Genomic DNA, 576,716 nt, shown 5'->3' on the forward strand with positions numbered 1-576,716 from the left:
AGCTAACAGTACTTAATACTGAGGTTAATAAGATTTCTCTGTGAAGAGTTGGATAGTAAATATTCTAGGCCTTGCAAGCCATGCTGTCTCTGTCATAACGACTCAACTCTGTCGGCATAGCGTGAAAGTAGCCATAGACAATACACCAACAAGTGAGAGCGGCTGTGTTCCAGTAAAGTCTTATTTATTGGCCCACGGGCTGTCGTTTGTCATTCCCTCTCATAAACTAGGATATTTAAGGTTCACTTAGCAAGAAGTCTAGCAGCAGTGGTTTCAGGGTTGGTTCAGCAACATCTTGGAATGAGGGAGTTAGAGAGTCAGCTCTGTGATTCTCTTGTGATCCTGTGAGCAAATAAAACAAAGACACCAGGTTAATGGAAGGAGTGGTTCATGGTGGTTGAGGATTGAAAACTGTACTCTATTGAGCAGAGTAATTCCATTAGCCTGTCCATGATTTGTTAAAACCAGTCTCAATGTGCATTGGTCGGCAAGGTATCTTGGGATCTGATGTCTCAGGTGTCTCATAGTTCATGGTCCTTTGATAAGTTCTCCTGCTTAGAACCAGTTGTGATAGAACACAACAACAGGTTTTGATATCGCCTAGGCAGGTATAAGTGGATGTATTTCAAGGTGGCTCCTGGAATTCCAAGCACTACTTGTTTAAAGAACAGCATCCCACCAGAAAAGAGAGCGTAGCCAGAAGTTTTTCTCACAGCATTCCCTCTTGTGCCAGGGAAGAAATCTTTCCTAGAAGCCTCCTATCCACTACTGCAGTCTTACCCGTGTGTCTCATTGGCTAAAACTAGGCCACGTGTCCACCTGTACATCTATGACTGGCAAGGAGGAGTGAGTAATCAAAACTCTTCTTTGGGCAGCCTTCTGATACTTGAGTGACACCAGGAATCTATTAACACGGAGGAACAATGTTGATGGCTACTGGGAAGGCCACCAACTGTGTCCCTCACCAATCGTTACTGGCTTCCCTCCTTGTTAACAGAAAATGCTGACACAATGGGAGACAGGTGCTGCTGAAGAAGCTATAGACAGAGCAATGCAAAATAGTTCTGCAAGAACTAGGTGGGTCCTTGGAGCACAGTCCCCAGTAATAGGGCTGAGCGCTCTGAACAGTGCTTCAATATGCTGGCTGCTGATGAGAATAATCATATCTGTTTGGAGATTGGATTTTGTTTTTCATTAAAATGCTTTAAAGGGGAACACCCCTCCATGCAGCCCCCTCTTCCTAGGGACACACAGAACCAATCTAAAGGAAAATGCTTAAGGACAGGAAACTCTAGTTTATCTATAAAACAAACATACTGATAGTTTAAATAATCTGCCGCAGGTTATTGGATTTCTTTGCTCTGTTTATACTCTACTTTTATTAGAAACTGGCAAAGTATACATACCAACATTAGAGATTTAGTAAGAAAAGCCATTTTCAGGGTATGTTATAATTAAAGTCATACTAATTCAGCCCAATCCTTAAACATCTAGTCTGCCTTAGTCTGCACAGTGGGTAATGATATCATTATAACCCTGAAACATTGTAGGACATGGGAGAAAGAAAGAACTCTTTAAGTTTTTATATTAATTGTATGTTACTGTTGTCTAATTATTTGTTGGGGGAAGGCACTGAAGAATGATGCGAAAAGCATGGATTTTTGCAGCTGGCTGACTTGGAACCAAATTCTAGACCTGCCACATAATAACTGCCTCAGTTTCCTCACCTATGTTCATAAGAGTTTGGGGGTTCTTTAAGGGCAGTTTTAGTACACAGGAACATTAGTCAGAGGCTTAGTTTGTTTTCTAAAATTATGTTTTTAAAATTAAAACATAATTTTCACAAGGTGAAAATAAGTTCTTCCTTAAACTTTTAAGTTCAGCTTCAAACCTTACTACATTTATAAGTCTAGCACATTTTAGCAATCATTTTTGAGCAAGCCTGTGCATAATGTTTGATTTCATTTACAAAACTGGGTTAATTGAACATCTTCAAATATTTTAAAGTTTAATGTATTTGATTCCTCCCTTAAGGAATTGTCTGACAACAAATAAAATTTTCTTGGTATTAAAAAACAACAACCCATATACGTCTAATAAATTAAACTTATAAGTATGGGAAATTGCAGTTTTCTTCTTTTTTTTAATCCTCACCCAAGGACATTTTTCTATTTATCATCAGACAGAGTGGGAAGGGGAGGGGGGAGAGAGAGAGAGAAACATCGATGTGAGCGGGACACATCGATTGCTTGTCTCCTGCACCACCCAACCAGGGCCGGGGACTAACCGCAACCGAGGTACGTGCCCTTAACCAGAATCGAACCAGTGACTCATTGGTCCGCGGACCGAAGCTCTAACCCCTAAGCCAAACTGGCCAGGGTGGAAACTGCAGTTCTCTTAAATAAACTTAGTGAGATTTCAAATTAAAATGACAAATTTAATTAAATATTCAATTACATAATTTAAGTTGGAGTTCTAAGACCATGACTCCACTAGCCAAATCACGTAAGCATTGGAAATATGTTAACACTTGCATTGACCCCTTAGCCTGAAACAGTAACGTTAAACAGTTCTATATTTGCCTATACGTGTGTCACTGAAAATCACTGAGGTTATTTCAGTAGAGAGACCTGCAGCTTCAGCTACCTGGAGTGACTCTGCTCACACCTCACTTAGAAAACTATTATGTCTTCCCATGTGAAACGTGGGCTGGTTTGCTGAGTTTATTTCCTGTGCAGAGAGTTCAGCCAGAATGCTGACTGGATTCTTGTGGCTGACTCCGCTTGGATGTGTTAACTTCACTGATAGGTGCAGATCAATGTCCAGAGGTGGCTGTTTGTGTCACCCTTGTCCCTGGAGTCAAGTTATACGCATTTCTATCCTTCAGGAAGCCTGTCACTCCTGCCCAAGTCAGTCTCTTGGTTGGGTTTTGCATTTCCTTGGATCTGTAAGTGCCCCTGCTTCCCTCATGTTCCTAGAGTCGAGTAATACTTGTCATTGGTACTGAATATATGTATTATATATTGAATATTGAAATAACTGATTGAATTTCAAACATCTCTCGTGGCTTCATCTGTGATCACAATATATGAAATCAGTCTATTAGCAATCTATAAATTTGGAGCTGTAATACCTACTTTGTAGGGTTGCTGTGAATGAGCATTAATTAACGTAAAGGATCTCTTCTAGTGATGGTACATTGTAGGCACGCTGATCCCAATGCATTTTCTCAAAAATGTGTCCGGCTCATTCCCTCATTTCCCTCATTTGCCAGCTTATATTCCTAGTTATGGTATCATCACGCCCTTGCATCAACCAGTCTTGCCCCTTTTTTCCTCATCATACGGCTGTGGCCAACACCAACCTATGTAAATCCACCTCTGCACCTCTCCATGCCTGCTCCCACACAGCTGAGCGTGAACTGAGAAAAGCCACTCTACCGTGCTCATCAGTCTCCTTTGAATCCTTGTTTACTCACTTTGATGCTGCCTAGCAATCATAGTATATTTTCCTAATCCATTCACTTCCCCATTCTCCTCAACAACGATCTTTTTAAAAAATATGTTTTTATTGATTTTTTTAGAAAGTGAGAGGAAGGGAGAGAGAGATATAAATGTTGATGTGAGAGTCCTGGCCGGTTTGGCTCAGTGGTTGGAACGTCAGACTGCAGACCGGAGAGTCCTGGGTTCGGTTCCCGCTAGGGGCACGTACCAAAAAAAAAAAGAAAAAAAGAAAGAAACATCAATGTGAGAGAAAAACATTGATCAGCTACCTCCTGAACGCCCCCCACTGGGGATCCAGCCTGCAACCCGGGCATGTGCCCTGACCAGGACCTCTCAGTCCATGGGACGATGCTCAATTCACTGAGCCACACCAGCCAGGTTCAACAACTATCTTATACCTTCTTGTCTCTCCTCAAATTGCCACTCTTGCCAGGGTCACCAGTTTGATTCCTAGTTAGGGCACATGCTGTCGTTGTGGGCCAAATCCCCAGTGGGGGGCATGCAGGAAGCAGCCAATCGATGTTCTCTCTCTTCGATGTCTGTCTCTCTCTCCCTCTCCTTTCCTCTCTCTCTAAAAAATCAATGAAGAACAAAATATTTAAAAAACAATTGCCACCCTTACTCTGAGCCCACGAGCTTGCTTCCAATGTAACTAAGAAAATATGAGCACTCAGATGATAGCGTGCACATATTCCATCTCCATATGCAACCACCTCCCTGCATCTATGCCATTTCTCCCTGGATGAACCCCGAGCACAGGCCAGCTGCTCCATTTATGTATTAGATCTCATCTCCTTTTGTCTGTTTGAGGACATTGCCCTCGCAATCTCCCCTCTCTCTCCAGCATTATCAAATTTTTCCTCTCTAATAGGTCTTTCCCATTCCCCTGCAAAACCGCTATTAATTTTCCCATCTGTTTTCCAATCTTCTCTTGACTCCATTTCTTGCCCAGCTCCATTTCTTTAGTTCCTTTTACAACAAAACCCCTTAAATGAGTTATCTCCATTTCTTTTCTTCCATTATCTCTTGAGCAGAGTTCAATCAGGCTGTTGGCACACCATTCCAGAGAAACTGTTCTTATCAAGGTTACAAGTGACCTCCATTTTCTAAATCCCATGGCCAATTCTCAGGCCTCATCTTACTTAACCTATCTGCAGAATTTAGCACTCTTTCTTCAACATATTTTCCTGTTTTTGTCTTCCCTTGCTATCCCATTGACAGTTCCTTTCCAGCTTCCTCTGCTCTTTCTTCTCCTGGCCCTGATCTCTTAGCATTCAGTTAAGGAGCTCAGTACCGAGACTCTCTCCACGTTTCCCCTTGGTGCTGTCAGTGAGTCCATACACCAGTGGCTCCCACATTTATGTCTCCATCATGGACCTGTCTACCCTATTTCTTCATCTGGACTCTAATGGGTGTCCCAAACTTAACACTGTCCAAAATTAAGGCCCCGTGCTTTCCCCAACACATTTGCCACAGTATTCTCCGTTTCAGGAAATAACAGCTCTATCTTTCCATTTACTTAGGGAAACACTTTGGAATCCCTTGACTCCATTCTTTTTTTTCCCCAACCCATATCTGATCCATCAGCAAATCGTACCAGCTTCATGTCAAAGTATATACTCAGAATCCAACCATGTCTCACCACCTCTACTACAACTACCATGATTCAAGCAATTCTCCTCTCTCACTTGGATTCAGAGCAATATCCTCCTCCCTCTTCTCCCCACTGCTATTTTGCCCCTACATCCATTTATTCTAAACTACCAAATAGAATGTTTAAAAAACATTTTTAAAATTGATTTTTAGAGAAAGAGAGGGGAACAAGAAGAAGAGAGAGAAACATTGACGAGAGAGAACATTTATTGGTCGCCTCCAGCATGCATGCCCCTCACTGGGGATTGAGCCCACAACCTGGGCATGTTCCCTGACCAGGAATCGAACTGGTGCATGGGTCGATGCTCAACCACTGAGCCACAATGGCCGGGCAAATGTTTTAAAATTTTTAAGTCAGATCATGTTACTCCTCTTCTAATGACCCTCAGTGAAAAGGTCAAAGTTTTTACAATGGTACACAATACCCTCCATGATCCGGAAGTCCATCATGTCTCAGATTGCATCTTCTACTATATTTTTTCTCATTCATTTGACACCAAAATTTCAAGCATACTTCCACTTTGAGGCCTTTGCATTGTTATCCTTGCTGAGAGTGCTTCTCTCTAGATATCCACACTTCTCACTCCCCTACTTCCTTCAGGTCTTCAATCAATTGTCAATTGTCATTGTATCAGACAGGATGGGCTTGGTTACACTGTAGTAACAAGCAACAAGAATACCTCAGTAGCTTAAAACAAGGCAAAATATATGTCCATTTTGTGGCGGGGCTCTGCTCCACGTTGTCCTCACTCCAGTTTCCAAGATGACAGAGCAACCATTGCTGGAACATTGCTGTTGCAGAAGGAAAGAAAGGACAGGAAGAAGTATATATTAACAGTTAAAGTCTTCATGCCAAACAGCATCCATCACTTCTACTCACATGGCATCAGTGAAAATAAGTCACTGGGCTTCTCTAATTCCAGTGTAGCAAGGAAAAGCAATGCTATGATCATGTGGTCAGAAGAAGAATCAGAAATATTGAGGAATAGTTCTATGATATTAATCGTTATCACAGTCATCATCTAACTGAGACCTTCCTGGCTACGACAGAAAAATGACAAGCTTCCTGACCATTTCCCAGTTCTCCCATTCCCCTTACCTACTTTATTTATCCTTCAGTGTCTTTTATTATCTACTATACTATACATACTACTTATCTTGTTTGTTTTATATTGTTCCTATTAGAATGTAAACTCCAAAGGAAAAGAGATTTTTGCCTGTTTTATTCAATGCTGTGTTTCCAGTGCCTAGGATAGTAACTACTATATAGAAACTTTAGATAAAAAGATGTTGAATGTTGAATATAGGACAAAAAGGATACAATTAGTGATCCATGTAAAATACACAATAATTTTCAGTTGCCCAGGCTTGGGATATGGCTTAAACCAGGGCTGGCATTATTCAATTATTTAACAAATTTGAGTATGTACCTAACTATTCAAGGCACTATACATCAAGGAGAGCATTCTCATGCTCAAACATACCAGGTACATGGGAACTTCTTACCTTTCATATATATTTTTTTTCATTATTGTTTTTAGCGAGAGAAGAAGGGAGAGGGAGAAATAGATAAAAACATCAATGAGAAAGATCATTGATTAGCTGCCTCCTGCATGCCCCCTACTGGGGATTGGTCCCACAACCTGGGCATATGCCCTGACAGGGAATTGAACTGGGGACCTCGTGGTGCATGGGTCGACGCTCAACCACTGAGCCACACAGGCTGAGTTACCATTTATATTTTATGCTACTTTTGTTCATGGAGAATATGCAGCTTGGCTTTCATGGAAAAAAAAGTAAAAGTCTTTCTTTATTCAGCTAAGATTTGTCTGAAATTAAAGTTTCTTGTCCAGAAATACTAGAAAGTCTCATATGTGATAAGCACGCCTCCTAATTTCTCCCTTCTGATTCATTTGCATTTTACTGCATGTTCAGGCCCCCTGGTAAGCAACACTTAGGCCAATAATGAAACTCCCAGGATCTTAATTTGACGTTTTCACCAGCTTGAGGACAGTCTCTTTGCATCATGATCTTCTTTAATGAATCAAATAATGCACTTCTCATTTGTAATTAAATAATACCTTAAAAGGCTCTGCCTTTCTCAAAAGATGCATGTGGAATTCATTTTCATACAGGGATAATTACACTCAGCACTGAGGGTGGGCACTGTGGTGAGGGATATGGATATTCATCAGGTCCTTGAAGGGAAATTGCAAAGCAACTTAGTATAGAAGCTGAGAAAAGGTCTTAGTCAGTAGAAAATGAAATTAAGATGTAAATATTGACTCCAGTGCTTCCCCACTTAGAGATATTATTGCTGAGTCAATTATTTCCACCAAAACGTTTTCTTATCTAAAAAAAATTTTTTTTTTTTACAGTAGGTGAATTTTTATTGAGCCTTTTAGTTTACAGCATGAGGTAAAAAGAAAATGAGTTCTCCTTCACCAGTATTTTACACAGCTGTAGTAAAATATTTTAACTTCAGGGATTTATAACTGATTACATTCTTAAAAGTTTGGGGAGAAAGTACACACGTTCTAACATGACTCTTCCCTTACAATGGGAACCAGCTGCGACTAGTTACATAAGTTTCTTCAAGGCCATTGCTGATGTCTTTAGGTCTGAAGCATTGCTGTTTCAGTCAATATCCATTAATTCCTTTTCAAAACTGAGGTGGAATTTTGCATTTGGTGGAGTTTTGACATCAGTCTGTCCTTTCTTTCCACAGTCCATTCTGGTTCCCCCTCCAGTCGAGCCGTTTTTCCTTTGCTCATAGTCAGGAGAACTTCATCCCATACTCTGATAATTGCGCCTATTCCAACCTTAAAACTCAAAGGCTTGGCATTTTTCTTCTTCTTTGAACTCGTTTGCATATTGGTATCAAAACCAGTTCCATCCTGTGGTGTTCCTGTATACCAGCAGAGATCAACTTCTCCCCTTTGGGGGAAGTTGGTTTTACCCTCTTTTTAAGATCAGATTTGCTACATTTTGGTGGACCCTCATCCAGTCTCTTCAGACGTGGTCTCTTCGGGTTTATTTTCACTAAGCTTCACATTTTCACCTGTTCGGCCGCTTTACTGATACTTTCAGTATCCTTGAAACGCTCACTGTCAGAAAGATGATTGTAGGCTGTAACCAAATGGTCCCTGTTAGCTGTCTTGGCCACATTTTTAATGTTTCCTAATAACTCATGTTCTGCAAGAAACAAATCTGAGCCGCGGTCCTGTAGAAACTTGATAATGTCCGTCTTGGGAGCTGCTGGCCGCCTCATGGTCCAGACGGCCGTGGCCCGGCCGCCGTCATGGCCCTGCTGCCTCTGCTTCTGCCCGGGATGGGTTTTTGGCAAAGACCATACCCAGTTATGTAAAAGCTTTGTGGGAGCAGTAAGTACATTTGCATGTGATGTGCGTATGATTTGCATAGGATTACATACCATCCTCAGGAAAATTCTAAGTTAAAATGAAATTAGTAATATTTTTCCGTGTTGTGTTTTCCTTAGCTTCCGTGTCTCAGTCTTTATGGCTCCCCGCTGCCAATAATAGTTCAAGTTGTTTTTTTTTATGGTAATGTATAGTGTTTTTGTTATTCTGTTCATGAATTGATATTTGAGAACATTTATAATATTAATGGAACTTAATCTAAGAGAAGTTCAACTTGTATTTTTCAAAATATTTTAATGCCAGGTATTAATAGGAGAGAATCCAATGTCCCCTGCCTGGTACCCCTGTCCTGCCATCGTCTGCCATCTCTTTTCCTGTTCCCTTCATTACTTCAGGTTCCAGTCACACAGAATAAGCATGCCATGAGCAGTCACTATTAATTGACTATCCACTAGCTACTCTCTCACTTTCTTCCAACAGAACCATGATTTTCTTCCTTCTGGCGTTCACATACCGTATACTTGAGGGGCCTCACAGAGCTCCAGAGGGTAGGATTTGATTCGTCTACAGCCAACCTGGCAGATCCACCCCCTTGGCAAATGATTGGTTTAGACATGAGTACCTAATGCAATTTTGACCAGTGAGAAGACTGCCAGGTAGGGGATTTCTTTGAAAATTTCCTGAGTCTCAAAGGACACAAAAAAGGACAGAGACTCACTGCTTTACAGGGAGACAGAAGGAGGAGATGCCTAGACCAGCATCACTACCGTAGAACCATGAGAGCAGGGGGCACAATGAGGTGGCCCAGTCGACAGGCAGAAGGAACCTGCACTTTCAAAGAGCTCACTGTACCCCTGGCATAATCCATCATAATAACAATGATAATTATGACTTTATTGGCAGATACTGTTATGAACATTTTATATATGTTAACTCATTTAATTCTCACAACTATCTTATGAAGTGGGAGTTTTTATTTTCATTTTACAGTTGATCAAACTGAAGTACAGAGGGCTCGATGTGCCAAGGTCACTCTCTTTATTTGTTTTCTGTTTTATTTCTTTCAGGTATTTATTATAGAAATTTTAAAGTGCATACCAAAGTAGAGACTGGTGTAATAAATCCCTACGTACCCGTCAATCATCCAGTTCAACAGTTAGCAACTCCTGACCAGCCTTGACTCATTCATGCCCCTGCCCACTTCCCTCCCCACACCACTTTGCAGCAAGTCCTGGCCCTCATCTTGCTTCATACTAGATTACTTCATGCATGACAAAAACGAACAGCCACTTTATTTGGGTCTCCTGTTACGGCCAAAACTAGTATCTAAATATTAATAACTTTCTCCTCATAAAAATTTGAAAATACAGATAAGCTGAAGGCAAAATATAAAAATCACCTACAATATGATTACCTAGCAATAACTAATAATCATTTTGTGTACTTCTTTTCAGTGTTTTGTGTTTGTTTGGGATATGAAATTGTACTTTTTCTGCTTACAACCTGAGCATTCTCCAGCCTTACTCCAGCCTCTGTGGTCTTTGGGTGCTGGGCTCCCGCAACTTTCCCTCTTTTAGGAACCGTGCTCTCTTGCACTTGGTACAACACCCCCACGTACACAGCATGTGGCAACTGTCTATTTATCTACATTTCCGACTAGACTAGCACACACTGAGGGCAAGAACTGTTTTTGAATTAAAAAAAATTTTTTTTTTAAATCTCTGGTGCCTGTATTGCTATAAGAAACAATCTGACAAAAATCAACACTGCAGCGCCTCCCAGATGTGGGGCACAATATGTCAACTCTCCGAATTGTGATAGAAACCACCAAGCCACATACACATCCGTTGTTATGGGTACATATCTAATGAGTGTCCTGGTTTTCTATTCCATTGCCTTGTGCACTGTTGTCACCTCTCTGGCCAATTCCTTTGGATTGAGGTTTTTTTTAAAAAATGTTTTTATTGATTCTTTAGAGAGAGAGAAACATTGATGTGAGAGAGATGCATCAATTGGCTGCCTCCTGCAGGCCCCCCTACTGGGGATCGAGCCCACAACCCAGGCTTGTGCCCTGACCGGGAATCCAACCAGACCTCTCAGTCCATGGGACGGCACTCAATCCATGGAGCCACACCAGCCAGGCTGGATTAAGGTTTCTTGGGATTTTGCCCCTGAACACTGTCCTTGGGGTCGTGCTGGCTCCCACTCTGTAAGTTGAGCCAGTTCCATCACATGGTCTCAGATGGTGAGGATCAGCCCAGGGCTACCTCCTGGTGATGGGGTCAGGTCTGGAATGGAGCCTGCACAGGTGGGTGGGGGTGGGGTGGGAGCCTCCTTTTCCGTTCCAAACAGTGCTTTCTTGTGATGAGGGAGAGGGGGCCTTATCTATGAGGTCTCTTGAGCTGCATAGGCATCAACCACCTCAGTTTGAAGTTTGTAATCTACTGGATGTGAATGGTGGGAATGGAAACAAGTCAGCAGAGAGGCCAAAGCAAAACAAGACCACCAAATGCCCAAACCTGCTTTGAATGTCTCTGAGCTGTCAATGCCAAGTCACAAGGAGCGGGACATGGAGGAGACTGTGTAACAGCGGACTCTGAACTTGCAAGATTCTGCCAGTTCCAACGTGGGGATAAGCTCAGAGAGAAACACCTGGGCTCCCTGTGGGGAGAAGTTGTACCCCAGAAGGGATGGACAGGGCTGGGGATCGACAGATAGAAAGAAACAGGGATGGGGTGCACTACTTAGGCTGAAAAACCATTTTAACATGTAGGGCATTTTTATTTCTCTGCTAATAGAAGATTCGCAGTTAAAGGAAAGACAGAGGGGCATGGAGGAGTACTGGAGGTAGACGCACTGAAGTGGGCACAAATGGCATCTTACATCTCGACAGTGAAAAGGTTACCGGAAAAACTGAAGAGTTTATTCATTCGATAAATATTTCTAAAATTTATTGGGGTGACTTTGGCTAATAAAATTATATGGGTTTCAGGTGTACAATTCTGTGATACATCACAGAATGCTGCATTGTGTGTTTACTACCCAAAGTCAAATAATCTTCTTCCATCACCGTATATTTGACCTCCTTGACCCTTTACTACCTTCCTCCCACCCCCCTTTTTGCTCTGGTAACCACTATACTATTGTCTGTGTGTCTGAGTTTAATTTGTTTGTTTGTCACTTTCAGTTTTATATTCTACATATGAGTGAAATCATATGATTCTTGACTTTTTTCATTTGACTTATTTCACTTAGCATATGATATTCTTAAGATTCATCCATGTTGTCCCAGATGGCGGTATTTCACCCTATGCCTGAGAAGTATTCCCTTGCATGTATGTACCACATCGTTATCCAGCCCTCTATCGAAGGGCACTTCAGGTGTTCCCATGTCTTGGTCACTGTGACCAGTACTGCAATGAGCATAGGGGTACATACATCTTTATGAATAAATGTTTTCAATTCTGAGGGGTCATATAGTAACTCTGTTCTTTATTTTTCGAGGGAACTCCATACTGTTTTACATAGTGGCTGTGCCAGTTTACCTTCCCACCAGGAGTGAATTAGGGTCACAGAATTACACCTTACAGATTTCAGGAGTTACTTCGGACTTCATTTCATCGCAGCTCATTCAGCACAGTGATAATGCGATGATGATAATAAATAGCTCTACTGTGCGTACCATCTGCTGGGCCCTGTCTGCCTGCTTTCTGTTCATTAGATTCTTTAACCTTCACTGAAAACCTAGTGTTTTTTTCCTTGAACCGGTCACTGTGGCCAACTAGCACAGTGTGCTCTGATTGATCGGGCCTGATGTCTGTGACTGTCCCCCTCACCCCTCCTCAGCCTGCTCACCTCCTCTGGGCTAAGACAGATGTCATGGGTCCCATCAGAGCCGTGTGGATTAGGCAGAATAACTGGAACGGGGTGAGGGTTGGCTCAGCAAAGAAAGTGAGGCTGGTCAGACAAGCATCTCTCTACCAAGGTACATGATAGGCCATTTTAATTTTTTTTAATCCTCACCCGAGGACATTTTTCCATTTTTTGTTCAGATAGCGTGGGAGGGAGAGAGAGGAAGAGAGAGAGAGAGAGAAACATCGACGTGAAAGGGACACATCGAGTGGTTGCCACCCGCACGACCCAACCAGGGCCGGGGACAAATTGCAACCGAGGTACGTGCCCTTAGCGGGAACCGAACCGGGGTCTCTCCTGACTGTAGGCCGACGCTCTAACCACTGAGCCAAACCGGCCAGGCCATGATAGGCCATTTTAGAAATGGCAGTGGCTTCAGCCTTGAAAGTCCAAAATGCAGGAGTGATGCGGGACAAACAGAATAGACTATGATTAACCTCATTTTATCAGTGACAAAATGAAGGCACAGAGAGGGAGGTAACTTGGTCAGGTTCACACAGCTGATAAACAGTGGAGATGGGATTTGGGTCTGAGCCCAGAGCCAGTGTCTTCATCACCGCATTCTTCTGACACAGTCAGACAGGCGATGTCGGTCACCATGGTTCTTGTCTAAGAAACCCACGTTAACATCTCTGTAATCGGGATGTGTCAAATGATCGATATAAGAATATGTAGTATCAGTTTAATTGGCAGCATTTTTTTCTTCTTTAATAGCACATAAAATAATAGTGCATCTGGCAAAAAAAAGTCAGGTTAGAGTTGATGTTGTATTCTTTCAACAAATACTGACAGTGCTCCCTGTACCCCGCAGCTGTGCTGGGCTCGCTGTGCGGTCTGCAGTGACACAGGTCACTGGTCATTAGGATGTCATGTGAAGTGAGCAGTGAGCCATGAGGGTGTATATGTGGTGCGTGTCTGTGCTCTACCGGACAGATGAGTGGTTACTATGCTTTTTATATGCGGGGCACTGTTCTAGATCTTGATAGGCATTAACTGTCATTTACAAGATATTTACTACTGCTAACCCATTTTAAAGATTAGGAGATTGAGGCACAGAGAGGCTAACGGGCTTGCCTAAATTTTCAGAACTAGAAAGTGGTGAACTATCATTCAAAGCTGGGCAGTCTGCATCAGGATTTTTTTCCTCTATCCTTTTGGTATAGTTTTGTTTTGTTGTTTAAATAAGATTTTTCTTCTTCAGCAATTGGTGAAGAAAATGTTTCAGCACACAAAACGTTAAGTTCCAGTTGTCTGGAAATTGTATCTTTTTACTTGGCAAAAGCACGTTCCTATAACAAGATCCAGCCTAAACATCACATCATGGTGAAACCTGTCCCTTGTCTTTTTTCCCCCAAAGTTAAGATTGCCTTCCTCTGAGCTCCCTAGTGTCCTTAGGATGCTGCTATTAGCCCTGGCCAGTTTGGCTCAGCGGTTAGCGCATTGGCCTGTGGTTCAGAGAGACCCGGGTTCAGTTCCCACTAAGGGCGCGTACCTCAGTTGCAGTTTGTCCCCGGCCCTGGTTGGTCGTGTGGGTGGCAGCTACTTGATGTGTCCCTTTCATGTCGATATTTCTCTCTGTCTCTTCCTCTCTCTCTCTCCCACTCTATCTGAAGAAAAAATAGAAAAATGTCCTCAAATGAAGATAAAAATATATATATATGTATATATATTTACCACTTTAGCCCAGCGGGTGTGGCTCAGTGGATTGAGTGTCATCCCATTGACTGAGAGGTCCCGGTCAGGGCACATGCCTGGGTTGCCTGCTCGATCCCCAGTGGGGGGCCTGCAGGGGCAGCCAATTCGTTGTTTCTTACATTGATGTTTCTACCTTTTTCTCTGCCTTCCTCTCTCTCTAAAAAAAAAAAAAAATCAATAAAAAATATTTTAAAAGATATTGATATTTACCACTTTATGTTGAATCTTTCTTGTTTTTCAACTTGAGTCCTTCCAGAGGGCGTTCTTTCTATTATGCCTTTCTATGTCCTCAACCAGCTACAATGCATGGCATATAGTTAAGCAGGTAACGAATGTTTGCTAATTGAGCGAATGAATGAATGGAGACAAAGATTATTTCTTATTTTACTAACATTTGACAAATAAGATATCGCTGTAGACACACTTCCTGCTCAAGCCGAGCTCCCAGCACAGCTGCAAGGACATCACATCGGCTCATCCCCCGACTTTGTGCAGAACCTCGTGGTACGATGTGTTGGCCACAGGCCGTTCCATCACAGCCCTCCTCGCTGCAGCAGCGGGGCTGCGCGTCCCATGCTCTGCACCGCCCCGGTCTCCAGGGAGAAATCCAGAGGGCCGCTCTCCTCGATGCTTCGAGAGGAGCTCCACGCACGTTCCCGCAAACTGGAGCCCAACGTGGAGGCCCGGTTTGGGCTCCTGTGCCCATGCCAATACTGGAAATCCCCTGGGAATTCCTTTACTAGTTAACATCTCATTTCTTCTTTTGGATGTCATAGGATCCTGGTATACTCAGACTATCTTCAACCCCTGTATTCTAAAAACCTATTTCTATTAGTCCTTGCTATGTATTTATTTAGGAATAAAACCAACATTTGGAATCATCACAGCATGTGGTTAGTGTTTTCTGAAAGGGGTGGGGCATCCATTTCTCCATCATGTGGCAAAAGTGCAGCAGCTGTAATATCTCATTACAGGACTTCACTTTATTCAATAAAAAAATAGTATTGCTCTACTTAACCAAATTATCTTCATCCCCCCACCCACCCTCCAAAACCTGATCTGTGATTTCAGTGCCTCTTGCCATAATAGCTTTAGATGGTTTGCATGTGATATTAGTTAGGTCCAGAATCTGCTTTCAATTCAGTTGCTTCAGATTGTATTTTCACTGCAAGCCATTAGTCACCAAATGTTGACAAGCATTTGTAAGGATGCCATCTCCCCCTTTGTTTATATGCAAGTGCAGCAACCAAAATGATTTATTTATGTTTTAATTAAAATTTGTGGATAGACCAGTGATTTTTAGCAGTGACTTTTCTAATTTGTGGGCTCCAGAAAGAAAAAAAAATCAATAACCTGATGCCATTTATGTTTTTATAGTTACCCTAGGCATTTATAATGCAGACCCGCCACTCACCTGCAGTCCAACTCTGAGGAGAGTGATCCTCGCCACATAAATCTTCCCCTGAGGCCGAGAGGGTCTATATTTCAGAGTCACTTCCCTTCTGTGTCAGCTGTAAGTGAGATGTTACATGCTTTCCATTCTCATGGTTTTCATGGCAAGGCACAGGCTAAAATTAATATTGAAAGTAAATTGATGGACTGTAAGTTTTATAATACCTGACCCAATCCGTAACGACTGCCTAGAATTTCAATAATTTAAGTCCATTGATTTTGGTTTCAGCATATCGCTCTCCACACTAAAAGTGTACCCCACAGGGTCTTTGGAAAGAACAGACCCTAAATGCCAAGCTTTTATGAGAACTTAATATATTCGACATTGCAGGTGCATAAATCTCCATGAAATTGCGCCAAGTTAACATATTTAGTGGTGCACACAATTTACTAACTACTTTGTAAAAGTCTAAATAAAGATAGATAAGACAGGTAGATATGGAGAAATAATGAGTAAATGTTCCGATGTATATTAACAAGATGAGTTCATTACCTTCGCAAGGCTATCAGACTAACTGGAAAAGAATTAATTAATTTTCAGAGTGTCTGGGGTGGTTTTAATTGCTGTTTTTCAAAGTCTGGGAAAAATGAACTGTTTTTGCATTTTCTGCCAAACTCAAATAATCTTCTCCCAAATAGTCAGGGTTGGGAGGGTGTGGAGGGAGTGATGACAAAGCGGATAGAAAGAGAAATACTTGGTTGCACACACCATTCTGGCTCTCTGAGATAAAGGCACAAAGAACAAGGAGAAGCTCATTTTAGTTCAGAAAGTCCTCTTAAGAAGTCTCCCATTCGAGTTTCTTCAGCTTCCCTTCTTTCAGAATACATATTTTCCAAGTCCCTGCAAACACTCATACTCACATGTTTGATGTTCTTCTTTCTCTCGTTCCTCCCCCCTTTCTCAGTTTTTGCCTTTCAGCTCTGGGAACATTCAAATCAAGTTTTCATTGCAGCATGTTGGAAACATCTGGCCACTCTACGAAGAAGACCCCCACCGTGGCTTACCTTGGGAGGACAGAGCATGCGCCCTTTCCGAGGTGCAGATTTTTTCGTTCATTTCTTGGGAACTACCTAGTTCAAACATGTCATTTTAAGCCACCGAACAATTTCTGGAGGTGAACTCTCATAGAGAAGTTCGTTTTACAAATTAAGTAAGTAGAAAACTGCTGCTGTGGGTGAAATCGTGGTTTTTAAACAGATGATGGAGAGGATTTTGTTCCGCCTCTCGCCTTCCAATCCGATGTGGGCCAGGAGCGTCTCTACGGAACTCCCGGGGCTACTGGGAGCAGAGGTGGAAAAATCACTAAACTAACCCATTTCGGTGTCAATATCTGTTTCATGTAAGCAGCAAGAAATAAAAGAGCCAACCAAGGAAATCTTCATATGACCTCTCTCCTTCATCAGCAGCTCTCCCCGACTCTCTGGGCCACCTCTCCTGCCTTGTGCTTTGAATGTATTGAACGTCTTTTGATTTCTGGGGCACAGAGAGTTCTCTCCTAGCCCTTCGTGCATCTTCTTTACTCTGCTTGAGACACACTACAGTCCCTATCGATCTCGTCATCAACTGGCTTGCTTCTACTAACCTCTTGACTTCGAGTTGCCATCCTAGGTGAAGCCTTCCCAGTCTGTGTGAGGACACTCAGGGTAAGTTCTTCTATAATACCACAGCACATGACACTCTGAATTGATACCCTTCTTCGGTTTCTCTCCTGTTCAGGAACATAGATGTAAAATTCCCAAGTTGGGTTTATTCCAGTAAAAATGCCGATAAACTCATTTATGATAAAAATGAACAAAAATACTTAACAAATTAGAAATAAGAACGTTCTTAGTTATATAAAAGTTTTCTTAAAAAAAAAACTAAAAGAACCTAAGGGAGATATACGTGTAGGTAAAATACTAAAATGTTCTTCCTGAAAATGGGAATAAAATGCTTGCTATCAACAAGTTTTTTCAACATCATACTGAAGGTCCTAGTCAGTGAAAAAAAAAGACTATAAGAGGATAGAGACTATAAAGAAAGAAAACTGTCTTTATTCATAGGCAACCTGGTTGTATACATAAAAGTCCACAAGAACCTAAGATAAACATAATTAGGAAGTTTACTTCAACGTTCTCTGGATATAAAATCAATATATAAATATCAGTAGCCTTTTCATATATCAGCAACAATTAATTGGAAAATTATATTTCTGAAAGATACCACTTATAATATTTATAAAGATACATAATGAGCCCTGGCCAATTTGGCTCAGTGGTTAGAGTGTTGGCCCGTGGTCCAGAGAGACCCTGGTTCGGTTACCGCAAAGGGCATGTACCTTGGTCGCAGTTTGTCCCCAGCCCTGGTTGGGGTTGTGCGGGAGGCAGCCACTCGATGTGTCCCTTTCACGTCGATGTTTATCTCTCTCTCTCTCTTCCTCCCACTCTATCTGAACAAAAATGGAAAAATGTCCTCGGGTGAGGATTTAAAAAAAAAAAGATACATAATGAAAAATGTACACTACTATACTACAAACCATTGTTTACAAAAATCAAAGATATGGAGGGATGTACCAAATTCTTGGATGGAAAGAATCAGTATCACATATATAAATTACTATTCTTCCCAACATGATCCAGAGACCCACTGCAACCTTATTCAGAATCCCAGCAAGGTTTTCTGGAAATTGATAGCTGATCCTAAAATTTATACAAAAATATAAATGACCCCAAATAGCTAAAACAATTTTGAAGAACAATGTTTGGGGGCTTATATGACTGTATATAAAAACTTACTATGACTGTCCAAAGTATATTGAAAATAATTTATATTCTGCAGTTCCTGATTACATGTTCCATATATATATACCCATTAGATTAACTTTTAAATTGTGTAACTCTTTTTTATCTTTCCTGATTTTATATTTGGTCTGCCTATTCTAGAATTTGTTCAGAATGTATGTTAAAAATCTCCGACTATGGAACCCATTTTAACAAAAGACATGCAAGACTTGTACTCTGAAAATTATAAATTGTAGTTGAAAGAAGTTAAAGAGGATGGATAAATGGAGATAAATTCCATGTTCGTTGATTGGAACATTTAATATTGTTAAAATGGCAATACTTCCCCAAATTGTCTACAGTTTCTATCAACATCTCAGATGGCTCCCTACCCTCTACCCAGAAATCAATGCATTAATCCTAAAATTCACATAGAGATGTAAGGATGTCAAATAGCTAAAACAATCTTGAAAAAGAATGAAGTTGGAGGGCTACTCACATTTTTCTATTTTAAAACTTACTACAGAACTATATTTATTAAAACAGTGTGATATTGGCAAAAAGATAGGTGTATAAATTAGTGGAATAGAACTGGAAGTCCAGAAATAAACTCTTACATTTATGGTTCATTAATCTTCAACAAGGGGGTCAAAACAATTCAATGGGGAAAAAATAGTCTTTTCAACAAATGGTGTTTTGACAATAGGATATTCAGCAAAAGAAGGAAGTAGGATCCCTATCCCACATCATGTACAAAAATTAACTAAAAATGCTTTATAGACCTAAATGTAGGAGCTGAAACTAAAACACTCTTAGAAAAAAACAGAAATGAATCTTTGTGACCTTGGATTAAGCATGGCTTTGTAGATATAACAAAAGTATAAGTGATAAAAGAAAAAATAGCTAAAACAAAGTTAAATAGATTTTTAAATAGACTCATCAATATAAAAAAGTTATGTGTATCAAAGGACACCATCACAAAAGTGAAATTGAAAACCACTTATCTGATAGGGGACTTGTATCCAGGATTTATAAAGAACTCTTTAAATTCAATAATAAAAAGCCCGGCAGGTGTGGCTCAGTGGATTGAGCGTTATCCCATGGACTGTGAGCTCCTGGTTTGATTCCAGGGCACATGCCCAGGTTGCAGGCTCGATCCCCTGTAGGGGGCGTGTGGGAGGCAGCCATTCAATGTTTCTCACATGGATGTTTCTATCTCTCTCTCCCTTCCTTCCTTCCTCTCTCTCTTAAAAAAAAAAAAAAAAATCAATAATAAAAAGACATATAACCCACTTTAAAAATGGGCAAAATATTTAAACATTTCTTCAAAGAAGATTTACAAATGGCCAACAAACACATAGAAATATGCTCAACATCATTAGTCATTAAGAAAATGTAAATAAAAAATCACAAGTTATTACTTCAAAACTATTAGAATGACTCTCTCTCTCTCTCACACACACACACACACGCAATGGCAAGTATTGTTAAGAATGTAAGAAAATTAGGAGACCATACATTGTTGGTAGGAATGAAAAACAGTGCAGCCCCTATGGAAAACAATTTCTCAAGAAGGAATTGCTGAGTAATTCTATATTTAGAATTGCTTTTGGCAATTCCTCTCCCAGATACATACCCAAAGGCATCGAAAGCAGGGACTCTACTACATCCTTGTGTGCCAATATTTATTGTAGCATTATTCACAGCAGCCAAAAGGTGGAAGCAACACAAGTGTCTATCAACCAAAGAATGGAGAAACAAAATGTTGTCATACAACAAAATATAATTCAGCCATAAAAACAAATGAAGTTCTGATATATTACAACATGGATGAATCTTAAAAACATATGCCAAAAGATATAAGCCAAGCACAGAAGGACAAATACTATATGATTCCACTAATCTGAACTATATAGAAAGGAATATTCATAGGGACCAAAAGTAGACTAGAGGTTACCGGGGCTGGAGGGTAGAGGGGTGGGGAGAGAATGTGGAGTCATTGCTTAATGGTTACAGAATTTCTGTAAGGAATGATAAAAGTTTTGGAAATTGATAGAGGTGATGGCTGCACAACATTGTACATGTAATTAATGCCACTGAATGGCACATTTCAAAATTGGTTAAAATGGTAAATTTTATGTTTTAAATATTTTACCACAATTAAAAATATTAATCAAACACAGCAAAAAATATTGCATTTTATACTTTAAGTGAATAAACTGCGTGGTATGTGAATTATATCTCAATAAAACTGTTAAAAACTGGGCAACAGATTTGAATAGACATTTTTCCAAAGAGGTAAACAAATGGCGAACGAACACATAAAAAATGCTCAACATCACTAGTCTTTTAGTGAAATGAAATTAAAACCACAATGCCATACAGCTTCATACCCACTAGGACAGCTTTAATTACAAAAATAACAACAAACAAATAAACAAAGCCCCAGACAATAGCAAGTGTTGACAAGAGTCAACACTTTGAAAGCCCCGTATTGAAAGCCACAAATTGAAAGCCCCATATTGTTGATGGAAATGCAAAATAAAGTAATCACTTTGGAAAACAGTTTAGCAATTCTTCAAAAGTTAAACCGTCACCATTTGACCCAGCAAGTCTATCTATCTATCTAGCTAGCTAGCTATCTAGTTGAAAGCATATGTCCACATAAAAATTTGTATAGAAATTGTCCTGGGGCATTGCTTATAAAGCCCCAAATTGGAAACCACTCAAATGTTCATCAACTAATGAATGAATAAATAAAATTTGGTATACCCTTACAATGGAATATTATTTGACCATAAGCAGGAATGAAGTACTGATACATGCTACACCTTGAAAGCACATGGAAAACATGCTGAATAAAAGAAGGCAGGCAGAAAGCGGCATTTTCTTTGTTTTACCTAGTCTTTGTCTTTTAATTAAAATTTTGTTTGATTTATCCAGTTTTTGTATTGTTATTAGAATATTTAGTCCATTTAAATTTAATTTAATTACTAATTTATTTGGATTAAAATCTACTATTGTGCTATTTGTTTTTCATTTGTTCCACCTTTTCTATGTTGCTTTTTCTCTCCATTCTTTTCTTCTTTTGGGTTAAAATTTTCTTATTATTTTATTTTCCCCTCTATGATCTTTTCTTATACATTATTTTATTATTCCTTTAATGTTTATCCTAAGATTATAATATGCATACTTGATTTTTTAAATCTGATATAAATTATATGATATATTACATATCATTGCATAAACTAGAACATAATCTAATACGAAAAATGCATGAAGCTTAGAATATCTTGACTTTATTTAATACCCTTACAATTTTTGTGCTTTGTCATCACATATTTTCATTTCTATGTGTTTTATACCCCATAAGACAATATTGTTATTATTTATACAGTCAACATTAATCTAATTTTCTCTAAAATTTATCTTTTCTCTTGCTCTTCTTTCCTTCTTGCATCTCTGGGCTTCTGTGTGGGATCATTTTTCTTCTGTCTGAGGAACATTATTAGCATTTTCTTCAGTGTGCATCTGCTGTCTAAAAATGTCTTTCTTTTTGCCTTTGTTTTTGAAATACATTTTGATTCTAGGTTGCCAGTTAGAGTTTTTATTTTACTATGTTTTATTTTAAAAAGCTGTATGTGACTTGTTAGCATTGATTTCATAAAGCTCTCCAGTGACGTGGCTTCGCGGCCACCGCGAACCCTTGCAAACCTGTCGGCTGGAAAACATTGCTACAGAATTGCCCCCCCTCATCCAGCTATTCCAAGCCACCCTGAAAAGCAAAGTGGTTCCCATGGTGAAGAACCTCCAACAAGCTTGTCAAAACACTAACCACTCCAACAGAGAAGGCCTTTGGAACAGTTACTCAGTCCTCAGCTTCCCAGACTCCACAGGCTGGGTCTCAGCCACTTTTGAAGAGTTACAAGAAACTTTCTATTTAGTGAAGGAACCAGAAATCAGACTGCTCATGCTGCTACTCCAGGAACAGGGTTGAAAAAAAATACATACTTAAGAAATAAGAACTTGTAAAATCATTGACCAACCTTAGCTCTCAGAACTTGAGTACAACCAGTTGGAATTAGGCTGAGGCAACTATGAAATTCTAGGATTTACTCATACTTGAAGCATTTGTTGAGTGTATACTCTGTGCCAGGCATTTGAAATAATAAAGTATGTATCTCAATAAATGATGAGACTCCCATCAAAGCTCATGGTGTGACTCAAGCAGGACTTCCTCTTCCCTAAACACTATTGAGTGAATACCACCAGAGTTGCCTCCATTTCTCTCCTGTTGTGTCCTTGTCCACCAATAATCCAAGCCACCGTCTGCATGACCCCCTATGTTCTATTACTGTAATACTTTCAGTCAGCTCACAGTCAAAGCTCAAGAGTACTGGGAGCTTCTCTACCATTCATTCAACCGATATTAATTGCATGTCTATTAATTTTCAGGTACTGTTCGAGGTTTTGAGATATAGGTCCTGCCATCGTTGAACCTTATGAAGTAAGGATAACAACTAACAAACAAGCAAATAAATATTTAATCGTATGTCACATAGTGGTAAGGCTATGAATAAAAGTAACAGGAAAGAGAAACTGAATCTGATGTTGATATTTAGAGAGTGTGGTCAGCAAAGCTTTCTCTGAGAAGGTAAAATCTGAGCAAAGATGTCAATAAATGAAGAAAATGAGTCATGAATGAACTTGATGACAAGCACTTCCAGTGAGAAGAACAGCAAATACAAACATCTCACAATTGGAGCATGCCTGGCTCGTTCAGAGAGACCTGAGGCCAGGGGGGTCGAGGCACAGCGAGCCGGAGGGACCTTTAGGAAATGAGGTCAGACAGGTGCTCAGGATGCTGAGCATAGCACAAGGTGTCAATTCTATGTCTTTAACGTGATTTGAATAAATGGGTCATTAATTTAATGATTGTGGATAAATGTTTATTTTTCTATTTTTATAACTAACATATAGTTTTATTTCTCCAGGGCTCCTTAAGCATTAGCTTAAAAGTCATAACATAGGCAAATTTAATCCAAACTACACTCTAGCCCTAGGAATAGCATGAATGTTGGGGTCAAATCGGCTTAACTTTAAGACCCGTCTGTAAAATGGAAGTATGTCGCTCTGCCCTACCTGGATGCTGTGGGGATTAAATGCCATAATATGTAAAGCATAAGCATTCAGCACAGAGCCTTGCACCCAGATGGCACTGAACTTTTAGTTTTGTGTCATTAGACCACAAGACAGGGGAGGGTGGGAGTTAAGGCTCCCCAAGGAGACCAGGGTTAGCTCCCACAGGGGCTGGCTATCATGCCAAGTAGATTAGATTTCAACCCGATGAGGAGGCCCCCCAGAAGGGTTCTGAGAAGGGTAGTGAGGATGAGATTAGCGAGGAAAGGATGGATCTGGGAGGCAGGGGCAGTAGTGAAGGAGGTTATGGAGGTGGCAGGAGACAGCAGTGCCAGCAAGAAGGCCCCTGCAGTGTTCTCAGTGGGAAATGGGAGAGCCTGGCCTCACTCCCTGGCAGGAGAGCGGGGGTGGAGTTGGGGGGACACGGATGGAAGAGATGCTCGCTGTCCCCAAAGCTGTGCCTCGGTCCCAGTGAGAGCGTCCACCTCCGTAGATTGCTCTTCGCAGCTGCTGCCCCTCCTCCTCACACTGAGGGGCTCCAGCTCAGGGAGCCACCTGCCCCCCCGCTGGCTGTGGGTGCCCTTCCCTGTGCTCTGCCACAGCTCCCAGCTCTCCTGAAAAGACTTTCCTTGGGCCTCTCCCCTTTCCCTTGCCGGAAGGACAGCAAGGGCTCTGGCCCCCTTCATTTTGTACCCTCTGCACCCTCAGGGACGCCCAGTGAACATGTGTTGTTCACATTCCTCCTGGTATTGTGATTTCTGAACAGAAGTTGCTTAAGCCCCAGGAATGCTTCTGTTTTCACTAAGAGCCACTCATTGCTTGTAAAGACAAGGCCCTGGGTTTTCGGCCCAATCCACATTCTTCTCATTTCAGAACAGCATGTGCCCCGTAACAAGGATACGTCCCACTGCCCAGACTTCTTGTTCCAGGACTCAAGTTTCTAAGGGGAACCTGGCTTTGATGCCCAGTAACCAGGTTACCGGTTTTGGGCTTCCATCCTTGAAAACTTGTAATTTACTCATTCTGATAGGTACGTCCCATAACAAGATGCGCGGACAACAGAGGCAGGCCTGAGACAGAGAATGCCTGGAGAAGGATCCGGTGATTAAACCAGCTCCTTGGGTAGCACAGTGGGCCCATTTACTCTGGGAGTCTATTGCGTATAAATATACTTTAGCAAATTACAGCCCCGACAGGGCAGGACGCCCCAAATGGGAGCGCCTTTCAGGTTGCTCCAAGAAGACAATTACTTACAGCAAAACCAGTGAGTGGGGAGGAGTCAGTATATCAAACCTGCAACCAAGGAAAATGTGAAGGCAGCAAAGAGGGCCCCTGTCCGCGGAGCTGGCGGGCTGTTCCCTTGCGCTGGGGACACGCTCCCTGCTGGGGTCCTGGCACTGTGACAGCAGGGCGGACGGGGATGGCAGCAGGCGGGTCTGACGCGGGAAAGAGACCCAGCACACACAGGCTTTGGAATCAGGAATACCAATGTTATTACCTTTGGTACTAACAGTACTGTCAAACACAAAGGAAACCTCGTTTACAGTAGAGTCAGGAAGCCCAAAGGGGGCGCTCTCACGCACTGCCACCCGCACCCCGCACAGGAGGACGGATCTCTTTTTGCCTCGCAAAACACCTCAATCTCGACCGGAACCTCTTTAGCGGGTTGCCCTCGGGTCTGGGCCCCTGGTTACAGCGCAGTCAATGAGACGCTGCACAGTCGGCCAAACGACACCGCTACCACCCTGAACCCTTCAAAACAGACCCTCCCCGCGTGCCCCTTTCCCTTATAAAAAGCACCCTTCTCTGTCCTTCTGACTTACCTGTGGTTCCCCATTGTTTCCTCTGTGTTCTCTAATAAACCCATTTTGCTGGTAAAAATAATTGGCTCTTTTGTTTTTTAAAAAATCGATACTAACAACAATAATAACAGCAAACACCTATGTAAGGCTTACTGTTTGTCAGGTATTAGTCTAAACCTTTTACATACATTAACTCACTTTATTCTCACAGCAACCCCACGAGATAGGTATGATTATTATCCTCATTTTACACAGGAGGAAGCGGAGGCATAAAGGTATTAAGTAGGATGCCCAGGGTGACATAGGTAGCAAGTGGGGGAGCCGGGAATCACACCCAGGCAGTCTGGCTCCTAAGTCAATTTTCTTAACTACTCTGCTATTAGCTATTCACTTTGGACAATTCACTTAAGGTCTTTGAATTAAAGTTATTTCCGCTGTATAATAGGGATAATGATACTCACATTGCAGGGCTATTTTAAGGGGTCAAACAGTAGGCACTCAATAAATAGTAGAAAAGAATTAGTCAACAGTGCAGTGAAAAGAATCCTGAACGACAATATCTTGTAACAGCTTTTGATTGTAAGCAACAGAAACTGACTGATTCACCCAGGCAAAAATGGAATTAATTAAGGGCTATCCGATTTCTTAAGTTGAGCTCCCAGAAAACTGTCCCTCAGAGCAAGATTTTTCTGCAGGACATTCATTGAAAACTGCTCTTGGCAACAAAATCCGTAAGGGAATGAGAGAAACAAGATTGAGCAGAAGGGGAAGTTGAACTTGACCCCACAGGGATGGCCTTTCAGAGTTGTCCCAAGGGAGGCCACATCAGGGAGAGTGCATAACCCTGGGTGAGGTAGCACTTATGAGCAAAGGCAATTCTTGGGACAGGACTTACCTGCGACCATCAGCAGGCAGTACGTCCAGCAGCTGAGGGAGGGAGTGCCTCAGTCCTGAGAGGCAGTGTGGGCAGCGCAACTAAGCATTCACCACAGGAGCCAACGCACAGCACTGAACTAAAGTTACACAGGAATCTCGAGACAGGAAGAGGCTCAGCTGCACCGGGGAAGCAAGGAACAAATGGAGAGTCTTTCTGGAGTCCTGATGTCACTCTGCTGGGCCCTTTCATTTAATGTGCGAATTCGAGGTAGAGAATACCTGGACGGGTCTACTGGGTCGCATACTCACCTCTTAGCTAAGATGGGTGGGATCTTTGATTAAAAGTTCTACTAAAACTGGATTCAGAATAAAATTGTAGTATAATTAATGGAAGAAGAGGAAATAGATCCCAGGTGAACAAAATAATAGCTATTATACCTCAAACTCAGAAGACTTGGGGAGAATTCCTGGATGGACTAAGGGTTTGGTAGTTTGTAAAAAGCCTCGTTATTTTTACTCTAATATTCTGTCCTTTTGAAATGTGACTTTGAAGCTCCTTCCATCAAGAGATGGAGACTGTTTTCCCACCTCTTGACATTGTGCTGGCTTTGTCGGTTGCTTTGACCAATAGGATGCAGCTAAAGTGAGGAATCTAAACCTAAGAGGTGTTGAGTTACTCCACTCTCATGGAATCCTGCGTAGCTGCCTTTTGCATAGGCTTGGACTAGTCTGCTGGAGGATCACCAAGTACGTGAAGCAGGGATGAGCCACCTTAACTCAGGCCATCAGAGGCCAGCCAATCTCTAGCTGACTCTGCATCTAACTGCACATGCATGAGTGAACCCAGCCAAGACCACGTAAGCCCAACACAAAATCCTGATCCATAGAACAATAAATTAAATATGTGATCATTGCCACTAAGTTTTGGGGTGGTTGCTTACTTAGTGAATGCTAACTGATACATGCTACTAATATACTGTGTGACATTAAATAGGGAACACAGTCTCTCTGAAGTTTCCTACTGAGAAATGACGGGATAGAACACATGAGAATCCTTTGATAGATAGTTCATGAACCTGAGAAAGGCCAGCAAGGGGCTACGCTACCAGAAAGCAGAGCTTGAAGGCTATGACCTCCCCAGTGTAGAGGGGGCCACTGAGCTGAGAGTTCTTCAGGGTCACTGATAGAATGTGAAATATCATCAGGTGAGGATGGAAAAGTGACAGTGGTGCTGATGCAGATACATTTTTTTTTTATCCTCACCTGAGGACATTTTTTCCATTTTTTGTTGTTGTTGTTCAGATACAGTGGGAGGGAGAGAGAGAAAGAGAGAAATATCTATGTGAAAGGGACACATCGAGTGGCTGCCACCTGCACGATCAACCAGGGCGGGGGACAAACTGCAACCGAGGTATGTGCCCTTAGTGGGAACCGAACCCGGGTCTCTCCGGACCGTAGGCCGACGCTCTAACCGCTGAGCCAAACCAGCCAGGGGGCAGATATTTTTGATGATCAGTGAGTCATAGGCTAAAAACTACACAACACAGCCCATAGAAAGTAAGGGCACACCACTGTTTTCCTCTTGCCCATGGCTGTGGTAACATTCTGCACCACTCCATTCTGGCAATTACCGGGGAGGGCGCTTATGTATGGTTTCTTCCAGCCCAGGCTTTGTCATTCAGGTTGGGAGCTCCTTTCCTGCCCGTCTGCTTTTCCTTAATGGAAGCCAAGGGTGCAGAGCTGGAGAGGCAGTTAATTCCAGATTCCTTGCCACATCCAAGTCCAAACCAGCAGCTTACTCCTCAAAAGAGGTCTGTGGCCTGGAATGAGCTGGTATGAATGTGCGTGTGTGGTTTTTTAGTTAATTAGTTAGTTGGCTTTTTCAGTTTCCGAATCTTAGACATGATCCTTTGGTTCCTGCCACATTTATTGAAAGCATGTTCTCTACCATGCATTACATCAGATGCTTTCATGCACATTATCTCATGATGATCCCCATTTTCCAAAAGAGGAGAAGGAGAGTCCCAGGGCCATACAGCTTGTAAGAGGCAGAGTCAGAACCAGCGTCAAGATTTCTGAAAGCTAAAGTATTCTTTGTCCTGTTATGGGCAACCAACCAAGCCAGGGGCCTCTGCCCGAGCTGTGTGACCACTCCTGCAGAAAGATGCGGATTTTGAGTTGACCAAGTAGAAGCAACAGATACCTAAAATGAAAGTCAGCTTGTCTTCAACCAAAATTTGAGATATTGACATTGTTATAGAACAGGAGAACCATAACTTGTGTTTCATAAGGTATATAATTGATTTCATGTGGAAAACAATACTCCATATTTTATCATGTGTGCCCACAAGTTTATATACTGGTTTATTTGTATGATACAGTCTTGAATGTGACAGAATAGCCGCATTGGTTGTCAGACACTGAAATAATTCCATAGTTGGCAGAACGCTCTTGCCCTGAGCCTTCAAAATACCCCCCCCCCTTCCTGACTCTGCTGTCCTGTACCTTCACCTGGGATCCCTTACCCTACCTCCTCATGATCCACCAACTAAAGGGTTAACATCTGGCCCAATACCTAGCTCCTGCACTGCTGTGGGGCACTCACTGCTGGGCATCAACCCCAAGTACTAATATTTCCCTAGCATTACTCTGCTCAATGGCACTTCAGAAAAATCTCTGATAGGCCTAGACCTGAGGATGGGCTGGAGGTGGCAAAGACTGGTGGAATAGAAATTCTGTGTTCTGCAGCTTTCTCCATCCTTTACTATGACCCTCAAAATCTACCTGTCTCATGTCCTGTCCACTTAGGGCTTATGCTCTGCTTTCCATGGGGGAAAAGATCTGTCCCCTGCAGAACCCTAGTATCCTAAATTGTCCTTTGAATAAAAAGTTCTGTGGTCTTTCTTTCTTATAACTGTATAGTATTCCATTGTGTAAATGTACCACAACTTTTTTATCCACTCCTATACTGGTGGACACTTAGGTTTTTTCCAGATCTTAGCCATTATAAATAGCACTGCTATGAACATAGGGGTGCATATATTCTTACTGATTGGTGTTTCAGGCTTCTTAAGGTATATTCCTGGAAGTGGAATCACTGGGTCAAATGACAGTTCCATTTTTAATTGTTTGAGGAAATTCCACATTGTTTTCCATAGTGGCTGCACCCGTCTGCATTCCTACCAGCAATGTACTAGGGTTCCTGTTTCTCCACATCCTCACCAGCATTGTCGTTTGAGGATTTGTTGATGGCAGCCATTCTGACAGGTGTGAGGTGATATCTCATGTTCATTTTAATTTTCCTCTTTCTGATTAGAGATGTTGAATATTTTTTCATGTCTCCTGGCCATTTTATGTCCTGTTTGAAGAAGTGTCTATTCAAGTTCTCTGCCCATTTTTAAAAATTGGATTGTATGTCTTCCTTCTGTTGAGTTGTATGAGTACTCTCTATATTTTAACCTCTTATCCGATGTATCATTGGCAAATATGTTCTCCCAGAGAGTGGGTTCCCTTTTGATTTTGATGCTGGTTTCTTTTGCTGTGCAGAAGCTTTTTAGTTTGATGTAGTCCCATTTGCTAATGTTTTTCTTTCATTTCTCTTGCCGTAGGCAATGTATCGGTGAAAATTCCGCTACCTATGATGTCTGAGATTTTTCTGCCCAAATTCTCTTCAAGGATTTTTATGGTTTTATGAGTTACATATAAGTCTTTTATCCATTTTGAGTATATTCCTTTTTATGGTGTAAGTTGGTGGTCTAGTTTCATTTTTTTTTCTTTTGCATGTACCTGTCCAATTTTCCCAGCACCATTTATTAAAGAGGCTGTCTTTACTCCATTATATGTTCTTGCCTCCTTTGTCAAATATTAATTGTGCATACTGTCTTGGGTCAATTTCTGAGTTCTCTGTTCTGTTCCATTGATCTATATGCTCATTCTTGTGCCAGTACCAGGCTGTTTTGATGTATGGCTTTGCAGTATAACTTGATATCTGGTATTGTGATCCCTTCTACTTTGTTCTTCTTTGTCAAGATTTCTGTGGCTATTCAGAGTCTTTTTTGGTTCCATGTAAATTTTTGGAGTATTTGTTCTAGATCTGTGAAATATGCCGTTGGTACTTTAACAGGGATTACATTGAATCTATAGATTTCTTTAGGTAATGTGGACATTTTAATGATGTTGATTCTTCCAATCCATGAAGCTGGTATATGTTTCTACTTTTTTATATCTTCCTCTATTTCTTTTTTCAGTGTCCTGTAGTTTTCTGAGAACAGGTCTTTTATCTCCTTGGTTAAGTTTATTCCTAGGTATCTTAATTTTTTTGTCGCAATGGTAAATGGGATTTTTTTTTTTTTTTTTTTTTTTAGTTTCTCTTTCTGAGTGTTCATTATTGGTGTATAAAAATGCCATCTATTTCTGGATATTAATTTTGTATCCTACTACTTTGCTGAATTCATTTATTAAAACTAATAGATTTTAATGGAGTCTTTAGGTTCTCTATGTACAACATCATGTCATCTGTGAATAATGACAGTTTCACTTCTTCATTTCCAATTTGGATAACTTATTCTTTCTTCTTATCTAATTGCTGTGGCTAAGACTTCCAATATTATGTTAAATAAGAGTGACAAAAGTGGGCATCCCTGTCTTGTTCCTGTTCTTAAGGAAAATGCTTGTAGTTTTTGCCCATTCAGTTATGATGTTGGCTGTAGGAGTTTTATATATGGCCTTTATTATGTTGAGATATGATCCCTCTATTCCCACTTTGTTGAGTGTTTTATTAGAAATGGGTGCTGCATTTTGTCAAATGTTTTTTCAGTGTCTATTGATATGATCATATGATTTTTATCTTTCACTTTGTTTATGTGGTATATCACACTTATTGACTTGCAAATATTGTACCAGCCTTACATCCCTGGGATAAATCCCATTTGGTCGTGGTGAATAATTTTTTTAGATATGTTGCTGGATTCGATTTGCTAATATTTTGTTGAGGATTTTGGCATCTGTGTTCATCAGGGATATTGGCCTGTTGTTTTCTCTCTTTTTTTTTTTTTGTAGTGTCTTTATCTGGTTTTGGAATTAGGATTATGCTGTTCACATAAAAAGATCTTGGAAGTCTTTCTTCCTCTTGAATTTTTTGGAATAGTTTGAGAATAGGTGTCAGTTTTTCTTTGAATGTTCGGTAAAACTCCCCTGTGAAGCTGTCCAAATCCAGGCATTTGTTTGCTGGGAGATTCTTGATTATAGCTTCAATTTTCTTAGTTGTTATTGGTCTCTCTGTTCAAGTTTTCTGACTCTTCCTGGTTCAGTTTTGGGAGACTGTGTGCTGCTAGAAATCTGTCCATTTTGCCTAGGTTGTCCAATTTGTTGGCGTATAATTGTTCATAGTATTTTCTAACAATCCTTTGTGCTTCTGTGGTGTCAGTTGTTACTTCTTCTCTTTTGTTTCTGATTTTGTTTATTTGGGTTCTCTCTCTTTGTTTCTTGGTGAGTCTGGCTAAAGGTTCATCAGTCTTGTTTATCTTTTCAAAGAACCAGCTCTTGGTTTCATTGATCTTTTGAACTGCTTTTTTGTTTGTTTGTTTTTTTGTTTCTATGTCATGTGTTTCCACTCTGACCTTTGTTATTTCTTTTCTTCTATTTGCTCTGGGTTTTTCTTTTTGTTTACTTTCTAATTCTTTTTTTTTTTTTTTTTTTTAATCCTCACCCGAGGATATTTTTCCATTTTTTGTACAGATAGAATGGGAGGGAGAGAGAGGAAGGGAGAGAGAGAGAAACATCGATGTGAAGGGACGATGTACATCGAGTGGCTGCCACCCGCACGACCAACCAGGGCCAGGGACAAACTGCAACCGAAGTACGTGCCCTTAGCGGGAACCGAACCCGGGTCTCTCCGGACCGCAGGCCGACGCTCTAACTGCTGAGCCAAACTGGCCAGGGCTACTTTCTAATTCTTTAAATTGTAGGGTTAGATAGTGTATTAGAAATTTTTCTTGTTTCTTGAGGAAGGCCTGTAGTGCTATGAACTTCATTCTCAGGACTGCTTTTGCTGTATCCCATAGATTTTGTGTTGTGTGTTCATTTTTATTGATTTCCATATAATTTTTTATTTCTTCCTCGATCTCCTTGGCAACCCATTTATTGTTTAATAACATGCTATTTAGCCTCCATATTTTTTCAGTGTTTTTGAATATTTTTCAGTGTTTTTATTGTAATGGAATACTATGCAGCTATAAGAAAGAAAGATCTCTTACCCTTTGAGATGACATGGAAGGATCTGGAGAGTATTGTGCTGAGTGAAATAAGCCAGTCAGAGAAAGACAAATACCACATGATCTCACTTACTTATGGAACATCATGAACAAAATAAGCTGTTGACCAAAACAGATCCAGAGTCATGGAAGTAGGGAACAGTTTAACAAACCTCAGAGGGATGGGGGTGAGGAGTGGGAAGAGATAAACCAAAGAACTTATATGCGTATACGCACAGCCAATAGACACAGACATTAGTTTGGGGAAAGCAGGAGGGGTGGGAATAGGGAGGAGGGGGTCAATGGAAGATAAGGGGGACATCTGTAATACTTTCAACAATTAAAAAAAAAAGGTTCTGGCCCTGGCCGGTTTGGCTCAGCGGTTAGAGCGTTGGCCTGTGGTCCTGAGAGACCCGGGTTCAGTTCCCGCTAAGGGCATGTACCTCGGTTGCAGTTTGTCCCCGGCCCTGGTTGGGTTGTGCGGGTGGCAGCCACTCGATGTGTTCCTTTCACATCGATGTTTCTCTCTCTCTCTCTGTTCCTCTCTCTCCCTCCCACTCTACCTGAACAAAAAGTGGAAAAATGTCCTCGGGTGAGGATAAAAAAAAAAAAGGTTCTGTGGTCATGTGAGTTCGTGAATGCCATGTATTATACTCTCCTTTTGGAGCCTCACGTATTTACTTAGTAAAGTCTTTGAAATGACCTGCAATTAAGAAATCTACTTTGTTTAATCCAGCATTTCCTAATCATGGAATGCCATCTGATTTCACCCCTCCCCCCCATTATGCCTATTAAATTTCTACTTTCTCAAATGGGAGATCAGGGTTGTATAAAAGCCTTAAGGAGGGAGGATGAGGGGGTGAGAAGGAGAGAGATGGAAAATGCTGCTGACCGTGTACTGAACCAGGTAGGAACGGGATGGGACAAGAGGTAAGGTGGAGAGGTTGGGGTAGAAAGAAGAGGGTGCAAGAGAGCATGTTGCTGGCCCTTCCCCACCGTGGCCACCCCTACTCCGGATCTGGGCACATGCAGAGGGGAGGGCCAGCCAGCAGCTGGAACTCCCCGGGGTATCTGGAGGACGTCTGGGCAGAGTCTGACCTCCTGGTTGAGAGCTGTGTTCTGGTTCCAGATGGGTAATTCTCCAGCTGTGTAACTTAGAGCATGCTATTTGAATTCCTTGGGCCTCTCTGTCTTCAGTTCTAAAGATTAAATTAGACTAATACAGTAAATAATCTCAGACTTGAATGTGCATCAGAGCCCCCTGGAGGACTTGGTAAAACGCGGAGTGCTGGGCGCCACCCCAGGGTTTCATTCAGTAGGCCTGGAACAGGCTAATGAATTCACACTTCTGACGAGTTTCCAGGTCAGACCGTGGCTGCTGGTGGGGACCACACTTTGAGTGGCATGGGTAGAAGTTAAAGTGCTTTGTAAGTTGTAAAGTATACATCTTAATTAATTTAAATTAATTCATCCAGTCTCTGTTAAAATAATGATGTGTCCATGGGATAAGGCTTATCTCTTACCACTTCTGTGCTTTCAGGAGGAAATGCTTTTGTTTCTATGCGAGAAGATTGATTCCCATGGTAGAAGTTTCAGGGAAGCATCTGGGGGCCTGCAGCCTCTGTGACCAGCGTGGGCAGGCATCTGCTCTGGCTACGGTATCAGTGCCCCAGACATTCCCCTGAGAGGGCAGAGGTCATCTGTCACCTCCAAAGAGCAGACATATCCCTTTGGTGACTGTGTTCTGTGGAACTCCTGTCCCTCAAGATGTCCTGTAGAAAAACTTCTCTGTGATTATATTCCTCTTTGAGCTTCATAATACTCATTAATGTATAAAGGCTCTGAGAAGTCCAGCAGAAAAGTGACCTATTCAACTTTCTTAAGGAGGTGGTGGGTGGTTAGGAGCACAGGGTCTAGACCTATACCGTCCAATACAGTTGCCACTAACCATATGTGGGTATTTAAATTCAAATAATTAAATTTACATAAAGTTAAAAACTTAGTTCCGCAGTCCTGCTAGTCATATTTCAAGTATTCATTGACCATAGGCTAGTGTTTACCATTTGGACAGTGCAGATATAGCATATTTTCTGCATTGCAGAAAGTTCCATTGGATCCAGATGCAGGGCTTCAGAACCCAGCTCTGTCACCAGAACTCACACAAGTTCTGTAAACTCCCAGTGCTTTGGTTTCCTCATCTATATAATAGACTTAATAAATGGTTCATATTTCATAGGGTTGTTGTGAGAATTAAACAAGTTAATATATATATATATGTATATATATTGTACCTCGAATAGTGTCTGGCACATAGCAAGCCCTCAATAAATGCTGCTCATTATTACAGTTTGTTGAACTTATTGCTCTTAAACTGGTTTTTGCTTGGAACCCTTTCTCTGTATAATGCTATTCACTTCATGGAACTGAGCTCCTCTTCCCACATCTCCTGTGCTTTATTACGCTAAAAGAGTCTGCCCTTCCTTAATCTTTGCTTGAATGACTACCTTCTCTTACCCTAAATGAGATATGAGCCAGCCTGGAGAAAGAGGCAGAGAAAAAGGTGGAGAAGGAAATGGAACCCTGCCACATCCCCTGCTCCTTTAGGCTCTGGGGACCCTGGCACGTTAGAAGAGCTTCCTGTGGCCAGCGCGTGGAGGACCCAGGACAAAGGGAACTGATGAGCTTAGAGGCGGGAGAGCATCAAGGATTCTCCAAATCATGCTAGGAAACAGCCTCCTCCTGAGCAGATGGGATGTCAGTGAAGGGTGTCAGCTGCATGAGGTATGGTCAAGTCCACATTTGAGAAGAAACACTCTTGGGCTATTCTGTGAAGAATAGATTTAGAGGTACAGGGAAATCTTTAAAGTCGGGACTTAGGAAGACTCCTCAGGAGGCTGGATGAGAAGTGACAGTGGGTGGCAGTGGAATCTGAGAGAAAACGACAGGTTCAAGAGCTACAAAAGAGATAAAATAGATGGGACTCAGGGCTCATTGGTTGTTGCTGGTGAAGAAATGGAAGACTAAGAATGACTCGGATTTCCCTCTTGGGCAGCTGATAGACCAGTGGTGGTGATATTTAAGAGGGGATGCAGGAGGGGGAACATGTGAGCCAGGAGAGGATGGTGAGCTCAGTTTTAGGACTGAGGGCGAGTAGGACGTTCAAATGGGCGTGTCCAGGAGGCAACTGGATATCCGAAGCTTAAAGTCCCAAGGGACTGGCTTCTCTACTCTTTGTCAGGGAGGGGTGGGAAGTCGAAGGCATTACAGTGGTTCACAGCTGGGGGAGATATTTCCCCCCCATGGAACATGACACTATCTTTAGACACTTTTGTTGCGAGTAGGATTCAGTGGCTCGAGTGAGTAGAGGGCAGGAATTCTACTGAATACCCTGCAATGTAGAGGAGAGTTCTCCACAGCAGAGCTTCATCTGGCCCGAAGTGTCTTAGTGCTGAGGTCGAGAAGCCCCGCATCAGGAGAAGCTGAGGCAGCCGTGATTGAGGCAGCATCGTTGTTACCAAGAGCATGAGCTGGAGTCTGAGTCAAGGTTTGAATCCTGGCTGGTCCTCCCCACCAGTCACACAGCCATGGGAGTGTTATTTCAATGTCTGGAGCCTCAGTTTCCGCATCTACAAAATGGGGCTGGTAATATCTCACAGGTATAGTAACAAAGCTTGGCTCACAGCGAGCACTTCATTCAGACTAACTGTACTGCTTGTGGGCAGGACCAGAATCCATTTGTTCAATAAAGAATTGCTGAGCGTCTGCTGTGTGCCAGACATTGTGGCAAACAAAGTGCCGTCCTTGCCCTCAGGGTTCCCATGCCACCCCCAACGCCCACACATATACACCATCCCCGCATCTGTCAGACACAACGACAGCCCCTCGCGGATCCTTTTCATGGGTCCAGCGGGCAAACAGGATCATCCGAGAGCAGCTCCTCATCTCTCCCTGCAGCTGAGTGTTTTCCTTCCGGAAAGAGAGGGAAATACTGGTATTTGGGCCACAGACTTAGCCTAGAGAAAGCTATGCTGTCACCTCTGTCCCATTCTCCAAGTTCCCACAAGCCTGACAAGTTCCCACAAGCCATCTTCTCCCCTGCAGCTTCTGCTGGTTTAGGGGAGGTGCTCAATTTGGAGCCTTCATTTGTGAAACTCAACGCCACAAAAAGCTTCAGACTTATCCTCTTGTGGGGCTAACCCAGGGCCTTCTTGAAACAGGGCTTGCCTTTCTACTTGTGGCCCACAGCTCTGGGAGAAACCGATCTCAGCACCCCCACCCCAGGGCTTCTTCCAGTGGGAACAGGAAAAGGTGATAGAAACCAGCATTCATTGAGCACCTACTAGCTGGGTGGCATTGGGAAAATTACTTAACCTCTTGGAGCCTTGATGATCTTATCTAAAAAAATGGTAATACCTGACTTATAGGGTTGTTCTAAGATTAAATGATGTAAGACACAGTGTCTGGAATGTAGTAGTATGTGCTCATTTATCAATTCAAAAAAATTTATTGAGTTTTTTCCCTGTATCTGGCTGTGTTCTAGGCAGTGGGGATTCATAGTGAATAAAACAGACTAAAATGTCTCCCCTCATGGAGTTACCTCTTATTGCCTAAGAATTGTAGCTGTTCAATACTATCTGATAGACACTACACTACACTTTATCTACTCTCTATCTACACACACACACGTGTGTGGGTGTGTATATATATATATATGGATATACTTATATTTATATCTAATTAATTTTATCCCCTTTTATTTAAAGAAGTTGGGATTTAGAGGGATAAGGTTAATTGTTCAGATTCACAGAATCAGAAAGTAAGGGAGCTAGAAATGAAATTGAGGTCTGTCTGCCTCTAAAGTCTTGCTCTGTCACCTCTGCTAGAGCCGGACGTACAACGAGACCCACCGACACCTCCGAGAGTGGCGGCGACAACTCGGAGGTGGTGCGGTACTTGTCGCTCCTCGTCTCAGCAGCTCCTGCCGCACAACCCTTTCAGAGGGATAATAGACACTGGTTCCAAGTGCGGCAATGACGCTGCAAAACCTACCGTGTGAGCCATAATTAATGGAGATGCCAACTGCCAACTAACCAGAAAAACTCCAGCATCGTAAATCTGTCCCCTGGCTTCTCATGAGAACTGATGGATGAGGAGTTCAGCTCAAATATTTAACAATCAATAATTCAAATACCTATCCAACCATTTGCACATTGGCATGTTTATAAATATAAGGGCTACACTTGCATTTTACATGAAACTTCTTTAGAGTTGAATGGAGGGGTTAGAAACACCCCACATTTTATGGGGAAGAACCTGGAGAGGATAGAAATATCCTCCCAGTCTCGGCTTCACTTGGATCTACGGAACTTCCAGCTACGATCACGGACCATTGTCCACGCCCTCAGGTGGTTGGTGAGCAAATCAGCCACAAAGAACGTGTGGAAGTTTCAGCTGTGCGGCTGGGTGCGATGCCAGAGCCTGACCTCCTCTCTACCCTCAGCTGCAGGCATGAAACAGCAGACAGGACAATGAATTATTCATTGGAGCTTCCACGTTCCCTCTGCCACCAGAATGGGTCATCTCTCGGGCTGTAATTCAACCTCCTTCCTCCTTCCCCACTTCCTAACAGACAGCTGGGAACGAGGCTCGATTCTGGGAAGACATTCAGGCCTGGTGGCAGGGCCGTGAGTGTGTGTGTCTGGATGCTGGATAAGAGTGTTGCTGTTGAATTTAACTGTTTTGAATAAATAGTTGAAGTCAACATTGACAGCAATGATTTATCTGCACTTCACAATGATTGAATTTAGATGCTCCATGCACTTGCTGATTTATTAAACTGCTCTCCCCTCGGAGGGAGTCAGAGCACCTCCTTTGGCCCTGATGGATAGACACTTTGGAGGCACTTAGGGAAGCCATTGTTGATAAGACTTACTCCCTAAAAGAGAACTCTGCCTCATATTGTCTCTGCATGGAAATAACCTCTTTTATTTGTGTTTCCTTCACAGTCAGTAACTCACCCTTTCCAAAGAAGGGCAAGGCCCTGGCCAGTTTGGCTCAGCGGTTAGAGCGTCGGTCTGCGGTCCAGAGAGACTCGGGTTCGGTTCCCGCTAAGGGCACGTACCTCTGTTGCAGTTTGTCCCCTGCCCTGGTTGGGTTGTGCAGGTGGCAGCCACTCGATGTTTCACGTCGATGTTTCTCTCTCTCTCTCTGTCTCTCTCTCTCTGTCTGTCTCTCTCTGTCTCTCTCTCTCTCTCTCTCTGTCTGTCTCTCTCTGTCTCTCTCTCTCTCTCTCTCTGTCTGTCTCTCTCTGTCTCTCTCTCTGTCTCTCTCTCTCTCTGTCTCTCTCTCTCTTCCTCTCTCCCCCTCCCACTCTATCTGAACAAAAAATGGAAAAATGTCTTCAGGTGAGGATAAAAAAAAGAAGAAGAAGGGTGGGGCTTTTGGCAAACACCTCTGATGCTGTAGGGGTTGGAGTGTCAGGCCAGAGCAACAAGCCACCTGCCAGTCCGCCCCCCTTGGCCCCCACTTCCCAGCTGCGGAGCCCGAGTTTCCCTGGTTTGAAGAGAAACCGCTCCCCCCAGCTCCCAGCTCTGGCCACTGGTTGCCTACAGTCCCTGTTCACAGGCTCTACCTCTTCTTGGCTGTCCCTAGAAACAACCCCAGCCAGGACCTTGACCAGTATCCCCTTCTCAAAACAGCACAGATTCTGAAATCCACCTGTGGGGAGGGAAGGAAGGGGGGGCTATGACATGGGTCCAGGCTGATACGCCCACGACCATCCTGGCTGGGAAGGGCTGCGGCTTCTACACCAGTAACTGGCGTTTCCAAGTGGCAGATGCAGATGGCCTGTTAATACAACGAATCCCAGGCAGCAGTATATCTGGGGTGGAATTTGGGCTCTACTCTTGGAAAACAAAACTAGCTGGTATGGGAGGAAAAAAGAGGACAGAGGAATGAAAGCCAAGTTCTCTGTGCAGACGCACCAGCTCTAGGTCTGTCTTAGATTTAGGTTTCGAGGACTACAGAGAAATGGATGAGGTGTAGGTCAGTTACGTGTGAAAGAAGACAAAGGGAAAACCAAGCGTGTCTAAGCCGGTGATTAATGACTATCAGAAGTATGATATGTAGAATGTCTGGAAACTGGTATAGAAGACACAATAATAGTAACTAACATGTGACTCGTTTGTGATCATTTTAAAGCAGAGTCACAATCATTTGCACTGAGTGGGGCTGTGCTAATCGGAAGAGGGATCTGGAGAAGGATTCAGTTAGGGGAGGAGAGAAAAACATACAATTCAATTGTTAGAAACAAAGTAAGTTATTAATACATTTAGGAGAACGTGGAATAGTCAGTAAAAGCTTATGGAGAACATCTGGGGTACTGTGGCCCTGTGACTTCTCTCCTTGCAGGAAGAAGTCAGGATAGATCATAAATCTCAGGCTGCACACCTGAGCTCGGATCTGTTTTTTCGCCCGCTGGTGTGGCTGCCTAGACGGAGCCTCGGGCAGAATCCTCTCACCTCTGTCCTCGGCTTGGGGGGAGAGCCTGCATTCTCGCTCAGGAAATGCGGGTCTGTTTGGAACAGAACGACTGAAATGAAACAAGGAGCCAAACTCGTCATCTGAGGCTCATCATCTTTCCAGGAAGTAAATATTATTGTTCTATCTTTGAAACGAGCAAACAGAGGCAAAGAGGAGGTGAGGGCCCTTCTCGGTGTCACACACTCACCCTGTTTCCTGCAGAGCAGAGTTTAGTCCCCCTGTTTCAGTCCCCCACCCGAGTCTTCCCCTGAGTTCTGCGAAGAGAATCCGAACCTGGGGCGGGGGGCAGAGAAGGTCAAGGAAGTGGGCCCTGGGGCCCCTGCCTGTAAATTACCCAGAACATTCTCCTCTCGTCCACACATCACGGCTCCAAGTACAGTCTTGGAGAAAAGAGCTTGTGTTGTGAAGAGACATTTGAAGACCACTCTAATAGACAAGCTATTTTGCTTTCCTTGATGACTGGATACGAAGATGAAATGAAAAATCAGAATGTTATCTGAGGGCCTGATTCTTATGTACCGGCCATTTTCTTTTTCACATAAATAATGCCTTTTACTAACCCAATACTAACATAACCTAGAACATTGGGCTCACACCGACGACTGAATCTTGTACATAGTAAGCTGTGAGAAATATTAATTAAATTTAACTGAGTCTCAAATACCTTGGAACTCTAGTTCATGGGTGAGGCCGACTCATAGATACAGAGAACAGACTGCTGGTGGCCAGACGGGAGGGAGCTGGTGAACTGGGTAAAAAGGTAAAGGGACTGAGCAGTACTGATGGATATTATCGAACAGTCATGGGGATGTGGAGCACAGCACAGGGAGTGTAGTCAATCCTACTGTAATAACTATGAATGTGCCAGGTGGGTCCTGGGAATATTGGGGGAACGCTTTGTAAAGTATATAATTGTCTGACCATTATGCTGTACACTTGAAACTAATACAAAATATTGAATGTAAATGTGTGTGTGTGTGATTTGATTGCATGAGAGAAAAAAAGAAAGTTTCAAATACACTGGCCACTGAAGTTCGTGGGCGAAGCCACGCTTGCCTCTCTCAGGGTCAGCGAAGGTCAGGCACTTATCGGGAATTCAGCAGGAGGTGCAAGAGGCCAGAGTTAGCGTGTTACTTTTGAAGGACAGAAACCTTTCAGCATTTTTATTGAGAAACCACTCAGGGAGAAGGTAGTTTTAAACACAATTAACATTCTATTTTGAGGAGAAACCAGAAACTGCCCATTTAACGCTAATGTTTGATCTACTGTGAAACAGAGGAGAGAGAAACTATTACAAATTTGCTAATACCATCAAAACTTATAAAGTGGTAAAATGAAGCTACATGACGAAAAGGCAGTCATCCCAAGCATGAGGCATGCTAATAGCTGTGAATATAGCCGCGAACAGAGAATTGTTCTGAAGATCGGTGAAATAGATCTGGCTGGTGTTTGGACACTGCATGGTGATCGAGGACAGTCCCGGTCCTCGCCCAGGTGGAGTGATCTCCAAGTGGAGACAGACAGCCCGGGGAACTAGCACAATGATGAGAACTTCTATTTGCATTTATTTTTTACTGTATCTACTAAAGATGATTATTTTTGTGTGATTTTAATAATGTCCATAATATATAGTACAGAAGTACACAAATATTATTTTAAATGAATACATAGCTATCTTTACTACCCAAACTCTTGCTATCTGAATGCAAGAGATAAATCAATGAATTTTAGGACAAATTTTTTGCTATTCGAACTCTAACTCCTTGCTCTCGGAAACTAGAGGACTAGGTAGACTTGGATAACCTGCCATTGCTTACTATTCAAATATACTGCTCCAAGTCTGGAACTGATGTGTTTGGATAGTGAAGGGTAGTTGTGTGTACCCATGGACCTGCCAGGGTATTTTTTGTTTTTTAACTGAGATGCACTATGGAAAGAATTTTTGAGACCACCGCTGTAGATGACCTCAGTGATAAGTCTGACTTTGAGTTATAGGCAGACAAAATGTGCAAAACCTCAAGGCCATCTATAACAGCCCTGGATGAAGCAAGATGTTCCTTTTGTGTTCCCCTGTAGAATGAAATTGCATCTTTGTTGCAGATCAGGTTCTGATATCAGTATATAAGGTGAGAATTTTATAGAGTCAAACTTTTCTTTGGAAATCTCTTAGGAAAATACTACTTTTGGAAATTGAAGTACCATCTCTTAGTAAGTCCAACGTGGTCAATTTTTTTCTTCAGTTTTTTTTGGAAAAAAAAAATCACTGTTTCTTTACTGAACCCTAATGAAGATATTGAGTAGCACTTTGAGGCCATGCGGCACCAGAAATTTCTGTCTTTAAATGTTAGGAACTAACTCAGTGCAGTGACTTACTTAATGAGAGGCCATGGAGAAGAGAGATCCCCTGGAAAAGAGCCAATTCCAGTGTCCCCTCCAAGCTCCCTCTGGGTTAGACATGGTCAGTGGAACCCTTCCTCCCACTGACTTGGAAGTCAGTCAAGTGTGAATCTGCTAAAAAACACTGAACTGTACGCTTTAATTGGGTGATTTGCAGGTAGATTAATTATCTCTCAATAAAGCTGTTATTTTATTTATATTTTTATAAAGCACAGGCACTCATTTCTAAAGAGTGAGTTTCCACAAGATGAAATCAGTACAACTCTTAAGCTAGTGTCCGGGGCCCCGCATTTTATTTTATTATTATTATTATTATTATTATTATTATTATTTTACTGGTATTTTTTTTATTAATTAATTTTTGTTACAGATGTTTCTCCTTTTCCCCCCACTGATCCCCCCTCCCCTTCCCTCCCTGCCCTTTCCCCAGTTTGTTGTCCATGTCTACTGTTCATGCATACGTGCATATAAGTTCTGTGGTTTATCTCTCCCCCACCACCCCCTCTTCTGGGGATTGTCAGTCTATACCTCACTTCCACGTCTCTGGGACTACCCCATTCCTCAGACTGTTGTGTTCATTATATTCCACAAATAAGTGAGATCATATGAAACTTGTCTTTCTCTGTTTGGCTTGTTTCACTTAGGATGATACTTTCCAGGTCCCTCCATGTAGTCTCAAAAGATAAGAGATCTTTCTTTCTTACAGCTGCATAGTACTCCATTGTGTATATGTACCACTGCTTTTTTATCCATTCGTCTACTGATGGACACTTGGGCTGTTTCCAGATCTGGGGCCCCGCATTTTAGAGGCCCCCTTTCTTGGCCCTCCTACAGCTACATCCTCCCCACAGGCTGAGTGTCCATGGGGCTAAGGGGTTATGCCCACTATGACTCCTCACTGCCTTTTAGAGGTCATGCTATTAATACTAGGCACCCTAGAATTTCTGCCCAAATGTCCCCAATCTGCTTTCACAGCTTGGAAAGTCTCTTCACCTGTCTATTTCCCAATGTCAGTGGTAGACTTTGTCAGAGGTGTATATACTCCTGATTTGGAGAGGCTACAGTAGGAGATACTCTTTGCATTTGGGTGGGAGTGCAGATGGAGCTTGGACATTCAGTTTGGGGTGTCCAGGCACGTGCAGACTCCTCACTTTGTAGAACTGAGTTGGAGGTAGGAAAAGAACGGGGTTAGCCTGGACTCAGGGGCACCTATCTATACTCTTGTTCTAGGACTCCCACATGTTGGAACATACATACCATGATGGAATGAGGTTTAAAATCAGACTAAGCATCAACCTACCCTGGTACTTTTCCAATATTTTTCTCAGAAATCCAAAAACAGTGATGACTAGCATGTATTGAATCTGTTGGGCTCTCTTTTATGCATTTAACATGTTGCATTATATCATTTACTTCTTACAATGAGGTGGGTTCTGTCATCACCTCAGCTTTCCTAATGAGATCACTGAAGCTCACAGAGGTTAAGAAAACAGTTGAGTCAGAATTTGGTAACGGTACAATCTGACAAAATCCCGTACTGCCTCCCCAGGAATGCCTGGCTCGTAGATAAGATTCTTAGCAAGAAATAAGCCTCCTTTTAGCTTCTAACAATTCTGAGAGAAATATAAAAAAAAAAAATGTATGTCTTCCAACTGAATAGTTTACTAAGTTCCTTTCATTTGAACAAGACTGGATGGCACAGAACATGCATAAGTATTGTAATATGAATCCCAGTTGTAGAGGATATTTTCATTTTCTCTGTAGCCTGAAGCAAGGGGTTGTCAGTTATTCCTTCAAAGATTAATCTTACTGCATCAGAGATATGGATATTAAGGGTTCAGGGCATGATGACTTATGCACACATGAATATGATTTTCTATACGTTACTAAAAATTTGGTTCACAAAGCATTCCTTCCATCTGAAATTTCAGTGTCATTGTTACGAAACTTATTGATGTGCCGAGGAGAGGTTTTTCTCAAGGTTGCAGACGAGACCTCCATATTTACTAGCCTGAACTAGTTTTGTAACAGCTGACTCAGTTCTACATGGATTCAATGGAACACAATCTATAATACATGAATATCTGTGAGCATGTCTCATTATTAGGTGGCACCCCCATTTCACAGAGGGGGAATCCTAGTCTCGAAGAAGTTGTGTAAATTGTTCAAAGTGGTAGGAAGGGCCAAAAATTAAATCAGTCCCCTGATGCCACCTTGCTTGTTGGAATCTGGTATTTTTATAGCTATAAGGCACTGTCATTTTCACAATCTTATGTGACTTTTATAGTAAGCTAGAGAGTTGGATAGGAGTAGGGACCATTTGGTGGGAGCTTCCCCTCCTCCCATCTCTCCTCCTCCTTCTCCCCAGAATGGCACCCAGACTTTTGTTTGGAGGGGTTCCTTCCTGGGCTGATTTCTCTCTCTGTAGGGTATGGCATCCAACTTATTTCCAGAGGAAGCTCTGGTTGGCTTACACTGTCCAGCTTGGCCCACTCTGGGCCATAAGAATTTGCCAGGACAAGCATGTGACCCAGTTTGGCTGGTGACATGTGAGGAGACAGCTGCTGGGACTTCCAGGAAAGACGTTTCCTCTTTCATCCATAGTAGCTACTGGAAGAGACCAGCCTTCTTTGAAACAGGTGGTGTGTGGAGGAGAGACCTGAACACACTGCTATCATGTTGGTTAGCACAGGGGAGGCACAGGGGAGGGGGAAGGGGAAGGGGAGCTGGCCCACGCAGGAGGGCAGAGTGGAAAGAAGGAGAGTGGTTGAGAAATCGAGACGGAGCCATGATATGTGACCTCTAGATCATTTCACACCCGAAGTGTCATTTTTGCTTCATTTAGGTTGAACTGATACAGCAGAGACGCTCTCTTCACTTTGCATCTGAGAAAATGAGGCTCAGAGAGGTTAAATAACCTCCGGTTTCCATAGCCAGAAAGAGCCATGTCTAGGACTGAAGGCATGTTCCTTATCTTCAGGTCTAAGGCTTCTTGAATATTTTAGAAGATGCTTTCTCCAAACTTGGTTCAGAACAATAATTTTCCCTCTTTACCTGGGAAAAAATAAGCAAACACCCACTCTAGAGAAGAGTTATGGAGACCAGGCCAGAAGACACTGAACAGAACAACGAAGCCATTGTAACCGAAAGAGTTGTACCAAATCGAACAGAGCCAACAGAACTGGAAATAGCCAATCTTGGGCTTTCAGAACAAGTTCTAGTAAAAATATTGACTGATTTATTATAAACTAGAGAGGCTATTTAAAATGGTTATAATTAGTAGGGACCTCAAAATAGTCCCATTAAAACGCCAAAATCTCTGGAGCAAATAAAAAATGTAATAAAAGCCCTGGCCGGTTTGGTTCAGTGGTTAGAGCGTCGGCCTGTGGTCCAGAGAGTCCCGGGTTCAGTTCCTGCTAGGGGCACGTACCTCGGTTGCAGTTTGTCCCCGGCCCTGGTTGGGTTGTGCGGGTGGCAACCACTCAATGTGTCCCTTTCACATCGATGTTTCTCTCTCTCTTCCTCTCTCTCTCCCTCCCACTCTATCTGAATAAAAAATGGAAAAAAATGTCCTCGGGTGAGGATTAAAAAAAATGTAATAAAAAATTAAAGCATAATATCTTGACTTTAGAATAGACCTCAGACATCATTTCAATTTATCTCCCCCTAATGGAGAAGTTCCTACTACAGTACTACATTTCTTTCTTTTTTTTAAAAAAAGAATTTTTTTCTTTATTGATTTTAGAAATAGAGGAAGGGAGAAGGAGAGAGAGATAGAAACATCAAAGAGAGAGAACATTGATTGGTTGCCTCCTGCATGCCCTCCACTGGGGATTTGACCCACAATCTGGGCATGTGCCCTGACCAGGAATCGAACCAGCCACCTCTTGGTGCATGGGTCAATGCTCAACCACTGAGCCATACCGGCCGGGCTACAATATTACATTTCTAACAGATGGTCATTCTGCCTCTGTTAGAATACAGAGATTGTATTGATGGAGATTTCACTATCTCATAAGGCAACCATTTTTTAAAAAAACAATTCATAAATTTTATTATTTTTAATTTTAAAAATGTTTTAAAGTACAGTGGACATACAATATTCTATTAGTTTCAGGTATACAACATTTATGTACCTTACAACATGACTGTTATAATAAGTCTAGTAACTCTCTGTCTTCGTACAAAGTTCTTATAACACTATTGACTATATTCCTTAAGCTGTCCATTGCATCCCCATTACTTATTTATTTTATAACTGGAAGTTTATAACTCTTAATCCCCTTCACTTTTTGATCCTCCTCCTCCCCTCCTCTCCTTGGCAACCATCAGTTTATTCTCTGTATCTGTGAGTCTGTTTCTGTTTTACGTTTGTACATTTGTTTTGTTTTTTAGATTTTACATTTAAGTGAGATCAAACTATATCTGTCTTCCTCTGTCCAACTTACTTCATTTAGCATAATACCTTCGGGGTCCATTTATGTTGTAGCAAATGGCGAGATTTCATTCTTTTTTATGACTTAGTAATAATCCATTGTGTTTGTGTGTTTGCGTGTGTGTATATATATATATATATATATATATATATATATATATATATATCACATCTTCCTTATTCATCATTGATCTATTGATGGACACCTCGGCTGCTTTCATATTTGGGCTATTGTAAATAATGCTGCAATAAACAGAGGGGGTGCATATATTTTTTTGAATTAGTGTTTTTGTTTTCTTTGGATACATGCCCAGAAGTGGAATCACTGGGTCATATGGCAGATCTATTTTTAATTTTTTGAGGCCCTTCATACTGTTTTCCATAATGGCTGCACCAATTTACAATCCCACTAACAGTACACAAGGGTCCCCTTTTCTCTACATCCTTTGCTATTTGTTATCTTTTTGATGACAGCCATTCTGACAGGTGGTTTTGATTTGCATTATCCTGATTAGTGATGTTGAGCATCTTTTCATATATCTGTTGTCCATCTGTATGTCTTCTTTGGAGAAATATCTATTTAGGTCCTCTGCTTATTTTTTAATTGGATTTTTTTGTGATTTTGATGCTGAGTTGTATGAATTCTTTATATAATTTGGTTATTAATCTCTTATCAGATGTCTCATCCTTCCACTCAGTAGGCTGCCTTTTTATTTTGTTGATGGTTTCCTTTGCTGTGCAAAAACTTAGTTTGATGTAGTCCTATTGGTTTATTTATTTTTTGCCCTTGCCCAAGGAGACTCCAAAAAAATCGTACTAAGACTGATATCAAAAAGTTTGCTGTGTATGTTTTCTTCTAGAGTTTTATGGTTTTACGTCTCACATGTAATCCATTTTGAGTTTATTTTTGTATATGGTGAAAGTGGTCCAGCTTCTTTTTTTTTTTTTTTTTTTTTTTTTGCATTTATCTATCCAGTTATCCCAGCACCATTTTATAGAAGAGACTGATTTTTCCCCATTGTTTATTTTTTGACTTCCCGAAACCAAACCTGTTTCCGGGATTTTGGTGGGAACCTTAGGGGGAAGTGTTCCTTTTCCTGCTGGTCACTAATTGAATGTTTTATACAGAAGTCTGACTTTTGAGTGAGGGAAGCAGAGTCAGAGGGATGATGAGACCAGCCTGGCATTCATGGTGATAGCTCTGTTTGTTGCTGGCTGTGCCCACATCCTGGCCACTTTCCTGCTGTCTAGCCTTGCTTGGTTCTTGACAGTTTTCCAAAATTGTGAGCTACCCAATACCGTCCAAAGAATTCCCCAATTTGTGAAAGTTAGTCAGAATCTGTGTCTGTTCCCTAGAGTTTCCAAATTCAGACATTTGTACCAGGGACTATGCTGCAGGCTGTTCCCATCAGAGGGGATAGGGGAGAATTCCGGGATGGACTGCATCCTTCCAGTGCGGAGTTGGTGACAGTGACCACCATTTTAGGATGCAGAGACAGGAATCTGGAAGCCCACTTTTCACAGCAGCAAAACACCTCAACGGTCCCCTGTCGTCATTTGTATGAAGTGCTCACAAAAAGCAGGGTTTCGAGATCCCATAGCCCCTGTCCTGGGACAGAAGGAGGTCAAGGACTGTAGCATCGAGTGGCTGCTTCTACTGGGCCTGGTTAGCTTACAACAAAGAACAACACATTTAAACACCTGCATTCTCAATTTATGGCATATCTTAACACCCAGGAACTTACCATGGCAGCGCTAAACGAATTTCCAACCTCTATGAGCCACACAGCTGAGGGGATGGGAAGCAAACTCAAAGCTGGACTCTGAGGTCTATAACATTACATCGGCTGAGTTGTCAGCCTTGTCATGCCACTTGAACGTTAAGCCACTGCTAGGACAGGACTTAGAATGGGAACATATGGGCTGACTCAGAGAACTCACTGTCCCTCTCATGCCAGCCAAAGCAACCCTCCTCCTTTGACTGTTGACTCTCTTTGTTTTTTGCTCAAAGATACTATAACTCCCTCACCCAAAAGTCACACGAAAAGAAGGAGTCTATTTTTGTGATGTGCATTGCAGCAGCCCTCCCTGGTCTGCAGGCTCAGACCTGGAATACCCATGGGGAAGGTGGGTAGTAAGAAGTCAAACCTGGGAACAGAAGGCATACATAACAAGTAATTTGCAAAACTTTTGCTAATTAGCACCTTCAAAGATCTGGGGAATATGTGTGGGAATGAATTCTGTAGGCTGTTGACTCAGGACAGAAGAACATAATTTTAGACCAAGTTGAAGTCATTGATATGGATGCACTTAGCAAAGACTCCAGATTCTGTTGCAAGTTCAAGCAGCTGGGAGTAGACATGGTTGTTTGTTCAGTTGGTTGACAGAAATCTGGACTGAATGGTGGCCAACACTAAACAGAGTTGAGATGTCATAAATTCCTTGATATCAAGTAAAGGAAGGAATCCACGGACTCCGAGAGATAGGAATGCTGGAGTGAATTTATCATGTGCAATTTGCCCTCTCACTCCCTAACTATGTCTCCCAGGAGAGCACGAAGGACATACCTCTTGCCAAAGTCTTGAGAAATACCTTGACTTGGGGAACACCAGTGGCTTCACCACCGCCGCTGCCATCTGGAGGCTGTGGATACCGGTGGGAGCTGAAATTGGCAGAGGGTCCCTGGATTCCATGGGGATGAGAGGAACCCAGGGCAGCAGGGGCCACGCAGTCATGTTTCAATAGCAGAAATGGGCGCTGCAGGGGTAATCCTCCCTGTGCCTTCTCCGGGGACATGTGGCTTTAATTCAGCCAATGAGATTTTCCAACCCAGAGCTCTGAATCTTTTATTAGATCTTTCTTTTGCAAATATTTTCTCCCAGTCTGTAGTTTGCCTTCTCTTCCTCTTGACATTGCTTTTTCAGAACAGAAGTTTTTAATTTTAATGAAGTTCATCTTATCCATTTTTTTCCATGGATCGTGCCTTTGGTGTTGTGTCTAAAAAGGCATTACCAATGCCAAGGTCATCTAGGTTTTCTTTTATGTTATCTTCTAGGAGTTTTATAGCTTTTCATTTTACATTTAGGTTTGTGATTCTCTTTGAGTTAATTTTCATGAAGCTTCCAGGTCTGTGCAGAGATTCGTTTTTTAGCATGTGGTTGTCCAGTCGCTCCAACACCACGTGTTGAAAAGATTATCTTTGCTCCATTGTATTGCCTTTGCTCCTTTGTCAAAGGTCAGTTGACTATACTTATATGAGTCTATTTATGGGCTCTCTACTCTGTTCCATTGATCTATTTGTCTATTCTTTTGCCAATACCACACTGCCTTGATTACTGTAGCTTTATAGCAACTCTTGAAGTCAGGTAGTGTCAGGCCTCCAACTTTTTTCTTCTCCTTCAATATTCAGAATCTTGAGCAAGTAAAACAAAAATGACAGATGGTAAGATTGTATTAGGATACAGACCCAAACACTCAGCTCTACTTAATATGACTTTTGATATTTTACAAAGCTCAATATGATCAAGCCCTCACTTTTCCCTCTAATTTCATCTTGTTCCATCCCCCCTCATTGGCCAGGCTGTAGCCCACTGGCTTTGTTACAGTTCCTTAAACTTGTCCAGATTTCCCTCCTCAGATCTCTCACACACGCTGCCCCAGCTCTGGTCCCATGCTCTAGGTTTCTGGTCAGACCTTTCTCATACACTCCTATCCATTTTCCTCCATAGCTCTCATGAGAATGCTAATTCCATTGTAACTTGTATATAAATTTTTGTAATGTTCTTCTGTTCATGATCCTCTAGATTTTACGAGGAGAGGGGTCGTTTCTGCTTTGTTCCTTGCTGTGTCTGCTGTTACCGACTTCTAACAGTGGGCCTCAGAGACTGGTGCTCCTAACGTATTTGCTAAGGGGATGCTGTTTATAGGTTGATTGTTTTTTTTTCCTTCCTTTTAGAATGGCAACATCTTTTCACATCAGTAAATATAAATCTATAATGTTGCTTTTAATGGTACCACAGTATTCTACAGGAGGGATGATGATAATAATAATAGCTCTCTTTATTTGAGCGTTGCTATCTGCCAGGCCCTGCTGTAAGGGCTGCTTATTTAATCTTCCCAAGCCCTACGGGGTACACATCTGTATTATTCCCATTTTACAAATGTGAAAACTGAGGCATAGAAAAGTTAAGTAATTTTTCTCAGCATCTCACAGCCAGCATCCTGTGCTCTTAATCTCACTGTTACATTGAATAGAAAATGCTAGCTCATTTTACCAATGCTCTTATTAATGTACATTTTAGTTGTTTTCACATTGGGCCATTGCACATACTGGAATTAATTCCTATTATCCTTGTACATTTATATTTGAAAATATCCTGCCAAATTCCCCACCAGATTGAACATTTTCCCATCATCAGCGTGATGATGCCTTTGCTCACACCTTGCGTGCAGTTTAGAAATTTATTAGAAGTAAAAATATTTTTTATTTGACTTAGCAAGTAAAAATACAGGATGCCCAGTTACATTTAAATTTTACTTAAAAAGGCCTCAATGCCCTTACTCTGCCGTCAGCAGCGTCGCTAGTGCAGAGCCCCCAACTACCGCCACAGCCTGACAGTAAACGTTCCTTCCCAGATCCTTGGCATGGACCCTCACCGGTCTTCCTGCCGCAGGATGACTTCTGCTCTCAAATATGTCCAGTGAGTGTGATTTCTGTTAATGACTTCCTGCAGCAGCGTCTCGGGCAGCAGACAGTGTCCTTCTGCTTGCCCTAAAGAAACTCTATTTGGGGTGTCCCGTGGCTACCCCCGTTGACTCTATTATTTCCTTATCTCCCCTTCATCTATTTTTTTTTTTTTTGGTATATGCCCCTAGTGGGAACCGAACCCGGGACTCTCTGTTCCGCAGGCCGACGCTCCAGCTGCTGAGCCAAGCCGGCCAGGGCTCCTTATCTCCCCTTCAGAGGCTCCTCCTCTCTCAGACTATGGTTTTGAACATACATGTGTTCGACCTTTAAACTTGCTTAGATTTATTTTATTTTATTTTATCCTCACTCGAGGACATTTTTCAATTTTTTTATTCAGATAGAGTGGGAGGGAGAGAGAGAGAGAGAGAGAGAGAGACATCGACGTGAAAGGGACACATCGAGTGGCTGCCACCCGCATGACCCTGGGCTGGGGACAAACTGCAACCGAGGTACGTGCCCTTAGCGGGAACCGAACCTGGGTCTCTCTGGACTGCAGACCGACGCTCTAACCGCTGAGCCAAACCGGCCAGGGCTAAACTTGCTTAGATTTAAGTTGGGGCTGCTGCTGTATATAGTTTTAACTCTTAGGGGCCAATCTTCCTTCCCGTGTTCTCAATTTCTTGGGGGGCACTTTTCTATCATTCTTATGTGGCAGGTCCACACAAGGTGAAGCAAAAGTAGGTTAACAGTTGTTCATAGGAAAAATAATGTAATAATAATAATACAAGAAGAAACACTGTTTCACACACTCGCAACTGTAAACCTGTATTAATCCCTGTGCCTGGCTGCGGACCTTGCTGTGACCTTCCCCCAGCATGGCTAACGCGGCTGCAGCTTTGTCCTGGCACAAACCCAGCCCCACGCGGCACACGCGTGGCTCCGCTCTCCGTGCCCCGCTGGCCCCTTCTGCAGCTCTAGGTTTGGGCTCTGTCTCTCCAGGGTCATGAGTTTCTGTGGTTTAGTTACAGGACTTTGGAGCCCAGAAAACTGGAGGAGCGTGGGGGAGGGGCGTGTAGAAGAGGATATGGGGGATACATGGTGAAGGAAGGATATTTGACTTGGGGTGGTGAACACACAGCACAATATACAGATGATGTGTTATAGAATTGTAACCCTGAAACCTATGTAACTTTATTAACCACTGTCACCCCAATAAATTCAATAAAAAAAAAAATAAGATAAAAATTTAAGAACCTGGCTTGGAATCCCAGCCCAGTTTGCTTTCTTTTTTTTTCATTTAATTTAATCTGCCCAAGAACCCTATGATGGCTGTGTTATCATCTTTTGTTGATACATCAAAAAACAAAAACAAAAAACCTTGTGAGTATAGAAAGCTTAAATAATTTTCTCAAAATTACCAACCAGTGAGCGGAGTACCCGGGGTTCCGCTCTGGCTCCTGGGATTCTGCGTGGGCGGAACTGGCACACGGCGGGCACACGGCAGGCTGCGTCAGGTTTAGGAGTTTCCGCTTCCTCCTCTCCAAGAGCACAGTGGATGAGAGTCACCTCTCAAGATTGTTGGAGAGCTTAAATAGAATTATGTAAATTAGGCACCTGGCCCAGTGCCTGACAATAACTGTCGAAGAAATATTTCCTTCCCTTCTTGCTGTGTCCGTCTGGGTAAACTTCCACTGTCTTAGCGAGGGGGCAGCCTGGAGAAAGCATCAGTTGTGTCCACCGAGCTGGCCTGGGAGAAGCACAGGTGAATGAGGACGCCTGCCCCCACCTGTCAGGCGGAAAGGGGCATGGTCCTGACAGGGGCCCAGAAAGCGCCTCCTCACAGATCAGGACACTTTTCCAGCAGGATGGGCTACACCAACCTGTGGCGAGCCAGAGGAGGTGACGGTCAATGGGCTCAATGACAGTTTGAGAGAAATTCTCTTTTGGATAAAGCTACTTTTTTGGTATTCCTTATCTCCCCACCCCATTTCAGCATGCCCACGGCCCTGCTCTGAGTTACGAGGATATAAATCTCCATCACAAATTTATTGCCATCATTTATCAGCTCCTGTTGCTCAATGGCCAAGCAGTTAACTTTAAAATGAAGTGGAGCTGTTTTCATTAATACCCTGGCGCTAACTACCTATCAAAACACTCAAAGACAATTAATACCATGTTGCTGAAGTATTGAACCAATAAATATCTCCAGTCTTGGCTTGTCTCTGGCAGATAAAAGACATTAGACTCATCCCCTGTTTTAATAATCTTTGCCTATTCTCTTTCTCTCCATAGGATCCGAAACATTTACATTTAAGGATGAAATGAAATGGCCGGACCAGCCCATAACATGAATTTAAAAGGCTGTTGTTTCACGACATCTAGGTAATTCCTTCAGGACATAGTGCTGACGACAGTAGGCCTTAAAAGAAGGGAGCAATTTGGAGGATGATACATACCGATGCCAAAGGCTTCTGGCCTCACAGGCTTTTCTGGAAGGCACGTGCCTCGCCTCTGCTGGTGGCCGGGGTCCAGGTCGACCAGCCGCCTGAGCAGTGGGTGGAAGTCGACGTCCACGTGCACACAGGCTCAAACCTTTACAGGAAGAATATTCTAGATGCTCACAGCTCTGTGGCCACATCAGGGATCCATGGCGTGTGGCCATTTGTTATTTTACTAAGGCATGCCTTCCAGTGGTCAGGAGGCTGCGTGGGAGTGATTTTCTCACTTTGGGGGAAGCCTGGTAACCCTCTGTGTCCCCAACGCCTCATCCAACCATTTTTCCCCTCGAAGGTGCGTTTGCGGGCCTACTGTGTGCCCGGCGCGTCCTCGGCCGGGGATCGCGTGCGCCTCGTCCGCAGCGAGCGTGTTTCCGTTTCCCGTGTCATCTTCCACATGCCAGCCTCCTTTACACAACAGCTCGAAAGAAGTAATGAAAAAAAACGGTTTCTTTGTGGAAAACAGCCCTGAAAAGAAATCCAGGTGGTGCATTAAAAATATTTTTAAATTGCTTTTACCCTTTCTTGCTTAAATAATACGGTCACTGTGGCAAAAAAATGGGAAACTAGAGGTAAGCAAAAAGAAAGTAATTAGTGCCCTAAATCCTAGCACCCGAGATCACCACAGTTAACCTTGGCCTCCCCCCACACATGGGCTCCCTTTTCTCGTTTACATACAGCCACCGCCTTTCATTTTAAAGCGTGATTATTCTCTGTGCAATTGCCGGCCCCTCCCTGGGCGCGGAAGGCCGAGCGCCTCACCTCCTCTGAGCCGCAACGCCCGTGCCCGACGGCTGCAGACACGCGGGTCGCTCTAACACGTGTGCTGCATTTTAAGAGCATCCCCTAGTTTGTTTAGCCGTCCATGTTGGGATATTGAGGTTGTTTCTGCCCTTTTCAAAAGTATGAACAGCACTGTGGTTCTATTCGTCTAGTCGTTCTTATGGCTGGATCCTGGTGCGCGCCCCCGAGGATTTCCTTGGGACACATTTCCTTAGGACACATTTATTGCGATGCATTTCCTCGGGATACATTTATTGGAGTGAAATGTTTAGGTCAATTCGCATGAATAATTTAAACGTTTTTGACACATGTGGCCAAATTGCCCTCAAAATGGCTCCAGTTTACACTCCCAGACAGTCTTCCTCAACCACGGGAGGCTCACCAGCAACCAGTAGCAGAGAAGCAGATGGTAGCACCTGTGCCCTCCCTCCCTTCGCCTGACTGATCCTTCCTCCTCCCCCGGCTCCCTTCCCGGGCATTGCACCCTCCCCCTCCCCGCCTCAGGGCTTTTCCTCCAGCAACTGTCCTTTCTTTCTCTGTGAGCTTTTTCCTACAACATTTTGCTGTCTCTTGTATATTAAACGAAAAAAAATTTCTCAACCTCTGTTTGGGCTGAATTGTGCTCCACTCCCTACCCCCCAGTTCAAATGTTGAAGCCCTAATCCACAGAACTTCAGAATGTGAGAAATAGGATCATTAAACAGGTGGTTTAGTCACCCTGGCCAGGTGGCTCAGTTGGTTGTGGGTTCAATTCCTAGTTAGGGCACATACCTAGGTTGTGGGCTTGATCCCTGCTCAGGGCATGTAAGGAGGCCAATGTTTCTCTCACACTGATGCTTCTATTTCTCTCTCCCTCCCTAAAAATCAATACACATATCCTCAGGTGTGGATTAAAAAAAAAAAAAAAAGGTGGTTTAGTCAACATGAGAACTTGAAGGTGGACCATAATCCAATCTGACTGGCGCCCTTCCAAGAAGAGAGGATGTCTGGATGTAGAATAAGATGTGTGTGCACAGAGGGAACACCACGTGAGGACACAATGAGCGCTGTCACCTGCACGTCCCAGAAAGAGGCCACCAAAGGCACTAACACTTTGACCTTAGACCTGGAGCCTCCAGAACTATGAGCACATGAATTGTTGATTTTTGAGAGTTCTTTATACATTCTAGAAACAAGTTCCATGCCAGATATATGCTTTGAAAATATTTTTCCTGGGCTGTGGCTTTTCTTTTCCTTCTCTTAGCAGTGTTTTTTGACAAGCAAAAAAAAAAAATTTAATTCTAATAAAGGACAATGTATTTAAAAATGGGTCATGCTTTTGCTGCTGTATCTAAGAACAGTTTGTAAAACTCCAGGACATAAAGATTTTCTATTACATCTTATTCTAGAAGTTTTATTAATTTAGGTTATACATTTAGTTCTGTGTTTCATTTTGAGCTAAATTTTGTACAAAGTGTGAAGTATACGTTGAGGTGTTCTCCAACCCCTCCTTTTAAAAAATTTTTTGATTTAATTTTTTTATTGTTTATTGTTGAAAGTATTACAGATGTCCTCCTTTTCTCCCCAGTGACCCCCTCCTTCCTGCTCCCTCCCCACTCCTGCCTCTTCCTCTTTTTTGGATGTGGATATACAATTCTCTAGCATCGTACATTGAAGAGACTTCACATTCGCCATTGAGTTGCCTTTCGCCTTTGTCAAAAATCAGTTCACTGCATTTGTATGAATCTATTTCTGGACTCTGTTCTGTTTTATTGGTCTATGTATCTGTTTTTTCGCCAATACTGCACTGCATCGGCTACTGTGGTTTTGCAGTGAGCCTTGAAAATCAGATAGCGTGAGACCTCCAATTCCATTCTCTAATTCAAAATCGTTTTGCCTATTCCAGTCACTTTGCCTTTCCATAAAATTTTGTTTTTGGACGGCTGAGATCTACAAAATTTATGCTGGCACTTCTATTGGGATTGCATTGACAGGGCAGATCAGTTTTGAGAGAACTGACATGAAATGCCAATGCTGACTTTCCACTCAGGAGCACTGTGTCTCTCTCCATTTACTTAGGTCTCATTTAACTTCTTTCATCAGTGTTGTGTAGTTTTTAGCATACAGATCCTGAACATATTTTATTAGATTTATACTTAAATATTTGGGGGGGGGGCTGCTATTATAAATGGTGTTTTAAAGCTTGAATTCCATCTTGAGAAGAAGCCTCAGAATGAAACGCCCCTTGCTGGCACCTTGGGACTACCAGCCTCCAGGACTGAGAAACATTTCCATTGTTTAAGCCACACAGTTTATGGTATTTTACTATAACAACCCAAGCAGACTTATACGCTCACTAATCTCATTTATTACTTGTAGAAACTTTTTTGCAGTCCTTGAATTTTCCTCATAACAAATCACGTGGCCTGTGAATAAAGATCTTTCTTTCTTTCTTCTTTCTTTCTTTCTTTCTTTCTTTCTTTCTTTCTTTCTTCTTCTCGCTCTCTTTTCCTTCCTTCCTTCCTTCCTTCCTTCCTTCCTTCCTTCCTTCCTTCCTTCCTTCCTCTCTCTTTCTTTCCTTCCTTCCTTCCCTCCCTCTCTGAGCCATACTGGAGCCCAAAACAAATGAACCTGTGTTTATTTAAATTTTTGATATTTTGTTCATCATGACTATTATGAATTAATTTTTATTTAAAAATATTTATGGTAACATATCATTTATCATGATCTCTGAGTTTTGGGCGCCCTCCTAAACTTTGCATCCCAGCAAGTGCCAAACTGGCTCTTCCCAAGCCCTGGCCCTTGATCCACTCTCCCCAGAGTTCAGGGTCCTGTTGGTCAGAAAGACAGGATCAGGAGGTGGGCAGTACCCATGTTAACCTACCTTATCTCCAGTTATGGCCTTTCTCCCCGTCTTAGCTGATAGGGACCCTGAGCTACAGGGGCTACTAGAAAAGAATTGGAGTACGCAGTCCTCCCTCCCACCTAAATTAGGCAGAATAACATTTCTGTTGTGATGCAGGCAGTATTTATATTGGTTCAAATAAAATAACATTGGTAAATGCCTAGCACACAGTTCTCAATTTTGGTAGTAATTGTCATTATCTTTACTATTTTTTTCAGGATAGTTCACTTGGATATATTTGTGGTTTGCCCTTGCTGCTACAGGACAGTCAGAACAATGAGAGGTTTTCCCTCCCCTGCCCCAAGGGGGGAGTCAGCCCCCGTCTGGGTCCCGGCTCCCTGGACTCATGGTTACTGACAGCTGGAGGGTCTGCACCCCGCAGCCGTCATGGGGCACGTAAGCATGCAACTCGCTTTCATGCCGATTCTTAGCTTCCGAGCTGTCCTCCTTGGGAGCGACTCAGTCTAGACACTTAGGCTAAATTCAGGTCAACCAGTGATTTTTGTCAAATTTAGAATTATTCGGTCTATGGTCAGTTTAAAGTCATTTCCAGTTCCTTCCAGCCCCTATCTGGAGTCCATTCCTGGGTGAGGGGCACCGAGGGGACCAGAGCTGGGCTGCAGTGGTAAGGGGTGCACCTTCCAGTCTCCCTGTGTTTTGTTCTTATGTGGCCGGAGATGCTGCTGTCGCTGTGGTGTTGTCTGCTGTCGCAGAGGGTGCCTGGGTTGTTATCTCTCGGGCACCTTCAGCCCCTGGGCAGCCCCCGGTGTGAGGGGTTCGCGGAGGACACACTTCCTTCCTCACTCCCTCGGGCTGTTCATGAGCATCTTTGTTGCGTATCCTTTGTCCCCACCAGGTGGCCTGTTGTGGATGGCACACACCCACGTCTCCACAGGACAGCAGGGGGTTGCCACTCTCATCGTGCTCCCTCTTCCCTCAGGACGGCTTGTATTTGTGCGCCTTCCTCCTCTCCCCAGCCTCCCCCCACCTTTCGGGACAAAGGGGGACACGAGATGAAATTCTCAACACCACTTCCCCCTCTCCTACAACTCTGCCCACCTCTCCTTTCCCAGAGCCCAGTGAGCGTCCTTCCCTGGCAAGGAAGGAAAACATTCGACATCTTCAGACGTCTGCACAGATTCGTGAAGCTAACCGAGGACAGCAGCTCCTAGAGCTTTATGTGCAAAAGACCAGGTGTTGGCGTTGGCTGTGGGCTCTCTTCATGGTAATCACTTCTCTTCCAGCCTAATTTATGGGTGTTTCTTTTGGGGAAGCAATGAGTGGCCCAAAGGAGCTGATGAGAACACACAGCATTAATATTTCCGTGGCATCTCTGTCAGGATGCACCGATTGTTTTATTACCTCTAATTCAAACGAGATGAGTTGCAACAGAAGCCCTCAGCCCAGCGCTTGGCACTTGGTCATCACGAACGCGTGCGGGTTTATAGAGATGCTAATTTGAGGTTTGCTCTCATGGTTATAGCAGATCCAGATATAAGGAAGATATTTTTGGGTCTCCCATCCCAAGAAGCTAGCAGAGCTTCCACAATCCGAGTTCCTTTGCCTCAGAGAGTCCTCATCATGTTTTGTGCTTCAAGGCTAAGAAACATAGTTGCTAGGTGCCCAGGAAAACCCTCCACTGAACTAATTTTGGGGGAATCTAGCCTCGGTAAGACGGGTTAAGGCAGGAAACGGGAGAGGTGAACGAGGCCACCGTGCCCTTCCGAGAGACCCAGAGAAAGCAGAGGTCGGGGTGTTCTGTGACACCTGGGCCACTTGCACGGACTCATCCAGGAGCTGTCTGTGGCTGGACTCCAACGTCGCGGCGCTGAGGCCTCGCTAGGGCCCCAGGTGGGCCCGGAGGCAGCCGAGCTGCCCACACTTTGCACAGGCACAACCTGGGCCGGCCGTGAGCACTCCAGCAGCAGTGAGCCAGATGTGCCAAAGCGAAGAGGCCTGTCCTGTGTTTCCCGGACGCAGCCCAGCGAGGTCCTGGGGCCCAGAGTCAGCGCCGCTCTCCTAGGCACACCGTCCCCGGCCTCAGTGCAACGGTCGCTTCCTCCGCCTTCCCTGGTGGCGAGGACTCTTCTCACCCTGCGAGAAGGCCCGTTTCACAGATGAGGAACCGGTTTCGTGGGTCAGCGTTACCCTGTCGGCGGAGACTCACCAGGCCTGCGCCAGGTGTGCCTACCGGCTCCAGACTGGCCCCTGCGCCTGTCCAGCCCTCGGCGACCACAGGCTCAGGTCACTAAGGCGACAGAGTCACAGTGTGTGTGATTCTCTGACTGCCCCTTGCTGTGCCATCTGCAGATACCTGGCTCCCTGCCACAGCCGAGGATTCGCCCTGACTTAGCTGCTGGAGCTCAGAGGGTTGGCACTCTGCGTGCCCTTGTCGTGGGTGCGTCCTCAGGAGTCACGCTCCCACCCAGCCCACGGCACCCCACGCTCCCTGCACACGCTGCTCAGAGTGGCCAGTGGTTCCCTTGATGGTTCATGTTCTGACCACCTGCTCTCAAAGCACAAGAATTGTTCAAACAATGTAGCATACTTCAGTGGTGCTAAATTATTCGGGTTCCTCTCTGATTATTTTGAAAGAAGGGTTGCGAGGTACCTACAACTTCTAATTATGAGCCCATCTTGGGTAAAATTATCCCGGAGTGTTAGTTGTGAGAGTTTTTTCTCTTCGTGTAAATAGATTTCGCTCAGCTCTCAGGGCTCAGAGGTGAATCCCTGTGATTCATGCTACGAGCCGGGTAATTTTCGTTTTTCTGTGTCTTAAAGTTTCTTCATCTATTAAATGGGACTAATGGTATCTACTTTGCTGGGAGGATTAAATGACTAAATGGTGACCCCATGACTCAGCCAAGCACCTACTTGTGTGCTGACTCTGTTTTTTCGGCTGGGCATCTAATCGACGGAGGAATAGACGGGTGGATAGATGAGTCATTTATGCCTTCGCAGGAATGAGGCAAAGGCCCTGCGTGAATATGTTTGCCAGTCTAGGAATGAGAACAAAGTGTATCAGGTTAGAGAACACTTTAGAAATCTAGGTGAATGGTTTAAAATATATAACCTGGATTTTTTTTTTTTTTTGCATTAGGGTTTGGAGAAAAACTTTTGAAATTCAGCATACTTTATTTTAAAGCAATGGTCTGTGGGCTTGGCGGGTTATCAGGTCCGGGGTGTATGCTGTTCCTGGTTCCTGGCAGGCTCAGCTCGATCCCAGGGGCAGCCCAGCTGGGCGGAGGTTGACCAGGGGAAGCCACAGAGGCCTGAAGGCGGAGCCGAGGGGGATTTCTGTTCACAGAACAGCTAAGTTTGTCAGGGCAGGAACTACTAGCAAAGCAGCACCCTCCAGAATTCAGGGTCAGGATAGCAAGCAGGCAAGTAAATACAAGGAGAATTCCCCATCCCTCCTGCCCAGAGCCCAGGCGGCCGGTTCTCGGTGGAGGTGTGGGATCCGTCTTTCCCTCCCTCCCCGGCCAAAGCTTTCAGACCTCGTCTTGGACACGTTTGTTACAGGGCAGGGTTCTCCCGAACCTCCGGGTTGAGACTGGCAGCCGGCTCGGGTAGATTCTCTGCTGTCGTTGATCTGCACTTCGGAGCTGGAGAAGGGTGGAGATGATTTAATGCCTGATTTCAAAGAATGAAGCATCGTTCTGTACACCTCGTGCCAGGCAGCAGACAGAGGAACGGGGCCTCACCTGTAACGGGAGGGGTTTGTGGGAGACAGGAGGAAGATTTATCAGGCAGGAGTATGAAGACATTGCGATGAGTTATGGCATCTCCTTACCTGGAGAGCTTCAAAGTAAGATGTACTCCCCGCTGACAGGAGCAGTCAGGGTGGGTGGGGTGGGTTCCTAGCTGGGGGCAGGGAAATGGACTTCTGACCTTTGAAGGTTGAGTCCGGCCTTCTGCGTCTAAGATAAACTAAGATGGAGAGATTTATGGTTTTAACATCCATCGTGTGAATAAATCCGAGTCTCTGCTGGAGTCTGAGGAGGAGGCCAGGGCTGGCTGGACGGCTCTGTCGGCCCGATCCCAGCAGCAGCAGACGCCCCTGTGAGAGGGCGGACGACGAGGCTGATCGCAAAGGCGTAGGCAAGAGGTGGGGACATGACACAGGACGGAGAAGTACCCCAAAGGACTTACCGCCCATGCTTAGAGTGAGGGGGGAGGGAGCGATGATCAGAACCTACAAGGAGAGCCATCTTGAGAGGAGCCGTGACTTCCTGTTGCGGAATGCCACCAGCCGGAGGGGACCTGGTGAGAGGACCGGGAAATAAACACCCTGATGTCCTGTCCTTCCTCCCACCCGTCCACCGACCCCGCCTGAAAGCCGCACGTCGAGGAAGCCCGCCGACGGGGTCCACACAGGTCAGCCTCCTGGGCAGAGGGCAGGTTGCAGGAGGGTGTTGAACAGATCTGGAGGACACATCGAGGCTGCCCGCCACCTCATGGGACCAAGTGCCTTTTATGTGCCGAGCGCTGTTCACACCGGAAGGAGGACAGTGGACCAGGCTTGCATTTGGATTAACAGTGATTTGGAAACGTCCTCGGCCTCTTAAACCCCTGAATGTTTGCACGTCAGGGTCACACTCAGGTAGTCATTGATATAAATGAGGGAAGTACTGAAAGTCTCTGAGCCTCAACCACCTCATCTGTAAAGTGGGAATAACACTCGTGCCTTCCCCGTGGGGTCGGATTGCACGTGTGAGCGCACGTACAGCCCTCAGAACGGCGCGTGGCGTGAGGGGGGCTCGCCCAGCGCGTGAGCTGTTGTGACTGCCACGTCACTGGCGACGTCTCGTCCAGCCAGTCCTGTGAACTCCTCCTCATCCCTGAAGCCCTAGATCGTGCATCTCCCTGTGGCTCCCTCTCTGTGGCTCTGTGGCTCCCAGATTACCTGGCACTGGATGCCCTCTGCTAGACTCTGGACTCTTCTGGGATGACCTCAGATTCGTCTCCTCCTCCAGCCTCAAGGTCTCGCACGGGGAAGCCACTCCACAGGGTTGGTCAGGTTTGTTTGGAATCACTTGACCTAATGAGGTTTTGTCGTTTCATGGAAAAGAGCCTGGCCCGGCTGGAGTGTAGAATCCACGATGGGGGGCGTGGAAGCAGCAAGTGAGCAACATGAAGGGACCTGACGGCCCCCAAGAATCCAGCCCCTGCTCCAGAGCCAGATGGGGGAGCTCTCCTCCCTCCTGGCTCTGACTTCTGCCCCCAGGGAAGAGGGTGCTCACTGGGCACGGAGGCAAGAACACACTCACTTTCGTCTGCGTTTTCAACCACAACCAGATGTATTCATCCTGTTCCCCTTTAAAGTGGAAGCAGTAGGTGACAAAGGAGGACAGTTGTTTTTTGTCATTCAGTAGCCGGTCCCTCGCCTCCCCTCTTCCTACCAGAGGGAAAACCAGCAGCTGGGAATGGAGTTGGAGGGAAACGGCTCCTGCAGCACCGTTCGCTTGGGCCCAGTTACTTTGCCCACAGCTTCCGGGCCGACAGATGCACACACAGGCGAGTCCCCCGTCCATCCCAGAGCAGTGTCAGCACCCCGCGAGTGCACCCCTGCGCCAGCTTCCAGCGTCAGGAACACACTTCCAACGTAATGGTGGAACATGTTTAACGATGTCACAAGGATGCGATCCTTGAGGCTGTGAAAAACTCTGGACAAATGAACAGTTTCTTCAGCCAGTGATGCAAAGAAAAGTAAAAGAGGGGACCCGATAGATGAAAAATTTTAAGATACCTACCAACCACTTACTGTGTGAACCTCATTTAGGTCCTTGTTTGGACAAACTATTTTCTTTTTTTTTTTATCCTCACCTGAGGACATTTTTCTATTTTTTGTTCAGATAGAGTGGGGGAGAGAGAGAGAGAGAGAAACATCGACGTAAAGGGACACATCGAGTGGCTACCACCGCACAACCCAACCAGGGCCGGGGACAAACTGCAACCGAGGTACGTGCCCTTAGTGGGAACCAAACCTGGGTCTCTCCAGACCACAGGTTGATGCTCTAACCACTGAGCAAAACTGGCCAGGGTTGGACAAACTATTGAAAAAATTATGACAGTTGAGAATATTTGAATACCAATTGGTTATTTGATTCTATTAAGAAATTGTTAATATTTTGGGGTATAAAATGGTATTTTGAATATGTTTTCTTTTAGAGATGTATTCTGAGATACTTATGGATAAAATATATGTAATACCTGAGATTTGCTTCAAAATAATGTGGGGGGTGGTCAAGAAATAAGTGGGGTATGGGGGCTAATTGTGATACATTATCAGCCGTCTCTGTTTTGTACATACAGGGTATTTTTCCATAATAAAACAATTAAAATTTTTATTAAACGGGATAGCAGAAATACATCTACTTTTGCTTGTTTTACCTGGGCTCACTGTAATGAACTTGAAATCCAACCTCATGGTACCAGATGGGACGTGAATGTAGAATGGGTGTGTGTGTCTCAGAGGTGAAGAGAAGCTACTTCATTCCTCAGGTCAAGGGAAGCCCTGGTTCTCTCCAAAGACCAGGAAGACCTCTCCAAGTTAGCCACGTCTTTTTACCAAAGAGCCAGAACTTGAAGGGTTAAAAATGATGACTTCTACCGCTTCTCTTGGTCCACTCTCCCTGCCTGATGAGAATGGATTTCCCGGTGTTGACACTGTTGGGGGAGTGGCTGGGTTCTGTTCCGTCTAGTCTAGTGCTGGGGCGTGGATTGTGCTTCCAGCTCATTCTCATTTGTCCATTGAGCCGTTTAGGTCTCTCTCAACTGAGATTCAGAGAGGTGTAATACCCTTTTTTATTTAATAGCATGTGGCCAATAAATGAATGGGTGGGACTCACACCCAAGTCCCCTGGTTCCAAAGCCTGGCTTCTTTCCACTAAACAATATTGCCCCCTGGGCAACAGGGTTCCTCTCCTCAGAGATGCACTAAATGCACCAGTCCAGGGTTGCAAATAATAATAGTTATGTGGTCAATATCGCTCTGGATGTTCTACAGGCATTCATTTATTTAACCCTCTTAATGATCTCATAAGGTAGATCCGATCTTTACTCCCATTTTACAGACAGGAAATGAGAAACCAAGATTTAAATCCAAGCATGTCTGTCCTCAAACCTTCAAATATATATATACATGTGTGTGTGTGTGTGTGTGTGTGTGTGTGTGTATATATATATATATATTTTTTTTTTTTTTTTTTTTGCGATTTCTCCCTACTTGGTTGATGCCGGTGTTTGGTGAAAGTTTTTTCAGAATTCACCCAAATAGAAGCCTGGAAATGACAAGTAAGAGGCCTTATGCCATCAGCGCCCTGAGAGAATGCCTTATCTCTACGTTTTGGAACGGCTTACTCTTTTAGTTACGGCATTTACATAGCATTTAAGATATTCCAGGCCGTTGCTACCCACTTTACAAATGTGGCGAAGACCAAGGTGCCCACTACTGGCGAGCGGAGACGGAAAGGCAGGGACGATTCTGCCCGCCCTGAACACAGGGCATGGCTGCGTGGGGCTGCTCTCGTCACTTGAGTCAGAAATGGCTTTTGGGGACTGGGCATACATTCTTGAGAGCTGTACTAAGAGAGAAAATATTACTTGTAATGGCATAAATCACCTATAGCACTTGGCACATAGAAGAACTCAATCTACAGTAGCTATTAATATCCTTGTTAATCTTTCTGTCTGCCCGCTTCTCTCCTGGGCTCCTGTGGCCCCGCTGCGGGAGCCTTCTCGCTGGCCTTCTCCATCAGCCCACGTCCACTGCACACCGGTGCCTCCTCTCCTCCGGCGAACCTGGAATAATGTTCTCTAGCCTTCCCTCAGGAGGAGCATCCTTCCTGTCCTGTTGAGCCGAGTCATGGCCCCAACGTGCTCAGGGCGGAGGGGGTGTGCCCGTCCCAGATGGATTATTGAACGCCTGCCCTGCCAGGCCCCCGTTTCCCATCCAGCACAGTCCCGATGTAGCTGCTTTTCACCCTGGGTCCTAGAATGAGGAGACTGTGTACAGGGCCCACGGACATGAAAAGATGCAAACCATTATTGTAAGCCGCTGAGATTGTGAACCTGTCTGTGTCACAGCGTAGATCTAATCCGTTACATGTTCCATGATGCTCTTAAGGGTGGGACAAAAGTCCCTAATATGCTGCCAGGCCCTGCAATACTTTGACCTAAATGCCAAGCTTCGTCGTGTGTCATATTTCCTCTCCTCCTTGCCTCTTCATTCAAACAGGCCTTCTTTCCTCATAGGTGGCACCTCCGTTCTGTTATGGGCTCTCGGTACAGGCTGTTCCCTCTGCCCAGAACATTCTCCTCCCCACCTTCCCTCCATCCCCGCTCCTCCCCATTCACCTCGTTCACTTCTGCCTGCTCTCCTGGTCTCCCAGGCCGCCGGGGCTGTGCACCCTTCATAGCCCTCACACAACTGCACACGTACTTCGCTGCCACGTTCATTTGAATTACACAGTTTTGCTCACTAGACTGCACGCTTCCCAAGAACAGTTTCCCAGTCTTTATTTACCTACTATCACTAGCCCTTTCTTGGCATAATTTTGGGTATATAATAGGCGCTCAAAAACATTTATTGACTAAATAATTGAGTCACCATGTTGTAGTGATCATTGGATGGAATTTAGAGCCTTCTTCGATTAGAAGCCCACCGGCCATTCCTTGTATGACCTCAGGTAAATCTTTCAATCTCTCTCTGCTCTCGTTGCCTCATCTGTAAGATGAGGATGAAAACAGTACCCATCCCATAGGGTGGTTGTGAAGATTAAATGGATTAAGATACATGTGTCATTCGATTATTATCTCTGGTCTCCAAGTCCATCCTTCTACACCCTGTCCTGTGCGGCTAGTTTTCTCATTACATTTCCCAGACTTCCTTGCCTGGTGGTTATACTCAATCCAGCCAGTAAGAGACACTGGCAGGACCCTTAGGGAAGGAGGGAGGGAGGGAGGGAAAAGAAGGGACTTCTTTCCGGTTTCAGTTCCTGTCTGCAAAGTGCCAGAGGCAGAAGGTACCGGCCACAGCTCCAGCTCCTCCCACCCTCCCGGCACCCACCATGCCGTCTCTGCAGAGCTCCTGTTGGCCCTGTCCCCCTCCCCAGTCTTAGTACCAGCTGCCCCCTCCCCCCATGGTGACCCCTCTCAGTCAAGATCCAACTATCAGCTGTGTGGGGTCCCTTCTGGGAGTTCCTAGGGGTGGTGGCTGTATCCTGGTTACTCTTGTCTGGGCTACTCCGGAGCCCCTTGCTGGAGAGAGAACACTATTGAACACACACTAGGCGCCATGTGAGTGTCCAGTCCCGTGTCTGTCTAAGCAGGTAAAAGAAACCACCATTGCCGCCCAGGAGAACGCTGGGAGGGGCGTGACGTCTGACGTCCACCAAGGACAGCTGCATGGTGCAGAGGCCTTCTGGGGGGAGCTTCAATCCACGCCCGTGACTGTTGCTCGAATACCACCACCCAGGCATGACTTAAAGCAAATGATGACACAGCTTCCATAGCATTAGCAATTTTTTATTTTTCCTTTTTTGTTGCATAGGAAATGCAGTACTTGCTTCCAGTAATTGTATTGTAATGTGAGAAGGTGGTAGCACTAATGGTTGAATACAAGAGTTAAACTAATCCACACCAGCTCAAAAACCTGTGGAGATTTAGTTGAATAAGAATGGACGCCCACAGTGATTCTCAACCAATTACAAATTTTCACAGAACACAGTAAAACTAAAAGGCTAACTATGAGAGTCAATACAAGTAATCTAGAGGCACAGGGGGCCCGGCTCATAAAAACAAATATCAGACCAAGTTATTAACACGGGAGTGTTTAGTTTCACAATGGCTCTCTTATCACTGGAAGTGTTCAATCCCCTTCCCCCAAATTTGAAATGTAAAACCAAAGAATCTTGATGGAAAGATTTCCAAGGTGGGGGGAGAAGTCCCCAGTGAACTTAGTTCTGGGTAAGCGGTCAGGACTACAGGGGAGGGGGTGCAACTGCCTTGAAAGTCTGCCCTAAGGACCTCCTAGAACCCACGAGGCCGGCTCTAGGCCGCCGGCATCTCGGCGCTGACATCGCGGCCTTCAGTGCGGGCTGGTCTGAGACCAGGCAGGAGGAGCGGAGCAGGCACCCTCCAGTCTCCACCCCCACGGCGCCAGCGGCCTTGGGACCATGGGTTGAGATGTTAAAAAAAAGGGGGGGGGGGTGAGGGGGTTAATTTATAGACTACTACTAAAATAAAAATAAAAATAAAAATAAAAACTAACCGAATCAAAAGGGGAAGAAAAAAAACTTTTGTCATTTTGAGAAGTTGAGCATCAAAACAGCAGGAACAACAGCCGGGCGTGTTGGCCAGCGTCTGTCCTGAGAACCAGGAGCGACAGACACAAGTTCCCAGTGTGACCGGGGTGACTGCTGTCCACCACAAAGGTGCTCTGGCTGGAGCAGAGGTGGTGCTCCCCCCATGTCCTCGTGGTCCGGGCACGTTTTGGAAATTAGGTTCGTTTAATTAGACAGCATAAGGGGTCCGTGTGTGAGACTCGGGAACCTGGCCACGGCGGGTCCTGCCCCGCCCGCCGCCGCCGCCGCGCTCACGTCCGACTGCAGGCGGTCACCCTAGCTTACCGGGCATCTCCAGTACCTGTTCCCCACTCCTCGTCCCCCGAATCTGATGACGTCACCTCTTGGGGCATATGACACAGATGGGTGCTTGTTTAGGAAAAAAAAATGAGATGAAATTTATTTAATTTGGAAAGTTGTTTCAAATTTAGACCAAAAAAGTATATTTTAAAAATCCCGTGTTAATAGCAAATTTCTTTTTCTTATGAATCGGGCCCAAAGTTTGTACAGAGTTTTATTTTTGAAGAAAATATTGCAACTGTGCATGAAACTAAATAGCCAAGTGATTTCTTAAAGATTTTTTTTTTTTTTCGTTTTTTTTTCTTTTCATATGAGGAAGTCTGGTGTGAAGACGGATCAAGCATGGGTACCTGGCTAAACCACTGTCCACTAAGAAAGCGCTCAGGATCGGCATAGCTTCAGTCGAGGGTCAAGGAAAATGTCCCTCTCTTGGAAATGTTCTCAGAGTGTCTTTGTAGCAGAGTTCTTGAAATTCAAACGGCCGTTTTTAGACAAAAGTCTTGCCAGGGACTGATTTCTGAAATCAAACACCCATGCTTGTCCCCTAGGAAAGAAAAAGAAAACAAAAAACGAAAAAAAAACAAAAACAAAAACACAAGTAATACTGAAATTTAAGTAAAAGTATACCTCCAAAATACTGAAAACAGTCGAAATCAAGAAAAGACAGAATGTGCGTTCTCAGTGAAATACCTTTAAACCTAGCTGACAAGAACCAAGTCAGAAAAAAAGACTAACATAACTCTGAGTAATACTCGTACAGTTCACTAACCATTATGGAATAGCATGCACTAATATGTACGGTTATTTTACATCACCTATACCAGAAGGTCCTGACAGACAGCGAAGGCTACCGGTGTAGAAAAATCTTACTTCAGAAGAGCAATATAATACAGATTTCACAGGCACTACATTTTAATATATCAGGTATTATGCTGGTTTTCTTATAATTCTTTCTGTCCTAAAGCTGGCATTATAACAATGACCAAAAAGGCAAGGATTGAAGTAAACGGAAAGTAGATACCAAAGTTGATATAGTTTTTTTCTTCAGATAGATTAGTGCATAGTTCTCATGCAGATAAACACTGCTATGCATTTACACTGTTGGAAAGCAGAGTGAATTGAGCCCAAGTTGTCACATTTGTGTAAATCATTTTGTCAGCCTGTAATAGCACCATGTAATGGATTTGCATGAAACATTAAATTGATTTCAGAACTGGTGACACAGTATTCACTACAGTTAAGTGCTATGGAATAGCTTCAATGTTACCTGCTCTATATCAAAGCAATTTTCATCCCACTGCTTTTTTTATTGGGAAAAATGAAAGGAAAACATACACGACACTAATGAGACGAATGCACAGCCTTGGACGTGGAGAAGGCAGAGCGGGCTTACTGTCGAGCAGTAAATACATGCATTGACTTCAGGACGGAATTGGCCTCGGGAGCCGATCTGAATGAGAGCCCTGCCGGCGGGCAGCGCGGCTCTGAGACCGAGGACAGGTCTCGGAGGGCGGGCGGTGAGGTGCCACTGAAGCTCTCCTTACATGACCATGCCGCTGTCTTAAATTTGTTCTATGGAGGCCTGCTACCGGGAAAATAGAAAGAAAAAAAAAAGAAGGAAAGAAAGAGACAGAGATAGAAAGAGAAACCACCACCACCACCACCACCAAGGACAAAAGATATTTCCAGAGACAGGATGCAAAATACATGAAATGACTTTCTCAGAAACCCCTCCCGCCAAAAAAATCACAAGGAAGAAACGTTTTTCTTCATCCAGAGTTCATCAATACTTTATGACACTGTTACTACAGAATACAAAGCATATGGGAATAGGGCGTTGAGAAGGGAAGGACCAACTTTTGAGAGGGGTTTTGCATATTTCTGTGGGCTGCCTGAGTGCCGGGACTCTGGAAAGTTTGGGTCCCTTTGCACTTGAACTGCCAGAGAGTGAAGAACACAGGTGTCGGGAAGTGTACCTGTTGGCTTGCCCAGTAGCCCACGCCGGGCTGAGGGGTGGGGCTGGGGAGGAACTGACACTAGATAACTGTTCATGCCAAGATGTGAAGAAACAGAAAAATCAGTTCAAACCTCAAAGGAAAGAAAAAGCCTCTGGGATGGAGAGAGTGTCACTAGGGAGAGGGCCTCTGCCCATAAATGATCAGAAAAGGAGCATTTTAGTGGCAGGGGGATGGGCCAGAAAAAAAATAGTATATAGAAAAATGATTAAGATTTAGTGTTTGTGCCTCTGACTTCAGTTCCCAAAGAAAAAACAAGGAGAGTGACTTGAGGAACTTATCTTTGCCAGTATTTTTAATGCCATTTGACGGAAGAGAAAAAATTCCAATGTGTCTCAGAATCAAGGGCTGGGCCTTCAAATGCTGATAGCCCCCAGTCTGTCAGTCTACACACCCCAGGTCCCAAAGTCTTCCTCCAACTTCTTCGCTTGGCTTCTACTCTAAGAAGGTAAACACGCGGACTTGTCGGTGTTTCTTTCCTCCTGCTTGATCACCACTGGACTAGTTTCCTGCTGCTTTCTGGACAATGAAACATGAACAAAAATGTAACTTAGTGTATTTAATACTTAACCCCTGTCCATTTTCACCCTAGACTGCCTCCCTAATGTTTTAAAGCCTTTAAAACATTTTTTTTCCTGCAAATCTGTTCAGAGTTCCCTAATTTTAGCTTCATCAAACTTAATACAACAAAATACCTTCAAAAATACAGCATACCTGTAACGTCCATTTACAATGGTTTTTCAGTAGACCTATACTTCTCAAGCATAGGAATATGCTATACCATTGAGAGAAAAAATAACTGTATTTAAATACTTACAAAAAAAAAAAAAAAGGAAACAGGAAAGTTTTAAACTTAAATCCAGTTCCCAAAGGGGGTGGGGTGGGGAGAAAGAAAAGCAATTCTATGAACGCTGCCTTTATAATGAACAATTGGAAATTTCACTAGGCTAATTTGACAGAAATTTTTCCTCATTTAAACAACATTACAAAAGTCCTGCATTATAAAATAGGGTAGAATAAATCAGTGTAATCAATAAAACTATACAACAATACAAATTACATATCTTCTGAGTGGGCAGTTTATTCTCTCTCTTTGCAGTCGTGACTACAACATGCTCACTAAAAACAACTAAAACTGCCCAAACTATTGCTTAGTTTGTTTTGTTTAAAAAAAGGGTGCAATTTTATTGTATATACAACCAATTTACTGGTAATACCTTGGCTTATCGCAAGGTTCTGACAAAATGTTTGTCTAGGCTTTTTCCCTTCACTGTGAAGCACTGAAAGCTGCTATTTTTTTTTTTTTTCCTTTTTTCTTTTTTTAGTGCACATATGTCATAATAAAGTAATGCCCAGCTAAGTGCTATAGGGGAAGGCAAAGTATGCTGGCTGGCTATAGGAAGTGACACCGTATACTGACAACCACACCATACAACAGCGCCAAACGACTATTCAACCACTTATCAGACACATATGAAAATCCAAAATGTTTTATTTTATTTTTTTTTCCTTAAATAGAGATAACCAGTAAACAATTTTCAGAACTTGGAAGTTTAAAAACGTGCATATAAAAATGGGCATTATATACTTTTTATTGAATGTGGATTGACTGCAGTCTGCTAAGAAAAATGGGGTGTGGGAGCTGAAGAAAAAGGAAGTTGTCTTTTTTTTTTTTTTTCTTTTTTTTAAGGCTTGCTTGTGAAAGGAACAGTTGTAAAAACAAAATTGCTTGAAGCAGGGTCAGCTTAGTGCTTCACAGTTTGACTGCTTCTCTAAGAGGAGCCCTTCCTGCGCACGTGCATTCAAAATCACAACAAAAGTACAAAGACAAACACCTAAAACACACTGCGTCAAGTGCAGCACCGACTTTGGTCAAATAAAAAAAATAAAAGAAAAATTAATCATCGCTAAGCTTTTCTACACGATATAAGCAGGTATTGCATATTTTCATATATCTGGGGAGGGGGGCATAAAGGAAGACTCCAAATAAATTGTAAAATGCAGCAACATCCAAAATACTGATATTCTAAGCATCTACAGATCTCAGAATAGCACTGCCACTGACCACAGAGGACAATAAAGACTACTCCTATCTGCGGAACAACTAACTTTCTATTTAGTTCTAGATGTTGAAACTGACAATGGCTGACATAAAAGTCACATTTACAAAAAGTGTCTCCAAATGCTTGACTAGGGAAAAACCCCTTTCAATAGAGGAGCATGTGCAACAATTCCACAAATAATCGCTATCCAGGGCAAGGCACATTGATATGGAATTTTTGTTTTCGTGCAAATTAAGGAAAAAAAACAAAACAAAACAACATTGTTTCAGGGGGGAAAGATGAGGAGCAAAGTGTCTTCCCAAGAATTTCAGTTACTTGATTGTATAGGACAGTAGTAGAACCCTTCTGAAGGGCTGGAAAACATAGTTTAAAGGCAAGTGCCTAGAGTAGGGATTACAATATTGTGTCTTAATGCACTCTACTTTATCCTACATTAACTATATAAAAATTAGTTACTAACACTAGAACATGCAGAGACTTTCTCTGGTCAGCAGGGCTTGCCGACCAGAACGTATATATATGTATAGCATAGGAAATCTTCTGGAAGTTGCATGGGAAGCAAAGGGGTGCTTCACTGTCTGGTAGAAAAATCACTTGCACTTTTTTTTTTGTTATTATTATTTTTTTGTGTTTTTTTTTTTTTACATAAGATACAGAACATTTGGGGGTGCAAACTTTTTTTTCCCTAACAAGTACCCTTGATCTGAATGGGCACCAGCATTTGTGTCAGTATTGGTTTTATTTATTATTATTATTATTTTTTTTTCCCATAGCCCAGTTCAGGGGCGCAAAGGTCTTTAGAATTTCTGGACAATCTCTGGTACAATGAAGTGTCTGATAACTGATAAACCCTATGTTGCCGGATACATGTAAAAATCTTCAGAATTGGCATAATCCATGATAGTGACTTCTAGCTTATGAAATTAACAGATACCATGATTTCATTTTAGTTATGTGCTTTGATAACAGAAAATAATTAATTAGCATTTAATGTAGTTAACATATGTGGTAAAAGCACCATTAGATTTGTTTTTTTGTTTTTTTTTTTTTAAATTTTCCTTCAGTTTTTAAAGGGATACAAGTTTAACAATAAAAAACATAAAAAGCAAAAATAGCTCCCCTTTTTCTTGCAAGGCTGTTTTTTACCCCGATAATTTAGAGTCCTGGGGTGGAAGGACTTGAAAAACAAAAATAGAATTTTCAACAATCTCTATCTTACAAAGATATTTAGCTATCCAATGAAATTGCACTTTACTCAATTCAAAATTCGATTGTTTTCATTGATTCCTGTCAGTTTCTGTCAAAACAGACCATCTTCCCCATTTCCATGTGAATTTGTGTGTCATTGTTGAAATTGTTGAAAAAATGTTTTTTTTTCTTTAAATGTAAGTGCAGCATTTCAAAACATTTAAAAAACTGAATAGTAGTAGTAGTAGTTTGCCATTTTCAGAATTGTTCTGCAACGTGAGTGGGTTCACTGTCCTTGAGGGCCATGTTATAGATTGAACTGCTGACTGCTGAACCAAACCAAGCTAAAAGAAAAAAGAAAAAAGGAACATAACTGCATTTTCTGTTTTACAATATGTTACAGAAAAACATTGCCCTTTGACTGTCCCGTAAGTTATATATTGCAGATCTCAGCTACTACAAAAGATTTAGTTCTCCGAGCGCCTCCTGATTGCTCACGGAGGCTCACACCTGTGTGGGTAAATTCATGAAATACTGTGAAACAGCCGGGCTCCGTAAGGAAAGTGTGTTACAACGGAAGTCAGTGAGCAAGGGTAGACCTCTAGCCCCATCACCTAATGCTCACGCTGCCACGAAAACACTTCAAATGTTACAAAGCCCAGCCATTTCCAGCACCATATGAGAAAATTACAACAGTCCCTAAAGTAGTTAAAAAAAAAAAAAATCCCAAAAGGTTATGGCCTTTGCTGTTTGACCATAATGCTTGCTGTTTCCATGTACAAGTTGACTTGATTCTCCCCTTCCACTGACAGTGAAGTTGTAACCACGCTGGGTTGAGGATGCGTCCATGTTACAGAGTTGAGAAGGGGTCAGGTGGTCTGTCTGGTGGATGGTGGGACACTTCGACTTTTATCCCAGGTACCAGGACTGGAAGAGAAAAGGAAAAGTGCAATGAGAGGGTCAATTTAGAAAATAATATATTTAGAAGTTGTCCTTCCAACTGTGAAATCAGGATCTTTGATAAAGAGGGGTTTCCCTGGGAAAAGTAAAGGAATGACAAACAGTAGTAAATTTTGAAACACCAGAACTGATCTTACTTCTCTAACACTGAAATTCAGTGTCTTCATTGGGGTTTGCTAATGTTCTGAGTGTGTCTTACAAAATAAAGTATTTATGTTCACTTGAAATACATATACAGGTTCGTAGTCTGGTGGGGACAGCTAGAGAGGGGCAGAAACTGGATCATCCTGTTTTTCATTGAATCCTCAGAGCCTAGTACAGTGCCTGCAATAGAAGGCACTCAACAAAGAAGAGTTGATCGAATAAAGAATGGGTCAGGGGAGAGGTTTCATGTGGTGATGAACATCTATTCGGATGATTTTCACAACATTTCCTATTCAATGAGATGTGGGCACTGGAGATGTTATTGCTGAATTCTCTTAAGAGGCACAGATACTCATTAGAGATATAAGAATAATAAACTCCTTTACGCACCCCTATGTTTTGTGCAGCATCATCTACACCAGTCAAGATATGGAAGCAACCCAAGTGCCCATCAATAGACGAGTGGATAAAAAAGCTGTGTTAATATATTCAATGGAATACTACTCAGCCACAAAAAGAATGAAATCCTACCACTGTGACAGCCTGGATGGATCTAGAGGGTATTAGGCTCAGTAAAAGAAGTTAGAGGAAAACAAATACCATATGATTTCACTTATATGTGCAATCTGAAGAACAAAATCAATGAACAAACAAAAGTGAAAAAGACTCATAGACACAGAGAGCAGATTGGTGGCTGCCAGAGGGAAGGAGGGTTGGGGGCCTGGCTAAAAAAACTTGACGAGATTAAGAAATACAAATTGGGCCCGGCCAGTGTGGCTCAGTGGATTGAGCATTGCCCCATGGACTGAGAGGTCCAGTTCGATTCCTGGTCAGGGCACATGCCCGGGTTGTGGGCTCGATCCCCCAGTAGGGGGCGTGCAGGAGGCGGCCGATCCATGTTTCTCTCACATCGATGTTTCTATCTCTCTATCCTTTCCTCTCTCTCTAAAACAAAAGATAAAATAAAAATCAATAAAAACATATTTTAAAAAAATACAAACTGGAAGTTACAAACAGTCACAGGGATATAAAGTACAGCATAGGAAATATAGTCAATAAAGACTGTGATAACCATGTATGGTGCCAGGTGGGTTCTGTAAATACTGATGGGAAACACTCTGTAAAGTATGTGATTGTCTAACCACTATGCTGTACCTGAAGCCAATATAAAATAATATTGAACATAAACTGTAACTGGAAAAATAAATAAAAATAGTGATATAAAATAAGTGGAGGCAGAATGGAAAAGGTGCTGTATGTACCCAGAGTCCTGGGTGGTTCTGGACGAGTCACGACATCTCTCTTGTATGCATGAGGTGGACTTTATGATGTGAAATACTCCTTTCAGCTCAACATGTCTAAAACAATGTTTTCAAAAATGACATTTAATAGCCAAGTAGTATCAAGATTTCACCCTATTAGCTACCATAATGTGCCAAGGGGAAAAAATGAGACCATTGCATATCTGTCATTCATGTTTTTGTTCATTCAACATTTATTTAGAGCCTTCCATATGCCTGCTCGGCCCAGTTACCATTTCCTTTCATTGATCATTAATCTTAGGTGGTTCGTTCTGAGCAATATCTCGTTATACCTCAATATATATGCTGGCATATCTTTCTCTGTTAGCTAAACAACATGACCAATTACAGTTTAACACCAGAGTCAATTTGCCAAGTGAAATAAAAAGTACATGGCTTGCCCTGGCTGGGTGGTTAAAGCATTGGCCTTCGCACTGAAGGGTTGAGGGTTTGATTTCTGGTCAAGGGCAAGTACCTGGTTTGTAGGTTGGATCCCCAGGTCTGGCCTCGGTCAAGGTGCATTCGTGGGGGCAACCAATCAATGTCTCTCTCTCTCTCTCTCAATGTCTCTCTCTCTGTCTCTCTCCGCTCCTCTCCCTTCCACTCTCTAAAAATCAATGGGAAAAAAATCCTCGGGTGAGGATTAAAAAAAAGTACGTGGACTTGCCAGCTTTTCTCTAGAGATACCCTGTACTTCGCCACATTTATCACTATTCACAGAAACATCATCAACTTCTAGCAACAGTGACTGCTTCTAATATCTCTGAGTTGACAGTATCAAGGAAGGGTTACACTTCGGGTGGATTCGGTCAGATGAAGGCTCATTCGTATCCAAGAGATTCAATTAGGTAAAGTAAGGACGTGTTTGATCCCTAGGATAAATGGCAAAATGATAGCTATGTGGAGGTTGGTATAAGATTTCCTGGTCACACAAGCCACCTTTGATTTCCAGAGGACTTGAAAAAACCTAAACCTAAACCAAAAAACCACTCATCCTGTATACTTTTAGATGTTATTCTCTGACCACATGCTTTGAGGAAGACAATAAAGCCTCTTGTGTCCTGGAAGGAAATCATCCTGGCAAATGCACACGGCCTAAATCTAACCGGACAAAAGAAAGAAGAGGAAGAAAGAAAACAGAAGAAAGGCAAACTCCATGCCGTCTTTTCAGCAGGCTCTCCTAGGAGCTGACTCCTGTCCACCTGAGAGCCCAGTCCTCTCGTTAACAGGACAGTCTCAGGCTTCGGGGGCCACGAATCATGCTTACAGTTTCTGCTCACACACTTTCTAAGTCGGTTGTGAAATTCCGAACTTAACTCTGACACTGTGCTCATTCTTGAAGCCAACGCCCAGGACCCAGTGAGTCAGCAGGGGGAGCAGTTTTCCAGACCACCGTTTCTGGACACAACCTTAGAAAATGACAAAAATCTGCAGTGCCTCTGCACTTCTCTTAAAAAGCAAAGCAGGAAAAAAAGTTTCTTCACACATCTTACTATTCAGTGTGCCTTGCCGACAAGGTTACCCCAGAGCAGCTCTGTAATCCTTCACTGAAATAGGCTTTATTGATTGCTCTGGTCTATTGTTCTCTTTTCAAGTCCCCCAAGTTCAAGTTCATCCTGGTGTTACATCATGTCTGGTTGCTCTTAGCAACCAGACAGACCCAGACGTGACTATCATTAGCAAGAAACCCTCTGCTCTCCTCCCACCAACCTTCCAGTGGCTCTGACGTAGCAGGCCCACTGCAAACACATTGAAGTATTTATTCTGCCTAATTTATGACCTACACAGCAAGCAAGACCCCCACTCCAAAACCAACACTGTTGTATATTTAATTAATCTGTCTTTCTCTGGCACTTGGGAAAGTTAGACAAAGGACTAATTATTGTGTTTCACTCTCCGCACTTTTCTTTTGGGGGGTGAATATTTGCATGGGAAAGAAAACGACAAGGCCCAGCACTGGCCCCCTCCCCTTTTTCTTTTTGCCCTATTGACATTTCATGAAATACTTTAGCTGCTTAAGGGAATTAGAAAAAAAAAATGCGATGTGAATGTTACTCCTTTTGAGTTGGTATTCAGTAACACAAATCAACTCATGACATGTTTAAATTTAAATGCTAACCACACACTCTCAGAGTTACTTTAAAGGTTAGTTTTTAATCAATAGAAGTTGCTGACTCCGGGTTTTTCAGCTGCGCACTGCAGCTCTTGGGCTTTTGTCTAACGCTAAAGCTTTCAAACTTTTTTTTTCCTTGAGATGATTTTAGCAATGATTTGCAGACACAGAGGCTATTGTGCTCAGACCAGCAACACGTCAATAGAGAGCGAGCTGTCCTGTGGTGGGGTGTCAATATGACTCCTGAAGGCTTGGGTTGGGGGTCTTTAATAACCCGTGAAAAAAACTTAATTAACCCTTTCAGGCCCAAACCAAAACCTATTCTTAAACTTTTTCACTCCTGTAATTTGACCATTAGTACTTATTTCAACATCACACTAATCTTCATGACAATTAACCCGGCTACTTGACCAAGGCTTTCCAGAACGGGAAGCCAGTCGGGTAGGAGAACCACACAGGGAATTTTTTTTTTGAAATGAGGTCTGTGATTAAATCATTAATTTGCAGAGATGGCAGATAATTAATAATAATAATAAAAACAACAACAACAACACATATTCATTCACTTCACTGAATTTTCTCATGATCAGTTTGTAGCTGAAGACACTCCTGATTCTGTTATAATGAATGTAATAGTTGCACATTTATAAGCCACTCAACTTCCATGATTGGAAAAACCCATTTTTGCTTGTGATATTTTCTTATAAAATTTATGATACAAGCAATGCAAGTTTCGCAACATTCCTTGAAGAACGATTCTGAGCCCTGTCCTTTTTGGCCACACAAGAAAAATAGGAAAGAAATCTGAGATTGTTAAACTGTTGGGGTTGAGTAGCAAATCACTAGGAAAATGTTGCCATGTTAAACAAAATTCATTTATGGAGAGTCAAAAAATTGTCTTCAGCCATTTACTGACATAAACTTAGGTTTCATATGGTTTCTGCCTTCATACTTTATAGCCTCTTCATCTAACCTACCGTCTCCAGATGGACTACAAAGGAATCTCTGTCCCTTATCTGCAGTGAGTCTCAATATTACAATACAATATAGGATGATGTTATCTTGAGACATTTACATTAAGGAAGTAAACACAGGGCTTTGATCTATTTTCTCCTCAGGAACCTTCAGCTACATTTGTTTTGGAGGTCCATAAATCCACACTCCCACAAAGGCTCCAGTTAAGTAAAATTACTGTTACATTCACAATTTCTACAGTTTGGGATGTACTGGGGCGGGGGGAGGGACGAGGGTAATTGTCCTCTCTCTGTGTTCAAGGTGAAACATCAAAAGAAATCTGCAGTCCAGGACCAGAGCTCAGCTTTCCTTTTCTCCAGTCAAATGAAGAAGTAATCTCATCAGGTTGGAAAGTGCTGACTAAGGATTTAATAAAGTGCCTGCAGATGTGGCGTCTCTAAGGTATTCAACTCATGTAATGCAAAACAGCTCCACACTGAATGTGCTTATAAAATTTCATTTAACCATTGCAGCACGACTTTTTTTTCCACCGTTCTCTAAGGAGTTTTGTCACACTTCCCTCCCCTTAATTTACAGCTCCATGAAAGTTCCAATCCCATTCTGCCAGGATTCTGGAATACTCACAGTAGTCAGGTTTTATGAACCATAAACAAAATCTATCCGGCTGCATCTGAAACAGGAAGCCTGAAATGGCAGTAGGGACCTTTGACAGTGGCCATCACTTTCCTTTCTTATGCCACATGGAGAGCAATTAGGAAACTGAGGCTACTTTCCAGTCTTCGCTCATGAGGTTGCAGAGGAACACTCAACTCCTTAGTAACAACAAACATTCAAATAACAACTTTTTAAAAGGCCTGTTATAAACCCTTTGCACTCAGAGCGCCGGATGTATATTTTAGCAACAAGGAAATACAAGTCTGTTTGAGATAGCTATATTTTACTTTAACCAAAAAAAAAAAAAAAAAGGAGAGGGTGCTGGGGGTGTGGGGGTGGGGTTGGGGAGGACGGAACAGACTGTGACCCAGCAGAATCTGTTTTTCAAATTTAAAAAGTTAAACAAAAGACCTCAAGGGCAAAGTTGAACACTGCGGAAGGAGGTTGTTAATGTGGAATCCAGAACTGGGTGTGACACTTCTCTTTCTTCTCCAGGCAAGGTGGGTTATTTAAGGACATCCACAAGGAGAGGCCTCTGCCCCACTCCCCCAGCAAGCCTGGCTCTCCACCCGCCGCCAAAGAGCGTGCTGCCGACCCATACTGCAGTTTCTCTCGAGGAGATTCCATCTCTGCTGGGCCACACTAACCCAGTTAGTCATTTTTGGCTTCCTGCTCTTGTTTGGAAGAGCTAAAGTCCACTGTTCAGCCCAAATGAGTTGTCCTTGGCACACCGGCCTAAAGCCTGGTAGCCTCCTGTGTCCCTTTCTAACACAATGGGAATGTCCAGGGCCCCCGAGTGCACTTCCGGGCTCTCACATTAGCATACACCATTTGGGAGCATTTTTTTTTTTCACTCCTTCAACAATTATTAGGAACCTACTGGGTGCCCTGTGCTATGTATGTGATAAACTCTGGGGACATAATGAGTACAATAAAAATGGTGCTTGCTCTAAGGAGTTGCTTAGAAAAAAGGTGCTGGGTTTTAGACTTCTGTGCCCTTCAAGGTACGTGGTACCCTGCTTTTCTCATAGTAGGATCTTTATAAACTTATATTGACTGATGAGGCTGAGTATGCACTGTCTGAGGGACCAGGACTGAGTCCCACTTTTTCCACTGACTAGTTGTGCGACTTCAACTAGCTGTGTGTCCTCGGGCCTGGAGGACTGCTGCGAGGACCATTCTGCATTGCATAAGAGGAAAGAGGTTTTTTACACTGATTTCTTCTTAAAAAGGTGACATGCTGTACACAGGTGTCAGTTATTGGTATTGCCAGCCACAGGCTTTGATCTCTGCAGCCATTTTTCTTGTCTGATTTTGTTAATTAAAGAAAGCCTGTTTTCAATAACGCTAAACCAAGACTTGTTTATTGTACAGGAAACTATTAAAACGTTAATGGGCTGTGATTGGCCAGGCTTACCTTTGTGGCCTTATCTTTTCACCGCTCATACTCAACACTTGCGCTGTGTTAAACTTCTTCCAGATCCCCCAAAGCCAAACCCTTCTCCCTGCTGGGCCCTGGCGTGGCGGTGCCCCTTTCCTTGGCTTTGTTAACACTTGCTGGTCCTTGCCTTCTCAGATCACCAGTCCCTTCTTCCAAGAGGTCTTTCTCTAGGCCTTTAGTCCCAAGGATTACCTGTCACAGTCACTGAACTGTAATTACCTGTTTTTCTTCCCAAGAAAACAACCTTCTTGCATGTGGTATCCCCAGTGTCTTGCCCGATGGCTGGCACAGAGCAGACACTGCATAAATACTGTTGAATAAAGGAAGGAAGGAAAGAACACACTGTCCCCAGGGTTCCCGAAGCCAGTGGCCCCACCAGGCCTTTGGGCGGATGATGTCTAGCATGGCTGTGCCACATGCAGGCTCATGCCACGTGTCCACATCGCCCCAAATGACAGGCGTCCTCCCGAGAGACACAGGTTTCCACGAGGCGCCCCAGGCGGTTCTGACTGAGGAGCTACTGCACGCGGCCAACTGCGGCCGACTGCGTCAGGAGCATGTGCGATAGTTTTGTAACATGGACTGCTGCCTACTTACTACAAGTACAGAGGAGTTGTCCAAACCACCGCTCCCTGGAGAGTGACCGTGCTGCTCCCGGCCAAGACCTCTGTTTGGTTCAAACCTCAAGACGGGAAAACACTAATCTTTTTACCCAATAAGCCATCCAGCACCTCCAAACCTTGAGAGCACACACACAATCCGCTTACTCTGACTGCTGTTCCACAGTCGGACCCTCTCGCTGCACTGCAACGTGCCCTGGTGTAGGCCTCACCATCCATCAAGCACTTTTTTTTTTTGTCTCCCTTTATATGTTCATCAATATGCATCAAATGTGAACCAATGACTTCTGATTAAAAACTGTTCTCTGCCACTCACACTTGCTCTGCAAACTTTCTGAAGGGCTGTGTGCATGGTAAAAGCTAGGGCTCTGGCGTTCCAGGTAACAGAATCCCACCCTTTAACTAGTACACTGTTACACACCCGTTCAGTGATCCTAGTCAGTTAGCATGCCTGGGAAAGGGGGATAACAACTTGATCAGTTTGTGTGGGGATGCAGTGTGCTAATGCCCAGATAGAGGAAGGTACAGAAAACCAGAAAGCCAGGGTGGACGGTTCTCCTACTAAAGAATGGGCAAGGGGTCTATGGTCCAGAGACCCAAGGACGGCCAGTTCCTCTGGAAAGTAATCCTCAACAAGGCGGCTTTCTCTTATTTAATGATATAATTTTTTAGTTAAAAGTAGCAGCTGCGTCAGTTCCATTTCCCCAGTTGCAAGAGAAAGTTCTTGAGAAAATAAAAATCTGTCTTTAATTGCGGTATTAAAATCAGAGCGGCGAAACCAACCACACAAAAGGAATTGGCTCAAGTTTATGAAAGGCATTCGGGCCACTGCCTTGCAAGGCTGAACTGCACGCCTTGGAAGTGGGGTGAGGGGGAGGGGGCGGGGGAGGGGGGAGTAGTCAGGCAACCAAGTGGGACAGAAACAATCCTATTTTGGTTTTTGTTAGTGAATGGCATACTACATAGATCAGAGACTTCTTATAAAATACAAACCCCCACTGTACACAAAGCACAGGAAAATGTGAGGAAAAAAAGGGAAAAACTAAAAGCAGCTTAGGGTGTGTTAACGCTGCTATTCTGTCAGCTTAAAGAGTATTTTATGCTTGATCAACAGCTCTTTTTTATTGTGCTTTTCTTTCATTCATTCAAGACATCAAAGCGGCACCACCAGTGTACCTGCCTCTGGAGCCGCTGGTGAGGGGTTCTAATGAAGCACGACTCTGGGAGCCGGAGACCCCCGTGGACACAGCAGTTCAAAGGGAGTATTTCAACAATGATTACATTTTGTAAATCTTTTTATGAAAGAGACAGCTTATTTCCTGCTTTTTCGTGAAAAATAGATTCTACCCATTAAAGTGAGCCCGCGCCACGGAAGCTGCTTGAGACCTGAGGTGCAGCGAGGAGATTAAGGGGACAAGGACCGATGCCATCGTTGGGAGGGCCTATGTGCCTGGCCGTGATGGCACTGCTGGCTTCCCTGGGTGGGGCCCAGACAGGGCACTGGCGGCTCTGCTGTGGGAGAGGCTTGTTTTTCAGCCAGGGCCTTCTGTTTATTATTTGTTCTTTTTCTATTATTTGATTCCACAAAGTCCAACCAAATATCAGAAGGTATCAGGTAACCCCTTTTATTGCACAAAAGGTAAGATGAAAGATTTTACTTACAGATTCATTAAGTGCTGTATTTTAATGCCCTGAAATGGGACAAACCCTTTTCCATATGGGAAGTTAGCCATAAAAAGCTGGCTCTGGTCTGAAGATACAATACAGGCTTTATTATTGGCTAATGTCTGCCCCAAAGGCAAAAATAAAGAAGGCAGCCTAGCCCTTTGTAAGTTTTGATTTTCAACATTAAAATAATCTTTCCCCTAGTCCTTCTTTCTTTTTTTTCTTCTTTCTTTCTTTCTTTCTTTCTTTCTTTCTTTCTTTCTTTCTTTCTTTCTTTTTTTGGCAGCAGGGAGAGCTGAGGGGAGTAGGGAAGGAAAAGAATATGATTTCCTGGGGAGCTATGAAATGAAATAAAAAGTATGTTTCCTACACATCAGATTCCAGTTTTAATTAAATGCCTGTTGTCTAACAAGTGCAGACAGTCACACTTGGGCCTGGCCCAATGGCGGCCCGGGGAGGTAACCTTCCTTGTTTAGAAGGAGAGGCGTGGGAGTGGGGCTGCAGCTCAGCACAGCGTGGCCACAGAATACTCCGTCCCCAAACTGCTTCCCCATGCCTGCTCCTCCCCCGGCACTGAGGAGCTCTTTCCAAATAGACTCAGGTTCACAGCAAATCTATCATGTAGGTTTAATGTGCAGATTGTGTAGGTAGAGAAGAAAGTCAAGTAAGGGGGAAAATAATAGTGAAGTGAGAAGTCCAGTTCTTTCAAGAATTCTCCCAGAGAATGACGGGAGATCTGGTACTTTGCCAGAAATGAATTCCCAAACTAACCTTTCCAGCCAAGGAGCCCTTTAGGCCCTGGATAGCATCTGCTACCTCTGAACATCGCCACCCCAGCCTGTGCCTCCTCGCACAGCCCTGAGCTCAGGGCTGTGCCTCTTCCCCTTCTAATCCTCTTCTGTTTGCTGTCCCGGGTCCTTCCTCCGGCCCTTTCCAGTCCATTTCCTGCCTCCTCCCACCCCTCCAGCCAGTCTCCCTCTCCACCTGTGTTTGAGCCCCCCACAGAAATTAGGGCAGACCCCTACTCTCTCAAAGGCCACACAAACCAACAGTCCTTCCTCCTCCATTCACCGGATTAAGAAAGGGAGGGAAGAAGAACGCACTCAACTGCAACCGAGACCAGCCCGCTAGCAGCTGGAATCGAGGCTTCTGTCCTGAGCCAAAGAAATGAGGCCTGAAGGCAGAAGAATGTGGACAGAATGAGGAGGAAGTTGTAGCATCTTACTTTTCAGATTCGTGAGAGAAGAGAGAAAGAGAGTAGAATGAGACCAGACTCTCATCTTAGCACTGGGCTGTGAGTCGGGGCCATGGTTCAAGTCCCAGCTGGGTCACTGGCTGCTGGCGGACTTAGGCACCCCTCAAGGCTGCTCTGATATGTACTACAAAGACCCCATTTCTGTGCTCTACCTGCCGGGAAGACCTGCTTTTTTATTTTACTGGTTCCAGGAGTCGTCTTTTCCTTGTTCACAGGGTAGACATGACATTGGCAGGGGTAAAACTGTTCACATCCTTCACTGAGGTTAGAGTGAGCTTGACCGTGGACCAAGTCAGAGACGTAGGTTATAGCTGGTGTCACTTCAGGGGTTCAACTTATCTTCAGAACAGGCCTCAGTATACCAATTATCACAGCATTTGGGGAGGAAATAAATCAAAAGACAAAACTATGGCCCTGGCCAGTTTGGCTCAGCAGTTGAGCATCAGCCTGTGGACCAGGGAGTACTGGGTTCAGTTCCCGCCAGGGGCACATATCACAAAAAAAAAGAAAAAAAAAAAAGACAAAACTATGAAATCCTGGTCTAAAGCAGGGCAGCACGGATGTGATCTGGATGAGGTCGGAGTTTATCTGAGCCCACTGCCCTGGCCAAAAACGGAACAGCTTCCCCGAGCCCTGTCAAAACTCTAGGTGACACTCCCCAAAGCGCAAACCAGGGGTCAGTGAACAATGCCTTTTTCCTCCTTCTGAAAATGTGGTAGGATTTAGGGTTTTGTGGCAACAAAACTTGTCTTTGTTAAGATGTGACTTGCAAAACAAACCCACATAAGGGAGTTGGCAGTTTCAAATGACAGTACTTTTTTTTTTTTAATGCTGAAACAGCAAAAGGTTTTTATGTTTGAATTTATTTCCTTCTAAATTTGTAGATTAAACTTACAACTAAGCAATATTCATTACTACAAACAATTAGATTCTTCCTGAGTATTTCCTGGGGAGGTGCTTGGTGGGGCCAGGGTGGGGAACTGCACCAAGGTAAAGATCCCGCAGCATGAACCGGCAGAGTGAAGGGTCTGAGCGATGATTCAGACATCTTCACAGTAAATGAGATCGGCAGAGTTACTTGGTTTCCCTGTCAGGAATCTATGCTTCCTGGACAGAGGTAATGCCATTCTAACACAGAAAATGTAACTCATTTTTACCTTTCTTAGTAATGACTTTAGAGATGGGGAAGATCTGGTAAGCAGAGATGACTGAAGACAGATTTAAGAAGGTGTTTTAAAGCACTGGCCGGTTGGCTCAGTTGGCGGGAGTGTCGTTCCTGCACACTGAAAGGTTGTGGGTTTGCTCCCTTGTTGGGCATGTATGGAAGGCAACCAACAGATGTTCTCTCTCACTGATGTTTCCCTCTCTCCCTGCCTCTCTAAAATCTGTAAGCATATCCTTGGGTGAGGATTTAAAGAATGTGTTTTATAAAATCAAGCAGGCAAACAAAATCAGTTACTTTATTTTTAAATAAATCCCACTTGGTAGTGCTCACCTGGTGACTGAGACCTCGGAACAAATTCAGAACTCACACACAGTGCTAATATGCACCTCTATTATTGCATTTTAATGAAACCAGTTACAGATTGGATGACTGTCATATGTTCATTGGCTCTTTAAATATCCATTTCTCTTGTTAAGTCATCCTATGGAAAGGAGATCCTGGTGGTATAAGCCAATGAAATATATTAATTTTCATTCTGATTCTACAATCACAAAAGTCTTGCACCTTGTGCTATCCTAAAGGCAGTTCAGTTAAAAACATACTTGAAGGTTTTTCCTTCTTTTAAAAAAGTGAATTATCTGAGCTAAAATATGGCTTCCTGTTCCACTGCATCAGCCTTTCCGTGCTGTTCTCCAGGTACACGTTTACAAGTTCAAGTTCAGGTTTAAACGAAATAAAACACTCCTCGGGACTTTATGACTGAGCCTCATTTACATGTGCTCCCTCTGAACTCCGCTGGCCTCAGTGTGCTAGTTTCCAAGGCTCGATGGAGGAATGTTTTACGGTTGGAATCTGTACTCCTTTCTCAGGCATTTCAGTCTCAGAGGCTGGGCAGCTCCAAGCTTTAGTTAGTACTAAACGTTTCCTCAGATCTACTATGAAGTCAGAGAAAGAAAGACAAGGCAGGGGCCAAGAGAACTGCATCTTCTTAATTTTCCCTATAAGGCTTGAGAGTTAGAATTCCAGTTAAAAAGAGAGTAACAGATTCTAGATGTCTATTCTAGAATTCCACAGCCATGACTTCAGATTTCTTTGCAATTGTTTTCAGCTCTTTGTGCAAATGGTCACTGCGTATTTATTCCCTTCAAATATAAAAACTAGAGTTTGCTTATACTGTTTTTCTGCCTTGAAAATTCAACTAAAAAGTGCTATGAAAAGAAACGTCTCCAACTTAAAAGGATCTCCTATTATGTTTACAAAAAAATGTAAAGGATTTTTGAGGTCAGAAAGATCTCAGGGATTTTCCAGCCAAAAAAGGTACATGACAGAGGAAGGAATGGCTATTTTTGGTTTAGAACCAGGAAGAGTTGAAGCAGGGATTCTGCTCATAGGGAACCAGTCTGGAGGGAGCTGATTTCCTACTTGAGACTCATTCCCCTTGTTAAGCAAGGGTCCAGGAGTTCAGAGAAAGCATCAATGGTCTTTATGGACAGAAATAAAAGAGAGCTGGAGAAACAGTACCATGGACTCTGCCACTCAGCTTCTGAGTTTATCAAGTAAGAAAGTGGGCACAGCAGTAATAAACAACAGGGCAACACCTGAGAGTTACTTTATAGCATCTCTCTGCCCCAGCGGTTTTGCCCTGACAGCTGAGCATCTCAGCAAAACTGCAGGTTGCAGCATTCCCAGTACCCCAGGTTCAGCTGCTGCACCCCTGCGAAGCATATGTGATGAGTCACATAAACAGTTTGAAAGTGAGCCTTGCTGTGGGGGTTCAGAGGAGAAACTACCTGGCTCAAGGTGGATGGACTGAGTCCACAGTGAATCTAGGTCTCAGTTTTTGCCTTGGATAAGAGGGGATCAAGAGCACTTTCTTAGCATGGTGGGGGTTTGAGGATGAAATAATATAATACATGAAAGTGTTTTGTCTGTTTACTAGGCTGCACGGATACTTTTAAAATTTATTTATTTTTAATCCTCAACTGAGGATGTGTTTTCATTGATTTTTAGAGAGTGAGGAAGGGAGAGAGAAAGAGAGAGAGAAACATTGGTAAGAGAGAGAAACATTGATCGGTTGTTTCCCATACATGCCCCAACTGGGGTTGGGCCCCAAACCTAGGTATGTACCCTGACTAGGAATCAAACTCAAAATCTTTTGGTGTTTGGGATGATGCTCCAACCAAATGAATCATCTGGCAGGACCTGATGCTTTTCAAAAAAAATTTTTTTGACATAGGGAAGACAGAAACCTCATCTTTAGGTTCACTAGGGTCCCTTCTTGGCTTAGTGCAATAATGGGCATTTTTCTTGGGTAAGCACAATCATAGCATGAGAATGCTGGCCATACACACTTTTCCTTGAGAGCCCTGGACGCAGCCTAGCTCGAATGCTGAACAACGCTAAGGTTTTTCTCAAACCACATTAAATGTGAATACACTTTCAAATAAAACCCTTTGCTATGAAAGTGGGAAGCTTCTTCAACTGGATAGAGACATGAATAAAAGTGGAATTCATTCAGATGATATGCTGTAGAAATGGATGGTAAAATTAGTTTCTTTTGCCCTGGCCGGTTTGGCTCAGCGGTTAGAGCATCGGCCTGCGGTCCTGAGAGACCCGGGTTCAGTTCCCGCTAAGGGCACGTACCTCGGTTGCAGTTTGTCCCCGGCCCTGGTCGGTTGTGCGGGTGGCAGCCACTCGATGTGTCCCTTTCACATCGATGTTTCTCTCTCTCTCTCTGTTCCTCTCTCTCCCTCCCACTCTACCTGAACAAAAAAACTGGAAAAATGTCCTCGGGTGAGGATAAAAAAAAAAAAAAAAAAAAAATTAAAATTAGTTTCTTTTTAGGCAGTTTACTTATGGTGACTGAGTGGAATCAGGGCTCACACGCCTAATAGTTTCACAGCTTTGGGGGCAAATTGGCTAATTTGCAGAAAGATGATAATCTATACCGCTGGTCACTCAACCCCCAACTACTGGGAATCATGTTTTTTCTTAACATCTGTCTCATTCTGACTAATTCCCCACTGTCTTGGACCTCTGCTGTTAAGAGTTGCTTGAGGAAATAAGTATAACAGCCAATGGTTCTTTGTGGGTTTTTTGGTTGTCATTTGTTTTTGTTTTTTTAAGCAACTTTGGCAAAATGGTGGATGGGAGAAATTTGAAATTCAAATAGTTTGCAGATTTTCCTGAGGACTTAATTTATACTTGTGGATCCAAATTATTTCGAAGACCAAATAATTTGATAATTTAATTAATAGTTCAAAAGTCTTCACTTGTTAATGTGTGGGTAGGTAAATGCAGACATACTGTTTAATGTATGCTGAATCCCATGGTAAAACAGTAGTCTGGTCTTTCTGCAGTTTTCCTTAAGAAACTGAGGGCAGCACATTTGGAAGCACTCTGCATGGCTCTCTGCATGGAGCCACGTGGAAGGCAGAGGCTGGAGAGGGCAAGCTGTTTCCCGGAAGGAAATCAGGACCTGCAGAAGCTGCCTTCTCTTTCCCGCTCTGTTACAGTTAGTCACTCAGAGGTTGCAAGCCCTCATTTTACTATAGGGCTTACATCTGTGTCTGGTTCTTGTTCAAAGCTAGCATCCAGTAAAGGGTGCAAAGGGAAAGTCCAGATTTGACAGCTGACCCCAGGGCTGTGGAGCATTAGTGAATTCCATAAGGAGTGTCATTTAGCAGTTCTTGGTTTACAGAGGTCATTATGATGCAAGGCCCAGGGGAAGAACCAAGCCAATATTCTTCCTGGAAGATGGTGGGGGTGGGAGAAAGGGGAAGAATGATGTGATTAGGAGGGTGGGGTGAAGAGAATTTGGTACATCTTTAGACTTTGACAGGAAAAAATATTTGGGAAGAGGCCAACTGAGAGATACAGCATGGCCCTAGCTGAATGGTAAGGGTGGGACAAAGAGCAGCATTCAGGGCTATCCAGATACCAGAGAGAAATCACCAAAAGGTGGGAAATTACCTCTCTCACTGCTTCATTATCACTATATTTCATAATATTTGTCTAGAAAGGCACACAAAGCCTATCAGGTTAAATTAATCTTAATGATCAATTTTATTCTAATTAAACTATTTCAATGTAATTAATCCGAGCACAGAAATTACTCAAAATTACAAATGTAAATGTTGAACTTTAAATCAAAGGTCCTCCCTACTCCTGGGCTCATGTGGAAGTACTTTCAAGTGTTTGCTTGGGAGAGAAGATGGGGATTTTAACCTCTGTCTGCACAGTGAAAGACAGAAGTTAGAAAAATGTGCCACCTCTACAGCTACCTCGGAGCACAGACAGACACCCAGGTTTAATACCCACCCCCATACCTATACACACAATACCGCACAGCAGTCTGTGAAGATACATTCTGCAAACTGAACTTTTGAATTACATGCTTTTGTTCCTCAGGATCCCAGTGCACTTTGGCCAGTCTAATGGACATTAGGCTTTTATAAAATAGCTTTGTAAAATAGGAACCACACCCCCGTTTCCTAAGCCACACAGTAAACTCTCCGCTCCTTCCCTCCTGGGTGTCTGATACCCTGCATCTCATGCCCGCCTTGCCCATCATAGCTGTGTGGCCCCACAGTGTCCCACTGTCCTGGGGTTGGCTCTCTTATCTTGAGGTGCCGCTTTATAAAAACAATACACACTTGATCTCAAAATGTACTTTCAAAGTCCCATCTGAAAAATGATGGGGTCTGGAGTGGATCATCTTTAAAGAAATGAACAGCTTGAGTATTTGGTATTTTTATAACTTCAAAAAATACTGGCATCTTAAAATGGATTTGAAAATGGTATGGGGTATATGTGTCTGAGTCACCCTATGAAGACATTTAAATAACTGTCTTCTCTCTTAATAAAAATCCAAAGTAGATGGAATCCAGAGATCTAAAAACGTGAGGACAAAAAGGACCTGGCAAATGGATTTTCCCTCTAAAAATATAAAAGTGTGTGTGTGAAATGAAAAAAACTATAATAAAAGAGATGCATATTTATTTTTTGTTTTTAAAAACTTGAATCATACTTAATAACAGGTCTGTAGGATCACATTCTTAGTCTTAGAAGAATGTTATATGCAACATAAACTTCGATGTTATCCATCAAATGGCCACCAAGTCTCTTCCCACAGGAGGCCTTCATCCATGAGTCTCCATCTTGACTTGTTCGCAATTGTATATGAGAATTCTTTGATAGCAATCAATCCACTATCACTGTTTGGGGACGTTACAGGAGAGCAGCAGAGTAATTTAACAATATAGTTGATTAGTGCAATAATCATCATTAAATTTAGTAATGATGGTGGGATTCCCCTTACCTTGGCTAATGACCCTGGACAATCTATTTCTTGACTACCAGTGGGAGGGATGGTTTTTGAAATATTAACTTCTGCCCCATGGGAATGATACTTAGCCCATCACATTTAATTTTTGACCTTCACTGAACAGCATGATCCTAATCCCTTGATTTTATAATCTTAACTAGGAAACATTAAAATATGGATTGACTCCAGTTGGCAGGAATCTTTATGTTCTTTTCACTAAAAAAGCTATAAATCCAATGGTTGACCTTTTATTTCCAGGTCACAAATGACACCAAATGACACCCACTCACTTTTGTCCGTTCACATAGGATTTATGTGAGGGTCTATAGGTATAAGCCATGAAAGTTGAACTTTAATGAAATGTCTTTCAAAGATGTGCACTTAAACAAAAATTTCTCACAAAAAAATCACTGGATGGCCTTTTAAAAACAGCTGCTATATCCTCAGGTTCATTGCCAGCCTCAACTAAATCTCTCTTTCATTTGTAGCAAGTCTCTTCTAATAGTATTATTTTTCTAAGTTTACAAATTAGGCTTGTTTGGAATGATGCTAGTACCTTAGTTTCCAATTTAGATTTCTCAATGGAAAGATCTCTGAAATGTCCTCTTTGCCATCACCACAATGTATCTGTCTCTAGCTAAAAAATGTTCCGTGTCCCTTTTCACGGAACCAATTGTATTGATGGGAGGCATTCTGTGTTGTCAATCAGGGAAATGTGATTTGATGAGACCCCAAAGCAGTGAGATGCGGAGCAGAATATCAAACCGGCTCAGGTCCACACCATCTGAGTGAGATCAATGTTTCCCATAATACACTTCCTGTCGTGCAGCACCCTGACTGTCACAATTAATAATGTAGAAGGAGCTGATTAACTTAAGTAAAGTGCTCTCTGCTGTGTAAACACATAAAGATCTATGAGGCAAAAAAGGGGGGCAGGAAAGAACAAAATGTCATTTTTATTTTTCATGTGGACACGTTCTCACTTTCCATTCTTCTCTTGTAACAATTACTGTACCAGCCACTCTGACAGAGTCAATAAATCGATCTGGGTCTTGATGCAGCAGCAAAGCAGACTGATCTGATACACCATTATCTGCCATGGAGAGTAGGGGTGGGGGTGGGGGCGCACTAGGGTGGCAGAGGGCAAAGGGGAGAAGTCAGCAAAGGCTAGTCAGCGTTGCTCTAGATAGGTCATTCATACTCTACCTGGAGCTTCTGTAATTGATGTGTGCACGCGCGCGCACACGTGTGTGTGTGTGTGTGTGTGCGCATGCAAGGGCTGCATGCGTGTGAAGTGTGTTGGGAAGGGATAGAGAAAGAGAAGCCTTCAACTTGGCTAAAGAATGCAGCCTAAGTAATACCGTATGCACCACTTATTTTAAGTCCCTGTGGTATTTCAGTCACTCACACCAATCTGCAATTCAATGAGGATCACCACCCCATTAGAACTAATCATGTCAGCTGTGTATCTGACAAAATAAACATTGGGAAACTGTGCTCCTAGGTTCATAACTTGTTTTTGCACTGGGATTTTTTTCTTCTCTCCCTCATCCAGCATAAACTTTAATAGTTTTTTAATGTGAAATTATAACATACATAGAAACTCTCCGTATGCATTCCTCAGCGTATTTTCCCTCACAACCAGAAACTGCAGCTGTTAGCTGAGCTTTAACTTGCTCCTTGGGAGTATGCTAAGTATGTTCTTAATAAATAAATATCATTCCACTAGCTAATGAGTGAATTAATGGCACAATTTATGGAAAACGGACGAGGGAGGATGTGGGGAGAGGAGACTCAGCTCAAGGGGAAAATTATCAGATCACCTCTGGGGTTCTTGCCATATTAACATTTCTATATTTCTACTGACAATCACCTGCTCATGGTCCTAAAGATGAACGAGATGCACCCTGCCTTACCTCTGGTGCTTAGAGAAGTTCTGTTCTAAAGGGTGAAAAGCAGCAGGACACATCGGCTTTCCATGAGCCAGGGTAGGGTGTTGGGGGCTTTACATGCTAACCATGTTGAATTTTCATAAATCTCTATGTGGAATGCAGAAATTAATTTACAATGTTATAACGGTGACATCTAAGGATCAGAAAGGCTAAAATTTGCCCCAAGGTCACTGTACTAGTCTGCTCAGGTTGCCAAAACAAATACTATAAACTGGGTGGCTTAAAAAACAAAAATGTATTTTCTCACAGCTCTGGAGGCTGGGAAGTCCAGGATCAAGATTCCAGTTGATGTGGTGCCTAAGGGTCCTCTTCCTGGCTTACAGACAGCTGCTTTCTCCTGTGTCCTCATGAGGCAGAGAGAGAGCAAGCCCTCTGGTGTCTCTGCTTACGGAGGCACCAACCCTATCATGAGGGCCCACCCTCATCTGAACTTTATGACTTTCCAAAGGCCCCATCTCCAAATACCATCCCCTTCAGGGTTAGGGTTTCAATATGTGGGTTTGGTAGAGGTGACAGAGGGGACAAAATTCAGTCCAGAGCAGTTGTGAACTTAGATAAATAACAATCAGGTCTGCCTGGCTCCAAAGCTTATAATCTCTCTTCTGCATTACACTGCCCAGGACAGATGGGTATCTCACGACCCTAGATCTTTTTTTTCTTTTTTCTTTTTTTATCCTCACCGGAGGACATTTTTTTTTGCATTTATCTTCAAATAGAACAGGAGGGAGAGAGGCAGGAAGGGAGAGAGAGAGAAACATCAACGTGAAAGAGACACATCGAGTGGTTGCCACCCACATGACCCCAACTGGGGCCGGGGACAAACTGTAACCGAGGTACATGCCCTTAGCGGGAACCAAACCCGGGTCTCTCTGGTCCGTGGGCTGATGTTCTAACTGCTGAGCCAAACTGGCCAGGGCAGGACCCTAGATCTTAATGCTACTACTACCTATACAGTCCTGTGCCTAACTAGTGTTAAAACAAGCTAGGTTAAGGTTTCTTCACATACAGAGCCCACTGTGCCTTCACCTGCTCCCCATCCCCACAGAATGAAGTCTAAATGCCACACATTGTATAAAGGGGGTATGTATTCATGACTAACCCTAACTTAGCCTCACTACTCAACATCTCTGTCATTTACTTGTCTTAACAGACATACCAAACAGGGCAGAGTTCTCCAAACACATGCTGCTATTCCTTTGCATGTCCTGCTCTCCTTTCCAGGAATGGAATGTTCTACCTGCCCAGTACGTCTGTCACCTTCAACACCAGCTCATGTGATTTCCTCTAGAAGTCTCCCTGGACTCCCCTGCTTCCCCCCAGAATTATTTACCTACTCTCTGTACAACTTGTACATTATACATACTTTAATCTTTCACTTATCCTACCTTGCTATGATTTGTTTACTCTTCTCCCTAACAGTCTGTAAGCAATGCATGGCAGGGATTGGACCACATGTATCAAGTCCCCCTTCTAGCCTAGTGTGGTGCCAGGAATAAAGCAGGTGCTCAGTAAATTCTGTTTGTTTGCTTTTTCTCCTCCCTGGGCTCAATCATATAGCTGATGAGTCAGGGGGATGAGCCAGGAATCCAGGTATTTTGACTCCTAGCCCAGTGCTCCTGTTCTTCCACCAAGATGCACAGGTCCCTATTATGGTCAGTTTCCTTACTGGACTTTGTACTGTTCTTCTACACACACCCCCAAACATAAGTGGCCAGGAATCCATGGGAGGAGGACTGTGTCTGAGAGAGACAGAAGCTGGATGACATGAGGGCTGGCCTTCAACTTCCCTCAACTCCTCAAGGCAACAGGAGACGCGTGGCACATCCCCCCTTGGAAGGCAGCCCTGGGAGCTTCCCACGTGGGTGAGGCAATGCTGTGGGCCCCAGGTTGCCAGTGCTGAGGACAGTTGTGCCCGGGCTGCAGCTCTGTTATCCCGACACATTCAGACTCCGGGAGGAACGCAGGGCCAGGACAGCCTGTCCTAACCCAGTGAACCCAGTGTCCCAGCTCTGACACAGGAATCCAGCTTATCACCAGCCCATGTGATTCATTAGTTAATGTGTCAAGCATTTGGAAAGTGGAAAGCCAATTAGAAGTGCTAAGTTATTTCATCTCTGTTGTAAAGGAAGCAATGTGAAGCCTGAGGAAAAATTCTCATGCAAATATTCTAGGGAGGCGGGTGCTGTGGAATGTAACTCAATGAATAGACCCCATTGAAAGGCTATATTCCAAAAAGGAGGCCACTGATAAAAGAATGTGCCTTCATCCTCAATAAACAAATAGGAAGGTAAACAAGGGGGTGTGAGAAAAGTGGACAGGAAGAATCGCTGAGAACTCACGTGAGATCTTTGAAACTCTCACATTAAACAATAGGCTCTGGCCTTGACACTGTGTTAGTGGAACCTTCAAGGTCTTACACTCATTAGAAGGCCTGGGAAAGCCTGTGTCCGAAAAGGACCTCTCCTACCTAACAAGTCCGGTTTCTTAGTTAGAATGCAAACGTATTTGGGAAAACAAATTCCTCAGGCCTGGGATTTTCACAGGCAGGGGCTTCATGGAAAGTGGAAACACCACCTGTCCGGCCTTCTCTCCTCGGAGTTCACATAGCAGGGCCAATCCACTCATTTTCCTGTTCTCTGAACTCTGTTGACTCAAGTTCAGCAATAGCAGGCTCTTTTCTTTTTCAAAGGAAGCATCTGGTTCCAAGTCATAAAAAAGAAACCCAGAACCTATTGCTGTTTGATAAGCACCTGGGAGGGTACACGGAGGGCACATTTCATAGGGTTCCCCTGCAGTTACACAGGCGCAGGTCCTCCAACACAGCTTTTCAGAGGCCAGTTTACCAGGAAAACGTGGACCCAGCTCCATGGGAGCAGGTCTGCACACAAACCCCAATACTTCCTCCTACAGCCTGGACTCAAACAGAGGGCTGAAATGAGACAATCATGACAACACTCATAAACACAGCATATAGGTCTCCTAGACAGTAGTGAGTGAGTGTGGAGGAAGGGTTCTGCAAGAGGACAAGCATCACGAAGTAAAAGGAGTCAAGTATAACAACAGGAGTTGGAAAGTGCATGAAACTGACTAGGGAATGGGAAAAAAGGGAACATGGCAGTTGTGGTAAACAGTCTACCCAACTATCTACTGCCCTTTCTTTCTTGGTGCAGTTTTGTTTAGGGAGGACAATGTGAGTAGTTTTAGGCAATGAGACCAAAATAGAAATTTGCTAACAGGAAACAAGGAAGGAGCATGGCAGGGTATTTGTTCCCTGATATAAGAGGAATAATGGGGAATGATAATGGGTGTGATGTCTGGAGCTGCAGCAGCCACCTGTCAATCAGAGGCACCAAACATATGGATGCTAAGGTTGGTAGAGCAGAATGTTAGAGCATGGGCTCCTGCTGGCATCATGCAGCAGCTGAAATACTGTCAACAACCACTCACTGACAGATTTGTTATGTAAAAAAAGTAATGCTGATTGGCTTAAGCTATACTTAATATTATTGCCTTCATTTCATAGATGAGGAAACTGAATTTTAAAGTTAACATGTCCACCTGGCTGGGGTTGCTCAGTGGTTGAGCATCGTCCAATGGACTGAGAGGTCCTGGTTCAATTCCCAGTCAAGGCACATGCCCCAGTAGGGGATGTGTAGGAGGCAGCCGATTGATGTTTCTCTCTCTCCCTTCTTGTCTCTCTAAAAAACCAGTTAAAAAACATATTTTAAAGGTAACATGTCCAAGATCACTCAGATAAATGGCATGGCCAGGGTATGAAAAGAGGTTTTCCTACCCTCTAACTCAAGCATGACAGTTTTTCTTGTTCCCCCAAAGAAATCAGATCATAAATAACAAGTACATTTCCCCTAGTATCCTGAAATGTCTGCTAATCACAAGCATTACTATCAAGACCCATCTGAGGACTGGGAATTTGGAAGGCAATCCTGCAGCTGACATTATGGTTTTCTGACTTCACTGCAAGGCTACCATCAAACTCTGACCCAATTCTTTTTAGCTGTCTACACCAATTCACAGCTTCTTCTTCAACCTTTCCCCCAACTTTGTTTTCTGTCCCACTTTTCTCATAATCCCAAGGGCTAATTTAGTAGATACCAGATTTTTAGTCTTTTCCTTTCTTCCTCCATGAAATCTAAAATTTCCTATGAAATCTCCCTCTTATCTTCCACTTTTTCTTCATTACCATTGATCTCATTTTAACACAGTCATGGACCACTTAATGATGTGGAGAAATAAGAAATGCATCATTAGGTGATTTTGTCATTGTGTGAACATTATAGAGTACACTTACACAAACCTAGATGATACAGATAGTCTACTACATACCTAGGCTATATGGTACACCACCATTGTATATGCTGTCCACTGTTGACGGAAACACCATCATTCAGCACATGACTGTACTGGAAAAGCCAGCAAGAAGTAACCAATATTCATTAAGTACCTACTGTGTGCCAGACCCCAACAGAGGCACCTTAATGCTTTCGACAGTCATCAATATGCTTCAACTAAAAAGCTCCCTCAAATCTTTTTGGAGCAAGGCAAAAAATAAACAAAAAGGCTAAAACCCAATTAAAACACAGTTAAAGATGACAGGATTACCAAAGTATAAGAACTGAGAGAAAAAGAACCGATGTTCTAACTTTGTCCAGAAGTAAAGTTTGTGGCTGAGAATGTCTAAAACGTGCTGCCAAATTAAAATGCGAAAGACAAAGGTCTGTTTATTGAAAATTTTATTTTAAGAGTGTCTCATAGACTGTCAGTGAGTCAGCTGCCAAGTGTATGTGAAGAGAATGTGTCAAGAAATTATAGGTTGGTGTGGGAGCCGGGGAGCTGGGAGGACTCACTGCTGCCCACATAGTACAGAGGGAGGGGAAGCAGATTGCCTGAGTAACTCATCTCAGCGAGGTGCTGCTTACTATGCAACACCGACGATGAGCTGAGAACATAGAAAAGAAATGACCAGGCCTTTCTCTTCAGATTTTGGGGGACACATTCGCTTGCTGCCAGTCCTTACCACTCTCAGAGATATAATTTCCCCTTGGGAAGTCTCTTCTTCCTTGGGGCACAGTTTAGCTTAAGGAGAGAAATGGTATTGGGGAAGAACAGACATGCCTAATGTAATCAGGCTTTGGGGGTACCTCCAGGGCAGATGTTCAATGGAGGAATCCATGAGGTACGATCTTGCGGGGGGGGGAGGGGGGGGGAGGTTGCCCTAACTTGCTAGATGATTGCTTTAGATCCAGCACTTGGCAGGTAGGTTCTGCCGATATCCACATAGCAGAACATAATAACATGCTGAGCCCAGCCGGCATGGCTCAGTGGTTGAGTGTCAACCCATGCACCAAGAGGTCGCCGGTTTGATTCCTGGTCAGGGCACATGCCCAGGCTGTGGGCCTGATCCCCAGTGGGGGGCATGCAGGAGGCAGCCAATCAATTGATGTTCTCTCTCATCGATGTTTCTGTCTTTCTCTCTCTCTCCCTCTCCAATATCAATAAAGGAAAAAAAAAAAAAAAAAGAACATGCTGAAAGGCTCACCCAAGTCCTTTCCAACGGTGCACTGAAGGCAGTGTGGGCTTTGGAATCAGAAGTGCATTTGTGTCCTGGCTCTATCGACCCCTGGCTATGTGGTTCTGGGGAAGTCACTTCCTTCTTTAAACCTCAGTATTTTAATCTGTATAATGGGGGAAATAATAATAATGATTCTTCCTATTTCAAAGGGTTGTTTTTAAGGTCAAATGAGAAAATACGTTGCAATCCAGGAAAATACTATGTAAGTATGAATTTAGTTATCAATCAAACAATTATCATGTAAGTGTTTATTGATGCCAAGCATTTCCTTTCTTTGTACTAATAGAATTTAAGACTCAAAATAACCATAGGAGGGATATATATAATTTTAATCATTACTTTACAGTTAAACCAGGCTATAGAAACACTGAATTATCAAAATAAAAATAGAAAAATAAACATACTACTTCTGTGTGATGAAATAAAGCTCCAACCAAGATCTGAAAAAAAAAGCCCACAATCTCAGCTGCTCTGCTATCTGGTCTCTGGGCAGAGGCTAGCTGTTCTCACAGATGCAGACTAATATCATTAGTAAAGGTCTTTTTCCCAGGCAGGATGAGAGAATGAGCTCAGTTTTGATTTTACAGATGCATGAACTAATAGGAAACTGGGGCAGGCCTTCAGAAGAACCCAGCACAGCATCAATCCCATCCCACGGGACTCAACTCTAGGCTTCTGATTCCTTGATATAAGAGGGCGAGTGAAGCATAGACCATCTTAAAGAGAAAACAGTCAGTAACCTTTTACTATAAGCCATTAAGAATGCAGACAGCATTTGGGAAAGAGAAATTTCAGAGACAGACTGGTTACCATGGGACAAGTGTACTCCTCTGAATCTTCCCTCTCCCCGTCTGTAAATTAGGATAAAAGCACCAACTTTGAGGGTCTGAGTCACAGAACCTGGCACAATGGGTGCTTCACATAGTGTCCTGATATGACCAATTCACTTTTTTCAAAGACTAGAGTAAATGAAATTATATCTGCCATTCCCCTCCAGTCTTGGGAGTTTTCAGCTGTGTGGACTTGGAAGTAAAATGTTCAAGTCCAGGTCTAACTAGAAGGAGGAGGATACTTTTTCCCCTCTATGGAAATCTGAGTTTCTTGCCTTTGCAACCTTCCAGCTGTTCCTTGAACTTCAGTGTGGTACCTAACCTCCTATAGGCAGGGTGGGGAGGAGGCAGGGAAGGGCTTCAGCTAACGCAAGTACGATCTCAAATGAGCTTATTCACTGCCCTGGGTGAGGACATTACACAAGGAGGGGATGTTTCTTGGAAATGAGCGATAAGGGAACTACTGGCTGATACACCAGCAGCAGAAAAGAATTCTAATTTATCTGCTTGATCCAAAGAAGACAGAACTCCACATGTCTCTCTTCTCAGGATGGGCTAAAGCCTTATCTATTAGCTCGAGAGTAAGTGGGCAAAAATGGAAAGTAGGGGGAAAAAAGGTAAAATGTATAAGAACAGGACCCTATCCTTAGACAAAGTTAGACAAGGACAGAAAAACGATCTAGCCTTTTCTGCCTCTTCCACTCTTTGGAAAGTTCTTCTACCCAACTCTCATTATATTGTAACTGGTATCAGGCTGCATTGTTGTTGTCGTCAACAACATTTCTCTGCTAGCCTTTGAACAACCTGAGAACTGTTCTTCCCAGCATTGTGTTGGTATCAGGAATATAGTAAAAAATGACAAGTGAAGAAAGACACTTATGAAGAGTTTTGCAGACTGCCTACGTTTTGGTCTCTACGGCAGAGCTTCAGGAATACAACACACAGAATGGCAACACATCGAAATGTCTCCATATATACCACCTTCTGGTGTTCCTTGTGCACCCCTACCAAAGGCAGAGAATGAATGCCATGCCCATTACTGAGCCATGCAGAGGCCTCTCCAGGTCAGCTGGTGTGTCGCACAGTGAAGTGTGTGGCTTGTGCATACATTTGTAAATTTCATGAGGCAAAGGCAGTCACACTGCTTGAAAGTCAGGCAGCTAAATGATTTATTAAGCAAAGGTTACAGCACCTGTGCCTTTTTGTCAACAAATCAGGCCCATGCCATGCCAAGTGATTCTTCTAATAACCCAAATGGTAATTTGGTTTTAAATAGCATTTCAGATACCACGATTCTGTTGATGCAGAACAGTGATGGATTTGGGGAGCAGGAAAGAAATGCCTGTTTTTAATATTGTTTGCACTCATTTTTCATTTTAAAGAATTAGTCCTCATTGAAGTTCTGCAGGTTAAGCATTTTATTTGAGCATTCTGATTAAACTAGAACCTGAATCAAAATGAGTTCTTTGCTCAGTCCTTCTGTGTGGGAATTGGTATTTCTATTTATTACCTGATGATGAAATATTAACATTTTTTTCTCTAAATAAATGCCTTCACTTAATGGCTCTTGTTTTCAGGGATCAGATTAAATTATGAGATGCAATTGAAATGGCCATTGGCATTCTGCTGTCTGAGATGATGGCATGTTCTCTATTTATTATATCATTCAGTGGGCGTGCAGGGGACGCTAACAGTGTCCAAAGTGAAGTAAATACTCTATGCCCCAGAGACTTTCTATCTGTTAATATCAATTGTCATGGAACAACACTGAAAAATGAGATTTGGGGTGGGGCTAGTGGTCATGGTATCTCAGAGTCGATGGGTGTTCTCAAGGCTGTGGGGGGGTGTCCCCCCCGTGTCAATGATGAGTTACCAAATGGAGAGGAGGGAAACGAGAGACAAATAATGATAGTAGCCGGGGTAGCAGACAAGCGAGGCGGAAGCATGGGATAGATAACTTGGCAGGACTATTCGAATAGAGCCGAATGCTGGGGCGAGATATACAATGCAATTGGAAGGCATTTTGAAAGAAAACTACCTCAAGGCAGGGCTAAAGAGAAGGCAATTCTGTCTCAGTGAAGGGAGGAATTCTCTGGAGAAAAAAACAGGCTGGAAGGGAAGGAGGAGAAAAAATGGCTTTCAATTATCTGTGTTATCTTTCCCTACCAATCATTACAGATGATGAATAGGTGCAATAAAAGCCAATATTCAATTTTTTCCAATTTACATGGAAAGAAGGCCATAATATATTGTTAAGGGGAAGAAACAGCAGGTTACCAAACAGCGTATATAATATGATCTCATTTTTGCAATATATTTGTATGCACAGAAACAGTCTGGATGAATTTATACGGAAATGTTAACAGTAGGACTACAAGTGATTTTTATTATTTTTCCCATCTGTATTTTCCCACAATTAACATGTATCATGACTGTAATAAGGAAAGGTCATTATTTTAAAACTTCCTTATGAATCATTTAGATTCACCCAATAATGCTGACTATGTGCTGGGCATGAAAATTAGAGTTCTGAGAGGTCAGCACACAGCTCAGTGGATTCTGTTGCTAAACAGCCCACTTTTCTAGGCTGTTTTATAGAATTTTAGACTCTTAAGAGGTGAAAGGGCTGTTGCAGTTTATTTAAGTGATTACATTTTAAACATTTACCATCTTAATCATTTTTAAGTGTCCAGTTCACTGGCATTCAGGGTATTCACAATGTCAGCCCACCATCAGCACCATCCGTCCCTGGAAGTCTTTCATCTTGCAAACCTGAAACTTTGAACCATTAAACAATAACTCTCCATTCAGCCCTCCCCTCAGGCCTGGCAACCACTATTTAACTTTCTGTTTGTATGAATTTGACGACTTTAGATACCTCACATAAGTGGGATCATACAGCATTTGTCCTTTTGTAACTGGTTTATTTCACTTAGCCTAATGTCTTCGAGGTTCATCCATGTTGTAGCACATTGCAGAATTTCCTTCCTTTCAAAGGCTGAATAATATGCATTGTACCATATTAAAAGGTAGATACACAAGAAAATGTATATAGCACATTGTATCCATTTATCTGTCAATAGACACTTGGGTTGCTTCCACCTTTTGGCTAAACAATGCTGCTAAGAACATGGTGTACAAATAGAGATCTTGCTTTCAATTATTTTGGTATATACTAATGATTAGATTTTAATGCAGTCTCAGATTTAAAAGCACAGAATATGCCAGAAGTGTTCCTGAGAGTTGAGCATCAGTCTCTGAATATCTTCAGGGCAAGGTGCTCACCAGCTCATTCATGAGGCAGTACCGCACAGTGGTTAGAGAGCACAGGCTGTGGAATCAGACAGATCCAGGAACAAATTCTTGCTCCACTCCTCACCACTGTATGGCCTCAGGAAAACCAACAATCTCTTTAGGACTCAGTTTCTACCTCTATAAAGTGAAGATAATTATATCTATCCTGTTGGGTGGCTATTAAGGTTAGTTAATTTCCCTAACATACTTAGTACATAAAAATAAATATATTGAAGCTATATGCAATCAAAAATTCTTTTTTTAAAAGCAAGACCTTACAATAAACTGATAGCTGCCTAAGTAAAATGTCTATGCATTAGTTCAAGTTCTATCTGCTAGAAAAAGCAGATAGCATATCTAATCTGCCTTCTATAGGTTGATGCTTCAGACTTTGGAAAGATTTCCACTGGGGACTGGTCTTTGGGAGATAGGAAGGCCATTCTATTTTACATTTGTTTATGGATTTATGTACAGGATATCTCTTCTGCATTTGCAAAGCTCAAGTATCTGCTTGGGTGATTCTTCCATTGTTACTTCTCCCAGGATAGAAAGCAAAATTTTGTTTTCCCAGAAAACTTTTCCTGTAATTAAATTAATACAAATCTCATGCTTTATTAATAAAAGGGTCAATATAGAAAAAATACAAGCTTGTCTAGAAAAGTACTAATCTCTAGGCCATGTTCAAATTATATCTTTAAAAAATTCTCATAAAAAATTCCTTTTCTGAACGAATGTCTTCTCAAAAAGGAACTTTAAAAAAAAGCATATCATTATTTTTATTATCTATATCTATACATGTCTAACACTTTAATGGTTCCAGAATGTGATTTCTTATTTTAAAAGAGTTAATATACACACATAAAAATTAAAATATTTAAAGCATATAATTTTTACTTCAGAATATAGATATAGATATAAATATTTTTTTTGGAAAAATGACAACTCTATCAGCACAGTTTCTCATAAGACAATTGGGGATGGCTTTCTTCAAGCCAAATGTGGCAGGTGTCACTGTGATTAAAAAAAAAAAAATTTAAACTGCTGTCCCTGTGCTGCCAAATATTTAACAGAAACTAAGAAATTCAGTTCCAGATGCCAATATTGGGTCTACATGACATCATTCACCCAGATGCGTGAAAAATCTGGATTTTTAAGAATTAAAGTTTTGTGGTCAACACGAAGATCCAGTTTTTGGTTAAACAAAGCCATGTTGGAAAGTAACACATTTCGATAACAGACAAACACACCGAATGGAACACGGCACAAATTCAGTGCTGTGAATCACAGTTTATATTAAAAAACACTATGTAAATACAAACAGGACATTTCCAAATTACATTTTTGAGGTTTGAGATGAAGCACCCTGAGCACACTGGAGCTTTGAGAAAAGAAACCATCCATTATTACAGCCACTGTCCCAGCTCCTTCCTCCCACTGAACTTGAACATGTGAGCCCAAAGTACAAAATGAAACGTTCTTCTATTTTAATGCATTTGAGGTAATTATTCAGATTCACCAGTTGAGTATTTGAAGGTATGGGAACATAAGCAATAAACCTGAACAGTTTTATGGGAGGGACTGAATAGGAGATGTTAATCCCAGATGCCATGTCCTGCCTGTTTCAGAAGAAACAGCAGAAGTGGGAAATTCAAGAGTTAACCTTCTCCCTCCCCTTTTTTCTCCCCCTCTCCTCCCAGCTGCCTCCTCTGAGGCTGTACTTTCTGTGACCCTGCTTCAGTGTAAGGAAGGCTTCAGATGCAATGCAGTTTAACCCGTGCTGTCGACACAGCAATAAACTAAAACCCTTTACAGAGAGAGCAGATGAACCCAGGAAGGCAAATCTAGCCATTCACAAGCACCTGGTCACAGTCTTACAAACAAAGATGAGTAGTTATAAATCTGGCATCTGGAGATTACACACCCAGGCACATATATGCACAAAACATCTTGGAGAAATTTTTTCAACCACCATGCTGAGAACCTCGTGGGGAAAATATTTTCTGTATGTCAATTATGATAATATATGGTCACATTCTAATTAGAAAATCAGAGAGGAATTTCTTTCAAAACTTGAATCTAATTCTATTTCACAAACCTCTAAATATCTCTACACTCACTACCTTTGGACTACAAAAGTCTTTCATTGTTTCTCAATTAACAGCATCCATTTCAAAACTTTAAAAGAGGTTTCTTCTCCTTGAGCTACACTAGCACAAAACACCACTATCTATTGGAAAAGAAGCTCTACATGTCCTGGAATACTCTTTTCCCAATCACCTACCTCAAAATATGACATTGTACCCACCTCCACTCCCTCCCACCACTGCACCTTGCTCCCCAGTACCCATGTAGCCAGTAGCAAACACCTCTGGTTATTTCTGTACCAACACCAGCAACTTAATAGGGCCCACCAATCCTTTCTTTTAGAAAGTTTGCCAGGTTCCTGGGCACTCTGTAATGAAAACAGAAGAGTGGCTGGTTCCCCCATTCCCAGCATGCACTCTGATGTCACTGGCATCCAGAGCTTACATTCCAGGTTCGGAAGGGACTACTGTCTCCTTGTATAGAGAGACACAGACTCCTAGAGGAGGAGACACACTGCCTAGCACTGGGAAACCTTCCTTGCCACAGAAAAAGTGGTTCTGGCCCAGAAGCCCTCCTCTTCTGCCCCCTCAATACAAGAAGCAATGTTTCCCACAATCCTGAGAACACATGGACATGTGGCTGAAGGCCTAGGACTGGTGAGGTTGGGAGGAAAGGACCAAACAGGGGCTGGGAAATGCAGCCTGTTGTGCCGAAAGACAAGTTACAATGCACCTAATGAATAAAACAAGCTGCACCACATACAGAAAAGATGAGAGCGGCCCACCTGTGTCTGTTGAGGGATATTTACAAAGCTTGGATCCCGTGGTCCAACACTGACGAATCGGTTTGCGGGGGAGGTGCTGGGTGTCGAGTAGGCTGTGAAGGGAAGGGACACATGCGTTCAGGAAGCAGCACGAGATTGCACACACAAACAACACCAAAACACACAGTCTCCGAGCCTACACAGCTGATTAACAAGGAAATGTGCAAACACTGTAGCTAGCAAAGGGATCTGGCTGGCAAGGGCATTTTAGACAGTCAAAAAGGGAAGGGGTGTTGGCTTCCAAAGATTGTTGGAATAAAATGATGTCAAATTGGTGCTCAGATGAGCTCTTTTCTCCTTCCATGATACAAATTAGAACATGCAGGACATTTGCAAAGTATACTTTCTGAGTTAAACACGAGCTCTGAGGTCAGAAAGATATCCTGGGTTTGTACAGCACAGGGAGAAAGAAATTAGGTAGAAAGGGAAGAAAAGCAGTTCATTTTACAACCTTGCTTTGTACACTATTATATTCCCCCAAAATCATGAAATGTCCCTGTGCCGCTATAGCTAAATATTGAAGAGGAGTCTTTACAGAAGGAATTAATGGGTTCTCCAGAAAGGAGATGGAAAACCATTTAGAACAAGGTGTTTTTATAGGCCCGGGTGAGAGCCTAGAATCTCTATGGTGCAAAAAATGTGCTTAAAAATTAACATCTATAGTTTTCCTGTCCTAGAACCCCTGTACTCGGGCACCAGCTTTAAGATGTCACACTGGAATCTCAGATCCCACACTTAGTTCATGCTCATTTTCACAGTACCTGGGAATTTTGTTGTTGGTTTTTATAGTTATTCTAAGAACTTCACTCTACTTTTGTGTGGAAGAAATTCAGTGGCTTTGGTATTTCACTGGCTCGTAAATCCAAATATACACCTTTTTTCGGTGTCCTACAATTTCCTTCTTTACCACAAACTCCAAGGACTTAGTCACACTCTTTCTTTGTCCTAGAATTTTTTACATAGACCATTGTTTAATTTCAAATTTCTTAACAATGCTTATAAAAGGCCCAAAGTTTTTTGGACTAACTCTAGACACGCATCGTCTAAAAGATGAAAAGGATCTGCAATTTTAAAAACACAGATAATTGAGGGAATAATACCAAATCCCTTTCCCAGATTTGTTTTTCCTTATTGACATCATCTGCTTCTCTTACTTTGATTTTCCGTTTCACTGAGAACTGCGCAGACTTCTTATTCCCCTCGTTAAACATGTCTAGAGATAACATTTCCACCAATCTGGCCCAAGTCCTGTTGGTCATCTCTGGGAAGAGTTAAGTTACCCACTCAGGTCTGCGACAGTCATGTGGTGTAGCTACGTCAAAGCAGCACTGAACAGAGGATGGACCGGAGGGTCCTCTGATGTCTGTCGATCAGAAAGAACACGGTTGTTGTAGTGTTTGTGTTAGAAGGAGTGGTCCAGTGGTAGCATTATATCAAATGACCTAAACTTATGATGTGCTGTGCTGGCTGGCCTGTGAAGCTCCTGACTTCCTCCCTGGCCCATCTGATGTCAGACTGACTTAACAGATTTAAGGAATACTTCTGCTTGTAGCCATTCTGTAAGCACCTCTCACTCAGTGGTATGGGGGACATTTAATTTGTTCAAAGCTCAGTAAAATGCTCTTTATTAATTGTTTCATTTAGTCTATTGCTTTGATATGCTTGATACACTTTAATAAGTCTCAACTGAAAGTTTAATATTGAAAATGATGGACTATAATTACCTGGTAGTGAATTTACCTGCTCCTAGGGCACAAAGAGAACGTGGGAGAGATAAGGAGAAAGTTAGTAGATGAAATACCCTATTAAACCTGTTAGTGGTGGTGATGGGGGGGTGTTTTTTCACACGTGAACAGGTAGGGAGGTTGAGAAGGAACAAAAGGGCGTGAAGAGATGCTAAGGAGCTGAGATTAAGTGGTTAGTGACAGATGCTGAAACACGCGTGCTTGGTTAGATGGTCGTGGTAGAACTGTGTCCACAGGCCTGCAGTGGTCATCGCAGGCAAGTAGCGGGATTTCCTGTGACATTTCTAACACACTGGTGACATCAGAAATAAGCTGAAAGCTCCCTGGATGCACAGTATTTTTTTCTTCTTCCTTTTTTTAATGTGAAGATAGTTCTCCATTGAACATAGTGAGTTTACTAAATCTGGATAGGTTTGTATTATAGCCCTTTCTCTATTTTTGTCTGACCTAAATGTTGCCAGGTGAAAGAAGGTTTAGCATACAAATAATTAAGCCACTCAAAATTACTGTGAGGCTAACAATTGTGTATTTTCCTTCCTTTGGGCATGAGAGAAACCTTGCAGTCTTGGTTTCAAAACATCTCAGAAGGCCTTTAATGCTCTCATAGGTTACTAAAAAGGCTCCAAAGTTTATTCTGGTTTTTAGAAAAAAAAGCAAAGGCAAGAGAGGTGATTGCATTTTTTTTAAAAAGGATATTACAACTACAAAAATCTGTGAATCGCTGAGTACCCGAGTTACTGAATGGAACAAATGGTACCCAGGGAAATTTATTCTATAGAAAGCTACATTCTGGGGAAAATTAAGGACACAGGAAAAACAAGGGAAGGAAGAAAGAAATTCTGACTCATCTTCCATTATTATAGCTACAACAGACAGAGTGTTCACCTATAACAGGATGTAGTTCCAGAAATGATATAAGTTGAATCTGAGTTTCCCAAAGAAACAATGGAATAGTACTGTTGCACAAAAGCCTCAATGGAAACTTTTCATTAAAACAACCACTTATACCATAGTGAATCAATTATACATGCACAGTTAAGAGCTTTCAACATGAATATAAAATCAAGGAAAGGGGGCAGTGTGGTAATTAATTATATACAACGGTGTTTATGCTATTATATCACATTCATAGCTTTCTTAATTATAATTCTTGCCTTGTTTACAACAGCAATAATCAAATGCTGCAGGAAGAGCTTTAGGAAATCAGAAAATCCAGAAAATAAATTTCTGGGAAGATCACTTTAGGCATTTTTTTCAGGATTCTGGAGGAAAGATTCAGGGACATTTGGATGATTTTCTGATAAAGTCAACAGGGAAATCAATTTGCCTGTGTAATCTCATTATAAAAGTCCTCATGGCAAACATGACTATTAAAAATAAAATTATTGATTATTTGGCTGCTTTTGAAACAAAGTGTTTGCTTTTTTTTTTAAAGCCGCCATTTTACCTACATGAGCAATATCACCATGAACCATTTTCTTAACATTATAAAAAAACATTCCTGTAAGAAGCTTCTATCTGCTTTTATTTGCACTAATATAATCATATGTTCCCCTCTCTAATGTATTTCTTCACATTATCCAAGAGTCTCAGTTTGGCCTTAACCACAATGGTAAATATCAAAATCCCAAACCCGAATTTGATCCATATACAGAAAACCCCATTCTTCTGTGTTACCCACTTACCATAGACATTGCTAATTCTATAATCCTTCACTTATGCCAGCGATTTTCAACCGGTATGCCACAAGAATTTTAAAAACATGCAATACCTGACTATTTAGTCAGGGGCACTGACCTCTCTTCCCTTACATTGTCAAATAAAAAAATGACAACAGTTAACACAACAAAAGCCGTCTGGTGTGAATGAATTAAAACTGTACCTTTTTTTTGGTCAGATCAGCAAAAAAATGTATTTTTTGGTATGCCACCAAACGTTAGTAATTAGTTTTTATGTGCCATGAGATGAAACAGGTTGAAAATCGCTGACTCAGGCAGTACAAGTCCTGGTCAGTCTGATCAGTGGGGAAGGGTTCAAGAACAGTTCTTTCCTTATAAGCAATAGTTTTACAGGGCCCCCTAGGGGACTGTAGAGTGGGCCGGGAGCGTGGCAGAGATCACCCATTAGCATCACTCTTCACGACCAGGCACTGGGTCCCTGGGGGACCCCAGCCTCTGTGACCTCAGAGGAGGATGCAACTGCCTGCCTGCGAGCCAAACTGAATGTCAGCCTTTGCTTTTCCCAGGGTGTCTGGCTTGTTCTTCCTTTACTGGATAAGAAGGAATGAGGGATGTGTCTGGATAAAGGAATCATGGTGTTTCTAGATGACTCGTTATGAGTCTGTAGTAGCCTTCACCCAACAATCATAACTGGCCAGACTGTTAAGAAGGTGGTCAGACTGTTTACAACAAAGATGCTTGGAGTTTTCCTATTTTTGGAAAACAAATGATTAAAAGAAAAGATATTAAGACGTTAAAATACTTTTGCCAATGTCAGTTGGTGTTTATTTAAGACACGAACCATATTGATAAAGTCACTAAAATCTGACAAAGTAGAAAATGTGAGTCTGCATCACTTGTTTTGAAAGGAGGCAGACAAAGTCAAGGTCTGTCAGGGTGGGGAACCTTTTTTCTGCCAAGGGCCATTTGGATATTTATAACATCATTCACAGGCCATAAAAATTATCAACTTAAAAATTAGCCTTCTGTATTTGGTCAGGCTAATTTGGTGAAGCCTGTGATGTTAGCTGGTATTTATCTCCCCCCCCCCTTCAGATAGAGTGGGAAGGAGAGAGAGAGAGAGAGAAACATCAACATGAAAGGACACATCGAGTGGCTGCCACCCGCATAACCCAACCAGGGCCAGGGACAAACTGCAACCGAGGTACGTGCCCTTAGCAGGAACCGAACCCGGGTTTCTCCGGACCACAGATCAACATTCTAACCGCTGAGCCAAACCGGGCAGGGCTGGTATTGATTTCTAAGGCCTTGTATGGCCCGAGGGCTGGATGTTCCCCACCCCTGGCTAGTTCAAATTGAGCAACCACTGAAATATATGTAATCACTGAAAGGCAAAAAGGGAAGGAAATGTGGACAGATTTGTGTGCAGCGTGAGTGTGAACAGAGAGCTGTCCTGTGGACGCAGCCCCGTCCCACCCCCCAGCGCCCTCAGAGTGCCTGAGGGGCGGCAGAGTGGCCGGCGTTGGGGCCGAGCTGCTGGAGGGCAGAGCCCGCTAGCTCCTCTGCAGCGCCGGGGGAAGGACACAGTGAGGCACCTTGGCAGGGAAGAAAATTTCCCAGACCTGGGGAACTTTGAGGTTCTACATTTACTTCCAGACACAGAAGCAATGAAGCCCACTAAACCCTGGCAGCCTGGCCCACAAACTGACATGAAGTTTTAAGAGAGATTTGTGTTCTGTTTCATCAGAGACTCCAACCATGAGAAAGAAGTGAACACACGGTTCTCCATCCCCTTCAACCTCACCAAGTCTAACCTCTGGAGAGCATCAGAGAGAGATTTTTAATATATTCATACTGCCTCTCATTCTCTTCTGTCTCTCCCTCCCTCCATCTGTCTGTCAGTCCGTCCGTCCCTCCCTCTCTCATCTTTCTCTCTCTCTTGGTCTACCAAGCCTTATGGCAGACACAAAGGTAAGACACACCACTTTCCTCAAAATGTTAAGAGTCTAGCGGGGAGAGATAAGTACAGAAAATGAAAATAGGAGTACCTTAAAGTAATATAAATAAAAATCTGTGGGGCGTTAAAGGACAGAAAAGTGGCACCTGGTGTGAGCACAGCAACAGCACTAGAGAAGTGGAGCCGGCGTGACAGACAGACAGGCTGGGAAAGCTGTGTTGGCGGACAGGGTCTGATGGATTACGGCCACAGAGGGAGCAGCCCAAGCCAAGGGGCAGAGGTGGGAATCGGAGGCATCCATCCCAGAGGGAAAGGAAAAAAGACGAGACGTTGCAAATGACATTTTGCCATACAGTAAGGGAAGGTCAAAACTTCAGAATCAGAGACCTGACCGTTTGAAAATGGAGGGTGGAAACGTGGAAATGGGTGGAAAATTCGAGTGAATTTATTTTTCTTTTAAGAGGAAGAAATTATTTCTAAAATAACCAAAGACACTAAGTTTTCATTCTAATCACCCTTAAGACAACCTGACATCCTAACACTCTAAACCTTTTCCCTTTATATCTCAAATATCAGTATGCACTCATGTGGTCCCTTGTTTTCAGTAATTCAGACACAGCCACAAGTGGGGAATTCCCCTCTAAAAATAACTAGTCAAAAATTCAACTGCACTCCAAGAGACTACCTGTGATTCAACTACCTGCCCAGGAATGTGCTAGTTAACTGAATGGAAGTAATCAGACAAATTTAGGAATGCAGATTTGGGCAGATCCCTGTGTATCCAGATGGCAATTTTAGTAAGTGTTTACCAGGGAAACCTGATGGTGGAGAAAAAGGGCATGAGAAAGCATTCAGTTGCAAACTGAAACAGAGAGATGACTAAATGCCTAATGAAAATAGTTTCTAGAATCTTTTCTTAATGGCACTATCATGTTATTAAAAAAAAAAAAAAAAAGAAGCAGCCCCGTAAGAAAAGTTTCATTTTAAAAAAATGCAGAAACTGTTAGAAAATAGATTGGCTAATTTCTAAATGAAACCCACTACAATGGAACTCAGGAACCTGAACAGCACTATTTCTTGCAAGGTCACCAAAGAAATGCTGGAGGATATTGGAGTGTTTTTCTGTCAGAGAAATCTATTGGTATTGACAAGTTTATGGGCCTGAGTTAGCATTGCTAATATCATTATATAGCCAAGAAAGCATGACCTGAGGTTACACACAATCCAGTACTCAGAGGTTTAGAAATTCCCACGTGATTGTATAGATAGAGTTTACGTCCAGATGTTTGAAATCTAGAAGATAACCACACTGAATTTCCGTTATTTTGATCACATCTGTGCAGTTACCTCATTCTATTATCTGCAAATCTTTTGTCTCTATAAACAGGTTACCAACAACAACAAAAAAGGCAGCCCTTGGGGTATAAAATTAAAGCCTACTTATCACTGGTAAATTATTACAGAACAACATACCCGCATGCTGCCTTCCTGGATTCTAACTTAACATGTATGGTAACAACTTCATGACTTGTCTAATGTGCCAAGCGTTCACAAAAATCATGAAAAGAATTAATTTAGCCAGATGGCTTTGCAATTTCTACTTATATTAAGAATCTTCATAGGGAGGTAGGGGCTCAAGCAACATCATGATTTGGGGTAAAACATGCAGAAAGGATTCATGTGTGCAGACAGAGAGAAGGGGATCAGAGCAACTTTGTAAACAGGTGGCACTTTGACCTCATGTTACTAAAATCTGTGTTTCCTGTGTGCAGTCTATTTAAACTGCCTGTAAATTTTTTTCCATAATATTTTTAAAGGGTAAGAGTACAGTCTTGTTTCAGTTCATTTAAATTTATTTCTGATGGCTAATCCAAACTCTATAACTTTCATTTATTTTTCTGTGTGTTGCTCAATTGATAGAACATATTTTATTGATCAGAAGCAACAATGTATATGGGTAGGCACAGGTGAAAGTTATATTAAATAGCTACAGAAAATAGACCCTGGATTCACCTGGGATTTACTAAAAAAGGAAACTTAGGTCAATATATTGGATTGCTCCCTTTTTAAAGGCTCTGTAGCCTCTGGAAAGGGAGTGTAACTCTGGAAACCTACTTCTGGAAATTTATCCTCAACGAATACTTAAAAGAACAGATAAAATTTATGCTCCAAGATGTTCATTACAGCATTACTTATAAGAGCAACAAATTGGAACCAAGTTATAAGTTAATGCTTCATCCATATGTTGAAATATTTTGTAGCTGTTAAAAATGTTTTAAAATAATGACATCACCACACAAAACTATATATATGTATATACATATGTACATACATATATGCACACACATCTATCATGATTATGTATAAAATATGCACAGAAAATGATCTCTGAAGAGTGATTTTATGGGTGATTTTTAAATACCTTCCAGTAATTTTTAAACATAAGTAAAATAAATACAAGCGGGCCCTCAAACCCCAAATAATACTTTTATTTTTGCAGCAGTGCAATGTAATCAATAAAAAATAAGTTTTAGAAATGTGATCCTGGAAATCCAGTTAACCTCTCTGAGCCTCTCTACATAAAGAGTCCAGCATATGTTGGAACACATCTCATAGATTGAGACAAAAGTTAATGTCCTAGAGTAGGAGAATAAGTAAAAATTATTTAAAATCACATTTTCTGATATTTTTATGAAATAAGGTATAAAACAGTAATTTAAAAATGGCATACAAATGTTATATTTAGTAGGTCACCATCATCTTACACATGTGTGTATGCATACAAATACACACACAAACATGCACTATAATGGGGGGAAACAGACCAGAATGTAGTTAGCAGCTGATTATAGAATATCATTTTCTTTTTCATACTTTTCTATATCTTTCAGGTTTCCAAAACTGCCATATATTACCTTTATAAAGGAAATCTTAAAACTTATCTGTCAACTAAAAAAGTAAAATACTGAGACTTGAATGGGTTAAGATACCCTAAGGAGCCCTGGCCAGTTTGGCTCAGCGGTTAGAGCGTCGGCCTGCGGTCCAGAGAGACCCGGGTTCGGTTCCCGCTAAGGGCACGTACTTCGGTTGCAGTTTGTCCCCGGCCCTGGTTGGTCATGCGGGTGGCAGCCACTCGATGTGTCCCTTCACGTCGATGTTTCTCTCTCTCTCTCCCTTCCTCTCTCTCCCTCCCACTCTATCTGTACAAAAAATGGAAAAATATCCTCGGGTGAGGATAAAAAAAAGAAAAAGAAAAAAAAAAAAGATACCCTAAGGATTATAATCTTTCCTTGTTGTCTTTTCTCACTCCTTTACAATGTTCGTCTCTTACTCTCTTTTTTTCCTGTTCTTATTCCTCTGTTCTTCACCCATCCAATGTACCTAGGAGTTGCTATTCTTGGAATACGTATAAAAGTTCCTTATGGAGTATCTTTCCAGAGAAGATGTATGATCTCAGCATTTGGAAACACAGTGTGTGTCCTGGTAGAGCAGAAACCACTGGGCTCTACAGTCCAGCAGACCTAGGTTTAAATCCAGGTCCAGTCTCAGTTTCCCCCTTTTTAAAAGAGAGCTGACAATTCCAATTTGGCAGATTTAAACTAACAATCAAATGCAACTAAGGAGTGCATATGAAAATACCTATCGAAGTGCCTGCTTTCCAATAATTACTTTTCTTTATCCTGTGCAAACTTAAACATTAAAAATTTGGTTTGTGCACAAGGTAAAAATACTCTGCAGAAAGTATTTATGAACAATTCTGATTTAAGATAGTACGTATGGCCCTAGCTGGTTTGGCTCAGAGGTTGGAGCATCAGCCTGTGGACCAGAGAGTCCTGGGTTCAGTTCCTGGTAGGGGCACGTACCAAAAATTAACAAATAAATAAATAAATAAATAAATAAATAAATAAATAAAGTACATTTGCATTCAATGGGTGTCTAAAGCAGAACTTGTGACCAAATAATGGCTACTGAGAATAAAAATGCTAACTTGGCACTAAATTCCATACTGTTTATGAGGAAAAAAGACTATTATTCTTTACCAGAAAAAGTACACATTTTTGCTATCATACCGAAAATTCAGGTTAGTATAGCTAAAAATCTACATGCATAAAAACTGACAAGGATTTTATGAACTCCACCCTGCACCTCTACATGTGTGAGTGATAAAATATTTTTTAAAATACAGGAATCATTATATTTGATATAAAAAATTCAATAATCTCTTTCATCCTCAATGGATAAGGTACTGAAGCACTATCCCCCAACAAATCAGTTTCTGTCCTTCAACACACAATGAAGTGTGTATATTTATCCCCCACTCTACGATAGTCTTCTATACACACTTCTTAGCACTCTCCTTTGCTGACTTAATATAACTCAAAGATTATTCCATGAATTCATATAGACCTGTCTCTTTATTTGTAAAAGGTTCCTAATATATATTATATTGGTAGATATTTAGGTATTACTAATCTTTTATTATAATCAGTGTTGCAATGAATACTTGAGGTATGTCTTTGCTTACATGTCCAACTACATACATGCATGGCTTACATATACATTTCATATACATGAAAAACTAAATTGTCCTCTGGAGAGGTTGAACCAACTTTCAGTCCAACAATCCAAGCTCTGGAGAATTCCGGAAAATGAAGGTATCTGCCTTCGTCAACATCTTCAATTGTTTACCTCTTTGCTATTATTGTTTTATCTCCCTCCAAATTTTCTGCTCTCTTCCTTTCCCTGATAATAAGAGTTACTCTCACAACAGCAACCAATTCATACTAAAGTATAAAGGACCACTAACATCTTCTCTAGATTTCTCTCTTAGGGTTTTCACTGCTAACATATGGAAGCTATGGACTAAAGCAAAGACACTCATAGGATGCTGTGGCCGAGCGTATGAACCAAAGGTTCAAGGTGGCTGGGTGTGAATCATGGTGCTGCTACACCTGGCTGAGTGATCTTAAGAAAGTTATCTTATTTCTCTCTGCCTAGTCTTTCTCAATTAAGGTATTTATTTTTTAAATGATTTATTTCATAAACTTACTGTGAAGATTCAAACAAGGTAATATATATGAAAACATTTTTAAAAGTACTTGACATACTAGTAAAAGTCAAGTATTGAACTTGACTGTTATTATTAATTTCAGACACGAGCAGATAGTTGTGGCTCCTAGGTAACCAGAAATCAAGTCACAGTGCTTTGTAATTGGTTTAGTTATAGTATGAGGAAGTGGAAAGAGCATGGGAAGGTCTGTTTTTGAGTCCCTATCAAGCTACAAGGAAGCACAATCTTGGGAAAGTAACCTCTACTTCCTAATCTCAGTTTCCTTGTCTATAAAATCCTGACCTCACAGGAGTCTTAGGAAGCCAAAACAAGAGAATGTATATATGTAAAAGAGCTTTGTAACCAAAAAGCATTGAACATGTGCTAATTATTATTCTAGGAAATTTCCTTTCCAGTCGTAGATTATTGTTATATTTTTGGTCAACATGTTCATATTCATTCATCAGAGATATAAACATGAATAATAAAGGAAACTTATATGCTTCTATTTTAATAAAATTCTAGTTTTAATAAATCAAAATTTCATGGCTAAGAAGTTATGGACAAAAATATTTATGAGTCTTTCATGTGTTTTTAAATTGAATGTTTGTGTTCCTTATTAATTTTAAAGAGGAAAATATGCATGCTATATCTTCCTTCATAATTCAAAGTGTTTTTTCTTTCCATTGTAATTCTAGGCTATGGTGCCAATTTTCTATTTCTTTTTTGGAAAAGTCCATTTTTATAGTGTGATGTTGGTGTCAACCTATTACATAAAAATTGGATCTTACAATACAATTAAGAAAAAGAACAGTGAATTCTGAATGATCATACTACAAATAGACCCAAGTGTAATGAGAGATTTCTCCTATTCTTGAGCTGTTGACCTCAGCACTCTTAGGTATATCCGTTCATTGTATATCACACATTTAAAAAGGAGTCCCTTCCCAATTAATGAGCTGATGCACATGGAAAAACTCAGTAAACTGCAAAGAGCTGCAACAGGCAGGATGTTAATATAATTAGTTTCACCAGTAAGATACCCAAAAGGCACCTCAAAGCAAATTTCTGGTCCCCACCCTTCACCCAGAACTGCTCTTGCTGCCTTTGCCCATCTCTATTCATGGCAACTCCATCCTTCCAGTTGTTTAGGTCAAAAACCTAGGAGTCAATGCTGATTTCTCTAGTTTTTTGTGTGTGCGTGTTTCATCAACCTATATCTAATGTGCCGGTAAATTCTATCAGCTTCACCTTTCAAATATTTCTCAGCACCCCTACAAACCCTACATTGGAGCAGGTTATAACAACTCTTGCCTGGATTACTGCAACAGTGTGCCATTCCCCACCCGGTGTTAGTTTTCTCCATTGTACCCACTGGTCCCTAACTTACTCACTGACTTACAATTATTGGCTGTCCCCTCCGTCTCGAATGTAAGCTCCACAAGGGAAGGGGACTGTTTCGTTCACTTTTGCATCCCTTGTGGCTAGAATAGTGGCTGGCATGTAGAAGACACTCATTATACTTACTGATAAAAAACAGACAGCTCTGTAACTGGTCTCCCTGCTTTAATTCTTGCCCCCTGCAATCTATTTTCAACCAAGCTTTCAAAGTGTTTCTGTTAAAACCTAGGTAGTCTCACTCCGCTGCTCCCGGTCTCAGTCCAAGCAAATGCCTGGGAGAACCTGCATTATTTGTCCCCTGGGCCTCTCAAACTCATCCACTTGGACTCTCTCACCTCTCCCCTCTTCCTTTTTCACTCCCTCCCTCTCTCCTTCTCTCTATTCTCACCACTCTGGTCTCTGGGCTGACCCTCAAACATGTCAGGCTGCACTGACTGTTCCTTCTGCTGGGAAAGCTCTCCCCGCTACAGTCTCATGGCTCATCCTCTCATGTCTGTGAGGTCTTTGTTCAGATTTCTCTTCTCAGACAGGCTTTCTCTGACCACCCTGTTTATGGGTGTTTCCCACCCCACTATTCCTCCCCTCTGCTTCATTTTCCTATGTAGCACTTACATATCACCACCTTACCACTTTCTACCTATTTTACTTACTATTTAATTTATTGTCCTCCCTCTCTAAAATAAAAGCTTCATATGATCAGGGATTTTTACCGCTTTCATTTCCTGCTGAATCTTAACACCTAGAACACTGCTTGGCACGTAGCTGATGGTCAATAACTATTTACTGAATGAATGAAAGAAGTGATATCTTCTCACAGGGTATCGAAACCCACAAAGGTAGTTAGTCAGAGGGAGTAGAACACACCCGTTGGGAATTACTCTTACAGGTTCTCTCTCCTGTTTGTCATGACATCCTAAAGAGAGCTGGCAAAGCATATCAATCTTTCTCCCAACAAATCAACAACACAAATGCTTTCCTTGATAAAGAGCAGAACTGTTATCCCTACCTTTACTCCTGTTTTTTTTAGGGCACGAGTAAGGATTTTTTCCACCATTAAAATGTTTTTATTTCATAGGCAATTTTCCCCCCCAAATCTGCCTTACCCCTGTCTTTGTGGTCATGGTTGCAAAGCTGAGTACTGGTGCCAGACAACCGATTGGTTTAAAATACAGACTCTGCTTTAGGCTGGCTGGCATCCATTTATATTCCACTGTAAGAGGCTACTAAAACAATGCCTTGGACTTTTAACTGTCTGCAGCATAGCACATCTGTCACCCCGATTTGCCCTGACACAGCCTAGGAGAGTGGGTGGAGTGGGTAGTATTATTCCCATTAAACAGATAAGGGAATCGAGGCCTGGACAAATTGGTAATACAGAACATGATTGCCTACTTTAACACTTAAACTCTTTTTATTTGAAAAACCAATTGGAGACACGATGTTGGGATGTTGAACATCTATAATGAATACTGTGTCATGATGTTTCTTCTTGTTAAAGTTGAGCTCTCATAAATTGATGAAGATAAACAGGATCCAGCCACCCTGTGGTTTTTAATGTCTAAGAAAGCACATAATTTGTAAAACTATATTTTTGCCTTAAATTTTTGTGCAGTGGTAATCCCATTTTAGACACATCCCCAAACCCCAAGCTGTCTTCTCTTTCAGTCTTAAAACACCAGAATGTTATCCCTACTAAATGGCTTAATAGTCACCCCCTCCAAAAAAAACAACAAATCTTTACCTGAGGCCCTGCACCTGGACCGAACTCCCTCCTAGGGCCTCCTGTGGCACCCATTCGGGCCTCTGTCCCAGTACTATCCCAGTGAAAACCCATTTACCAGCTGCTCCCTCCACAAATCCCACACTTCTGTAGCATAGGATGAACTGTCTCTGTGTCCCAAGCAGTTAACACAGTCCTTGGCACATGACAAGTGTTACTGTGTGAAGGCTGAATAAATGAATGAAGGCAGGTAGCCATCAAAGATGAGTGTTAAGGGAGGAGGTAGGGGCTACTTCACACCTGTTATTTGTTCCCTTCCACACAACCCGGGGCCCCTCTCCACTCCCTCATTAACTATAGAGATTGGAAGTAGAAAGGGGACTCGTTTCACCCCCTTCCTTGCCTCTCACATAGGGAAACAGGTGCTGGCAGGATGCACCGGGCCTGGACCTGTGTGCATCATCTCTACACGGAGGGCAGACCCTCAGAAGGCCTGAGGTGTGGCCCAGCACTGCTAGTGTCTGGGTAGGTTTGTCTGTGTAATTCGTATGCACATTTGCCCAGAGTTACAAACTAAATTCTCTAATAGCAGAGGTTATAGTCTGGTCTTCCATCTCATTTTTTCTTGTATTTTATTTATCAATTGGTTTAGAAATCAGGGTGTGGAAGAGGATAGTGTGTGTGTGTGTGTGTGTGTGTGTGGGCGGGGGGGGGGGGGCGGAGAGAGTCCTTAAATCTCTCAATATGGACCGGTGGGCTTTGAGGTTTTTATTTGGAGAGGCTTCTCCTATACTATAAATGACAGGCCCCCCAGACTATCGCTCATACTTATAAGGGCGACGACAGTAAGACAACGTCTTACTGCACTTTACCGTGAATGCCCCAAACTCCAGGAAAGCCCAGAAATGAAGGGCTACATTTACAATGATAAAATCATTTCTATGCCATCAGTAGAACATTGTGTTTTGTCTACATTTCTAGAATCCTAGGATTCAAAAAGTATCAAATTACCTATATCAAATGTGGGACGTCTTTCCAGATTTTTTCCTTTTCCCCCAAACTTTTAAACACTGTTCCTATAAACATGTAACTACATGAAGTGGATCCGCCAAAATCCTCTCCACACTTCTTCCCATACTATTGAAAGAATGTCTGAGGCTGGGCACGAGAGGATGGTAAGTATCTTCTTATATAAGGCATGTAATTCAACCCAAGGAGTGGAGCCCAGAACTATGGACCCAAAAGGCATGAACCTGATTCAGGTGTTGAGGAGCTTCTACATATTCTAAACACATACTTCACCATTACCCGAGCCTGGAGCCTTCCACTAGGTACAAGTGTTGGCAGATAACAAAATGCTCTAATTTACTTGGCAGTAGTGCTTATCACAGCTGTTTCACAGACCTGCCAGGCAGGTATTAGCAACCAAATTTACAGATGAGAAAGCTGCGATTTGAGGAGAAACTACTGATTTGAAAGGGGGGGATCAAACCTCTAGAAAACACACAATGAATGCATGAAACATTGAATTGATAGTGGAAGTGAGAATGTTTATATAGAATAGGTCGACTGTTACTACAAGGGTTTTTAAGAACTCTCCTGTACAGATCGGAGAGGTGGACCAGAAAAGTGGTACACAGAGGCATGTGCAGGGGACAGTAAGCATGTGGCTGCCAACCTGTAAGCCAGTGTCCCCAGGGACTAGATTTTAACAAAGTTTGGGGATGGTTATTTCACTGATGTGTTTGACAATGCTACACAACGAGCAGTACATACCTATGAGCCTTTGCTTCTCAGAAGCTTCTTCCTAAGCTGAACTTCCAGGAGCTATAGACCAAGCCTAGTTTGCTTCCCATGTCATTGGACACTCAGGGTTTTCTCCTTTGTGGAAAAGTGTTGAACCACCTCTTAGCAAGAGAAGTAAGTCTCCCCAAAATTGTCCCTGGACCCTCAGTGCTTTTGCTGTAAAGCCAGGATCCATGCATGATGCCATTCACTTTTGCATGTATTGTCCCACTGAATAAATACCCAAAGCTCACCCTCAGACACATGTCCATGAGGGACTCTAGACATGTTGGATTCGGTGTCCCCAGAATTAAATCTAACGAACATAGTGTCCATAGAGGCTCATTTTCCCTCTATGGCCTTTTTCACCTGCACTTAATACCATTATGTCCCCAATACGAAAAGGTAAGGACGCTGAGAGGCCGGGCATCACCCTTCACTACACTCATCTGAATGGTTGTTCGATCCCTCCTGGCGCTCCCCTCCACTTAGCTTCTATAACTGCTGCTCAAGTTCTTGATCTGAACACTTCTTTTCTGTCTACTCGAATGTTTTCCTTAGTGGATTCCTCATGTCCAGTCTCACTTTTGAAGGCCTCCTCTCCTTAGGGTCACTGTTAGTTCTTATGTTTTCTTACACTCTCTGATCCCTCTGGAAAGCTTTAGGGAAGGTGCTCATCACACCCTTTATCAAGGTTAGGTAGTCCAGCCCTCACCTTGGGAATTCTGCCTTCAGCCATCATTATTTTTGTTATTGTTCCAGGTACGAATAAAAGCCAACTTCGTGTGTTCTATCCCTGTGTCATCTCTAAAATATCAGGAAAACTCTTCCTTTAATTCGTCAAGTAACGATTGTTATCATCCCAAAAGATTTTGAAATCCTGAACTGTCTGATCACACATTCCCAGACCAGAGAAGAGTGAAGCGTTCTTTTCTCTTTCTATTCAAGTCTACCTTTCATCTCTCACCCCTGCTGAGCCTAGCGGACCCACTGCCATGATGACCAGCTCATCAGATCACTTCTGCCCGGCTCTTACTCCTGGTGAATGTTCAACGTATACATCTTTGCATTGCTACTTTGATCTAAACTTTTTTTTCTGTTTGATGTATGAGGTGTATAACCTTCATGCTCACCAAGTGCATTTCTCTGGGACTGTAAGTTACTGGAAGGCAGGGCTCCACAGAAGTATGAGGAACTTTTTTGCTAATAAACATTCATACAAGTAGATCCTGTTTGACAATCATGGGGCAGCATTCCAAACCACTCAAATAATATGTAAAACTTGATAGTTCATAACTTGATTTCAGTCCTGGGAATGTAGTTACACTACTTTATCTGCCCAAACAAACAGTCATTTCCACATCTAGTGTCGTTGGTAGTACCCTAGAATGGTGTTCACGTTGATCTGGTCTTGGCTCTGCAAACCCATGCTACAACCACTGTTGGGATCTGTGTCTATCACTAGAGCCTATGCAGTGAGAGACTAAGCTTAGGTGCAGATACAAGTGCATAGAGCTTCATCAGTGACCGGCGCCTTGTCTCAGCCATACTTACTTGGTGAGGTGGGGGAGGCTGCACCTCCTTCTGTTGACGTGGTCGGAGGCTTTGTGTCTGGCACCGGCAGAGGCACAGGCCTGGCCATTGGTGGTGGCGGCGGTGGTGGCAACATTGGGGTGGGAAGGAATGGGTTGTGCACTTTGCCTTGGCTACTCCCATTGGGCTGTAAAGGTGAGAACAAAACAAAACACACACAAGGCAAAGAAGAAACAGACATGAACCATTAGCTGCTTCTGAAAACAAAAGATTCATTAGGCACCTTTATGTAAATGACTAAATATTCTAGCTACTTGAATTCCTCCATAAGAACATATGGACAAAGACTTGTTGGGTTGTTCTTAAGGGATTCCAAAAAGTACGGTTGTAGGTGCACATGCTCAGTGCATCCTAAACCTACCTTTTGAATTACATTGACTCTTTCTGTATTCGTTTCCTTAAAATGACCTGCCAAATTTTGCTTGGAATGTTTCAATTCTGTATTAACCACTACCATTGTCATCATTCTCATGATTATTAAATATTTATTTAATATATGTTTATAGATTGCAGAATTATTCCATCATATCTATGTATATAGATATAATAAAATTTCCTAAATGTGCATTTGAGATAAAAATATTTTATTTTCATTCCTCAAAGTTGATATTATATAACATTTAATAAATAAATTAAAAGAACATAAAAATTTCTTATACATATTGTATAACATCAGGCACAGAAGCATTAGAAATCAGCTGTCAAAATTCTGCTACAAAAAAGAGTATCACTTCTTATTTTGATTTAAATGATATAAGCATATGCCATGAAGAGTCATATTTATTAGCTGCCTGATGTTAGAACAGCCTAATAACAGCTCTTTAACAAAAGAAAGCTTCCCCCTGAAGAAAGCAATAAAATCCATTTTATTTTCAAGTTCTTTTAAAAGGTCCCACGAAGAGACCTGCCTTATATCTTGTAAAATGTTGATCAAAATGCAAAACTGGGCAATAGAGAGTTATATAGGATGATGTCAAGATGATTGGGGGAAAAAGTTAGAAATGTAAAGGTCAGATGCTTGAGACTGGTGATCACTTCAGCTTTTTCAGGGTTTCCCAGGTGGCCTTTCTGACTCCAGACCTCGGCGACACTTTTCCACCTTGAAGGAGATGCTGTTATCCTGGCCTTTAAGTTTAAGCTTAATGATTCTGCAGAGGCCATCTCAATCCCTCGTTGACCTTCACTTAGGTATTTAGTACTGCTCCTCAAAGACTATCTCGTCTGACAATCAGAACGCTGTGTTTTCTTGCCAACAAACTTGCCCGTGTTTTATTTCTGAGTGGGCTAAAAGTCCATAAGTGGACTCTTTAGAATAAGCCAAGCAAATGAATACACAAGCAAAAAGAAAAAAGGCACCATATTGATTTGTTGTCTAGACAGAAATGTATCTGCTAACACATCACCAGACATTAGTCAAAGCTGCCTGTTCTGTCTCAGATATGCAGAATCAGGTATTTCTGCAAAGGAAGAAAATCAGTGGTAGGGCAGTGTGATATAATATTTTAAATCAGGCAATAATAATTATGGTTAATATGTGGCTTCATGTGCAGTTACTAGGAGAAAAGGAAAATCACATTTGGTTTTATGCTGGTCATTATTTACTATTCATTATTATTATTATTGGCCTTGGAATACAGCTATCCATCGTAAACATTTAGTTCCATAGCTGAAATCAAATTTGGGATTTTAAAAAACTACTTTTACATTTGTAATATTATTTCAAACTGTGATTATTTGGTTTGTTTGAGAAAAAAACAAAAACATTCATTTGAAACTACTGAATCCTGTTTAGCTTTATACAAAGATAAGTGGGAAAGATAACTACTTGCAGAAATAGCAAACCATAATAAACTGTACTTCTAGCATCTTGAGTTCAAGTACTGGTCAACTTGATCTAAAGTGTTAGAAGACTGTATTTTTTAAAAATATCAACTTAGTTGATCTGAAACATCTGTGCCCCCTCATCCCCCTACCTCTCCCCTTACCACCCCAAACCATTATTTAAAATTATTTGGTCTTTCTATTTTGTTAACTGTGTGAGCCCTAGGGTTAGTATGCATGAGGTGGAATTATCAGCCCACGGACCTTAGAAGGTTATAGAGTTCACCCTCGAGATGATTTATATCCATAAACTTGACAGTTGCGAACTTAACACAAACATTGTTTTTAAACCCTGGCCAATCACTCCTAGGGTAAGTTAACTTTCCCACAATCTAGAATAAATATGACATTTGCCTGCAGTCAGTCAGCACAACATTAGAGCACAGTGTCACATGGTCAGAAGGTCTCCCCTTGTTATTTTTACATTCGGTTAATATTTCTAAGGAAATTGAAAAAAAAAAAAGAGGTTTCCTTACATTGAGGAACCCCACCTGTCCAGCCTGCTGACCAGCATCAGGGCAGACAAGTTGGACAAACTCTTTCAGCGTCTCCTGAGGGTGATAGCGGATGGCTGGGTGTGAGAAGTAAGGCCCAGGCTGCTGGATAATGGGTGACGTTGGGAAATGAAGAGTCGATGGTGTTGCATGTGGACTTGCTGCAGGAAAAGAAAACACTGGCGTTAGGATGAGAAAGATGTGCTTTGCCACAGCTTTTAAACCTGATTCAACTCCCTTTTTGTTAAAAAAAAATTCTTCTCCTGACCCAATGCAGAGCATCGCTCATGTGCGTGAGTTGAACACTGGATAGGTCTGATAGATTTTCTTCCTTAAGGCTCGAAGACAAACATGGAGATTAGATTAGGGTAGAGTTTCAAGCTGTCTTTCTATTTTCAGTGGACATGAGTTATAAAGACATTAATAATCCTTGGTGAAGCTGAAGATTATTCATTACCTTAAGAGCTCTTTTAATGAAGCAAGCAATAAAAAATGTATTTGGTAGATTAGACCTGATTTAACTGACATTACATATGACAAATTCTAGTTTGCACATATGGATCCCCTTTCATGCTGAGCTATCCATAGACAATAATTCATTGTTAAAGCTCTTATACCCCTTTCAAGGAAATTTCTAGGGACTAATTCAGGATGAAATTTTTTTGAAGTATGTAGTAAATGATCACTTAATGAACCTGTGCAATTTGGGTGCCTCGCTTTACATGGAAGGTTTATGTCACTTTTTTTTTTTACCATTTAAAGCCAAACTCAGAAATGCATAATGTTAGAGCAGGGAACCCACAGGCTGAGCAGTCAGTGACCCCTGCTAAACTGTTGGCCCTCTGCTCATAAGAACTGATATAAGACTCAGAAAATGATTACTCCCTTACATTTGAACCCTGCTAAATTTCACTGGTGCAAAAAGAAGGTTACATTAGATTAAAAACGTATGTGAGGTGCTGAATAATTTTTCTGAGAGAACTTCTGCCCTTGAGTTGGAAGGGTGATTGATAAAACCCGCTGCAGGATAAGAGCAGCCCGTGGGGAGGGCCAAGGATACGCAAAGCAAGTAATGCCAGGATAGCAGCTCTCACTTCTCAATGAGGGCCAGAGAAACAGCTCTCAAATAAAAGCAGGTAAGAGTATTTATCTTTTCTTACTTTTCTTTAAACTCGAGGAGCCCCTGCAAAGAGAAAACAAAGGAATATCCCAATTTTTGGAGAATAAAATTTTCCTAATGCTGAGAGTAACAAATAAAACTGAAGCAAAACCTAAGCCAGACAGACCACGCTTTCTCCCCTCTCCCACTGGCGTGGCCGAAGACGGAAAGAAAGGACACATTCCTATGGAGGCCTGGGTGTGGGTTCTTTGCTCCTAACTGGGATATCTTTAGAACTGGGGCATTTCTGAACAATAAATGGAATGGCTAGGACTTGAAGGTTCAGAATGACATCTGTAGTTTTTGAAGAGTGGAAAGGAGGGGTTGGAGTAGAAGCAATGATCCCATTCATGTCTTGCAGATGATCTGATGGGACCCCTTCATTCATGCAACTTCAATCTATCCAGTAAGTATTCAAAGGCTCCTACTTTGGGCTTGAGACACAACACTGAGCCAACACAAAGTTCTGTTTTATATCACACAATTGAAGGCATCCTGAACATAACCTATCCTCACGAGAATTCTTGTCACCTTCCACACCTCATACTTGCTCTTCTCCCAGTCTTCCTCATTTTAGTAAATAGCTTTTCCCATCCATTTAATGGTTCACTGTCATATCCCCAAAACATGTGTGGCACTCAATAAATATTTGTTGAAGGTACAATGAATGAATAAATACATGGGTGGTACAGAAATGAATAAAATCATCATGCAAATAAATATAGACTTAAAACTTTGGTGTTTTTTTTTTCACCTGCTGAAGATCCAGGGAGCTTACAGACAAACTGATCAAACAAATTTAGGATTTCACAAAATGAATAATACATCTTGGTCCATATGGTCTTGGATTAAAACCCACCAGCTAAAAAGTTAATTGGTTCTGGTCTTTTACTTTGCAAATTGTGCTATTGGCTTTAAAGAACCAAGAGAATTTTTTTCTTCTTCATCTGATATGGTACATTCTTCCTTGCTCGGTAGCAAGAAACTGACCCAGTACTCTGTATTTGACTGAATAGATTTTAGTTAGGGATGGAATGTGTCATTTTCCAAATGAGGCTGGGAATGTACCGAGCATAACAAAATGATACACTCAAGTTTTGCAGCATGTCAATGGTGGCAACTCCACTGTCAAGAGCCACTGGGAAGCAGACCTTAATGATAAAGTGACAATGCTTCAGGTGCTCAATAAAAAGTGATGACTGATTGTTAGATTATGAAATCATGATGGCCAACAGAGAATGATGCCCAATGGAAAAAATTCACTGGAGCAAAGATCAGGCAGATCAAAGTTCAAGAAACTTGATAGAGGAAACAATTCAACAGGATCTTGTAATCCCTCCCTTACTTGTTAATAAACCCCTCACCCTCTTTTTGTTATTGTTAAATATGTAAAAGGAAAGCATTAACAACTTAAATTTAGATTTTAGTTTCTTCATTATAGTTTACTTAAAACAATGTATTCACCTTTTCCTTGCAGCATAAAATTTATTTTAACACAAACCTGAGAATACATGGTACTGGATGGAGTTAATTCTACAATGACTGATTTATACGGATCAATTAATCCTTAATTAATACCAGAAAATCATTTAGCTTGTAGATGCAAAGTAGACAGTTGCTGAGTATGCATTTCAAAGGGTCATCCTTCACAACCCCTACTTTCTCACTCCTCAGACTACCTCGTTCAGCCATTAGTTCACTGTAGAGCTGGGTATAAATCATTCAAGATCCTGAGCTTTAATTTCTTCAAGCAGAAAATAGTTGTGTTACAGACATCACAAAGTTCTGTTACATGTGATGAAATATGTGCTGTTTTAGCCAGCTACTCTGCTACTGAACAATGAACGTCATAAGGCTCCTCCACTGCTCTAAAGCTCAGACTCACGATTTCACAGGGTGTACATCTGATTTTCTTCTTCCCCACTTCTTGTTTTCTCTTTTATCTTGGATTAGATGTTTTTAGTGTCCCTAAGTTTTTGTCTAAACATTCTAAAATTATTTTAGGAAGTGTCAATGGGGTTAAATGAATGAATGAATCAATCAATCAACCAATCAATCATTCAATCAGTAAAATTAATTAACTGTATTTTGAGATTGTCAGATAAGGCCCTATAAAAGAGAAACTAGCAATATGAATCTGGCATGATGCTAATGCAATGCACAAAGAATGGTATGAGTCCAAATTTTTGATGGAGAAAAACAGCTCTTATGGATGGGTGTGTGTGAGTAGCTGACACAATAAAAATTATAGCACATTATGTAAATGCATATTTAGGGCCTTTAAAATGTGCATTATTTACTTGAGAGTCAATAAAGGCTTTTCTCAAGTGGTTACAGTTTATTGCGATGCATCCATCTGTATCCATGTTGATGTTAATACAATTTTGTGTATTAAAAGGCACTACAAAATTGGCTGCTTCTGGGGTCTAATACTCTTAGTAGCCTAGGCCAGGAGCAACAGAGTATCGGAAACACTCCCCTCTGGATGGATCTCACTACTGGTTTAAACTTTAACCACAGGCCAGACTTGTTTAAAACAACTGCCTGGCCTTTTCACAGAGAATACAAATAAGATGGGAAGGAAGAAAATTAGATCAGGTTTCTTGGCTGGAATGGTACTGCCTACACATTCTGAACAAAGTCGCCACAATTAAAGAACAGAGAACCAGAATTTCCCAAAGGGTGTAGGGCTCAGTTATTACAAAATGATCATATTACTGGATACTTAGTACAAAAAGAAAGCAGGTCAGGCAGGTTAGTTTACTTGTTTGCACACCCCTGCAACTCAGTTCTTTAAAATTTTCTCTTGGTTTTAGTTTGCAAGAGGTCATTTTAAAATTTAATGTAATTTAATATATATGTTTAACTTCAAAAATGCTTCCTCCTTTGAAATAGAACTGATTAAGAACGGGGAAGGAGAAGGTCAAGGTCACTACTATATTATTGTGTATTGAGAGACTTATATGATACAACAAGTGATTCTTAGTCTGAGAGTCCACTATACAGAGGGTTATAAGTGCCTTTAGACATATATTCTAGCTCAAAGATGATGATGTTAGGGAGCAGTGGCCAGATGGGTTTGGAACCTTGTATTTCATTCCATATTTTAGGAAAGACAGAAAGCAATCCCTCCTTACCATTTTCAGGGTTTTGCTCAAACTCAACCTCCAAGAATTATAATAACCCTGCCACGTGTTTCCTTAAACCAAAATTTCACGAGTTGGAATATGTTCTTCTATTTAACCCCAGCATTCCCTTAATGGCTTATTCCTTGTCCGGGAACTGTTGCAGATTCTCCACAGATCGTACAGAGACTCAGATTCTTTTCATGTTAGTGTTTGCTTCCTAGCACCAGCCCTTAATTCCTAGTCTCATGCTATGGTGGCTCCGAGGAAAAGCTGTCCAGAGAAGTGCATAAACAATACAATCTAATCCCCCCTTCAGGTGCAGTATGCTCTTCCAGCAGTGTTCCACAAGGCCTTCTTCCCTCCCAGAACGGAATGAGCAATCCTAAATACTGGCCATTGCAAAACTTCACAGTCTTACCATTAATGAACATTGGGAGAAACCACGCTGCTTCTCCCTGTTAGCACTGTTATGAGAAAAAGCGACTCCTCTGTCTTCAGAAGAAAGATGTTCTTCAAACAAAAATAACCATTGCCAAGAGCAGAAGGTGGCATTGAAAACTCCTGACTACTTATATTTAGAACTAAAGACTGTGATAGGGCAGAAGTCTAAAAGAAGAAGAAAGTAAAAGAAAAAAATGCACTTAAAAAAAAAAAAGCCTTCCATAAGGGCAAATGGAACTTCAGTTGTTTAGGTTGTCAACTACTATGTACTTTGCTTCTTCAGAAATTCAAAACCACAATACAGAACACCATTATAGCTTACCCAAAGCTGAGAAATCTATCTTAATGGTCCATAGCTACCATTTATAAATCATGCATGAGTCAGACCTGCCACTTACAAAAACCTAGAAGTTTGCAGTTATGGGATTTATTTTAATAGAGAGACAAGGAAAAAAGAATTGGCAATGGGTTTCAGAACTTTAGGAGGCGGAACCCTTTCTAAATAACAAACCTTTGACACAAGGCTAGCGAAGGTTTTCAAAACGTACAGTACATATGGTTAACATCACCGAGATACATGTGAAAGGACCTGGGTATGTCAAATGAGAGAAATACGTGGCATTGCACAATGACTTGGAAAACACCAGTATTTGCACATTATTGCTACCAGACAAAGTAACATTATGCTGCCACAGATTTCCAAGATGGTTAATATGTTCTATTCCATTTCAATAAAAGGGATTCTTTAGGATGGAGATCAAATTCCACTGTCTTTTGAGAAAACAGACACACACACACAAACACACAAACAGAGAGAGAGAGAGAGAGAGAGAGAGAGAGAGAGAGAGAGAGAGATATTGAGCGAGAGAGCGTGCCTTTTAACAATTTTTATTGAGACCAATTTGAGCTACTTAAAAGGCCTTTCTTGCTCAAATACCCTGGCTTATAGTCTAGACCAAGGGTTGGCAAACATTTTCGGTACAGGCCAGAGAGTAAATAGTTTAGGCTTTGCAGGCCTCATGGTGTCTGTTGCAATTACTCAACTTGTTACTATAGTGCAGAAGCAGCCATAGATTTTTTACATAAATAAGTGAATGTGGTTATGTTCCAATAAAATTTATTTTTAAAAACAGGCAGAAGGCTGGATTTGACTGGTGGGCCAGTTTGCTGGCCCCTGGTGGAGACCCACATAATTCCTGTTCACTTTCCAAACACCTGCCACATGCTGCGTGTGAGCTGAGCACCTGACAATCATTGCTTCTTCCCCTTCTTGCCTAGTAAACCCCGTGTTTGCCCAGCTGTCCTTTCTGCTAAAGCCTCACCTTTATGAAGCTTCCCAAGGCAATCTGTTTGCTTTCTATATCTCTGCTGACTATCCATTGTTGCTTTTCCTTTTTCTTTATTGGCAGTTTGTATCATTTGATCACCTTCAACCATTTACTCTCCCCTTCCCCATCACTGTAGCCCTTTGATTGTCTCTCTTCACATTATTTAACATGTCTTGGTCTGTGCTGGTTTCCCATACACGTGTGTGTGTGTGTGATTTCCAGTTAAACATCTGAGTCAGACAAGTTGAGTGATATAATAGGAGGACCATGAGCTTTGGAGTCAGATAGATATGGTTCAAGTCTAACTCTAACACTTACCAGCTAATGTTTCAAGTTTCTGAACTTCTCAATGATTCAGTTTTGCTATCTGTATAATGGAGCTAATAATGCCTCATATATTTGTTAAGTGGATGAAATAAGATGTATGGCACAGTTCCTGACAATATGGTTAAGTGATCAATAAATAGCTTCTTTTGTTGGTAACACCATTACACGTAATGATGGAGATGGGAAATGAATAAATTAGAATTTGCTGCTACATGCTAGGTCCTGTTCTGATTGCAGAACACATAGGTAAATGAAAACATAAATACTGATGAAAGTATGGGCCATCAGTGTGACTATGACATGAGGGTCTTGAAAAAGATTCCCCAAAACAACAAATGTAAAACCAAAGCAACAATAGCAATAACCTTGATCTAATGGTCATAGACACAATGGCCTATCAGGTTCTTTTTTGACCAAATATATTTTGAGTCTCTACCTTTGCTTAATTATTAGACTATGACACTTACCTAAAAAGTAGAACTATGAGGCAGTCTCTGTTTATAGACTCAATTTTTCATGTAACTCTATAATCCTTGAGCACCCACACTGACCTCCCCCTTCTCCATGTAGGACCCCTGCTACCTAGGCACATTTCCGACCTAACCAGATTCCGGGCATGGCCCCCTCAAACCCAGATATAATGGAAATTCCTATCATTTCCCTTGAAAGCCCCACCCATCATGTTAGTTATTGGGAGTTATTTAGCAGACATATAATACATGTTGAACGCCTTAGAAGTTTTTTGGAAGATCTAGGGTACTTTTTAGGAAATATTTCTACTTAGATAAATAGACTTGGGTTTTAGTTTTGTTTCTGCCACTGACTGATTTATACATGTGGGCAACCTCTCTCTCCTCTAGTTCTTTCATCTGCAAAGTAAGGAGTGAGTCTGAACTGAACAACCGCTAATGTACCCCTTGCCTTACACTCTGTGGCTCACAGAATCCAGACGCTGGGGTAACACCTACAAATAATTCAGTACAACTGATGTATAGTAATAACACGAACATCTAAACAATCTGAAACAAGGGAGCATGTGTCTTTTCAAAGAAATTATTATTTTTTTGATGTTTCTGGGATATTCAGTTCCAGGGTATATATGAGACTCAGTCTCTAAGACACTGTGGCCTTGGGAAGGCTGTACTATTTAGAGATTTAAAAACCCCTGAAGTGTGCTAGTTCAAGCTCTGTGAGACAGAGCCCCTACCCCTGGACCCTGACAGGACCTCTTCTCTGAATCGACCATATTTGTGCACTAATTGCCTAAGCCGCCGCAGTGGCTGACATGAAATGCGTTCAAATACCACACAACAGCTGTGATTATTGGCGACATGAAGAGTGACCGTTTAATAGGCATAGTTGACAAGCCTCCAGTTCCATGAAGAGAACATGAGATTTTCTATAATATGTAAGAAATACTATAAGAGATGAAGAATAATGATCAAATCAAAACATTAAAAGAAAAAATCCAACACCCCTAGATTAGATGATCACAGAGGTTAACAGAAATAGGCAGGGACTCCGGTAAGGACCTGTTGGAAGTGCACTGGAAACACAGACTACAGTCCTGTAAGGAGATTTCACAAGGAAACTGTGGAGGTACTGCAGTCTCTTGGAGGATTGCCAAGTGCTGGAACCTGGGCTCTTTGCAGATCTTTCTGACATTAAGAAACAAAAAGGCAAAAACAAGCAAACAAACAAAACTCCAGGACAAACATAAAGCTGCAATGATTCTTAGCACTCCCCCCACCAACTTGTCAGGCTCACACTGCCATGTCAGCCCCTTTCTGCGCCATATGATTACTAGTGCATAGGTTACTTTCAAAGTATCTTCCTGAATTCAAAGTATCCTCCTGAATTCAAAATATCTTCCTGAATTCATCCCATAGGATTTAAGGACTTATTCCCACTGTTGGTAGATTTCACACAAGGGGAGAAAGTATGAGAAAAATTAGCCTAGTATTTGAAGTTAGGGGATCAAGTTTTTTTTTTTTAATTGAATTTATTTAAATTTTCAATTACAGTTGACATACTATATTATCTTAGTTTCGGGTGTACAACATAGTGATAAGACATTTATATAACTTACAAAGTGATCTCTCTGATAAGTCTAGTACCCATCTGACACCATACATAGTTATTACAATATTACTGACTAGATTCTCTATGTTGTACTTTACCCAGAGGACCCCGCTGTTATCCTAGGTTGGGTATCAGCTAGCTCTGTGTCAGCTCCTATGCTCCTTAGACTTCACTACTGCAAAATGGAAATTACATGTCTTGCAAGGGTTTTAGAGCTCAATTATTCTGGGTTTGAAATTACTCGCTCCCTGTGTTAATCTAGGCAAAATTACTTAACATTTCCCAGCCTGCATTTACTGGTGGGTAAAACAGCACAAATTAAAATTTTTCTTCCGAGGATTAGAATTAGTGTATATAGATGCCTGGTGCGTACACAGAGGGCTCACTCAATTAAAAAGAATGTGTTGAGAATCTACTATGTTCCAGACAGTATGCTAGACTCTGGTTTACTTATTATTCTTAGAGTTGTTTTCTAGAATAAATTAAGATATATGAAAAGTAACCAGGATCACACAGTGCAATGTAAGATAGAGGCCGTCCCTGGCACAGACTTGTCATCACTTCTCTGAAGCCTGGATTGTACCTGTGCTCTGTAAATCCGAGCTGCAGAAGTCAGTCACGTGGCTAGTGCGTGTGCTGAGCCCACTGCCCAGCGCCCAGGACAGCTTTGCTTTTCCCTCCTGCCATGGACAGCTATCATTGTGCCTGCCCAGCAGTCCTTCACTCTTTCCCCTAGAAATTGAGCTCCAATGTTTCTTTGGGCAATTATCATGCCCTCAGCCTCAGTCTGTGTGACTGTGATGAAAATCCTACCCCATGGCTTTTGGGTGGGCAAATAAATGAGGCTACCCCAACAAGCCCCATTACCTTTTAAACACAAGGATTGTTAAGTGAGCAAATGACCCAAACTAGGCTCATCAGAGCCATAAGTATTCAGGAGTAGGACCTTTCCTCTATCTACTGTGAAAAAACTGTTCTCTTTCCCTTGGGATTAAGTTGGTGGGAATTATATCAGAAGCTGATTACATCATTAATGCCACATTCTCAGGAGATTTAACCTAAGAGGGGAGCTCCCACAGCGAACAGGAGTGCTGAGAATGAGAGAGAGAGAGAGAGAGAGAGAGAGAGAGAGAGAGAGATTGCTTTCTGAAGGTATCATCCAAGCATCTGGATCCAGCTCTACCTGATGCTGTTAACGCCTGAGACTTTTCAGTTATGTGCACCAATCCATGATGTTTTTTGGGGAGAGCAAAGAATGATTAAGCAATTTGATTTGGTTTCTTTCACTTGTAAGAATAATTTCACTTGAAAGAGTCCTTATTAACATATTGTGTGTTCATTACTGGGTATATAATCATTCAACAACTTTTACCATGGTATTCAAGAAGATCTAAAGAAATGTCCAGGGATAACAAGGTTTTCTAAATTCATAGTGCATGCCAACAGAAGGGACCCACACAAACGGACCCAAATAAATCCAAATCCGCACATTCCCACAAATCCTTTACACACCTGTGCTATATTTATTATCCCTTTCTTGCACACCCCACTCATTCATTTCATTATAGTAATAATTATTTGTTTTATGTCTGTATGTTCTGCTAGAATGGAGGGGCAGGACTGGATCACCTGGTTTGTTCATTAGGACCTTGCACCATGCTTGGCAGATGATAAGTGTTTGAGAATTATTTGCTGAATTGACTCTTGTAAACAACAAAGGTGCTTATGCCTTCAGCAAGAGCCATACCTGAGTGAAGATGTGCCAAAGTGAAATCACCGTGGCTAAAGGGCTACCTGTGATGGGAGATGGGCCATTTGCCCCATTGGGGAGAGTCCCCTGTTCTCTCAGCCAAACAAGAGTGATAAGATAAGGCAACCCATCTGGCTCACTTCCCTGAGACCACATCTCCTCCTGTAGGCATATGTGGCTCCCCTGGGAGAGGAAACACACACACACACACACCCCTCTTCCAGACCCACAAGAGCAAGTGGAAAGAGAAAACTGGGGTGGAGAGTGAGGAATAAAGGAGGTGAGAATCCTTTCAAGAGAACCACATACAAAGAAAGCAAATAATAGTATGTGGTCAGGGGAATCAGACAGTCAATGTTTAGTAACGTACTTACTACACACCAAGTCCTTTCCACATGTCATTTCACTGCCTTCACCCAGGAAGGCCTGAGTTTTGTGCAGGCGGAAAAACAGGCTGGGAGCAGGTGGGTGACGTGCACAAGCTCGCACAGGTGCTCTGGCTGGCCGGCCTCTGCATTCTACTCTGGCCGGCCCCACAGCCCAGCCTCTTTCACTGCACTCTGCTGCTCCCATTTCAATTATTTTTCAGAATTTTTTTTCCTAGGTCCCTTAGTATTGTAACACAACCTGGCAATGCTGATGTTCCTCATATGAGTTCTGGACATAAGAAAAAGAAATTGTTTGGGTGGGGGATGGGGGAAGTAACAACCACTGAACAAGAAGAAATGGCAAATGACAAAATGTAAATTTACTGCAGAAATATACATTTTAAAAACATCCCATACACGTGGTTAAATACACCAGTTTCAGCAATACAAAGGATGCCACATGAAATGGGTGACTCTCCTGATCCTGCAACCACATTTTGAATATCAGTGATTGCCCCTCTTTGCCTACATGGACGATAAGCTGATACTACATAAACATTGTTAAAGTTACAGTTCCATGCTACAGTAATTCACTTAACTTTAACATGATTTATGGTTCTGTCAATAGGATAGGTTGAAAACCCTGCACTGAAGCTTAAATGTGAGCTTCATATTTAAAACAGCAATTTTGTGTGTGTGACAGAAGAAACACTCTGCATAAAGAGGAGGAGACAAATCTAACACTGAATTCTTCTACCCCCAAAAAAGAAAAATAAAGAATGAATCCAAACATGGAATCAACATTATATTAAGTTAAATCCGAAAAAAAAAAGTGCTAGAGATTGATCTGATTATGGGGTTTATAGTACAAGTGATGCCTAGAAGTCTTATCAACAAGAGAACTTCTAAGAAACCGTGTGCAGAACCACTGCCTTCACCATGTAGACACATGTGGGTCTATGGGTGTGCGTGCGTGTGTGTGTGCATGCGTGTGCGTGCATGCGTGTGTGTGTGTGTGTGTGTGTGTGAGGGAGAGAGAGAGAGAGAGAGAGAGATTCTAAGGGACAGGACAGCAGCTTCTTTTGTCAAGAAGAGTTTAAATGTAGGTCCACATGGTTAATCACCCTATTCTCTGGCTTTCACCCTGGGGGCATTTTGCCTCTTTAAGGGATTAAGAAGCCAATTGGTTTTACTTCTCTAACCTGTCCTCTGTGGAACAACATATTAACAAGATACCACTGCAGAAGAGCTCTCTTTAGAAGTTTGCTGTGGGGATGACAAATTAACCCAGCAGGGTGTCCCACACGTCTATCTCAGTACAAATTATTAGCGTAATAGAGCTTTTAGTTATGCATTTATCCAGTAATTATTGAACGGTTACACAAAACCAAGCTGAGCAGCCATGGCCCTTTATGAGGCTCGCTCAGTGGGTGGCCTTACAGTTAACTTAGGGTAGTTCTCCACTAAGCAGTTCACTTGCAGACAAATGAGCTAAACAGCCTTCTCCTTTAAATATTTTCCATGTCACAGTGAAACTCTTTACAATACAATAAAGGTATAGTTTTAATTACATGCTTCCTGATTTGTTTAGTTGTAGTTTTAAAACATTTGCTGGCATTGTTTTGTTTTGTTTTCCCTGGCTGGACAGTAATAGCTGGTTGTAAGTATCTGGGTAATGAATTTAATAATTTCCTGAACTGAGACTGAAAGGGCCTTTGCCGAGAAGCTGCTTTTCCTTTTTACTATCCTGTTCCTTCAAATCCCATGGACAATGTTTCCCATTAGCCTGGGCACGGCCACTGGAGTGAACCTCGACCAATGTTCACAAGTCCCATTACTTCTCTTTCCAATGCTCCTCAAAGGTGGTACTTGTTAGGTCTATGATACCTGCATTTAAAAATCAATTCTGGCAACTCTTTTTGTAGAAAGACAACGTAATTTTTTCTCAAATGACATACTCCAATAATAAATAAACACCTTGCGTCTGTTGGCAGATTGTTTCAGCACCTTGTTAGCAACAGGTACTTAATTGCTTCTCATTTTCCTGAGATGATTCAATCGCACTAAACCAGCAGAGACAAATTAGATTCAGTTCCACTGAAAGCAGCACCAGCATGTTCTACAACTAAGTTAAAAGCTCTCCTAAAAGGCAAAGAAGTTTGTAGATATGCTACAGGAAAGCTAAACAAAGTTACCCCTTGGGCATGGGAACCTATGCCAAGGGAGGGGTGCAATGGTTATGGTTGCATAGAAGCATCAGGGAACATTTCTTCTAAAGAGTCCTTAATCTGGACAGAAACACTTATAATACTACAGCAAATGCTCTGTAAAAAAGGGGACCACGCCATTTTGAGCTCAACATTTCTCTTAATGCCTGTCAAGGTAGAAGTTCTTAGTTAAAACCAAGCAAATATATATTGAGCACTTATTCAACGTGTTATATACTCCCTCAATTCTGCTAAAAATACATGCACTTGAATACTATAGTATTATTACACAGGGAATGAAAAGAACTCCCTGTTATTTCCAAACCTTCTCTATTTGCCTTCAATTAAATCCATGCAGTAATTCACTTACTCAACAAATATTTATTGTTTTCCTTATGCCCAGTAATAGGCAGAGGGATACAGGAAGTATCAAGACGTGGTCCCTGCCATCTAGTGATAACTGTTGCCTTCCTATTTTACCTCTCCCTCCTTGCTCCTCTGTCATTGTCTGTGAATCTACACTCCTCCAACTTTCCTGGTGACCTCAACTTCCTGGAAGGTGATCGTCATTCTCATAACTCTCTGCAGTTTATTTTTCTTGGCCCAGCTGGGAGATACTGTTAGCTGCAGACCCTCAGATGTTTCATCACTAAAAGCAGGATCCCTGCTCAGGCCACAAGGATCACGGATTTAGAGAGGTTTACAGAGCATATAAACTTTTGACTACCTCTCCAAACAAAACGTAGCATGATTCTTCGAAGGCTGCACAATAAATCTTTGGTTTATATGGCTATTGTTTTAGTATTATCTTACCCATATTTTCAGAATCAGGGCAATTTTATTTCTACACTTCCCTTGTGTATAATTATATATATTTTGACCCATAAAGAAGTGGGGGGTGTAGCCTTGTGCTCACATTATGTCTTAATTCCTCAGTACTTCGTTATCTAAAAGTATGACTTGTATGCTGTTGCTGTTTTGCATGCTTACAATTAGAAGGTACTCTATTTCAGAATAGGGATTAAGTCTTATTCCTGTTTGGACTCGCCCAGTGTCAAAAGACACAATAGTTCTTGATCAGAATGCCCTTACCCCTGACAGCACCCTGTGCTGCCCTATCAGGACAACACAACTGCTGCTTTTCTTGCCTGTCATCCACCAGGACGTGAGCACTCTGAGGCTAGACTCCAAGCTTCTCTTGCTTACTTTATTGAGCAAGAAGTAGAGACCTTGTATACTGTAAGTGCTGGACAAATGTTTGTGGAAAACATTAATGGGTCCCCAGACAGTAATGGGAGTCTGCAAGCTAATTTCAATATTTAAAAAAGCCAAACTAACCTCAAGAATTGTTTTCTGAAGTGACTTGCACCTAACAGAAACCCTGTACTACAAGTAGCAAGGATTCATGGGCCTAATAAAAAGAGGTCAAGTGATTTGTTTATGGCTGTTATTTAAAAAAACATAGTGTAATAACATGGTTATGTCATGCTTTTCAAATGATCTAAATGGCTATGTTTTGTCTTTGACTAATGAAAAATGTAAAAACAAACCAACAGTTTAAATAAATGCATTTTATTTCTCCCAGTGGGAAAGAAAAAGGTAGAAACTACTGATACAGAAGAAAAGGCACTGCACTAGAGACTTGATTTGCAGTCTTGGCTCTGGCCAGCTGAGATTTCTCATATGTAAGAGCAATGTGGAATACATGTGAACTGCTAACCATCATACTGCTCTTCTGTTTATCTACTTACAAAGCCCACATTTTTTTAGAGTGGCAATATGCTCAGCAAAATAAATCTAGATTCCCCAGCCTCTCTTGCAGCTAGAGGTGATTATGTGGCACAGTTCTGACCATGCTGCATAGGATTCTCTAAAGTGGCAGAATGAGATGGTAGGCACATTTTGCTCTCGCCCCTTCCCATCTTTCTGTTTGGGATATAGGTGTAAGGCAGGAGTACAGTGTCTATGTTGAGACCATGAGGTCACAGCATGGGGATGAAAACAACCCACTAAAGCATGGCTAAGAGAAGAAATGTCATTCCTTGATGATCTCATACTGCCACCATAACAGTCCTGAATCACATACTTTTTTTTTTTTTCCAGTCAATAATAAACACATTGAAATACTACTAGCATTTGAGGATTCTCTGAGGCACTAGAGGTTTGAGACTTCAAAGACAAAATCAGATGTTGTTATGTTTAAACTTTACCTAAAACTTTCAAATATAAAATATCAGTACTATTTGCTCATTTCTCTAAAATGGACTTAGAAAACATTGCAGCTAATTCATTTAATATTTTTGTTTGCATTTTTTTCAATTACAGTTGACATTCAGTATTATATCAATTTCAGGTGTATAGCATCATGGTTAGACATTTATATAATTTACAAAGTGATCACCCAGGCAAGTCTAGTACCCGTCCACCTGGCACCATACACAGTTACTACAATATTGTAGACTATAGTCCATATGCTGTACTTTATATCCCAGTGGTTATTTTGTAACTGCCAATTTGTATTTCTTTACACACACACACATATATCTATCTTTATTGTTGAAAATATTATAGATGTCCCTCCCTTTTTTCTCCCTCCCTGCCCCCCCTTCACTGCACTGCTGTCAGTGTCCATTGGTTACGCTTATAAGTTCTTTGGTTTTTGCTTTTTCTCTTCCCGTTCCCCCTCCCCCCATCTCTCTGAGGTTAGTCAGCCTGCTTCCCTGCTTCCCTGCCTCTGCACATACTTGTTTTTGTATGAGAAAAATATGACCAGCATAGTCAGATTTTCTGTTAGTCGCAGCCAAACACATTCTTAGCTGATATAGGGAATGAACTAGATCAGAAGATTGCCAGAGCCCTATTCTGAACTTCTATGGTTCTATGCTGAAGCTCAGTAAGTGCTTATTTGCCTTGGCTGATGTGGCTCAGTTGGTTGAGTGTCACCCTGTGCATCAAAAGGTCACTGGTTCAATTCCCAGTCTGGGCGCACACCAGACCTGTGGGCTCAGTCCCTGGTAGGGGCATGCAGAAGGGAGCTGATTGATTTTATATTCTCCACCCCCTTTTATATGTCTCCACCCCTCTTCCTCTCTCTCTAAAAAAAAAGCAATACAATTAAAAAAAAAAATAACTGCTTATTTGCCAATTACCTCAACCTCTGCTTCGCCATGTGTGTAGTGCAGGCTCGCCCCCATTTATAAATCTCTAAAGCACAGAGTTGCTGTACTCAGTGCAGAGTGTTTAAATTACGAATCATCCACTATCACATTGTTTTTGAAAAGAGCAAAGATTTAGGCAGAAACATAAAGTTTCAAAATGATAAACTTTCGAGAAACTCTAAAATATCACTGATGTTTATTCCAAATAATTCTCAAAAGAAGTTAGGTCCTTTCAAGCACCAGGCAAACTTAAAAATCTTGAAAAGGCAAAGGGAAGAACAAAATTTTTTTTCCAGTTATCACCAATAAGATAAATTGTCATGATTAAATATTTTACTATGTTTGAAATTTTAAGTACTAGTAAAAGAGAGTCTTTGAAAGCCCAATCTTCCAGCTTAAAGTGCACAGTAATTATAATAATGTAAAATGACATACAAATAGCTTCCCGACTCCCCAGGATATTCCAAAATGCTTTAACCCTTTAACTAACTTGAACTAGATAGCTTGCAAAGTATTATCCCCATGATACAGATGGCCAAACTGAGGCCACAAGGTTAAGTGATTTATTGAAGCCACAAAGAAATCCAGTATCAGACAAGAGATTCATTTTAAGAAACCACACATCTCTACCTTCACAACAATGAAAATAGCAAAGTGATTAGAACAGCAAAATATATTTTAAAAGCATAGCTTTTTCATAGCATATCAAACCTTCACCTATACAATCTTGCAAGAGTTTTCTTTGGATGAAAGGCTGTGGTTCTTCCTCCCCATTTAGGACCTTCCTTGTAAAGAAGTACTCCATCAACTCTTAGACATTTATCACCCTTAGCTCATCGGAAGCAATGAGAACCCACCAGTTTCAGGGAGGAGGTGAATGGCTTTTGTGTACGCTTGTGTGCCATTTGATTACTTTTTATTCAATGAGTATTTGTGCACTGTATCTCTGGGTGAGATACAGTGAAGACACCAAAAAGAGTAAGTTAGCCCATCTTCCTTTCAGAGGTTTCATTCTAGGAGAGCGATGAGACAGGCACATGAAGTAACAAAGCAAGGCAACGCTGGTGGAGGAAGGGTCGGACGTAAAAAGCTACAGGAGTTGAAGGAGTGTGAGCCTGGGTGGAGCTGAGGAGGTTTCATGTAGAAAGCACTACTTGAGCTGGTCTTGGGACAGCTAAAAATGTTGACAGGTGAGGGCAGTGTGGACAGAGTGAGACTTTCAAAGCCTGAATGAAGATGGGTGATTAAATTGTTTACGTGACTTTACTACCTACTCTATTTCCAGGCACAGTGTGAATGACTACAAACACATGATTATCTACTCCTCAGATAAAGAATTCTCTCGAAGCAGGGACTGTAATCTCCAGTTTACAGATGAGAAACCCATGGTTCAGAGAAGCAAGGTGGCAGGTTCACACAGTTGGTAAAAGTGGTGGAGACAAGATTCCAACACGGGTCCATCTGACCCCTGGGCTTTTGTGCTTAACCACTATCTATGCTGCCTCCCTTCTTTCCTACCTTTGCTTTGCAATTTTCAAAGAGACATTTCTTTTGTAAAAGGTGGCCACCAAATTTCCAAATATAGCTTAGGTTTGCAGTGAACAATACAGCCACTGTTTTTTCAGTGAGGTGTCGCCGTAGCTCTGTTAAACTATCACTGAGATATGCTGCACAGTTACCGCTTACAAACTGGTGTTCGCCAGTCCAGGTGGTCCCATAAAAAATTTTAAGAAATTTTAATTTCTGGATTTTAAAGAAGGTAGCGGAAGTCTTGCAACCTGTGTGCTATCCAAAGGTGCTATACCATGTGACTCTGAGTGAAAGTTTGGAAAAGAGCCCCGCCACCCCAACCCCTTGCCTCAGGGTACCTTTCTCTTCTTTCCCTCCCTTTGAAAGTTTGAATGTCGGTTTGGATTCTCTAGTGATTTAAGTTTGAAAGGTTGAATTCACCTTGATGTACACATCACATTTATTCCACAATGGTTCCCTCAGTCAGACTCTCCCTCCTTAAATCTGGCCTCATTTTCGTAAAACATCAACTCTCAGTCCCAGATATGATGTCATCCGGAGCATTAGCTTTCCAACTGGCTCAGAGAAGAATACAAATAAATACAGCACCTGCAGCAAATATCTCTTAAATAATGACAGACTAAATACCAACCCTTTCAAAATATCTTAGCCCAAGAGTGTCTTATGTTGGCCTATCTAAACTCTATGACTCTTACCCACAAGGATACCACTGAAGAGTTTCATCTCAACTACTCCAACGCCCTTCACCAGAACACTAAGGGGGCAGGGTGCAATAAGAATGGGTACCTGAGCAGATTTTCCAGAAAGGAGAACCGAGGATGCTGGGAACCATCTTGAATTCTGGTGAAAACAAAGAATCTTTGGTATTCCATAATTCTTAAACTAGGCATCTTTCTCTTTTCCTCAAAAACAATTTCATGAATATGATGAGAGATTAAAACGCATCATTCTGTAGGCTAAGGAGGTACACTCTGGTTCAACCCAGGGTAGATCATTTTAGCAAATGTGCTTGATTGTCTAGCATGAAGAAGTTCCTGATCATGGCACCCATGGGTAAATGCTAGAATTCTTCTAATAATTTCTACAACTATGGTTTTTAAGGCAAGACTCATAGATGGCACTCTTAATATATATTGAATAAATGATAATATAGATGCACACTGCTTTCTGCTTCTCAAAGAGTCTCTACAAACATTATTTTATGTTTTTTTCTGCATAAGAATATGAGGTTGGGAGGAAAAGTTTATTCAGTTGTAGTATTGACCCCATTTTATTGGGAAGGACATTAAAAAATCCAGAAGGAGGGTGGAAAGCAAAGAGGCAGTATAGTCAGCGGTCCTGGCTGCTAGCATATTATTCTTCTCAATCCTTACTACCGTGCGATACCATGAATCTTTCCTTTGCTTGGAATGCCCTCCACTCACATAAGCAACCCTTAAGATTTGACTTCAAGTTATCTACCCTTTGAAGTCTCTTTATATGATACAAAGTGATAAGTAGCAGCACATTCCACATCATCTTCTAAATGCTTATTTTCTTGTCTTTCTCTCCTGATCTGGACTGTCTGCTCTATGAGGCCAGGAACCACTGAATTCCCAGTGACAGGTACTCAGGTAATTCTTGTTTATTGAATAAATGAACCTCCAGAGTCCCTTCCTCTGAGCTCCTGCAAAAACTTCTGCTTTTAACATTCATTGAGCATTTGGAATATGTGAACCTGACAATAAAAAGATGAGAAACATCACATGCCTTGCCTTGTCTCCCTGAGACCAAAAATCTTCTCTCGGACCAAAAGGGCTAAATAGCTCTTATTTAGATGCTTAATGAATACTGACTATGAGGATAATATAATAATACTACCCCCATTTCAAGACACGCATTCTGAATTTGGGGACTGTATAATCCAAAGCAGGTACAAGGTTTTAAAATTAGAAAAAACATATACACACACACACATACACACATGCATATATATATTTCCTTTCTGATTATATCACACACACAGACAAGTAAATGATACATTGAGAAAGTTCTGTCAATGATCACAAGATGTTTAAAGATTTAAAGATGGAACGAGTTTTCGTAACTGTGGATTTAGAAATTGCCTCACACAGTAGTCCGAATACTTATTTCTTTCGATGTGATTTCTGCATGAGTGCATGAGACAGCCCTCTCAACTACCATCTTTCCCTGATATGCACATAGAGTACTTATAAAGGGATTCAGATCTGTGGGACTAGCAGTGAGATTAATGCAAGAAATATCTGTTTTCCCAGGCGTATGTCAAAGTAGACGAGAGACCATTTCTTTCTAGGATGTTTTATGATACCAGCTGGTAGATCACAGACCTACCTAAACGGAAATCTGATGGAAGAAAGCAAACGTGGTTACAATTATTCATACTCCTACTGTGGGAGTTTCATAAACAAACTAATAAATATTTTCATCTTGCAATAAGATCAACTTAAGTGGCTTGCTGACATTCTCTTGAGGTTTAAAGCTTGTCTTTAATGTGAAATACAAATCATATTTCTTGTGGACACATTTTAATAATAAACTTAAAAGCACACAAGACAAAAATAATGAAAACATTGCAATGAAAACCAGACAAACTATCTACCACTTCAAAAGGAGTGGATGAAGACTGCTCGTCAACAGTCAACACCGTGATGCAGACAACCTCAACGCAAAATGTTTCAAGGAAACGGAAGCATCAGGATGAGAGAATGAAAAAAAACTATTACAGTTGACCCTTGAACAATGTCACGATTAGGGGTGCCAACCCACCACACAGCCAAAAATCCGAATGTAACTTAAGTTGGCCTTCCACCTATGCCATTCCAAACCGTTGATTGAAAATACAGTTGACCTCTGAACAACTAGGGTTTGAAACTGTGCAGGTCCCGCTTATATGTAGATTTTTAAAAATCCTGCATTGTTCAAGGGTCAACTGTCCTAGCTCACCTCAAACACACACACACACACCACTCTTGTAAAATTTGTAGAACAAATTTGATTTTGGTTCAATTCAAACTATCTCCCACCACTTTGCAACACCAAACTGGCAAAGAAAGTGGTTTGATCCATTGTTTGCCTTAGGTTAATGATCAAGGGATTGATGGCAAATCTCTTTGGCCCCTGAGATTCCAAAGCTATTCCCAATGGTAAGAAGGTAAAACACTCACTGCCTCTCATTTTGCTACTTTGGCTCCAAGGCCATGATCTAAGCAAAACCAAGGGTGCCTGTGGAGTGGCTCACCTCTGGGTCCCGTAATGACAGGTCGGTGATGCTGTGTGAATGCTGTTCCCAGGGAGGAGGTCTGCGAAGGGGAGGGGCTGCTGAAACCAGACTTCTCCGACTTCTTCAGTGTTGTTGGAGATGGCATTCCTGGCAAGAAGGATGGATTGATAAGCACACTGTAATTCACGGAACAACAGCGTGTGCAACCTAAAAGATAAAACTTAAAGAATTAAAAAAATAAATCTACCAGTGAATGAAAAATTTATTTTGAGTTGCTTTGAATTTGTCAAAGGAACAAACAGGTGACAAAATGGCCCCCTGATAAGTCTGTACATAATGATTTCAACTCGGACTAAATCACAGTCCATTTTGGCATGATTGATCTTCTCTAATTACAGCATGTCACTTTCCTAGCTGGACATTGCCTGTGGCCTCTGGGACCCTCTGGAAAGGTTATAGAAGCACAAGAAGACTTCTTCACAATCATTTCATCTCCCACGTTCCTTTGCACTAAAGGCACTTTAAATTATTCTAAATAACTTAGCCATTTTAACATTTAAAAACCTTCAACAATGGCAACTCAGTTGCTCATCCAATAAATTATTTATAATAGAAACAATGAAAAGATAAAAGTAAAAAATACCTTAAATACCCAACAATTGGTATATGATAGAACCAAATGCAAATAATACTGTAAGAGAATAATGACACAGAAAGATGCTTGTTTACCAACATAGAAGAAAGACATGGAAAGCAATTACAAAACAGGGTGTTAGGCTGTGATGCCATTTATAAATACACTTCTGTGTGCAGAGGAAGGAAACAGGCATAAAGTTAACAGTAGTCCTCTCAGTGTGCTGGATTTGGGTAATTTTCATTGCCTCTTTTTGCTTACTTGTCTTTTCCATGTTGAACATATATTACTTTTATGTTAAGAATATACAATAAAAGTTTGTTTTTAAAAATAGTACTTTTACTAGAGTTCCAAAGTTTGCATAACATTTCCAGCATAGGGAATGTTTGGGGAAGAAAATAATGGGAAAAGACTCCCTGTAGGTACTGGATTTGCAATGTTCTCGACAACTATGCTGACATACACAACTGGAGGCATCTATCAGTTTGGCAGGGTGCCAATTAAAACAATCACAACTTGGATATAAAAATAAAGAAAATGATTCCTAGTCTCCACATTACAGGGGCAATTTGGGCTCTCTTACATTTGTTCAAAATTGGTCTGCACTTGTGAAAAGAACCCAATCCCTCTTTACTTATACAAGTCTACATGTATTGGGTTCTGCCTATGACCAGAGAATTATTTGGGTGAACTGGAAAAATAAGTAATAAAAATAACAATGGTAGTAACATGTAACTGTTATTGAAGTGTTGCTAACTACCATGCACTGTGCCAAGCATGTTATAGGTATAGAACTATTCCAAAACTTAGTTAGTTTGGCCTGTGTCTAAATATGTCCTTGTTATATCTGATCACAGGCTTCCTTAATGAGATTCTACAACACAAGCTTCTAGTGTGATTACAGGTTCTACAAGGAGGAGACCATGTCTACTTTGCCCTCCTCTATTTTCAGAATCTAACAAAGGGCCTGGAACGGTATTTAAACTACTTGCATAGGCCTCAGCTATATCTATGGCTCTGCTAATAGATGCTTGGATGTAGCAAAGCCTGGGGTTTTGACCCCAAGGGAAAAAGAAAATTGCAAATTGGTAAACACATTTGCATAACCAGACACAAGAACAATGTGAAGTTGTGTGTGACTTCCATTAACTTGACAAATCTAGATCAGATCCATTCTAGATCAACATCTCTACAATTTCAAAAACAAAGTCACTAGGTGACTCTAGCTATATTTCTTTGCTCGTAGAATCGGTAACCAAAGTCACACCATACCAATGTCCTATCATCATTAGGATGGATGGAAGTTTTGGATTAACATTCACTTCAAGTAAACTAACCTAAGGTCTAATCACATAACTACATAAGAGAGCAGATTTCAAATTTAAAAATTATAGGGAAGAAATAAAGAGCTACCAATACTAAAACAAATCTCCCAATTCACTCAAACCTCTTCTGTGCAACCAAATTTTTAGGCTGCCAGCCAGCCCACTGATTTAAACTCAGTCAAATGCCTGAATTATGTGTTATGAAACAGAAATAAGAATAGAAAATGAAAATGTCAAAAATTTTAAGATGGCAGAATATTTTTTCAGACAACGGATCACACTGATAAACGCAATATCTAAACTAACTGTTAAAGAAAGCAAATAGTTGGACTCAAGAAAATGTTATCATTTCTTTGAAAACTTCATGTGTTCCAGCCCATGTTATTCTAAATACTGCAGAAATATTGACATGATTTAATTTAAAATCACCATTTACCCTATAAAAGATGAAGTATAAGTAAAATGTAGGCAATAACAAGTGTCAAGAATGATCAAGTGGGAAAATGGGTTCAACAACAGCAAAATCAGACCCTTTTGGAAAGGGTCGTAAAGAGAGAAGAAATACTGTCTGCGTGCAAGAAGGACAAGCCCAACTATGTATAATTTTCTAAATTTATCGCAGTCAAGTAATACGAACCCTAAGGCTGTCATGAATCTCAAAATTACTTCGTGTTTTCAATTTTTAAAGACCCTTACAGAGCACACTTCCTTATTATATACTTTAATATTTTCTCCATATGTATAATGTATGTTTTGGTTAATTTGCTGCGTACACTTAATTGACCAGATGAAATATCAAAATGTTAATAAACTGCTTTCTATTAATAAACGAGAGAACATTCATCTTAACTTTTGTTTTTTGAAATCAAATTTGGTTTCTGTACGTTATTTTAAAAATAAATTCCTTGTTAAAATTTCTGTTACCAATTAGCTATGCATAACTGTTAGACACAATTACTGTACAGATTAATGACTGTTTGGCTTTCTCTTAATGCACTGAAACCTTAATTTCAATGTATTTGTTTAGAAATATCAGATTTTTAAAAATGGTTTAAATAAATTAATGCTATCCCTTTTTCTGGAACAGATAAAATATTACTTTGAAGTTATTTTCTTCTATATGTAATAATGAAGAATTTTATAGAATGAGAAGCAGAAATTTAGCGTACTGTTTTGTTTCCATGGGACATTTCCTCCTATTGCTTGCTGTAAAAATCCCAACGGGGATGAACAGAGTAGGAGATAGATTTTGAGAAGCACTTTGGCTTGTCATTGCTTTTCTAACCATCAGATGTTCTGAATTTTTCTCCACTTTGCCATTTTTCTAAACTACCTGAGTCATTTCAACTAGTGTTCAGTAAACAAAGGCAAACATACATGAAATTGTAGCCATTTAGTGACTCTAATCCCTGGAGGCAATTGTGAACAAGAAGCCCAATAGGAAAGCCTTGAGAGTACAGGCCAAATACAGTATCCTCCAAGATTCTGTCAGATTTCATCATTAGTGTTGGTGGTCATCAGAATTCTAAGACGGCCCCAAGGTTCTGGCCCCTGGGGTACATGCTTTGTATAACCCCTTCCCCTTGAATGTGGGTGGTACTTATGAGTATGATGGATGCTATTTTTGTGATTAGATAGTTATATGGCAAAGGTGAAGGGAGTTTTGCAGACACAATTAAGGTCCCTAATCAGATTACTTTTAGTTAAGTAAAACGATTTATTATCCTGGGTGGGCCTGACCTAATCAGGTGAGCCCTCTAAAAGTGGGGTTGGAAATCAAGAGAAATTCTCCTACTGGCTTTGAAGAAGTAAGCTACCATGTTGTAAAGGGGCCTGTGAGAAGGTCACATGGCAAAGACCTGCAGGGACCTCTAGGGACTAAGTGGTACTCTAGCTGATACCCAGCTTTAAGAAAGCTGGGACCTTAGCCTTAGAGCTACAAGGAACTGATTTCTGCCAACAGTCAGAGGAGAGTTCACAAGAGAACCCCGAGCTCCAGAAAGGAATGTAGCCTGGACAAAATTTTGACTGTAGCTTTGTGAGGCAGACCCTGAACAGAGCAACCAGCCGTGCTGTACCCAGACTCTTGACCCATGAAAACTGAGAGATAATATTTGCATGTTCTTTTAACCTACGTTTGTGGTAATTCGTTACAGAGCAATAGCAAACTAACATGGTATTCAAATATAAGACTATTGTTAATACTAGAAATGTGTACATTAAAGATGTCTACTGTGGCTCTGTCTAGTTTGGCTCAGCAGTTAGAGTGTCAGCCTTCAGACCAAAGGGTCTTGGGTTCAATTCCCGGTAAATGTCACATACCTGGGTTACAGGTTCGATCCCTGGCCACGCTCAGGGTCCTGCTGGAGCCAGCCAACTGATGTGTCTCTCTCACATTGATGTTCCTCTCTCCCTCCCTCCCTCCCTTCCACTCTATCTAAAAAATCAATGGAAAAATATCCTTGAATAAGTGTTAATAATAATAATAATAATAATAATAATAAAAGATGCTTGCTATGCCTTAATTACTCTAGAATTCCATAAGTTTCCATTCTTTTTAGAAAATCCATCTTAGGTTATGAGGTTTTCCACTAGCCTACACTCACCCAGAGAAAATGGTAAGACAGCTTCCTGGACAAAAGGCCAATAAATGGTTATTTCCAAAGGCATAAACATTTTTTGAAATTTTCTATTTCCCCCTGATTCTTTCAAGAAACATCAATAGCAAAATCAGATCATCAAATAATATGAAAACTCTCAAATACAATTCTTGGGGTCTCCTATAACCAAAGTTTATTTTTGGTAAATTTTTGCTGCAACCTGATGTTAAAGAAAGAAAAAAGATGATAAATGGTGGGGGGGGGGGGTGGTATAATTAATTTCAACTCCCCCTCTCTCCCAAATTATGAGATTCACCAAACACGTGAACCAAGAACTTCACAGTGACCCTTGTGAAGCAAATCCTACAGGAATAATAAGATAGTACAATGCCATTTTTTGCTTGAGAAAACTATAACCAGTCAGTGTTAGAGCTCAGTTTGTTAGAGGACTTATTCAAATATTCAGTGTCTTGTGAAAATTATCCCTGGTAAATGCTGCTCAGGACAACAGGACCTTATCCTGTCATAGCAGTTTGGGTGATGTAATTCAAGTTGTCAGAGAAGACTTAAGTGGTATATGTTTCTTTCTTCAAAGTAAAAAAAAAGTTTGGTTTAAATAATGTTCATTTAGCCCTGGCCGGTTTGGCTCAGCGGTTAGAGCGTTGGCCTGCGGTCCAGAGAGACCCGGGTTCGGTTCCCGCTAAGGGCACGTACCTTGGTTGCAGTTTGTCCCCGGCCCTGGTTGGGCCGTGCAGGTGGCAACCACTCGATGTGTCCCTTTCACGTTGATGTTTCTCTCTCTATATATCCCTCCCACTCAATCTGAACAAAAAGTGGAAAAATGTCCTCGGATGAGGATAAAAATAAATAAATAAATAAATAAATAAATAAATAAATAAATAAATAAATAAATAAATAAATAAAGTTCATTTATCATCACAATCTGGGAGAAACTCTGGAAACAAGCAAACTCTGCACTTCAGTTTTAAAAGTCCAATAGGTAAGAAGGTTAGAGAGGACCACAGAATGCCGTAAGCTTGGCTGTTCATGCTTGACTTTAGATATTCTGTCTGTTGCCGCCATCTAATTCCCAATGACCTGTGTTTACTACTGCTCACTAAAACAACTACTGTACCAAACCTAAAGGCTGTTGGATGCTGTCATCCATCTAGTGGCCTCAAGAGAGCCAGGAGGCAGCTAAGGAGACGATAGTCAAACCTCTACATATTAATCAATTCCAAAAAACAGACTGAAAATAACAAAAGCTGCAAATCATTGAGTACCTACTATGTGCCATGCCCAGAAGTCCCCCCTTATACATAGTTTTGCTTTTCACAGTTTCAGTTACCTGTAGTCAACTGTGATCTGAAAACAGTCAACAGAAAATTCCAGAAATAAACAATTCATAAGCTTTAAATTGCATGCTGTTCCAAGAAGCATGATGAAATCTTGTCTCTTCCTGTTCTATCTCATCTGGGATGAGTTATTCCTTCATCTAGTGTACCCACGATATATATGCTACCCATCTGTTGGTCACTGAGTAGCTATCTTGGTTATTAGATCAACTGTCACAGTATCACAGTGCTTGTGTGCAAGTCACCCTTATTTTACTTAGTAATGGCCCCAAAGTGCAAGGGTAGTGATGTGGCCAATTCAGAAGGGGCTTCCTTTAAGTGAAAAGGTGAGTATAGTGCAGTAAGATATTGAGAGAGGGCCCATATTCACATGACTTTTAATACAATATGCTGTTATAACTGTTTTATTTTATTATTAGCTATTACTGTTAATCTCTTCCTGTGCCTAATTTATAAATTAAATGTCATCATAAGTATGTATGTATAGGAAAACAGAATACATAGGGTTCAGTACTATCTGTGGTTTCAGGCATCCACTGGGGATCCTGGAACTTATTCCCTGTGGAAAAGGGGGGGGGGGGGACGATGATACTTACAAACATCTTAGATCCTTACATCTTCATCTTAGGCAGGTGGGTAGTATTATCCTGCCTACCCATAACTTAATGGTACAGAAACTAGGTATCAAGAGATGTCAAACAACTTGCTTAAGATCATTCAGCTATTAGGTGATATTCCAGACCCAGGTCTGGTTCTAAAGCTTGTTCACTTTGTGAAACTTCACACTCCCTCACGTAGTTCCCCTTTTATACTATAAACACAGTGTTCTATGTAAGCCAAGAAAGCATATTTATAGTTGAAGTTTCTAATTTGGTTATCCAAAAAAAAATATTCAAAGAAAGGGTGTATCAGCTGCAAAAGATTATGCAAACATAAAAACTATGAGGTATATCCTATGACTCACCTATCAAAGATTTTCTTGGCCTTAGTAGGGACCAGTTAGGATTTTATTAAACACCCTGAATGTATCATCAGTAATTCTAACACAGAACCACCAATAAATAAATATCACAGACACACAAGAGCAGCGTGACCCAGAGATGTTAAACTGTAACATAGCTAATACATGCAACTTAATATGTACAATAGTTTTCTTGCCCATTTAGCAAGTTGCTTTCTCTATAAAGCCTCCTGAAAACATAAACAGAAAGAAACAAAATTCTTCTTTGGAGATTCATTGATATCTTCCAAGTCTAGTGTATAAGGTAATACAGTAATACCTCACTTGATCAGAGGTAAAGCCTGACGCACCGTTATTTAGAATTCAGTAAGTCTTGACATCAAGGGAAGCCTCTGAGCTACTAAAGTCAGTGTCAAGATAGGCAACTAAATGGAGGCATTTAACTCACAGGAAAGTGTAGTTGTACAGAAACTAAGTAAAGTGTTTCAAGGAGAAGGTTGTGATCAAGTGAGTTGAATGCTATGAGAGGTCACATATGAGGAGGTATGTGTAAGATAGGTTAGAATGGCTGACAAAATCAGTGGGAAGTGAAGAAGCAGGGAAAATGGTACAGTCAACTCCTTCCTGAAATTCATCTGCAGAGGGAAACAGAAAAATAGGTGGTAGCGATAGGGAGATGGAGGGAAGCAAGGCAGAGCTATCTGAAGATGGGAGACAGTAAAACATGCTCGCTGGCCAGAGAGTGGTCCAGCAGATGGGCAGAACACTGTGACTCAGACAGGATCACCGAGGACAGAAATCCTGAAGATGAGCAGCCACACAATCAGTATGTGGAGAAGCCAGGATCTGAACCCAGCGGGCCAAAGCTCTTCCTCCTTTTGGAGGAAGATGTCTATTCCTCCAAGATGTCTATTTCTGAAAAAAGTTATGATTATGTATTTGTTTTACTGATACAAACCAATCAAGGGCTGGTTTACAATACAGCTTAATAATGATACTTACATATTTTTCTTCAGCCTAAATGGCATGCTAACTGCTACCGTTACTGTTCTCCTTACATTCAGGCATTCAGATTCCTCTCTACCTCCAGGTCTGAGTGTGGGGAATGGTTACCCTAGTCCTATCTGTCAGTCTAACGGTGAAGCATACATTTCAGCACTATGTCTCAGGTGCAGGATGAAAGTTGAGCACCAGGACCACATTTTCCAAGTCATCCACCACCAGCGAGTTAATGCTCAGACTCATCTCTTCCAGATGTAGAGCTCTGCAGCTGTCCCACAGGCTGCACCTTGTGATGAGATCAGCTCCAACTGTGATGCTAAATAAAGGCTGTGATTGGATAGATTAATCCCTCAGTTAAAGGACTAGCGGGTTCCTGTGGGTGTAAACACGTGCTGTGTGACATGAGGAGGTAGTTCAAGATACTACACTCAACTTGGATTTGTGTCCTAATGGTAAAATACATTAGGGTTCATTCTAATATAATCTATTATGATGAACACACTCCACAATAAAAAGGTAAAACATTCAGACTAGCTTGACTTTTAACCTTTCCAGTGAATAAAAATTTTTTAAATTGCTTTTATGATGGAGAGAATAAAATGAAAGCTAATATAGCTTCTGAGGGTTATCCTTCTTGCACTATAGGCAACCATTTCTAAGGAGCTAAAAGGACCCCCCAAAGAATTACCACATCATAAAGAAGTTCAGGTAATTTAAAGGGCCTGAATACAAGTGAGTTCTTCAATTTTTAAAAATGGGAGAATGGAGTGAAAATGATATGGATTATTCAGGAGAAAAGAAATAAAAAATTCTTTAATGTATTCCAAATGTTCATTTGTGAGTGAAAATTTACAACCAGAGAGAGTAAAAAATAGACACAAGAAAAATGTCATAGAAAAATTGGCTTCCTGGGCCAACAAGCAAGTTGATTTTTTAAAAAGGGGATTTCCTCTCCTTTCAGGATAAATACAAACACCCCAGTGTCAGGACAGAAATTTAAAAATTGTATCTCATGCTCTATACACTTACATGTTGAAGAGTCCCCACCCAACCCACCTTCCCCTGGGCCACCCTCTCCCCGCTTGTGTTCAGAGAACAATTGATTTTGGCTCAACACAGCAATCACACCCATTCGCAGAGGACGGAAAATAAAGAAGAAATTACCGAGAAAACCAAATGACTTCCTTTGCATGAAAAATAAATATAGTGTAATATAGCATAAATGTTTTATTCATTCTGCTTAGCTATCCAGCTGAAAAGTAAACACTCAATCCTACATATGTGTGGTTTATATCTGCCCTGTCCAATATGGTAGCTACTAACCACATGTGGCTACTTAAATTTAAATTAATTAAAATTAAATGAGCTGAAAACTTCAGTTGCTCAGCACAGCCCCATCTCACAGCCACATCTGGCCGGTTGCTACGCCATGGACAGTGTGCATGGAGAACCCGTGCGGCTCCGCAACAAGTCCTACTGGACAGCTCTGGTCTACACGCACCAGACACAGGGCGGGCAAAAGCAGGTTTATGGTGGCTCCTATGGAAAATAACACAGGAATTAATAAATAATAATACAAGAATAAACTCTGTGTTCCACATATTCACAATTGTAAAACTCCTTTTTTGTTTTTTTGATAAAGCCACTCTATAAGGTTTTTTGGTTCATTCGTTTTTTTGTTTTTTTGGTCCTGCTGTAGAACAGCAGGCAAACCTTTCTCTTTTTTTCAGCCCTGTCCCCACCCCCCCAGTCTGTCCAGCCCCTTTGTAAGCTACAAAAACAAAACATACGCACTATACAAATACAGAATTGTAGAAAGAGGGAAAAATACCAAAAGCCCTTTCCTCTTCACATTCAACAAGCTGGGAATAACCTAGTGCTCAAGCTTGCTCAATATCCCTATACTTTCCTCCAACTACAATACTAATTTCAATGATGAGAAGTCAAGTGCTTATTAAATTATGTTCACTTCTGTCCGTTAAAACATGATTAAAAGCTTGGAGTGTAAGGGTGCTCCTGGTACAATTTAATTTTAGAGATGCGTGTCTCTGCTGCTCCCTGTTCGGCATACCTGCAGTGGGAACCTATTAGTCCAGTGTTCCTTGGACATATGCAGAGCACCCATCGCTTTATTTAAAGTAAAATTTGAAACTGATTGAAACATTTCAAAGGGGAAAAAAAGGAAATATAATTTTAGGCCTCTTCAAATTGCTTGAACTGTAAAATCAAGTAGTGAACACGAGAAAAGGTTCTGTCAGCTAGAATCTGAGCTTAGTGTAGTCAGCGTTTTCTCGCTAAACCTTATTATGGCAAAGCATTTGATTTTTCATCTCTGTACTCTGTTCGTCCCCACAAATAAACTACTTTGACCTCCACCTGTTACTTAGTGAAATCTGCCTGCCATCCTTCAATAACCCTATTCTTCGCCTTCAAAGGCTTTTGAGTCACTGAAAAGGAGGGAAGATAGAGTTGTGCAGTGAACTGAGCTGATACCACTTTGTAACTATGCAGCAGTTCAGAGTCAAAGCTAGAAGCCACATGGTAAAAGGACGTGGATTTTCTTTTTTAAAGGCAATGCCTGTGGATGCTGGAAGGGGGCAACACGTTTCATATTTTCACATGAAATTTTTCATAGAAAGAAGCTGTCTCTTGAGCTCTTATTTAATGCAGAAAACTTCTGGCCTTTTCCTTGTAAGGAACCTCTCTCTAAAAAAGTCATTCCATCATGAACCAGCAGGTCATTGCAAAGCTTACAAATACTTCAAGTAGCCCATTATTCTGATATTTGCAAAGCAAAATGAACCACTAACTTCAAATGCAGATTCTTTTTTATGTGTGTCTGGATGGAAAAGGACGACACTATTAAAACCGGAAACTACATAAAAAGGGAAATACCTGTACACAACTTATATGAATCATTTTCTGAAGCATAGTATCTGACAAAAGAGGTGTTGCTTTTTTTAACAATGACATATCAGAAAAAAATTTCTGTGTAAAGCTGCACTTCTGATTAATGCTATACCGAACAGAAGAGACAGCATCTGTCTAATTACGCTGAACACTTATCTGAAAGGGATTAGCAGGATGTCTCTGCTCACTGTCATTCTTTGCGACAATGTAATGATGGATCCGTTTACTTACAAGTGCAATTATTAAAACCTGCACTGTTTTCTTAACTGTCTCCATAGCTTGGATATATTATATTAAAAATTACTTCTCTGACACTAAGGGTAAATGCTTAGCAAAGTTTTTCATATCAATTAAGTAAATGAGTTCGTTCCCTTCAGTCATGGCCTTTGTGGAGGGTCTTGTTCAAATTTTCTGAAACTTGATCACCATAATGCTTTTAAATCAGAGTGAATGATTCACCCCCTTTTTTTTTCTCCTTGTCTTCTTTGTCCAAATTCGAAAGTTTGGTTTTCACTTAAACTAAAAACTGCTCATGGCCGACATTTTCTCTGGAGTCATGATTTAGCGCTTCTTCACATTCACACCTTTTTTTTGGAACCCAACACAAGGATCCAGTTTTAGACAGACAACACCCCACAGGCCAATCAGAACTGGTTGCCAGCAATATACCATCTTTTGCAGCTTTTTCTACTCGTATAATTAACTTTACCCAGAAACTATTAGGAAAAGGTCTTTATACAAAAGAATAAATAAATATTGTTTTAAGTCTAAAAAGTGAACACTCTGGGCTCTACATAATAGTCTGGCTACCCCCTTTCCAAAGGACTGTTTCCATATGTGCCTAAAAAGATAAAATGAGGTTCCTCTTTTTTTTCCCTTCCACTTATTAACCCTAAAACGACAACTGTCACCAACCCGGTCCTTAAAGGTGGGGAAAAAAACCAAACACACAACAAATATGGATATTGAATGTAAGTTACTAAACTGCTCCCACAAGGCAGAGTTTATTTCTCCAGCTTCAGTCAACGTAAGACAACTATCAAGTGGTCCAAGTAGCAGATAATGACATTTATAATAAATCACATCTCTGCAAAAGTCTCCAAATGTGTGGCTAGGACATAAATTTATGTGACCCAATGTAATGATTATGTGTTATAAAGATTTCTTTTTAAAACTAAAGGCATGTTAAGACTTCAATGCTGATGGACAAACTCATAAAAATATCAAGCACATCAAAAGGAGAAAAATTACCAGTTGAGTCTTTTGAGGATAAGATTTCTTTCCTGAAGAAAAAAGAAAAAAATCACCCACTGGAAAAAAGAACTCTTAAAATTAGAAGCAGGTGTCACCACGATGAAGTGATAAATATCAAAGAATAACCGGCCTGAAAAGTGTTCTTCTGCATCCCATACTGCTTTTAATCCTTACACGTGTACTCTGACACTGGAACATGAAGTCCTGCTCCTGTAAGTCCCTAAAGAGAGTTAAAACACCAGACGCTGCATGGCCATTTGGACAAACGCCCCTTCAACCAGGCTGGTGGAATGGCTGAAAGGCAGATGGCAAATTCCAACCAGCACTGAACCGTAAGTGATGGTGATATCCTAGAATTTATGCATTTTGGAAGCGAATCACAGTGAAGTGGTTTCTGGGTTGGGATGGCTAACGGGGCAGAGTAATCTGGAACGATGGAGGACACTTGGAATTAGAGATGGATATTGGGTTGCCATTCCTTGAATGTCTAATGACTGCAGTGCATTTCCGATGACGCACATGAAAACTTAAGGCAGAAAAATCCCTAGGGATCGGAATGCTCCTTTAAACTGGGGGACAACAGGAGGCTTGGCCCACGGTAATCCGGGAGAGCTGGCGTATCATCGGAATAAGTACTGGATCCCGCCAGCTGTCTGGAAGGCCTGTTCCCAGTGGGTTGACGGTGCTGGACCCAAGCAGAGTTCCTCACTCCAACGCACCAGAGAGTCAGGGACCAAAGCAACCCAGTATTTAAGAACCCAAAAGTTTTCCAGGGGTCACTGTTGAGAAAGGGAGGTCAGTAATACTTGACTGTGAAGAGGCAAGCCTGCCAACTCTATTTAGTGGGTTTAGTCATTCTATCACAGTTTAATTTTTCATCAAGTTGAAGAAATGCTTCGAAATAAAGTGACTTTTTCTCTTTTTATTCCCAAAGTTTTCTCCTATTTGGGGACATCCTTTGCGACTCAGTCCTAGAGAGAATCCTCTTTGGGTTTTTGGTGTGTTGTTCAGGGACCATCAGGAAACTATCCTTGATTTACTGTGTCGATGTGAGCATTTCTCGTAATCTAGGACGTAATTCACCCATCATCCTGAAACAGGTGCCATGTCTTTGATTAACTGATAAGGTTATGATGGATCTGAAACCCCTGGGTGGATGGAACTGGATGCACAGGCGTTACTGTAAGCCTCTGCGGGGCAGAGGCAGCTGAGATGGGCACAGCACTCAGGAAGGGGGGCCCGGTTCCGGCAGAAACTTTCTTCCCTTTCTCCCCTACGCCCCATATAAAGCCCTGTATTCTCAAGTACTAAAAAACTATTTTATTAAAAACAATGATGGCCAAAAAAAACCAAAAGAACTTTACTCCCAGATAAACTGATAACATTATACTTGATTAATATTTAAATAGAATTATCAATATGTAGAAAAATTATAAAAACGTATGAGAGGGAAATATGTCTGCAAATAGTATTATTAGTGATCTGTATAATTTTTGATAAATTAAACAAATATATATATGTACATACACACAGATATCCACACACTTCTATGTATATATACACATAAATATAAATATACTTAAAAGCTATATGGACATATATGTTACAGTTGTAGTTGTATGTATATATACATATATATATAAGCTTAGAATAATGTATAAACATAGCAAGTGCTCAATAAATATTAGCTATTATTTACAAAACACATATTTAAAATTTCAGCAGCATTCCAATGACAAAATACAAGTAAATTTATCTTTTATTGTGGTACTACCTGAGTCTATGAACTACCTATATTGTGTTCATAGACTAGAACCAGAGGATATAAGAATACTAAAGAAGTATTTTTTCTCTTTATATTAGAGGTTAAAACTGCCTTCTGAGTTCTACAAATATTTAATAATATTTATTAGGTAAATATAATGTATTAGATAAAGGAAAATCAACACAGTAAACTCTTAGGTTAATCTGACTGATCTATCTACCTACCTATCTAATCTTTTGTTTCTCCTCTTCCAACTATACTTTCTGGTTATTTAACCTCAATTCAGAATAATTTTGTTTCCTCTAAGTAAATATTTGTTAAGATTCTGCCCAATTTCCTGACCCACAAGTCAGAACACTGAGGAGGTTTGCCCCCAAGGGTGCAGAAAGATACACCTTTTGCTGGAATAGGATGGCATTGCCTTATGCACTTCGGTGGAATTTCCCGGCATTTCAGCTTTTTACTTACTTCTTAGAGATGAAGAAAGATAAGATTCTGATGTGATGAAGGAGAAGAAACAGGGACCAGCATCCACTGATGCTCCTTTAATAATGGAATACTGTTGCACCAGCTCTTTTTAAACCATTACCACGAAGGATTGTGGTCTAAGTCCACAAATAAACTCTTAATCGACATGATTCCTAGTATATTCTATGCCTTGTATTATAAGCCGCTGGGTGTGTGTTTAACCACTTACCCTTCTTCCCGTCACTGGGCTGGAAGAACTCTGAGGGCAAGGTCTGCCTTGGTTTATTTACTTCTTTTTCCCTCTAGCATCTTGCACAGTGCTTTGCATATAGCAGACGCAGATACGTACAACATGTTTAAAATTGAATTTCCTAGTATCTTAAACTCACATAGCATTTCAGAGTTTTCAAAGTCTTTACCAAAAACAAGATATACAGTATTTGTATAAATCTCTATGTTTTATTAAGTATACTGTACTTTGCATATATTAAAAGTACTCTATGTCCAGTGCCATGCACAGAACCTTGCACACAGCTGGTGCTTAATAAATGGTAGCTCCTGTTTTTATCATCTCATTTGATCTTTTGAAAGTTATGAGTTAGGAAGGCCAGGCTGTTTCACTGTCCCCAGAGTATACATTTAAGAAAATGAAAAATCAGGGAAGTAGCTTGCTAAAAACCCCAGGCTTGTTCATGGCAGGGGACAAGAGCTGTAAAGTTTTATTCTTAATTTGTATCCCCCCCCTTTATAATACATTCTATTTCTCTTTTATAGTCTACTTCCCCAGCAAGCCATGAAGATTGTTGTGGATGGTATGAAATATGCTTTAAAATCCCTCCTCAGACATGCTCAACCAGGCCATAGGATGGGCCAGCCCTTGGCTGCCGGAGCCACGGGGGCTGTGCCAAAGGTGGTGCCAGACAGGTGAGAAAGGAAGGTTTCACACAGAAACCAAGGGGTAAGCTACATGTTTTCCTTCCACACAGCATTTTCAAACATGAAATTAATAATGTGGAGATTTGGGGTAATTTATTTATTCAGATAAGAGCAGCTGAAATGCAGCATGTTTTCCTGGGGACTTCTGTGTTCACAAAATTGTGCATCTGGGCTCCCTGGGGCAGCGGGGCTACGTTCCCTGACTCCACAATGCACGCAGCACGGTGCTCCCTGGGCATTCCACTCTCTCACAGAGCAAGGCTCCATCCTACTTGTGATTTACTTATTCAACAAATACTGATTGAATACCAGGTGCCAGGTACTATAACAGGCTTCAGGGATGCAACAGCAATTTTTTGACTATGCTTTATCATATGTATGTATATGACAAACACATACCCCCACACACAGATAGTGTATGTGCATGTGTGTGAGAAGATAATTTCTTTTCTTCTAAAAGGTAACCTTTTAGGATCCAATTACAATAGGTTGTTAGAGGCCCTTTTTTAGGCATTAAAAAAATAGCCATTATGGTTAAAGTGTTCATTTTGTATAGCCTTCCTCTCACAACCACTTACTTGGATGAAATTTCTCTGATGAAGGAGCATCAGTAAAGACCAGGTCCCTTCTTACAGTACTGGTGCTCCCTGGCCCACCAGTCTCTAATGAGTAGGTGTCAATACTAAAGAGATGATCGAAGACAATGCTGTCACATAGCAATGCTCTCCCACTGCTCCAGAAATACAGAAGGAAAGCTGAGATATTGATCCTATGGCAGTGTTCTGTAACAGTGACTATTGCTATTACAGCAGGAGACTGTGGGAGATTTAATAATTTTCCCTAATATATGCCAGTGCAGCAGAATGTCCATGATCAATGCACTGTTGTTACCAGTCTGCTGCCTTTTTATTGGCATTAATAATGGGCCTCCTCCTATGAGTCTCAGCTACAAGTTTAAGTTGGTAAACGTCCCCCACTCCTGCAATAGATGAATGACTGTTGGCAGTCAAATTAGAACCAGCAGAGTTGGGAATCCAAGTAAATCTGATATGGGGCATTTAAAATTACAATGAACTAACATAAGTCTGCAAAAATCCAACTGTGCTCCTATTAGTTATGACACTGAACTCTGGTTCTAAATGTCCTAGGCGGCTGTTTGGCCAGATGCTTACCGAAATATTCTTCTACAAATGCCTGTAAAACAAACCTATTTCTTTACTTAATAATTGTGATAACAACAGACAGTATGCCATTACAGTGCTTAATTTTGACCTTCAAAAATGAGGACTACTAAGACTTTGGGAAGAAGTCCATTTCTGAAAGACGTTTGTCTCTGAAAGTTTTAAATAAAATAAACTACAGCTTATTTTACTATCAGATTTGACTTAAGAAATTTTCGTTGAAATATTTAGTATTTCCAGCATCTTGGCTAATGTAATTGTGTCTGTTAATAAGGTTTTGAGATCACAATATAATTAAAGGCATGCTAGAACTCTGTATAGGAGAAAATTTAAGTAGCCTTTAAATTTTAGTACTGTTTTCAAACACTGTACTAAATTTCACTGAGAAGTCCTATAACTGCGTCTTTTTTCCTGCTGAAACTGACTGATAGGTATGTGCTCGCTGTAGGTGTGGTCTCAAATGCAGGAAGTCATGCAACTCAGTAACTCATGAAGCCTGATTAACTGAAAGCAAAGCCCTTTAAGGCAAGGGAAACTTATAATAAAGTTTCATATCCTACTGCTTGTCAGTGGGGCCCCTGGCTGAGCCTTACCAATCATTTTGCTTTTTACTTGTTATATCTGGATTTGATTGAATAACTGCCGATAGATTGAGATTATCATAAAAATAAATTCTGAGAGAATCATTGGTAGCAAATTCTGCTTTCAGATTTATTGAAAGTGCCCAAATTTTTCAGCTTTATAGGTTTCATTCAGTCAGTCAATATTTATTCAGTACCTATTATGTGCCAAGCACTCTTATGGGTGCTGGGTATACAGCAGTAGAAAAGACGGACTAAGTCCCACAGCTCATGAAATGTATATTCTAGAGGGAGAAAAGAGACAGCAACAGTAGACAGTGGTATGAAGAAAGGAAAGCAGGGCATGGGTCATAGGGTGGTGGAAGAGGGTCAGCAGCTATGTAAGATCACTGGGAGCCTCTCTGACGAGCTATTATTTGAACCCAGATCTGAATGTTGAGGAATATTTGATTTTATGGGCAAAAAAGAGATAGATATTTCAGTTTGTTAACAGTTAATACTATCTGCTTATATATCATGTCCTATGTGTATTTAATGACCCACATTCCTTTCCTGGCCTTGGCTGCATAATAGGGATTTGGGATTAGGAAAGTGGGGGATTTTCCAGGTCTTTCTGATCAGTTAGGTTTTTTTTTTGTTTGTTTGTTTGTTTTTATGTTTTTAATTTCAATACAAGCCCAGGGCATGAGACCTTAAAATACAAGCATAAACATTTATGGTCAAAGAGGTTACTGAATGTAGAAGGAAAAACGTATACTCTGAAATCAAATTTAGTTGAAGTCTGGATTCTGGATTATAATTCTCAGTTTTACTCTGTAGTAAGGCAGGAGCATTCCATCTTGCATATTTTAGAGAAGGCTAATTTTTCTAAAAAAATTTGTAGCTATAATTTTTACTATATATATGAAAGCATGCACAATGTCTGACCCAATGTAGGCGCCTATCTGTTGGTTTCCTTCCTATTTATTTGCATTATCAGTTTCTCTGCAATTTTTCATTTGCAGAGATAAACAAGCGTTGATGGTATGTGCATTTTTGCTCGGTACAATTTCATAGGACTCATTTCATCAGTGAGTGATTAGCTTCAAAGCTTCGAATCTAACCGGGTCTGGAGATAACTGGGAGACGAAACTAAGTGGAGGGAACAAATGTAGCATTGTAAGAGAAGCAAAAGTCAGCTTGAGGTTGTCTGATGTTTTTAAACTAACATCATCTTTAATCTCCTATGCCCTTCTTCCCAGATAATAAGAGCTGTGCACCAAAAGTGCTGAGATAAACTAATGGGGAACAGGATGCTACAAAAGACATTTGAAAGAGCCTATGTAATTTACTGCATGTCTGGTTTGTTTTACTTTCCGAAGCCTTCCTGTTGCTCAAGGAAATTTGTCTCTTCTAGCAACCTTCGGCCCTCTTTGGACCGGGGAGTCCTGACAAAGCATTTGAGGGCAGGTAAACAGACGCAGAGCTCTCTGAGTGAGGAGTGAGCACAGGCCTTGTTCCCTGTGTCACATCTGCGGCATAAACAAAGTATCCTTTAGTACTTGTTTGAGAGAATTATCCCAAATGCAGGCAACCAAGAGACTGCTGGTGCATTCAGACATACAGAACTCCCAACATGCTCTGAAGGTAATTTACATGAGTGAACCACTAGAAAGCCTCCTACTCAATGAACTGTACCCCTGGGGAAATCCATGCAGGCCCAGATCAGTGTGGGAACAACATAAGGGTGTTCTCTGTGCCAAAAAGGGGATTGGACTAGATGGAAAATCCCCAAAAAGGACCATCTGGCAGCATAAATTATCCATTTAAAATGGCTGGTGTGAGTTAATGACACCAGAGTCACCATGAACATGTACAACATCCTTTAGCTGAGTTTTAATGTCCCCTCAGGCCCTGTTTCAATGATGACTTTCTATGCTGAATGTGGCCAAATATAAATTTATCCACTGTCCTCCCCTGCCCCTCACACTCATATACCATGAAACTGCATTTTCCTGTAATGACTTAGGGATAGAGAATGAAGAATCACTCTAGGAATATAATTGTGGGGAATTTCTCTAAGAAATTTTATATATATACTTACATTCATATATTTTATAAACAATATATATAAACAAATATATATATATATATTTGTCTTAGAGAAATCCCTCACAATTATACAATTCTACTATCTATATGTTATCTATCTATCATCTATCTATGCATTCCCCCAAAAGGATTCAGCCATTAAATTTTAGTTATTTAATGACTACAAATAATACAGGTATTCAGATGTTAAAATTCATGACCATTTGATCCATAATGTGCCCATAAAGAAAGAGTTACTCTGAATAAAAGAGTTATTAGATCAAAGTACTCTATATTCCACCAACCCCACTGCCCCCAAATACGCCCAAAGCAATCTACTTAAGAACCCAAAGAACTGTCTCATGGTGGAGAAGCTCCTTGTCCATCAGCACAATAAAAGCAGCTTTGCGGTCTAAAACTGCCTCAGTACAGTATGCAAGCACAAACGTACCAAACCTATAGATATTGATTCTGAATTTCACTGAAGCAGGTAAACTGGCAAGGACTCTAATTAGCCTTTTAAGAAGGGTTCAGAAAAGTTTTACATCTTTTAATTTTTTAATAGCACATAAACTTTTCATTGCCACTATACTGAGGTCATGCTGATGATGCAGTCAGTGCAAGAAGGAGTCAGCATTTTCATCTTCATTTAGGCCTGGGTGTATTTCTTAGCCACTTCAGGTGAACTAGCATAATGGACATGTGGAGTGACACTGACGTGACCTTTAAAGAAGCCCCACCAGGCCCTGAGTGTTGTGTTGGTAAAAACAGAAAATGGTTGCCCTGGCCAGGTGGGTCAGTTGGTTGGAGCATTGTTCCCTACACTGAAGGTTGCAAGTTTGATTCCCAGTCAGGGCACATACCCAGGTTGTGGGTATGGTTCCCAGTTGGGGTACATACAGGAGGCAACTGATCGATGTTTCTTTCTCACATTGTTTCTCTCTCCTCCCTCCTTCTCTAAAAATCAATAAACATATCCTTGGGTGAGGATTTTTTTAAAAAGGCGGCACCGGAGGCTAATATCCCTGTCCTTGTACTTCCCGTCTCACTTTATGATGAACTTCTTATGTGTGTTTCCCATCCCCAATTGTGAATTCCTTGAAAGTAGAAGCCATGGCCTTCCCATTCACCCTGAGTTCCCAGAACTAGGCATAGCATTTCATCCAGAGAAAGTTTCCAATGAAGACTGTTGAACGAGTGAATGAATCAATGAATGAGTTGAGAAAGATTAGGTAGAAGCAAGAAAAAGTGAAACATTTGCATTTTAGTAAAGGGAGAAGGATAAAAGCACTCAACCAGAGCAGACTGAGGTTTTGTTTTGTTTTCTATTACAGTGAAACTGCCTAGGGGCTAGGGGTAGATAGGGAGGTATACGTGTCTATGAATGTTAACACATGTACAACTGGGATCCAGGCAGTTTCATCATCACCCAACCCTCCCTCGTGCTATTCCTTTATAGTCACACCCTCTGAGAACTGTCTTTTGAAATGTTAGGGGAGAGGGGAGTTAGGATTTGAAGATGAAGGCGTCGGTTCAGACATTTCCTTGGTGCTTGTCTGTTCTTGCAGGAGATTACTCTGAGACACGGGTGAGGAGAATGGTCACAAAACATTTTTTATATAAATCTCAGATGGTTTCTATATGTTACTTCATTTAATTCTCAAGAGCACTGAAACAGCTATTGTGGGAACACAGGCTCAGAGAGGTTAAGGAATCTGCCCATAATCACATAGCCAGCAGAATCTGGAGCCAGGATTACACTCTGCTATCTGATTCCAAAGGCCACACTCTATCCTCTATACCCGCTTGACTTTGCATCTTGGGGAAGGCACTGGTGAAGACTCCCCTTTGCCTAGGCGGAGGTCAGATATGAAGAAAGACTTCAAAATACTTCTGCTATCAGAATGATTCACATTACTCTCAATACTCCAGAATCAAGACTAGACCACCCTGGGAGGTTAGACTAGAAGTCATCATTGGCTTAGTTTGCTAAGATGTACATAAAGACCACTGTTCCATTTAAATAGATAAACAATCATGATGGTGGTACCCAGCAGTAGGAAAAAATATTTTGAAGTATTCTCATATTATAAAAATCCAAGTACTGTATAAACACTGTTGCACGGGAAACCCATTCTTCTTTCTGTTATCCATCCATCCAGTTGAAAAAGTTGACAGATTTTTATTTTTATTTTTAAAAGAGAATTCAAAAATCCAAACCCCAAAGGCAGGTAGCATAAAAACAAAAGCAAAAGCAAATGGAATGCTGGATTACAGTGTGGTGAAAATATGTCAGAGTAAAAAAAATCCTACACCATTCTTAACCCGTCTTTCATTTATTTCAGTTGAATTGCTGCTTTTCACTGCCCCCCATTTATAAATGCAGTAGTCAGCTCCAAACAAGTGTTCACGATCAAAGAGTCAACTGCTTTGAGCTAGCTCTCTTCACGTCCACGCACAGTGTGGGCCCCCACGGGCCCGGGGATCTCCCAGTGTCGGCGACATGCCCCCTCGCCCGGCCCGCTTACCTGGCTCCACTTCATGCCATCCGCTCGACTGACTGCCGCTTCCTGGGGAGCGCCCTTGGCCTGTGTAAAATGGCTCTTCACCAGGACTGTCCATTTCATCCTCCACAGACTTGAGGCGCTTTGTGGAGCTGAAATAACACATGGGGACATGTTGAAAGGCAATCCAAACCACCTTTCAATTGGACACTGCACCTCTGGTTGGAAGAAAGCCAAGAGAGGAAGCAATTGGGCAACTTGGTCTAGTTTTAGGACTCTTTCGGGCTCTTGTTCAGTTTAGTGAGTCACTGGATGTGGAACAAAGTCTTGGTCTGTCTTGTTCCAAATGTCTGGGCTTGATTTTTATTGTCACTCAAGTTGCTGCTGCTGCCACATCCTGTTCCTTTTTCCTTTGAGGAACTGGTGGCTGGCTCCCGCTCCCGACTCCACCTGGAAGTATCAGGAGTAAGCTCACATTTCATATTCCTCAGGCTGTGGCTGGGACGTAGCCATCAGCAATTTCCCTAGACATCAGTCCAACCCCTTCTGGCATCCCAGAAAGGATAAAAATCAGGGTACATGACCCTTCAAGGAAAGCTAGGGTTGGTTTTTTTGTTTTTGTTTTTGTTGTCATGTTTTCTCATCTGCCACTTGGATCTTCTCATTCAAAGCAAATTTTCTGCAGCGTTACAACAGTCCAGTTACTGATCTAGACACTAGGGATAAAACAGTGAACAAAAGAGACAAAAACAGGAGGAAAAACTGTGTTTCCTTCCTTGTATGTGACAACGAGGGACATGGAAAAAGAGTGGCCTGATGGCTTTTATGTCTTCCTCTACAAAGAGATTACCGAAATGAAGCCCTGTTCCATCAGGGTAGGGATTTTTATTTTATTTTTGGAATGGTTGGTTGATACATTTCCAGAATGTTTCCATTTCCTCCAGTTAAAGGACTGAACTGTTTTCTCCCAATGTGAGGCTTCGGGACGAGACAGTAAATGGTAGTGAAATGCTACATGCTGCTAATGTGGTTGGAATTGTCTTAATTGATTATGCCACTATCGTACCAGCATGGGGAAGTTTCATACCTAGTGGGAATGATTGTTGCCATGTGCCAGGGTACAGAATTTTTAATATGTTTTCATTAACTAAACACTTGCTGTGTACCTCGTAGATGCCAGGTGCTGGGCAAAGTGCTGGGATACAAAGATGACTCAGACAACGGCCCCTGTCTCCATGGGGTTTGCTGTCTAGTGGAGGAAGATGGAGAAGTAAACAAAACTGTGCAAAAGAGAAATGTAGGAATTATGATAGAACCACACAGAGGATATAAAAGGTTCCTCGATGGGGGCAGGAAATAGTGGTACCCCTGGGAGGTGGGGAAGCTTCCCCGAGGAGATGACCTGAGCTGTCTGTAAGAACGGGTGTCAAGGAGATGAACAGAAAGAAGGGAAGGGCAGAGATAGGCTGTTATTCAGCTGATGCACCAGCCAGGTATCCATTTGGGATTTTAAAGTATTGACATACTTCTTTACCAATTGGCAAAGGGCCACTGTCTGAAGCCCTATCAGTTTCCCCCAACCTTGCCACCCTGTCTTTGCCTTGGGACAGCCTCATGATCCAAAAATGTAACGGGTTAGTCTGGCACACCTGGGGTGTCCAGGACATAGCCCACGCACTGGGGCAGGGAGGCATCCGCTATAATTGGCAAGCGTATGTCACGCAGGTGATCAGGTATTCTGAACACCACTCCCTGGAGGGAGAGAAACCCCAAGTGGAAACCACATCGTGAGGCAAGTGTGATATGCAGAGAGTTGCCAGGTGTCTTGTATAGCTAGAGTTAAAAGCATGGCACAGCAAAAGAGGGGGGTGGAGGTTCTAGAAGGCACTGTATGTCTGGACTTGACCTATAAGGAAGGGAGACTCCTTGAGGAAGTCTAAACAGGGAGTGACAGAAGTCATATTTAGAGAGGCCACTCTGGTAGTTGTGCAGGTGATACATTTAGAAAAGCAAAGAGGAAAGAAGGGATAGAACTGAGAGGCAGGGAGATACTCAAGAGGCTACTGAAGCAATCCAAATAAAAAAATGTGGAGGGCCTAATTTAAGGCAAGAAATTCTAGTTATTCAACTTGGCATACCAATAGTCTTAACCTTTAAGTTCTATTCTCATCAAAGCCAGACCACAGGAAAGCAACATATCTGTTCCATGCTAGCTTAGTACCCAAAGGAAATACCTTTAATACCTTGTTTAATGTTCTTTGCTTGGCTTTTCTTGAGGTTCAATAAAAAAATAGCCACTTGAAAAAACTTTCCTACATTTTATTTAAAACTGCATCTTAGAGAAATCCTTTATAAAAGGATATACACAAAAAAGTTCCTACTAATACATAAAGCCAGAAAAAAAAAATATGTCTCTTTTATTAGAAAACTGTTCCCTTTTATTAGAAAACATGGATTGTATAACCATTTCTTCCCTTTCTTGACTTGGCAGCCAGGAAGCTCAGGGGTAAATTTAAGGAATAACTCTTGGTTCAGGTTCCTAATATAACAATCTCTCCTATTTTTCTACATGGTTTCCAGCCTCTCTTTCCATATTTAAAATTACCTGTTGTGTTTTTAAATTGAAAGCCATTTGAAATAATTTTAGAAGTTGGACGAATACAAATTGGAAAGAAATAAATATTTCCCTTATGTTCCCTGGCAAATAAACAAAGACAAGACCTGTGTGTTCTGATAGGACTATGAGGTCTGTGGTGAAAAAGACTCTCTCCCTCTCCCTCTATTTATATTAGATAGAGATAGAGATAGAGATAGAGATAGAGATAGAGATAGAGATAGAGATAGAGATAGAGATAGAGACAGAGATAGAGATATAGAGATACAGACACGGATATATAGATACAGAGATAGAGATATATAACATAAATATTAAAATATATGATATATGTATATATCTTTTAATCTCTAGTGCCTGCCGCAGTGTCTAGCTAATAGTGTATGCACAAAACTGCTGATTTGGGCTAGTGACTTAAAAACAGCCACGAGTACTTATGACAAGGATTCACCCGAGTATCATGAGTCAATCTAACCCAAAAGGCCAGCTCCATTGCCCATCATTTCCCCATTATTAATATTTTTCTGAGTTTGCCAAGATTTGGTTTCCTTGGTTTTCATTTATAAAATGCAAATATACCACATAGTTATTAAATCCTAAAAGTAAAAGAGTTTGTAGTTATTAGGTGACACCTTAGTTTGGAATCAAGGACTTCCAGGGGTTGACACCGGATAAATGTCTAGAGAATGAGGTACAGGATGAAGGAGAGAAAAAGACCCAGGAGTGGAAACGTCGGAAGTGCCAGGATGGACAGGTGGAGGTCTTCCCAGACCAAGGTTATTAATTTCACAAACTAGACAGTTGGTTTATCTTGACAAAGTTTTCTGGGATAAAAAAGTATATTTTATCCAATTTTTAAAATACCTCTTCTATGATTTTGGAGATGTTTACTATGAAGGGGTACAGAAGCAACAATTAATGCCTATTGATTGCCTTTATTATTTTTTTAACTTAGAAATGAATCAGTCATTACTTTGGTTTCTTGCTCTTGACTTTCTGGCACACTGATTCTCTTCTCCCAGAAACATGTGAGGAAACAGGAAGGTAGCAGAAAGACCTCTCCTTCTCTTCTAAGGAGTTAGAAGAGATGCACCATCTCTAATGTGTGTGAAAATTTTTCTTGTGTTCTTAGCAATTCTACCTAGAAATTAAGGTAAGACTATCACCTTAATTCAAAATATTTGCTTGGTCCCTAATATGTACAAAGCCAAGAAGCCTTACCTTGGAACCCAATAAACTGCAAAATGCCTCTTTTCAGAATTTTCATAATACCCTCAACTAAAAATTTCCATTTATTTGTCGTCTCTAACCACTAGATCATAAAGCTCCTATTACTTGACTTTATATCCACAGTGCCGAGGACAATATCCTTGGTGCTTAATCATGTCTGTCACTGAAATGGAAGAGTTAATCACTGTCCTCTAAGAGACTTATAGTCCAGGTGGGCAGGCAGGACCTGTACATACCTCAAAGATAGTAATAATAATTCAAGATAGCAAATGCTAAGTCCAGGAAAACTGGAGATGCTACATATTCCTTTTGGGGGGCCTCATGTTCTTTTGTTCCTTATTGAAAGAGTCAGTCCCATTCTTGAGAAGATTTAGTATCAAAATAGCATGTTATTTAAGTTTCAACAGACCTGAGTTTGAATACAGACTCTGCCATATACTAGGTCTGTGACTTGGGCAAGTTACTTAATTTCTCTGAACTTTGGGTTGATCCACTGTTAAATGGCCACACTATCTAGATTGCAAAGTTATTATGAAGATTAATCATATCAGGTGTGTAAAGCACCTAATACAGTGCCTCTCACAGAGCAGGTGGCCAATTAATATTTGCACAGCATGAACAAATGATTGACTGGTGAACTTTTCTATCTGTAGATATGGGGTATTCTTCTGGGCACTTTTTCTAACCTTTACACAGGTAATTCTGCCGAATCTAAATGTTTAAAGAATAATTTTTAAAAAATCATCCTAGGAGAGTCTAATGAGAGTAAAATAAACATATTAGTGAGTTATTAACTACTGATGCTATTTATAATTAGCTCCTTATCAGGGTTAGTTATTTGCAGAATATAATAATGACACTAGCCTTTTACATGATAATAACCAGGTTTCCCCTCAGAGAGTCACAGCAAAAAACCAATGGAGAAGTCAAAGGGATGGGGGCAAGGAGCACAGTTGGGGACGCGCAGCACACATAAGAAAAACAAACAGCCCATCAGCTTTTAAACAAATCGCTGGCCATAAGTGTTTGCAGAGCTTTTTCGTGTTGACTGAGTGCAGTTACACACAATGTCTCTTCCATCAGCAAACATTCAAAATCCTCAAAATGCATTAGCACCCGAATGTGTTCACAATCTCATTCCTTTATTATAAATGTACTTTAGATCTGAGACTTCCCCACCATGAGGAGCTGATACCACAGTGAACTGTTGGAACATTTAAACAACATGAACAATGATGGCAGGATTTGGTAGTTATATTTAGAGAATTACTGTGTCTTTAACTGCTTTGAAGGTATTAGTAATGACTAAGCTGATTTTTTTTTGGTTAAAAATCATAAGTCAAGATAAAAATGAGTTTCTACCAAAGAAAATGTCTATAATCTGCACACTGCTTCAAATAAAAAAAACTCTGGAACTCGCTTTCGGAGGAATATGCCTCTGTCCAGTGTTTTACTGCAAAGTACACAAACACTAAAGATTGTTCTGCACCATTCTTTTCTTTGTTGTCACAGTCCAATGCTAAAGCCAATTTGTAAAAGAATACTGTGGGTTTAATGCCTAATCCCTTTCCCTCTGGTCCAGGTTATCTACAGACAACAGGATCTTGCAAAAACGCTTCATCCCGATTTTGGCTTTGTGACCTCAAGGGGAGCACACACCCTGGAATCATTATTTGGTTGTGTTCTTCCAGCTTTACTTTTTTAAGGTCTCCAGGTGCAGCAGGGTTTATGATCCAGCCTCACCCCGTCACAGGACCATATTCATTTTTATAACCTCACACTATCAAATAGGTTTATTCTTAGGGCAACTCCAACAGACTGGATCTTGAGCCCTTTGGAGGCTCAGCAGGAGAAGAGCTGGGACTGAGCTGTGATGTCTACTGTGGGTATGGGGACTGGTGGCACCAGTGCCAACTTTGTGCCAAACATGCCAAAATACACATCCTTTTCCCTAATCAAGCCTTGTCCTTAGTTCCCTGAGAACATGCTACTTCACCATCCATCCTTCCTCCATGCCTTTGCTCATTCAGAACAACAGTCCTCTCTCTTCCTTTGCATTCCAAGCAACCCTAACCAACATTATCGCTGAGCACAAGTCACTCTTTTTATCCATTGTCATCTGTTGTTAGATCATTTAGCTCATTTTCTTTTTACTGTCTGGTGCATGTGTGTGTGTATGATTCATCTGTACGTCTGTCTATTTATGCTGCATGTGCATTTGCTCTCTCTTCCCAATGAGACTGAAGGTGGGGCTGAACCCACCTTCTAGTATCTTCTACTGCTGTAGGCATACTAAGTGTCCAGCAGGTCAAGAATTAAACTCCAAGGTGTGTAAATATGAAGCATGACCATTCTAAGGGCCATTGATCACCTTACCTGGTAGAGGATGTGCTGGGTAAAGACCTCCTCATGGCTCCTGGACTCATGCTGTAGTATGAAGAACTTTCCAAATCTGAGAGAGAAAAATTTGGGCCAGTTCCTGCAGCTATTGGTGCTATAGTAAGACAAACAACCAAAAAAAAAAAAAAAAAAACCATGTAAGTTAAGTTCTGTGGATAAAAGACCAATGAGGGTATATATTCAGTGTTGCATTTAACACATTTTATTTTCGAATTTACAGGGTAAGCTTATCCAAAAAAAATCAGTGATAAACCCTGACCTCAAAAGAATATTGACAATAAAAATAGTCTCCACCAAAAAGACATTTTTCCCCCTAATATACCTTTCTTTTTTTAAATGGTAACTCGTCACTGGGAGTTGCAAAGTTCCTGGATGCTTCTAACAAAAACACCGCCACGTTTTGGGTCGAAACTTTTCTTCAGCAAAACATCCCCTGGGCTTTTCTAACTTTGTCTGATCCTGAGAGCTTTCACTCATCTGTATTTTGGAATTAGGTCTGAACTGCAAATTCATCTTTCTAATTTTCTGCGATGAGAAATATGTGATTTCTCCTTAACTCTGAGTCACCTCAGCACCCTGCATGCACTCACACTTTAATATTTGTCCCGTCTAGGCAGGGCCTTCAAACCATGGTCCCTGCGCCACAGTTTTTGTAGATAAAGTCTTACTGGAAAGTAACCACACCCATTCATTTAGGTATTTTCTCTGCTTTGACTCTATGAGGGCAGAGACACGCAGCTGTAACAGGGACCATATAGTTCACAAAGCAGAAAATATTTATGTAGGGGAATTTGCTGACCTTTGAGTTAAGGAGTTATTAAGGATAATTCTGACTATACGTGATTTTTCAGAGAAGACCCTTATATGAGGTGTGATTCCCTGTATTTTTTTTTCCTAGAGCCTCTAGATACCTTGTTTTTAGTAGTAGCATAATATATATTTTTAAATAAATAAAGAACATCTATCCATCTTGTGAAACACTTCTGTGTAAAATTAGTGGTACAACTATATTAATACAAATAATCTCTTCCTTTGAAAGATTATGCAAAAGTAAAAACAATATATGCACTTATCACACAAGACTATAATTTGGGGCTGTTGGGGTTATACTGCCAACTAATACAAACCCAGACACCAGGAGGCAGTCAGTAAGCACTGGTCAGATGGAACTTGTCTAGTCAAAGGAGAACCAACAAAGCATGACAATGCTACCATCAAATTTGCATTTGTAACCTAGAAACATCGTGTTGTCCCTAGAGTAGGAATGGGGGGGGGGGGGGAGACAAGGGTGGCAGCTGAAGAATAAAATCAGTGAAACCATAGAGGCCAGTGGAGTCATTTAAATAAGATAAGATGGGAGTTTGGTCTAAATTCGAGGGTTGGAAAGAAGTCTGATGAGAATTATTTGGAAGTTAGAATCGAGAAAATGTGTTGACTTCTTAAGTTAGTTAATAATGGAGAAGAAGGAGTATGGGATGATTCCCGTGATTATTGGTCAGGGAAGCTGTGGTGCATTCATAATACGATAGAATCAGGGAAGACTGGGAGGGGGTACAGCCGTTTCTAAGAATAAACAGTTGTTTGATTAATAGCAATGGCTAAACCTTAATAATAACTGTCATTATATGAAAACAGTCACAGCTCAGAGATGGAAAACTCTGAAATTCACATGTACTTTTTGAAATTCAAACACATCTTTCAGTGACAGGCTCTAATGGGAGAAGGGCCTTTAGTGAAAAAACAAATGGTTAGGCTTGGCTGTACATGTAAACAGAGTTCTAATGAATAATTTTGCTAGTCATGCCCTAATTTGATTTTTATATTAAATTTATTTGCATAGGTCCCCCTTTTATTTCATTATACTTTATATTTTACGGGGGCCAATTATTTACATATGGGTCTGGATCACCCATCATCCCTTTTAGCAGCCTGGCATGTAACAGAGACTTATTAATGGTTGTGCCTTCACGGAGCTCCGAGATTCATATTTCTCATTAACTGAAGAAGATGGAGAGGGCTGCTCAGTGTCAAGGGTCTGGATTTAGATTTTCTTTACAAGTTTCAGGATGGGGTTGAGGCCTCAGCTGGATGGAGCAGCTGCTTCGCTCCTGAGCACGGGGGGGGGGGGGGGGGCGACCTCAGGAGCCCCATACCCTCGCTCTCGGAAGGAAAGAGAGGGTGAGATGTGAACGAAACAGGCTTGGCGATAGAGAGAAGGGGCTGAGGCCCTCTCCCTACTGGAGAATGCCCAGCTGCACTTAAATCTCACACTCGATCACGTCCTACCCTGGAAAAACGTCTTTTACCTTGATTATCTTTTTCAAATGGCAAGGGAGACAGAACAGGTGAAGAAAGAAAAATACATGTGTAAATATGGTGTTCCCACCTCTCAGAGAGATTAAGAAAAGAATGAAGCCCACAGAAATGGTCTTTAACTTGCCCGTATGTTTACTTCCTGTGACCCACCCAGTACACTGTAGTTGTCACTAGCCAACAGCAGCAGGTGGCCTGGCAGTGTTGTTACACTTCCTGAAGGGTCTGCTGGGCTTCTGGTGAGTAATGTTAGGGCTTGGCAAATTGACTGTGTGTCTTGAATTTTAAAACCTCACTAAATTTCTGAAATGAAAATGGGTTTCACCGCCTGGGTTAAATAACCCTAAAAATGCACAGACCCAAATTCTGCCTTCTTCAAAGCAGGTTTGTAAGGAAACGTCCCGGGAACCATCTGTGTGTGCATGTATCACACAGAAGGGCAGTGTCTGGGAATGGATTTTGAGTTGGTGGAAGTGGGATAGCCAAGGAGAAGGCTTCATACCTGAGGACAGGGGGTCACTGACCAAGTGTCCCTGCAAAAGCACTAGGTATTCTCAGTGCCTACAATCTGAACAGGAAGAGACTTTGAACTAAGAACTCAAAAGGTGGGCTTTAGGCAGGCTTTTCTGAGTGCTGGTAGGGCCATGTTTTGATAAGTACTTTATTATATATCTAACTTAATCCTCAAAACAACCTTTTCAGGAAAAGAGTATGTTCTAGATGAGAAGAACTAAACCCTGGAATGAGGTTAAACTACTTGTCCTGGATTATAGAAAGACAAGAGAGAAGGAGAACCAGGAATAAATCCAAGGATGTCTGACCCCGAAACCTCTGCTTTTCCTCCTGTACCACCTTGATTCTCATATACAATATTTGCCTTAAACTTGAGATGATAAAATGGTATACAGTGCCTCTGTCCCTGCAAGGTTTACAACTGAGTGGAATGAGAATAATACCTAATGCAATGCTGGATTGGTTCAATCACAAAGGAGAAATACAAAGAATGTGTTAGGAAAGTTCAAAGGAGTACAGGATCAGTGGCTTGTGAGGTCAGAAAAAGGGTGGATTTCAGGGACCATTGGTACTTAAGCTGAGCCTTCAAGGCTGGTTAGGATTTAAAGAGGCAGAGAAGGAGACAGGAGGGGGTTTCTAGGTAAACAAATGACAAAGGATGTGCGTAACTTTGGAGACCGGATGTAAAGTGATTTGTGGGATCCATGACAGTTTGAGTAGGGAAATGATAATTGCTGCATCTGAAGAACGGTAATGTGATCACAGCATACAGAATATGAGAAAGAGGACTGAGACTCTGGAGGTGGGGGACTCAGTCGGCAGGTTGACTTAGGTCCTGGAAAGAGGCAACAGAGGCCTAAACCATGCTGTCAAAAAAGAGAACAGAATTTTCACAATGGGTATGTCACTTCTTCCAGAAGAGTAAAGATATATAAAAGACTGTTTCCAACTGTGCACTAGGAAAGGGCACAAATAAGCAAATGATGGTTTCACTGTAACAGATATAAAATATCAGTGATATATATAATATGTATAATGTACTTCTCAGCTAATAATGGTAACAAGCCCTGCAAATTAGGGAACTAGAAGTTTTCAAGGGTGAAATGACTCGTCCAATGTCTGCCTAGGATGTCACGTTGCGCTTCTGGTGTGTTACAGAAATCACGCAGCTACTGCTAGTCAGATGTGGGGATATTAAGGAAGGACTGGACCAACCACAGTGCCTCCTGCCTGTTCTATATATTGTGAAACATGATTGTGCTCCATCTGTACTGGACCATAGGCTTTATCATTCTTTGATTATCTCATACATAACATTTTCCCCTCAACTAGATTGAGTGCATTTTGAGAGCTATAAAGATAGAAAAAGTGCTGGTCTAGGCCAGGGAGAGATTGTCTAGAGTCTAGCCCTGCCAATAACCACCTATGTGACTTGGCTAAGTCATTTAAGCTCTTTGGACTTCATAATTCTAATAACAATTATGATAAAGGTGAAAACTCGTCACCTCTGCCACCACCACCCACTGCCATGGCCATCAACATCACAATAACAAAGCATCCTTTATGGGCTAAGAGCTTTAAGCACACCAATCCATGTAATCTTCACACCACCACTAGGAGGAACGGAGGCAGGAAGAGGTTAAGTCACTTTCACAGCTCGCGAAGTCTGAGGGTTGTACCAGATGACCTGTAACCCTACAGATCACACAGCTTCTTTTGTGTTCCTAAACAGCTCACCACAGTTTTGTATACACAGCTGATGATCAATAAATAGGCTCTGAATTAAGGAGAGTAAATAACTACCCACTCCATCTGCACCCTCCAAACTTTAAGCAATACAAAATGAAACTTAGACATCTATAAATAAACGCGATGAGGATTGGCCCCTCAACTTTCTTACGCAGTACTGCAATTTCTCTAACCTGAACTTTGACTGGATTTGGTTCCACTGCAGAATTTTTATCCAAAGGTTAACTTTTGTTTCTTCCAATGTTATTTCTAAGTCATTTGTCCCCCACCCCCTTTCTTCTCTGTCATGACTAGAATGTAGTCTTTGTGTCATTTCTTAACAAATGGCTTGCTATTAAGGAATCATTATAGTAATGTGGGCTATTGGAAGAAAGGGGTTACTTTAGTAGCCAACCCTCTTAATGACCTGCTCTTCTGTACACATTAGTAGTTGGACAAGGTTGTGGTTATTGAACTTCTGCCATCCACCAGAGACAATCTGCTCAGGCTTGTATTGTTGGAAAGAGAAGATGTTGAAAAAAAAATTCTACCCAAATTTTCAAACTGCTCTTCCTAGGAGATGACAGTGTACTGAGTTTACAACTTGTTCAACAGGAGTCCGTGGGAGCGGGGACCAAGTGACCGGTGTGGCCAGCTGACTGCTGGTGGCACGTATCCTCTGAGAGGCTGCGTTCAGTGAAGTTCAACAAATATTTATGGAGCACTTCTAGACGCTCCAGACGCTTAAGATCCATTGGTGGACAAGATATATAAAAACCCTGCCCTTGTAGGGTTTACATTTTACAGATTAACAATCATAGTTGCCCCTTCTTCAAATTTTCATGACAACTAAAGAATACAAAATAATGGCCAATAGGTACCCACTCCCCAAAAGACTATCAGGATTTAGCACTCAATCTCCAACTTATAAAATAACTGTTGAAAAATAAAGAGGGATATTTCTCTCCAGATTACATAATCGATGTACTCATTGCGATTTTGGGAACATGTACTTTATGACAGCCGTGAGGGCAGGGGGCAGGCTGAGGGCCAACAGCAGCACACAGTTCCCCGGGCCCAGCACAATTTCGTGTGGTTTGCATTCCAGTGGCAAAGACATTGTAAGAAAGTCCATGTCTCTGTACAAAAGGAATGAACATAAGAAATACTTGTTCTTCTTTCCATCAAAGGCACAGTTGTACAACGCACAATGCTATGAAAACTCAAACAAATCTGGAGCCATCGTTAAAAGGAATTATCTTGGAAAGTAATTTATAGGAAAAAAAGATTCAACTCCTTTGTTATCTTCCTTTTACCATAATATACTTCCTGAACACTGCCTACAAGAGGGGGGCCTTCAGAAAGAAAAAAATAAGTATAGTAAAATTAACTCATTTTATCAATTTGTGCTTTCGGCCAGAGTTTCCTGACTATGCCTACAAGGGGCTGTAGAAGTGATGAATTTGCATGGAAAAAGAAACCAGTGTAAGTAATTTGTGTGAGAGGTAACACAGACATAGACTGTGATAATTCAGACACCCTGCAGATGCAGGCTGCTGCAGTGCGCACGGTTATGGGTTAGAAAAATGACCACACTGCAGTCAGTCTGACTTGAATGGAAATCAATCATAAAGGGACTTTCTCTGCAGCTTGTACGCCACAGTCTTCAGCAACTCCTTTGCCAGATTTCTGGTCTGTACACCATGTGCTGATCTCCTTTTTCGATCCTTGCTTTCTGAGAGGTCTGACCAAGTGCAGGCTAGGGGGACGGTTTTCCAGAATGGAAAAACAAAAGAACTAAAACGAGGATCTCCCTCTATGTGAAAATTAACTTCCTTGCTAGCATAAGATTTAAGCCACGCTTTTTATGACATGCAGCATTAGGTGCCAAAAGCCAGCAGAATGTTTTAACCCCATCAAAGGTGTCTGTGAACACAGATCACCATTTTTATACATCTATGTTTTGTGGATACAACCTACACAATATATATGTGGTAAAAGTAAAATTTTTGTTCCTTTGTGATCATGATATCTCCCCTGCCAGGTAAGTATGAAATTTTTGTTCCTAAAAAAATGTTTTCCTTTTACTAAAATAGGAACGACTCACTGATACCACCTCCCTCTCACTCTGAATCATGAAGATGGTTTATCTTTGACTGATAATTATTGTTGAGTTTGGTTTGTAAAATAAACGTGTTCAGGCACTTGATTGCCTTAAAGAAAACTCAGGCTTGGATCTCAAGAAACTTAGATATCTACTTTATAAAGAAAGAATTTTCTCTTACTTATTTCTGGTGTCTCCTCATTACATAGTGCAGGATGCTTCATATGTTTATATGCAATAAATATTCACTAAATTGAACTAAAATTATATGAGCTTGTTAATGAAAAACAGCTCAGAAATATTATTTATTGAGCATTTATTTATTTTTAAAATTTTTAAATATTTTTTATTGATTTTTTAGAAAAAGGAAGGGCGAGACAGACAGAAACATCAATATGAGGGAGAAATATCAACTGGTTGCCTCCTGCATGTCCCCCACTGGAAATCGAACCCACAACCTCGGCATGTGCCCTGACCGGGAATTGAACCAGGACCTCTTGGTCATTGGGACAATGCTCAATCCACTGAGCCACACTGGCTGGGCTTATTGAGCATTTATTATGTGCCAGACAAGTGCGAGGTATTTTACCTGAGTTATCTGATTTCTTCCTCACTGTATCCCTATGGAATATAAATCTGTACTGTTCTCATTGACAAATGAGAAAATGAGCTGTTAGGTTAAGTAACATGATCAGGATCACATAGCTAAATAAGTGGCAGAACAGGGATCTGAACCCAGACAGCTCTATCTATCTGACTAAAAAATACAAAGGTAAAAACTACATTTCCAGTCTCCTTGTTTTTTGCCTTTGTCATCAATTACTGGGGAGATGAATTCAGCAAAATTTAAATTGAAAAATACCTACCACTCAACTGGCAAAGCTCTATCTTGTCCTCTTGCTCACTTCTTGTTTTTTATAGGTCTTTCAAGTTACAAGTGCCTGCCGGTGCCTCACTGGGTCAATGGCCTGACTGGGTCTCGCAGAGCCATCCATGGGGGGCAGGCAATGCTGACTGATCTCCTGCATTAGTGGCTTCTGCCTTTGGGACTGAAATTGATTTTCTACATTTTAGAGTATCATCTTGTCTTAGCTTTTGGTTGAGGTCAAATGTGGTACCCGCTTAGTATCTGATACAGCCTTGGTCATGGGATTAAGTCTTCCCTGACAGGGGATGGATCTGATGGCCCAAGAATTCTTTTCACCACAATGATCTATAAACCAGGAAAGGGCTTCTAAACACAGGCTCCTTAACCAAGGATGCACTGGGACTACCCGACCATTAGCTCTCAGGAAACCAAACTACATCAACAGAGTCCCATCCCAACAATCTGGTACAAATCCAGTGGTCTACAACAATAATTCTCAAAAATTTCACCAAGAAATGCTTAATTTTTTTCTTCTCCATTTTTTGAAAAATCCTAATATGTACTCATATCAATCATATACTAGATGAACTCAGTTCCATTATTTGACCTAATGTGTAGCTTTGCTGAGTGTGGACACTACCAATCCCATCTTAGGCATGCCTACAGGGTCAACAACAACAGTGTTTGCACTCAGCAAGAGGTAGCTACGATCATATATTCTAGCCCCAATCTCAGTAATATTTGTGGTCTTATTGTGGAGTAATGTAAGATTTATGTCAGGCTTTTAGAAATCTTAAAAATGACTTTTAGTTCCTCAATATTACCTATTAGATATGAATATCTGTTCTTAAAAACACTGAGGCTTATAAATGCATAAATAAAGGTTTACCGAAGACAATACTGCCAGTAATGACCTCCAGTTATTCAGGGGGGATTTTTATGTCCATACTTAAGAAAAAGTAAAATTTTTGAGTATTAAAGAACCAAGCACTACTTATAAAAACTCTGATAAAAAGGTTCATGACGTGGCTAGTCACTTTAAAAGTTGTTATCTGTGTCACTATTAGATTGAGAATTTTAAAACATCTTGTTGCCCATTAGATACTCGGGAAGAAAAAATTCCAGAATAATATAGAAGCCATAGGCTTTGGCTGAAAACTTGAGGAGTAAGAATTTTCTGGCTTCCTAAAGCAGATGAATTAGATCTAGTATTGGCATGCTCTTATTCTATCAGAATTACTAATTCTAAAGGGATCATTCTGATGGTTTTTATAATAAATTGAATTTTGGAACATAAATTCTAAAATCGGTCCTTCTTAATATACACACACACACATAGATATGCAGGCACACACAGAATGCATACAGACACACACACATTTTAAATAAAGTTTCTGATGGTGGGGTTAGCTCAAGGATCAGCTCTGAGCACACGTGAAAGATCAGGGACAGAGGCTTTGTTCAACGGTAATCACAGTTACATTGCTGAGCATCTACTGTATACTGGACACTTGACCTTCTCTCACGTAATTCGCAGAATACTCCTGAGAGGTCTTAATATTTCTAGCACTCAGGCTTAGGCCCAGCACACAGTTGGCACTTAATAAATGTTTGTTGATTGAATAAATGACTGTCACCAATAAGGAGAACATGCTGACAAGGGATAAATATTGCCCAAAGTAATCCAGTTAATAGGCGGCAGAGGCAACTCACTAACTTGATATCTTGGACTATTTTATGATCCCATGCTGCCTTCTTGCTTACAGATTTCATATAATCTATTATACATAGGAAGCATACAAACGAGTTACCTAGAAAACATTAGAAATAGATGAACATATGAATAAAGATCATAACAAATTAGTATTTACATTAAAAGTCATGTTTTCTGCTTCTGAGTCAAATTTTTTTTTTTTTAATCCTCACCCGAGGACATTTTTCCATTTTTTGTTCAGGTAGAGTGGGAGGGAGAGAGAGGAACAGAGAGAGAGAGAGAAACATCGATGTGAAGGGACACATCGAGTGGCTGCCACCCTCACGACCAACCAGGGCCGGGGACAAACTGCAACCGAGGTACGTGCCCTTAGCAGGAACCAAACCCCGGTCTCTCCGGACCGCAGGCCGACGCTCTAACCGCTGAGCCAAACCAGCCAGGGCACGGAGTCAAATTTTTACAATAAAATTATTCATAGTTTGGTAAAGTTAGCAGAAGAATTAGCTAAGGACAGAGGTCAAAAGGCCCCCTGAATCCTGCCATGAGGTCTCAGGGCAGGTTCTGACCAGGAAGGCTGTGGGAACAGGAGTGCAACAGAAAGAACTGGACTTTGTGTGCAGCACTGACCAGTGAATCTGCTGATGGCATGGCTTGTTCTTACCACAGTTCTAATTCCAGCTGACGGGGTGGTCATAACACCACTTCTGGGGACACATTAAACACAAGGTACATGCACATTTCAACCTGTAGGTAAGGTGGGACAACTCTCACTTTAGGTGGCTCTTCCTCTATTAGGTGAGGAGAGTAGGGTAGAAAAAAAATCAGGTTTGGCAACCCAGACTGTGAGCTAGAATTCAGAAAAAAGACAGGTGTGACAGAAATTTCTATCACTACCTGTCCTTTCTATTTGCTGCCAGCTTTACTGTCCCAATATACCCCAAAAATGTCCCAAAAATTTAAAGGAAAAAAAAATATACAACAAAAAATACCTTCAGAACTAATTAAATTGTAGTATTTATTTTGAAAATTTATTAGGATTATATTAGAGAAAACCCTCTAAATCAAGCCAGCTAGACTGGCATTTTTCTTCCTAAGAGTATGGCAATATTTAATATTTTACCTCTCTGTGAGGGGTTGATTAAAACTAGAAAATGGAACATTTGCAATGTCATCATATATTCAGGATAAGGTGGCTTAGCAGGCAAAGAGAGAAAATATATATGGCTGATCAGTACTTTTTATTCTATAACTTAACAGATTTTCCTTAAAAACTCTGCAAGAGGAACCATTGACTTCTACAGATGGAAAATGTGTGATGTTCATTTTAAAATTACTAGTAGAGCCTGCTATTGACCATCTAATTATGCCGAGTTCCATTTATAAACATAGCTAACCACTAAGTTTATGGAGACTTTTTGTGCTGCTTTAATAGGATATTGATCGAGGGCAGAGTTTGAGTGTACTGCCATTGAATTGTGCAATGGCAGACAAACAGCAAGGTCACAGCCACTGTTTGTGCCTGGGCTGCAGTCTATTTTTTATTATAATCTTTTTGTTTCTTACTTTAATGCTCAAGCTCCTATGGTTCTTTCCAAAGAAGAGCTTGCTTAAGAGTATAACCTATTTTTTAAATTAATTTCCATGCAATGATCATAGTTATCGTGCTAATTAACAGAGGAGAACCAACAGGCCACTTGTTCAGAAAAGAAAGCATTGAATCTATTTCACTTTAATCAAGATCTAAAACACTGCAACTATTTAAATGGCACCCTAAAGGACTGGGCGTCTGGAAGCTCTATCCTATACCCTCAATTTCCTGATGAGACCTTCTTTGCAAAAGCATTTTGTAATGTTCGAGTTTGGGCTTGTTCCTATCACAGAGCTTCATTTTCTTATTATACCTTGAAGTTGAGTTATTTCTGCTGTAGTAGCTCTATCAGGTCAGGTTAAAACACTGCCAACAGTTCATACAAAGTAAGCCAGAAAATCCGAGTGTATGGCTATAGGTACCCAAAGACACACAGAGGACCTAGAGACTTAAAAAAGCAGTTTATAAATGAACTGCAATTTGGATCTTAACAATTCCTGTGTGAGAATTCAGAAATAGTACACACTTCTAAGGCAGAAAACAGCCACTAGGGTGCCACCTCATGCCAGGCTGAGGCGTATGGCTGGCTCCATTCACTCCCACTCTCCATTGACAAACAGCTCGGGAATCCCGAGCCACCCAGCAGCCCAGCTTTGTGGCAGAGCCAGGACAATTCAGCTGCTGGATTTTAATAGATTCTGCAGCAGTGCAACAGGAACCAAAAATCAGTCTGGGTAACTGAGAGCGGTTTTCACACCCAAAGACTCTAAGGCTGGCCACAGTGTACTGAGAACCCTGGCTTTTCAAAATTCCAGGGCCATGAAGTCATCCCAGCCACGAAGTTTACTTAACCCTTGCAGCCAGCTCGGGTGTACAAACCACGGCCTGGATAACTAGAACCCACCAGGCCAGAGTCACAATGGCCTGTGTGTATTTGCGGTTTTCCTCTTTCCCAGAGAAGTATTTAGGGTTTCGGAGTCACTCCACCGACTTCAAGTAAAATAGTCAGCACTTTAGAAGGAAATGGGCAGAAGAAGTGGATTTTTCAGGAGGATTTTCTGGGCTCCTACCAGGAAGGATATTTGACAGCCTCAAAGCACACACCTGGAGGGAAACAGTGGTACAAAATAAACAAGAGTGGGGGCTGACCCAGACGGCCATCTAAGAGCACCATTTAGCAGCTCGTAGAGTGGGCTCTCTTTGTGGCAACTCCATGGGAAAGAGACTCGTCTGAAAATGCAGCATCATGTAAGAGTCATTCCAACAGATGGTTCCTGTCTCTTTCCTTGCAGCACTATGCTCAAACAACTTTAGTGATCCTGAACCACATTGTTAGCACTGGTAAACCCCCTTCCCCAAAGCAGAGAAGACATCTCTCTTTCTCTCTGGCACAGTGTCTAGTGATCTGAATAGTGGTCCTCTCTCCCCGGAAAGAAACAATAAACAACTAGCACAACTTTCAGATGGTCCTGTCACCTGGGGGAAGAAGTGGGAGAACAAACATTCATTTACTTTCATGTTATAGTGCTTTCTTGGTTGCTGAAAGAAACAGGACTCTCCTTTCTTGCCTGTCATGAACTCTAGATGATAGGGAAAAAAAAAAAGGCAGGAGGTAAGGGTGAGCAAGGACTTAGTGGGAGACTCCAACAGCTCTGTGCATCTCATCAGTACAGTAACCTTGTTGCCGGCTTCCACCTCTGAATGTGTGAGGCTAAGCCAGCAGCTTTCTCTTGAGTTTCTCTGCCACTGTCACCCTGTAGCAACATGATTATAAACAACAAGCTTAGCACATAGTTATTTCAGTGAATCCTCATGCGGAAATACTGAAATAGCACCTCCCTCCTTTATTAAATTTAAAAGGAGGAAAACTAAAAACAGAAACTAAATGGAAACCTGGGGAAAGTAAATATTTATATTAGCAAATTTAAAAACTGAATTCTAAAGAGCCAGGAAAAGGGAAAGAATTCAAACTAAGGCCACCATTACTATGAAATTCCAACCTATATATTTGATCATAGTTAAGTGTGGTTGTGGGGACTAGGTGGGGCTGGGATAGATAAGAAGAGCGTTGAGAAAAATTTTGCAACACAGTGAAGAAATTCTAAGACACTGAGGCCACTGAAAATATCCAGGTAAAAGACAAAACTACAGAAAAAGTTAAAAGATCACTGGTTTGGGGAGTAGGAGATAACTAGATGGAGTACAGGTGATTTTTTTTTTTTTAATACTCATCCGAGAATATTTTTCCATTTTTTGTTCAGATAGAGTAGGAGGAAGGAAGAGGAAGAGAGAGAGAGAGAAACATCAACGTGAAAGGGACACATCGAGTGGCTCCCACCCACACAACCCAACCAGGGCCGGGGACAAACTGCAACTGAGGTACGTGCCCTAAGCAGGAACTGAACCCGGGTCTCTCTGGACCGCAGGCAGATGCTCTAACCGCTGAGCCAAACTGGCCATGGCAGGAGTACAGGTGATTTTTAGGGAAGTGAAACTATTATGTGTAATATTGTAATAATGCAAACATGTCATTATGCATTTGTCAAAACACATAAATGTATAACACAAAGAGGAACCCTAATTTAAACTATGGACTTTAGTTAATATGATGTGTCAATACCAGCTCATCAACTGTAACAAATGTACCATGCTAACAAAAGATGTTGATAATAGGGGAAATTATTTAGCGGGTATACTGAAATTCTGCACTTTTTGTTAACCTACAACTATCAAATTAAAACTGCTCTAAAATATTGTCTATTCATTTTTTTAATAAATCATACCAAAAAACAAATCTAGGGGGACAAAATTCAAGTGTCTTACTTGTTTTGTTTTACCTGAAAATAGTTTTAATCTTTTTTAATGTACACATTAATCATTTAAAAGTTTATCAATTCTAACAAGAAATAATTATTTAATAAAAGCATAGAATCTTTGGATTCTGTTTAATTCTATAATGTAGGTATAGGAGAGGTCATGACAAAAGTATCTGCAGTCAGCTAGCTGAGTAGAGCAAAGTAAAAGGAGCAAGTTTCTTAACCTCAGAGTACTGTGGTCTCCTTCATCTGTAAAAGGGGACAAGAACAGCAACTGCGGAAGGACTGAGTGAGATGTTTACAAAGTGTCTAGCACGATTCCTGGTACATGGTGCACGCTTAATAAATGCTAGCTGCTATAATTTTTCATATTAGTGTTGGATCATGCTCTTAACAGCACTAACATTGTGCGTTTAATCAACTTATGTGCCAGTTAGCTTATTTCTATTTCAAGGTTGCAGGATGCACCCAGCCCTACTCATCTGTAAAAAGTGTCTGCTGTACCTCTAAAACAGACACTTAGCTATTCCAGCCTGGGCAAGGGGTCAGCACTGTAAGGAGTGGTTAAGGATTTTGATTCTTTCGTGTGGCTTGAGTGTTAAGTCTTTCAGAAAGGTGTGTGGGTGAGGAAACCTGAGTTGGGGATCTTTACCCCAGCCACCAAGGCAAGTTTGAGACATATACCCTGACAAACCTGGATTAAAGATCTGCAAGAGGGAGGGGGCTCTGGATGGCAATTTGGCCTGAAGCCATAGTTTAGCTGACACAGCCCAGTCCCACTCTTGCCAAACAGTTTCAGTCAGCATGAGGCCATGTGCGAGTGAGTCCTAGAGCGATTACACAGCAGTGTGCAGAATCGAAAAGCATTCAAGAGCCCAAGGCCGCTCGTGATGCCAGGCATCAGCAACACAACCCCCTAAGCAGCGACAGGAAACAAAACCAGGTCCCTCTGCAAATTCAATCTGTGGTCCAGCCATACCCTCTGGCAATCCTGAAGGCAGTTTTAGAATTCACTTGGCAACCATGTTATCATAGACAGCATGGAGGTCTAATCAAGCTTGGGACTGATAAGCCTGGAATATAAGACCTTAAAGGAGCACACGGAGCATGGAAGAACCAGAAGATTCTGGGGATGGTTCTGAGCAGCATGAGGCTTCTCATACAACCCCCAGGTCTCAGACACTGATGATAATGAAGATTAAATGTAAGCATTACAGTAGCCAGGGTACATTAAAAAGGTCTAGTGCTCCAATCTTCAAGTTCAAAGGATTTTCATTCTTTGAGGCTGTTTGGAATACTGTAAGGGCTCAATCAATGTATTTCCTTGTAATGCCACTAAGACAGTTATACTCTGATATATCAGTCTATATTACTGTTATTATTAAAATTACAAGAAAAAGGAAAAAAAAAAGCCCTGGCCAGTTTGGCTCAGCGGTTAGAGCGTTGGCCTGCGGTCCGGAGAGGCCCGGGTTCGGTTCCCGCTAAGGGCATGTACCTCGGTTGCAGTTTGTCCCCGGCCCTGGTTGGTCATGCGGGTGGCAGCCACTCGATGTGTCCCTTTCACATCAATGTTTCTCTCTCTCTCTCTCTCTCTCTCTCTCTCTCTCTCTCCCTCCCACTCTATCTGTACAAAAAATGGAAAAATGTCCTCGGATGAGGATAAAAATAAATAAATAAATAAAATAAAATTACAAGAAAAATGTGAGCTAGTGATTTCTAAAAGTCCTAAAAAGTTATATATGTATATGTGTGTGTGTGTAGACAAACACACACACAAATGCATTGTTATCTGTCTGTGCTAAATAACTGGCTAAGTAGCTATTCCAGAGCAGCATATATCCTCCAAATTAACTACTTCACTGGTAGCTTACTTTAAGCATGCTTCGTAATATGACAGAAACTTCTCCCTTCTATCTCACAATGTGCTGCTCCTAATGACTTATTCCTTAGGTTTCCAATCCTCGCCCCATACCTGGATACCACTGCATCCTGACTCCCAGAATTCTGACACCCATAGTTACCTTCCTGCTATTTTCCCCATCTAGCTTCGAATTGTAGATTTCAAGTTCCCTTGGGTCAGTCTAATAGTATGGATTCTAGCATTACACAGACTAAGCTTAACCATTTACCTACTGTCTGACTTGGGGTAAATGACTTCAATAGATTCGCAATTTAACTCATTTCTGAAACTAAGAGTAATGTCTTATCTGACAAGTTTATTGCAAGGATTAATTTATGTCGCCTACATGAAAACTCAGCACAATGCCTGGCAGAGAGTGAATTCTCAATAGTCATTCTCTATTTATCCCTCTACCCCAGATCCCCTACCCCTACCTTCTATCCTATTTTTTGATTTCTTAAGAGTCTTCTAGCCTTAAGAAATAAGAATAGACAAACTCCAAACTGTGAGATCAGGATGGCTTGCTTGACCTGGTCTCTTGTTATGAGATCAACTGGCTTGCTCGGTCATTCTTGCAAGACAGTAATGCAGGGAATGGTGGTGGTGGTAGGGGACTATGAACTTGAAAAGAAAAGGTTTCTTTTTTACTCCACCTCATTCCACAAGTGATTTGTTTCAGCTTGAAACCACTTTTGATAGTGTCTATTTTATCTACAAGTAATACTTTGAAGTAGGAGGGGGACAAAAGATATTAATATTCGGTATTTTTTCTTCTTGTTATTGGGACCCCAAACATCATAGTCATTGTAGGTATGTTTTTAAATAAAAACAAACAAAAAGATGTTTTTGAGGGAGAGCAACTGTGTGTGTGTGTGTGTGAGAGAGAGAGAGAGAGAGAGAGAGAGAGAGAATGAATCCTATACCTTCTCCTTGAACTGTTTGGATTATGTCATATCAAAAATACAATCAATGACCCTTTGATCAATGGAATGGGGTGGTGACAGGTACTCCTAAGTCCCTGTTGTTGGTGATTATTGACAGGCTGGTAATGATCATGCTGTACCGTGTCACTCATGCTGAGGGCATTAGCATTCTTTAAAGGTCACAAACAAATTTTTTTAAATGCAGAATTTTTAGAAATCAGGGAAGCCTCAGAATTTTTTAAAACCAGGTTCACACTATAAACTAGGGAATATGTGAGACACTCAGGATTTCAGTTCTCTCCATATGTCTCACATTAAAATGACATCAAATTTTCCTGATTTAAATTCTTGGCTGTTAAATAAACTGCGTGGCAAAATTCTTCCAATGGGTGAATGAAAAGGGGATTCTGAAAGCTATTTGTGTCTCCAGGAGGCCTAGGCAGAAAGTAAGCACAAACCAAAGGAGACTCTGTACCAAATCAAAGCAAAATTATACTTACTCTGTGACACTCTTACCAGCTCAGTCACACTAAAAACACCCGATGTGACAAAGCTGTCCTGGAAGCCCAAATGTCCTGGGGAAACAAAGACAAAAAAAGCAAAGTGTCATAAATAGAGGATATTTGGCAACAGAATTCTAAACATGAGTTTCATTGTGATTAAAAAATACGATGTCTAATTTCATATTCTGCTCTAGTTAGCGTTTCCGTGGGAGGGTACAGTCATTTAGTTTTGTAGAAGATTTTCTGGTTTGAATCTGGAGGTTATGGAAAGCTATGACACAACAACTGGGTGATTTTTGAAATGGTTAAAAAAAAAAAAAAACTCAACAGGAAATCTGAAACAAAAGATGATTTAAAATAAATGGTTACCTTGGCTGACCTCTGAGATCTTAACAACTGGGATGAAAACAGCCTACCTAAGAATCAGCCCAGATAGCTAAATTCCATAACAGTTTTTAAACATGATTTTCTAAAGAAACATCTGATGGGGATTAGCTATCCATTCATTCAAATCAAACAAGATTTAAAGATGTTCCCTTCATTTCTAGAGGAACCACAGGGTAAATCTGTAAAAAGTCAGACTAGAAGAAGCAAGCCCCTTAAAAACCATTGAAATATAAAAATAAATTCTTTGAGTACAGATAAACTTTAGATTTGTTTTAAGAACAAGAGGTTTTTGTGGGTGGGTTGATTTATTTTATTTTATTTTTAAGAAAAGATAAATTAATGGTACAAAATGACTTACTCTTTAAATTTTGTATGTGCTGTTTTTGCTGGATATAATTAATTCTGTTTAAGATATCTGATATTATATATATATATATTATTAACTGCTTATTTATTTTTATAGCATGTTTAGGAACATAGAACATAAAACTTAAAAATGGCAAGGAATACAATTGATGATATGTTATTTCCCTCTCTGCCCCTAAAGTTTTCTCATTCTATGAGTGTCACACAGTTAGAACCTAGCTGAGAGATCTGTCTATAGGATTAATGTAATCACCTGTTTTAAAATTAGAGTCAAAGGAGAAGTTGATGGCTGAAGGAAATTTTTTTAAAATAACTGTTTTTTGAAAAAAGGAAAACACCTTTAAAAAATGCAACATAAGAAAAAAAATCTTAATATGTATCAAAAGTCTTAAGTAAAATTTATTTTATTGATAAAAGCTATTTTGCCCATTAGGAAGGGGAAGCAGTTTACCTATGGCACATGTATGCATTAAAAAAGCGTTAAATGTCATAGACATAAACACATTAAAAAAAATCACCGTGTTGGATTATAAATGGACCTACAAATTATTCTTTTTCTTTTGGTTACATATTACTTCTGCATAAAAGGATTTTTTTTACTGAGATGTAAAAGAAAATTTTCAGTTTTTAAAATCAAATACACAATCTACTCTATTTTAGATAAATAGCTCTAATTTTTAGAAATATTTGATAATCATAAATTGCTTTGTAAAATAAAATAGCACCATGTGTGGTGATGGACATTAACTTGAATTACTGTGGGGGTCATTTTGCAATATATATAGTGAATTGTGTTGTATACCTGAAATTAATATGATATGTCAATTATATCTTTATTTTTTAAAAAAAGAAAATAATGTATATACACCACAATGTTAAAAATGGCAAAATTTCATTTGAAGAATGGCTTAAGAAATTTCACCTCCCAAGTAACCTACATCTAAGTATTTTAGTACACTGTTATTTGGGAATGGCCTAAGGTGTTGTCTCTTGGATTAAGAGAAATGAGAAGTAAAAATAAAAAACTAAAATAGCCCTGGACAGTTTTGCTCAGCGGTTAGAGCGTCAGCCTGTGGTCCAGAGAGACCCCGGTTTGGTTCCCGCTAAGGGCATGTACCTCGGTTGCAGTTTGTCCCCAGTCCTGGTTGGTTGTGCGGGTGGCAGCCACTCGATGTGTCCCTTTCACGCTGATCTCTCTCTCTCTCTCTCTCTCTCTCTCTCCCCCCCCCCATCCCACTCTATCTGAACAGAGGATGGAAAAATGTCCTCAGGTGAGAATTAAAAAAAACAAAAAACAAAAACTAAAATTAATAAAAGTTCTCAAATGTGGTCTTGGCAACACAGACTACGACAATTCTTTCTATTGTGACAATATTCAGATCACATTTATCCCATGGACCATAACCAAATAAATCCAATCACAATGGACATTAAGTTTGACTTAAAACACATGTAACAATGGCAAGGAAATTCGTAGTTGAATAGGAAAATCCGGGTTGATCTCCAGCTCTTGCTCATCTCTGTCTTCATCACCTGACTGCGGGCTAATACTTGTTTCAGTTGCAGCCTTTGAAATTCCTTGTTTTCAGGACAACTTAACATGAATTTTTGCACAGAGAGACTATGAACACACATACATTAATTCTGCCATCATAAAATTGAAAAAAGCAACCAATATAAATTGAAAATGAACTTTACTTTGACACAGGGCTTGGGAGGGGGTAATGCCTGTGTTCATCCCTTCACTCTCACCCTGACCTGATGGCCCTTTTTCTTTTGTCCATCTCTTAAGTTTCCTACGTTGTCTTCTCTGTTTCCGTGATAACAGCTATAAGGCTTGACTATGATACTGTGAAAGCTAGAATAATATTTGTTTCATTCTCCAATGTATTTAATGCCTGCGACAAAGCAGTTAATAAGTGAATATTTGTTGAATGAGTGGATGAGTGAATCTATAAGCCAGTGACTCTCCAATCTTTATCTTCTGCCCTGATCTCTCTCCTGGGTTCCTAACACAGGAATCGAAATGTTTATTGCATATTTCCATCCAGATAGCCCACGGGTATCCTCAGACCCAACATGTCCAAAGCCGAGATCATTTTCTTCTCCCCAAATACCTGTTCTTGCTCTTTTGACTTTCCTATGCCAATGAACCATCCACCATTCTTTTTTCTTTTATCCTCACCCGAGGACATTTTTCCATTTTTTGTTCAGATAGAGGGGGAGGGAGAGAGAGGGAGAGAGAGAGAGAGAGAAACATCGACGTGAAAGGGACACATCAAGTGGCTGCCACCCACACGACCAACCAAGGCCGGGGACAAACTGCAACTGAGGTGCGTGCCCTTAGCGGGAACTAAACCCGGGGCTCTTTGGACCGCAGGCCAACGCTCTAACCACTGAGCCAAACCGGCCAGGGTGAGTTTTCTATGTTTTGGTGTCAGTCCTGACTCGTGACTCTTACAAACACCCATATCCACCTAATCCCCATGGATTCCACTTCTCACTATTTCTTGACTCCAAGTACATTACATCTCCATCTCCCTCCTATGACTGTGGCTCAAGCACTTCCCAATTTTCATCAGCCTTCTATGTTCTCCATCATCAGTCTTGGCTTCTCTTCTAATCCCTTCTCTACTCTGTATCCAGAGTTGTCTTACTAACAGGCAAACCTGATAATTGATTCATTTATTCAACAAATATATGTTGAGCCCCTACTGTGGGCCAGGTGTTGGCTTAAGGGTTTGAGATATAGTCATACCTTCATGAGATGTACAGTCTATGATTAAAGAGAGATGAAAATGTAAAAGAAACGAATTATTTAAAAAATTATAAATGATATGAAGGAAACAAACAGGAAACACTTTAGAAAGGGTGGTTAGACAAGGGTTCTCTTAAGAGCTGACATCTGAAAGATACTAAGGAGACAGCCAGGAAAAGAGGGGGAAGAGCTCTCCAGGCAGAAGGATGAGCATGTACAAGGGCCCTGAGGTAGGAAAGAACAACATGTCGGAGATGCTAAGAGAAATCCAAAGTGCCTGGAGATCACTACTCTGTGAGAAATCTTGCAAGAGTCCCACAAAGAGTTCGGGGTACAGTACACATTCTTTCACATGGCATACGACCTCCTTGTAGCCTCTGCTTTGTGTCTTGCTTCTAGCTCTACTCCTTGGCCTAAGTGAACACATGTTCCTCCAGGGCACTGGTTCAGCCCCTGCCCTCACACTGCTCCTTCTTCCTGGACTTTCTGTCCTTCTGACTCTTTGCTGGACCACCTCCTACTTGTCTTTAGGACTCAGCTTTGTTGTCACCTCTATCAAAAGCCTTGCCTTGTTACCCTACCACTGGAAAAGATTCCTTTTCTCCCTTCTGAATATTGACCTGCTGTACTATGTATGCTTCTAATCTAGGATTTAGCACACTAGATTGTAACTTGGTCTTTTTCTCATATCAGACTGTGAGCCCTTTAAGAGCATCTTCTGCGTCTCCTGCCCTCCAGGTCCTAACACAGTGCTGGTATGCAGTGAGCACTCCAGAGATGCCTCTAAAAACCCAACTCAGATCAGGCTCGAGTATGTGTGTTTCCCTTTTCATAAAAATGTAAGCAGAATTTTTTTTCTGTCTCTTTCTTTCTCTCATCCCTAGCGATACAGTTTGAACTAAAACCAAGCCAGTGTGCATCTGAAAAATATTAAATGAGCCATCCAAAGAGTCCTTCCAAACTAAACAGGACAAGGACAGGCTAGACAACCCCTCTAGTTAAAACTTCTGATCAAGAAGGTGCCATCAGGTTCTCTGATGAGAAATGTCTGGGGGTGGTCCTATTATTGTGATTATGGTTCAAGTGTTGGGAAAACAAGGAAAAACAGAGTTGAAGCGCAGCATTATTTAATAAACATACGAGGCGAAGAAAAAAAGCAAAATAATTTAGTCTGAAGCTTGAATTACGATCTTGTGTGATCCTAAGAGAGTCGCTGCCAAAATAATAATTTGATCCTCCTTTCCCTCCTAGCAACGTGCCTCAAAGGCTATTTTAGTAGAATGTGTGTAATTTAGAAGGTGAAATATATGTGAATGTACAATAACCAGAAAAATAAAAATAAAGAGAATTATTTCACAAGTCCTAATGGATTCATCTCGTCACAGTATTATGAGATTATCAGATGGCCTTGACTACTTTATCTTCATAATGTGTCCCCAAGGAAAGGTCCATGTAAACACACCATGTAACTTTGAATGACTATGAAACTGGTTTTGTTCCTTCACCAATTATTGAGAAAACCACTGACCCAGTGGAAGACAGCAACGAAAACTGAAACTGAAGAAATGATGGAAAAAATGACATGGCTAATGTAATTACTAAGCGAACCTGAGCAGATTAATATTTTGTTCTCACACAAACCAAACCATAAAAATGACTTTCAGGGAAATAACACTAATCTGGGTGTTCTACTTGATGGCAAGATGAGAAGAAAATGGAAAAGAATATAAAAAGGTAAATTTAAGTAATTCTGAATTGAGATGTTAGCATTAAAAGATCTTCAGTTGGAGAGCTGATTAAACATTCCCAAAAGGTCCCAAGATTTACATTTTGAATAGGGTCTCTCAGAAATGAGTGCAAAACATATATTTTTGTTAAGCACGTCTTAGATGAAAAGCCAGGTTGCGTAATGATTGGACTTGCTCTCCAATTCTGAACTAGTGTTCAGGAGCAATTGCAGAGGAGATTGGAATAAGGAGCACACCCTTTTTCATTTTATATAAAATGGCTGAAAAAGTTCATTCACTGAGGTCTTGTTCAGTGAATTCCCAATTAGAGTAGAGATTTCAATACCTTGGAGTCAGTCCTATTCACAGTGGGGAGAGATTAGGCTTTCTAAGAGAGGCAGGAATATAAAAAGCTAAATTCTTTTACGGGTGGTTAGGAAAAGCAGCTCTCTTTACCTCGATGATATCAGCAGTTATGGAAATGCCATTATATGGGAACCGAATTTCATCTTATGATGGGAATGAACATCTATCTACCTTTTAACAGGCAGGAAAGGAGAAAAAAGTTCGATTTGCAGAGAGACAGGTAACCTTGCAGAACTGTTCAGAGGTCAGGGGAAGAAACAGCTGGGAACAAATGGTCCAATGGGCTGGCCCTTAAAGAACATTTGAATGTCCACAGAGCAGGATGAATGTATCTGAGGAGGAAAGGTTACACACACGATGGTGTTTTTACCTGTCTTGTTGAGACAGCAAAAAACTGGCAGCTCTAAATGATCAAGTCTTATCTGGCTAACGGATGCAGACCAACTACAACACACAGATCTCTTTGGCAACAAGAAGGTGTCTCCATTCTGTTATCCCTTGGTGAATAAGGGCCTGTGTGGGCAAAGACTGGCCTGTGATGGGACCTTTCCTGCTTGTACATCTGGGCTCCTCAAAGGAAGAAAAGCTCCCACAAGCTCACACTATTTGCACTCCACGAGTATTTGCGATTGGCTGTGATGAGCTAAATCCTGATGGCACTGCTCTCACAGTTCCTGCATTCTCATCCTTCTAAAGAAGAGTTCACCTTATCGACACTGCTCCTCCCTGGAATATTAATTTCTCCTCTGTGAACTCCCCACTGGATTATAAGCATCTAAGGGAAGGGGATGCCATCATTCATCTGCCCCTGGGACCCGCATCAGTGCATTTCAGGCGTGCTCAGTCAATGCCACTAAGTTGAGCAGAACTTTTGCTCTCCTTGTGTTATGGTACAGCCTCTCTCCACTTTCTCTGACAGCTACTTGCTCACCTGTCTTAGCTCTGCACTCCCACCACAAACCGCGCAAGGGCAGGGCTGTGTCTCATTATCGTACATCACCCACAGGGCCCAGCACAAACCCTTGCTGTAGTTGTGTAATAAATATTTACTCAGTGATTCAGATGAGTGACTTGAGATAACCTTATTTGGTAGCCCTCTAAAGCACAATATAAATTATCATTAGTTTACCGCCAATGGTATGTTATTTCTGTACTTTTAATTTGGAATATCTTAGAAAACAGGTTTTTTTGAGGAGGTGGGCTGGGGGTATATTCATGCTGATCCATTAAGCACAAATTCTAAAATTTTGGTCTGATTTTTTTTTTATTATACACTAACTATTTAAATTATTCTGCCATGCCCGGCTGGTGTGGGTCAGTGGTTTGAGCGTCATCCCATGGACTGAGAGGTCCCTGTTCAATTCCCTGTCAGGGCACATGCCCGGGTTGCCAGCTAGATCCCCAGTAGGGGCTGTGCAGGAGGCAGCCAATCAATGTATCTCTCTCACATTGATGTTTCTATCTCTCTCTCTTTTCCTCTTCTCTAAAAAATCAATAAAAATATACTTTAAAAAATTAAGTTATTCTGCCATTCATTGATGACATTTGAGATAGTATTTATTTTAAGGGTAATTCCTTATTTAAAATAAACACTAAAAATTCAGACATCCACTAAGAAAGAACATAGTAGCAATAAAAATACACATACATGCTGTTTATGTGATTCATTTTTATGATGGTAGAGGAAATTTCATTTCGTCTGTTTACGATAAACATTAAGATTGTCATGCGCTGTTGAACTGACAGTAAGACTGAAATATTTCTACATTTAGAAAGTTGTATCTCAGGATATGTAAAACAAAGAAATGACAGTTACCAATTAATAATATGGATGAGGTGTTTGGAGATTTTCAGATGAAAAGGATTGGTATAAATGCTTTTGTAATATGGTTATGATTGTCATTCTATTTATCATAACACATCAAGAAATTGTCACTGGTATGGAAATAATGTAGTCTTAGCTGAAAAGAAGGATGAGTCAAAAAGAGGTTTTAGAAATATGTATCATGAGACTTATGTACTGCTGAGTTCCTTCTTTCGTTGCTCCAAATTATCCTGCCCTACTCAGCTACAGGTATTTAACACAGGTACCTAATCTGTGTTTTTTGTTTGTTTGGTCTGCCATATCCATAAGGATAAAGTCAATATTTGGTTTACTGCTTTTATTCAGCAAATATTGAATGCTTGTTATATGACAAGCACAGTCCTAGGCCCTATAGAATTACTAGAAATAGCAGAAGTTCTTTATACTCCAGGGCTTATATTCCCAGGTAAGGAAAATGTTTATGCCAGGATTTGCAGTATTGGGTCTTTTTATAAGACCTTTCTAGGAAAACATTAACAACTAGCAAAAACTACTGCAGTGTCCTCCCATGCCAAAATCGCTGGTTGTCAAAACACATCCATGGTTGACAGCTACAGACCATACTTCCCAGCCTCCTTTACAGTTAGGAGTGGCCACTACTGGAAAATGAAGGGAAGTGATACAATCAACTTGTACCTTACACACCTGAAAGGAAATTCCTGCCCCATAGACATTCTCACTTCCTCTTTTTCTGAGCTAGAACAATTTTCACTATGCAGACAAACAGTGTCCATGGAATAGCAGAGCAATAAGACAGAGGGACACTGAGACCCTGAATAACACTGTGGAGAAGAACTACCTTGTCAACTTAGCCTGATCGTTTGGAAGAGTCTCCCCACCACCCAAAGAATTCAGTGTACTTTAATCACTCTATTTTTTTCAGTCTCTTTGTTACAGAAGCCTGGTACTTACCCTAACCAACATAAGAGCCAACCTTTCCCTTTAGAATGTAAAGTGTCACAAATTAGAAGCCCACAGGCCAATTCCTGTCTGCAGACATATTTTGCTTGTCTAACCAGCATACTAATTTTTTTATGCATATGAATGTTTTTTAACTGGGCATGAGTTTACAAACATATCACACTCCCCATACTCCTCATTGTATTTCATTTATTTAAATGATCTATAAAGCCCCTGTAGGCACATACATTTGTGATGCCTACTAGGTATTTTCTCTCTACTTTAATCCACTAGCATAGTAGGTAGAGGGTAGATGGATGGCTGGCAGTTTCCATCTGATAAAAAAGACATAAGTATTTCATGATTTCCTTGAGAATTAAGGTTAGACTCTTGAGTGAGGTATTAAAAGCCTTTCAAAATCTGGCTTCTAGTATGTCTTCTCAGTGTTATCTTCTAAGACAAACCAAATATATACTCTCTAAGCTGCAGCCAAGATGCCCCACCTGCTATTCTCCAAAACCTCTTACATCTATCCTCCATATCAGGGTTCATATCGGTGCTCCCCTGAAATGCTCCATCAAAAACAAATAAATAAAAACAAAGATACAAATATACACAAAGTAAAGGTTTCTATAGTAAAATGAGTTTGGAAAACACTATCACACCCACCCTTGGAGAATGACAAGGAATATTTATTTACATGTTAAAGCTCCTGAGAATTCCTGCAATAAATACTTTCTTAACATTATTTAACTCAGTATTTCCCAAATAATTTGACAAGGATATCATCGGCTTTTGGCAAATGTTCTGTAGATAATGTTGTTCTGCTCCTTTTCCTAGTTTCCTCCTTCGGATTATGTACCAATGTACTGAGGGGAAATAGAATCTGAACTCTTTGAGCTAACACTTTCATGTAAGGCCCAAGGACACTCTACATTTTCACATGCAATCATTTCAACATTTTTACATTAGAAAAATGGATCAAGCTGGTAACGGGTATTGTAAAGTTAGGCTACCTATTTAAAAAATTTATTCATGGAACCTGTGTCGGTAGTATTTATTTTCATCAAAAGTATAGCTGTTATTTATCCAGTAGTTACTAGGTGTTTGGCATTCTGCTAAGCACTTTTGATACATTAGCTCTAATTCCCTATACAACTTTGTGTAGTTGGCAATATTCTGATCTTACAGAAAAGAAAGCTTAAGCTCAGAGAAGTTAAGTGATCTGCCTACAGTTACACAGCTAGTGGCAGAATTAGGACTAGAACTAAACAGGTTTTTTTAGTTTTTATATAATAAATTTTATTGTACTTTAATCCATCATATATTATACCACAGACTTGATTATCCATTCTAACCCAAAGGCTTTATCATATCTTCACCAATGCCCGCAGTTAATAAGGAAAGAATAGTACTTCATTAAATTAAATTTGATTGTTCAATGATTTCACATAAAGAGGGTGTTTGAGTTACAAGGGACCTAGGCAATTAATTAAAGGCCTATGTCTAACAGATATCAAAACACCTAAATAAAGTGACAAAAAGACTTTTATTTATTTGTATGTTTATAAATATTGGGTGCATGACATCTCTGAATGAACTGGAAAAGAAGAGATCTTTTTATCCTCACCCGAGGATATTTTTCCCTTTATCCTCAGATAGAATGTGAGGGAGGGAGGGAGAAAGAGGGAGAGGGAGAGGGAGAGGGAGAGAAACATTGATGGGAGAGAGACACATCAACTAGCTGCCTCCTGCACAACCCCGATGAGAGCCTGGGACAAATTGCAACCGAGGTACATGCCCTTGACTGGAATCAAACCTGAGACTCATTGGTTGGCAGGTTGACGCTCTAACGGCCGAGCCAATCCAGCCAGGGAGAAATAAAGAGATCTTAAAGATCATCTAGAAATGGAGTGATTATCATTTTGTCATAACAAAGAATTTTAGACTAATACAATTAAAAGGTTTTTTAAAATTCCTTTTATATTTCTGCCTTCATGTAACTTCTCATTTACCTAGATTTTATCCTTTGAAACAGGAGAATAAATCTAATCTCTCTTCCATTTTGCTGCTCTTCAAATATTTAAAGACAGTCCCTCAATCCCTAATTTTCTCTCCTCCAGGATAAATATCTTTTGTTTCATGTCAACAAATTAATTTCCCCTGAACATTTAGTATCATGTACTTATTAGGCCTATAATAAATAGAAATAGGTATTTTGCAAGTGGACCCAACTATAAATTAGTTCTGTACAAGAACAGAGAAACACTTGCTTTAGAAAAAAAAAAAGTTAAGCACCATAAAACATATATTTTAAATAACAAAAGAAAATTTTGCTTCATGTTAGAAAAAGCTCCACTATAATTAGCATAAGATCAGAATTTTATAAATATTTTAAAATTATTTTGTTATTTTAATGCACCATAAACTTAAAAGTATTTTTTACTTAACCAGATTTTGAAGAAAGAGGGGTTATAAACAACTTTATTGTTTTTATGTTCTGAATCAAAGTTTTCTGTAAACTTGGACAGTAACTTAATAGTTTTCAAATGGATCAAATTATTTGTAATAGCTTCAGTTTCTGCTTATGAACTCTTACATATACTGGAGAAAAATAAGAAAATTTATTCTCTGAATACGTCAGAAAATGATTACCTTAAATGAAACAGACACGAGACTGGATCACCTGAGGGCTACCCTGGTTTATGGATGTAAAATAGCAAAATATCCTTAATGCCCACTGTCCTGTTCTTCCTTTTTAGGTTTAATTCATGGCTGTGAAACCACTTACAGGGAGCCCTGCTTACTAAACCACCTGAGGACACATGCAATGAGACAAGGAAAGAAGATGACCAGGGGCCATGGGCTAATTTTAAGACTCTCAACTCCGATTTTGATTCACTAAGTATGGAAAGAAAATCATTCAAGAACTGAAGCAATATATTTAAAAAGAGTCCTTGAAATTACTTTTCTAAGACTACAAAAAAAAAAAATTACAAATAGGTAGATGCAGTTTTCCAAATATATAATAAAATTAATGTTTAGAACACAAGATACAAAAAACGTTCATGTTTTTTAAAAGTAATTTGCTTGGTGGAATTCTTATTCACTTAACTGGCAATTACGTAGTTACTGATGCTATAATTCACAATGTTTATTAAATTATAGACTCCATATTACGCCTTTCTGCTGATACTGTGGCATGCCACAAATCGAGAGGGCCACTATACTTTGAAGTTTGCTGGCTTAGCACAAACACAAAGTATTTTAGAAGTACCAGAAAATTCTTTGTGAGATATAACAGAATGAATTAGACTGTTCAGGCCATGTCGTGTAAGCACAATGGAGGAACACTTTTAAGACTTTAAAGTCATGTAATACAATTCTAGGCTGGATTTTTCTTGTTAAAAAAAAGTAGAATGGGAGTGATCGGAAGAGAAAAGGGCCAATATTTGACAACAGAAATCAGCATAACCTTTTAACTGCAGCAGCCATGGGTGACTGCCCTTTGACCTTGAAAGATTATGTGGGATTTCAATGACAACAGCTGGAAGTGAGCATGTGTGAATAGAGAACACAGATCTGAAGCCTGGTACAAAAGACTGCACAATCTCTGCCCAGATCAGAGTGCTGATTAGAAATTGTTTCCTAGTCCTGGCTTAATAGAGTGTGATAATGAAAGTTTTTGTTTTGTTTTTTAATTCTTCCAGCAAGAAATCATTAGTGATTTCTGCCAGCCCCTCTCTCCCCTTCAGCTCCTCAAATCTTCTGGACTTTCATACAAAACAGGCCCATCTCTCTTAAGGATATAATTAAAAACAAAACTTTGTTTTACAAGCTACTTTTACTAGACAAAATTTCTTTAAGTTCCTGAGTTCCTCTCCTGAATTTTAAAACTGTGGCATTTCACATACGGTATCATCATTTTTTGTTTAGGAATCTGTCCCGCAGGCACACCCACATGCATACAACTTAAATGAGAGCACAATGAAAATGGGAACTGTGTCTCGCTCATCTATTTAATTCCACCATTTGTACTGCATATAACATAATATCTTGGGTCCCTGGTATATGTGTGACAAATGAACAAAGAAATAAAATATTTCTTCTTATTCACTTATCCTTTTTATTCTTCTTGAGATGTAAAGATAGATTTCCACACAAACATTTAATAATTTCATCTTTTTCTTCAACCAATTCCACATATATAGTAGCAATGTTTTAGTTAAGTCTTGAGGTATGTTTTCCCAACAAGAACATTTGAAAAAGATAAGTAATTATTTCCTTCCAAAGAGAAGGTAAATTAACCTAGTAGATATGGTGATTTGACTGCTTGCTGAATGTGGTAATTTTAATCCGTAAGACCATCACTGAATGACATTCATGAGCCGAAATGCACAGAAAGTGACGCAGACGCACTCTCAAATTCCTGTGTATTCCCATACTTGCTGACACTGCTCTGAAACCACCAGAATATTGCCACATAATTACTGAAAGGACATTGGGTTATGACTCATTTATGTTGTTTTGGTTTTACCATACAGTCTTATCTTACCTTGCATTGCCCCGAATTTTACTAACTACTCTAGCTCTGGATTTTGCTAACTACTCTAGTTTCTGTATCAAATTAGCAACTCCTTAGCTTCAGTAGAAGTTGACCTTTATGCAAATGATATACCCTCACTCAGGCAAAAACCAACCTGGCTGTGTGGTATGAAACAAGCAGAGGCTGGTGAAAATGACTTCCAAATCAGACGTGGGTCGTCTGCCTACATCCGTCTATAGCAACTCGAGATGTTATTCCAAACAAGCCATGGGACAGATTGTTTCTCAGAACAGACCGAATCCATTTGCCGTTTCAAAATTCTATAAACAGAGTATTAAGGAATTCAATTCCCACAGCAACTATATGGGCGTTGGCTTGGGTTTTATGGGAGTTTCTGCCAAGCTCACATATTTGTAGAACTATTGGTTTAGAGTGTCCTTTGCAGCTCAGAGCAGAAGGGCCCAATGCTTGTGATCTCAGTTCACTTTAAGGACTGGGTCTTGCTGGTGACAGGTATACATGATAAATGTTCCAGAAGGCTGACCTAATTTCCGCTGAAGTGAGTGTTTTGCTAAGAACATTCCCTCAAAGTGTCAGCTTGCAACCAAGGATTCAAACAAGCCAGTGTCCATTCTCTTTAGCGAGGTAATATCTTTGCTTACTAAAGTTCTCTTGAAATGAAGTTAATTCTGCCCCACCTGTCAAGCTGCTCCAGACTTACTTTTGAATTTAAATAAGTTTTATATCTAATTGAAAATAAATAATTACCAAACATACTAAGTTTCACAGTGTTGAGTAGTTGTGATCAGAAAAACCAGACACTGTAGGCTAAATATAAATCAAGGAGAACCTGCCACATATTTGTCTTTTTCTCTTGTAAAGGGATGAGTATTGCAACATGTTCATTCATCTTGTCCTTCAAAAATTATATCTGCAAGGGATTATTTATATATCACATAGTAGGAGGGACAATATTATGAAAATTAGAATCCTAAATATCCTATGCCTCAGTTCCCTCCTATGTAAAATGGCACTAAGGTTGTACCCATCTCATAAATTTGTTAGGAATAATGAGGTAATATATTTAAAATGCTTAGCAAAGAACCTAGAGCAAAAAAATGATAGCTACTATTATAAACAATAAATATATTCTTTATATCTTAGATTTTGAATCATATAGGGAATTTTTAAAAGACAAAACAGGTAGAAATAATTATGTTCTTTTCATGTGGAATAGTAAATAATGTAGGTATTCATATAAAAGTTGTGTATGTAAATAAAAAGATTGATAACATAATTTTGAGTAAATTTTTTAGTAAAAATAAAATGATTTCCTAACGAAAATAACATAACGCTTATTAAAAATGAATCCTTTCACATGTCTTGGATTTTTCTAAAGTAAGATATAAAAGTACTTCATTTCCAATTATTTTAAATAAATTGGGTGTAATTTTAGGAATCAAAGCCCTAAGTATAATCTTATTTATAATATTTAAAAAATATGATTATTTATAATGCCTAAAATAATTTTAAATATAAATCTCATCTCTTCTTCAAATGTACACTGACCATCTACATAGGCCATGCATTATCCTAGATATGAGAATACATATTTTGGACTTATATTTTGGGGTTGATAACTACAGATACTCAGTCAAGAAATGAACCCTTGGACATTTTTTTTTCCAGATCAAATTTTATCTACATTTTCAATTAGTAATTTATAGGAGTATTTAGAAAAAAAGAGAATGAAAATGGCACTTTTTTTTTTTTTTTTTTTTGCCAGTTACACTTTATTTTTTTTAAAGAATCTGGTTTGTTGAAAATTCTTGTTGGTAAGTAAATGCATGCTGCCTATTCTAGAAAACAGGTATTTAGAAGTCTAATTTTGTTTTCAGTTATTTTTCAAATGAAAACTAAACTTTGTAAAATGTGAAAATATTCTGGGTAATATAAAAATGCATACAAAATAGCAATGGTAACTTTTAAGTGTAGAAATGCCATTTTGAAATGAACTACCCTCGAGTCAAGCTTCAGCTCCTTACTTCAATTTAAATGGAGAGCCATCAGAAAGCATCATTAAAGAAAGGGTCTTGATTCCTTATAGCTTTAAATCAATGCTAAAAGAATCTGCCCTTTTAGGCAGAAGAATGATCGACATGTTTCACTTTACTGACTTTGATCACTGAAGCACTTTATAATACAGGCCATTTCCTTGATTTCAGGGAACAGAACCTTTGTTTGATGCACAGAATGGACCGTGTACATCTTAGACTCAGCTCCGGCGAAGTCAGAGCACCTGGGTTCTCGGAATGACTGCAGTGTTTCTCACCAGGGTCATCAGCATTTTGATGGGGACTCCTTCCAATATTTAGAACCACCCTGTGTTCTGCAGGGCAGTTAGTATCCCTGAATGCCAGCAATATTCCGTCCTTGTGACAACCAAAAAATGTCCTCACACATTTTTGAACACCTCTCAAGGAGGGCCATTATGTCCCTTGGTGAACCACACTCCCCAATAAGTAAACACTGTCTTACAGATCTCATTAGGTATTTAATATTATGCAACTCTGCTCACTACTGAGCTGGCTATTGTCTTTATAATTAGGATGCAAACTCTTCTAAGTCAGATATTGATTATAATAATTTTTTGAACTTCCTCTTCATTTTCAGTCATGTCCTCTACCCCTCACCCTTACCCAAATATCTAGTTCAGATATTATCATTAGACTTATTTTTTAAAAAATGAGCATATCTGAACTACTGTCTGTTTTGTTTTGGGGGCAGGGTTCTCATTCATATGGTCCATAAATATAAAACACATTTGGACTTTCTGGAAGTGTCCTGATGTCATATATTGGCTCATCGCTCTGCATGTGCAGGTGAACATGTTGGCCACGTCTCTGATTTCCTCCTGTTGCTGAGAAGGTGTGCTCACTGTTAATAAACTCCCAGGAATCACATGCACAGCACTTGGTTTGTCTATGACAGCACCACTGTTCCTACAAGTCCACAGACTCTACAGAATATGAAATAACATGTAAAACTTGAAAATAAATATAATTCTGCTTTCTGCTGAAAGGTTGTAGTTCGGGAAATAAGAAGAGACACGGGGCCAAAATGACTCAAGTCGCTAATACTAAAATCAAACTAACAACACTGAAAATAGGCAAAAAATAGAACTAAGCAACAGCAGGCTACATGTTGTCAACCCAACAGGAATTCCAATGAGTGCCTTTGTCTCCACTGCTTGCTCAGGAGGAGGGCAGCTCCCCCAGCTCTAATCTTTTTTTCCTCTAATCATTCCAATACTTTATTGAATACCTGTCATTTTTTCCCAAAGTAAGAGCCGAGGGCAGCAACTCAGGGCCAGGCCACATGGAAGTCCTTCTGCTTTGTGATCATCAAGGGGCACTCTCTTCGCTCAATTCCCACCAGTAACAGTAGGAAATCTATGGAACCTTCCCAGGTTGTATGATAGTCACAGACTAGGTGGAAACTGTGTGTGCATGCAAGCATTTGGGTACATATAGATGTGTGTGTGTGTGTGTGTGTGTGTGTGTGTGTGTGTGATTTAGTTTACTCCCTCAAAAACCCACACAGAGAAAAGCACTTTCTTGTCAGATGTAAACTGTCAGGACATTTGAACTAAAAGATTTTTCACTAACATAGGCATCTCTGATCTTCAGTGTCGCCATTAGCAACAATGCCACAGGGGACATGATTTGTGACTAATTTGAACATGGAGCCCTTCTGGACACAGCTGGTGAAGCCAGTTGCATCCTGCTCTATTACACAGTAAATCGCATGAAAAAGTCAGTAAGCTCAATGGCCAGTTTCTGAGGTGCCAACTACCACCAAAGGGGCGAGGGGGAAGCTTAATGTAGTTGGTTTTTTGTTTTTTTTTAAGGTGCTTTAATTATAAACCTGAAGTTTTCTCTACAGCCTGATTAGTTCATTCAACAAACATCTGTTGATATCTACCCATGAGCTAAGCACAGGTGATAGACTTGGAGCAAATATCCACACATTCCCTGTTCTCCAGGGCTCAGAGTAGAGCAAAAACACCTTCCAAAGAAGAACCAGTGAGAAGAAGACTCCATTCACTCCTGCAAGACTCAATTCAAATGCCACCACCTTTTGATTCCATTCTGTATCCTTGGAGCTCACAGGCCTCTACAATGTAGGCTCAATAAATATTGATGACTGCCTGAGAGAAAAAGTGGAAAGTATAAGTCAAACTTAGGGGGATCAACAAGGCTAACCCTATGGCCAGGGAGTCAATTGTGTATGCTGGGGGCAGGAGAAATAGCAAGTGTTATTGATAAAGGTTTGAAAAGGTAATAGGGCCAAAATTTTGAGAGCTTCGACAAATTTAGACAACATTCTACAAGTACTGGTCAGTCTTGAATCATAATTTAATGTATTACTATTATTAGGGAAGTATTTCCCATAGCTTATTATTTACTTTCATAAGGCGGACATGGCTCTTATTCAATTACTAGCTTTGTGACCTTGAGTATGTTAAATAAACTTTTATTAATTTATCAAAAAAAAAACAAAAAACCCAAAAACCTTTGTTAAATACTTATTCTATTTTAGGCACTATGGCAGGCATTAGGGTAAATGCCTCTGACCTTTAGGCATTTGCGGTCTAGTCGGGAAGGAGACAATTGCAATATAACGCGTAAGGGCTCTGAGAGCACAGAGGAGGGCACCAGGCTAGGCTAGCAGGTTAGGGAAAGATTCCTAGGAGAGCAGAGATGGCCTATGCTGTCCCCAGTGACAGAAGGGTTAACACTGTGGAGCGGGGGAAAGTGGCACAGTCTGTGTGGGTATAAGAATCACAATTAAGTGACACAGCTAACGTTTACTGAGAGCTCACTAGGCATCAGCTATTCTTCTCAGCCTTTTCACGTGTTATTTCTTAACAATGTTCAAAGTACTATGAGGTAGGTATTATGTCCCTATTTTACAGATGAGGCAACAGAGGCACAGAGAGTCTAAGCAACTAAGTCAAGACGACACAGATAGGAATTGGTAGAGTTGGAATTTCAACTCAAGAAGAACTCATGTTCTTAGCCATAATACTACCTCTGACTTCATGGATAAGAATACCTCCCTCAGAGGCCCAAGTACTAACAAAGAGCTCAGTAGATGCTGACATCCTTATGAGAACTATTATTGTCATCAATGCAGTCATACAAATCTCTGATCTTCAGATATAACTATAGATTTTTTTCCCCCCTCTACTAGATAATAGACCCAGAAGATTCTACCCAAGTTTCCAGCATTATAGTCAAATGGAAGCATCCCTCATAGGACAACCGTGGCGGAAGGTTATTTCTCCTTCCATATCAGAGCCACTGAAACCATGATCTCTCAAGACAATTTGTATCCTTCAACAACACTTCCCTCCTCCATCTTCCCCATACACACGGTTTTGATCCAGCCTGGCCTACTACTTAATTCACTGTACTTTGGTTCTTATGTACAAGCTTAAAGCTTACCACCTTAACAGTAGAAGGAATCACTGAACACTTCAGTGTAATTATTAAAAAGGTTTTATCTTTTGGTACATCTAGTGAGACTCTGTATAGCATAAATCTTATTGTAAAAAGGTTCCAATTTGATTTTTCTAAGTCAGAATGTTCGGGGGTTGGTCAGGAGTGAATTACAAATGCCACTAAGAACCATGATTTGAGAACTCACCTAGCTTTGCCAATCAAGTTCGGTAACAGAGAGTTCTAATAAAGAACAACCTTGGAGCATAGCTGATACCTATGTTTTATCCCGAGAGCCCATGAAAAGACAGGGACACTGCACTTACAGTGTAAACGATGAGGGAGATTACAAATCTCTTGTTTGGCCCTGGTTTACTTCTATGAACTCTACTTTTCAACACCCAAAGTACAGGCCAATTGGATATCCACAGTTGTGCTATAACTGTGTACCTACAAGTGTACGTAGCCAGGCTTATCATTATCAGATATTTACTAGGTTGCCAGTGATACAAAGAGTGCAGGTGTTACTGCAAAGAACATGGCTCTCCACATCTTATGGTGCTCAACATCTGGACAGAAATGGGCACACTCTATTTTGAACTGGGTGAAGATTCATGAGAGGCAGACAGCAAAGGACAGAGACTAGGCCTTGCTGCTAGACAGACATGCACTCTGATCCCATCTATTCTCTACTAAATGGCTGAGGACTGTGGGCAAGCTATGTAACCACCTTGGGCCTGGACTTCTTATTCTATTGCTGGTGTGAGGATTAAATGAAATAATGCATAGACCCCAGCACAGTAGCTGGCAACAGTTGTAGGCATGGGAGACCAACACTGAGGATAACATTTCCTATTCTTGTGATGTTATCTCTAAGCACCTAAGACTTCAACAGTGATTCCAAAGGCTCTTCACATGTATGGAGGCCTTCAAGTATCAGAGAGGTGACGGGATTATTTCATAATACTAAAAACCTGCCAGTAGTAAATGCTCATGGAATACTCAAGCATTAACAGTTAAGACTGCACAGCCCAGTAATCTGAGGAGAGCTCTAATGTGTTTACTAAATGGATTAATGAACTATTGATGCCACAGCATACGTACACTTTGCTTATTAAATTTAATTCAATACATGTTAGTTCTTCCTTTACCCTAATTCAATGGTTCTCAACTGGGAGTGGTTTTGCCCTCAGGTGACATTTGGCGATGTATGGATACATTTTTGATTGTCACAACTGGGGGGTCCTCCTGGCATCTAGTGGGCAGAGGCCATGTGCTGCTACACGTCCTAAAATGCACAGACAGTAACCAAGAAGAAAACATATTTTGCCCAAAGTGTCAACAGTGCTGAGACTGAAAAACACTGACCCAATTTTTACTCAATTTAAGTTAGCATACTAACTGAACATTTGCTATTCATTCATTCATCCCACTGAAACTTACTGAGTGCCTACAGTTGACCAGGGCTGTGTAAGTGCTGGGGAGACAGAGGATGAAGACCCACCCACCAGAAGCCAATGCAGACACCTAACAGTAAAGACACCATACAAGTCTCACCACCAAGATGCTGTCGTGTATGTACAAAGGGCAATGAGAGCACAGAAAAAGCAGCATCTAAGAATACATGGGGTGCCAGGAAGGCCTCACAGAGGCGGAGGCACTTGCGTTGACTCTAGAAAGAGGTATAGGAGTTTCAGGGAAAGAGGGGGGAGGAGGAGGGAAGAAAGGAAGAGTTAGAGGGAGGGAGGAAAGAAGAGAGGGAAGGGAAGAGGGAAGGAAATAAAGGAAAGAAAGAAATTTTAAAAAGGAAAGAGAGTGGGTGGTATGTTTGGCTTGTGAGGGCTGAAGCTAGGAGCTAGGAGCTGGGAATGCTGATGTGTGAGAAGTCTGACAGGCCCTTGCTTAATAAAGACACTAATGGCATTTTGAGCAAGTGAACTCTTTACTACGCAGGACTATCCAGAGCATTACAAGATATTCTGCATCCCTAACTCCCCCTTCTGTATCCCCTATACACTAAAGGGCAGTGAGGTGCTTCCTCCCCAGGCATTGTGACAATGGGGAAGAAGCCTCTGCTTGTCTTCAACACCCCAAAGCACCAGGACTGCCTCCTCCATTCGAGCTTGCTTCAAGGAATGCAGAGCTCCCGAAGAGCATAAGGTCTGCAGTAATGTGATCAGAGAGAAGGTGGAAATGGCAGTTCTGAGTGGAAGGGGACCGGGCCCTCCATTTCTGGTGGTCTGGTCCTACTGTTGCACCTTGGTCGTCTCCTTGCTTCGATAGACGTGTTCAAGTCCCACACCACACCTGTACTACCAGAAAATGTGGCCACCAGCCCCACACACTGGAGAGATTTACAAAACACAAGGAAGCACTAAACTGATTAACATTTCACCTGAAACACATCTTGACTGAGCACTCTACCTGGGCCTGACTTTGTACAACATCTGTCACGGTAAAACTCCACAGGCATTCAAAGCAATGGTTTTGAAAACTGACTTCCATTTTATTAAAAAGTAAAGGGAAGCAATTGCTTCTATTCGTGCCATCATTCTATAAACTAGAAAAGAAGGGAATATCCACCTAAATTCCTATACTTCTGAGGTCTTCTTTCACTTGAACTGAGGGAGACTTGTTACTAAGTCTTTAACATGTATAAACCTCTGTGTGAATTTCTCTCTCACAGTTGAAAGTAAGAAGAAGAAAAAAAGGGGAGGAAGAGAGAGAGAAAACATGGCCAGAAACAAAATGTTTTAAGGAAGAATCGTGGAAAGATTTGTGGGTCAGGGAGCCTTTTTTTGGTGGGGTGGGAGTGGGAGCTCAAATTTCCCCTAAAATAAGACAAAGGGTGCTGATACTGAGGAATAGACCAAGTGCCAAGGTCCACAGGAATAGCATGCAGGGAACATAAACTAGCGGTGCCCCAGTATTCCATCTTGACAAAGCCCTCTGGGTTCCACATAACGACCTTGTTGTACACAGTGTTCAAGCTCAGAGGAAAGCAGTGAAGTCAGAAAAATCACAGGAAAGAAGAGGGAGATGGGGCAAACTCTATAGAGTATTCACAGAGAAATCATGACCGCTTGGTTTCTATCTCTTCTGATGATCATACACATGGAACATGGTTTGAGATTTCGTATTGATGACTAATCAATGTCATAGATTTCTTATGGCACCTGTAGAAATGCTGGGTGTGAGGAGATTCATTCAAAATAATTCGGTGTGGGTCCTACTTGGAATATAGCAGAGTGTTACATTCCACCAGGCGTCCTGAATCCACACAATAACCACAACAGTAACAACAGCAGGCATGCCAAAAATGACCATTTAATGAAGACTTACTAGGTACCTGACGCTAAAGAATGAAAATTAAAAAAATCTGAGAGTCAGGTGTTGACTTCTTTGCTTCCTTGCCTTCTTTGCCTTCTTTGCTGAGTAAACTAAGACAGAAAGCTTAAATAATTTGCTTAAGGCCTGGCCAGTGTGGCTCCGTGGTTAAGCATAGACCCATGCACCAAGGGGTCACTGGTTCAGTTCCCGGTCAGGGCACATGCCTGGGTTGTGGGCCCGATCCCCAGTGAGGGGGCATGCAGGAGGCAGCCAATCGATGTTCTCTCTCATTGATGTTTCTATCTCTCTCTCCTCCTTTCCTCTCTAAAATCAATAAAGAATAAAAGAATTTAAATGATTTGCTTAAGGTCACGCCACAAGTAAAGGACAAAGCCAGGATGGAAACATGAATGACTCCAAGCCCATCTTCTCCACACAGGGACACCCACCTCATTATGCACAGACTGCCTCTGTGCAAAACTACAACGTACTACCCCCAACAGCTCACTAAATAAGACAGTTCTTTTTTACATGTAGCCTTTACAGCGTGAACTCAGAATGTATACACACAGGGGAAGTCTCATCTTCTTCATTTTAAAAATAAAGCACTGCTCTTTTCTTCAGTGTAACACTCAATGAGATCTCAAATAATTGTCACTACCAATGTTGATATGATGCCCTATGGAGTGTTTCCATGCATTTAATCCTTTGACTCAAGCACTGAAATGGTAAAGCACGTGAAACCGCCTTCATTGTTGTAGTCAAGATTGTCACTACCACCTGCTTTCCACCATTACCAGGAAGAAAATGTAACTTCCTTCATCTCTGTCCCCCTCTGCAACATTCATAGAGAGATAACCTGGCTGCTATTGCCTTTTCCAGCTTAAAAATTTAAAGCCAATAAATTCCATGCACCACCAGGTTATTCTGCTAGACTTGTCCTTCATCCGGTTCAGCTGCAGAAAGGGATAATAATCTGTCATAAAGGTAAATTCATTACCATGAGATAATATCATCATACTCCTATGGCCCATTTTCACAGCAAAGCATACTCTCTTTGTGATGTGGTAACTCGGTTCTCCAGGGAGCAGTTTACTGCTGACATAATAATAATAACAACAACAACAACTTACATTTATGGGGAAGATGCGCCTGCCTATATTTTCTGGCTCTTGACAAAGAATAGCTCCCAGTTCTACTTCAGTTGCAGTTATCACCACAAAAGGCCCTGGAAAATCTGGAGTCTTTAAAAGATGCCTGCAGATGGATCTGCTCGAGGTTCATTAAAGTTTAGCTATCACAAACAGGTGACTCAATTGCCAACTTCACTGTGCTGGGGAAACACTCCCAGTGGTATTACTTTAGAGCAACTTAATAAAAACACAAAAAGGAAACACGATCACTCTTGGGTGTTGTGAGTGATTCTTTATGGATTAAGAGCTGATTCACTTGATCATTCAATATACTTATCCAGGTGACTGATTTTCATTATGGTGGTTTTTTTTTTTTTAAATCACATTTTCTGGTGTCAGATTGCGATGTGGTTATTGAAGAATGCACAAATCCTTCCAAGCTCACGCCACCCCGCCAGAGTCCTTTCCTAAAGACACAGCTTTAGTCTAGCATGGGTAACCTATTCTCTATTAATCAACTCGGTACTTTCTGAACTCCTGCTATGTGTACAGTACTGGGTTAGATGTGGCAGACAAAGGCAAAATGAATTCTAAAAGGATGACCCTTAGAAAGACACACTAGGGCCCTGGCCGGTTTGGCTCAGCGGTTAGAGCGTCAGCCCGTAGACCAGAGCGTCCCAGATTTGGTTCCCACTAAGGGCATGTACCTCAGTTGCGGTTTGTCCCCGGCCCCGAATGGGGTCGTGTGGGTGGCAGCCATTCGATGTGTCTCTCTCACATCGATGTTTCTGTCTCTCTCTTCCTCCCTCTCTCCTTCCCGCTCTATCTGAAGATAAACACAAAAGTGTCCTTGGGTGAGAATAAAAAAAAAGAAAGACACACTAGGGTACAGACGGTCCAACACTTTGGCACAAGGTGGTTCTTCTTATACCCTAAGAGCTTGTGGACCTGGATGTGACAGGACAGGCCATGCTTTGGCAGTGCATGGATTTGCTGATCTATGGAATAACTCCTCCAGGACTCCTAGGCCAAAATGGGTGCCTGACCTGTTTGTGAGGTTGGGTAGTGCCAGTGAAGAACCTCCACAAACAAGGTGACCAGGACCCACATCATTTTGGGGTAACCCAAGAGTCAGTAATGGTAAGTGGTAAAGAAGAGGTGGGTGCGAGAAAGCATTCTAGAAACAACAGCCGAGGGAAAGGGAAATTGTACACCAAACCCTACAGTTTCTATCCAAGGACAATTCCAGGATTTGAGGGTGATAGGTAAAATGGTCAAAAAGGCAGGCAAGCAGGCAGGCAGGCAGGCAGGCAGGCAGGCAGGGAGCAGAGAAGTAAGAGAAGCAAAAAAGCTAAATAACGAGTCACCGGAAACAATCAGAAGACACTTTCTTGCTAATACAAAGGGAGTCTTCTGGAGCCAAGCTTCAGGTTTGAATCCAGCTGTACCCTTCACAGACTGAGCCTCAGAGTCTTCAACGGCTCAACCGAACTAATACTGCCTATCTGAGGACTAACGAGGACAGCAGGCCCTGAAGAGATGACAGTTGTCCTTTGCTTTCATTGAGTTGAGGAGCAGGTCTCTCAGGGTTTGGCCCTAGGATAAGCAGAGGAAGAAATCCTGGCCCTCAAATGCTTACATAGGGATTTATAAAAACTGTCTGAGCTCTCAGATCATCTGCCTAAAAGGTCTGCGTGGATATCAGATTTCATGAGTCTACGTCACAGACACTACAGTGCAGTAGAGTCTGCAAGGTCTAACTTTCAACCTCTCTGATCCTTGTCTCAGTGTTTTCTGCTGCTCCTCAAAATGGCAAAGATTGCTACAGGGTCAGCCAATGGCCATCAGTGTGTGATGAAGGCACCATAAGGTCCATCTGCCCTGATGCCTGTCAGGGCATAGCCATGAGTTATCTCAAGGTTATCTTCTGGCCTGCTAACCATTTCCCAGAACTGCTGGTTCTTCCCACCCTGACACTCTCTTTCATTCCCTCCTTTTTATGTTGCCTCCGACTCTCCATCATCTCTCTCCTCCCTGGTCTCTACCATATTTCCATTTTCCATCTGCCTTCGTTCAAAGAGGTTACTTGCTACTCACTCTCTGACACCACCCTGCAAACATTTTAACCTCCGCAGCATTTCCACTCTTCTCCCCTAACCTTACACTACGCTATTTTTGTGTACAGTGGAAATTTTGGTGAAAAAAAACCACCATGAAGTGTCAGACTTGAAAAACCCATAGAAATCTACTTAAATTTCACTGTGGTAAAAATGACAGTCACAACTAACATTTGATTCATATTCTTGCTTAACCCCTGCTGTGAGAGAAGCACTAATACGATTCCCATTTTCAGGTGAGACTGAGAGACCTGGGCAAAGCTGCAGTTATTTATTGGAGACTGTCCTTCCCCTCACTGCTGTCCTCATTCTGCATATCAGGAAGGAAGCAAAGGCAGTGCCACGTTTCAGTTTTCTTTTTCCTTATTTAATCCCCATAGATTTGAGTGTCTCAGGGAACATGTGTATGTAATAAAAACAATATTTCTTGGGACACTAGAACCTTTCACCTCTCCAATCCTACCAAGGACCAGCTTATAGACAGAGTGGCAAGAATTTGATGGTCAACTTTGGCTTCTTTCCAATGGACCATCCTCGCTGGCAAACTCGCTGCGTCTCCAAGGATCACTCCACAAAGTCCTGTGTGCCTAGGCAGATCCTTGCAGTCCTATTGGAAAAACAGCTCAACTCCAAATTCCTAATATTTTCCATCCTTTGCACAAACTTGCAGACCTTTGAAAAATAATTCATACACTTATTCAAGCTGAAGATTTAACCAAAGAAATTTTAGGTGAAGCGTAACTAACGCTTAGCATGCTTTTGCTTTAGAAGCCAACCCAAATAAACTCAAACAGAGATAATATAGCTTAATGATGTCACTGTGATCTCCTATCTGGATTACTGCAGTAGTGCCCTAATTGCTTTCTGTTCTTCTTGTCCTTGTCTCCTACAGTCTGCTCTCAGCAGTGTGAGAACCTCTCCCCTATGCTCAGACGCTGCCAGTGGCATCCATGCTACTGAGTGGGAGCCAGAGTCTTACAATGGCTGGTGGATTCCTAGTGTGATCACCTGCCACCTTGTTAGAAATGCAAACTTCTGAATTATAAACTCTAGAAGTGCCCAGCAGTGGGTGTTTTTTGTTTTTTTTTAATTTGATTGATTGATTTTAGAGAAGTACAGAAAGGGAGGAGGGATATAGAGAGAGATGCATTAATTTGTTGCTCCACATATTTATGCATTTGTTGGTTGCTTCTTGTATGTGCCCTTACTGGGGATCAAACCCACAATCTAGGCACAATGTATGTTTTAACATCCTCCAAGTGATTGTGAAGCTGCTGAAGTTTGACATTGGCTGTCCTGTAGGGGCTGCCCCTCCTCCCCAGCTCTTTATTGAGTCCTGTCCTGCTACGCTCCTCCTCACTCACTTCTTGCATCTACACTGATCTTGCCCAGATATCTGCATGTCCCACTCCCTCCCCTCCCTCCAGGTCTTGGTTCAAATGGCAGCTTCTCACTACTGGGTCTGCAGCAATCTTCTTTAAAACAAACTACCCCTGACTTCCCACTCTGCTTTCTTTCTTATTTTTTTCTCCACTTTTCACCATCTGTGTAGATTTTTCTGATTTATATTTTAATTCTGTCTCCATCAACTACAATGTAACCTCCTTGGGGGCCAGGGGTTTCAGGGGCTTTATTCACTGATGCATGCTGGGCAACTAGAAAGGTGTCTGACACAAAGGAGGTGCTCAGTAGATACCTGTTGAATGTTGAAGGAATGATTACGTTTTGCCACTTCGTACTATGCAACTTATACAATGCATTTAACCTCTGTGGGCCTCGGTTTCCTCATCAATAAAAAGAGGATTAAGTAGGATGAAAATCCCACCCAGTTCTCAGCTCATTTTAGTCACTCAATTAACAGTAGTAATTGTGATCATCAGAATAGAAAAAAACACAAAACATATTTCAGTATCATTAGAATCAAATGAAAAGTAATGGGTTGAACTTTTAAAAGCATTTGTAAAATTTGGGGAGCATCTGAGAGGGTCACAGGAGCGGGGTAAGCTAAAAATACTAAAGCTAAGCTCCCCTTTCTAGCAACAGGTTGTTGGGGAAAGGAATAATCTTCCTATGCTGAAACTGTTTTCCCAAAAGGCAGCATTTTGACGAATTAAGAACAAAGGAATTATAAACATACAATTTAATTAACCTTTAAAATCAAAATACATATTAAATAGAAAACACATTGAAAACCTAGGTTTCTTTGTGGATGTTTTTTTTCCAAAATATTGCAATAAAATGTTTGGGAACATCTAATAAAATGAATATGCAGCTGGATTTTCCTGCGCCCAAACTAATTTGTGCTGATTACAAGATAGGTCACAAGGTCTACAGGCTTTATTTTTGATGCATTCATTATAATTGTTACTATGGACGAAGACTAAACACAAAAAATAAAACATCCTGTTGGGGAATGATCTACCCAACACACACCACATGTTTTCTCTTCCATCATTAGTCTAAGGGGGATTTCCACAAAAACAAGATTCTTAGAAACTTAGCTTTCACTCATCATTGCTGCATATTCCCACTTAGTCACTGTCCTGGGACCTCCCAGTTGCTCTTTGATGAATTAAATCTGAAGTTACACACTAAAAAATAACTGCTAGAAATTAGGTATTTGGAGAACAAAACCCTAGAAATTAGGTATTTGGAGAACAAAACCCTTTCATACTGTTATGCTTAACAATATAATATCATGATACATGGCTCAACAATTTGTTGACATTACCACATTCCATATGGTTTCTACTTTTTCTGACGTTCCTATCCCGAGTACGTAGGACTAGGTGAGGGTACAGGTACCAGCCCACATCTCTCTGCACTAAATGAAGAAGGTCAATGGAAAACTCTGATCACTGCAGTTGTCAAAACACATACCTGCACACTTACCACTTTATCTCATGTGTAAATAGCCCTTTTGGTCCTAAATGCAACAGTAGTGTCTACATAATATTGTAAATGGGAAAGTTCTCTCTCAGAGGAGCGTTATGGATAGAACTGGAAGAAAAGGTCACCAGGCCAGCCGTGGCTGGACTCTGCCAACAAGCACCTTAGGAAGCAGCCTTGGCATTTGCCTTTGTAGATGACATGGCGAGGACAGAACCTACCCTGTCACTCCCCTTGAAAACCCCAACATTCTTCCCACTCAGGGAAAGAGAAAGTGCTTGCAGACAAGAATCTAATGGCATTCATTTCTATTTGGAGGAGAATTAAATCAGCATGTTCTCTTTCTCAAGACTCTGCATTCTAAATTGCATTTCTCTTTAACCAACAAGAGACATTTATAAGTAGCCACAAGGGCAAATTCCTGTTCTCCCCACACCTTATGAAGCCTCAGTTTCTACCTAGTGAGGCTAATCTGCTTGTTTACTCTGTAAACTATATGGATCCGGTCTATAAGATAATAAAACAAATCAATGGGAACTGTCTGTGGCCCAGCTTTAATCAAAAGTCTGGCTGTGAAAAACATTTAAAATCATGTGAAGACAATGAGATCTACCTGCTTCTATAGATTTTGTCAAGATCATGATGTAAATTGCTTTTATAATTTCCTGGTGGATTCGGAGCAAGTTTTTGTCATGGATCATTCAGGTTTATTTTCATTGAGTTACACATTTGCATTAGGCGCTCAGCTTCTAGTTAGTGGAAGAACTAGAACGAAGCTATCTTACCACCTCCACTACTGCATGTCCTTCAATAACACCGAATGCCACTAGGTCCTTCAGTGTCCACCTGGTGAAGTTCTTCATGAAAAAATACCAGAACCAAGTGCCAGGGAAAGATTCCTTCCCTTGAGAAACTGGTATGTATCATCTCATAGGTAATGAGAATCATATAATTAATCATGCATACATCTCTTTTTCCTTTGGCTGCTAGGAAATTCAGAACCAAATTTGTATCTCAATATTATTAACTATGTTGAATATGATAGAATCTTTGTTCAAACTTTTTTCTCTGATACCTTTCCAATTTAATTAATAGATTTCCAAATTCTCATTTTCTACTTGTTTATATTTCCCATTTTACTGTACTTATTCTTTGTAAGCCATCTGATCTTTATGAAATGGAGGTTTATATGGATACAAATTATATATATATACACAAACTATACACACACATATGTAAGCTTGGCAATTAGAATGATTACAATTTTTGTAGTATATATTTATGGGAAAGAACTGTTACATTAAACAGAATAAAATTGGTTATACTGATTATTTGTTGTAGAAAATTATTTTAACAGTATAACAAATCTTTGTGAGCTATCTACCAATATACAAAAAGACCTTAAATCACACTCTACTGGCATTTTCTATAATAATATTTTACCTAATACAAATGAGGATTTAGAGTTTTGAAATCTAATTTCTAAAGGGACTTATTCTCAAAAATATCAGACAGGTGACAATTTTTAAAAATTCAATATGCTTATTGACTCAGACTCCAGTGAAATGGGTATGGATCTGTTTCAATACCTTGTAATTATACTTAGAAGATCTGCAAGATACCCTGTGAGATAATGCACAGGAAAGTGTTCTGTAACACCCCAGGGTATAATAACAAATGTTAGCTATTATTGCTGTTGTCCATAGCATATAAAATATTATCATCAGAGCATGACTGTATTTTACTGCTGAGCATGGTAATAACTGTGGAGACAGCCCTAACAAATAAGAAAGCCACTTTTTACAAAGTCATCCTTAGTTCATGGGCATGCTGAGAGGACCGGGACTGTAGGTGGATTTCCAGAGACATTCACTGGTGGCTCTTCAAAATAAGGATATACTCAACAACTCTCTGGTATTTGACAAGTCTCTAATCTCATGAGAGTGGGACTCACCATCTATTTTTAAAATATTCTTTGTATGAAACAGAAATAAAAACTGAAGAGATGGGAAATATTCGTAGTAAAGTTATTTATTTGTCTGTTCCCTCTTTCTGGTTATTAAATGCAACCAAAGTATTCACTAATAATCTAGGAAGCGCAGAACTAAGACATTAGCCAGCTTGTGTTCCTAACTCAAAGGAGGTTACAAAACAGAGCACTGTAATACAAACACAGCTCATGAGGACAGCGTGTGTGCCTACTGCTCCACCATTTAAACTTGGAGTAGCTGCACAAACAAGTCTATCTTGAGGAAACAGGCTGGGTAATTTTCCATGTGGACTGTCTGAGATTTCACCAGCAGCCTCAGACTTACAGAAGTTTGTGTTGCCAGGCATTCGCTTTAAATTCATTATCTATAGTTCTCTCCATTAAGATTTCCCTTTAACGAGAATGCTTGTTTTAAAGGTTGTGTTCTCAGTGAAAAATTTTCTTTTTCAGAGATACAGATTAAATTTAAAAAAAAAAAAAAATTAAAGAGGCAGTGGCCCCATCTAGGAACCCATATGAAAATTCTCTTCTCCATAGCTTATGATAAACCCAGATCAAGCTCCTGAACACGTGTGTCTTTTCAAAGTTCAGAGGAGAGTTCAAAAGATCAACAAGGAAGGTGAAAAACTAATCAATGAAAAGATCAAGATGCAAAATTGCTGTGATGACAGTAAATGCTGACATTGGCTTGAGAGATCTTTAGAACCTTTGACAGGGGAGGGGAATCAGAAAAAGAAGAAAAACTGCAGCTCTTAGCACATAACTAGAGAAGACCATCTTTTCTTAGCTTCTATAAATCCACTGGAACACTCAGGAACAAGTGTCAAGCAATGAAAAAGAACTGTATTACATAATTATTTTAGAAATGCATGAAAGTGCAATTTCAGCTTCAGGTCTCAAAATTTTCAAAATACCTGTTCTACAAATCCAAGTAAGCAGTCTTTTGGAGAGATTTTTATTGCAAAGTAAATAAACAGGATCTTATTTGCAAATAAATCAACCACTCTGAACAGAGCAACTTTTTCCCCAGTATGTTGTAAGTTATCAATAACTAAAATAAAATCCAGTTCATTTAAGATGAGGCACCAAAACATCATTTAAAATTAGTAGTTTCAGTATTATTATTATTATTATTTTTGCATTTATTTTCATATAAAGTGAGAGGGAGAGAGAGAGAGAGAAACATCAACATGAGAGAGACACATCGAGTGGCTGCCACCCACAAAACCCCAACCAGGGCCGGGGACAAACTGCAACCAAGGTATATGCCCTTAGCAGGAACCGAACCCAGGCCTCTCTGGTCCATAGGATGACACTCTAACCGCTGAGCCAGACCGACCAGGGAGGTAGTTTCCATTTTTTTGAGCACTATGCATTATTTCATTTAAGACTCCTAACAGCCATTAGATAGGTACCATTATTATCTCCAATCTACAGAAAAGTAAACTGAGGCTCAGAGGGGAACAGTTACTTAACCAACATCATAGCTAGTTAATGGCTAAGCTGAGCATGACACCCAGTTTTCTGAGTTCCCAATTCAATGCCTATTCCAGCACTCTGAGTGCTTGACAGATGGAGTGGGGTTTAGACTTAAATTCTGATGACACTGAGTCCACCAACACGGGTGAAGTGACAGCATCTTTGATTTTCGTTTCAAGGGGACAAAGAAAGGTTAAAATATGAATGCCATACTTGTAGACGCTATGCCTTCCTGTAGTCCCTCATTTTACCTTGCACAAGTCATACCAGGTGATTTGGCTATTTTCCAAGCTCCCCATAAATGTTCAGACCACACAGTGCCTTTGGTGGTTATTGCATTGATTTGGAACATGCTTCTTTTTTTTTTTTTTCCTCACCCGAGGACATTTTTCGATATTTTGTTCAGATAGAGTGGGAGGGAGGGAGGAAGGGAGAGAGAGAGAGAGAGAGAAACATCGATGTGAAAGGGACACATCGAGTGGTCGCCACCCACACGACCCAACCAGGGCCGGGGACAAACTGCAACCGAGGTACGTACCCTTAGCGAGAACTGAACCCAGGTCTCTCCAGACCACAGGCCAATGCTCTAACCGCTGAGCCAAACCGGCCAGGACTGGAACATGCTTCTTCCTCTACCCTCTCCACTCTTCTCTGCTGGGTAAAATCTAACATTCCACTCCATCTCCAAAGTCTGAATCTCCTCTTCTGCATTCTCAGAGTTCTGTCTCACTCTTAGAGCACTGAACGTTTTTACCTTGTGTGAGGAGTATATACGTCTATCACCTGCAGAAAAAGGTGCATCTCTTAAAGGACTGCACCCAAAACTTCTTTGTGTCATCCATGTATTTTAAACAGAGCCCTGAACACAACATGTACTCAATAAATGTTTCATGTACAGTTAATATAGGAAACTCTGGTTCTACAATACATTTATATCAAAGAAAGGACTATTCCCAAAGGAACCAGGGAGTACTTTTGCTCACACTTTTTTTTTTTTTTAAGGATTTTTCAGACAGCCTATCGCTATTCCAAGAAGGTAATGGGGCTATTTTTCTGTTTAGGAACCAGTGGTTTAAGTAATGTAAGCTATGGATCAGTGGGCTTGCAATGATGGGGCTGATCGAAAGACAATCACACTCAGCATTGCTGAGGTTAATGGCATTGCCTCTTATAGAGGAAATATAAAAGTGGGAGATAGGGAAGAAACCAATAAAAACATTTACACACACCTTTAATGGTATGCAGAGTAGAACCCACTTAAATGAATACCAACTAATGAAAACATCTTGAAAAGAGTGTGATTTTTAGAGAAACCTTTTATCTACAGGTCCTACATTTGTAGAGCAAATCTTTTAAATGAATACAGAGTAAAAAAAAGAATGAGACAAGTAATTGTTGTGAGTCATTGTGGTTCATATAACTTTCATTAGGCCGGTGAAATGAATGAACCATTTAACAAAGGAGGTTCTTCTCCACTAATTTATGTCATATATGTCAGATTTTAAGTAGGGACCTCTTCAGAAGGTACTAATGAGCAAAAATTAAAAAAAAAAATTAAAATGGTCTTGGGAATGACTGAAACTTGCTCATTCTGCAGCACTTCTTTATGGAGATAGTCAGTGTTCTGAAAAGGGAAGGTCAAAGAATCTGGTTCAATCAGAAAAATGCACAAAATGGCAAGTGCGTCATAGCCCTCCCAATATATACTGGATGTCTTCTTTTTATGAAATTTATTGTTTTCTTTTTTTCAAATGAGCTTTGGTGTCTTGAAGACACATGTGTGTGGCGGGAAAAGATTTTGAATGAGTAGAAATGGAGGCTCAAAAGCAGAAGAGATAAAAGTTGGAATCAAAAGGTGCTCAATCTTTCCAAGACCTTCGAGATAATTTGTCAAGGGATTTAAATTTGATGCTTGCCATCTTTCAGAGCAGTGGCTTAAGAAAGAGGGCACTAATATTTCCTTGTAGGACCATGAAATGCATGTAAGAATTACTGGAAACAACTGTAACCCTACAGCTCTTACCATCTACTGAAATTTATCTATTTGCAAAAACAACATACAGGATTAGAGCCTATTTTGTGTCTGAGTTGATTGTACCAGAAAAAGAAAAGTTTACACGGAAGCCAACTAAACATGGATCTAAATGTCTTGTAGTAAAATATACCCAATGCAAATAAGAACAAATTCTGGGGATTCGGGAGTTTAAGAATGAATAAAGCTGAGTCGATTTAAGTCAAACACTGACATCCTCACATAGTCTAAAGATTCCTGCTGGAACATCACTATTGGAAATTGTGGGTTTCATTTATATATTAGTTTGAGCTACAATGTCTGAATTTTGAAAAATTATTTGTATAATGAGAAACTAAAACTTTGTAGATATTTCAAAATAAAAATCAAGTACTTTTTATTTTTTATTTATTTATTTTTTCTTTCCTTTTTTTTTTTTTTTATATCCTCACCCGAGGACATTTTTCCAATTTTTGTACTGATAGAGTGGGAGGGAGAGAGAGGGAGAGAGAGAGAGAGAAACATCGACACATTGAGTGGCTGCCACCCGCACCACCAACCAGGACCGGGGACAAACTGCAACCGAAGTACGTGCCCTTAGTGGGAACCGAACCCGAGTCTCTCCGGACTGCAGGCCAACGCTCTAACCGCTGAGCCAAACCGGCCAGGGCAAAATCAAGTACTTTTTAAAAAATTATCTTGGAAAACTTTGAATCCTGGCTTAGTTCAGAACAGAGGGAGCCAGTGGTGCCAGAGTAAACATGGAAAGAGTGCCCGTCGGTGCGCGGGCTCTGCGGGCACGGGGGTGACACTGGGGGCCAGTGGTGAAGCGTGCTGCCCATGCGAATGGAGCGCTCATCCCCACACAGCAGCTCTGTCATCATCGTCACCTGAAAATGAGCACCGCTGGGTTGAAAGAATATAAAGATGTGGAGTGTTACTCAGTGGTCTCCTAGCATTTTTCAGGGGACCAGGGATGAAAATGAAGGACTTCCTGACGGCTTGGAATTATTACAGTGTTAATTTTATGTATGGCTTGATTGCCTATAAAGTGTTCTCAGATACATGATCTCTTTACATCTTTACTAAATCCCTGTGTAGAAGACCTATTTCGCAGATGGGGAAGCCGAGGCACAGAGAGCTTCAGTACCTTTCCCAAGGTCAGTGAGGGCGGGGGGAGTCTGGGTCTGAATTTTTTGTTTTGTTTTGGTATATGCCCCTAGCGGGAGCCGAACCCAGGACTCTCTGGTCTGCAGGCCAATGCTCCAACCGCTGAGCCAAACTGGCCAGGGCTGAATGTTTTAAAAGCATTTCACAGCTAGGCAAATGACACAGTCAAGGCTCTGACCCAGGCGCCCCGTCCTTCTCACACTCATACACCTGTTAAAGCTTGAAGTAGAGGACCACACTCTTCCTTTCAGAAAGGCTTCCTCCAAAAAGAAAAGTATCAAACTCATCATTCGTTCTAATTTTACTCATGTTCTTTACCCTACAAGGCCATGAAAAAAGAAGAGTGAGCAAGACAGATAACATGTCTTATGTTTATGCTTTTCCAGAAAGTATAGTTTAATATACTTGTTAAAATCATATGAGCTGGCCTCTCTTCTCAGTCATGCACTGGCTTAAACACTAACACAGAACCTGCTTCTATTTTACTCTTGTTTTCATTTGCTCTGTAACCTCTCACAGCACAAAGGTCCTTTATGTCAAAGTCAGCTTTGCATGTAACATGCGTTTATCTCCCACTTTGATTAGTTACACCCAGCCGTGCCTCCTATAACATTTTCTATCCAAGACTGCATTTAGGAAAGCTGATGGCTGTGGGTAGATGAGGTGATGAAAAGAAAGACCATCTAAAGTGGAACCTGAAAACTGCTAGTCTCGGCCAAGTCCCAGGAGAACTTTTCCGCCCCGACTAGCAGGACACTTTGTATGCCTTATGTAAAACCATCCTGCTGTGTCTGCAGCCTGCAGGCCTCTAGGTATCCCAGGCACCTGCCACAAGCTGCAAGCTGCTCACCTGGCTATCTAAGCACTGAATACAGGAGGAGAGGTTCTGGGGACTACACGCTCTAAGCAGAGGTCCATGCACATGGACCGCGTCATCTGTAACCTTACCAACAGCAGGCTTCTCTGGGGAGCTCATGCCGCATGCACACTATACCAGACAACAGGGGCATCGTAAGGCACGAGACAGGCATTCAGTTCTACATCTACAACAGATATTGATCAGCACACACTACCTAGCAGTCCTGTGTTAAGGAGGAAATGGTGAGTGAAACAAGACAAACAGTCCTTGCCTTCATGGAGCTTACAATCCACTTTGTAATAACACTGGACTTTGCAGACATTATTTAGCAGCGGTTCTCAACCTGTGGGTCGTGAGCCCTTTGGGGTTGAACAACCCTTTCACAGGGGTCACCTAAAACATAATAGTAGCAAAATTACAGTTATGAAGTAGCAACGAAAATAATATTATGGTTGGGGGGTCACAACACGAGGAACTGTATTAAAGGGTCATGGCATTAGGAAGGTTGAGAACCACTGATTTAGAGAATCACACAAATCAATGTAACATTAAAACTGTGATCATTTGACTCAAAATTCTAAACAAATGACTTTCAAATAAACTGTACAACTTGTTGGAAAATTAAGAGAATGATTTTAGTAGGCTTTGAAGAAACATTTTGATTTCAGTTTATTTTTGGGGAGAAGCCACAAGACTAAGAAAAGCAGAGGAATGATACAGTAGAAAGAACGCTGGACACGGGACTGTGTGTTGAGGGTCAAGTTCGACCACTAATGCATGTGTTCTTTGAGGCCCCTTGCTCGACTTCTCTAGGCTTTAGCAGTCCTGGAATTAATGCCTGGAACAGTGTCTGGCACACAGCAGAGATTTCTACATAGATGTTGGTTGAACAAGTAAATGTAACATGAAGACTTACAGTGAATATTTCTGCAGTTCACAAAAAACATTAAGAAGTTGGAATAAAAGTAACATATATCCATATAACATGCAGAGACACCAAACGAAACTTTTCTAGTAAACAGTGGCCAAGAGGCTAGTTTTATATTGTCAACTCAACAAATGGACTTTTTCTGATTCCAACCCAGCACGGCTAGTACCTTGGCTAGCAAATTCACTGGTGCCAGGCTAAGCCTTTTCTTCAATATTTACAGAAAACAATGCAATTTCAGTTTTAGTTTTGAGCACATCATATTTTCACGGCTTGGAAATGTCATTCACAGAGAAAGGACTTCTCACATGCACAGAATTCTGCCTCTAGTAACTATTCCATAAATGCAAATGCAAAGATCCTTGACCAGAAAACCCTGAGCATCATGTTCTAAGAATGCTAGTGAGATTACATGAAGTTCTTTTTAACTGTATTAGTTTCCATCCAACATCTACTAAATTGAATTAGAGTAAAATGGGGAAGGCCTGGGTTCGAAAGGTAGATGCCATTTCTCATTTATGAATGCTTTCTATCTGTCAACCAGTCAGTCAGTGAGCTTCCCTCCAAGGAAAACATGCCAGATGACTGTCCATCCAAGAATTAAACACAAGATGGCTGGAGTATTAGAAACTGTTCAGAAACACAATGCCTTAGCTAAACCAAGCTTTATGTGGTGTGCTGAAGGTTCTTCTGGCTTAATAAGGACCTTGTACCTTCTCTCACACACATACAAAAACTGCAAATCTCATTTATTATTTGACCAAGAGTACCAGAAGTCATTGACTAGGAAAATACACTGATGGTACATTTCTTACACATAAAAAAGTCCCTCAAGAACATAAATTTGCAAAACTCAAGGAAATAAGAAATAGTGAAAACTCCTCTGCACTTAGAACTAAACAAGAATGAGAAGAGGCTTGGAGAGGAGGGGAAAGGGGGAGAAGTAAGGGCAATGATGACATGGCACCAGGGCCTAAGTGTTTTTAAGAACAGAGTTCTTTAACATCAATGTGAAGTAGTTTGTGTATCCTGAGACATAAGCTAAGTGCTCCCTCCCTAATCCCGTTACCCTACAATTTCATCAAAGTCAGCTGCTTACATAATTTCTATGGGTGCATAATACAGAAATACAGAGAAGCTGCTGAACCCAACACTGGATATGGAAAAGAGCATTATTTGGCTATGGAGAAGATCTATCAATTAAACCAATTCCGCAGGTGCAGGAACCAAGAACTAGAAGGGAACTTTAGCCTAAAACCTTTCCAGAAATCTGCAGAAATCCTGGGGTAGACTTTGGATTTCCTCAGAGTATGAAGTGGGAGTCTTGAGCTCATTCTAAGAGGCAGAGAGACCCTAGGTAACATCTAAACACACACACACACACACACACACTCTCACACTCACACACTTCAATATTTAGATCAAATATTGGATGAACCTCTTCTATGCATACCAGTTACTCAATTATTGTTGCACAGCTTTTATATTTATGTCTACTTCCATCATCTACCTCAAAACACTATCCAAATACCTTCAAAAGATCACAATCATATTTTATGGTAAATATCTGTTTAAATATCTGTCTTCCTTGCTAGAAATATGTGACCAATGAGGTCTACTTCACATTTATCTTTTTTTTTTTTAATCCTCATCCGAGGACATTTTTCCATTTTTTGTACAGACAGAGTGGGAGGGAGAGAGAGGAAGAGAGAGAGAGGGGAACATCGATGTGAAAAGGACACATCGAGTGCCTGCCACCCGCACGACCAACCAGGGTCGGGGACAAACTGCAACCGAGGTACATGCCCTTAGCGGGAACCCAACCCGGGCCTCTCCGGACAGCAGGCGGATGCTCTAACTGCTGAGCCAAACCGGCCAGGGCCACATTTATCTTTATATCCCATTGCCTACCACCAGGATTAGTGCATATATCAATAAATATAAGTATAAGGGTGTCTGGGGTGGGGGGAGAAACATATGTAACAAAAATAAATTAATAAAAATTGCAAAACAAATAAAGTATGATTAAGAAAGGATAAGTTGGAAGGAGGAATTATGTATAATCATATGTTATAGGTAATTATATTTTATATATAAATGAATATATTTATATATTTTAGGTTATATAATTATACCAGGCTATATATTATTTCCCTTAAAAGACTTGAAACTCCTCAAATGGTGGTTACCAGGGGCTGGAGTCTAGGGGAAATGAGAGAGATGTCGTTTAAGGATGTAGACCTGCCACTAGTATGTAAATACGTCCTGGAGACCTGATAAACGGCACAGTGATTATAAACAACAAAACTGTATTATAAACATTAAATGTGCTAAGAGACTAGATCTTAGTTGTTCCCAACACTAGAAGAAATGATAAGTATGCGAGGATATGGAGGTTCTAGCTAACACTACAATAGCAATCATATTGCAATATAAATGTATCAAATCAATGTTATATGCCTTAAACTTATACAATGTTATATATCAAATATGTCTCAATTAAATAAAATACTTTATAAACTACTGAGGACAAGATCTATGCATTCACTCATTCATTCATTCAATCCCAAAATTACTTGTTGAGTGTCACATACTATATTTGGAATACAACACAAATACTAGTTTTTGCCCTTAAGGAGTGTACAGTCTAGAATAGTGGTCTCCTCAGGAAGACGAAGCAGTACTTCCTCTGCCACTCACTCATTGTTGACCATGGACATGTGCCTCCATCCCCCTGAGCCTCCTTCTCCTCATCTTCTACCTCTTACAGAATTATTATGCCAAATTAAGATGATTTAAAGCATCTAGTACATAGTACTACTCAACCAAGGTCAGTTTTGTTGCACAGAAAGAATCCACAAAGAAAAAGATCTGAACCCACAACTCAAATATTCTACACTATGAATGATTAGGCTATTCAAACCTGGTTAAGACCTTGTGTTCCAAAAGTGTGCTCTCCTGGTCAATTTATGCCAAGGAGGGCTGTCCGAGTCTTCTACCTTGAGCTACTTTCCCCTACTGACCCTTGCCATCAGTTCTGCTCAGACAGAACTGAGTTTAACAATAACTGCTGAAAGAATGAATGGCGGGATATGCTATGGAGATGTGGCAGCTCCTGGGAACAACCAGTCTTTAAGGCCTTTCTCCCTCTCCTTCCCTGAGAGAAAGTTAAAGGCTATTACTAACCACTGGACAATCGCAGAGGCTTCTGTGTCTTTTCATCAACAAGGACATCTTATAATATTTTCCTCTCGTGGATCCTATTTCTCTAAGTATTTCTCTATTAAATAATGAATAATTCATCTCTCTCCCCCAACTTTTATTAAATGAATTCAAACTATAACCGCCTCACAGAGTCTCCATAAGTGCAAGATCACCAGTAAGTTCACACTATAGACCCAAAAGCAAAACACTTTAGTCTGTGTAGCTCTATATAGGAAAAAATGTGTAATTTCTTTGCAGATTTTTCCTTTGGCCCCCTTCAAGGACCAGTAGCTGGCAACCACTGACAAGAGTGTGTGTCAACGTGTGCTGAGTTTTATTTACATGTATTTCATAACATTGATTTGCAAATCCACTACAACTCAAGAAACATGGATGTTGTGGGCGCTGCTACTTTTAGAGCCGGCTGATGCTCTGAAAACAAGGTGCCTCATTGGCCCCTTTCTACCATTAAAGATCCAAGGCTGCAAGAATGCATTAAATTGAAAAGCTTTCAGTTTGGACAGCATTTGCAGTTTTAAAAGATAAACCTCTCTGTGGAGTTAACATGATCTGAGAGTGTGGGACATGCTAGGAATCAGATATCCTAATGAACTTTGTCTTGCTCACTTGAAATGGAGAATTAACTGATTCTTTTAAATAATTCAGAAATCTAAAATCAAAGGGATGAGGTGCAAATTTCTATTACTGCAAAAAAGATAGGGAATGGAAATAAACATTTTATGTTTTCAATAAAACTACATTCCAACATCTTTTCCAACTGAAATACTTTCAAATTTATTGGCAATCATCATTGTTTTATGCCGTCCAACAAACATAATGGCATCTGGTATAAATACCTTACAACTAATCTCATTTTATACTCTCCACCTCCAGCAGAAAAATCAAATGAAAATTTCATCCGTTGTTAAAAAGTATGCATAGTAGAGCCATATACTCGTAATACTTGCAACTGTAGAAATAGGAGTAAAGAATGTTTGCAAGAAAAATAAGAATGTACTTTTGCCATAAGAATGCAGTTTTTCTAAAAGAATTTAAAAGAAGAAAAATATATGTTCTATATTGCCCTCTAGCATATAGTTCATGTCTATATGGCACTGAGGTGGATAAAAGAGAAGGTAAGCTATGCTCTATTTAGAATTTATTATGGATTGTTACAAGTTCTGGACACACACACATTCCTACAGTCATACATATAATCCCCACGGAAATAGTCCTGTTAATTCTGAAGACAAAATTAAGCCTGTGGGTGCCTAAACAAGGCTGACACAGGTACCTGGAAGGATGAGATAAGGAATAAAGGAAGAGATGACAATCCTAGATGAGAGAACATGAGGAAGGAAAAGAAACTAACATTGTTTAAACTCAAAACAAAACAGTAACAGAAACACATTTCCTGGGAAGGTGATGACATCCCACCCTATAAATGAGGAAACACAAGTCCAAGAGTTTAAATTACTTGCCCAAATTTACATAATAAATTACAGAACCAAAGTTTGACTACTATTCTTTCTATAATGCAATGTAATGGTTAAAACATTTAGATGCTGGAGTTTAAGTTTGAATAGTCTTTTCTGCCTTTCTTTGAGTATTCTGCCTTTCTTTGAGTATTCTGCCTTTCTTTGAGTATTCTGCCTTCTTGACTGTGGGTAAGCTATTTAAATTCTTTGTGTCTCAGTTTCCTCATCTGTAAAATGGGCACACTAATTGCACCTATCTCTACAAGGTAGTGTTAGGATTAAATAAGATCATAAATCTAGGACTCTTAGCATAACACCTTGTTGGGGTGGTCATAAAAATGAGTCACTCAGATCACTTGCTACAGGAGTATAACTGCCTGACAACCCCAGCTGCTTCCCCTCTGGTGCTACCACTTCGTTTGTTCCAAGTCCACGCTTCCTCCAGGTTCCCAGCCAATGACTAAGGTGGAGGATACTAACGCAGACCAGTCCTATGGGATCAATAACTTTTATAACAGGTGGCTTTGGCTCAAAGACCCTCCACTGGCCTGTATGAAATTTTCTTAGAAGCTTACCCATGTCTAGGATTCTTCCTACCCAATCCTCCTTCCTTCACCCTCTTTTCACAAGTATCCAATTAGTATAGACAGTACTAATCAATGATAGTTCAACTTAATGAGTTCTGCCTCATAATGAGGCAAAAGCAATATACATTCAAAAGAAATCAAACTTCAAATTCTGAATTTTGATCTTGTCCTGGACTATCAATATATGGGATGGCACTCTTATGATGCTGGGCAGCAGCAGGCAGCATCTGCTTCCAGCCAGCCACACAATCACCAGGGTAAAAATCGATACTTGACAATGCGATCATCATGTAGATGATTCATTGTAATGATTCTGCCCAATGGTAAGCTAACAGAAGTGTTCTGAGCACATTTAAGGTACACTAGGCTAAGCTATCATGTTCAATACGTTAGGTTTATTAAGTGAGTTTTCAACTTAAGATATTTTCAACATACAATGGGCTTATCAGGACATAATGTCACTGTAATTCCAGGGGCATCTGTATTGTGGTCTGATGCCTCTCCTAGCCAACTTTTGCTCCCTCCACCCTATAGTTCATAGGTTTTACCCCAATAAATGCCAGCACATCTAATCACATCAATGTATATTCTTCTTGGAGGACCCAAACTAAAATACCAGCATACATAAAGTTCACAATGAATGTGAGCTATTATCATGGCTATTACCACTAAAACCATTATTTTTGTCACTATTTGGCTTTGAAGCCCAGAGGATTTTAACTTCGCTTTCCCAAACTGCTTTCCTCGAACCTTTCTTAAAGAAAGAAAATTCAAAGACCACACTGTTTTTGTAACATGTTCAGACAAGTTTTGTCAAGCCTAGCAAAACAGTCCTCAATCACAAATAGAAACATAAATACCCAGTTTCCCACTACAGCACATAAAAACGATGGCACCTTCTAGCTGAAATGTCTCTTCTCTACTTCACCTTTGAATGTGGAATTTCCCAGGGCTTTATTATTTGACTGATTTTCTACTTTCATCACCTTTCATGAGGCAAGCCAATAACTGGATGTCATGACAAGGCATACTTCCTTTGCATTTCCTTTGAAGAAGTGACTCACCTACTGTCCCAATGGCTTACTCAATTAATATCTCACTAATTAAACTTATATACTTACTTGCATAGGTTGAGTGGCTCTCAACTACTGTATTGTACCTATTGACTGTGCCTTACAAGCAGCTCATTGTTCCAAGATAAGTCCTGGGCTAGGTACCAGCAGATGCAGCAGGAATGGAATTTAAGCAGTCAAGTCATTAGAGCTTTGTGGTACTCTTCCTAGGTTTCATTTTCAGTGGGTTAAATTCCAGTGGTTTGACCCTTTGTGATCAGTGGAATCATCAAAGACTAATCGAACCTTTTCATATGCTGTTGCCCACGTAACCTCCGTGGGAGTGTGTGGAGAACAGGGACGGGCTGCCAGACAAAATACAGGAGTTGGTCTAGATAAACAAGAAATACTTTCTTTGTTTAACCACCTCCCAAGTAATACTAAAAAATGATTCATTGTTTATTTGAAATAAACTTAACTTGGCATCTTTTATTTTTTTATTTGCTAAGTCTGGCAACTATTAGGGAGAAAAAAATCAAGCTTCATGGTAAATGTACTTGAGACCTGGGAGCTTCCAATCGAAATGATGTCATGAGACAAGGGTGCAGCTGAAACCCGACAGATTTAGACCCCTATTAAATGAAAAAGGAATTGTTTGCACGCGTAGGTATATGAAGTCAAATATCTCAAGAAAGTAATTCAGCTTTTAGTGTACATGCATAAGGGGAAACCTCTTGGGATACTAAAAGATGCTGCCATGGCAGACGAGGGAGTCCCATTCTTTGACAGTGTTATGAATTAGACCTTTTCACTTTGCTCACCACTGAATATTAAGAATCTAACACATCATAAGGGCTCAGGACATATCTACTCCATCAAGAGAGGAATGGATTTGGCATGAGCATTCCTCTGTACCTATCATGGTTCATCAAGGACTTGCCAAGCCCTTTCCTTGGCCTACAAGGTCCAGTATAATTTGGCTTCCTGCTACTTCCATATCCAATTGCCCTCTTCTTCATTCATGCCCCTTCACCCACACTAACTCCCTACTGTTCCTCTAACAGGTCTCAAGGCCTCTCCATTCACTGTCCCCTTCTCCTAGAACAAAAGTCCCTGATAGTTGCAAAGATTTCTTTTTCATCTTCTCAGGTCTTAGCTCAAATGTCAACGTATCGAAAAGGCCTTCCCTGACTACTCTATTAAAATAACATCCACATCCTCTTCTGTTTATCCCCTTATCTTGCTTTATTTAATACCGCTTGGCATCTAATACATATATTAGTTCGTTGTCTGCTCCCACCAGAAGGTAAGTGCCATAAGAAGAGAGATTTTGTCTGTTTTGTTCAGTATAGTGCCTGGTTCTTAAAATGCACTAAATATTTGTTGAATGAATGAATGAAGCCTTTTTGCCCTATGAAGTCCTCAAGAACAGGATGTTTGATCCATCTTTATATTCCTTCAGTGCATCTAGTACAGAGTCCAAATATACCAGCAGATTCTTAATAACTATCTGCTGAATTACTTATCAGAAAATTGAGGCACAAGTCGTTAAGTGACTTGGAGAACTGATTTTCCCTTAACAAATGTTCAGTGTCAGGCTTGTAATAGCGACTGTCCTTTGCTATTGTGACCTACTCAGAAGCTGTGATCTGGCTTCTCTTTGTTCATCTCTTGAGTTTACAAATGCTGCTTGCTAAGAAGCTGTCTGGTTGCAAAATACATATAGAGATCTAAGAAAACAGTAACTATCCTTCACGGAGAGACTGCTGGAACCCTACTCCCATTTTGCTGGGTCTCTCCACATCCTTTAAAAGTCGCTCTTTGGATATTCGCCATATGATGTGTGGATAAGGCATATGAGGCTCCCTTGTTCCCTTTGGGTTAAATCAACCCAGTATAGAAATGAACAGCTGAGATGGGGCAGGGTAATCTGCAGTCAGTTACCCCTCTCCCACCTCTACTGGAGATATCCCAGTGGATTTCCCAAACAAAAAGCTAGAGCCAAGAGAACAGAATTGCCTGGAGCTGAGTAAAGCCCAAAGAAGAGAAGTGGGGTGGGGGTGAGGAAGCTGTAGGGAGAAAAGTTGCCAATAAACCTTGTGGCCACATGCATTTTTCTAGCAGACAACTAGTCAATCTGGATTAGCAACTCCAAATCCCCCAATAAATTATTTATATTACATCCAGTTTACTAATATTATCTGCAAATGGATAATTCCTTCTAAAACATAATACACTGAATTTAAAACAACAAATTCACACTCAAGTGTCAAATCAGACCCTATTATTTGTGGCAAGAAAAGCTCATACACTATCCCTAACCCAAACTAGCCTGCCTAATATTTCACCATGCTGATTTTAACTGATGGAGAGGGGTGTGAAAGTGACTGGTGGAAGTACACGGCAGGTCCTTCTAAGGACATGTCTGTCAAAGGGTCCCATCAGAGTCGGTGCAGGCTTAGATCACAGGGAAAATAGAGTCACAGCAGATGGAGCTGCAGCCATACACCAGGTGCACCTCCTACCTACTGTGATCTAATAGCGGCTCCTCATTTGATTTTGTTTCTGAGACCAACTCAAATACTACATGCATTGTATTGCTTTGTCTAGTTTAGAACAGAGATCTATGGATAAATGTGCACAATCCCAAATAAATTATAAACACTTAAAAATGCTTTTCTACTTGGAATGTTACATCCAATGAACACTGAAATGATTGTCACTCTAGGACAAGAGTCACAGGCACAGATAAATTTGAGGACCAGAAAAAAAAGCCCTTCTTTCTTCTTTCCTCTGTAACTATTTGTGTGTGAGGGGTTAGAGTTGAGGGCAGGGGACAAGGAAAGATGTCTGAAATAGACCACCCAGCCAGTCCATTTTAGAATTTGGAAATCAAGGGAACAGAGTCTAAAACATTTCCTACTTTGGCTACTAGCCAACCACTTAAAGTCTATTCAGCTAGTTATCCTCTGTGTGTAGACAATAAAACATCCATAATGTGTGAGGTAAAACTACTTCTTTAAAATGACTACAAATTGCCTCCCTATTTTTCAGTTGAAAAGGCTCCTTAACTACACTGGGTCCCGTGCAAAGCTCGGTACGCTCTACGTGGCAGGATGCAAGTGGGGGATGCCTCCAGCCTCACCTGGTACCTCATCTTTCACAAGGCAAGATCCAAGAATTTCCTTTGTCTGGAGGCATTTCTAAAGAGCCTCACCAAACAACAGTGGGTCACATCTGCTAACAATATTTGAAAAAGCACAATTCACCTGGTCTCAGATTGACATTTTAGATCAAACCAAACTCGGGTTCCCTAGTTTCTTAAAGAAGAGAGACTAGCATCATTGCATTGCTAAAAATCCATCAGTCAGAATTTAATTAGACAGATCTGGAAACCAGAAGGCATTTAGGTTTTCATGTCACCTTGAGTTGGGACCTTCACATTTTAGAATATTGATTATTACGGCTGCTATTTTGGTGGTCACTCTACTGTGTCTGTCCCTGCAGGATTTTTTGAAAGAACACTGCAGAGAATAACTGTTGCCAGGTAATTGTAAAAGAGTCATGCAAATTATTAAATATTGATAAATTGTATTTATAAGTCAATGGTGCTAGAATGCTGCTGCTTTCCCAATAAAATGCAACTGTAAGGCTGCAGAACTGCCTGCAAAATTCCTAAAAATGACCCAACTAAAACGGCACATTAATCAAAACAGGTCCTTCAACAAGCAGCCCATCCAGTAGTAAGAGACGATTCTCAGAGTTTGAAATTATGAATTTTATTTTCCTTCCCACTACATATTAATATTGCAATATAATAGGACAATATAATATATACTTGAGGAGGTAGTGCAAAAAAATTAAAGCAAAGGACCTGAAATTTTTAAAGAGAATATTATCTCTTTAAAGATAAAAGAATGTTTATCATGAACAGAAACAAAAATTTATAGTTCTCTTATCTCACCCCCAAATTACAAAGTGAATCCTACATTTAAATCTTAAATCAGGAAGTCAGTAGCCTGGAAGTTATTTCATAAATATTTAACTACTCAAATTACTCACAGAAATGAGTTAAATGATAACTAATGAGATACTGACAAGTGTGGTGAAAGAAAAGTACAGTCCTTGTTCATCTAGCAATTTAGCAATGGTACCGATTTTACCAATGTGAGCTGGATGACATAAATGAAGATGGTGAACATGAAAGCTATATTGAACCAATACTCTAGGGGGATTTTCACATTGGCAGGTAGAGCTGGAAATTTTCAAAATCTGGGGCAAGCATGATGATTAATGGCCCTCCACTGATTGCAAAGGGTTGATGCCACCAACATATGTGCAACTCGCAGTTAAATGAGGAAGAACAAACATGATTAAACCTCAGGAAAATAACCTAAATACCAACTTCGATTTCCTGTTATAAATATCACATTTTAAAAACCACGAAGATTAGATTATTAGTAGTAGTAGACTGTGCAGGTGATGAGAGTTAGTAAATAGAAAAAAAATGTGAACACAGCTTTTCTTTCTCTAGCAAGGGAATCCCACATTCCCTTTCTTTTCTTTTGACTTACAATTATTATCATTATTTAAAGTTAAGGGTGCATTCACAGTGAGTCCCAGAGGGAAATGTGCTTTCAGAGTGTCCATGTGGGACGATGCTATTCCCTCAGACTGACTCGATGAAGCCCTACAAAAGCATGCTTTGAATTAAGTAGGGGGCTATTCCACGAGCTATTCCTTCATTAACGACTGACCTAATGCACCAGAGATTGTAAGCTTTAGAGGACTATTCACAGGCCCTGTAAATGTCGAGCACAGACTTCAAATGTTCTGTCCCATAAATACTTTTAACAGTAGCCAAAGCACATCATGGGGATTCACCAAGGTGGTTTGTGTAGGCATTCCAAGTCAAAGTCTAACAAACAAGACTTAAACCCTTCAGGAGCTCTTGTAAAGCCAAAAGGGGGTTTCAGAATGAAATAAGTGAGACCAGTCAGGGCTGAGAACTTCATCAGGACTGCATTCCCTTTGCTAATCCAGCATAAGCTAACATGAAAGTTTTTCATATACAAGTAACCTCTGAACAACTTGGGGGTTAGGGGTGCCAATCCGTGTAGTAAAAAAATTCACATATAGGTTTTAATTCCCTAAAATTTAGATATCCCTCAGTGTCCGAGGGGGACTGGTTTCAGGATCTCCATGTATACCAAAATCCACAGATGCTTACATCCTTGATATCAAATGGCACAGAATAATATATACAGTCAGCCCCCCACATCTGCACACTCCCAACCATAGATAGAGAACAATACAGGTATTTACTGGGAAAAAAAAAAATCCACATATAAGTGGGCCCATGCAGTTCAAACCTGTGTTGTTCAAGGGTCAACTGTATTTGATCACACCTGTTTGGGGTGGGGTGGAAGCTGAGGCACAGCCTGACTGCTCTGTCCATCACTACCTAGCCCCTGCCTTGGCTCCGCAGCACTATTACTCATATCTCTATATGTATGTCCACGTGTCTGCATACAGCTTTCCTCCAGCCCAAATTCGATTTTCATCTTCTCCAGGGTTTTATTTTCATTTTTCCTTAAACGCCTCTTGGTAAATCAACAGTGAGCACAGACAAAAAATTATTTGAAGATAATGACAACATAGTCTTCTATTAATTAACTTTATTCGAAGTAAATAAATATCAGGTACCTAATAAGTTCAAGGCACAGAGCTATGTGCTATGCAGGATGTTTTAAAAACGAATTTGTCATGAATCCTGCCCTTAAGCAGCTTATAGTTTTTAATAAGCCAGAGCCTATTTGGTTTTAGCCAAGACAAAGTTCAGCTAAAACGGGAAGACATCTGGGAGGAGTCCCTTCTTTCCAGAATCACCTTTTGTTGAGCACTCGCTCTGGTTTCTATAAACTCTGAATCGCCTTTGCGGTTCTCAGCTCTTGGGAGGCAAACAGGATGTGAGGACTGGAACTGAACAGTGAAGGGCATGTGGCACTGTGGAGATGTTAGACAGATTTAAGGAAATTCATGGCTGACGTTTTAGAACAGAGTAGGTATCTACAGAAGATGTCTCTAAGTCTTAGTTTATTTCTGACACTATTCTGCTTCCAAGCTCAGGCTCCCAGCTTTCAACCTCTCAAATATGTGTATTCATTACACATATGACAAGCTTTAACTGGAGAGTAGTAATGGTTACCTTTCTTTGAGTCCTTACCATGAACCAGGCATTATGCTGTTTCATATGCATATTCTCATTTTAATACTCATGAGGTAGATTGGGGTCACAGATTATTCAAAGTCACACAGGCATTATCTCATTTGAACTCAGGTCTGTTTGACTCTCCAGGTACAATTTCAATCATTTATGATGCCAATTTTGAATTTCAGAGATTCTGATATCTTATCTTTGGGCTACAGATAATCTCTTCAAAATTCCCGTCTAATACTCTAATTGGACAAAGATTTGTTTTCTTTCACAGTTGAATCTTTAGGGAGTACAAAAAAAGAAAGCAAGAATTCTACAGGAAAACACACACACACACACATTGGATGGGGCAGAAACAGCTGCGTCCACTTTAGGTAAAGTTACATGGTCTAGTTTATGGTTTTGGATGAAACAGCATGTTACCATTTGTCTATTCATTCCCCGTGGTTTACTAGGAAAATACCATTCGTTTCCCATTACCTTTCTCCTCAAGAGCTAGGATAAAAAGAATATGATTTCCCCTTGCATATATACATAAAGAAGAAATAATGAATTCCCACTTTATTTGAAGACCAGAGTCTGTCACTTCATCCACCAGGATTCCAAAAATTCTTCGAGTTTTGTTGACACACTTATGACCATTACCTCTTTAAAAACAAAAATGAAACAAACAAACAAACAAAAACCTTTCATGAACTCATGTTCTATAACCTGGGGTTATGGAAAAAGAAAGAACACTCGATCAAAGCAACACAAGGAAGTTATCTAATGCATATAAATACCTAGTCCTAAAATCTTCAATTATTTTCCTTTAGGGATCATGTCTTTAGAGAAGAGATAAAATCACTTTCCTCCAATAACTTCATCTGAGATCAACAAAAGACAGATAGAGGAAACTAAATAGGCTGGTGTTTCCCTGGTCTCAGCTTCAGTTAGACTTGTCTTAGACAAAGCAACTTCTTCTTTTTCTTGAAATAAATAGAAATTGGAAACATGGGAATTTATAACTTTTTCTACGAGATATTAATACTTTCTTTCTTTGAACTCACACGTTCCCCCAGAATGGTACCGTGAATCCTTGAGGTAGCACTAAGTCATTTGGGGTTAAAAGCGAACTTGGCTAGTATCACCGAGCCTTTGGCCGAAACACCCAGGCTCAGTCCTGGTTGCTTTTTGGAATGGGAAACGCACAATATCGGTATCAGGCAGCTCCAGAAAGGCATGCCAGGCCTCTCGTGCTCTCAATTTATATTTGCATGTGAACAGCTTGTCGGCCATTTTATGAAGACAGATGAATCGCAGGCCTGCTAGAGGGGCCGCCAGACCTAAATACGTGAACCACATACCCCTACAGCCCATCACATTTTAAAAGTGAAAATAAAATGAATATCTCTCAACACAACTTCAGGCAGATTATAGATAAACAAAATATATGAAAAAACAAAACATTTAAGGCATCCCCTATAAGTCAAGTAGGATATAAAGAATGAAATTAACCTATAAATATCACTCTTATAAATGTTAACAAAAAATAAGAGGTAGCTATTTATGACACTCAAAACAAGCCTTCAGTGGTCTCTTTCTTTTTTTAATGCCTGCTTTGAAAAAACAACTTTGACAGAAAATACCATCAAAATACCAGGATGAGAAAAGGAATAGCCAGATAGTCCAGCAATGTTATAAAGGATTTCCCAGGCTTGGGAAATAAAACAAATCCTGAAAAATTAGGACAGGATATCTACCGTGGTAAACTCAATCCTCCATTCCACAATACTGACATAATTCAGTTTACCTATCTATGCCAACAGATCAGACGAAGATCCAAGCTGAGAAATGCAAAGAACAACAAAAGGAAGAGAGACTCGAGGAGCGACATCTATGTAAAATGGCATAGATGAAAAACGAATTGTAGGATTATACTGACCAGAAAATAATAAATTATACTGAACAGCCAATAATTTTTAAAGTATAAACTATATGAATATTTACATATGACCTTATTTAATTCTTCAACAGGTAGGTAATATTATTCCCATACTATTTTAAAGAAGAGGAATAAATCTGTACCCTGAGAGTTAAATAGCCTATTCAGTATTATAAAGGTAAGAAACAGTAGGGGCAGAATTTTAATGCCGGCTGACACCACAGCCTGAGATTTTAACCACGATGCCATATCCTCCTCACAGGCCCTCAAGGTCAAGTATTCCCATCAGAGCCTTCTGTTCTATCAGAGGAGCACTCTGGAACTCTGTGAGATGATATCTGTGAGAGTACACAATACAATGTTTATCATATGATAAGTACTGCTGGTTCACTTATCGGTTTTTATTGAAACTGATGATTTTACTCAATCGAAAATTCCAACCAGTGACAATCATTTTCGTACTTGGAGTGCATACCTCAAATTCACGACTTTACTGGACACTAGTATAATAGTATGTAAGGGGTTTATTCTATGTATTCAAATGTCTGTAACAGAAATTTTATGTATTTATGCAACTGAGGAATTTAATACTGTCATGTATATACCCTTACTGTTTTATTTTAGACAATTTAAAGTGAAAAACCCCTCCAAGCCAGATCATTTTCTTTTTCTTTTTTTAAAGTATGTTTTACTAATTTTTTTTAGAGAGAGAGGAAGGGAGAGGGAGAGAGAAATAGAAACATTAATGAGAGAGATACATCAGTTTGCTGCCTCCTACACCCCCCCTTTCCCCACTGGAGATCGAGCCCACAACCCAGGCATGTGCCCTGACTAGAAATCGAACCAGCAACCTCTTGGTCCATAGGTCGACGCTCAACCACTGAACCACACTGGCTGGGTGACAGATCCTTTTCTTAAAGCAATGAGCAAAGTGTTGAACTCTTAAAAGGCCTCAAAAATTCTTGTCGATGATCTTAAATCACTACTGAAGATTGTGGGACATTTGGCACTTTTAAAGGAACTAAAATGAAAGGAAAAAGTCATGATTCCTCACTTATGCTATAAAAGATTCTAATTTGGTAAGTCAACTCCACCTCTCTAGTGACCAACTTTCTTGGGAACTGAGGTTCTCACAGGTACCTGACAATGTTCAGCGGTGGAGGGGGTGGGGGCTGTGAGAGTGGTCCAGAGAACTCCTTGAGTACTCAGTTATTCCTTTTGTGGGCTACCCATAGGGCAGACCCCAAAATCCTTGTACTTGATTAGCTGCTGGCTACTTTGGACTCTCAAAGCTAAACTTACCATTTTCTGGCTGGTCCTTAATGTCAGCGTCACTTGGCTGGCTGGGACTTTCAGATTGACTTGAATCTGAAAAACATAAAAATACAGCCAACAATTATAGGGTCTGTGAGGGTACATAGATCAGAGGTGCCAGACTTTCTCAAAAGGTTCAGCACATAAACTAGGAGTGAGAACGTTACAGAAATAACACGATGAACAAGAAAAGAAAAGAAAGGGGAGATTGGGAGCAGCAACAGCAGCCGTGCCCTTAGAGAGGAGTCTCGGTTTTGTTTACACCTCCAGTGGCGCTTGGCCTGAGCCAGATCATAACTTGAAACTCTTCAGAAACCATTCTCTTACAGAGAGACCATTTCCAAACTGCTCTTCTCCATTATTTATACACTAGAGTCAGATAAAGACTTCATCCTTCATTACACACATCTGAAGCTTGATTCAGAACATAATAAAGTGTCAAAACATATTTTGAAGCTGGTATATAAAAGCAGCCCAAACAACAGTAACAAGTTCTGTTGATATTTAGCTCTGTATTACAGCGACAGACTATGCAGACTAACACCATTAAATACCAGCATCCTAATATTCCAGCACATTTACTTGAACTAACAGGATAAATCAGCGGCGTCTTTCTGAAAGGTACGTTTCCCCCACTTTATAAGTATTATTTTTCTTTTGTACTGATGCATTTGGGAGATCCTAATGGGGATTGTTAGCAAAAACAGGTTCTCTTGTACATCATTATAGAATTCCATTTATTTTTTATTTTAAAAAATAATTTTCAAACTAAAAAAAATTAATTTAACTTCTAAATAGGATTATCTAAAATAAAATAACAATTTTAAAATGAGATAAAATTAATTTAGATCAAAAAAAGAGTTTCACAGAACTGGTGAGGAGAAAAAAATTAGGCAAAATATGTCAAGGAGAAATGTTCTTTGATGGAAAGCATTTTCTGAGACTTGAAATGGTGTAAAACATTACCTAAAAATAAAAATATTTTTTCTAGAAAAACTTCTATTATCTGTGGAAAGCATGAATCCTAACTTTACCTTGACTTGACAGAATTAGAATTAACTGTCTAAAATTTGACCACATTTCAGCAAGAAGTTCAATGCAAGATCAAAAGATCATGACACGTAACTGAATAAACTGGAAATATTACAGAGTCAGAACAGTACCATTCTCTTTCTTGAAGATATTGCAAAAAGAAGTAACATGACTAGTGACCCTGGGTCAAGAAATGCTAATTTATAACTTAAAAAGTCGCCTTGCTTTTAAGCAAATGAAGATTTTAATTATAGGGAAGTAGTATAAAGAAAATGTCTATTTTTAAAATTTCAGATGATCTTAACCTGGTGACCATAGCAAAAATTCTGTGTTCATTCAAAGGTTCAAGTAACAAAAGACGTGAAACATGAATTTGCATTTAAGTCTGGCAAAGTAATAGCTTTTATCATCTTGTAACAATCGCCAAAGGGAAGAAACAAACACAAAGTATTATACAGGTCAAGAAACTTTAGAGAAATCCTTCAGAATGGACAATGAAATTAAATACAAAGCCTGCACTGAAAGTGCAAATTTATGTTGGACCATATTTGAAATTTTAACTTGATAAATTAATGTTACTATTAAAACAAATGATTTTAAAATAGGGCATAAACTGCCTTCTTTTTTTGTCTAAGAAAGATCTTGTAATTTTGCCATTAAAAATTACAAATGAAAAATTCTGAGAAGTCAGTCAGCATGTTTTAGAAGGGATAGCTTTATTATTTTTGTCCTGGAAAATTTTAAACCATTAATATCCGTAATTAAAACTAAAGAAAATATCTCCTTTTGGTTTAGGAAAAGTTAAAATCCTTCCTGATCATATCCCAAAATAGATACATCGAACCTTGCCAAATAGAACATTTTCTTTGGAGTAATACTAGCAAACCTAACTTTCTATATGACAGCTCAGCCGATGTTCCTCCAGGTGTAATATCTTCACAATCAGTTCTTCATGAACAAATGGAAAAACATTTTCTATTTCAATTAATTTCAACATATAATAACCAATTACTTTTCTGATATTTATCCATTAATATTAAGGCAAAAAAGATATTAAGAGACACCCCCCCCCCAATTTTTTTAATAATCTCGAGTGGACTTTGTTGTTTTTTTTCCTTTTCCTTTATGTTTGGTTCGCCACTGTATCTTTATAGAACTACAACATGATTATAGAAAACATGAACAGCAACAAAAGATACATTCAAAGAAAGTTTAAAATTCCAAGCCACAGAGGAAGAAGCAAACAAACAGCAAAGGACTGAGCGGCAGGAGACTGCTTCGAGTTGGTCTGAAAAAGGCTGCAGTGCTCTTGTGAACGCTCAGATACAAACACTGGAGGAGGCATCTCGCCAAACTGAAAACGGAATTTAATTTCTCCAGTTTTATTTAAAGACTGGACATGCTGTTATCCACAGAGGACTGCATACTAAAATACACCATCCTGGTAAGGGATAGGCAAAGTCAAAGATCTAAAAGAAAATGTAAATGATTTTAAAACTTCGATAATTATTTTCTACCATGGGCCGTTTAATGCCGTTCCTCCCTAAACCAAGCAACAAAACTACCAGTCCTGGTGCTCTTCTATGCTAAGCACACATGGACACTTTCTCTGCTGTTGCAAAAGGTCACCAACGCTGTTATGGAGCCAACCAGATGACCAGAATTACAAATTAATTCCTACCCATACATAATTGATACAAACGAAAGAGCTCTTTCTTAAGCATTTGCATTAAAACACTATCATGAAGGTTAACAATTAATTTACTCTCTCTATTTTTATGCTTGGTAGCCATCTATCAGCAGCCAAGATAATTGTAGGTCTTACTTTTTTGGACAATTATCACGTGATTAGTTGATTCCTACCACCTGAAATAATTAGAGGCCCCCAAAACAAACCTGACTGCATAGAATTGGATGCCATATCTTAGATCAGGCAGTGACTTTCTCTGGTTCCCTGAAAACTAGATGATTTGTATATTAAAATGATGAGAATATTATTTAAAGTGTGTTTAAATGATGGAGTTGGAAATGCTATTGTGAGGAAGTACATTAGGGTTATCAATTTTTTTTCCATCTAGGGATTTGCTTTTTTGTTTAAGAAACCTTAGACTTCCACGTAACCTTGAAAAGCAATATTTCTTTTGGTTTTTAAAAAATTTATGAGCAGAAATTTAAACCTAAAATAGACTGGGTTTGCATATAGGAGGCTGGGTTGAGACCTCTTAATTGAACTGGTAGCCATCTATCTATGCATTTTTATGGCGCCTACAGCTATATTGCTGGAGTACTCAGACAAAGATATTTCACTATCAATATAATCACTGGGGAAAGAAATAAAATAAATTCAATGCCTACATATTAGTCTCTGCTTCCAAAGCTTGTTCAGTGCAAGAACAGAAACCTTGCACTGCATTTGCTACTTAAGCACATACACAGTTCCCCTAACCTCAATTCGACTCCCCTCAGCATGAAACCTCAGAGAAGACTCCTTTTGGGAGGGTGAAGAGTGATAAAAACAGGTCAATATGGTAAAGCTGATCAGGCAAAAATACAGATAGCATTTCCATGTGTTTTATATTCATTCTCTAGGCATGAAGCAAAGATGGAATGTTGCTAAATCTTGGCCTTGAATTAAACTCTCTCCTCTCCAGTACTAAAATGTATATATATATCTCTCTTATGGTGTGACCCACATTAAGTTGTATTTAGGTACTAAGGTGATTCAAATGATCTCCTATGAGAATTTCAGCTCCATAAGAAAACTCTTGTGTTATCTGCAGTACTTTCTAAGGGTACCTGGCCCAGCCAAAGATTCAATAATTGCTGAACTAAAGAGATGAATTTTCACTTGTTGTTCAGCTTTCTAACACTGAACCACTGCCAGCGACTGGAATATATACTAAGTTCACACCTAAAAAAGGATTGGGATTTATAAAATGATCAAGGAGGGAGAAAAGGCCTTTATTTCTGCTAGATGCCCCCCTTTCGTGGGGCCTGGCAGGGGTGAGGTGCATCCCCTGCTTCAGGGTGGGAAAGCGGGGGAGACCTTGCACAGTGTTCAGAAGTTGCAGATGATCACATATCCTATGATCCCCTGGCCAACACACCGTAAGAGGCTCCTCAGAACAGCAGGAGCTGAGGACGGTGTATGACATATTAGGAGGCCCCTGGAACTATGTACAGGCTTAAATGATGGATGACAGGACTATTTCACATATTCCAAAAATAAAAAGGTAAGACAGATCTGCCATATTTCGACACCCAAAGAGCGCTTCAAAATCCTACTGACTGCCACGTGAATAGCTGAGAAAGGAAGAGCATGTACGCAGTGGTGAAGAACCCTTTCCAACCCAAAACAAACCAACGTGATTCCTGTTCAGTCAATATGCTGGCAACAAAAGTCTATGGACCATAAAAGTACAAATTCTGGTTCCACTAGAAAAATAACTTAGCCTAAGTTTCAACCTTCCCTCATGTATAACGATTTGGCTAAAGATGAAGTCTGAAAAGCCTTTGTTAGAATTCTGTGTCCAGTTTTAAATCTCCCAAATTAAAAGACGATACAAAGAAACAAGAAGGCACCCAGAAACAAAAATTAGTCAAGTGAAAGAAATAAAGTGAAAATGCCACCGAAAAGAGTTGGAGTTGTTTACAGTGTGAAAAAGAAAAGGCAAAGACAGAAATGAATACTTTCCTGCAAATAAATTAAAATTTAAGAGCATTCCTGGGGTAAAAGAAAATAAGAAACAAGGATGATTATACTCTGCATTAAATAAACAGTTACTCTTTAGAATTGTAGCTCTTTGAGGTGTTCAAAATTTATGTCAGCTTTTGATTCTTAGGTTTGGGGATATGAGCACTCTGCAAAACAGACAGGTTAGAGAATCCCGAGACTGATTTTCTACATCCGTGATGTTATGACAGAAAAATAATTCTATTTCTGATTGGTAGTGTAAAATTTAGAATTACTCATTTTGATCATCTAGTATTATAACCTGTTTATTACAGTAGGGACATCTAGACAATCAAATGGCTATGAAAGTCATATTTTGCTCATTAGTCTCACAGCTGCAGTTATAAAATAAATATTATTATAGTACTTAAAAAAATTTAGGGACACTGTCTATTTTTTCCAGTATCATCATGACCTTAAAGACTGGGCTATCAAGAAATATTTGAAAAAAAAATCTTTATTTGAGAATGTAGAATGTCAGTGTACAGGTGCACATATGTATAAACAATTTGTAGCTTATGTGTACACACTGATGAATACAATAGCATCAGCTAAATACAACATTATCCATCATGGTCATGATAAAGAACAAACAGAAATTTGTAATACCATCATTAAATCTGGATCACAAAAAACATTCAATTATTATCAGAGTTTTCAGAGAATAGATAAAATAACCAAAACAATACTTAATGTCAATTAATGTATATCATTGTGGCCCACTTAACAAAAACACATTCAATAACCTAAGTTTTAAAACAGATAAACAATGAGGTGAGTCACACCATAAAAGTTTTCTCAGTTTTTAAGGGGAAACACTCCACTGGTTTTTAAATGGGAAGTCTTATGTTTATGGTATTTAAAATACAAATTTTGATGTATAACTTTCCCAGTTAACTGGAATGGAGTGTTTGCATGGAAGTGTGTCTGCGCGTGTGTGCATGCATGATAACTGTAGACATCAAAGTATGGAGAGCAAGTCCTTCTTCACCGAAGGGAGATGGGGAGTGGAAAAGCTCTAGTTCCAAACAACCCAAGCTCACACCCTGGGCCTGCTCTCCTCTAATCAGGATTCAGAGGGAGCAGGAAGGCTGTGCTCCTGCAGCAGTAACTTGGAAGGGCTCCACCAGACCACCCGGGGGCAGCCAGCTGCTCAGATCCACCCCTAAGCCATTCCTGTGTATCGCATTTTCAGGACGCACTGAAGAGTATTATATAATCTAGGTAACTACCGCTTTTCTTCTTAAAACTTTTTAAAAATGTCTTTCTGAAGAACTTGGGAAATATTAAGTTTGTAGGAATGAGATTTTTTGGCATTAATGCTGATATTCAAGGCCCATCTGTTTAGTCGAGACGATGTAGGTTGAAGAATGATTCAACTATCTTATCACCTAGTCATAAATGTGTTATTTTTCTATGTGCACAAGGAGGTTGCGGTATGATACACAGTTTTAACACATTGAGAAAAAAATGGCATAACTATTGTTGTGTTATGACAGTGAGGGGAAATCATTTCTAAGCTTTAAAAATACAAATTCAGTCACTCTGAGAGTAATGACAAAATGACTCAATTATTAAACCTTCAATCTTTGCATGAGGCTGACTTCAAATAATAATCAGCTTTTTCTCTGAAGTTATAAATAAACTCAATTGGAAGAATATGGTGATTATGAAAGCATGCTATTTTGACTAAATTTATAATTTCTCTGACAAGGTTCTATAACTAAAATAAACAAGTACTTAGGTAATCACTTAGAGTTTTGTTTTTCCCGTAACACAAGCTGTGTTGACATGTGATGGTGACCTGTTGATCAATTCAGAATTCAAGTTATTGAATCAACCTGGTCACCTTCCCACTCGTGTATAAACAAAGACCTGCTTAAAAAGCCATTACTATAACATTATTGTGTATCAGAACTGTGGTCAATTTCCCTTTGTTAGGCAATCCTTTTTTTCCATAAATAAAATTAATCAAAACAGTTAAGTTCTTGAAGTTCTTAAACAGAATATATACTTGAAGATTACTCATATAATCATCTATACAACTGAAAGCAGAAAATTTCCCTATTTCCATGTTACAAAAACAAATGTGTCAAATGAAAATAATGCATAATTAAGTTATAGTCTATATGCATTATTTTCATGTATCTGGATATCTGTAAAGAAATGTACTAAAATAATAAAATACCCTCTGTTGAGGGTAACCCTTGCTGTTTAAGTATTTAAGGCAGTACTCTAAGTATTAACTTTTTTATTCATATTTCACTACTGAAAGGAATCTGAAACGGTAAAAAGATGGTCTCCTACAAAATATCTCGGTTTTATAATTTTAACAGCTCTGGATCTCAGTTTCTTCATCTGTTAAATGGGGACACAATGACTATTTTTGCCTAACTTAACAGGATTGTTGCAGGGATCCAATAAAATAATGCACGAAAAGCTGGTTTTAAAACTGTAAGGTGCCAAAAAAAAAAAAAAAGTACATTTACCACTGCAATATAAATCTTCCCATCCACTCAAGTTTTTTATTTTAAAAAATCGATACCAACCCACACCTGATGTGATTCTGGTATAGGCCATCAGCATCACAGACCTGGCTGTAAAGAAAGGGTTCTTAATTCCCATATACTGGGAAAGAGATTATCTCTGATAATGGAAATGTAAATCTCAGCTTGCCATTGTTTATTCCAGACAGACATTTGTGTGTTAAGTCTGTTTATCAGGCAATACTTTGTCTCAGCCAGGAAGTAGTCAGTCTTTGTAACAAGATGTATGCAAATGATTTCCCATGAGTCTCTGCAGCAAATTGTAGCAGGAAAAAAAAATTATCCCTGTTACTTTACCAGCAAGCAGCTACCTCAAAAGTAGAATAGAGACAGAGAACTCTGAACTACACTACGCTGATGAGTTTAAATGAGTCCTAAACATGTGCTCACAGTCTGTTGCTCTTTATTCTAAGCAGACTTGGTGCATTACATCTGTTTATCAGACAACACTCTGTCTGGGTATTCAGGCTTTGTAACCTGTGTGAAAATGAAGAGTGACCATAATTCCATGAAATAACCTGTCTGAGGCAAAACTCCAAACCTCTTGCCACTTTAAGAATCTCTACCAATAGAAGCTTCCACGAAACCTTTGACACTTTAAAAAAATATATCCAGCTCTAACTTTTAACCCAAGTTTTATCTTAAATAACTTGATTCCCTAATGGACAGAATAGATAATTTCATCATGCAAATTAGACTGATAAATAAAAAAAAAATCTTCTAACACGCCCTATCTGATGATCAAAAACAGGGAGTTTAAAAAATACTTTTCTATCAAAATATGAGTATGTATTTTTAATTCTATTATTATTTATCCTGTGATCCTCTTTTTTAAATTAAATCTTAATATAACTAACTCTTTTCCTAAGTCTATACGAGAAGAGTTGAACAGTATATTTCTTTTCTTCTTTTTTTTTCATGTTGGTTTTCTACAGAGTTTGAAAATCTGACCAAAGAAATTGAAATTGGTTTAGCTTGTCCTCCTAGACAAAATAAACACTTTAGGACTCTACTTGTTTGTATTCTCGTCAGTGGTGCTGTATGCATCAGCAGCTAAAAACAAAGAAACTTTTTAGCTGCTCAGACAAAATGAAGCTTCCCAAACAAGGAGGCAAGGGAGGGGGCATGAGTTGCGGGGAGGGTGGGGGTGGAGAAGTGTGCAGAAAGTCTGACAGTCCATTCAATATAGGGATGATGGCTATAATGCACCCAGGGTCCCCTTGCTAATTAAATATGCATTGGCACAGTTTTGATCGATGCAAGCCATGGATCAGATGACACACCTGCAAAATCTTGAGCCCAGAGCTCCCAGGAAAAGGGAAAATACAGTCTTGTCTCCTTATCTTTGTTTTCAAAGGCTCTCAATTTCTGTGCTTAGATATCTAATTTAATTCTCTCACCCCTCAGCAAACTGGATTAGGGAAGTCAATACTGCCTTTGTGCATCGACAGGAAAACACAGCTTTCCTTTTATTCAATTTAGCTATGACCTTTAGACAAAGATAATGACAACTGTCTAAAAGTAAGGTTAAGGCCCAAAGAAGAAGACCCCCAGGGCTAAGGTTCGGATGGAATTTTGGGTGACGAGGTGGTGGGGTTCACGGTGATATTTTCCTGCTTGGAAAGGAGAAAGGGAGAAAAGGGGAGTTAAGAATTGGTTGTGGGGGGGAGGAATGAAGGGCAAGGAGAAAACATGGCAGAAGAGATTTAAATCCACTGACTAAATGACCAAACTCTCAAAAACCAACTGGACCCTGTAATAGCTATAAGCAGAAAATAATTCTATGGAAGATTAGGAATGAGAATGGCATAGTAACAATTTGCCTAAAAAATGCAGACACCTAAATGAGAAGGTTGAAGATTCTGCAGTTGGACAAATCAGGAAGTTGGGGGTTTCCTTCTTTCTTTCTTTTATTCCTGAAGCATCTGAGAAAACAGGACTATCAGTGTGCTTATGAGTTCCACCACCTAAGAGATATAACTAGAGAGTTTGGACAAGTCTGGGATTCTGCAGTGTTAGCAACATTCACACCACTCCTCCTGATCAAAGGGGAAAATATAATACTGGAACATTCTCCTGAAACAGCACTGCTTCCTTTTAATCTCCTTGTCTTTGGGCCTGCTCACTCCATTCATCAATTCATTGCATTCATTAATGCATCTAGTATGTGCCACTCACCCTGTATACCTGGAGATACAAAATGAAAAAAGGCAAGGTCTCTGCCCTCCGTCAATCAGGATAATGATAATAAAATCAAGATTCTGTGGCATCCCCTCTTGATTTAAGTCCTGTCTCCTGGTTAAATCAATATACAGCAACATGGTACTGTGCACATTTGTAATAGCTTTTATTCTCTTACTATTAGCAACAACCTGTACCACTAACTGTAGCCTGTAACAGAAATTACAGTAGCCAGGATACAAACTGTTGGTGGGAATGGGAGGCATTAGCTTTTCTAGTAAAATAGAGGGATTTAGGCAGAGTTTTTTCAAGTGAAATACAAAGCTATTACTACATAATTAGCATTACTGGGAATGATGTAAAATATCAAAATAATTTTTTGAAAATCAGATTTTTCCTCTTAGAAACAATATCATGGGTAGTGTAGAACATTATTCCTTATCGGGCCTGGTGTCCTCCCTTTGACAGAAATGGCAGTTCTAACAGAGGTAGCTGTGGTAAATGAAAAAGGCAAAGGATATAGCATTACAAAAACTGGGTTTGAGTCCCTTCTTCATCACTGATGTTAGCTTATGGAATTGGACAAGCCCCTTCACTTCTCTGAACTTCAATTTACTCATCTTCCAAACGCCTGATTCCAAGATGATGAGAGTTGAATGGCATGATTTAAAATGCCTTTTAAATTATAGGAATGGTAATTCTCTAACTGTACAGTGCATGGAAGCAAGTTTTCTAAAGTATATAAACTGGTTAAAGAATCACATTGACTACTTACTTTTATTTCCTACCTCATTATTTTTATTGCCAGATAGCACAGTATCTTGAACATATAGGTACAAATAAGATGTCTGTTGAAATGGAATTGAAATCACAAGTGGAAAAATAGCTCTTTCAAGGCCATGAAATAAAACAGGGCCTATCTTGGGAAATGTCAACAGATGTTCTTGGGTGGATTTTCTGGCTTTGAAGAAACTGCAGGACTGGATGGTGGTATATTCCATGTGGTGAGGAGAGACCTTATGCCAGTCAGAAGACCTGCTTTATGGCCCTAAATTCAGGACTGGAAAAAGGGAGGGAGGTATACTGTCAAGATTCTGTCCAGCCCTAGAGTTCTAATTTGAAACATACCATTAGCACTCTAGTTGTTCGTTTTTTACCTGCACTAACAACTGGGACCCCCATTTTATCAAAAGGGACTAGACTTTTATTTTCTTACATGATGTTGATCATGAGTGCAATTAGAAGGCAATAATCATTATACGTCAAAGACTCTTCTTTATATGTGACCGCAAATAGCCCACTTAGAGTTGCAAATGTTTATCTTCAGTGACTTGGCCAACCCTGGCCACAAAAACTCATAAATAATGTTTTCTCTTTATATCTTGATCCATCATGTCATCCAGAACACCAGAAAACTTTGTGTTTAGGAGCTACTGTGTAAGGTATCCTTAAAGAATTTAGTCCAGATCCTAAATTCTAAGATTTAGAATACTAAAAAAAAAAAAAAAATTTCAGATATACCTTCTCTGATATGTACATGTTTTTAAAATTGTATCAATTTCCACATTGATAACTTTACCCTAATAAATTGGTTTCTGATCCTGTAACAAATATGTGTGAATATAGAGAGTTAGCATTCATTTGGACTACACATAGTCCTCAGACTTCCCATATGATCATAATAAAGCGCAAGAGACACCTGATTCGTTAAAAATTCACCCAAGCCTTATGTAAGTAGAAATAGTCCTGTATGTTTTGTTCCTGTCGTTAAGATAGATAAAATGACTTGAATGTAATGAATCATTTCATTTTTGGGAGTTTCCACTTGGATTCTACCATGGTTTTCTTCCTGACACACGCAGTGTTAAGTCATATAAAATTAATTTGCAGTACAATATTTTAAAATTTCTTCACATAGTGCTAATCTCAAGTGCCTTGGATGTTTGAACCACACTTGGAAGCCATCAGGTTCTGTGTATCTTTACACCAGGGAGCAGCTGAACATGCTAAAAAGATTAGTCAATGACCTTTAATCTATAACCAAAACCTATACTGAATTATAAGATTTCAAAAATGTGTGAGTTGATACAAATAAGAAAATTGCAAACATCCTAAATAAGAAGAAAAAAACTAACCTAGATCATTAAAACACATGAACTCACTTATGCACCTCTGAAATCAGAAACACTGTGAGAAGCCCACCGCGGTGGGTGCCCACTTCGACCCGGTTCGGTGCCAGCAGACATGGTGTGCTCTCACCTTCATCTCAGGTTCATCACAGCTGTCATGTCTGTTTTCATTTTAGGATACACTCTACATTCTTTTCTGTGCTTATATTGTGAGGGGAGATAAGTATTTTCCATTTCAGTAACTCAGTATGAATGAGTAATATGCTTAAATTGTTTTCCATATGATGCCTAGTAGTAGTTTATGGAGGAAGAACCAAATAAACTATCTTCAGGATTTGCTTAAAAAAAAATTTTTTTTCAATTATAAGAAGCTTATTTGTCACTTAAATTTATTTTAATTTTAAAAAAATCATGTTTTGGGGGTAATCTCTAAGATAAGTGATATTTGAACAGCTTCTCTTTGTTAAAAAGTCTGAGTGAGTGATTAGAACTTTACTCTGATTCTCTTTTCAAAATCATTATCAACCTGATTAATTCTTTAGGAATGACTAATAATTCATTATCCTCAGGAAGAAGAAGTCTGTTTCTTTCAGTCCATTAAACATTTATTGATCACCTACTATGTGCAAGCCATTCTGAGCTTAGTCTTGAAGTAGTTCATAATGTTGACTAAGAATCCCACACATTCAACTCTGCACCATTTATAAAAATGTGCATTGCTTGTTTCTTTAAGAGTATCTACTTTCCCCCATCTCCACTGGGGGTGGCATCACGGCGATTCTGAGTTAGAACCCTTTCCAAAGTCTATCAGAGCAGAATAGGGAAGGTAGAGATTTCTGTAAGTAATATCTGCTTATTTTATGTTCAACAAGAATGACAAATCTCTGGGCTCCATGGTTTTTCCAATTTCTTAGAAATGGTGGAAGCTTATAAAGAAACTGGAGAGTGGGCAGTTCCCCTGCCAATCATATCCTCATTTTCGCACATCACAGGCACTCTATTGCTGCTGGGCTACATGGAGCAGCATCTAAACCCCTGCAACATCCACACAGCCAGGTCTTCACCTTTGGTTCAGAGGGATTTCAGCATCACCTCCATCTTTTCAGATTTACGATCTTAAAAGAAGCAAAGAGATGCAATAATTAAATTATTCTTTATTGATATATCTAAGTGTCCTTTCTAAAATCTGTCCTGTTTTATTTTTTGGTTACTAGAAAAGAAGATAAAAACAGATTAATGCCCAGCCAATGTGGCTCAGTGGATTGAGCATCATCGTATGGATTGAGAGGTCTCAGTTCGATTCCCGGTCAGGGCACATGCCCGGGTTGCGGGCTTGATCCCCAGTAGGCAGCGTGCCGGAGGCAGCCGATAAATATTTCTTTCTCATATAGATGTTTCTATCTCTCTCTCCCTACCTCGCTCTCTAAAAAAATAAGTAAAAATATATTTTTAAAAAAATTATCAGTGGGAAAAACAAAGAAAAAGAAGAAACAGTAAAAAGAGGGGGAAAAAAAGAAACACAGCAACAGAGGTAGTATCATTTGAACAAGGGATCAAAAACAGAAATTCTTCAGCTGAGATAGGAAATTTTATTTGCAACAGAAATAGGAAGAGTTCAAGTAAAAAAAAAAATCAGAGTTTATTCAGGGATTAAAGGTGAACTAATACTCTGCATAAGTGTGTGTGAGTTGCCAGGTTAATACAGGATGGAAGGAACACAGCAGCAAAGTTTAACACGGGAATGATGCAAAATAAGGGGTGACAACCCTTCCTTCATTTCCTTTGATTCTGGATAGCACCTCCAAAATCAGCATCAGCATGTCATAAGACTTTTCCATTTAGTAACTTTGGGACGATTCTCTTTTTTATGCTTACCCAAATGATTTTTTTTAAATCACTGAGTTAGTTTCATTTTCCACTTTTATTTTATACTTTAACAACTCACCTAATGATTTAATGATTTCCTTGTCTGCTCTAAAGGGAGGTCCTGCAGAAAGGAAAAGATTTCTAAAGTGCTAGTCAACAAAGTTGTAAGTCTTTACCTTAAAAAACACCCTCGTATCTATTGGGAGAATAGTCACATATTCTCCCAGTTTGACTATTCTCCCAGTTGGCCTTCATACCAGAAAGCACTGTGTTTTAATACAGCCATGTTGGTATTGTACGGACATGCTTACACTTCACTGGGGAAGACTTTAAACAAACATTTTTTGGAAGGAATTTCATAAAAGGGATTAGGCAAAAAGAAAATTTAAAATTGACAGAGACTGACATCTCACCAGCAGTAGAGAGGCAAAAAAATTATTCAAAACTGCACACAAACACTGACGTCAGAACGAATAGAGGCAGACTCTTAGGAACCTCACTGAGAAAAGCTGGTGTTTACACAGTAATTGGAAGCAAAACAAAACAAAATAAAACAGAGTTCCACATCTAGAAAATCTTATAGGTTGCTTTTCAAAACCCTATCAAAACTCCCTATTGTGGCAATCTCAGGCACAAACTCTTGATTTCTGTAAGGAGAGAAAGTCTAAAACAACATAAAAATGTCCCAAGACTCTTAGAGAAGAAATTCGTGCAGAACATCAAATGTTACTCAACATTTTCAAGTAACTATGATATGTCAAACAGGCCACGTGATGCACGTACATTTAAATATAAGTTTCTATTTCTGTTTAGAAATAGAAAAGACCAGAAATCTAAAATCTGGGAAAGCAAAATCTCTTGCAGGTTTAAAAGCATATACAAAACCTGGCAAAAGAAAACACTGCTCACTGCCACCATCTGCTTTCTGGCATGCCGAAGAAACTTTTACTAACAGTAACACTTTCTTACATTAGAAAATCCACTAATTAGCTTTGTTGTAATAAGAAAATAACCTTTGCATGGAAGACAGATCGCCAGCTCGCTTTTTTCTGTCGGCTGCCCCTTACAGTAGGCCCATGACATTTCCATGTGAAGGGCACCTCTGAGTCCTCCTCTACTGGGGTACTTCACTAGTCCCTGTTTAGTCTAAAGAAAGTACTCACAAATGAAAGACCAGGAGTGAGAGAGAGCAACAGAGAGGAAAAGCTTTAAGGTATTTGGCTTAATACCCTCAAAAAGAACACCAGGTTCAGAATCAGAAAGTCCGGGGTTGACAAACAATTGTTAAAAGCTCTGTAATCCTCAGGGTCATTTATCTCATCTTCAAGGCTATCAAAGTAAATGAGCTAGATTTCCCCTAAAATTCCTAAATTCTTTAAGTCTAATCAGTTTTTTTTCCTAAGGACTGTATGTCCTGAGAAACTAATTGACTGCAAAACAGTAAATGGCGCTTCAGATGTCATTGATACATCTGAAATTATTTCAGAAATTTTTGTCATATTCTGATTAAAATGTTATAAACCTAGCAACCCAGGAAATGGAAACACAACTAAAATTTCTTAATAACACACTGTAATCAGTCAATGTATCACTCCACAAATAAAACCAACAGATATGTATCGAGCCCTACTGTGTGCCGCACTCTGTGAGCATTGCAGACAGAGCAGTGAACAGAAGACTCACAAAGCTCTGTGCTCACCACATCTACATTACAGTGAGCTTGCAAACCGAGGCGCTGACATTCATCCTCGGCAGAATTCACCACCAGCTGCAAATCGCCACACTGCTTGGAACAGGAGAGTACCAATGCAGAGGGAATCATGGTCCCTGGTGTGCACCACATGGAAAAATCTGCTTGAAAAGTTTCTTGGGAAAATAAAATAAATGGGTTCAAATACTGTCTCAAAAATTAGATGGAAAATAGACGTCATGCCCTTAGAAGCAAAATGAAGTAGAACACAGACGCGATGACCGTGAACATGTAGACACAGCTTTCCTGTGAAAGATGTCTGAGGTTTCAACGGTTCATACTGGCCCTCTGCCTTGACTGAACAAATTCATTCCTTCAAAAACTCACCTCTTCCATTCTCTTGATACTTTTCTGGAGACTCAAACTTAGCGAAAGTTAAAAACAAAACTGCAACTCAGAGTTGACCTACAGCAAACCAAAAGCCCCTCTGCCTAAGGAATGAGTGACGGGCTGTTGCAAAGTTTAATTAACCCACTGGCATTGCACTCACAAGCCCGTAACCATTCTCAACTGTACAGCAACAACATGTTGATAACTAGGAGCTGTCCCCACTGGGTTTATTAACCCTCAATTGCCATTCAAATACATTAATTAAAACTGTTAACACTTTACCCAGTGCTTTCTGTCAAATATTTGAAAAGATTCTGGTCAGTTTGCTCTGCTTTTACCCTCTGTTTTCACCAACACCCTACTTAGGCACAGAAATTACCTGTAATTGCATTCTGTCCCATTCCTAGTCACATTTATACAGCGCAGATCCCTGCCCTAAATTTAGAAGGTAATTCAGTGTAGAAGAGGATGAAGACAGAATCCTTTCTCTTCCTCTTGGCAGAACAGCACCTTCCTCTGGCTCCCTACAGCCAGGTTACTAAGAGCAGGGCTCTGCTCCTGTTTCATTTCTACATGTGCACAATCCCATTTGCACTTCCGATAAGTTGCAAGCCTTTAAGGGCACAAGGCTCCCACTTGTCTAAAGAAGACTTGCACATAGTAAATGCTCAATAAGTAACCTTGAACAGAGGGAAGCGCCCAGCTGGGCAAGACTTTTAAGAAAGGGCTATCCCAGACATGACCCATAGACTTTTCTCTCTCCTACTAGAAACAAAACCCAGTTAGAAAATAGGCTAGATTTTTCAATTAACACTAAAATTCCTGAAATGGCTACATATAAGGAAGCAACTTCCTCTATCAGAAGTGGGCAAATATCTTGTCCAGTGCTCACAATAATTCTATTAGGTAATATAATATTTGTAACATAAATCAACAAAAATTGGAATTTAAAAAGGAAGTGGATTACTCAAATCATGAGATAACTCTAACAATTCTTTGCAAATAATTTGGGACCAAAGCCTTCAAGAAATAAGGTTAAGCTTACAAAATTTTGTTTAATGTAAATCCTTTTAGGTCCATAGTATAGAAAATTCCTGCCGTATGTGATGATATGCTTCTGTATTTATGGTTTCATAATCACCGAAGACACTTTGATATATATTAAAGAGCAAAAACACTTTACTAACTTTGTGAAGGAATGACATTACCATGTTTGGACTAGTGTATTAGTAAGGCTGTTGCCATTGAGATTAGCAAAAGCAACAAAAAGAACATCAGAAGTTACATGAAGATCATTAAAAATAAAATATGAAAAATTCCTTTTTGGTTTTATTCAAGCATGTATTTCAGAAGATGGATATTGAAACTGTGTTGAAAATGTTATTAGGCTAGAGACCCATTCTGATACCTAGCCTGTTTCCCACACCCTCCCCTTCACTCAACAAAATAGCTTTTACCTTTGGTTTGATATGGGCACATTCACAGGTAGTCTTACTTTTATTTTAAACCCTGGCCTAAAGTTGAGACTGTTGCCTCTAAGATTAGCCAAAAGTTCTGAAAGGGGTTTTGTTGTTGTTGTTGTTGTTGTTGTTTTTAAATATATTCACCTTTTATTCTTGCTATTTTTAACAGACTATGGAATATCCATGAAGTGATATGATTTTGTACAGATGATAAAACAATAAAATAGATATTTTCAAAACAGGTAAAGATAGTTGATAACAGATGATGAGCTAAGAATAAAGATTAAGGAAGTAGTATTCAAATAACAATGAAATATTTTAAAAGCTGCACTTAGGAGCTAAGTAAAAAATAGAAAATTCATAAGCTGGGACAATTTTCTACCTCTGCATGCAGAAATTGGTGATTAGTTAGCTAACTGTAGGCAGCACAGACAGATTTCTGTCACATCCCCCCAAACTGTTCTCCCATCTCTCTGGGTAACTGAGGTAAAATTCTGCTAAAGACATTAGGTTTCCCTCTTACTGAATAGAAGGACTGACCTTGAACAACATAAATAAGAAGGAATTGTTTACAAATTTGCTATAATACATGAAGTATACTTTAAAAAATAAACACCTGGTAATCCCTTCATAACAATACTTGAATGCAGCTCTAAACTTGGAAGGTTTCAATGTAGTTTTACCGAATTTATACGAATGGTGCATGCTTCTCTCTCAAATCTTGAAATGCTCTTACGCATAAGCATGTACACACAGTCACACATAAGCATACAGACCGCGAATGTAACCCTACTTTCTTGACCAAACAATAAAACACACACAAAAGTGGAGTCTGGGTTCAAGAATTCTTATTCCCTGATTTAAGTTTAACAATATTTTTGATGATAGATAGACAGACAGACAGACAGACAGACAGACATATTTATTTGACACCACCTAGGGACTAAAAGGTATGTGAGGTATTAAGTGGGGCTAGAAGTACCTTCTACTGGGCTTAAATTTGGTCTTCCTGAGGTGAGGGCCGACTAGCAGCAGCCACATCAGTTCATGTGGGAAACTGGAGTCCCAAATTCAAAATCAACTACCAAAAGTCTGTATTACCAAAGTTAAGCAACAAAGTACACAGTTTCCATTTCTATAATATGGAAACACTGTGTTGATAAGAATCCAATGTGAGGTACTGAGAAAAAAAAAGATGCACCTTTTCTATTCACTCCAGCAACTTCCAGTCCAGTTCCAAGATGACTAAAGATGAAAACCTTACACCAAAACCAAAAACCTTACTGGGGGTCTACTCCCTGAGGAACACAATGAAAAAAATCTACTTTTAAAAGGTCTGAGCCTCCTATAGAAGCATACCTTTAACGTGACCACATCTCAAATGGTTTACCCATCACAGTAAGAACTGAAATACATATGGCATGTCTCCTTGGTCTGTTTCCTTGATTATTCATGTGGTTTCAGCTTTCTAAATTCAGACTTCTAGCCCACTCTAGAAGGTGAGGAGAATGTAATGCATAATGCAAAAGTGTTTAAAGCAAATCATATGATATCTGTACTTGGTCATTTTTTATGGTTGTACACCAGAAGAATCACTGCATATGGAAGATTAAACATTTTTTAAATGCTGGAATACTGAGCCTTCCTTTCAAACAGCTCGAAGCAAGGGGCACATCGCTGACACAGCAACGCTGTGGTCTCGGAGAGACTGTGGGAAATGTCAAATTTATGGTCTTGGGGGTGATTAGTGGATGGTTTTGTGGTGTGTATGGCGTTTTGTTTTGTTTTGTGTGTGCTTTTTCTTTTCTCTTTGGAGCCTCTGACAGAAACAGAGCTCTACAAACTTTCTGGCGACCTCCCAGGAAAGCAGAAGGAAGCTGTATCCTGTACTTCCCCCGGGATCTAATGAAATATACAGCCTCTGGGCTTCTTTCAATTTGGACTTTCAGATTGCTAAACCAGTGAAAAGGGGATCCTAGCTGTCACAAACGTCACATGCTCGGGGTCACCTGCTGCTTGGGGGTTCTCATGCCAGTTGTTGACATAATAAGCACCCCTTACACTTTAATTACAATTCACAGTGTGCAAACTATGCAATCTGCTATAAGGCAGGCTGTCTTCTAAATCAACACTAAAATTCTATTACTAATATGGCAACGAAATGCAGCAGGGGAAGGGTGTGTCCAGACGACTAACTAAATCCAGATATCTGCCATTTGGGGAGGATATAGGCAACATTTGCCAAGAGATAAAATGGTGTTACTGCCTTTAATTCTGGGAGATGGTACTTTAACTGCTCTGAGATTTCTTATGAGTGGACTACAAAAATGAAATACAGTATGCTTCATGTGTAGCCTTTTTACATTTGCATAACTACTATTTGTTTTTTGTTTTTTTCACATGGGAGCTTAGCTATTCTATGTAATATCTTGCTTATCCAACAAGATTGATCAACTGTTAAAGAACAAAGAATTTCTGCTCCCCCCTATCTTCTCCTCTAAACCTAAGGCAGTTTAGGAGGTGTTCAATAAATGCTTCTAGGGTTGTGTTGATACTCTATCATTTACTGGATCCTTGTATTTTGCTAACTACAGACCTGTGTAAGCTATATTCTTGCAATCAAAACATAAAAGGTTATTTTAAATAGAGCCCATTTAAAATAATATGACAATGCAGGGAGCTGTTTAAAAAGTGCTAACACATAATTATAGTCTACGGTTTTCTCCAAAAACAACAGTGGAAATTAGTTACAATTACATTACAGAGAACTACTATAAACATAGGTGGGCTAACCTTTGAATGAACTGTCCCAACACTCTGGGAACTGCAATCTCACTTTCAGTGCCACAAATGATGTAAGCTGAAACACATGAAATAAACCCATGCAAAGTACTTCTGTGTTTATAAAGTCTGACTCAAACACCTTTGTGGAGCTACAGGTATGCTACACTGTAAAATACCACCGACACCAAATTTACAGAAATAGTGAGTAGATAGATTTTAAAAAGCAATGCCTATACTTGCTTTAGTAAAGGATGTATCTGAATTACAAATGTCATCAAGACAAGTCAAATTAGCCAACAGTTTATTGCTTTTATTTTTGGTGCCAGGCAATAGATGTCAGGACAAGAACCACCACCACTAGCAACACAAAACAAAAAGCTTATCTTGTTTAGATATGGTTATTCTAACATAAGCAGCAGGTACATCTTCCACTGTCCCTTCAAAAATAGCGGTTTTGGGGGGAAAACTTTCAGTCCTTTGGCTATTGGGTTTTGTCTTCATAAAGAAAGACACAGAGCAATTTTACTTTCTTTCCTATTTGAACACTTTCAGTCCTCACCTGGCTCTCTGCCACCCAGTGAAACCATTTGATGTCCAATTGCATAACAATCAATCCCAGTCTGTAAGTGCATTCATCTTCAGGAGGCAGGAGCACTAGGAGAACTTCCACTTGACCATGGGCTTCAGCATTAAGCCACCCCCAGCCTCTGACCTTGAACTCCTATAATTTGTGCTATATTTTTCCACAGGTAAGCTCAACCTTAAGTGCCAAGTCCTGTACCTATGTTTAGTCAAATACCCTGGCTCATCTGGATTACCCTGGTCAGCGTCCCCACCCAGGTTTTCATATGGTGTGTTCTGTGTACATATTAAGCAAATAGGGAGGTAAAAAATGCACCCTAGTCTGACACCTTTGTTTACAGGAAACCATTCTGTCCTGAAAGGGGCTTCCTAGTGCAGTACAGGTTACACCCCAGGAAAATCAAATGCTGAGGCAAACAATACCAATAATACTAGTATACACAGGTCTGGGAATAACAGCTGACTTTTGGTAAGCACACAACTAGTAAAAACAAGAGTTCTAAGTGTGCTAGTAGGTCTAGTAGGTAACTATTGGCCATGAGCGTTCAACATGCAATAGGAATCAGTTAGTATGTTATAAAGAAAATAAAAAGTCTTAGTTAATCTTGCAAGCGGGTTAATACAGAGCTTCTACTGCAAGGGTCTACCCCCCAAAAAAGAAAACGTTCTAAGAGCCATTGAGTGAATATTATGAGCAGACACAAAACTGAAAAAGACATCTTTCCCCGAATTCTGGTATAGCACTAACAATAATGCAAGAAATAACTAGAATTTCTGAGAGTTACTATATTTAAAATAGTAACTGAATCAATATCTCTATCCATCTATGTATTAAATTGATCTGAATGTATTTAAAGAACAAGAAAAATGATTGGCCATCTTAGCTCCTAATATAGCATTTTCACATTGTAAACTATATATTTTTATTATTTTGTACAACTATTAAAATATTATTTCTGCTTTGATTTCAATAATTTGAGATTGGTGAAACATTTTTTAAAATGAGAGACACTATATTAATGAAAAATTAATTTCCATTTTAACATCAGTTGTTTGACAATCTAAAACAATCACGTAGATATAATACTTTAATGGTTTTTAAAATATTTTATTATTTTCAGGTTAATATAAGTATCACTTGTCATGTGATTGTGCTTAAGATCAAAGTTTTAGCAGCAAAAAGCCTTAATTTCAACCTTTTTTAAAATTTATTAATTTTTTTGTTACAGATGTTTCTCATTTTTCCTCCATTGACACCTCTGATCAACCTTCGTATTATCAGTTAACTTATTATCAGTTTAAATATTATAATTTTCCAAACAAAGTATTACTTGTGTCCACTTATAATGACGTTAATGGTGATGGTAGCAGCAAGCATTTACTGTCTATAAATAATAAGAATGGCCAGCACTGTGACCTAAGTGATTTACATGGCTATAACTTTCCCAGCAACTTTTTTTTTTTTTTTATCCTCACCCGAGGATATTTTTCCATTTTTTGTACAGATAGAGTGGGAGGGAGAGAGAGAGAGAGAAACATCGACGTGAAGGGACACATCGAGTGGCTGCCACCCGCACGACCAACCAGGGCCGGGGACAAACTGCAACCGAAGTACATGCCCCCAGCGGGAACCGAACCCGGGTCTCTCCGGACCGCAGGCCGATGCTCTAACCGCTGAGCCAAACTGGCCAGGGCTCCCAGCAACTTTTGCAAACTAAATATTATTATCCTTATTTTAAGTTGAGGAAACTGAGGCAGCACCAAGAGAAAAGTCTAGATATCAAAAACAGACTGACTCTGAGCTTATGGCTTTCTCACTTCAACAGGTTGTGTGTATGTGTTTAAAGTTAACCAGAGATCACAGACTTTCCTTTCCAGTAAAATGTTTATTTGCACAGATATGTGTGTGCAAGTTGGCATGCACATACGTGCACACACACGTGTGCGTGCACACACACACACATATACTTTAGTTAAATCAATTTCACATGCAAAAGAAGAATGAGCCAGCTAAGTTATTAAAAGAAGCCTTTGAAGTGAGGAGAGATGATGTGTGAAAGACATACCACAAAAGTTTATTTAAACAAAGAACAAACACAGAGGGATGGAACAAAAGTGAAAATAAGGGAAATGAAAGCTCTCCGTTTTTTCCGTCTTTTCTCTGTTGTGTATGGATTTCTCATACACCGGGAAGACAGAAAGAGACATCTGGAATTTATGGAATATCCAAAAGTAAAATAGTTTAACCAATCTATAGTTCAGATTAATCAAATCCACAGAGATTTTCAATGAGTTCTTTTATATGAAACACAATTATATTATCCTCTAGTAAGGTCCATAATTTTAAACATAATTCCTTACAAGAAAAAAACATCAAGGTAAGATTTTATAAAACATTTTTATAGTATCTTTTTCAATGGCATGTTATGAAAGCACAACTTTTGACTTGGCTTCAGAAAAGAGATAAAGAGAACCCTTTTACTCCCTACTGGACAGAACATTTTAATATCCCAGTGTACATTTCCATAGGCACTAAACTGGTCCATGGTTTTCTTATAATTTCCATTTGTGTCTGGTGTGTATATATATATATATATATATATATATATATATATATGACATTATGAAAGTTTAAATTCAAATCATGAAAAGAAACATAGCATAGGCCATTTAATTTCTGAACCTGTTTCATATATATATATGATAGAAGTTATAATTGAACTGTTAAATCTATATTATCAGAGGTACTCTTATAAGAAAGGTAATACATTCTAAGTTATCTCTCACCACAAACATTCCCAAGGTTTAGGCTACAGCAAAGATCTTAAAGAAGTGAAAATTTTGGCCAATCATAAAGAAGTGATGTTTATGACACACACCATCGAGATCATTTGAAACAAACACGGTACTTATATAAACACTCCATTTTCAGCAAAACAAAAAGGAACTTTTAAATTGCTCTTGGGAGTGAAAATAGAAAGATAGGCCAAAAAGTTGCAAAGGAGAAAGATGAAGTTGATCTTCTAATCTGAAGTTAAAAATAATTTTTGTCTGCTTGCATTTAAATAGAAAATATTATGAAAAGTCTTATAGAGACTCAATGCTTACATAAGGCATTATTACATTTGCATATAAATGGAAGCACATTTCTAGCACTTATATTATTACAAATATTGAAAATGGCCTCCAGAAGCTTTTAGCAATGTACTCTTTGTCTTGTGTCCAAAGAAGCAATCCAATTAAAATGATCATTTTCATCATAAAGGACTAGGACAAGGGCCTGTACATTGTACCCAGCATCTTATAAACTCTATGAAATATAGATTGAAAATTCCATATGCTTTCTTCATACTTGTATGAACCAAGCATAATTTACAAATATTTTCCTAGAATTGTATGTTTTTTCTGCCTCTTCTAGTAAGCATTCATCATGAGTCCAACCTGTAACATGCTTGTTTCCTTGAATTCACTATTCCACTAGTATATCTTGTGTATTCAAACTTGTCAACGGGAACATGGCAATGAATATTATTCATTTCTGATACATTTCCTCCACTGCCCTGTCACACTTCCCATATTAAGCATACAGAAGATACTTAACAAATGTGTTGGCTGAATTAATTTTCCTAATGCAATTATTTCATTGTTGCCCTAACTAGAACATTTGGTTTCCCCTGAAAATAATTTATTTATTTACCATGTTCTTATGGTCTATTTCCTCACTTAATTTCATTAATTCAATTCTTTTCAATCAAAAAATATTTATTGAGCATCTGGTATAGGTTTTTAAATGGTTTGCACTACAAATAGTATTGATCAAATTATTAAATAAAAATGTATTGTTTTCTATCTTTCAGCATGCCTGTCATAAAAGATGAATGCCTTCCTTTCAAGATATTTGAATGAATCACCAAATGCTTACCCACTTCTCTCTCACAGCTTAGATAAATAATTAAAAGGAGAGATACACAAACTGGTTGCATATTTAAGAGTTAGAATCAATTAAAACAAAATTGTATGAATGCTCTTCCAATAATATATCACTTCAGGGACCATGAAATGCTACCTTTACATTTCTAAATCACTAAGGTCAGATTAGAACCTCAGTGCAATTTCTCCATGAGCATTTACAGTGGGTATGCATGGAGACATGAAAATGGGGGGAGGGGGCTTAATTGGCAATTTTTTAGTTACTAACATCCTTATAATTAAGTGGTTTAAATGTGTCTTCAAATACCCCAGAAATGGTGATTGACTATTTATTGGGCACACCTAAAGTCAAGTTTCTTGTTTAAGTTAGTATTCAAGTGAGGGCTGTAATATGGGCATCTTCCGCAAAGAAAAACCTTGTAACTGGTTTTACATAAACATCTAAATCCCCTTCATTAATTGTCTCACAGCTGTCCTATGCAATTTAACACTAGACTACAGCTCTGCTCCAATGAAAATACAGAGCCTTAGGAAGATGCCACTATTTTCTAAACAAAAGCTCATTGTTATTTTTAATTTAATTCTATGGGGCAACTCAAGTTTGGAGATTCCAAAGGCTTGAACCCTGCCTCTCCAAGAGTGTTTTAATATTAAGTGGTTGTCTCATTTGTGTGTCCAGAAGTTTTGTGCATGAAGTTTTAGTAAAAAGCACTATCTTCCATTAAAGTGCACACAGATCATAATTGTGCTCACGTTGTTACACATTTTACTTCATTTTCACTTGAATTGCACTCTGCCCAATGTTCTAGTTAAGGTTTGTCCCTGCAGCTGTAATGAGAGCTGGGTGAGGTCAGTCCTTTATTCTCCCTGCACCTAGTTCAGTGGCTGACAACACAGGAGTTGGTCAATGCTGGCTAAGTATAATTTTCACAACTTTCTCAGATCCATGTTTGCTTATTACTCTACAGACATACAAAAAATATTTGAAACATTTGAAGAGGAAATTTAATCCTTTAAGGGTTCAGAAATAATGATGAAAGATAACATTCTCAAGAAGGAAAAAAAAAAGTTCAAAACCAGGAAACACCTAATAAAGGAGGTCACGAGTATACTTATTCTCTCATTTAATAAACATAAGAAAGTTCTCAGGGTCATGTTTGCAGTAGACTGTTTTTGGCCCTGAGATAAATGCTCCTTTTCCAAGACAAAATCATTGCCCAGCTGTGAAATGATAGCTGCAAGGAATCCAATGGTGGCAGCAAACTCAACTCACAGGTCCAATATTTGTCGGCACCACCAGACCCCGCAGTGAACAGCAGTGACCAGATGTCAGTGACGGCCCGAGGGTGTCTTCTCACCTCCTCTCACCCACGATGCTGCCTTTCCCCCCACCCATTAAGGGTGGCATCAAGAGCAATTACAGCATGCCCCCGATGGACTGTGTCAGGCTGGCAGCTGTAACACCTGTCATGGCATTAACAAAGACCCGGAAAGCAGCTTTAATGAGCTGACCCTACAACAGACAGAGCCTAGTGAGGTGCTGTGTATGTAGCGACTGCTTCAAAGATACTGTTCACTGCTTGACAGAGAACTATTTCAGCACCTATTTACTTGCCTTGGCACCTAGAACTGGGCTAAACACAGACATTATAAGAGCCCATTTCTCCAGGGCGCCACCTCTTACCTGGAAATGAAACATGCATGTCTGTGAAGCACACACTTCTCTTAATATCAGCTCAGCATTTTACTCATCTGAAAATATTCAGCAATGACATTTAGGTGATATACTTAAGGTGTGTCTTGACACTCTTTTCCCTGTGTCCCTGATACTCTGGGAGTTGTAACCTCTTGATGACAAGGAGCTTTTCTTACTCACCTACCTTTCTGCAATTCACAGAAGCCTATAGGTACACAAGTGGGTGGACAGATGAATGGATAGATGGTTGAATGGACGGACACATGTATGAAAATTACTTAATCCTTATAAAAATTATCATGAAACAAACAGTCAACAAAGCACACTGATTAAGAGACTGAAAGAAAATCTTTACTTTAGCACTGATAAGCTAAAGAAATGATTTCAGGATTCCTGAATACTCTAGGACATTTGCCTGTAGAAACAGTCATGTAAACTGTTTAGTCAACTTAATATTACTGATATAATAATACCACTGCTATACTAAGATAGCAAACCTATCAATGAAGATTTACAGAATGACCAGTAAGCTAATTCATGGAAAAAGCCCGGCACACAAAGTTTGAGACAGAGTAAGCCCCTGGTATGTGATAATTGTGAATATACTTTCTTTTTTTTGGCAAGTGCCCCTAGCAGGAACCAAACCCAGGACTCTGGTCCGCAGGCCAGCGTTCCAAATGCAGAGCCAAACCAACCAGGGCAGTGTGATTATACTTCTGATTAAGGTGATTAATAAGGGAAGTTAGGCTAGTGACGTATAATGTGTCCTTCATGGATCAGTCACCCTCATCCTCAAAATGGATATAATGAACAATGACACAAAGACTGTTGTTCTGGAGATAGGCTTTCTAAACCTATAGCAATAGTTATTTCCAGATTTCGTTTAGGGTTGAAAGGAATCTAAGAACTCATTTTAGTTCAGTCTTTTTATTTTCCAGAAGATGAGATGATGCCCCAAAAGATTAATATACCAATATCTGAAGTCATGCAACTAGTTGAAAGCCAAGTGGCTTACCTAATCAGTGATTCTGTTTCTCTTTTTGCATAATTGGACCAATAATACCTAGCTTCTGACAACTCACACTATCACAATAAACAATGTATCAAGCGTTGTAAGTATTTGGTGCAAAGGTCCAAAATAAACTCAAGATAATGTTACTCTTTCAAAATAATGTTGAGGAAGACATCTATTAATACCATTACTAAAACAACCATCACTACTACTATATTTATGTGTTGCTGATTTTATGAGTGATCCTGAGAATACTAATACTTGTTAGTAGGTTCCAATTACTCTTCCGAAACAGTATTATTATTAGATCCTCACACTAGGGTAACTATAGTTAAATACCAAGTAGTTTATGATTCATACCTTCCAAAATAAAACAGCTCACTTCCAAACACAAAGTTTGTCTTCGAATTTTGGACACATAAAGGAGCCACTAGAAAAACAGTGGGCTTTGATTAGATGCACCAGGCTTAGTTATTTTGATTCTTTGGGGTTCACACAAGGTTTACAGGACTTCACTCAGTTTATGGGGTTTAGACAAGGCTCAAAGTGAACCTCACCTGGAACTTTTCACATGGTTTGAGCATTAACCAGGGACTGAGTGGTTTATAGATCATCCAAAAGAATTTCTGTTTTGGAATCTTGCCGTAAACTCTAAGTATATAAATTCCGAATTAATTTATATCACAGAGACAACAGATTTCTAGAAATTGTTTTCTTATTCTTTGATATTTTAAATCAACTGTGAAGAAGATACATGGAAAGAAGATACATGGAAAGAAGAGTTTTGTAATCTAAAGTTTAAAAAAATAAGAAAATAAAAATGCAATGTCTTGATATTTATGTGATAATTTGCAGTTTACAAAAGGCTTTCACATACATTAACTTATCTGAATGATAACCACTGACCTTTGTAGGATATGATTAGACCAATTTTTATCCTAATATTATCTCAGACTCTTCATCTGTGTAATTATACATTTTCTAACTGAAATATTTATAAGGAATAATAATCAATTATTAATAGAATTTATTTTTTAAACAAAGTGTTAAATAAGTCATTTTATACCAGTCATTTTTCCTAAGGAACAAAAACTTGAACTATAATGTGTGGAAAATATTTTGGTGCCCCACAATTTTGGGACTTTGAACTTTGAAAAATATACTTTGTATTTACGGAAATGTTTTCAGGGGATGTTATAATGAAGTTTTACTGGGCAGACCATGTTTAAAGGTCTAACACAATGAATGGGTACTTAAAAAAACAACTACACCCCTCAACTAAATTCTACATAGTTTATCAGATTTTAGAATACTATCCTAACTATAGTTAAAAAAAAATCTGAATTTATGGGGTTGAAGTCATCAAAGGTCCAGTTAAGTCCTCCTTATATTAATGTGTGAAGTGCCATTTTTTGCTTACATTTTGTAAAAATTTTTTTTATCTTCACCCAAGGACATTTTTCCATTTTTGGTTCAGACAGAGTGGGAGGGAGAGAGAGAGAGAGAAAGAGGGAAACATCGACGTGAAAGGGACACATCGAGTGGCTGCCACCCACACGACTCAACCAGGGCCGGGGACAAACTGCAACCGCAGTACATGCCCTTAGCGGGAACCAAACCCGGGTCTCTATGGACCACAGGCCGACACTCTAACCGCTGAGCCAAACCAGCCAGGGTGACATTTTGAAGATACATATTTACCCTGGTTATCCTTCTGTATACATAATGTGTATTTGAATGGGAAGAACGTATCAAGAGGGTGTTTATTCTAACTTATTTCAATCTATTGAAAGTATTTAATGAAGAAAGAAGTATTTAAATCTCTAATATATCTTAGTCAATGGACTAGCAATTCATATCTCTGAGTCCATTTATTGGTAACAATTTAAATGGAGACAAGTAGAAATAAAATCTTCAGGATTATTCTTTGAAAACAATTAGATGTGTGTAGAAAATAGTGTATGTGAGGCAAAATATTATGGCATTAGAAAGAGGGCTCTTTTGTTTGAGGAAAAATTCAAGATTTGGGCCTAAAGCCAGAACTCATGAATAATCTAAGATTTTTAAACAATCCACTATGAAAAGCATTAAAACACTGTCCAATTATTTGAATGCTACTCTTCTAAGAATTTCTGACCCAAATGCAGGTGACTATGGTGTATCAGATTATATAAGTCCATCATTGTATTTATAATTCATAACTGTATAATTCAAGTCCCACTTGTTCAATGTGCACAACAGCTAAACCCCTAGCCCTTCAGTTTCACTGCACACTGGTGTTTAGGGAAGGGTAGCCAGCTCCTCTCACCTATCCTGGCAGACCCAGGCCTCTGGCTGTGAAGAAAACCACAATGTGGGGAGGAAAGCCTACAAAAGAATGAAAACAGAAAGTGTCTAAGGCCTTGGCAGAAGGACACTAAATAAAATAGAGAGTGGTGACTCATTTTGGCAGTGAATCCACCTCAACCCCTTCAAAGCCTTTGGCAAGAGTCCTCAGAGGAGACCCCAGCCTTTTGCCAAGCCACAAAACACCACAATTATTATCGCAGCAGTCATCAACAAAACAGATTTTGTAAACTGACTTGTTGGCACATAGATTAAAGAAGCTATAAAAAGGAATAACAGCTGTTTGGGTTGCCCTATGCAGAAAGCTACTATATAGAAAGTAAATTTTATATCTCTATACATACTTGGACAGACACAAGCATACACATAGACCCCATGCACTAATTACACATGTACACCACATAGAAAAGAGCAAAATGCCAAATACACCACCAGACATTAAAGACACAAACAACTCTTTTAAATTAAAATACTCACTTTGGAAGACTAGCATAAAACTGTCCTGAAGAAAAATGTTGTAATTCACTAACCTAAAATATCAATTATGTCTAACAATGACAAAAGTTTTTCTTAAAATGCTGAAAAGTCTGTGATTTTTATATAAGAAAGAATGCTGATGAAGTCTTTGGGAACTTACAAAATATGCCTTATTCTACCTCCCTAAAGACTGCCTAATTGACACTTTATATTATAACATTTAGAACTCTATTTCAGGCAATTTGAAAAAAAAAAAAAACTACTTACTTATCTATTCATGGATATAATCCATCATCAAAAAAGTAAACAGCATATTTTTTCATTATTTCATTTTTTACCTTTGCTAGAACAAGATTATTCAGCTAAATAAGTTGCCAATAAATAATATATAATAAAAAAAGAACAAAAAATCGATAGGAAATAATTAGATTACTTATACATTCCTAATTTGAAAATTAAAGATGTACTGATTTATTGTAAAGAGCCATAAACTCCTGGTTGTTAATTTAAAAAGAAAAGTTTTATTCAAGTTCCTTGTTACTAATGTCTGAGAATTAGCAAGAGGGATTTTTAACTGAACTATATTTGTAATATTGTATAACATAAAGAGTGTATTCTGTAAATATGTATTAAGCAACCTGCCATGCAACTCTCATTTCACACATTTGTTCAGCTAACCTCTAAATGCCTATGTAGCTCTATGCTGAAATCTCCAGAGCTGAAGCATCTTAATGGGCATTGATCTTTTACATTAAAGGATGCAGAGTTCAAATTTCAGCACTGTCAATAACATTTGATTTCACCCACTGAACGACTGGGCCTTGGTCGACAACTGCCTACTATGAGAGAAAAGACTGAAAATGAAAAGACTGAAAATGGAGTCTTAGCTATAATGCTGACTAAATGGCAATAAAAAAGGTCTGAAAGCCACATTTCTTGACTGCCTCTTAAAACAGCATATGCCTTAGTGTAAAGGGCTCCATGACTGAACTAATCCTAGACTGTAGATTTACAAAAATTCAAATTATACAGACTATATGACTATAATACTATCACTAGTTGTTTGCACTGCTGACTGACATAAGACAAACCACCACCCCCTTGATGACAATCAGCTTTTTGAATAGCTACATACGCATTCCATAAAATGCCCTGTAAGTTAACATTGATCTTTAGGAACTCAGGTTTCAGAGTATAAAGCTGGCCCAAGGCAGATAGTAAACAGAAGACCTATTGAAGGAATTCACTGAGTAAACCGCCTGCCTGAAGAAGTGCATTCACCAGGGTATGTTCAAAAGTGTCATAGAGAGGAAAACCTCTAACAAAGTTGTAGAAATATATTCAGTGTTAGATCCTCCCTTTGAGCACCGGCCAGCGGACCAGAGAGTCCCGGGTTCGGTTCCCGCTAGGGTCACGTACCAGGAAAAAAAAAAAAAGAGAACAAACGACAGTGTTAGATCCTCCCTCAAAATACCACCACTTTTACAAAGGGTACAACTTAGCTGAATATTGGTTATGTATGTCTGACACACACACACACACAGTAAAAACTGCACAGGGTTAAATGAATATCCTCTTTCCGGGTTTTGGTTTCCAATTCCGTGCTCCCTGATTATCATTCCCCCTGTGTCTCGGCCCACCTTGGGACGGAGCCCATCACGCAGCCAGCACCAGGAACCCACCTGCCCAGCGCGGGCGGCCTCGGAGCGCACTGCCCCGCCCCCACCCGCGGCCGCAGGGCCCTCTGGGACTCGTGCCAAGCGTCTGAGGACTTGGACCCTGCATCCGGTATTTACACGAAGCTCACATTCTAATCAGCACTAACAGCAGTATGTTTTAATTCACCCTTATGATTTTATTTCAATCTGCTAAGTAGCACAACTGCCAGAAAGCAATTGCTATAAACTCAAGTAAACAAATGCAAAACTAAAATAAATCTTAAACCTGTTGTGTATCAAGTGTGTGCCGCTCCGTGTACGAGCCGCCGAGGCACGGCCGTCTCGCGGGAGCTCAGAAAGGCCCTGTCCTCGCCGGGTCTCCCGCCCCCGCCCTCGGAGGGGCCGGTGCGGTTCGCCCAGGTGGGGGACGGCCAGGGGTTCACGGGCTGCCGTCGCCTCCCGCGGGCCCTCGACGGTCTGCTGCCAAGCACGCCGAACAAGCAGTACGCGGCGACTCCTGGCATCTCTGGATGACGCTGCCACCACCCGTGCCAAGGGGCCGGTGCCAGGCCCGCGTCTGTGGGCCCGTGTCCCCTGGCAGCGGGACGGCGGGGCGCGGGGCCCTGCCCGGCGTCCGGCCCGCACCGGTGGAGGCGGCGGGGAGCTCGGGCCTGGCAGCCATCTTGCAGCTTGGCAACCATTTTGCGGGCCTGCTTGGCAAGCCCCGGGCCTCCGCCGCGCTGTTCGCACAGAAGGCTCGTTACCAGCAGCCCACGACGAACAATGCCACGGACACCGGGTAGGAGAGCCCGCGGGGGATCTTGCCAACCAGACAATGGACATCTTCACCGAGGTAAATGACAGCCCTGAAGGAGGAAGCAGCTGGGACGGGGCCCCTGAACCCGCGGCCCACGGCTCCTCCAAGTCAAGGCCCAGGCGCCAGCGCGAGGAGGGGAGAGGAAGGCGCGAGGAGCGAGCGCCACTCCGGGCCCAGGCCCGAGCCCTGGGGCGCGAGTCCGGAGGGCAGCGCCCACGTGCCGGCGGTCCCCACTCGTGTTCTGCGAGGCCACGGACCCTGGCTGAAGGGGTTATGGAAGACGGAACTTGTCCTTCAGGGAGGAAGTTACCTTTCAAAACAGATGGTCGTCTTAGAATGAGTCCAAAAGAAAACAGGCGGGAGGAACTTGGACAGGAGGACACGTGCCCCAACCCAGCGCTGTTACCCTCAACCCCACTGCTCCTGCTTAGGCGTCGCGTCTCCGCCCCGTGACCACGCGCTGCCCTGGGAACCCGCCACTGCGCAGGAGCGGAAACGCGGTCTGCACTGGCGGGCCCGGGCCCACCTTAGCGGGCGGAAACGCGGTCTGCACTGGCGGGGCCCGGGCCCACCTTAGCGGGTGTGAAAGGGCCATTGTTAGAAAGCCGACTGAACCGAAATGACACTGGATGGTAACTTGCCCACCGTATGGAAAAGGAAAGTGACAATCGAATACTATGAGATATTTTTTCATAATGAAATGAATCACATTTTAATGTACAATTTAGTATCTTCCCTCTGATGCTATGAATATTTAATATCACATTAATGGGGGGGAGGGTAGTTGATAAAAAGATCATATTGCTTATGGTTTTAAGAGGAAAAAATCTAAATGAACTCATCGTAAATACGATGATAAAGCCTAAAGAATTTTGAACCTTGTGATGTTCAAAACAAAAATTTAGAGTCGCTAAATCTCTAGCCAAATATCTGTTATTTAAATTTCAGTGTTTCTTGGGCATGAAGAATACCTGGCTGGATTCTAGTTCCAAGTGTGGTATAATTCATAATGGTATCAGATAAGTCTAAATCCATGCACTATTTACAGTGTTCATAATATTGTAGTGCTTTTTAAATGAAGACTAAATTTTTAAAATTTCTACTGAAATGCAGTTCAGGAAATATTTTGTGTAATATACAGAGCGGAACAATTAATTACACTATGGTCAAAATTAGAACATTATGTAAGAAAACATGATGCTAAAATAGATCAGTCTTAAGTCTTGATACTGTTAAACGTCTCTATTGAATGACAGAATCTGCAGTAGATGACGTAAACAGTGCTAAAATAGTTTGGAATGCATTGATAAATTGCTCTATCGATTCCGTTCTGCTTCACTTACCATAATTATAGAACGGTAATGGAAGACATGAATGATATATTTTTACTACACAGGAAAGCCCAGAGTTTGCCTATTTCTTTATGAGATTATACCAAATCCTTTCAATTAATACAGAATGATAGATATATAAATCGGCCTGAGAATAACAGCCTGATTCTCATGCTCTTGCTTAAATATTATTGTTCAAATATTTGACAGTTATCTCAAATAAATGTTTAGTATTTTAAATATAGAGCATTTGCAAAAGCATTTTCATTCGCTTTAGAAACTTATCTTTTAAAACTTGAAGACATCTTACAAACACAACTTTATCATCTTGAATTATCTTAAAGCCTTTCAAGGATAATTCTGATAAGAGTTTTTATATTGAAGAAGAATAAAGACTAGAATTAAAGACATAATAGGTAAACAATTTAAAATATCATTTTTAGAAGAGAAAATTTAATGATTTGCTCATCCAGACAGCAAGAAATTTAATAGAAAGGACTCAAATGAAAATTCAAACTTTTTAATAGACATTATTTATAATTATTTATTACCCATAATTATTCAATATCTATAGAAACCACTATAGTTTCAAAAAAGACGAAACTCCACATTATAGCCATGCAAGCATTTATAGCTGAAACTGTGCCGTTTTCTTCCTGACATCACCATTCTAGAATATTGCTAAGAAAGGACACCAGGTTTCCCCAAATGGATACATTTAAAATTAAATGTGTCACTGCAAGTCATGCAAAAGGAATTTGAGAAATCCTGAACAGGATACAGCCAGGTCTTAACAATTTACAACAAGGCTGGATTTGCTCTTTATTTGAAAATACTCTTTAATGAATAGGACTCATTTTATTAGTTTTTGATACTTAGAAGAAAATTACATAAATATGATAAATTTTTAAAAGAACAATCAAGTCATGGAAAAAACTTCCCCCAATAACTAAATGGTGTAAAAATTGATCTGTACTTCCCCTCTCGCATTACAAAGGCTGTCACAGGGAATAAAATGTAACCCAGGAGGGCCATGGCAGCTATCAAACCTTCCCTGACACATTATAATGTCTGAAGCCCAGACACCAAAGGTTTACATCAGAAAAACTCCAGCATGTAGTGAACAACTCAAAACCAACTATCGACCAGGCTATTGATTTTTAGTAGGGAAACCAAGAGGGGAAAAGCACCAGAAAAGATAGAATTTCCCTTTGCTTTTCTCATCCCCAACTTAGTGGGCTGCCAACCTTAGGTCTTCTCAGGCTTGAGCCCTCTAAGTTTTGCATTGCAGCCAGCCAGGATGTCTGCCTGAGATAATTCAAGCTAAAGGCATACGATATGCGGTGGAAGCTGATTCTCCCTTGACTTGCAACATAACCTAACTCAGACCCAAAAGCGTTTCTTGACAAAAGGGTACAGGAGGAGACAAGCGAACTGGAAAAATAAGACATATGATTATCTTTTCCGATGATATTTGAAGATATCTGACTTGGAAAGCCCACAGATTATACTTGAATCAAAAACTGATAGGAAGTTAAGCCAATCATATTTGAAAGAGCTTAGATGTATATTATATTATAGACAAGATGTTACAGATAGATTTATTTGGAAATTAGGGAGTGACTACACCACCAACTCCCAAATTTCCAACTAATTACACAGGAACGTCAAAGTTAACAAAAAAATAAAAAGCTAATTTTTCTCTTTCACATAAATTAACACAAAATGGGTTATGTAAGAAGCTGAAAGGTAACAAAGCAAAGTGCTGGCTTTAGCTCCTTGGGGTCTTAATCACATAATTTTGAATTGGTTGAGGATCATTTACTTGGATCATTATAATCATATCCTACAAGTATTCTGCCATTTAATTTGTGAAATGCATGATCACAGATCATGTAACATGGGAAAAATTATTAGATGCATTCATTTTATTACTAAATTTAGAGATGGCTCTGAGCCATTTAAAAATAATAACAATAATAATAATGATTAATAACAATGCACTTCCATTCTGACTCTCAGAACTATCTCAAGGGGTTTTCCAGCTGTTTGCTAATTAAGTCTCATACCCCCTTGTTAGTAGATGAGCTTTGTTAGGGCAATTTTACACCTGGGAAAGCTGAGGTACAGCAAAGTGCTAAGGGTAAACCAAGATCCTAGAGCATACACAAAAATAAAAATAAGAATGTGGGAACCTTATTCTATCTTTTAAAATTTTAAATCTGAAAGTAATCATAGGAAAGAGAAAAAAACTTGTATGTATAACTAATGAAAAAGTAATCTGGCTTATCTCCTGTTGATATTGCTGCTAAAAAATAAAAAAAAAAAATGGGTCTTGTTTGTTTGCTTGCATATTTGTTTTTACCTATACTGCCCATGATGAGAAAACCTAGTGGGTGAATTTTTAAAATTTCATTTCTAACATACTTAAGCACAGTATTTTGCCTACCACAGACACTTTAAGTCTTTCTCAGTTGACTATCAAAATAATTCTTCTATTGCTAATACTATAACCCAACAAAGATGAGGTTCCCTCGTTATCTTTGGTTTAATAAAACTACTTGGAATTTATAAAAATAACTATGTTTTGAAGAATTATGAGAATGCTTTTCCTTGAAACAGGGCTCTATGTAAGTCTGAGGTCTTGATAATATGGTAATATGAACTAGAAATTATCATGTCATTGACTGTTTTGAGGGTTAAGAAATGCTTTGAACTCATTCATTCATTCATTCATTCATTCTTTTCCATTTTGGGGATCGTGAGAAGAAGCACATCTATGTTCTAGGTGCTACAGATATAGCAGTGAACAAAGACAAAACTCCCTACCCTCTAGGAGCTTACATTAGACTGGAGTTGAAAAAAGATTCTAGATATATATTACTTTATCCATGAAACAGTTACTAAACACCTTATGCACTAGAATAAAAACATGAAAATAATCATTGGCTAGAGCTTCAAAGAGTTATATGTTTTGTTTTCTTTTTCCAAAGGTCAATTTTCTTAAAGTTTTCCTCCCCAATGAAAAGCAGAAAAATGACTGCAATAGCTCTATGGGCTGGACATAATTAGAGAAGTGGACTATATTGGCCTGAGGACTAACAAGCACACATTAATACAACAAATGAACACACTAAGTCATTTTAAATTAATTGACACCAGGGGGAAAAAAAGAAGTAAAAAAAAAAAAAAGACATTGAGAGGTGGGTGGGATAGGGAAAGTGGGGGTCAATAGGGAAAAAAGGGGGACATCTATACAATAAAAAAAAATAAAGACACTGAAATGATCAGAAACAAAAAAAGGTCCTTCCTAGGAAAACTTTCCAGTAACAAAACAAAATGTGTCCAAGTTCGACTAGTATGCCAAGGCGTGGCTTTGAAGGTGTTTATTAGCCCCATAATTCCAGGCTTTTCTGTTTGTGTATGTGACATTTTTGTAGATGAGGGTCACGATTTTGGTTGGGATGTGAGAAAGTACACTGTGACAACTCACATCAAAAAAAATAATATAAAACTTTTATAACAGCACCTGCCTTAAAAGCACAGGGCACACACTGTCTGTTATTTTGTTCAAGGATATCTGTGCCATATGTTTTGGGACCCTATCTAGCAGAACACTCAAGATATACCCTCCACTTCACACCTATTTAGCAGAAGAACTCTCTCTAATAACGATTTTGTCTGTCAGTTCTAAATAGAATAGCTATTCCCATGTTGACACTGATCTACAGAAAATTATGTCTATCTGCCCCCTTTTCCCACCTATTTTTTTTTTTTAAGATGGATATTTTCTGAAATGGTTAGTTTACCTGAATTGGATGCAGATAACTGCCTATTTCAGGATGTTTTTATTATTGTGTCTCTGAATCAGCATTAGAACATATGAGCACAGTGTTCTGTCACAAGGTGAGGACTAAGGGGAGGAAAGGAAAGTCCAGAAACCACGTGAATAAGAGAACATCATTCCCCACTGATCTCTAATCTACATTTCAGACACTAACCTAAAAAAAACAATGAGTCTTTGTAACAGCAAATCAACCTTTAATTGAAGGGGGGGAAGGGGGCTCAGTTCTCTTAGTTTCTTACAAATGAAATTACAAGTTGATAAATCTACTTTTGTTCACTTTGTAAAAATAGTGATGTAGTAGTCTCATTCCTTTATTCACGCAACAGACACTAGTCCTCCTATCTATCATGCCCTTTATCACAAGCTGCAACTTCCTTTTGTGGGAATGGCTTCTTTCTCGAGTAAAGTTATAGAAGGGATATAAAGGCTTGAATCTGTTCAAGACAGGAAACACCAAGGAGAGGGAGGCACTAAAACATGAACCCAAGGAATACAAGGACAGATATCACAGCCTTCACAAGTGAGTAGAAAGCTAGTATGGCCATTGTAATTACAATTGTATTTCCAGGAAATAACCCTAGTTGTGATCATCTTTAAAAAAATAAAGATAAAAGTAAAAACAGTGCAACACAAACTGTTGCTTCTTGACTTTTAATAAAAATCCCATTCTGGAAGTGCCCGAAGTCAAAATACATATTCAGTCTGCTTGAATAACTCACAAATCAGATCTCTGACCATTAAAACGTCACAGCTAAAAAAAAAGTGGGACCACTGACAGTTTTATGGTAATATGAAAAATACAAACTTTTTTGCCTAAAGTTGTTAGATACTGCACCTATTGCTGGGGCTAAACCTACCTACCAGGGTCTATGAGGGATTCATGTCATTCATAAACCAGTATTTTGAAGGGATTACTAAGGGCAAAATAGCATAATAGGTGTGTAGAGACAAGGGAGAACAGACATTCTAGCTCACAGAAGAGCTGGCAATCAGCAGAGAGGGCAGACAGGTACCCACCTAATGCAAGGATGTATCAGCACCAAGCATCAAAACTGAAAACTGTGGTTACACTCTAATGAACCACTTTTTACTTTAGGTCCCTGTGATAGGCTCTTAAAAGCATTGGGAATGAGGGAGGACTCTCCTTCCCCTTCTGTTCACATTGTTTAAAATAAGAAAAAGTTAAGAGTTCAAAGATAGTTTCACAGGTCTCTGTATATCTACCTATGGATTCTCAGTAGAAAATAAGAAATTATGCCAAACAACTACTGAAATCAATTTAATGGAACCAGCATTGAGGATACACAGACCCAACGTCACGCTACTCAGGCTCAGAGAAGTAAAGGAATTTGCTTAGGGTCATAAAGCCTCAGGATTCCAACCACTTCAGTTCAATTCTAAATTCAAATAGTTATTTATTTATTCAAAGAGCAAATATTAAGTACCAACTATGACATTACTCCTCTGACTTCTCCAGTTTCATTTCAGTAGGTGCCCCTTCACTGGGCTCCTTAAATACCCAGAGAATGATTCTATCATACAACTTTGTAAATAGCATGACTTTGTGATGATCAGATTATGGAACTTTGTCCCACCACTCACAGACTAGGATTTCTCAAAATCTGTTGGCTCCCTGCATCTGAATCACCTGGTGTTAAGAAGTATATTGCCCTGGCCGGTTTGGCTCAGCGGTTAGAGCGTCGGCCTGCGGTCCGGAGAGACCCGGGTTCGGTTCCCGCTAAGGGCACGTACCTCGGTTGCAGTTTGTCCCCGGCCCTGGTCGGTTGTGCGGGTGGCAGCCACTCGATGTGTCCCTTTCACATCGATGTTTCTCTCTCTCTCCCTCCCACTCTACCTGAGCAAAAAATGGAAAAATGTCCTCGGGTGAGGATAAAAAAAAAAAGTATAGATCTTTGGTTCCTGGCCTACAATTCTCTGGGTAGAAGACTTGGTAATATACTTCCTTAACAATTCCCCCTATGGGGTTGTTATGCACATAATAATTTAAGAATCATTTCTGTAAGCTCTTTTCTAGGCAGCCTTTCATCTCCAATATCCAGTGCAAAGCTTAGACATGAAAATGGTGTATTCGATGTCTGCAGAAGGAGGGAAGGAAAAAGAGAACATTAAAAACAAAACAAAAAACAAATACACTGTCCTAGAGCCCAGGGACAACACAAAGCACTGAATACACTCTCTCAGAGCTTAGAATTTATTTGGGAAAAACAGAATATACTCAATTAAAATGATAAACTTTAAGTTAATAGTCAAATAATAAATTACAACTAAAAAAGTGGTTAAAAAGCAATAAAAAATTTTGCCAAATGAATTTATGAGCAATAAGTGAAAGCAGGCATTCAGAAAAATGAGATTTAGGGGTAACTTTAAGTACCCCTGGAGACTCCTTGGACCTGGGGCTTAAGGTGGCTTTTGAAAAGATTTACATAAAATGGGAAGAGAGAAAAAGAAAATATTTATACTTAGAACCAGGAAAACTAAACTAAACTTGAAAGAAATATGTTTTAATAAAAGACCCCTATCACAAGTGTTTCTTTAAAAAAAAAAAAACTCTATTCATTAATTTTGCCACAATTAATTGAACTAATATTTACAGGCCAGCAAGTTTGAAATATAGTACCAATAAAAACTTTTACAACTCTGGAAATTTCTAAAATTGGTTCTCTTTAAATTTGTAGCAGAGGCAGGATACCGGATGATGTGGTACAATAAAAACAGTTTACTGGCATTTAGTTGGGATGACCTGCATAACTCACTTGTGGCTTTGCCACTTTCAACATGTCATCCCAAGCTCATGGCAATAAAACTGTGATGTAATATTGCTCCACTATGCTTTATATAAATATGTACATACATAATATATATGGTTTAATTTCCCTTTTACTTAAAATGGGTCTAGCCCAATCACTCAGAGGATTATTTGTGAACTTAGATTAATTATTGTTTCTAGAATGCCTACAAAATAGAAGAGGTACTCTACTGCCATGCTTTATTATTCAGATATAACCTACTCGATGTTTACTTCTTTGAATGCATAACTAAAATAGGGGGAAACAAGTACATAGACAATCATGAATCACTATTCTGTTTCTTGATCTTTGTGGACTTGTTTTGCATTTTCCCAATTCATTGAATTCCTGGTTAGCATATTAAACTCTGTTTTCAGCCCTTCACCAGGAGACTAAAAATCTAGGTCTCAGCCTCAAACCCAACAGTCATACCTGGGTGTAATGCTAGTAAACTCACCAAACTTCTTTGAAACTCAGTTTCCTTATCTATGAAATGGGGCTGATGACACTTGGCTTATCAGGATGCAATACTCTTATTTTTATCTTGGTCTGGCTGTTATATAAACAAGTCTTATTTTCTATATAACCTTCTTAGAGACTGAGCTGTTTATATCTTTCTGAAATGCAAGAGCACCAAGTTTAGTCCTAAGCATATTAAAGAACCTGAATAAATATTTTGAATTACACATATCTGATTCTGTGTCATTTATTTGTTTTAATAAAGCGTTATTTGATGGCATATGTCAGCAAATAGGCTAATGATCTTAATCTAGACATATAATAAAAAAATGGTTAGCACTGAAATATAAACACAAATTATAGCCTAATTCATAAAAGTTTATTATTTATTCCTGAAAAAAAAAAAAGAACATTAAACATCTGTCAGACTTTAGCTGTGATATAAAATTCATGTGTACTTATATTTTATGTCCAGTCATTGTTTAGTTCTAAGATGCCAAAAAATAAGAAATTTTAAAGCAGTTGCCCCAGAAAACAATTCTATAATTCTCCGAAGCATAGAACTCCATAAATTACAAACTTAAGAGATTTTTAAAATATTCATTCCAACAAATAATATTGAGCACCTATTATTTTCTAGCCACTGTGCTAGATGTTAGATATACAGCTTCATACTCTAATGGGGGTTATTAATGGCTACAGTATAATGCGGTAAGTGCAATGATAGAAGTATATAAAGGTGCTAAGGGGACAGGGAATGATTTTCCAAATGACACAATGCTTACACTGAGTGTTGCCAGAGGCTCTGGAATTTTCCAGGCTGTGGAGCCATTTGGAGGGAGAGCATTCTCAGTAGGTGAACCAGAATATGCAATGGCACCACACTGATAGTTGCAGTATGAGGCACTGATAAAGCACAGAACCTTGGTAAACCACAAGCATTTCAACAGAGCTGGATCCGAGAGCTGGATCCGAGAGCTGGAGCATGGTGTAGCCAAGGGTGAAAGATGGGGTGGGTAAAAACACCAGAGTAGGGAGGAGGGGCCAGATCATAAAGAGCCTTGTATGAAATTCAGAGAAATGCAGGACTATGCAGCAGGTGATGGGAGTCATTGAAGGGATGTCAAAAATTGAGCAGAATATCTGATCATTCGTTTTTTGGAAAGATCCTTCTTCCAATGGATGGAAGGGATGGATGATAAGAAAAGAATGGGAGTAAAGAGAGAGGAGGCTTTAGTAGAGATAGTCTAGGCTAGAAATAATAAGGTCTAAACATAAAGAAAATATGGGGTAAGAAGGAATTGATTTGCATGCTAATAAGAAGGCTGACTTGGCAGAACTTGGGGGCTGACTAGAATATGAAGCATGATGAAAGAGGAGTTAGAGATAACTTCCAAGTTGTAATTTGAGAGACATGTGTAAGAGGTAATTCCATTAGATGCCATTCTTTCCCATTCCTATAACCCTCATAACTCAGACCACCAACTTCATGGCAGGCCTTTTCATCAAATCACTGCCAAATTATTCCTAGATATTTTGTGCTTTTGATTACTTTCCCAAATGAGATCTTCTTTCTATCATAGCTTCTTATTAGAGATGATTGCAAAAAAATGTATTGCTTTGGGGTATTGATCTTTTAATCAGATATTCTGCTGAATTTTCTTATTAATTCCACATGTTCTTGTTTAGACCGTTTGTCTAAGTCGGTTAATTCTATTATTTGCAAATAGTAATGATTTTGTTTCCCCTTTTCTAATAGTTGTAACTCTTATTTCTGATTTATATAGTATTACAATGGCCAAAACTTCTAGGGGAACATTACAAAATAATGGTGATAACAGTCACCTTTGTTTTGTTCCTGATTTTAGTTAGAATGACTCCAGTATTTCATAATTCACTGTGATTCCTTCTGTTGCTATGATATCAATAATTTTAATCATGTCAAGGATACTGTTCTCCTTTGTTACTGATTATCAAAGAGTTTTTAAAGGTTTGGAATCAGTGTTGAATTTTACCAAACCCTTTTGCCCAAAATGGTTTTTAATAAGATGTTAGCACCTGTATGCTAGGTTCTAATATAAAATGCAACATTTAAGCATTTTTCAAAAAATTAGATTGAAAACCTAATAAGTGAATGTTGGGGAGAAAGGAAAGACACATGGCTCCTGACTCAATCAGACTTTAATCTTCCATAGGAGAAAGTTTTAGCACCTTGCATTGTAGGCAGTCAATAAATAAATGCATAAATGATTTCTCATTGAGATTATATCTGGTTGAACATTCCATTTTTTGCATGATAAGCTCATTTACTTTAGTGATATAAAATAAAGGGAATGAAAAAAAAACACACACACTGTCTGAGGATCTTGCCTAGGACACCACTGTTATTTTGGGGGCCTCTGAGTATGGGGAAATACTTAAGAGATGAATATAAATTTCACTGCACTGTAAATGCATAATAAATTTTCAAGCATAAATACAAAAGACATTTCTTTAAGAATATATAGTTAAGTAATTGGTTTGGGTGTTCTATTGGGAGAAATGGCATAGTAATTTATTTTTCCAAGAATTCCTTTTAAGTGATAGGCTCAGATTTAATCTGATCTGTATATATGAATTATGAAATTTTTGATCCAATAAAGAAAAGACTCTTGTCAGGTTTCTTTTTTTACTCTGACCCCATTAATGACTTATTTTAGATAATTCAAATGAAACATATTCATTTGCCCATATCAAATATACATACAAATATCATAAATATAAATGATATATGTCATTTCGCTATGTCAAAAAAAAAGGGGTAGAATTTTTGTATTATTTTGGGGGACTATTTGCATTTTGGTTATTAATGGGTTCTTATAAGGTTCTTTTAAGGTTCCCATAAAGAACCTTAAAGAGTGCAAATAATTAACAGCCTGTTCTTTGTCCAGAATCATTGAGCTTATTGTTGCACAGAAATGTTTTCAAAAGAAACATTTGTATTTCAGAATGAATAAAAAAATGAGAAATGCTCAAGAGCAAAACTATGTAAGATGGCTACCTAAAGTAGAAAGCTTAACTCATAAGATAAAAACATGAGTCAGGGAAGAGACTACGAATATGGTTGTTAGGATTCTTTTGGATTTAGCATGCTGAAAATTTTCATGTACATGTGGAAAAATAACTGAAAGCTCAGTTTTTTCTTTCTAGTGGGATCCAGGAAAACAAGCAATGGAATGAATATCACAGAAATTTTAGAATTTCCGTAACACCAAAAGGCTAAATTTTACAGTGTGTGGAATATTATAAGTTTTCCTCTTCAAACATTAGCCCTGTCACATTTTGATCATTATTATTTGAACCATACTATCCATTCCTTTCTGACATCTTTCTTCAGGGTAAGTATTCAACACCGAAGCCTAGTCCAAGCCAAGGAAGCACAGATGGGTGGTTACAGCTGCAGCTCCTCTAACAGACTGCAAAAACCCGCTGGGACACCTCCCCCAGCTCTGTCTATCCATCTTGTGAGCTGGTGCAACTCCACCTTGCTCGGGGCTTTGTTGAGTGTGTCACAGGACTTTGGCCAAAATGTGATGATCCGAATGGGTCTTATTAATGGAATGAAAAATGGATCCCAAATTACACACACACACACACACACACACACACACACTACATGTTACAAATTACACACACACATCCTGAAATGACTGACAATTCTAATAAAAAAGAACATTATAATAGTTGTTTCTTTTAAACCCTCAGAAATAGTGTATTCAGACTCTCTTCAGCAGGGTGAATGAGTCAAGTTACTCAAAAGGATCCATTCAGACTGATTAAATTGGAGCCAAGCCAAAACAGATCTGAGAGATCTGAGAGATAGTGGTCATAGAGCCAGCAGAGGAAACCAGCAACAACTGAGAATGTACGGACCACCACACTGATGGGAAATAATAAACTGGCCAGACCGAAGGCTAGCACAGAAACACATAGTAATGAAAGATCTAGGCCTACATCATCACAGATCCCTTTACGTAAAACATGGGATCATTGATCTGAGACACCTCCTGATTATACCACAAACAGCCATTTCCAGATTAAAGTGTCTACACTGAATTTATATTTAGTTATCAGTTATCATACTTATCTTCTAAAATGAGTTGAGATGGTTCACAAATGTATATTAAATGCATACATACATACACATGCAAATTTAAGACCATAAAAGAAAAAATATGAACTAAAACAATAAAAGATAAAGAAAGAGGTTATGGGGGCTAAACCCTAGACTGATGTATTTCCTGGGGTTAAAAATATAAATTATCTCTGAGTTTCTTGGGAGCTAAGGCAAAAAGGAAAACAAGACATATTATATAATTTTTATGAACCTATAAAGAGAAAGAATTCTACCTTTTAGATGTAAAATGTTTTCTATTGTGACTTTTGAAAAGAATAAATCAGTCTTTAACATTCACAATTTTAAGGTTGCCTGTGCCACACAATTCCTGACCTAGATTGCCAAAGATTATGAAATCAGGCTTGATAAATTATGAAACAGTACAACCAACTTCTAAAATAAACAAAAAGAGAAAACCAAATGAACAAACGTTTCCCAACATTTAAAAGTTAGAATCACCCCAAATAAAAATTGAAACCAGAGGCAAATAAAGTCCATCCAAATCTTAGCAAACCAGAATCACAAAACCTTCTCGGTGTAGTCTTGGGAATAAAATGCTGCTTGTCAGTCAAAGTGTCTGTCTATGGCATATGGGTAAAGGTTTCAGTCTGCTATCTCCAGACTCATCTTATGGCACTGGTTCAACACCAGTGAATGGTGGTGCTTTAAACAAAAGGAGAGCTCATTCAAAATGGGCGTTTGTGAGTTACTGGTCAGTGTAGCTGTGCAATTTGTCTGAGTGAAAACTATTGGCATGGGAAAAATGAAGTGCAGCTCTCAGTCCTTTGGAGTTTCCTAAGCACTGAAAAGCAGCCGGGAGGTTAAAGCTGGCTGGTCAGAATGGCATACTTGGCTGAATGCACAGCCAGGTGGCTTGGGCATATTGGCAAACAACTGGCAACCTGCCCAATACATATGGCTTAGATTGCTTTGCTCTTCCCATGAAGACTTAGACTCTTGAGCAAGCATTCATTTTAGAACAAAATGCATCTGAGTGTTAAATAGAAATTTTTAATAATATCTGTGATATAAATCCTTTTACCAAAAATAAAAATAAAAAGATGGCAGGGGGTGGCTGCCAAATGCATAAACTAAAGCATTTCTTTTTTGGGGAGGAGACTTTACAGATTCCTTCTCCAGTCTTTGGACTCAATTATTTAGACCTTTCAATTTCATCGGGGTTAAAACGACCCCAGCAATCCCTGGGAAGCAGGGTTAATGTGCAGTTTAGGGAAGGCTGCCAAGAGGTCAGGTGACCATGGATTCTTAATGAATAATAAAAATGCAAAATAAGTAGGGTAACAATGGAAATGAATACCAGATACATTTTATCAAGGAACATTATTAAGTCTTGATTGACAGATAACACTAAAAGGTGTTAGTATGGTCTATCATGTAAGTACATATCTGGAGACTTGTTAAAACACAGTCTCTAAGCGCTAACTGTTGAGGCAAATGTTACTTTCCAGGCTTTACCAAGTGGCTGTCTAATGTCGATAGCATGAGACAACTTGAGGTTTCATAACCCCGGCTGGTCACTGATCTATAATGCTACTATAGAACTACATTAAATATTCCACAAATACTGTTTCCTGAAGGAGTTAGAGTTTATTCTGTCACACATGTTCGCTGGATGTCCAACTTGTCATTTGAGCTTACTGGGTATCTTAAAAGAATTAACAACTGATACATTAGCTAATTAGATTATATGAATTATTGTCAAGATCCTGTTTCATTTATAATAATTTTTAAATGTATGTTTAGGGTCTCTTAAAATTGTAAGTCATTTATCTAACAGACTGTGTTAAATCCTTGAAATTGCTATAGTCTACTTGGTAAGAAGATTATAGAGTTGGTGTTGTACTGTGTGGTTGGTTTCTGGGTTTTGTTGTGTGTGTGTTTTTTTAAAGAATTTTAGCTCAGTAACAGTTCAACCACCAAAATAAATTCATCTCTCATACTAAAATGAGGACCCTCAGACACTAACAATTAGATACAGACATATATTATGATAGAAAGCCCTGGCCGGTTTGATTCAGTGGTTAGAGTGTCGGTCCTCGGACTAAAGAGTCACAGGTTCAATTCCAGTCAAGGTCATGTACCTCAGTTGTGGTTTGGTGCCTGGCCCTGGTCCTGCGAGAGGCAACCAATCAACATGTCCCTTTCACATTGATGTTTCTCTCTCTGTCCCTTTCTCTCCTTCCCACTCTATCTGAAGATAAATGGAAAAGTATCCTCAGGTAAGGATTTAAAAATAAAAGAATAATTTGTGCTTATTCAGCAAATACTAAAGTTGTCAATCTAGATGAGAACAGCAAGCTTCTTTTAGGTAATAAAAAATAAATAAAATGTCCTGCTATAGTTGCTTCATCTCTTTCCCAAGCAAAAAGATACTAAGTATATAAAAATTCATATAATGGTTTTAAATTGACTAGTGAGCTTTAGGTTAAAACCTTCAAATCAATTTTCTTCTTATGGACATTTAACAAACATGGAAATGATAACTTTTTTTGAGGAATGGGGCAAATTAAAGCAGAAGTGTTCAATGGATTCCTATGTCATGAATCTTTAAAATAATATTTTTTAAAAGTATTTCTCTTGGTAGGCATAACAGAATAAAAGAGAGCTTCATTAAGAAATCTTTCCAATACTCAAAATTATGGGGTGAAAAAAAACCTTTTAAAAATGGACTTCAGAGTCCTATGAAATGACCTTTGTAGCATCACACTGTCACTACCCTTACCCTCTCCTCTTGATCAGCAAGTAGTACCACTTAAAGCTTTATTAGAACATCCCTTTGCCAACTTGGAATAGCTCCAGGCAAATCTGTCTTCCAAGGACACAGTTTAAAGTACTTAAAGTAAATTGCAATGGACTGGATGGATGTGTAGAGGAGATGGGACAACTGAATCAAGTGGCATTGCATCTGAGATTAGGTCCCTCTCCAGGGGGCACTTGGTACCCAAATGGAGACTGGAACATATTCATTTTTAAGGGCTTCTGCTGAGCAGAAGGGTCAGCATGAAGATGATTTTTACACAGAAAGGAACTGAAATCCTGTTTCTTCACATAAATGCAGAGGGGAAAAAAAAACTAAGGGCATCATTTTACAAAGTATGTTTTGGGGGTTAATAGGGGTTACAAGCAAAAAAGGATTCCACTGATGAATTTGGAAATTGCTAGGCTAAAGTTCTCAGATTTCAGACCCTTTAATATACTAATATGCATTTTGACTCTTCAAGAGGGACAACAGCATGTATTTATATTTTAAACATGTCTCTCACACACACAAAAAGCAGCCCTTTTTTCAGAGAGCATATCAAAAAACTCAAGTATGTAAAAAATGTATTTTAGTATAAATTTGAGGCTTTCAAAAGTTAGATTTTAGTAAAGTTGTATAAAATTACATTAAAAAGCTGAATTCAAGATCATTAACTACTTCAAAATCTTTTTTAAACTAATTAAAATTATTTTAAAATTTTCCTAAACACACTGTCTAATTGATCGCTCTGTTTCATACCTCAAAAAACAACATGCAATTCTATCAGCAGTAAGAGTCCCTCGTCCTCCCCACAGAAGCCCTCACTCAAGCTTTTCTCCTCATATTAGGCAAGAACCATCTGGTAATTTGTAAGTGGAGTGGCCAGTTTTCAAACAGGCTGGTTTCTAAATATGGGCTTTAAATTATTTGTTAAGAAAATTCAAGGTTAATTTCCCTGGGAGGTTCCTCTGATGAAGGTTTAGTTCGTAGCTTCAGAAAGCCTCAGAGTAAATGTTAACAGAGTTTAGCACTCTGATTCCCTTGATTTGGGTCATTGAGTTGTCAGATAAAACCATGTGAATTTGAATAAACAGAAATACACAGCAAGGGTGGGGGATAATAACTGTCATTCTAAATAAAATTAATGCAAACTATCAAACGAGAAATCTATACTCTCAGACCAAAAGAAAAATTAGAATAAAGGAGTCTGGAATTATGTGGAATCTGAGAAAAAGTCAAAAGGTGATTATTAGAACGTTTTTATTTCTTTTATTCTCACTCGAAGACATTGTTTTTTGCATTTATCTTTAGATAGATCAGGAGGGAGAGAGGGAGGGAGAGAGAGAGAGAATCATCCATGTGAAAGAGACACATCAAGTGGTTGCCACCCACACGACCCCAAGCGGGGCCAGGGACAAACTGCAACCAAGGTACGTGCCCTTAGCGGGAACCAAACCCAGGACTCTCTGGTCCGGGGGCTAATGCTCTAACCGCTGAGCCAAACTGGCCAGGGCTAGAGCATTTGTAAAATTACAATTTCAAATGTTTATCTTACTTTCTAAAAATAAGGTAAATTTTATGGAGCTTCCAAATAAACAATCTCATTTTCTAGTCTCTATTCTTGCTATCCAACTTGAAAAAGTGTAAGTTTGTACAGGTAGAGATCAAAATTCAAAGCATGTTTCCTTGCAGAAGTATAGGGAAGGGCTCTTCTGCTCATAGCTGCATGGGGTACCTTTCATAAAAGCCACCGTAAAACAGTGATACAGAATCTGCTTGGATCTCAGTACACTTTCCTGGTAAACATTTGTTCTGTTTTATTTTAACTTCTGGACTCTGCCTATTTCCTGTCCTAAGACTAGTCTCACCTAATAATAATAAAAGGTTTATTTCTTGGTTCAAACTCCTGAAGAAAATGTCCTTTAAATAGTGTTATTTTATTTAACTTAATTTTTTAATGCTGTCAAAAATTCCAGTTAAAAAGAAAAATTAAACAGCTCTAAAAAGAAACAATATTTGGATAAACAAATACACAAATTTAACGCATATGGGAAAAAATAAATTACTGTAAACATGGGGCAACGTTTTTTCCCTTCAAAAGAATCTTAGAGAAGAAACTTCCCCAAAAAACATTATTTTGGTTTAAACTGTGAAGTCATTTTTAATAAGTAGTCTTTTTTACTCAAGAAAAAAACATTTGTATAGCCTCAGAAATCTGTTTCATTTCACTCTTTGTGTAAAAGTGCACATGAAAAGTATATTTATAAAAGAAATACCAGACTTGGAATTATTTATGTCGTTGTAGTATATATGTAGTAAATAAGAGCTCACTAGAGATATACATATCTTACATACATAAAGGTTGAATTCTGTCCTAAAACTTACTCTAAAAAGTTTTCTCATTGAATTAGATTTTAAAGTTTTAAAAAGCACCATTTCAGTATAAGAGTGTTACCTACACCTTGACAAAACGGGGTGTAGCTTTTTATCAGATGTGCAACCACTCTAAAAACCCCACCATTAAAGCTAGTAAGTTTTAAAATACACTGCTCTTGGCCGAGGGCTCAGCTCTCGTCTGGTCCTAAGTTTAAGGAAGGCTATGAGGATTGAAATCTTAAGCTTCTGGTAAGATTCACCCCAAAATAGGTAACTAGAGATGCATAAATCGGCATTTAACAGATGTTTCAAGAATAAAAACAAACAGGTTGAAAATATTCTATTAAGGAGAAAAGACAAGGTCCATAGAAACCCAGTTGCAAGACCCTTAAGGATATAAACGAAACCTTAGAAACAAAATGCAAATTACTTTCTTCGCAATCTGACACGCTTAGTTTTTATAATATTTTACATCATTACTAAGATAATGTTCTTTAAAGGTATTGCTTCTGCCCATTACATTAAAAAGACACATAAGAAGTACATGAAACTTTTAAACTTCTCTGTAATGAAAAAGAGCCAATACTATCCATTTTCAGAGTAAAAATTAAACAAGAAGATCATTTTAAAACTTCTAATAGTGATGGTGTTTGATATAACTTTCAATAAAGTATCTTGTTTTCGGAAAAATTTTGAATAAAAATGTTCAACTGAGTTCAGAGTGCTTTTGAAGCCCAAAGACCAACTGTTCAGTTTTAACAAACCAACAATGTCTGTTCATTTTGCCCAAATCTTTTCAGCTTAAATATTCACAATGTGCCATTATTACCGAATCATTATCTGCCTTTAGCTCTGACAACAGCATCATATGGGCCATGAAAGGCTCCTTTCTTCTCATGATTAGTCCCTCAAACATTTCCTCATCTTACAGTGCTTTTCAACTTCCCAGAATGCATTGCTCAATTACAGTGCTGAAATTAACTGTATGCCACTCGCATTTATTGAGAAAAGAATAATCAAGTACTCCCAACCATGTCATGGGTTGGCTACAATTTTATATCAAATTTCAAGTAATAAAAATATTAACCCTTTCAGGATGTCAAATTTGAAAATCTACTATTTGTTTATCTTCACTTCTTTTAGCTATGTCTTCGCAAAACTCACCAGTTTGGATTTCTGATGTTTTATAATGTATAACTATTACAATGAACTATAATGTCCACAGAAAGTCTAACTATTCTTAAAATAAAGACCTATCTGAATTTTTTAAAGTAAAGTTTTCTTTTTTTCTTGTTTAAAGTTTTGGTCCTTAAACTTAAATTCCTTCCTTCTTTGCTTAGAAAGTGGAATTTCCTTCACTTCTATAAATGCACACCGTGGGACTGCTGAAAATTATCTTTCCAAACGCAGGAAACAGAAATAAAAGCCCTGAGATTAAAGTGTAGAAATGTTCCAATTCCACAGTAATTTTGTTTATACCACTAGATAACACTTCTTCCTCTATAATAATAGTAATTTTATTAAACAGAGAATGTGAGTAATTTTTACATATGCTCTTCAAATAAGTGTCACTCTAATAGGTGCTATTTTGAACACATAAATTAAGTTTGCCAATCTTCAAATACTATTAAATTCATTATTCCTCTATTTTAGAGGAGCTGTATTCCAAGTACTCAGTGAATTTAAAAATGGAGTACATATCAAATACAACAGTTGAAATATAATTAAAGAATAGGCACTGGGTAAACAAAAACAAAAAGCTCAGAACACAATAAAAAAGCTATGATTACACTTGCTTCAAATACTTGCATGACAAGGGATGGAAATATTTAACTCATGCGGATTTGTATTTATTTGTTTTATACCTTCAGGCAACAGAAGAATGTAAATAAAAACACTTTTTAAACCTCAAAGATACTTACTAACCCATGCATACATTAATCATTCATACCACATGATTATTGTTCAGTATTTTCTGCAATAACAAATTGGAGGGTGTGGGGGTTATTGTGGGTTTCAGCAAACCACATTCTATTTAGGCAAAGCCAAGTATTAAAGAAAGGCCTAACTTGCCAAACCAAGATAAATACATGCCATTATTATGATTACATAAAAGCCACTGTTCTCAGCATTACAATTTCTCTTATAATTGGCACTATTATAATTAAATGGATTCATATGTTGACAATTCTTCTTTGAATTGTAAAGTGATTTAGCAATGATAGTGTCTCTAATTTCTTTTAACTATACTGACAGACTTCACTTAATCAGTGGTCTAAATACCGCATTGCCACAATAAATTAGGTAAATACCCAGTAAGGCCTGAATTGCTATTGAGTTTAAGTATGTTATAATAAGGTAGCAAGTAACTTCTCCAAAGCCTGCTGCTGGACTAGCCCACAAACCCACAAATTGGAGGGGATGGGGTAAAGTATTCCAATGGTATTTAAAATATTCTATGATGGATACAGAGGCATATGGGCAGGGACACACACACACACACACACACACACACACAGTTAAAATCCCACAGGTTATGAAAACAAACAGGAAAATGAAAGAATATTTTAAAAATATAAACACTAATATTGTGGATTTTGTGTCCCATTTCTTCCTTAAGACTCCCCAAATTCTTCACTTCTCATCACCAGGGAGACAGTGGCACAGAACATACCCCAATATTATTGGTGGGAAATGCCATTGGAATATGCTCTGGTTAACCTGCCACCCACGAGTAAAAGTTATTATATTTTCTTCTATTAGTGAAAATAATGAGAGACAACCACTATTTTCTTAAATACAAGCTTAATAACTAGATTACTCATGCAACATGTCAAAACTGTATCACTAATAAACATTTTAAAATAGTTTAAATATAATTGAGGTTACTAGTTTTAAAAAATGCTTTTACAAATGTGCAAACAATAAGAAAGTATAGAAGGAGGCATTAATCAATACCCTATCACTTAGTTTTGTTTAAAAATGTTTTAAAATCACAAGTTAAGGTTGCTTTTTTATGAAGATGATCTATAAAGACACAATCATGATTGTGGTATAATTGTAATAGCAAAAACTTGCAAAGAAACTCAATATCCAATGCAGAATTGATTTCACAAATAATGTTCCATCGATATTATGAAATATAATGCAGCCATGAAAATAACACTGTAGGAGAATATAAAATGACAGTAAAAGATGTTTGTGATATAGCATTACATTTTTTTAAAAAGGATTTTTGAATACATAGATATATTTGGAAGGCTAAACCCCCAAATAGCAAAATTTTAGTAATGGTTTTCCCTAGGTAAATTATATTTTCTTTTACCATAGGTGATTTTATTTTCTTCTTTTTATTTGGATGTATGATGCAAGTTATTATATTAAATCATATAATAATAAACAGAAGTAAGTTTTTGTTCTTTTTCAAAAAGATATGACACAAGGTACTTATGCTCTGGGCATTTAAATTATTCCTGTTTTAGAAATGTTAGCAAATATTTTTGTGTGTGCTAGAGCTAATCATTACTTGCTAAACTGCACTAAATTCCCAAATGCTAAATGGAAGTTCAGAGATACAGTAGGTACAGACTATTACTAGATTACTACCATGAAATTCTCTTACAGAAAAATTAAGTAGAAGGAAGACTCTTAAATTTTTAAAACTGTCAAGAAGTACACTGAGCATCAGAAAGATTATGTGACTTTGCCCGAGGATACATAATTGAGTTAACACTCCTAGTTAAAAGTATATAATCAGTAGGCTCAGGTTTGTTTTCTCAATAGTTTTCTAAGGAACTTATTTGTAACCCAATCCATTAAGAAGCAGGTAAAGTCAGTCTCATTCTGTAAAAATTTAAAACAAACAAATTATATTGAATATACAAAATTGGCTTTTTCACTTGTATGTTCTTTTACATTTTAAATGATAAACGAGAACCCAAAGCTGTCTGGTTTGGTTTCCAAGTTTCAATGGAGACACCGAATTTTTAGCCAAATGAAGTAAAATCCTTCTAAATCCCCTAAAAATTCTAAATTCTTTGCAAAATCTTCTAAAGATAGCTTTAAAACAAAACAAAAAAACAGCAATTCTACTACAAACACTTTATAGTACATGTTAAATATAAAAGTGTGAGGGATCATGTGATCAAGAAAAAGAATAGCCCAGACTTATATTTCTATTTGATAGTCATCATTTTTGATACTTGAACACTGACAAAATTACTGAATTTTGTTGTTCTCTCTCTTCTATTTCTCTGTATAGAATAGCTGATAATTCGAAAATATTCAGATGTGTACTCTTAAAAACAATAAAGTAATATTTGGAACACAGAACAATACTTTGCACATAATAGTTGTTCAATAATTATATAGACCAGATGAATCAAGTAAAATAATAAATTTGAGGACAAGTCTACAGAAACCATAAGGACTACATAATAGATGAAAGAATTCTACCAGGCATCTACATTTTTCTCAGAACAAAAGTAACCTGCAGACTGAGATGACAAACACCACTAAAACTGACTTTTCAGTGGTACTATGACTATGTTACTAACAATGTTTAAAACACAAGAGACATGAACAAACCCTAAATACAAAAGGGCTGTTTCAGGAGATGTCCAGTAAGGCTGGACAGCAATTCTAATCAAGGCAAATACGACCCTCCCTCCAACTTACAAGTTTGATAGCTTCAAGTTATGTGCACATCATAAAGTGTCAATTCAACAACAGAGAATTTGCATAGACCCTATATTCAAGATTTCCTCAAACTGCCAGCATCCAGTTCCTTAGCAATATGTGTCATTCCTCTGATACCTTTATGCATGGTATAAAAACATTATTAAATCACAATGTTCACATATTTTAGAAACCATGTATAATGTGAACAGCAAAACTGATTCCCCATCCCTGGTTTTGGTCTTCTACAGTGTTAGGCAAATTGTTCCTTGGCTTCCCACTTCTGCGTGCTCTAAAGAGTCTCTGTAGACTTGAGGTTCACAAAGCTCAGTCTCCACTGGGATAAAACAGATAATCAGCTTAGCCCAGCATACAATAATACAATGTACATTTATATTCTCAGACCAAAAAGCACAAACAGAAGGTCATGAGGATCAATATTTAACTTCAGGCATCCCCTATCTCTTTTGGAAATGATGAAAGCCATGACCTCTTCCCAAGAAAATACATGTACATACAAACATAGACCACTTTGTGTGTGTCAATTGAGGGGATTCTTAGACATCCTGAAGTCAGTACATGAATGCAAGTAAAGAGCCCCCATTTTAACCAAAATAAAGCCCCAATGTATAAACATTATCTTAATGTTGTAAAACTTTCAGAGAGGCAGAGGCAGAACGAGAATCCACAACGCATTACAAATAAAAGAGTGGTACCTTACTCACTCACAAAATATGTCTCTGTATATGTAGATATATCTTTCTGTTTTAATTACTTAGCAACAATGAGGTAAATATGTTTGACCAATGCTACTAAAGTCAAGAAATACATAAACATTCCCACCAGCTTTCTTTTAAAGCTTTAGCTGAACAAGAAGGAAAATAATATTTATTAAGTATCTTCTATGTACCAGTGGCTATGTTAAATACTTTTAGATGTGACCTCATTTCTTCTTAATAACAATGCCACTATATATATATTATCAGTACCCTTTGTAGAGTTGAAGAAATTGAGGTTAATAGATAATAAGCCACATTTCTGAAGTCCCAAAGTTCTTAAGTGGCAGAGCTCAGACTGAATACAGTATCTGATCTTAAGCCTTTATTCTGTTACATTTGTGAGTTTATAAACCACTGAAGTCAGGTTTATTCTAATTCTAATTCAACACGACTGAGAAACCTTTCCTCTCCAAAATAAAGGTTAATCATGTATGTGGTTGTGGGGCAAATAGTTCATATCCTTCTTTGACCTGTGCCTCCAAAGTTCTATATCCTAATCTTGAGCTTTTCCCAACAAGATCCAGCTCAGGTCCTGTGGGACCATCCCTTCCTGACTTTAGCTCTGTCATAGATTATTAACCAAAACTTTTGCTCTGAACAGCTCTTAAAACACAGCTAAAGGAAAGCTACAAAGAAAAAATATAGATCACCTGTTCTAACCATAAATTTTATAAGTACTTACAGTTCTCTTCCAGGCATAATGATGCACATTAATAGAGTTCATACAATAGATACAGGCTACTTGAAAGTTTAATCCGCCTCCTTTCTGGAGAATATATACACAGATAACCAAAAGAGGACAGTAAAGATTATGCTACACATTGATACCAGAGATAGCACGTGAAGAATTATTTTAAACATTTGCTACAAAGGCAATTAATTTGCCTGAGCAATCAATCATGCCTTGTCAAATTGATCAGTTTAAAAAAAAAAAAAAAAATAGACTGACTATTCAATGCAGCTGAAACAGTGAAACTTTTTCAAGTTTCAAGAGCAAACTGGAACAACTTCTGTGTTCCACCATGATACTCTATCTACCTGTCACCAGAACAAAAAGAAGTAGCTATTTCTCTTTGAAAGTCTTTTATGCACCTTAATATTTTTATGTACACATATATTTTTTTTTTTTATCCTCACCCGAGGACATTTTTCCATTTTTTGTACAGACAGAGTGGGAGGGAGAGAGAGGAACAGAGAGAGAGAGAGAGAGAGAGAGAAACATCGATGTGAAAGGGACACATCGAGTGGCTGCCACCCGCACAACCATCCAGGGCTGGGGACAAACTGCAATCCAGGTACGCGCCCTTAGCGGGAACCGAACCCGGGTCTCTCAGGACCGCAGGCCGATGCTCTAACCGCTGAGCCAAACCGGCCAGGGCTGTACACATATTTTTATATTTAGGAGTTTCAGGGGTAGTAGGCAAAAACTGGAACCCACAGTACTGAATTGGTCATCCCAAGAAGTTACAAACTTTCAAGGCTATGTAGATGCAATCCTCTACAAAAGGATCATGTAATGACTACACCAGATTATTACCCAAACCTCATGTCCCTCTGGAAAATGATGACTACATAGCAGTGTGGACTGCATGCAGTGATACTCAATAAAGACCCAAACTCTCTGGTAGTGAATAGAAAATGAACTAAGAAGCCAGTAACAAAAGGTTTAATTGTGTCAAATATCATTATTATAGAGTATATTTATACCATGCAGTTATTAACTACCAATATTTTTCCTTGAACCTGGCAACATGCTATTTAGGAGAATTATCAAGTTCTTGGCAAATAAACCATCAAGCATGTCAAGGGTTTATTTAACCAAAGGAAGGGACGTGAGTGATGAACACATGTACCTAAGTTTATGTCCTCATGTCCAGCTGTTCAGTTCCCTGTTTGAGTCAGAATGACCTCAGCAGAGCAGAGGGCAGAATCTGATTCTGAGTCACATGGAAGAGGGATGAACAAGTCCTGAAATACTTGAAACCATCCCGTTACTGAAATAGTTTTAATAAACAGTTATTTGGCAGGGACCTAATTGGCACAGGCAATATTTTTTTAAAAAGTAATTTATAGGTCATATACTGTCATCCTTATTCAATTACAGCCTGATAGATGGGGAATTGGTTTATCTCACCTGCTTGAAAAAGTTGCATTCTACAATGATGGTGAGGTATACTTTAAAGTCTTTTATGTTCAGTGGACATCTTTGGAAAGGATCTTATATTAATCAGCTTCAGAGAAAGTGAATTTTTATCAATGGGGTTAGTCTTCTGATTTTTTAATCTAGTTTTTTGATATCTTACCTAGTTCTAAATATATCTAATGATGTATCCTAAAAAAATTATGGCCTTTTGTCTTCAACAGTGGGTGACTTTAATGCTTTTGTTTTCAGAACAGGAAAACTTGGAATTTGCTTATCAAAACTTTACAGCATTACACAATCAGTAATTGCACAGGCATGGCCCCAGTGGGATTCTTCAGCTGTGTTACATATAACAGAAATATTCATATAAACAATAGATTTTATACTTAAATAACAGTATGATCGTTTTTAGCATTTTCCTAATGTTGAAGAATCCATCAAATGTGCTTATTAATTATCTTCATTAAAAACACATTTTGAAGCAATGCTACAAATTCTATATAGATACCTTTTTTCTCTTTTTTTTAGTTTTAACAGAAATTTACTCACAGAGAAACACCTAAATTTTATTAAGTATTTCACTGTAGGCCATTTCTTCTATTGGAGTCCAGAAGTGTCTAGAACTATCTGGTGTTAAGGAAAGGGCAAGAGTTGGTCTCTTAATCTTTGCAGTGCTTTGCAAACTTTATTATAACAATATAGGAGTTAAGTTTTAGGGAGCTAAGGTCTATTTCACAAATAGTGCTGATTTTAGCAAGCAAAGTATATGAATTCAGTGCCATTTTCTATACTGGCTTCGGAAGTATTAAATAAAATATGCATTTATAAAACATCTATTCTGCTAGAATGCCAAGTATGAGATAATGAAAGTCCTCAGAAAGCTGGCCTTCGCAACTTCAGAGGCAAAAACACAGGGCCTGGAATCAGAGCTCTTGTCAGAGACCCAGATTCAGACGGAATCGTTTAGTAATTTGGGGAAAATCTTGAAATTCTCATAGCACCATTTTATCATCTATAAAATGGAAGGTGTTATTGATGATAATGGTGGTAATAATAGCTGTTCTTCCTCAGTGAGCAATGATAAAGATCAAATAATATATATGAGGCAGTTTTCGAGCTTTTAACTGATATGCAAATGTAATTTATCATTAGCCCAACTTTTATCTTTTTTTTTTTTTAATCCTCACCCGAGGATATCTTTCCATTTTTTGTTCAGATAGAGTGGGAGGGAGAGAGAGAAACATCGACGTGAGAGAGAGAAACATCGACGTGAAAGAGACACATCGAGTGGCTGCCACCCACACAACCAACCAGGGCCAGGGACAAACTGCAACCGAGGTATGCGCCCCTAGCAGGAACCGAACCCGGGTCTCTCTGGACCACAGGCCGTCGCTCTAACCTCTGAGCCAAACCGGCCAGGGCGATTAGCCTAACTTTTAATTTCTATCAGTTAAACACCACTCCCTGGCTTCTAGTACCAGTTCCCATCATTGAGATCCTACACAAGGTATTAGCAAAACTCTTACTTCCCAGGGTTTTCTTTTTTTATTTACAAGGCAGAGCTTCATTTAACTTAAGTGGTTCAGCCTAAACTGGAAAAGCCACTTCCAGTAAGGAATATCCTGATAAACTCTAGTAGAACAGGAGGGTGAATCCCTTCTGACCTTGAGGTGGAACCCTCTTTCTCTGATATGACTCATGAATACCTTTTAATCAACTGTTCCCTTGGGTCTAGGCAAAGTCATCAAATGATGCCCTTCACACATCTGTAAGGAAAAAGCAGCTGAATCATGGCTGACTACCTGAAGGCTTAGGTTTAATTATAGGGGCACCTCCAAACTCCCATACTTCCAACGAAATACAGTAGAGTTTTTTTTTTTTAAGTCAGGCAGGTCAATAGTTTGCGTCTCAATTCCCTGGCCTACATCCTTCCCTGCTAGAGCCATGAAAGGTATAGCGCATGCCTGATGCACCAGCAGACTTTACACTGCTTGACTGGCACGGGGGGTAGGGGCACCGTGTGCGTGCAGCAGGAGAGAGCAGGGGCAGCCAGGAGAAGTTGAGTAACATGCACTCTGACCATATTTCAAGCCACCAGAATTGCAAGGTTGTTGGTAAATGCTAAAGGGAGAAGTGGATTTTACTACCCCTTTATGAAACCCCTGATGTCCTTTCCAAGAAACTATACTCAAGCAATAATAAATATTCAGCATACAGTTATTTTGTATTAAGGGTCTTTTATCAGAGAAAACAGTCAAATAAGATTATCATAGAGCTGAAGTTCTTCTAACTCAGGTTAAGCGTGGGTAGAAAACTATGCCCATGTGCCTGTGCAGATTTCAATGATACAGCATCAACTTGAGATCAAAATGGAAAAAGAAACTCAGGCCTGTCAGGAACAAGATTATGTACACTAGCTCATCCTTGGAGATTTGGATTTGCAGTCTGACCCAAGTGGGCAAGAATCTTCACATCCTTCCTCTCCTGTTAACATTGAAACATTCACACATAACCTGTAGCAGGCATGTGCTCATCTCTATCCAGGCCTAAAGCATCAAGACTGATACATTAGTGAATTCAAATATCAACTGCCCAGCAGAAATTTCTAAGGGTCTGAATCAAAGTATGTGAAACAGTTGGAGAAGTCAGAAGCATTTTCACATGCTGTAAGTATTTACACACAGCCAAATTCAGGCCATGTTAAATTTGTAATTTCATTATTGATATCCTTAGAATTATACTTCCTTGGTTTCTGTCTTACTTTTTCTTCTTTTGCACTCAGTGCAATTGATCCGATTCCCTGATATAAGAGAGCATGGCCTGGTCAGGGAAAACACTGGAGCAGGCATAGGAATAGTCAAGGGGAAACCTGGTGAGCCTCCTCTGTTGGCTCTGCCAGGTCACCTATGATGAGCAGGCCACAGTGTGAAGGCAGCCAGGGAAAACTCACACTTGAGGCAAAAGCTAATGCAGCTGCCAAATTGAAAATAAGTTTGGTCAACTTTCGATTATCCCGAGTGGTTTAACCACACGGCTTCCTTCTTCCCACTGCCCAACCTCAGTCTGGGCTGCAACCCAGATGCAGAACAGGGTGGGGGTCTGCAAGTCTGAATAGAGTGTCTGTGTCTGAAGGTGTGGTCCCAACTCTACTGAATTGTGTATTTTCTTCTATGAACCAGACTACAAACTTCTCTTTTACCAGTAAGGACAATTGCAATATATATGAATGAGTATTGTTACTAAAAGTTATCTTACTTTTTAATATTGCAGAAAATGAAGTTCTTTAAAATCATAGGCAGATGCTTAGTAGATGATAGAAGAAAACTTTATAAACTTTGTTCATTCATTCCTTCACTCATTCATTTATTCAAAAAGCTTTATGGAGTCCTTACCATGTTTTCTTTTGGACACTATCCCAGGCACTCTGTACACAAAATGAAGATAATTCAGTACCTACTCATGGGGCTCAGGGTCCCTACTGGAGATTAAATGCTTAGAATTCAAAAATCCTGCTTTCTTCATCAAAACTGTCCCTTTAGATTAATATTTCACTGTCTTCAAAGTAAATATAATTTATTCGACAGCTCTACAGAACAGCACGTTTTAGTGTGTCTCCAAGGTGACCCATACGAAAATTTCCACTAGGGTAAAAGGTAAAATTTTAGTAGTAGGCGGAGTCTGCCTTTGATGTCCTGCCCCACACAGTGTCCTTGAGCACAGATAGCCAGCTCACTAGCTTGTCCCTCTTCTAAAAACAAACTTCTATGTTATCCATCACCCGCCCCCACCCCATATTAAATCTCATACCAACAACTCCATTCACCTACAACTACAAATCCAAAAACCCAATTTGCTCATCCAAATTCATACTGTACATGTACATGACTAATGAAGACAGGTAAAAACAAAACAAAAAACCTCTACCAGGGTTTTCTCTTTTTTGAAAACAGGCCCTTTCCCAAAAATCTCTAATTGATGGCATACATAAGAGAAAACATGTTTCATTAATGAATATTTCTTCATGTCACTTATATGTTCTAGATATTTATAACCTACATTCTAAAAGAAGTTATTTAATCTCTCAGAAAACTGGTTTTCTTCATTTATAAAACGGGAATAATGACAGTCGTATAAGAGCTAAAAGGTTGTTGAGAAAGATGAGATCATTCCTGAAAGCATTTAGCTTGGTATAATAAGCTGTTACTATTTATTATTATCATCATCATTTAAATATCATTGTTATTAAATAAATAGTAATCTGGGAATTCATTTCTGAACTGTAACCAACCACTGATTCAAAAAGGTAGATAATCACAGAACCAAAAATTTCTCAGTATCATTGAAGCTTCCTAAGACCTCAGTGACTGGGAAACAATTTTATTGTGCCATTATAATCTTCTCATTGAAAAGTGGGTACTATTTGTTTTTTAACTCAACATATGCAATTTATCACAAAGCCCAAGAATGTATTAGCTATGAAGGCAGATGGGAGGGAAGTTCCTTAAAAGAAATTCACAAATAACCAGCAATAATTCTGGGAGTTTACTGTAATAAAAACAACAACAACAACAAAAAACTATCCCTTAACTGGCCAGACACATGAAGAACCACCAAAAAGCCCCTGAACTTATCTGTTTCAGTTCACTAAACCAGAGACATGGGAAGAAGGTTATACTAAGATACCAATAAGCCACAAACGTGTACAAACTTCCTTCCTAATACAGCATGCTCCCTGCAATCTATTTCCTTGCTTGAAATTTATTGCTATAAATACAGAGCATGAAAAATGTGAAATGATGCCAGTTCAGCCATCCCTTTGGCCCTGATCCTTTGCTAAATTTATGCATGTCTCTAGCTTGTTTAAATGCCAAAGAGCTAGGCAAACTAGAAGAATATTATGCTCTTCCCTTCTGTACAGAAGTCCACCTGAGCAATGCATGCAGCTGGAGACAAGAGCCAAGGGAAAAAGAGATAAAAACATTAACTTTGCACATGAGAATAACAGGTTTGAGATGGCCAATCAGGAATGATTACAATGAAATCATCTCTCAATACAACTGATCTTTGGAAATCTTGCAAATTTCCCAAAGCTGTATCCATTCTTCTAGTCCAGAGATTTTCAACTGGTGTACTGCAAGAATTTTTAAAACATGTAATACCTGACTATTTAGTCAGGGGCACCGACCTTTTTTTCCTTTAACTGTCAATAAAAAAAAATGACAATAGCCAATACAATAATCATCTGGTGAATAAATCAATATTATACCTATTTTTTTTTGTCAGATCAGCAAAAAATAGTTTTTGGAGTACCATAGAATTTTATTAATTAGTTTATGTGTGCCATGAGATGAAAAACATTGAAAAAGTGCTACTCTAGTCTTTGTCCAATAATGGATATATTATCATGGAGGTATATATATATATATCCATGAGAACAAAGTATGACTCAGCACGAGAAAAGTCAGAGATGCATAGGCCATACTAGAAAGCATCTATAAATAAAGGTCACTCAATAGAAAACAGTCTTTCATGATTCAGGACTGTGATAGATGCTGCAAAAATTTTATGTGCAAACAATTCTTAATTCTCTCATGTCTCCACCTCCACATTTGAAGTTAATTATAATAATTTAATCTCTAATGAGAAATATTGAAGAGGGGAAAAGTACATTTCAAAACTTGGACTTGTTCAAAATAGAGACAGACTCATAGACAGAGAACAGGCAGACATCTCTGGGAGAGGGGAGTTTTGGAGGTGGAGGGACTGAGGAAAAAAGAAAAAAAGAGAGAACTCATGGACAGCGTGGTGATCACAGGGGTGGAGGGGGTCGGGTGGAGGTGGAAGAGAGCACAGAGGGGATAAATGATGATTTAAAAATTAAATTAAATTAAAAAACAAACAAAAAATTTGAACTTTTTGAAACTAATGATATTTTTCTAAACACAGGAATAACACAGCACAACAAAACTGGGTTGTTTTATTGCCCTTGTTACCTACTATAGGGGAAACTGGAAGATTTCTTTTGATTTCGTCTACCTTCCCTTTACAGTCGTATTCCACTTGAGGAGAACCACATTTCCCACTGCAGCGTTGAGAGAGCCCTGGGCGGAGGAATACAAGGGTGGAATAGCTCCCCTGTGATTCTATCTCCCTTATTATTATGTCTACGCACTTTGCCTGGCTACCCTCAGTTCGTGGCCCCAGCATGAGAAAATCTTTGAGAATCTTTGAGCACCATATTCATAATTATGAATATCTACCATAATGCTCTGTACTAACAGAAAAATGTTTGGAAGGAAATACACCAAGATGCTAATGATAATTGTTTTTAGGTGATGGAATGGTGTATGATTTCTCTTCCTTCTATTTTTATATATTTTCCAAATTACTTATGGTAAACTCATTATGTTTTATAATAAAAACCTATAAACACTTAAGATGTGTCTATTTATTGTGACTCTAGGTGCATATTATGACATGTACTTTGAAGGCTGCCTGATTCTTTTTTTTTTTTTTGTACAGATAGAGTGGGAGGGAGAGAGAGGAAGGGAGAGAGCGAGAGAAACATCGACGTGAAGGGACACATCGAGTGGCTGCCACCCACATGACCAACCAGGGCCGGGGACAAACTGCAACCGAAGTACGTGCCCTTAGCGGGAACCGAACCCGGGTCTCTCCGGACCACAGGCGGACGCTCTAACCGCTGAGCCAAACCGGCCAGGGCGAAGGCTGCCTGATTCTTGCCCTCAAAGGGATTTATATAGAAAAATAAATTTTTAAAAGCTAAATAAATAATATACCAAAACCGTTTAGGGGAAGAGAAAACTGGTTAACTCTAAATGGTTAATGATGGCATCCAGGAGAGCAAATATGGACACAAATAACTGCTTGGACATAATAAACAGGTTTCGATTTCTCTAAGGTGAAATATGTACATTTGACAGACAATACAACTCTCTCAAGTATTTTTCCTCTGAAAAATTTTTCCTCTGAAAACTAAACTTCGACTTGGTATAATTAGAATGCAATAGGTCACCTGCTTACAGAAAAAGAAAGAAAAAGAGAGAGAAAGAGAGAGAGGAAGGAAGGAAGGAAGGAAGGAAGGAAGGAAGGAAGGAAGGAAGGAAGGAAAGAAAGGAGGGAAGGAGAGTACAGCCAGTGTGGCTCAGTGGTTGAGCCTCGACCCATGCACCAAGAGGTCATCAGTTTGATACCCGGTCAGGGCACATGCCCAGGTTGTGGGCCTAATCTCCAGTGGGGGTCATGCAAGAGGCAACCAATCGATGTTTTCATCTCTCTCTACCTCTCCCTTCCTCTCTCCCTAAAACTAATAAAGAAAAAAAATTTTTTTTTTAAATATTGCATTTTTTTAGTTTCCAAGCTCCCTTAGTTCAGGAATTCTTTGGGCTCCTTTACTGAGGGCTGCTCAGATGCAGCAGGAAATCCACCCCTTCCCAGGCAGCCCTGGGAATGATGGCTCTATCTGGTCCTCTAATTGAAGGGGCTGTTACTGTTACGAGCTTCATTCAGTACTTTCTCCTAAACATGTCATAAAATAAGTATCTTCAACTGCCCACTACTTAATCACCAAGAAACCAATCAAGTCTGAGTCTTCTTTAAAGTCTTAAATCTTAGACTCTCGACAAGTTTATTAAAAATTTTAAGTCATATTCAACATAAAGTTTAATATGTATTTTATGAAAATTAACTATCAAAGAAATACCAGCATAGCCTTGTTAACATAAGAATGATAATAAGCCACTTACAAGGGCCAGTGCTATAGACCTTACATACACTGTATTATTGAATCCTCATAACAACCCTATGATATATTCCTATTATTCCTATTTCACAGACAGCAAATTGGACCTTGGCAAGCCTAGGTAATTTGTCTAAGGTCACAAAGCACAGCTCCAACTCAGATCCTCTTGACTCCAAAGACCATGCTTCTAATATGTCAAAATGCTTCCCTTGGAATAAAAAACAAGGAAGGGGGGTTCGGGGGACGGGAATTTGGGTCTTTTCAAAACTACAAATCAAAACAAAGACAGAAAAACCACCCACATACGTGTTTTTTCTTGTTGTGCTCTTAAACCACTATACATTTTTCCCTTCCTCTGCTGAGCGCCTTCAGCCTGGCGTGGACCAAGATGCACTCAGGCAGCGCACGGCAGAAAGGATGATGAATTGGTCAGAACTTGCTGGCTGTGGGATTTCCAGGTGCAAGGTTTTACTGGTGTACAAGAACAAGAGTTTCATCGTAATGTTGTGAACAGAAAAAAAGAAAGGGATGATCAGTTATAGGGAAGGCTTCAGAGCAGCTAAGTGGTCTCTCTCGGCTAAATATTAAAGAAAGGAAGCACTTGACCTGCTCCTGCTGCACTGGGGCTCTACTGGGAGTTCTCACTTTTTAAAAAGTACTTCACACATTGCAGATAGTGCTTCACCTTATCCCTCTGTGAAAAGCTGAGTCAAAAAAAAAAAAAAAGCTCAGTACATTTATGAGGTACACCATCTATCCATGCAGAGTGAAACTTTGTTCAATTCTCTATTCATTTTCCTCAGCAAAAGCACCCCCCACACGCCAAAGTCAATGTATACATTTCCGCCCAAAATGATAACTCATGGGATGTGATTAACATGGAAGTATGTTCTAATTTTTTAAAAACATGTGTGTGGCCCTGGCTGGTTTGGCTCAGCGGTGAGAGCATCGGCCTGCGGTCCAGAGAGACCCGGGTTCGGTTCCCGCTAAGGGCATGTACCTCAGTTGCAGTTTGTCCCCGGCCCTGGATGGTTGTGCGGGTGGCAGCCACTCGATGTGTCCCTTTCACATCGATGTTTCTCTCGCTGTTCCTCTCTCTCCCTCCCACTCTACCTGAACAAAAAATGGAGGAATGTCCTCCGATGAGGATGATAAAAAAAATAAATAAAAATAAATAAAATAAAAACGTGTGTGTGGCCCTGGCCGGTTTGGCTCAGCGGTTAGAGCGTTGGTCTACAGTCCAGAGACACCCAGGTTCGGTTCCCATAAGGGCATGTACCTTGGTTGCAGTTTGTCCCTGGCCCCGGTTGGGGTCATGTGGGTGGCAGCCAGCCGAGGTATCTCTCTCACATCGATGTTTCTCACTCTCTCTTTCCCCCTCTCTCCCTCTCGCTCTGTCTAAAAGATGAATGCAAAAATGTCCTCAGGTGAGGAAATAAATAAATAAATTAATTTTAAAAAACCGTGTGTGTGCCCTGGCAGGTGTGGCTCAGTTGGTTGAGCATAATCCTTTGCACTAAAAAGGTCAGCGGTTCAATCCCCAGTCAGGGCACATGCCCAGGTTGTGGGCTCAATCCCTGGCAGAGCAGGAGGCAGCTGATTAGTGTTCTGCTCTCATATCGATGTCTCTCTTTCTCTCTCTCTCTCTCCCCCTTCCTCTCTCTCTAAAAAAATCAAATTAAATTAAAACTTATATGTGTATAAATAAAAGGCTTCTATGCCTAACAAAAGCAAAAGGAGGCAGAAACAGTGAATGCTTTTCATTCATGAATCACTTTGCTGTTGGTGCCACAAAAGTCCCACTTCATAGAAGAGATTCACAGGAACTCCATCTGGGCACATCCAAACAGTACTTCTGTGGTCAGAGGTGAGTGCCCACAGCCACACATTTCCCTGGACTCCTCCCACACTTGTGGACTATCAATTGAACTCTCGATGCCCTAGGTGTACCCAGGTTTCTTTTGAATGACAGCTGCCAGGTTGGGGAGGGAGGCACAAGTAAGTGGAATCAGTAAATAGATTTCTAAGGCAATATCAAGAAGTTAAAAAGAAAGATTATAATTTCTGGCTAAACAGTTTTAAAGTGCCTCTAAATATAAATATTTGTAAAATGGGTCTATTTATTACTCAGGAATAATTTCCTAGCGAGTGTCTACTTAAATCTGAGAAAAATAGAATGAGTAAAGAAAAATACCAGTATTCCCCAAATTGACAATCCACTAAATTTCATTTCTTAGAAATTGTACAAAAATGTTGACGGTCTTCTCATCCAATCCATCTCAGCTACAAAAATCTCTCAACCATGTCAGCAGAACCTCTCCCTCCCAGATGTGGGATCCCTGGGCTCTCCACATGTCCAGTCCACTGTTAGACATCCTTAATTATTATAATAACCTTCTTCATGCTGACATGACTTCTGTCTGCCTCTAATGCATACGCATGAATCCTAGATATATACCTGAAGCTATCAAGAGTGTGCTTTTTCTTTCACGTGACGGCTTTTCAGAAAACAGGGATACTGGTCCCAGTGCAAAGGTTTGCAAACTATAGTACAAAAGGGTGGAGGGGGTGGAATTGGAAGTGTAATGATGGGCAGAAAATAATAGTTCTGATAGACAAAAGAAAAGAATGGCTCCATAACTATCCCTCAGTTCTAGGACACACCTCACATCTTTAAAATTTTGACAACATCCAAAGTAGGAGAAATTCCATCTGGTCAGAGGATGCACAGGGGGCCAATATGTGCCTCTGAGGCTCCATTGACAAGAATCAGCAACACTGGGGCAGGAAAGTCTTCAGACTGACTTCTAATTGTGCTTACGCCTAAAAGAGATAACATGCCAGGCACTGGTTTCAGTTTAAAGCCCACGGAAATCCAAACAGTTTTCCGTCCTGTCAACACAGTGAAATTGATCTGACCTGAACCCTTGCTAGATGAAAGTAGTTTCTGTAGCTTTTCTTCTAAGCAATGGCTCACACCACACCTTGGAAGTTTCTCAGCAAGAAACTGTGCATCCAGTCAAGAAAGACTCAGTATGTTGACAGAAAGACTAGTTTCAAATGAATACAAAATATTGAAAAATAACACACTTTCACCAATAAAACGTCTTATAAAGATGAATTCTGCATCTAAACAAATACTGCAAAATAGAAAGCAAAACCTCATTGTAGGATATTAGTTGAACAGTGTACAGCTGTGAATCTCTGTAAACTAGTGTGGGCTGTGTCAGCACTGAAACACTGGAATAAACATGGGACCGCTGGGAGTTCTCATCAGCTCAATTCAACAAACCTCTTGATCTTGACTCTTCTGATAATCAGCCCCATCTTACAACTTTCTGACCTTCTACTTTCACAATTTTATAGTGAAGAATCCAGTACCTAGGTCATCTCCAGGGGCTTTAAATTTGCATGGTTCTAACTTTTTTTATATTTTGATGTCATCACTGTAATACCTATGAGAAAGCCTCACTTCTGAGAGCTAACTGTTAAAAAATCTGTTAAGTGAACCTTTAGAGAAATCGAAATGCTGTATATTATGTAGGCCAAGTCTTGCTAAATGTCTTAAGCAACTTAGTATAATATTAAGAGTACAGACTCAGAGGTTAAGACTAGCTAGGTTCAGCCCTGGCCAGTTTGGCTCAGCGGTAAGAGCATCGGCCTGTGGTCCAGAGAGACCCGGGTTCGGTTCCCGCTAAGGGCACGTGCCTCGGTTGCAGTTTGTCCCAGGCCCTGGTTGGTCATGTGGGTGGCAACCACTAGATGTGTCCCTTTCACATCGATATTTCTCTCTCTCTCTCTCTTCCTCTCTTTCCCTCCCACTCTATCTGAACAAAAAATGGAAAAATGTCCTTGGGTGAGGATTAAAAAAAAAAGACTAGCTAGGTTCAAATCCCAGGTCTACAGCTTATATATCAGCAGTATGACCTTTGGTAAATTCATTTACATCTTTGTATTTCAGTTTCCTCATCTACAAAATGGGGATGATAATGGCCTGGCTGGTTGTCTCAGCAGTCAGAGTGTCAGCCCACAGACCAAAGAGTTGCAGGTTAGATTCCCAGTCAAGGGCACACACCTCGATTGCAGGAGGCAACCAACTGATGTTTCTCTCTTTCTTTCTCTCTCCCACTCTATTTGAAAAATCAATAAAAAATATCCTCCTCAGGTGAGGATTAGACAATAATAAAATAAAATGGGGATAATAGTGTTACTTCATAGGGTCACCATTAGGACCTAACTGAATTGATGTAAAATAAATGTATAATTGGCAATGGGCTTTAAATCAATCAATGTGTCCTAGCATTATGCTCAGCCCTCTCAACTGAGGAAAATATGTCTGAGCTGATAGAATACAACCCCAGAAGAGAATAGTGGGTAGGTAGTAAGTAAATAGTTATTGAGTGAATGAACGATCGAGGTCTGAGAGAAAAAAACTCTACAAGTTTTCAATATCCTGCAGGATATGTCGAGGGAATGCTCCCAAAAGAACAGAATCCCAGGCTGTCGCTGTTCTCAACTCACCATCCCTGGTAGGTAAGAGCAGCCACTGAGTTTATTCGACTACAGTGAAGGTCAACGTCCATTCTCCAGATAGCTTCATTATGTTCAGTAACTATGTCAACCCAAGGGGCCATAAGGTGGACAAAGGCGGATACAGTACAAATATCCACAACTAGAAATTAAATCAAATTTTAGTGCATTTTTGCTTCTTTGTCTTTACAAGAATAAAGATAGATGTGAATAAAAGGAAACTCACTTAACAAATCATTCGGGATCACACAGTGAAGGCATTTTCTTAAAGGCAGGTCCTCCTGCTATGTCTTATATTAGGTACTACCTTTAGAGTTATGTACATGCATGCTCTAAATCCAGATTGATGCATGGATCGGGCGGTCTGTAGGAAGTTCTATAACCCAGGACAACCCCCTAGGAAGTACGTATGAATGAGCGCAAGCCTGAGTAACTTCCAGGCTATCGGCTAGCCGGCTCCAGTTCACTAATCACGACCTAAGTTTAATTCTGATCCTTTGAGCCTATGCCTAAGTAGATAAGAATCTTAAGACAATAAGCTAATCAGAGGTTCTTCCAGACTAGAACCACTTCAAAACAGTCATAGGAAAAGTGGAGGTCACTTTGATGAGAACAATCCAGATGGAGAAAAGCCAGTTCCAGCTGATCAGTTCATAACTTGCTACGTATTTGGGGGTACCAAAAAAAATCCTTAAGAACTTACAGAATAAGGATTCATAGGAGCATCTGTAATGAAACAATTTCTTCTTTGGTAAAAAATGAGTCTTTACAGACCACAACAGATATGCACACCTTAAAATCTACCCTGAAACCTGGGATCAAACTATCACACAGTCCAGCTGAAGCCTAAACAACTGGCCAGGATCCTGGATGTGTGCAGGTTTCCCTCAATGTACCCTACACTTTATGGCCTGGCTCCTACTGGCTCATCATTTTTTTTCTACTTTAACTCAGTCCAAACAATAGTTACTGAGCATCCACTGTTAAAAAGAACTATACAAGCACCAAAAAGACAAGCCCACTGTAGAAGACTGACTCTCATACAACTAACTACAAATGGCACAGACTTCACTACCATAAACAACATAAACCATGTGTGATGGGTAACGGATGAGGAAGAACCTAGTTAAGTAAGGCTGGGTAGCGTGCACCTTGTCCACAAAGATGGAGGCAGTTTGAAGGATGAGCAGGGTTTCAACAGGCGAGGAAGAACTGAGTACCCCGGACAGAAGAATAGGCAAAGAAATAGGGGAGGAGGAAAAGTTACACACAAACAATACATCTGTTTTATAAATAAGGGAGGATGGCAAACAGTCCCATGTAACTTTATGCTTTAATTGTGGTGTGTACATTTGAAAATTTCAAGTGTTAGCATTTACACTTTCTCCCAATTAATAATAATACTGATATAGTCAAAGTATTCCTAAACTCATTCTAGTATTAAATTCACCTGCCTTCAAGGTTTTTTCTAGCACTCACCCCCTTCATTTAGACAGGGCAGGCTTTCACATGTGACTCATGGAGAAAACTGAAACCATGGGAGCCAATGGAACTCAGAATAAAAAACACATTTTGAAATAAAATAAAGGTTAAGCTCTCATACCAACAGACCTTGCTAGGTCAGCAAAAATGTAGGTGTTAACAGGAAATCACTACATTGTGTAATCCCCATTTCACCCTCCACAAAATTGCACTATAATTCAAAATAAGTGAAGCAACAATTGGATGGATGACCAGTTTTTGTTGTTTACATAGTTTAATGCACAAATGTGCAGTTTCCATGACTTTTCAGAATGACGTGATTTACATGAAGCTTTAACAATAAATAAACTTGAAGCGCTGTGTATAGTTAGCATATGGTGAAAATTTCAAGCAAAACTCTTTCTTCCATTCCCTGCAAGACATTTAAAACATTCTCCCCTACTGGTTTTTCTTTTCTTCTTCTTTTTTTTTTTTTTTTTAAATCTTTACACCCTGCTAATTTTCCTCCTGTGCAACAAAATTTTTGTTTTATAAATAAAATGTAAGAGTGGAAAAATAAAACAAAACAAACAAAAAAAATGTTCTTTACACATTAATGCCGCAATAATCAGTAACAACTGTACACAGACTTTATAGATATTTATAACTTTGCCATTTTAAAGGTTAGTCATGGATACCACAAATACTTATATTACTATGTAATAATTTATGACCCTTCCATAGACCTGTCATGTATCATCCTTCTTTAACCACATAAAATGGCATGTCAGAATATCTGGGAAAAAGTTAACAGAATTATTTGCAATATATCCCCAAAATATACCTTCTTAGGAACAAGCACAAATAAATCTTAAACAACAAAATATTCTGTTGTCAATTTTTTTAAACCCTTCCATACGGATCTTATATAAACAAGAGTTTCTGGAGAACATAGTTTGACCAAGGTTATGGCCATGTCTTTATTGCCTCCTCCTTCCCCCAGTTTCACCACAGTGTTTTCCTTCCCTTTCACCTACTTGGATTTTATGTAAAAGAATCCAAAAACAAAAAAAAAGAATCCAGATAATGTTTATGACCACATTTTACATTATAGGGAGATAACACTTTACTTCTCTCTAACCAAAAATAGAAAACAAGTGATAAAGGTAAAATCTCAACCTAAAGTCACCCTTGGCACCCATCCTTCTGGACTATCAGGACGATCGATGTGTCTACAGTGCTAAGTTAGGTGTGATCCAACACGTGTCCAAGATGGGAGTCAAAAGAGAACAGAGCTACTGTTAAGTATTTTCTGACAAACTGAAGAATGAATTGGCATCTGACTTTTTAAAAAGAGAATAAAAGGATTATCTGACTGTGATAGTTCACTAAAATCATCATTAAGAAATGCCAATATTTAAGTAATTTAATGAATACTCCATTCAGGAATTGCCACTGGAGCGACTTGACAGTTTTTGTTTTGAGCTACATTTCTATCCCCACCTACTACAAATCTTTTACCTGAAATACTTTGTGTGGAAACTCATTAAAATGCTCCCGTGAAAGGCGAGCACACGCTGCCTTCCCTTTGTCTAACAGCACAGGACCTCTCTCTCCTCTCTCTCTCATAAATTCATTCTAATTAAATTATGCTTCTCAAGGTGCTCCCTCTCATGCAATCCTTATGTAATTGTACCTAATATTTTCTCCACAATTGATGTTACATTAAACAGGCTTTTACTACCTGCTATCCTCCTAATGGCCCTCACTCTTTTTCTTTTTTCTTTCTTTTTTTAGCTCAAAGGAGAAAGGAATTTGACATGACAAACTCTATTTTAAGAGTTTGCCTTCAGCTTTCATCAGTTCTTTATAATTTTCTTAATGATACATAATAAATACAAAAGCTCAAACAAATATATCTCTTTGAACACGAGAGAGAGAGAGAGCATTACATTTTAAAGCTCAATGAAAGAAAGAAAACAGGTCAGCTAATAGGTCGTTTGCCAGCTTTTTCTCAAAGCAGTGATGCTACAGGTGAGAGGACGTGTTGATTAAAATGAGAACAATTAATCTTACAGAAATTATCAACAATCATTACATTATCCATAGCTGTAGTAAGGGATATTGATCCTTTAAGCTATCAGGATGCATTTTCATATAATTAGGTTTTTTGTGTTTGTTTGTTTGTTTAAAAAAAAAAAAAAGCCAAGAAACTATGTGAAAGCTTAATACACATCTTGGCCTATGTTGCAGATTCTCATCAGAATTTTCTATTTGTAAATAAAATGTAGAGGGGGTAGTTGCTTTCTCTCTTTCACACTTTTCTGTGTTTCAGCAACCCTGTGGAATACATGGGAGTTGTACAAGAAATGAATAGTTTGTGGCTGAAAAGATTATACATGATGGAATCTCATAACTTTGCTAAGTATGTAAATAAATTGTCTAGAGCCATAGAAAAGCTACTTAAATGTGTATTTCTGGCTTCCACTACTGTTATTATCACCATTAGAAATACTGCTATTAGCAGTATATACATTATTAAAATTTCTGGGCTTTTATGTTTGCTTGGCTTTTCTTCTTTCTGTCATTACTTGGGGATGAGTATACATTTAATTATGTGGTTGTGACAATTCACTGTGCTAAATGTGTAAATAGGCTAGAGCACTTGTTGAAACATAAGTAAGTGGATATGTCTTGTCTACCCAACATGACTGATATCTTTTTAAAGGTTGTGACAACATTTGTTTAGTTTGGAGATTCCATACACAATTTCACAGCAGAATCTCCATCAACAATCATTGATTGGCAGATCAAATCAGAAGGTGAGATGCTTTAAAAAGGACAATGTTTTAATATTAGAATGTTCTGTAGAATGTATCAATTAATCCTCCTGAAAAATAATTTCCTTTTCTGTGTAAAGTGTTAAATGTGATCATTATTTTACTTAACACTTATTGAGCATCTCTACTGTTCTAAAGTGTTTTACATGGATTAACTCATATTATTATCCCCCTTTTACAGATGAGGAAATCGAGGCACAGAGATGGCAAGTGGCTTGCATAAGATTATAATGCCAGGAAAAGGGGAAGCTGGGATTTGAACCAGCAATCGGGCTCCAGAGTGCACACTAATAACCATGCTCCTCCTTAGCAAGTCACCAGTCTCCTAGGTAGTGGGAAAGAAAACCACACGTACTCCTGTTTCTGTAGATAAGTGGCCTCATCAATAAGTTAGCATGTAAATAAATAAATGACATGAATTCTATGACATATATTTATTCAGCCATGTAAGCCTGAGCAGTGACATCTTGGGCAAGATCATCTTCGCAGAGCTCAATGTCGGAGTTCATCGGAGATCTCCAATAAACCACAGGCATGTTTCACCACAAGTCACCCTGATCCCAACCTGGCTGTAACTGAAAATATCCCAGGCTTGTCACCACTGCAAATGGCAACTAGGGGTTGATATGAAACGAATTGCAAAATTCTAGCTCAACTTTTTTAACAAATCAGCAAAACTTACTGAGACAATGCAAAAAAGTATACAATTGGAGCAACAACCTATACCTAGAAGCCAGCATTAGAATGAACCATAAAATTTAAAAAACACCAACAAAGCCTTGCATTTTCCTCCCAGAAAATCTGGGTTCAAATCTCATGCCTATTACACACTGGGTGCGTTACCTTGGAAAAGCTTCATAGGTAAGCCATGTACACTCTGAAATGAGGATGCTCGCAGCTGCTGTATATTGGGGTAATGTGAAAAGTAAATGAGGTGATATAGATAAACTGACTTTCATTTTCCTCAGCATTTTAAAAATACAAATAAATGGGAGCAATTAATAGATGATATCCCCAATCAGCAGTATGTCCTTCCTGCTTTGAACAGAAGGACCTACTTCTATAGAATTTTGTTGTTATTGTTTTTCAGGAGGGCTCCATCGAATTGCTATTTTTTAAATTTCAAATGTAAATATATAAAGAGCTATATATGTGCAGAAAGAGAGGACAGTACAAAAGAAATGCATGTACTTATGAACACCCCTCACACTGTCTAATCTTAAAGTATAAATATTTATCATAATAGACAAGCTTTGATTTTTAAAAAGTGTATACTATGTTGAAGGGATAGTAATATTCACTTCTTCTTTCAAGTGAGAAAAGAGGTACAAACGGAAGAGGAGTCTGCGCAGACCGCCGGTAAAGCAGCCACACTTCCGGTCTTCAGAATTCTAGCCAAGGGCAGCAGCCACATTTTCTCACACCGCTCCTTCTCCCTTAAAACGGGGACTGTTCTAACTTCAAAAAGGGAGGTGAGAGAACGAAAGAGTGGTGGTTTCTTAGTAGAAGAGGCCATTCTCCTACCCCTGCGTCAGGATGGCAAACATAATACCTTAGAGTAATGAAGGAGGAGGGGGGCAGGCTGGGGTGGTGAGGTCTCTGCCTTTTAAGCAAGCCAGCCAGCAAACACAAATGCATGCAATTTGAAATTTTAATTAGGGTGCCATGTGCTGGTGACATATGGCAACACACTGACAGCTGGGCGTCCAGGTTCAGGAACAGACCTGGGTTCTGAAGTCACAGTTGGCAGAAGCAAAGTTCTCTGCTTGTGCGCTAGGTGCTAGCATGCCTGGGAAGTGCTGTGCCAACACCACCCCGCCATGCAGCACTGCCTTCCGGCCGCTTGTAGACGCTGCCTGCCAGGGGACCACTGCTGCAATTCAGATAGAGTGAAGAGACACAAAAAAGATTAAGCCCCCCACATCCCATTCTCAGTTTCAGGCCGGAAAATATTCAAAGCCGCATAGCCACTGACTTTTTTGTGACTTCTCCATCAGAGGCTCTGGGACTTTCACACTAAATTATCCTTGCAGGGCCATTTCCCTGTGACTGTGACAAGACAACCTCCGAGCATGGTGATCAAGAAGTGTTACCTGCTCTGAAGTCTATAGCATTAAGCCCTTACATAAAACCAAGTATGATTTAAAAGTCACATTTACATAGATTAGAAGAGGAATCATGTTAGCAAAGTATCAGGATTGAATAAAAACAATTTAAGACAACTTGTTAAGCAGTAAAGGTCAAGCTGGCTAACTTTTTCTTCTACCAGAGTTTTTTTCCATGATGAATTAAATGTTGGTCAGTTTGACCTTTGAAGCTTAACAAGTTGCCTGAAAAATGCCTTAAAATGGGTTAATGAATTGCTTGTAGCTTCCTCGTTCACTTTGCCTCGCCCCACTCTGCCTGTTTATTCTACTTGAAGTTTGAAACTTCTAAGTCTGCTGTTTCTAGGCAAGTCTAGGACCCACAGCAAACAGAATGACGAGGATTCTTAGCCAAATCACGCAATATTAAGAGAATCATTCTTTTTTTTTTTTTATCCTCACCCGAGGACATTTTTCCATTTTTTGTACAGATAGAGTGGGAGGGAGAGAGAGGAAGAGAGAGAGAGAGGAACATCGACGTGAAAGGGACACATCGAGTGGCTGCCACCCGCATGACCAACCAGGGCCGGGGACAAACTGCAACCGAAGTACGTGCCCTTAGCGGGAACCGAACCCGGGTCTCTCCGGACCGCAGGCCGACGCTCTAACCGCTGAGCCACACCGGCCAGGGCAAGAGAATCATTCTTTAGCTCCTTCTGAGCTATATGTCTTTGACCATAAGGAACTATCATAAGTACATGTGCATACCAAACTGCACCATCCACAACTCTGTGGGAAATCTGAGTTTCTAACCAATGAGCAATGAATTTCTTCTGGGATATTATAAATATGGGGTCCAAATCCTTATCTCTTCCTTGCATTCCAAATCAGCAAAATGAATTTAAGGTAGAATTAGCATTGAATTGGAAATCCAAAATTCACCAATTTAGTTTAAAAGCAGAAATTTACTGCTTCCCCCTATTCAATAAACACACACACACACACACACATACACACACACACACTCCTTTAAAGTTTTTAAACAGCATGACATATAGAAAATGTCACTTTATATTTTACTATGAGTATTACTATTATGCAGAGAAATTGATTTACATCACATTTTATTCTACTTCAACTTAATTTCTGGAAAGCAACAAAACAAGCTGAAGATTAACATCAGCCGTTTTAGACTCAGACAACAGTGCTGCAAGCTGGAAAATACAGATACTAGGATTTACACCCTCCAGTTGTAAGCCCATTAACTAGTTTGGACAGCACATATGCATTCTGCATACAGCCACCCTTAAAAAAATAAAGCATGCTGATAAAACAAACAAAGAATACTGTAGTCTCCTATATATTAACATGAGTCTTTGAAATAAAATACCACTGGCCAGTAAAATCACTTATAAAATTTCCTTTACTCTAAGAAATGTACTGAAATGTACCTTTAAGAGCAATGAAGAAAACCAAAGGCAAGTATAGTCTCAATTCTGGATAATTTACACATCTTTCTTAAACTAGCTTTTAACTGGTTCAAGTAAAGATTCCTCGAACTTGAGTAAGAGCTTCACAGCCATATTCTAGGAGTTGACTAAGTAGTACCGAATACCACCTTGGGCACACAAATTTTTTTCTCTGATAAAATTTCTCTATAGAGTTTCTATAGATTTCTTGTCCAAATCAAGTGTTTGGTATTGATTCCCAACCCTAGGTTTTCAATAGCACTCTACAGCTATAATTTTCTCAAAAGATACCACTAAATTTCATTTAAAACCCACCTACAACACCTACATACAAAAGAAAAACAAACACTCCTCAGAGCTAACTTACTTTTAATTTTCTTTATAAAACTAAAAACTTACAAAAGTGTGAAGTATAGAGTTTAAAATACATTTTCCAATCAATAATAAAACTGTAATCCACATGTGGACAAAAAAAGCAAAATCTGTTCAAAAAGATCAAGTCTCTGGTATGGAAATATTCAGTTACTCTATAAGAAACATCAGGCTCATTAAAACTGTTAAATATAGTATTTTACTCTGCTTCATTTATACATGATTTTTTTTTCTGACAACATAACTAGGTTAATAAAAACTGAAGTTGAATTTCTACTCCCTGAAATATTATTATATAAAGAAGTAGCATCTAAAAGAGGTATTTCTTGTGGTGATATAACATATCTACTGTTAAGTAAATGTAAATTTTTCACTGAGCCTTTCACAGAATGGCAAATTACAGAACATTTACCAAAAAAGTAAGCATCACCTTTGAACAGACTAAGACTGTCAAGGAATAAAAAAATTCATAAATCTAATGTAAAAGTATGGTTTTTAAATACAGCTCAAATAAAGATAATATGGGCAGGGCAGTAAATTACATTTAGAAATTTCTTAACTTAGTGACACAACATAACCAAATATAAGAAAAAGGCAAATGTACACAGCAGGGCATGCAACAAAGGTCAGGAGAACAATACTGCTTTATGGGAGTGAATTACAGACTAGACCTTGAGATACAAAGGAGTAAAGAAAATGTAGGTTTAAATGAAAGACTCATGGTCCCTTGCGATGCATTTCAGGTACCAGTTGTACAAACTGGTAATTTTCTTATGTGGCTAAGATAATGATGTTAACAGGGGAACATATTAATGACTGCATAAGACACTGTAATCAGAACAGTGTTGGCAAAGGAAATCTCAGTTGACCAAAATCAACATTCCATAACACAGACTACAAAAGAAAAATCTACAAATTCATTGAAAATATGTCAGTGTAGCCCGGCCAGTGTGGCTTGGTGACTGAGTGTCGACCCAAGCACCAAGAGGTCGCCGGTTCGATTCCTGGTCAGGACACATGCCCAGGTTGGGGGCCAAATCCCCAGTAGGGGGCATACAAGAGGCAGCCAATCGATGTTCTCTCTCATCGATGTTTCTATCTCTCTCTCCTTCTCCCTTCCTCTCTCTCTAAAACTAATAAAGAAAAAAATTTTTAAAAAAGAAAGAAAATATTTCAGTGTAAATCCCTACCTATCGTTATTTTCAATGTGGCAGCTACCTACTATCGTCAGAGGCGCTTATAGGACAAGGGTGGTGACAGAAAGAAGCAGAGGCCTAAGTAATTGATTTCAGGGGACTATAGAAAAAGATCTAAGAGTTAAAAAAGACATTGATGGGAACCTGCTATGGAGTCCATGCTATACATAGGTACCTTTAAAACCAAAAGGAGCTCTACCTCATCAGAGTAGCTGGATTTAACCCAGATATACTCATGAAACAGTTTTGAGAACCCTAGATTAAGAGCTATGAGCAACATGTCCATAAGAGGCCAGGAGTAGGGCATTTTTAATTAAAAAGAGAAGTGACCAGCGTGGTGTGATAGAAAGGGCCCTGAACTCAGATCTGCTTTGCCAACTTTGCCACTTACTGCCCACAGCAGAGGCACACAGTGCCTCCTCACCTGCCACATGGTGGAGTGGAGTCCAGGCCACCACATTTCCCTCCAGCTCTAAAATGCTTTCTGTGACCTAATCTCTACTGTGACTACCTTACACGGTAGGTTTCTGTGAAAATGAAGAGAAGCTTGTGTAGAAAGTAAATGTTATTTTTTTTAATACAGGAACTCTTATTATGACCTAAAAGTGATATGAATACCGGGGGGAGGAATGCCTCAATGGCAAAAGGGTGGAGAAAACTCAGAGATGATACGATGCTTGTGCTACTGAAGTCTTCAGAAAAAGAAGTGAGTGATTCTCTGTTCACTCAGAAAGAAATCTGGCAGCCATTTGAGACACGGTGTCTTTAGGAGGGCACACATTTTAAAATCCTAAAATATAACAAAAGGTACAATTGTCCACCAGTGACTCTGGGCCAAGTGTTGTGCTGAGCACTTGACATGACTGATTTCACCAATTGTCACATCACCCTTATGAGGTATATGCTATTATGCCATTTTACTAGATGGGGGAGAGGACACTTGAAATGTTTAAGGCAAGGTCACTTAGCTAATATGGATTTGAACCCAGGTCTCTGGTTGACATTAAATTATCTTGTTAATCAAATTATCAAATTAATTAATTATCAAATCAAATCAATCTTGTTCATCTTAACTACCACATTATACTAATGCTGTTCTTTCCTGCACAAGCACTTCTCCGATTTTAATTGAATTCATCAGGCCAATCAGTTAATTGGGTCAAAAGTTAAGTTGACTTTAGATGTATGTAGATAAAGCCCTGAATAAAAATGTAAGCATAAGGAGACATACTCTTAAGAATCTATACTAAAATTATCAGTCCTATTAGAAAACAATGTTTGCATTTTGGTATTTCCATTGAAAGGCAGTAAGAACATTAATGAGGACATTTTTAAAGGGAATAGGCAGGTTATGCAATAAATATATAAACCATCAGAATCTGTTTCTGGTATAGAGCAGGTTTGCAGCTTGTCCAGGACATATACCATATTTGTGTATCATCTTTGGTACAAGCAAAATACAGCTACTATAGATTATGATCCTTCATCATCTCTTTTTTACCACATTAACAGAGAAAACATTTGCAGAACAACACTGAAATGCTCCCACCTATGAGTCCTCTACAAGTAGAAAACTTGGAAATTAAAAAAAAGCCTTCTCATAGTGATCAAAAAAGAAATACTTGAAGTCACAGTAAAGCTTCTTTTCTTATGCTTTTCTGCTCAATTTTATACTCAACTATTCTGAATAGCAGATATTAACATTTTCATAAGTACAAGATGTAAACTGGTCCAAACCAAACACGTAGTCACCTGCCAACTTCGGTAGGCTTTGGAGGCCATGTTTTCCCCCCGTATCAGAAGATTCTGACAGTGCTTGCCAGTTTTGAACTCTGTAGTAGGCTAATCTGAAAAATATTTAACAGGAGATTTTAAGAATCTGAGTATAAAACTTCTCAAGAGTAAGAAACAGAAATGTTTAAATTTTGAAATCCCAGGTGGGGGCCCAGTACACGGTCAAAGACTAGGATGCATGATAAAAAGGCCCTACGCCTCCTTGGAATACCAAATGAGACACACTGTCAGGGATGATTTATGGAAGTTCCTCTTTAGATCAGAAATACTTCCAAAACTACCTCCCACTTGGTGCTTCAGCACTTCCAGTAAATGAAGTCAAAAGTGACAATGTACACAAATCCCTCCTTATTTTGACATTTCAAACCTCAATAGAGGCTCAGTTCCACATGGTGGCCTAAAATTAGACAAACTTTAGTAGACTAAAGAAAGAGAAGGAAGTTTTTTGTTGGGTTATTTTTAATATGCTTCAAAGCTTGTCCAGTCCTTTTCTTGTAAAATTTAAGACACGGTTTAGAAAAGGAAACAGGTCCCCACAGAGGACAAACTAAACTCCAAACACAGGTGCTCAGAACAGTGTTATCATTACTTAGAAAAGTAATGGCTTCCTAAGATTTACCAGTATTTGTGAACCAAGGCAGATCTTAGTTTTTATCAGTGTAATCACCCCTGATCTGTGTGTGATGGTAGAGAAGGAGGGAGGGAAGGGGACAGGAGGGGAGAGAGGAGGGTGGGGAGGGGAGAGAAGGGAGGAAAACTGATCAATGAATTTGAAAGTCATAAAGTTGGGAAGGGGTCCAAAAGATACACATCACAGCACCCCCGTAACGTTTTGCAGAACAGAGCTACAACCTACACACCAGACGCTGATGGAACCAAAAACCTTCAGCACTATCTCCTGCCTAATTGAATTGGTGCATGTAACAGGAGGAAGCTGTTTCTCAGAACCAAAGTAAGTGGTGCTGGGAAAAGGAGGTGGCCAACACGGCATGCTGGAGACACACAGAATTGGTGGAACAGGCACCCAGATTCTCTGGAAAACAAATCCTATTTAGTCCTTATCCATCCAAGTCACGGTGAAGCCTGTATCATAGCAACTAGCAACTTTAAATACTACTATTCATTTGGTCATTAGTTTCTCTTGGTTCCTTTCACTTACCCATATTTTTGATAGCCAAATCCTTAAATGAAAGCAGAGACTATGAGAATGTTGTCAAATTTCAATAACGCTCAAGGGGGAAAAAAATCACCAATCTCCTAATGGTTTGGTCTAACATTCTTTCTGGAGTTACCCAGTAACAGATTAATGTAGCTAAGCATTGTAACACTGAGCTAAAGTACTAAGAAAACATGCCTGAAATTTAAAAGTAGGCCTCACTTGCTAGTTAAAAAAAAAAAAAAAAAAAAACACTTCCAGCATTTCACTGCCATGTTTCCTTATTTATTTATCTTTAATTTATTGTGGTGTCAAAACCCATGTCTGGCCTTGGAAAAATTTTGCACAAGGTTGGCTTTTTATAGTACCAGACCATTATAACTACAAAACCTCCATTAAAAACAGCCAGGAGAGTTTGGTGCTCAGTACCAAGTATGATATAAAGCCTGCAACTGGGAAGGCAAGGGAAGGAGTTGCTCTTGCAAGAAATCCAAGTCTAAGTCCTGTAACTAAAATCCTTGGTACCAGGGTAACCATTCTAGTCTATGTTATAAGTATATTACCCAACTCATATTCCTGGGTCCAGATTTCACACATACTCTGATTCCAAACTTCGTCTGAAGATCAGAACATGTTTTCACTGAGGATGCCCCATTCAGACCCAATCAGCCATGTCCCAAGGTGTGTAAACAATAAAATGTGCAACACACCCAGAGACAGCCTAGCTATCACTCTGCCCTACCTGATTAAATGTCAATCATTGTGGTGATGTCCCCATGAAAATGGGATAAAGTATGTGTGTCTGCTCTACAGGCACAGGACTGGAAGCCTTGAACTTGGAACTTGAAATCTCAGTTCTGACAGCAGCCCTACTCAGGAAAATGACTGGGCCTCCAGGAAGGATTCCACATTCCAACCCATGCCTAGTCCAATGCTGGTAGCACAACAAAATATCTGACAAATGAAGGGATTCACCAACTTCATGGTGCTGGGGTGAGAATTAGACCAAAGTACCATGAAGACGGCACTGAGTGAAGAGTGTCGTGGGGTGATTAAGACGGTGGCCTCTGGAGTCACCTGACTGGTGCCAATTTCCTGGTCAGTAAAATGGAAGGATACTGTGAAGATTAAATAAGATAACTGACATAGAGGCTTAGAACACTGTCTGCCTTCCTGCCATGCAGCAGCATTCGACAAATGCTATCAATATTTTTAAAATTCAATCGCACTATCACCAGAAATAGCAATATATGACATTTTCATATCCTAAAACCGTAAATGTCAACGAGAGTTCCCCTAATCCCAGATATGGTCCAAACTCAATCAACCCTTCAGCAAGTATTTAACGAGTGCCTAGGATTCAACACTGAACACCCCTGGACTCCTGATGGCCAGCTCTCCTTATATGAATATGTAAGAAGTCACAGAAGTCTTTTATCATGTAGACACATCGCTTCTGTATGACAAAACATTAGTAGTGAACTTATGATTTAGATATATGTATTTGAAAACTGGGGAAGCAACCTCCAGCCCACCTTTGAACCATATTGAGGATCTTCTCTCTATGCCTATACTCCAGGCGCTACCTGGGCAGAGAGCAAAAAAACCAGAGGTGCCAGGGCCTTGGCCTGAAGACCTGGCCCAAACCCCACACACCTACTTTTCAGTACCCCTGGCCTGGTCTGCCTTGGCTTCCCAACCTGCCTCCTCTTCATTTGCCCACCGTTGACCTACTTTCTCCTGACCCCAAAGGCCACCTACCTCTTTGAACCCTTCACCCTGAATTCTGACTCAAGGGCTTTGACTTGACCACAGGTCATCTGTTCAGCTCCTTACTAGCCTGAGTGCCTAACCAAATTTTCAAAAGGCACCAAATTGACCATTTTTACATATATCACGTTTCTTCACAATGAGCCCGTTATGAGCCTGTTATGTAAGTATTACTATCCTTACTTTGCAGACTAGGAAGCAGTTACTGTAACTAAGTTAAATAACTTGCCCCTGGATGGAATCAGACATACAAAGCTTTGCATACCAGCTCAGGCACCAAATACTATGAACTTAAGTAATTTATTTAACTTGGAAAAAATACATATTCGGTATGGCCTGATAGTGACAGTTAATAGTAAAATAATGACTGAAACTAGCCCTAACTAAGAAAGAAAAATATTTTCAAATACCCTGAATAATTGATTACTTAGAAGAACAAATTTCTATCCATCATAAATATCCTAGGAGAGTCCTTATAAAATTCATCTAAATAACAACAGCACAGAGTTAAATAATTTGTTTAAAATCAAACAGTTACCAAGTGGTAGGCCCAGGATTTCAACCCACATTATTAAATTATCCTGTTTAAAGACCCAAGAGTCAATGCACAATTCATATGGGGAAAACGAATTTTTCAAGCAAACATAAAAAGAAAAGAAATCTCTCGTTTCTTGTTCTTAGTTCCCAGTACATATCTTGCTTTGCAGTACTCCACACAATAGACACTTTTGTTCCGCTCAGCAGGGCTATTTATATGTGGTAACTCTCCGTGCTTTTGGGGACTGTGTTCTTCTTTCTCTGAAATCTAAAGATGGTCATGTAAGAAAACTTCAAGGATAAGCTTACTTTGTTCCAGTGGAACAACTAGCAACACCAGGGCCACCAGCTCTGGGCACACAGAGCCCACCTCCACCAGGAAAACAACGTAAAGGAGGCTGTTCGGTCTCCTTGCAAGCCTGCCTTGTCACACAGAGAGAGAGGGGCACACACTCACAGAAACCCATCGTGAAGCTCAGCAAAGTCACACAGGATAGGCCAGGCTGCGGCACCAAGTCTGGGAGGGGAAGGAACAGATCTTTCTGAGACTGTTCTCTGACACTGCTGAGGGAGTGGGTGGCAATATTGAGTCTAAACGGAGCCCGTCTCCATACCACCACACAGCTCCTTACACTTCCCCAGGAAAACAAACTGCCTCACAGATGCATCGATTTCTGAGTTGAAATATAAAACGGGAAGAGTAATTTTTGAATTACGGAGGCAGCTATGGCAGTTGGAGCAGCAGCTGAGGGACGATGCTAGCAACCTGGGTAGCATGTCATTTTGACTGCTGGGAACTCGCTCTCGTTGGAGGTGGATACCCCTGGGTGGAGGCCACCGTGAGAAGAAGGGCTCAGGTGGGCCACAAGGGATCGTGGATTTCATTTCAGTATGGCTAAATAATAATAATAATAGTTATGGCGAACATTTGTTAAATGCTTACCAGATGCAAAACATATGCTAAGCACTTTACCTGAATTATCTCATTTAATTCACATAATCACCCTATAAGGTAGGTGGATACTATTACAGTTGACATTTTACCAATAAGGCAACAAGGGCTAACAGGGTGAAACCGGTTCTGTACAGAATCTTTTCAGGGCTTCTATACATTATGAAAGCAAAAGTGAGCACCACTGGAATGCAGTGACGGTGTAGGGGTAGCATTCGTGTTCAAACAGCAGAACTGCCACCGAAGAGCTCTGTGACCTCGGGCATGCCACTTAACCTCTCTTTGGCTCTGTTTCCTTCTCTGTAAAATGAGGGTGATGATAATAGTACTGCTTCACAGTGTTGCTGAGAGGATTAAATGAGATAATATATGTAAAAACTCAGAGTCTTGTGTATTAGTAAAAGAATTACATAAGTATTAGCTGCTATTATTTTATTATTATCTCTAAGGAACATATTTTACTTAAAAGGCAACTTAATCTGGCTCAAATGCTACTTTCCCTAAGGCACCTCTGCCGTCTGCTGAGAGGTAGTTGCTCCCCTTCTGTGTTCTCCAATGCTCTGCTTACATATTGTTAGAGCTCTTGGCAGAATGTATTGTAGGTAATTCACTTACAATGGGTAATTTACATATACATGTCTCTTCCACTGACTGAACTATTTAATGGAGACGACTGTTTCCTACCACAGCTCTACTCCCACAGCCATCACTGAGCCTACCACACGGTTGCAAATTAGCAGAAGCAGCAACAATACCACAGTTAGCATTTTTGTGATGAGTTTTACGTAGGAGATCACATTTAATCTTCACAATAATCCCATCATGCAGGAACTACTTTGAATCCTACTTTATAGGTGAGGAAACTGAAGGGTAGAGTAGCGGAGTCACCTGCTTCAGGTCACCCAGCTCGTCAGTGGTAGAGCCAAGATTCCAGTACAGGCTGACTTAAGGTCCATGGCTCTGTCCTCCCTGAACCAGTGTGCTCTACAACTGTCAACAGAAAACCAAAGGTCTTAGTCTAACAAGACATTTTATAATAAAAGTTGCCTGCGTATATGTAATAAAATAGAGGATTCTTCAGTAACATTTAAGGTAAATAAAACTTGCCCAATGTTTCATTCCCAAAGAGCTTAGGTACGGTATAAAACAGAGTCCCACAATTCCTGCCAGTGTGGGGCTGAAAACAGGTATAAAATGAGTAATCCAATAAATGAAGACCATTTCGGATGGGTAAAAGTACTCTGAAAATATAAACATGAAGGCTAATTTTAGATAGGATGCTCCTCCACAGAGATATCCTTTGAGCTGGACGCCCCAGGAAGGGCTGGGGAGGGTGGTTCTGAGCACTCAACAAGTGGCAAGGGAGCTGGCGGGTTCCAGAAATCAAAAGGAGACCACTACCGCAGCCAAGGACGCAACGGTACCGAGGGAGCCTGTGCAGTACCTGCAGGCCGCGGCAACAAGTTTGCATTTTATTCTAAATCCATGCGAAACCATGAAAGGTTTTTAAGCAGAGAAGTGATACAAATTAATTGAATTCTTTAAAGAGCCGTCTGGCTGCTGTGCGAAGGCCCAGGAACGGAAGAAGAGGGAAACACTCAGAATAACTGAAGTAGTCTGAGAAAGGATGACTGATGGCTAGAGATACTATCCTTTTCCCTTCGGATGGACAAATTCCCGTACAAAAGCCGGAGATGTGTTCTATCCCTACTCTAGTTGCCCCTACTCCACTTCTAGAGTCTTTACAGCACAGAGGTAACTTGTCTTCTTCGGCGTCTCCACTGCGCCTGTGTGGAAACCGAGGCACAGAGCGTGTCTGCCTTGTTCACATCCCACAAGTCAGTCACAGCCGACCTCGCTCCAAGTCAGATGTCGGGGGCCGGGGCAAAACAAAACATGCAAACTTTTCGGTTGTGCCTAAGAAGCCGCCAAAATCCCATCGTCGCCATCAAAGCCTCTTGAAAGCATGTAAACCTCACGTTAACTCTCCCATCAACATTACCTCGGCCAGCGTGCAGCTCGGAGACGCACGGAGCCTACAGGGTTAAAAGAGTGGAAATAAAGTCAAGTCGGAGAACCGTGGGTCCCGCCTGGGAAAGTTCACAGCAGTAATTTTAAACTCCTCTGTTTTCTTTCAGTGGCTTCCTTCACGTTTATGTGCAAATTATACCTTACTTTCTAGGTTGCATTTTGCCTTTTCCTCTCTTTCCCCAAAGAAAGCTCCCCAAAGAGACAATGCTTTAAAAAAGGGGGGGGAGGAGGGTGCAGTATGAAGTTCCTCTGAGTTCCTGCTCCCCTCGAGCACGGCTCCTATCACACAATAATGTGTTATTTTGTTGAATTTTGGCATCCATCGAGCTTGTTTGGTCAGAAGCCAAAAAATTAGAGTGTGTCGGTCCACCAGTTTCTCAGCAGAGGAGCTCTCTTCTCACCCAGCGAGTGTGCTGTACCCTTGGCCTCTGGCCAAGAAGGGAAATCCATTTTACATAAAGAATGCACAAAGCTCAAGTGCTCAGAGACTTTTACCTACTAAAATAACTTCATGGACAAATGCCAGTCTGCTAGACACATTCTGCAGGAACATTTGGCATGCAAAGCAAGGTAAAGTGCTCTGCGAAGGTAGCAAGTTTTCCAGCAACGAGGAAATGGCTGAGCGTGCCCTCGTGGCACGTCACGTGGCTTGGCACGGCCGGCGCGATTGGCTGCGGCCGAGTAAATACAGCCGCCATGTAAGGAGCGGCCGTCGCCCTTCGCCGGCTTCTTAAAATGGCGGCCCGAGTCCCGCAGCAGGAGACGCCGGCCGGCCGGGCCCCGCGCGCTGCAGCTCCCCCCTGAAGTTTTGTGTTTTTGTTTTTGTTTTTCCAATAAACCTTACGGGTTTGAGTAGAAACAGATTTCTCACAACTTGCTTCTCCGGCTCAATTTCACAGTTCGGCATACACTCAGGCTCTGTCAAAAGCTTGACAACGTTCCAGGGAAAATATTAACTGTAAACTTTCCAAGAGGAATTAAAGGAGCAGGCAGCGTCAGGACGCCTTCCTCGCTGCAGCACACCCGTGCGTGCGGCGGACAGCTGGGCAGGCAGCCCGAGCCGGCCCTGCCGTGGGCCCCTCTCCCGGGGACGCGGAGGGAAGGGACACATCCTCTGCTGCAGGCACGGAGGTCCCCGCGCCCAGGCCTGACCAGTGGAACACTGCACACTCCGACGGATAAATATTTGCCTCTGGCTAAAGTTCAAGCAGCCCTGTGTGGCTGCCAGACACAACAGAAAACCATCATCCCGGGGAAAGTGTTTACTGCGGTGGTGGCCAGAGGAGCGACTGCCAGCGAGAGGTCGCCTCGGATGGGCCACGCCGCCGGGGTTATCAGCGAGCACGGGGCGGGAGGGGGCGCCCCGCAGGAGGGGCCCTTCCCCAGCACAGCCCTCCGCAGTGACAGCGGGACCCCTGGAGGGGCGATGGCCTTCCCGGGCTCCTGACGCAGGGCCCAAGGGGCCCAGGCCCGCCGTGTACCCGGGCCGCTGCTACAAACCCTGGGTCTGCTCCTTCCGACTACCCACTACCCACGGGGCCTGGGGCCTGCACCCCACCTCCCAACACCCCTGGCACTTCTCAGGCCCAGCCTCGCCTGCACCCCTCCAAGCCTCAGCCCTGTGCATTCTACTGATTACATTCCTCAATCATCATCATGGGATGAAATCGAGGCATCTTTGACATTCCTGCCAGAAAATAAATTTAGGAGACCTCTGCTAGAGAGCGGCAGTCGGCTATTTCATGTACTGACTGATTTTAGAGACAGAGGAAGGGAGAGGGGGAGAGAGAAACATGGATGAGAGAGAACCTGGATTGGCTGCCTCCTCCACGCCGCCTCCCGGGCATGTGCCCTGAGCAGGAATTGAACCTGGGACCTCTTGGTGCATGGGTGGGCGCTCAACCACGGGGCCACACTGCGGGCAAGCAAATATCCGGGAGCAAGTGGCTATTTTAAATAAAGCCACGCATCTTTCCAATGCTCTCTCCGAAAACCAAAAATACATTGTGCCATTTCACAGGTACTACAGTATGGTAGAAATAAGAGAAGGTGCCCATCAAAAGAGTAAGAGCTCTAATTGAGATACAAGAGCTGAATGAGAAAATGATCTTAAAATCTTTTCAGAAAAGTTATGAATTCAGTTTATGCTAAGCAGGTAGCTAGCAGAGCAGTCTTTTCACGATTTTCAGTATTCAGGGAAGTTTGAATACAATCAAGATAAGTCATACTATTTTTAAATCATGGTCATCCATGTTATATTCCTATCTTCATAAATCTTAATGCATGAACCAAATTTGTCCTTTATGCTGCAAATGAAATGTTCCTGTTTAGTTGAACTGAAAAGTTATACAAAACATGGGACAGAAAAATCAAGAAATAAAAAGATAAGAACTTCTTTAACGTAAAATATTCGATATTAAGGAACAATAATTTAGGTAGAGCAATCCAAGCTGTTATTTCATCTGTTTAAAATAAAATACACATTTGCTTCATTAAAACATTTGCTGTTAAAAATAAAGAAGATTTTATATCTGTACACAATTTAGAGTTCTAACTTTGAAAATTCTTCAAGGTCCTGAATCTTGATTGGTCTTAGGCTTAAAGAAATTTCTAAATTTTAATTTGGTGCAAAACAAAATAACATACCACATAATTCCATTTTCGGTTGTCTGAAACATTAGTGATTAATTCCTAACCAAATGTGTCACTAAGGTTTATCTGTGTTCGACCTCAGAAGCCCAGGATTTATAGTATCAAGTTTGGCTTCCACGAGATCGCGGCGAATCATGGGCAAGCAGATCACAGAGGAATGTTCTGTTCCCAGCTGTGAACAAGACAGAATTAACTCTAAGAAGCTTCCTCCTGCTGCCCTGGTGGACAAAAAGGTCAAGATGGTTAGCTCTTGTAGTCTCAGTACCAACCGTCAAAACAACATGCATGTTAAAAATAGATTGTCTGTAGGCTACCAAAATACAAATACAGAAAGAATTTAAAATAAAAATAGTTTTAATATATTTAAGTTTCAGCTCCAAGTATTAGAAAGACTGTAACATGAAGCCAAGGAGAAAAAGGACAGAACAACAATTTTCCCAAGTGAATTAACTTTACAAACTTTGAGTCTTAAAATTGAAAAAAACAACCATACTGACCCAAGGATGACACTTTTCTAAGGAAATTCCTTGGATTCACAAGTAATTCATTGGCAATTAAAGCGTGAGGCAAATTTACCACTTTTATTTGTTTATATTTTGGTAACTGTGCTTTTCTCGGCTCAATTTCTATGGAAATAAAAATACTGTTTACTGTCCTAGGCATTTCTTTATCTATCGGTGGGGAACAGAGTTGAAATATTATGAGGGTCTTTTTTTTAATGCAATGAAATAATCAAGACATTCCATGGTGGTTTGATACATCAATTCTATCATAATCATGTAGAAAATCAGGGGCAACTGCTTGTTTTATATGTAAGTTGTTACTTAAGACTTATCACCAAGCAGCATGTTTAATCAAGTCTGTGGCATTTGTACGATAAAATGTTAAAACATTAATAAAACTAAACTGGTGATAAAAGTAATTCCATCTTACAGACTTTCGCACCGAACAAAAATGCACCTTCTAAATAAAAATAACGTTACAAACGTAAATATTCCTTCTAAGGCTGCTGAATGCATCACCTTACTAGGAAAGGCTTAGCTGTGTTATTTGCAATTCCCTCATTGCACAACAATGTACATTACTGTCTGTAAGCTCTAATTTGGCATGGCGCATCATTAATGACCTGAATGGTGGCTGTTTCACACATACATATTTAATTACAACAGCTGAACAAATTACATATTTATGCTTTATAAAGGGGATTGCCAGTCTAATTCATTTGCTATGCATGCAGGTACAGGACTCCATCTGCAACAGCATCTGCACAACAAGAGCTAACAATTATCCATTGTACAGCAAGTAAGCATATCTGGGGAAACCTGTAAGGGTGGCTGTCATATTAACCATTTCACTGCCTCGGGCACTGTATTTCTTTTCCAGGGAGCAAAATCTTTTAAAACAAAAAGTGTTGCCCTCATCTGCCCATTCGGCCATTTAACAGAAATGAGCAAACCTCTCATCCATGCTACTTTCCTATGGATTTAAGATGAGAGAGAGACAGATTTTAAATCCCTTAATGCAGGGAGGCTGTACTTCATGTGGCTTCCTAGAGTGAACACACGTTTTCTTATGTGACTTGCAGCCCCAGAATCCAAACACTGGTCCTTACAGTGTTTGCCCAGATGTCCTCAGCAAGGCTTATCTTCAGCCAGGACAGGAGCTAAGACTTTGTTACCAGACCCTCCATTTATACCATAGACCTGGGTATTTACAGAGAATGGGTCTGAGGAACTTTCTTAAAAGAAAGCATGCTCTATGCCCCTTTTGAGAGTCTCAAGGCCTCCGCCAAGCCATTCTTATCATCAATATTCCTCCCAGCTAAGCCACAACTAAAAGCTACTATTCCCTCTTTTGGTAATAAAGTCCTGTTCACCAGTGTTGCAACCTCATCTTAAGTGGCCTCAGGACTTTCGTATGTTTAATTTAATATATCCAATGAGTAATATGAATATTCTGGACCATCACTTCTACTTCAAAACCCAAAGAGGAAGAATTAAGAGTCAGCCAATCAATAGTGAGGTTTCCCATTATCATTTAAGGCTCTTGCTAGGCAATAAAGAGGCTCCATGGTGATGGCCCCTAAAAGCTCCTTACGGCGTCTTTGCCTCTTTAGGCCGCAAAATCAAAGCATGAGTCACAGGTGTGGGTTTTTTAATGTTCCCTCCTGAGTGATGGAGTTCAAGCCAGGGGCTGACTGGGTGAGGAGGGCGAAGAAATGGCAGTCCTGGGCACAGCGCTGACTGTGAGGGGCAGTCGGGGGCATCGGCCCTCCTTCCTGGTGTGCACCTCCTGAGGAGCCAGGGGGTACTGAAGGGTGGACACTTGGCTACATGAGAGCCAAGTCCACATATGAAGAGAGTCCTGAGTCACTCAACATCAGCCACCTGTGGCAGTCAGCCTCTGGCCAGAAACCAAACTGTGAACGAGAGAGACAGAAGCCTCCCTGACATCTTACACGGGCCGATGGACCTCTAGAAGAACCAGTGCTTTGATCCCTGGGGTTGCACCTCCAAATCAACTTTCACTAGAAGAAAACAAATCTGCACTCCACAGGGAGTTACTGGAAACACACTGTCGCTCTCGTGCAGAACCGAGGCTTCCAATTCAGTTGGCCAGAAACCACACTGCGAAGGAGGGGCCCGGTCAGGGTTTGAATGCACTGCCTCTTGACTTCCAAAGTGTCAGGATACTTGAGGCTATGCTTCCTGAGGTGCTAACCCGGGGCTCTTCACGAGCTTCCCACGAAGCGAACAGCTGCCCTCCAAGTTCCACTCACACCGAATACTCCGTCAGGTGCCTCAATCAGCAGCTCCGATGACAACGCAGAGCTTGCATAGTGCTCTATAATTGCCAAAGGCTTTCATGACCCTGGAAGGCAGCTGTGTCCACTTGACAGCTGAGAAAACTGAGGCTCGGAGAAATTAAGTGACTCACCCAGCACACAACCAATAAATGGCAGAACTAGGACCCAAGTGTGAAACTGCCTGACTCCCATTCCCTTGTTCCTCTCCTGCTGCCTTGCTGTGCATGTACAAGGTTGTCAACCCCCCATGACAGTCTCCAGTCTGGACGCATCTTTGTCAACACTAGTAGTGTTGGCTTCAAAAGCAAATGTAGCAGAAACTATTGAGGTCCTTCCCGTATGCCGTTCACCCCACCCTGGAGGTCACCGACAGCTGGGACAGGCATGTTTCCCAGTCACAAACACAACACCTGAGTCTTTCTACCTCTGGGATTCCTCTGTCCGAGGGCAGAGTGGGGCAGCAGGAAGTGCAGGAGAATCCATGTACCCAGGAGCAACCCTCACCCAATGGACAAGAGTGGCTCTTGGTGAAATAATTATGACAGATGTTCTAGTCTCTCAGGGGGTACCCAGAGGGTCCCAGTGATCATCTGCTCATTAAGGTGCCCTTTACTGGACATACATACAAACTCCCAGGGATCACCTCCCAAATGTACTATTTGTACCCAAACCTCTGTCTCGGGGCCTGCTTGTCAGGAAACCCCAACTATAAAAACAAGCATCAGTGCTATTAATTGTGTGAGTGTGGCCTTGGGGTCCACTACTAACCATAACCTGACTACTATTCTTCCTCAATTAATGTGTTACCAGAATGTTATGTAGAGTTGGCAGCACCCTTCAAACAGAGGGTGATTGCAGTGAAGCTACTGCCTTGCCAGGAGATGGTCAAAGAGGCAACTGTTGGAGACAACTGGTTTCGAACCCTGATCCTGGTTATTTATTCTTCAGCAGGTTCTTTAGCCTCCGTGATGATCAGTTCCTCATATGTGAAATAAGGAGAAGGGCTCCTCCACCACGATGGGATTGTGAGAATCAAGTAGAGCATTTGTAAAAGCATCCAGCATATGGCCTGGGTACACGGAAGTTCATCATTACCATTAATATAGAATTAACTATGAGGCCAAAAGGATGCCACTGTGATTTGGACAAATGTTAACGAGGAAAAAAAAATTCTCTAATGGTAGGATATAAGGTAACAAACATTTTCTCCTACTTTTTCTTCTAGCCGCCTGTAATTAACCAAGCGTAATTCAAATGCGTTAGCTGGTGTGGGTGATATCACCCTAAAAGTTATTGGTGATACTCTGTACCAGCTCTCTGTAAGTCAATGCCACAGGCACCTTGGCCGACCTTGGCAACTTCCAGACCACAAAGCCACACGCTATTGCGCTTCTGTCTTGGTCTCTGGCGATCTGGGGGAAGTGGGCAGAGGGAATAACTAGGGACCCACGTAAGATAAATGAGCTGTTGTAAGGTGCCATATACCAATTCATGCGCTCGAAGGAAGAGATGAATGGTGCCCTGAAAGAGCTGATTTACTGTCTAAGGAGAAAGTCTCCTATAGATCTTCATTAAGAATGCTAACTTCCCAAGGTTGATTTGCAAGAGTGGCTACTGTGTGGGACAAAAGACAAAAAATAAAGTTTGCAAATGTCAAGGTCTTTCAGAACCAATAATAGAGATGGTTTATTAAAACTCCTCTTTATTCAGTATGGTTTAAATCTGAGCAGGGGGATTATGGAAAGGGGAATCTGACTAGCCCAAAATCAAGAGAAACTTTATAATACATGGTTTTCCCAAACACACAGGCAGAGGATAGAGAACATTCTTTCTATAAACACTATACTAGATGTAATATAACCTTCTTTAATGATTCAGAGCATACCTGAGGATCATGCCATAGGGTTAGTTTCTCCATGCTTCAATTTTCTTTAGCTTAACAGGGAGTCGTAAGAATCAAATGAGCTAATGCACATAAGATCACTTGGTAAGAGGTGTGATACAGATATTACTCTTTTTAAATCAAGGTTATTATTATCACTGTCATCATGAGTTTACTATATATCTATATCTGTATCTATATCTATCTGGTATAGGAGATTGGAATAACTTGACCCTATAACATACATCTGAAGTTATTTTTGAACTCACTGCTGATAAGCTTTTTTTGGTTTTCTTCATACAGAGAACTAAATATAGGAAGGGGAGAAATATGGGTACTACTTTTCTGATTTTGATATTCTCAAGAATTGTCAGAGATCCCCATACAGGATTTAAAAAGTTTGTTTTGTCACAGAAATACAACACAAATATCTCTTACATAAATGGATTGCTTAAAAAATAAGTTTACTGCAGTATGATCCCATATTGGATTTAAAAATTCACAGAAGGGAAAAAAGAAGTAAAGTTAACTTTAATATTCACTTATGCACTTTTTTTCTAGATTTTTTTTTAGTACGGAATAATCTTACCTGTTTACAATAAGAATACAATATTTTTAATATTGACACATTTTATATGAAAAAAACTTCAACTAAAAGCAAATGAAAGGAGGAAAAATCCACAATTTTATTTCTACCCTATAAATACATACTAAGATGACAGGAGGAACTTGGTAGGGCTAGTGTTATGAGGAGATTTAAAAGACGTTAACGTTCACTAATCCATGCCTGTGCCCTTCATCTGGCAAAGAGTATGACCCAACTTAAAACAACACCATTTACAATAAAAACAATGGCAAAATTTTAAAAAGAAATAAATTGCCCTGGCCGGTTTTGCTCAGCGGCTGGAGCGTCGGCCTGCGGACCAGAGAGTCCCGGGTTCAGTTCCCACTAGGGGCACGTACCAAAATAAAATAAATAAATATATTAATTAATTAATTAAGTGTAAGTATGGCCGCTGAGGCAGCCCTTACCAGCCTCCAGCAGCCTCTCACTCTTGGTTAACCAAGGCCTTAGAGGGTACCCCACGCTGAACCAGAACAGTTGCTGGAACTCCCCCTGTTCCTCCAACCACTCTGCTTTCCGTTGAATGTGCTCCTCATTCTATCTCATGCCTGCAACAACCTTTCACCTCTTGATCCCCTGGAATTTAGCTGAAATCATTTTCGGAAAGATAGCCCTGAATATTCTGCACTTAATTCTATCTCAAATCAAACTTCATCACATTCGCTTCCCTGTCTCCACTGGACAGTGAGCTCCTTGATGACAGGAGAGTGCCCAATACATGGCACACAGTAGATGTCGAAAAATGGCTGAGTAAGTGGGGAAATGACTGAATATATAACTGTAACCCAAGGAGGAAACAGAGACCCTGGACAGAATGTAACCACATAAAGATGTAATTACCTGTGAAATCACTAACTTACGTAGGATATGACATATAACAATAAATATATGTAAGAATCCTCTGCATAAATACCTCATGCCATGAGGCTTTTTAGTGCTGTTGGGGGGAGGAGGGGCAGGGGCAGAGGGAGATAAGGTAGCACATGTACTGAGAGGAACACGACTAAACCCGACTGGTGCTCTCCCCTGACGGCTGTAATGGTGGGGGGAATTCAATAGGAGTTTTTTCCATCTGTAGTTACACGGTATTTCTCACAATCCTGAAATAATAATAAACACAACAGAGAAAGGCTTAAAATAAGTCATGTTTTTGGTGACTGGTCTGTTAATCTCCAATAAATGCCAACTCTTGAGATATATGTATTTTCTGAAACCCTTCACACTGGCATTGGGGAGGAGGCCACAATTTCAATATTTAAGCATGTGCTGGCTACAGAAAGTACTCCTCAATGCAGGTCAGGGTGCCCCTCAAAGAACATCACCTCTTCTCAGTGCCCTGTCAAAAGTTCATCCAAAAATCCGAACTTTTACCATTCAAAACAGAACTTCAGCCCATCATAGGGCGCTCAAAGGAACTTCTCAAAAACAAAGCCTGAGTCTGCCTTCCTCGTGCCCCAGGTGCCTGCCGCGCGCTGGGCACACTGCAGGCGCTCAGAGGTTCTCAGATGGGACCAACCAGCGCGCCCTTCCTCTTTATCAGGCGGAAGCAAAGGCAGACACGCTCCTTTCCTTCTTCTGTTTTCAATGCAAATGGCAGATACCTGGTAGCTCACTAGTTTTGGACCACGTGACAGCAGCTTCATTCACGCACTTCCATTTTCTTGTGTCCCCTCCCACTACCCGTTGAAGCTAGGGAAAACCATTTCTTCTAAAAGCTGTGATGAGCTCTATCCCTGACCCTGCGCCAGAGTCACAGTGAGTGTGGAATTCCCCAACCCGTTCCACTAAAAGTCCATTTCATTTTTAGACCAAATGGAGAAGAAAGAATTCATCGGCTTCGTGAAGTGTGTGTAGGCGCGCACGTCGCTCTCGGAGCAAGTGACAGTGCCTGGGAAAAGCCTCCCAGCGCCTTACAAACCACCCTGGCTGCCGAGAGCCACGCGTTCCAAAAGCCCCAAAGCTAGGAGCGGACCCAGGGCAGGGCTTCTGTAAGCACATTCAGCCACGGGCCTCACCATCTGCCCAACACCCTCGCCTCCTAGGTGGCCTTTTTCCTTTCTGACACCTCGTGTATGGGAGCAAAAAAGATGAGGGACAAAATGAAAGCTGAAAGATAATATAACAAACAGTGTTTAAAGTAGAAAAAAGCGGCCAAATTCAAAAGCTACGCCCTCTCTCCATCCATGTCTTTCATCGGCTCTACCCTGGTCATCAATCTCTATTCACTTTTCCCTAACACAGAATAGCATTTATTGAGAATGTAAGGAGTGCTGGCCACTATGCATCCATTATCTCACTTAAGGCCCTTAGGTATCACCCTTATCTCTGCTTGACAGACAGAACCTAGAGCTGAGAGAAGTGAAGTCACAAATCCAAGGTCACCCAGCTGGGAAGTGGCAGGCCTGGGCCATCTTACTATAAGTCTGATGTTCCTTCCATGGCGTACCCTCACCTCCCACAGGAAATGCTTGGGAATACCTTCACAGTCCTGCCCAGAGAGGTCAGAGAAAGGACTAAAGGGGAATTAGGAAGAGTAAGGGATTGATTGAAGGCAAATAAAGCAGTCAGTCACTCTTCCCTTGAGGGTAGTTTTGAGGCCCCTACACATGGAAAATGATGGCCTTTCCACCTTACACCTGAAACTCAAATACTAAACATATGCATAGTGATACGACCTTCCACATGTATAAAATATGTCTTCCAAGGAACCTTCATTGAAGTTACTCCTCTAGCTTCTTCACCAGAGATCTGCAGGGTGGCGAGGGCAGACTGGAGATTCTCATATTTGGAGAAATTGGAGAAACCTCAGGAGTGGAGAAGTTAAATGACTTGCTCATGATCACACAGTGAGTGACCCAAGGCAGGAGGCCGGTCCCTTGACCCCCGAGGTCTTCTCTCGGTTTACTTATTAGCCAGCACAACTCTCTTGGATCTGTCTCTCCCAGCAGACTTTCATGTTCCTCAACAAGAACCGCCAATTCTTCTTTCCTAGATGAGCAATGAACCTTCCAAGGGTATCAAAACAAACAGAGGAAAGAGCTCTGGCATCCTACCCAGAAAAAAGACCTCGGGGACTCGAGTCCCAGTCATTTGCTGGTTGTGAAACCCTGGGCACAAGACTTGCAGGCATTTGGTTTCAGGTTCCTCACCTGTTATTTGGAAGTAACAATACCTGCCCTCTCCACCTCGTGGAGTTGTCAGAAAAATAAAAGGAGAGAATGGATGTGAAGGGTTCCTTATAAAACTGCAAATACTGTACAAATATAAAGGATTATTATTTTTGGATTCAATAGACTTTCTCAATTGAACGAAGCCCTGTGTAGCTGGATGATCATGTTATGTTATAAATAACCAAGAAAAATGTTCTTGTTCCTGAAACAATTTTACCAGCCTGCTCACTCCCATGAAAAGACACTGGTAATAAAATGAATTAAATCAGCACTCTTTGCTATCTTCAGGACATAAATTGTTACTAGCAGTGGATCAGTAGGAGAATGGCTATTTTCAAAGGCATACAGACCTCTGACTATGAAAAGCTGACCTTCCTTAGTCTAGAACATAGGACATGGGGCAAGGTGGAATAACAAAGGGGTTGTCTTCTGGTTTTACAACAAGAATTATCCAGCACGGACTGCCTTGTCTCCAACAATGGTTGAAAGAGCTCATATGCTAAACTCAGCGTCTTGTTAAATATTTCAAGGATGCTAATGGAACCAGTCAACTCTGTTATGCATCAACAGGCTGGCTTTATCCTAAAACCAATTATAAATAAACTTCTAAATACAGCCTGCTTTAAATATGCATTTAAAAAAAAACATATCCAACCTTCATGCCATCCATCACCAGCACATATCTGACTCCTTCAGACCCACCGTCTACGGAGACCCAGTCCTGAACCACTGTGACCATTTGCCTTTGGAATCATGACTAGTACAGCATTATTTCTAATAACTCCTAAAGGTTCCTTTCTCTTTGGGAAGCAGAAACTCACTGCCAAACACACTGCTTCCATTCACAAGGTTATTTATGGCACTGATAATTGAATTCCAGTCACATGACTAAGGAAGACTGGGTTCAGAGGGAAAAGAACCTAACCATAATTTCTAGAAAGATCCATAAATTACTGCTTTTCTCCCTGGAGGTTGAAGTCCTTGGATTCTTCCCTAGCATTTATTCTAACTTTGGAATCATCACAGAAATTCCTTTCTCTGTACTCAGTGACAAGGCTCCTAAGGTAAATCCTTTGAAATTATCCTTTGTATTAACCCCTGAGAACCCCTAAGGGGTGCCTAGGAAATCCCTCTTTTCATCCAATGTTGCTGTCTCCACTGCAGCACACAGTTCCCAAGGGTCTATTGCCTTACAATTAAGGGTGTCATCCTATTCCAGAGTTCTCTTACCCCAACAAAAGCACAGAATCACATCCACACCTGCACAAGCACAGAACTGGGGGCATGAAGGCCACAGCAAAAGGGGGTTCCCTTACTCCTTCTCAAACCAGATCATCAGGCCATCTCCTTCACTGCTTTAAGGAAGACCTACCAACATTTTTTTCCTAAATAAGAACTTCCTCCTCCTCCCAAATCCTATATTTAATGTTTTAACAAAGATGGGAGCTATAATGAGTCAATGCACCCTGCATTACAGACAGCATTCATCTTATTATCCTTTGGCTTATCCAGAGAAGAAATGGCACTATCGTCACTTCCAAAATATTTTCAAATAATGCTTAAAATAAAAACACAATGAATAACATCAGTCTAGAAGGAACATCAAGCTTGTTTCTCTCTAAGAATCACCTTCTTACATGTATCCCATTTCCATTTGCTTGACTTCTTATTTTAAGTAGATGGGTAAAGAGCATCATCATTCTGCAATACTTCTCGCCAGAAATAAATTTAGCATTTAAAAAAATTTTTCCCATAGTCCCTTTTATTTCACAGTTTCAGAGGACTTAATAAACAGTATTTGATAAGAAACTTGAAATAAAAGAAATTAGAGAGTAAATAAATCTTCTAAGGTGATGCAGCCAATCTGGAATGCATGCAAAGGCCTTTTACTAAGTATGAACACAAGTACCCATGTGTGTGCATGCGTGCACACATACACGCACATCAGAGCAAAGGCGAACACTGTTAGCAACTTAGACATTTTCTAGAAACTTTCTGTCCTTTTCTATTTAGGAAAAGAATCTCTCCGCGCGCGCGTGTGTGTGTGTGTGTCAGTCTCTCCTACTCACTCACTGAAACAGAGTCCAGTAGCTATTTAAAAACACACACACAAAGTCTGCTTCTTTAGAAGCTTATCAAGACCAAACACCTTTGCGGGTGCACCATCACTGATGTTGGCACAGGTTGGCGATAAGTGTCCAGCTGTTAAGGCAGTGACAATTTTTGCTCGGCTCAGACCATCTTCTAAAGTTCCAAAGTAAAGAAATACGTCCTATTATACTCCACGAAGAACACCATTTTGCAGGTAAGTTCAAAATGTCACTGATAATTTTCCTTGTCATTTTGTTTGGCAAAAGTGGGTTAGAGGGTTGCGGGGAACATATTCCCAGGCAAGAGTTCAGGTTAGGTTACAGTCCTAAACATTCAGAAAGCCTACATTGGCTAGAGTACAGGGAAAACACCAAGTGCTATGATCCAAGACCATTTACTAGCAAGCTGGGTTTCTGGGCCTATCTTAATAATGTAGGTCTTGGCCATAAATTGCCCAGGAACCCTACAGCTTCTTGGCGGTCATCTCAAGTTTTACAATATACCCACATTTACAGACATTATTCCTCCCCCAACTAGGTAAAAGGAAATTGTGGGAATCTGAGCAGCTGTGAACCTGTCCAAATGCCACCTACATTTTAGATCCTTCTGGGAGACAAGTGTGAACTTAAATCATTCACTTAACCTCTTCTGGGTCATGGATGCCTTTGGGAACTTGATGAAAGCTACAGCTGACAGTGTCCAGGAGTTTTATTCAGACAGTTGTCTATGCATGAGGATCCCCACGGTAACTGTACGGGGCCAGACAAAGGAGGCCAACACAACTCCTACTGACACTCAATAAAATCCTGATTGCCTGACCTATGCTAATTATTACCATGCCTTCCAAGATAAATGGCAAATACCCCAAGAGTACATGGCAGGCGTAGTGGGAAAATATTCCTTTACATACCACAAAAACATCACAGTGCAGTGGCCAATGGCATATTTAACACTACTTTTATTCATATCCCAGAGAGGAAAGCCCATCTGTGCCATTCCAATTCAATCAGAAGAAACTGGTTTAGTCATCTACTCATCCATTAAGCAGGTACTATTGCAAGAAGCCAGGATTTCCTGAGGATATCAAAGAATCGTAAGACTATTTCTATCCACTGGGAATTCAGAGCCAAGTTGGGAAGAAAAAAGACCAAGAGGGTATTGATATCACAAGCCACGTTTTAAACCTTTTGGTTTTCCCAGTAAGTAACATAATGTCTGACAAAAACAGGCACTGAATAAACATCTGTTGACCACTGAACACTACAAAGCACACAAATACCCAAAATACGTGGCAGAAAAGGCATAATACAGAGCCCAGCCACACAGTCGGCAAGGCAGCTGTACTGGGAAGTGTGGATCCCTTTGCAAATAACCACTTTCAGTTGTGGAGTCTGGAAGGACTTCAGGAAGGACTGCGCCTGAAATGCAGGTGGAGGGTTCCACGGGGCTCCTCTGGACAGAGATGGGAGTAGAAAGAAGGGCATTCCTGGAGGGACAGACAGAGCACTGAGCCAGCAGAGGCCTGGAAACAAACGGCAAGTTCAAGTTTGACCGGACACAGAACAGTGTTGGGGGTGGGGTGGGGGATAAATATTTAGACTCCTCTATTCTGTACTTGTTACGCAGCTGGAAAAAAACAGACCTCAGACCGTCTGTGTTGCTTTTTAAGCTTGCAGCAGTAGCGGGGGGGAAACTTGGAGTATTTATCTAAAAGCTTTCAAGATCCTCTGAAATTAGTTTTTTTTGCTTTAGGGAGGAAGCGACTCAATTTTGTAAATAAAAGCTCCCCTTAAACAGCGAGGGCTATGCTGAACAAGTTGCTATGTTACTCATTTAGGCTTCCCACACACAGAGAGGCCTGATATGAGGAGCAAAAGTTTCACAGGTTTGTCCTTTGTTTTGTGTAACCGCATCTTGTCTCCAACAAAATTATGATAAGACACTTTGTTTTCTAAACAAACTTGAGGCCTTCCATAAGCAAGGGAAGCAAGCCTCACTGCAAAAAAAAAGAAAATGCTGATAAGTGAGTAAATGAAAAATATGTAACAGCCATTCATAATGAAGCTTTCAAAAAATGTGTCAAAGCTTTGGGCTTATAGAAAACACCAAGATGGCTATAACCAGGGCTTAATTGTCAACCCCTTGGAAAGACATGTATCATCGATTCCAGAGGCATGAAATAGTCCTAGGACATCCCAGATATAATGTCATTTTAAAGAAATATACCAGGAGAATTTTTTATTGACTATTTTCAGGAATTATGGCCACAGAAAATGTCCGGGTCCATAATTCCCACATATCTCCAGTTTGGGTAACTAAAATTATTCCTTAAAACAGAGCTCAAAAAAAAAAAAAAAATGTTTTAAAGGCTCACCTAGCTGTACATTTGAGTTCATGTTATAAATAATGCTCTGTTATTTTTATTTACTCTTTCCCCATCTTAAAAACAAAAGTGCAACTTACTTCATTATTTTTCGTGTCAAAACGATTATATTTTCAACTCTCTCTCAATCTATACCTACAGTATGCACACACACAGAGACAGGCCACTCAATCAGAAGCAGATGTACCCGAAGTCAGTTGCTTAACGAAAATAATGTTAATGTGAATAAATTCTTGTACTTCCACCAAAGCACTAGTTATTAAAGGTCTTGCCATTGGCATTGGCACTATTAAGACCTTACGTATATCAGTATGAGTTAATTCCACAAGCTTGTGCGACAGTTAATGCCTCCATATTTAACATAAATGTATTTGCCAAACTTGGCTTAGACCTGTATACATAAGGTAACACAGGAATCTTTTAGTAAAAAGCCCTGAGAATGTTCCCCACAACCTCCAACCGAAGCCCAGGCCCATTAGCCCTCCCGTAGTCCTTTGTCTGATCCATCATGTAAATGCAAGGTATCAACTGGCATGAAATCTTCATAATCTTATTAAGTTTACATCAATATCTGTATATGTGAAGTGCATCCAATATGGGAATTTAAACAACCTTTCAGATTTGAGCTAGGGGGTTTTCCCGGCACACCCAAAAATCTACTGAAGATAAGGATAAGCTGTGACATGCTTTTGCAAGATTAGAGGTAGAGGAAATGAAATGAAAAGGAAACTAAAAGGATCATAACACCTAAAACCTGCAGATGTTTTCATGGAAAATAACACCATTCCTGGCTCACAGAAATAACAACAGGATTAATAGTTGCAAATTTGTCCTTTCTACTAAGATCCTTTTTCAAACTACTTCAAATGAATACATGAAGGATTGATTTTTAAACCCATGTAAATTCTTAGACACAATGCAGACTGACTTAATTATAATCAATAAAATCTACAGACATTGATGCAACCCAGCAGAAACACTGCTACCAAAAAGCATGGCATAAAAATCACTCCGTGGCTCCCTTTGTACGCAACACTGATATGACCTTAATAAATATTTCATTCCTTTCAGTGAATAACCAAGCATCAAGATGGCAAATTTTAATAGCTAGGAAATAATGTCATAATGACTCCACTACGAAAATGCCTCCTTTAGAGAAAAGTAAACTTATCCTAACCTCTCGTCTTCATTTCCAAAATACACTCAAATCAGCACATAATCCTAAACAAGAGTACATTTATATATCTTTCCCATCTACAGATTGACGCATTGCTTAAAGAGGTTTCATGGGGACTTTTCTCACTATAGCAACGTTAGAAACGTCATATGGGAAAAAGATGTAAAATCTCCAAGTACAAGAACATTTTCTTTCCGTCCCCACACAAAATAAGTGCTCAGCAAACATTCTTAGATTAACTGACTTTAGGGCATAGTCAAGTCATCTGACAGCCCATACAGTGACTCCTAGTTCCTTATACGAGTTGCCCTTAGCAGCTAAGAGCCCATATCCTGTAGGTGGTTTGGACTGTTTTGTTGCTGAGTACATCATCATACCTCTACCTACATGTACATCCATCTGCTATGCTTCTTCTCCGCCACCCAGAGCATGTGGATCTTCTGATACAGGCGAAAAAGAAAGAGCATGGGACAGAGCTGGGCTCCAAAGCCTTAGGCAAGCCACTTGACCCTCTTGGAGCCTTGGGGTCTTCATCAACGAAATGAAGGTGACAATGCCCAATTTATAGAATTGTTTTGAGGATTAGAGACGGCCAGTTTAATACACCTGGCACAATATATCTCACATGAGGGGTATGTGCTAAAGGAAAACACACGATATTTTCCCATACTAACAAGTTCCCTATTCTTTTCCCTGTCTCTAAAATAGTCTGTCATTACAACTGCACTCTAAAGTAGATTTTGATAGAGCATCTGACAATATTTCATTTTTTAAATATGCTTTTATTGATTTTTTTTTTTTTTTTAGAGAGAGAGGAAGGGAGAGATAGAAACACTGATGTGAGAAACGATTGGCTGCCTCCTGCACACCCCCCACTGGAGATCGAGTCTATGACCCAGGCTTGTGCCCTGACCAGGAATTGAACCAGACCTCTTGGTCCATGGGACAATGCTCAATCCATTGAGCCACATCGGCAGGGCAATATTTCATTTTAAATCCTAAATAGTGTGTTTAGGGTAGTGAACTGGTTCATGTATCTATCACCCCCTTCACTAATTCTACAATTGTCTTGGCATAGTTTCCCTAATAAAAATCAGCTTCGCCTTTTATTTAATAGCTGATGGTTACTGAAATACTTAATTATTTTAGTGTTACTAGAGTTTTCACTAACTTGCTGAGCCTGACAAAGTAATTACACATTAGAACTACATAAATGCTATAAAGGTTTCTATGCTTCCAGGTATTGGTAGGTTGCCAATTCACAGTCCCCAAACTGTATGCTACCTTTCTGTATCAAGGAGTAACCTTTCAGATTACTTAGAGTTGCTGTTTTGGTTTGGTTTGGGTTTTTCGTTTTGGGTTGTTTTCTTTTTTTTCCCAATTAAAATCTAGATCACAAATACCCAAATTTATAACCCTGAGAAAAAATGATCAGGATCAGACAAAAATATTTTCTCTTAATTTATGTACACATAGTGGCTTCCTGAATTTGCCAAGGACATTAAAGAACAGCTAACTCGCCATGGCCGGTTTGGCTCAGCGGTAAGCGTCGGCCTGCGGTCCTGAGAGACCCGGGTTTGGTTCCCGCTAAGGGCGTGTACCTCGGTTGCAGTTTGTCCCCGGCCCTGGTCGGTTGTGCGGGTGGCAGCCACTCGATGTGTTCCTTTCACATCGATGTTTCTCTCTCTCTCTCTGTTCCTCTCTCTCCCTCCCACTCTACCTGAACAAAAAATGGAAAAATGTCCTCAGGTGAGGATAAAAAAAAAAGAAAAAAAAAAAAATACAGCTAACTCAGCAGTGCGCTCTAACAGGTGTAAGCAAAAATATTACAGATGAGTCAATCGGCTGCAGCCAAACAGATATGGTTTTTATTTAGCACATGATTACCTATGATTAAGAGTTCTTCAAACTTCCATAATTCTTGAGTTTAAGTAACTAAATATATACCTGGTTTGGTAGCATTTCAACTACATTCATGCATTTAAAACATTCTTTTAAGCAGCTTAAAATGTCTGCTTATGCAAAGCATTTTGGAAAAGTTTCCCAGTGTTTGATAAATAAAAAGACAGAAAAGATTTCTGTCCAATAAAGGTTATCAAAATCAGATGACAATGATTTAAAGAACAAAGAATTATTTTAGAATAAAAGCAGTTAAAGAAAAATGTAGTTTATAAGCTTAAAAAAGAAATATGTATGGGGTGATTTAGATATTTTATTGTAAGGGAGTCATACAGGAATAACAATAATTGGTATGTTCTTTTCTAACTACTCTGCTACAAGTCTAAATAAACTTGCCTAAGAATTAAATAAATCCATGTAATGTTCCCTCAACAGTTTTCTCATTGTTAGCAATGACTTATCCTCTATAATGCAAAAGCATTTGATTAAAAAATAAAGCACTGGCCTTCCCCCAAATGGTACTTATTTTATAATGCTCAAGTCTGGAGATTTCTGATACATATTGGAGGTCACAGGATCTCCAGGCCCTGAAGCTGGCCTTCCTATTGAGTTGGTGGCTACTGTGACAGGTACTGCTACCTGGCAAATACCAGAACCATTTACAGCCTCTTCATCACTGCCCACTGCAAGGACTGGCAAGCTGGAGACTCACGTCCCCATATTTCCTCGCGTGACTGATCCAGTTTTAACCAAGAGAATTATAAGGTGACAGCCCCCGTGTCGTTTCTTGTGAAGTGATTCCTTTCCTGATAAATGGAACAAATTAAGCTAGCATGACCCATCTCCCCCATCATCCTGCCCTGAACATACAAATGGCAACTGTAACATGACAAGAATTACAAAAAAAATAAGTCAACAAATACAGCATGTCAGGGTAGAAAAATGAAAAGTGCCTGGATTCTTGTTGGGATTAGTGAGCAAATGAACCAACACTAGTTACTGCCTTTGGACTTACTGTTATGCAAGAAAAATAAATCTTTGTTTAAATCATTGTTTTTTGTTTCTTGCAGCCAACAGCATTCTCTAGATACAGCTGCCATTATTTAAAACATTTATTGAGTCATATGAAAATCTAGAGGTCCAGATTCTTTGAAAAGTACACTGGGCCCTGGGTCCACACAAAGTATCTGGCATAGATAGTCAAGGTCTCCGTTATGAAAATACATTTTCTTTTGCTGACTCCTATCTTTTCCAACAGGCACATCAATTTGGGTTTACACACCTACACAGAGAGGAGAAAGGCACTATTGTCACCAAAGGGCTACATAATACTAGTTAGGGCGATAATAAGGATAACCACAGCTATGGAGATATTATAAGAGGTTACGCAGTGCACAGGGGGCTGTACAAATACTATGTCACTTAATATCCCCCCAAAAAGTATTAGGTAGATAATATTACCTTTATTTTTTAAATAAAGAGAGTCTCAGAAACAGTAATTGATTCAGAATCACACACTTAACAAGCAGTGAACAGAAAGTTTGAATCTAAGCCTTTCTTCCTCTAAGACACATACTATTAACCATAGGTTATATTGCTTCACAAAGAAGAAACCAAAACTATGACGTTTTTTAGAAACATCCCATAAAATTTCTCAGCTCCTACATCGCATTCCTATGTAACTACATTCTAATGTGATTATGATGTCAAATATTTGATATTTAATATCCATTAGTATAAGTCTTGATTCCGGTATAGGATTTTTTTCAAAAGGCACTTCCTTAAGTGTAACTGACCTGGTACAGTAAATTCTCAAGATTCAAAAGTGACTCATTTCCAAAGCTCCACACATTAGCAGTTGGTATTATTCAATCTGAGATTTAAATTTATAATGTACTCTTGATAATGTACTCTTGATACATTTTTCACTTCTCTATCTCTTGAATGACACAAGATAAAAGATCTTTAAGGTATAAATATTTTATATAAACTTTCGCTCTGTTTTTTTCTCAGCCATTTTCCATTTGCAAACACTACACATCATGCAAAAAAAAAGAGGCTGATAGAGTTTTATGGATGATGCTGGGGTGCTGAAAACTGCTTATCCATTCCGCTATGGCAGCAGACACCACAGCTACTGGCCTAGCAGCCCCTGCTGGATAACGAGGATGTTCCACCCCAACGGGGTCTGAGTCAAAGTACAGTTTTTCAGCAGGGCGGATACTGGGCTGGAAGGGAACGAATTCCTGGCATCATCTATAAGGACAACTAAGTTAGTGCAAAGCACTGGGGTACCTCATTCAGCCAGAAGGGTTGTGACACAGCACTCCTCTCGGGCATGATGCAGAACAGTGGGGGCTTGGCAAATCACTTGTAAAGGCCAAGACTTTCTTTTCACATTGGTAATGAAGGGGTTGGCCCATCAAAGTTTTTCAAACTATCAGCACAGATTCCCCAGGGCCTCGCTGCTCCAACTGCAGTGGGTATATGTTTAACACCTCACGAGTTTATTAAAATGCAGAGTCCCAGATCCGGACCCAGACCTACAGGACCCTACTCTGCATATAATGAGTTTTCCAGGTGATTCCTTGCCCTAGGGATCAATTCCAACTCAGCTGCAAGGGTCAAAGCTAACAGAGATCCAGTACCCCCATACTTCTTTTATATCTATATATATATATATATATATTTTTTTTTTTTTTTCCCTATGCATTAGGTTCTGAAGATCCCTCCTTAAAGAAAATCTGTAAAACCAATGGATAAGATGATCTATAAGGTCCTTCATTAATCCAGAGAGTCCATAATTATATGAATTTGCAAAGCTTATATGTATCACTTTAAGGATGATTTGTTTTCTATATTAACTCATTCTGGAGAGCAATCTTCTATAATGTATAACCAATATTATTATATACTAAAACATAACTTGATCTTTTCCCAAAGATACCATTAAAAACATGAGTTACAAAACAGTGTTCCATCACAGTGAATACCCAAAGAACTATTTAGGAATATTAGTATATAGGGCATATGTGTGTGTTTGCTCATGTGTATGTGCATATATAAATAAGTATGCATATATTTATATAAATACATGTATTGACATGTATATGTGGGTCTGTGTATTTTTATATATATGCACACATATTCGCATATACGTACATACACATGCACTGTGTATACATATATGTCTGTTGTTACACTGCACACTTATACATATATACATATGTGGGGTGGGGGGTCTCAAGCCACTATCCATCTCAACCTCATATCTGTCGTATCTGCTCTGCTTTGACAGTGTCTCCATGTCTTCTCTCACCATTCAGCTTGCCACCTAACACCTCTTGCTGTGTCCACCTTCTAGACTCAATCAGCTGTCCACTAGGAGTTTATTTGCTGCTCTGGAATGAAAAATCAGACTTGTGTAAAAGTTGGTAGGCTTCACTGAGGGTCTCTTCCGAACATAAAGACCATGAGCTTTAGTGCTCGCACTTGATCAAATCTACTTTGGACAACTGGAGGCTGGCTGTGCTTTTTTTCTAGTGTTAAGGTATATTCCCAAATGTACAAACAAAAAACAAAAGCGCAGGTATGTGAAGTCTAACTGTGAATGACTTTAAGAAAAACAAGAACTGCACTTTCTCAGATCTCATCTCACACCAACCTACCTTATGCAAACAGATTGTGATAATCTCTGTGACAGTGTCTGAAATGCCTGAAAAACGTTCTTTGGGGCTGCATCATGAGGACAGCTATCAGGGGAGTAGAGCGGAGAATGGGAGAGAATCTCTTCAGTCTGCACATTCGTGTCTTCATCAGCTTTCACGGGCTACTAAGCCACCTCCAAAGCTGGGATAAGCCAGAAAGGTGGAGGTGAGTGCAGCTATAATCTGTTCTGACTTCCAGGGATGTGAGACTTAAATCCCCAGATGATCATTCCTCCTTTCCACATACTCAGTGAATAGCCTGGGGGACACTCAACTCCCAACTCTTCTCTTCCTATGAAAAAGGAGAGTTTCTATAGATTGCACAGAAAGGCATTCCCATGGCCAACCCTATAAAGATAATACTAAAATATCCCATTTCAAAGGTGGATGACACTTCCGAGCGGTTCTCAAAATGCAGCATGTATCAGAATCTCCTGTCAGAAACGGACGGCTGGGCCCCAGCCCCAGCAGTACTGATCCCGGGGTCTGGGAAGGGAGGAGGAATGCAGCAAGGTCCCAAGTGACTCTGATGTTGCTGGTCTGGTGACCATACTTTGCGACCCTCTACTCTATCTCAAGCCCTTATTTGAAAGATGAGACGACAAAGAAACAGAAGAGTGAAGTGATGTGGCCCAACGCACAGAGTGGATGAAGGAAATACAGGTTCCAGTCCCTCTCTCCTGTCTCACAGTGCAGGGTGCTTCTCATCACAGAACAGCTCGCACCGACTGGATTCGATGAAAGGTATTCAAAGAATGTCTGTATCTATAAACAAATATCTGTGGTGTCTTATACAGTCTTTAAAATGTTCATCTACATTATCTCATTTGACTGTACATTATCTCGGATGGGGTATGTGGGCAAAGCGAAGATTTTCACATCCCTATTTGAAAGATCAGGAAACTGAGATGCAGAGTTGTTAATAGTCTATCCTAAGCCACAAAGTTAGTTAAGTGCTAAAATGGATGCTGCTATGCAGGGCATGGTCTGAGGTCCTTCAGCACTGGACATCCCAGGAAGCTGGTCAGAAATGCGCAATCTCATACACACCCAACTGCATCCGAATCTGCAGTTTAACAATATCCCCAGCCGATTCATGTGCACATTAAAGTTTGAAAGCAGTGGTACAACTAGAAATCAGGTCATCTAATTCTGAGATGGATGCTTTTCCTCCCCTCTTTTCTCTCCCTCTCTGAAAGTCCTGGTTGGTATCATATTTTGATTAGTTTTCCAACAAAGCCTAAATAAGAAGTTAACTCTCACCAGGTAAAGGACACTTACAGAGTTTTGCCCTTAAAAAAACATTAAACTACGTTAAATTACCTTTATTACGAGTCTTGGTAATTCCTCTGTAGTCATTTTCTTGACTGATGTATAGACCCCTATGAAATGAATCCTCTGAGAAGAAGATGGAAAAAAAACAAGACAGTGATCAATGGATTCAATTAGTTACAGTATAATTCTACCAAGATGAAAAAAGATCAAGATGCAATGCAACTACTCCAAGGTGGCTAAAATACTTTACCCAGAAAGTACACCATTTCTTTCCCACATTCTTCAACTATTAAGTTCAGGAAAGCACAAAACAGCTGCTCCTAAGACACCTGGGAAAATAACCACAGTAAATGCAAGGCCCCTCACAACTGGAAGTATTTAAATACTGTTTTAATGGTCTAGGCAAGATAACAACTGCATTTCTTCACACACAGGAAGTGTTACACAGACCGATTTCTCCAATGACGGCAAATAAACCCCTCTCGCGACATACAGTTAACCAAGAATTAACTCAGTGGTTACTGTCAGACCACAGTTTTGAAACATGTATGCAGGTTTTTCCCTTCAACTTTTCAAATCAATTCTCAACTGAGATTCTTTGTTGAATAGAGAGCAGAATGCTGATACAGTGCACCTGTAAAAAGCTGCTTAATTCAGCATGGCAAAATGTAAATTCAAATGGTTTCTTGTAAAATATATCAATCCTAGGTATTTAGATAATAAACATGAATACAAACACATAAGAGGTTTTTTGGGTTTTGTTTGTTTCTTGCTAAAGTCAGAGCTGCTCTGTGAAAACATGATTAATCATGGTAGTACAATTCCAATCACTAAATTAATGCTCAGGGCCCTGGCTGGGTCACTCAGTTGGTAAGAGCGGCACCCCAATACACCAAGGTTGAGGGTTCGATCCCCGGTCAGGGCACATACAAGAATTAACCAATGAATGCATAAATAAGCGGAACAACAAATCAATGTCTATCTGTCTGTCTGTATGTCTCTCTCTTTCTTTCTCTTTCCCTCCCTCCCTCCCTCTCTCTGAAAAAAAAAAAAACTTAATGCTTAGGACACAGAAACAACCATTTATAACACCTTAGTAGGTCAGCATATTAAATAAGACAGCTGCAACACAAAAATTACTTTAGAAAGATTTACCTCTATTAAAAGGAAGGTTTCTTTCCAGTTAAAAAATAAGGTGTTGAATTAATAAAGCTGATCAAGTGATTAATAGAATCCACAAACTTAATCTTATTATTTTCAAAGATGAAATGCTTTTCTGCCAAGAGCCATTGTCTCCATTTGCTTGAGAACAATAAAATCAGATTGACTGCGATCTACCTACTCTAAGATAATTTGGCATGGGCATACCTTTAATTCTCCTTGTATTTCTTTATCCAGATACACAAAGCTGTTAGTGGTTTATCCCTCTGAAACCTGGGGATTCATGTAAACAACTTTTAACAGTGGGATCGCACATAACAATTTACAGAGTACTGTGGCATAATGCAATTCCAAGTTGTTCTTGATTTAAAATGTTTCAAGTCCAACCACAGTGTCAGTCTGCCCAGAGAAATCTCTTATAAAAGTTTTCACACTCTGTTGGGTTAAGAGACAGTGGGTATTAATCCTATGGCTTCTACGCCAAGCTTCCTTTTTGTGGTCAGCAGAGAAGCTATGTGGTTGGTCTGAAGGAGTCCAAAGTCTTTTTTCTGTGTTAAAACAAGGGAAAGTGGGCCGGTTACAGAGTAAAAGAAAAACCACAGCCAGCTCACTCTGCTGTAGCTTTCCCCTTAAATGTGGCCTAGAGCTATTCTGCTTTCCAAAAAAAGGTTTAATTTAAACCATACACAGTGCTGCAGGCTGCCACGTTTCCAAACTCGACATTCCTCTCTAATCTGTGCACTTCAGAACCAGCGTACTCTGTTTCCAATGGTACTCAGACGAGCTCTAATAAATAAAATATCACTGCCCATCCATTACTTAATTTGATAATAATATGCCTTTTTTTTTTTTTCCTTCCTCTATTGATGTTATTCTAAGTGCTTATTCGAGTGTGTTCAACTGTTGTAAACATCACCTCTAAAAAAAATCAGTCTGTTCTCTTCTGGAGAGTGAAGAGAAGGAAAAGGGGAACTATAAGTAAGGAAACTGGGGAACATTAGCAAGTGGTCCAGAGTGAGGAGAACACCGCTCTGCGAAGAGATTGCGTGTGCTGCAAACAGCTTATTGTCTTTATATTTAAAAATTAGAAAACAACTTTCGTTTGCTTATTCCTTCGATAGGACACTAGCGTCTGTGCAATTATTCACACTGTCACAGGAAAGACCACAGTCACCCTAGCTCACAGCTACAAAACAGCCACATGACCAATCCAGGTCTCTGGTCCTTGGTGTGGCTGGTGCTGATCACCACCTCGGCCAGAGTGAACAGAATGAATACTACACAGTTGGGGTGCTTTAATTTTTTGCCACAGTGTATTCACTTGTATGTTCATTAAGAACTCCAACCCCAGCGGGAAGCCTAGCATACGGTTTTCTATGTGAGTTGCCATGCTCGATTATACATGACACTTGTCAATTAAAGAGGAAACCCTTTTAAAGCAAACTGAAGTTAAGCTGGTACTTTCTTCAACAACTGATTTACCGCTGCTGTTATCATCCAAAAGGAAGTTTGTTTTAGAACAATGACAGCAGTAGTAATCCTCCTATTTCAGTAGTGAGGGATTTAAACACATTCAGGGCACTAGGGACCAGTCAAAAGGTTTCTTTCAACAGAACTATGTATTTTCAGTAGTCAAAGGAAGGTCTTACTGATGGGATAACTGCCAAGATTGGACAATTTTTCAGCCTAACAGTTTAGAGAATATCATTTTAAACTACCTGGTATAATACAAATGTGGCACAATAGATCAATGCAATGAATTCTCTATAGTCAGTAAAATGCTCTCCCAAATAATGGAATCCATTAATAATGATTACTGCCCCTGTGCCTTCACCACAAAAGTAATGCCCAGTGCTACATCTCAATGGTCTCTAATAAATACACACAAGTCCCACAATAAGAACATAATCACAACATGGCAAATGAGTGCAGAGTCCAGTGAGAAATACAAATTAAAAAGCCATTATATAAAGACAGTCCCTGTTCAAAACTTATTTTACCTTGTAATATGCACTTTCCTTATCTGTGAAATGGGGCTTAGAGATGATCTCTTAGGTCTCTTCCAGCTCTATGAGTCCATGAGGGTTTAAAGTTTTCTCAAGGGTTTTAATTATTAATGCACTCACTGTAGGACTGTCACCAACACACACATAATAATTAATGCTAATAAGGGTCCATGAAACTTTTGCAATGAAACTTTAACTTGGATTGATCTGGAGGGAAAAGAAAATGTGACCGAGAAGATTTCAACTTCAGTGTTTTGTTTTGTTTTTATCCTCACCCAAGGACATTTTCCCTTTTTTTTTTTTTTTTTTGTTCAGGTAGAGTGGGAGGGAGAGAGAGGAACAGAGAGAGAGAGAGAAACATCGACGTGAAAGGAACACATTGAGTGGCTGCCACCCGCACGACCGACCAGGGCCAGGGACAAACTGCAACCGAGGTACGTGCCCTTAGCGGGAACCGAACCCGGGTCTCTCAGGACCGCAGGTCAACACTCTAACCGCTGAGCCAAACCGGCCAGGGCTCAACTTCAGTGTTTTAAAGTTAAATATCATTTGCTTCCTGAAAAACTAAAAGCAACATATTTGGACTGGTAAAACATACAATTTCCTGGAAATGTATGGGCACTCTTAAGAAAGAGTATCTTTAAACTCTTAAAAAGAAAAACTCAAAGCTCACAAATATATTTCAAATATGTCCTAGCTATTAATGACAATATTTATTATTTATTCTATGACCAACATGATAAATCCTTGTGTGAATTACTCTTACTTACTCCTCACATCAAGCTATTATTATTCCTTATTTATTTATTTACTTAGTATCCTCACCCTAGGACATTTTTGCATTTATCTTCAGATAGAGTGGGAGGGATAGAGGAAGGAAGTGAGAGAGACACATTGAGTGGTTGCCACCCACCTGACCCCAACCAAGACCATGGACAAACCATAACCGAGGTACATGCCCTTAGAGGGAACCGAACCTGGGACTCTCTGGTCTGCAGGCTGACGCTCTAACCACTGAGGCAAACCATCCAGAGCATTATCCTCATTTTCTAAACCAGGAAACTGAAGCTTATAGAGTTAACTAACCTTTCCAAGGTGAGAATTAATTAAAGAAACAAGACAAACTAAACCCAAATTAGTGGAACCCCAGGGCCTAAATTCTTAGCCACAATGTAGATGCTGCTTCTTCTTGTTACACTGTGTCCATTTGAATCTGGTGAAACCCAGTTGCCATCTTCAAAGCCCTTTACTTTCACTTGATGTTGACTACTGGAAACATCAAAGATTGGGCCTCCGGACTGGCTTACAGCAGATTACTTCTATGCTATAAAGCAGCCATTTTCAACCTTTTTCATCCCATGGCACATATAAACTAATTACTAAAATTCAGTGGCACACTAAAAAATATATTTTTTGCCCATCTGACCAAAAAAAAAGTGTAATTTTGATTCATTCACACTGGCTTGGCCAGTGTGATTCAGTGGATTGAGCTATTGTTGTGTTGGCTGTTGTCCTTTTCTTATTTGACAATTTAAGGTCAAAGAGGTCAGAGCCCCTAACTCAATAGTCAGGTACTGAAGGTTTAAAAATTCTTGCAGCACACTGGCTGAAAAATCACTGCTACGGAGCTTTAATTTGCTCTGTTTTAAGTGTGTGCTTTTAAATTCTCAATCTACAATATTCACCAACAGCCTGAGTTGAGATGAAAGAAAGGATTCTCTTTAGCTTGGGAGTCAAGTATCAAACTATTTCCCACTCCTTTTAACAAACCTTTCAAAATACTCTTTTTTTTTTTTTTGTAATCTTAACCTGAGGACATGCTTAGAGGAGAAGGGAAAGAGGAAAAAAACATCGATGTGAGAGAAAAACATCAACCTGCTGCCCTCTGCATGTGCCCCAGTTGAACCTGGAACCCAGGCATGTGCCCTGACTGGGAATCAAACCACAGCCTTTCAGTGCACAGGATGACACTCAACCCACTGAGCCACTTGGGCCCAAATACTCTTGACTAAAGGGAGAGATAATGGCAAGGGCCTTGGGGTAAACTCATATTAGGAAGTCCTTTTCCTCCCATCAAATGTAAATGCCAGGTTTTATAGAGACTTCCTTCCCTACGCTGACCATTAAGGAGACAATTTAAAAGATGTGGACTGTAGGGAGAACTCAGGGACAGAGACAACACTGTAGTGATGGGGGGGGGGGAGGCTGGTGGTATAGGGGGATAAATGGCAATGGAAATAAAATAAAATTAAATTAAATTAAAAAGACATGGACTGCATATGCAGACCAACAACTTCCTTGAAGCTCTGAGGTCAGCAACCCATAAAAGAATAAACTGTGCACTCACCTACAGTCCTTGGGACTTCACATGTTTAAACAGCCGGAAGACCTAGGCACTGTTTTTAGAATACTAAAACTTCTCATAGAAACTATACACTTGACCATGAAACAACTGTGTAGGCTAAAACATCAACCAACTCACTGCACAAAACCATGTCCTGCTCTCGCTGCCAACGGCGTGTTTCTATCTGCAAGCTCAGTTATAGATGTGTTTGCTTTAAAAATGGGAAAACAGCCCGGCCGGTGTGGCTAGGTGGTTGAGCGTCAACACATGCATCGGTTCGATTCCTGGTCAGGACACATGCCCAGGTTGTGGGCCCTGTCCCCAGTTGGGGGCATGCAGGAGGTGGCCAATCGATGTTTTCTCTGATTGGTGTTTCTCTCTCTCCCCCTCTCTCTCTAACATCAATAAAGAAAAAAAAAAACTTTTAATGGGAAAACAAATTAATATTAACCAAATGCAGTTTGTCTAAAAGACAGAGTTTTTAAAACATGAAATAAAAAATAATAGTCAGAGATTCTTTTTGATAAAAGAATTGGAAGTTAGAGGATTAAAATTCCCATCAAAAGTATCCCCGGCTAACCTTAATCTCAGACCCTCACTTTAACAACAAAGCCACACGTCACATTATAAACATAACTACAAAGAACAACAAACACAGACCATAAAGGCAAATGCTTGAAGCAGGCTGCGGATACAGCATAATGTCATAGGAAACCGTGGGGATTATGGCAAACTTGACAGCCCAGATTCCATCTAAGGGTGTTCGGATTCAAATGTTTGAAAACACTGTGCCGGCAGCATTCAACTCAAAGAACAACTGACCAGCCAGCCCACTCAATTCATTGACCAGGAGACTTGTTTTCAGAGAAGTGACTTGTCTACATCCACTGCCTGAATTCACCCCGCACCTTAAACAACCAAGTCAGGACGGGAACGAAAGCTTCCTGATTCCCATCCTTTGGTGCATTTACTGAACAAATCCAGTGCTTATGTTGGGTGAGGCCCTCTGGTACAAGCAGGGCTATCAAGACAAATGACTAAGACCCCTACCCTCGCTCTCCTTCCAGCGGGATATACAGGCCTGGAAACAAACATTACAATACAGCAAGAACATTACACTGATTATCTGTTCTCATAAATCCCATGAGGACACAGAGGAGGTGACGAGAAGTCACTTCAGGGGGTGCAGTGCTCACATTTTAAAGTGTCCTGTCTTTGCAGACATGTGCTACTGTGTGATAATGTTTTTGGACTTCATTATTTCTATCTTCAAATAAACACATTCCACAAAAAGGGGGGTAGGGGTCTCAGATCGTGACACTCTTGGAAAGTCTTAGCCCAAGAAAACTTTAATGGCCCAGTGATAAATCTTCCAAAATGAGAATCTGAAATAGAAATACGGACAGACCTTTAATGAGGGCAGCACTGTGGGGCTTTGTATAAGAAAGCCCTCCTATTTTCTGTGTAGATCATTATTTATTGGATGCCTTGCAAAGGATTTTATTTGCAAGTGCCTGCCTGAATCAATGAGGTGAAGTTTTACACAAGGAAAGGAAGTGCAAAGTACACTGTTTGAAAAAGCATGGATTTACCTCCTGGGGTTCAGGAGGCCTGGGGACCAGGGGCTGCAGGCAGTGAATGATGATTTTGACTCCTCCGGTTTGTATAAAAGGTTGAAGTTCAGTCTGGCGCAGTGCAGCATTCCACAAGACCTGCTGCCTCTTTGAGCAGGCGATTAATCTCATGATCGATAGACCATATGATTAGGCACTAATAGCTGATAGGAGGAGAGAATAAACAACCATAAATTTGCTTTGTACTGAGTAATCCAAGTGTAAGCAGGGTCATTTAATGGTCACATTGGGTCATGTTACCTAAGGGGCCATATGGAATAAAAATGGAAGATACATACATTTTTAAAGATCTTCAATTATTAGCTCGGGGTTATGGGACCCGGATGGGGCTCTCTGAGAAACACCTATTAGTTTCGTATTCTTTGGCGACAGATGTAAAGGTTTCCACGTTCTGAGTGCGGAGGGCTAACTGCAGAGAGAATAATGAAGCAGTCCCGTTGCTGAAATGACTCCTCTGTAAGCACCGTGAGTGGCCTTGGGTGGTCTGTCTCATCAGTGCGTGGAACATTGGATTCTGTGCCTAGAGGACAAACTAAAGGGAAGCCGCACCCGGGATCCAGGACAGCACTGTGTGTGTCTCTGAATCAAAGCAATTGCTGGACTGTTTCATTTCGCCTTTGCATGCAGATCACTGCTCCGAGTTCCACGGTCCTTTCTCAGGGTGTCATGAACTTCCAGTATTGGGAATGGTAACACGACATAAAAGCTGGGATCCAGAAGGTCATAAATCTCATTCTTTCTTTTCTCCCTTTCCCTGGCTTCTTCCCTTTCTAAGACACTGACCTCCTCCATCAGCCCCTTGAAAGAAAGAAATCAATCACCCCCCAGTCTAAAATGAAGACCTGGCCCTTCCCTATGCACTGGACAGTTTTCCCTTGTCTGTGACAAAACCCAAGAAAAATCTGCAAAATGTCCATTTCCCCTCTTCTGTGTATCTTTCCCTCCACCCAATCCTGAGCCCTGGGAAGCAAAAAGGCCTTAAGCTCTTGCCATCAATGACCATGAAAAAGGAAAGGAAGATACTTTTTTAGCCGAAAAGGAATATGCCAGAGGACGTATTTGTCGGATTAAAAAAAAAAAAAAAAAAAAAAAAAGAACAACAATGATCTTGCAGTGTGTTCTCAATCCCACAGCAAACTACACAAATCTCTTTTCTTTGAAAACTATCTGGGAAACAAACCCCTCAATCACCCCCTCCACTTCTAAATTGTTGCTCCCAACCCCCATTCTCCTTAATTCCCCCACCCCCAGCTTACTAATATGGCCTTTGTTAATTTCCAAGCCTGGAGGGAACAACTGTTCACAACCCTTCCTCCTCCTCTAATTGTTCAATACTGCTGACAGCTCTTGAGCCCACAGAAGAGTCTTCGATCGGCTCTTTAAGAAGCAGGCGCTTCAGACACTTTGGGGTTTGTTGGGGAGTTTTTGTTGTTCTCGGGAAGCTGGGAAACCCATTCCCCATTCAAGGAGGAGCATTATCAACACCCCTGAAGAAGCCCAGTGTTTTAAGCAGTTGCTATAACCAAGCCACGTGAGAATTTTAAAATTTGCCCTGAAAATCCTTTCTTGGTTTACATTTATTCAGAGTTTCCACTCACAGAATTACTGAGCTGGAAGACTTTCTGGCCAAGCACAATTGTACTTGAATGCCCCAAAATGTCAAATCAACAGCGAGACTCCAGCCCAGCTAGTGTGGCTCGGTGGTTGAGTCTTGACCCTGCACCAAGAGGTCACTGGTTCAATTCCCAGTCAGGGCACATGCCCAGGTTGCGGGCTTGCTCCCTGTTGGGGGGTGTGCACTAGACAACCGATTGATGTTTCTCTCTCATATAGATATTTCTCTCTCTCTCTAAAAAAATCAATAAAAATGTTTTCAAAGGGACACTCCAATGTCTAACTATTTCTCTGCTGACACTTTTTGAAATAATAAAAGCAGCCCATCTAGGGCCACCTACATAACTTCCAGGCAGGCAGAACACTTGCCTGGGAAGGACACACAGTAGAGGGCCAGGATCATTTGGCCCAGTGTGCTGGGCTCCTGGGGAAGGGATGCAGCTCGGTGACAGACGGGGACTCGGGCAAAGCCTTGGCCCTGGAACAAGGGTCAGTGTTCTTTCCTTAACTACCCTACCTCCTAACATGTATTTTTAAAAGTTGTTTCTTAGTCATCAGTATCAATTTTTAGCCAGCTCAAAAATACACAGAACATTGGGAAAATACTCTCAGTTCCCTTCTTAAACATCTGAATTTTCTCCAGAGAAAGAAGGAAAGTCTCCTTTGTGGACACACAGAGACAGTTTAGATCTAACTCAGCTGTTCCACCTCATCTAGGTGCTTCCTATCACCTTGTCCTCACTGGAACTCTGAAGCAGTAACAGTCATAGCAATGTCTACCATTTGCTGATCATCAAATATGGACTAGGACACTTAACAAAATCATTTCTAACTGTCACACAATCCTATGACTTAATACTGTTCCCCCATTTTACAAGTTAAAAACTGAGCTGAAGAAACTCAAAGAGGCCTGGCCAATGAGGCTCAGTGGACTGAGCATCGTCCCATGGACTGAGAGGTCCTGGTTTGATTTTCAGTCAGGGCACATGCCTGGGTTGTGGGCTCAACGATCCCCAGTAGGGGATGTGCAGGAGGCAGCCAATGGATGTTTCTCTCTCATCAATGTTTCTCTCTCTCTTTCTTAAAAAAAAAACACAAAATCAATAAAGACATTTTAAAAAACAAAAACAAAAAACCAGAAACTCAGAGAGGTTAAACAACTTGCCCAAAGCCACACAGCCCATCCATAGCAGAGACCAAGTCTGAATCACATCTGTCTGTCACAAAGGCTGATTAGCTTCCCACTGGATGATGCTGTTTTCCACAATGGCTTAAGAACTGAAGAGTGAGCCCTGGCCGGTTTGGCTCAGCGGTTAGAGTGTCAGCCTGCGGTCCTGAGAGACCCGGGTTCGGTTCCCGCTAAGGGCATGTACCTCGGTTGCAGTTTGTCCCCGGCCCTGGTCGGTTGTGCGGGTGGCAGCCACTCGATGTGTCCCTTTCACATCGATGTTTCTCTCTCTCTCTCTCTCTGTTCCCCACTTTCCCTCCCACTCTACCTGAACAAAAAATGGAAAAATTTCCTCCGGTGAGGATGAAAAAAAAAAAAAAAAAAAAAAAAAAGAACTGAAGAGTGAGATTGCCCTACAGCTCTCAGGAGTTAGTTGGGACCAGTACAGACAGCTGGCCCTTCAGGTTTACATTTTTCCAAGCATGAAAGCAATAGTCTTACACCATCCCCATGGATACCAGAGTTCTATATCACTAAGGCAATCAGAAACAAAATGAGTCAGTCTTAGCAAAAATGCTAAGTATAGACAGAGGCTACCGTTATGTGGGCAAAAAGAAGTATTGTGGGAGAGACTAAGGATTTTTTTTTTAAATCTTCTAAAGCCAAAAGGGGAAGGGGGGAGACTAATTCACTTATTCTTTCAGCCTCAGCAAATGTTGGCTAAGCATGCACTGTGCACCAAACTTTCGTAACTAAATTAGAAAAGGAATAGTTCAATTTCCCACCTCTTTTGCCTACTTGGACCCCTTGGTATCAGCCATACTAAAGGTAATTCATCATCAGTTCTCCTTCATCATCCCATTTACCCTGAAACTGATGCTCTGTAAATGCAACAGAATCTGCTGCTGACTTGACTCTCTGTACCCTTGACCACAGAGTCATGTTTTGCCCGTTTCTAAATGGACAGAACCAATAAAGTAGAGTTTGGGAGATATGATGCAAGCAACAGACAATGATCCACATTCTACTGAAAAGAAGGTGCAGATGCAGGTTCAGTAGCTGCACAGGTCAGGAACTTCCTGTTGTTACCCACAGGTCCATAGAGATATGAAACGAGAACCAGGACTATAGTCAGATACCAGCCGTAAGCCTCCAAAAAGTCTTCTAGAAGGTGCTAAATCATAAAGAGCTGGAAGGAATTAGCCAAACAAAGGAGATACTGATGATTTTCCTTAGAGGCAGAGAGATTCTGAAAAGTACAGAAGTCTGATGGCAAGAAAGAATGTGGAATATTTAGCAAGCTACAAATACTGTATATGGCTAGAAAGTGGTAAGTGGTAAGAAGACTAGAGAGGTAAGCAGGGACCAGTGATTTTTTTTTTTAAATCCTCACCCAAGGACATTTTTCCATTTCTTGTTCAGATAGAATGGGAGGGAGAGAGAGGAAGAGAGAGAGCGAGAGAAACATCGATGTGAAAGGGACACATTGAGTAGCTGCCTCCCGCACGACCCAACCAGGGTCGGGGACAAACTGCAACCGAGGTACATGCCCTTAGCGGGAACTAAACCCAGGTCTCTCTGGACCACAGGCCGACGCTCTAACCACTGAGCAAATCAGCCAGGGCAAGGACCAGTGTTTTTAAGGGGTCACCACCGTGACCGTTCATTCATTGTTCTGTTCATTTCACAAATGCTAATAAGCACCTACTATGTACCAGGCATGATGCCAGACCCTGGAGATGCTGAAATGGGTTAGCCATGTCTCGAGATACCTGTTACTACCACTCAATTGCAAGCTATACCTTAAGCAGCTGGTGAATGTTCAGTGTGTAACATAAACTGGAACCCAGTAAATACCCCTTGCTTTTCCTAATCTAACCACTAAATAAAACTATTCACACCTGCAGGGGAAGAACTCACTTGCATTGGTTTACAATGAACATTAGCCAATCCCCTAGGATAATGTTGGAGTTTTGCCCACTCATCAATACTAGTTGCAACATATATAGATGCAACCCTGTGCTGTCCCATTTCTCCAATTTCGGCCTTCACTCCAAGGCACATTCTTAATCCAACTAAAGTTTCAAGGCACACACCTCGGTGCAGCTGGGACCATAAAAATTCACATGGTATCATTAAGCACTACTAAGTGAAAAAAACAAATAAAAATGACATTTGAACATAGAAAGCCCAAGATCTATTATTACAAAAAGGGGAAAAAAATCAACCTGAATGCTGTAAAGAAAAAAAAAATTCCAATAATGACTATATTGGACTTAGAGATATTTTTTTACACAGTAAAATTCTATTTTTCAAAACAGAAATAAAACAAAACTTTGGTGACTGGAACAAATTTTAAGAACTTAGAGATGCACTAAGTCATTCACCTTGATTTGCATCATCATTTTTTTATTGATATTTTTTAGAGAGAGGGAGAGAAAGATAGAAACTTCAATCAGCTGCCTCCTGCACGCCCCCTACTGGAGATCAAGCCCAAAACCCAGGCATGTGCCCTGACCAGGAATTGAACCAGGACCTCTCCGTCCATGGTACTAGGCTCAATCCACTGAGCCACACTGGCTGGCTACATCATCATGTCTAAATAGTCAGCACCTGCCTGGTTTATGATAACACCAAGGAAGGAACAGTGCACCGCTTCAGGATCATATTCACTTGAAAGAAACCATCCATAATCTGCACTAACTCACAGCCAGGCAGGTGTCACACAGTGTGAAATACAACTGAGCAAGCCCCGTGATGTCAGTCCTTCCTGAACCCATGTGGCATACTCCACTTTCAACTTCTAGTAAATAAGTGAATACCTTGTTAAGCGAAATTAAGTTGAATACACATGAAAGCATTGTTTTAAAAGTATGACAACAGAATCTGTTCATTAATACAGAAACTCTTACCAAATACCTTTTGTGTACCCAGCAGAAGCAGCCCCTTCCTGTAAAGAGCACCCCATTTAGGGGAATGGGGGAGGATGCGGGGCAGTGGGCAACAGGTAAATCCACACAATTACAACAGGAAGGGTGCGGTCAGATAGTCACTTACACAGAATCACAAAAGAGCATTGAACGAGACCAGGGGAACCCAGGAAGGCTTCCTGGGGGAGGGGTTTTTGAGCTGAATTTTATAGAACAGGAAAGATTAAGGAGGTTTTCAGGTAGTTAGGCACATATAACTGACTCTTGCCGGGTTAGAAGTATTTGCATTTTAGAATGTGTTGTGTTGGGTTTTAAGAATGGGAGACATTACTCAACAAAATCTGCTCATTAGCCAATGAACCCAGGGATAAGGGAATCTCTGACAGGGTGTGGCTGGCTGAATAATGACCACCCCCACCCCATCCCCAAGATGTCCACATCCTGATCCCAGAGCCTGTGAACACGGCAAAAGGGATTTTGCAGGTGTGATCAAATAAAGGCTCTTGAGGTGGGGAGATTATCCTGCATTATCCAGGTAGACCCAAGGATGTAATCACAGCTTCCTTGTAAGAGAAGGCAGCCTCCTGGGAGAAGGAGCAGAGCGAGGAATGGCATAGCTGCGAGCCAAGGAATGCCAGACCAGCCTCTAGAAGCTGGAGGCAAGGGCCACATCCTCCCCTGCAGCCTCCAGAAGGAACCAGCCCTGCTGACACCAGACAGGTGTTTAGACTTCCCACCTCCAGAACTATAAGAAAATAAATGTGTGCTGTTTTAAACCACTGAGTTTGTGATGATTTGTTATAGCTGCCGCAGGAAACTAAAACACAGGGCTTGCAGTAATATGAAGAAGAACTGAGTTAAATCAGCACTGACTTGACCCCACAAATCTGGGGCACCGGGATGTACCAGAGCAGAGAAATAATGACAGGGAGTGTTCGTTGCTGATGAAGCTCAACTTCACACATAAACCTTAAAACGGGTGCACAATACTACAAACAGTCCAACGTGCTTATACAGCTGAAAGAGAGCAAGCATCTATGTCCAGGGAATTCATGTGTGGGTGCCTCTGCCATGCCAGCCCACCTCAGCTCAGCTTCTCGTCCCGTTTGTTCACTGCTGTATACCCAGCACCCGGAACAACACCCAGCACATAGCAGGTGCTCAATAATAGTTTGTGAACTCATGACAGTCTAGAGATAAAAGACAATTTGTGAATAACTACAAAATCTCCAGTGGATAGTGTTTCTTCTGAAAGGTTATCTAAGTGGCCAGACTCAGAAGATTTTGAGAAAACATCCTCCTCCTAATGGCACGTCTCAGCTTGGCCACACAATGTGGTGTGCTATAAGAATGGCAAAACAGCCCTGGCCAGTTTGGCTCAATGGTTAGAGTGTCAGCCTGCGTTCCAGAGAGACCCGGGTTCAGTTCCCGCTAAGGGCATGTACCTCGGTTGCAGTTTGTCCCCGGCCCTGGTTGGGTCGTGCGGGTGGCAGCCACTCGATGTGTCCCTTTCACGTAGATGCTTCTCTCTCTCTCTTCCTCCCACTCTATCTGAACAAGAAATGGAAAAATGTCCTCAGGTGAGGATTAAAAAAAAAAAAAAAGAATGGCAAAACAAAAATTCAGAAAGTTGGTGAAACCAGGTTATATGGCAGTATGTTAGCTCCATGTCCCCGCTATGCTTGAAGACAGCATTAATTTCCTTGAGAGTTTTTCTCCTTGGCTTAGTGCTGAGATGGCACAAAACAGGCAGAGGTTTGATTCTTTCAGATTTACTATTAATGCCACCAGCATTTCAAGAATAAAGTATCTACAGGCAGATAAAGCCTCTTAATTAAATGAAGTTTTATAGGCATTTGAAATATTCCAAAGTTAAGGGCTAGGGGGAAGGCAACAGCACACCTAGTGAGGATTAAGTAACAGCTGTGGCTAAATCACATTTCCAAAAGGACCTTGTACATCAGGTACGCCCAATCCTGGGTCTCATTCTGGATTCTTCTCCTAACAATGGACAAAGGGGAGAAATTAAAGAGCTGCAGGCCTCAGGCTAATGGCAAACAAAAAGGAAAATAAACATCTATCCATTTTCTCAAAGAATGTCCCGTGAGCACCTACCCTGTGCCAAGCCCAGAGCTAGATCCTAGAGATAGAAAAACAATTTAGTTATTGAGCATTTTCTTTTGCATCAAGCAGCGATGCTTAGTATGAAGCATGGCCCCATTACTATAATCTTCATTTTTACAATGAGAAAAATAAGGTTAGAGAGGTTTTGTGATTCTCAGGAATTCAGGTGGCTAGTGCTTGGCAAAGAATCTGAATCCATGTTCATGCGACACTAGGGTTGATATTCGTTTTTTAAAATATGTTTTTATTGATTTTTAGAGAGAGAAATAGCGATGTGAGAAACACCGATCGGCTGCCTCCAGCACGCCCCCTCCTGGGGATCAAGCCTGAAACCTCGGCATGTGCCCTGAGTGGGAATTGAAGTGGGACCTCTCAGTCCATGGGACGACGCTCAATCCATTGAGCCACACTGGCCGGGCCAGGGCCCATATTCTTACATACAAGTGTCCCAGTGTCTGCTCAGTGAGGGTCAAGCATTTGAGCTTTGCCCATCACTAAATGCCACTAGGAAGTCAGACCTCAACATATACACATACATCAGGTAAGTCTGAAGACAAAAGTTTTCCACAGAGCTACCTGCCACAGGAACACAAAAACACTTTTTGAAGCCTTCTTGAACAGTGGTTCGAACTTTGACATAGATCAAAATCATTGAGAAGGCCTGTATAAAACAGATCACTGGTCCACAGCCCCTGATTTTCTGATGCAGGGGGTCTGGAGTGGGGACCAAGGATCTGCATTCTAACAAGTCCCCAGGTGAGGTTGCTGCCGCTGGTCCGGGACCACACTTTGAAACGACCCATGCCTAACTCTGAAATATAACCTCTTTAAGGCAAGAATTCTTTTTTGCTCGCTGTATCTAGTACAATACTTGGCACAGAACAGGTATTCAGAAAATATTTACTGAATGAATGAATCTGCTGTGTACTTGAAAAACAGATAACCAACTTTATTAGAACTGCGTACAAGCTAAGTGTAAATAGGTTCTGACTGGAGCCTGGCAGATTATCTTATGATTAAGGGTGTGAGCACCTTAATAAGTGTTGTGACATATCCTTTGGCTGCTCAGGCATGTGTCAATGTATGGGTGCTGTTACTGCAACCTCTCTCAATCATGGTGATGTGGTGTATTGGGAAGAACACAGAATCTGTGCTCATTCTATACTCATTAAGCACAGATTCTGCACAGCTAATGCCCTGTAGCTGAATGTTCGAGGGCAAGTTCCCCACCCAGGAAAGCTTTGTTTTCTCTTCTATAAAATGAGTTCTGGAAGTTCAAAACAACATCTATGAAGTATTCAGCTAAATGTCTAGCATGTGGCACTAATTCTTCAGTGGTAGCTCTGATGAACTTCATCATAAACACACCTCTGTCAGGGTCATCACAGAAATCTTGATCTTCAGTAAACAGTCCTTCATGCAACAATATTTAGCAAATATTTACCAAGCACGTCATTCACTCTGTGGGGCATGTTTGATTCCCAGATGCCACATTGAGTAATGGGTTAAGACTAATGCCTTCCCTAGATTTTTTTTTTTTTTTTTGCCACCCCAAATGGCTTGTTCTAAAAACCTTGGGAGGAAAGGCCCAAAACAGCACTCTGGAAGCGCTCTGGGGCAAGAATCAACAGGAGTTATGCAAAGAGGTGAAGCCAGGTGCTCCTCCTCTCTCAGGAGGCATGAAGAGAGTTGAGTCAACAAGCCTACTTGCTCTGCAGCCAAACAGCCGCCACGCAAGCGGTGTTCTCCCAGCAGGTGTGAACTTATCAGAAGAGAGGCTGCGCTGTCCAGTAGGTACAGCTGGGAGGGTCTAGCCCAGGCTTTCTCTTACGTTTCTGGCACATCAGCAGACCCTTCGAGATGCCATGAGAGGCTCACCTGTGTCTTCCAGGTTCTTCACAGGAAACAATAAAGGCAACACAAGATGCCCCATCCTCTGGAAAACACGTCAGCGAAAGTTACTGTGCACTGTGTATGTTTGCCTCCAGTTACTCTGCTAAGAAAACTAAAATTACAACTAAGGGAACCAGATAACATAAAGCAACCTTGACAATTTCGAATTCCTGTGTTCATTCATGATGTAAAAGACTTAGAAAGGTACCCATTTGGACTCCTGAGAATAGGAAAATCCCAAAACCATAGTTTACTATTTTCAAAGGAGTTTCAATATGGGCAGAAATCAAGAATACTGTTCTTCAGGCTAAGTTTATATCCTGAAATATGCTTCTTGTAAGAAATAATTTTTAAAATGTGGAATCTAAAATGAAGTAAAAATAACATACAGTATGTTCAGCTTTGAAATTTGCCGGGACTCAGCCAAGTTTACCATAAACAGAAGGCAGAACTGTCTATTTTTAACTTTACAGCCCTTGGGTGATTAAAATTTTGAGCCATAATAAACAACTTTTTTCTTCTTCGCAACATAATTTCTCATTTGAAACTGCAGTCTTTTTCGTTGTTTAGGAGATATGGATTGAGCACTTTGTGTTTTACTAATTCTTTCTTAAACGCAAATTTCTAGCAGAGACTAAATGCATGCATTCGCATGCCAAAAGCACAGATTTCTTTTTTTAAAGAAGAAAAGAAAAAGAACCTCACCAAAACCCAAAACTAAATTGCCTTCTCTTTTTCTGTTTTAACTAACAATTAGTACTCGGACAGTTGTCTTTTAGGAGCAAATCACAGAAACAGATCCCCCACTCTGCCTGCATGAGTGGAAGCACCACGAACACCTCACCATCACCCAGATTATTTGGCAATAATAACACTATTACAGAATGTTCGCAGAGCCTTCTATTATGGCAGCAGAAAGTATATTTTCCTCCCAGGAAAGACAGTTGGATGTGTAGTAAACCCATAGCCTTTGACACACCAGTTAATTACATCAGTTAGCTACTATCTTCTGAGCATGATCATGGTATTAATGAAACTATTTTAGTGTGGAAATGGAACAGGTCAAGACAAGCAGATGAGGAAACAGAGGGGATTTAAGGTCGTATAGAATGTCAGTGTGCTGAGTCACACAGAACTTAACCTTGGCCCCCAAAAAGGATGTGAAATGTTCCCCTCTGCTGTGAGTCTTCTCGTCCTCTGGCATCCCTCGGGGCTAAATAGCTCAAAACCTTTTAGTAATTAACAAGTTTAATTTAACTGATCAGCAACTGAGTTATGGGAGATCAACAAAAGCCCAGTACCATAGGTGCTAACTTTAAATGCCAGGGCTTTCTCCTTGAGGGAAAGAAACAAGTGAAAGATGATGCCCAGTTTCTGGTCTGGATGACAGGGTGAAGACTGGTGACAGCCACTCATTCTGAAACACAGCAAGAGGAGCAGATGTGTTGGAAACACCAGCCAGGCAGCACAAGATGTTAACTCAGTTCTTGTTTACCTGTTTTGTGTAGTTTTCCCTGTTGAGTGTGGGTTTGAGACTCCAGAGAAAGACCCTCCTACCTCCCCCTTCTGGAGCAACAGAGATTATCCCAGCAGACACGTAAATATTTAAGCTTGTTCTTCAGGTCATGCTAAGAAATCTCTTCTCCAGACTTCATAGCCACACTTTCCTCAACTGCCCCTGCTGGGATAGGATTTCCTGATCCATTAGCATCCAGGCCTCTGTTTTTTTGGCAAACCTCTTAGCATTTTGTACCCAAAACTGGGCAAAAAAAATTCCAGTTGTGGTTTGACCACAGCCCAACACAGCATTAGCTTTTGAAAACGGCAGTGTCGCGCTGCTGGCCCCTATTAATCTTGTGGTCAGCTTACACTCGTGGGTTGTTTTCACATGAACTGCTGTCAAATTAGGTTTCCTCCACCCTTCCTTTGTACAATGACGTTCCTAACTCTAAATGCAGGATGCCCCATTCCAAGCCTGTCTACATTTAACAGAAAGTGTGGATTATCATCCCATTTCCATTTCATTCTGACCGATTCTGTCCTCAACTTCGCCAGAACGCCTGGAGCTAACAGCCTTTTGGAATGAGCTTTCCCATGCTACGTTCCAAAAGGGCAAAACAGTCTGAAAAAGTTTGTATCCCTTTATCACTGGGTTTTCCATATCCCAGGCTACTTAACAAATAGCATTTTTTTCCCTACAGAAAATATGTAAAGCCACTGGGGGCAAGGGGGACCAGCACACAGGGAACAAGATAACTTCTCATCAGTCTTAGAACAAAGCAAATCTACTGTAAATTATTTCTCTTATTCTGGAGTACAAATTTTATAGTTTTATAATGCAAATGTAGATACTGTACACTGCCTTCCTCCCCTCCCCCCCCAATTAACAACAAAAACAAAAACAAAAAAACAGCCAGATATTTACTAACACCCTGGAGGCCAGTAAACAATTTCAGTCTTTTCTGTAGGCAGGAGTAAGGAATGTTGATTGGATTTACTTAGCTATCAGTACGTAACAGGCTGTGTAGCCTTCGGGGCAGAGGTACAAAAAAAGTATAAAGGAAGGAGCTATGTTTGAAAAAAAAAAAAAGTACACCGGCCAATTTCCAGGACTTATCTCAGCCTTGCAGCCCCACTGCCTGGCTGTGGCAGGGTCACTTAAGGATTTGGAGCTCAGGGAGTGAGTGGTCTCCAGGCTTCTACCTCCCTGGATACTCCTATCATCATTTATTGGGTATCATTCAAGTTTGGTGGAGCTTAATGTCTGATTTCCACCAGGTCTTGGAACTGCAGGGAGAGCTACTCTTTCACTCAGCTCTCCAAACATCCCACAAATTAACTCCTTAGCAGATATCCAAAGTTTCTTTGTAAAAGTCTGTAAGAGGTAAAGAAACAATCTTATACCTCTACGGAACATTAGGAGCAGAACTATGCTTCACTGGATGCTTATCAATGTTAGAAACTAGAATGAACTTCTTCATAGTTAAATTCCTTACATGGTCTTTTAAAGGAGAATGGGAATACATCTGTTTGGGGTAGTTTAGATGTAGCTGTGCCTAAAGGCAGGAGGAAAGACAAGATCACTTCCCAATAACTGTCTGAGTTCATTAAGATGCCACCAGGGCAGGCCCAAGTAACTCGGGGGGGGGGGGGGGAGAGAGAGAGAGAGAGAGAGAGAGAGAATATGAATGAATATAAATTATAACATCTCAAACTCAGGGAATGCTGGTTCATATCAGCTACTAACTCCCCAGACTAGCTTTCAGAGAAGGTATCCGAACGTCTTTCCTTACTTTCTGATCTATAAAAGGGATACCCAGGAAATCTCTTTGGGGAAAGAACAAGTTCTCTTTGGATAGGAGCCGCCCAGGCTAAGAGTCAGCTACCATTCTCCCTGCAGAACCAGCAAGCCGCACGGAGCCCCCTGGGAAGGCGCCCAGGCCGACCAGTTCCGAAGATGCAGTCTCAGTCACCTCACCGCAAGGCTACACAGCTCGGGTTCTGGGCTGGCCTCTGCAAATCATTTTTCTTTGTATTCTCAGAGTAACTAAATGAGTTCAGAATTATTCTATTTTACAGATTAGGAAACCGAGACTGTGAGTGTTTAAAATGACTAATTCTTTATTAGAAAGTGAGAGCCTGGGTTTGACCACAGATCAGTCTAACCACAAAGATCTTTTTCACTGGTGGGGGGAGTGGGGGGGGGGACACCAGTGTATTTTGAAAATAATAACTATTTTTTTTAATAAATGAAAGAATTCTGTTGCTCTTTATTTCTCTAATGGAAAGTTGCCATAACCACTTTTCTTTCTTTGCCCCAATCTTTGCTCCTAATTCGGCCTCCCTCAACTGGAAAAAAAATCGAGAAAGAAAATGAGCTAACAGTAAGTATAAAGAACACTTAATGTTTACATGATAATTAATGAATAAGAGACATCTATCACCACTGGAAAAGGTTTTGGGGCTTCTATATCTCTTCCTCTGATTTGATAAGCAACTCCTGCTGACAGGCTGAAAGTCGGGGACAACCAAAACACCTCGTCCCGAGGTGGGCACATGTGAACGCACATCTGCAATCACCATGAGAGCGCTAAACATACTAACGCCCGATCCTACCCCAGGTGATGCCAAGAGGGGCCGCCAAGGTGGAGACCCACAGTCCCAAAGCAATGGAACCGCAAGTTAAGTGCAACACAAAATAAGTTTATTTAGAATTCATCCAAGGATGAAAAGGAAGCAAGAGCTGTGTATCCCATGAACATTTATGGCGAATCTGATGTTAAAAGTGATAGACATTTGCACTAGTTTTCCATCTAACTGTCCCGAACCCACCCTGGGTCCCAGTTCTGATTTTCCCATGGCAACACACAATTCGGTCTTTTGAATCCATTGTTCCTTGTTTGTAAAATTAGTCCCCTAACGTCTTCCCTTACTTTCTGGTCTGTGAAAGAGAGTGAATTCCAGAGCTGTTTTCAAAATTAAATGAAATTGTAAAAGGTACACAAGATGCTTAGCACAGAGCACTTAAAAAGTCTCAAAGTCTGAAACAGCTCTCCATTTGGCGGTTCTGGGCTTGAGTCACCAATCTTTCCAAAAAACTCTCCATTTCTGTCCCCGGTACTTTCCCTTAAAACGATCTCGATCCATACTATCATGTGTAGAATATTTGCATTCATAATCCAATTTACATATGTATAGGGTAGTTCACTTGAAAGAACTATGTGGAAGTTTCTTTTAAATACGACGCATCTATTTTTGAGCACCTATTATGTGCCAGGTATTATACCAAGTATTCTATACTTATAATCTAACTTACTTTATTTCATTCTTATAAAGCCTCTTCAGGAAAAGAATTATTTTGCTTGTTTTATAGATGATGAAACTGGGCCTCACAGAAGTAACTTGCGCACACACACACACAAGCTAGCAGGGGAACTTGCTTGAATTTGAACCCAGGCCTGTCAAAACTCCAAAGTCAAGCCTTAACTAGGCCTCAGTGTATAAAACACCTGATATATCAAGTGCATGTGAATACTTTACAAAGTATTCATAAAAAGTCCTGTGTGCACATGCCAAACTTTAAAAGATTTAAGTATAAACTGTCCTTTTGTACTCAGAACAGCATCATAAAATTAATTTCTAAATCAATATTGAAATTCATCTAGTTTCTATGTTTAGCAATCAGGGTTAATTGACCTCTCATAAGAGTGTCAGGAAGGTTCTAAAACACCTCCCCCAGCCCTTTTTTTACTATCCAAGCTTTTTATTAGCCCTAATGTTGATTGCCTTCCCAGGGCATCTACTGGTTTGCGGATAATTTGTCTAATTAAATTTAAAGAAGAGATGTTTCAGGGAGCACCATTTCATCATTTCCTCGTACACTCCATGCTGTGGCCTTTAATGAGGACCTAGACCCCATCTTAACTAAGCCTTCGCTGCAGCACAGATGAACTGTGCTTGTTAAGACCATCCTCAGTTGTCAGGAAAAATAGCTTTATTAAGGTCATGGAATGCGGAGAGTTTGATTAAAGCTAATCAAGGAAGAAAGCCAGGCTGCAGCACCGTGAATCAAGCCTCAGTACAACATGCTTAACATAACTTAACCTCGCCTATATGTTAAAAGCAGACATAAATAAGATCAGGTTTCTAAAAAGAATGCATGGACAAATGCAGGCAAATTACATGGTGTAATACATCTCTTGAGTTTTTAAGTTGAACAACTCTTTCAATAAGCAGCATATATTTTAAGCCGCATGGATGTGACAGTGGAGGGTTGTCAATAGCTCCTGTCATTAAAAAAAAAAAAAGAAAAGGTGTGTGGGGGGAGCATTACTTGCATTCTTTAAGATTTAAGACGTGTGATCTATAGATATGTCTGACCGGTGACGGCACATAGATATCACTGACTTGTTCATCTGAAAGTTAGGTTTCTGGCTTGGTAAACCTGAGTGACTATCATTAGAAAATGTGATGCTAAGGCATTCAACACTAATAGTATTTTGGAAAGCTCTTCTAAGTGGGATTTATAATATTGTTTAGTTTTAAGAAAATTAAACAGTAACAGCGGAGAATAGAAGTCTGGAAATCTGAAGAACTAGCTATATCCCTGACTCTCAAATAACTGGTCACATGATCTTCCAAAAAGATTCTTGGCCTGAGCTATCTGGGCCTCAGTTCTTCCAAGAGCCAAATGAAAGTAGATGGATTGAGTTAAAAAACTTAAAATCTACAAGTTCTACCACGCTATTGCAGTCTACTGCAGCCTTCACACCGTTTTCTTCCTAATTTAAGGCACAATGTTAACCTGAAGGGCCACCCTATATTGTTAATCAATGCTTACATTTAAGAATCCCAAGTCAAAAAGTAACGGCAGAGAATGAATGCATGTAAAGCCTTGAGGAGTTTTTTTTTTTTTTAAAAAAAGCAACTGCCCTGATAATGATGACCTCTTTTTTCTTTGTTAATACCTTTCTAATTACTTTTTAACCTTTCCCCTTCCAGATGTGCAGCTTTGGGACATATTATTATTAAAACACACACACACACACACAGAGACACACACACACACTCTTTTTAAAAAATATCTTTATAGCTAACTTCATTGACACTGATTTTAGCCAGACTCTCATGTTAAATTCATAAGTAATCAATCTCATTATTAACAATAAATAATTTGGTAAATTAAAGAATCTGAAAGTGGTCGTATCTAAGGGCCCCCAAGTCATATGTTATACCCTGTACAGCTGAAACAGACAAGAAACTTCATGAGATATATGTACTTGAGCTCCGCGGAGCGAAGGGACACGAGGAGACAGGAGCCCACAACAGCCTGACTCACCACCTTTTTCTGATTTACTGGAGGTAATGGAATACAGAGGCTTAGGAAGAACAGAGGAGAGCTGTGCATAATGGGATTTAAATAATCTGATTTTCCTAAGAAAGAAACTGAGAAGCAAAGAGATAAAGGATTTTCTGTTCTCTCTCTCTCTCTCTCTCTCTCTCTCTCTCTCTCTCTCTCTGTGTGTGTCTCTCTCTGTGTCTCTCTCTGTGTGTCTCTCTCTCTCATATACACACACACATCTTTAAAGCACCCTGTGGTCTCCAAACCACTTTTGCATCCCTTGGATATCATTTAACCTTTTTTTTTTTTTTTTAAATGAAGGCAAGAAGTCTGGTACTATTATTTCCAATCTTGAAGAAACAGAGGAGCAGATGTTAAGTCACTGCAGCCACTTCACACAGGTGGTTAATGGCAGTGCCGGAAGTAGGCTCCAGGTCTTCTGAATTTTAATCTAACGCCATCCCTACTTACATTCATTTTTTAACTCTACAAATATTTACTGAGCACCAGTTATGTGTCAGGCATTGCTCTTGATAGTAGGAAAACAACAGCAACAACACCAGTTAGGTCCTTTCTCACCCTAAAACGTTCTAAGTGTCCATCTGTGTGTATTTAAAATATGTATAGTTTAATATATATGGCTTTTCATACACTTTTGTATACCAACCAGTTTATGAGACTCATTAAAAATTAAGATCACATATAAATATTTATTATTTTTTAAGAACTGCTCTCATTAGGTCAACACAGAACAAATAAACCCAGCCACTCCCGCCTCCCTTCCTTCCTCATTCCCCCACAGCACAGCTCGCCTTTTAAAACAATCTACGTAAATAGCAAAGTAACATCTATTAGAGCTACACATTTGTTTCCATGCTGAGAAGGGGGTAAAATGGCTATAAAAGTATTTGGAGAAAGAAGAGGTTCAAAATTACGAAGAGAGTTTTTTTTTAAGGATCATTTTAAGCACACACACGGGATCTCAAAGAATACACACGGACATCTTATTTGGACAAAGTTTGTTCTCTTTACTTTCCTCTTTTTAATTTACACAAAGCACAGTCTGAAAAAGCCCGGGCTGGGGGGGAATGTCTGCTCCCCATCTCTAGTTCTGTTGCTGAATGAAAGATCGACAGGAAATTAACGCAGTGGTAGAGAGTTTCTTGCCAAGAGTGAACTCTGAAACAAAAGAGCCTCTATTGTGTAAGAAAATCTGACATCTATACCCTCGGCCATGTTCTAAACTTCAGCAGTCCTTCGGTTTGATCTATGATTTGTTCTACGTTTCTAACATATATATCTCAAGTGTTGCATTACTCCTCATCTTCCAACTCCTCCTAAAAAAGAAGCAGACTTTGTTGCTTTAGTCCTCTCTTTTCTCCTTGTTTAACTGTTTTTAGCCAGCAACAGAGTTTGTCCATGAATTCAACTACATTCCCTCTTGTACCATCCATGCCAAAAGCACACTACCTCGGAGGCTTATAGGATTTCAACTGCGACCACATGACCTGAGAGGATGGCATTAACCTTTGTTGTTCTAGCCTGATGTTACAGAAAATGCTCATTTTCTGAGAAATTTGTGAACCTGACATTGTTACTCATTCCCCGTTTTGAACAGCCTTTGCAACATTAATACCGCGGAAAGAATACAAAACATGACGGTGGAAGCCAGTAATCTAAGAATTTAAAGTCAAACCAAGTGCTGCTCAGGTACATCCACAGAGCATGATCCATGAATGGGGTGAAGTTAAAAACCGAGATTAATATAGTCATCACAGTGGACTGTTTTGTTTGATATTCAGTGCTAAACTCTCAGATAACTTTTTAGATGAATTCTCTTGATTCTTTTTTTGTCCAAGAGCGACATAACCAAAAGGACTGTCACATCTCCACTGCTAGTCTCAAAAAGAAAACTGGGTTTACTTCATTTCAATCAACTGGTTTACCTATATTTAATTGCTTCTATAGAAGTGTGTAAAATTGTGACCTACCAACACAAAATCATGTTCCTCTGCTATTTTAATAGGTGCCAATAAAGCCAGAAGTAGGAACAAGTCACCAAAGTATCAGCTGTAGAAGTTTTCTGGGCATGTTCCAAAAGTCTACATCTGCTTGGCAACAACTCAGAAAAGAGATACGGTTACTCTTTTTACAGTCACATAGCTTTCCCAGGCTTCAATGTAGGAAAAACAGCTTGCTCTGTATCAGAAGAAAATCCAACCAGATTTGCAAAAATCACTACTCACTATTCTGCCCCATCAACTCAAAAATTACTGCTACACATGGAACCCAAATCATCAATGACATGGTCATCATATATTGTCATGTTCACGTGGTCTGAGAGTCCAACTGGGAATCCTATCTTCCTTTTCTTTTTGCAACATAAACACTTAAGCATTTAGTGATAAAATATTAAAAGGGTAAGGCTCCAGACCCAGTGAGTACAAGTTGCTGATATAGCACCAACTCCAAAGAAAGGTGTCAAGTATGTTAAAATATGGCTCTAGCTGAGACATTAGGGGCCCTATTCTCTCCCTAATATGCTTGCCTGGTTCCTACTGTCCACAATTAAATGTGCATGTCAGCACTAAAACGCACCCCCTTAAAATCTAGGAAGGGAATTCAACACATCTATGTCAAGACACAAATTAATTGTCTCATTTGTTCACCACAAACAACAGGTCTAGACACTTTTTTAAATTATACCATTAATTGATCTTTTGTCACCACTAATTAGAGCAATAACATCACATTTCCTTTACTATCAAAAGTCAACTTTGAGCTGCTGGACAATACATCAATGGGAAAGAGGGTAAATGTACTGGGCAAAAAAAGAAGAATTTAAGGAAAAAGTTATATTATTTTAAAACAAGAAATGTTTATCACAGTCGGGTGCATTTTTATATTTTAATAAATCTTGTTTCTTGTGAAAACTTTATTTGGTCTCTTTTCGATTAAAGTTCACACTGCTATTATATAAAATGTTCCCTCATTGTTGGGAAATTACAGACAAGGAAGAATAGGTTGATGACCGGAAAAGCTACCTTTGTGCCTTGGAGAAAAAAAAAAAAAGTCACACGAACCTGTCATAGCCCTGGTCTGTTAGAAATGTAAGGGACTTTAATGGGTATTTTAGTAGAACCACTTAAAATTAAGTGATGAATTGGAATGGGAAAAGTTATTCCAATAAAAGCAAACAAATTAACTAACCTGACCTTGGTCCACATAAAAGATTCATTTTCTTAATGGAAACAAACTCTTTGCGTCTAGCTCAGGTTTAACCACTGAAGTGTATGTGGAACCTAAATTAAGCTATAGAAACGTACGCCTCCAGACACTCAGGTGTACATGCACAAGTAGGTAAGAGTTCTTATAGCTGCGGGATATGCCGCTGGCATGGTCTAGTATGACCCACTTCTACAATGATTACCACATGAGTCAGAAACCTGTTAAGACCCAATTAACAAAAATGTTATGCATCACTGATGCATGCTTTGTCCAGAGCTTAATTCCACTATTTTCCTAAGTAAATTCTGCCTTTTCTATTCATTAACTTTCTCTTCCCTTGGGTATGAGTAGCAACTTTGCCCATTTTGTTTTAAAAAAGGTTCCAGAAGATCTGAGAGTCCCAGGGCAATGGGATGTCTTTTTTGTCCAGTGCTCTAAGGATACGATAACATCTGTCGTCTTCATCATACATTTGGCATTTCTGATGCTTTAAAAACCAGGCATCTTTCTCATTTCACTAGCAATTTAAAAGATAAAATCAGTGTAGCCCAAACAAACTGGAAATGGGTTGGTCTTTCCTCTTCTTCCTCCCTCAGCAACCAAAAGTGTTTTAATACAAAGTGGAAGTAATTACTGAATAAGTCACTCTGGGAGCATGAAAAGCTTAGAGTCTAGGCTGAGGAGACAGGACTATCATGCTTGGAAGCAAAGACAGTGACTTCGGTTTTTTGAAGAAAAAAGTCAAGTAAGGTTCATCATAACAATATAAGAACCACTACACCGAGTCAATTCCCTTGTCAATCAGGCCAGGATACTAACTCTAGCCGGGCCCCCAAGAGACAGTTGGTAGGAAGATATGGATGTATTCTAAATGTCTCTCAACAGTCCTAACTTTATGAGATGTTTTTTAACATATTCATTATTTCTATACTCCCCACGGAAAATGTCCCTAATGTGAAATACCACAAAGAACTAGCAATGTCCGATGATAAAGGATGATAGTTGTCTTTCTGTGTGTATATTTCACTTGTATAGAAACTGCCCTTTAAAACCAAGCTGCATGGACTTACATTCTTACTCTGTGAGACAATGAGGGTGGGTATATGTGTGTGTGTGTGTGTGTGTGTGTGTGTGTATGTATATGTGTGTATATATATGTATATATGTATATATAATGTGTGTGTGTGTGTAGTATATAAATATATATATTTACATAATAAAATAATGGGGCAACTTGGCTACTTCTATATGGTCTAGAAATGCCCTTTACTTAATCTTACACTTTTAACATTTAAAAAATTTCTGAAAGAAAAGCATGAGGCAGGCACCACCATTTGTTGGAGAGTACTACTACTCTGAGTATGTGACCCTAGGTGAATCACTTCACTATCAGAACCTGAATTTCCTTGTCTGAAAAGTATAGGATTTATATCAGTTGACCTCCCTAAGGTCTCAATATCTAAAATTCTCTTTTTATGTATGCAAAATCACTCATTTCCATTTCATGCAGGCCAATACCCATTTTAAACAACAACATATGAGGAGGTTGGGTATATCAACATTTTTACTTAGGTTACATATTTTTACTTCACATATAATAAAGCTCATAATTCTTGACTGGGTTCTTCACTTCCCGGTAGATCACATCTCAATGTGGTCCATTACTCTTCCTCTTCATTATTTATTAAATTAATTAGGTGCGCTGTACAATTGCATTTTTACACCATTCACCCAAAATATAAGAACATGATATAAGGTGGACTTAAATAAACAACCTGCTACTAGAATACCAAATAACAGGCAGTTTCATCTAAATCATTCCATTCAATTCATAAACCTTAAGAGTCTAGTATTTGCCAGACACTGGGCTTAGTGCTAGGTAGTCAAGGACTGGCAAAGGCCCCTGCCCTTGAGGAGCTCCCAGTCTATACAGGAAGCCAACAAACACCTAGCCTACAATGGATAAGTAGGCATATACAGGATATTCATATATATACCCCACCTGTTTTCAAAGGTTCCCATAGGGTAAAGGGTAAAGTTATAGTAGACAGTACTCAGCTTATAATTTAAAACAAAGAAAAATGAAATAGAAATGCACTCTTTAACATTTATATTTTTTACTTTTTTAAAGGACACTTTCTTTTTTAGAGAGAGAGAGAGAAAGAGAGAGGAAGGGAGAGAGAGAGAAGCATCAATCAGGGTCTCCGGCACGCCCCCTACTGGGGATCGAGCCTGCAACCCGGGCACGTGCCCTGACTGGGAATCGAATCAGGACCTCTCAGTCTATGAAACGACGCTCAATCCACCGAGCCAAACCAGCTGGACAAAGACTTTTTTTTTAAAGGCCCATTTCTTGCTTAAGAATATTGCAGTCTCTCCAACCCGGATACCCCGGAAAGGTCACTCCACCCGGGCTCTGTCTACGTGGCCCAGCGAAGCATAAGGCTCTGCCTGTGATGCACAGTCCTTTTCACAGCGTTGCAGAGAAAGCTGGGCCCTGAATCTGAGCCTGCATATTTCTACAGCTTCTCAGAGTCCTGTGGACAATGACTGAGGTGGCAAACCATGCAGGAAACATCCAGTAATAAAATAAAAATAAAACAAGAATATGGTATTCTCTTTTTTACTTTTAAGGACATAATTATTCTTTCTCAATGTCCAGAAGAATCAAGAGAATGCAGAAAATACCACAAACCTTCATTTTAGTCAGGTATCTTACAAGACCATTTACATGTCTTCTGGACAAAATAACATGGTCTAGAATCTAGACTCTAGATCAGTGGTTCTCAACCTTCCTAATGCTGCAACCCCTCTAATACTGTTCCTCGTGTTGTGGCGACCCACCAACCATAAAATTATTTTCATTGCTACTTCATAACTGTAACTTTGCTACTGTTGTGAATCGCCATTGCAAATATGTGTTTTCTGATGGTCTTAGGCCACCTCTGTGAAAGGGTCATTCGACCCCCAAAGGGGGCCCGACCCACAGATTGAGAACTGCTGCTCTAGGTGATGATTGCATGAATTTATGGTCACTTGGGAAGCCCTCCTTGAACAGGTTAGTTAATTCAACCTAGAGGACATTCTCTACTTTGAGTAGTTCATAACATGTTTAAGATAATGAGTTTCTTTAAAAATTTGAAAATTGTTACCAACTCTCGCCCTGGCCGGTTTTGCTCAGTGGTTTTAGCGTCGGCCTGTAGTCCCGAGAGACCCGGGTTCAGTTCCCGCTAAGGGCATGTACCTCGGTTGCAGTTTGTCCCCGGCCCTGGTTGGGTTGTGCGGGTGGCAGGCACTCGATGTGTCCCTTTCACGTCGATGTTTCTCTCTCTCCCTCCCTCTCCCTCCCACTCTATCTGAACAAAAAAAAAAAAAGAAAGAAAAGAAAGTTGTTATCAACTCTCTTCCCAGAAAAATTCACAGGTAGTCTAAATTCTGAAAGCAATTTCAGGAACTAATACACAGATCACAAGTTAACCTAACCTGTTTGTTCTGTTCGGTATTTTTATTAATGGTTTGAATGGGTTGAGGAATCAGGCAGGGTGGGATGAAAGAAACTAAGGTAACTTCTAACACTTCGAGTCTAGACCTCTAGGATTCAAAAAGCTCCCAATGTTGAAAGGTAACAAGAGGACATGTAAGAGAGAGAGGGAGGGAGGGTGAGAGAGAGAAAGAGAGAGAGAGAGACAGAGAGAGAGAGAGAGAGAGAGAGAGAGACAGAGAGAGAGTGTGTGTGTGTGTGTGTGTGTGTGTACTAAGCACAAGATGGCAAAGACCATATGGGAAGCAGTGCCTGTTAACATACCTGCATGAGGAAAGAGAGAATTCCATTAGACCAAGGAGAGACATTAATGAGAGGCAGATTTCAGCTAAACAAATTTTTAAAAAGCATTTTCAAACAATGTGTATTAAGACAGAAGAGGCTGCCTTCCGAGGAAGGGCACTCTCCTTCCACCTGGGAGGCAATTTCGTGTGGGGCAAGAAGATGGATCAGGTTCTCATTTCTGTTTTGCCTTCAGCTAGACACATGAGCCGAGGCAGGTTTCCTTTTGCTTACTTATCTAACTTGGTTTCCTCATCTGTAAACTGGAGATCATAAAACCCACACACAAGTCAGACGAGGAGAAAGTGCCTCCTCCAGTGTCCGCAGCTGTGAGGCATTCAACGTCAGCCTCTGCCAGCCCTCAGCCCCTCGCCCGCCCCTCTCACTTTTCTCTGGAAGTATTTAAGCAGAGGCCGTTGGGGGTATCACACAGGAGGTTCCTACAGAGGAAGGTGGTTAGACATGATGGCCTCTAATATCCTTTTAAGTCTAGGGTTTGGTTAGCAAAACTATGCTTAGGTGATATATCTTCTGCATTATGTGTATGAAGTTGAAAAAGATTTACTTTCATCCATCTCCCTTCCTTGAGCAGCCACCTGAAATCAGAATGAATGCTCTTATTTTTCTTCTTGGGTATTATATGCTTGCTAGCTCATTCCACTTTATTTCAAAGAATTTTCCATAAGCTCTTAAATGTTTCCATATGACACCATAGTCTGCAGGTAACCTGAGTTCATACCATTCCCCAAACACGAGTCCCTATAAAACATTCCAGGATCTCTTTGTGTGCTCTGAATAGAATTTGTTAGGCTGCCAAATCATTCGGTCTTCTCCAGATAGCCTTGTCATTCCTAACTTGGTTATCGAATTCTTTTATCAGCATCTTTTAATCAAAGACTTTCAAAACAATCTGAGGATTAGGAAATACCATAAGGTCTAAATGAAAAAGGCAAGAAAGAGGGTGAAATATAACTACCAACTGGGACAAAGCAAAGGGCTATTCTGACTTTGCTTTAGGACAACAACGGCGGAAGCGACTGTCATCTCAGGGGGAAAAACGCCAGCTCAAATGTCACATGTGAATAAATTATTGGCTGTTCATAAACAACAACAAAAAAGGTGGATTCCCATTTTGTTCCTAACCCGTGAGTTTATACAAGATCTTGACTTAGAATATTTTTAAAAGAGAGAGTCTCTCCTTTGTCAAGAAATCATCACCCGCCACTCAAAAATTTAAAAAATAAAATGACAAATTAAAAAAAGGAAGAAAAGTCCCAGGCTCCACACCTCCCAAGGCATCAGAGACTTAACCCTCTGAGTGAGAAGCAGAGTTGGTGGGCGCAGTCCAGAGTCACTGCTGCTTGGGAAGCTGCCGGGCTCTGCTGTCATTTCGGAAGCCTTGCTGCACACAGACACACTTGGACATGACCACCTGGATCCCCTCCACGCGTGGAGGGGGGCCAGGCTGCAGTGGTTCCATCCACTGCCGCTCCCTGGAAGGAAGAAGGCAGGCCTCTCCACAAAGTGTCTGCCACCCTATGAGCAGGTTGAATTTTCAAATAGGGCCATAATTAAGAGGAAAAAAACCCAGCTGCCTCTTCCCCTCCAGCCCCAATTTTATAACTCAAGGAAATCATTGTTTCTTTCATTATTATTTTCTCTGAACCATGACAATAAACACTCTTCAGAGAATAACTCATCAGTGGAAAGCTATTCAAAGAATTTTACATTGATAACACTACGAACGCCGAACTGGAAAGAACTTTGTTGATAATTTGTTATGAATCTCTCACTATCCAGATACCTGGAATGCCTGCTCCTCAGCTGGTCAAAATAGCAAATCCGTACGAAGGTCCTGTAATACAAACCTTCCTGTCTACTCCAGACAGAATTAATCTCTCCTTCCTTTATGAGACCGATACTCATACAAACACTCGCTGCACTGCGCAGCTACGAAGTCTCTCTCCACTACAAGACCTTCCGCCTCTTGAGAGTAGGACCTAGTCTTAATCATCTTCGGATCCACAGTGCCTAGCGTAATGGTTGGCTCAGAGAAAATTCTCACAGTTGCCTCAATAGATGGTTGCTGAAATAACTAGACTCAAAAGACACTGAAGGTCAAGAAGCTAAAATGACTGCCTAAAGCTCCCAGGGCTGGAACAGGAACTAAAGCCCCGCAGTGCTCCCTCCACTCTGCCCAGTCGTGGCCAGCAGTGGCTGTTATTTTATTGTCTCTCAGAACTCAATTGTTCTTCCTTCAGCTTTGAAGCCTCTCTTCCTCCAGTAAGGCGCTCAGATTCAAGAAAGAGGAATGCTTTGCCTAATATTAAATAATTTGATAAAAAGCTGGTAAAACAGGAAGGCTTTACACATGCAAATCTGCCCTTGCACCCAGTTTCAATTCTCTTATTTTCCTGATCTATATTCCTGCTCTCCAGATGGACCATCAGCTTTATACCAATGCCAGCAACAGCTTGCATATTGTTTGTTTAAAACAAAGATGATGGATTAAATATCATATGCAATGTGAGGAAAGAGGTTAAAGCTAATATTCCTGTCCTGAAATTTATCATAAATCCAGTCCATGTAGCTTCCCCCCACCCCCAACCCCAATGGATTGGTATAAATAAAGATTTAATTTTATTTTTCAGACTCAGAAGAGGAAGCACACATTCATCTAGAATATGGAGCCTTTCCATCGCTCCAGATTTATTCTTGTTCTAAGGCATCATTACCCTCCAAATTATACAGACTTATGTCATTTCATTGAAACACTCATTCACCCATCACATTCCCAGATCCAACAGTAACACTTTTGTTTTAAAAGTATGCCAAAATGAGCAAACTTGAAATTCTTTCACCTATATTTGAGTACTCTGCAAAATGTCTTTAATCATCTCAAATAAATTCCAACCAAAAAAATCTACAATTTCAATGCAAAATATATAAACGGAAGAAACGGCAGCAGAGGTCTCTTTTTGTGCCTTGTGTATATATGATGCCGCCTAAAAGGCAGCTGCCAGTAGGGTGGACTGTGTATCAAAACCAGGTTTCCTACAGAACGATGGATTCTTTCCTGCATCTTTATATGTCATCCCCATTAGAAAAATTAATTCTGAAAATCAACGCTTTTTTTTTTTTTTTAAGAAGCCAGAAGGAAAGAAATGTGCAAAATGCAAAGATAATTCCATAAAGAGATTCTGATGATAGGATATCATTTAAGTAGATTATCATCAACAACAAAAAATAGCGATTGGAGTCTAGGAGTCCCAGTGGGGACTGTCTCTAGAAGAAACCAAAGGCAGAACTCCCCATGTCCTCCTGGCTGCGCGCATGTATGCACTGAGTAGAAATGGGAAGCCCGTCTGGAAGAGTCACAAATGCGCAGCCTAATCCTAGACACCGTCCAGTCACTGGTTTCTTCGCTGGAAATTCTATCCCTCTGCCATTTCCATCAACGACTCAGGTTAAAACTTTATTTAAGGCTGGAATTTGGCCCTCCCCAGTTGCACCATGAAGAAAAAATATTTAAAGAAAGGTGTTTTGCAATCCCTCTGTTTGGACTGAGTGATAAAATCTGTAGTGCTACCAACACTTTCTAGATGCCAGTTCAATGACATCCACTTTATATGTCAGGACAGAAGAGCAGGCAGATTGCACGTCTAAGACGACACTCAGCAACCCTGTGCAAACTCTGGGATACATGTGAGTTACTCTAAAACTCTAAATACATGACCTTTATGGTAACTTGACTGCCAAAAGCACAATTAATCCAGTCTTACTGCACTAGAACTCCTTCTCCACGTTATAATGCTGAATTGCCATTTTCTCTTATATGTTTGCACATGTGAAAATATTAATAGACTAACAGGCATATACAAGCATCCAGACAAATTAAAAGAAGCTGTAATAAAAATGAGTATTTAAAAAATAGCCACAAATCTATCATGGGTAAACAAATGGACACATTAATAAATTTAACTTTTCAATATGGGAAAGTCCCACTTACAGTCACAGAATATACATTTTCTTCCTAAATCCTTGAAACTAAAATTTGGGTAAAATGAAACTTAAGGTCCCTTACAGCTATAACATTCCATGAATCTTTGAGTCTATTTTTATTTATTTGCTCACTTGAATTTTTTCTTGTCAGGGAAGGTAGTTCTAGCCTCCCTTAGAATATCTTTCCACCTACACATCTTCCTACTGCAGTAACACAAGTTGAGCTGAATGCACAATTATGTAACTGCAAGATCAAAAGAAAATGGAAAAGCAAATTTTACCCCAGTCCCACATGTTATCACTACCAAGGCCCACCTAATGAACATTTCATTTTACCAATATACTAAAGGAGGCACTAAAATATTTCCCAACAGGTTAGGTGAAAAATTCTTCTTTCCTTGGATTTGCTTGGGGAAGGGGACTGGAGGGGATCACACCACTGAAAGCTACCTGAACAATGGTGTCTACTGCTATGATTTCCTTCACAATGCCGATCAAGGGCAGCAGAAAGAGTCCTTTCTGGTACACATGTACTTACGGAGCGCAAATTCTTCGCCCCATAAAGCCAACTCTGTTTGTGCTGAATGTATATTCACCATTTCCTGCTAATGAGGTAAAAACTGATTCCAGATGAGTAGAAAAAATGTTTTCATTTTCACTGAAAATTAATTCCAGGGCAAAAATGTAAGACAGTTTTTTAAAAACCTATAACTCTGCTGATCAATTTTGGGTTTCTTGCTTATATATTTTACTCCCTAAATTATTTTTCTTTTTGGAGGAGGGTCGGTTTGTGATAAAACAATATACTTTCATATTCTGAGCATAAGGTGCCTGGTTTCCATCCAGAATCCAAAGGGAAGTTACATGTTTTCTAGCCCAAAAGAGAACCGGTATTTTAAAAGAGGAATACAATACGGCATAGAATACCACCTAGAAAACAAGAGTTCAAAACGCACCGGGAGAAACAGAGTTAAAGTGATCATTTAATCAACCTTAACTCACACTAGAATATTTAGCTATTGCATCATTTGCAGTACACAAGTCACACGCTGTCCTCAGGCCACTCCATTGAGTAACAGACAATGCAATGCTTTAAATTTGATTTCCTAATGTCCCGGAGGTCAATTTAAGAACGTACCATTTGTTAATACATTTCTCGTAAATTGATTCAATATTTTAAAAACTGGACCTGGTATTATGCCTAATAGATACTGTTAACAAAATATAATACAAGGTACTAATTAGGCAGCATAAAATGCAAAGCACTGCTGTGTTCAAGCTTAAACCTAACTTGGGTCGTTACAAACGTAAAAGCTTCTGTCCTAGGACTTTGACTTCATTTCCAATGTTTTCATTTTCCTTACATTTAAAACGAACTAAAGCATTTAAAAAGTAGTTTATGTAAGAGACTTTTTTTTTTTCCTTTCTTTTTTTAGTTTCAAATGGACTTAACTATAGGTTGTTAACTTCAAGAACCCCAACTGTCAGGGTGTATGTGTTACCTTGATCACTTTTAAAGACATTTTCAATAATGTCCTTTGAGATGAGACCAGAAATGCCTTTATTACTTTCCCAAAGGCTTCACTTACAAGCTTATCGCTCTTTTGATGGCAGGTGTGTGTTACTGAAAACTCACTGCCATGGCAGATGTGAAATAAGTGGACATAAGACCAACACCATTAACAACCGGAGTTGGCCTGGAATGCCCAACCCTGTGTAGCAACAAATGCTGCTTTTGATTCTAACAATATTTTCAAACAATCCTTAAATCTGGCAGACAGAAAGAATACTAATCACCTAGATAAATGTGTTTCTTCTACATTCTGGAGAAGAGCCATAAGAATATATCAAGTTTAGTAAGCTTATGTGAGTGAAGCACTGTCCCACTTGGCATTACTTATTGAATTCATATTAGTTTATTAGGATGTGGGTACAGATACTATGTGAAACTCCACAATTACGTTAATTCAATCTTGTCATAAATATTACAGAGCCCAAACCAAATCTATGGCCAAGTGTATAACACATGATTTAGGCCAAGGAAACTGGTTTGATCCATATGAACCCAAAACTTAAAGTGGAGAGGAAATTCCTTTTCCTTGGCCTTGAGGATCCAAATATGCTACCTATATAGATCAGATTCCCTTTGAGATGTTGAGAAAATTACCAACATGAAGGAAATAAGCTATCACTCTGCTTAATATGCAAACTTTTTCCTTCAAATGTTTATTTTTAAGACAATATCAAAGTTGACAAGTTCACAGAGAAGACGAGCAGAGGCAAAGCTACTAAAAATCAAGGGTATGAAGCACAAATATCTACTCACCATGTATAAATCTGCTATCAGATTACACATTTTTCATTGGAAATTCATATACTCTCAAAATACACATTTCTTCCCCAACCATGAGGCAAACAAACATTATAATGGACCTACATTTCCACAATGTCTTCAGTTATAATGAAGGGCATAAACCTTCAAACTTAAAGGTTGAATTTAACTTTCCAGAGTCATAGTCTGAATAGAAGCCAAAATTTAGCAAGAAACATCACACGTTATTTCAGCCACACAGGTTATTTAATGAGCACTATGCCATCTCTGCCCAATGAACGTGAGGAGCACAGCGCAATGCAGACACCTCTGATGAATGCATCCTCGGCTTACATTTCCATACCGTTTCTCTTCATTAAAGACAAACTGAAATTCCCTCTCACTGAACACTTTCAGGTTCCCGTTCATTTTCTGGAGTTATTTGTAAAAGTGTACATCATTTGTTTTGCTGAGTAACCGAATTACTTCAGGTGATAGAGCCATTAATTACATGGACCTGGTAACAAAGGAAGAACACTTGGCACAGAACAGAGACAACAGAGTTTACCAGTGGTACGGACTTTGGGTGCCAGGTAAGCAGGATTTTTGTGAGTGTCATGAGGGGGGAAATACCTAAATAAAAGCAAATATCACTAAATTATATGCACAGATGTTTAAGATTTCATGAGATATTTTTACCTAATAAAAGAGGTGTATGTACATTACTTCTCTCAACTGGCTATCATAATAATTTATCTTAAAATTGGCCTGAATAATTTCCTTATATTGTACAAGGAAAAGACCTATAATATCTTCATATTCTATACATGTTTTCAAAGAATCTTGAGCTTTCTCCTAAGTCAGAGTGATTTTCCTCCTGGGTGCCTGTGGCAATTATTAGCTCTGCTCCTCCTTGGCTCGTGCCCACTGGTGGTTACAGAAAGTGGTAGCCCACCAGCACGGTCTGGAGTCGGTCAGACCCGGGTTCAAGTGTTACCTTCACCACCACTGACTTGCTATGTCATCTTGTAGAAGCTGCTCTTCCTTTCTGGAGGAGCTCAGTTCTCGCTCTTTAGACCACACTACCCTAACACACCAGTGTCCAAACACATGGCCTTCCTTACTTCAGTGCCTGGGACAACACAGACACACACACACACTCAGCCCTCACCAAGTTCTTTGCACCTGGTCTTCTGTCTATTCAGATGCTTAGGGTGAGTGTGGCCTTGTCCTCCACATAAAACAGGCCCCCTCATTTATTCTCTAACACTCTATTTCCTTCAGAGATTTATCACATTTAGAAATTATTTTCTTTACCCACTCCCAAACTGTCAACTCCATGAGAACTGGGCTCTATCTGCCTTGTCCACAGGTACATCTCCAGTACCTAACACAATGCTGGCACACAGTAGGTGGCTAATAATAGTTGGCTGAATAAATGAACACTATTGATTGAAAACATCATTACATATAAAATTACTTTCTCCAATCAGATTCCCAGAAGTGATGTTACTGGTTATAAATTTCTTTCCCTTTCTTTCTTTCTTTTATAAGTTTTTTTTTTTTTCTTTATTGATTTTTAGAGAAGGAGGAAGGGAGAGATGGAAACATTGATGAGAGAGAACATCGATTGGCCACCTCCTGCATGCCCCCCACTGGGGATCGGCCCACAACCTGGGCATGTGCCCTTACCGGGAAACGAACTAGTGACCGCTTAGTGCATGGGTCGACGCTCAACCACTGAGCCACACTGGCCGGGCTCTTTCCCTTTCTTTAACGAGGGAAAGTTTCATAGTTTGTGGCCCACAGAAGATGCCTGAGGGACCGGGGTCCACTTTCATCACACGATGATAGGCAATATGAGATAGGGACTATGTCATATGCATTAAGCTCAGAGCCTTATACACAGTAGGTACTCAATAAATACATCTGAGAGCTTTAATACCTAAATGATAAACTGCAGTCTGTCAGGACAATGAATTATTAAGCAACTGTTATTAGTATGGAATATGATGACCTCTCAAGTTATGTCTACCAAGTAATATTAAGAGGAAAATACAGAATTATATGTGCTATATCATTACGTAACATAAAAACTATGCCTACTCATGAATCCATATTTTTTCCTGTTCTTACCATATTGCAGACTTGACAACAAAGAGTTCAGGTGGAGAGAGGCTAGTTCCTAAATATAAGACTTAAAACTTTTAGAAGGAGAGAAAATGGTATTAGGGAGACCAACTGAATCCTGTATCACCACCCAGTGATTCATTACAAACATTCATTTCTCTGGGGCTCATCCTTCCACCACTATGGAGGGATTTATATCCATAACCTCCATTAACATTAATGGAAGGTAGCCACATAATTTCACCAGAAGTCCACTAGAGAATCAGGCCTGTAAGAGAAAAAGCTTTCATTTATTAAGTTTATAAAGAATTCCTAATATAACACAAATATATAACAGGTGCCTCTGTTAACTGCCATTGATGAGTGCAATCATGCTGGAGAGGTGAAATTGAACAATTAAGTTAATTCTGCTATAGTCACACAAAATAGAACTCCTAAAGCTACATTCCTCGAGCCCCTTACGGCCCCTCCACTCTCCACAAGAGACAATCCTTTGATGTTCTACTATAATTCCAAAAGCAAATAGTATTTTAAAGTATTTCTTGCCACTGAAAAAAAGCATCTTTTAAAATGGAATGTTCTAACAAAATACACTCACACATGCAGGAAATAAGGAATTTACAAGCCAACACAAGGTCATTATTTAATTTTTAATTAGGTTTCACCTAACAATGGAAAACTAAGTCTTCCTTCATCCATTTAACAAAATGCTCATTTAGAATACTCCATGGCTTAGAAAGCTTCCGAACAGATGTCTAAAATGAGAATTCAAGACTCAGGAAAATATGAAACTCACTTTACACTGTTCTCAAGTGATCTGATAAACAAACAGCCTCACCCACTACAGTCATGGTTGATAATTTATTTCTAGAGTCTGATGACTATATGGCAATTCACTTCACTGATGAAACATTCTTTATTTGGGTGGGATGCACACAGACACCAACTTAACGAATGTCATTCCCACAAGATAATAGACCATAGAGAAGATGCATGCCAGGCAGCACTGCATCGAAAAACCACTTTTCACCTATCAGAAGACGCCTTAACAACCGCCAGTGTTTATCAAATTCACAAAACCTCATTCCTGTTAGGCAAAGTTCCAGAGCCAACTTTGTTTCTTCATTAAGGTCATCTAAACTTTCTACTATCCATGTTTTCTGCCTATTTGCCCTTACTAAAAATCCTTACCATTGCAATTATTAATAACAGCACGAGCAATGGCAGATATGTACTGTGAAGTTATTTTAAATTAATTCAATCTCACTTTCATTGTATACAAGGGCTTCCTCACATCCTTAAGACAATTTTAATGATAACTACAGAATGAATTCTCCTTCTCCAATATTATTTAGAGATCTCCAATTTGGTCTTTGCATTTATACCACTGAACTCTGTTGTAACTGGGCAGCCTCAGAATAAGCAAAAAAAGAAAAAGAAAAAGCATCAGACTCAAGCTCTCTTATGGGTGAATAAAGGGAACTCCTTCAACCAAGGAAAAGACTGGAGACATGGCAGCTACTCCTCAGGTCATCACTAGAGGGGATGCAGAATCTGGCTGCAAGTGAAGACAGGGAAAGAGCAGGGAGCACTATGGTCTTTACCATCTCTTTATAGGTTCAAAACTCTCATACTTTAGTTAAGAAAATGTGAAATTTCAAATGTACATTTGAACCAAACTCTGATTATGCCAAGGGATAATATATCAAAGGTACCTCTTTGGGGCAAGGGCAACTGGATAAATCCTTTCAACTCTGCCCATGAATTAGTTGGTAACTTCCTTTGGGTGGCCTAGCTCAATGACTGGCCCATGGTAAGGGTGCTTACTGAATGAACATGGGCAGAAGACATCACATACACTAACACGTTATGTGATGTCTATGTAATGTCTTAACATACATTAAGACATGACATAACAGTTGAAATGGGCTCGTCAACCGCGTGCTGTGTCCAGAGCACATGCGTCCACTCCCATCCCCATGCTCTGTCCCTTCACTCCACTTGCCAAACGTCAGGGCCCTGCTGTAATGTCATCTCCTTCATGGACATCTTTCTCATTCTCCTCCACTCGGAATGAACACTGTCTTCTCTTGGGCCACATGGTTCCTTTGTATTCTACCTAGAACACAGCACTTAACATGTGTGCCTCTTCTCCTAATAATCTTGGAGCATCTGGGAGGGAAGAGGAGCTTCTTAATTTTCTCTGGTATTCTTCTAGGAACATATACCATGTTACTTATTTCTAGTAAACAATTAATACATATTTGTTGAATGTTTAAAGTGAATACTTCTAGCTATGCCAGGGCATTCTACCTTCCTATCTGAAGACAACACTCAATTTTCTCATGATTACATAAAAATACCTAAAATGTGGTGTCTGAGGTCAAATCCTTTCTGGTCTCTTGAAGGCACTCTCAGATTACACACTATAAACAAGGTAAATATAGAAAACTGACGAGAAAAAAGATAAACATCACCAAGAACACACCATGTCCAATCTTATCAAAGATAAGCCTTTAAAAGATAAGAAGAAAAGTCCAGAACATTCTCCTGAGTAGCTGGGACATGCCCTTAATTTCCAATAAAGATCAAATATTGACAATGGAACAATTTGGCCAAACACAAAAGAAACAGAAACGTGTTCTGTAAAAATCAGCTTAAAAAAAAAATAGATGGGAAAATAATCTGGAAGTCATTTTCCTTTGAAAGGGGAAAGGAAATAATGTTCTTTTTTTATACATATTTCTAAATATATATATAAAATTAATTGCTATTAAAATTAAAAGAAATAATAAAATGTTTTATTATATAGACATGTAACATTTTAAGTAACACCTCAGAATCAAAAATCATTTTGTTTTTTCAAAGACACCATTGCCATTTTATATCTTTAATTCACATGATTACTCAGGGCATAAGAAACAAAAACTACTGTGATTTACAGTTTTGTGGTGAGACAAATACAAAGCCACTGCTCACTGTCCCTAACTCCACTCTGTCCTGTTTCAAAGCTCCCTGCGTGGGAGCCTCGTGATCAATCTGCCAAATGCTTCCTGAAACAGGTCATATCACTGTTCGAAAGCCCTACCAGACTTTAAATTGCCTAAATTTAAACGGGCACTCAATGCCCTCCCCCATGGGAACCCCCCCTCCCCATCTAACCAAACTCGTTACCTTACTGCACCTGGAATAAGTCTTACCCCTTCCGTCATGCCTTTCCCGTCCTCCTGGTCTTCTCTCCACCAACCTGTATCTAGACCCTCCTCACCCCCTAATTTCCAAACAAGCCTTCAATCCACAACTCAAATTTAGTTTTATCCAAAAGCTTTCTAGACCTTCCCTATTCTTCATAAATTCTCTTCTAAATGTCTACAAAACACGTTCCTATTTCGTCTGTATTCATATATCCCCAAGAAGAACATGTATGTCATACAAGCAAGTACTACACTGTATGTGTGTATAATTATGATTATATCCTCCCCCAAACCTAGCGTAACGGCTCACATGCTGTTGATACTCAACACACATTTGTAAATTAACTATCTTTAAGACAGTCATTTATAAACTTTACATTATGAGATCAAATTAAAGAATATATTTTAAATAAGACTATAACAACTAAATTAGGATGAGCTATGTATTATAAACAAATAAAATGCTTTCAAGACATATTTTAAAGAGAAACGTTCATTCTAATCTTATTCCTGACCTTGTCACCTATTTAGGGCTAATAAAACACTGAAAATACTAATTAAGCAGGCTAATTTTATTTTATTTATTTTTTTATCCTCACCGGAGGACATTTTTGCATTTATCATCAGATAGAGCAGGAGGGAGAGAGGGAGGAAGGGAGAGAGAGAAACATCAATGTGAGAGAGACACATCAAGTGGTTGCCACACACAGGACCCCAACCAGGGCTGGGGCCAAACTGCAACTGAAGTACGTGCCCTTAGTGGGAACCGAACCCGAAACTCTCTTGTCTGCAGGCCAACGCTCTAACCCCTGAGCCAAACCAGCCAGGGCAAGCAGGCTAATTTTAATTTTCAACCCAAATTACTATTAAAATTAACAATAAAATATCTTAAACTCAGCTGGTAACATTTTATTTCCATATATATGCACAATGTAATTACTGCAAGCTCAATGGTAACAATAATTGTACATGAAATGCATGACTGTTAGACCCACAGCAGAGTTTTGTGGGTTAGTATGAAAACATTAATCCACTGTATGCAAATTTAAAATGGATTTTAGAGAAGATAGTTTACTGTACTAAATCACCCCCTAGGGAGCTAACTGCATTTGGGTAGCCATTAAAAAATAAAGTTTTTTGACTAGAGATGTGAGCTATCACACATGTAGAAGACCTGGATAAAAACTACCTTTAACATAACCTTAATCTATGACAGCAAAAAAAATACAAGACATTGAAAACACCTGGACAATCTAAAAGAAACCAGCCAACACTTAAAAACTTTTACTGACCATGAATGAACTACAGGGATTACACTTTATAATTTACAAATTCCTACACACACACACACACACACACACACACACACACAATTCTTCATCATACATCTAAAGTCATGGTACTCTACACTACCACATAAAAATGATACTGTACCTTGATTTTAATTTAATCTCTTGGTATGATGATTTAGAAACCAGAGTTTACTGCTTTTTTTTATTTTATTTTAAAAACTAACTAAAATTGACAGAGTCTAAAAGGGATAGAGAAATATATTCTTAAAGAGAAAGCACTTATTTTTTTAAATGACATAGCTCAAATACTAAAGACATACTCAAGTTGCCAATTTTTAGAGCATTTTTTTTTTAAATCTTTCTATTTTGGACAAATAGGATTAAGCTTCTTAGACAATTCTTTGTTGTTTTGACTTCAACAATTTATGCAAATGAGATGTTAATTAGTGTAATTGTAACTTAAATTATGCTTGTGTAAACCTCTCCATTGGTAGAAAAGTGTGGGAATCTACACAACTGGTATTTAAAGTAGCTGTACGAACTCCCTTCTGAAAGCCCAGCATAGCAAGATCACTTTCATGTCTTTACAATTTGTTTTTATGAGGTGATAACATTTTTACAAATACCATCATTTTTGGTTTTTTATATTGTAAGTGACAGTCTGACATTTTACAACTGGCTTATTGAAAACAAGAATTGAGCACTCTAGCAGCAACGGACATTAACTGCTGAATAGAGATTCAGATGCTAATGAGGTGAGAGGGGCCCCAGAAAGTTTTGATAAATGCTACACACACTCTAACTAGCTGTGAATGTGGGTTGACAAAGAACATCTACACCAGGGTTCAATAAAATGTAACCCTTTAAATTAATCATACTGGCAGTATTTAATAGAATGCACAACAATCTCCTTTTCTGTTGGCTATAAAGCTGGAGAAATGCAAAGTCTTCACAAATGAATGCTCCCACATTTCCCACTCCACACTGCTACTTTCATCTGAGCGTCCACAGCTGTTTCAAAAGTACTTACTGTAAATAGCAAAGTATAAGCAGATTTCAGAGTCTGACTCTTTCACAACATAGGATGTAAGTTTTTACTTCATTTTTATGCACAGATTTGAACAAAACCTCAGTAAGAAAAAAAGCATTGAAGATGTGAGTGCTTGGTTCAGAACCCAGCACACAGTAGGTCCTCAGTAAATGACAGTTATTGTAATAGGAAAGACCTGGCAACTTATGAAAAGAAAAAACCATCTGCTCACACAGGAAAAAAGGAAAATTCAGGAAGTAAGGCCTTCTGTCTTCAAATTCACAAACTTAAAGTAGGCCTTTGTTCTTCAGGGGCTGTTGGGAAACCTATTTTATTGCTTTTGGAAAGAAGTCTTCTTATACAGAACAAAAATAATGTCCTTTTAAGTGAAACTAGAATGAGCCTTACTATCACAAATGATTTATTTTATTTTTGATGCTCACACTAACCAAGATCTTCTATTGATTGCAAACTTGTAGATTTCAACAGACTAAGTTCAAGCAATCACCCTTATACTTCTTAAGCAAATGTAGAACATTAGCATGTTATTTCTTCTTAAAGTGACAATCCCTAATATCCTTTTTGGTTTTTGCCAATTTTAATCTTGGCAGGAAGTGGAAATCTGTGCACTCAGCAACACTGCAATCTTGCTGGCTGTCAAAATTATGTGTCAGCCAATGCCTGAGTGGTATTCTTGTCATTTCACCATGGTAAGAAACTTATCAGCCTGACATATAAAGCCTCTAAAAGTAGTGATTTGTGCCAAAATGTAGATACACTTACCCACCACCTAAATTTCATTTTTATAATTCCTATAATTATGATAACTTCCCCCAAGTATATGTCCAAATAGTAGTTAAATCTTCAAGGATGCTTTTTTTAAAAAAATTCAAGGAATAATTATTACTTCAATTTTTTAAAGATTAAATTTTAAAATGTATACATTTGTCTATATTGACACATGTATGTATACATTTTGTTAATATGCTTGCCTACAGATATTGCATACGTTTTTAAAAAATCATTTTCTCCCAAATAGTCTCCAAGTGAATGACACATTTCCAAGCCAACAAACTAATCACTTCTCAGTAGACTAGATAAAAATGATACCTTTACCCTTCAGCAAGCACTGGTTCCTCTTTGACTTTTTAAGAGTAAAAACTATCACTTAAAAAAAAAGTGAACAAGTAGAGAAATGCGTGCTATGGTTTAGAAATGGCCATTTAGCCAAATTGCATACCTGTGCTTGCTGTGTCAGCATCCTGGCAGAATCACCTCATTCTACTGGTCTAATGGATGGCGATTGAATTTAATTAACAAAACTCCTTTGACTTAGTTTCATACTGTGCTGAATGTAATGGGATCTCTCTCTATCTCTCTCTCTCCCTCTCCTTCTTGCATTTAAACTAAAAATGCCCTTAACTGCCATCCACTTTAAGAATATTAAAGGCTATACATTATACTTAAAGATATAATACAGTCATCTCCTTCCCCATGGCTTAAATTTAGTTACTGAATTATATAACATAAAATAATTAAAAAGATACTTTGATAGTGATACACAGTATAGATTCAATTACCACAATGTATCCATTAAAGGTACTTTTATAGTATGAATAAAATACAAATCCTCTTTATGGATCAATACCAGAACATAATTCTATTCTTCCTCCTAAAAAAAGGAAGTTAACCATTATAAATCATCTTCACATGAAAATGCTAAAAAGGTATTCCTTTGGAAGTGTTCTGTTAATCTCAATATATTAAGAATGTTACTTTCTCTATTATACTCATTTTTAAACTGTATACCTAAATTCAACAATATTTGATTACTGATTAACAGAAAACTTATTTGCCATTCTTTTTCATATTTATATAAATGCCTGACATTAAATTCAGAGAGACATTTCCATTAATTAAATAATATTTTCTAATTAAAATCAAGAACACACCAAAAAAAAAAAAAAAAAAATGCTCCTAAGGGATTCTGAGTAAATATTACTACTCTGCCTAACTTTTGCCTGGCTGGGCACTCTGAGACAAGTTCCTATGATTGATTATTGTGGTATCTCTGAATCTTTGACTTTGAACCATAACCTTTTTTGCGAACAATGACAGTTGGGACCTACCATTTGCCATCTGTAGAGATGGAGGGAGGAAAAGGACTTCACGTACATTAATCAACCAATTAAGAACAGACTTAAACAAAACACTAAAGCATAATAAACCCCTGACTGCTTAATAGCTTTCTACTTTTAATAGTTGTCTTCCTGCAGTCTGCTCACAAGATTAGGAGTAATCTGTTCAAGTCTCAACAAAAATTGCATGAGGAAAAGGGGGGAAAGTAAACCCATCCAAACTATAAATTTTAAATTGTGAAAAATGATACTTAAGGATTCCATAGTTCAAATCAAAACTTAAGAGGCTGATCCACACACCACAGTATCAAAGACTCTCACATCTATACAAAATATGGTATTTCACTGAAATATCTAAAATGATTAGTATATACAAATGAGCCTCTTATTTTGAAATATTAGGTAACTGCATTCTTTAAAATACCACTCACCCAATAATTTATACTATTTCACTGGGCATAAAGGAATTTGCCAGAAGTTGAGGTTTTAATTATTGTAACATAGAACAAACCTAGTAAGAAAAAAATTGAGAAAAAATTAACAAAACAAGGTAAGGTCTTGCCCTTTCTCTGATTAAAAAAAAAAAAATATATATATATATATATATGATCAGCAAATGTAATATTTAAATAATAAGGTATTAACTCAGTTTCATTCATGAATAAAATAAATAAATAGGAAACCAAGGATAAAAGTCAAGGATACGCATACTCAGAGGCTAATTCAACACTGAATTAATCGGAGGTACTAGCCAGTGGCGTAAGAACTATAAGAAAAATAAAAGCATAAGACTGGAATAGCAAAAGTGAAAGTGTTATTGTTTGCACTTGATATAATTATCTACACAGTAAAAACAAATTAATTTACAAATTACTGGCTGAAAACATGTAAAGATAACTGGGTGTAAAATTATACAAAAATTAAGTGTATTTCACATTGGTAGAAAATTTACAAAAGCAGCTTCACAAAAACTACTCAAGACCCGAGTGAAAAATAATTCAGTCTATTGAAAGAAAACATTTAAACAAATGAAGAGACATACCATGTTCATAAATATATTAAGATTTGATAGGAAAAAGATGTCAATTCATCTGTAGATTCAACACATTGCCAAATAAAATCCATACAGAATTTTTCATGAAACTTGACAAAATGATTCTATTACCTCACACCTGTCAGAATAACTATTATCAAAAAGACAAGAAATAGCTAGTGTTGGCAAGAATGTGGAGAAAAGGGAACCCTTATGCACTATTAGTAGGAAGAATGTAAATTGGTGCAGCCATGGAAAACAGCATGGAGGTTCCTCAAAAAGTTAAAAATAGAACTACCATATGATCCAACAATTTGATTTCTGGATATTTATCTGAAAAAAAAAACAAAAACACTTACTAGAGAAGATATATCCACCCCTATGTTCACTGCAGCACTATTTACAAGATACGGAATCAACCAGTCAACCCAATTTCCATCAATGGATAAATTGTGGCACACACACACAGGAATATTGGGCCATAAAAGGAATGAAGTCTTGCCATTTGTGACAACATGGTGGACCGTGAGGGCGTTATGGAAAGTGAAATAAGTCAGACAGAGAAAGACAAATACCATATGATTTCCCTTGTATGTGGAATTAAAAAGCACTATTAAGAGGATTCATAAGCTTTACTATATTAAAATTAATAAAGTATGTACATCAAAGATATCTTAAAGCTAGTGAAAAGACAAACTACAAACTATGAAAAGATATTTGCAAACATATAATGCAAAGGAGTAGAATCTAAGATACATAAAGAATTCCTAACAAACCAATAAGAAAAGGACAAGCAACAAAATAGAAAAAATGAGAAAAAGACATTAGTATTTATTTCACAGAAAGGGAAACATATACAAAAGATGTTTAATCTCATTATTAATTAATGAAGAATGCAAATTAAGACTACAATAAAATATCATTTTATAGCCACCATATAGGCAAAATGTAAAAATCTTGGCAATAGTAAATATTGGAAAGGATGTATATCAACATGAATCTTTTGTACACTGCTACTGCTAGTGAGAGTGAAAATAAATAGGTACAACTACTTAAGAAAATGAAATAATATTATTCTTTTTAAAAGGGTAACATTTACACATTCTGTGAACCAAAAATTCCACTCTTAGTACATGCCCTAAAGAAATTTTTACACACATGCTCCAGAAGACATGTTGCTAGTAGCAAGAAACTAGAAAACAGCCCATCACACATTGGCATATTATACAAGAAAGAACAATAAATTACAGTATATGCAGCAATATTAGAAACAGAATATTGAATGAAAATCAATTTCCAGAAGCATTTATATATATATATAAAATTTTTATAAAACTTAATAAGTAAAACTGAACAATAGATTTAGTATACATATATGTCACAGAAACATTTCTTTTTTTAAAATATGGAACACTTCATGAATTTGCATGTCATCCTTACGCAGGGGCCAGCCATGCTAATCTTCTCTGTATCGTTCCAGTTTTAGTATATGCGCTGCTGATGTGAGCACGAGAAATATTTCTTTTATACAAGGGGAATAATAAACACAATACTAAGGATAATGGATATTATTTTCAGAGAGCATAGAAGTAAATGCAAAATATTGGTAATATTCTCTTTCTCGGGTTGGGGGACAGGTTCCCAGGTCTTCACTTCATTACCAGGTATTATAACTTACATATATTCTTATATTGAAAAATAAAAATAAATAAGAAATTAAACCAGCTATGTTTTTTAAAACAAAATGATTTTTCACAATACCCTAAAACCTTTCAGCAACAGGCCTGAAACAGTTTAAAAGAAATACATTTGATTTTATAGTTTGAATTATTTTAATAATGCAGTCCCTTTTCCCCCAAAAAATATATGAATAATTAAATCGGGGGGGGGGGGGGTCTTCATTCTTTTTAGCTGACTGATGGAATAATTTCTATTTTAAATCCAATCTCAGTTCCCCAGGCACACAGGGGGAAATGCAGCCACATAGGAGGTAATTTCAGTATGGACCAATCCAAACAGCAGATAATCCACATTTCTGTTTAGCTTAAAATGTGTCATTCAGTCTTTTAACATTCCATTTTATGTCCTAATTATGCTTGGTTTCAAAGGAACTTCTATTCCTGGGAGGGGGGCTAAAGAAGAATGATCCAGGTGTGTCATAAATAGCTGACAGTAACACATACATACACACACATCATATCATCATCATATCACATATCATATATATGAGAAGAAATCAACAAGGTGGGGTTTTTGCAGTTTGGCAGAGAGGTGAAGATAGATGAGTACAAACCTTCCTTCCAATGATAATATTCAGTATCTGGTTATAGAATTGAATGTCTATGAATAATTTCCAAAAGAAAAAATTTAAAAACCTGACTGAACCTGAGTGGCATGCAGTACTCAAAGATGAACTTAACTAATTGAGAAGCTTTCTGCGTCATCACAAGCCCAGTCAGAATTTCACTACATCCATTTTGGTAGGTATATTAAGGTATGATTCTTTAAAAAGGCATTCTACTTCAGAATGCCTTCGTAGGTGTGCTGAATTAAGAAATTGAAGTAGTGATATCTGTCCATCCACACTTTGACAGGATGAAGGTGATCGTCTTCTCTCAGACACAAAAATATAATCAGAGAATTAAGTAATAATTAAATGAGGTCGGATTTCACTGATAAGCATAATAGTGGCTGCTATAAAGTTACTCTGTACCAGTCGAGATCTCTCCCCTGCATGCCATCTAAACACACACTCCTCACCACCTGAGAGGTATTCAGCAGCCACACCAAACAAAGGAAAATGAGGACTGCAAGAAAGGCTATAAATTCATTGCTGCAGCATTAACTACATTAAAAAATTAGGAAAAAAAACAACACATTTTTTACAAAAAGCTGTAATTTCACTAATTAAATATCTCCTTTAGAAATCAATAATACTCTAAGGAAGAGAAAAATTAGTGTTTCCTAAGTCAAGTTCTTAATATTAAACATAATTTTAAAAAAGAAAAAAAATTGAGATATTTACTTCTTCAATACCTGACTACTGTTTTTGCCAATGATAATTTCTGAGTTACTGTATGAAAATCGACAACATCTGAACAGATATTTCTCCTTCCCAAAACTCTTATTATCTAATAAGCAATTAGCCATACATCATCTTACACTTCAGAAATAAAAATGGAAGGAAGTTCAAGAAGATATATAAGAAAATGAAAGTTTTCTATTAGTATAAACAGTTATGAGATGTCTCAATTCTCTACATTCTTCATCCCATGCTTCACACCACCTTGCAAAGTCGGGCTGGTACACTACCTTCTCTGCAGCTTTGAGATGGAATCAGAATGTAAGTTAAAAAATTACATTCCAGTTTTCATTCCCTACTGGAATATTTTTGGTGGCCGCTCACCAAAGAAGACAGCCAGAATGTCATCCCTTTCAGCATTCTATGGAAGCACAAAAGAAAACTTTTCTCAATCTTTTTAAAGCAAATTAATTTTCATGTGATTTTATAAGTTTTTGTTTCTCATTATGTATTTAAGGTTTTAGTAAAGAGAGAGAGAGAGGGAAGATATTCTGTCAAAATGCTTCCATTATCCTTTGCTGAAACCAGTAGGAGCTTTTAGATATGAAAACAGAGCCAGACGGAAACACTTTATGGGAAATCTGCAGTGGCACAGTTTTGATAATGAACATGCCTAGAGAAATAAAATCATGAATGCTGTATGTGTTGGGGGAAGAAACTCTTATCTTCAGTTGGGTTCTGTTTCCCTTAGAGAGGCTTATGTTACCTACAATCAATAGGTCTCCAACTAAACAAAGAAGATTTACATATGCTGGTGCATTTTGGAGCTAATGAAATTGGTCTCACAGTTTTAATGAGAGTAAAGCATTAGATAGAAGGGGAACTTGGTAGTTCACCATATATAATTGGGCCCAACTCCCTAATTCTGATTTTTAACTTTTCTACTACTACTGCCCTTGGCCTGTCCCAACTTAGGATAAATAACTGTGCAAAATACACCCATACAAATAACACACAACCTTCAAATGCTCTCTAGTGAGGATATGATTGACACTTTCCCTTAGAAGCAAGACGGTATGTGTCTGTCCAAAATGTCTGTCCATCCTAAGAAGAGGGTTCCATTCTAAATCAAGATTATACTCTTTAAAAATTCAATAGCATGTAATTAAATTCCTTTATCTCCTCTCTAGCCGGGTACCTAGCGCACAGTAGGTACTTGAGAAATGATTGTTAGTATAAAGATGAATTTTTTCACAAAAGCTGGAGCAATGGCTGTATTTCTCTATCACCTCCACATCATCTTTACTAAGTAAACGGTTCAAATAAAAGTCAAGACCAGGATCCTAGATGAAAAAACAAATAGCCTGATAGTTTTCTATAAATAAATCTAGCATCACCAAACCTTTATTTTCCAAATTATAATTATTATATGTCAATAACTCCTTTAGATTAACATGAAACTTTGGATTTGGGTGAAAAAACAGAAATCAGTTAAGTTGATGGAGTGAAAAGGGACAATCATTCTGACAAAGATATTTAGGCTTAAGTTCAATACTGAGAGGAACACACAAAAACTATATAATATGTTACCTAGTTTTAAAATTCATACTATCAGCTTCTCACACTTTTTTGTTTTGTTCAACCTATATTCTCCACTTAGTCCCCAGCTCAACAAAGGCACTGAGCATGTACTCAGTGCTAGTCCTTATGCACCCCTATTGGGATACACAAAAAACTAATACAATACAATCCCTGTTCATAAAGAAATCACAGCCCAATTTGGAAGACAGATCATTTTACTATGATACAGGAAGTGCTAATGCTGAGGACTAATATGGTGCTACCAGGATGGTAAGGGAATGTAGGGAAAGAGCCCTTAGCCCAAAGCTGGGGTGAAAAGAAGGCTTAAGTAATGTTAGCCAATTAAAGGTGGGTGAGAACATTCTAAGTAGAAGGAATAATACAAAAAGAGAGAGAGAGAAAATACACACTCGTGGGCACGCACGCATTACAGTACACAATGTGGGTAGAGACTCGTGGGAGACAGGCAGGAAGACAGGGTGACCCTGTATGTTCCATGCACCAAAATCACTTACATCTTTGCCTGTGCTTCTCTTCAGTTTCAAGGTTAGTTGTGTTAACTGGCTAACTCAATCCAGAAAGATAATTTAATCACTTTAATTATTCCACATATGTTTAAATATACCTTACCCTTGTTTAAATATTGTATCTATTACCTTGATTACAAATAAGAACACTCAGTAAAGTACAGCGCTGTGAAAGGGGGCTTGCCTGAGCCTGAGACCTTCCACAACACTAGTTCCTTAAGTCCTGAAGCCCCATCTCAGACTTCAGCTCCTACCTCCAAAAGCTCAAGGATCCAAGGCTGATACGTTCGTTTACTGAAACATCACCCTGGTGGGAATCTGCAACTGGGGATTCATTCCAAATTTAAAGACAAGCAATCCTTTTTCCAGATTTTGGACAGAGACAATGAGAATACTCTATAAAAATTTCCTTCTACATAACAGATTAAAAAAAAACAAAACAGAAAAAGGGGGTTATATTGCAGACCCATAATTCTAACCTGAATATATATCATTTAAAAATATAACATTGATTAATGCTGTTTATCATGTTCAGTTTTATTCTTATTGAATGAAAAAATGAGAGATTAGAGAAAACAGAGTAAGACCAGGTATGTAAAAATGTTATTCAAGATTATAAGAAAATAAGTTATGGGGGTGGGGGGAAGGAGATGGAGAGTAGCAGCAAAAACAGAGAAATTTTCAAACTATTTAAACTTTCATTATTTGTAAATGATACACTTTTAAAATAAAGGAAATACCGATATTGCTAAAATCATCAGGTGAATTCTGGTATTTGTATCCATGTGGCTTATTTAATCTGAAGACAACAAGGTTTTCCCTGGAGAAACTGAACTGCTAACATCTCATGAACTCGATCAAGTTAGCCTCACTTCTCTTACTGACTGTAAAACAAAGAAATCTGTCTTGAGTTTCATGATGTCCCACATGTTACTGTGACTAATCCCCAGCCATTTTTATTTAGAGTGTTCAGATGAGTTTCTATGACAATCCCATGCCATTCTCAATGTTATACGCACATTTTCTGCCTTTGAACATAATTACAGAACAAATCATTTGTTTTATTCTTTATACAAAGTAAAGTCACATATTTAATGGCTGGAGAAATAGACTTCACTTTCAGATCAAACAACAAGCAGATATAACCGAGAAAAAAAATCTAATATCCACTGTTTGGGACCACCAGATCGTTGTTGTTGTTTGTATTTCATTTATCAGACATTCAAAAGTTCTTCTCTTTCCCATCACCATCTGTACACACTTTCCCCCAAGAACCTCATACCTATCCCATTAACACACAAGTACACACTCACACATACAGGACCTTCTTCCATGCTTTCTGTCCAATTATATATCCATCCATATCTGTTTTCTTTTAACAACAGAAAATAAGGCAAAGCAGCCTGAGACCTCGAACAATTTAAAATCCACTTCAGTATAAAAGTCTCAGGACTGCTAACTTTCTTTGGAGATGGAGCAAAATAAAGAATTTAGGTTACACTACTGGGACTTGACTGTGTTTTAGGAACTACTACCAACTGCCAAGTGCATTCGCCACGACTTGCTCTCCAAGGCCTTCCCTTCCTTCCTGTTTTTACTCCCTCATTCTCCTGCTGTTTAGTTTTCCTATAACTCTGTTTTATACTTCAGCATTACTAAAATGATGTTCTTAAAAAAAAAAAAAAATAGAACTTTTTTTTGCCCCACCATCTTTCTTTAGAGAAAACATGCTACGGTCAACTACCAAATAATAGAAACCACCTGTGCCCTGTCCTGAGTCTGCTCGGATTTTCTTTCCATTCGGATGTATTTGACATTAAAAAAAAAAATTAACACTTAGGAGAGGTATCATCAAATGACAGAATTCCTCAACATACACCAATTGTACAGTAAAAAGGCAGTACAACAATTGGTTCTGCAAATTTTTAAAACCTCACACAGGCTATTGGTTAGAAGAATCCTAATTTTAAAACATCAAAAGCTTTTAAGTCTTAATTTCTGAGGATATTACATCTAAGATGGCATCAACACATTTCATAATATTTTCTTTAGTTTTGTACAACTGGCACCTAGCACACAGAGCCTGATAGGTAGTTAAGTGCTCAAAAAGTGTTTGCTGAACTAAGTTGCCAATGACAGGATAGAATTTGTCAATAGAGGCAACCAAAACAGACTTCTATGCCAATACCAAACAAAAAGCATCAACCTTGATGCAATGATAACCACAGGCCACAACTGCTCTCTAATTTATGCAAGAATTTTCTATCTCTAGAGCTCTTGGGATGGGTGGTCTTAGTTTCCTCACCCATAAAATTAAACTTTCCTCCAAGGTGTGAAACTCTGAATCTGATAACAAACCAGAAAAGGCTCTGTTTCTCACCATTTTTTTTCCAGTCCTCACCTAAGGACTTGCTTTATTGATTTCAGAGAGAGAAGAAGGGAGATGGAGAGAGAGAGAGAGGGAGAAACATCAATATGAGAGTGAAACATTGATCAGTTGCCTTCCACACATGCCTTGACTGGGGATCAAACCCACAACCCAGGTATGTGCCCAGATCAGGAATCAAACCTGAGACCTTTCAGTGTACAGGACAACGCTCCAAGCAACTGAGACACCAGTCAGGGCTTTCACTATTGTTTAAGCTTCAGAGAAAACAAAGGCTTTCTGCACTATTACAGACTTCCAGAGAGCACTTTTTATCCCATCCATAAATTCAGAGGTGGAGCTTAGAGAGTTTGATACACCGAGAAACATCTGAGAGAGTAAAAACAGGCCACAGAAGGGTCTGACCTAGTTACCAACCCCAACCACTTATTAACCGTGTACTGTGGGCATGCTATTCAGCCTCTTGGACTGTTACCTCACCCGCATAAAAGCAACTGCAAAAGCACCTCTACCTAAAATTTAAGGTTTGTATGAAGAGCTAATAAAACAATGTATAAGAAAAACTGATTTACATTTTACAGAAGTTAACAACATGAGTCTGAAGTCTGATGGATCTGACTTTAATCCTGGCTTTGCCACTTACTGTTGGCATGACCTTGAGTGAATTACTAACACTCTCTGAACCTCTGTTTTCTGAATAACAGGAGTAACCCACAACAAAAGCCATCTACGATCTCTACACGCCTCACCACCCAACTTGAAAAATTTTCCAAAACCTGGAGAAGTCCAAAAGAAAAACAAAATAGAAACAAAGAAACCCACATATAACCAAAGAAACTCATATCTAGAAATTTAGAAAACCAACACAGCCATTCCCAAGAAACAGAACCCAAATATGTAAACTCCTTGGATTGGTCCAAGTGTTGAAAGCGTTTGAAATAGAATGCTCTAGTACAAAGCCAAACACACTGTCACAGCTGCTCTGTCCTCACTTTTAAACACAGTGATTGATAGGAAAGGCCAACAATGAGCATCTCTGAACATGAATCTGTTTCTCTCCAATCTATCTGTTTCCCTCCAATTCTGTTTCTCATGACGTCTCGTGGCTTATTCAGCATCATCCCCACCCCAGCACTTCCAAGGCTCAACTGCAAGTAAAGCAAAAAGCTATATATAATCAGTCTCTATACAGCAAAATTGAAAAGGTCTCTCTTTGAAGAATTACAAAGCTTTCTGTCTGAAACCTCTGACCTTTCTAGAGAAATCAGAGTCACTATAGTTTAAAAATGTAGGTGGTAAAAGTACAAAGGATTACATTTATCCATTTTACATGTTTGCTGTCTTTTCTGAAATGAGAGGCAAATGCCTTTAGAACAATTAGTTCTGCAACCCTAACTTTTCAGACTGCAATATCCTCATTTCCCAAAGAACTGTACACATCCTGGGCTCCATGCAATAACGCTTTTCGGTTCATCTCCATTCCCCCTTTCCTTTTCAAGAAAATCTAAAATACATGAATCTCAGAACTTTTTAAAAAAATATAGGACTTTTTCTATTACAGTGAACAGACCTAGAAAATAATATAAAATTCATCTGAATATTCTGAAAACACCCCTGTAATTCTTGATTAGCTTGGGAGGGGGAGGGATTTCAAAAAGCACATTTAAAAGGAAAAATAATTCTTAATAAAAGTCCTTGTCACATATTAAGAGGCCTTACAATGAAAGTATTGCAAAGACTATCTTTTGCTGACAGGAACGTACAACAATAGTTATGCTGTTAAACAGCATCGAGTTACAAAGACTTCATTCTCAGAAGTTACTTGAAACTACTCTCCAAAAGAGAACCTCTAACATTTAAAAGAAGGGAGAAAAAGCCAACTAAATGAATCAAACGGAAACTTTAGTAACTTAGTAATGTTTGTATAATATATACATCCATGCAGAAATCTTGCCACCGTCATCCAAAGATGAAGACAAGCTTTCGCCAAAATCTTATCCAGAATCCATGCTTCATATTAAATGTTTGTAATCCACTTATCTTTAACTTCCAATTACTTAATGCTAAAACTATTTTCTCAGGTATGCACACTTTTCCATCAACAATATTTTAATATTTAATATTATTTATGAGTTCTCCATATAAAAGATATTTATAATTTTCATTGCTAATTTGCTGTTATATCCGAGCCCATACAATTCTGTTTAATAGCATGCTATGGAGGTTTGCATGCACCTATACAATATCTTAAATACTCATTCTATAGTAAGCTCTTTAAGCATCTCCATTCCTCATTCATCTGTAATGTTTAAAAATGCCATGAAGGGCTTGATGTCATCCCAACACTGAAATCCATCTGTCTATGGCCCTCCTTTGACTTTCCTTATTCTGCAGCCAAAATTTTCACAGAAGTTGATGAGAATTTGTCAACCTAAGAACTTGTAATGCCAGCTTCTTTGAAAAGCAATGGAATATTTGAAAGTGACAATGATGGGATCCTGTTCTTACAATATTCACTTTATGTAGAAGCTTAAAATTAGATAACTAATCCCTTTAAGATTAAAATACACAGCATTCTAAAAGCTTCCAATAGGGGAAGAGGGAAGAAGCAGGCACATAAGACAGAGGAGATAGTCCTTAGTTTCCCTTATTAAGTAATGTGTCCCTGATTTCAATAATTAAATGAAAATGGATATCGTAGCACCACCTTTCCATTGGATAATAGAAATTGACAAATATCTTTCCCTACCAAAAATTTACCACTCAGATCAAGCTATAGGACTCACCACAAACACACCTTCCCCAACAGCATGAACATGTTGCACTACCCAATCATGGGCTGGCAAAATTACAAAAGGAAATGAAATCGCCCAAACCATAGCAACAAAGGCTACAGCCTGATAATGGCAGATGCTGCACAGACATACATACACAATTTTAAACAGTATTCACTTTTTAAATGTTTTATTGTTACTTTTATTTCATCTCACTTTTTTAACCCACAGAGTATTTCAAAAATAGCCATTAAAATATTTATATAAATATATATACTCTGAAAACTGTTTATGTATGGAAATTCATAGGATTTGGGACCACCACAAATTCCAGAGACATCATAAGGCAGGCAGTACAGACTGTACTAGAGTGGAAAGGACAATGAGTATGAGTCCTATTTTTTAATTTGAATTATCTTTTGTTTCCAACTAAATCACTTTTATTCACACACCTAAATTTTCCTCTTCCAGCATAACCCTAACATTAAGACTTATTAGTATTTCTTAAAAAGAAAGTTAAGGCCTTGGGTGGGGCGAGAACTGGGTGGAAGGGGGCAATAACATTGGGAAAAAAAGGGACATCTGTAATATGCTCAACAATAAAGTTTTTTTTTTAAAAGTTACATTTCTATTTTATTCAATATAAGTTCCAGTTAAGCAACTTACTTTTTTTTTTTTTTATCCTCACCCGAGGACATTTTTCCATTTTTTGTTCAGATAGAGTGGGAGGGAGAGAGAAACAGAGAGAGAGAGAAACATCGACGTGAAAGGGACACATCGAGTGGCTGCCACCCGCAAGACCAACCAGGGCCGGGGACAAACTGCAACCGAGGCACGTGCCCTTAGCGGAAACCGAACCCGGGGCTCTAGGGACCAAAGGCTGATGCTCTAACCGCTGAGCCAAACCGGCCAGGGCAGCAACTTACTTCTTAAGAAAAAAAAACCTGGAAGATGTAATATGTAGAAAGAATCGATGTCGTATAAATTATATTTGCTGGTCATTTTTTTCTGTTTATAAATATAAAATTCATGTTGAGTGAGGCTTTGAGTTTTTGCACTAAAGTCATTAAAAACTAATCTTGCCTAAATTTAAAGAAATGAATATAGGGCATTAAATAAATCCATGAATAACTCATTTAAAGGCATTAAGATAAAGCTTGTCACTATTTTCAATTTTTCCCCTTTTTATTTTAAATTTTAAAAAATTTAACTAAAAAAAACTCCATTTTTACTTTCTTTTAAATATTTATACACAAGGCCATAATCAATGGATCTTTATGGAGCAAAGTAAACTTTAAAATTTTAAATCTAATAATTAAGGAAAGTTATAAATATATATCTCATGCATATAAGAAAATGTGTTTTTAAAAATCTACCTAATAAAATATTACATGCAACTCTGATTTTTTAAATAATACTTGCTTTAATTCTTAATGGCTTCCCAAAGCGTCTAGTAGCAATTCACCTAACTTTACCCTACCAGAAATAAAATGTTTAAATCTTAAACCTGTGTCATAATGCTTCTCTTCACTAATTTCAACTTCCTACAATACAAAAAAGAACAAGTTATTGCAGATTTTTGACCCCAACACTGACTAGCCCCGGACCATTTCTCCCTCTCCTGACCAAGTGCGGCCTCATTCTGTGGCCAAGAAGTGAACTCCACAGTGAATTATCTCCGTGGGAAGGGTTTCGATTTTGACTTTTTATTTCCCCTTTGATTCAAGGTAGGTGTGTGATACCATTTAAATGACATCCAACCCCGGACAACAGGATAGAAAGAAGGATAGAGAATGGATCTGAATTATATTTTTAAGAGCAAAGGATTTGGAATCAGAAGGCCTGAGTTTAATTTTGCTCTGAACAAGTGACTTGGCGACTCTGAGACTTTATTTTCACCTGTACAAATGGAGAAGGTATTATTTATTTACAATATTGCTATGAAGTTAAAAAAAAAAAAAAAAGCTACAACGTAGGGCAAAACTTAGTACAGCGCTTGCCATAAAATAGATATTCAATAAAAGTTATTTGCCTTCTTTCTTCCCTTCCTTCTTTCCATCCACCTCTCAACGGATCAAGGTCCAAAATATCTATTACCAGGAAAGTATGTAAAAGACAAAAAGAAGTTTGAAGTTCGCAAAGATTAAGCTGTTCCACCTCAATCTCCAGTTACTATGATCACCAGTTATTATAATCATTTATGGGTCTGGGGTGAGCAATATATTATATGTCAAAGAAGACCAACACTTGCCAAAATACATAACACAAATGAACTTCTTTCTCTCAGTTTTATCTTATTTAGCTTCTTTTCACAACAGAATGGCAAAAAATATCCTCTGCCACTGAGCTGCTGCAATTTGTCAGTTGTGGATTTATTTCTTTGCCTCATAAGCCATGTTTATTTCACTAAAATGAGAGGACAAATTCCATTAGATAAAATGTACTTTTACACTGTGGAATCATCATAACAAAACATACAGCGTTGTTTTCTAATATTTCTGGAAAACTCAGAGAAGAAAGTAATTTCTGTCTTCGCAGCAGTCAGAGAATTCTGGTTAAGTTTAGGGACACTAAAGTTTGGATCAGTACTTTGTATCTTACAATTGCCTTAGTGGCAGACAGCCAAAAAGTTGACAACAGTGTAAGATGTCACCTTAAAAGGCAAAATGGTAATAATAATAAACATCTCAATAGCCCCTTTTCAAGTTTATGCCTGCCATAGTGTCCCTAACTAGACCCCTAAGTGCTAAAAATAATTTTTGTGAAACTTTTCTTTCTAAAAAGCTGCACAGAAACTCCTAAAGCCACAAATAGTCTCTTAGTCTGAAACAAACTATGCAAAAAATTGTGGGGAGATGGATTATAAAATTCTCTTCCTGATATTTTGCTGCTTGGCATTCTCTTACAGTCATTACTTAAACCAAAACACTTTTTAGAGCATCTCTACTTGCGATTAAGTTCACGGTTTTATGTTTCTCTTAACAAAGCATGCCAGTTCATTCATTCTCTTCCTCCTCCACCTGACTTCTGCCTTCCCCTTACCCCACCTCCCAAGGAGTTACAATTTATTATATATTTAAAAGCAAGATCTAACCTCTAAAATAACCATGGAGAAACTGTTGCTGAAATGATAATAAACCAGTGTTTAGCACATTCACTGCATTTAATCTGTATTTCATGTTTTTTCTCTTATTGTAGTCCTCAAAATTGTTTTCAATAATCTATATTAACATTTGCGAGCAATTAGAATTGTTGTTGCTTCTGTGCAAGTTTTAAAAAGCCGACAGACTGTTCTGAGTCTTCTGGAAGCAGCTTGAGGCCTTAACCAAGTGAAACATCCAGTCCTACTGTGTACAGCAGTGACCACAACAAAGGCTGTGTGGTTTCTCCCACACTAGCCCTAAATAGGTTTAAATTAATGCTATTCATCACTGGGTGGAAAAAAAGACAAGGCAAATCCAAGCCAGCAGCAGCACTGAGAAATTTCTTACCAACACTCAAACCTCTTAGCCATAAATGAGCTGACCTCCTGAGTTCATAGGTTTACTTCAGAACAACTCTTTCTCCTTATTCCTATACATTCTCTGCCTTTTAATTTTTATCTTTTTCACTACATTCTAGATAAAGGATATTGTTACTAAATTCTAGATAAAGGATATTGTTACTATCCTCAAGTTACACAGAAAACATTCAAGGATATAAAAGTCATATCTATCTCAAGTTTGTTGATTGTCACTGCTCTCTCCTTTGAAGACTTGAAAGACAAATAAAAAGATAAATGAAAGTTTCTAAAATTCTATGCATATACCAATAGTTTACAATAGATTAGTCAGCCACAAAAATTTATCATGAGTTTAGTGTAAGGTTAGAGTTTGAATTTGAGATAAGGTAGTACTTCTCTCACTGTATATTAGTCTTGCTCCTTCTTTTTCCAAACACAGTTTATTATTACAAATCTCAGAAACTAATTGCACAACTTCCTACCAGGGAGTTTTTTAAGGTACTGAAAGAAGTTTAACTACATAATGTCTAGTCCCAGACTTGAGCATAAACATATACACACATCGATTTGCTAACAGAATATATGGAATCTACTTTAGATATGCAATACTGCCATAAACAAATGTGGTTACATTATCTAAAAATTAAAAAATTACTGTAATTAATTTGGCATAAAATTATAAACAATAACAATCTAACATTACTTATTTAAAATATTTTATAATTACTATAATTACTCTGTATGTATTAATAACCTTATGCATATAGTTACACTGTATTTAAAGTATCAGCTTTATAAAAAAGAAATAAATCATTCCCACTGCTCTAAACAACACTCTGTGTGCAGCCTGGATGTGCACACACATGCACACGAAGCACACACACGCTCATACACAGACACTCCTAATCTTACACCTGCTCTGAAGCAGTAGGAAGTGAATTCTCAACCTGTCAACATGACCATCTGGTCTATCTGCATATCATGGCTTTCTCTATTACTCTATGAAGGAATGGCAATCACGAAGTCAAAATAAAACTAAAATGCACCTAAATGGGAGTCTCCCTCTCTCTCTTTGTTGAAATGGAATAATACATGGCATATCAGAACAAAACTCACTGTAATGTAAATAATTTAAAATGAGCATTCATGCCAGCATAATTAAGTGAACAATATGGTACAGGTGATGTGGTAATCAGTAATACTGCCGTACAAGTTTACAGGACAGGTACCAGAATTCCGAGACATTGCAACAGCTCTTTTCAGTGAGTGACAGGACCTTTGCTATTCCTAGTCCAGGCAAAGCTAAGTAAAGGTAGTCACAGGGGTAGCATGAAAGCAATCAGTAATTATTGTACTAAAACATCGCCATGCAAAAAATGTTCACTTTGTACCTTAAAACTAACCAAGTACTAGTGCTACCATTAGGACAAATTCAATTTTCTCTGTCACTGGTTAATTAACAATTACAGCAATTACCTAACAAATTTTGGTCATTTACTGATCTTTCAAAGTAAATTTTAAGACCACTAAAAATACTTTCAATCTTAGAAAATTACTCATCTGCAAAAGTGAAGATGCTCATTGTGATTTAGCATTTGGGCCCAAGGCCACTTGAAAACAAGCACAGGCCAAGTTGACTTAAAAGTAATTTTGTTTAATTTTGGTTTTTAAACTTCTCCACACAGCTGCCTCAGAGCTTTCATTCTATCGCATATCAGGTAATAACTATGAAAAATAAATTGTTATACTGTCATTCTATGGCCTGGATATAGCAACCTATCTCTAAGAGATGTGTTCTTAAAAATCTATTACAAACTTTAATTAACTCAACTGAAAATCTTCTTAGAATCTGATTACATTACCAGAAGTTATACAGAAGCAGTTAAAAAAAAAAAAAAAAAACGCTCCAGAAAGTTCTCGGTTGAGTGCCTACTAATGAACAAAGGTTAACTTTATCTAAAAGGTCAAATGCCTGGTGGCTAAGGTTATGACCTTAACAACTTAAATTGTGACCTTGCCACGTGCCGGGTATATTGTAGATCTGATACAGATCATCTGGTAAAGACTGGTCATAAATTAGCTTTACTGTTAGACGCCCACAAAGAATACCATTTGCCGAAATACCATAATATCTCCAAGTTGTTATATGATACGTAAGAAGGATGACTCAAATAGAGACCAAACTAGGGGCATAAAATGATTTTACTCTTTTATACTTTTAACGAGATGAAATTCTCAGGCTTTTGGAATCACTCCGATTTCATTGTACTTATTACCGTTTATCAGCCACAAAATTCACAGTTTGAATGCCACTGGATTTAGAGAAAAAAACTGGAGTGTAATTTACGTATTGTATTTTAGCATCTCAAGATGTCTTAGAATAAGTCACCTCTGCTTTTTAAAAATTATTGATTCTGCATTAGCTTCCAGCATTTACACATGTTCTAAGATTTCAACTTCCTACCAAAGAAGAGGCCGAGGAATAAAGCAATAATTATACACATTTTTAGAAGGGGAAAAAAAAGACCTCATTTTTGTGTCCATCTAGGGGAAAAAAGGACTTTAGGAGAGAAAACAATATATAACACTTAAAAAGAAAAAGGGGGAAAAAGCGTACTCTAGGTGAAAAGGCCACAATGGTTTTGGCATGTTTCTTGAAGCACGTTTCAGAGTCTCTGCCTCCTGCCAATACTGGCAAGTTCTCAAAACTTTTAAGGAGGTAAAAACATTGTTTAGTGTTTACAAATCTTCGGTATTATAACAGATGCTTGTCAAATCAGTTGCATGTAAGTTGACCGATCTACCTCACATTTGTATTGGCAGCTTCCCTTCCACAAATAACAGGTCTCTAAATCTCTTAAATCAAATTTGAAATATTTTCAGACAAAAGGCTCCTGATATTTTCTTTTGCAATCATCCTGTTGCGCGCACAGAGAAGCAGCCATTACTACGCTCTGGTAAAACCAATGGCCTAGCACTTGGCTGGCATTCAGGCCTAACAAGGGATTCTGGGATACATCAGGAAAACCAAACCAAAAGGTAGTCTGATCCATGTTGTGTCAATAAATCTTTCATAAGCAATAAGGATGCTAACTCTCCTAAGCAACCTTCTACACCTCGTTTTACCAACATCACCTTTCAGGTACTGAAACAACCAGCAACTGTTAGCTGGAGGACTTGGAGCAACAGCAGAAGAAACAACGTCAACAACAAAAGAGCATGCATGTCATGGCAACAGCTAGAAAAGTTGCGTCTCTTAAATCAAAGGGAAATGTTTACATCTAAAACTTAGAATAGATGCTGCTCACACCAATATAACCATAGCAGGTATTTTATTTTGATGTTCCCTTGTAAGGAAGTACACCACACTCCATGATGTGCATCACCTGTTGGCACCCTCAATTTTCAATCAGAGCGTTTATTATAATTTATAAATTACTTACTTTCTAAATAGTGAAAAGATTAAACAGAAAATTTTAAATAGTGCTGTCTTAAAGCACTTAGAAGATACTTTTTTTGCACCTTGCCTTTCCCTACAGAATCTCCACTTATATTTGCAAATAAATTTTTTTTAACTACGCTTTTTCAATACACAAAACAAAGTAACAACAATATAATGGAAAGGAGGTTAAGAAAGGACTACTTCTCCCGGTAAGAGGTCATTTGAGAGGTGTTGCCTTTTCATTTTCACCACCCAAAACTGACTAAAGCAACAGGCACTTCTTATAATTAAGTATACATTTTCAGAAACCCAAATATTTTAAACACTTATAGATCACATCCACTAAAATACTCATCTATCCCCTGCCAACAGAATGCAAATGATGATGTGACATGCTTGCAAAGTTAATTTCTCCAGTTTCTTATGTAAGGACAGATGGATAACAAAAGTTCTCTTTCTAAAACTATATTGAGAAAAATAATAAAGAATAGGATTCTAGCTGACTTCTTTAAAAAATAGCTTACATTTTATAATTAAAAATGTTTTGCAAAACAGTACAATGTTGATTTTACATGTAATATCTTTTTCTCCTTTGTGAAAAATATACAATTATATGAACCCCAAAACAATCTACTGGTAGGATACCACAACCTTCTTTCTTCCATCAGGCTCAAGTAACTGACATGAAGGTGATCTATCAAGACCGATATGTACATATAAAAAGTCAACAAGTTACACAAGACCTGAGCTTTCACATAACACAATGAGCCTTCTGTCTAAAACAAGATGAAAGGAAAAATGCATTATTTTATCCAAACCTCAATGCTACTCTAAAGCTGTACTATGCACAGGTAAAACATGCCATGAAAACAGCCCTGAAACAATAATTTTATTACGAATCAAAGCAACTCACTAAACCAATTATCAATATGGATCTCTCAATGAGCTCATACACTATGCAGGTTGGTTACTTTTAAGGTTAACCTCTCCATCAATTACTTAAAGAGTTGGTTTGCTTTTTCCCTTAGCTATCTTAGACAACACTAAAAGTTCCTAAGGACAAAGCTACTAAGTTTGCATATTAACGTAATTCTTTTTCCCTCATAAATGATCAGCAATTTGATGATAATCTTACTTCCAACCTCTTCTTAATTAGCAAGGGGTTCAAGAAGCCCCAATAGGTTAAAAACATTCCCAGGATAAAAACAACTAAAAATATTGCCTCACTACCAAACTAAATGCTTTTTAACTAGACCACTTGCCAGTTAAAATACACCCTTCATTACAAGAGTTTTTATTAGACTTCTCTTACCCATCATCAAAAAATGTGATTTAAATATATCACATAAATGACTACCCAACACTTCTGATAACACACACTACTTGCCAAAAGAACTCAGCTTAGTGAGAATTCTCTCAAAGCTATGCTTTTCCAGCTGAACGAAGGTGGCACCTCAGACACCGGGGCTGTTCTGACTTTGGCCCACCTTTGAAACCACACGATCTATATGTACATGGCCTGCAAATTCGGGCGTTCAGGAATGGCCCCGCACATACAGAGGTCATCAGGAAAGAAACACACACAAGAAAGTGAAATGACTTCTCACCATCACACTTACCTGCTGCATGCACAAAGTATGCCAAATATAAATCGAGTTCCTTAACAGAAACCCCTATGTGATGGGGCTGGACACAGAGCCCTGGATTAGAGCACTGTGGGGACTTGACAAGGCGCTCGCCATCAGTACTTTCGAGCGGAATACCTTTAAATAAAATCACCATAACCAGGTCCAACCTCCAGACTTTATCTGCCTGGCGGAGGCAGTCAATTCTTCGCATCTTGCCTTTCTGGTCTGGGTTGGAAAGAACACAACATGGAGGCTTTTTCCCTGTAACTGTAAGCACAAAATCCTCTCGGTACTCAGGTCGGATATCTTTCCGTAACTTGGCCAGAAGTCGAGATGCCCACTTCTGCTTGACCTCTGGTTTTTCACTTAGCAACTCATCCTTCACAGCTCTCTCTTCTTCTTTTGACATACGCTTTTCATGTTTTTTGAAGTATTTTCGTTTTCGGGCCTGCAGGTTGAACCATGTGTAGGCGAAGGCTCGGACGTGGGGCAGAAGTGCTTCGATGAAAGGATGAAATTCATCCTAAGGAAATGAATGAAAATAGACAGATCACTACATTGAAAACAAAAAGAAACAACCTTTTTTCAGATGGTTGCCTTAAAAAAAAAATCCTTATTTCACTTGAAATTTGAGGCAAGGATTACATTACCAAAATCATACATAGAATCCCTATGGGTAGTCCGAGAGCGGAAAAAAAGAAAACTACCAGTATTATTTCTCACAGCCTCAAAAAAGAAAATTGCTAACATTTAAAAAATGTTTTGGTATAGTCACCAAAGTATCCTAGATTCTATGGCTGGGCCTTAGTCACAAATCCTTTAGATAGTAAGTAAAATTTATCAAAATGCTTATAACAATATATAATATTAACTCTATTTCAAGGGAAGGCATATCTAATTTTGCTCCAGCCTTGACCTCACTACTTGTAGTACAGCCAGGGTTCGGCCGCCAGATTGGCAAATCCTAAACATTTAGATGCCAGTCAATGTTTATGGAAGTCTAGGAGCAAAAATCATCTTTGCGATCAATGAAAATAGACTTTTCCTCTGAAAACACTGCATGTAGACTCTGATCTGATTCTTAGTTATTTTGGTAACATCATAATTCCTTTTTAAATATTCCAGTTGCACATAAATATTTTTAGTCAAAAACTTACAAAAATGTGGCAGGGACCATATACAAAAGAAGAGATGAATCTGATATTCATCAGACTAAAATAAAAGATCTATGTTCAAGACAATTGCTGATACTATGGGAATGAAATAAAAAGGGGGGAAATAACAAAGAAAAGCGTACATTCCAGATAGTAAACAGAATGCGTCATTGTAACAACAGTGTTGCAACTAAATACATTTAATTTACTGATATGATTGTGAAATGCCTTCAGTAATGATCATCCCTTAAAAACAGAATAATTATTTAACTTTTAAAAATAATATTTCAGGCTTTTTCTCACGTGAAAAAGAAAAACCTGGTATATTCAATGTTGACGAGACTCCAGGAAAACCCTCATGGTTGCCTCTTAAAATTCAAGAAATTTTAAAATAAAATTGAATTTTAAATATTTAAAATTGTTTTACTATTTTACTGAAGATGTTTGATTCTTTCACTTGACATTTTCTTAGTAAATATAAAAATAAAATTAAAGAAAAATTAAACAGTAACCTCCACAAAGCTTTCTCAGTACATCTAACTTTTGATTAACCAACCCACATTAATCTTACATAACTTTTCTCTGCCGCACAACCCCCCAAAAAGATAAATTATTTACTTTCAAATAAATGAGAATCAGAAAATCAAAGAGATACCTGATGACTTTTTTAAAGGGTATAGGACAAACAAATATTATAAAATGCGTTCTTTTTCAGTTTGTAATATCCGTCTAAATATATACTTTGGAGACAAAAGTAACTGCAGTGTCCAAAATATTATTACTATTAAAGCAACTAATAAATTTTTAAATGTTCAAATGTAAACTGAGTGGCTATAATCAGTAAGATACATTAACGATGAAGTCTTAAAATATTATAAATTAAAATCAATCATCTAAACATTATATATCCTTGTTGTTTTGAAAAACATATATTCATAAAATACATAAGTCATTTCAATAAATGACATTTATTTTTTCCTCTCTGAACAAATTTCAGGCTTTGTATTTCAAGTTTAGCTTTGAAAACTGCTCTTTTTCAATAAAAGAATTTAAAAAGAAGTCAGTTTTTATAACATGTGAGTGTCCTTTAAGTGAAGAGGGAACTGAGAAAAATACAAGAATTATATTATCCTTTACCAAAACCCATTAGCATTTTTAAATTTCTGATGTTTGAAAAACCTTTCTCATTATCATACTGTAGGAGAGAGAAATGGGGTGGCGGGGCAAATTTCAAGTTACAGTTTATCTAATAAGGTACATGCTACAACGCAAAGCATTTAAACATTACTAAATTCTGAGCTCATCCTTGAAATGTTCTAAAATACATAAATTTTGGGTTTGAAACAGTCCTTCATATTGACTGATTTTATTATATACACAGGACATGCTAGGGACCAAGGCTGTATGGCATTATGCAAAGAACTCCTGGAGTCTACCTTAACTACAAAGTGAGCTTTCACCAAAAGGAGGATTTCATTTTAAAGTCTCAGCCCCATTTTATAATGCTAAGAGTAACATAGCTCCATACAATTCATATTTATGTTAAAATACTGTCTTATTAAAAAGCTTTATTTATAATAAACATTTTAAATAAACACCCTAATATGGCATTAAGTGCTCAAAGATACTCCCAATATGCTTCTCAGAGAGCTGCAAACTGCGTTCATTCGTTCATTCATGTTCAGGAGGATTTGGTTTACCTGCCAACCAAATGCCCATATATCCCATCATAAACATCCCTAAATGAGGCCAACTATGTCAACTAATCATAAAGAATAATCTAAGTCCCCATTTTTGCATCAAAAATATGGACAATTTATTAATCCCCAAAGGTTTCAAGAATGTGCCAATAAAAGCGCACAATATTTTGTATAACTATACTCACATGCATAAAGTGCTAGTTATCTTTCTCAACTCACAATAAGAAATATTCCAGAACTAAAGAATTCCAGGACATTAACTTGTAGTAAATGTCCAGGTATAGCATATCTTAGTGCATTTTTTTTAAATAGTATGCATCCACAAATCATGTTGTTGCACATATAGCCATAAGTTATGTAATATTTCAAAATATTCAAGAGAAAACAAAAAATGTTTTACATATGTACTCAGTGAGAAAGTTACAGGCCACCAATAAAAACAAACCTGAAAATCTGTTCCCAAAGCAATATGATTTTGAATAAGCACCTTAAACATTGATCAGTTTCTAAGTAAGCCAAGTTTAAGAACCACTGAATGCTAACATATCTGGGACTACTACTCAAAGGTTCACCTATAAATTTTACTGTGCTATCATTCTGTGGCCAGGTACATGATTTGCTTATGATATGCATATATATTAAAATAAGATGTCTGGCATTTTTCTGATAAAGTTTTTTTTAATTGCATACACATATACGGTGTTTCTTTTATTTAGAGCACTTTCATCACTGTGCTTACTGGACTTTCTTCAATAACCAATAAGCTACCTAAGTTTTTCTTTTTAAAAACTGGCTCTGAAGCTCTATAAATATCCCAGCAAGTTAAATAAATTGTAAATCAATTTTTAAAAGAAAAAAATCATAAAATATATAGCCCTCATTTGCTATTTGGTGCATGTTTTCTTCACAAATTGATACACTGTTTCTTAGTGATGTTTCCAGAAGAAGGCCTAGTGAATGTATCAATCACACTGCCAAAGAAAAAAAAACAACTTTCTTAATGTGGTAATAGCTCATAAACTAAGAAAATCCAACTTTGTTAAAAACCTAACTATGCCCTGGGCCTGAGTGTATACACAGGTATCCTCCTATATGCACCATCTCAAAATATAAATTTATCTTTTGAGAGTTCACTTGAGAAGACGCTAATGTATCCTATTATTGCAGCACACTGGTATTATCTACAAGTTCTATGTGTTGCAAACTTTTGCCAGCTAGAACTTCAGTCTTTGAATCTCAGCATTTTCACTGTAGTTGTAACTCATTCAAATTATCTTACACTTTGCATGTTATCCATATGCAATTGTGAACCTTGCCAGAGTGGTTGGAAAAGTTTCATTCCATACTTCCACAAGTTACTAAAATAGGAACTTTGGGAGTTTGTTAGGGAAAAGTTAAAAAAAAAAAAAAAACTTTTACAGTAACTAAAAGCAACTGCTATTCATTATTAATGCTAGGCCTACATCCCAAACAGACCATTTCAACATAAAAGATGCATTTAAGAGTCTTCTGAGATCAAATAGCCGGTATTTTTACTGTTAGATATTGTAATACGAAGAGATGTCATGTGGAAAATAAATCCTAATCTAGAGACGAGCGGAAAAAACTATTGATACTTTTCAGCCTTCCAGAAAGTATTCCGGTTAAACCGTTATCTCCTGCAAAATGAAGGCAAGAAGTGGTAGCAGGTTTTTTTTTTAGCTATTTTTGTTTGTTTGTTTGTTTTTTGTTTTTGTAAGGGAGTGGTGAATAAACATTTTATATAAAGCATAAAACTTCATGGAAGTGATTAATGGTCAGATCGCAATGTACCAAAACAGTATGAAGGCTCACACTTTTTTTTCTTTCTTTCTTTCTTTTTTTTTTTTAACCACAAAATCACTTTTGACTTCATGCCTTTTAGTCAAAGAAAATAAATATATTCAAAAGAGACCAGATTTGGAGCCATGAAGTAGCAATATTTTGCCTGGGGGTGGTGCAGACAAGAGAGGTGGAAAGGAGGGGCGGTGGGGCTAGAAAGACCCACGCTCCGAGCTGAGTCGGAGAAAAGTTGCCCCTGTCCTGCGCGCGTAGCGTTCCGAGTCGCGCGGCGGCGGCGGCGGCGGTGGCAGTGGCGGGAGGCGGCGGCGGGGGGAGCCGCGTCCGGCCCGGGCTGCTGCTTGGGCTCGCGGCCGGGAACCCAACTCCGCCCGGTGCTCCCCGGCCGCGGCCTCCGCCGCTCGCCGCCCTGCACTGCGTGGGCTCATCCCGGCACCGAAACTTTCACTCGGGAAAGCAAACGGGAGACGAGCGACGAGGACGCAGGCTCCACCCGGCCGGCGCGGGGGACGCGCGTCCACGCAGCCCCGCTCCGCGGAACCCAGGGGCTGACTCGCCGCCGCCCGCCCGCGTCCGAGGGGCGCTGTCCCGGCTGGGGCCGGGGACGCTGGCCCGCGTCCCTCCCGCGGCCGGACCCCAAAGGCTGACAATAAACAAAAGTAAGAGTTTGGGGAGGCTGCTGCGGCGTGGGCTCCAGGAGCGGGCCGTGGGCACAGGGACCCGAGTTCTCCCGCACCCGGGGGTTCCAGTTGCCCGGAGCGTGCGGGGTGTGCGGTGGGCGCCGTCTGCGGCCCCCTCCCCGGGCGCCGCGGAACTACAGGAGCTGGCCTCCCGGCTGCAGAAACGCTGAGTCCAGATTTCAGCATGTCATGGTCTGCAACCCGCTGAAACACGTGCGGAGCGTCCGAAAACACCGCCGTTCCGCAGTCCATCGCCCCAATATTAATTAACGCATTAATAAGAGGGCGCCATTAGCCATGTGCCCACACAAATGGCCGTGCAAGAGGAATGCACCCGCATGGAAACAAAGTTACTTTCTTAAAGCTGTATTTCTCCCCCCCTCCCCCCCTACGAGCACACGCGCACACACACGCAGACACGGGCACACACCAAGACACATGCCCCGGGCCCAGCCGGCGCGACGGACCCCGGCACCCCCTGCCCAGCCCCTGCTCGGCCACCGCCACCCTGGCACCCCCAACCCCTCCGCATCCAAACAGCTGCTTACCTGGGTGAGACAGAGCGGAGAATACATAACTGCCGGGCGGTGGGATGTGCGTGTGCGTCTGGGTGTGCGGTTTGGAGGTGTGCGTGAGTGCGGGTGAGAAAGGAGAAAGAGGGAGAGAGGAGAGAGAGAGAGAGAGAGAAGGGGGGAGAAAAAAAATCAAGCCTGCTTCTTGCGTTCACATTTCCAACTCGGCTCAACTGCAGCCGCCAGCGCTATTGCCGCTCCATGAGCTGAACTTTAACCCCGCCTAGAGTTTCCCTACACTCCACTATACATGTCTACTGTACGCGGGCGTTAAAGGCATAGCGCACCCTTTCCCGCTCCCGCGCCCTCCCGGCCGGGTGCCCGTGAGCTGCCCGCGCGCCCGCCTCCGCCTCCGCCTCCGCTCTGCACCGCACCGCACAGCCGCCGCCCGCTCGCGCCGCCGCCGGGGGCGGGGTGGGGGGGACCGTGGGGGAGGGGGCGGCTGCGGCGCCGCGCGGCCAGCCCGGTCCGAGCTTCCACGGCCGCTCGCGCTCGCTAGCTCGCTCCCTCTCCCGCTCCCTGGCTCGCTAGCTCTCCCGTCCCACTGCCCCCCCCCCCGCCTACACCCCCCTCTCCGTCCCCGCTCAGCGCATTACTGGGTAACGCAGTGAGGAGCAGTTACAGTCTGTACTCCCGGGCAGCTATAGGCTGCCACAGGATGTGCTTAAGCAAACAAAACTACTTTTCCTCATCCCCATCCCCCAACTCCCGCCGCAGACCTTCGCGGACCTCGGGGGAGGACTTTGGCAACTTTGCCAGGTGGTCCAGTACCCCCCGGTTCGCGGCGTGGGCACGGGGAGAACCTGGGACAAGGCCTGGGGCCCAATTTGCATGTATGCAAATTATTTTTTTAAATCGGACCTCCTAGGTAACTTTTTTTCCCCCTCAGATATGCGGTACGGCTCAAAAGCATTGTAATCTCTCCAACGAAGCTTTCTATGGGAATAGATCGTCGGCAGAGGTAATTATGCACAAAATCCTGCAAACTTTGTGCCGCTTCTGTCCGATGGCATTCAGGAGCGGGGGTGGTGGAGAAAATTTTCACACAGAAGATTCACCGGATTTGGGGAGTGGGGGTTGTCTGGAGAAAGAGAGGCGGAGATTAATGAGCGTTCTCCCTCCCAGGACTGTGAAACTAAGTGGGTTTGAACACAGACGCCATAGAAGAAGTTCTATCACGTTTCAGAAACAACAGTGGTTTAGCTGTGACATCTTTTTCTTTTTAGGAAAAAAAAATGTTAAAGGGATGTCCCCTTCGGGAAGAGAGATATTCTGGTCCACACACGCGTGCCCAGAACTGGGCACAGGCTATCATTACCGTCCATGTGCCTGGGACACCTCTGGAAGGGTGCCTTTTGAGAATCCCCTTTTTCTCCTCCCCCAGGTAATAGTTCTTAAAATGGAAAAGAGCTTCCTGCAATTATTTTAGGTTTGCTAAAGTATTGTTTTGGCAGAAAAGGGGGTTGGTTTTTAGGGTTTGGCAAGTTGCCAATAAGCCTGCTTTTCCAGTTTTTTTTTTCAACTTCATATTTTCTCTCTAGGCTCTCCTCCCTGCTGGAAAAATAAAATAAAATGTATACTTCTTCATCCAAACCCCCATCCCATCTCTTTCTCCTCATCTCCCTCATGCTAGTTTGCAGCCTGCTGCATTTGCTAATCCTCAAAATTCCAAAAGGAAAGACGAGTGTATCATGTTGAAAGACACTGGCACACAAACAGGAGAATCTACACCTTGGTAGAGGTTACATAGCTGAGACAGCCTCTAAAAAGAGGAAATTCACTGTAAGAATGCCCACTCTGCAGGTGAGGGTCAGGTGAGGTGTTCAAGGCCACTCTCATTCAGAACCCCTCCCCCCTTTTTAAGTAAGGGGCAACATAAATGGTACTGGGGAAAGCAAAATAAAATCCGCTGAAATATTCTGCATTATTTTTTTTATGCCTGTTCTCCAGTTACTTTATTGCTAAAATAACTCCTGAATGCTCAAGAAACCATTTTCACACTCCCTGATTCTAAATATCCTTGAACATCTCTCAGATTATTTAGTAAGAGGTGGGGGGAAATAATGACTCTTGAACGAGAGAGTCCCATTTTTCCAAACCAAACAACTGCTTTTCCTTGGTTCCTCTTGGATTTCAGTAGGGGAAAAATATCCTAAAAGCTAAGCCGAGTTGCGGAGACAAAATCCCTGGCCACGAAACCTTTGCTGGGATCTATAACTTCAACGCGCTCCAAGTTTCCTCGATAGAAGTTTCTGGCTGACAGTCCCAACATGTAACTGAGGCACAGTAAGAAGTTATTGTTCAAGTATGTACTCTTGGGAAGCTGTCTTCCAGAGCAGATTAAAATCTTTTTCTTTTTTTTTTTTTTGGTGTATTAAAAGATAGACTTTACATCAGCCTCCTTCCAAAATAGCAAAGATTCTTTTAATTGAATCTCAAGAAAAAGGAAGAAAAAAAATAGAACTGGCATGTCGCCCTGGTTGAAAAAAGAATGGGAAAAAGTAATTTAATGCTGATATTTCTACTTTAAAAACTTCTTTTGTTGCAGTAGTGGATGTGCCCGCGATTTCCAGCTTTCTGCGGTTAGCAATATTATCTTAAGTAACTTTTGGCGCCCTTCGTAAGACTTTTGGATATGGGACGATTGTTTGCGCCCTCTAGGCAAGGGCTGGATCCAAGTTCAGCACCAAAGCCCTTCACATCCGCTCCTGCTTTCTCTCGTCTCTCCGCCAGCTCCCGCTCCCTCCCCGGCGGGAGGAGCGGGGGTGGGGGTAGGGGGTAGGGGGGTGGGAGGCGGGGAAAAAACTACAAAGCACAGTTCCAACTACAGCCTTTGGAAACGCGACTGAGAAAAATACAGTAGAAGAGTTACAGTTACAAAAAGGCTTCTGGTAACTTTCTTTCCAACAGGCATAAATTTAAATACACACACAAAGAAACAGATGTTTCTCAAAGGGCAGTCTGGGGGTAGAAAACATTTCCAACTCTCTCCCCTCTTCCCAAGTTGCAAAAGTAAATCCTTGTCCAGCGTTCACAAAGATACTAAGGCACTTGAGAGAGACAGCAAGGATGGAGGGAGGAAAGAAGGAAAAGATAGTCGAGAGAACAGTATAGAAAACACAGGTGAAGTAGGAAAACTAGTTTACTGCAATCATATAAATGGCCCATTGTTAGGAAGGATAAACCCCTTATTGGAAATAACCCCTCCAATCATTTATTTTGCAAGTGCTGGGAGGCTGCCTTGAAATGGGATTGTCTCTGTGCAAAGGAGGCTCCTGTCATGCTCTTGGCTATCCATATTCTTCCTGGCACAGAGCCCAGCCTTGCATTTACTGTGTTTTATTTGCAGAAATGTTACCTTGCCAGTTTTAGTGAAATCCTCTTGGATATATAAATTACGTCAATAAGGTTTCACTTATATGTATATCACATCTCAAATACCTCTCATTTTAAAGGTTACTTAATAGGAGGATCTTATTAATATGATTTAGATTTTAATGCCCAAAGCAGTAAAGGTAAAATTGGGGTTCATAAGTGACAAAACCATTAACTGTAGTTCTTATCAAGACTAACTTCATCACTAGCATTTTCCACCATTTTTCTTCTCTAGTTTTTTTGACCTGGTGGTCACTTGTGTGCAGATTTTTCTTATATGCTTATATTCCTAAATTGAATCATGTTGCTGAACTGAGCATCCAAGTGAATTCTTACATCAAATGTCCAAACCTGAGTTGATTAGAAGGCCTAAAGCCTTGGGAAATAGCTCGGTGGGAATTTAATACAAAGATGGGAAAGAGCCCATATTATTTTCCATTCACTTCTCAACAGAATTAGGTGTCTACACTGCTCAGAGGGTAAGAAGAGATGGATATATTTTAGTCAGAGGCTGCCAGTTACTGTCTCCAAGATAAGCTACTGCAGTTGGTTTCCACTGGATTGGTGTCAAAGACTTGTCCAAGAGGCCAGATTCCAGCTAAGAGTTAGCCAGTCAGCAATCTTCCACACATACCCTCCACAGGGGTTGTTGTAGTAACACGAAGAAATGTGAACTTGGCCAGTCTTATTGCTATTTGCCACTGACTATATATTTAAACAGTAGAATTCAAAAAAACCACTTTCTCTCCCTCTTCCTTTCAAATGTAAAAAACAGCTGTCAGTCCACCTGTGAAACATTCTCTCTTCCTTAAAACTGTTGTTTAGAGTTCAAGAAGAGAGGCTTGCCTATTCTTCCAAAGTACTTGAAAAGCGAAAGCTTCTAAGATAATCAGAGCTAGAAGTTTTGTAATGCTGAGTATGCAATATACTACTTCCCAAAGCTCACTACAGACCCATAGTTTAGGGAAGTTTTTAAGTCACACATTTTTAAAAGTTGAACCTCACCTTCCACAACAGTTAACAACTCTGAATTTAAAAATAATACTTAATGCAGTTAAATATTTCTTTAAGCAGAATTTTTCTATCTTTCCCAAAAAGACAGTGACGAAGGCATAAGATTCATGCAAAAATACCCCAATCAGTTTTTTTTCCCTTAAACTCAAAAACTCTTTCCTATTGTGCTTGCTAAATCCGGAAGAGCTTGTAGCTTTGACAGCTTGAACCACACCATCCCTTTCAGAGCCGCAGAGAACTTCAGATCTTCTCTGCCCCGCCCCCTCTGGCTATTGCGAACTATTGTACACCCAAGCTTTCTCATGATTGGATAAAGCTTTTGTCAATCTCCCATATTGTCCCATTGATTAGAGGATCAAATCGTCAATTATTCTCCGGTCCAGACATTTCTTTTTGGGTTAGGTTGACTGCTGAGGCTAGACGTCTTTTTACAGAACAGAGCACGTACAGGATTTTCCCCCCCTTTCTGGAACCGAGCAAGCGCTAGGAGGAAAAAAATCTGTCAAGCTCAGCAATTTTTTCAAATCTAAAAAAAAGGAAACCCGGGCTCTGATGCACACAGCAAAAAAAAAAAAAAAAAAAACATCCATAAAGCTACATCTTTAAAACAGAACCATCACAATAGACATTTACCCAGCAATCACTTAAATGCATATGCAAGCTAGAGAAATTTAAAAGTCTTAGCCATTAAACAAAATCATTCTACCGTTATTGTTGTTTATAAAACGCATATCCATATAAACGCAAAATAGAAAGTTTAAGATGTACCACGTACCATTGCAATGTAAAAAGAGTACGTGAGAAACTTTAAAATGTTCAGACGAATTGCTTCATTTGTTGTCCCCTTTTTTTGCATTAAAAAAAATCTAAATAAACTTGGAACCGTTGAAAACCCGGAAGAGGTTTTTTTAAGCTGTTGGCCAATTGCAGGCTTCTTGGAGTTTTTTTTTTTTTTTTTTACTCCAAATCAGAAGGCTTTTGCAATTGCAATGCGCGCTCTCTGCCTCTCTCACTGTCTCTCTCTCCTCTTTTGAAAGCAATCCAACCCGGGCTGCCTGGTTCTCAGATTCTCTCTGCTTTTGCCTTGTGTGCTTTGGATTGTACCAGACTTTGCAGAAGTTGCAATTGATTCGCAGTCCCTGTCTTCTCTCCCTACGCCCTTGTTTATTTCCGCAATCGCTGCAATTTGCATAGTAACCACGCACAAGGCGCCGGCGGTAGCCTGCGCAGGGGGCTGGGAGGGGGCCGGGAAAAGGCCTTGCCCCCTTTTCCCCTCCTCCCTTCTCTCTCCCCACCAGTCTCCTCCTCCCCCACGGCGCGTGGCCAATAGGAGCCCCAGCATTCAGCGCAAGCTCCGGTTGGGACACTGTTCCGAAGAAAAGCCCCTGTGTTACTAGGCCTGGCTTTCGGGATCTTGTTTTTGGCGCATTGAAGTTCCTCTGCTTGCGGACCTCGCAGCCGATGCTAGGGAGGTGTGGGCATCTAGTACCTTTGCCTGCGGTTGTGCGGGTCTTGCACGTTTTAATCAAGTCTGTACACCTGCTTTTTCAGTTTCTTTTTCCAGAGCCTCTCGTGAGTTATTAGACTAGTTCATGATGGTTAGTGAGAGATTTAACCTTTATTTGCACTGGTGTAGACCAAGAGTTAAAGATCCTCTTTGGTACATTAAATCAAGAGGGTGCAAAATGTCACAGAGAACTTACAGTGAAATAAAGCTTCTACTCCAGGTTCACAGAGGAAAACACTTTGGATCTATTCTCTGCAGATGACTGAACATAAAATTGTTAGGTGGGCTCTCTCAAGAATAAAGCTGTTCCTTTAAAGCAGGAGATGCAATGAAATTATAATTTAACTGGCAAACATCTAATTTGTCAATATCCTTACAAAACCTTTGTTTCACAAAGTTTAACACACCCTTCAACCCCCCCATCCCCCAAAAGAAAGGCTCTAAAATTTAAAAGGTAGTTGTTTTTTAAGACAGTTATTGGAATATTAAATCCTTCATCTCACTGATTAATCTTATTTCATTAACCCAGGCTTTATAAGACCATGTGATCTGGATATTTCAATGTTAACCTTTTATGTGTTTGTTTCAAATAACAAAGTAGTTATCAGTGCAGTGGTAGTGGGGAGGGGCAACTCTAAAGAGAATAAGTGTCCCTTTAAATGGAAAGCATCATAACCAGGCTATTGCATGCTTTAAAAAATGTGTGTTCTCTGCATCAGTTAAGTAGTTTAGGAAGTTTTGCTGAATAACTGAGTTAGAGGAAAATGTGTGTTTAGGTCACTTGATAGAAATTACCCAGTAGCAAGTCAAGAGGAATAGGATGCAACCTGGCAGTTGTCTGATTTGCTTAACTGTCCTTGGTAAAGGTACCTAATTAATTAATAACAGGACCTTGCACAGTTAAATTAGAGGTTAGGGAAACCTCCTATTTTATATTGAACCACATTTTTGGCTCTAGGTTTGCACTTTACAACTAGCTAACGGATGCAGTATTACTGGGAGGTAGGTTACTGTGGCTGCCCTTGCTATTAGACAGGTTTTGCTGTTCTGGTCTGCCCATTATAGATTCAAATACTGTCTTGTTCTAGAAAGTCTGTGGCATTTAATCTTGGCCTTCTCCCTGACCATCCATTTCCACTTGTTATACTATCACTCTAGAAATAACACTGATGGAATGTAGTGGCTTAAGTAAAAAGAAAAACTATTTTTTTCTTTAAGTAACCAAAAAAGTTCTAGGCCTAGTTCAGTTGGTGATAGGCTGTGTGACCTTGAGATGGTTGCATAACACCCACAAAATAAGACATAGACCTATTGTGAGACTAGAGGACTATTTTGTCAAGAGCTAGGAGCTGTTAGATGCACAAGAAATATCTATTTGTGTTCCACTGCTCTGTAGATGCCATGGTCTGAATAAGCCCCAATGCTAAGCAGGCCAGGCCTTGTCAGTAGGTGGTACAGTGAGTGTTGTCTACTTTGTCTGTAGTTCATTAACTCAGTTTAATGTGGAAGGTTAGCACCATTTCCAAAGTGACCTTTTATATCTCCATCTAGTCAACAACAAAACAGTATAAGCTTTGGAGTCTGACTTAGTATTAATGTTGGGCCTACTATTTATTTAACTTCTGTAAGCTTTAGATTCCTCATCTAGAAAATGGGAGATGGTCAGATAACATATATAAATTACCTAGTACATTGCATATATTCAGTATACAACAGCTATAATAATAATACTATTACTGTTTAATATGTACCATGTTCTAGTCACATGGAATGCTAAGAGCTAGGGATACAGAAAATAAGACATCATCCCTGACTCCAAGAAACTTTCAGTTCAATGGGGGAGACAAGACACAAAGGTAAATAATAATGTAATGTGATAAGTGCTGTATCCAACTTAGATATAGACAAATGGCAATAGGAACACAGATGATAAAATGACTGATTTTGCCTGGATGTACAAATAGAATCATAGAAGGCTAAAAAAGAGGAAATGGCATTTGTGTTGGGCCAAAAGTATGCATTTATCAGGTGGACAAAAGATGGGCAGGGCATTCCTGTTCAGGAAAGCTCAGTGATGTCACTGTATGCAATGGGCCAGAAAATAGGGAAATATTTGGTTGTGGCTAGTTGCCCTAGCTAGTATTACCTTGCATTTCAGTAACTAGAAATGAAGTTTAAAAGGCAGACTGAAGCAAGATGGTGAAGAACCTTGTGAGCCATTTAAACTTTCACTTGAGAAACTGGGGAGATATCAAACATATTTAACCAACATATTTACAATGTAAGATTTGCAAATTAGAAAGATTATTCTAGCAATGGAGGCAAAGAGACTAGTTAGAAAGAAGTGAGAGAAGATGAAGTCCTGAACAGCACACCAGGAATGAATGAGCTAGAGAGAGATAGGGAGGAAAGAAAAGAGGGTGGGAGAGATGGGAGAAAGCAAGGGAAACCCACCATAAACATTAGTTTTCAGAGATTTTGATCAACAGAGACAATTTAGGAGTGCAGTTTTTCCAGGCTCTTCTTAAAGTCCAAATACTCACAAAATGTATAATAAGACCTCTTAGTGAGTCTTTCCTTACCCCACAAATTGCCACTTCTCTATCCTTAAACCTAATTTTAAAATAATACCAGTAATAAGAGCAATAGCTCACAGGGATTGAGCCTTTACTCTATATGGGCTCTTTCCATCCCATGAATTTGTATTCCAGTAACTTCACCCTACCCCATGCCTCTGAAAATCAGGTACACATCTAATAGGGTGACTTTGGGTTACTAACCCCATGGAGAGCCTCGTGTTTTCATGTAGTCTGGCTTTATGCCTTGAAAATAGTGGACTCTTCCAGGAATTCTGTTTTGTTGACCCAAATAAAAACTTAATCCTCCTGCAGGGCATTGGTATGGAGACTAGAATATCAGAGTCTTACAGAGTTAGAAACATAATTCAAAATTGCAATATTTTTCTAATAATTTTTAAATTTTAATTTCTGAACTAAGCTGAATGTGGAACACAGAAAAATATTTCATATTTTCTTGATTTGCCTGGGTAAATCCTAGATCATCTAAAGCACTTTTTAGGCTAAGTAATCAAGACTGGCATTTAGAGGAAAACATGGCAATATAAAGGATAAATAATAGATGCTAATTTAAATCTAGGAATTGATGATGTTCTCAAATAAGCAAGTTGTGGCAGACTACTGTCCCCTCACATGTGTTTTCTCTCTATTTTTGGCTCTCTAGATGAACAGTATAGAACCGTCTCCCAGCCTTCCTTGCAGAAAGACACGACACTTAAGTAAGTTCTCAGTAGAATGCTAGCCAGAGTTTAGTCCAACTTCCATGTCACTTGCTGAAAAGAAATTTGTCATATACTTGTGGCCTTTTCGAAGGCTGCAGTGAAATCATGTGAGAGATCCAACTTTAATTACAAAGACTAGGATAAGACCCGAGGAGAAAAGAAAGTAGCAACATGGCAGGAACCTGGGTTCCTAGATGACCTCATGGAGCAGAGCAGCTTCTCTGGCCTTGAGTTATTTAAGCTACTGTGTTTTTAGGTCTCTGATATAGCAGCCTAGCCTTTACTACCACTAATAATCAAGATTATAAAACAATCTCATGCTACCTTTGGATTGTTCTTTCTCTAAAGTTATGGATTTTCCCCAACTTGGTACAGATGTATCAGCCTTCTTTTCTATACTCTCCTCCTGCCTAACTTCTCTCTACTACTTCCTCATCCCAGCCACACTAAATAAATCACTTGTCTCTTCCCATCGTTTTCTGAACACACCATACATGTTCATCCCTCTCTTCCCTTGTGTGATTTCTTCTGCCACAAAATTCCTAAAATTCCCTCCCTGGTCCACTCATCACACCCCCACCCCCACCAAGAACCAATTTAATGCTACTTCCAAACTCCCCTAGGCCGAACTGGTCACTCGCTCTGTATGCTAACAGTTTATACTCACCTCTAGGACAGCTTTCTTCACATTGTCTATCGGTTACTTATCTGCATGTTTGTCTGTTAGACTATGAGCTCCTTGAAAGTGCAATGACTTCATTCATCCTTTTATTCCTACAAGCAAAATGCTAGAGGAGATCCTCAATAAATGTTGGATAAATTAATGTGAATGGCTAGATGAACAAATGTTTCCTTTTCCAGCCTTGTACTCTGATGAAATGCAGAGTTGGGAGTGTGGCTGATGCAAGACATGGCATTATCAGTCGGGGACATTTTAACAGTAAATAGGACACTGAGTTTGCTTTTCACAGGGCTTACACACGTGTTATGCCTTTAACCTTCCTTCCTTCTGAATTGGTATGTCAGGCATTGTCACTCTCACCAAAAAAATGAAACTAAGGTTCAGGAAACTGAAACATCCAAAGCTCTAGCTATGACGTTTGATTTAGGAAAGAATTCAGGCTTCAAGTTTTTTAAAGTACTTTTTTTAATGGTTAGCTGGCTCTATTTATAATCAAAAGTAAATACATGGACCCATCTTTTTTTTTCTTAAACAGCTTTATTGAGGTATAATTGACATACAAAGAATTGCCCATATTTAATGTATACAATTTGATGAGTTTGGACATATACTCATGGTACCATCACCACAATCAAGGTAATAGACATATCCAACACCTCCCAGAGTTTCTGAGACCTTTCCTCTCACACCCCAGGTTTTTTTCTGTGGTAAGAACATTTAACATGCCTGACTGGTGTGGCTCAGTGGTTGAGCATCAACCCATGCACCAAGAGGTCACTGGTTTGATTCCCAGTCAGGCACATGCCCAGGTTGTGGGCCCAATCCCCAGTGAGGGGCGTGCAGGAGATGGCCAAGTGATATTCTATCTCATTAATGTTTCTCTCTCTCTCTCTCTCCCTCTAACATCAATAAATAAAAAATAATTAGAAAAAAAAAAAAAAGAACATTTAATATGAGATCTGCTCTCTTACCAAATCTTGAAGGACACAATACTGTATTGTTAACTCTAGGCACTAAGTTGTATAGCAAAGTTCTAGAATGTACTCATCTAGCGTAGCTGAAACTTTATACCATTGAATAGCAACTCCCCATTTACCCCATTTCCAGACCCATCCTTCTCATCTTGGACACACACCACAACAAACTGCAGAAGTTCCTGAAGACCAAAGATGATATCACACAACTGAGCTACTAAGATGACCAAAGAAAGGAAATCTGTATCTTGACTAAAGCGAAAGTAGCCAAGTCTGAGCTTACAATTCACAGAAGTAGAGCTGCAAGGGAACGCAGAAGTCTATGTCCACCAGACTTTACAGATGATAAAACAAGCTAGCAAAGTGAAGTGGCTAGCTCATGGCCACACAGCTGGTTAAGAATTAATCCCCAGTTCCAGTGCCAGCTTCATTACATCATGCAAAGACTATTTTGCAGGAATAGGAAAGGAGTGAATAACTATCTCTGGTATCGAAGTTGAAAAGAGGCCTGGGAAAGCGAAAAAGTACTGTTAATGAATCTGATAGGAGAAAGAAAACGGTCAATTATCTAAACTGAAGGAAGAGCTATAAAATCCAGGCTGGTACCTGAAAGATTTAGTCAAATGTATTCAGACAGTTAAAGGATAATTTTTGGGAAAAATAAACAAGGGTAGGGGTGAAAGCAACAGTCTTGAACTGTAAATTGGTGTTAACTGGGGTTCTTTATTTTCTGCTGTTTGTGGCCTCGGACAGTTCAATCTCTTCCTCTCACTTCCTTCTCTGTGAAATGTAAATATCATCGTCCTGCTTACTTCTTGAGGTTTTTTTGAATTCAGTGAAATTATGAATGTGAAACATTAAAAATTTAGGTTTTAATTCTATGAAGGCCTATACCAACAGTTGTTTATAAAAGGGCACAGGATACAGAATATGGGTATTTGATTAGTCATATTTATCCTGCTTTTATTCAAAAAGGTTTTGGAGTAAAGATGTGTGTCTGTCTATCTACCTACCTACCTACCTACCTACCTATATCTATATCCACACACACACACATCTCCATTCCAATACCTTTTTGAATAGAGGCAGAATAAATATAACAAACTAAATCTATCTATCTATCTATCTATCTATCTATATCTATCTATCTATCTATCTATCTATCTATCTATCTTTTTTTCTTTCTACCAAGTGAACACTATTACGATAGATATAAAGTAAAATCAAGGCCAAGATTAGGATCCAAAAATACATACAATGAGATTCTATGTACTCTTCTAAGGTCAACTTAATATTTTGACTTCAAATTTCTTTGCAATCAATTAATAAAAAGGTAAAAACTTATAAAATATACAGTATTCATATGATTATAAAATTCAAATTCAAGAAGGGTTGTTCAAAAGCAACACAGACAGTATGAGGTCTCAAAAAATTTGGCACCTAATCTCCCACCACTACCATCACCACTATTGCCATATGTACACACAGACCTGGGTTGTCATGAAGGGGACAATATTCATTAAGCTTCACTGAACCATGTACTCAATCCCTGGATGAGATTTCAGCCACAGTAAGGACAAGAGAGAATGGGAAGGATGGAATCTTATAAAATGGCCATTTTAATTTTATTTTTTTGTTAATCCTTACGTGAAGATCTTTTTTCATTGACTTTTAGATATAGTGGAAGAGAGAGACAGAGAAACACCAACTGGTTGCCTCCTGCATGACCCCAACTGGGGCAGGGGATCAAACCTGCAACCCAGGTACATACCCTTGACTAGAATCAAACCTGAGACCCCTTGGTTCACAGGCTTATGCTCTAACCACCAACCCAAACCAGCCAGGGAAAAATGACTGTTTTAGACACTCCTCAACTAGTTTAAGTGTCTTGGGCTAGTGGTCCAAGTGCTCCTGATACTGCTAAATTAGAATGTATCTAGCTTGATGTCAGTGTCTATAGGTACAGAAAATCAGCAAAAAAGAAAGTAGTTGAGGTTCACGCCGCTGATCCAGGGGTTTTTCACACTCACTCTAAGACCACCCTCCAAAATATAGTATGGAGAGAAAGGAAATGGAAACTGGAAAACCCATTTGGCATGGACACTTTGAGTTCAGACTCTCCTTTCCAGCCCCCATTCTTTAGCACTCTAGCCACTCTTGACCTCTCTCTTTCATAAGGTGACTCAAAATGGGATCAGCAAAGGGAAGTCCAGCAAGGAAGCTGTATAGAGTTAGAGTTGTTATGTTGGATACACAAGCAGTAACAAGTGCGTAGCTTGGCTCAAAGCCCAGTTAATAGGCTAAGAATCAGGATTATGAGTCAACCAAAATCATTACAGAAATAAAGAATGCCTGTGTGGTTCAGGGTAGAGAGCTAGAACATGATCTGACACTGTATTGGTAGATCCCTTAGGGAAACAGCAACTTTTTTTATTGTGGTAAAATATACATAACATTTACCATTTTAACCATTATTACATATACAGTTCAGTGGCATTTCATGTATTCACGTTGTGCAAACATCATCACGATCAATCTCCAGAACTTTTCATCATCCCAGACTGAAACTTTGTATCCATTAAATAATAACTTCACATTTCCCTCTCCCCCAGGTCCTAGAAAGCATTTTACTTTCTGTCTTCCTAAATTTGACTACTCTAGGTACCTTATATAAGTGGAATCATTCAGTGTTTGTTCTTTTTGTGAGTGGCTTATTTCACTTAGCATAATGTCTTCAGGTTCATGCATGTTGTAGCATGTCCCAGAATTTTCATGTTTCAGGTTGCATAATATTCTACTGTATGTATATACCACATTTTGTCTATCCATTCATCTACTGATGATAATTTGGGTTGCTTTCATTTTGGGGCTATTGTGAATAATGCTGTTACAAACATCGTGTATAAATACCTGTATGAGTGAGCCCCAGCTTTCAATACTTTTGGGAATACATTCAGAAGTGGAAATGTTGAATCACATGGTAATTCTATTTTTAATTTTTGGGGGAGGAAATAGCAATCTTAGTTTATCTTTGGAGAAAAAAAATGACCAAATTCTTTAATGCCTTGCAGAGTTGCTTTCATGAGTATCAGAAATCTTGGATTCTAGACCCAGTTCTATTAATTGCGTGATCTTTGAAGTTGCCTGATGATCAGAACCACTGTCAGTTTCTTCTAAAAGTCTATAATTTTGAATGATCTGGATGATCTGGGTTCATCCATTCGTTTTGGAAATGTTTTTGAATGTCAGAACAGGTTTTACTCACAGATAAATAAGAGTTATCAGGGTGGGGGAGGGGAGGAGATTGGGAAGAGGAAGACTGGAATGATTGGTGAAAGAAGAAATAAAATGGACTGCAAGCTAGTGGGAGAACAGGTACCAAGATGAGGCTGAAGTGGTAAATATAGGTCGGAACACTCTGGGCCTAGGGACCAACTTTAAAGATTTTAGACTTTATCTTGACATTAGTGAGGAGTCATTGAAGAGGATTAAAGAAGGTGGTAACAAGATCAGTTTTTGTTTAGGAAAAGCACTGACCACAGTGTGGAAAATGTATTGTAGGGGTTCAAAACAAGTAACCTATCCTTTTTCTACTTCATTATCTCAGTTTTTCCTTTTGCTCTGAAAGTGCAAATTAGTCAAGATATCCCAGAGCTTAACCCAGAACAAAAGACATTTAGATCAAATTTATTTCATCTTGGTAAATAATCTGTACTATGCTTCTCCTTATAATGAAAAATACTTGGCTACCATTTTCCCTAAGTTGTGGAAACCACTCATTATGGCTGGTAATATATTAATGTTTTCAAGACATTAGTTTGCCAGTTAATATTTTACAACTATGACATTAGAGCAACTTTTAAAAGTTCTGATTGAAGATTATTATCTCTTTATCGGCAATGTTAAAAAATTAAATATCACATATTAATTTAATAACTTATATTTTATTTTATTTTATCCTCACCTGAGGACATTTTTTCCATTTTTTTGTTCAGGTAGAGTGGGAGGGAGAGAGAGGAAGAGAGAGAGAGAGAAACATCGATGTGAAAGGGACACATCGAGTGGCTGCCACCCGCACGACCAACCAGGGCCAGGGATAAACTGCAACCGAGGTACGTGCCCTTAGCGGGAACGGAACCGGGGTCTCTCGGGACTGCAGGCCAATGCTCTAACGGCTGAGCCAAACCGGCCAGGGCAATAACTTATATTTTATAAGAAAATATAAGAAGGTTCATATTTGATTAAGTGGAGTTAATTGGGACACAAATAGTCAGATTCTGGTTTTATATAATATTTTTTATATAAATAAGGTAGTATAAAAATCACAAAATTATGCAGTGATGCTGCTTTCTTTTTTTATATGCCTAATTTTTTTTTTTTTTACCGTGAAAGTTATGAGGAACCACTGTCAGTTTCCTCATCTGAAAAATGATATCTTTAAATTAGTTGATATTTGAGGTCCTTTAAAATTCTGAAAGTCTTGCATCAGCAGATTATGTACCTGTGAAAACAATGCTTGATCCCTTTTATGGGTGAAGAAAAGAAGTTGGTTTTTATTTTAGATCACATGAATGCAGAAACAAGTTATTTGGAAAAATCCTCTGAGTTTTAATATGCAAGAATAATGCCTTGCTTTACTGCAGATATTAAGATTCATTTAGTAACTAATGCCACGATCAGTAAAATAATGCTGGAAAGAAAGGCATTTACCTTCAATAAGTTTGGGCAGTTTGGCATAGTTTTTACTTTTGTTTACCAAGAAAACAAAAACGAGAGCAAGTAGAACCAATTATAAAGAGTGCTTCAGTTTGTCAAAAATGCTTGAAATAACCAGTTTGTTGCAAGCAGGGCCAGGCTGAGAGCTGAAAACTTAAAGTCTGTAAGGTACTTGGTGTGCCTTTTGACATATTAAAAAAAAAAAAAAAAGTGCTTTTTCAAGAAAGCAGCCAAAGAATGGTATTTCTGGTTTTAACATTATTCCTATTAGTTTGCTAGTCCTCCCAAGAGCTATAAAGTTGACAATAAATCAAACATATTTTAATTTGTTATGAGATAGCATATAGAAACAAAAATCTCCCAAATGGTTTTCTGCCAAAGTATTTGTACTAGCCCTATCCACTTCCAAAATGTATACTTGCTATTAAAATTAAGAAAAAAAATTGAACTATAAATTGAACTATCAGTAAATTCAAGTCTAGGAAACATTTACTGAATGCTGCTGTAGCCCGCACTATATTAGGCCTGGGAATGCAGGACAAATAAGTGGTGATCTGGCCATCAGAGGGGCAAGTGACTCTCTGACAAGGCTGGGTACCCTATTTGCCAGAAGGCCAGAGCAGAATAGCCTTCTCCAAGTCAGTAAAAACATATGACACATGGCATTATATCAAACAATGAGGCACATCCTACCTCACTGCTCTCCCTCCAAATCCGATGCCTTGCATGAGGACTGTCTTTTTGAAAGTCTCTATTTGAACATCAAATTGGAGTAAATCCTGCATCTTTACATGACAGTATAATATTTGAGTAAATTCTGAAAATATATGTGTGATATTTGCTTCATAACATGTTAAAAGTATAGTTGTTAGTGTTCTATTTAGTTTCTCAAAGTCAAAATTTGAGGACAATTGAACTTTATGTTACAGATATTTGAAAGATTCATTGCAATATCGATATATATCAGGTGCTATTTAAAACACTATTTGAATTTTTTTTTTGGTAGTATGACCAGAAGAGAATTTTTCTGGGTAGATAATAACAGTGATACAAACACCTGTTGTTTCCCAGTCTAACTGTTCTTAATTGGAAAAGCACTGAAGAGCTTATAAAATTCATCCTTCCTTTACTTCTTTTTCTTTTGTAAACTTGAATGTCCATAATGAGTCAAACTCATAGTGTGACAAGTGTCTGTATTGTTTTGACATTATTACTTAATCACTCCAGTTCTTTCAATTTGCTCAAGTTCTTTGCTTTAATTTTTTAAAAACTGTGGTGCATAATGTTAAATACTATTTATATTAATGAGTGTGCCAGGTACAAAATAATAGACCTCCATGGACTAGCGATAAAATAATTGAATTAACTTTGAAGTAAAAAGAAACAAAACCTATGTTTCATAATTTGTGATATGAAAATTGAACACAACAACCCTAAATGAAAACAAAACAAACAAACAAAAAAAACACTTTACTGATAGAACAATTCCAATATGAGAAAATCTGAAGTTTTTTACTATCCTATTTTATATTACTTTAAAAATAAAAACATGATTATGCTAAGTGAAACAAGCCAGTCAGAGAAAAATAAATAAAAACATGATTAATTAAGAAAGCACCTTAATGTTTATAGTATTTAGATACTTTAGTTTAGTTCTAAAGCAGTCACATACTGAGAATGTTTCAAAATGTTTCCTATAATAAGAAAGCTTCATTTGCAATTTTTTTCCCTTAAAAAAACAAAACTTTGATACCATAAAAGTTTTAAAAAGCTAACTCTCCTGCCTGAATAGTCTCTATAAATGTCAAATCATGGTTATACTGAAGCTATCCTGAGAAGTATTAATTTAGATAAACTTTAGGAGAGCATTTCCCAAGTTTCGAGCTCTGCCTAATGGCCAACAAAGACTTCTTTATTTATTAGTTTTCATACATTCATAAGCAAATTAATACATTTTGGTATATTGTTTTTGTAGTTATAAATCAGGTTCATGCCCAACTCCAAGGCCCTAGAATCTGAGTCTTTACCAAAAAAAGGACAGTGGAGGTGTGCTGCCCGGGAGAGTTTGGGCTTCCCCAGAGTTGGTAGGCCGCTTTTCTGTGGACTGAGATGTTAACCTTTCATTTGTCTCTACTCTAATGACTAAACTGAAATACCTCTCTATCTTCAAGTCATTGTAACATGGAAATTGCACTGCCTACACATCATGGGCTGTGAAACAGCAGCCCAAACACACGCCCAACTTGGTATGTTTTAAATGTTGGAGCAAATGAAGTGGTTAGTTTTGAATTTTTTACACTCATTTTTACTACTTGAGACACACTCATTAAAAAGCTGTATTTCAACCATATTATATGTTCGCATCTAACTGAGCTGGATTTTCACCACACCGCTGCATCTGGCTTTGTAATTCGCCTTGAACAGAAGTATTCTTTCATATCACTAATAATTCAGGCAGACTTTATCAGGTTGTCAAGACATCAGTTTGGCCTCTTCCTTCCCAATCTCTCTAAGGAAAAAGGGGTCGTTTTCCACCCCGCCCCTGGTACCTACAGGTTGGGATTGCAGATAAAGATGGGGTCAGGGCAACCCAACCCAGAGGGTTGAATCCTCCTCACTTTCTTCAGGGCAGCTACTCATTTGCAATCAGCTCTGCTCTTAAACTCTTTAAAGCTGCAAACAAACTTTGGGAAAGTTACATCACAGTAAACAAAGACACAGTTGCTTAAATTATTATTATGCAACACTATATCATTACTCACACAGTGACACTGCAATTATCTTCCCAATTGGGCTATAGCTTTGTAGACAGCTTCTGGAGAAGTAAAAATCTAGAATAAATATGTCAATGGCAACTTTATGAATAGAAAAGGTTTCACACTCGCTGGAAAAACACTCAGGTTTTGTCCCGAAAACAAAGTGGGACTCCAAAGCTGTCTCCCAGGTCATTGGAACTCCATTTTAAATGTAAATGATCAGTCTGGTAAGATCCATATGCTAGGCTATAGGGAACAGCAATTCAATAATAAATACATGAAAGTGAAATTCTGGTTGTGCTTTTTTAGAACTCGAAAGCATCAATACACATCTGGTAATTAATTTGTTAATTAGCTGGCTCCCTTAAAAAAAAAAAAAAAGCTGTCTGTAACCACTGGGCTGTGTCTGCCCCAGGTAATCTCTGCGGATCTGGTAACGAGATTGCCCCCACCCCCACCCCCCACTGCCGTTCAACCGCTGCTTCCCTGGGTGTTTAAGCAAAAGACAAGCCAAACTTATTCTCGACAGTTTTATTAAAAATACGAAACCAAATAGAAAGGACCAGTTTGTAAAAAAGTAAAAGATAATTGGTGACTACTTGTCCGAAGGAAAAATTGAGAGTGAGGACAAATAACCCGCACAAGTGCCTCTGGCCATTTTTCTCCCGTGGCTGTCGCAGAGCTGACAGGAGGAGGATGGGGTTGGGGGAGGGATGGAGGGAAGAAAGAGGATTTAAAGCATCATCTCCCTATCTGCAAAGGTCTGGCCTCCCCAGTGCTCTGCAAGCGGTGGTAGCCATTTTCTTTCTTTCCTGTTTAAAGAGAGCATAAAAGGAAAATAAAACAGAAAAGGTATATTTCCCTTCCTGCACCACCAGCTCGGCTCCTCCCTCCAAAAAAAAAAAAAAAAAAAAAAAGAAGTATGTAAAAAGCATCTCAGGTACAAAACCCGGTCCGCACGCATCCAGTGAGGCTTCTGCAGTCAGCTCGGTTCTGATTTGGCGAGGTGCACGGAAGGAGACGCGGTCCGGAAAAATCAATCCGTGCTCGCGCCCCCGCGCCGCCGCCGCCGCCGCCGCAGCGGCCACAAAATTAGCGGCTCGGAGGACGTTTTTGCCGCAGTGCACGTCCGCCGCAACCGCGAGCGCCCGGCGAATAATGGAAGTACAGTGTGGAGACCATCAAGTTGATTTACCGCGCAAAATAATTCACTTCTTCAGTCCAGCTCTTGGTCCTGTCACTTTAAATCACAAACGCGCCTATGCACAGATCCATAGACGCCCACACATGTATGGTACACGTGTGTGTGAGCGAGAGAGAGAGGAGAGAGCGAGCGAGCGCCAAGTGGAATGATTCCAGATTGCTTCACATATATGAAGGAGGGGGGTGGGGAGCAAAAGAGCCCGTCACCCCAGTCCCCTACCCCCACCTTTTGCAGCGTGGACGGGTGGCTTGTAATGCAGCTTGGAGCAAAATAAAGTCTGAACAAAACTAGACTGTGAGACTAGCACGTCCCAGAGTGAAAGTGAGTGACGTTAAGGCAGACTCTGTAAAGACTCGGATCACTTGCAGGCAAAACTGAAATCCCCCCCCCTTTTTTTTATAAAAGAAAAGAAAATCATTAATTGGGTTCAGATCCAAAATGCTGCTTTTAAAATGCACGGCACATGTCGAAGACTCTGCGACTGTAATTTCTTGGGTAAACATCTGGTGAAGACATTCCAGGAACACATCTGAAAGGAAGAAAGGCGTAAGACAGCCCCTTCTTTATATATCTTGGGTCAAAAAAGGGTTGTTGGAACTTTTTTTTTTTTTTTTTTTTTTTTTAAAGAGTGTGCTCTTAGTTTAAATACCTTTATGAACTCTAAGGGTCAAGTTGGTTTGGGAGAAGAGGGCTGAACTGGGAGTGAGGAGTCCTGGGTTCCAGCCAGGGCATGGTCTGCAAACTTGGGCAAGTCTCTTTTTCTATAGCCCTCTTTTCTCATCTGTAAAATCACAGAGGGTAAATGATATGCTTTCTAAGTTTTTTTTGTTTTGTTTTGTTTTCACTGACCCTTCATGATCCTACCTAGGAGGGAATGATGAGGGGGTTTAACATAGATAGAAAAATAGGTCACATTCTTCAGGTGGCAGCTGTTTAAACTGATGGTGATGAAAGTGATGAGCCCAGTATGACTACATCCTTAACAATAAAGATTGTGTCTATATTAAGAGTTGCTATTGTCCCAGCTCTGAAGTATATATAGTATATAATGAATGCTTTTTGAGAATGATGATGTAATCTTGTAATTATATTTTTGGGAAGGGGGGGGAGAGTGTTTTTAAAAATCATCCAAAAGGATTTTGGAATTGAAACAATTTTCAATATTTTTATTATAATCTGTATATGAAATGCATTAAATCACTTAGATAGTCAGAGAAAATATCTTTTGGTGGCTAAGTATCCTGTGCCAGATTGGTAGTCTAGATTGACCAAATTAATGGAATTAATTACCCCCATCTACATTTTCAGAAAACAATTTCAATCAGGGTAGGGATCACTGCTAAATATCACTTTTATCTGTGAAGTGAGTGGCCAAGAATGTGGGAACTAAAACCAAACCACTGGCTGGTTTTGACATGCGTTAGCTGAGTAATCATAGACAAATTATTTAGTTTAGTTGTGCCTCAGTTCCCCACATATATAAAATGGGGATTATAATAGCAACCAATTCACAGGGTTGTTTGGGATTAAATGAGTTATCATATTAAAGTGCTTGGAACAGAGCATGACACATGTAACAAACAGCTCAATAAATGTTAGAGGTTATTATTACTCCAATGTAAATACAAAGAAAGCAAGGTCAGATATAATAGAGGATTCTTTGAACTGCTCCTGGACTTCAACTAATACCTCTAAGCATCTTATTTTATCTGGTTTTTATGATGTCAGCTTAAAGCAAGAAGCTCAGCACTCTTTATTATTATTAAGAATGGGCCAGAACATTCCCTACCAAAACTTTATTCCCATACATACAACAGTTATGAAGTTAGAGAATCATCCACTTGACCAGATCAGTGCAGATATGTAATGGTGGCTTTATGTGTTGAGTGCATACTTATTAATGTGTGTCTTGACTATCCAGATGGGAGGAAGCCAAGGTTTTCTTTGGAGAGAAGTTTCCAAGGCATCTGTTCCTACCTGTTTCTCTTGTGATACTTTCCTACATAACTTGATACCTCAGGCCTAGACTCTGTCCTTGACTCATGAAGTCAAAACAATTCCAAATCTCTGCTGTGCTCCCTTTATGTTATTAGGTTAAAGGGAATAGCGACGTCCTGAATTTCTCTCTTCTTTTAATGACCCCCAGAGTGCAGACTTGAACAAGGCTTTAGGAAGGGTCACAGGCATAGAATGCTTAAGGGAGCAATTCTTCTAGTGTTTGCAATTTAGGATTGGAGGCAAGTTACAGTTAAGCTTTATAGAGGAAGTGGAGATTAGGTGTTTCTAGAACAAGCTAGGCGCTGGCAGCCTTAGGTCACTGCTTGTTGGAAAGTAAGGTCCCACTTCTTTCCTCCTGTAGCAGCTGAAGCTCCAGGTGCACTAACTACTGTTCTCCCAGAGACTGCCCCATCAAGGGCTGGCAGACTGGGGTTGCTAGGGTTTCGGGGTTGCATCTGACTCCAAGCTTAGGGGGTGGCAGGCGCCGGTTAAGATCTGTTAGCCAGAAAGCCTTTTTTGTTTGGTTGTTTGTTTTTTGTTTCTTTTTTTTTTTGCTGAGAGCGTGGGGAAAAAAGTTCTCGTTCAAAGTGCCAGCATGACCACTCAACTCTATTTCGTCAATCTGATTAACACAATATCCTAAATAAGTAGATCAATAGAAGAGGGTGTGCTGCTTTTCTACTTCACCTGCTTGCCTTCCTTTTTCCTCCTCCGTTATCACACGTGCACTCCCCTTCTTCCAAAGAGGTGTGGTAAGGTGCCTGAAAGGAAACCCAAGCAAGGTACCTACACTTAAAAAAATTCAGTACCCAAAGGTGGGAAGTCAGACGAGTTTCATTTCTCCCCACCCGCAGCAACTTGGCACCCAGAAGCACAGGCACCCGGCCTCCCAGAGCAGCCTGTGAACTCCGAGTCCGAGTCCAGGTGAGGACTTCACTGAGCACAGTCCCTAGTGGATCTCGGACTTCCTCAGTTTCAGAGGTACTGGGGGAATTTGAGAGTAAATAAATTCAATTCGACTCTCAATCACCACCGACCCAGATAACAGGGATCACTCACTCCAGACCCTGAGAGAGGTTGGAGTCAAGGGCAGGTGGAGGGACTATTGGAGGCACTGGAGCTGCCCGGCAAGGTCATGACCTTGTGGCGGCTAAAGGAGGCTCCGGTGTGTAGTGGCTGGGCACCGCCCTCTGGCCTTGGAGCTGACCCCAAGCCTGGCTTCGCCTCGCCTGGCTCTTGGCTGCCAGCCTGGCACATCCCTAGGGGAAGGAGGGGGCGACGCAGCAGATCCGACCCTTACTTTCACTGTGGAGGCTGAAACCTGCAGGACTCCTGGGCATGGTGTCCTGTAAGGAAGAGCAGATGCTCAGCAAAACTGAACTTCAGAAGGGGCTCTCTGCACTGCCGCCCCACCCCCCTTCCTGGAGGCAACCTCTGAGAAACTTTTGCCCCCTCTCCGCCGAGTTTTCTCGCCCAGGAACTTGGCCCTGATGGCCTACTTCTCCATATTAATTCGTGGTTCCACCAACTCTGCAGCCTCTTCTCTCAGAGGGACATCTAGGGTGTCTTGTAATGAAGGGCACAAGTTTAATGCCACCCCCCCTTTGGAGAGAGTATTGTGTGAATTTAAAATCTAGGCATTAAAAACCAAACCAAACAACAAAATCCAAAACAAAACACCTTGACTTCATGTGAGTGGACAGTGCAGTGAATCAATGGGTCAGTCCTTTGCTCAGATGAAGTACTTGAATCTTTCAGGAAAACAGAGCCCCTTTCACGCCCTTCTGAAGGGGGACTTAATAAGGCTGCAATATATTACCACGTTTAAAACGTTTTGCAGAGGCAAGATTTCCTAAAAGTGACTTGCCAGCGATGCATGGAAAAACAAATCCGCTTACAGAGAGAGGCTGAAGAGGAAGGGGGAAGGCAGGACCCAGCCCCAGGGAAAAATCGCAGTTTCCAACTTTCGAACCACAGCACTGACATTGTGGGGCTGCGAGGTTGGTGGGATATAGTGGCTACCCCTGGAGCAGACAGGTTGCGGACCTCCAAGTCTGTTTTTCACTGTTTGCTGGAAGACCCAGACTTCTTTGAGGTAGCCCTTTCCCCCTAACACCCAGAGTTAAGTCCTGATCTTGTATTTTGTGGGCATGGGTTTGGACCCTGCATCACGCCTTGCTCCTCACAGACTTCAAGTGGATGAGCCCTTGTTCTTTGGCTGGCACTGTATGGACCCACAGTGGTAAAGTGAGTGCCAGTGCAAACAAGGTGTGTGTTTATGTCCGGTTTGCTGTCTGATGCCGCCCCCACCCCCACACCCCACTAAGGAATGGGTTCTAACGCAGCACTTATCTGCAGAAACTTTCTGTGGACTTTCTTTTCGGGAGAAAGCACCACCTTCATTATTTTGCGCTCGGGGTTTTTGTCTTTTGTATAATAAACGCTAGAGAAAAGTGGCAGTTTGCTAGTTCTGTGATTTTTCAAGTCAGGGGAGTTTTAAAGGTCTTAGACCCCATAACTCTAGGGGTAATATCACTAGGAATACTTTGCTCAGAAAGTATAGCCTTCTACTTTCATGAACGGAAGGACTGCTTACAGTATACTTTAAAACATTCAAACTATAGCCTAAAAAGTTTCAATTACCCCCCTTTCAGAAACCCAAAGACCCCCCAAGTATTTCTGCTTCTCTAGTGAGTGGTTACCAGGCTACTTTGTAACACTTTTTCAAACTATCTCTTTGAACGGTGATTTTTTTAAAATGGTGATTCTAACTTTTACAAAGCTTCTTGCTCTTTACCCTGATAAGTTGCACTTGCCCCGTGGGCAACACAAACTTGTCTTTGAGCCCTTGACACGCTTTCAACCCCTGTTGGGAGTGTTTTAAAGGCTATATTTTGGCCTTAAGGGATAAAATATTGTTTTCATCCATTATACCAAAGTGCTGGGTGCAAAGTTTGTAGGAAAGCCAATCTCTTAGCTTTGCTAACATGAGGAGAATAGTTTCAACATGCCAGTCTTTGTGCTAAAATGCCAGGACAAGGCACTCAGGACACACTGCAGACGGGTCAACTGTTTCTCTTGCCCACCACATTCTGGCTCCGGGACCTGGGGGTGCTAGGCGAGGGGATGCTACGCACACCTAATGATTTTAAAGCAGCGTACTCAGCTCAGGCCGCCGAGTGGGAGGTCTCACTCTCTCGTTAGGGCTACTTCATAAGCAAGTGCTACTTTCACAAAAGGGAAATTGCTTAAGTCCGTCCTTTCTTAGGCAGCGCTTAGAGGCCCACCGGTATTTCGGATGAAGTCAACGCTACCAGAAACGTGCAGTGCTTTAGGACGCCGACTTGGGACTCGTTGGAGACAGTTACAGTTGATCTCACCTCTCTCTTTTTGTTTCCACTGCTCTGTTCTTCCTTTGGTCTCTTTCCTTCTCAGTGTTCCCTACCTCTAGAACACGAGTTAATAAAAACACCACCCTATAAAAAAAATTGACACTAAATTTGAGAGTTAACATTGCAACTAAACTTCTGGAGTCTACCGATCTGTTCGTCAAGCCTTTGCTGCTTGTAATGTCAGCAGCTACTGTTCTTAAAATTCACTAAAATAATTCCTTTAAGGCCTTTGAGAAAGAATGACAAACACTAATTGGAAAAACAAACAAACAAACGCCCAACTATTTTACTTTCTCATATCAAGGATAAGAACTCCAAGCAAGATAATAAACGTTATGTAGTTTATTTTTTTATTTTTTAACTATTCTATTTTCAGTGGCTATTTTTCTTCCTTCACTCAATCGCGCCGCCTCATTCTGTCCCACGTCTACCTCTCCCCGCGGGTCCTCGCCGACAGCCTTCAGCATCCTCACCGAGTGAGCCCGCAGGTGGTGGAAACCCTCCTAGAAGAGCCTCCACATATCTGCTCCCCGACTAAGACGCTCAATTTCAGAAGAACCGAGAAATTGTTTTCTTCAGGAACAACAAATGGAGAAAATAATTTGCCTAATTCATTCAAAAGCCTCTATGGGAAGGACTTTGGAGGATGAGGATCCGCATCTTGAGGTACCAATGAAAATCCCACTGGTCCGTGTCTGGGCCCCGCGCGAGCCGGCGTCCGCTCTCGGTCCGCGGAAGAGCTGCCCAGGCCCGCAGCCGCCGGCGGCCCCTCCCCAGCTGCCCTCCGACGGCACGACTAGAGCGCACAGCTACGACGGCGACTCCCGACGCCATTCGACCTGCTACCGTGCGACCCTTGTCAACCCCTCACCTTCTCCAGCGCAGGCCCTTCCTCCTGCTTTTCCACCCCTCTCACTCGCCTCCAGTGATTTTTAGGGTAGGGGTAGAGTGTAAAATGGGAACGGTTCCTCCACCGCGATGCCCACTTCCTCAACGGGGTCCTACCCGGCTGCATTAGAATTACAATCCGGGAATTCAATTTTGCTGCGAAATCTCGGGTTCCTAGGGAGGGGAAGCCGGGAAGGAAGGCCCTGCGGGGACTGCGTGAGCCCCCAAGCTCCCGCCCCGCCCTGCTGCCGTCTGGTGGGGAGGATGAAAGCCAAGGTCCCGGGAGGGGCCGCTGGCCTCCCCCTCCCCCCGAGGGGCCGAGGCCCGGCGGCGAGTGCGGGGTGGGGGTCTCAGGGCTTGCGGGGGCCCGGATCCCCTTTCCCAGGCCGCGCACTCTTGGCCCTGCAGGTGCACCCCACCCCCTTATAGGCCCCCTCGTGGAAACCGCCTTCCGGCCCAAGTTCTGTCCTTTGAGGCTTTGAACGAGGCCTTTCAGAAGTTTTTAAAGCTGCCCCCGCCCAGCACTCACGGGGTCACACTCTCCTCCATCCCTCCACCCCCGCCACAGCTGCGAGCAAAAGGGGGTGCAGAAAGGGATCGGAGGGGGCAGGCCCAAGGCTCCGGGATCGAAGCACCGCCCAGGAGCGCCCAGCTCGGCCCCAGCGCTTGGAGATCCGGCTCCTGAGCCCGACCTCGGAGGAAGCGCAGGCTCACTGTTCCCGCATCGCGCCAGCGCCGGGCGGGGGAGGGAGGGGGAGGAAAGGGGAGGAGGGGAGGGGAGAGGAACAGAGATTGGGTGGCGGCGGGGGGGGTGTGGGGGAACGTCCACATTACCAAGGTTCCTGTGCTGGGTTCAAGCCAAAGGACTATTTAAATTGGCCTTTGGGGGAGGCTGCTGGTGACCCGTGTCCTCGCCCTCCAAGTTCCCCTGAACGAATCATGGCGCCACCTACAGGCAAGTTCCAGATAGCAGGAGGGAGAAAGGGAGACACGCCCGGAGCACGGCCCAGTAGAAGCCAGGGGCCATGTGATTTTGTCCAGAACCATCTCTCAGCTTCTGAGTGTGAGGTATGAACTCCACAGTTACGGGTCTGTTGGCAGTAGCAAGAGTCCTGAAGGCACCGTGGGGGTTTCGAGTACCAGAAGTGTCTCCTTAGGCTAGTCTCAAAGAGTGCAGCTTGTTTTATTAAGAATAGTGGCTGTGTGTTCTTGGACAAGCTACTTAACCTTTCTGAGTCTTGGGTTTTTCATCCTTTCAAAGGGGAATACTGGTATCTGACCTGATACTTGTGAGAATTCAATGAGATAGTGTAGGTAAAGAACTAGAGTATAGGGGCCTTCAAGGAGCTTTCATCTGCTTTTAATACAAAAAACCAAGCCCTGGCCAGTTTGGCTCAGCGGTTAGAGCATTGGCCCTGCGGACCAAAGAGTCCCCAGTTCAGTTCCTGCTAAGGGCAGGTACTTCAGTTGCAGTTTGTCCCCTGCCCTGGTTGGGTGGTGTGGGTGGCAACCACTGGATGTGTTTCTCTCACATCTATGTTTCTCTCTCTTTCTTCCCCCCTTCTCTCCTGCTCTATCTGAAGATAAATGCAAAACTGTCCTCTGGTGAGGAATATATATATATATATATATATATGTGTATATATATATATATATTTTTTTTCATATATATATATGAAAAACCGCCTTTTATACTAAGAAATCTAACTTGCAAGACTTCATGTAGCTTTTTCTGTTTCTTCAAGATTAGGGCCTTACAAAAGGGTAGAGAAAGCCAAAGAGGCTTGAGTGTCTGATTAGGATAGAAGGATGGGTTAGTGGAAGTTTTGATAACTACTCTCTCTAGCTAACCCCTTTCTCACAGACAAATAATATTATATTTATGTTTCATCTGCTATTACTATTTACTATTACTTCATTTAATTTTTACCACCATATATGGTATACATTATCCCTATTTTAAAAATGAAGAAATAAAGACATGTAGATATAAACCATAGTTGGTACATTTTCTTCTAAATATTTTTTTCTACTTAAAAAAAATTCTTTTTTTAAACCTTTATGTAAATTTATTAAGTACCTACCATGTGCTTAGTTATTATATTAAGAATTTTACATATGAGGTCTTATGTGATTCCCATAACATCTCTGTGAAGTAGGATTTAAATTCTTTCTTTTCAGAAGAAGAAACATTGGTTCAGGGAGCTCAGAGGAGTCAAAGTCCTACAGAAGTGGTGGAGCCAAGTCATGGAGAGCCCAGATCTTTTGACTGTACATCCAAGTGCTTTCTGCTGCACGACAACTTAGGATGGTCCAACTGATCTTGGGGCACTTTAAAAAGTTATCGAGAAAGGTCAGACAGGAGAAGGAAACACTTTAGTAGTTTTGCTGTGTTGAAGGTGTGGTAAAGGGTGGTATTTTTTTTTTTATCCTCACCTGAGGACATTTTTCCACTTTTTGTTCAGATACAGTGTGAGGGAGAGAGAGGAAGAGACAGAGAGAGAGAGAGAAACATCAATGTGAAAGGGACACATCGAGTGGCTTCCACCCGCACGACCCAACCAGGGCCGGGGACAAACTGCAACCGAGGTACGTGCCCTTAGCGGGAACCGAAACGGGGTCTCTCTGGACCGCAGGCTGACGCTCTAACCGCTGAGCCAAACCGGTCAGGGCAAGGGTGGTATTTATAGCCTTAAATAATGCTAGGAAATATTGGTGGTGGAAGAAGGGGACAGGGATGCAATGGGAGAAACCAAAAAATGAGCTGATTTATACTTTTGCAAATGTGAATAACATATTTATTTAATGACCAAACCAACCAAATCTTATTATGACAAATACCATTACACTGAAAAGTATGGTATAAGGTAGCTATTGCCAAATCTGGCATTTGATCTATAGTGATAGTGCTTTGCTGATTTGGTCATAAAAATTATATACAATAAATATTTTTGTACATTAAATATTTTTGCTGGTCTGTGTCTATGTAATAGTAACATTTTATGGTGGACTGGAAGTTTTTCTGTTTACAAAAATTGCTCATTGGTTTCCCTTCTCCTTACCTATGTAAACACCAAATCAGATCTTCATTTCTACTCAGAATACTTCCTGTTCACATCTGAGAATAACTAAACATATCAAAGGTCTGGGAGTTAAGCACTAGAAGGCTTTGGGTTGGGGTGTTGGATATAAATATGTGCATCCCAATTTTCTCTTTTTCCTACTGGGTCCAGCCATGATGTTTTGCTTTCGAATGCATAATCAATAGCTCAGACTTTAACTGTCTCTCACCTCTAGCTTCTATAGACTGAGAGTACTTCTAATAATATAATAGATTTTCATTTTGAAACAGGTGCCTCAGGAGATTCATTAATAAGACAACTCCAATGTATAACTAACACCATAAGGTTATCAAATTTAAAGTCAGATGGCTTTGGATTGTCAGCTTTTGGGGACCAATGGATAACTAGATAAGAGGGCTTTGTGAGGAAAAACCAGTTGAAACCAGTATTTGTGGAATGAATTTTATGTGTTTCGCACTATTCTAGTTGTTAGCAGAGGTATGGAGAAATGCAGGAGTATTTCTACTGGAGTTTGTTTGCATTCTAAGCTTTAGGGTAGAAATTTGTCTCCCTCTCTATTCTCCAGGTCCATGCCTTAGTTCTGTCATAATAAAGTGATAGGGTGAATATTCAAATAACATATACCCTATGCCCGGACAGCGTGGCTAACTGGTTGAGTGTCCACCCACACACCAAGAGGTCGCCAGTTTGATTCCCCGTCAGGGCCCAGGCCCAGGTTGTGGATCTGATCCCCAGTGGGGGCATGCAGGAGGCAGCCAGTCGAAGTTTCTGTCTCTCTCTCTCCCTCTCCTTCCCTCTTTCTAAACCTCTTTCAATAAAGAAGAAGAAGAAGAAAAGAACATATACCCTAGCTCAAATGTTGAGCAGACCTATTTTCCTTCTAAAATTATCTTCATCCTAGAATTTGATGTTACTCATTCCATCACTTTCAGGTATAGTTATATAAATGAATGGATGGAGAAAAGACTTCAGGAATGGTGGAAACTATAGCTTATGGCCTCATTTGACATAGTCACACATATACACATTTATGAGAGACAGCATTGTACTTTGGAGAGACCTGTTTTATTCTCTGATATATTATTGTGCTTTTGTGTCCTGAAAACACATATCTTTCAGTGTAAGTGTGTGTATGGGTGTATATCTGGAGATTTTAGCTACTTCTTTTTGGTACCTTTCCCCAATAGTAAACAATCCAGGGCTCTTTTTTAGTAATGAAAGGCAGAGCTGGGATCCAATCTATAGGCCACTTTGAAACTCATTGATGTTCTTCCTATCACCTGTGTTGAATGAGAACATTGACCTTCTCAAGTCCCAGTCTCAGAACTTCTGAATGTGGGTATGTCCTCAAGTCAGTTGCAGGTCAGAGGTTGTTCTGTGTAGGCTCAGCTCTGGGAAGGCAGACATTAATAAAATGAAATGGATTTTTATAACAGACAAGTGTAGGGTTTATTTGAGAACCTAACAACTGTTTCTGATCACGGAAAACTGAATTTTCAGCCAAAGCCATTGAGAGTCTAATAAATCGATGTTACATATTATTGGCATTAGATGGACCATTCTGGTGGGATAGTGGATCAGAAAGGCCATTGCTATAAGCTTGTAGTAAAAACTCAGCATTTTCAAATAATTTAGATACTTCAAAAGATAGCAGTATAGCAAGGACTCCAAAGTGTCTATAGGCAACAGAGCTGGCTGAATTTAAATAAGAAGGGCAGCCCTGGCTGGTTTGGCTCAGCAGTTGGAGCGTCTGCCTGTGGACCAGAGAGGCCTGGGTTCAGTTCCCGCTAGGGGCATGTATCAAAAAAAAAAAAATAATAATAATAAAATAAGAAGGTGGAGCCACATGTTGAAAGAACCTTTAAACAGGCCCCAAAGAAGCCTAGAGATTATGAGAACAATTTTGAAATAGTTGAAAGGGAAGAAGGGGTTATATTAATTCTGAATTTCAGTAGGGCTAAGGACATGGTCTCATTTAATCCTGTGTAATCCCCACAATATTGAGGCAGAATTACCCCATTTCACAGAGGGGAACAGAGACCCAATTTGTGGGAGGCATGAGATGAGATTTAGACCTATTCTAGTCTGGCCCCAAAGCACATGTTTCCCTACTTCATCCTCTTAATTCCAAGACCCCCAGCCTTCTCAATCTGGCCTTGATTTACTTGTCCAACTTTATCTTCCAATGTGAATGGTTGACTCTTTTTCTGGGAACCATCATCTCAAACTCTCTTAAGTATCTGTTTCATGTGCTGAGCCTATACAGAACAAACTCTGCCATGCACTTCACTTGCAGGCACGGATGCCCAGGTACAGAGTTCTGAGACTTCAGCAGCCAGTTCTAATTTCACCCACCTTCATTTGTACACACAGCCTGACTGCATCCATTTGAATATTTAATCAGAGAAAGGGAAGAGAGACAGAAACATCGATATGAGAGAGAAACATTGATCTGTTGCCTCCCATAGTACCTAGACTGGGTATCAAACCCACAAACCAGGTATGTGCCCTGACCAGAAACAGAACTAGTGATCTTTTGGTATAGGGACCACACTCAACCAACTGACTCCCTCCAACCAACTGAGCCACACCCGCAAGGGTGAAAATTCCCATTTTTATTCTCAGTAACTGTTGGGTGCCCGGTCCAGTGCTTTACACAATGTTGTCTATCGGAAATACTTGCTAGTTGCTTGCTTGCTCGCAAGGTTTTCAACCTGTTCTCACCACCCTCCCCCTAAACCCCGGTGCAGAAAGAAGACAAAAGGAGGCCAGCTTCTTTTCCTTCAGTCCCCCTTCCTGTCACCCCCAGGCCCCAAATATAAAAGGTGAAAGGCACCTCTGCACTCAGAGCCCCAAACAAAAGCTCAGTCCCAATAAACCCACACTTCCCCATAGTCAGTTCTTTCCCTCCACAATTCTGGGAGCCGAACTTTGGTTCTCCAACTGGCACGCGGACTGGGAAAGAGGAAACACGTGCGTGCTATGGTGGGTGTGTGGGGGTAGAGGTTGGGGGAGAAAGGAGATGGCAGCAACCGTGGGGGCAGGGTGGGGGGCGGGGGACGTTTCCCTGGGAACCCAACAGGCACGTTTCTCCGGACTGGAGACTCCCAACTCTTCCAAAGAAAGCACAGGCCTAGCTCGTTCGTCAGTGTCAGATTTCAATGGCAGCGCGGGGCCGGCCTCGGCTAGGTGCCCGCGCGCCTTTCCGGGACGGTTTGGCCCTTTGGCGATTCAGACAGAACCAACTAACAAAGCCCCAGCCCGAGGATGGGGCAGGGGGAGGCGGAGCGGCCTCGGCTAGGTGCTCCCCCCAAGCGGGCCCCCACTCCCGGGACTTCTCCGCGGCTGGCTAAGGGGCAGGTGCGGGGCTGAGGGGGGCTGCGATGGCCAAGCCCGAGTCCACCTCGTATCCCGCTGCACTTTCGACCTGTGTTTGTTTCGTTCTTGCCTTCGGAGACCAGGGCCCCTCCCGCCCCCCACGCTGGTGTGGCAGAGAGCGCCGCCCTGGGGGCCCCCGCACTCCGGGCCGGGCAGCGCGCTGGCCCCATCGCCCGCGGGGTTCCCCGCGCGGTGCCAGCGGAAGGGGACTGGCCCCTTCGCCCCCGCCCGGCCTCGCGGCCTGCGGGTGCGCGCACAGAACGGCCGCAGGGGTGCAAGGCACTTTCAGAGCTGGCCTTGCAGTTTGTGAGCGGGGTGAAAAGTTTGTCCCGGCCCCTAACTGCCTCTCCTCTTACCCAGAGGCTGGGAGCGGACAGCAGAGGGCGCCTTTTTAATGCGCTTCAGTCGGGAACTCCGACTCCGGGAGGAAGGCGGCCCAGGCCAGGCCGCGCCGCGGGCTCCGGGTGGGGGTGGAGCTGCGATCTCCGGGAGACGCGCGGAGCCCTGGCCCTGTCGCGCTCCACCGTCCGCGAAAAGGGAGTTTGGAGGGGAGCGGCTGCTGACCCCGTGTGGCTCAGAACGCCTTGCAACGAGGCCCCTTTCCTCTCCGAGAAGGGCTGTCTACTGCAGGGGTTTTCACCTGGCTCTTTGCACCGAGCGGGGAGGGTTCCTTGAAACCGTCCGGTGAGAAGGAGTGGCCCTCACTGAAGCCGTGCCCCGTCTGCTAAGGAACGTGTCTGCAGGCGTGGTTCACTTGCAAACGACTAATTAATTTTCCAACACTTGGGCAGAATACTTTAAAATGGAAAAATGAAGGTCTTCGATGAAAATGAAGCTTGATAGTGTGCACCTGCCACTAATGTACGGTGCACGGTAACTTCCTCTCATTAGAGAGATGACTTGGGTTGAGAACAAGTCATATAGTGAAAATCACTTCAACACGTGCCTGTTCATATGCATAAACTCCTGTGTACCAGATGGCAAAATATAATGACATCTTAAACAGCTAATTGCATAAACCTTGTAATGCAGATAATTGCCGTACCAAAGTAGGAGTTAATAATTTCCCACTGTATTGCCTGGCTTCAGAGTAATCCTTGAGGAAAGTTGTGACAATTCTAACACACTAAAGTTCACCAAGCGGTAATTAAAACTAGCACTTAAATCATTTGACTTTCAAACCCTTAATTATGATTCAGAAGAACTGCTTTGTGGAAATTCAGAATTTATGGATAGTTACGTGATAACATTTAATGCTTGTATTTCATCAAGTTTTATTTCATGGGCCTCATGTGGCATAATATTATAGGGAGTCAAGAGGGATATGTTCCATTCTCCAAAATTATTCCAATAGCAGGAGCTTTGCATTTGGGGACATGAGTGGTTAACCTCTGCTCCCAGATGGATCTGTTGATATTTTCACTTACATTTATTTATAGAGCCCCTACTATAATTACTAACTTCAAGCATTACCATGTGCCTGGCATTGGTCTAAGCACTTTACAGGTATTATTTAATTTAATTCTCAGAACAGCCGTATGAAACATGTACGATTAACATCCTCATTCTCCAGATGAAAAAGCCCAGGCACGGAGATGCTAAGTAGTTTGCTTAAAGTTAGCTAGAAGTCACTGAGGCAAAGCCCATACTATATACCTCTATACTATACTGCCCCATGGGCTAAGCCAGGACCTTAATAATAAATAATATATAAAAATAAAACCAAAATAATGTAATTGGAGTTTTTAAAAAAGGCAATTGGCAGGTAGATTCTTTGTTGATTTTAACTTACCAGCTTATGTCAAAATATATTTCAGAAACAGATATGTGCTATTTAACATAGGGTAGTTCTACAACAGTAAATACCGCAAGAAAAGTAAACCTTTGAAACTCCGTTTTGATTTTATCAATACCTGCTCTAAAAAGCATGTGCAGCTTACTGCCTCTATTTCTCCATCTTCACAAAGACTAAGGTTAGGTTTTAGCACCTTAAAGAGGATATATGATAATAATGAACACAGAATGAAAATCCTCTTTATGAAATACAGAGTGAGCCATCGTCTTTCTTCCTCCATGTGGATATTATTGTTTTGGTGGATATATGTGGCCTAAGATGAGACGCTCCAGCTATTTCCCTAGTATGGGGGCCATAGAAGCTGAGATCCCACTAATAGAGATTCCCTTCTGTGGACTAAGCACTATCACCTCTGGGCTACCGCTCCTAAGAGAAAGAAAGAAAGAGAAGAAATAAAACATGGCTCTCTGTGAATTGAGAGAAGGTCAGTATGGCTGGCTGTTAATTTAGTGAGAAGCATATTGATCTAGAAATCAGAAAACTGATATTCTCGTTCTAGCTTGGTCATGAACTTGCACCATGTCTTTGGACAAATAACTCCATCTCCCTGAAATTTAGTTCCTTTGCTATAAAAATAAATAACCCGGCTTATGATTACTTACATCCTTTCCAGTTTTATTATTCTAGAATATTATGCAACTATACCCCGCTGAGATTTTTAGGTCATAATTTCTTTAATAAAAACAAATTCTTGGATTGGGGGGAATGAAGGAAAGACTATCTATAGAGGAAGAAGAGGTTTAATTTAAGTAGCATTTTTTCAGATGTAGTGTTCAGGGTGTAGAGAGATATAAGACATAACCCCTGACATCCTAAGTTCTTAAAGTAGCAGATGACACTGACAAGCAAGCAGAGGAGTACAGTGTAGAGTGATAGTGCTATGATAGAAGGGAGCATGCAGTGCTATAAAATAGAAGTTACTCCTGTGTTAGGCTATAGGAGTCATGGGAGATTTCATTGCGGAGGTGACATCTGAGCTATATTTCGAAGGATAAATCAGTTGATAGTCAATAGTAGAAGAGCATTTCATGCAAAGGACACTATCCATAGTATAGGGGAGAAGAAGAAAGTGAACTGAGAGAAGGTCAGTATTGCTGGCTGTTAAGGTATAAGGTCTGGGAGGAACAAGTCTAGGCAGGACAGGTTAGATCCTGAAAGGCCTTGTTATGGAGTTTGGACTTGACTCTGTTAGTACAGGGGAATTCAAACCAAAGTGTATGTATTTTAGAGTGTTGCTTAAGAATTATGCTAATTTCTGAGTTACTAGAAGGAACTTTTCTACTCATTTACTTTGTCTGCTTTTTAGTAGAGGGATGGAAGTACCAAACCAGAAGGAGGAGCCCTACTTTGGCCACTGGAGGGCTGGTGATCCTCAGTAAACCAGCCTTCCTACAGCACCCTCCCTTCTCCCCCAGTGGAGGAAATGTTGGGTCTCTAATATTAAGCCCCTAAATCCTTCCAATCCTCAAGCTGGTGGTTTATTTTACATACCAAGGAAGAAATCAGTTACAATGATGTCGAAGGCAGGTCAGAGAACATTTAGAATGCTTTCAAATTGTTTTAAAATGGTAAACCTCACCTATATTGGTGAGGATATAATTGCTCAGAAGTTCTAATCTGATTTTAGAAGTGAACGGTATCCCTCTCAAAGACTGTTGATAGAAGTGCACGTTGATAATGCTCCCTTGGGGGACAACTTAGTATATAAATATATAATACCTTCTACCTTTTGACCAGCAACTCCACTTTTGGGAATTTATCTTAAGGAAATAATCACGAACTGTTCAGATATTTGACAAAATAATGCTGGTGACAGTGGTTTTCTAGTGATGAGTAATTGGAAAAATTTTCATATCTAAGTCTAGAGAATTATTTAAATGAATTATGTTATATACATACATGAGAGTATCATAAAGCTATCAAGATGTTGTGATATAATAAATGACTCAATTCTATTATAAAATAAGTACCATATAATCTCTCTCTTTTTTTGTTTTTTTTGGTGGTACGTGCCCCTAGCGGGAACCGAACTGGGACTCTGGTCCGCAGGCTGACGCTCAACCACTGAGCCAAACTGGCCAGAGCTTATGATCTCATTTTTGTTAAAAATGTTTGTATATATGCAATGAAAAAAAAAAGAAGTAGGAAATATATTTTAGAATTAAAGGATTTTAATTTTCTTTTTTTTTATGTTTATGTTTTCTAAACTTTTGACAGGGGGAAGGTATAACTTTCACAATAAGAAAGAGATCATAATAAAAAGGTATAATGAAAATAATGTAAATTGTTATTTACATTAAAAAAAAAACACCCATGGGGCAGACTTGTACATCCGTCTAGTCATGGTGAACGAGGTAATTTGGACTGATGACCTTGTTGAGGACAATGAGAAAAGCTGATGGAAACACAGAAATATCTGCTTTAAGGCATCTGAGAACTAACAACGTAGTGCAGATGGTCTGGCTAGGATCTAGAGGAGAGTGAGGCCCAACAGATAAACTCAGCACTTGGGCCTACTTTTCCACCAGAGATCTTTGCTAATTCTAGAGAGGGTGGCTGAGGGGTAGGGTGAGGAGGGAGAGATTGGAGATCAGGATCTGCCCAGGTGGGGAGTCCTGGATTATGACCCTGGGAAAGTCTGAACCCTGGGAGTATGGATGAAACAGAAATACAGAGGCCCAGCAGGGAGTAAGACCAGTTTTGATTCATCTTTAAATTGAATTGAAGTGATTATGGCTTGGGGGCAGAGACAAATGTAAATCCTCTTGGGAAGATAACGTCATTTTAGGCCTCAAATTTATTATATACACAGATTCCCAAATACAATGACTATCATGTAATAAGAAAAGAAAATAAGTAGGCATATGAGGAGTAAAATAAGCGAAAACTAATGAAACCAGTGGACAATAGAACCAGACCCATGGGAATCCCAGATATAGGAGTTATGAGGCATGGATTTTAAAATTACTGTGCTTAACACATTTACAAGAGACATGCCTAAGCATAAAAATATGTAAGAGTTGAAGGAAAGGAGAGGAAAATTATACATACTACAAGGACCAGCCAAACATAAACTTTATAGCTATACACTTTATAATACTTATAAAACATTACTAGAAATGAAGAGAGATACTTTGTACTAATAAAATATTTAATTCACAGGAAATTTGTATGTTCCTAATAATAAGCACAGAAATATATAAAGCAAGGATTGACAAAACTAAAAGGTCAAATAGACTAACTCGTAATCAAAATGGAAAATTTTAATAGTCACTTTCAATGTCTAATAGAACCCACAAGATAAAAATCAGTAAGAATATAGAGGATTTGAGTAGCATTATGATCACATTTTGATTTAATCAATATACATAAAATAAAACAACCAATAATAATAAAAGACAAATTTTTCCTCAAGCATATACAAAACTTCTAAACCACAAAGTATTAAAACTTCAAAATCTTTTCTTTATTTATGTTAATTAAGCTAGAAATCGATAATAAAAACATAACTGGAAAAAAACTAAATATCTGGAAGTTAATAAATATAGTTCTATAGCCCTATAGTTCAAAGAAGAAATGACAGTGGAAATCAGAAAAAAATTTAAATTGAAAAATATGTATCAAGACTTGTGGGATATAGACAAAAACATGCTTAGAGGAAAATCTGTAGCTTCAACTGCGTATATTAGAACAAAAGGAAGGCAGCAGGTCAATAAGCTAATCAATCATCTATTTCAAGAACCAAGAACAAACACCAAACTTAATGGTAAAATGTTAAAATCTTTGCGTTTGGGAACAACATAAGAGTGACTAGCTATCACTGCTTCTATTCAATATTGTACTGAACCTAGCTTGTGTTGCAAGATGAAAAAGGAAATAAAATTTGTAAGTGTTGGAAAGGGAAGAATTGAACTCTAGTTACTTGTATATGATATGCTTGGGTATGTAGAAAATCCAAAATATATAAGAATTCTATTGAAATTAATGTGAGATTAGCAGACCACTGATACAAGATCAATATGAAAAACATTGCATTTCTATATACCAGCCTCCAACAATTATAAAATGAAATTTTAGAAATATTTTTATAAACAATATCAAAACTCTTAAGTGCTCAGAAATAAACTTCAAGAAAAGAATAATATTGTATAAAAAATGCCTAGACAAAAAGAGGGATGTACCATGTTCATAATTGGACAATGTGATATAAATGTTATTTCTCTCTGAAATGATCTAGAGATTCAGTGTATTTCCAATTAAAATCTCAACAGGTTATTTAAAATGGAACTTGGGAAGACTATTCTAAATGCATATGTTAATGCAGATTGCTGAGACTAGCCAAGACACTTAATGAAAGAGAATAGTGGGTATGAAGCCTGCAAAAATCAGTATAGTATTGCCTCCTAAGTAAAAAGATAAAGTAGGGATCCTAGAAAGAAACCCGTGCATATATGGACACTTGATTCAAAACAATAAGAAATTGCTTCACAGCAGTCGAAAACTGGTAATTATCTAATAATTATCAATAATTTCCAAAACTGGGTCAGTTGACTATCCTTATGGAAGAAATTATATTACTTACTGCTTTACACTAGATCAAAGCAAACAAACAAACAAATGAATACATTCTAGGTGGCTGTAGTTTTAAAAGTGAATCCTCTAGAACAGCGATTTTCAACCAGTGTACCACCAGAATTTTTAAAACATGCAATACTTGATTAGTCAGGGTCACTGACCTCTTTTCCCTTGGACTGTAAAATAAAATAATGACAACAGCCAACACAACAGTAGCCATCTGGTGTGAATGAATCAAAATTATACCTATTTTCTTTGTCAGATCAGCAAAAATATGATATATCTTTTGGTGTGCCACAGAATTTCAGCACTTAGTTGATATGTGCTATGAGATGAAAAAGGTGGAAAATCACTGCTCTAGAAGGTAATATAGCATATCTTCACAACCTGGGGATAGGGAAATTTTTTTTTTTTTTTTAATCCTCACCCAAGGATATTTTTCCATTTTTTGTACAGATAGAGTGGGAGGGAGAGAGAGGAAGGGGGAGAGAGAGAGAGAGAAACATCGATGTGAAGGGACACATCGAGTGGCTGCCACCCGCACGACCAACCAGTGCTGGGGACAAACTGCAACCGAAGTACGTGCCCTTAGCGGGAACCGAACCCGGGTCTCTCCGGACCGCAGGCCGATGCTCTAACCGCTGAGCCAAACTGGCCAGGGCGGGAAATTTTTTTTACAGTAGACAAAATAAAGCTCAAACTTAAAAGAGAAATATTGATATAATAAATTACATAAAATTAAGAACTTTTTTCTCTCTAAAAACACCATCAGGAGAGTGGAAAGAAAGCCACCAAAAAGGAGAAGATATTTGTAACAGATAAAACTGAAAAAGGCTTATGTCCAGAACAGATAAAAATAATTCCTGTAACTTTAAAAAGAAAATAGCAAATCTGGCACATGGGCCTGAACAAGCACTTCACAAATGAGGATATTTAAATCATCAAAAAATATATAAAAGATGCCCATTAGACATCAGGGAATAAAAATTAAAACCACAATAAAATACCACACACTTATCAGAAGGGCTGAAATTAATAGACTACAAAACCAGAGCTTTCCATCAAGATGGAGAAGTAGGTAAATGCTATGCCTACCTCCTCCCACGAGCGCATCAAAATTACAACTAAATTATAGAACAATTACCCTGGAGAACCATCTGAAGACTGGCTGAACAGAACTCCTGTACCTGAGGACATGAAGAAGCCATGTTGAGACTGGTAGGACGAGGGGAGATGCAAAACGAATTAGTCCACACCCACGTGTGGTGGTTGAGAACAGGAAGGGATATCTTGGTTGCAGAGGTTCCCCTCTGAGAGCAATGGGTCCCTGCCCCACACAGGGCTTCCCAGCCTGGAGCACGGTGCTGGGAAGAGGAGTGCTCACAACATCTGGCTGTGACACTCAAAGGGGATTCCCTCTGGGTGAGACAGAGCGTGGCTGAAAACTCAGGCATCCTCTTCCAGGGCTCACACACAGAGTCACTTGCTCACAAACACTTACCCTAACTCCAGTGAAAGGACAGCAGCTTGAAAAGCACCAGAAAAATTCAGGGAGAAACTGAATTGTGTGGCTTTAGGGCAAGAGCCAGAGGGAACGCTCCATTGCTTCTGTGTGGGAGCCCTCTTTCACACAGCCAGCAGGCAAGTGCCATTTTCCCTGTGTTGAGCCCTCCCACCAATGGCCTGCTGGCCAGGAAGGCATCAAATCGGAATCTGCAATGACCTGGTGAACACCGCTTGCTCTAACCTGATGACTCCCTGAGACCTCACCCATCTCGTGCACCATGGCCCATTCAGTGGGAGGCAGCCGGCCTGGCCCAGGCTGCATATTTTCTTAAAAACTCTCTTGCCCTGGCCGGTTTGGCTCAGCGGTTAGAGTGTCACCCTGTGGTCCAGAGAGACCCGGGTTTGGTTCCTGCTAAGGGCGCGTACCTCGGTTGCAGTTTGTCTCAGCCCTGGTTGGTCGTGTGGGTGGCAGCCACTCATTGTGTCCCTTTCACGTTGATGTTTCTCTCTCTCTCTTCCTCTCTCCCTCCCGCTCTACCTGAACAAAAAATGGAAAAATGTCCTCGGGTGAGGATAAAAAATCAAAACAAAATAAAACTCTCAAAGTTCTGCAGGTCCTAGGCAGGTGACAGCTGCCCTGTGCCTCTTCCTGAGCAAATGGTGGCAGGCAGCCTCATTTGCAGTGTGGCCTCTCCCATGTACCTCCAGGCCCAGCATAGGCAGCTGCCAAACCTGGATAACTTTGTAACTCCTACCAGGTGGTCTCTGGCTGGGCACATGCGGTGGCTGAACTTGACCTTGGCTGGAGTCCCCTGCCAAGAGACTCCAGAACCAGTATACCCTATGGCCAACTTCAGACCACAATGGAGCACCAACTGATTAGCTCCACAAATAACATACCCAAGGGGTAATGTCAGTAGGCATAAGAGCCCTGCTGGTGTGATCCTGCTCCATGAAGTCAGCCCTCACACAGCAGCTCATATACACTGTTCTGGTGGCCAATCCTCATAGCTCAGCCCGAAGATCAGTCCTACCCACTGATGTGCCAATAGCTCAACTATAACAGGAGGGCACACACAACCCCCAAGGGGTACTCCTGGAGCACCCGGCTCAGATGATCAGGGAGACTGTACCACTGGGCCCCACAAGACTCCTACTACATAAGACAATTCTGCCAAGACTGGGAGATATAGCAGGTCTATCTAATACATAAAAAGAAACATAGAGAGACAGCCAAAATGAGGAGACAGAGAAACATGTCCTAAGTTAAAGAACAGGAGAAAACTTCAGAAAAAGAACTAAATGAAATGGAGGCAAGCAATCTACCAGATGCAGAATCCAAAACAGTGGTTATAGGATACTCAAGGAATTTAGGTGAAGAATAGATGAACTCATTCAAACTTCAACAGAGATAGTAAACATAAAAAAGGACATAGAAACCATAAAAAAGAAGCAGTCAGAAATGAAACTACAATAATTGAAATATATGAGAATAAACTGAAATACACTAGAAAAACTGAAGAATACACTAAAAGGAATCAACAGCAGATTAGATGAAGTAGAGAGCCAAATTAACAATTTTTTAAGACAAATAGCAGAAAACACCCAATTAGAAGAGTAAAATAAAATAAATAAATAAATAAATAAATAAATAAATAAATAAATAAGATGAAAGTTTAAGAGACCCTTGGGACAATATCAAGAATAGCAATATCCTCACCATAAGAGTATCAAAGGAGAAGAGAGAGAAGGACTGAAAACTTGTTTGAAGAAATAATGACTGAAAACCTCCCTGACCTGGTGAAGGAAATAGATGTACAAGGAAGCACAGTGAGTCCCAAACAAGATGAACCCAAAGAGGCCCATACCAGGACATCATAATTAAAATGGCAAAGGTCAAAGAAAAAGAGATAATCTTAAAAACAGCAAGAGAAAAGCAGTTAGTTACTTATAAGAGAGCTTTCATAAGGCTGTCAGCTGGTTTATCAACAGAAACATTTCAGGCCAGAAGGGATTGGCACAAAATATTCAAAGTGATAGAAAGCAAGGACTTACAACCAACACTACTCTACCCAGCAAAGCTATATTTTAGAATCAAAGGAGAGATAAAGAGCTTTCTACACAAGAAAAAGCTAAAAGAGTTTTATCACCACGAACCAGTAATACAAGAAATGTTAAAAGGACTTCTTTAAAAACATAAATATGAATAATAAAATGGCAATAACTATACCTATCAATAATCACTTTAAATCTAAATGGATTAAATGCTCCAATCAAAAGATACAGTGTAGCCCAGACAGTGTGCTCACTGGTTGAGCATCAACCCATGTATCAAGAGGTTGCCAGTTCGATTCCCAGTCAGGGCATGTGCCCAGGTTGTGGGCCCAATCCCCAGTGGGGGACATGCAGGAGGCAGCCAATCGATGTTCTCTCTCATTGATATTTCTATCTCTCTCTTCCTCTCCCTTCCTTTCTCTCTAAAATCAATAAAGAAAAAGAAAGATACAGTGTAGCTGAATGAATAAGAAAACAAGCTTCATACATATGCTGTCTACAAGAGACTCACTTCAGATAGAAAGATAAACACAGAATGAGAGTAAAGGGATGGAAAAAGATATTTCATGCAAATGGAAACAACAAAAAAAGCTGGGGTAGCAATACTTAGGTCAGACAAAACAGACTTTAAAAAAAGGTTATAACAAGAAACAAAGAAGGATATTTCATAAAAGTAAATGGATCAATCCAACAAGAAGATATAACTCTAATAAACATTTACACACCCACAGTAGGAGCACCTACATATATAAAGCAAATATTGATGGATATAAAAAGAGAGATCAACAGTAATACAGTAATTGTATGGGACTTTAACACCCCACTGACATCAGTGAATAAAGTTTTTGAACAGCAAAAGAAACCATCAACAACATGAAAAGACAATCTACTGATTAAAGAAGATATTTGCTAATGATATGTCTGATAAGGGGTTAATATCCAAAATTTATAAAGAACTCACGCTGAACACACACACACACACACACACACACACACATTAATCTAATTCAGAGGACCTGAATAGACCCTTCTCCAAAGAGGACATATAGATGGTCAATAGACATATGAAAAGATGCTCATCACTAATCATCAGGGAGATGCAAATGAAAACCACAATGAACTACTACCTCACACCTGTCAGAATAGCTACCATCAATAAATCACCAAATATTGGTGAAGATGTGAAGAAAGGGGACCCTAGTGCATTGTCGGTGGGATTGAAAATGGTTCAGCCACTACTGAAAACAGTATGGAGGTTCCTCAAAAAAATTAAAACTTGAACTACCTTATGACAGAATTTCCACTTCTGTGTTTTATTAAAAAAAAATCCAAAACACGAATTCAAAAAGATATATGTACTCTACATTCATTGCAGCATTATTTACAATAGCCACGATATGGAAGCAACCTAAGTGCCCATCACTAGATGATCAGATAAAGAAGAAGTAGTACAGATATACAATGGAATATCACTCAGTCATAAAAAAGAATAAGATCTTATTTGTGACAACATGGATGGACCCAGAGCAGCAATTTTCATCTGGTGTGCCACGGCAGTCACACTGGTGTGCTGCAAGAATTTTTAAAACATGCAATACCTCACTATTTAGGAGCACAGACCTCTTTTTCCTTAATTGTCAATAAATAAATAAATAAATAAATAAATAAATAAATAAATAAATAACAACAGCCAACACAACAACTGTCCAGTGTGAATGACTCAAAATTAAATCTATTTTTTTTTGTCAGATGAGCAAAAATTATATTTTTTGATGTGCCACAGAATTTTAGTAATTAGTTTCTGTGTGCCATGGTTGAAAATCACTGACTTAGAGCGTAGTAGGCTAAGTGAAATAGGACAGAGAAAGACAAATGCTGTATAATTTTACTTATACTGTATGTGGAATCTGAAGAAGAAAATAAATGAACATGCAAAACAGAAATAGACCCATAGATACAGAGAATAAACTGATGAGTGCCAGATGGTGTGGGGGATGTAGGAGGACAGGGTGAAAAAATGGTGAAGGGATTGAGAAGTACAAATTAGTAGTTACAAAATAGTCCTGGTGATGTAAAGTACAGCACAGGGAATATAGCCAGTAATATTGTAATAACTATGTATGGTGCAGGTGGGTACTAGAGTTATTGGAGGGATCACTTTGTATATCATATGTATGTCTAACCTGAAACTAATATAATATTGAATGTCAACTGTAATTGAAAAAAATTTAAAAATAGACTAAAAACCTATCTGTTGATGAGAATGTGGAGCAACTAACATTGTCATACACTGCTGGTGGAAGTGGACTTGATACAACTACTGTGGAAAATACTTTGGCATTATCTACTAATATTGAACATAAGAATACCCATAACTCAACAATTACTCTCTTGGCACAGGCTCAACTGAAATGTGTGCTCCATGAAGTGTGTATAAGAAAGTTCACAGCATCATTATTCAAGCTAGTTAAAAATTGGTAACAATCTAAGTGTTTATCACCTGTGAATTGAATAAATAAAATTGTCATATATGCATACTTTTAAATACTATACAACTGTTAAAAACGAGTGAGCTACAGCTATCTGAAGTAAGATCAGTCCAGCTCACAAACATAATATTGAGCAAAAGAAGCTGAACACAAAAGAAAGTTTAGTATTGATACAATTTATATCAAGTACCAAAAAGAAAAAGAAACAAAGCAAAATCAAACGATGGTGCATAGGGATAGATACTTAGCTGATAAAACTGTAAAGGAGAGTAGGGAAGTTATATCCTTAAAAATCAGGACAATGGTGGGTAGTGTTTGAGGGGTAATGTTTTATCGAAAGATAAAACCAGGCAAAAGAAAGGAGTTTGTAAGAGACTGATTGCGCTCTATTTCTTGACCTGAGTGGTGGCATCACACATGTTCACTTTGGACAAGTCATCAAACTCTGTACATAACTATGTCTTATATATATTCTTGTTTAGTGATGTGTTTCAGATGTATATGTTTTATTTTATAAGCTTAAAGAAAGGGATGGAGTCACATGCACACAGTTTATAAGGTAAAGGATGATGTCGAGCATGTAGATTGTGCTAAACATCTTTAAGAAACCCACATTAAAGGCACTCTCTACCTGGCGTGGCATATGTATGGCCCTTGTATTTTTCAGTCACCACATCCTTCACCTGTGACCAGTATAAATCGCCAATAGATTGTGTCTCATTTCCCCGAAGAACGCAGCCAGCCATTCTCAGCCAACCTGACTGCCTTGTCGTGAAGTTCCAATCTATTGTCTGTGTATCCTGACTTACTGGATAAAGTAAAAACCAGATCGATTTGTGTATGAACCCAGCATGGCATACCCTCCAAAGCTCACTACTTCTAGACATGTATAAAGAAATTGTGCATAAAATTAATACCAGCTCACAGACTCAGGAACCGAAACAAGGCCTCCAAAGGCATATTCTATCCTTGGAAAGTAGTACCTGACACACAAATAGTAAGTATGGCTTACAGTTCTTCTGAAAAGAGTGGAGAACATTTTATTTATTTTATCGAAAGATAAAACCAGGCACTCTGCTAGTCAGCTGGCACAAAGAAGGAATATTACAAATATGCTCCCTGCCTACAGGGAGTCCCCACCCCCAAGCCTTCCAGGCCCCCTTACTATGTGTGCCATTTTCCTGGCTATCACCCTCCTTTTTGATGACCCTCTCCTTTTATTTGCCATTCACTGCTATCGCCTCTATCCAATTTCCAAGAATTGGTTCACTACCATGTTGGTGCTTAGAACTGTGCAAGATGGTATGAGGGACACTGTGGCAGTATGAGCATAGTTTCAGTCTTCAGTGCCCTTCCATGAATTCACAGATGAACGATCCATCCATGTCGTACACATGAGTGAGGTAAAAATATTAGAGTGTGTGGTTAAGGAGCAACCTGACCCTGGGATGAAGAAAAACTGCTGTAGGCTTTTCAAGGTAGGAGGCATTGGTGAAAGTTGAAGGGAATGGGGAAGACCTCACGGACAGAGTCCTTAATGGAAACTTTAAATGTTATTACTATAAAATCCAGTCTTCTAACATGGCTTAGGGGCTTTGGGACCTTAGCTCATGACAATGTCTCTACCTCCTACTCCATGTCTGTTCTATTTGCCACTTTCAGGAAGCCTTTCCTGACCTTTTACCCAGCACACTTATGTGTCTGCCTCTTTTTCTCCCATGCTCTCTCTCCTCAAGTAACATTTATTGTGCCATGGTGATCAGTTCATTTTCTTTCCTCAGTTCTGTAACCTCAACACATACACACAGTGGTTTTTTTACTTAGCAAGTAATCAGTCAATGTTGGTTTACTATTGAGGAAATGAATCCTAGAGGGTAAGGAAGTATATGAAAAGGTACACCGAAAGTGGTGATAATGACTCTAGTGTATCTGTCCACATGGGGCATCACAGGCAAGATCGGGAGGAGGATGCGGCAAAGCTCTTTTCAACAGCACATTCAGGGTCAGTTCTAGTGACTACATTTTCATCATCATGCTCAGACCAGTACTATACTTCTTTTTAAAAAAAATCCTTCTGTCATACTATCTATACTTGGCTTTGTGCAATTCAACATTTCTTTTTTTTTTTTTTAATCCTCAACCGAGGACATTTTTCCATTTTTTGTTCAGATAGAGCGGGAGGGAGAGAGAGGAAGAGAGAGAGAGAGAGAGAGAGAGAGAGAGAAACATCGATGTGAAGGGACACATCGAGTGGCTGCCACCCGCACGACCAACCAGGGCCGGGGACAAACTGCAACCGAGGTACTTGCCCTTAGCGGTAACTGAACCCGGGTCTCTCTGTACCGCAGGCCGACGCTCCAACCGCTGAGCCAAACCGGCCAGGGCAATTCAACATTTCTATCAATTATTTGCATGAGAAAGGAATGTTTCATTTAATAAGATCTGCAGATGACAGAAAGCTGGGAGGAATGGCTGATACCACAGATGATGGAATCAAGATTGAACGTAATCTTGACAAGCTGGAACATTGGTCCAAAACCACAAGATGAAATCCCACAGGGATATATGTGAAGTTCTGTATTTAGATGAAAAAGATCAATGGCACAAGTATATGAGCCTAGCTTTATATTGGTAGGCTGGAAAAATATTTAGGAGTTTTAGTTGATCATTAAAGGACGCTACAGGCATCAGCAAGGAACCCTACTCCACCAAAATCCAGACTTAAATTATAAAATCAACGCATAATGGATAGGATTAGATATATGCAAAAGCACTGTTAGGAGGAGAAACTTGAAAAGCAAGTGGAATTTGGTTGTGGCATAATCGATGGTATTATGTCTGGAAAGAGAAGGTGTCGGTGAGAAGGGGGATTGGTTGGTCAGTGTGAAACAGAAAATGAAGAGCTAGTGCTGCCTGATTGGTGTAGTCAGAAGACAAGTCTTTTACTATGGTGCGGTCAGTGGATAAGTATATGGCCCTGGGGTCAGCCCACTGCTTGGGCTTTAAAACAAGTGTGCAATGTACTAATTATGTCATTTTGGGCAAGTTACTAATACTTCGGCCATGTCAACTATGAAATGGGGAGAATAGTTCGTATTACATGAGAGAGGGATGATGGTGCTTGGCTCTTAGTCAGGGTTCAATACATGCTAGCTATTATTATTGTTCTTTTCATTGTAGTCAATACACTGGTTTTTTTAAATTCTGTATCAATTTTTTGTGAGATTCTGCAGATAATTCTTTCCACAAAAGTCTGCTTTATTTATGGTGAGCACAGGGGGAAAAAAATCAAGTCCCTGAATGTTTAACCCTGGAACTATAGTCATAGTTAAAAAAATACATTTATATGATGTCTCTACTGACCCATAGTGGACTGCTTTGTTAATTTATACAGATTTATACTCTAAAAATGGCATGGCCGAACTGAAATATATTCGGGTTACCGTGGCCTAAGAATGGCTAAAGAGCTAGAAATGCTAAAGGGAGCCGCTGGAGTCGTTGCTAATCCTTGAAGATGTGCCACACGGAAGAGGGCACAGACCTTGCTCAGCTCCGTGAGAGAAAGGCCTGCGTATCGACTGTGCGGCACAGGGAGCGTCCGTCCCCGAGTGTCCATATTGCAGGCCCGGCAGGAAGGCCGGGAGGAAGAGCTCTTCGGTCCGTGGTGGGTAAGTTTAGGCATAGGCAATGAACTTTACTTTCGAGTCCTCTTGAAAACCTTGTGAAATAAACAGGGTCCGGAACTCAATCTTTGGCGTCTAAATCCACTGTTTTTAAAACATGTGTCCCGAGGTTCACCTGCATCAGAATGACCAGCCCAAGGTGTTTATGACACATCCAGATGCCTGGGTCCTGTTCTGAGAGATTCTGATTCCGTACATCTGGAGTGGGGCCAGGAAACTGTAAGGGTCCAGTCCAGAGCTTTCTGCTCTTCTACTAAACTTTCTACTATAATACACATTTTAAGATGCTATTGTTTCAATGATATTTATAGTTCCTACCGTGTACCAGGCCTGTTTCAGAGGCTGGTGGGTACAGTGGTGAATAAGTCTATATAGGTCCCTTCTACTGGACTTATGTCTAGTGGGAGGACACACTGGCGAAATAAGCAAGCCAATGAAAATCCAGAACCATGTCAGACAGTGAGAAGGGCTATGTCAGGAGTGAAATGGGGCGCTGTTGCTAAGAGTGATCAGGGGGGTCTTCTGGATGGGGGCACTTCTCTTCCAAGGTGAGATTAAGCTGAGAGCTGAGTGACAAGACCACCACGCAGAAGGTCAGGACAGAGCGTTCCAGCCAAGGCCCTAAGAGGAGAACGTGCCTGTTGCGTTCGAGGAATAGAAACAAGCGCAGTGTGGCTGGAGCGTCCTAAAATGAGGGGAAGTGGGGAATCGGGTCAGACGGGTGGACAGTACCAGATCACGCATACTTGGAGTTTATTTTTATTATTTTTTCTTTTTTTATCCTCACCCGAGGACATTTTTCCATTTTTTGTTCAGATAGAGTGGTAAGGAGAGAGAGGAAGAGAGAGAGAGAAATATCCACGTGAAAAGGACACATTGAGTGGCTGCCATGCGCATGACCCAACCAGGGCTAGGGACAATTGAGGTACGTGCCCTTTGTGGGAACCGAACCCGGATCTCTCTGGGCCACAGGCCAACGCTCCAAACCGGCCAGGGCTTGGAGTTTATTTTAAGTGGGGTGGGAAGCCACTAGAGGGTTTAGACGAGGGCAAATATAACCGGATTTACATTGTATAAAGGTCTCTGTTGCTATTGCACAGATTGTATAGGTATGTGACTGGAGAGAACTGCCTTTTATGGGTTTCTCTGTTAACACCCAAACAGCACTTTATAGTTTAACAAACATTCTTATATACCTTATTTCATTTTAAAAATCTTAAGAGACTCATCTTGCTATAATTCTCATATTACTGATGGAGAAAATGAGGCTTATAAATTATGAAATTCTCTTCTTAGGCTACGTGTCGTCTAAGAATACATGTTTGAAAGTGGGAGATTTTACAGAAAAATTTGGATTTGTTTTGCTTTAACAAAAATGAGGATGCGTCCCCATGCACCCCAGGTTCTGCACGGAGACAGTGTGGCGGCCCTCCTTCCTGTCACTCCAGATCTGCTTCAGTTTTTGTCACCTGCAGACACCTGGATGCGCCTGGATTCTAGACTCCTGCTCCCAGGTCCTCAGCCCATTCCCTTGGTACCTCTTCAAGAGCACTTTCCTCTTCCCCCACCAGACCTGCTCCCAGAAGGAGAGACAGTGGGAGGCTGGTGCCGCCTGGTTATCCCAGTCAAGGGACTGTGAGTTTGTTCTCCGGGAGCTTAGCTCAGTCCACCTGTGCAACATAGAAATTTCTTTGATGTATGTGCTTTGCTCAGGAATTTATGCAAAAATTGCCTTTACTGTATAATATGGCTATAATATGGTCCAGTTCAGAGCTTTCTGCTCTTCTACTACACTGATTCTCCAGGAAAAGAATTCATGCTTATCCTGTGCGTCCCCACTACTTTATCCTCTGGATGACTGGGAAGCCCCTCATGGTTATATGCCTGTGTGTGTGTGTGTGTGTGTGTTTCTAGGGAGAGAGTTCATAACTTTATTCAGACTTTCAAAGAGATCCATGATCCAAAAACTTATTTCTGGCAGAGGAATTAAAAGTCAGACTGAGCAGAGTCAGATCCTGGCTCTGTCACAAATTATCCTTGAAGTTCTCCAAATCTCTGATTCCAGGTTTCCTCATCTAAAAAATCGACTTATTAATCCTGGGCTTGTGGAGCAGTGATTAAATGAGATAATATACACGAAGTGCTTAGCTCAGTCCCTGGCACAATCCCTAAATGGCAGGATTTACTATTATCATTGCTGATGTTGGATTGGCCTTAAATGCCTGCTTTGGACTGAATTGTGTGTCCCTCCCAAATTCATATATTGAAACCCAACTCCTCATGCCCCCGTTGTGACTGTATTTGGAGATAAAGCTTTTAGGAGGTAATTAAAGTTAAATGGGGTCTTAAGGGTGGGGTCCTAATCTGGTAGGACGGGTGGCCTTTTGAGAAGAGGAAGAGAGAACCATCTCTTTCTTCATGCACAGGCACCAAGGAAGGGCCACGTGGGCCCACACTGAGCACGTGCTCACCGTTAAGCAGGAAGAGAGCTCTCACCAGGACCCAGCTGTGCTGGCACCTGCTCCTAGACTTCCTGCCCCCAGAACTTTGAAAGAAAAAGTTCCTGTTGTTTAAGCTGCCTAGTCTATGACATTATTTTAAGGCAATGCCCAACCCCCCTTTTCTTGACCCAGTCCCTTTTAGAGCAGGGACGACAGGAGTAGCCCCTCCTCCATCCCTGGGGGGTGAGGTCAGTTTGAAATTAGTTTTGTGCTGTATCACAAGACACAGTCTGCAATTCATTGTGCCTGAAGCGTCCTGGTGTTCACTAAGATGTAGTTTTTTTTTTTTTAATAACCGGTAGGCTGACCTTTGCACACCCCGGGATTTTTTGGCTGTCTTTTCTATTCGGTGTGCCACTTTGCCTATTGACGCGAGCATTGTTCTTAGCATCAGCTTTCTGAGGAAACTGTGGTTTAATGATTAATGATGTGGATTTTAGAGCCACCCTGCCTGGTTCTGACGCCTAGTTTAGTCACTCACTGTGTGACTTCGGGCAAGTTACTTAACCTCTCTGTGCTTCAGCGTCCTCATTTGTAAAGTGGTGTTAATGATAGTGCCTATGCCACTATCAGGGTTAAATGATAAAATACATGGAAAGTGCCCGGGACAGTGCTTGGCACCAATCAAGCCTTATAAAGACTGGCTGTTGTTATAATTACTTGACTGGGACTCTTTTTAATTCACCCTTTCCCGTGATGATCTGGGACTTGCTTCCTGGTAGAGCAGCAACTTGCTGGAGTCCTACTCCAAGTGGATATAGCAGGTGCTTGATGTTGACTGTCACCTTGCTTGGAACCTGTGGCTACTGTCACCCACTCCCTAGATTTGAACCCTTTGTGTACTGACTTGAATGTTGCATTACTCTTCCTTATAGTACAATGCCCGACCTAACCCACATAATAGGATGGAGAGGTAAAATTAATGCTGATAACTTGAGGTCTTTCTCTGTTTCTAAATAACAATAAAAAAAGGGGGAAGACTATTTATTGTATCTCTATATAAGGACTCATCTGCCAAGAGGGCTTATGTATCATTCTGAGGGGGGTGGGGGAGAATAGAATTCAGTGTTTCCCAAATGTGGTGTTTAAGGATCAAAATCGCTTGAGAAACTTCTTACTAACCTGAATCCCTAGATTCCACAACCAGAGCTTCCGTTTCAGTAGGTCTGGGGTGGGCTCTGGGAAATCGTATTTTTAATAAGCTCCTTAGGTACTTCTAATGCAGCTGTTTGGCTGACTTCTATTTGAGAATCACTTGACCAGATGTTCTTTCAAGGCCTTTTTTAGCCTGTGGCATGTCAGATTCCAGAAAGAATATCAGGACGGGGGCAGCTAAGGAATCACTTAGAGCAAGGTACCACTTTCTTAAAGCACCTCCCAGGTCAATACCTTGGTGGCAACATCCCAACGAGGTCTGCTTATGTTAGTTTTTGTGTAGATGTCCATCTAAACCGGGTGCTCGATACCCCTAGTTTATAGCAACCAAAGAATTAGCAGTGACCACGTCAGAAAATGTGATCACATGGTAAGTCATCGTTGCTGTATTTGCGTATAGCCGTTCACCGAAGACTTTCAGATTGGCGATCTGGGAGGGGTCTCTGGAATGGCGGTCCCATTTAATTGACTATAGCCTTCTGGACAAATGGATAGCTAACACTATGGCAACATTTACATATTTACAAGAATGAACTATCTGTGGTGGCTAAGATTTTCCCATGGGCTAACTAGGATTTCAGAGTAGCTAGAACAAGAAGCATCCTTTTAGCGCAAACTGAAATCTTAGAAGCAACCGCCTAGGAGATAAAATGCCCTCTTCTCGTATTCAGTGAGGACAGGCTGCGATTTTGTGGAGAATGCTAGCTAGTGTCAGGAGGCCGCAGGCACTGCACACGAAAAGGCAGCACCCCTTCAGGAGTGTTGGATCTGGCCTTGTAAAGTATATGAAGTGCAGGCATTTAATTCGTTTGACAGACGCAAGCCCATGGCACCTCCTGTAATCCTGTGCCACACGGTGTCCTCAGTCTTATCACATGCTAGGCATAGTCTGGGAGTTTGTATTAAAAATAAGCTTCGAATCAAAATACCAGCTTGACAAGAGTCTGTTTTAATGGAAAGACTCAAGCCTCCCTCTTTTGAGCCGGGCGGAGAGACGTAAAGGACGGCATCACCCACCCTCCTGCCCTAAGGAGCACTTTGCTCGTTGCTGTAGGAGTACAGAGATGCTTTGAGGCAGGCAGGTGGGAATCTATCAGTGGGTCCTGGAGTGTCTGGAGTTGCTGGCCTCCTGAAACGTTCTCTTTCCTCCAACAATGCTGGCTATCTGCCACAGTGTCAATTATCTTTAGCTGAGACAGTAATAATCTAGGAGACCACTTTTTTATATTACATTTTAACAAACCAGAATTAGGAAACTTTACAAAATTCATACACTTTGACATTCTGTGCATTAATATCCAGCTGCTCATAAATCAACTGTATCCATCAAGTTTTTCTGCTTCACGCATATTAAGTGACCATATTTTAACCATATATTAAATAGGCCCCAATCGGAAGATTCTGCTGCTCCCTGTCATCTGCTTAAGCTTGGCCATTTGTCCACAAGGGGAAAGTAGCTCTCTACTCCTCTTAGAGAAGTGTAAGAGATGACAAAGTAGGCTAGGCCTAGCGTGAAACACCCACTCCTTTTTTGGGGGAAGGGAGGATTGTACATTGTACATGTCCATTTCCTAAAGACAGGCCCAGTCTTCCCTCTCCACCCGTCCCGTCACTGTCCTCTTTGTTCGGTTCTCTACGCTCCAGGACCTTCTTCATTTCCTTCAAAATTCAATATGCTCTCCTGCCCCAAAGCCTTTGAAAGAGGGGTCTCTCTACTGAGAAAGCCATCCCCCATTGCTTGTCTCTACACCCCAAGTTCCTTCTACTAATTCCTTCCTTCCTTCCTTCCTTCCTTCCTTCCTTCCTTCCTTCCTTCCTTCCTTCCTCCCTTCCTCCAACAAGTACTAATTGAGTGTCTATATGTGCCAAACACTTGAGTGAGTGAAACGGATTAAAAAACTGTCATAGAACTTACATTCTAGTAGGGAGGTACTGAGACGAAAAACAGAGTAAATCAGTGAATTATATGCTAGAAGAGGATAATTTATATGGAAGAATAGAAAGGAGTAAGATGTATGAAAAGTGCTTGCAATTTAATTAGAGTGGAAGAGAAGTCCTTACTGATACAGTGAAATTTAAATTAATTCTCAATTATCCTTTAAATTGAACTCAAATTAGCTTCTTCAGGAACTTCTTCCAGACGAGATCCATCAATGAGTCTTTGATTATCTGACTAGGTCATCCTCTGTTATATGCTCGCAACATTCCCAATATTTTATATTCATAGCTGTTAGCACCATATGTAATTATATACTCATGTGATTGTTTATTAAAGAATGTCATGTTCACTCTATCATAAGCTCCATGAAGGCAAGGGTAAGATTTTTCTTTGGTTACTCTTCTATCTCCAAAGTTAGCTCAAGACAAGTGCTCAATACAAATTTGTTGAATGAATGAAAGAACCTGTACAGTATGGATAAAAATGTACATTCAAGCTAACTCAACTGAGATCATAAATAATGAATGAATGATATGAATGATAATGACTAAGTTCTTTTTATATATTGCAAAGTTCTGTTAACATGCAGCATCATTATTTCTGTGGACAAAAGACTCTCCTGTATCAGCATGGTTCTGTATTCACAGGTCTTGCATGACCTAGAAGCCCCCTGATGAAGGCAGTGTGGTCTAGTGGATAAGAGCATGGGTGCTGAAACCAGATAGCCTCGGTTGATTCTTAGCTCTGCCATGTGATGTCCTTGTGCCTCTGCTTCCTCATCAATAAAATGGGATGACAGTGGTACTGACCTCACAGAAGTGTTGTAGAATTAAAAGAGTTAATATCTTTGGGTGCTTAGAAAAAGGCCTAAGTACTCACTAAATAGTATGATTATGGTTGGTATTATCTGCCAGGCTCTCAATGGCAATCTAGGGATTTACTTACTGGCTGAAGTCTTTCTTAGTTTCTTAGAGACAAATAATTTCTAGTTCAGTGATGTTTTATTGAGTAGAAATCAAAGAATAAGGATGACACTCTTTAGGACTCATCCTGTAGGTTCCAGCATCTATTCTAGTTCAACAAGATGTTTATCTTGGCTTTATCCTGGTGGTCCTTTTCTGAGTATCTTGGTAACTGGAAGTTAAGTTAGAAATAATGGCTGAGAAAACTGGTCCAAATGCTGGTTCTACCTCACTGGTGGAAAGACCTCTGGTGAGATATTAATCTCTTTGAGGTTCACACTGTCATCTATAAAATGTGACTCCTGATTGCTCCCTCACAGGGTTGCTGTGAGGACTGAGATAATGTGCTAGAAGGGCCAGCTCAGAGAGAAGTTCTGTGTTTCTTAGTTCTGCCTTCCCTGCCCTTTGTTCAGGAGGAAATCTACATTTTATTTTATATTTTTATTAATTTTTTATTAAAACATAGTTGGCATAAATCATATATTAGCTTCAGGTATACAACATAGTGATTCAACATTACGATGTGATCACCACACAAAGTCTAGTACCCACCTGTCACCAAGCCAAGTTATTACAATATTACTGACTATTCTCCGTGCTGTGCACTACATCTCCATGGCTTATTTATTTTATAACTGGAAGGTTGTACCTTTATTTCCCGTCACCTTTTTCATCCGGTCCTCCAGCCCCCTCCCAAGAAAGCTTCTGGACACATGACATTGTGGTCTGTGAAGAAGGTTCTGATAAGTGTTCTAAATCTGGAAGCCCAAGTCAACACATTCGGAACTCACTACACATGCCTAAAATGATTCGTTTTTTTCGTCAGAGATCAGGGCAATAAGCACAGTGTTCATTTGTTGTCCTGTAGGCAGACAGGAGGAAGACGGTTATTTTAAAATAATCCTTTTAATATCAGAAACGTATCAATTTATGGAGCACTAATGAACTAACCAGAAATGCCCTAACAAATATATTTTGTAGATTGTAGAAAAAAACTTAAAAACAACTTCCTATTGTTGATTAACAAATATTATTCAGGGATATTGGATGGTATGATAGTCATACGTATTAAGGATAATTTTTCTGAATGTTCAGTGTTATTGTTTGGTGAGTATTGTAATTAGGTATTTCCCCAAGTTGTGTGTGTGTATTATTGTGACAAAAAAAAAAAAAAAAGTCCAAAATGATCCCTTCACACACACAAATATTCTAGATTTTTTTTTCTGAATGTTTTTGCTAAGCTTTAGGTGATGATTTTCACCAGTTGTTCACTTGTAAAATATGTTTTTCAGCATGTCACAGTTCATCTTTAAATAATGTTCCACTTCAAAAGACCTGGTTTTATTTCCAAATCTTTTTTCCCTTGTTTGGGGTTTTTGATCAACAAATATTTATTGAACACCATGGTGCAAGTGGCAGGATCCCAGAATGGCTTTTCCAATGCCCTTGGTGTTCCAGATGTTGGATAAATTGGAAATCTATGAACCTAAAGTTAAAGCAGAATTAAAATTATGTGTGAACATAAACCAAGCGCTTAGAGGACAACATGCTGTTTACTACTGGCAGCAGCAGAATTGGGGGATTTATTTTCTACTTATTGGCTTAAAATGTGAAATCTAGATGTGAGAAAGCCTAGCTTACCCATCCTTAGGGAGTCTTTGTGCCGAAGCTACTCATTCTAATTCATCTGACATTCTTATTTGCTTGGTGAATGATCAAGACATGCACCCGCTGTCCAGCCAGTGCCTTTGGTAGCACTTCATGGTCTGTAGGATACACTTTGGCATTCAAGGCTTTTCACAGTATGGATTCTGCTCACCTTTACAGTCCTGTTTCCTTTTGCTCCTCTGCTCGCTCCCAATGGTTCAACTGTAACCAGCGTTTTGCTCTTGGTCCTCATTCACTGAGTACCTATTCTTGGCCAAGCACTGCTTCATTAAATTTAAAGAATATTTTATTCTCTCAGTTTTTCTGGGAGGTAGTTATTGTTATTCCCATTTTATATATTTTAATTTTAATTTAATTAAATTAATTTTTTTGTTAATCCTCACCCAAGGGTATTTTTTCATCATTATTATTATTTTTAAGATAGAATGGAAGGGAGGGAGGGAGAAAGAGAGAGAAATATCAATGTGAGAGCGACACATCAATTGACTGCCTCCCACACAACCCCTGACCAGGACTGGGGATCGAACCTGCAACCCAGGTATGTGCCCTTGACCAGGAATTGAACCCATGACCCTTAGATCTGTGGGCCAACGCTCTAACCGCTGAGCCAAACCAGCTAGGGTTGTTATTCCCATTTTGTAGATAAAAGTACTGAGGCTCAGAGACATCAAATGATGTTCAAATTCATGAGCGAGTATATGGATGAGTTGTTTATATGAACTTCAAAGTCACAGTACAAAGGGCTCTTTCCATCATATCATGATACTTTCCTTCTCAAAACACCTCAACACTGTCTCATTCTATACCCTTCTTCCATGTAATGACAGAACAATGAACCCCCAATTATGTCCACACCACAATCTCTGGAACCTGAGACTATGTTACCTTACATGGCAAAGGGGAATTAAAGTTGTAGGTGGAATTAAGGTTGCTAATGCCGAACTTTAAGAAAGAGACATGATCCTGAATTATCCAGATTGATCCAATGTAATAATGAAAGTCCTTAAAAGTGGAAGAGAGAGGCTGAAGAGGAGAGTCAGAAAAGAAGATGTAAGGATGGAAGAATGGTCAAAGACAAGCAATGTTGCTGACTTTGGAGAATGGGATCAGGAACTAAGAACTGTAGGTAGACTCTAGACATCAGACAAGGCAAAGGAACGAATTCTCTTCTGGAGACTCCAGAAAGGAACACAGCCTTAGAAACACTTTTATTTTTAACCCAGTGAGACCTACAGAGCTGTAAGAAAGTAAATTTCTATTAACTCACCAAAATTTTGGCAATTTGTTATAGCAGCAATAGGTAAAGGATACACTCCAAGTAATATTCCTTTTCTGCATACTTCAACTGCCTTGCACGTCATTCTTAGAGCTGAAACCCACCTTTTCCATTAACCACTCATTATCAAAGCCTGCTCTTGGGGAAGACATGAAGCTGAACTTGATTAATTGTATTGTACTAGATACAGTTGATAGAAACTGTCTAAACTAAGCCTCTGATCTCTGAGAGGTGAAATGACTTGTCCAAGGTCACACAAATAGCAATGATAGGATGAAATCTCAAATTCATAATACTTTTTAAAAAGATCTTTATTGTTGAAAGTAGAAGTGGAAGTTAAGAGTTATGAATTTGGGAAGAAATAAATCAAATTCATAACTCTTTTTTTTTTTGTATCCTCACCCGAGGACATTTCTCCCTTTTTTGTTCAGATAGAGTGGGAGGGAGGGAACGAGGGAGGGGAGAGAGAGAGAGAGAGAGAGAGAGAGAGAGAGAGAGAGACAGAGAGAGAGAGACAGAGAGAGAGAGACAGAGAAACATCGATGTGAAAGGAACACATCGAGTGGTTGCCTCCCGCACGACCCAACCAGGGCTGGGGATAAACTGCAACCGAGGTACATGCCCCCTTAGCGGACACCGAACCCGGGTCTCTCTGGACTGCAGGCTGATGCTCTAACCACTGAGAAAACTGGCCAGGGCTCAAATTCATAACTCTTTTTTTTTTTCAAATTCATAACTCTTAACTTCCACTTCTAACAGCTTACAAGAACAACTTACTTAAAAGCATCAGCATTTCTTAGGAATCAGTGCTCTGAGATTTAGCTGTTCTTCGTCCACATCAAAATTTCTGGATCTAGTAAACAGATTGGATCCTTGGAAATCACACTAGATAAGTCCATGAAAGAAACCCTGTGACTAATGGGATTAACCAATCCACCACCATCTTGTTCACCTGTTCATTCAAACAATAGTATATGCCAGGTAGTGTGCTAAATCCCAAAAATTAAAAATGAGTAAAGCACAGTTTGTGCTTATCAGAAATTCATTGTTTAGCAAAACTGAAAAAATGGTCAGGGGTGGAAGGAATAGATATAATAAATAGAAACTGCAATGCCTTATGATAAGCGATGGGATAAAGCAAAGAAGCAAAGTCACCAGGCAAGAGACTTCAGACAAGTCTGAAGCTTCTGGAGGAGGCAATTCCTTGGTTAGGTTTTGAAGCAGGAGTAGGAGTTAACTTACAAGAAACAGTGAGAGCATTTTAGCCTGGAGGAACAGTAGGATTGGACTGGTCAAGTCAGTTAAATAAACCATAGAAGTTTGTTATTCTCAACCAAAATCCCAAAGTCAGCTCCAAGAGTTGTTTGGCAATTCATTAAATTCCAGAATGGTTCAGCTTCATTTCTGAATGAGGGCCCCACCTCATTCAGATGGTCAGAGTGTAGCATGGAGGAGTGGAAAGAACTACTAGATACAGGTATGAATTTTGACTCTATTCTATTCCTTCCCAGCTGGCGACTTTAAGAGTATCCCTTTGTGCCTTAGTTCTCATCTCTGAGAGGGGAAAACAAATTCCTCCTCTGCAGGGTTGGCGTGAAGACTAGAGGCAATGCATGTGAAAGCAGTTGCCATAGAGTGTTACGGAGTTGGCCCCTGTGATTATCAGCCTTCAGTAAAGAGCTCAGGTACTTTCTTCCTCTGGCTTCATCTTATTTATTTATTAGTTTTCATAAACATTGTGTTGTTCATCATCTTTCTAGTCTGCAGATAGTTCTAATCTGAGTCCAGCGGCTTCTTACTGCTGGTCCGTAGCAGGTTGGAGAGGAGGTGCTAGGGAGGTCTGGCTTCAGGTAGAAGATGAAGTCTACTATCTTGTAATCATTTTCCATACAGATGTCAGGGTCATCTTTCTGAAGTGTAAAGCTGACCATGCCTAAAATCCTCAAAAGTCCTTTTCTTCCTGGTCCCTGGCTCCATCTCTAATGTGACCCACCACTCCACCTCAGACCCTCACTGTTTTAGCTGCTCCTTACTTCTCTCGTGATGTATATGCTCTGCTGGTTATATTGCCTGGGAGGCCCTTACACCACCTTATTTGTCTGGAGACTCCTATCCCTTTTATAACCCAGCTCACACGACACTCTGTCAGGCTTTCCCTAACTTCTCCCCAAAGAGTCAGCCCTGTCCTCCCCTGGACTACCATGGTGACTTGTACATGCCTCTTAGTTTATTGTGTGCACTATGCTAAATTAACTATTTATTTATCTACCTCCCCCATCAGACTGGGTGCTCCTGGAGAGCAGTTTTATGTATTATTTCTCTCTGTATTTTTAGCATATAATAGGGACTCAGTAAATGTCTGTTGAGTGAATGATTGGCTGATTAAATAAATGAAAGGCAAACAGGTCTTCAGAATTTTCTAGTAGCTAACTCTTGTAAAAAGGTGGATTGGGAGTCTTATAAATAATTACACTATTACATTCTGTAGCGGACTGGTGCTAGCCAGGGAATGACAGTATGTCCAAAAGGTAATGAATTAAAACCTTGCTTTGGCATATCCCCTTTCAGAAATGGGAGTAGTCTTTCAAGTGACTTGAAAAATAGGCTTCAGTAAAAGTGTAAGAAAATATATGCAATTAGACTCAATCAATAAAGTTGTCCTTGACTAATGTCTACATTTAAGGGAATTTAATTAAATTATGAAAAAGGCCTTTCTGATTTAACTGTCAGTCTGGTTTATCATGTATGTACATAAGCTCTGCATAGGGTTTTCTTTCAAGATTTCCAGACCCTCAACCAACACAAAGATACACAGACGTATCAACACACTGCTGGAGATGGAGGAGTCCAGTACGTGAGCCTGAGAAAGCAGGGAAGCCAAAGCAACGTGTCTGGGTGCCAGTAACAGAAATTCTGTAAAATGAATTTTCTCTCCTCATTCATTCATTTTGAAAGTATTTATTCAGCACATACTATATGTCAGGGACTATGCTAGGTGCCGGCAACACACTAGAGTGGCGAAAGATGTTGAACATAAATATATGTAATTGTAAATTATGTGTATTGGGTTTATGCTCACCCCAAGCCCAGAATGCCTTATTTCCTTTGTTTTGTTTATATAAATTCAACATTCTTGCAATCAACAATAGGTAAGGAATAATATAAAAATTGTGTTGAGTCTGCTGTGTCAGACATTGTGCTACGTCCCGGGGACACAAAAACACCTCCAAGGAGTGTGTAGCTTTAGTGGGAGAAACAGACATGAGAAAAATAAAAATAAGAATGTAGTATGGACAGGGTAGTGATAGAGGTAAGCACAGTTACAGCCGCAGGGACACGGAGCAACGAAGCTTCCTCCCTTCCTCCCTCCCTCCGTCCCTCCCTACAGGCACAAAGGCTCACAGGAAAGTGCCTATTTTCACCAACAATTTTTCCTAAGGAGAGTCAGCCTTGAATGGAACTCTGCACCTCTGCCTACCTCCTGTCCTACACAAGCAGCGGAAGGGTGAGGCTGCAGGCAGGGCCATTGTTTCTGGGCAGAGAAAGAAAAGCTTCTGTAATAAGGAGCTCCTGGACGGCAGAGGAGCCCAGAGGCAGTGGTCTGAATACTGCCTTCAGGGGCTGGCCTCTGCAGGACAGTCCAGAGCCCATCTGGACTGGCTCCATCACACCTCACATGGTCGCCTCACGGCGCTCCAGGCAGAAGGGACTAATGTCTAAGGCAGCAGCAGAACAGTAATGGCCAAGGGATGCTCAGCTAAAAATTTATATTTGAAATACATTTTATTTCAAGCATTCTCAGTACTCCTGAAATGAAGGGCCACCACTAAATGAAGTATTGAAATACCAGTAGTATCGTTTGCTTTAGGGCTGTAATCAATAGCCAGGACGCACAACTAGCAGTTACAGGATGAATTTAGATTGCAGAGAAAGCACATTTTAAAGTTTTAGCATAAAAATGCTTTTGTAGGTGGGGCAGGCTTCCTCTGTTCATAGTGCTGAACAGTCCCTGTTGGCTGCTACTGTCATATATGTTACCTGCTGGTCCGGGAGGCGGTTGAGTTTGCAACTGCTCATCTAGGCGGACCCTTCTATTTGCAGACCAGGAAGCTAAGATGTGGTGGGAAAGTGATTGTAATGCCTCAGGGCAAGGACTACAGTCGTGGGACACCCTGCTTCACCAGTCTGTTCCTCTGACAGGGCGGCCTCTCTGAGAAGCACTTTGTGAATAATACAGTGTGCCTGGGTTGCAGGAAACAGCTTTCCTGAGCCTCTGCAAGGGAAAAGTCCCCTAGAGTACCAATAAATGCAGGCCGTGGGCATCAAGGGGATCTGTGGAGACTCAGGTCAAGGTTTCTGCAATCTATGTAACTCTTTGTTCTTGCACTTGGGATATGTGACAGGGGATGGGCACAGGCCGTGTTTCTCTCTTAGGTGCCTGTGCAGGTGAGGGATAGCTGGGTGTCCATGGAACGGAGCTCAAGGCAGGGTTTGCCTGGGGAAAACACAACACGTGAAAATCCCTCTGAGCCAGGGCCACTTTAGAATGCCTGTTTGCAAACGCAGATGTGGATGGGTGGGGAAGATTATGCGTTAGGGCTTATCTCTCCCTCTCAGCTGGGTTTCTGTTATCCCTGAGCCCCGTGGTGGGGCCTGGAAAAGACACTGACCTATTCGCTTGGCAGGTTTGATCTGCAGGTGCTCATCTTCACTATTTTCAAGGGGGGAGCCTGCAGATGGTAGGGGTGGGGTGGGGTGGGGGAGGTGGGATGAATTTGATCATAATCCAGGTAGGAAAAAGAAATCAAAACCACAAATCTAAATACAAATTTACAAAAACATAGAATAACTGTCTGGTCCTAACTAAGTAAACCAGGCCAGGAGAATATGCTTAAAAAATTATGACTGATATACCATACACACACACACACGTACTATATGTATTATATCTATACTTTATATATAAATAAATGATACATAGATCTTTGTCGCATAGGACCTTGTGCTGTGCTTAACCCATGGTGTATGGCAAACAATTCTTAAATTTATAGAGTGCTAATTATGGAGTGTAAAATTGTTACACTGTGCTAACAAGAAAATAAATAAGGTTACTCTTCATCCCCAAAGAGCGTAAGATTTAATGGGGGAACGATGCAAATAAGGAGGCCCGCACACAGAAAGGAAGAAAGGAAGTGCATCTTTCATTGAAGGAAAGAGCGTGAGCTGCAGGATGGAGACAGACAATTCCTCCCGCCGGCGCTCTTCCGCTCGGACACCTCTCGGACTCTGTTATGAAGAAATAGCACCAGCCTTGCGCCTTGAGTTTCCCATTTTGCAGCAGAACTCTGTTGGGTCAGGTCTTATGACGTCTTATATACCTGGGCTCAGGCTGACTTGCTATGTTTCCTACAGGTAGTCACTCAGCCACTTGACCGACTCCTGGCAATTAGTCACTTTCAGAAAAAGTTTTTCAGATGCCTTTTAGGGTTCACTTTTGAACGATGGTCCACCTGGTGCCTGCTGCCTGGCTCTGGATGGAGGCCAGAGGATGAGAGCAGCATGAACTCGCCATGGATTACAAGTCCTCTGTTATGACTGGGAGCGTTTGCCATGCTATAAATAACTCTATCAATATTGTGATAATGGCACTTTAAAGAGGTCTATTTTACAAGTGCTGAATGTAAGAGAGACCGCAGCTGCACTCATTAATTCTGAAGTATGCCTCCCTGTATGTAGGACTTGCAGGTGTAACAATAAACGTGTTGACTCAATGAAAGTCTAGATAATGTTTAGATTAAGAAAAAGGTTAGAGTAACATTGTTAGTTTTTCCATTGTGTTGGCATAATGAAAACAAATTATAATAGCTTAATTGGAAATGGGGGAAAAGAGGGCAAAACATAACTTTATTAAAGATTTCAGATGCTTACCAATAGCTCCTCCCCCCTCACGGGCGAGTATCGTAATTGACAGCAGTAGATCGTTGGATAATTAATTGCAGTAAATTATCACTTGGCACAAAGAAGGCATAATTGTAATTAATTTGCAACCTTCCCAGCATAACACTGAATCAGAAATGGCACTGCCATCATTTTTCCAAGGGATGCGGAGGGTAGGAACAGTGTACCCTTTTCCTTTGATGAGCATTTGGAGTTTTGCGGAAAGCCCTGGCTGTAATTTTTCTGGTATGATCTTGACATCTCTGCGACTCTCTTGGGTTAGGGGTGTTTAATTTAGATTGTGGCTGTTAGCTTTGGGCTACGATAGTTTCCAAGAGGTGTCCCCTGCTGAGCTCTGCCATGGCCTCCCATCATTTTAGCCTCCAGTTAGTCACTTAACCTCAGCATCTTTCTGTATCTGTCTTTCCGTATCAGTCTCATTCACTGGGGTGCTGAAAGACCTAATGCATTCAGATCACAGGCATTGTCTTAATATAAAATATTATTATATTCTTATTTGAATGAATTAAGAAAGATTTACCCTCACAATGTTTTTCTCTTTTTCCAGTGCATCCTATTTCTAGGATGATGCAGATTCTAATTAAGAATCTTTGCCACGGTCCAATTTTATAGTGATTGCCACAGATCAAGGTTTAAGCTAATTGCTCAATAATTAATTAGAAACAGAAATGAGGAGTAAAAACTATTTTCGCTGGATTCTAGGGAACTGTTTATATTTCATCAGAGTGCCCGAGAGAACAAATCGTTAAGCTATAAAAGATTACATCTGGGTTAGAACTAAAGTCAAGAGGGTTGATTAAGCCAAACGCTGGCCCAGAGATGACTACCATGGTACACTACACCGTGGGCCGCAGGCTTTAGGAGCTCGTGGAACCTTCTCTTGTTACATGTCCACTTGGGGAGATGCGGAGGACCATACTTCTGACAATGGGCAAGAAATTGTTCTACTTAGTTGCTGGTCATAAAAAGAAAGATAAAGATCATGATCTTATTTCAGGGAGACCCCATATCACAGAAATAAACTTTATTACTATTTTTAAAAACATATTTTTTTGTTGATTTTAGAGAGAGAGAGAAACACTGATGAGAGAGAACGTCGACTGGCCGCCTCCTGCACGTCCCCCACTGGGGATCGGGCCCACAACCTGGGCATGTGCCCTGACCGGGAATCGAACTGGCGACCTTTCAGTACATGGGTCGACATTCAACCACTGAGCCACACCGGCCAGGCGTAAAAATAAACTTTATTAAATTATTTTGGACACTCTTCAAAGGTCTTCTCAGCCCCATTGTTATAAATGCTGAAATATAGCCAGAGCCCTCCACTGCTGCCCCGCCAGTGAGTTCAGGTTTGACCTACATGTAACACCTTCTCTGGGGGTTAACAAATCATTCGGGCTTCATGCAAGTTTCCCCTTCTCAAAAAGCAAAGCCTTGAGTGACCCCCGCTACCCTGCACCCTGCCAGTAACGTCTTCCAGTTGGGTTGAATTAGTCATGATAGTTTTACTGTGTGAGCTAATATTCACAAGTGTCGGAGTTCAAACCACCCAACATATTTCACAGGAGACTTCAAACTGAGCTCAAGCCTTAGCCCTAGTTGCCAAAGGTCCTGATGTGTATTTCACTGGACTCCCTATGTGGATACCTAAAGCACCTCAGAGGACATCCAGGCCCCACCTGCACGTGCTGTGTTTTGTGCCCACAAACCTGAGATGTTAGACTCTTCACTGGAAACAGATCTCGGGTTTCCTGATCTCCAGCTGTAACATGGCTTCCATGGAGCAAATGGAGGGAAGACATTTCTGACAGGCTTTGATTTGAAAAGGGGAGTAGACTTAATCCGTGTATCCTCCAAGGAATACAACCAAGATTCACGAATGGATGCTTCAGAGCGGTAGGTTTTAGCTAACGGAAGAATCATTTTATCAATAACAGTTGTCTAACAGGCAAAAAGATGCCCATCGCAGGAACTGTGAGCAGAGAGCGAGATCAATAGGCAGGCAGGGTAAAAGGGATTAAGGTGGGATTTGGGAGGGGTGTAGACGGCTTTAGACTATGTACCTTTAAGGCCTCTTCTAATTTATATATATATATGTGTATATATATTTTTTGGCCGTTTGCATGACACATGAAAGCAAGTTAAAATGAAAGACAACACCTGAGGCTCAGGAGTCTTTTCCCTGCTCTAGAAAATGGGCATTGCCATTGCTCAGTGGGTGGGCGTTCGGCCCCTTGCTGAGGGCTTTCTGAACTAATTTATAGTTCTTCAGGCCAAATCATTGATAAGTTAATGGTTAAACGGAGGTCATTCATTTATTCTTTCAGACATTCATTCATGCAACAAACGTTCTGCAGCATCCCCAGGTGCCAGGCTACCCAGGTGTCCCACGCTCTGGAATCACTCAGGTGTAATCTCTGCCCCGGGGCTGTCCTTGGTCAGGCTGGCCAGTGTGCCTCCATTTGTCGGGATTTTGACTTCTCATTCTGACTACTGTCCAAAGGAAGGAAAGTACATTAGCTAATGAGAAAAGAATAAGCAAAACTCCCTGAATCTATATAAGGTTTGGCTCCTGCCTGCCTCCCTAACCTCGTCTCATGACTCTCACCGTTGTTCTTTCCCTCCAGCCCCCCAGCTTCTTTCTTCCACTTCTGTAGACACTCTACACTCTTACCATTGCAGGGTCTCAACTCATGCTGCTCCCGGGCCTCACCCGGCCCCGAATCCTTTAGCTCTGGAACACACTTCCTCAACCACGTCCTCCCTGCTCCACCCATCCAAAGCAGCCCCGCCCACCACCGAATGCTCGCTGGACAGCTGGTAGTTTTCTTCTGTAGTGCTTAATAATAGTTTCAAAATATTTGAGCATATTAAACAAATTGAAATGTGATTCCCTTGTCTGCAGAATTCCTGAAACATCAGTTGAATCACAGTTTGAGATTCAGTGGTAAAGACTGGGCTACAACCATAGCACCTCTTGGAAGATAATCACATTTAAAAAGAATACTACGGTAATAATAATGTCTTACAGTATATGCATGCTATGGTTTCCATGTATTTTAACACCCATTTTTCTTCTGTTCCTCAAAGCTGACTTAGGTGGTTGGCTTCATGGCTCTCTCATCTCACAGATGAGTTGCAGGGCCCGCGGAGCCAGTCAGTGGCAGAACTGGCCTGAAAAATCAGATCTAACTCTGGTTCAAGGTTCACCCTGTCCTCACTGGCGAGCTCCTCCTTCAGTGTTTTACATGTACATCAAGGTATACACAGCCACGCGCTTATACGGGCACTGTTTTTATTTTCTCCACTGATTGTCCTCTTTATCCTATTCTTTCATCAGAAGCCCCCATTCTCCAGCCTCCTGGGTGCGGCGAGGCTGAGTCGGGGTAAAGGAGGAGAACTGCAGTGAGCCCTGGGACCGCTCTGTTTTGGAGTAAGCACATTCCTGTCGTCCGTTGGAACTGGAAGGGGATTATGTTGTCCTGTGAATTTTTGACCTGTGCTCTGTGGAGCTTTAAAGTTAGTGCTGCTCCACTGCACAGGCCCCGGGGGCACCTCCCACGCGGCATTCCCTGTGCATGGCACCTCTGCAGAGCTGTGTGTCTGCCGGAGTCTTAGGGACTGCCGAGGTCGCCCTCACTTCATTCCGACCAACTCTGCTTGGATCTCTTTTGTATACTGAGCTTCTGATAAGATTCCACTTGAAGAAAGGGCTCTGCTCCATAAAAAGGGACCACTTAAACCCTCAGTATTTAACAACGCACCAGCTGAGGCTTGGGCAGCTAAATGACCTATTCGGGCTCCTATGACCAGAGAAGGGAAGAGTTTGGGCTTGAATTCAGACCTCTGGATCCAAAGCTCACACTCTGGCCTCTATCCTGGGCTGCCTGTCTAGACACATGGCAAGTTAGGTGCTATGGTAGGAAGTGAAACTGGGTAGACTCTTGGAAGAAACCTTCGGAAGTGGAGGGATGAAGCTTGGGATGCTCCAAACTAGCCACACTCTGGGACCCTACCTGCCTTGGCTAGACATGCTCCTTCCTTTGATCTGCCCTGAAAACGTGCTCCTCCCCGTCCCTCATCCCAGCCACCTGCTAAGCCCTCTCCACCTCTCCCAGGGAGGACGTTCTCTCTCAACTTTGAGGGTAGTAGAGAGGACCACCAAGGTCCTTTCTCTGTTTCTGAAAAATTGCTGGTGTGCGAATTACTCAAACTCTCCCTTGCCCTCTGGATTGAACCCAATTTAGACCTTGCACTCGGCAGTGACCTGTGTCTGTCTCTGGGAATTTTCAACACCTCAGATGGCCTTTTTCAAAGAATGAGAATGTTTGTTATTGCGGTTGTTCTTGACCATTAGCAATAGCAAAAAGGCCAACTAGTCTGAGAGGCTCTTTTATGCTTTTTGCTTTGGAGTGAGACAATCATTCTCCTTTAACCTCATGATTTCACATGCGTGGTCCTGGGAGAGCTTGTGGAACTGGGACTGAAGAAGGATTTCTGGGGGTATTCAAACCTAGGCAAGCACAAATACCCTTAACACAAAGAAAGAAATTTACTCTCAGTGTGTCTAGAGTTCAGAGTCAGCAAATGTTACTAGCTTGAATGACTGACTGTTACTCTATCTTAACTCACCAAGTCCCCTGACAGTGCTGACAAAATCGGTTTCTACCGTGTTAGATGCTCTGGCTAGAGGATATATTCACTGGACATTAGGTGGTGTCTCCCCACCCCTAGAATGGAGACCAGACAGACTCAAATGTCCATTTCATGTCTTGTGCAAGTACTAAACCCTCCCTGAGATGAGGGAGCCTTGCCTGGAGTCTCCAGTTTTAACTCCATCACCTCCCTTCATGGATATTCTTACTACCCTGCACACGCGTCTGGCCCTCCACCACACTACTGAGATCTGAACTCTGCTCTTTCTCCTGCTTTCTGTCAGGAAGGCCACCCCACAGCAAGGCATCTGGGCACAGAGCAGGCTTTCCTGAAAGTAGAGGAATGGGAGGGATTTTGACTGCAGCAACACAGACACTTAAATCTGACCATTGGGCTCCAATCTTCTGCCAGGTGGCAGAGCCTCCCATGTCCCCATCTGTCTTCTGTCCCCTCTCCTGTCCACTCCATCACCTCTAACAAACAACAGAACCAACACGTCCCATTTCTTTATGCAGCGATGTTAAACCTTTACCCCCAAATTCAGACCCAAACTCATCAAGGTCCTTAGCAGAACCAAAGACCTTTGATGTGACAAGATGTTTCTCTCCTTAGAAATAAAAGTGCACAAGGGAACAAAAATTGCCCTTGGTTCCATATGGAGTCAGTGTAGGGTAGATGTGACAGAGGCCTTTGGTGGGTGTTGGCTGGCACAGGAAACCCTGGTTCCCAGGAAAAAGGCCTGTGCTCATAGGCATGACGAGGAGGGGCAAGGGCGTGGGGTCTCTGCAGGCCAGTGGCTTCCCTTTTGCTGACATTGCGTTCTGGGCTGCTGTTGCCATTTGCTCTCTGGAAAGGGGACTGCAGGAAAACGTGCCCTGCTTAGAAATGACAAGCTCACCGAGCCTTGCTGGAGACTGGGGATGGCTGCCGAGCGGCAGGTACACCCCGAGGATGACCCTGCCCGGAGACTGCGGCCTGAGTCAGCAGTGATGATTGTCACTGACATGAATGAGTGTGCTCCTGTGCTGGGCTGCCTCCTCACAACCCCCTCCCCAGGAGATGGGAACTTGAAAGATGGTCGATAGGTGTACGTTCAAGTGGCAAATCCAAGTGCAAGAAGCAGCAGGAGCTAGTAAAATGTACACAAGTAGGGTCAGGAGACACTGTTCTAATCCTGCTGTGCCTCCTAATTGCCGAGTGACCTTGGGTAAGTCATTGCTTTCCCTCCAGCCTTCATTCCCTTACTGCAAAATGAGGGGTCTTGGTTCTCAAAGCGTGTTCCTCAGGATCCACGAGGCTTTGTGTGAGGGTGGAAAAGTGAGGGGAGGAAGAGTCCCCAACCAGGGCAGACCTGGTTTTCCCTGTGTCATGGCTGGTGTGAAAGATTTTTCTTTGCATAAAGGATTTGGCCATAAAAGAAGTCTGAAACCACCCCTCTGAAGGATGGCTGTCCACGCCTCTCGGAGGGCTGACATTACGGGATTCTAGATAGAGGACTGGAAGAAGAATGGCGGCTGGGAAAGACGCAAGCATAAGACAAAGAAATTCCTGCCATAAATAACTCCCTGGCCGATCTCTCTTAATCTCTGAAAGTTTAAAGATTTAAAATCTACTTAAACCAAAAAAAACCCCCGAAAACTGCAGTTCTCAGCAAATAAAGATTACTTTAAATTTCAGGTTTGTTACACTCACAAATCACCCATACAGTACATTCTAAATAAAAAACGAATAACTCTCTTTGTGAGAAGCGCCCCTTCCAGAGGCCACGTATAAGGCATTAACCTGCACTGGGGGAAAATAATACTAGTGATTTCCAAATTACACTCATTTTAGAAACAAACTTAAATAAATGAATTTGGCCAAATGCAGCCTGCTTATTTTCTTATTTCCTCTGCATTGAAATGCAGGGTAATATTTTTCTGCCAGCAAGTATTGGAAACAAAATCACTTAGAGCCATACTTAAAGAGAACATTTTAGAATCTTTCACAAAATTAGTTTGGTTACATTTCCAAAGCCTTTGCTCTTTATAGTGCTTAGAAGAGTGGGAGAGGGGTTGGGGTAGAGAGGGTGGAAGGAAGAGGGACCCAAGGCTATGGGCTCAAGGGCATCAAATTCAGGGAACTTAGCAGTCACCTAAGCTCCCCCTAACCCCCATCAAATACTTCTGTGTCTGCTTGTAACCTTTCTGCCAGGTGCTCATCCTGCCTCTAGTGGCCCTCTGGCTATTAGGAAATGCCTGGCACATAGTAAGCACTTAATGTTTGTGAATTAATGCAAATATTCTACCCTCTGTTTCTCACCCATTGGTGTCCTGGTCAGCCAGTTGGGACAACATTCTTTCAAGGGTAACTCAAAGCGTTCTTTCTAGAGAGATGGTTGAGACGTGCTGACTGGAGGGAGGTGAGAAGCCAGGGACATGCTTTCTCCCTCCTCCCGTGCATGGCACCGAGCGGCAGAGCTAACTCAGTGTATTGGCTCAGGCTGGAAAGGCAGAAGTCAGCTGAAGCACACGGCTGACAAAGGCAGGGAGGGAAGGGGCCGAGGACATGGCTGCAGCAGGGAAGCTGGAAGGAAGCCCTAATTCTAGTCCTAGCTGGGGACCCTCCTAGACCACTGACGCTGACCGAGCTTCCATTTCCTCAGCTGCAAAACGAGAATAACAATGCTCACTGGGAAGGATAGGGGTGAGGATTCAGTCCAGGAACATTACCGAGTACCTACTGTTTTCTCCGAACTATGCTCTACCCCTGCCTTCAAGGAGTTCACAGTCTGAAGAGGAGACAGACAAGTAAAGAGACCATAGTAACGTCCTGTGGAAAGTGCTGCAGAGTCCGGACGAGGTGCTGGAGGCTTGCAGGGGAGGAGCCTTAGTCCAGCCAGCGGGTGGGGAGTGGGTCAGAGCTGACTTCTTGGAGGACAGACAGATGAAGGGAGGGCTGTGATTTGGGTTGGGAGTGGAGGAAGCCAAAGTGGTAGGCAGGGCTGAGATCAAGAAAACCCTTGTCCGTTATGCTAAGGACCTGGATGTCATCTGGGTGATGGCGAGCCACGGAAAGGCTTGGTGTAGAGATAAAGTTTGCTAATGTATTGGAAAGCACCTGGCACATAGCAGGCTCTCAATCAAGGCTCATTTAAACATTTTGAGCTGAGCTCATTTTATTTTCCCCCCAGGAGAGTCCCTGCACTTCTTTGCTTTATGCATATGAAAGAATTCATGCTAAGAGAGACTGAATGCTGTAAACAGAGCACTGGACCCGGAGTTAGTAGTGAGCCCAGGCTCCCTGCTTCCTTCCTGTCTGATCTTGGGAAATCCACTTAATGTATTTGATATTCAGTTTCATGATCTCTAAACTGGGATTAACAGCACCCTCCCCATCCACTCAGAGGACTGTGAAGGGTCACTCGCTGTGCCAACATCAGGGGAGGGTGTTATATTTTTGTGTGGCTCCTTAGAGGATTCTGGGATTCTCAGATCGTAGGACAGGGAAGGCGTGAGCAGGCAGCGCCGTGAGAGTTTGGGAAGGGGGTAAATACCTTTCTTCCTTTACTCTCTTAACCTGCACCTCCCCAGTGAGTGAAATGTATGCCGAGCACATCTCGAGATGGCTGAGCAGAGTGGCTGAGGACGGAAATAGCCCTGCTGATTTATGAGCAGGAGGCAGATTTTCTTTAATATCGCAACACAAGAAAGTCAGGTCTCTTAAATAATAGGGCTCGCAGATTTATGGCTGTGCTGCATGCTCGCCTCAGTGCCGTCTCTGGCCGCAGACGGTGCTTTGCTCTGGAAAGGCTGAAGTCAGCAACTTCCCCGACGTGGGGAAATAGATCCAGTGGCAGCAGCCAGTCCCTGGGTCAGCTGTTTTCAGCGAGGGCCCCACTCCCTCCCACCCCTTTGTTATGTGTTGTCAGGACTCTGGGACCTTCCCAGCAGGCCTGGGGCTGGCTAGGGTCTTAGAAGCCAGAAGTGCAGCAGAGAGAAAGGGCTGGCTCTTCTAGGCATTATTTGGGAGACACCAGGGAGGTTCAACATTGCTTTTGCCTGTGTCTATTGGTGTTAGGTGTCTGGGGTAAGAATTCCTCTCCCCTTGGGACTTTTGGAAAAAAAAAAAATGCAAGTATTCCAGGAAGCAAGAAAAACACAATAAGTCACTAATTCTTTAATAATAATAATAATGTACTTATTCTACAAGTATTTAGATAGCACTTATAACTCAGGCACTGTTCTAAATGCTTTACAATGATGAACTACTTTAATTCTCTTAACAACCCTCTGAGGTAAGACTGTTATTGTCACCATTGTACAGATGAGGAAACTGAGGTAAGTGTCTGAAGTAAATGGCTTGTCCAAGGTCACAGGGCTAGTGGGAGGTGAAGACAGAATTTGAACCTGATGGTCTGGCTTCGTTGTCCATATGCATAACCACTATGCCCTAAATAACAGTACAGCACCAGTTACAGAGCTATAAATATTCTCGGAGCACTGTACACTGGGCATTGGGCTAAGTGCTTTTCATGCATCTCCTTTTATCCTCACATAACCCTGCAAGGCAGGTACCATTCTTTTTATTTTATTTTTTTTATCCTCACCCGAGGACATTTTTCCATTTTTTGTTCAGATAGAGTGGGAGGGAAAGAGAGGAAGAGAGAGAGAGAGAGAGAGAGAGAAACATTGACGTGAAAGGAACACATCGAGTGGCTGCCACCCGCACTACCTAACCAGGGCTGGGGACAAACTGCAATCGAGGTACGTGCCCTTCGCGGGAACCCAACCCGGGTCTCTCCGGACCACAGGCCGACGCTCTAACCACTGAGCCAAACTGGCCAGGGCAGGTACTATTCTTATTGTTCCCATTTTACAGATAAGAAAGCTGAGCACATAACTTGCGGAGGATCACTTAGGTAGCAAATGGCACAGTTGGGATTTAAACTCAAGCAGTCTGACTCAAGAATGTGTTGGTTAAATGTGAATGTGGTGATGGAGTTTCTTTCCATGTGCTCTTTGCAAAGGAAGCGAGACAAAGAGGGAGGCAGCTGTTAAGGGTGAGTGTGAGAATAAAACTATACCTACCTTAGTTTCTGCCAAGTGATGGCTCCATTGGTCTTGCCACCAATAAGGCCATTCAGGTTTGGTGGACAAAGGCTGACCAAGACCCATGGGAACTGCACAATGTAATGAGCAGCCAGGCTCCTTGCACACCTCTGTCAACAGAGGCCACTTGGCTTCCTTTCCACCCCCACCCCTTCTTCTTGCACAACAGTTCTTCCAGCTATCAGAAATCATTTCTATCTCAGGGTCTTCCATCCTACCCTTGAGACCAACCCCACTTCTTCTGCTCCAGTGCTGGTACCCGAATCCCTGACTTAAGCAACCACGTTGATGACCTGTCCATGTCCCCCTTCCTGGAAGTCCAGCCCCTGCTTTGCTTTCTCCAGCATCCTGAATGCGGAGGGTTGGTCAGACCTTCAGGCCTGAGAACAGGCTTGCTCTATACTAGCTGTCAAACCTGACCCGCGCTGATAGGGCATCTGCTTTCATTCCTTCATCCGTTTGGTGCACATCTGCAGAGCTGAGAGAGCACCTACTGTGCGCCGGGCACTGTGTGAGATGCGGGGGACTCACATGCATGAGAACTGGTCTCCCAACTCACAATTCAGTGGGGAGAAGACAAATCCGCCATTACAGTGCAGTGGATGAAATGGTGTGGTCGCTGTGAGCACGTGGCATTGTAGCAGCAGAGAAGGGGAGTCTGAAATCACATGGGGTGTGTGTATGTGTGTTCGTGTGTGTGACTGGGGGCGAGGGAGGCAGAGGAACATGGAGAAAGGTTTGGCCTTGACACAACCTGGTTTTTTAATGTTGCGGGAGGTGGGTGAGGAAGGACAGGGATCAGTGTTTTGCACAGAGGGAAAAGCAAAGATGAAGTTGCTCAAATTTGAAACTGCACGGCAAGTTTGGGAAACTCTTATCAACCTGGCATGGCTGGAGTCAGGGGTACAGGAGGGGACCTAAGAGAGTGTGGAAGGTAGGTGAGAGAGCAGGATGGGCCTTGTGCAGGATGAGATACGGAATCTGAAGTTTGATGGCGTACCAGCAGGAGATTGGCGTGCTCACTGCCTGCTCTCTCAGCTGCCCATGGCTTGCTGAGGCATGACCTAGTGCTCAATCCCCCTGCTTGCTCCAAATGCCCCATATTATTGTTCTCCATTGGCCGCAGACCAACTGTGTCCCACCCACTAGTTTGGACTTCCTGAGGGCGGACCAGATGCTTGCCCATTCACAGTCCCGGTGGGCTCTGTTTGGGTGGCCCACCACCTCTGGGAGAAGGAAGAGCAAGGAACCAAGAGGGCAGGAACAGAGAGAGTGGGGGGAGAAGAGTTAAGATACATGATAAGGAAGGAAACACAAGGCACAGCGTGAGGGCCTTGTAGGCCAGTGTAAGGACTTAACCTGTGCTTTTATTGGGATGGGGAGCCATTAGAGGGTCTAAGCACAGACATACATAATCTGAGTAATGTTTTTAATAGGATCATGCCAGCTGCAGTGTTGGGAAAAAACGCTGTAGAATGGCCGATGTGGCTCAGTGGTTGAGCATTGACCCATACATCAAGAGGTCGCCAGTTCAATTCCCAGTCAGGGCACATGCCCAGGTTGTGGGCCCGATCCCCTGTGGGGGGCATGCAGGAGGTGGCCATTCGATGCTGTCTCTCATCGATGTTTCTATCTCTCTGTCCCTCTCTCTTCCTCTCTCTCTAAAAATCAATAAAGAAAAAAACATAAAACAGAACACTGTAGAATGGCAAGATGGAAAGCAAGGAGACTAGTCGGAGGTCTATTGCCTATTTCAGATGAGATGATGGCAGCTTGGATGATGGTGAAGGCAGTGGAAACAGTTGGATTCTCGGCATGTTTAGGAAGCAGAGATAATAAAATTTCCTGCTGTATTAGATGTGGATTTTGAGACGAGAGAGGAGCCAAGGGCGAACCCAGGTTTGTGTAAGTGGAATGATGGGGTTTCCACGAACAGAGTTGCACAAAACACCTGAGTTTAAAACCTGCCTTTCAGCACCCCCAACAGATTTTGCATACGTGTGGTGTGAAAGGAGAGCAAAGGGGGGCCCAGGAGATTGCAGGGGGTGTTCACCGGATGGCGTCACGGCCTGGGACTCCCACCACGGGATCTGAAGCTTGGGATTCATTATAAGAAACATCATTTCTGGAAAATACAAGTGGCTTAGTCACTTCAGTCTATTTTTTATATCTAGATATTTCCGGGCACCTGCGTGCTTCATCCACAGCCCCATTATGTCTCTCAGAAGGTGCTGTCCTCTCTTGACTTTCGCTAAGTGACAGGATTTACTGTGGCCTCTTGTGTCAGGCTTAAATCAGCCTGGGTGATGTTGACATTTTGCTAAGCAGGAACTCTGGTGCAGGGACTCAGTAATAAATGGGTCTTTCCACAAGCGTGGTGTGTTTAATAACTGCCAGGTTATCCCCAAGTGATTTCCGTGGGAGTGGACCAAAAATTGCCTATCCGTCCAGATGAAGTATGTCACAATTCCCCCTGCTTTCCAGTTACTTTTTAATTTCAGAACCACCTGCTCCTTAGTTTCACCAGGGCTCACTCTGCCAGCACCATCATTAAGGGTTTTGTCTTTCTGTGATGTGTAACTCATCATTTCACGGGCCTGTCTCTGCTCAGTGGCTAGAGAAAGTGTTTGCCTGTGTATCAGCATCTCTGGCCTGAGAGGTATAAAACGGGCTGCCCCTCTTATATCCGGATGAGTCGGCGAATCCATTGACAAAAGCGCACCATGCCATTACCTTGAGTGTGTGAATTATTCTTGGCCTCAGGGTAAATTTTACCCAGGCCAACTATGTGGAAAGAACAGGGGGGTTGGTGTCAGGAAGAACTGGGCTCAAGTCCTAGCTTTAAGACTTACTAGGTTGGTGACTTTAGGTAAGGTAGTTATGTTAATTATGTGCTTTGAGTTTTCCCAACAATAACATGGGATTACCATGAGCAGCAGGAGAGCATATAGGAAGCCTGAGGAAGGCTTGGCACGTGGTGGGCTCCTGATACGTGTCAGTTGCCTCCCTGCCTTGTGTGTGTGGCCTCACAAGCTTCCTTGTCTATAAAATGAGGACACACAGCACCACTAGAGGTCAAGAGAGCCGGCTTTGGAGCCAGGGCACTTAGGTCTGAGTCCGAGTTTGGCCTCTTACTTGTGGTCTGATCTTAGAAAACTACTTAATTTCATTATACTCAGTTCCTCATTTGAAAAAGCAGACATAATAATATCACAGGCTTCAAAAGATTATTGTAGGGATTAGGTAAGTTAATTAATTCAGGAGAAAGCATTTAGCACAGTGCCGGGCACAGAGGACGCCCTCTACAAAATGCTAGCTGTCATTTCCTGAGGTCCCTTTTCCATCAAGGAGGTCTTTAATTTGTAGTTAATAAGCCCCTGCATCATCTTTGCCAAGTCAACTCAGATACTTGATTTTACTTATTCTCATAATCCTGGAACGTAGGAGAAGAGTTGTTGTTGTTGTTTTTCTTTTTCTTAAAATAGATACAGAGCAATGAGGTAAATCACTCAAGGTCACAGACTAAGTTAGTGGAAAAGACCAAGTCAGATCCTGTTTCCTCAACCCTTGCTCTCAATTCTCCCCACTGTATGATATTGACTCCCATCAACTGGGTGGAGCATGGGAGGAAATTCTCGGAGCAGTATGGAGCCTGGTGGCCCATGTAACTCTCGAATCTATGACCTTTTCCTCATTTGGAATAACAGAATCAATACACATTTATTGAGCATCTTCCAAGTGTCAGGTGCTTTACATATATCATCTTGTTAAATAGCCCACATTTTCTGTATCCTTGACAATGATATAAAGAACACTTTGCAAACAGGGACATGACTAACAACTCTAACCTATTCATTTTTTGAGATATAATTCACATATCGTAAAAGTGTATAATTCAAGTGGTTTGTAGTATATTCACAGGGTTCGGTCATATGCTAACTTATGTTAACTTTCTGAGGCACTGTCAATGGTTTTCCAAAGCAGCTGCACCATCTTAAATTCCTATTAGCAATGTATGACGTCTCTAATTCCTCCACATCTTCACCAGGATTAGTTATTGTCTGTAAGATATTACTTTTAGAAGGCTTGGATACCATTAAAAAGACCACACTGCTCAGTCAAAGAGATAAGAGAGAATCGTTCAAGTTCATAAGTGACAAGAGGAAAAAGTATGTTTGCCTTCTTGGATTTTTAAAATAGCTTTAATGGAAAAGAACATTTAATTACTGGCTTACATATTTCTATTTATCATTTATTTTTAACATTTCTCCCTCCCATTTTGAGAAATAACTTTCAAGAATGGGCATCATGGTACAGATTAAACTACATGACCAGTAGTAGGTCTGTTAGACTTGCTGTTGCAGTTGTACCAACAGTAGTAGTATGTCTCTACTATATGTCTGACTTTTATTCTAAGTGCTTTATGTATATTAACACACTTAGCCTTAACCACCAATTTATGAGATAGTTACTATTAAAATCTCCATTATGGAGATGAGGGCATAGAAGTACAGAGAGGTTAAATAATGTGCTCTAGGATACCCAGAAAGTAAGTGGTGGAGAGACCCAAACCTATAGTTCATGTACTTAATCACTGTCTACTGTGATATGAATTTCTAAAAACTGAAGTCTCAACTTATTCCGGGCTGATGCACTCTCAGATCCCAGGATTTCTGGGAAGAACCTACGCTTGTTGAAGTAGGATCTTCATAGCTCCACGACCATGATATTACTCTGAGTAATGCTATGAATTGAAACAACAGAGAAAATTCCAAGGTAAGACTTTAAATCTTCTTTCAAGGATTCCTTGATCCCCTCATTCAGAATAATATCTTCTTCCTCATTCATATTTTGTATGACAATTTAATCCAATATATTTTTCTGTGCCAGACACCGTAATAGGAATGCAGACATAAATAAGATATGCTTTCTTCTAGTACTTATCATAGTTTGGATTGTATTAGTTATTTACATGTTTCTCTGTCTCTTCTGTACACTTTTTCTCTACTCTTTTTTTCTAGGGGAATTAAAAGGAAAAGAGTACCTAAATTTTAGGGTGAGCCTTTAAGACTTCTTTCTTAGGTTTCTGTAATAAAATTTCCTCTCATCTCTTTAAGAGGAGACAGTATGGTGTTCACATTTTTTGGTCTTCCTTCCTAAAGAATGATGTTTCTGATTGGAGAAACCAAAAGAAGGAAGGGGGATTTAGGTCTCACTCAACTCCCTGCTCTCTGCCACACTTAGCACATTACCCTCCGCATCTGGGCCTCTGCTGGTGTCCTATCTAAGGAAACGCACCATCCTGCACTGTTGTTCCAGGCCCCAGACCTAATAGTGTCCTCAGTTCCTCTCTCCTCGTTATCACCCATTTCGAGGCATAGGCAAGTTTGTGTCCTCTTTCTACAAAAATCCTTCCACATCTGCCCTCCACTCTCACCAGAGTCTGTGGTCTCACACCATCATCCCTCACTTAAACTCCTGCTGTCTCCTTTCTCCTGGTTTCTAAGCTTGCGTCCTGCAACTATTCACCACGCTGCAGCCACAATAATGTTTTATTTTTTAAAGTATTTTTTTCTTTATTGATTTGAGAGAGAGAGAGAGAGAGAGAGAGAAAAACATGGATGAGAGAGAACATTGACTGGCCGCCTCCTGCATGCCCCTCACTGGGGATTGGGCCCACAACCTGGGCATGTGCCTGATCAGGAATCAAACCGGTGACCTCTTGGTGCATGGGTTGACGCTCAACCACTGAGCCACGCTAGCCAGGCCACAACAATATTTTAAAAACATGTATCCGGTCATGTGATTCTTCCCCTGCTCAAAGACAATTAATGGCTTTGCATTGCACAGAATAGAATCCGAACTCCTGATGAGGGATAAGGCTCTTTGTGACCCTCTCCTGGCAATAGCTTCCCCACAACCCTGCCCCTTTTGTCCTTCCCCTTTCACCCCCTCCAGCCTTACTGGGCTGCTTACTAGGCCTTGGATTCCTCGTGACCATGGCAAGACAGTGTGTGTCAAAGACTTGGCATTTGCTGTTGCTGCTGCTAAAATGTTTTTGAACCATCCTCCTTTCCCCAAATTTTGGCACTTATTCCCCTCTCTTCATTCAGGCATGGGTGTGGCTTTCCCTGCCCCTACCTAATTGTCAACTTTGCTCCTGACCCCGACTCCTGTCATTCTCAATTCCTTTATTATCCTATTCAGTTTACATTTGTAGCACTTGTCATTATCTAACATATTATATTTAAAAGTATCTATGTCTGTCTCCTCCATTAGAATACATGCTCCCTGAGTTTGTTCATAACCCTCAGGTCCAGAGCATAGTAGGTGCTATGCACGTAGTGGGCACATAGTAGGTACATAGTAGGTATATAATACATTTTCCTTGAATGAAAGGAAAAACCGAGAGTGAGTGGCTCCATTCCCATTCCCCTGCCCATCTTCATTTTCAGAAGTCCTGTTCTCAGGAGGCACACAATCTTTGTTCCTACACATGGTAAGGTTTCAGGTAGCTTTCATTTATTTCTGTCTGGCCACAGTCATTCACCAGGGAGCAAATAAGCATCTAGTAGGTCTCAGTTTAAATGTGAACTCCTTAGTGGTGTCTTCCCTGGCTACCCTGTCCAAAGTAGGTTATCTTTGCTGAAACTACTCTCTCAGCATCTTTTAAGCTTTTTTCTTCACAGGTCTTGTATTTACTCAATTACTTGTTTATTTACTTCATACTGTAGCCTCTCCTACTATTGCAAAGCTACCTTTTCCCAAGAACCTTGCTAGGCCCTTGGAGATCTGACATGGTCATTGCACTCAAGTGGCCTTACTCTAATTGAGGGGCAGAGGAAGCAGGGCAGGCAGACATCATTGCCGCAGAATCCTCAAGCTCAGAGAACAAGGCAGGGAACATACCAGCTAAGCTAAATTCACTTACAACAGCAAGGAGGTGTCAGGCATGGCTTTGCCTAGGACTCCCTATATAACCTGCTTCCTCGTCTATAGCATGAAGATAACAATGATACCTGCCCTGTTGGGATGAGGATGACGTGAAATTGTACATGGGAAAACACTGTAAAGTACTGTGAGAAGGTAAGATATGTGTTAACTTGTAATGCTTGCTGTTGAAACAAAAATGCTTGTTATTTCAAGCCAGATTTGATTCCTTCCCTCTGTGTTATTGGTGTCACCAGCTGAGTCTGTATTTGCAACAGAGTCTTATGGGGACAAGCCAGGCTGGTTATGGAGGCACAGTTATACAAAGGTTTCTCTCCTATCCCACTGAGACATGCCGGCCCTGTAGCTTGGACATCTGGCCCAGATGTGTTCTTTGTCAGAACCAGATGTGACCAAGCTTTGACCAAATTTGGAAGAGCCAATAAAACTGACAAAATATGGGCTCGCTGCCCTGGACTGCACACTGGTGGACACACAGACTAACAGGGTTGAAGGCACTTCATCCAATCTTGTTGCAAGAGGGTTCAGAAGCGTGTTTTGGAAGTTCAGGAAGTGTCATTATTAGCCAATTCAGTATCTAAATAGTCTCATACATGAGCGCTCTAGTCAGATAGGAATCAAGTTTTCATTTCAGTCTGGCACATATGAGTGCTTCCTCCATGTCGGGCTCCCTTCTAGGAACCAGTGTACAACGATGGAAACCTTTGTCCCCATGCAGCATACATTGTAGTGGGGGAGACAGAAAACAAATATAACAGACACGTTAGGTGGAGACGGCGCAATTGTAAACAAAGCAGTCAGGGAAAATAAAGCCCGAGTAAAGAGTAGAAAGAGATAGGAAAGTAACCATGCACTTGTATGACTGAAGAGTGGTCTGGACCAATGGGAGCGTCAGAGCAAGACTCTGGAGTATGGGCACCCCCTGCAGGTCTGAGGAGCAGCCAGGAGACTGATGTGGTTGGAGGAGTGTGAATAAGACCAAGAGAGGTGGGCGATAAGGTCAGGGCAGAAATGGGCACCAGGCTGTGCAAGGTTTACAGAGCATCCTGAGACTTTGGCTATTACTCATATGAGATGGGGAACCATTGCGGGTTTTAATCAGAAGAGTAACATGACATGTTTAAAAGACTGTGACTAGATGCTAGATGAAAATGGATGGTGGAGGAAAGATGACTGGGGATGCTTCCAATCATCCAGGTGCAAGACGATGCTGGATTGGATCCATGGGCGCAGTGGAGCTGGTAAGAAGTAGACAAGTTCTAGACATGTTAGGAACAGAGAGCCAACAGGATTTTCTCCAAATCATTGTCGATGAACTAACATGTTTAACAATACTGTCTCTTTCGAGGATTAAAAAAACACAAATTTCAGTGTATTATCTTACGTGATCTTAAATGACAATCTTTTGATGTAGGAGGGGCTGGCATCGCCATCCCAGCACCGAGAGGTTAAGTGGTTTCCCTAGGGCCACACAGCATGGCAGTGGGTTGAACTGCAACTCAGCATCTCAGTCCCTGGCTCCTTTTCTAGTCCGTCTATTTCTACCGGCTGTCTTTGGATCTGAGTTCTCACTTAGATCTTATCCTCTAGTTTCCAAGGTCCGGCTGGACCGTCACCATATTTAATGGCCTCACTCCTACCTATTCAAACCTCTAAAGGCAGTGATTCGACAAGGACAAACAGGAGTCAACAAGGACTCTCTGGCTCCCAGGCCTCGAACCCCCTCCTTTGTCTTTCACCAACCCCCCAGTTCTCTCCTCCCTCCAACACTCTTCGTCTGGACTGAATTCAATTATTTCTCGCACTCTCATTACAGTCTAACCAAGATTTATGAGTTGATAATTGTCTGAAAGTAAGACCACAAAGTATCATTTGTGTTTGGGGCTAACCTTCCCGGTGACCTTTAGGATTAAAGGCAAAATGAAAAGTGTGATTTCTGCAGAGCCAAACAGTGTAACACGATCCAACCAGGCTAATAATCCAAAGCCTCGGATTTCCCTGGCTGAGGACACATTCAAGCCGCACAGATCGGGACAGCTAATCCCGCAGGTTCATTTCACAAATTAAAATTCGAAGGCGTCTCCACCTCTCTCTGTCCCTTTTGGGCGCATTCTGAGTGGCGTTTTCCAAGCAGGATGATGACAACAGCTCACACCTCTCAGGCCTTTATTGGATTATTTTTACAGGCTATTTAAAAACACTTTTTTTTTTTTTTTGGAGAAGCCCTAATTGAAAACAGACCTCTCTCCTCGTTGGAGTGAGCGAACGGAGCATCACCGAGGGGGGAGGAAAATGAACGCATGGAAACTTTCCCAGGGCGGTGTGAGACCTGATCACTCGCTTCCCTGAAACACCGTGTGCGTAATAATGACCATTCCTGAAAGCTCTTCCTCCCGGCCCCAGCCCGTCCACGACACGGCTGCAAAGAAAACACTGCTTGAGACGCAGTCTAAAGCCTCCAGCCTGCCCGAAACATTTCGGGTCCCCCGTTGGGAGCGTGCAACGTTGTGCCATTCTGAGTCAGAAGGCCACTTCCTAAGGGCACAGGGGCTCTTGGCCTGTGTCCCATGCACTGAATCATAAAATGAGAAGACCTAGTGAAGATGAAACTGTGATAATGCCTTTCCTTTGCTCTGGCAGCCTCAATGTTCAGTTCAGCACATACTTTTAGGACCAGGTTAGGTTCTCTCAGAATATCTGTGAAACCTCGAGGAGCTCACAGGCTAGAATCTCTCCTCGGAGGCGAGCAAGGACCCAGGACTCTGCCCAGGCTGGGCTGTAGGCTGGGCCTGGGGCTGGGGTTGGGCATGGGTCGGACTGACTGGCGGTCACTGGCCTTGAACCCAGTGAGGAACCCAAACCACTGTGCTTGGAGAGAGGAGATTCAGGAAGCAGCTTGAAGTGTCAGGTCTAAGGGGTAGGGAGGGAGAGGGAAGGAGTCAACACTGGCCCTTCCTGATGGCAGGGACTGTTGTTGCATTTTCCACCAGTAGAAGTTGTCACAGTGCATCTGGTTCACCTAAAGGTAAGACTACCCACCGCCTAACTTACCAATTCTTTATTTCCCCTATATGCAATGTGTGGTGATATCTCTGAACACATATTATTTTGGACCAACTATTTAAACACAGTCTGGGGAACTTGCAGTTATTCCACTCTGAGTGTTTCTACATGCGTTGTTCGTTTTCTGTATAGCATTTTAAACCAGCTCAACACGTGCACCTGTGTTGCAGAGCAGGGACAACCATGGGCTCTGGAGTTAGGCTGTCTGTCCCATCTGTAAAGTGGGGCCATCAGTAGTGAAGTGAAGCATGTAAAGCACCTTGTCGATGTTAAGTGCCCACAAAGAGAACTAAATGTTCATGAATGATTATCAATGTTATTTATTGATACATATGAGCAGTATAATCTCTCGTGTCTAAAGCACATTCCAAAAACCTCTTCCCTTGCACCGAGACTTGGTCCCAAATTAATTCTGCCCTATGCCTTCTTTGGAGTCTGGTGTTTGTACTTTGTCTCCTATGTATCTGCCTTTCAGCTCCCTGCAAATATTGGCTTGGCCTGCACCTCTAGCTTTTGCACTCCAGATGGCTTTGGGTAAGCTCTCTTCTGGCCCCTTCAACCTCCACCCTATCACTGGTGCCCTGGTCAGCCCTCTGTCCAAGTGAGGTCCATCTAGCAGTGTACTGGAGTGGGTTGCAGAAACTTGTAACAGCCAGTTATTAAAAGTTGCAGGACCGCCCAGCCAGTGTGGCTCAGTGGTTGAGTGTCAATCCATGCACCAAGAGGTTGCCAGTTCAATTCCTGGTCAGGGCACATGCTTGGGTTGTGGGCCAGGCATGCAGAAGGCGGCCAATTGATGTTCTTTCTCATTGATGTTTCTATCTTTCTCCCTCTCCCTTCCACTTTCTCTAAAGTCAATAAAAAAAAGAAATTAAAAAAAAATTTTGCAGGATTTTTGCAAGCTGGTTGTTAAACACAGCCACAACTAAAACTTAAATTATATCAACTTGCAATCAAATAGATGGTATTTATCGGTTGCAGTTTGTCCCCGGCCCTGGTCGGTTGTGCGGGTGGCAGCCACTCGATGTGTCCCTTTCACATCGATGTTTCTCTCTGTCTCTCTTCCTCTCTCTCCCTCCCACTCTACCTGAACAAAAAATGGAAAAATGTCCTCGGGTGAGGATAAAAAATAAATAAATAAATAAAAATAGATGGTATTTAAAACAGTTAATAGCTACTCAAAATTCATTGTTTCCAAATTATTTTATAACATTTTACTATAATCTATACTCCTGAGGTTATTTTATCTATTGTAACTGTATGGGGGAAGTACTGTATAATGGTATGCTATTGTGCATCTTTTCCCAATTCTCTGTTCGTCATGTTGGTAGCTTGAAATTGGTCATAGTCAGAGTATTTACACCACGGAAATTGGCAAGAGCTACAAATTAGAGTTTCTTTCCCCCTGGAGAGCTGATTGTTAAACATTGACCAGCACACCACTGTGTCCAGCCCACCCAGCAACATGACAGTTGGGCATTGTTTGCAATTGCTGGTATATCATTTGTGTCCCTCACTGCTATGTGATCAGGTTGAAGGTGGGGACCAATATCCATTCATTTTTGGTACATATTCTTTCTTTCCCCGTGCTGCCCTGCCCCTAGCCTATTGCAGAATGAAAACTTGAAGGAGAGTGTATGAAAAGGTGGACTCTGATAACATCTGCTAACTTTTCCTGGCCCTTCCCCTTGATCTCACAGGGTGATAGGCAGAGAAAGTAGGCAGGCAGGCTGCAATCCCCTCCTCACCACTGTAACTGTGCGGAGTTGTTTTCAGTTGGGGTGGAGTTCGTTCTTTAGGACACTCAGTGCCTAATCTTCTGTACCAGCCAGGCAGTTTCTATCAGCAGTAATTCTTTTTGCAAAATGTAATTGTGTGTATTTGTGTGAGTTGTGTAGATAGGAAGAAGGTTCACAGTGTTGGGCTATAGGAGGGAGAAGGTAAGTGGTAAGAGGGTGGCTGTTTAAATATTTTTTAGGGACACAAATGTGTTCCCAACTTAGTAGTGTTTTTGCGATCAGGCTGTAGATATAAACATTTGCATTCAAGACCTTTGCCTTGAATTTGGTGCCTGCATTGGAATGTCTAAATAGTGACTACCAGCCCCTTGTAACTGGGAATTATTGGGGAGCCTAGGAAATACTATATAGCCCTGGGCTTGGTGCATTCGGAAATTTTATATAATGATAACTAGTTAACACTCTTCAAAGGGTCCTAGGAAACAGCCCCTATGAACCTTTACATTTAAAATTCAGCGTCACACATTTTATAATTAAACTGCCTTCCAAGTGACTTATAACCAGGGATTTTTTTTTTTTCCCTAATAGACTGCCTTGGCACCTTTCAGGACTTGGCTGTTAACCTGGGTGTCTGCCTTTTGGGAATAATCCCAAATTCTGGAGAATAAAAAGGCATTGCTTGTGTTTATGCAAAAGCACAATCTCACATAGGTGGCTGGCTGCCTCACTCTCCAGCAACTGAAACACATCCTTAGGAAAGTCTGTTAGGACGGTCAAGGCCAGGGTTTCTGGCCCTGGCGCAATAGTGCACCGCCAGAGATGCAACTGCTCTTCAGCTGAAAAGTTGTCTTATACATGCAGTTTGGGACAACTGGGATCTATAGGGCAATCGTTCTGAATATGTTTCAGAAAACTGCTTCAAACAACATGTTGGTGGCTTTTTTTTCCCCCTAAAACAGTCATTTTAATCATGTGACTACAAGACTGTGCACACATTTCCTATGTCTGTGTTCTCCTCACTCAGTCACAGCTACGCACTAAAGAACCTAATGAAAATTAACGAACATTTACTGTTATTTCTACTAAAAATAATCATAATGCTAAGCTAGCATTTCTGGGAACACTGCTAAAAGGCAGGCAAACCCTAAGAATTGAATATGGATGATCTCATGCAGTCCTATATGAGCTGGGGGCTATTATCATCACCCCCATTTACCAAGGAAGAAAATGGAGGCTTAGAGAGGTGAATTAACTTGCTTAAGGTCACAGAGGTACTGAGTAGCTGAGACCGTCTTTGAACTCAGAGCAGGGCGGGGTGGATCTGGCACGAGAAAGGGAAGCTATCCAACACAAGATATATTATCACAAGAAGACAGGTGCCATTTGGGGATACTTCCGTTTTAGTTCTATGTATATACATCTGTATGTATTGGGTTACCATTTAAAATATATTTCTTACTGTGGATAACAGTAAAAATAAAAGTTTGAAGAGCATTTTATTTTATTTCATTATTATTTTAACCCTTACCCAAGGGTATTTTTCCATTAATTCTTTTTAGATAAAGAGAAGAAAGGGACACACACACACACACACACACACACACCAGTTGGTTGCCTCCCGCACAACACCTACCGGGGCCACAACACCACCTAAACCGGCAACCCAGGCACATGCACTTGACTGGAATCAAACCTGTGTCTCTTTGGTTTGTAGACTGATGCTCTAACTGCCGAGCCAAACCAGCCAGGGCGGAAGAGTATTTTAAAATGAAAGGGACTCACAGGGCTGGGGGATGATCAAGTAGGGAAGTGATTAGATGAGGTGACTAGATCAGATCTTCAACTTAGGCCACCAGCTCTGGCTGCTTTGTACAAGTGGGTTGGGGAGTAAGTGGGATGGGGCCAAGGCCAGGCAGTGAGTTAAGTGGCTGCAATTGTCCAAGTGCTGGCTGATTTCCCCCCAGTCATGGAAAGAGTGCCCATTGTGCATTTAAAAAGTCTAGCCTATTCTGTTCTACTGAGACAGGATGGCATGGACAGTATGAGCACGAGCTCTGGCTAGGTGTTCCTGAGCAAGGCCTCTAACTTGTCTGCCTCAGTTTCCTCATCTGTTTAATGGGGATAATAATAGTACCAACCCTGTGGGTTTGCTTTGAGGATTAACTGAGTCAGTTAATGTAAGCCCCCCGACCAGGACTTAATACATGTTGCCTAAGATAATTTTAGATTGATGTAAATATGGCACTGTTACAATTATGGATTTATTTAATCCTTTTCCATTCAAGAACTGTTTATGAATACCCACTCTGTGCCTGCAACTTTGCCAGCCTTTCAGATACAGGCCGGTAGGGAAGACAATGGGTGATGCTATAGAGGTAATAAATAGAAACTAATTCTGAGGAACCCTGACATTTATTTAGGGTGATGCCCCCACGAGACTATTAGCTCCATGAGGACATGAATTTATTGTCTCTTATTTTCATTCACTACTATATGTTTAGCTATCAGAGCAGTGATTGGCACATGGTACACATTTATCTAACAATAAATACTTATTGTTGGTAAATATGCTAGCCACCATTTTAAATAGATTTATATGTAAGAAAGCACCTAATTTCACAATGATCCTATGAGATGCACACATCATATCCACATTTTAGCAAAGGGATCGTTAAACCCCAAAGTCACTCACCTAGTAAGAGGTGAAGCTGAGATTTGAACCATAAGCAGTATTTGAACCTGATGCCCATTGGTCCTGCTCTTGACCACTTTGCTATGCAAAAGAGTTAGTGCATCATAGACCTGTGGATGTCCCCATGGCACCCCTTATGGGGCCCCACTGATGCACCCTGCGTCACCTGTTCAGTCTGAGCCTCTGTGTTGGGGCGGGATCCTGACACAATCCCACTTTGGATTGTCTGCCTCTTAGAAACTTCCAGAGAGAGTCAGCATTCCAGGACCAGCTTTATCTACACACCTCCTTTCCAAAGCACTTCAACCAATCAAACAATTTATCAGGCATTTACAGTGTGCTAGGAGCTGTGCGGAAGAAAGAAGAATGGAAGCAAGTTCGTGCTTTCCTATCCCACAGACTCGATCTGGGGAGGAAGGATCTCCGCACAAGGCAAGGTCACCGAGGACACACATACTTGGGATGAGCTGTAGGAGCCCTGAGGTGGAGCGGCCGTGGCTGTCCGGGAGGCAGGGGAGGGTCTGAGACAGAGCTCAGAATCATAGCTCTCCAAAGTGCCATCAGATGCAGAAACTCCCTCTCTACATGACTCCACCAAGCTGCTGCCCGTCTTCCGGGCCTTTGGCCTGTTCTGCTCAAGGGGCCCATATCATTTCTGGACAGCTCGGCCTTCACAAAATTCTTTCGTACCCGATATGCCTCTTTATCGTAGGTTTTGGTTAAGACCGAGAATCAGAACCATGGGAGGAGAGCCCCAAGGGGAGGAGAGGGCCCGAGGAGTGAGCAGCATGTGGTACCTGCAGGGAATCTTCTCTGATTGAAAAGTGGATTTCCTGGACAGTGATAAATGTGAGCTAATGTCTCTGCTAAGCCATGTGCCTTTGAAAAAGAACTGTCACGGACGTTTTCCCTTCGTATTACCCACACGGATTTCCCGTTCAACAGAACAAGTCCCGAAGGCTGACGTCTGCTGGGAAACTGGATCCACTGGCGCCATTTCTGCACGTAAAGGCATCTGGAGCTGGCCCTGTGCTGTGGAGAGCACAGGTGCCCTGCCTGTCCTCTGCCCCTTGTGTTTTCCTGAACAGAGGAGAGAGCTATGCTGGCCTCTGCAGAAGTTGGAGGAGCTCCCTCTGCCTCCGGCCCCAGGTCTGCACTCTCCGGGTGGAGGACAGGAGGACGCAGGGAGGTGTCTTCTTCCTCCCGGACCCTGGGAAGCCTGGCTGTGCAGAGAACAAGCGAAGTGGCTTGTTTTGGTTCGTGGAGCCGACCCACCAGTCATCAGCTTCCATGATTGATGCGGGGCCCCTGCTCTGGGTTATGTGAACTCAGGGGTGTTTTCAAGGGAAAATTTTGGTCATCAGGCAAAGCCTAGCCAGATTCGAGATGTGTGAAAAACACATTACAAAAGGAAACAGACTCGAAGTTTCCTGACAAGGGAAACATTTAACCCTATGTTGAAGGAGTGTGAGAAGCACTCACGCAGAAATGCATCTCCGTCCTGTGTCCCTGCTGGAGAGCGACTGGGTGTGTGTGAGTGTGCATTGTGAGTGTGCAGTGTGTCCGTGCACGCGTATTCGAGGGAGAAGGGAGAGGAAGAGAGGCAGAAGGAACGTGCCTGGGGAAGGCAGGGATATTAATCATGCTAAAAGCAATCTGGCCCCACGGGAATCTATAAGGATCTGACTAAAATCAATGGGAAGTTTTATGAGACAATTTTCTTCTCCCTGGCTCTGGGGATTGTTTGAACTCTCATCGAGCTTAGGCAGCGCTGGCTCAGAGCCCCTCCAGTTCTCACACCTGTGCATGAGACAATGCGTATTTTCCACGTTAGCAGCTCTGAGCTGACTCATCTCAAACCGCTGCCACAAAGGGGCCCCCGGTCTCCGGATAGCCTGGCTCTCCAGCTCAGAGCTGCAGCACCTCGCCAGAGCTCAGGAGGTGTGTAAGGAGGACCGGGGACAGGGGCCCGGGCGCCCGTACACTGTGTGGGGGACCGACAAGGCACACAGGCCTCCAGGCCTTCGGTGGCTTCAGGTGTTCCCCATCGGTTCCAGGATAGCGTCCAGATACTGAGGCTGGCTCCGTGCACCTTTCCCCACTCTCGTTCCCACCCGAGAGCTTTACTCCAGGCAAGGCTGCGTGCTACGTGCGGAACAGGCTGTGCTCTCCCTGTTCTGTGCTCCCGCTGATGTCATTCCTCCGCCCGAGGCCCGCTCCTCCCCCGCGGCTCAGCCTGATGCGGCCTTCGCCTTTAAACAGGATTCATTAGGAGCCCTTCAGATTCCCATCCAGCAAAGTACAGAAATTGTTTACCAGAATTTCATATGCCCACCATCCAGCTTTGAGGGATCTTATTTGCTGAGGCCCCGTTTCTGTCCCCCTCCCCAGAGGTAAGCGCCGTGGTAAAGTCAGTATGCAATCATTCCCAATGCACTTTTACCATATGGAAATGTGTCCACAAATAATACATAACATTGTTTATGTGGTCTTATCTTTTGCATAATTGCATTAACCTGCCCATGTCCTTCCGTGAGACATTTGCCCATACCTGGTAAGGAACATGCACCAGGAATTCCTTGTAATTGTCCATGATAAGGAAAGATCTCACATAGGGCGAAATCATGGGCAGCAGCGGCCCATCTCCTAGTGCAAGGGTAGTAACAGCGCAGTTGTCCCTAAGTAGGCAAAGAGGACTATGCTGTGGTGTAATCAGATGAAATAGTATATAGCAGTTAATATAAATAAAATATGCATGCATTATAAACATAATATTAGGGTTAAAAAAGGCACTGCAAAATTGCTCATTTTTCATAGCTAGGTTGAAAATGTAATCTTTCTCTTTATTGAAGCATTCTCTGAAAAATCCCATCCAAGTGGAATGAATTGTGCGTTCTCATCCCATAGAACTTCATTTATAACTCTATTTGCTTAAGGATGACTTCTTCTCTTCACTCTCCATCAAATGCATGTTGTGAACTGCTTAAATGAAGAGATCGGTCTTAGTCATCTTTGCATCCCTAAGGTCCCAGCCCGAGAGCTTGCTTAGAGTGGGTCTTCAGTAAATAGTTGTGCAGAGAGACAAATGTACATGGTGTGTTTCTAAATAGTTTCACAGACTTCATGACTTTCTCACGTTATGCGATCTTTATTATCTCTATGTCTCTGATGAGGAAACTGACTGTTGTAGACATTATATCAAGTGACTTGCCTGTGGCCACCGAGAACAATGACAGGCAAGATTCCAGGTGACCTGTCTCTTGTGCCACCTGCCTTGCCTTGCGTTAGACTTCGAGAAAGTGGGATGATTTAAATTTTATGTCACCTGCTTGATGTTTTGGGAAGAAATGGTAGAAAACTTTCTTGGAATCAGGAGAGCTTATGCAAAAGAACATTAGAAATAGAATTTAAAAAACAGAGCCCAGACAGGGAGAGTGATTCCATTTCGACTTAGAATAATTGAATACATATATTTGAATATTTGTAATGTGCCCAGCAATCGCTTAAGCTCACCCAGGGAGAGCGAATGGAGAAACGACTGAGGAAATGTCTAGTAGCTCATTGGCACAGCGTAGGTTTCAGTAAAGGTCAATTCCTTTTTCTTCTTGGAGGGCAGGGTCAGGACTAGAACCCAGATCTCCAGTATTCTTTCAACCCTGTCAGGATCATCCAGAGGTGCAACTTGGAAAAGGCACCTGTGGGAGAGCATGCCTGTAAACCCTCGCTGGTAAAATGTGAGACCACGAGTTTTCTGACAGCTCTTTTGCTCCATCACTTCAGCCCCCGTCTCATTTTATGCTCACATGGCCATTACTCTCTATTAGCATACTAATAAATGTTTATGAGATTATGCTGTATAAACTATAAACTTTTCCATAGTATTAATTAACCTCGCACATTGGATTGGAAGCTCCTGAACATTTACTGACTTGTAAAACAGGAGAGTGGTGTAGAGGGAGCTATGTCTGCAAAACAGGTCTTACTCTGCTCTGTCTGCAGGAAGTGTGCATTGTCATTTGGACAGCCTTGTACTTAAAAACAGCAGACCTGGTCTTGCCTCTTCCCATGTTACTTTGTGATGTTTTTTAACCACTCAAAGGCCCAGTTTCTTGGTTTGCAAAATGGGCATAATAATAGTACCTATCTGTGGGGTGCTCAGCACATGGCAGTTACACAATAAACATAAATTGAATAAAATTGAGCCAGTGCAGAAATGAGTGGAAATGGCAGGGAGTCAGAGTTCTATTTGTTAATGACAAAAAGACCAATGACAGGGATTTCCAAGAATGGACAGAATGCATTCCACTGTGGTGAGTAGTGTGTTTCGCTGGAGGTGTGCAAGGAGAAGCTGAACGAACGGATGTCTGCATGGGGTGGGGGGGTATACTACATCCAGTTTCTTCTGTTCCTCTGATCCCAGGACTGTATGACTCTGATTTTTCAAGGCCAGAGGGAAGGCAAACGGGGGTGTGGTAATGCAGATGTCTTAGATTCTAGTTTTAACTTAGTTGCTTACTAGTTTTACAATTTAGTCTAGATTCAAGACACTTAAGTGCTCTCTCTGTTCTTTTATCTATAAAATTGCTACACAAATTTAATGCGGTAACGAGAAGAAAATGACTAAGAAAGCACCTTTAGCCTGGCTGGTGTGGCTCAGCGGTTGAGTGTCGACCCATGCACTAAGAGGTCACCAATTCGATTCCCAGTCAGGGCACATGCCCATGTTGTGGGCCTGATCTCCAGTGGGAGGCATGCAGAAGGTAGCCAATCGATGTTCTCTCTCATCGATGTTTCTATCTCTCTCTCCCTTTCCCTTCCTCTCTCTCTGAAATCAATAAAGAAAAAAAATGTTTCTTTAAAAAAGAAAAGAAAGATAGAAAGCTCCTTTAGTAAGGTTGATCTATAATAATTTAGTCAGTTTCACCATCTTTGGTGTTCAGAGCTGAACATGCCTGCATTCAATCTGGAACGCTACAAAGACATTGGAAGAGCCCAGACCTGGGGTTCAGAGCCAGTCAAAGGTCTGTCACGTGACTGGGGTTGAGTATTTCTACCCCTTGCATCCCTGGTAACTGATCTCATGTATGTAAAATGAGGCTAATGAATCTGCTATGCCAACATCACTGAGATGTCTTGAGAACCAGATAAGAAAACAGATGTGATTAGTGCTTTGTAAACACAGAAGGGCCATGACTGTGCAGGGTACACTTAGAGCACCCCGCCTTATCACAAATCCATTATGTTCTCATTTAAGTACAAAGCTGTCTTTCATATCGTTATATACTTGGCAGTGCCTAGCAAAGTGCATTCACTGATTCCTGACATACTTATGAAATGCCTACTGTGGGTCAGGCATAGTGGCAAGTGTTGGAGTTAGAGATGAAAAGGATGTGGTCCCTGCCCTCAAGGAGCTTGCATTCTAACAGAGGAGTTAACTACAGCCAGATCCAGAAATAAACTTAAAGAACACTGTTTCTGAGGTTTAGCCTTCAATGGGGCATCCTGTTTGTGAATGTTGCCACCAGCAGGGCTTCATCCCCTCCCTGCTGTCCTACAGTCAAAGAAATGATGGAGCCAACTTCTAAGTTGTTGATGGGCACCTTTCTTGATAGCCAGGTGGTTGTTGGCTCTGTGTCCTTCCCTGCCCTTGGACACATTCTGGTGGAGTACACGGTGGCAATTCATTCTTGCGGTCCACTCACACGGTGGCTGGAGGCAAAAGATTGGTGAAATGATTTAAAGCTTATAGAGAAGAGTAAGTCCCCAGCGGCTATAAGGTACTTTCCAAGGAGGAAGAGAGGATGCCTCTTGTAAGTACATTTACTATTGATTACTGTCAGATTCTTTTATCTGATTTCTGCCCATTAGGCCCTCTCTTTTGCTGGAAGCTCTCTCTCTTTCCCTCTGCTTCATATTACCTCTAGAAGTGCCTCTTAATTGAGTCCTGCGGAATCCTGGTGATCCCTGAACTGCTCGTAGGTGTTATGAGAGCATTTGGACGAATACTTCAAAGCTTGACAATAAATAACAATTTTATGATTATAATATAAGTGGAAAAAAGGGCCACATTTCTTTAGTGCTGCATCTCAGAACTGTAGTAACAACAGCAAAGTCAGTGAATCTCTATACAGCTGCTTAGCAACCAGAGGCTTTGAGTGGTGCCCCACTGTGAAGTGTACGTGAAGGACACTTGGAGCCTTTGCACCCAGCGTATCTTTCCTTGGCTTCTGGGAACAGCACTTCACTTCTGCTTGGGGAGAACTTCCCTCCTTATTCCCAGCCCTGTGCTTTGGGATGCCCAGGGGCAGAGCACTTGATATAGGCATAGATCAATATATGAATTCCATCTTCTGGTCTCAGGGATGGGCACATGATCCAGTTAAGTCCACTGAGAAAGTACGAGGCTTATGAAAAGACCCCCCAGAAGAGACGATGTTGAGTGGTGTGATATGTGTCTGAAGCTGCTAGTGGCGGGGAAGGGGATGATGATGGGAACCTGAGCATGAACCATTGTAGGAGGAGCAGACTCAGGATTTGGATCCTGGTGATGTCATCTGAGCTTCATTCAAGCTGTGTTGGAAGCCAAATCTGCTCACAGACTTTTCAGGACATCTGTTTTTCTAGCTTGAGCCAGTTTAGGTTGGGTTTTTCTGCCATTTACATCCAAAATACTCATAAGGTGGTAGAGTATGCAATGACTTCCTGCATTTTAGCATTATATTATTTGCCTAAACAATAATATAATAGATTATTGTATTTAATTACCATGCAGGGTTAGGAGGTATATTTTATGATCTTATTTTAGAAATAAGGAAACTGAGTCTCAGGGAAAACAAGTGACTCTCTTGAAGGAATAAGCTTGTAAGTGAATGAAATACACCAAGAACAGGACTTCTGACCACAGTGATTGCTACGACATCTTTCCCTCAAACCAGCTACTTATAGAAAGCAAATATAAAAGGCATGCAAAGGAAACCACAGCTCATGCTGATGACCACAATATGCTATTTGTTGGGAAGTTTCATCCAAAAATACATGGTTTCATCCAAAATTAAGACATTCAACCACCTTTCCTATGACCATTGCTTGGGTTCATCGGGTGTTCATTATTTCTCACCAAGTTTATTCTAAAACTTTTTAAGGTAGTCTTTCTGCCACCAGTTTCATTCCCCTATTATGCATCATCTACCCTCTGACTGAGTCATTTTTCTAAATGAAAATTTAGAAAATACAGCATTGCTTGCTTACAACCCTTCAGTAGCTCCCATAGCTTTGAAGATAAAGGACAAATTCAGCTTTGCACACAAGATATTTCATGATCTGACTCTTGTAAATCTCTTTAGCTTCATCTGCCCCCTTTCTCTAGTCATAATGAGTGAACTTTGGTTCTGCAAATGCTGATTCATTGATTTGCCTTTGCGTCTACCATTCTCAGTGGGTGGAGACTCACGTCTTTAATTTTGTTTGGTAAACCCCCCCTTATCCTTAAAATCACCTCCATCCTCCAGATGTTGTTTCCCCTGGGAAGCCTTTTGTGATCCATCAGACTGATTTGGATGTTTCTTCTCTCTGCCCTTCCCTGCACTCTGAACATATCTCTCTCATCACACTTCTTACACCGCACAGTAAATGCATATCACACGCCACTATCTCCCCTAGACTGTGGGAAACAATTGTGCCCTACGCAATTTTATAGCAAGGGCCCAGCAGTCTTCCTGGCAAGTAACAGTCAGTAAATGTTTATTGCATGGATTTCAAGAAGGAAAGAATATAGGGAGAAAATATATAGAAGAAGAGATCAGTAATTTCTCTTTTGTTTGACCTTTTAAGATATCATACACTGATGATATAGATGTTTTTGGATTAAATTTAGATAATATGTTCTTTTTGGCTTCAATATTTGTATCAATTACTTGGTTTTGTTTTTGTATGAATTTTTAAAAGAAAAGTTTAACGATGTTTCAAGTTAAATAAACCATGTTTATTTTTCTAAGATCTCAAAAACACTTAGAAAACATTGCATGATGAAGTGAGGGACAAAGTGGTGAGGGCTTTGTAAGGGGTGAGAGAGATTAGGAAGCTGAGAGTTGGGGTCCCCTGGTCCCACTGCTAGCTCAGAGCTTTGGTGGGATGAAAATGATTTATGTTAGGGAATTTCAGAGCTACAAACTTCAGTCTCCAGGGGCCGAAACATTTTCCTCCCGAACATGTTAAGTTTGGGATCTAGTGCTTACTGAGTCTGACAGTTGCTAAAGGATCTCGTCCCCAAGGAACTTGTCTTAAATTTAACCCTGAAAACTTCCAGGGGGAATGGCATTTGTTCCTTGGGTTTGTGCATCTCTTTCTAATTATGTTGCTTACCTGCTGTTTCCTGTGAGTATTAAATATGCTCATGCTGAGTAGGGATTTTCTCTGTCAGGCCTATTGTGCTAAGAGGCTGAGCCTTTATCACTAACTCCTACCTGTTCATAGAAAGTTTAACTTCCATTTCTTATTTCGTTAGGAAACTGATTCCTCACAAGAGGCACTTTATACTGGCCCAAAAGTGTGAAAGGAGATTTTGGCAGGTTGATTTCTGATTGGGATACCTTAAGTGAACCATCCTTCCATCCATCCATCCATCCATCCATCCATCCATCCCCTCCATAACCATTTTCCGAAATCCTGTTCCATGTACCTCGTAAAAGTGGTAGACGACATACCTAAACCAGAATGGGCACGGAGATGGGGCAGGGGAGGCCTCCTACAGGAGTAGGTGCCTGAGATGAATGGGCGTTAGCTATTAGCTGTCGGTGGATAGGGCTCCAGGTTGATGGGACAACATGAGGAAATTGCAGAGATGTGAGAGAGCATGATGAGATTCAGGCACTGCAAGCTAGAAGAAGACATTTATCGAGCACCTTTCGTGTGCCAGGTGCTGTCCTGGAATCTTCTAGAATGAACCGTGCTGCATAATTACTACAGTGAAGGCCTAGTGATATTTACTAAGTATTACTCTTAATGGAAGATTTAATAAATAAGTTAGATGTAGATGGCCGAGGCGATGGAAAAGCATGAGAGAGAGGGGAAGTAAATTTTATTTATTGACTACATATGCCAGAAGCATTACCTTAAAATCCTCTGTGTTGTTCTATGTGCTGCCATGGAGACAATCCCCATTAGAGATAAAAGATTTAAGAGAAAAAGAAGTCTCTGAGAAGAAAGGCAAATACACTGCCAGCTTTGGGGACTAAAAAAGTCCACAGTCTTTCCACGAGGACATTCTGTCTGTCACCAAGAAAGAACTTGCCTTTGACTAATGGCGCCAAGGATTAGGATCTGTCTTCTTTCCCCACGGCACTGGAGACCGAGCTTGCTCGTGCACACTATGGAGAGAGGGAATCCTTGCTGAAAAAGGGCCCCTAGAAAGGGGATATCGGGGAGTCACGTCAGTTCAGTGCTTTGGGCCAACTCTAACCATCGCCCAGGACCCGTCTGAAATCCTCTCTCCTTGGACAGGCTTTTCCTGAAGACCTCAGCCCTCTCTCCCTTGCTCTCGGAGATGACGGTCTGTATAATGTATTCAGCAACTCGTCATGTCTGGCCTGTGGCCGCTCTCGTATCTACTGTTACCTTACACTGACATTTCTCTCTGGCCTTGTAATTCGTCTGTTTGGGTGTATGTTGTTTTCCTTCAGTTAGATTATAAACACCTTGAGGACAGAGACTTTGTCATAAACATATTTCCTTTTTCTCCAATATCTAGCATAGTGCTGGATAGTAAAGGGTCAGTAAGTATACATGTCTCAGCAGAAACAGGCCTATCTGAGGGGAGGGGACAAAGGACTGTTTGATGGCACAGGTTCGGACCATGGAGCCTTACCCACTGTGGGTGGAAGGGACAAGCAAAGCTGAACTGGAGGGCCCTTGGGTCCCTATGTTCAGGCTGAAACAACTAACATGGGAGTCTCTAAAGAGGGGAAGGATGACAAAAATGCCATTAAATTCATAGGCCATCTCTTATGTGCCAGAGTTTGCTGTTTCGGACCCTTGCCGCTGTCCTCGTGCGGTTGAGAAGATTAAATAAGCCACATTGCTTGTAAGTGATCGAACTGATATTGAAGCTTAGATGTGTCTAACTCTGAAGGGAAACAACAGCTAAAACACACGCCGCCTTCACAGCACTGTCCGGTCTGTAGCACTGTGCTCTGCCCAACTCCCAACAAACGAAACGGGCACCTGCACGTCATTCTGGCAAGGCCCTTAGGGTGCCTTAGAACCGAGCTGTGAACAGCAGAGAACTCATGGCTTGCCCCCTGTTGGACACAGAGCAGTGGTTTCTTCGATTTGATAAGATCAGGGGTCCCTCTGCAATGTGCTTTTATGACAACATCGTCTGGCTCAGCGAGATTCTACGAACGGCAGCTTTGGAGAGAACTGTCTCTTCTGTGTTTGCTGTGAAGTTAGGTGACAATGGCGTGGTCTTCAGAGGCGTCCAGGAGGTGGTTTCATCAAGACTAATTACACCCCTTTCACGTGTCCGATAGTTTATGTACTGTCTACACACACATCTTGTTGAATTGAGGAGCACAGCAGTTCTGTGGGATTCACAGGGCCGTGTGTATGATTCCCATTTTGTAAACTAGAAAAAGCCTCAGATGTAATTACTCAGCATGCACCAGGTCACAGTGTTAATTTGTGGCTGAGCTGGGATTGGACCTGGTCTATTTGCCTCCTAGTCCCACGTTCCTGAGCTAGTCAGTTAAATCAACGGAGTCAGCAATAAAGCACCTACTGTGTGTGAGGTACGCGGACTAGGGACGTGCTCTAGACTGGGTTCCCGTACTCAAAAACAGCAAATGCCTGGACAGTGCTTGCCGTGTGCCAGGCCCTGCTCCGAATGCTTTGCTTAGAGCGACTCATTTAACTCTCAGGACAAGTCTGTGAGGGACTATTCTCATTATCTTCATTTTCTGTACAGGGAAATGGAGGCACAAAGCAGTTAAATAGAGCTGGGTTCAGACAGAGGCAGGCTAGGTCAGAGACCCTTTAGTTACTACACCACACTCCTCTAAGCTCAGGGGGGCTCCTGGGGAGAGAAGGGAGATGCTAGATGACAATATATCAGTACTGTTTGGCTTCAAATACTTTCTCTAGTACTTAAAGCTGTTTGGGCAAGTAACTTTATTTTTGTGTGCTTTACTACCTTACCTGCAAAATGGGATTCTGATATTGCCTGCCTGATAGAGTTGTGAAAAGGAAATAGGTGTGTGTGTGTGTGTGTGTGTGTAAAACTTAGAACAATGCTGGGACCTGTAGTTGATATGACATGAGTGTATGTTATCCTCATCATTGCAATGGGCCTTGACCTGGACTAATTTCTGTCCTCAAAGCACAGGTAAGTGTCCTACATTTTCAGAAGGAGGAGAATTGACTTTTGTGTTAATGAAACCTCCAGGTCCACCCAGCCAGTTGGGGCAGGGCTTTGACTAGAACCCTGTCTCCTCACTTCTGCATCTGTCCATTTTCCCATTCTGCCTCCAAGCCATGCCTGTCTGAATCATTCCGGGCCGGCTAAGTTAGGGACTCCACTTCTGCCGTCCAGCCTCCTGCTGCCTCTGGCGGCACCGAGTCTGAGGTCACAGACCTCCTTGCCGCTGCCACCCCTTGGGAGAGCGGCAGCTGAGCAGTGCATTTGGCAACGACGGCACAGACCTTCCGCAGGAGCAAGGGACTCGATAGTCCAGAAACCATCCCTGGGTAAACACAACTAACGTTTATTGAGCTCCTACTATGCAGGGATTCACTTCCTTTTCTCCTTAATTTCCACAGTAACCCTGTATATTCATTTTTATCTTCCTTTACACAAATAGAAAACCGAAGGCTTTGTTTTGCGGCATCTTATTTTCAGTAGCTTTCTCTAGGTCTCACAGGAAGAAAATGATTGAATCAAGATGTAAACAATGGTCCATATTCTAACCCTGGGGCAGATGACTGGTTGCATCCTATCTGAAGATTACTAGTACCTGCCTGGAGCATGGCTGAGGAAATTGAGAGGAAAGGTCTTGAATTTGTTGGCAGGAACACCACGGCCTGTTAGCGATGTCTGCCATGGTGGGAGAAAGGGGCTTGGCAGCACTACAAGTTCATTGCTGGCCCTGCTAACACCAGCCTGTACTACCTCTCTAGAGATCTGGAGTCCAGATTGAGGCTGTCAGGGAGAAGACACAGTTCTTTTAGAGAGGGGTAATAGCATCTTGGCTTGCTTTATCTTCCATCCATCCATCCATCCATCCATCCATCCATCCACCCACCCACCCACCTACCCACCCATTAATCCATGATTCATCCATCACCCATTCATCCATCTGTCTATCCATTCCTCCATCCCTCTATTCCTCCATCTAACAAACCTTTACTATGGGTGTGCTCTGTGCAAGGCACCGTGCTTGGTGATATGGAACTTAGGCAATACATAAATAAGTCTCCTGGCCCCACAGAGGTGAATTGGGCCTCCTTGCAGGGTACTATTGGGATAGTGTTAGGGAGGAGAGTAATGAGGAAATGGTTTAGCAGACACTGAGCATTTGGGGAGACCATGCAGAGAAACAGGCAGGTTGCTCCCCCACCTTTGCTTCTATGGCTGCAGATGAGTGCCCAGCTGGCCAGCTGGCCACTGGCACAGTCTGCCTCTTTGTGTGAAAACCAGCAGAATCACATATGTGCTGCTCCCAGATGCGGTCTCGGCACCAGCACTTTCCAGGCGGGAGGCTCTGTCGTGGTGCTGCCTGCCAAGTCTTGTCCAGAGGACGGAGGCCGCTGGGCCAGCTGAACCGGCTGTGTGCTGTGCAGAGCAGTCTCGCTGCTGAGAAGATCAGGCGGGGGAAGCAGGGAAGGGCAAGAGCATGGGGTGTGTGCGTGCGTGCGTGCGTGTGTGTGTGTGTGTGTTTAAGCTGATCAAAGCCCTTTCTTGCTGTGCTCTGTACTTGAGATATTTCACTGGGTGGGAGACAAAGAGGCTTTGTTCGAAGTGCTCTGTGCTGACTGTGATACACATCCAGGACAAACCCAGCCCAAAGCCATGGCACTGCCGCAGGTTCAAACCCCAAATGCAATTTCCAGTGTTTAGAAATGACAAAAGGTGGGTGGAGGGACCCAGAGGAAAACAGTGAAACCCAATGGACCTTAAATAGATTTGGGGAAAATGATTTGATGTTTCAGGTGAGATCTTTAAGAAAATCTTATCAGATTCTTCTTATCTGCACACACAGAAAGGGTCTACACATTGCCTGTCTGGCAAAGGTAAGGTCCACATTACATTTTCTCTGAAGCTTATTGTGTTGGGGGGGCAAGCAGTACAGTCAGAGAGCTCTTCAGGTGTTTTTCGTTCCTTTTTAAGCCTCACCTGCTTTTAAGAGCAACTTGAACTTTGTCAGCTGAGGGTAACGCCTGGCGTTCAGGCTGGTGTTTTAGATCTAATCGGATTGCTGGGGTGCGTTAAGCATTGCAGGGTTTTAAGCAGAGAAATAATTTAATGATGTGGCCTTTAGGATTGTTAATTAGCACTGTCTGCATGAACATGTAACAATAACACCACCTACCGTAAAAGAGAATGTTCTACACTTCGGAGCACTCATTTCTTTGGGGCTTCCCGCAGAGAAGCAGTCATTAACTCTTTTTTTGACAAATGCTTTTAGACATGCTCCAGAGGCCCCTGAATTCACCCCTCTGGCCAATCCTGATTCCTTCTCTACTTTTATGTCCCAGGCGAGCTGGCAAACGGGGAAGCATGAACTGTGAGCATAGCCCTCCAGCGTGGCACTGAGTGGTGAGGAGGTGGTGGACTCGCCCTGCGCGGCTCCAGACACACTCACCCCGGGGCCCAGCAGGAGACTCAGAGGAGGATGTGGAGAAATTGGAGATCCTGTGCATGATTGACAGGAATGCAGAATCGCGCAACAGCTATGGAAAACAGTTCAGAGGCTCTTTGAAAACTTGAAAACAGAACTGCCAGATGATTCAGTAATCCCACTTCGGGACATTTACCCAGAAGAACTGAAATCAGGACCTTGAAGAGATAGTGACACTCTCCTACCTATTGCAGCATTATTCGCACTAGCCAAGATGTGGAAACAAGCGGAATATTTATGGACCTGTGAATGGGTGAAGAACTGTGGTATATACATACAATGGAATATTATTTAGCCTTTAAAAAGGACACTCTGCAGTATGTGACACCAGGGAGGACTCCTGAGGACAGGATGTGAAATGAAATAAGTTGGTCCCAGAAAGGCAAATGATGCGTGATTCCCTCAGATGAGGTATCTAAAGGAGTCCCATTCATAGACTCAAGGCACGAGTGGCATGGTGGTTGCCAGGGGCTGTGGGGAGGGGAAAGAGAGCTGCTAATTAGAGGGTATAACGTTTCAGTGAAGCAAGATGAATAAGATCTAGAGATCTGTTATACAACATGGTACCTAGAGTCAATATACTGTATTTTACACTTAAAATTTGTTAATAGGGCGGATCTCACGTTAAGTATTCTTACCACAGTGTATTTTTTAAAAAGGTCATGGGACCAGGTCACTGGAGGAGAAGTCACTGGCTCCCTCCCTGCCCACCCTGCTGGAGGGAATGTCAGCAGCTGCTTTGTCCAGGAGAGTTCAGGTGGGTCGGTCTGAGCCACGAATTTGGAGGAGGCCCACGGAGGCAGCCTGCTACCACTTTCTTTAGCTTATTGAGACTGGAGGCTGATGATAATGGAGGAAGGAGTTTCCCACGCTTTCTTCCATTGACATTGTTACGGCCCGAGTGCCTTTTCAATCATCCACCCGTCTCTTTAGTCACAAGCATCCTTTGTCTTCTGAAGACACTTCTGTTCCATGAGACGAAAGCAGCAGCATTCAGGTATCTGAGCACTAGGTTTGGCCTTCTCCTCTACTCAGCCAAGCCTTCCCGTGGCCATGTTCCAGGCCTGGGCATCTCTGATGAGAAGTCCACCTTGGAAACCTCAAGTTCCAGCATCTCTGTCTTTCTGACTAGAGCCTCCTGTCCTTCCGGCTGCCTCACTCCTTCACTCTCACAGACTCACCTGGCCTCTAGTCCAGAGGTGGAACACACCTGCTGTGGCTGAATGGACAACATTCCCGATCAGTCTGCCCTTCTTTCCTGTTGAGCACAGAGGTAACTATGGGATCCTTCTCCACACAGGGTTCTGTCAATTGGAGTTGACACCTGAGATGGACGCTACTCACTATTCCAACTCCAACGACTTGACCCACTTTCTTTCAACCCATCAGGCTCGACCCTGTGGTTGATCGTCTGAACTCTTCATAGCACCCCCAGTTCCCTTGCACACACATGTGTCTGTTCCGTGGTGTGTTCCCTCCACTCCTATGCCCAGACTCTTCAGTGCTGTTGGAGGATCTGGCACGACTGTGTGGAATCTATGCCGCACCACATTTGTGGTTTCTACTTCAGAGCTGCCTTTGCTGGTTCTTTCTGAATATCTTACCTTCTCCCAGCGGCCTTTCGGTCTCCCCGGCCACGCCACTTCATCCCTTGGTTGTTGGCCTCTCCGCCTGTGTCACTGGGAAACTGGTGGAGGCTTGGTCCGCCTCCTCCCCCGCCTCCCGCTTGTACCTGAGCTCCTTCCGCATCTCACTTGAGAGTCTGTACCTGCTGCCTGGAGCACTGGACCCTCCCTCTGCTGGGATGTCAGCGTTTCCTTACACCGAGAGGAAGCTCATCCAGTGGTAAAACCGTGCTTTGCTGTCATCGCAAGCTGACTGGGAAGTCCCCTCCCATGGTTTCCCACGCAGCTTCTCCCTACCTGGACCAAGGTATTTATCCCCGGGAACTGGAATCTCTCTCCTTTCTAGTCTGATGTTCATTCCAAACTCTAACCATGTCTGGGACGTGCCAAGAATTCACATGATATTTGTCGAGTAAATAAATGAATTGGGAAACCGAGGCAGAGAATAGAGTTCGCCCAGTCCCTCATTCTTGCTGTTAACACTCTTTGTCTGCACTTCTCTTTTTCAATGACGTTGATCATTTTCTACCATTGACTTCAGTTATCTTTATACAGGTCTTATCATCCCTCCCTCTTCAGGCAGTTAGTTATCTAGAACTCTTCCCCAAACATACATAGATAGTATGTCACACATGCCGTTTTATGAATATTTGTTGAATGAATAATTCTTGCTGTCCTTCTATTACTTTGCTCAGAATATGAGCTCAGTACAGATTTGTTGAATCAAACTGGATTTAACTGTTGACAGAAGTGCCTGCATGTCTAAAATGGTCTAAAAATGAACTGGGTCATAAAGCCCATGAGGTCAGGGATGGTGTGTTTGTCTTGTTTTCATGATGTTCCTAGCAGAATGACAAGTACTAAATCAATATTTGTTGATGAAACAATGCACATCCTTTATCTTACCCATAGGAAGAAAGCAAGTCCAAGTAACTGAGAGTAATTCTAGTATCATTTTTAAAAAAGAATAGTTTATTGATTTTTAGAGGGAGAGGAAGGGAGAAGGAGAGAGAGAGAAACATCGATGTGAGAGTGCATCATGGATTGGCTGCCTCTTGCACACACCCTACCAGGGATCCAGTCTGCAACATCGACATGTGCCCTTGATTGGGAATTGAACTGGCAATCTCCTGGTGCATAGGATGACGCCCAACCAACTGAGCTACACTGGCCAGGGCTCTAGTACCATTTTTTTTTTAAATGAAGGTCCCAGAACACACGGCCTTTTTTCTTTGAATACAATTAACCAACCAAAAGCCAGGAGGGACCAGTTGTCATAAACCCCTTACTCCCTTCCCTGTTTAATGGACAAAATCCCTTCTGATTTAGGTTAGAGTTACATTTATATATTTTTAATCCTAAGGCTCTGACATGGTGTTTGGGTTTCCGGAATCACTAGCTCAGACTGACAGACATGTTATCTTTCCTGCTTAAACACTTCCCTTACTAGATGGGGTCTGGTGCCCTTAAACACAAGTGCATTCCCACACGGGACAGTGGCCGGAATTCAGCTGCGCTGATGAAGTGGGCAGCGATCTGTCAGATCAATTATGTACAAGGCGCATCTTCTCTAGGGTTCCCTTGCTCCTTTTCCCCTCCTGTCAGTTCACCTTGTGCCTAACCTTCTGTCTCCCGGAGTCAGACCTGCAGACAATTGCCTGCCACCGACTGTCTTTCTTCTGAGAACACGACACAAAGGGACGCTTCCCTGTCAGATTCTTCATTATCCTTCGGATGAATTTCCCCTGATTTTTGAATGGGCACTTACACCTATTGGTAGTAGACAAACCTTCCTCGTATTTTCACGGACAAAAACCCAGCACTCCTAAGTTGCTTTTAAATAGATGAGGTGGTGCCCCGTGGTGACCTCAATTTTCTTCTAGTTATTCTTATTTTCTATTTCTTCTGAAGTAGCTGTTGCTTGGACCACAGTGAACAGGACATACCACCAATGAGGCTGCTTCAGAAAAGCAGGGGGTTGCTCTGGCTGCTTTTCCCTGCTGCCGGGCCGCGGTGAACAATGGTCAGGGGAGTGGGGGCCCGGCAGGCATTGTTTCTCGTGAAACTGCATGAAACCCTGTCTTAGGGCGAGCAGAGAAGATAGTGGCATCACATTCTGTTATTTCAGTTGAGTTTTCACAGTCTAACATGGCAGAAGCCAGTGAAAACATGAGAGTGGCTGGCAGGGGGCACCATCCCGGGTGTCAAAAAAGTAGCTGCTCTTGTCTGTTTACAAAAGTGCAGGGAGGCTCTTCCCTCAAAGTGTATTCAGATGTGGCCACCTCTTTACATGTCCTTACACCGGTCTGAGCCAACGTTCTTGGAGCTGGACTCCTGCACGGGCCTCCCCACTGGTGTCCCTGCATCCTCCAAACAGCAGCCAAAATTATGTTTTTAAAATGCAAATCATTTTAAAGGCTCAAAAACCCACCCTAGCCGGTGTGGCTCAGCAGTTGGAGCATTGCCTGTGGACCAGAGTCCCGGGTTCTGTTCCCGCTAGGGGCACGTACCAAAAAAAAAAAAAAAAAAAAAAATAAGGGCTCAAAACCCTTCCATGCCTTCCCCTCTCACATGGAATAAAACCTAATTCCTTATGCTGGCATGCTAGGCCCTGGGGGCCTGGCTACCTGTCTTTTAGACCACACCTTGCTCCATGCCCTCCCTCAGTACGTCTGGGTCCCAGGGGCCTCTCCTCTCCTGTGGATGTACCAAGTTTCTTCCTGTCTCACTGATCCATCTAGCATGCTTTTGAACTAGATGTTTGCAGGCTTAGAACCTTCTTGTCATTGAAGCCTCAGCTTATCCCCAGCTGCCACCTGCCTGAGCACCCATTGGAAAGTAGACCCATCTACTGTGCTCTGTTTTATTTTCTTTATTGTACTCATCTCTATCAGGACTTTTCTTATTTACCCTCATTTGTTCCCCGTGTGCAGTAAGCTACCCCCAAACAAATGTTATGGCCATGATCACCACTGTATCCCTTGGGTTCAGAAAAAATGCTTGAGATGAAGTAGGAGCGCAATAAATATTTGTTGACTATTTGAATGAATGGTGCATTCCCTGAGTCCTGTCTACGTAGATTGCTCAACTGCACCTTTCCTCTATACTTTCTTCAAGAAACATCTACTATGTAGTTGATCAGAGCTTGGGATCTCAACTCTGACTATGTTGAGTTCAATGTCTCACTTTGCCACATACTAACTGAGTCACTGTTCTAGCCTCGTAAACTTGTCTCTATAATGGGGTAATGATAGGATGGCAACCTCCTAAGGTGGTTGTGAAGACAAAATGGTGTACTGTTTTATTGGCATCTGATATATAGTAATTGCTCAATAAAAATAAAAGATTTGGTCAGTTTATGTAGGGTAGAGTGGATTTAACTCAAAGCCTTGCGAGGAAAAATAGATGCCTGCCAAGTCCTGTTTCCAAGAGGAAATTTTCAAGCGCAGGCTTCGGTGCCTGAAACACCTGAGTTCCCATCCTAGACCCACGATTTAGGACTCATTTCATCAGTTTTATTTTTCTCTCTTATAAGGTGGAAACATTATGCATCCCTTTTAGGACTGGGGTGAGAATGAGAGAAAATGCCTAAAAAATACCAAGCTGGTGCCTGGTGCTGTACTCGGCCAGGGGCAGCTGCTCGGCTGTGGCCTGGCTTCCTGGGTGGGGAGGTCTGCTGGGTAGGGAGGGAGAGGAGGAGGGAAGCAGACAATCTGGCGATCTGTGGAAATTCTTTTCTAACACTTCTGATAAGCACGAGCCCAGGTGCTCTCATTTGACTTCCTCTTCCTCATCTTCCTGTCTGGTTGGCAGTCACTCGCTGGAGGCCACGCCATGGCCCCTCCCTTGGGGGTCAGCATGTTTTATTTCCTCCCAGTCCTCTCTAATGAAAAGCACTTGCATCCAGTAAATCTTTCCTTCGCTCTTATTAAAGCACTTGATGTTGGTTACTGAGGTCTATTCAAGCTCGGTGAGAATCAGTAAGGTGTCCCACTTAACCACTTCAGCAGTCAACAAATTTCTTTCTTAGTTTGCACTCTGGCCAGTGCCCACAGAGCTCCACAGGCAATCAGGCCCTGGTCACCTGTGGAGCCACGCGGAGAAGCCCCCTTCATCTCCTCTCTCCCTGAGGACCTCAGGGAGTCCCAAGTCCTCCGAGCCAACCCTGCTCTCTGCTTGGTTGTGTTTGGCAGAAAAATGACCAACCCTGTGCTTCTAGAAAATACCCCCTTACATTACGGGCTGTGGACAGCCAGCACCTGATAACAGATGGTCTCACTTTGGTCACTGTGTCTTTGTCCACTCTGTGCAACTGCTTAGAATGAGAGTTACCTTGTCCCTAAAGAGCAAAGCCTTCCTCCCACCTTTCATTCAACTCCCCGAGGAAGACGCAATTATTACTCCTTGTAATGCTTTGAACATAGGTCTACTCTAGAGCATGTTGAACCATGTGTGGGTGTTGCCCTGTGTTCTGGTCAATCCCTGCATCATCAGGACCTGCCCTACCGCCTGGCACAGAGTAAGAGCTCAGTTGTGTTCATTGGAAAGAAGAAAGAAAGGAAGGAAGGTAGGAGGAAAGAAAGAAGAAAATAATTACTTTATATGGTTCTGGAAATTAGCATAGGTTCAAATCCTGGCCTTGCCAATAATTTCTGGGTGACCTTGGGCAAGATGCATAATCTACTTCAGCCCCAATTTCCTTATCTGTCAGTGAAGTAGATGAGCTCTTAAACTCCTTCCAGCTGAAACATTTAGTAATCTTATGCCTCTAAGCCTGTGGGTCTCAACTCTTTCATACCTAAAGCCACTTTCTGTAACAAATATTTTGAAATCTCCTTTTACCAACATGAAATAAAATGTTCTTACAGTATAACCTACCTCCAACCAATTAGGAAAAAAAAAAAAAAAATAAGGTTCTAACTGTAATGTAAAAAGAAAGTAACTTATGATAAAAGAATATGTATCCCTTTACATGAAAGCACAGCCAGGACCCTACTAGAAGATGAAACAAAGGAGCCAGAGGCTTGTACTTCCGTGAGCGTCACTTTGAATGACATGTGGCTGTCGTCAATGTTTGCAATGATCAAGTTCTGAACAGCAGCACGCAGTCTTTCCAGAACTGATAGAGTAGTCAGTCGCATTCTGGAAAATGCAGGATATGTCAAACAAAGGCAGGTTTTAAACTCAGATCATTATAAACAGGCTTTTGTCTAATGTGACTATCCTGTGGGACATCCAACATTTCTCTGGGAGGCAGGAGGATGCTTTACAAAGCAGGGCTGTCTCTACCTATCAGCAGGGCCTCCAATCATTGTACCAAGAAGTGCCCGCCCACCAATATAAAGAAAATGCTGCCTACTGGATGGTACCATTCCCACCAAGACCAAACTCTAAGCTTTCCAAGGTCATGTGCAGGGCTGGCTTCATGGGCCTGTACCTGTGTGGTTGCGGGGCTCTGGGCTTGGTTTAATGCTCTGTTGTTACTGTCTCAAAATTCTGAATGGTTTTTGAACAAGGGGACTTGCGTTTTTATTTTTCAACAGGCCCTGAAAATTAAGTAGCCAGTCTGACTTACGTATCCTGATAGGATTTCTGCATTCCTGACTAGTTATCTGAAAGATGTTCACTGTTCGAATGATCAGTGTTTTCTTTTAACTAGATTATCCCTAATTATTGATCGGTTGGTGATCAGTTTGTTCCTTCAGCAAACCAGTACATACTGAGCTTATGTTTCATACCAGGCAGACTCTGGAGTCAGAAGACCTGAATTCAAACCCTGAAAGAGCTCACAGACCCTGGGGTTCTCTTCCGTTAGCATGGTGTTATTAAGACTCACTGTCCTTGCTTAGTGTACAGAAAGCGGTGAGCACGGACAGCTACAGCGCGCTCGGAAGCGGACGGCACACGGCGAGTCACACGTCGATTGCCGCTCTCGGGTCTCCGCGCAGCCGTCACGGGACAGTGCGCTCTCCACGGGGCACCGATGTTAGCTCTCCGAGGAACATCAAGAAATGAGCAGAATAATTGGATTCAGCAACATCTATCAATTTGGGTTTCATTAGTTTGGAATTTATGAAACTTCGTAAAAACAATTTTACCGAATTAAACAAAATATGTTCAGTTCAGTTAACCACAGAATTATGGAAGCTTTGAGCTGAAATGGACTTCAGAAAATTATCCAGTGTTTAAATCTGCTACAACCCCCTTAGCGAGTATTCTCAGCGACGCGCTGCGGAACGTTTAACAAAGCCGTGTAGCAGCCTTTGTATGCTAATGACGAATTATTCTTATCTACTATTGAAAGAAGGGCAGGGCAGCATGCCTTCTACTCGGCAACACTTATTTAATCTTGCATTTTATAGTAACAAAACTGCTCTGAAAGACATCATTTATAATTCACACTTTTCACTCATTCAGCTCAGCCCTAAGCAATTAATTTTTTATTAGTAAGGTATTACCATATTAAGAAGAAATAAAAAATATAAGGACTAACTTTAAAAAGTACTGTGCTTAGAATCCACTGGGATATAGTTAATTGGGCCAGAGATTATTATGCAGCAGCAGCCTGTGCTTCAGAGGAAGATGAAAGCTGGTTTTGCTTTACTGGGTTGGAGCTAGGGGCTGAGCCACAGTACCGTCCAGGCATGGTGTCATGTCAAGGATGATCCCAACACTGTCCTTTATGGGGAAACAAAGAGCCATGGCATTTGGAGACTGGAGTTCTTCACTTTATGAAAATAGAATTGACTGCCCGGCTGGTGTGGCTCAGTGGTTGAGTGTCCACCCATGCACCCAAGAGGTCGCTAGTTTGATTCCTGGTCAGGGCACATGCCCAGGTTTTGGGCCCAAACCCCAGTGTGGGGCATGCAGGAGGCGGCCCATTGATGTTCTCTCTCATCGATGTTTCTCTCTCTCCTCCCTTCCTCTCTAAAATAAATAAAGAAAAAAATATTTTATTTATTTATTTAATATTTATTTATTTATTTATCCTCACCCAAGGACATTTTGCATTTATCTTTAGATAGAACAGGAAGGAGAGAGGGAGGAAGAAAGAGAGAGAAACATCGATGTGAGAGAGACACATGGATTGGCTGCCACCCATGCGACCCCAACCGGGGCCGGGGACAAACTGCAACCGAGTTTCATGCCCTTAATGGGAACTGAACCCGGGGCTCTCTGGTCCGCAGGCGGATGCTCTAACCACTGAGCAAAACTGGCCAGGGCACAAAAAAATTTTTTTTAAAAAAGATAATAGAATTGACAGGAGCCAAATTCTTCTTCTTCTTTTTTTTAAAAAAATTTTTTATTGATTTTTTTTTTTTTTAGAGAGAGAGAGAGAGAAAAGGAGAGAGAGAGAGAGAAACATCGATGTGAGAGTGAAACATCGATTGGCTGCCTCCTGTACACCCCCTACTTGGGTTTGAGCCCCAAACCTGGGCGTGTGCCCTGAGTGGGAATCAAACCAGCAACATTTCAGTGCACAGGATGATGCCCAACCGACTGAGCCACACCAGCCAGGGCAGGAGTCAAATTCATGTATGGATTACTAGCTGTATATGGTTTATAGCCAAGAGTTTGAAAATTAATAATATTTGATAAGATAAGGTAAGCAGGTTTTGCTTAGGTAGATTTTATATGTAAACCTATTTATATGCACATGGATGTGTGTGTGTGAGAGAGAGAGTTTGTGATATGAGGTATGCAGAGGTCAAACAGTCATGCCCTTTGGTAATACTAGGGGGGTGGGCTATTTTACAGTGTTGGAAGGACTCAAGCACCTTGCAAGCAGAATGTCACTCTTAGTGCCCAAAGGGGCGTGAAACAATCCTCCTGCTGCTGAAGCTCACACGGTGTCGGAATAATGCTGCTGCCTGGAAGATGGAGGGGCAGATGTTCAGGTTAGAGACAGGGGTTGCAGCGAAACACTGCAGACGTTTTCCAAGCGTGCTGGAGGGAATCTGTTTTTCCTAGAAATAAATCATTTACCACTTGGGACGAAGTATTTGAAGCCTGAGCTCTAAGAAAGGGTGCAGGCAAGAAGAAGCCCGCCTGTGTGATTAGGGCGAGAGCAGGGAGGCCCCAGAAGACAGGCTGTTCTGGAGTCTCATTAGCTGTAGTTCTCTTCCAGGCCTGGTCTGCCAACCACCTGCATTGGACTATCGAGCTTGTTAAAAAATGCTCACTCCTCAGCCCCACTTCAGGTTTGCTGAATCAGGAATATGTATGTTTCAACAAGTGTCCTGGGTGATTTTTAGTCACATCGAAGACTGAGAACCAGTTCTTTGAGGAGAACTGAATAAGTATTGGTTGACTGTCTCCTCTTTAGAATATGTGCCCCATGAGGTTAAAGAACCATGTGCTATTCCCCAATATATCTGTGGCATCTTGTTTAGTCCACCTACTGTAAAAGCCACTCAATAGATAGTTTAGAATAAATGAATGAATGAGTAAATGAATAAGAGGCATTATGAACTGATATCATAGCCCACTATATACATTTTTTACTTCTCTGCAGTTTGGTAGTAGAGCCAACAGATTCTAGTTTTATTTCAGAATGGGATTAGTCATTGTCAATAAATCCATTTAATGTCTTTAAAAAAATTTTGCCTTGAAAAACTTTAAAGCATTGCTGCATATAGGTATCTTGAGTAGGTAGATTCTTCCCGAATTACAGTCAAGATTTTGGCATGCAGAGTGGGGAACATCAGGTGTGCATAGCATCCTTTATAGAATTCTTTCTTAATTCAGTTGTTTCTGCCTCTGCTCTATACTTACACCCAGGAAGAGAGACATTGCGAGGAAACATGTATGAACTTACAGTCCAAACCTGGAGGAAAGAGTTCAAAGACAGAGCACATCATATTGTGGTGGTTTGAACATCTTTCAACTCCCTCCCCGTTACGTAACCTAAGGATACAGTGGAGCTGCAACCTTACCCCGAGCCCTTCTTCCCCAGACAGAGGTTGTTTCATAAAGTCCGCTCAGGCCCTTCTTCTCAAGTTCTTCATACACTTTCCACCAGAAAAAAGAAATCATTCATATCTAACAAAGGGTCTTGGATTCTTTAGATAGTTTCCATTATAAGTTTTTGGCACTGCTATTACCCTCCGCTCAAGTTACCTTTCTGATCCCCCTTCTTTCATCTGCTGAAAATGGATTATTTCCTTATTAGCTTGAAACCGTTACTGTTCACAGAAGCAGCCCACGGAGGAACAGTTTTACCTCTGGAATATTGCTGAGGACATGGCTGCTCAGAAACTCTCCCTAGAACAAGCTTTCCTGAGAGCTGGAGGGCAGTGTGTTTTCTGGAAAGGGCTATTGTCACCAGAAACCCCCCAGATCTCTGTCTCGAGACAGCGGAGCCCTGCCAGCACCTGTTGGGAAACCACAGCGAAGTATTTACGGGGAGTCCTGAGATTCTGAGGAGACACCTCATGGGCCTGCTCCATGGGGGTGCCTGGCCTGAGAGGTGGGAGGAGCAGACCAGGGGGTGGGGATTCAAACTCTTTACACTCTGCGCCAATCAGAGCCCTCTGCTCTGGACTATCTCATCATTGAAATTCCGCTGCTTAGTTCATTTGGAAAAAAAGGATCCCATTTTTTTTTTGGTACATGCCCTTAGTGGGAACCGAACCTGGGACCCTCTGGTCCACAGGCTGACGCTCCAACCACTGAGCCAAACTGGCCAGGGCAAGGATCCCATTTTTAAATATTCTAGAAATCACTCTCATAGGTAATCTCAAACTTGAAACATTTCCTGAGGTTCTTAACCAGGGTCCATGGATATTATTCAGGGATCTTTGAATTTGGGTGGGAAAAAATTATACCTTTATGTTCACTAATCTACAGGGTATGGCAAAAGTAGGTTTATAGTTGCATGTATGTGAAACAGTTTATTCTTGTATAATTAATAAATTATTGCATTATTTTCCATACGAACAACTGTAAACCTACTTTTGCCCCATACTGTATAACTAACATTTTTCATTTTTATTAGTTATGATTAGAGGCAAGTCACAGTTGCATTAGAAAAACTCATGACAATACCACCAATAGGAATCACAGATATTCTCATATTGCTTTGCTGAAGATAAGTTAAAAAAAAAGATTTACATTTGCTAGCATTTTAAAATTCTGATAGTTATTAGTCCCTCCAATAGAGCTTGCTTTAAAAAAATTTTTTTTTCTTTATTGATTTTAGAGAGAGAGGAAGTGAGAGGAAGAGAGAGAGATAGAAACATCGATGAGAGAGAATATCGATTGGCCACCTCCTGCATGTCCCCACTGGGGATCAGGCCCACAACCTGGGCATGTGCCCTGACCGGGCATTGAACCAGCGACCTCTTGGTGCATGGGTTGATGCTCAACCACTGAGCCACACCAGCCGGGCCCATTTATTTATTTATTTTTTACAAGAGAACAAATCCACATTTTATTTACTTTTAAAAATCGTTTAAATTTTATTATTATTATTATTTATTTTTTAAGCACAGTTTACATTATTATTCTGTATTAGTTTCAGGTGTATAGCATAATGGTCAATCATATACTTTACAAAGCGTTCTCCCCAATATTTCCAGGACCCACCTGGCACCGTACATAGTTACTACAATATTACTGACTGTATTCCCTCTGCTGCACTTGACATCCCCGTGACTGTTTGTAACTGCCAATCTGTACTCCTCAGTCCCTTCACCTTTACCCAGTCCCCGCACACCCCTCCCCTCTGTCAGTCGTCGGTCTGCTCTCTGTGTTAATGAGTCTGTCACAACTACACACACATTTTTCTTCTAGAATAAAATTCTGCTGATGCTACTCCACTCCCGCCTACAGGATTTCGTTCAACTCCTTAGCATGGCATAGGGGGACCTAACCCACTCACCACCGTTGCCCGCCAACCCACTGCGGCCACAGAGGACTTCTCGCCGTTCCCCTGCCGCACCTCCCTTCCCTGCTTTAGACCTTTGCCCACGCAGAAGCTGGTGCCTGGAACACCTGCTCCTCCCTTCCCACCCAGGAAGCCCCCTCAGACTGCACCTCGCTAGCTTTCCCTGGGGCTCCGGCGGAACCCCTCCTCTCCGGCGCCCAAGGACCTGCTCTGTTTCTCTCCTGTGACATGTCACGCATATTGATTTGTGTTTTCCATGTTTCTCATTCTCTCTTGTTTGATGACCTTTTTCAGGCTTGGGATAGGGAGTTGTACTGGGGAGGGAGCTTGTGCAGCTTGAAAAACCACGTGGATGTAATTGTGTTGATTCGATTCTAACCGTCATATTTCTTTTATTTTGAATTCTAGATGCCATTAAAGGAATACTTGAGATTTTCATGTGAATCTAAAAATGGCATCTACAAAAGATTGGGAAACATTCGTCTCCTGGGGGGAGTGGGGGGTGGATTCAAAAAGATTCTCAAGGATAACAGTACATGTGGTAAGTTCTGGGGAAGCAGAGAAAAAAACTTAACCAGGGGTGATCCTCTTCCTTGAGAAGCTCTGTTTTCTCCCTCCAGAAATAAACTTGCAATAAAGGCGTTACCTCCCTCCTTCCTTTTCTACTTCAGAGATTCCTCGAGGAGAAAATGAGCCTGCGAGGCCAGTCCTCAAACAAGGAGGTCCAGAGTCTTCTCTCCTGTCCTGCTCTTGGTTTCACACTCTTGGCTTTGGAGGTGGTATTGTGGCTAGAGAAGCCACTGGCCGGCAGTGGGACTGTCCCGTCCATCCACCCGGCCTCGGGTTCCGAAATCCCACAGCGAGCTCTGCTCCTGTGGGAAGGTAGAGGCAGGCACCACACCTGGTGAGCGCCTACGCCAGGCGTGCTGGGCACCTCGCAGTGCCTCCAACCTTGCCGCAGAACTGGCCTTTACACTTCGCAGGTGCAGGAACGGGGGCGCAGGACGCTACAGGATTTGCTCCAATTTCAGTGCTAGTGCTGGGATTTGGACCTGGGTCAACATGACTGCACGGCCCATGTTCTTTCTACTCCAGCCAACTGTGCTACAGCAGACGGTGACAGCCCCCCATCTTGTGGACCCCCATAGTCCTCACGGGTCTTGCTTTCCCACAAACGAGCTAGAAGAGTGTGTTTATGCGCCTTTAGCTTTATGCTTTGTGTCAATGAAGGACAATAGGGATATGTTTATAACACATTAATATCCTCTCGGTTTATAAAACGCTGTCACATGGTCATTTGCTTTGACACAGCATTTCCCACGCTACCCCGAATGCACAAACAAAGGTGTTGAGGCACAGAGTGTGAAGTGACTCCCCCGAGAGAGGCAGGTTTGTTCAACCCTGGAGAGGGGCCCGAACTTTGTCTACTGGGCGTTTCCGACGTGAAAGGCAGGAAACAGGCTCCACGGGGAGATGTCACTGTATTTCATGTCAGATCGCCCTCTTGCTAATGTAATCCTGTCCTTCCTAGCTGTGCCCCCTTCGAAAACCACAACCAGTCCTTTCCCCTTTGCTCTTTTTATGTTAGAAACATTCCGTGTAAGAGCCACCTCACTCCTGCACAAACAAGCAGCTCAGCAGTCCCCCCTGGAGCGCACACGCACATCCCGCCTGCACCCCACCCCAGGTTGCTGCAGCTTCCCTTCCAGTTGGAATTCATTCAGAACCTCGGGGTACCAGAGGGAGCGAGGAGGGGGGCAGTGATCGCTGTGGATGTGGGTGCTCCCGGACCCTTTGTCTGTGGGGTCATGTCCCAGTTAAAGGGCTCCCCAAAGGGGGAGGATTATTTAAGTTTTGTAAATGCTGCCCTCGAATAAACCCCCACAAGACACCAAAAAAACAACAACCCCAAAACAAGAAACCCACAACCACTCGACATAAATGTTTCATGGCCAGCTCTGTGAGGCCGGGCCCGAACGTTCAGCGGGGAGGGTGTTTATATTTGTGGAACTCTCTTGAACATTTGCTGCGGGTTTCAGACAGCTGCTATGTTGAAGCTCTGGGGATAGGAAGATCATGAATATTCAGGTGAAGCCACCAGAATGAACAGCCGTTAATAGAATAAATGCCTAAACAGTTGTGTAAGGCTTATTAAGACCTATTGGGGCTGAGATAATAAATTCCCGCTCCGACATGTTGCAACTACTGTCGCTTAAACACTTTGGACCACCTCTTCCGAACTGAAGGGAAAAATGATGTTTGTTCTCTGGGCAAACACAAAGAAACACCTGGAAGCTTTGGCGAGGGGGTGCGATTTGGCAGAGATCTCTACGTGGACCGGCGCATCCTCGGGAAAATGATGTGGGTTCATTGTTCGTGCTGTCAAGGTTATCTCAATCGACTGTGGACTGCGGGCCGGATTGGCGTTGCTCCGGCGCTGGCGCAGGTCTGTCCTGACTCCCTCGGACGGACGCCAGGACAGCAGCGCAGAGCGGCACGGATGGCCGGGGCGCTGGGCCTGGCCATCAGCACCCTCACCCCAGCCCCGCGGTCAGGCCCTTCCAGCCTGGTCCTGGGGGGTCACTATGCACCACCACTGAGCTCCTTCGCCCTCTGCTCCGTAAGTCCATAGGAGGAGGATGCAAAGACCGCGAGTGTAAAAGTGACCTTTCCAAGTGACAACAGCAGGCGTGTTAAAAAGTCCACTGCAGACGGGACTGGAAACGCACACGCTGTAAACAGGGGGGATGTGGGAGATGGTGGAGAGGAGCTGCTCTCTCCTGTGGGTGTGGGCTGTCACATTGTGTTAGACCCACTCACACTGCTCGGCTCTGGCACGCAGGCCACAAGGCACGGACCGGGGAAACGGAGGAACCCGCTCAGAGTTGCACCTAGAGGCAGACTCAGTAATATTTGATCAGAAACCTGCTGTCAATTCAGATAAAGCGCATTTGACTTCAAATAAAGGCGACTAACTTAATGAAGGAAGCCTGTACACAAGAGGCTGTGCTTGCTTCTCCCAACCTGTCAGGGCGAGCTCACTCACAGTAGTCAACTTCACTTACTCTCCCCATCTCCGAAGACACCGTGGGCTTCTGGTAACGACTCAGAGTCATCAGAATTTTGGAAAACTCACAACAAAGTAATGCAGATTTTCTAGTGTGGCTTGGTAGGTGTGGATTTTAGGGTGATGCAGATCTGAGGTTGAGTCAAGGCCTCAGTGACCCCAGGCACACAGTTGCCTCATCTGTGACACAGGCATTTTTCTACCTACCACAAGCTTCTTCTGAGGATTAAATACATGGAAGCCACCTGGTAAAGGAACTGGCTCATGGTAGTTGCTTAATTAGTATTGCTCATTCATTCAGCAACTATCAATGAATTTGTTTCCTTCTCTTCCTCCCCACTCCTTCTATCAATGACTTTAGCAAGGTTAGGTTTAAACATTCCCTTGCAAAGGAGATGTTAGCTCCTTTCTTACGCAGTTGCAGAAGTCTCCATGCTTTAACATCCTGGATAACTCAGCAATTTGCATACACGCCAGGCAAATGAAAGGCGGGAGCATATCTTATGTGCTCCTTTCCTTCAGTCTTCCGTACCCTACCCCTCATCAGTTACAGGTGACCCGGTGATCAGTAACAACCAAATCTGTTTTGGAAACTTTCATGTCATGGTCAAAGTTCTGAGGAAAACAGGTGGATTAAATTAATTGGTCAAAGCATGTCTAACTGGAAGGACATTTCTTCCCAAGAGTGGCCACAGGGTAGGGAATCATGCAAGGGGCAGGTGGCAGACATGCCTCGGGAAGCCTGAGGGCTAGGGTTGGGTGTGGATCTGTATTTTCAGTACAGATGCACGGTTTTGTTCTCAAACGAGTGAGTTAGGGAGCTCTGGGAGTCCTTGTTCTTCCAGAGATGACTCAACTGGGTAACTCCTATCACAGGTCAGTGGTCACTTCATCATCTCCCCACTTTCTGTCTTGGCCCCCCTCAGTACTGCCTGTCATGCCCTGGTTCTGATGAGAAGAGTTCCCCTCCAGGATGCAGATTTTTGGGAAAACTGTTGTGTCATTTTTGCCTGAGCCCAGACAGAACAGAGGACGCCCCAAAGCCCCGGGCTGTGGAGTTGACACATTCACAGTGCCTGCCCCCCAGGTCTCTTTGTCACATGAAGCTACTCTACCATTTCTCTTTCCCTCCGAACCTGAACAAACAGTAAACAACACATGCTTTTCATTCTAATTTTGGAAAAGAAGAGCTGTTTCCAATGCAAGTCCATGCCAAGTGGAGTCCCTCTTTTTCCAAGAGGTTTTGGGAACGAGTGATTTTATTTTCATCCAACAAACAGGAAAAAAAACAAAACAAAACAAAGCAAAACAAAACCCACAACAAAATGAAGGTGGCTTTACAGAAAAGTCAATGCAGGAAGAGACCCGAGAGATGACTGAGCCCAGCATCCCAGTGCAGGGGAAGAAACTCCGAGTTCAGAGGTCAAATGATGCCTCAGCATGGCAGGTCGGGAGAGAGCCCAGGCAGCTGTCGGAAGTCATAGGATAAATTACGTTTGCTGAGAACTTTGTTAGGGGCATGCATCATCTCAGTACTCCCTAACAGCCCTCTCTTTTCCGGGCGAGGAAACAAAGGCTTGGAGTAGTTGGGTGCCTCACCCAGCATCACACAGACCCAGGACTCACACTTGGGACACTTTGGTTTCAAAGCCGAGTGCTCGACACTGCTCCCCCTAGACCACCTCCCCCTGCTCCCCACTTGCAGGTAGGGCCCGTGAGTCCAGAAGAGAACTGAGGGTCCGTGCTCTCCAGCAGCAATAATTGGATCAAACTTCCCCTGCTAAGTTGTCCAAACAGAGCCAGGGAGAGCAGGGGAAGAGGGGACACAGGATCTCCTGTTCTGAGCCTAAGCAAAGTGAGCCTAAGCCGCTAGCTTAATCTCTTGCGATCTTTGCTTCAAAAAAACTTATTTTGCACTTGTGGTTAGCGGTAATTTAAAATGTGTTCCAGATGTGACTAGAGGCTGGCAAGAGGTCTCTGGGCACGAGGGAGCTGGGCCATGTGTGTGCTAGCACCCAGGGCTGGCTCAGGAAGTGGGTCTATCAGCTGAAAAGGTAACAAGCTTCCTTTAGCCTCTGGCCAGAGGAAACAGGGGGGAAGGGGGGGGGCTGCAGCTGGATTGAGTTGGGTGGCTGGGGCAGAGAAGGCCAGTCTCAGGCGAAGTAGCCCAGTTGCTGTTTCTGTGCAGTGTGGCGCAGGGGATGCATAGTTTTGGGGGCCAGATAGACTTGGGTCTGCACTTTACCAGCTGTAGCTTAATTTAATTGACCAGTTAGTAAGTAACTTAATTTCTCAGAGCCTCAGTATACTCATCTGTGAAATGGGGATCGATACTTGCCTTGTAAAGATTGCTTTGAGAATTAGGGAGAAAGCATGCGACGACGCTGAGACAGAAAATGTCAGCTGGTGTGTGTTTATCTGGGGCAGGAACAGTACTTCAAGCAATAATTTTTAGAATTTTTCTCCAACTGTCCCTCTTCCTGCTCATAAGTTTCTGAAATTTTTAAAGAGAGTGGATCCCAAGGAATAATTTCAGGTTTCTGAATGGGGCTAGGGAATGGGGATGCCAGTTACTCTGTACCTAGAAGGGCTCCAGGCTGTGGGGCTACAGGAGAGGAAGGAGTCTAGAGAAGGGGCAGGGAGCAGGAGAGAGGCTACAGGGAGAGGAACTTCGGTAGAACCGGAGGGATTTCTGAGGACGAGTGAGGGGAGGTTTCGTGTTGTGCTGTGAAATGTAAACCTCTTGCTCCACCTTCATGAAGAAGCTGTTGGTAAAAATTTGTATACACGTCAGTGCTTTTGGAGTATGGTTTTTGATACCCATTGATAGCAGGCTCCAGGGTGAAGTGACTCAAAGTGGCTCAGTTATATTCAGGTCACCTTGCAGGGTCTGTGTGCTGGGCAGGGTTACTCTGTATTCTCCGGGTGTCGCCCAGTGCGATGGACTGAGCAATCAGCACCTGGGAGGCAGGGCCGGGTTGCTTTGGAGCTCAAAGAGCTTTTTCTCGTAGCAACCTCCGTAAGTGGGATGAAATTGCTGGTGGGATGTATGGGTGAAGGCAATGAAGATTGATTCGGGGCTCTCAAATCTGGAACCCTTGAAACATGTCAAGGAAAGGGGAGCGTCTCCTCAGTGGTACGTATAGGGTTAGGGTGTGTAGAGAAGAAAGAACTCAGGAGGGCTATATGAGGCCTGCAGAATGCAGCAGACGAAAGTCCTGTCTGTCCGATGTCATATAATCAATAGACCCTCCTCTCTGGGTGTCTCGGAAGGAGGTCTACACAGTGTGGGATGAGGATACAGGGAGCCAGGCCAGGAGTCTAGGCTCTGCCACTCTCCTGGGACAGTCACCACGTCTCTGGTCCCTCTGCCTTACAGGAGAGTCAACACAGGCCAACAACAGAGCCTTTGGGAAGATCTAATAGGTTATCATAGAAGTGTATTGTCACCTATAAAATGCTGCACAAATATATACAGTACGATACAAGTATGATATTTGAACTCAACACTTTCTACTTAGGTGAGCTTGGGCACTTCTTGTGACCTCTCTGGGCCTCAGTTTCTCCAAAAGAGAGGACGGGCAGCACTACTGATTCTGCTGGGTTGTTTGGAGGACCTGGAGTAACGCTGGCAAACGTGTTTCATAAAGTACACAGTGCTATAAATGTTAGGGTTTACTGCAACTGCTTTTACTACTTATGAATTTTAGTATTGATCTCATGTAGATTAAAGAAAAAAAAAAATGAAGCCCTTATATTAAACACCACACAGGACACCGAGCTTTTTAATGCCCTGTAAGACTCATTTCCAGTAAGAGGCAGAATATAAGCCTTTCTGAAATGAAACACTCTCCCAAACCATTTTATTTGAACTTAATTTTACTATGTGGCTAGTGTGGACAGAGTTCTTCTGTGGGTAATACATGACTCACCCCTCAAGCTTTTCCAGCAATAGTGAAAAGTTACAGCTATTTGATTTCCCCAATAAAGAGTTATTAGCAGTAATAATCCCAGAGAATATTAAGTTAGGTGCGGTGACCCCTGTTCTCAGGAAGGCCCGGGCTTGAGTGCAGCGAATACTTCATGACATCTCCTCGGCTAAACAGAACAGATGCAGAGACCCGGGGCTTTGAACCTGGTTGCCTCACTGAGTCAGTCCACTACTCCCTGGCTCGGTTATCCCAACTTGGGCACCACCGACCTGAACTCACATGGCCTGTTGGACTTAGGGCCCTGCAATCCCTAAACTCAACATGTTCCCACTCAAACAAAGACCAAAGCATCTCTTCCATAGATCTCCTCCACTCATTGATTCCCTAGTCCCAGAGACTCAAGATTTTAGTGTCACAATTGATACCATCCGAGGCCAATCAGGACTGGACTATGGTCATCAGCCAGGCAAATCACCTAGCCAATCTCGGCCGTTTGTCACACCCTGCCTGTCCTTGCACCTACTGTCCCATTTCAGTCGCTCATTATTCTCACATGGGCCACTGCAGTTTTGCTTGTCTTGCTTAATCTAGTCTGATTCAAGTTGTTCTGCCTGCCTTTAGCGTGTCCTTCCATTCGATCGGCCCTTCACTCATCTGCCATGCTGATTTTCTGAAAGGGTAGGTCTGAGCATCCCTTTACCCTGCTCACAAGCCTTCCATGACTCCCTACTGCCTAGAGAATAACATTTAAATTTCCTGGCCTGGCATTCTGGGTCCTCCACAATCTAGCTTTTTTTTTTTTTTTAAATCATTCCCTGTTCCTTGCTGCTTACTACACTCAGTCATTTGCTCTTTCCTAGATACACTTTGCTTTGCTTCCTCTCTTCCTTCCTTCCTTCATACAGTTTTCTCCACATATCAGATCTCTGCCCATTCTCCCAGGAGAGCCTAACTATTCATGAATAGTCCCTTGCTGGATGTAAATGTCTCTTTAACTTGTATGCTCACGGAATTTCTGTATCTTATAGTTAGCCCTTACTACCTACACTGTGTTGTGTAATGTCAGTGTCACAGGTAGAGGGCAGTACAGATGGTCCTGTCTCAGAGCGGTCACCTCTGAACTCTGCCATCCAGAGACATGGAAACATGGAAGCATGGAACAGGCTGATGAATCTTAGAGGGAAGTGGAGAGAGTGGGAAGCGATTAGCCAAAGAACTTACATGCATATATGCATAACCCATGGACACAGACAATAGTGCCATGAAGACCTAAGGGGAGCAGGAGCGGGGTGGAGGGGGTCAATGAGGGCAGAAAGGAGGAACATCTATAATATTTTCAACAATATAGATAAAATTTTTAAAAAAGTACAGGGCTGGGCAAAAGTAGGTTTACAGTTGTGAGTGTGCGAAACAGTTTATTCTTACATTATTATTTATTAATGATTGCACTATTTTTCATATGAACAACTATAAACCTACTGTATACTACCCTGTATATAGTCCCCTATTATTCTTTCATAGCATCTCATTCTTTCCCTATAAAATGCTTAACAACATTTATAAGTTTGTATTGGTATGTATGCTTATTGCTTAATATTTGCTTTACCTACTGCATTGCAAATTCCCTTTGGGCATGGACTTTACCAGTTTGTTTATGTCTATCATCAGGGCTTAGCAAAAGTGCCTGGTTCATAGTGTATGTTAAATAAATAGTTAAGTAAGTAAACGAATGAAGTGTCTACAGCCCTACCTGGATGGTTAACTTTGGAGGATATCTTTGCATTTTACCATTTCATCTATCACAGCCCTGCTAGTTGGTGCTCAACCAACACAACAAAATTAAATTTTAATTTTAGGCCTTCATTTATCTCTATTGAGTGAGGAAACTGCTGTGGACGACTTTTTGGCCTTTGGATTTGTCCATGAAAAAAAAGTGATGGGAAAGTATGCAATTAGATAGTCTTTGCTTGCATGCTAGCAGATGCCCACTTGGAAGGCCCCTGACATGCTTCCCAATAAAAAGACTTTTCATGGTAAAGCTGATCAACAAAGTGGAAGTCAGCAACAGAAAGATAATTAACAAATTTCTTTCTTTCTTTTTTTTTGGTTATTTTATTTTATTTATTTAATTTAAAAAATGTATTTTTATTAATTTGTTTTTGTTACAGATGTTTCTCCTTTTTCTCCCATTGACATCCTCCTCCCGATCCCATCCACCCCTTCCCAGCTTTGTTGTCCATGTCGATTGGTTATGCATACATGCATATAAGTTCTGTGGTTTATCTCTTCCCAAGGTAACAAATTTCTGACATGAGTCATTTACACTGCTACTCTCAAGAATAATTATGTTAGTTTAAGAAAGACCCTTTGCCTCGATTCTAAGTGTTTATGCATGAAAATGTTGCCAGGCATGGGCTCTAGCTGTGAAATTAACATGGGTGGAAATTTATGTATGTGTTCATATTGGGGATGATCCATGACTTTAATGAGGGCAGAAGAAGATTTATTTATCATTTAATTGATCATTCATATATTTGTTTGTTATTTTGTTCTTTCATATTTCCTCTACTCATGTGTTTTCTGACTTGACACGTCCCAGAGTGGGAGCTGTGGGTTGACGAGAGTTAGGGTTGTACAACGAAAACAGCACCGCGCCCGCCTGGGTGGGAGCTTCGTGTCCCTGAAATGATCCAGAGGCCTCACGAGAAGTCGGTGTTCAGGAAAAGAGTCTTCCCTTTGACAGATAAAGGTAAAACGGGGTCTTCATTAAGAAATATTGTATTGTTCTTCTTTGTTGGGTCCACTTGGTCATTAACCATTGTGTGTGTGTGTAGGTGGTATACATTATGTATGCTTGTATGTATGCACTGTGCATGTTTGTATGTATACAGGGAACTAGCCATACCTAAATTCTGGTTGTGAAAGAGAAATAGAGAAAAAAAGAGAAATTAAAATGTCTAGATTTTAAGATCCTTTATTTACTAAATCGTTTTTTAAACTGTAGAATTCATCATTTCAATAACCTACGGAGGGAAAAGCCAGGATGCAGTCAGGGGAAAACACCGATGGGAGGCCCAGCTGGAGTTGTTCAACCTTCAACCTCCAAAGTGTCTGGGACTTCAAGACACATAATGTAAAATCTACCGGCATAAACTGTTATCTCTGTGGTTTCTCTTTCATCTTTTCCCTTGAATTCTCCAAGTCCATACATATGATGAATATACCAAGAAGCAATTAGAATACAACCAGCTGTGGGCACGACTCTCCATGCACAGGATTTCCTCAGATATACAAGAAAATACCAATAGCCAGGTGGAGACTGAGTTGGCACCTGTTCAAGCCTCTAAACTTGCCAGCAACGTCTTCCAAAAAGGATCCTGGAACCTGTGGCCAGGATCACAGAGGCGGGAACAGATTTCTAATGTGATCCCAGGTATGCCTGAAATATTTCAGGTCCATCAAATATCGTATAAAATGGTGACGGGAACACTCTGTGCCCACCATTGGCATAAGAATAAAACACTTTAACTATAATGGAAGGCTCTGTTTACCCCTCTGAAATTGCATTCCTCCTGCCTCGGCCACACCCTTTCTCTACCCACCCCTTCAGGTGCTCACTCTCCCGGACTCGTACTTAGTACCTTTGGCTTTCCATCATTTTCTAAAGGCCATAGGGTATAATTTGGTTTGTATGAACTTTAGATTCATTACTCAGCAAGGAGAATTTCCAATTCTTTTGATTTTCTGTCTTGGAGTATCACCAAGTTCTGTTTTTTAATAGTTATCTGACCCTCTGAAGATAATTTGAACTTGACTTGGGTATTTAAGTAGGTGGCTTCAACTTGAGTATGTTGTCCCACTGAGACTGTGGTCAGCCTCCCCAGTAAATCACTCACTCATGGCGAACAGCAACAAGATTTGGGAGGAACCAGGATGATATAAAAATGGGAAACTAGGTTATTAATCCTGGGGGGAGGCTCATGAAGAGAAATTTGGGGAGTATAACTGCCATCCAGCTATTTTAGGGACTCTCATTCTCCTTCATACTCCTGACACCTAACGGATCATCAAGTATTCTCAACTTTACTCCTTAAATATCTCCAAATGTCTCTCAGCTCTTTCCCTCCCTCTTCATCCAATACACAGTGCCTTTGTAAATTCAGGCCCTTATTACTGTGGCCTATTCTTTTGAAGTAATTTCTTAACTTCAGGATTCTATTCTCTCTGGTCCCTTTACTGAATCCAGAGAGCTCTTTCCAAAACACAAGTCAGAATAGGTTACCCCATTTTTCTTAACATCCTTCAATGGCTTCCCATGGCCTTCAGGGTACAATTCAGTCTCATGTCAGAGTCCCTGCCTATTCTGTGCTTCATGTCTTGGTCTTTCCCATCTCCCACCATTGCTCCAGTCATGTTGAGTGCCCTTTGGTTTTCTCCTCTTGTGTAGTTTGTCTGTGCCCACTGTGAATCCTACTTGTCCTTTAAAGCTTAGGTCTAATATCACTTTTTCTGGGAATCTTTCCTTGATGGCCCCTTTCTGAGCTCTCATAACACCTGCAGACTTTGTATCTTTGCACTAAATAGATGCCTTCTAGGATTTTGTATTTCTGTCTCCTTCTCTGGACTGCAGACTTCAGAGAAGGAAGGACTATTGTTTTTTCCCCTGAAACATACCCTCCCCCCCCATGGCTCATCTAACCGTGTTTGCAAAATGAATGAATGCATATGTGAATGAGTGAAGCTAGAGGAGGGTAATTGAGGACTATTTCTCCACTCAAATGTAAGCTCTAAGAAGCATGGAGTTTTGACTGCTTCATTCTTTGTGATAGTTTCTGCACCAAGAACCATGCGTGGCCCATAACTGGCACTCAGTAAACAGATGACAAGTGAATAAACTGACTCCAAAGTGAGGCACTTTGATAGTGGGTGGAAATTCCAAGCAGACCATCTGAGGGACTCGTTCTAGCCCTGTGACTTACCAGCAGGATGCTCAGTTCTGTGCGTGCTTTAATCCAACAGAAGTCAGATCTGCCAGCATGGATGGCATTCCCTTCCCACAGGGTAAGTAGTTTTCAAAACACATTCTTTCGACCACCTGGGAAGCAGCTGCAGCAGTCACCCAAGGTGCATGTTAATATTGCAGGTTCCTGGGTCCCATAGTAGATAAGCTAAATCAGAATTTCTGGGATAACTTCAGGAATCTGCATTTTTACCAGCCTTTTACTTGTTTCCTATGGACACTAAGTAGCAATGGCATGGGCTACTCTAGCAGGGTAGTGAATATCCCATCACTGTGGGGGATCTACCAAAGGTTGGGTGCGTGTGTCTGACTTCCACTGCTCCCTCTAAAAAATACACAACCGCACAGTGTAGGTGTTCAGTAAAATTTGCTGAAAAGAATAATGGGGTCAGAAAATTGTTCATACAAGGTTATTAGATAAACACATGTAAGTGAGGTTAAGTGTTTATTTTTCATGTACAGAGGAAAGATGAAATAATTTATACGAAACAACAATCAGATCTGGTTATTTTTTTGGACTTTAAAATCCCTTTATATTTGCAAATAGCACCACAAATATGACATCATTAAATTTCTCCTCTAATATTTTTTACAAAAGTCGCATTTTCTGAGCATAAAAATGTCAATAAAGGAAATCCATTAAAGTTCACTTGAAGTTGACCTGGAACAGGGAAAATGGGGCTTGAAATTGAGGAACCACAGTTATAACGACCTTAATCAATTTGCAAAACACTCCCCAGGAAGGAGGATATAAAGATATATAAACACGCCGCGTACAACATTAACAGTTTATTTCCTTTGGCAGAAGATGTCTTTAGGGAGGGGGATGAAGGGCTTGTTCCCCTCTCTGTCTGGCATGTTTTATCTTCGGCATTTATAAAGCATTGGCATTTTCAAGGATGCTATTCCAATCACCTTGACACTTTCTTGCCTGAGATCTTCCTTTCCAATCAATAGAAATACCAGCAGTGGAAAAAAAATCGAGAAATCCCGTCCAGCTGGGAATGCCTTTGCAAAATAAACCAGGAGGACTTTTGGACTCTTATTTTTGGAATTTTCAGTAGGTGACCATAGTTTCCTTCATGAGGTACTTTTTGACCTAGCGAGCAGGTAATCACTTCTACCCTTCTGGTTTTAATGCATGGCAACATCTGTATTTTCTATTGATTTGAATATTTAAAGAAGATGATTAAAATGCTGTCAACCCAGCTAATGATTATTTGATCTTCAAGGATATAGCCTGAGGTTTTGCTGAATATTACCTCCCTATACCTCATCTCTTTCACTTCATGAGGGGACACTATGTATAGCGGATAGAATGGTGACCTCCCACCCCCAAATATACATATCTATTCAGAGCCTGTGTGTGTGTGTGTGTGTGTGTGTGTGTGTGTATGTGTGTGTGGTCTTATTTGGAAAAAGAATCTTGGCAGCTGTAATTAAGTTAAGGATCTCAAGATGAGATAATCCTAGGTTATTTGGGGAGGCCCTAAATCCAATGACAAGTGTCCTTAGACTAGGAGAAGACAGTCACGGAGGAGCAGGCCCGGAGATGAGAGCCCAGGTTGAGGGATGTATGTGCTAGCCGAGGAGCATCATGGCTTGCCTGCCGCCACCAGGAGCTGGGGGCGCTATTTCTCCTTCAGAGCCTCCAGACAGAACCAGCCCTGCCAGCACCTTGGTTTCAGACCTCCATCTTCCAGAACTGTGTGAGAATAAATGTCTGCTGTTTTAAGGCACCCAGCTTGCAGTCATGTGTCGCAAAAGCCTCAGGAAACGGACACACTGTGCTTTGGACCAGTATCTCCACTTACTGCCACCCCAGTTGGCGGTGAGGCCAGACCTGTCCTGAAGCTCAAGGCCTCCTGAGGACCTCGCTCCATAGTCTGTGTCGGGCTTTGGGACCTCAGGAACAAACTCAGTCATCTTGGGGTGGAGAAAAGAGAAAAACAGCTAGCATTTGTTGGCCACTTATTTGTCAGGTGTTGTGCTAAGAGATGTACATACATTATCTTATTCAGTCTTTATAGCAGACCTCTGAAGTCGGTTCCATTATTGTCTTTCATTTTTGACACGAGGAAGCAGAGTCTCAGAGGGTGTACCTAGCACATGTTTAGGCAACTGTAATGCTGAGGGCAGGGCTGACCTCTCCACCTGGGTCAGCTCACCCCAAAGTCTTTTCTCCAAATCTTTCAGAATGTCAAGGAAAACAGAAAAGCTCCTTGAGTACCAGGGACACACAAAGTTGATCTTTGACATTCATGAGGGTACCCCAGGGGATCTGTGTGCTCTCTTAAATTCTAGAGATCTCTGTGCTTGAGAAGGGGATGGTGGCTTAACTTCTGAAAGCCCTCCCGGAATGAGGGACTCCGACCTGGCTCTTATTTAATTCCCTACCAAATAGCGTTATGAAAAAAAACCATTATTAACACCATTACAAGTTACTCAAAATCATGGGATATTGAGATGACTCATGGAGAGAGAAAACCATCAAAATTAAATTTTAGAATCTATGTTGCTTGTGATCTTTTTACATTAAAAAGTATATCTTTACACCAGAAAAAGATGTTGGAGAATAGCCCTTGTTAGATGGATTTTTAAAACTTAAAATTAATGACAAGAATCACAAAGCAAAATTTAGATGGATTTGTTGACTACACCAAAATCACCAACTGCAGGACAACAATTATTTTAAACAAAGTTAAAGGGCAAAGGAACATCTGGAAAAACACTTGCAGCAAATGTTGAGAAAGACAATATCATTAATATATAAAGATTTCATACATATTGATAAGACAAACAATATTATTCCCTAATTGATAAATGAAACAAGGGAATAGTGAGGTAAATTATGCTATGACCACATGATAAGACATTAAGAAAACATTTAAATGATGTTTAGAATGGACATTCAGCTGCAGGAGGAGTTTCATTATAAAATGCTAAATCCACAAAGAGAGCTATAAAACATCTTCAGTATAACATGAAAGGTAGCATTAATTTGGGGCTCCTCATGCACGACATACCACATAGAATGCTTTCCTCGCCTTGTATCATTGAGTCCCCCACACAGCCTAATGAGGTATGTACTGTGATCATTTCCACTTTAGATTTGAGACTCAGAGATGTTGAGTAACTTGCTCAGTGCCATCCAGCAAATTCATAACATAGCTGGGATTCCAGGTCTATCTGTCTTCACGATACGTTGCTTGGTGTTAGGATCCTACCTTTTTATCTTTGCACTTCTCATAGTACCTTGCAAATAATTAAAGCTTGTTGAATTCAGGGAGGCAGACTAACATATTGATTAAGAGAATAGGCTGTACAATCAGACAGATCTGGGTGGGCCTGGACAATGTAACTGCTCCTAACTCCAGTTCCTCCACCACAGCAAACTGTGACGAGCATTAAGTGAATTTGTATGCTTGCAAATGTGGCCTAGCATAGAGTGTGTTCAGAAAATGGCGAGTGACACGAGTTGAAAGCTATTACACCTCTTCGAGCAACACGGCAAAAGTATTTATTATCTTAACAATGGGAACTACCAATGTTCTTAGGGAGGAAGCTGTCTTTGCTTGGGGAAATGACCTTGGTGATTCAATCAAGGTATTTGAGATCTGAGGGTTTTGAGTGTTGTGAGTCTAATCTTTAGCACCCCCCCCAACACCACCCAAAAAATAGGAAGCAGTTCAAACAGTTGCGTTTGAGAAAATAAGATTTCTTTTTCTCCTGAGAGGGAAGAGAAGAAAGTACAAAAGGATCATGGGTCATGAGGAGTGAGACTGAGCTTTGGGAAGGAAATGAGCGAAGTACGGGAAGACTGAGGGCAGGGCCAAGGGCACCGAAACCCTCAGCGGGGGGCGAGGGTCACACCTTTCGCATTCAGTGCTGACCACGCACGGCGTTGCTGTAACATCACTCCCTCTCTCCCTCTGCACCCCCAGTCACTCCTTCCCCAAATCTACCGAACTCACAGGTGCATTTCAAGAGCTGTTAAATAAATAGAAACGACCTCTTTCATGACCTGGATGACTGAGAACACAAGCCCCTCCAAGAGTCCTCAGACACCTTCAGATTTCCAGAATGGAAGCGAGTTCACACTGATGATGTGGAGCCAGGGGACCCCCTAGCGATAGTTTGTTTACCTCCGTTGCCTTACTGTCCTTTGACATGATAAATGCTCAGCAGAAATTTGTTGAATAACCAAGGAGAACAATAAAACGCATATCTGTGTGGTTCAGACTCCGATTACGTGGGGATTCACAGAAGGGAGAGACCGCATGCGAAGGGAAGGCAGGAAGGCTTTGTTCGGAAGGTGTCACTTCTGACGCCTTGGACAGCTGACCCAACAGCCAGTTTTGCTGTTGTCACTGGGTTAATAGGAGCACCTGAATGGAGAGTCCCCGTGCAGCCAGCCAGCTCTGGGCCCTGTCAGAATCTAGTCTTTGCTATTTTGGACACCTCAGGAGGATACTCGGATACTGTTAGAGTGTAGTCAGAAGAGAATCATGCTGTTGCCATCACAAAGGAAAGAGGATCAATGAGTTCATTTTGGAGGGGAGCAGACAACTCTCAGATCCAGGTGTAGGTAGCCTGGGCACGAGCAGAGAGGAGGGGCGTTGCTGAAAGCCTGTGTTCCGATAGGGTGGGATTTAGCCACAGAATGGTCAGCGTGCCTGTCGCCTAGGAAAAGGGCACCTTGGATGCCTCTCAGTTGGAAGATATTATCTCCAGATGGAGTCCTCTGCCTGCTGGCAAAGTCAACAGCATTATTTGGTAATATTTTGATGTGCTATTTATGTGCAAAAGGGGTTATTGATATATCTTCACATTGTGCGCAAACAGCTCTAACTTTTCCTTCTGAAAGGGACTGGAGTAATAAGGTGGCAACTCCTGGAAAGGCATTAGGGGGCAAAGAATGGGCCGGGCACGGGCTGGTGCCCAACACCATGTGTCCTGGCCGAGCCTCCTGGCCAAGGCTTGATTTGCATTCAGGCTGCATCCCTGGTTGGTGAAGCTGGACTTGCTTGTCGTCCTGATGAATCTGGCAAAAGCTCCAGAGGAGGGGTGACGATGAAGGGAAAACACTGCAGAGGACAGGGATGGGGGGGAGGCTGGGGGGAGTTGCCCAGGGTTTCATTGCATGCATTTGCTTGTTCATCATCTCCATTTGGAAAACAACAACTTAAGAAACACAAGCAAAGAGGTTCACATTGTTTTAGTGACCTCTGAAAAAAACATTTACATCTCTGCTCGGAAATGTGTGCCTTCCCTCCATATAGCATTTGCTTTAAGCATTTAGCTTCCCCACACAGTTGCAAGTTCATTTACCCATTCATTCTCACTCTCTCCCTCGCTCCCTCTCTCGCTCTCTCTTTCTCTCCTCCCCCATAAAATCACTTTAGTCAGCACAAATTTGGAGGCAGAACCAAACCCAGTAATAGCATATCTCACGCTGCTATCAATTTTCCGCCAGAAGAACATTTCGGGACACAAAGTCCTTTGTCTATTTCCAGAAGCTCGATTCAATGACATTACATGAATGACTACAACACTATAGCATGTTCTGCACCGTTTCAAATTGTAACCTAAAAAAGGGAAGAACTTGGATCGCGGCCAGAGAGTAATGATTTCAGTTCTTAAGAAAATCCAGCAACCATTACACCACATTCAATATTTTCTTGCTGTGGAAATTTAAGAATCGACTCTAATCAAATAGCAACCCTACCACCCCCGCCCCCATCCTCCATTTTGCTCTGGTTCCGGTTACTAGCAGGCCTCCCACGTCTGTTTTGGCTTAAAAAAATAAATAAGTTTACAATATGTTTTTAAAAATTGGGCTGAATCAGACAATTGTATATTTTAGGAAACGAAGGCAAAATGTAAAACAGGCTAATCATGATTCCAAATTTAATCTTCAGGGCCCTAATTGATCCCATTCCAAAGGTAACATTCTATCTTAATTGACATGCCGAGATGGTTACAATTATGTAAAATAAAACTGGGCCTGCTGGAAACTCCGTGTTTTCTTGCTGAACAGGAGATGGCCAGTTTTTATAATAGTTGATTGCAAAAGGATGCAACCACTTTGCTCATATTTCCTATTTTGGTTTGGCAATGAATTCCCCCCTTGCTTTAAATAAAGGATGGACATTAAAGGGAATTTGGTGTCATTATATTTTTCTTGGGGTTGGGGAAGGATGATAGAAAGGATCAATATTTTCAATGTCCATTTTGTAAGTCAGTTAGAGAGGGAGAGAAAGAGGATAAAATTGAACATTTTCGTGTTTGTTGGCAGAGTGGTTTTTCTGGGTGATTGTGACCACACGCATGAGCTCAGCCTCGATGGGAAACAGATGGCAGTGAGCGGGCGCGGAGCTTGCGGAGCTCACACCGTGCGGGGCCCGTGGGATGGACCTGCGCCCTTCTGGGACTGGTGGAGTCTGAACAAGGATGACCATAAGTAGCCCTCATCCCTTCTTGGTCACCTGCGGCCCTTCAGGCAGAAGCTCTGCTGAGAGCACCCTCAACGGGCAGCCACGACTCCCTTGAGTTGATGCTGGATGTTGAAGAGGCAGGAAGGCAGGGGGCCGGTTGGGATGGAACACCTGTGCCTCCTGGCATCTCGCCTCCCTGGATGAGTGGACCAAGTGAGCCCTGTACATGGTGATTAGTGTTAATCACCTCCTGACCAGCCACACCAGCCATGGGGGTGCCTTCCTATTGAGTCTCGGCCTCGCTCACTTTCTACTTCCCAGGAATGTCAGTCTATTAATGTCTCCACTGGCCCTAATTTAGTCCAGAGCCGCACCAAATCTCTCCTGGATTGCGGCAATGGTTTTTCTAACTGGCCTCTCTGCCTTCCAATTGTGCTGGCTCTAATTCACGTAGCAGCTAGGGTATGTGACTGCGCGACTTCCCTGTCTAAACCTGTCCAAGGCTCCCTTAGGACACCCAGAGGACCACAAGTATTGTTACTTACTCACTGGTGTAATGTTGAATGCTGGTTTGCCTGGCTCCATGGCACCTAGCACAGTGCCAGCCAGGCACCCTGTGTGGGGCCTTGGCAAATATGTGTTCACTGGATAAAAATGTCTTCCTGGAGAACCTAAGCAGACTCCCCACTCACAGAGCATTATACAAGTGTGCACCTCTGTTCTCTCCTGAGCAAATATCAGTGCTTTAGTCAATATTTATCAGCTACTCTAGGCCCGTATAGACAAAGCACATGGCGAAAGCAGTGTTCTGTGGGCCAGCACTGCAGCCGGGCATTTGTGGCTCCTCAGGAAGGGCCTCCGACAGTACTGTCTGATAAGCAGAGAATAATATACTTTGTTGTTACATTTTTGTAGACTCTCAAGACCTCGGGGCTGTATGGGTCTTAAATCACCTTGTTCAACAGACTAATTTTACAGAAGAGGAAAAGGAACCCTGATGAGGTCATGTGACTTCCTGAACGACCAATGCCCAGTGCCGGGCATGGCTGATCTGAGCACCAGGACTGAAGCTCTTGTACTGTGTTGAGCAGGGGGTCCCAGGTTATTTGGGAAATAAGCAAAATCTCTCTGTGGTGCTTTAATTCCATTTTATCTTTACCCCCCGGCCTCCATTTATTTCTCATTTTTAGGGTCTCTGTGCTCGAGGCCCCCATGGAGAGCTCTGTTCATGAGAAGCAGCCTGGGACAAAAACAACCAGATTTAACCCTCAAATCAGGAAGACCTGGGTTCAAATCCAAGCTCTCCTGCTTCCTTGCTTTATGAACATGAGAAATGTACTTAGCTGTCTGAGCCTCAGTTTCCTCATAACAGCCTCATAGAGTTGTTACGTAGAATGGATGAGAAAACATATGAAAATGGAATCCTACTCAGCCATAAGAAAAGATGGAATATTGTCATTTGCAACAACATGGATAGACCTAGAGACTATCATGCTAAGTGAAATAAGCCAGTCAGAACAAGCTAAGAACCATATGATTTCATTTATCTGTAGGCTATACAACTGAAAGTAACAAATGAACAAACAAAAACTCACAGTCACACAATAGCATGGTGGTTACAAGAGGAAAGGGATTGGGGAGAGAAAAGGGTAAAGGAGGCCAAACATATGGTGGTGAAAGAAGATTTGACTTTGGGTGGTACACAATGCAATATACAGATCATCTATCATAGAAATATACACTTGAAACCTATATGGTCTTATTAACCAATGTCACCCCCATACATTTAATTAAAATAAATAAATAAAAAAGAAAGAAAACATATGAAAATCTCTTGCCATGTCATAGAAGCTTAGTATTCTTTTTTGTACCCCTGCACAACTCACCCATCCTGAGTTTCTGAGCCATATTCTCCACCAAGTGATTATACCCTTGCATATTTTGCCCTTTTTACTCCCTCTTTGCATATATGCCAAGATGATGTGTGCATTTATGTAGGACCGTTCTGGAATAATTTTTATTATTATGTATTATAGTATATAGTACAAGATATGTAATTTATTATATATTATATGTTTCTATTACATAAAAATAGAATAATATTGAAGAGATCAATAAAACACTGGGGCCATAGACAAAATAGAAAGAATTTGGCCCTTTGAATCAGACATGGTTTTGAATCCCCATGTCTCAAACTATCAATGACATATCCTTGGGAAAAATACTATAACTTTTCAAAGCCTTAGTTGTCCTTCCTATAAAATGGGGTTGATAATTTTCACCTCTCAAGCCTGATGTGTGGATGAAATGGAATGATGTCCCCTGCCTGGTTAGAGAGGAGGTGCTCCGGTCCTTCCTACCACCTGGTACAGTCTGGGGCCATTGGATGTAATCCCAACAATTATTTTTGGGATTAAATTGAATTTCTAAACCCTAAAGGATTGATTTTAAGGCAGGGTGTGGTGGACGAGAAGAGGTGAGTTCACCAACAAATGTGCCTGAATTCCATTGTGTGTTGAGAAATGGAAATTCTGAAGGTGTCTAGTGAGTCACAGTGATCCTTAAGTGGCCTTACAGACTGAGTATCAGCAGAACATTCACGTTTCATGGTAAACAAAAGAGCATGATCTAGGCTAACAGCCACAGGGTGCTCCCAACCAAAAGGTCTTGAGATGGAAAAGAAGGAAGATTTCTGTCGTGCAGGGCGGGAAGGACATTCTTTTCTGAGGCAGTAGGATGTGAGTGAGCTCTGACAGGAAGGCAACCAGTCAGTCAAAGAAGACCGCGCTGGTGGGAAGGCAGAAAGGATGGGCTCACTTATGACCTCTGGAAATGTCTTACAGTTCATCTGAAGGTGAAATTGTTAGTTGGGTCCAAAGGTGGTGGTGTACAGCCATCTGGAAATGTCCATAACTGACAATCACTGGTGCAGTTATTCCTAATCCCCAATGTCTTGGGTGTCTCTTTTCTAATTCTACCATGTGGGTCAAGAGGAGGGGGTTGCTGAATGGCCTCAATTAGAAGAGCTATTGGTAAGTGGATTCACAAGTCCCAACACTTGCTTCACTCTCAATCACCCTTCCATTTATATTTTGAGCTCATTATATGCCAGGTATTATCTTTGGCCAAGGTAATGTATCTGTGTTCTCTTTCCGTCTACCCATCTGACCAATGTTGCTCTAGAATTTTCAAGAGTAGCATCTTCGTGGTGGCTCAAAGCACTGGTTTCAAAGACAAATGTCCCCCCTCTGACGTTCACTCTGTGTGTTTTTATTTGGCACTGTGGGTACCACAGTGATATACAAGCCACAGTTATACTCTCAAGTTTACTGTCTGCTGCATATATCAATGAGTATAGAGAAATCTCATCACTACTATGATAGATGCAAACATGAGATGATTTGAGGGAACAGAAAAGGGGAATTAAAACCTAATTGTGGTGGCACAAAGACGTCTTAGAGGAAGTGACAGAAGAGAGGGGGCATGGAGGAAGAATCTGAGAGAGCAGTTCAAGTGAAGGAAAGAGCTGCTGTACGCTAGGCACTGCTGTAGGTATTATGGTTACAGCAGTGATGAGCAAAGTTCTTTCTCTCAAAGAGCTTTCATTCTGGTAGGAAGATAATGGCAGGCAGAGGGAACAGTATGTACAAAGAACAAGATGTGTTTAGAGAACAACATATAATTCAGAATCTAGTATGGCTAGTGTAAGGGGGAGGGAGTAAGGAGATCATGGCTTGGAGAAAGATGGGACTGAGAGGTAATCGTGTGTGTGTGTGTGTGTGTGTGTGATTTGGAATGGCCTTGTGTGCCAGGAAGGAGGGTGAACTTTGCCCTAAGGATGATAGAGAACCACTGAAGACTTCTAAGCGAGAAAGTGACACAATCACATTTCCCTTTTAGAAAACTCTGGCCACGGAAACAAAAAATCGCTCAGGCTGCAGGAATGAAAGTGAATTGGAGAGAGGAAAACTGTGACTTTGGAAATATTATTTTACCCTGCCCTCTCCTTGAGCCTCAGTTTTTTCATCTTTAATGGGAGTATTGTCCATCTAATAGGGCTGCTGTGACATTAAGTAAGGTGAACGAAATCAAATGACGCTGGCATTACCTGGCCCTGTGAACTCTTCACGTTTCAAGAGGATTCTTCTTCTAAGAGGTCCAAGTGCGCAGTGGATTTCAGGGAGCAGCTCTGGAGAATATAGGGTGGGCCTGGACGGGCCAGGTTTTAGACTGAGGCCGGGAGGCTGGACCTTCAGCCTTTGATTTGGAATAGAGCTCTAATGGTTGGGGTGTGTCTAAGGACTACTGCTAGAGCAGAAGGGTGGTGGTGGGATGCAGGGGAAGAAAAATTGCTACTTATCGACAAATAGTGGAATGCTCTCAAAGAGAAAAAAGGCTCGGTCTGGCACACACCTTCCTGGGTGTGTTTGACCCTAGCGAGCCTCTGTGGCTTCCTCAGGAGGAGCTGCGGGGAAGAGACAAAGAGAAATCCAAATGGAGATGAAATGAGCGAGAACGTGTGAGGTTGGGAGGAGAGCGGGAAGAAAAGTATGAGAGAGATCTAGGGAGGGGGTGGGAGGGAACAACGGCAGGAGACCAGGGATTCCGAGGAGAAGGTTAGCAGTGAGACGTTCCCAGTGGCAGGAATGGCCCAGAAATGTTGGATTTGGAACATTACTCTTATGTCACACCGTCTGTGTTGTTCTGTTATGTAACGACCGTCACTGTTCCTCTATATTCTCAGTAAACCGTTCAAGAGTGATGTTTGGGGTAAGTGAAGGCAGAAGGTAGAACTGTGTATTTCATCAGCGTGGGACACAGAGGACAGACACAGGAGGGGAAACAGAAATGCTTTTTAGATTTAGCAGGAACAGAAAATTTGGGTAACGAGAGATGGAGAACCCATAAACCTTGGAATCCACAGTGATCTTGGGGAGACTATTAGAGTTGGTGTGAAATGGGAGTGAGGATGGTGTCTCAGCAATGTTATTAGCATCTCAAAGGACAGAGTGACCTCTGCTCACATTTGCATTGCATGTGGAATTCCTCCGGACCATCCCAAGAGGCATAAGGACTTTAGGAAAGTATGTGTGGCCTTGTGAGGAAAAAACCAAGCAACTACCTGAACTAGAACTACTCACTTTACCCACATTTCAAAAATGTTACCCATTCACTCACCCATCCATCATCCATCCACCCATCCATCCCTCATCCATCCATCCCTCATCCATCCATCCATCCATCCATCCATCCATCCATCCATCTCTCACCTATCCAGTCTTCCATAATTTCTATCTCTTTCTCTCATTACTCTCTGAAGCCCAAACTGATAAATAAACACGTCAATAAAAAAAAACACCCATAAAAACAGGCAATCTTCTTCCATCTAGTATTTCCATGGAAAAATCTAGAACTTTAGACCATTTTGGCGTCTTGCTTCATTGAAGAGTTTCCTGACAGTTACCTGCATTGCCGACAGGATAATCCTGAGCCAGTGTGGTGAGCTTCTTCCTAAAAGTTTATGATCTACACATGGATTTGGGACGTTAGAATCTAATTAGATTCTATTTCCTCCATTTTTTTTTTTTAGAAGCTATTGAATAACAAACTATATTTCAAATCCTCTTAGCTTGACCTGAATCTCTTGTCTTTTTCTCTTAATTATTCCTATTGGTATAGCTACTTGGGAGATTTTGTCTTCAGCCATTGAAAGAAAACAAACAGTTTTTTTTTCCCCTTGAAAAAATGCCACTCATATTTATTACCCAGCTTCATTTCATCCGAAAACTATTTAGATAGATGGCCTTGACTTTATGAATAAGTCACGGAGGCTCTCAACCTGTCTCTGAGCATGTCGTGGGTAACAGATCTTTGGGTCACAACTCATGAGTCTTATTCTGGGATGTAAACTCCAGGGCACAAATGATTGTGAAATAGGGCTGAAGCCACATTTTTGGACTGGGGTTCTGAATGTAGAAATCCATAGTGTGGTGGAGTCTGAGGTTAAAACATAAAGTCAGGGGCAAACCTTAGCAAGGCGATGTGGTGAGATGCACCTGGAAGCCTTAATGACCAGCCTGGCTTCCGGTCCTTGTGGTTCTCTAATCCCCCAGGTGCAGCCACTCAATCTGCACCTGTGGACTTAGCCCTACCCCCAAAATCTGGATTCAATCTTGTCCCTATTTATGGGGAGTTTAAGGAATTCTGGGCCATTAGTTCAATCAACCCAATGGCTAGCTCCTAAGGAGTTCCCCTGATTCTCCTAGAGCTTACCCTGTCCTGACCTCATGGTGCTATGTCTGAAGTTCAGTTTCCTGAGAACTTGTTCTCCCACCCACTCCTACCCCCACAGAGACCACCCACATGTCTACATATTGCCAATGCTACTGAGAGACACTACTGAAACCAGGATGCCACTCACAACGGACGCTTCCAAATGCCAGCTGCTACTCTGCCTACATTTTTCCTATTTCAAGCATCTTTTTATTTGTCCCTTTCAACTGGGTTTTGCCTGACCTCTGCATGTGGGTTTATTTTCATCTCGTTATTTGGAAACTTCTATGAATCAGTCATTATACTAAATCCTATGAATACAAAGATGAATAAGACACAGTCTCTGTCCTCTGGGAGCTCCCAGCCTGGCCAAGAAGACAGGCATGGAAACACACAATCCCAATCAGTAGAGGAAGTCTGTGCAAAATGCCAGGGAAATCCAAGGAAGGGCATGCTAACTGCTGGGGTTCGGGGACAGCTCCACGGAAGAGAAAACTTGAACCTTAAAGCATGGGTAGGACTTGGCTGCACAAATAAGTTAGATGAATATTTCAGTGAAGGTTCAATCAAAAGCACATATTGCATTTGGAGGCATTTCAAGCAATCGAGAAGGCTGAATCGTGGGACAGGTGGGAAGTGAGGCTAGTGGACTGGGCAGCAGCCAGACCAGTGATGACCTTGTAGACAATAATAATGCCTTTGGCATTCCTAAGAATAGAGAAGGGTGATGTTAATAACACCAAATCCAATGTTTTCTATTCATAACATTGGTGTAATGTTAATATGAATAACTTATACAACAATAATTGCCATTTATGTCCCAAAGTGAGTTTCCTAGGATATTTTGCATGTTTCTGATACCCATGGTCAGATGTTTGGGAACTGCTGGGTTAAAGTGAGTTAAGCAGATTTCTCAGAGCCTTTGATATGCTACTGTGCTTTATGACTGGGATGTGGCACTTCCCAAGCTTAGTTGACTATCACCTTCCCTCTCCTCCAATGTTGCAAGGAATTAGCGTTTTGAGCAACACCCTCTGAGGGCAGAACTAGGGATGTTCTTCGCATCCTGTCCAGTTCACATCATTTATACACAGCCAATTCCAGGCTCTAAGAAGCCACCAGCCGCAGGAGCCTTGTAAACACACATTGTGGCTCAGCTTCCACCTGCTTCGTTCCATCATTCAAAACCTGCTGGAGATGTTCCTGCTGATCTCTGTGACACTGCATGAGGCTGAGGCTGCCACACGTTCACAGGGTGACAGTGAAACACAGGGAGGAGAGTCAGAGTGGACAGGGGTGACCTGTGCTGCAGGAGAAGCACTAATAGTAGGAAGAGTAGAATGGGGAAGAAACTTCAGAATGGGTAAAACACCCCCACTCAAAACTGGATATGGAGCCCATTCCCGGGTTATGTTCTGGGTTTAGAGATTTTTAGACCTGAGTTCAAAACATTTGGGCAAGGTGACCAGTGAGTCAGCATCCCCCAGGCCTGGAAAGGCAAGACCCTGCCTTACTAATTCTGGAACTCCATAAGGGCACTCAGTCTAAGGTAGGTGCTCAACGAAAGTATCAAATTAAATTCAGGTTTGCTCTCTGGGGCTCAGCCCTCTGTCAGTAGGCTTGCTGGTGCCTGTTGACATTAACAATAACATTCCTTCAATAATAGAGGTGACTTTTGGGAGGAAGGATTGTGACTGATTTACAGTTTGTTCTTTCTTTTGATTTGCAATCAACATTTTCTCATAATAATTTCTTGAAAGGTTCATCCCTAGTTCTCCCTTCAAGCCATGTTTATAGGCAGAACGAACGGAAGGTGGAGGGATACACTGTCCCGGTGACTCACACGCACTGTCCCCTATTTGGCAGGGAAGAAAGGTTGGACCTAACATTTTCAAGTATCCAGGCCAGCATAGTACCTGGCATACAATAAATGTTCTATAAATATCTGTTGAATGAAGAATATGAGAAAGTTGGCAAAGCTTGTTTTTCCATTTACTCCCTCCCCCTCTGGAGATCCTTCCGATCTGAGAATCCCCCGCCCCGGGGCTTATGGCTGAGGGCTGGGGAGTCAGAAGCAGGGTCCAGTGACCCGCCCAGGTCACTCCAGAGGTTGGCAGGCCGGTTAGCAGAGTCAGAGCTAAATCTAGAGGCTTGTGCCCATCCCTAGGGCCAGGCCTGCCAGGTCCTGGAGGGTCCTCAGCCAACCAGGGTGCCACATGGCCACGGATGGCACACATGTTGCTTTCCATGAACGGCGTCGTTGTTCGGAGCATAAGGCTGCCTTGCACAGATCTCAACTAAGCAGAACAAAAGTAAAATTGAAAAAAAAAAACACACAAAAAAAACAATTCTCACACACTAGCACCCTTCCTGCCGGCCCTGTTGTGATTTTGCACCGAGGGTGCATTTTAATTGATGAAATGTGCTACACAGCCCAACCAAATCGAAAAGTAACAACCTTCGCTTACCATTTGGAGGTGTGCCGGGGGTGCCGGAAGTTAAACTCTGAGGACTAGATGAAATAACAGACGCTCCCTATCCTGTCTTGAAGAAGCTCATTAGTTTTTGCTTTCTCACATTCTGTTTGCTGTGGCCCGCAGCCAAAAATGGCGACAGCAAAGATAAGTGAGAGTTAAAAATACGTGCAGAGTGGCGGGGCTGTGTGGGACCCCAGACAGCTGGGGGAGTGACTCAGGTAGGGGGAGGCTGGGGGAGAGGCAGGAGGGGAAGGAGGGGGAGGAGGGCGGAGACAGAGTCCTCCACACATGGAGGGAGCTGGGGGGACACAGGCAGGGCAACAGAGACACGGACAGAAACACAAGTGTGTGCAGAAGACGGTGCCCACACTCAGGGACAGACACACGCACACCGAGGTGCAGAGAGAAAGAGAGGAAGAGAGAGAGAAGGTGGGAAAGACAGAGAGACATGCAAGGTTGAATGCGCTCTGAGCAAATATGTACAGCGGCTGGGGTGAGTTCAAGGGTCAAGGCCATGCTGTGGGGTGGGGCAGGCTGGTGTCAATCACACCATGTTCTTGCTCCATGTACTCCACCCACAGTAGCAGGCAAGGGGAAGTAGACTTAATGTGAATTTCCAAGGCAGCCCGGAGAAGGACAAGGAGAGAGGATGTCTCAAATGGGGCCTGCCCAGCCCAGCAGCAGCCGCAGTCCCCTAGTCTATGATGAAGGTTGCAGAGAGCAAGCCTTCCTGTCCTAGTCCCCACTTACCAGGTGAGCTGAAGGGCTCCTGCGGCTCACCCTGTCTTACCACGTAAACTTTGTGTCCCCTGGCCCACAAGGCCTGCGCAGGGCAGGAGCCTGCTAAGTCAGCCGGTGGACAGAGGCACAGTGGCACCACCTCCTCCCTTCCCGCTGCTCCCTGATGGCACACAGCTCACTCCCCTGTTCCTGAGCATCTGCTGTGTGCCAGGCACTGGGGAACAGGCACAGCCTCTGTCCTCAAAGATCTTCCACTGTGCTGGGAGAGACGGACAACAGGACATCCGCGGCTGCACCCCAAGGCAAGCACTTGGGTCCCAGTTAGTGGCAACGTGGGCCAAGCTTGAAGGAGTGATGCATGGACAAGTCCTGGACAAATGCCACAGTGCTCAGGCCGACGTGGGACTGAAAGGAAATGTCATAGTGCAAGAAAATAAAAAATAAATAAAAAATAAAAGAAAGGAAAGAAAAGAAAGGAAAAGAAGTCGGCATTTACTCATATGCCAGGCATTGCCACACATGTTATTTCATTGAATCTACACAGATCTACAGAGGAACCCTGGCAGGTGGCTCGCCCTCCCTCCCTCCCTCCCTCCCTCCCCTCCCTTCCTTCCTTCCTTCCTTCCTTCCTTCCTTCCTTCCTTCCTTCCTTCCTTCCTTCCTTCCTTTTTGTAGATAAGGAAATGAAAGTGCAGAAAGTTCAGGAACCAGTCCAAGGTCCCTCAGCTAGTCAGTGACAGAGTCATAGCCTGGGCCTGTCTTTCCACTGCTCCAAATTCCTCCCGAGGCCTCATGAAATTCATCATCCACCGAGGAGACAAAGGGCCCATGTTAACATCCAGGCAGCCCCAGAACACAGCCAGGCTCTGGCTGCCGCCCACCCTCCATAAATGTATTTTTCAACAATGAGGTTTTCTCTGCAAGTTAGTGATTTTATGGCTCTCAGCAAAAATCTGTGTCACCAGATGTTACATGCAGCAGGAGAAAGTTATTTTCATCATCGGCGAAATCTTGCGCAGTGCGCCGAGTCTGGTCACATATCTGACTCCAGGCAACATGTGATCTGATTTCTGTTCACAGAAGGGGGCTCGGCAAGGGCTGGCAGAGACGGGCCCGGCTGTTTGGACCTCTGGGTGTTGGGAAGGAGGACAGCTCAGTCTGTGACTTCTCTTGTGACTTGACTGGTAAACAACACCTGTCTCATCTGTGGGACCAGGCCCCTCGGCCAGAAACCCTGAAATCACTCGCTGGGGACTTGACAACAGCCCTTTGGGAACGTGTCCATCAGTCTCTCAAATCCTATCTGGTTGTGTCGTATTGGCCTCTTTTCTATTTCATTTCTGTCTCTCTGTTCACTCCCACCAACATGTTCCTGGACCAACCATCATAGTGACAGCAACTATTGGGTTGAACCATGTGAAATTGTCATTTTTTTGGGTAGGTAAACAATAGGCAAATATCGGCAATTCCATATGGCTCATGCTAATGTACTGACAACCCAATGTATTGCATCCAGAGTGGGCCCCTCCTTGTAAAAGGGGTATTCCTGGATCATAGGGTTGTTGGAAGATTAAATTAGATAATGTTTAGAAAGACATGGAGGAGATTGCTTGACACACAGTGTTCAATGAACGGAAGCCAGTCTTAGGATGATTACTATTATCCCAGGCTCTTCGCCTGCCCCCAAATGGTGTTATGCCCCAAGCTCCTGCTAATGCTTACTTGCCCCACTCCCCAAACTTGAGTCTGCCTGATACCCCAGCCCAGGTACAGGTTCTCACTGCCAAAGACCGTCTCCAGCCCCTGCCTCCCCTGAGCGCCCTCGATGGCCGACTGGCCCAGCATAGCCAGTTCTGGGGCGGTCAGTCCCCCAGCTCCTGTGCTCCTGTGCGGCCTTAGGTTCCATCATCTCTAAAAGAAGTGAAACAGCAGAGTCTTCTGGGGGCACCTGTGACTACACAGGCCAGGCAGTTCTGTGAATTTAGAAATGTCTTTGTTCTCAGACTCCGAATGGAGCAGGGCTTCAGGTCAGATTCCTACCAGCCTGGCTTCCAAGAGACCTGTGTGTGAGCAGCGCCGGTTTATTCATTCGCACAAGAAGCAGAGCTGCCGAGGGATAGGAATGCTCGGGTCAGCACCTGGTCTCCCTGTAGGACACCTCCAAGGCCTGTGTATGGGATATTCGGTGAAGAACGAGTCCGAGAGAAGGAGGCCAAGCGTCTTGAGGGACTTTGAGGCCTGACGAGTCCTCTGCCCACAGCACAGCGCCCTCTCCAGTGGCCAGCTGGAGCTGGTGATTAATTGTCTGACTTTCTCCTGAGCAGCACTGGGTAAAAACAGCCAGTTCTTCCCTTTACGTTTTTTTTTTCTTATTTCACTATGACCCCTCCCTCCCCTTTGGTGAGCCCAATCTTCCATCACACATGGCAAAATTATTTGATACTACTAACCAGCTCTTAGCTTCCTGAAACATAATTAATCTCAGTGTTGCCTTCCTGAGATTATCTAAGTGATACTCAACGTAAATCAGTTCAACATGACAAATGTTTATTGTGCACCTACTACATGTTAAGCCTGCTTAAGATTTGTTTTAGATCATATTAAATTTAGTCTCTTCAATCAAATATAACTTGACAAGTACATATTGAACTGGGCCTGTCCCAGGCCCTGGGGCACGATGGTGGATAGAACACACAGTCCTGTCCAGTAATTTAGATAAACAATCACAGAACAAGGTGGAGGGGTAAGCCAGCAAGTACCAAGTGCCATGGGAGTCATAGGAAAGGCATCTTATCTACATTTAAGGTTTACTCCAGAAGGCTTCCTGGAAGAAGCAGTATCTATTCTGGGGCCTGAAAAATCAATAGGAGTAAGGGGGAAAGTGTGGAATGTGTTTGTGTATTTGCATATGTGTGTGCACATGTTTGTGAGTATGTATGTGTTTGTGCGTAACAGTATATGTATGTGTGTGCACGTGTATGGGTGTGCATGTATATGTACGTTTGTATGTAGGTGTGTGTGTGTACATGTATATGTGTATGTTTGCATGTGCATGTGTAGGCATGTGTGCACCTGTATATTAATGTGTGTGTGTTTGTGTGTATGCATGTGCGTGTGTGTGGTACAGTGGAGATAGGATCAGGAGAATTATCAGAAGGGAATCAGAAAGTGGGTAGGGACAAGACTGTAAGGCCTTGCAGCCTAGTTAGGGAGGTAGGACTTTGTCTTCCCAGAAGTAATGGGAAGCTATTGAACAGTCTTAAGCAGGTCAGGAAGTAATCCTATTTGTGGTTTAGGAAGATCGTGCTGACTCCAGTGAGGGAGAGCTTTGGGGGATTTCCATTATCCTCTACTAATACTTTTATAGATACGAGTCTCTATTTCTGCTTACATGTGATTAAATGTTCCCCATAAATTATGACTTTCTACTGTACCTCCTCCATTGTTTCCACATTTCTGGTGAGTCGGATGTGGGTTAGGGACCACGCTTCGTCACCTCCTGGACGGAATGTTTCCCTCTTCCCTCTCCCTCCAGCCTGGTGCTGCTAGAAATGACTCACAGTGTCTCTTACCTGAGACTAGTGATAAAATATTGGCATTATGCCCACACAGAAAAAGAGGTATTTCCATTAGTGTTTAAAACACTTTTCTGGAGGTAGCAAAATGGCTATAGAGATGACTTTAAAAATAAGAATGATTAACTCTGCATTTGGTTGTTTAGGTTACTAAATGATTTCTGTGTTACGGAGACATCATCGATTACTTCATTAGTGGAAAAGGCTCAGGGGAAGGACAGGGCTAATCCTGTTAGGGGAAGCGCGTGTTCTAATTGACTCACAAGCGGGCGAGTGGAGAGCACGGCTTCTCCTCCACCGGCCAGCAGCAGACCGAGGGGAAGCGGAGCCTGCAGCTCTCACCTTCCCGAGTGAAATAAGATGGGCCTGACCCTGACCTGGAACTTCTTGATACTCAGGATTATTCTCCACAGTGGCCCTGGCTTTAGCTCATGGAGGAATGAGTGCTTTGCCTACATTTTCCATCTTTTGTCACTTAGTAGCCATTCAAAAGTGCATGTGTGTGCTTGATACATGTGGGTAACAAGGGAAGCGTCTCCTGATCGGGCTACTGTGGACAACTTTGGAAAACAGATGAATTTGTCAAACAGATGACCCACTCATCTTCTCGCTGTGCGGGCCTCCCTCCGTGGGCTTTCTTTCTGCCTCCCACGGCCTTCTTGGAATCCCTCCTCCCCTCCTCCCTTCCTCCTTTACTTCTTCCTTTCCCTGCCTCTTCCCTCCCTCTTTCCTTTCCTCCCTTTCTTCTTCCTTTGTGTCCTACCTTCACTCTTTCCTACTTTCCTTCCTTCCTTTTGTCTGACTCTATTTTTATTCACCTTCTTTTTTTTCCCACTTCAAATTATGCCTTTATTTAAAAATTATAAGCAATTTGCTTAAAAGTATTATAAAGAAAGTTTAAGGAGTTTTTTAAATTTTATTTTGCCGTCACAGTTTATAGTCAATATTGTTTTGTGTTAGTTTCAGGTGTACAACACAGTGGTTAGACAATCATATACTTTACAAAGTGATCTCCCCAATATTTCAAGTACCCACCTGCACCGTACATAGTTATTATAGTATTGTTGACTGTATTCTCTGTGCTGTACTTTACATCCCTGTGACTGTTCTGTAACTACCAGTTTGTACTTCTTAATCCCTTCAATTTAAGGAGTTTTTATCTTTTAAGCCTCAATCAGTTGCCAGGCCTTTTCTTCCTCACTATTTCGGTTGCAGAAATGAAGCAGTGATTTTGATCATTCATCCTACTCAGGCCACATCATCTTATGAAAATTCAGAACTAAGTGCATTTGACTTTCTTTCTTTTCTTTTGCTTGGTTCATTTGATCATATTTGATGAGTGTATACTTGCTGTTAGATTTTTTCCCATGGCCAAGTTGCAAGAAATACCATGTTTGGTGCAGAGGCACAAAAGAATGCAACAAACCTCATCTTCCTAGTATCAAATGCACAAATGTATCATCATTAGAGAATAATACCACCTGATTGCATTGGTCCAAGATTAAATGCCTCTGTGGAAATGTGGTTTCTAGCAGAGCCAAAGAACCAGAATCATTTTCAGTAATTTCTGATGAGATCACAGGTTGAACACCAGAAAATAAAACATAACTGAGAATTTACAAATTTTCTTTTGTAGCTTACTATCATTGAATTTTGGTGCCAATTAAAGAAAGCTTTTTTTTTTTTTTAAATTTTATTTTTCTTTATTGATTTTAGAGAGAGAGGAAGGGAGAGGGAGAGAGAGATAGGAACATCTATGAGAGCGAACATCGATTGGGCCCACAACGTGGGCATTTGCCCTGACTGGGTATCAAACTAGTGACCTCTTGGAATCACTAGTCAATGCTCAACCACTGAGCCACACCGACCGGACAATTAAAGAAAGATTTTATGGTGAAAACATCTTCCTACAATATGTCTTAAGACGTGATCGTCAGGATATGATTTATGAAAAAGATATCAAATTTTGCTCTCATATCAAAATTTACATTAATGGTATTACATCTAGATTGAATTCATTTGAGCACATGCTTATTCTTGTGAACTATCTGCTATCAAAACTCTGTTATGAACATTAGTAACTTGCAACTTAAACCCTCTCTGTAAACATTTTAGAGTGCCAACCATGAGCTCTTACAATGAGGGGCTACAAAAATGAGTCAGACACAGACCAGGCCTTCAAAGCAAGCCACCAATAGGTATTCAGTAAACCGGAATGTTCTGAGGATCATAAGAGAGTAGGACCAGGCACTTGCTTTTAATGAGCAACTACTATTGACCAGCTACTTTACGCACATTACTTCTTTTAACCTTTATAAGGCAGGAATTTTAATCCCCATTGAATTCATGAGCAAGTGAGATTTAGGGGCGGTAAACAACCTGTTCAATGTCACAAAGCTCAATTGTGACCACAGGTCTATTTAACTCCCAGCCTCATGTTATTTTTCTGGTGCTTCAAAGTATAGGGAGAGCACATTCTTTTTTTTTTTTTTTTTGCGGGGGGAAAGGGGCTATCAGTAAAGGCTTCGTAGAAGAGTTACTGGGGATGGACAATGAAGAGTAGGATGCTATTCTAATATGTAAAAATTGGGATTTCTTCAGGGAATATGCCTTTTAACCATAGAGAGAAAGCATATAAGGAAACTTTTCACATGCGTATCAAATGAGAGAAAGTATCAAATGGAGTTTTGTTCTGCAAATTGAGTTTCTGGGTTGCAGCAAGGCACACAAGGGGAGAGACACAGACTTTGGAATCACGCCGGCTTGGGTTTTAGCCCCAGCTCCACCATTCATTCGCTTACTTGTGTGATGTTTGGTAAAAATAACCACCCTGAGGCAGAGTTTCTGCATCTGTAAAATGGGAATAGGAGTATCTACAGTAGTAACTGAAGATTAAGTGAGCAAGTGTTTACATCACGCCTGGCACACGGGAGGCCCTCAGTCAATGTTACCAGTTCTGAAGATAAACAGCTACCCATTGGGGTCCAAGTCACCAAAGTCAGTAGGGAGAAAGGACTGAGGGAATTCCCAGACCTCCCTGGGTGTGGGTGATGGCGCTCCCTCTGGGCCATGTCTGGGAAGGTAACTGTTTTCACTTCTCATTGGATAGTTAGTAAAGGCTTTTATAGGCCTCTGTTTCACAAGAAGGCAATTTTCAAAGTGTTTGTCATCTCTGGAGCCTGCTCAGAGGCTCGCTCGCTCCTCTCCACATCTGCACTGTGAAGTGGAACTGGAGGTCGAGGAGGGCTGTCCTAGATGCGTCAGGACACTGGCCCACTGAGGCCAATATGGCATGTGAAACAGAAGGCCTGTGATGTGCATAGTCCAAGAAGTCTGAGGAGCTGTATGTGCGGAACACAGGCAGATGCAGCCTCATAAAGTCCTGCACCAAGGCCCGGGGTGGAGAGTCTCTGGCCAAAGAGTCAAGCAGCAAAAGGTAAGGCAAGCACTGTGCGGGCTGCAGAAATGGAACGCTGTTGGAAAGATCAGTGTCTTTTTAAAAAAATGTTTTTTCTTGATTTTTTAGAGAGAGAAACATCCATCATCTGCCTCCTGCACGCCCCCTACTGGGGATCAAGCTTAAAACCCAGGCATGTGCCCTGACCAGGAATCCAACGGGCACCTCTCAGTTCACAGGACGAGGCTCAAGCCATTGAGCCACACCAGCTGGGCAAGATCAGCCCCTTTTTAACCCAATACCAAACCTGGTGGGAGACCAATCCTTTACAATACCACAAAACCCGCCCTCGGGCCTTTCGAAACCCTCCGGGGCCTTCCTCCAGCTACGGCTTAAGTCACTCTCCTATCTGATCTCATCTCCTCCTGCTCCCCTTGAACTGCTCTGCTCCAGCCCCGTTGGTCTCTCTGCTCTTCTAGAATATTCCGTCCTGCCTTGGCCTTAGCGTGTTTGCTCTGGCTTTCTCTTCCGCCCAGAATGTCCTTTCCTCACGCCCTGTTTAACAATGCTCCCTCCTGCCTGGGCACCGCTGTCTTCCTACCTGCTTCATTGTTCCCCATAGCAAGCACGACTAAGTTACCACGTTAGTTCGGTTATAATTCTCAGTTGAAATGTTATTCTAATATTGTTATGGGTTGAATTGTGTCCTCC

At 40.9% G+C, this 576,716-nt stretch overlaps 1 protein-coding gene, 2 long non-coding RNA genes, 2 other non-coding genes and 1 pseudogene across 26 annotated transcripts; 2 read left to right on the plus strand and 4 right to left on the minus strand.

Annotated features, from left to right (window-relative positions):
- Positions 1-7,793: 7,793 nt before the first annotated feature.
- LOC118626764 lies at positions 7,794-8,427 on the minus strand (annotated as a pseudogene).
- A 63,173-nt stretch (positions 8,428-71,600) lies between these two features.
- On the minus strand, positions 71,601-427,090 carry NFIA (nuclear factor I A). Of its 22 annotated transcripts, none has more exons than XR_004958825.1 (14): positions 426,583-426,894; positions 420,674-421,205; positions 353,973-354,047; positions 242,624-242,689; positions 190,533-190,607; positions 173,542-173,659; positions 167,346-167,473; positions 145,794-145,982; positions 143,321-143,374; positions 125,039-125,217; positions 122,643-122,808; positions 105,713-105,804; positions 102,217-102,327; positions 98,696-98,822 (listed from the first exon to the last, which is right to left on the minus strand). XR_004958825.1 is itself a non-coding variant. In XM_036255153.1 (13 exons), exons 1-13 carry the CDS (start codon positions 426,607-426,609, stop codon positions 74,468-74,470), a joined length of 1,719 nt encoding a protein of 572 aa, XP_036111046.1. In that variant the 5' UTR covers positions 426,610-426,894; the 3' UTR covers positions 71,601-74,467. The 22 variants fall into 22 exon arrangements, 15 of the variants coding, with proteins under 15 accessions (XP_036111046.1, XP_036111048.1, XP_036111047.1 ...); XR_004958826.1 differs by lacking the exon at positions 98,696-98,822 and adding an exon at positions 101,588-101,658 and having other exon boundaries at positions 102,217-102,321; positions 426,583-426,895; XR_004958824.1 differs by lacking the exon at positions 98,696-98,822 and adding an exon at positions 101,588-101,658.
- Positions 355,365-407,970, minus strand: LOC118626012. Its single transcript, XR_004958831.1, has 8 exons — positions 407,691-407,970; positions 407,205-407,362; positions 401,219-401,298; positions 361,348-361,478; positions 361,028-361,212; positions 360,632-360,820; positions 357,086-357,298; positions 355,365-355,633 (listed from the first exon to the last, which is right to left on the minus strand). It is a non-coding gene; the product is annotated as an uncharacterized LOC118626012 (long non-coding RNA).
- LOC118627366 lies at positions 383,245-383,447 on the plus strand. The gene has a single exon (XR_004959117.1). It is a non-coding gene; the product is annotated as a small nucleolar RNA SNORA73 family (small nucleolar RNA).
- Positions 403,220-403,330, minus strand: LOC118627314. Its single transcript, XR_004959077.1, has one exon. It is a non-coding gene; the product is annotated as a U6 spliceosomal RNA (small nuclear RNA).
- A 26,312-nt stretch (positions 427,091-453,402) lies between the features above and the next one.
- LOC118626013 lies at positions 453,403-496,952 on the plus strand. Its single transcript, XR_004958832.1, has 3 exons — positions 453,403-453,478; positions 493,834-493,926; positions 496,552-496,952. It is a non-coding gene; the product is annotated as an uncharacterized LOC118626013 (long non-coding RNA).
- The last annotated feature ends 79,764 nt before the right edge of the window (positions 496,953-576,716 follow it).

The sequence above is a fragment of the Molossus molossus genome, unplaced genomic scaffold, assembly GCF_014108415.1.
Source record: "Molossus molossus isolate mMolMol1 unplaced genomic scaffold, mMolMol1.p scaffold_m16_p_12, whole genome shotgun sequence".
NCBI lineage: Eukaryota > Metazoa > Chordata > Mammalia > Chiroptera > Molossidae > Molossus > Molossus molossus.

Excerpts from the sequence above, each read along its gene's own strand:
- NFIA (XM_036255152.1), bottom strand. The coding sequence starts at position 426,609 with ATGTATTCTCCGCTCTGTCTCACCCAG. Across the intron at positions 122,809-125,038 it reads GACAGGTGGGGTTCCTCAAT|CCCAATGGGAGTAGCCAAGG; the intron begins GTAAGGAAACCT and ends TCACCTTTACAG. Across the intron at positions 86,349-105,712 it reads ATATCCCTCAACAGACACAG|GATCTCCTTTCCATAGGATG; the intron begins GTGGGCCGCTCT and ends TTATACCACCAG.